The 576,716-nt window shown below is 38.7% G+C and overlaps 19 protein-coding genes, 1 long non-coding RNA gene and 30 other non-coding genes across 59 annotated transcripts in view; 16 read left to right on the top strand and 34 right to left on the bottom strand.

Moving 5' to 3' along the window:
* Positions 1-1,010, bottom strand: part of LOC117295960 (tyrosine-protein kinase CSK-like) — a 22,386-nt gene extending 21,376 nt beyond the window's left edge. Inside the window, exon 1 of the mRNA XM_033778772.1 lies at positions 844-1,010. The gene's annotated coding sequence lies outside the window, so the exon portion shown is untranslated. The remainder of the gene's footprint in view (positions 1-843) is intronic.
* Positions 1,011-5,302: 4,292 nt separating this feature from the next.
* LOC117295935 (myosin-IIIb-like) lies at positions 5,303-46,752 on the bottom strand. Of its 2 annotated transcripts, XM_033778737.1 has the most exons (30): positions 46,363-46,752; positions 44,845-44,910; positions 43,450-43,583; positions 40,216-40,318; positions 39,240-39,342; positions 37,211-37,367; positions 36,079-36,178; positions 34,451-34,582; positions 32,674-32,782; positions 28,385-28,504; positions 27,023-27,123; positions 25,906-25,992; positions 22,501-22,683; positions 22,025-22,136; positions 21,379-21,449; positions 21,178-21,228; positions 20,493-20,612; positions 20,015-20,100; positions 19,000-19,095; positions 17,869-17,960; positions 17,329-17,493; positions 16,039-16,127; positions 14,757-14,959; positions 14,113-14,202; positions 13,290-13,407; positions 12,099-12,146; positions 11,028-11,144; positions 10,365-10,487; positions 6,994-7,187; positions 5,525-5,606 (listed from the first exon to the last, which is right to left on the bottom strand). In XM_033778737.1, the coding sequence occupies exons 1-29, from the start codon at positions 46,477-46,479 to the stop codon at positions 7,020-7,022; spliced, it is 3,261 nt and encodes a 1,086-aa protein (XP_033634628.1). In that variant the 5' UTR covers positions 46,480-46,752; the 3' UTR covers positions 5,525-5,606; positions 6,994-7,019. The 2 variants fall into 2 exon arrangements, with proteins under 2 accessions (XP_033634629.1, XP_033634628.1); XM_033778738.1 differs by lacking the exon at positions 6,994-7,187 and having other exon boundaries at positions 5,303-5,606.
* A 7,059-nt stretch (positions 46,753-53,811) lies between these two features.
* LOC117295675 (chondroitin sulfate proteoglycan 4-like) lies at positions 53,812-121,878 on the bottom strand. The gene is made up of 3 exons (XM_033778386.1): positions 121,728-121,878; positions 58,694-63,358; positions 53,812-57,699 (listed from the first exon to the last, which is right to left on the bottom strand). Exons 1-3 carry the CDS (start codon positions 121,876-121,878, stop codon positions 55,130-55,132), a joined length of 7,386 nt encoding a protein of 2,461 aa, XP_033634277.1. The 3' UTR covers positions 53,812-55,129.
* Positions 121,879-128,720: 6,842 nt separating this feature from the next.
* On the bottom strand, positions 128,721-157,252 carry LOC117295927 (nuclear cap-binding protein subunit 1-like). 2 transcript variants are annotated; one of them, XR_004519698.1, is made up of 21 exons: positions 157,098-157,252; positions 155,128-155,219; positions 153,768-153,868; positions 153,201-153,285; positions 152,414-152,641; positions 151,278-151,351; positions 150,664-150,733; positions 140,524-140,739; positions 139,552-139,649; positions 138,220-138,394; positions 137,628-137,755; positions 136,781-136,855; positions 136,312-136,427; positions 134,842-134,970; positions 134,098-134,197; positions 133,217-133,310; positions 132,730-132,948; positions 132,132-132,272; positions 131,404-131,517; positions 130,284-130,636; positions 128,721-130,039 (listed from the first exon to the last, which is right to left on the bottom strand). XR_004519698.1 is itself a non-coding variant. In XM_033778724.1 (20 exons), the coding sequence occupies exons 1-20, from the start codon at positions 157,132-157,134 to the stop codon at positions 130,523-130,525; spliced, it is 2,406 nt and encodes an 801-aa protein (XP_033634615.1). In that variant the 5' UTR covers positions 157,135-157,252; the 3' UTR covers positions 130,204-130,522. The 2 variants fall into 2 exon arrangements, 1 of the variants encoding a protein (XP_033634615.1); XM_033778724.1 differs by lacking the exon at positions 128,721-130,039 and having other exon boundaries at positions 130,204-130,636.
* A 2,594-nt stretch (positions 157,253-159,846) lies between these two features.
* On the bottom strand, positions 159,847-163,703 carry LOC117295902. Its single transcript, XR_004519697.1, has 3 exons — positions 163,525-163,703; positions 161,882-161,976; positions 159,847-160,923 (listed from the first exon to the last, which is right to left on the bottom strand). It is a non-coding gene; the product is annotated as an uncharacterized LOC117295902 (long non-coding RNA).
* Positions 163,704-217,654: 53,951 nt separating this feature from the next.
* LOC117295801 (ubiquitin-associated protein 1-like) lies at positions 217,655-227,781 on the bottom strand. 3 transcript variants are annotated; one of them, XM_033778561.1, is made up of 8 exons: positions 227,693-227,781; positions 226,412-226,623; positions 224,451-224,569; positions 222,622-223,518; positions 221,706-221,759; positions 219,725-219,931; positions 219,154-219,255; positions 217,655-218,513 (listed from the first exon to the last, which is right to left on the bottom strand). In XM_033778561.1, exons 2-8 carry the CDS (start codon positions 226,452-226,454, stop codon positions 218,382-218,384), a joined length of 1,554 nt encoding a protein of 517 aa, XP_033634452.1. In that variant the 5' UTR covers positions 226,455-226,623; positions 227,693-227,781; the 3' UTR covers positions 217,655-218,381. The 3 variants fall into 3 exon arrangements, with proteins under 3 accessions (XP_033634452.1, XP_033634453.1, XP_033634454.1); XM_033778562.1 differs by having other exon boundaries at positions 226,412-226,620; XM_033778563.1 differs by lacking the exon at positions 221,706-221,759.
* A 4,310-nt stretch (positions 227,782-232,091) lies between these two features.
* Positions 232,092-260,260, bottom strand: LOC117295395 (aryl hydrocarbon receptor nuclear translocator-like). 2 transcript variants are annotated; one of them, XM_033778030.1, is made up of 16 exons: positions 259,485-260,260; positions 254,354-254,405; positions 250,359-250,406; positions 247,917-247,955; positions 242,237-242,394; positions 240,832-240,911; positions 239,005-239,097; positions 238,585-238,702; positions 237,586-237,615; positions 236,883-237,080; positions 236,143-236,332; positions 235,430-235,536; positions 234,681-234,831; positions 233,689-234,160; positions 232,945-233,113; positions 232,092-232,527 (listed from the first exon to the last, which is right to left on the bottom strand). In XM_033778030.1, exons 1-16 carry the CDS (start codon positions 259,489-259,491, stop codon positions 232,262-232,264), a joined length of 2,178 nt encoding a protein of 725 aa, XP_033633921.1. In that variant the 5' UTR covers positions 259,492-260,260; the 3' UTR covers positions 232,092-232,261. The 2 variants fall into 2 exon arrangements, with proteins under 2 accessions (XP_033633921.1, XP_033633922.1); XM_033778031.1 differs by lacking the exon at positions 247,917-247,955 and having other exon boundaries at positions 259,485-260,258.
* Positions 232,757-232,829, top strand: Trnak-uuu. Its single transcript has one exon. It is a non-coding gene; the product is annotated as a tRNA-Lys (tRNA).
* Positions 260,261-261,583: 1,323 nt separating the features above from the next.
* On the top strand, positions 261,584-279,400 carry LOC117295323 (homer protein homolog 2-like). Of its 2 annotated transcripts, XM_033777899.1 has the most exons (10): positions 261,584-261,667; positions 263,518-263,758; positions 273,580-273,736; positions 274,172-274,303; positions 274,786-274,932; positions 275,492-275,598; positions 275,867-276,023; positions 277,119-277,247; positions 277,763-277,843; positions 278,788-279,400. In XM_033777899.1, the coding sequence occupies exons 2-10, from the start codon at positions 263,754-263,756 to the stop codon at positions 278,965-278,967; spliced, it is 1,095 nt and encodes a 364-aa protein (XP_033633790.1). In that variant the 5' UTR covers positions 261,584-261,667; positions 263,518-263,753; the 3' UTR covers positions 278,968-279,400. The 2 variants fall into 2 exon arrangements, with proteins under 2 accessions (XP_033633790.1, XP_033633789.1); XM_033777898.1 differs by lacking the exons at positions 261,584-261,667; positions 263,518-263,758 and adding an exon at positions 268,595-268,981.
* Positions 279,401-288,134: 8,734 nt separating this feature from the next.
* Positions 288,135-302,654, bottom strand: LOC117295322 (myelin expression factor 2-like). 2 transcript variants are annotated; one of them, XR_004519678.1, is made up of 16 exons: positions 302,317-302,654; positions 301,001-301,269; positions 300,094-300,146; positions 299,403-299,410; positions 299,068-299,161; positions 298,677-298,817; positions 297,783-297,936; positions 297,515-297,564; positions 296,651-296,702; positions 295,336-295,554; positions 294,489-294,689; positions 293,792-294,135; positions 292,432-292,483; positions 291,758-291,862; positions 289,587-291,133; positions 288,135-289,526 (listed from the first exon to the last, which is right to left on the bottom strand). XR_004519678.1 is itself a non-coding variant. In XM_033777897.1 (15 exons), exons 1-15 carry the CDS (start codon positions 302,529-302,531, stop codon positions 291,072-291,074), a joined length of 2,019 nt encoding a protein of 672 aa, XP_033633788.1. In that variant the 5' UTR covers positions 302,532-302,654; the 3' UTR covers positions 288,135-291,071. The 2 variants fall into 2 exon arrangements, 1 of the variants encoding a protein (XP_033633788.1); XM_033777897.1 differs by having other exon boundaries at positions 288,135-291,133.
* A 784-nt stretch (positions 302,655-303,438) lies between these two features.
* On the top strand, positions 303,439-317,610 carry LOC117295321 (heterogeneous nuclear ribonucleoprotein M-like). Its single transcript, XM_033777895.1, has 15 exons — positions 303,439-303,674; positions 304,797-304,901; positions 305,504-305,670; positions 306,392-306,444; positions 306,797-306,804; positions 307,014-307,107; positions 307,470-307,628; positions 308,565-308,718; positions 309,486-309,535; positions 310,228-310,282; positions 310,797-310,994; positions 311,832-311,998; positions 312,603-312,654; positions 313,248-313,349; positions 313,507-317,610. Exons 2-15 carry the CDS (start codon positions 304,801-304,803, stop codon positions 313,566-313,568), a joined length of 1,422 nt encoding a protein of 473 aa, XP_033633786.1. The 5' UTR covers positions 303,439-303,674; positions 304,797-304,800; the 3' UTR covers positions 313,569-317,610.
* A 5,559-nt stretch (positions 317,611-323,169) lies between these two features.
* Positions 323,170-335,086, bottom strand: LOC117296133 (ubiquitin carboxyl-terminal hydrolase 3-like). The gene is made up of 15 exons (XM_033779010.1): positions 334,476-335,086; positions 333,839-333,899; positions 332,905-332,988; positions 332,168-332,251; positions 331,869-331,965; positions 331,277-331,350; positions 330,354-330,467; positions 329,838-329,951; positions 329,098-329,309; positions 328,320-328,397; positions 327,490-327,608; positions 326,809-326,928; positions 325,978-326,042; positions 324,784-324,824; positions 323,170-324,111 (listed from the first exon to the last, which is right to left on the bottom strand). The coding sequence occupies exons 1-15, from the start codon at positions 334,579-334,581 to the stop codon at positions 323,915-323,917; spliced, it is 1,566 nt and encodes a 521-aa protein (XP_033634901.1). The 5' UTR covers positions 334,582-335,086; the 3' UTR covers positions 323,170-323,914.
* Positions 335,087-337,945: 2,859 nt separating this feature from the next.
* LOC117295643 (E3 ubiquitin-protein ligase NEDD4-like) lies at positions 337,946-366,392 on the top strand. Of its 2 annotated transcripts, none has more exons than XM_033778350.1 (27): positions 337,946-338,078; positions 339,505-339,590; positions 341,441-341,525; positions 347,473-347,511; positions 348,453-348,506; positions 349,642-349,692; positions 350,868-350,923; positions 351,965-352,058; positions 353,309-353,487; positions 353,950-354,076; positions 354,597-354,698; positions 355,521-355,658; positions 356,340-356,390; positions 357,124-357,178; positions 357,492-357,550; positions 358,543-358,608; positions 359,343-359,503; positions 360,335-360,403; positions 360,689-360,810; positions 361,177-361,247; positions 361,559-361,654; positions 362,393-362,466; positions 363,269-363,329; positions 363,681-363,740; positions 364,811-364,918; positions 365,318-365,487; positions 365,874-366,392. In XM_033778350.1, exons 1-27 carry the CDS (start codon positions 338,046-338,048, stop codon positions 365,974-365,976), a joined length of 2,370 nt encoding a protein of 789 aa, XP_033634241.1. In that variant the 5' UTR covers positions 337,946-338,045; the 3' UTR covers positions 365,977-366,392. The 2 variants fall into 2 exon arrangements, with proteins under 2 accessions (XP_033634241.1, XP_033634240.1); XM_033778349.1 differs by having other exon boundaries at positions 355,518-355,658.
* A 7,044-nt stretch (positions 366,393-373,436) lies between these two features.
* Positions 373,437-373,525, bottom strand: Trnay-gua. The gene is given in 2 exon segments: positions 373,437-373,472; positions 373,489-373,525. It is a non-coding gene; the product is annotated as a tRNA-Tyr (tRNA).
* An 81-nt stretch (positions 373,526-373,606) lies between these two features.
* Positions 373,607-373,695, bottom strand: Trnay-gua. Its single transcript is given in 2 exon segments — positions 373,607-373,642; positions 373,659-373,695. It is a non-coding gene; the product is annotated as a tRNA-Tyr (tRNA).
* A 94-nt stretch (positions 373,696-373,789) lies between these two features.
* Positions 373,790-373,878, bottom strand: Trnay-gua. The gene is given in 2 exon segments: positions 373,790-373,825; positions 373,842-373,878. It is a non-coding gene; the product is annotated as a tRNA-Tyr (tRNA).
* Positions 373,879-374,143: 265 nt separating this feature from the next.
* Trnay-gua lies at positions 374,144-374,232 on the bottom strand. The gene is given in 2 exon segments: positions 374,144-374,179; positions 374,196-374,232. It is a non-coding gene; the product is annotated as a tRNA-Tyr (tRNA).
* Positions 374,233-374,313: 81 nt separating this feature from the next.
* Positions 374,314-374,403, bottom strand: Trnay-gua. Its single transcript is given in 2 exon segments — positions 374,314-374,349; positions 374,367-374,403. It is a non-coding gene; the product is annotated as a tRNA-Tyr (tRNA).
* Positions 374,404-374,535: 132 nt separating this feature from the next.
* On the top strand, positions 374,536-374,647 carry Trnay-gua. The gene is made up of 2 exons: positions 374,536-374,572; positions 374,612-374,647. It is a non-coding gene; the product is annotated as a tRNA-Tyr (tRNA).
* A 386-nt stretch (positions 374,648-375,033) lies between these two features.
* Trnay-gua lies at positions 375,034-375,122 on the bottom strand. Its single transcript is given in 2 exon segments — positions 375,034-375,069; positions 375,086-375,122. It is a non-coding gene; the product is annotated as a tRNA-Tyr (tRNA).
* A 94-nt stretch (positions 375,123-375,216) lies between these two features.
* Trnay-gua lies at positions 375,217-375,305 on the bottom strand. Its single transcript is given in 2 exon segments — positions 375,217-375,252; positions 375,269-375,305. It is a non-coding gene; the product is annotated as a tRNA-Tyr (tRNA).
* Positions 375,306-375,398: 93 nt separating this feature from the next.
* On the bottom strand, positions 375,399-375,487 carry Trnay-gua. Its single transcript is given in 2 exon segments — positions 375,399-375,434; positions 375,451-375,487. It is a non-coding gene; the product is annotated as a tRNA-Tyr (tRNA).
* A 94-nt stretch (positions 375,488-375,581) lies between these two features.
* On the bottom strand, positions 375,582-375,670 carry Trnay-gua. Its single transcript is given in 2 exon segments — positions 375,582-375,617; positions 375,634-375,670. It is a non-coding gene; the product is annotated as a tRNA-Tyr (tRNA).
* A 267-nt stretch (positions 375,671-375,937) lies between these two features.
* Trnay-gua lies at positions 375,938-376,026 on the bottom strand. Its single transcript is given in 2 exon segments — positions 375,938-375,973; positions 375,990-376,026. It is a non-coding gene; the product is annotated as a tRNA-Tyr (tRNA).
* Positions 376,027-376,106: 80 nt separating this feature from the next.
* Positions 376,107-376,195, bottom strand: Trnay-gua. The gene is given in 2 exon segments: positions 376,107-376,142; positions 376,159-376,195. It is a non-coding gene; the product is annotated as a tRNA-Tyr (tRNA).
* A 94-nt stretch (positions 376,196-376,289) lies between these two features.
* On the bottom strand, positions 376,290-376,378 carry Trnay-gua. Its single transcript is given in 2 exon segments — positions 376,290-376,325; positions 376,342-376,378. It is a non-coding gene; the product is annotated as a tRNA-Tyr (tRNA).
* Positions 376,379-376,645: 267 nt separating this feature from the next.
* Positions 376,646-376,734, bottom strand: Trnay-gua. The gene is given in 2 exon segments: positions 376,646-376,681; positions 376,698-376,734. It is a non-coding gene; the product is annotated as a tRNA-Tyr (tRNA).
* An 80-nt stretch (positions 376,735-376,814) lies between these two features.
* On the bottom strand, positions 376,815-376,903 carry Trnay-gua. Its single transcript is given in 2 exon segments — positions 376,815-376,850; positions 376,867-376,903. It is a non-coding gene; the product is annotated as a tRNA-Tyr (tRNA).
* An 81-nt stretch (positions 376,904-376,984) lies between these two features.
* Positions 376,985-377,073, bottom strand: Trnay-gua. The gene is given in 2 exon segments: positions 376,985-377,020; positions 377,037-377,073. It is a non-coding gene; the product is annotated as a tRNA-Tyr (tRNA).
* An 81-nt stretch (positions 377,074-377,154) lies between these two features.
* Positions 377,155-377,244, bottom strand: Trnac-gca. Its single transcript is given in 2 exon segments — positions 377,155-377,190; positions 377,208-377,244. It is a non-coding gene; the product is annotated as a tRNA-Cys (tRNA).
* Positions 377,245-377,376: 132 nt separating this feature from the next.
* Trnay-gua lies at positions 377,377-377,488 on the top strand. The gene is made up of 2 exons: positions 377,377-377,413; positions 377,453-377,488. It is a non-coding gene; the product is annotated as a tRNA-Tyr (tRNA).
* Positions 377,489-377,903: 415 nt separating this feature from the next.
* Trnay-gua lies at positions 377,904-377,992 on the top strand. Its single transcript is given in 2 exon segments — positions 377,904-377,940; positions 377,957-377,992. It is a non-coding gene; the product is annotated as a tRNA-Tyr (tRNA).
* Positions 377,993-378,073: 81 nt separating this feature from the next.
* Trnay-gua lies at positions 378,074-378,162 on the top strand. Its single transcript is given in 2 exon segments — positions 378,074-378,110; positions 378,127-378,162. It is a non-coding gene; the product is annotated as a tRNA-Tyr (tRNA).
* An 81-nt stretch (positions 378,163-378,243) lies between these two features.
* On the top strand, positions 378,244-378,332 carry Trnay-gua. Its single transcript is given in 2 exon segments — positions 378,244-378,280; positions 378,297-378,332. It is a non-coding gene; the product is annotated as a tRNA-Tyr (tRNA).
* An 81-nt stretch (positions 378,333-378,413) lies between these two features.
* Trnay-gua lies at positions 378,414-378,502 on the top strand. Its single transcript is given in 2 exon segments — positions 378,414-378,450; positions 378,467-378,502. It is a non-coding gene; the product is annotated as a tRNA-Tyr (tRNA).
* Positions 378,503-378,654: 152 nt separating this feature from the next.
* Trnay-gua lies at positions 378,655-378,743 on the top strand. The gene is given in 2 exon segments: positions 378,655-378,691; positions 378,708-378,743. It is a non-coding gene; the product is annotated as a tRNA-Tyr (tRNA).
* Positions 378,744-383,422: 4,679 nt separating this feature from the next.
* Trnay-gua lies at positions 383,423-383,511 on the bottom strand. The gene is given in 2 exon segments: positions 383,423-383,458; positions 383,475-383,511. It is a non-coding gene; the product is annotated as a tRNA-Tyr (tRNA).
* An 86-nt stretch (positions 383,512-383,597) lies between these two features.
* Trnay-gua lies at positions 383,598-383,687 on the bottom strand. The gene is given in 2 exon segments: positions 383,598-383,633; positions 383,651-383,687. It is a non-coding gene; the product is annotated as a tRNA-Tyr (tRNA).
* A 308-nt stretch (positions 383,688-383,995) lies between these two features.
* Trnay-gua lies at positions 383,996-384,086 on the bottom strand. The gene is given in 2 exon segments: positions 383,996-384,031; positions 384,050-384,086. It is a non-coding gene; the product is annotated as a tRNA-Tyr (tRNA).
* An 81-nt stretch (positions 384,087-384,167) lies between these two features.
* Trnay-gua lies at positions 384,168-384,256 on the bottom strand. Its single transcript is given in 2 exon segments — positions 384,168-384,203; positions 384,220-384,256. It is a non-coding gene; the product is annotated as a tRNA-Tyr (tRNA).
* Positions 384,257-384,337: 81 nt separating this feature from the next.
* On the bottom strand, positions 384,338-384,426 carry Trnay-gua. Its single transcript is given in 2 exon segments — positions 384,338-384,373; positions 384,390-384,426. It is a non-coding gene; the product is annotated as a tRNA-Tyr (tRNA).
* Positions 384,427-384,506: 80 nt separating this feature from the next.
* Positions 384,507-384,595, bottom strand: Trnay-gua. Its single transcript is given in 2 exon segments — positions 384,507-384,542; positions 384,559-384,595. It is a non-coding gene; the product is annotated as a tRNA-Tyr (tRNA).
* A 1,326-nt stretch (positions 384,596-385,921) lies between these two features.
* On the top strand, positions 385,922-403,234 carry LOC117295465 (MAU2 chromatid cohesion factor homolog). Its single transcript, XM_033778133.1, has 16 exons — positions 385,922-386,219; positions 386,381-386,398; positions 389,897-389,962; positions 390,708-390,803; positions 391,533-391,655; positions 392,060-392,215; positions 393,049-393,124; positions 393,367-393,440; positions 394,171-394,365; positions 395,275-395,418; positions 395,848-395,931; positions 396,809-396,933; positions 397,436-397,547; positions 398,424-398,514; positions 400,189-400,316; positions 401,585-403,234. The coding sequence occupies exons 1-16, from the start codon at positions 385,983-385,985 to the stop codon at positions 401,648-401,650; spliced, it is 1,791 nt and encodes a 596-aa protein (XP_033634024.1). The 5' UTR covers positions 385,922-385,982; the 3' UTR covers positions 401,651-403,234.
* A 12,987-nt stretch (positions 403,235-416,221) lies between these two features.
* LOC117295702 (transcriptional repressor p66 alpha-like) lies at positions 416,222-438,179 on the top strand. Its single transcript, XM_033778417.1, has 7 exons — positions 416,222-416,354; positions 427,567-427,672; positions 429,407-429,496; positions 432,589-433,395; positions 434,120-435,344; positions 436,179-436,397; positions 436,990-438,179. Exons 2-7 carry the CDS (start codon positions 427,590-427,592, stop codon positions 437,113-437,115), a joined length of 2,550 nt encoding a protein of 849 aa, XP_033634308.1. The 5' UTR covers positions 416,222-416,354; positions 427,567-427,589; the 3' UTR covers positions 437,116-438,179.
* A 3,209-nt stretch (positions 438,180-441,388) lies between these two features.
* On the bottom strand, positions 441,389-447,764 carry LOC117296050 (glycosyltransferase-like domain-containing protein 1). 2 transcript variants are annotated; one of them, XM_033778912.1, is made up of 9 exons: positions 447,561-447,764; positions 445,959-446,179; positions 445,322-445,489; positions 444,024-444,611; positions 443,438-443,547; positions 443,040-443,184; positions 442,617-442,687; positions 441,959-442,050; positions 441,389-441,602 (listed from the first exon to the last, which is right to left on the bottom strand). In XM_033778912.1, exons 1-9 carry the CDS (start codon positions 447,564-447,566, stop codon positions 441,441-441,443), a joined length of 1,563 nt encoding a protein of 520 aa, XP_033634803.1. In that variant the 5' UTR covers positions 447,567-447,764; the 3' UTR covers positions 441,389-441,440. The 2 variants fall into 2 exon arrangements, with proteins under 2 accessions (XP_033634803.1, XP_033634804.1); XM_033778913.1 differs by having other exon boundaries at positions 447,579-447,764.
* A 283-nt stretch (positions 447,765-448,047) lies between these two features.
* On the top strand, positions 448,048-517,931 carry LOC117295673 (sorting nexin-27-like). Its single transcript, XM_033778385.1, has 13 exons — positions 448,048-448,304; positions 490,328-490,556; positions 491,976-492,168; positions 494,254-494,330; positions 495,153-495,182; positions 501,654-501,776; positions 503,948-504,023; positions 504,645-504,811; positions 507,110-507,199; positions 507,552-507,701; positions 510,225-510,353; positions 510,492-510,641; positions 512,829-517,931. The coding sequence occupies exons 1-13, from the start codon at positions 448,048-448,050 to the stop codon at positions 512,904-512,906; spliced, it is 1,749 nt and encodes a 582-aa protein (XP_033634276.1). The 3' UTR covers positions 512,907-517,931.
* A 2,865-nt stretch (positions 517,932-520,796) lies between these two features.
* Positions 520,797-525,107, bottom strand: LOC117295915 (solute carrier family 25 member 46-like). The gene is made up of 6 exons (XM_033778706.1): positions 524,939-525,107; positions 523,915-524,015; positions 523,375-523,452; positions 522,757-522,857; positions 522,134-522,248; positions 520,797-521,533 (listed from the first exon to the last, which is right to left on the bottom strand). Exons 1-6 carry the CDS (start codon positions 525,087-525,089, stop codon positions 520,922-520,924), a joined length of 1,158 nt encoding a protein of 385 aa, XP_033634597.1. The 5' UTR covers positions 525,090-525,107; the 3' UTR covers positions 520,797-520,921.
* A 146-nt stretch (positions 525,108-525,253) lies between these two features.
* LOC117295916 (proteasome subunit alpha type-4-like) lies at positions 525,254-531,151 on the top strand. The gene is made up of 8 exons (XM_033778707.1): positions 525,254-525,335; positions 526,640-526,682; positions 527,048-527,210; positions 527,759-527,836; positions 528,404-528,492; positions 529,034-529,164; positions 530,109-530,232; positions 530,682-531,151. Exons 1-8 carry the CDS (start codon positions 525,333-525,335, stop codon positions 530,828-530,830), a joined length of 780 nt encoding a protein of 259 aa, XP_033634598.1. The 5' UTR covers positions 525,254-525,332; the 3' UTR covers positions 530,831-531,151.
* A 2,153-nt stretch (positions 531,152-533,304) lies between these two features.
* Positions 533,305-542,322, top strand: LOC117295266 (glycosylated lysosomal membrane protein B-like). The gene is made up of 7 exons (XM_033777822.1): positions 533,305-533,458; positions 534,198-534,485; positions 534,975-535,157; positions 535,655-535,882; positions 536,779-536,880; positions 540,612-540,778; positions 541,774-542,322. The coding sequence occupies exons 1-7, from the start codon at positions 533,378-533,380 to the stop codon at positions 541,943-541,945; spliced, it is 1,221 nt and encodes a 406-aa protein (XP_033633713.1). The 5' UTR covers positions 533,305-533,377; the 3' UTR covers positions 541,946-542,322.
* A 6,736-nt stretch (positions 542,323-549,058) lies between these two features.
* Positions 549,059-574,644, bottom strand: LOC117295824. Its single transcript, XM_033778590.1, has 20 exons — positions 574,005-574,644; positions 570,600-570,837; positions 570,239-570,300; positions 569,491-569,616; positions 565,130-565,255; positions 564,558-564,677; positions 563,594-563,716; positions 562,783-562,914; positions 561,635-561,754; positions 559,797-559,913; positions 559,265-559,378; positions 557,712-557,831; positions 557,052-557,174; positions 555,720-555,833; positions 554,572-554,838; positions 553,093-553,353; positions 552,156-552,347; positions 550,606-551,046; positions 550,069-550,227; positions 549,059-549,895 (listed from the first exon to the last, which is right to left on the bottom strand). Exons 1-20 carry the CDS (start codon positions 574,228-574,230, stop codon positions 549,294-549,296), a joined length of 3,783 nt encoding a protein of 1,260 aa, XP_033634481.1. The 5' UTR covers positions 574,231-574,644; the 3' UTR covers positions 549,059-549,293.
* Between the last annotated feature and the right edge of the window lie 2,072 nt (positions 574,645-576,716).

Genomic DNA, 576,716 nt, shown 5'->3' with positions numbered 1-576,716 from the left:
TAACAGAACCCTCCTCCCGACGGCCACCAGGAGGGTTACGTTATCGCAACTCAGGCCTGTATGGTTCGTTTTTGAAAGGGCAAGGGCACCAAGACAATTTCTCCTTGGCAAAAGAGCACCCTATAAGGAAATTGTAAATTTCCACTGAAACATTTCAAGAGCACCATTGCCAAGGCAATGACCAGGGGGCAGAGAGGCAACCGCCTTCGTTGCCTCCGTGAAGTATCATTCCTGGCAACTACACTCTTCCTTGCTCTATAATAAATCAATCTCTCCCCATTACTGTAATCAAGAAAGGTTTTCTGAATTATGATAGCAATTATTTTGAGTAATTACCATTTAGTGTCCACTGTCCACTGCCTTTAAAACCTCCTCGAGGGTTTGGGTTACAATTATCACAACCATGACAACAGAGATGCCAAGTCCAGAGGCCAGCTATGCATGAGAAATTTTCAAAGCTCAATGCGTGAGAAAATGGTTGCTGTGCGTGTGAGCGTGAGACAGAGCCCAAATGCGTGAGTCTTGGTAGGTCTGTGACAACTGTCACACTGTTTTCCAACCACTAACCAGTTGTGACTTTTTAATTTATAAGGAAATTTGCTCTGCTTTTGCATTGCAAATGAAGTACAACCCAAAATGAATTAGTGTTTATCAGTCATATGATTCATGACCTCAGCTCATAGATCTAGGAGTACCAATCTCTGGCTACAGTACAAGTTAACCCTAAATTGTCAGTGATTCATTGAACAGGTGAAATAGCATTGTTAATGTTATCATAGATTATATTGCCATTGGATGGAGAGTCAATGCCAGAATGTTCAAATTGAAACGAGGCATACTTACCTTTTCCAGTGTTTCCTTGAAAATGAAGACGATAACTAACTTAACATCAAACTAGACCTTTTCGTTTTTCCTTTAATAATAACAATTTCGCATCTCGGTAAATAAACAGTTTGTCAAACACACAAGACATAGTTCGCCATTTACAGCCCATGCAGCATTTCCGCCATGTTGTCTGACACAAATCGACCCAGTTCCGCTTTTATTACTGGAGTAAAGAAGTTCGTGGTGGAAATAATCATACGACGACTGTTTCATTTCTTGGCTCATTTCTTGGGCCGTGGTAGTCTTGAAATCAAGTCGGTAATTGTTAAGCGCGGTTAACTAAATCATACCGTGGCGGGCGCGCTTTGGCTATTCAACCGCGCGTAGTTCACTATTCGAAATAAACGTTTCTTCCTCCATGGTACGTTGTAGTTTTAGAAAACATATCAAAACAAAATTCCTACACGGGGGCCGGGGGAAAGGTGTTTGCGAAAAACGCATTTTTGGTACTCTGAGAAACACTGGAAGCTTGGTAATTCTTGTAAAAATGTCCATGTTCTCCTTTTGGCAAAAAGGGATTTGCGAAAACACAGACTTTCATATCATAATACCAAAACCTGAGTGGAAATTCCGGTGCGCCGTTTCTAAAGTATTTTTTTTTTATAAAAGGTAACAATAATGGACACCAAATTAACTTTGGACAATTGTTCTTGTTGCGTTTGTTTTTTATTTCATTAGTTGAAAATGGTTTTCTTCCCATATTATTATTAGTGTGAATTTGACAAAAAGCTATATATCCCTCATCAATCACCACTCCCTCTTTCAATTATGATGTGGTTTTACCTCAGCCGAGGTCTCGAATTCAAGCATCTGAAAGCACACAACTAAGACAAGGGTGTTTTTTCTTACATTATTCTCTCTCGCAACTTCACGGCCAATTTATATCGAGTTCAAATTTTCACAGGTTTGTTATTTTATGGATGATGTTCGTTGAGATACACTAAGTGTGATATTTATTTGAGTTATTTGTAAAGCGCTTAGAGATAGCACTATATAAATCGCATATATGTTTTCTCTGTCAAGTTCGGCAGTGAGAGCAGCCAATTTAACCACCAAGTTATTATATTTCGCGCAAACTTCAATCGAATGCTACTAAAAAGGGTCATTTGATTTCGTTTTATGATTACTCAAATGTAATGTTGCGTCATTCGATTTAACAAAATAATCATTCAATTTAACAAATCAAAGCAGAATTCAAATTCGCAGACGCTTTTTGAGGCGTGAGTGTCACGAAAAAGAATGACGAAACGCTAAATTGAACACTGAGTGCTAAAGGATGATTCGACTCAAAATTGAATGGCCGAGTTTAAAAACGCAGTAACTGGAGGCAAAACAGCTTTAATTCGAAAGTGCCGAAATTGACCGAGCAAACCTATATTATTATTATTATTAGGCCTATTATTTTAATAATAGACCTAATAATAATTTTAAAAAACCAGCTTAAAAGCTTGTCTTTGACGAAGGAGTCCAAGGTGCCTTTAAAGACAGTGGATACTATTGTCAAAGACCAGTCTTCTCACTTGGTGTATCTCAAAATATGCATAAAATAACAAACCTTTGAAAATTTGAGCTCATTCGGTCATCGAACTTGCGAGATAATAATGAAAGAAAAAAAAAACCCTTGTCACACGAAGTTGTGTGCGTTTAGATGGTTGATTTCGATACCTCAAATTCTAAATCTGAGGTCTCGAAATCAAATTCTTGGAAAATTACTTCTTTCTCAAAAACTACGTTACTTCAGAGGGAGCCGTTTCTCTTTGAGTAATTACCAATAGTGTCCACTGCATTTAAAGGGAATAATAAGGAACAGCGCTTTTCTTTAACACGAAGTAGACTACGTAGTTTTACAACCATCACGTAAGAAATATTTGTTGAATTGAATATCAAATAAAATTTAGAGTTGTAAAGTAATGCGGTTGATTTGTATTATGAACCCTGTTAATTGGTAGACGATCATGACTATAATGCGAGCAAGAATATTACCAGTTGGTACACATTTTGAAAGGGAATTTATTTTAAAGACAGTGGACACTATTGGTAATTGTCAAAGACTAGCCTTCACAGTTGGTGTATTTTAACATATGCATTAAAAAAAACTGTGAAAATTTGAGCTCAATCGGTCCTTGAACTTGCGAGATAATAATGAAAGAAAAAAACACTCGTCTCACGAAGTTTGTGCGTTTAGATGGTTGATTTCGAGACCTCAAGTTCTAAATCCGAGATCTCGAAATCAAATTCGTAGAAAATTACTTCTTTCTCAAAAAACTATGGCAATTCAGAGGGAGACGTTTCTCACGATGTTTCATACCATCAACCCATTACTCGTCACCAACCTGGAAGATTTTATGCGAATAATTATTTTGAGTAATTACCAATAGTGTCCACTGCCTTTAAATAAAAAGAAAATGGATACATTATTTGAACAACAACCACACTTTGACTCAAAACATTTAAATTTAACCTTACAAAAACCACCAGTCTTTTATTTATCATTTTGGTATACAATCATTTTCATTATGTTTTATAATTTACTCAAATATTTGTGATAATCATTATGAAAATAAAGTCAATTCATTGGCATCATAGGGTATATACAAAAGTCAGTTAGTGAATATCTTCAATAATTATTGTTAGTTACACTGGCAGACATTGTCAAAATGCATTACGGAAAAGTAGTGAAAAGTAGCATGGCATGGTATTCGCTCAGTCAATGGAGTCATATAATTTAGTTCAGTAGGCCTAGGTTTTGGGATCATGCCATTGATGATTGTTACAAAAACAAGCACGGTTAAACAATAAGCAATGGAAGACATTTTATATATTTTTTTAAATGGCATGTTTTTCTGCCAATATTTTGTTCAAAGGCTAAACCTGCAATGTGCCTAGAGCCAAATATCTTACCCATGTCACACTCTGTGTGCCGAATTCCATGCTTGTATCATCAACAGCACAATCCCCCCCCCCCCCCCCCCCCCCCCCCCCCCCCGTCTGCCTCACTATTAGTCACTGAACAATGAGGAATTGCTAGCCGAATGCAAATTATTATATGCCAAGGATGTTGAGGTCAATTCTATCAAAATGGGTCATCGATTCCTGTCAATATAGGAAAGTTTTCATTGAATTAACAGCAAGTTGTCAAAAAAAAGTAAGATTTAAGTATTAAGCAGTCTTGCCCATGGATCTATTAAATCTTTAAAAAAAAAATACACTGTCATAAAAATATAGTCGCATATATTTACAAAAAATGCAAGTATTTATGTAGTTTAGCTATAGTTTCTCATAAATTCAAATGCAGAGGCACTTTTGCCACAAAGTATAACCCTTTGCCAAAGTATTATAAAATCTTATTCTCTGCCTATAACTGTAATAATGAACCGTTAACTATCAAAAATATCTGACTAGTCTGCTCTTCAAGTCTGATTTTGGTTATGTTGATGAGATTGTAGGAAAACCATGCTGACTGAACTCGAAAGAAGATCTTTTACAATAAAGACTATCAAAAGGCACTGGACACCTTTGGTATTGTCAAAGACTAGTCTTCTCACTTGGTGTATCCCAACATATGCATAAAATAACAAACCTGGGAAAATTTGAGCTCAATTGGTCGTCGAGGTTACAAGAGAACAACAAAAGAAAAAAAAACACCCTTGTTGACCAAATTTGTGTGCTTTCAGATGTACAAAAAGGACTTCAGGCCTGAAGTCTTTTAATAGTTGTGTGAAAAATTACCTTTCTCAAAAACTATGTTACTTCAGAGGGAGCCATTTCTCACAATGTTTTAAACTTATGAACAGCTCTCCATTACTCCTTACCCAAGTAAATTTTTATGCTAACAATTATTTGGAGTAATAACCAATAGTGTCCAGTCCCTTTAAAACATCACATCACGCTGATATCATTAAGACTAGACATTTCAGCTGTCCTTAATAAATGTTTTTAAAGGCAGTGGACACTATTGGTAATTACTCAAACTAATCAGCATAAAACCTCACTTGGTAACGAGTAATGGGGAGAGGTTGATAGTATAAAATACTGTGAGAAACATTGTGAGTGTTTTACTTAAACATCTGTAATATGATATGATACATTGTTTTTATAATTGCTGAGGTAACTTGTTAAAGACAGTGGACACTATTGGTAATTGTCAAAGACCAGTCTTCTCAGTTACTGTATCTCAACATATGCATAATATAACAAACCTGTGAAAATTTGCTCAATCGATAGTTGAAGTTGCGAGATATTAATGGAAAAAAAACCTTCCTTGTCACACGAAGTTGTGTGCTTTCAGATGCTTGATTTCGAGACCTCAAATTATAAATCTGAGGTCTCGAAATCAAATTCGTGGAAAATTACAATTTCTCACAATGTTTAATACTACCAACCTCTCCCCATTACTCGTTACCAAGTAAGGTTTTATGCTAATAAATATTTTGAGTAATTACCAATAGTGTCCACTGCCTTTAAGTTTCATTTTCTTTTTCTCAAAATAGCACAAGAAACTGAGATAGTTTAATCACACTGTGCTTGCCTACAAGAAGCTTCATCAAGACTAGCTGATGAGGATGATGTCAGTTGGTGTCAGTGCTCTAGAAAATTACAGTAGTGCCTTTTTCGGCTCAGAACTGATCTGTGCTTTTGCGACGAATACCGCCAGATTTTGATTCTCGGACAGCCGAGCGTCTTGCACTATGACGGGAAAGTTTACTACCACTAACTGTTTTCTGTCGAGAGAAAGCAAACATAAATAAATAAATATTAAATAGACAAATAAATAGATAAGTAAGTAAATACATATAACCACAAAACATAAAGGCTCTACAAATGGAACTTTATCACTCTGACACAGGTTCCCCATCTCCAATAAACAACAGTAAATACTCATTCTCATTCTACAATGAGGCACCAGACTTTTTTTCCTTTCAGCCTTGGTTTATTTACACTTATTTGGATGGCAAACTACAAACTTAAAGTTTCACAGAATTTGTTTTTGTTAAAAAAAAATGATAAAAATATAACAGGTGCTTTATTAGAAAAGTTTTGATTTATGGTAACAATGTTAATTTGCTGAAACAAAATGATGTTGTGGTCAGTGCTAACGGTTAGAACATTCTTAATTGAAATAATCTGTTTTTGAAAACAATAAATGTCATTAAAATATCAACCAGTGTTATTTCACATTATGTGGGTTTTACCCCTACACCACGGTTAAGCACTGTACGATCAAAACTTTCTATAACATAACAGTTCTGTAAAACAAATCCGCATGCATATTACTCTTGTGAGATTTGAACCCACAACCTTTGCCTTTAGAGCACTAAACCACAGAGCATGTCTGTAAAGGCAGTTTGATCCTTTTAGCTAGCAACATGTATGGCAACAATTTTAAAAGATGTTGAAATTACTTTAGGGATAAAAACAAATAGTTGTGTTTGTTCACTTCTCCTCTGGAGATAAACCTAAAATTGGTATCAAACACAAACACTCTCAAGCCATGTATTTAAAAAAGCTATGGCAGTTAAATTGTGCGGAAACCACTGCATTTCAATAGTTAAAAAGCTCAAAAGTGTTCAACACTAAGCACAAAATAGTACATTTTTATGGTCCAATTTCCCCTCTCGCATGGGAATAAGCCATACTCCCAATGGAAAATTCCTTGTTTTTTATTGGGAATTCTCTGAATAATGGATGCGTTTCCTGTTCCCAATGGGAGTTTTTATGTGTAACCATAAAGGAGTATTCCCCGTACTCACATGTTGAAATAATTATTCCCTGAACCCGAAAGGAATATCCCCTGAACCCAAAAGGAATATCCCCTGTACCCAAAAGGAATATTCCCTGAACCCAAAAGGAATATCCCCTGTACCCAAAAGAAATATACCCTGTACCCAAAAGGAATATCCCCTGTACGCAAAAAGGAATCTCCCCTGTACCCAAAAAGGAATATCCCCTGTACCCAAAAAGGTATATTTTCAATAGTTTCCAATCATGCCAATGCGAGTATTCCATTTGGGTCCAACTGGGAATATTTCTTTTGATAAAAATTGGGAAATGGGAAAGGTTAGTCGATGCTTTTTTACGAATATTAATATTCAGCCTTCTATTTCGTACCTTGTGCCAGAGGGAGCGAAGCATTCTCATCGCTTCTTTGGGGCATAGGCTTTAGCAGTTGGGGCGCGGGCTTGAGGGCCATCACCACCACCGCGGGGAGGGAGGGGAGCTTGGGGTCTGAGACGCGGAGCTCCTGAATACAGCCTCTCAGGTATGGGAGGAGGCACATCATCAGCGCTGTTAGTTCTACAAAGCTGCAGGAGGGTTGGACACAGGGAGGAAAAATGGGAAACACCAGGAAAAGTGGGAATGGTTGTCAGAGACAGACATTGAGTGCATACAAAACAGGGGTTGGGGAAGGAAAAGTAAGGAAAATGGGAAAGTGAAGGATTGACACAGGAGAAAAGGGAAACACAGGGGGAAAAGTGGGAATGATTGACAAACAAACATTGGGTGCAAACAAAAACAAGGGTTTGGGAAGGAAAAAGTAAGGAAAAGTAAGGAAAACGGGAAAGTAAGGGATTGACACAGGAGAAATGGGAAACACAGAGGGAAAAGTGGGAATGATTGTCAAATAGACATTTGGTGTATACAGAGCAGGGGTTGGGGAGGAAAGATGATGCAAATGAGAATGGGGAGGGATCGACACAGGAGAAAAGTGAAACACGGAAGAACAGGGAAACACAAGGGAGACAATGGAAACACAGATAGGGAAAAGTGGGAATGATTGTAACAGACAGACAGACATTGGGTGCGAACAAAAAAGGAGTTGGGAAAGATAAGGAAAATGGGAATGGGAGGGAATGACACAGGAGAAAAGGGAAACACACAAGGAAGAGTGGGAATGATTGTCACAGATAGACATTGGGTCGATACAAAGAAATAATAGAGGTCGGGGGGATCGAAGTGGGATGAAGAAAATGGGATTGGGAAGGATTGACGAATATAGAAATTGGAACAACATGAATTGAGGGAGAGTTTGGAAAGAGGAAAGGACAAATTTGATATAAAGCCAACTGCCAATGCAAAACTATTTCCCATATGCCAGGAAACGCAATAAAGTGTAAAACTTTTTTCTGCAGTCTTATGCCGATTCTCCAAATAGTTGCAACTTTTTAAAGTTTTTAAAAGTACAAAAAAGTCTTTCAACATTTGAATGAACAAGAAGGCTTATACTGACAATAATTTCCGTTGACTTACATTAATTAATATTTAAATACAAATACAAATTTCAATCAAAAAAGGATGGAAAAGGTAATAACTTATTTCGTCCATTCTTGATCAAAATTTTAGGTTGTTTTAAAACATGTATGAAATGTGTCAAATCAAATTATATTCAGTATAAGCCTGCTATTCCATTCAAATGTTAAAACACTTTCTGTAGCTTCAGGTACTTTAAAACAAACTTGCAACAATTTGGAAAAACTGCTAACATGATGTATGCAAAGTGGTGCTCTTTTTGCTTGATAATTTTCTTTCATATAATGTACACTGCACAAGGACTGATTTTTAACAGCTAACCTTCTGCTTTTCTACTTTAAGGGTATTATACAGGGCTGGTATGGATTTAAAAAAACATCAGGACAACTGTATTATAATTGTAGTTTTAAAACTCAAAAATTATGAAGTTCATACTAGAACCATTGTGTTCTTTGAAATGCTTCCCTCTGCAGTCATATTCAAGAAAAGTGTACCGGTACCCGAAAACCTTTCAAAAACACAACAGCTGATTGTGGTTGTTCACAACCAAAATAAGGACAATGTGTTCGAATGCTGGGAATTGTGCATGACTTTTCACTGTTTTCACCACGTTCACAACGGTTTTTGGGCCCTTTTTTATAAAGGTTTTTAATTTTCATGTATGGTTTTTCACAAAAACATGACTGTCTGTGACTAGTTTGTCATCTCCAACAAATCTTGTATAATACCTTTAAATATATTATTTATTTATCACAAACAAGTTAGCACGACACTTCAAACTGATTGTTAATAGATTAGCTAATGTAGATCAAGCAAACTGTTAGTGAGAAGAAACCGGGATGGAACGAGCAGTGAAATGGTGACTATAGCGTTAATGTGAAAGTTCAACAGAAAACCTCTACTACTATTAATCAAACATCAAAACATATTAAAAAAGATTTTGGGTTGAACAAAAATTTTTTTATTAGAGCAGGATTTGAACCAACGACCCCCGGATTAATGTGCCGGCACTCTACCAACTGAGCTATCGAGCACTATGCTGGCGGTCTCCCGTTTTTTTTCAATATCTTCGTTTGGGGTGCCAGAAGAAGCCATACAATTGTTAGTTGCCATGTAGCAAGGAATCACACCCATGTTTACGATACAACCTGGGAAGCAGATATCAAATAAAAACCACAACAGAAAACAAACTGACTGGATAAATTTAACCGGTCAGTTTCTTTACCTTGTGGTTTATTATTTGATATCTTTAAAAAAAAGAATGGATATTTGCAAATTCCCTTGGAAGCGTCACAGTTCAGAACTCATCCACTCGATCCATCTATTTCCTCTTTAGTTTTCAGCTTTAGTGGGCATTCAATTGAACAAAGAGTTAAGACTAGTCTTATCTCGAGTTAGGACGAGTTACTCATCCTAACTTAGGACTACCCTTATGTTTTTAATATCCCCTAGGACTAGTCCTAAGTTAGGACTAGTCTTAACTCTTTGTGAAATCGACCCCTGGGGTGGATTTCACATAGAGTTAATACTAGTATTATCTCTAGTTAGGACGAGTTACTCATCCTAACTTAGGACTACCCTTATGTTTTTAATATCCCCTAGGACTAGTCCTAAGTTAGGACTAGTCTTAACTCTTTGTGAAATCGACCCCAGGTCCCTAACCCACAACTAATAGCTCAGTTGGTGGAGCACCAGCACAGAGAACATCAGACAAAACCAATTTTCTTGACATTAAGTGTAACTTGGTTCTTTGTACTGTACATGCATTACAGAGCACACAGGGCCTAGGGCATTCATTCCCATCAGAAGAACTTAACAATATGATGGTTAAGGTGTCTTGCTTAACACACAAGTGTCAAGACCAGGGTTCTAACCCACACACTGCTGATCAGAGACACCAGAGCTCGAGTCTAGTGCACTTGACCGCTCGACAAAGACACGTCCATTGTTATGCATTTATAGGAGTATTTTTTATCAGTTAGTTTGAGAAAGTAAAAATTAAGTTGAATAGTTTGATCATACGACAAGAGTCAGGAGAATAACAATTTCGTAGAAATAAATAAAAGAGCAGTTAAAAAGAAGACAGGCTACTTCTGCTTACAAGAAACAAAACTGTGCAAAGACAGCTTCAATCACAACTACTCCACTAGTCGCCCAGGCTTAGTCTTAAAAGAGTACACTTAACTAATATTCTGACCTCTAATCTAATAAGTAAGATATTCTATATTTACCTCACTATCCACATACAAGTACGACGCCTCGCTGACAGGCCGGGAGCGAGCGTTGTTTTCTACCCCGAGGTTCTGAGGATCAGAGAGTGTTACGGTGTTCCCATTGGCTGTGCTATAAATGGCCTAAAACCAAGGGATGAGAACAAAGATGTATTGATTTAACTTGGGACCATAGAACGCTGAGCTCGACTGCTCCTCCGTGTCATCTGTGGACATAATCCATTATTTTCGGCAATATGGCAAAAAACCTACCACCTTTAGAAATGAAATAGGATTAAAAGATTCAAAGGTGTACTTTGCCTTCCATTTTAAGGCACTAGACAACTTCAGTAATTGTCAAAGACCAGTATTCTCACTTGGTGTATCCCAACATATGCATAAAATAACAATTGGTCATTGCACTAACAAGAGAGTAATTTAAGAAGACAAAAACAATTCTGTTGCACAGTCTGTGTACTTTCAGGTGCCTAAAATAGGCTTCAGGCCTGAAAGTCTTTTGATGAGAAATAACCTTTCTCAAAAACCATGTTACTTCAGAGGGAGCCGTTTCCTACAATGTATTATACTATCAACAACTCTCCATAGCTTGTTACCAAGTACATTTTTCTGCTAACAATTTGGTTGAGTAATAGTGTCCAGTACGTGCCTTGAAGTTGGTCTTACCTCATCAGCGTCTATTTTTTTCTCTTTGAGACTCTTGATGATTGAGGATGGCACACCAGAGCCACGTTTGTCTCTCCTGTCTGCAAGAAGCTCAGCGTAGTCCAACTCATTCTCATCCTGAAGATGGAAGGAGCAAAGTTACATTATTCAATTCAGAGAATATTCATTTTGGTTTTTACTCATACACCAATGTGTGTTAAAGCACCGTCTACTTAGCACCTTCGCGAGTCCTGTGACAAAACATCACAGGCATATTACTGTGATATTTTTTCACAGGACTCGGGAAAGTACTGATGAGTATACAGTGCTAACACACATCAGTGTATGAGTAAAAACCAAAATGAATATTCTATCCCCGATGCAAATTTAACATTTATTATATCAATTCAGAGGCATTTATTTTGTTATTTCCACTTCAATGGTTTAGAATAAACATAGGCATACAATTTTACATTTAAAAAAAAAATTAACAGAAAACAAATTAGAGAAATGCAGGCAAACTCCGATAAGCAGTTGCTTGTGTTGGGGAACCCTTATGTTTACATGAGACTGGAAAAAAAGAGACTGGATAACAAACCCAGACATAACCCAAAAAAGTGACAAGAAACAAAATCATGGATACAACAACCAGACTTTTCAAAATTAATAATGAATACGAGTGAACAATGATAACGTCATATAGGATTTGAGGCTTTGCATGGCGAGGTATCAATATGATAATGATAATGTTATAATGCAATATACTTAAAAATCTACATATATTACAACATGGACAATTAGACCAATTTAACAGGTACATTTTAAGTTTAGCATCATGTAGCAGATTCCAATTAAAGGCACTAGAAAGAATGTATGCTGTCCGAAAAGGCAAATAAAGTTGTCAAAATATTATAACTAGACAGAAACAAAAAAGTTAACCACAGGAGAAACTGACTGGGTAAATTTTAAATGATTGTGGTTGAACAAAGAAAAACTTTACAAATTGTTTGCTTTAAAGTAATTGTTCTCCAGGGATGCCCACTATTATCAAATTCTTCAGGGGAGCATAAACAAAGTGAAAAATGTTCTTACTTGGCCGCATGGTACTTTCAGAATATCTCCGAACGGTGAAACTGGGTTCTGAAATAAATTAAACATCCAAGAATATTCGATCACATTTCATATATTAAAATTGAGACTGCAGAAATGGGGTTAAAACTTGCACATTTTTGGAAACATTGAACATTTGCATATTGACCCCTTGCGCGCACGTCACACACGGCGACTGATGCCACGCTCACCATGTTGGTGGGCAAGTTAGGTTTATGTGTATTAACGCCGCCTCGCCTAAAATGCACACTTTCACTGCATAGCGCACAGCATCAAGTAATATAAAAACGCACAGTGAAATTGCCCACCAGTATGGTGCATTCAAGATTTTTCTGATGATGACGTCATGTGAAATGGGTCAATAAAGCTTTAAAAGTTGCTGAAACAAATGTAAAAACTTTGTGCAGTTGAAATAGCATGGCCAGATTCCCCCCCCACCCCCAATTTGTTTTTCTTCAAAATTTGTATCTGAATGAATTTGACAGATGATGCTGCTTCTAAACCAATACATTCAAAAACAATCACATAAGCCATGGACAAAACTCATTTAACATGCAAAATCTTTTGTACGTGGCTGATGGATGGGAGCTTGAACAATAATTCAGTTTTAGTTTTTAGACAACTATACCATTTATCGTTGGCAAATTTGTGTGTGCATTACCTAAAATGAAAGCTTTCAACTGTTTTTAACCTATACAGAAATAAGGGAATCAATGTGTGGTGAAGAGGTTTTCAACTGGTGGTTTAATCCCAACAAGGCCTGGTTCTTGATCATTTTACCGAGACGAAGTCGAGGTAAATTATCAAGAACCAGGCCTCGGCGGGTTTAAACCACTAGTTGAAAACCGATTCAACACACTTTGATTCCCATTCATAAATACCTTTTCGGTCAAAACATCATAACTTTTTGGTCAAAAAGTAAAATAAATGCAAAAATTATAATTGTTAAATGATTTCTTTCAACACAACACCCCTCCAGCTATGAAATGGTAAGGCCCTCCACCGCCCTCGGGTAAACAACTCCTTATAATGGAATGCTGTGCGCGTCGCGCGTATCGCGTGATATGGTACAACTGTTTCAGCCGTTGCTCTTGACCAATAGGAATGAAGAAACTGTCTTATACAGATATACAAATATACTACAATAATGCACAAAATTTTGTGTTTTCTTACCGCTTGGTAATATTTGACCAGTCCCTGGAGATCTGGGAACACTGGTCTTTCACCAACAATGATGTACTTGCCAGTCGGCGTTAGGTCTATCATGAAATGTTTGCATCGAGTCTCACCTCTAGAATGACATAATCAGAGACACAATGGGATGAACAACTCTAGAAGAAAAATAAACTAAAAAACTAGGATTGCACGCTTGTCGGATGTTAAATTTGCATAAGAATAAAGAATATTATTTTGATTTCACCCTTTCACCGATGTTGCACTGTATACTCGGTACTTTCCCGAGTTGGGTGAGAAACATCACAGGCATATTACTCTGGTGGGATTTTAACCCACGACCATTGCAATTCTAGACGGCAGTGTCTAATTACAAACTCAACACTGAGTTTGCCATGTAAGTTTTCAAATCATGATTGAACTTGTTTTATTTATTCATGCAGATCGACTCTATGACAGGGTTCTCCCAAAATTAGTTCCGCACAAGTCAACTGAAGTGAATTATTCGTTGCAAATTTAATAATATTAGGTCTTATATAATGCACGTATCTACCAACAAGGTACTCAAGGCACTGCCACTGAGTATTTACAAACTTTCAGAAAGTTAGGTTATTGAAGTGATGAATTCTGAGACCCAATAATATGTAGCAACTTATGGTGCTACTTTGTGACGTCAAAAGTTGACGTATTCGCAATTGCATGAAGTATGAACCAGGCTTAAGGCTTTGTAAAAAGCCATCTCTCTTCAATGTCTTATGATCAGAATCACATATATCCAATGAAATAATGACAGAAGGAAAACTAACAAACGAAAGTTACTTACAATACAGACAGCGAGTAGCCAAAGCGACTTTCACTCACACGGATAAGGAAGGAACCCATTTCCTTGCCTGTAAGCAAATCCTCTGCTCTCCTATGATAAAAATAAAACCAAACAGTTGACATTATAATATGTACAGTGCTTATTTTAACAGATGAGATTGAGATTGTAAGTTTGTCTTAAAAGTTGAGATGGATGGAGGTGATTTGACGGAGAATACGGTCTCATACTATGTTATCAACAAATACCACCTTAAAGGAACATTAGAGAATTGGCATGATTGGTAAGAAACAAACTTGTCTAAGATCACAGATTTACATAAAACCTACACGGTCTAATGACGATGATAGTAGAAAACATCCCCTTGAAATCTTTCTGTCTGAAACGTCATATTTGACGTGCAATAAATCAAACTTATTTCCCATTTGAAATTTATAGCTCAGTGAGCGTTTTGTTCCTTTTTAGTTAATCAAAGTCATGCAAAATGGTAAGTCGGTCTTTCACTAATTTCTCGTGACCTACATGGCTGATCGATCTCAAACTTCTACAGGTTGGTCAGTTTATATATATTTATATATATGGTGGATTACATAATTACACTTCCAGCAACTGTTTTGTTAGCAAAACCAATTCTGTATTGTTCCTACCTCCTTGTGATAATGCCATGGAACCATTTAGCAAATACTCCGGATGGGTCTCTCGCTGCCATGGACTGCGTTGCCTTGAACCAGTGGACAGATGCCTGCCTCGTTCCTTCTTTGCCAAAGAGATTCTTCTTGATGCGGACAAACTCATCCTCGATGATCTCATCATCATCATCATCATCGTCATCATCCTCTTCTGAAGACTCCTTGGGTTTCAAAACAAAAACAATAAAATATTTCGAAATATTGAGACCAATTTCAAGAACCGTCTATGTGGTAATGCAGTTAATTTTGATCATATAAAGCTTAAGTAGTAGTTCCAGCCTATTTTCTATACCTTCTGCCCAGGTAGTTAGTTAAAAAGCAGGACAGTTCCTTTCAGAACTGAGAAGTCTCCCAAACATCAGATAAATCTACTCCCTGGTAGTAGAATAAAGAAAGACAGTTCTGTAAGAACAAACTCTACCTGGCAAGTAGATACACACATGGTGTTACCGCAAACCAAATATATACTGTTACCCCACCATGCGCTACCTCAATTTTTTAGCAAATAGTTTTGGTATTCAATGCTCGTAACCCAGTAGCTAATAATAACAATGGTAATAAAGAAATTTGTTAAGCGTCTGTTGCAAAAGCCTCTCAAGGGCATAAAGCTAGAACAATAAAATATACAATGGGTGAAAGATACAATACAAGTAAGCAGATTACAAATAAGCAGCTTCAAACAAATGAGTTTTTCACAGAGACTTGAAACAGTTATGTTAACCTTTTCTTGTTGTTCTTGGGTTTTTTTGTGATAAAGTTTACTGTGGACATTTCACAGTCATCCATAAAACATTGTAATACCTAGATGACAAAAGTGAAAAACAAATCACAACAATTTCAAGGAATTAATACCAGGAGCATTTAGGATGTTTTCCCCATATACACAACGATGAGTTAGCACTGTATTATAAATCACAGGAATATTACTTGGGTGGGATTGGAACCCATGACCCTTGCAATTCTAGAGCAGTGTCTTACCATATAGCTCTATGGTCTTATCAAATAGACCCCCGAGATTGCCCGGCAGCTCGGAGGCAGTTTGATTCCTATGTTTTAGCAGTGGGTACTGCAAACAATTTATTGGGACTGCTCTTAGCAGCTCAATAGATGTTCTTATAAGATTTTAATAAGATTCTTATAAGTGTCTTATAAGTTTCTTATAAGTTTCTTATAAGAGTATTTCGTAAGGGAATAGGTGTTACATTTGCATCAGGGATAAAGAATAGGACGTTGATCTTACTTTATTGGCCGTCTCTGGTGCTTTGTTCTGGGAGGCTGGACTCTCTATATACACCACTTTGTCTCCTCTGCGTATGGACTCAAAAAAGGCTAAACAAAAAAATAGAAAATAGAAACGACAGTAATTATAGACTGTACAAGTTTCGCCCAAGTCTTGCGCGTATTTGAACTTCCGAGACCATTGTGGTCCCAACCTTATAAAGTTTAACGTTGGGGAGATTTTGTTTCACCCATAATTTTAGTTTAACGTACCTTATGACCATAGAAGTACAAATAAATTCAACGAAATAACAAAGAAAAACCGATATTAAAACTTGACCTCAGGTCAAGTTACTTGAAAAAAATTAAGAATTTGTGCCAACTCCGATCACGAAATTTACGCAGACGCTTGTTTTGTTCACGCGGGGTGAAAAGCCTTTTCATTGGTCATTTAAGCATCAGCTTCCTGTTTAAACTGCGTCACGTGATATCTAACGCCCTCGCGTCCGCGTAAAACCCAGCTTTTGATAATTTCACAATCGGGCGTAGATTTGGAACAGGGGTTTCAAAACATTTATACATAAACTATAACCGATTAATTGCATAAATGTTTAAAAAACTAAAACTAAACTCAACAAGCTCTAATGAGTATTTTTGTTGTTCAAATTCAGTATTTAGAATAATTTAAAGCAAAGATTTGATTTGATCAAAAACAAGTTTTTCGTTTGTCGTGTTTTCTCGCTCCAGTGCGCGCGAGACTTGCACAGTCTATTACAAGTGATATGGAAAAAAACCAACATGCAAAACACTCGGGAGAGATTCGGACCCACAACTTTTGCATTGCTAGAGAAGACGTCTTACCACTAGACCACCAAGCTAGCCTGATGGCTTAGAGAAAGTTTAAATCCTTAGCAGTGGTACCGCAACGATTTCCTGGAAGGAAATAACTTTTATATTTAAAACTGTACATCATAAAACTGTTTTCCTCAAAGCATAGATGGTATTTATAATCACCTCACTCATCTACAAGATCCGATTGTACTGGTTTGGCCACATACTGAGAATGGAAAACAACAGACTCTCAAAATGCATCCTACTTGTAACTGGGAAAAATAGTTGGGGTAGGCCTCGGCAAAAAATGGGAAAATAACATCATCACCTTCTACCTGGAACAGCGAATAGCTCAAAATAGGCAAGAATGGACAGTGACAATTCGTGGAGCCAACTTCCTGTGGGAGATGGTGCAAGATTGATTGATTGAGTGATAGACATTTAAAATAGAAATACAAAAATACTTCAACAACTGACTTACCTTTTGGTATTTTCTTATCTCCCTGTACGATCTTGGACATTTTTTGTTGAAAGTCCAGACTCATCTTAGCCATCTGAAGTAAGTAGGAGTTCATCTCCTCTTCCTGCCTCTTGGCCTTCTTGACGAGGGCCTTGAACCTGCATCGAGCCAAGAATCCACGGACGACTAACAAAAGAAAGGGAGAAACTCTGATTTTTAACAGACACTCAGACACAGAAGATCATTCACTTAAAACCGATGACATTCCACAAAGTAATTTGTGGTGTCAGGTACATCTCAAAGTCAATAGTATTTCTCATAGTTCCCTCTTATTATAACACATAATCAATAAAACTTTTTGAGTACATTAAACATAAAATCAGAGCATACTGATCTAAACGTCGAGCTGAAGTCAACGGTTCTTTTCAGAACCACCCCAACTCATTTAGAGATAGTCATTACAAGGTGTTACCGCAAACCTTTCCATATACATAAAGTAGATCGCACATGTACAATAATGATGCTGACTTAATCATATTGAATAATGAAAAAAGTACTTACTCTTCTGGATGTGAACCGCTGATTCACCGTATCTCTGCATCTGCTCCTCAAGTAGGTCTTGATGATAGTACTTCAGAAATAACTTGGTTTTCCTAAAAAAATAAATTAATAAAGACAAACGCTATTACTTTACTTAAAGACACTTAACACCTTTGGTTGTTGTCAAAGACCAGTCTTCTCACTTGGTGTATCCCAACATTTGCATAAAAAACAAACCTGTGAATTTGGACTCAATTGGTCATCGAAGAAAGTAATGAAACAAAAAGCACCCTTTGTTGTTAAAAAAAAGGAAGAGACTTGAGGCCAGAAGCCTTTTAATATTTGGGTGAGAAATTACTTTTTTTTTTTCTCAAAAACTAAGATACTTCAGAGGGAACTGTTTCTCACAATGTTTAAACTATCAACAGCTCCATTGCTTGTTACTAAGTAAGTTTTCATGCTGGAAAACAATTTGAGTAGATACAATAGTGTCCAGTGCCTTTGAAGGTCTAAGTTATACCTTTGGATTTTGAAACCATTCAATTGGTAAAACGTTGCGCTGTGCGCTGCTAAAGATCCTAACTGTCGCTATTAACCACCGGGAAATTCACATTAGCATGAAAATAAATTTACGTAACTCTCCTGTGAAAAATTGCTCTTTGATTTTCACTTTTTTTTCTCAAAAACTTGATAAGTTTAAAAGGAACCTGAAACTTCTACAGGTAAATTATATTACATACATCTTTATTCAAAGCGAGTAGGGACTTATGTCATACCCCAAAACTGTATCTACAAAAGCTCTCAAACTCTTTAAAGGCACATGGACACTATTGGTAATTACTCAAACTAATTGTTGGCATAAAAACTTACTTGGTAACAAGCAAATGGAGAGCTGTCAATAGTTTAAAACACTAGTTTTCCACTGAAATATTTTCAATTTCATTTCGAGACCTCAGAGTTTGATTTTGATGTCCTGAAATCAAGCATCTGAGAGCACACAAATTCAATATGTGACATGGGTGTTTTTTCTTCCATTATTGTCTTGCAACTTCGCAACCAATTGAGTTCAAATTTTCACAGGTTAGTTATTTTGTGCATATGTTGAGATACACAAAGTGGGGAAGTGTCTTTAAGTAAACAGTGTGAACTCACCCCGCATGCCAGTCTGTCAGACCCACGCTCTTCAGAATCTTCACACAGCCGTTCTTGTCGGCTGCCAACTTGGGGCTCCGGGCCAAGACGCGGTACCTGCAGTGACATTCAATCAAGTGTTTTTAAGCTGCTTATATAGAAAAGAAAAAAAGAAAAGACCACTTCAAGACAGCTGATCTTGAACCTGATGATGGAACAGACTGGGGGATATCAATTTGTCTGGTTGACTGAGAGTGTACTTAGACAAGGGCGTCTTGACAAGTACTGCTACTTATCCTGTCGCCCCAGGTGAATGTCACTTAAAAGATGGTTAGCTCACAATGGTGCAGGAGAACAGTTTTGCTTCGCATCAGGGCCCAATTTCATAGAGCTGCTAAGCACAAACTTTTGCTAAGCATGAAATTTCTTCCTCGATAAAAACAGGATTACCAACAAAATTTCCATTTGTTGCATATTGTGGATGTGAAATCATCTTCCTCAGAACATCAGGCAATCTTTTTCATGAGCAAATTTCAAAACTTTACTTAAATGTCATCTTTTTTCAAAAGCCTACTGTACGGCGCTATGAGCAACGACTGTTGGATTAGCGCCTTATAAATTTAACGATTGATTGATCGATTGATTGATATTGCTTGTTACTTGTGTTCAGCTGTTGTTTGCTAAATCCTGAAAATCACAAGAAAAATTGGTTGGTTAACCTGTGTTTATCAAGGAAGAAAATTCATGCTTAGCAAATTTATGTGCTTAGCAGCTCTATGAAATTGGGCCCAGGTTACCAGCTAAAACACCAATAGATGTTAAAATTGGTCTTGGATGGTTCCCTGTTAATTTCTGCTAAGTATTTTAATACTTAGCAGAAATTAACAAATCTTCTTTGTGGTTTTGCTACTGGTGTGATTTGGGTTAAGGTAGGGATATGGAACTGTATTTTGTCCTTAAAAGAAGACAATGCACTGCATAAATAAAAAAAATCAAATTTAAAGAAATAAATTACAACAAATTAAATGGAAATTACCTTTTGACAAAGTCTGCAAACTGTGGCCTTAAGGCATACCCAAGACGCCTGATTCTTGTAGTCTCCAACATACCAGTGTAGCGAAGCTGTAGAATTATCAAATACTTTGTAATGTTAAACAATTAAAAAAGGTTCTGAAGCAAGGAATTTTAAGCCTTAAAAATAATTTGTGTGCGATATTTTTAAAATTTGTAATTTGGGATTGAGCAAAGATAAAGAACCAAAAACCTCTGAAAACTTCAAAACACGAGGGAAAACTATTGTTTTAGAGCCGTGTTGTATATAGCCATTAGTTGATCAAACTATAATAAATAGCAAAATGATACATGAAAATGTTACATTTATCGCCAAATCATGAAAAAAAAATCATGAACATGCACAAACCTTGAAATGCCACATAATTCAGCTTTGTGCTGCCAGTTGGTTTGTTAATAAAAAATGAATGAATAATTTTAATTGATGTTAAGCGTTCTCTTACCTGTGCGGTAACAAACTTGTCTTGGAAGGTCTTTGGTGCCTTAGTGGTGTTGGGTTTCACACAGCGGACAAAGTGAGGATTGGCTAGATTCAGTAATTCCAGGAGAATCGACAAGGAATTCTGATCATAGAAAATGGTTAAGTGAAATTTTGAATTAAAAAAAATAATAACATTATATTTATAATGCCTAGGTATCCATCAAAAAGATGCTCAAAGCGCAATCAACTGGAAAAATTAATAGCAACTACCTGAGAGAAAACAAAACAATACTTTAGGGGCTATATAAGCTGCAATACTTTTGGATAAGAGCACCAAAATCAAGCTCTGGTGTTTCTGTTCAGCAGACCGTGGGTTCGAATCCTGGTCTTGACACTTGTTCCCTTGAGCAAAACACTTAACCATAAGCTCCTCTCCACCCAGGGGTAAATGGGTACCTACGAGGGCAGAGATGGTTCTTATGATTAATTAGCTTAGTGCACTAGATATTTGTTGCAGAGGCTGTATACTCCCCAGGGAGCTGAGATGGTTTTAGGAATGATTTAAGGCCCAGTGGTAATAATGTTGAAGGTCCATGAGCGTCACTATATACGTGACGGACCTGAGCGCTACATAAGAAGCCACCATTATTATTTTTATTATAAGCTGTGAGTGAGCAACAACGTTTTGGGAGTTTTTTTGTAATTACCTTAAATTGTGCACCAACTGTCAGATTCTTCATAGTTTTTCTGTTTCCAAGCTGAAATAGGAGAAAAAAGATTCTCAGATAACTTGGATGACGACAACTCTTTTCAAGAATGTACTCTCTGAAAATAAAACACAGCTTTGTTTGACACTCCGTCCCAAAACTAGACACTCCTACTAAAATTCAAATGAGTTTGTTTCTTACCCTCTGTTTGACTGACTTGCGTGACTTGCGTCTACTCTGAAGAGCTAGGGTGCCTGTTCTTGTCACAGTCCCTGTAACACGGTTATAAATGGAAATGAAATTAGCAATGTACTGGGAAAAATATTGGGCAATAACAACACATACAAACATTCATAGAGAATTGGAACTAAAAAAACAATGGAACAAAAAAGCCAGAGGCATATGCTCAAAAATTAAAAAAAGTTTACTTAAAATATGCAGCCTTCAATACCAATACCTCTGGCTTAAGCCCACTTCATACTTCCTGCTAATGTGAATGCGAAGCGAATGTTGACGCCACAAATTCACAACAAATAATTTGCAGCAGTTCAACTCTGCTCTACTCACTTGCGAATATCGCTGTGACAGGAGGTTGTGACGTCAAATTTACATCAAATTCGCTTCGCATTCACATTCGCATGAAGTATGAACCGGGCTTAAACACATACAAAAATTTACAAGATTTGAAAAGTCTCTGTGCTCTGTATACAAATTTATCTGTGTTCTGCACACGGAACTACCTGTGCTCTATACGCACATAACTTTCTGTGTACTATATAGCTACGTTCACATGGGCAGACTGGCATTACAAAACCATGTGGATGATATTGACATAGAAATGCTTTACCTCTAAATATTTGGCTGACTAGGTCATTAGTACTGCTCCTTAGCATCTGCATCACTTTGGATGGCAGCGTATCGCGATTCTTTTCCAGAAATAGATTGGCGTTGTATTCCACCTATATAAAAGACAATTCACACATTCATGATGGCCATTATCTTGATATACAAAAAGTATAACAGGCCTGTGAGTGGACCATTAAGAAAAAGAGAGCTGAAACACTACATGATGTAAGAATGACTGTGTAATGTCAAGTGAGAGCGTGTCACGCATTTACGCTGGTCAAATTGGGGCACCCCATTAATCAAGTAACTAGGCTTATCTCATATTATTGTAGTTGTACATTATTGTTGCCAAGCTTATATAAAGGAAATACATCAAATTTAAAAAATACAAAAAAAAAATAATGAAAAAAGAAAAGCAGAGATTTCAAAAACATTTTTAAAAATACACTGTTCCCCCTTTCTGTCCAACCATCTCACCCTGCCTGCATAGTGATCAATGCTGAAGTTGTTACTTGTGGACACTTTAGCTTTGATAAAGTGGTGATTACGACTGAAGTTCTGGGTAAGCTTCTCCACGAAGGTGTGATCCGTGGCCTGGGGGAAACGGCACTCCTCGTCCAGGAGGGCAACAATGCCGATGGGTTTGGCTAAGAATAAATCCTGGAGGGTTTAAGACAAAAATTTACGGAAGACATTAGATTTGAGTCTACTTGACACCATATTGTAATCTTCTTTAACAAACATGATGTTATCAGATCTAGAATGGGTATTTATACAGGTCCAATTATTGAAGATGGTGTGTACAAATGTGGTTCTTGAGTAGATCAATCTGAACATATTATCATCACAGTAGTGTATTGTAAATCCATCTTGCAATCAATGAACACATTAGATTTGAGTCTAGTGTTACCTGACACCATATATGTAATCTTCTTTAAAAAAAGATGATGTTATCAGATCTACATATAGACGATGTGACCTCTGACGTCACACGAAAACCATAACATGATTCGCGCGCATACCGCCGGGCAAAACCTTTGTGTTTTGGCAGCCAGCTAGAAAGTGTATGCAATCTTACCATGACTACGTGTCTTTTTGCCCAGCAAAACATGACGTATAGGCCTACAGTGTTTTTTCAACAGAGGGCGGTTTTAATGTAAACATGGGTCACATCGTCTATAGAGTGAGTCTTTACAGGTTTATATACATTATTGAAGATGGTTTGAGTAAGATATCATCACCACAGTGGTGTATTGTAAATCCAAGTTACAATCAATGAACACATCAGATTTGAGTCAACTTGACACCATATAGGTAATCTTCCTCTTAAAGGCAGTGGACACGATTGGTAATTGTCAAAGACTAGCCTCCACAGTTGGTGTATGTCAACATACGCATAAAATAACAAACCTGTGAAAATTTGAGCTCAATCGGTCATCAAACTTGCGAGATAATAATGAAAGAAAAAAACACCCTTGTCACAAGAAGTTGTGTACGTTTAGATGATTGATTTTGAGACCTCAAGTTCTAAATCTGAGGTCTCGCAATCAAATTCCTGGAAAATTACTTCTTTCTCGAAAATTATGGCAATTCAGAGGGAACCGTTTCGCACAATGTTTTATACCATCAACCTCTCCCCATTACTCGTCACCAAGAAAGGTTTTATGCTAATAATTATTTTGAGTAATTACCAATAGTGTCCGGCCACTGCCTTTAAAAATACCATGATGTTATCAGATCTAGAGTGAGTCTTTACAGTTCCCAATAATGAATATGGTTCGTTCAATCTGTTGTTCTTGAGTAAATCAATCTTAAGATAGTGATCATCACCTTGGTGAATTGCAAATCAATTACAATAAAAAACATTGGATTTCTTTCTACACCATATGGATAATCTTACAGTCAGATATCTTTAAAAGTAAGACGATGTCAGAGTTTTAATTTTGATTTTTACCCATACACCGATAAATGTTAGCACTGTGTACTCGGTACTTTCCCTGAGTCCTGTGAAAAAATATCACAGGCATGTTACTCGGGTGGGATTCGAACCCACGACCCTTGCAAATCTAGAGCAGTGTCTTACCAACTAGACTACCCAGATAACCCGCTAGCTAGAGGCAGTTTGAATCCTATGTTTCGGCAGCGGGTACCGCACGTCAGAGTTGGTTTTACTAGTTCTTTTAAAAGTAAATAAAAGTTAGATATTGATCATTGCAAATACTTTGTATTGCAAATCCCTGTAACAACTATTAGAACAACACCACATTTTAGCCTATCTTAGTTGCCACCGCTTTGTATTGCACTCCATGTTACAATCAACAGAATGCATACCGTGTGCATATAATCTTACTAAAGTATGATGTTATCGCAAGTGGTTCCTTTTGGATCATCACATTGTTGAATAAAGTTCTTACAATCTAGCTTTCGGTAAACCTCCTTAGTGTATTGCAAATCCAAACTAGTAACTACATTCCATAGAGTCAACTTATCACATTAAACGTACCCTCTTTGACTGGTTTCCTACTTAGATTTGCTAAGCAGAAAGATTTTAAGCCGATGATTTTCTAACTTTAAGCTCTAAAACACTGGGCCCTGTAATAAGATTTTGGTTTAACTCAGACCAACAACTTTAGAATCAATGTTAGAAACCTGCAAAAATCAGAGTCAGACTTTTTTTTAAAGGCAGTTGTTATTAATGAAGGCAGAAATGCTTTGTGCAACAAAACCACCCACCGTCTAAAAAAATCCTTTTCTTCCCCGGAGCAAACTAGTGTAGCAACGGTAAATTGATCCGATGCTATACGATTTCAATGGATCGATTGCAGAGGAGTCTCGGGGGAACGGTATCGGTGACAAATGGAGATACAACTGGGCACGGATTATAAGCCGAGATGTGTGGTCTATACGTTAAAAGGGTTCATCATTCACAGATGTGCCAGGTAAGCCACGGCTGAATACGGAATACGACAATTGAAACCATTTCAATCAATTTGCAGAATCGAAAATAAGCTTCTCGTTTCTCATTAAATGTTGTGTGCATGAATTCACATTTTTATAAAAATGCGAGGTGGGAAAAAAATGCAATAGTTGGGTTGTGCAAACATGTATCCGATCCAATCTTGCAGACTATTGTCTCATTATAAGCTCATCCAAGTATAGGTACCACAAACAAAGATGTATGTTTGCTGACATTTTGAATAAGCCTTAAATCATACAATGGATTATTTTTAGCACACTTACCGAGTATAACACTACAGTAATAATAATGACACAATTGAGCTAAATTTAGATCCGTAGCAGGGATTCCAAATGTCCTTGAAGATTTCTCTTGAGCAAACACACAAGAAAATTAATCAGAATCGCCATTAAAATTTGTTTGAAATATATTTGGTTGAAAATATGCAGGTGTAAAATTGTCTTTTAAAAATAGTATACAAAAGTTTAGCTGTAATACAACTCTAGAATCATGCTTTTGAACTTGAAGTAGACGTACCTTGAACATTATATTTTAAATCGTTGCGATGATCTGCTAAAATATACGATTCAAACTGCCTTCAGCAACCGGGCAATCTCGGTGGTCCAGTTGACAAGACATCTGTTGTAGATTGGCAATGGTCGTGGGTTTGAATGCCACCCAAGTAAAACGCCTTGATAACTGAGAGGCCTATACAGTACTTGTACATGTACACATATCGGTGTAAAGGCCCAGTCACACAGGCCCCGAATAACGAGAACGAAAACGATAACGCTCCACGCAGAATACGCCCACGCTCATTCAACCAATCGAGGGCGTGCATTTTTATCGTTATCGTTTTCGTTCTCGCTATCGGGGCCTGTGTGACCGGGCCTTAAGGGTAAAACCAAATAATAAAAGTATCTTACCAGTAGAGACTGGTTATTGACAAATGCGACATAGGACCAGTCAATGCCCTCTGATTTATACTCCTCTTGCTCCAGCAGGAAAATATGCTGAAAAGAAATAACCACCAATCAATCAATGCCCCTTATTTTTGACCGCGCGAGGGCGCTATAAATAGTATTTTGATCACTTCCGGGGGTACACGCGATTCGCCCTGCACAAATTAATAGGCGTTCTGTCACTTTTGTTGCGCCGTAGTTTCAATTTGCTTTAGAGGTGGATTATAACGGCTCCTTTTAAAGTCTTATTGTCTGTGATGGATTAGATGTCTGTGGTGGTTATGTGTTCCAATCTTTAATAACTGTTTTGGGTATGAATGAATATACCCCCGGAAGTGATTGAGAGCGCCCTCACGCGGTCAAAAATATGGCCCATTGACCTAAACTCCATCTAACAGACAAATCCATTTGGGACGTACCAGTGTTTTTCCGTCATTAATGGGCCGCTAATACACCCATCGATCATTTCCTTCTTTTAAATACGCACCAAGGGGCGTCTTAAACCGATAATGTCGACACAGCTATACAAATCACCAGAGTGATGCGAGTTAGAGCCTGGGGCCCGATTTCTAATGAGTAAGATACCAGTCACAAATTGTACATGTGACATGGTTAAGTTTTTGAGAAAGAAGTAATTTTCCACGAATTTGATTTTGAGACCTTAGATTTAGAATTTGAGGTCTCAAAATCAAGCATCTGAAAGCGCACAACTTTGTGAGACAAGGGTGTTTTTTTCTGTCATCATTATCTCGCAACTTTGACGACCGATTGAGCTCAAATTTTCACAGGTTTATTTTATGCATATGTTGAAATACATCAAGTGAGAAGACGGGTCTTTGACAATTACCAATAGTGTCCATTGTCTTTAAAAAATGACATGTTGTTTAAAACAAATGTTAGCCCTCGAGAAAGACTCTGCTAGGGTCAAAACGTCAGGCCATAAACAATTTTTTTCCCGTTTAAAACCCATTCATCACACTTTCATTCCCTTATTCAAGTTTTGATTAAATTTCTACGCGACAGCGTGAAAAGTATTTGCTTAAAAAACTACAGAGACATGCGTTTACGAACTTCTACTTACTTGGTTAAAGAAATACTGGAGCTGTTCATTGGCTAGATTGATACAGAGCTGCTCAAAGCTGTTGGTCTGAAACTGCTCAAAGCCAAATATATCCAAGATACCTGCACAAAACACAACAGTCATTGGTAGATTTCAAATCATTTGCCTTTCCCTTATTGCAATTCCTCTGCACCCCTTTTTACTGGATAATAAAAAAAAGTTGTCTTTGCTTGCAAGACTTTCTTTTTTAGTATTGGTCATCACAAACTGAACACAGTGTAATAGAAACAGGGATTCCAAATGTCTTTACAGATTTCTCTTGAGCAATCACACAAGAAAATTAATCAGAATTGCCATTAAAATTTGTTTTAAAACACTCCTGAGAAAATAAGCAGGTGTGAATTTTGGAAAAAATGTCTGAAACAAGTGCGTCTTTAAAAAAAAAAATTGTCTTTGCTTGCAAAACTTTCTTTTTTAGTATTGGTCATCACAAACTGAACACAGTGTCATAGACATTATGCATTGTCGTCATTCAGCCGCCATCTTAGAGGAAAAACGGTGACGAAACAATTGAGACGCATAGATTTGTACGTGCCCTACTTAAATGACGTCATGTGTATAAGGTCTATTACATTATTTTTATTCTTATTTTGGCAATTAAACAATCACAAACAGTAAGTAAAATGAAAAAAATAAATTGAAAAGTAAATAAAAAGTAAAAAAAAAAAACATAAAGGCACAAGAAATTAACATAACAACCGTAATGTGACGGCCAGGATCAACAAAAGTATAATTAACACTACAGCTCGAAAGCCTGATGATCCAGTCAGATATGGAGGCAAAAACACGTTAAAATACTTTCTAGAAAAATACAATCTAGAATAATTATAAAATCTGTATACACAAAGCACAAACTTAAAAATAACAAACTTTCTACAAAAAAAAGATTTTCCCCATTTGAGTTTGTCCCATATGAATTATCCCCATATGATATTGTATGGGTTGTTATAAGCCATTGGAAAATCACTTCATTCTATCATTTCTTTTTCTGGGAAAACTACCCTGCTGAAAAAATGTATCCCCAACCAAAGACTTGTTTTTTGTTTTTTTTTCTTCCAACCCACAGGCTCTTTATTCCTTCAAGAAATAGACAACTAAGGATCAATGCACTCATTTAAGTCTAAGGAATCAAGAGAAATTCAATGAAGGTAGATGACAACCCTGGAAAAAAAAAAAAAAAGCCCCAAAGCAAAGACATCTAGTAGGCCTATCACTAAACAAAGAGACCTGTTAACTACGTCACTTCTTAATCTAATAATTCCTTCATAGCCCGGTTCTCTATCTCCACCCCCCCCCCCCTATCTCCGTCTCTCCCGCTCTTACCGATTTCAGTTGTGTCGGATGGATTCAGCGATAACTCCGGTGCCAACAGTTGATTGACTTTATTGACGATCCAGCTAAAGAGACGGCCGTACAGCGTTTTGGCTACGGCATCACGTGCATCTGCAAAAGAGACGAGGAGGGAGGTTAAAAAAATTGATCTGAATGATGTTTTATTCTCTTCAATTTTTAACGATTTCCTTGGCATGACTTCACTGACGGGGATTGGACTTTCCATCTGAGTAGATCCCATCTGAAAATGTCTTAAGATCCGAGAAACTGATATCTGCTATCTTTACAGCATTATGAGTTCCCTCTATACGCACAGCTGGACGAGTTAGGCTCTTTCTCAAAAGGATGCTGAGTCCCCCCCAAAAAAATTGAAATCCGTTCATTTCCTTTGCAGAAGTCCCTGTGGATTTTCAGCGGAAATTATAATAAAAAGAGCAATGCGATATTCGATGTGTGGTTATGAAATTCAAATCTAATGTACCAGCACAATCCCAGCCAGAGCAGACCCTTTTAGAGAAAATTTTTTTATGTAAAAACATTATATAGGCTGCGTTTATCATGTTGATGCTGCTTGGTTAACATCAAAGGATAAAGTGCAAAGGCTTATTTGTGAACGTGTAAAGCTTTTTTTAAATGTTAAGTGCTTCTGAGCAATTATTATTCATTTGGAAAGAAACATCATCTAAGGACAAAATGTTGAAGATCGTCAGATTTTTTTTTTCTCAATTTATTTCAAGCTTAAAGCTCAGGTATTAAGTTGTCTACAAGGATACTACAGATGAAACACGTTCTCAGTTTTTGAGAAGAATAACCGTTTTGAGCTTACTCACCGTTGAATATAATATAAAATAAATGTGAGAAAAATCTGCATAAGCCATGTTGTGTTGTTAATTTGTATTATTATTATTTTTTGTTTTTTATTATGCTTTTGGTCTTGATCTATATAATAAGATTGCAATTAAATGGATTTCTTCATAATTTAATTTAAACTCTCTGTAATTTGGTCACAATTCAGCCATTGGCTTAAAAGGTAATTTCATTGTAAACAAAAAATCGAAATCAAATCAAAATGAAATTGCATGAATAACTTTATGGGATAAATATTTTACTTTTCTTGAATACATGGTACTTGGAAAGATCCTATGCGGTAAATAATAATAATAAGTGACAGAATATACATGAATGTGATGTTCCATACCCAAGGGTCTTTTTTCCAAAACTCAAAACTTGATTAGTTAGCTCATCGAATACATCAGAAGAGCTTTGAAATAACACCTAGTTTAGGTCTATATGGTTAGTCTTTCTCCAGGTAGAATGTCTAAGACATATTATCATGAAATTTAGATACATATTTTTTTTTTCCCCCGACATTAATTTATTTATTTTTCATATATTTTTCTAGTTGTATATAACTCTTTTTAAACTGATAGAGGTACCGTTTTTAAACCTTTGTGTCTCTTGCCAATTTTTCATTCTTATGTTTCTTTATTGCTGGTTAAGTTTATTTTTTGCCTGATGGGAGGGGGTGGGGCTTTTTTGCATTTTTACTTAATCTGCGTCCTGCTTTTAATTAGCTTTCTGTTTCTGTCTTATTGTTCTTAATGTTTTTGCAGATTTATTGTAAATAATTATAGATTTTTAATATATGGCAAGGGATATTGGAATTGAAGGCCTTCGGGCCTTTTCTAATTTTTAACTTTTTTAATTCCAGGCATATGTCCCTGGCTTTTGTTTTGTACTTTGTATGTTTGTACTTTGTATGTGTTTTTATGCCGAATAAATAATAATAATAATAATAATAATAATAATATCAAAGGTGATGCTGCAGTTGGCTTCACTTGTAATGCCATTTGAATATTTTTGAGAAGTGCCTGAATTTGACATCGGGTCTTGCAAATAATACTCGTGAGAATTGTACTTTTTTTAAATTATATTTCCGGTTGGACCATGACATTTTCTTTAAAACCCCAAATCATTAAAAAAATGTCCAGTCAGTTTCCCTTATGGTTTATTTAGGACAGCAAGCTAACAAATCTGACTAATAATGTCTGTTTTTCGCATTTTGCTTCTTAACTAATGAGTCAAAGTGTAAAAAAAAAAAAGGGAAATAAGTATGTGAGTTTCAACGCAAAATCTCTTGGATGTTCAGCTTTAAATCAGCACCATGCTTCATTAATATGATTAAGCTGTTCATTTATCATACACCGCTGCTGGCAAAATTAATCAAACAATCAACCAGTGCCTTGAAAAGAAAACACAAGTCCATCCCGGGGCAGTTTTTCTTCTCTCCCTTGTATTCAATTTATCTACACATCTGTAGCAGCCGGAGAAAAAAAGATGAGTTTGGTTTAGAAAGATGACTTCCTTGACATCCAACCCCGGCAGATGTGGAGCTCTTCTTCATGTATCCTAACCATCCGAGCTGATACATCAATAGTTCGTCTTGTGTTTCAGGGAAGAATTATTTTGTTTCATTGTTGAAGGGGGGGGGGGGTTGTATCATTCACTAAGATGAGAAGCCAGAGGGAACGGACAAACAGGGGAGCGTGTTACTCGTCGTATCTGTACGGAAATCTGCCATCGAACAGAGCTGATCTGGATGGTCCGCAAGTGTGTCCATATTCAGCGTCTTTCGTTTGTAAACCAGGGACAGACACACACAGAGTGGACTGACCGCTTGGTAAGGGAACAGTGTGCTTTGCCCGCAGGTAGTATTGGCAACAAATCTGGTACTCGTTACTGTGTTTGATTGTGTACAACTCAGATCTCAACGAACGCTTAAAGGGATTAATACGGACTGAACTGACTGGTGCTATTAGGTTGACGGACCCCTAGAGAAAAAGTGTGATATTGCTTTCCTCCTGTTTTCTTCTTCTTCTTCTTCTTCTTCTTCAAATCAATTTGTATTCTTGACTGAGGAAGAACATTTGCTATCGCCGTTGGATGCGTTCCCTTCACAGATGAAACAACAATTTATGAGGGAAACTGCTCCTTGTGGTGTGTAGCTCAAAATTATTACTTAACTTGTTTGTTTAAACCAGACCATAATCAATATGAGAAAAAATCTCTTCACACAGTTTAACATATAACATTCAAAGTCAAAGTTTGCACATAATTTTTTGTAATATATAGTTTGTACACATTGAGGTATAAATATTCAATATGAAGACACAATATCCAACTGGCCGACAGTGAAATCACCGACTTGCGTCTGCGATCCAGCTAAAATTTCAATCCTGCCAAGAATTAGTTCAGGACAGGAAGTTAACAGGGCCCAATTTCATCACGCCTGTAAGCGTAACAACTTGCTAAGCACAGACACAAATAAAAAATTGCTTAAAAGAGACTGGTTACCACCCAAAATTCCATTAAGCTCACATTGTCACAACTGGTGCTCCACTCATTTCCTGCTTAGCAAAGAATGTCAAGAAGCAATTGCCTGTCTAACAGCTTTATGAAATTGGGCCCAGATGAAAAAGTAATATTTCATAAAGCCAGTAAGCATAACAACATGCTAAGCACAGACGCAAATCAAAAAATTGCTCAAAGCCATTATACACTTTCGGAACAGAAAAAAAAAAAAAAGTTCACAGATTTACAAATAACTTACAGGGTTTACAGAAGGTAATGGTGATAGACTTCTCTTGAAATATTATTCCATGAAATGCTTTACTTTTTGAGAAAACATTAAAACAATTATCAATCCTCGTTAATGAGAATTATGGATTTATTTGAAACACATGTCATGACACGGCGAAACGTGCAGAAACAAGGGTGGGTTTTCCCGTTATTTTCTCCCGACTCCGATGACCGATTGAGCCTAAATTTCACAGGTTTGTTGTTTTATATATAAGTTGTGATACACAAAGGTTACTACCCAAAATTCCATAAAGTTTACATAGTTACAACTGTTGCCCCACCCATTTCCTGCTTGGCAATAAAGCAGTCTTCTCTGCCTAAACAGCTTCATGGAATTGGGCCAAGATAAAAAAGTCAGATTTCATAAAGCCTGTAAGCATAAATAATTGCTAAGCTAGCTTAGAAAACATATTGCTTAACATAAACTGATTACCAGCCAAAATTCCATAAAGTTAACATTGTTGCAACTGTTGCCCCCCCCCCCCCACATTTCCTGCATAGCAAGGAAATTTGCTAAGCAGAATTTTCTACTTAACCCAAGCTTTATGAAATTGGACACAGATAGACAGTCTGATTGGTTAGAAAGTTAACAAATAGAAAGTCTAATTTGGTCAGACTTTAATAATATGCAATAGACATACCTTGAGCTTGATGCTTAGTGTAGTTACGCTGGAACACATCTCCCCTTGCTGAGCTCAGGTTAAAGGTCAACACTTGCTTCAACTCATCTTCATTGATACCAAGGAGTTCCTGAAGATTTAAAGAAGAGAAAAACATGTACAAATGGCTCAAGCAACAATGAGGAGAAAACATGGACATGACAGACAGGGCCCAATTTCATAGAGCTGCTTATTTTCGAGAAATAAACACCAGAAGGTTAGCATGCCTTTTCGTGTGCTTACGGTTAGCAGTGCTATGAAATAGAAACCACACAGTAAAGCGCAAAAGATAGCAGTGCTATGAAATAGAAACCACACAGTAAAGCGCAAAAGATCAAATCAAGGACACAACTGATCCAGTGTGTAACTGTTTTGTTGTGGTCTGATTTGTCATTTGTCTAGATTTATACTCGGATTCAAGCACAAAAATTCATGTGATAGAACGCCAGACTTGAAATATTGTTGCAACTTTTTATTGTCGCAACGACATTTAAAAAAAAAAATCATTTTTTATTTTTTGTGAATGTGCAATTGTTAGTTACTCTTTCTTATCTTTTGTTACTGTCCATTTTTGTAGTTTTGATATGAGCTGGGATCCACTGGAGATCAATGACTTTTGTCTCACGTATAAACAATGTACATAAATATATAAAAAACATTAACAATGAGGCACTGGAATTGGAAAAATTTCCTTCAAAATGATAAAGCATTCCTTCTCCATGGAAAGATGACCCAGTTTTCTGCTAATTTGTTGCACGCACGAACGCCAGTGCCTATCATTGAATGCACATTTTTTAGATAAGAGAACTATACCCATCCACAATTTACGTGCGTGCCAGCATGACAGAGAATGATGAAGTGTGGTTGAAACTATCGAATATGAATTATTAATTATAAAAGTGCACTGTCACATGAATGTGACACCAGGATATTAGTTATGGTAATTAATAAATGGGTTGAGGGACACAGCTTTCCATCATTTACAATCAATTTGTTTGTTTGAAACATTTCAGTGCAGCCACTTTTTTCCCTTTCAAATGCCCACTCTTTTTTTTCTTCTTTTAATAGTGTTTCGTATTGTAGCTTGTGGAATTTTGCTTGTTTTGTGGCATTTTTCAAACAACTTCATAGTAATTTAGAGTTTTGTTTTATTCTTTTCATCCTTCAGGTTAAATTTGTTAACTGATTTGTTATTTTATGTTAGGATATCTAAGTGAGAATACTGGTATTTGACAATAACCAAATCTGTAGTGCCTTTAAAGCACCAAAAATAACCTGATCTACGGCTTATGCATGAGAAAAGAAGGGATTTAAGGCAAGAACTTTACTTGGTGCATTCAAGATTTACACTCTTCTGAAATTCCATAGGCCTGTAACACAAGGAACACACACCATCAACACAGTCACTTAATGCAATATCCAGCAAAGTTAAAATACAAATAACATTCCTTTTGATTAAAGCTGGATGTTAAATGTAGCTACTGATCAGTCACATTGGTGAGGATTTCAATAGTTTTCAATAGGATTTCCACTATGTATGGTTTAAGAGTTTGACATTTTGTCATAAGATTCTTTGGAAGAATGAAAACTAAAAAAAGGAACACACAAATAATGATCAATTGGCAAAGACATTTCAACAAATTTCATTGGGTTTCCACTAAAATGAATTTTTGATATTGCTGCTGAGGATTTGTTCTTGAAAATTTCATTTGGCAATAAGACTCTTGTAAAACAGAAGAAAGGGAGGAATGAGACTTACAGAGACGCTAGAGACTGCACATGAGGATACGGCTGATCCTTTGACATAGGCTGCGTCATCATCATTGGCATCTAACTCAATCTCTCCAATCATCAATGTAGATGCTAAGATGGAAAACATCTCATCTTGCTCCTGTGTGGAAAAACAAGGCGTCAACTAATGTAGTTAGCTGAGTTTATAGTTTGGGTTTGAACAATGACAAATTTACTAAAAGCAGACATTTGGTAAATGGTATTTTGCTCCTGTGTGGAAAACAAGGCGTCAAATAATGTAGTTAGCCGAGTTTCTAGTTGAACAATGAAAAATCGTAAATTACAAAGTTTGGGTGTTTGGAGGTGTCGTATTATCATGTTTACTTGTCGTTATTAAAGCTACACACATTTACATAAGTTTGCTTATAGATGGCTTTAACAAATGTAATTTAGTACATGAGTGATTTTAAATTGTAAATCCACACAAAAATGTATTTAAGATTAATTTATGCCACACTGTCCTTTTCAAAACACAAAGACTACCGCAAAATTAAAAGCAAATTTTCCCCCTAGGGTGTTCTCAATAACTTTAACACAAAATCAATCCATTTCTTTTGAAAACTCGAGTCTATTTCTTAAACTTGATTAGAATTTAACCTCATCGCCCATAAAAACTCTTGTACCATCCCTTTAAGTATAGATCCTTAATTGCAGACAATTCATTTAGCAACCCTGTCCGACATTTTCAGAGTCGTATTTCAGCGTACGAATGCAGGCGCCTGTCCATGAAGTACTTGGATATAAAAACTGTATTCCAAGTAGTTGTAATACAATGCAAGCAGATTGGTGTAATATGACTCTCAAGAAACAGCATCAAATGGTAATGTAATTTGCTGGGGATCCATACTAGCAGACATTATTTGATGAATACCTCCAGATATTTTCACATTCGGCGTAAATTTGCTTAGCACCTTCTCTAAACTTTTGATATTGCAAAATTTCAAGTAAAACGACCCGGCAGCAATTTCTTCCTCTTTACATCAAAACTGCCACTGTCGTGTTTTTCAATGGGGTATTTTTTCTACATCATTCCAAATAAGGAATCCTTAAAAAAGAAATCAGGAACATTCTGAAGGATGGCAACTTTGATGTTCAGAAGAAAAACATTTTGTCCCGGCAGAAGTTGTATTATCAAAATACTGTTATTTTAAACATGGAACATTATTTAAAAATTTTAAGAAAAACATTTTTTTTCCCAATAGAAGCTTTGCCTATACAAATAACGAATATTTGATGTTCAGAAGAAAAACATTTTGTCCCGGCAGAAGTTGTATTATTTATTTTCTCAACAGAAGCTTTGCCTTTATGAGTGAAATTATGAGAATATTTCCATGAGTTGAAATTTGAAATGTTCCCAAGCACCACACTGAGGCGTCAGTTTCACCTTGCCCTGATATCTTTCTACCCTTTTTAAACCTAATTTTAATGTCACAAATAGCCTCAATTGATTCCTTTAGCCGAAACAAGATATTTCACAGATTGTTTAGCAAAAGTCAACAGAAAAGTCGGCAAAGACAAATTAGTGTGATGATGATGTCAAAAACTAATTTGGAAGGTAGTTAATGAAAGCAACTATTCAGAAAACAAGTTATTTACCGTATCAAGAAAGCCGACTAGGTCCATTGCATTGGTCAGTTCAGCCAGCATGTCCTTCAATCTCTTGACACCCGAGAGGCTGGGTCCATTGGTCAGGTACCTTGAGTGGAAAAAAGTCATAATAATTCCCCAAATAAAGTTTTTTTATGATATCTATCTTCAAAACTTAAGGGTTCAAAAATTACAGCATATTTCTTTTCCCATTTGTCTGTTGGAAAAGAAGAAGTCTATATAGTACAGGGCCAAATTTAATAAAACTGTTAAGCAGAAAAAAACTGCTTGAAATATTTCTAAGCAAAATTTGAGTGGGGCACCTGCCACAACAACGCAAACTTCGTGTAGTTTTCGCTGGTAACCTGTTTGTGCTAAGCAAAACTATTCTATGCTTAGCAATTTTGTGTGATTACAGGCTTTATGATATTGGGCCCCAGTGATATCAAGAGTAGTAGTCACAACAAACAAACACCCCAAACTGCCTTTAGCTAATGTGTACCAAGGAAAATCGATCGTCTAGAGGCAGAGTTGTACTTCGAATCGAGTCCAAGTATATATTTTCAGTAGTATCAATAAAATGACTTCGAATACAGGTCATTTTTCAGTTGAGTATTGAGTTTGAACTTTGAGTGTGAGTACTTCACAAGCTAAGTATGTGTACAAGTATGAGTACCATCAAAACAGTACTCAAGTAGTATCGAGTATACTGAATAAGCAGGATACTCGTACATGAAATTGCATTTTTTTGTAAAGGAAGGCAACTCTCACTGAGAATAGAGCACTTCTATTAAAAATAAAACAAAACGAGGGAACACCAGTGTCAAATGGGGCACTGATGGAAATTTTTTTTCCATTTGGAATCTATAGCATACTATCATCATGGGAAACGTAAGGGTCAACCAGCTAGATTCTAACTAGTACAGAGATACTCCCAAAAAGCCAATTATGCTGCGTCATTCCTTTAACCACACTCCAGTGACACAAATCTACACTTTCACTCGTTGAAATTCGATTAACACCAACGATCAATCCTCATACAATTATATCCGAACTCAACACACACCTAAAAGAAAACCTGAATCCAAGCAGCTTCGGTCTGATCTGTAAACCCAACACCCATGAAATCTAGCCCACTCACTTGTACTTATCGGCACCTGACATCTTGTATTTCTTCTGCTGTTCTGGAGAAAGCCCGGCGAACATGTAGTAGAAGATGTGGAAGTTCTCCTCTCCTTTGTTCTGGAAGACGACCCTGGATTTCTCCAGTAGATATTCGGAAATCTTTGCCCCCATCACTACAAAGATAGAATTCAAATACCACTCAGAAGCATCGAATTACAAATGTGTATTTTTCAAAGCATTCCCATTGTTCATTTGCTAGCAAGATAACGAGAGGGAAATAAAGATTTAAGAAATCATGTTCTTTGATGAACTTCACCAGCACTGAAAAATTTCCTTGAAAACTCCTTGAAATCTCTAGAAGGTGAAAATTACAAAAAATTGATAACAAAAGTCATAAAATTCAGTGCCTAGTGGTTCCAGAGTTTTTAGTCAGTGATGCCTCTCACCCCTGCTTTAGGTTTCTAAAGAAAGCATATGGAGTTGAACGTCTCATTTCCTTAACGAGACTGAGCAACAGAGGGCACCATCACTTCTGCGCAATTTGACTATTGCGCAAAAGTGTGCGTGCCGAGGATTGCCAGAATGCGGGCCGCGGTGCAGTTATTCTGTTGAGAACAGCGTGTGCATGACAAACTTCAAAGATAAAAGTACCTCCACAAAACTTGAATAGTTGACTAATTCGATAAACTAACTTGAATGAGTAATGCCTCAACATGTATAAATCAAGTGAACAACTTGCCCACAGGCAATCACTTGGCCAAACAGGGCGATTCAAAAATTAAAAATGAGTTGTTTACAAGCTCTTTCAAGGCCATTGGTAAATCGTGGGGATCGCAAAAATGTGGATCATGAACTTTATCGCTAAAAGTACGTACATGAATTTGTCACCAAAATGCGTAATATTTTGAAGAGATAATCTTAAATATATGTAGAGTAGAATCATATTCTAAGTGAACAACTTGTGTAGACTATTCCCTCTCATCACAGTTTAACTAACAATGTTGTGATGATGATTGCGCACATGTTATTGGACATGCATGTCCTACTCCTGCCGAAAGGGGACGCTATCTAATGAGACAGTTCAACTCAATATGGTTTGCAATAAAACGGATTCCAAAGTCAAGCGAGCCCAGTGGATGTCCTATAGAACATTTTGGAGACGTACACTTTGTATTTCGAGTTCTCGACTACTTGTGTTCTTCATCCTTAAGATTTGTTATCTGTTTATACACACAGTTTTCTGTTTGGATTCATGGATTTTCTTATTGCTTTGTATTTTTCTATTTTCTGATAAGTTATGCTTTTACTGTCTGTACACAAGGCCCTTAGGGAAAGCAGTTGTAATACTGATCAGGCTAACCTACCTAACGAATCAGTTGGAAAAAAAATGGGAAAAAATATTTTCATTATTTATTCAACTAAATCAACACGAAATGTACATATAAGATGCACCAGAGACTTGCAAACCTTACGAGGTAAAATACTACATTCAATGGGAGAAATCAATAAACTACTTTTGTCTCCCTCTGCACACCCTTGATTTTGTCTTTTGTATTTCAATCCTACTGCAGTTAGACCATACACCCCTACCTTTAAAACCCAATCCCTTTCTGTCTCCATTGTAATTGTTCATCAGCAGAATATCCATTTTCCACTAGTGGGCATGAGCTAGAGCATTGCTTTATGGGAGGGGGTCAGGGGCCACGTTTTTCCTTTTTTGTCCGAGGGCAATAAATGTACAAGAATAAACAATAAATACAACAGTAAACTTTAGGGTACAACAACCATGTATTAAATATCTTTTGTAGGTGTATTGGCTCCGAGAAGAGCCGGTGTGTTCAAATTCTCACTACATCATTCATACCATGCAAAACTTCAGGTACTAGATGTATGAGTAATTTTTGTGTGGAACTGAACAGGACAAGTCAGTTTGTTCTTGCTAAAGGGGGCCTTTATAAGGAATATATTATAGAGAAACATTTTCAAGAGAACCAAAGCTATGAGGCAGTTTCCTCCATTATGTTTCACTAATTTCATTTATTTACCTTTTCCTTCCTGGAATTTGAGTTGGATGTACTTGCCGAACCTACTGGAGTTGTCATTCATGGTGGTCTGTGCATTGCCAAATGCCTCTAGGAGAGGATTCACCTGTAATTCAAATCACAATTATCTCAATAAATTGTCCATCAAAGGAAAACAATTACCTACTTTTTCCCCTCTCTTCCCGCCCTTGATTTTGTCTTTTGTATTCCTGTGGTTTAACCAGCCCCTCCCCTTAACCCCTCCCCCCTTCTGTCTGCTTTGTCATTTTTAAATAGTTGCAGTCCTACATGTTACTTTTGCTACATGTAGAGCACACAGACACTATTGTGGCATTGCTGCTTAACAGCTTATTACTCATTAATTAAACTGACTATAATTAATATAACAGATTTGAACAATTGAAGACCGTCACTTTGACCATGCTTTGACCCTTTGTAAAATATCAAAGTTTACAATTTTCTCCAAACATAACAATTTGGCAGCATTGTCTCTTTATGAAAACGGTGATGATATTGAAAATTATAGATAATTTCTGTACTTTGGAGTTAAAGGAACACGTTGCCTTGGATCGGACGAGTTGGTCTATAAAAAGCATTTGTAAACCGTTTGTTATAAAATGCACATGGTTGGAAAGATGTTTTAAAAGTAGAATACAATGATCCACACATATTTGCCTTGTAATTGCGTGGTTTTCCTTTTACTTTGCGAACTAACAACAATTTGACTCCCATAAATGGCCGACCGTGTTTGTCGAAGAGGTAAAAGGAAAACCGTGCAATTTCGAGGCATGTTTGTGTGGATCATTGTATTCTACTTTTACAACATCTTTTTACCCATGTGCATTTCATAACAAACGGTTACACACGCTTTTCAAAGACCAACTCGACCGATCCAAGGCAACGTGTTCCTTTAATACAGTAATCTTCATGCATATTATTCAGTTTTCCTCATGAATTATTCAACACTCATCATACCGACCTGAAGGATCTGTTGCTCCAGTTGTGACTTCCCTTTGCACAGCTCAATCAGTTGCTTGATGATGAATTTTGTACTCTCTGTCTTCCCGGCACCACTCTCACCACTAGATGGAAGCATTCAATGCAAAATACATGATGAATATTCATCAAATTATGAATATTAATGAATGATATCATAATAAATTAAAAAATTATGAGTGGTTTAAGAAATACAAAACGTTTAAAAAGTGTTGAAAACATGGAACTGGGACAGATCATTAAAAGCTTGCAATACAAACAATTTCTGAAACTTTTTCACTTAATGATAAAATTTTAGTTCAAGCACACTCTTGAGCCATTTTCCTTTTTCATATTCACACAGAATTTGCTTAAAAGCTGATAAATCAGTTTTGTGTTTGCCAATTGCCTCCCCCCCCCACAAGAAAAAAAAAATAAATAAACAAATAAAAATCATAGATAACCTAATGCTTGGATAGCTGATACCCTATATCATATGTGGTGAAAACCTATGACTCACAGGATAAATGCATTCATTCACATTTTGTACTGAAGAACTGCATTTTGCTAAAACTCAGAGAGGCAGTCGCCTAGATGCATAGAAGTATCAGACCTGTTTCAATTCAAACCATACAAAACCCAAACATGAATAGCCGTTTTAAATTCTGAAAAATGCAGGTTTTAAGTACAGAAAGAGAAGGAATGCATTTTTCCAGAGAGCCATTGTGAAGGGGTTTTCACTAGTGCACACAAGATAGGGTATCGGCTATCCAACATGAAGCTATCAGTAAGGAAAAATTTAGTGTGTTTTTTTTTTTTTTTTTTTTTTTTGGGGGGGGGGGCAATATGCAAACTGCTTTGGAGGGTTGGGGATACACAAATTGCCTTTGTGCCCCTTGAAATCTTCCCTGTCCCTCATTGAGATTCCCTTTACCAAGCAAAGAACGGTTCGTCTAGCCATTACAAGAGCAAAGCATCAGGCTTGATGATATACAAACTTGTTGCAAATTTTACACCAATGTCCTTGTTCATTTGCCTCTGGGCCCTTGAAATCTTTCAGTACAAATTTAAAATTATTGACATTGGGATGCCCTTTATCAAGGAAAAATATAATGCCTTTATAGGAGTGAAGCATCAATCAGGCCTGTTGAAATAATTTTAACTTGTTGCAATTTTAAACCTTAGTCAACATATTCTTACACAGAAAGGTAAGTGGAAACAATATTCAGCAGGTGCTAGAACAACTTGACTGTTTGCCTTTTCTGAAGTTGTAAGCTTTTCGTTATTCGTTTCATTTTGAAATTACATGTGTAACTTAAGGGGTTATAAATATTGCAACACCACTCAACAACCACTAACAGGTCACACAAATTGTTGAATCATTTTTTACAATATAAAGGACCACGATAAGTTGACAGAGTCATTTTGAAGTGCCACTGTCAGAAACGTGTCATGCCTTGTGTATATTTGTGTATGGTGTATTAGTCCAAAGGTTAAAACATAATAAATTAATCCCACATGCGATAGTTGATACCGAGAGAGGTACATGTACCTTTATTAATTATAATTACTAACTTAACACAAACAATTATCTCCTAGAAGTCAATTATGCATGGAATAAACCATATCCACATTCAATAATACAGTTGAATGAATATCATTAGAGACACTGGACACGTTTGGTTATTACCAAAGACCAGTCTTCTCACTTGGTGTATCTAAACATATTATCCACAAAATAACAAACCAAACACAGAAAAAATTAAACACTCTTGTCACACGAAGTTGTGTGCTTTCAGATACTTGATTTTGAGATCTCCAAATCTAATTCTGAGGTCTCGAAATCAAATTCGTGGAAAGTTACTTTTTTCTCAAAAAGATATGTAACTTCAGAGGGAGCCGTTTCTCACAATGTTTTAATCATACTATCAACCTCTCCCCATTACTTGTTTACCAAGTAAGGTTTTAAGCTAATAATTATTTTGAGTAATAACCAATAGTGTCCACTGCCTTTAAAGGGAAGGTATGTGTTTGGTAATCAAATAAAAATGGTTTTGAAATGGAAAAAAAAACCTTCTTGTTTAGAAGCCTACAGCAGCTTTCAATATTACAAAAAGCATTTTGAGAAACATTTCACTTCAAAGTAGCGTGGTTATGTAAAGTTTTAATGTCCCATTCAGATACACTTCTCAGATTGTGTGTTACCTTGTAAAACTATTATTTCACAGGTTAGTTTTATGGTATAGATCTACATTAAAATAGGATTAAACAGTCCAATGGTAAAACAAACAAAAACATATTTATACTTCGCCTTTAAATGTTTCATTAAACTGTTCAATCTGAACTTAACATCCAGACCCATCTTCTCCATCACAGTTTTCAACTGTCTGGCAACATTAATCAGGGACAAGAGTCATCGCTGACAAAATAACCTGAAACTAGGATCAAAATCTTACGAGGTATGTTGAAATCATGATGGCATTTCCATCTTTTGAAAAAAACACGGGTTTAAATTTTACAGAGCTTTTGGGAACACTACATTGGTAAAGAAGTGGAACAAATTGTGACAAATTTACAATTGATTTTGTTCACTAAGTCGACTTAAAAATGTCTTAGTTGTTTATTGCAGGGGACTAAAAAACAGCTTGGGAGAGAGTGCCTGTTTTGGTTCCTTCAGTTGCGAAGGCGCATCCAAGCACAAGGCCCGATACGTCACAGATGCAACAAAGGCTAGGCATTTGCCTCCATGCTCCCTGGTCATTGCCCTTGCCCTTTCAAGAAATGAAGCACACAGGGCCAAATTTCATAGCGCTGCCTAACCGTAAGCAAATTTTCGTGCTTACTGTAGCAGAAAAATTTGCTAAGGTGCAAGCATATAGCGGAAAAATTAGGCGGCCATATTGCGCGTCGTCCATGGATTTGAATTGTGACATCATTTATTGTTGTGCAGTAAGCACCAGAAGGTGAGCATGCCTTTTCGTGTGTTTACAGTAAGCAGCGCTATGAAATGGAAATTACATAGTAAGCCAAAATTGGCCGCTAAGCAGCACTATGAAACCCAGGCCTGAAGCACAGTCCCAGTTTCTCTAGCTCTTTTGTCTGCACTTTGTCTATTTTCTTTCTTCGCTTGCACCTTACGGCTGTGACGCCATGCTGCACCCATCCCAGTTTAGCCAGATTTGTGCTGCAAAGGCATCACACTACTCAAGACTCAAGACTCTGCCCTTGGAGATCTTACCTGATAACGATGCATTGGTTTCTCTTGCCTCCCACTGCGCTACCTGTAATCATGGCCTGGTAGGATGAATCTGACACGGCGAAGATGTGCGGTGGATTGTCCGTCCTCCTCTTATTCTTGTACAGCTCACTTTGCTGAAATAAAATACCCCCAAAGAAACTCAATAATATTGAACCATAGTGCTGGTACTCATCGAGTTTAAGTTAAGGAACACTAACATTGTTGTAACAGGTATTTTTTTACTAAAATAGATTTATCCCAGCTCCGCGGGGCCACTTGACTCAGTTTTGATTTAAAAATTAGGTTTAAACAGGTTAACATGTATACTGGGCTTATGTCACCGGTATTAAAATTTGAGAGATATAAGCACTTCACGATAACTTGTTTGAGCTACATATTTATTTACAAAAACAGGTTAAAAAGTGATTAAAGGAACACGTTGCCTTGGATCGGTCGAGTTGGTCTTTGAAAAGCGTTTGTTATAAAATGCATATGTGTAGAAAGATGCTGTAAAAGTAGAATACAATGATCCACACAAACATGCCTCGAAATTGCACGGTTTTCCTTTTACCTCGTCGACTAACACAGTCGGCCGTTTATGGAAGTCAAATTTTTGACTCCCATAAATGGCCGACTGTGTTAGTTCGCAGAGTAAAAGGAAAACCACGCAATTTCGAGGCAAATTTGTGATGATCATTGTATTATACTTTTTTTTACACATCTTTCCAACCATATACATTTAATAACAAACGGTTACAAACGCTTTTTTATAGACCAACTCGTCCGATCCAAGGCAACGAGTTCCTTTAAGTTTTGAAATCAATTTAAACAAAAATACTGCTTCACATTATTTATAGTGCAGAGTGTAAAAATGATCAGGATATTGTACAATGTAAGTAAACTGCCTCTAGCTACCGGGCAACCTCGGTAGTCTAGTTGGTAAGACACTGCTCTAGAATTGCAAGGGTCGTGGGTTCGAATCCCACCCGAGTAACATGCCAGTGATAATTTTTCACAGGACTCAGGAAAGTACTGAGTATACAGTGCTAACACACATCGGTGTATGGGTAAAAAAAACAAAATTAATATTCTTTATCCCCGATGCAAATTTAACATCTCTTATAAGTAAAAGTTGGTATACATGTGGTATGGTATTTCAGCATAACTTTGTTGTACTTTTCAGTGGCAGCTCTATTAAACCATGGAGGAAGATGAAACTATAGGCCCCAGGAGGTTAAGAAATCTCTTGCTGAACCATTCACCGATACCCAGGTGGATATCTTTCTTAGGTACCTGTAACTCAATGTAGAAATTACGCATCCCAACTTGAATTCTACCCAGTGATTGAGCAATTACATTTGGAAAGGGGTTTGTGATACTCTAATACACACTCACCTGTTGACCGTAAATACCAATGTCCCTAAAGGGATTAACTGCAACGAGGATGTCACCAACATATGTCTATAGAAGAAAAGCATTAAGAGGGGTCATGTTAAATGGAGCTGAAATCACTACAGGCAGGATGAAGGATGAGGCAAAGGGAATTGGGGTGAAAAGCTTCTTGTCCGATATTTGATGAGAAGAGAAAATGAGAAGACACTTTCACAAAAAAGAGCTATTTAAAGGAACATTACAGAATTGGTTTTTGCTAACAAAACAGTTGCTGGCAGTGTAAGCACTTTATGTAATTCATCATATATACATAAACTGAAAAACTTGTAGAAGTTTGAGATCGATTGGCCATCAAGGTCACGAGAGAATAGCGAGAAAAAAACGATTACAAATTTTGCATTACATCGATGCCAAAATGAAAATGAATAAAACGCTCGCTGAGCGATAAACTCCAAACGCAAAGTTAGATTATTTATTTCTCATTAAATATGACATTTCAGACAGAAATATTTAAAGGGATGTTTTCAATTATCATCATCATTAGACCGTGTTGTGTAAATCTGTGATCTTCACGATTTTTGTTTCTTACCAATTCTGTAATGTTCCTTTAAGGGACTCTTTGTTGATGATAATCTGAACATCCATGTCTAAGAAATCATGAATGTGAAATAACGAGGGTCTAGTCCTACCTGCCCCCAAAAGACAGGCACAAACGTTTAAAATGCTAAATCCAAGTAGAGATGCTATGAATATCGTCCATTTTAGATAAGTATTTTTTTAATATTAGTCCAGGCAACAGCGGCTATCAACTTTTTAGAGTGCGAGATTACAAAGTTGACAGCTAGTCTAACAATAACAGTCAATTTTATATTAAACAAAAATCACCTCCAACAGTTTTTAACTAAAGGCAACTCTTTAAAGGCAGTGGACACTATATTGGTAATTACTCAAAATAATTATCATCATAAAACCTTTCTTGGTGACGAGTAATGGGGAGAGGTTGATAGTATAAAACATTGCGAGAACAGCTCCCTCTGAAGTGACGTAGTTTCCGAGAAAGAAGTAATTTTCCACGAATTTGATTTCGAGACCTCAACTTTAGAACTTGAGGTCTCAAAATCAAGCATCAGAAAGCACACATCTTCGTGTGACAAGGGTGTTTTTTCTTTCATTATTATCTCGCAACTTCTATGGCCGATTGAGCTCAAATTTTCACAGGTTTGTTATTTTATGCAAATGTTGAGAAACACCAAGTGAGAAGACTGGTCTTTGATATTTACCAATAGTGTCCACTGTCTTTATGTACTCACATTTTTTTGATGAATTAAAAGTATAAATAAAAATCAACACAAGAAAAGCAGGTAGGCACATGTCACAGCTTTTTTTTCAATAAGCCTTCGTCTTTTGACCTTCGAGACAGACTAGCCATTAACTTTTTCTGTGAAAGCTTGTTTTCTCAATTCCAATACATGATTTAGCATACGAATTAGCACAATTACTGCGGCACTAAATGAAACTCACGTAGATCCTGTCGTTGTTATATCTGTGTTTGAGTTCATTCAGCAAAATACTTTCATCCAATCTCCCGAGAGAGGCCAAGTCGTCCGTTGTCCCGACGGGTACGTCCGGATCGGCCATCGCACCAATTAAAGCCCCCGCTAGGCTGCTAATGACGGATAATTTCCGCTGATAAATTACTCGTTGATTAAAAAAAAGAGAGATGGACACACGGTAGGTTGTTATTGATCCACGTTATGGTGTTGTACTGTAGGTCGAGTCGGTCACTGTCCGCTACACCGCTCTTTGCTCTGCCAAACCATGGAGGTATATCTCACATCAATGAATTTAGTTAAAAGTTCGTGTACTACCACTGCCGAGGTATACGTTTATTCAAAAGATTGTAGATGTATACACAAATAGCACGGTGACGTGTTCTGGGTACACGAAAATACAGGTGGGCGCGGGCAGACGACCGGTGAGTTGACATTTAGGAGAATTTACATAACAATACAACAGGTATATGCAATGCAGAGTGAAGTGCGGTCATCCGTTACTCGTCTGCACTCATGCACTTATTTTTAGTTGAGAAGTTCACTCTTTTTCTCGGGGTATTTGATTGGCTGAATGGCCGGATTGATAATGGAACGAAAGCAGTGATTGGTCCACTGTTTCATTGGGGTTCCTTTTATTGAGGTATGTGTGACGTTGGCAGCCAACCAGAGGTGGCTGGAAAACCATATGGGGGAAAAATTATCCAGTTATTTATAGGAATTGGGGCAGGCCTATTTCTGAGAAATACAAAGTGAATAACATAATAGAATAACATAATAAAATTATTTTATTTAATTCGGGGGGGGGGGGGGGGTCACTTCTTGGTCAAGTTTTTCTAATGGGATAAAAAAAAAAACCAATTCAGTCCATATGGGATTCAAGGCATTGCATGAGATATTCAGCTTCTATTTGTTGATGATAAGAATATTATCAAATCTTATTTAGTGCATTTCCAAAGAATGCTCATTGCATCAATGTTTCAGTACCCCTGTATCAACAAGAAATTTATGTCTCTCCATTTCAGCTTCCTCAGGAGTACATACCTATCCTGCATCCTGCTATCCTGTGCAGCCAAGTATGTAGCGCACTAAGCTAAATCAATCACTAGAACCATCTCTGCCCTTTACAGATATCCTCTTACCGGTTACCCCTGGGTGAAGAGAAGTGTCTTGACAAGACCTGGATTCGAACCCACATCCTGATGACTCAGCAACCAGAGCTTGAGTCCGATGCGCACTAAACCACTCAGCAGCGATGACACACTACCGCAGTGTGCTACAGCTACCCTTCCAATACACACTTCAAAAATAAAGACCCATTTTGATGACAAACCTTTAATAAATATTTGTTTTATTACAATACATTACATATGAGTAACACGAGTGCCACTAGACTTTTTATAGCTCCATAATCCCATACACATTCTCAACTTCATCTCGATGTAGTGCTTCAGTGATGAACAGTATTTGTTCTCACTCTGTAATGAACCATTGTGCACGTTGCAGTCGCATACAACAGGCATCACACAAACAATGTTTTTTTTTTTTATCAATAAAACAACTTTAACTCCATGTAAACTGAATACAACACTTTAATTCACAAACTGTAATCTCAAAACGATTGACTACGTTACAGCTAGCACATGGCCCAATTTAAATAAGCTGCTTACGCAGATATTATTGCTTAAAGGTTTTTCTGCAAAAATGTGCAGGATACCAGTCAATAATGTTACATGTCACTATAGGTATTTTGGCTGATAACCTTAATTTGGTAAGCATTATGTTGTTGTGGTTAGCTACTTTTTGTGCTTAAGCAGCTCTATGAAATTGGACCTTTAATCACAAAAAGTAGCCAGGGACAGCAAAATTATGCTTACCAGATTAAGGTTACCAGCCAAACTACCATGTTACGTGTACAATTTGTGACTGGCATCCTGCTCCTTTCTGCTTAAGCAGCTCTATGAAATTCGGCCATGTCATCATACCAAACCAGCTATTGCAGTTAATGTTGCCAATCAACATTAACTGCCACGGCTGGTTTGAATGATTTTGGCGTTTTTAATTTCCAACAAATTTTAATGTCTGGCAAATATTTTCTAAAATGAAATATAATAGCCATTGAAATAACAAATCTGACTGCAGTTTGAAAGTTTATTTTTGAGGGGTGCAATTTCATACAGCTAATCAGTGCATAAATGTGCTAAGCACATGAAAGTCCCGCTTTGCAGAGTTTGGCTACAAGCCACATTAAAAAGCACTCTTTGCTTACACAGCTAAAGCAAAGCTATTTGGTGCTGACCCTGTAAGCAGGAAACTGTTACAGGCTATAGCACTGCTCTATGTTTTGGTAAGCAGAGCCACGGTAAGCAGACTGTTTACAATTGGTTTTCTGCTAAGCAGACACATTTGTTCAGCAAAATTTTCTCCTGAACATTTTTATGACATTGAACCCTGCTCTTAGATAACAATAAACGCCAGAAATGCAAGATCAACAACACATCCCTTCATATGATGTCAACAATATGAAGGTCAACAAGCACCCTTACTGAGGTCAAAGGAAGACACTCACATTGGCTGAGGGATGTGCAGGGCAGAGTGCATACTGTGCAAGGATGTTATTGCATTATCGCGTTAGGCGTGAAATGAGGTGCATGCTGGTCTAGCTACGATCTTGTTTGACCGCAAGCTAGACCAGCATGCACCTCATTCAACAGCTAGCACTTGCGCAAGGGGTATTTGCGAAAAGGTCTATGCATGTTTCCATTGTTTCACCTTGCCAGTGTAATGATGGCACACTGTGCATGGGGTTTATAGACCCCCTTGCATGATGTCACCCTCAAACAGCGCCCTCACCAGAGCAAAAGGAGGTAGCTCACATCCTGTCCGCCATTTAGGGAGTACACAAAATGTACACAAAGGAATTGACTCTCCACAGTGGGTGCGTTCATTAAGCTTCCCTGGGTCGACCCGGTCTGCCCCGGTACGTTCAAATAGCTTAGACAGGGCTCACCCGGGTCAGTCCCCAGTGCCCTGCTTGTGGAGTGGGTCACTTGGGGGTGACCTGAGGTGCATGCCGTCACAACGAGGGGGCGAGTGTGATCGTTCGTTGAGCTCTTGTCAGGGGCTCACCCGAGTGAGCACCGCGGGCCAGACCCAGGGAAGCTAATCGAACGCACCCATTGTGTAGAGGTGTGTTCTGCGTTAATGTAAGAGGTCAATATATATCAAAAGTTAAAACTACTCAAAATCGTTGCCCATTACAGAGTCGTTGAGCCATTATTACATAATGTCTTATAGATTGACCTCATTAGAAATTGTTGGAATAACCTGCAATAATAAGGCGAGGATTTCGGTAACACCCTATTATAAAAATCTCTTTGAGTAGTGTTGGTTCAGTTGTCTACCAGAGAAAGCTAAAGGTTCAAATCCTACTCAGCCTTAAATAATGTTTCAACTCAATTTCAAATTCCTTTGAACATTAATACAGTGTGAAACTGCAATTATAAAATCAATATTGGGTGATTCTAAAATCCCATTCTTCAATGTTTCCTGGTCAAATGAAAAGTCAAAACAGTACAAATGAAATACTTGTCAAAAAATGACCGATACAAAACTGGTTAATACTAAAAGAAAGCAATACAAAATTTCATATAAAAGCTTATGCTTGCAGATCATGTGGCAACACACATTTTGAAGAAAAAAAAAGTGTCATTAAAAGCACAATACATGAAGCTACATTGATTTACAAAAAAAGGACAAAACGAACCCAAAATATACATCTTTAAAAATTATTTCACATATTATTTGTAAACTAAGGCAAAAACTAATCACAGTTTACTTCAAAACGATTGTCATAACCAGAGTTTGGTCACGGTTTGGATATCACTTTTCCACATTTAAAAGTGTTCAATACTCAAAACTTGTTTAAATGAAATTTAAAAAATCACAAAATAAGCACCAAATTCAAATAGTCCAAGGCACGGTTTAAATTCCTGTCTAAATTTCCCAGGTGTCATAAACCAGCACCAGTATCAAACTGTCTTTGCAATTTCTAAATTGAACGTGGGGGGACTACAGCAAAATAGGAGGGGAAAAAACACTAGCGGCAAATAAAGTAAGAATTGAAAAATACAGCTTAAATAACTACACTTTGGTATTTACAATATTAGTTCTATTTTTGTTTTTTGAGTTTTTTTTAGTTTGTAGAGAAATAACATTTCAGATTTAATAAATATAGCATTCTAAAACACTGATTTGAATACACTGGCATTTTGTACATTGATTTTTTTTTATCTACAGCTAATTTACTGCCTTCTTTCCTTCAAGTTCCCTGCAACATTTGGTGAGTCAAAAACATAAAAAGGAGTCACAATTTGTTACGGGGAACGTGATTGCAAATTGAACTCTTTAACGACATGCTAAGCAGAAATTAGCAGGATACCAGTCACAAATAAGCCATTTGCGCGTTATATTTGAATATTGTCTGGTACATTGACCTGCTTGATCACAAGTTACCACTTAAAGTTGAATTCACCAGACTATAGACATGATAGAGGCAGTTGCTATGTCACATCGGGGCAGGCTTTTGTATAGCAACCTCCAGATGAACAGACCCTGGTACTATTGTGTCATACACCTTTATTCAAAAAATTATATGGGTGCTCACCGTCTCATACGTTTAAACTACGCAAAAGCTTGCCCCTAATCATGTGAAATAGCAACTGTCTCTATATAGTCTGGTGAATTCAAATTTAAGTGGCAAGGTGTGGTCAAGCACGTCATTGTACCAGACAATTTTCAAATGTAACACGCAAATGGCTTATTGTACACGTGTCGTGATTATTTGGCTGTTAACCTTGTTCTGGTAAGCGTAATTTTGTTGTGCTTAGCTACTTTTTAGGCTTTAGCACTATTACCTAAGCCAGAGTCAAATCCTTAACCATGGGTTTGAGATGGCTTCAGAGTTGCTTAAAGACACTGGACACTATTGGTAATTGTCAAAGACCAGTCTCCTCACTACGTGTATCTCAACATCTGTGAACATTTGAGTTCAATCGGTCGTCGAAGTTGTGAGATAATAATGAAAGAAAAAACAACCTTGTGCCACGAAGTTGTGTGCTTTCAGATGCTTGATTTCGAGACCTGAAGTTCTAAATCTGAGGTCTCAAAATCAAGTTCCTGGAAAACTACTTCTTTCTCAAAAACTACATTACTTCAGAGGGAGCAGTTTCTCTCAATGTTGTTTACCATCAACAGCTCCCCATTGCTCGTTACCAAGTAAGGTTTTATAACCAATAGTCATTTTAAGTAGTTACCAATAGTGTCCACTGGCTTTAAGACCTGATGCTGTGTTTGTTTTTGTTAATTTGGGGGCCATACGGTTATTGTCCCAAATTTGAAAGCACTTACAGCAAGAGCATCTCTCATGTGATTGGTGTTTCAACCATATTCCATTGAGAAGGAAAAAAATGAAATTGGTGACTTTAACACCCCTTTAACCAACTTGTTACTAAAGCTACACTGGAATAATGAAGTGAACAATAAAAATGAAATTGTTTTTACATGAGTACAAATAAGAGTTTGGCGATGATTAGAGATGAATAATGAATACAAAAAAAATGCCCTACTAAGATTTTAAAAAGCTAACTGTAAACGCTGATTCTGAAAATATGAAATTTAAACATTGTTAATGTTTGACCCAATAGTGCAGTTTAACTGTTCCCAAATAAAACAAAAGCCTGGTTCATACTTAGGTATGCAAATTGCAAAAGCGGTTTTCTTGCGTCACAATTGATAAACATCATGTACAATTGTTTGCCTCACCAAAATTGCTTCGCATTAACTTATGCGTTAAGTTTAAACCGGGCTTTAAAAACATTGTATTCCCACAACTTTTCCGCTCCTAACTTCTGGCGGTTTCCAAATCACACATTTTGACAATCATGATTTAAACTGAAATCTCAATTAGTAAAGCAAAACCACCTCAATTACTTAAATAAATAAGGTTCAATATAACTGAGGTAATTCAAGGCATCGCCATTTTAAAAAGTATAGTAATGAGTTGAAAAAAATAAAAAAAAATATACTACCTACGTTAAATATTTATCAACCTTTGGTACTCGATAATATCTTACATCTTCAATTCAGGCGGCCACAGACGATGTAAATTACACACTCTTGTCAATAATGAAAGTTTATTTTGATAAAAACAAAATCTGAAGAAAAAGTGGTCGGCTTTGAATAAGTTCTTCATATTATTAGCACTCCTTGCTTATCTGCCAATTAACAAGCTTACAGTTAAGCTTGAATTTTAAGCTACTGTAAGCACCAGTTAAAAGTAAGCAGAGCCATGAAATTGGGTCTCAGTTTAGTGCTTTTATTTAATTTATATTTTGCATTTTAAATTGGGCCAAGAAAATGAAGAAACTAAATTTGGTCTTACACACTCAATTTTAACTCCTTTTTAACGAACTTTGGTATAATACAAACTAGCACTTTTATTAATACATTATAGCTACACACTTGCCCCTAGGTCTAGGTGAAATTTATAACAAATTTTTAGCGGTTTTTTTTCCTAACAATAAAACAGCTGCCAGACTTGGAATAAACACACTTTTTTTCTTGAAGCTTTAACTTTTAGAAGAGGGCCGTGAAATAATAATAATAATCGCACTGTATTTTCAAAGAGTAGAAAGAAAATCGAAAATAGACAGATACAATGCCTGTTATTGGTATCGGGGTGTACAAACTACATAAATTGTTGAAATAAATAAATGAAATGCCAGAGAAACACCAGTTGATGTTGCTGATACAAAACAACATGCATTATGCACTGTGTAATTGTCCCTCTTTCTTTGCACGTTACAGTGGTACAATCATTTCAATTTGAAAGCTCCTTCCGCACTAATAATCAAACAGGGATGAAATATGCATCAAAGTACATCGCCGCCTCTTAATTACAATGCTCTAATACAATGAACATGGCATCGTGCTTATTTATTAAACACACTTTGTCACCGTGAAGGAAAGAAGAAAAAGAAGGAAAATAAAAAAGGGTGATGGATATAATTCCTCTGATGGTGAATAAATAATGATGAAATGAAGCCAGGCTCAACTCCATACAGCGTCACGGCCTGTGGCAATCTATGCCTTAAAGGCACTGGACACGATCGGTAAACTCAAAAATAATTGTTAGCATTAAAACTTACTTGGTAACAAGCCATGGAGAGCTGTTGATAGTATAAAGCATTGTGACAAACTGTTCGCCCTGAAGTAACATAGTTTTTGAGAAAGAGGTAATTTCTCACTCAAATAATAAAAGACCTCAGCTGAAGCCTTTTATTATGCATCTGAAAGTACACAAAGTTGTGCAACAAGGGTGTTTTTCTTTCATCATTTTCGTGCAACTTTGATGACCAGTTGAGCCCAAATTTTCACAGGTTTGTTATTTTATGTACATATTTGGATACACTAAGTGAGAAAACTTGTCTTTGACTGTTACCAATCAAGTTCACTCCAGTGCCTTTAAAGGGATTAAATAGATGTTTACAGGGATTGTTAACATTTGGAACACACTGTTTGTTTCAATATTGGATTCACCAGAAAATAGTACATAAACATTGTATAATTTCCACTGTAATTTTGGGGTTGAACAAAGAAAAACACATTAAAGCACTTTAAGATTTAACCATTTCATAGCATTTCAGGCAAAAGTATGACGAGGGGAGTTTATCACCATGACCGTATTTATACTGAGCATTGAGCCATAAGCAAATCTGTAAACAATCTTACCAATGCTGTGCACACCCTTTAAGCTATACAATCATGTACATGGATTTTTTCAAAATCCCAATATTAACAGTTACAAACGTTACTTTCCACGGGAAAAAATAACATTTTCCACTTGTACTTTTAAAGCTAAACATAACAATTAACACTGTTGTAATGTTTCTGCAGGATCAAAATATTTCTAGGTCAAGGATACCCGCCCTGTGGGTTTCTAGGTGGCCAACCCCCTCCCCCACCACTCCCCCATTGTTTAAAATATTGTTTGAAAACATTGTTTTTGTGTATGCTATTTACATGAGTGGAAAATAAACCAACTTTAATTGTGGCTCTATTTTTTGTTTTGGAAATGGATGGGTTTGAAATTGGACATAGTTCTTTTGCATCGACATCATTCCGCCATTATCTTAGAGGTACATTGTTTATGAACCAATGGAAAATGCACAGGGGTACACATGGTTGGCCAAATTAAAGATGCAACCTTCTTTAAACCTCTGTGTGTGGGCTAAATTATATAATCTAGCGAGGCACTTTCTCTTCAATAGTGTTAGTAAAAATGCAAAGGTGTGTTCCACTTTTGGGGGAAATATTCAACCAATGTGTTTTTCACTTTGATAAATTGTTGAGACATTAATTGTGTAACTTGAACAGCACGGTTTAAAGTACTGTAGCACTTTAACATCTTAAATGATTTCTTATGGACATGTTGATACAGGTTCTTTGGCTACATCTACCAGACCCTTTGGTTCTTTGTATCCAGGCACACTTGAATACGGTGTGAGCTCTGACTAAACATACAAACAGTCAAAAACCTTAACTAAGAAACAAGGTAATTTGGCAGGTTCATAACAAACGTACACAGCCCATAATGTGGATGGCTATCAGACATACCTAGCCATCCCCCAAAAAGAAAACCAAAATAAATAAATACAGAGTAATAACCAGTCTGGATACTATACCCAGTACTGACTCTTTTTAAGAGTAGGTTTCTTGGTCCCACAATGGTCCATAATTTCTTGATCACAGCTGTCCCACCTGTTGCCCACTCCGTGGCCTGAACCCCCTGAGTGTACTGTTCCATTGGAATTCAGAGTCACAAATGACGAGTTTGGATCACCGTAGCGAGGCGAGGGCGGCCTGCCAAGTGCCGTAACGGTAACTTGCGGAACGAAAGCCCCTGGAATGGGTAACGGGCGATTAAGTGTCATTGGGGGCGTCCCGTTTACGGAGCCCGTACTATGATGGTCTGGGAGGTTACTCATGACCTGTATAGTAGGCATGAGCCCAGTTTGCCCAGGACCCGCCTGGGCACCGGGATAAGGGCCAACATCTGGCTCTGGGTATGGGCTCTCCCGGCCAGATACATGCTGTTTCTCCTTCCGGTGCGATCTCCAAATCAGAACAAACATGATGAGAATGACGATTATGATGATAACGATGACTGGAATGATTACGAAGATCGGGTTGAATCCTGACGGATCGAATGATTTCGCCGCGGGGGTGTTTCCGCTTGGTGTGATCGGGGTCGTGACCTCGCCCCGTGTATCCTCAACTGGCTTTATGCCAAAACGTATTGTATTAAGTTTTCTTGTGGTGGTCTGTATGGCCATTGTTGTCGGAATTGCAGGTGTTGTCAGTGGCACCATCTGAGGCTCAATTCGTACAGAAAATGTAACAGTCGCTGGTTGAACCTCTTTTCCGCTCAGGACAAAAACAAAACTGTCGTTTAAGTTCTCCTCAGCGTCCAGATGCAAGTAGTCTGCCACAAACAACACACGAGAGTTGGATATGTCCGAATACAAGAACTTGGTTATGGCAAGATTGGTTGTCGAGTTCAGGACGAGTCCTCGCTGCGGTGATGTGATTATTTCAACGTCAAGATCATTGCCGACTTTTTGTGCCAGTTCCGCAGCGTTCAAATACTCTGGCGTCAATGGTAAGGTATCACCAGTTGTTATGTTCATCACTCGAACGACTACGGCCGGTTCCACATAGACTGTAACATTGAGACTCCCAACCGCATTGTATTCGTCATAAGCAAGGAACGTTATTCGATCCGAGTCAGAGGAGAAATCAGTTTGGGAATATTGCACACGTGCCTCATTGAGCTCTACCTGGGAGAAGGACTCCCGGGCAAGCCCATCGACAAGGATGACGCCAAACTCTGGCGGAATGGTAACATTGAACTTGACCTTATCTAGATTATTATTACTGGTCACATTGAAGGTATTCGCTGCGATTACTCCCAGAGAGTCTCCTTGAATGACAGAAATGTTTCCAGCGACCATCACGTATAGTACCGCTGGTTGCACTATGATGCTGAATTGTTTAAACTTTTTACTGGCTCCGTCAGTCACCATAAAGGCAAAACCTCCAGATAAGCTTCCCCCGTCGTGCAGAAAAGTCACCTCTCCATCATTGATCTGTTCCTGGGTGAAGAAGTCCACCTCGATGCTTGGATCCTCTGTCAGAACGAGTTTCCCGTTGGCTGGACTACTAATGAGCTCGTAGCTGAGTTCCTCTGGAGGATTGTCGGCATCAACGGTATTCAAATCACTCATCGAGAGAGTCTTTCGAGCACCCTGAGTGATGGTCATACTCAGCCCACGAGTGACAACTCGGAACGGCTGATCGTTTATGGGATCAATGGTGATGACGAACTGACCGCTGTACGTTACGACCTGTTCAGCGAAACCAGGAGCAGCGGCCATGATGGTAAAGTTGAAGGAGTCCTCCCTTTCATCAGAGTGATCATGTATGTACTGTATCCCATCCCCGCTGAGGTCAGCTTGCAGGAATGTAGAAAACACAGTTAGGTCTTGATTGGATTTTTTCAGTACCCCGTGGCTCGGCAGACTGAGGATGTTGTACTCAAAGATGGACTCCGCAGCTCCTAAATCTTCGGCTAATAGAGCAATGTTCAGCTGATCACCAGTGATGGAAACAGTGCCACCTTCTATGACCTCAATACCGAGATTTAAAACCGATGATCGCTCAGTTGTGTGTACCATTGAAGTCGGATTTTCCGTGGTCACCATTTGAGTGGTTGAAATAACTTCTTTCTTACCAATAGTTATTTCAAAGGTCTCATCGGTAAGGTTCTGAGAGCGAGACAAGTGAACGTTGAATGAAAATCGGTCCGCAGTGACAGGGATATCCAAGATCTGCTTGTAGGCGACTACATTCCGATCAATCTGATCCTGGGTGAATGTGGAGATCTGTGCAAAACTGAAAAAGTCTTCGTCGATTTCGTCTCTGTCAATGATCTCAACAATTATACCATGTTCTGGACTCTCAGTGAGCCAGTAGGTGATTGGACGGCTCATGTTTGTTACCGGATCCTCATTGGTCACGACCTTCAAGTGGTCGGCTGTGATTGGCTCAATAGAATTAGGCTCCACATATAACATCTCGTTAGTTTCCAGGGTGATTACGAGAGGCTTGGCAGTGATGCTGAAAATCTGTTGGATGGTTGAGTGCACGCCATCATTGACAGTAAAGCGGAAGCCGCCGGTATTGGAACCTGGAAGATTCAAAACAAGTTAACACATTTTAAGTAAGAATGACGACAATTACATGTAGATAGTAGACAAATAGTATGGTTTGAGTGCTCCCAGAGGTAGTGGAAGTTGACAAACTAGTCTCCAAGATGAAGAGTTCCCGAAGAGCTCCCGAGGCAAAGATGAGGGAACTAATTTGTCCCTTTCCAATACCGAGGTTTAACAGTTGATATAAAGCTTTGCCTCTGGAACTAGTTTGTCAACTTCCACTACTGAGGGAGCTTATATCGACTTTTCACCCGAAATAAACCATGATAAATTTGTTTAACTATACCCCATAGATATTTAGTTACCGCTACAATATTAGGAACAAAGGAAAATGACGTCTGTGAAATGCAATGATTCCAGGGTATTTTTTTCTTTTTCATGAACGCACATGCGTACAGTTTCCAGTCGTAAAGCGTATGACAAGTAGAGGGATGCTCGGGCAGCCTACTTGTCATCGTATTTATCATGTGCGTGGAATACTAGCGTGTGCGCTTAGTAAACAGCAAAGATAGCATCTGGCAAGTGACGTTGAATGGACCAGTGAAAATTTGACTCTCTGTCAAGAATATGTATGAGGTGCAGCAATATAAATTAATTGGAAGAAATGAAGAAAACAGTCTTCAAGTATTGCAGAATACCTTCAGAACAAACTGTCTGCTCAGAACTATAAGGTCATAAGTGCAATCTGTATGGATCTCGCAAAACTGCTTTAGCATACTTTGGAGCTCCTGGTAAATTAGGGTTTATTGATCAAGAGTGAGTGGTTTTCAAAGTATTGTTTAGCAAAAAGAAACGATCGTTTTCCCAGTAAAACATGCAAATCAAATAAATCAAATTATACAAATTTTTCATGTAAGGACCTTTTGATCATGACGTATGTAAAAACGCCAGCTAGGACCTTATAGTTCTGAGCAAACGGAACAATTATTCTACACAAATTATTTACAACCCAAAAAATTGAACACCAACCTGAATGCACAAAGATGACTTTGCCTTCACTCAAATCAGCTTGAGAGAAACTGAGTATGGGTCGACCACGATCAGGCAGTTTAGCCACGTATCCATTGGTCGGGGTCGTCAGCACAAACATCAGATTCTGGTCATCAGTGTCCAAGTCCATGGCGCTGAGGATTGAAGTGGTCACTGTAGAATCCGTACCGATGAATGTGGTAAGGCCATCGTTGGCGGTCACTTCTGGTATTTGGTCGTTGACCGGTGTGACTGTTACATTGATTGTGTAAAGTAGACTAGTCTTCCCAGTCTCTGAAGAGTTAGCGATGATTGTGAACGAGTCGGATAACGTGTCGCTTCCATCGTGCACAAAGTAGATGAACTCATTCGTGAGATCTTGTGTGTTGAAGCTAGTGAGACGCTCTCCTGTGTTCCGCATGGTTTCCAGAAAACTGTGAGTGGGCTGCTGCTTAATGAAAAAATCGAAGGACTGATCTTGGTAGTAGGAGTGAGCAATCTGGATCATTTCATCGGTGATAAGTTTGGAGCCGCCTTCAGGAAGTAAAATATCTTCAACTCTGAGGGGGACGATAGTCGGTGCGATCTCAACGCTGAAGGTGAGATTGGTGACTTTGACAAAACCATTGTCGACCTCGAAGGAGAACCTGTCACTCCCGCTTCCTGATTTAGTCTGGATGTACTGCAGTCTGTTGCGATTTACGTCAAGTTGGGTGAAACTCTCAATCCCCTCAGCAGCTTGTCTACGTCTCCGTTTGCCAAGCAAAGACTCCTCTGCCAGTTGAAGAATGCCGTATTTCGGGGGAACGGTCACAGTGAAAACAATCTCAACAGGTAAGTGGTTAGGGTGAGTGACTCGAAGGTGGTAGCGATCTATGGTGACAGCCTTCCCTTGCTCTACCACCAGGGGTTTAAACTGGTTCAATACGGGCGGCTTCTGATGGTTCTCCAAATAGATCCGAATATTGAAAAAGCCTTTCTTTGTCATTTCCTTGGCACGGATGGTGAAATTGAAGCCGTCTAACATAGCAGTGCTGTTGTCGTGTTCGTAGATAATTCTACCAGCTTCCAGGCTCTCCTGGTTGAACATCATCACCGGGTTGCCTCTGAGAAGCAGCCTCCCGTGTGCCGGCAGGGAACTTATCACAAACTCAATTCTTTTATCTTTAATCCCAAGGTTTGTTTCTGCACTCAGATTGTATGAGGTCAGGACGACCGAAGCACCCCGGGAGAGCGTCAATCCTGTGTTGTTCTGAAGTCCAACAAAAGGATCCGATGCCTCAATATCCATGAAGACGGAAATGTAACGACTGAGGTCATTGTCGAAAACAAAGAATAGCATCCGTCCGATTGTCTCCGCTCCGTTTTGCTTAAACACAATCATGCCATCTTTGAGTTGCCTCTGGGTGAATCGATAAACACTGGATTCATTCTGAGCATAAACCAGATCTCCGACACGGGAGTTTTGCCTCCTATACTCAATATTGTCGTCATCAAAGTCAGTGTCTCCATCCGAAGAGAGCAAGTTCTGATCGGTCAGTGGAGTTTTCCCGTTTTTAACAACTTTGAAGAGACGGTTCACGATGACCTCAGGTTCATGATCATTCACTAACAAGATCTCGATGGAGACATCACCTTCATGGTAAAGGGTCCTTCTTGTTCCTGACAGGTCAATGTAGGTTGCCGTTGTTGTAAACGTAAAGCTGTCTCTCTCCGTTTCTGAGCCATCATGTCGGTAGAACAGCAAGCCATTCATCAGGTCGTAGTTCAGGAAGTTCATCACCTCATTCGAGTTGACCTCCAAGGTGCTTGGTTCTACTAGCAGCAGCTCTCCGTGAGATGGAGCCTGGGTGATGGTGTACATAAAGTCAGTGACGTTGCCGGCCGTAACTGAGAACTCGTCTAATGCAATGGTATGTCTTGCCCCTTCCTGAACTACAAATCCAGTATTTGTAATAATCATGCTTCGGATGTCTGGTATGTAAGCAATAGTGAATGACATTACAGAACTCTGCACATTCTCCACCGATGCTCTAAACAGGAACGTATCGTTTAGGGCATCAGTTTCCTCAGGGTTCAGTGTGTAACCTATGACCCCAGCGATGATGTCATCCTGTGTGAAGAAGCCTCCATCTTGTATCGGGCCTTCTGGCTGCTTGATGAGTTGACCTTTGCTCGGGGGTCGAACCAGGGTAAAAGTCACCGGGGATGAGGTTAGAGGAAGCAGAACACTAGCTGAAAGGTTGTGCGGTGTGATAACACCCTGCCTTACGATATCAAGAATCAATCCAGTGTTGTTGACCACATTGACTGAAGTGACTATAATCCTCACTGGTACTGTGACGTCAAGGCTGGTGTCCTCACTGGAGGCTATCAGACTTATCCTGTCATTCCACATGGACCTCTGCACATTGGACACAGTGGCTGTGTAGCGAATGATACCTTCCTCAATCTCGCCCTGGGTGAATCGGAAAACATCCGACCACCAGTTCTGCAACTCGTACCGTTGTAGTTTACCGTACCGCAAGGCATCCGTCACGCGGTAGGTGACTACATACTGGTCTTCGGGATCGTTCGTGGCTACGTGGAGTACCTCAGGCCTGATCACAGCGGAGGATCCAGGGTTCAGTTTTAGCTCAGTGTTATTCCTGATGGAGAGTTCGAGGGGTACGGCATCGATTCTAAAGGAGTACAACGGGCTCTTCTCTTGGCCGTCAGATATACGGATAACAATGCGGGATTTGGTGTTCACGCCTGTGTGCACATAGGATACAAACTCCTGGTTGATGTCCTCCTGGGTGAACGATACAATGCTTTTCCCTGGATTGTTGGTGTCTTCAAAGAAACCAACATTTTCCTGTTGGTTGATGATGGTGAAGACGAGATCGCTAGGACTGTTATCAGGGTCAATGGCCTCAAGAAATGAACTGTGTATAGGTTGGATTGCGCCTTGAATCATGCGAAGTGTGGCATCATCAGCAAGGGCAATATGTGGGACGTCATTGACCGGTGTTATGTCGATCCCCAAGGTGAAATTGACCCCACCCTGCAACACCTCAGGGATTGCAATGTTCTTTCTGAGGACTTCAACTTTCATGGTCACTGTGTCGTGGAAGTTCTCCGAGCCATCGTGTATATAGAAGATCTTACCTCCGCTTAAATCGAGCAGCGTGAAAACACTCGAATCGTCATCCCGTCTGAGGACGCTGTTTTCAATTTGTCCATGTTGAGGGCGCTTTGAGATGTGAAAGAGCAGCTGTGACTCGCGTATCCCTCGAGAGCGTAGCTTCAGGTTCAGGTGAATATTGGTTGTCGTCACAACGCTACGACCTCCTTCCTCCAAAGTGACAGGCACCAGGGAAAAAATATCATCAGGCGATTTACTACTGGTAATGATGGGCTCAGTCTGGATTGGCAAAATGGTTTCTATCATGGGGATATCAGTGGTGTATTTCTCTGCTTCCGTGATGCGAATAATATCTAAGCATTCCTCGGTGACACACTCACAAGTGAAGCTGTCCAGTCCGGTGTTTGAGCAAGACTCCTTCCATGAACATGGACTACCAGTGCATGGAAATTGGTACAGGCAGCCGATCTCGATGCCATGAGTGACGCGAGAATCACCGAGTGTATACTGCTCACCGTTGACTTCCACATCTCTCAGACAACCCTGGAATGAGCCGCCGCTGCTGGCATGAGTGACTGACTTAAGGTCACTCCGGAAGGCCTGAGATCGTGCTTTATGGACAACACCGCCGACATGGAGCATGCCAGTAAGGTCTAGAGTCTCAGTAGTATCCTGCAGTCTTTTATTCTCAGGCTCGTAGTCGATGCTGATTCTTAGCTTGTTAGGAGAAATTTCTATCTTCACCCAATGCCAGTTGCCATCGTTAACAACAACATCGGATGTGAAGTCCACCGTACGGCGCCCCCGCTTCATCAACACGCGTATTTTGCCGTCAGTGACTTCTGACGCTATGAATTCATCTTTGCTGCCACTGCTGAACATCAGGAGCCCTAAAGGCGAGGTGGTCTTCATCCAACAAGCAAAGGATCCATGTGTGCTCATCTGCCACCTGGGGTACATCACAAACGCTGTCTCTTTGATGAAACTGATCGGAGAATCGGGCGCCGCTTCAAACTCCTCGCTGCAATCCCACGTGATGTCATTCACTGTGCTTCTTCCATCGGCCGCAGTGGCATTAAAGACCAAGATGTTGTTGTATGTGACGTTCTCAATGCAACCTCGGAAGAAGCGATCCACGGAGGATAAATGGGGTATCTTCTTGCCGCCTGTTCCACCGATATAAATACCTTCCTGTATATTCAGTGTATTTGCTCCCCCAATAGTTCTCTCCTCTTGGTGGAGCAATCCATCGACATAAAGCTCCGCCCAACCTTCAGCTATCTCAAGCCTGACGCTGTGCCACTTCAGGTCATTCAACTTCTCTTTGGAGAGTGACTGCATCTGTAGCTCACCGCCGCCTAGCTCTAGCCTGGCTTCGATGAACCCTGACTTGAGCTGGATAATGCAGTAGTCCGTGTCCCCAAAGGCCAAGAAGAGGAGCCCCTTGGATCGGCTCGTTCTGAGGATGAGTTGGATGCTGGTTTCTGAGGAGGCCTGGGAGAGTGGTAAGTAGACATGACTTGTACCGTAGAAGGAGACTGTAAACAAACAAACCAAAAGATACAAGAATAAATTCATGCTTGCAATGACAAGCTCACAATACACCCACACAGATCGTGTTTTGTGAACTCATTTTGCCTTTTACTTGGCAGAAATTGATTTTCACCTCAAGCAACATGCCATTACACATTTTAAGACTAATGTGCATTATATACGTAAAAGTACATGAACTTCAAATACCTTTTTAATTCCTTTTCAACAAAAAGGACATAGACAGATTAAAAGTGCAAGAAGTACATGAAGTGTACAAATCTTCAGGGTGATCAGCATTATACACTGTTTTGCATTGTGTACTTGCTGATTCCTAAAGGCCTTGTCACGCAAGACAACTGTTACAGGCAACATTGAGGCATTCAACTATACAGTACACTCAGGCAAATGGAACACTTCTCCATCACGCTATCACTTAGAGTTTCATGTGAGAATTAAACAGCAAATTGTCTCTCTTCTTTGCAACTGCATGGAACAGGTTGACTATAAATTGCTGCATGTGATACAGACTTCAGTGTTGTATAAACACAACTGTATACTTATGAGCAGTAAGATCAAATTTAAGGCTATGCATGGCGGAAAATACTACATTACAAGTCAGGTTTGCGATGACACCATGTAGAATCTCTTTTGTGAGTAGGCTTGGCTCTGAGAAGAGCCGCTTTGTTTTGCTCTTTGAGCAGTAAGTTGACAAACCAACAATTATTACAGCTGGTCGGTGATGACAGAATAGTGAAAGTTGTTTGCATACATCTAACATCTAAGTGCGCTGAATTATGCAAACTGTATCCTTATGTCAGATTGCTACTTCATAAATTTGTTTGACACGTAGAATTTTGTAAAATAAATTGGCAAGTGTCAGGTGGTGTTTGTATGGACTTAAGACATACACAGAGTGCATTCCTCATTCTGATTTATTCCCAGCATAAGGGACTTGATAGATATTTCCTGATATTCGCCATATTTATGGGCAACTTGAGCTTTGGCTTTGAGCTGCGTAAAGCATTTCAATTTTGTCCACACAGGCATGTGGTTCACTGACCAATCATGCAAGGAATTTAATAAAACTCCTAAATTCTGCACGCCGTATTTATGCGAACGCATAGGTGTGTGCAACAAAATGAAATCAAGGCCAATGTGACGTAAAGTGTGAGTTATCGTGAGAGTAATTCTACCAATTTATATACAAACAAGTATAAAAACAAGTCCTGCCTTGTTTTTGTTTTATTTTTATTCAAAAGAGCCATTTTATTGTTGGTGAATTTCTGCTGAGGCAAAAATACATACAGCCCTCTATAGTCCCCCCCCCCCAGCCCAAAGCACTTCTTCAAATTCAATTTTCTTGTAATGGCCTCCTACTTGTATGTAAAAAATTTCTAAACACAACAGTGTTAAATTTATTCCAAATTTGATAAAAAGTCTTTCTCTCAAAGCAAACAGTTTAACATCCCTTTAAACGCCTTTTGTTCCCTCAATTCAAAGGATCTTTTCAAGGCTCGGCCCACACTCTGATCATTTTCTCACATCGTAATGAATGCATTTATATCGCCATGGTAATAGCAAGGACTTTAAATGGCACTAGAAAAAAACCATAATACCTCTCACATAAAGAACAAGTACACTATGTAACCTGGATTATCATTGGCCATAAAATTTGTCATAGAGGAAGCTTATTTTTGTACAGTATAAAGTTTAAAGCAGAGTTGAAGCTTCATGTAACATAGGACTTTTGAGGGCAATTTTCTTTTCAGTGTGATCTAACAATTAAACTGTGAAAATTCCACTTCTCCCCTTGGAGGCGTGGTTAACATGAGGTTTAAAGGGAAGTTATACGTTTGGTAATCAATCTTAAAATTGATGGCAATAAAATAAATTGGTTAGAAGCATTGGTAAGAAAATTAGTTACAGCAGGTTTAGATAGTATGAAAGCATTCTGAAAACATTTCACTTCAAAGTTGTGTGGTTATGTTTTTTGTATTTTTGTGGCTTCTTTGTTTTATGGTGTTCATGCACCTTTTTTGCCTGTAATTTGTTTGGTTAATGCTAGTTTGCTTATATTATTTTCCTGCAAGGCGATATCTCATAAAACCCGACCACCTTTTGAAATGAAATTTCACATTTAAGTTTTATTGCATACATCTACATTAACATTTGCCTTTAATGACACAGACACTTTACTAGCGGGACTTAATTTATACACTGCTGACACCTGTAAAATCTTGTGTAAATACAATCAGTATCGCCTTTGACACAACTGCAATTTCTTGTAGACTTTTGTTGTAAGTGTTTACTTTAATATGATTTATTCAACTCATGGGCAGCTGCAAGATGTTCAGCTTACATTGATTAATATTTGCTCTAAAGGAATAGAATTGGCAAATGTTATGAGGCAGATGGCGTGATGGATAAAAGATATCATTTGCGAATTATCGCATTCATTTAATCCAACTTTAATAAAGAGAAGAGGGGGCTAGGGTTGGATGTTTTCATTTAATATTGTACAGCAAATTCTTGGTTTTTTGTTTTGGATGATAAGGTCAAAGTGGGCCACTTTTGTTTAATAGAAGGTTACATGTGCTGTATAAGCTAAACAGCGGATTAAGAATTATAACTCTATGACGTGCGGTTTGGAAGATATGATTTGTTTAACAAAAATGTTTGAATAAATGTAATTCGACACCTGATGATATCACGATCACAAAAACATGTGGAATAAGGGCACTCAATGAGGAAATGTAAAGTTCTAATTGGAACATTTCAAGGGGGCACCAAGTCAATGACATGGGGCAATGCAGGCAATTAGTTCCATTAAGCATTTACCGGAGAACGAATTTCCATTCATAAATACCCGGGACAGTTTATTCATTCTGATTGGTTCAGAGGGTATCACGTGGGGTTGTTTAAACGGATGACATAACCACAGTAACAAGTGTTTAAATATAGGTGGTTTTAAACAGATATTTAAGACCGAGTCACTACTCTTTTATTCCCTCTTTTATTGAAACACCAATTACCCTTATAAAAAACAATAAACAGATGTAAGAAGGCACTGGGAAATGTCTTGGAGATCAAGATGACTGATAAACTTTGTGTCCTGCCTCCTTCCACTCATCCTTAAGTGCTCTATTATTCGGCAAACCCTGGAAACAACAACCTGCTTTAAAAATTACTAAGAGTCAATCCCATAAGGAGTGTAACGACACTCAAGTATGTCAAGTTGGCTTTAGTTTGCATAAATAAATGACACAAATTACCAGTTCCTCTGAAGTGTGTCATATTGCCTCAAAAGGTACACAGTGGGGTTTTTAGATTTTCGTTTTTATTTTTTGGGTGAATGCTTTTCAGAAATGTTTGAATTGTGATGCTATCTGAATGAGTTGGAATATGATTTCAGATGATTTCTACATAATAAACGGGATGCACTTGAAAGAAATGAAGGCTAATCTATGAAAATAACAGTTTGCTGGTAAGACAAATCCAGAAGAGATAATCAACACATCCACAAAAAAGTTGATTTATTCTTAGCTTCTTTTTTTTTCTGTCAGTATTATACAAATGTTGAACAATTTATTTATTTATTTTATGTTTAAAAAAGCTCTATAATATATATACACAGCTGACCATAATATAAAAAAAAAAACGATTTGGGGTTGATCCAAGAAAAGAAAAAGTCCAAACAACGACAAGACTTCAATGGCAGAAAGGGCACAACTAGTGAAGATAAAAACACACATGTACAACCCCCACTTGTCAAGTGTCCATTTCAGAAATATGGCAGATTCCCCCTCCTCTCTCTCAGAAAAAAACAGAAAAATATCCTGTGGTGGGCCCCTCTTCATTAAACAAGCTGAGCGTGAAAGTATCCTTTCAGCAGAGGTCACAGTTACTTGAAGGGGAAAATTGCACCAGCCCAACCGATAAAGATCCATGGAAACGACGTGACATCCCACGTACGCCGGGGCGCTTTACTGCATCAGTCCAACGAGAGAAGTAAAGGCCTTCTTCTTTCTTCTCTTTCGCTTCTTTTTTTTAAAACATCAATATGTGAGAGGTATAAAGCCCCAAGAGGCTTGTCTGATCAATATATCTCAAAGCAATAATACATACGACTGGCACTATCGCAGTCTCTTAAAGGTTGCCACGAAAAAAAAAACTAAAAAAAAAAAAATTCCAGTGTGCACATGCATGAAATCAGCATTATTTTTTGCTTTACGCCAATCAATATTATCGATGTCAATGTGAAAAATGTGTGTTCTCATTGTCCTGGCAATATTATATTACCCCCCTATCCCCCACCTCCAACCCCAAGCCTCATGAGTTATTGATCTCAAGTTCTTGGTGACAGTGCATTGTCTATGAGAGGTGTAACCGCATATGAAACTACAATATCAGCTTTATCAGTAGTGTCATCTGATTCATGTATATCGGAGTGGAACACTGGTTCTTCAGAGAGGCTTTTGTGATGAGCAACAGCCTGTAAGTTGTATTGATACGATGACAAGCCGGCATTGGCAAATTGAAATGCGTTAAGTGGTTCACTTTAAATGCTCAACTTTTATTGATAAGGGGGTCAGAGGTTGCTGGGATGTGCATTTGCAACCAAGCTTGCAAGTTTAAGGGACTCTTAAAAACCCATTTTTATTTCAGTTGGATTGCTTACAATACTTTGAATCCAAAGGAGCTCTTATAAGTTCCTGTTATTATTACTGTTAAGGGCAAGACACAGCTCTTCGTCTTTTACGATCATGTAAAAGCCATGACCAACTGTTTAACTTTTTTTGCATAAATCTTTTTTCTTTTTTTTTCTTTTTTCTTTTTTCTTGCTCAATGCAACCCCTATGGGCTTCTGGTAATCAGTGTATTAAGTTTGTGAAGTGGGTGTGGCTCAAAGTGGAATTACGCCAAACTTCTGAACAGGTTTACACTTTTCTCAAACAAGAGCAGCCTGAAAACGACAGGATTTCAGGTCCAACTTTCCATAGCACTGCTTACCGCGGAATTCTGTGCTTATGGCGCACAGAATAACCTGAGCCAATTTCATAAAGCTGTTAAGCAGAACACACTGCTACCAAATTTCTCTGCTAAGCAAAACATAAGTGGGGAACCATTTGCAACAATGAAAACCCTTTAGAATTTTGGGTGGTAACAAGTTATTGTTAAGCAATATTTTTCTGTGCTTAGCAAATTTGTATGCTTACAGGCTTCGTGAAATTTGGCCCTGAAGCTAAGAATTTTGCGGTAAGCAGTAACACAGTTTAGGCCCTGTCAGGCCTGTAATTACTCATAGCCCACGAAGGCCATGGTATCTGTTGCCCTTGTCTTGGCCTTGGTGCCCCTGCAAACGTTTTCCATAGACTTTCAGATTTTCCAAAGGAAATGACCTTTGCAAAATAAAAAAGGCCTTGCCCTCTCAAAGATGAAGTTCCAGGCCTGCCCTGTACTCAAGAGAATCTTAAACCAAGGAAGATTCAATCCACAGTACAAGGAGCACACTACCTCTTTAATGCACTTGGGATAGCTAGAGAGTGAGACCCTAAGGGAAGGAAGTCCATCAGGAAATACTTTTTTATTGGGGGCATCTACTTTTGAGGTCCTAAAGCAGTTTCAAAATCAAACTTCTTTGTTTTTCTTCTTGAATAGAGGAACAAGGCGTTGGGAAAAACAAATGCCAGCGATCAATAATGATGTCACAAACACTGCGTCTGACACATCAACTCAAACAATCTTTAACCGAAGGCATTTTATTTTTAGATTTTACAGATGACATTGAGGGCATGGCGCAAGAAAAAAAATTGTTCTTCGAGTATAAACAAAATTAGGAAGTTACACAAGAAACTCAAAAGATCCCAATGTGCTGATTTTTTTTTTTTTTTTTTTTTAGAAAAAGCGAGAAAACTACTTTTACATGGAGCATCTGCTTGTGTCTGCTTGTTTGTGCTCGAACGAGGAATGAAATGATTACGACAGCAAATATGCTCTCAGGACACTTTTAGGTCGCAATAAAACATGGGAGTGCTCACAAGTTGCACGTTCGGGGAAAAATCTATATATGTATACCTCATTTGGTTCGCTCAGCACTGATGGGGGCACTGTGCAATAAAGCATGTATCGCTTTCTCGAATCAGATGCACAAGGGGACAGAAAGAGACTAGGTACTATGTCGCCAGCGTTTCCCAACGTTGATAATAAATAACAAGAATGTGACAGATTCTAAAATATTGCAAGGAAAGGGAACCCTTTGGTATGCTTATGGCAATAATTCATATTGTGCATGCTTAGACTACCACCATGCAGTCAGGCTAATAGAATCTAGAAAAACAACAAATCTAGTACTTAAGCGTAAATCCTTCAGAACAGAAACACAGTAACTGAATTCAGCCACTAAAACTGCCCAAAATACAGGGTTGTTGTTTTTTTTTTTTTTTCTTTTTTTTTTTTTTTTTTTGGGGGGGGGGTGTTTTTTAACCTTATTATTTTGTCCTAGTTTAGCTGTTGGTAAACATCCCTAAACATGTACATTGCATTACAATTACAAATTAGCGGTAATTATTGTTCAACAAACTTAGGTTTAAAAAAGAAAAATTTACAAGATTGAGTTTTGAACCACTGAGCTGCTTAACCCTATGTTGCAGCCTCCCTATTGAATCAACTTTCTGTTCTTTTTTATCAGAACCCATACTGGCCATATTCTTTTGAAATAAATCCCTTTAACTTCCCCCTGCAGCCCTAACCGAGATTTTGAAGGGCTTGACATTCAAGGTTTGGACATGTCTCCCCATACTAAGCAGCCATGATGGTGACGGACTGTTTCCTCACTTGCCCTTGACCATCTGGACAAATATGCTGCCTTCAATTTATCATTCAGTCTCTAGCAACTTATTTTTAAACCTCTATCTCCCGACAAACACACTCAGGCCAAGGATATAGGGAAAATGGTTAGAGTGTTGATACTGTCAGAGAAGTGATCATCAGTGTGAGGCTGGGGGAGAGGGGTTGGGGAAGAATGGGGCACAAAATCTTGCTAAGCACAAACAAAAATAGGTTACCAGCCAGAATATAAGACAGTGACCATTGCTTCGACTGGTACCCGATCATTTCTTGCTTAGCCAAGAAATTTACAAAGCAGAAGTTTCTGCTTAACAGCTTCATGAAATTGGGCCCTGGCTAGGAGATCGATACACAATGCAGTAGATGTTGTCTGGTGATGCTCTATGCAAAAAAACCTGGCACTTCCCGCCAAAATATCATCAAACAGATGAAAAGATGTGCACAATAACAAAGGAATGTCCACAAAACCCAAGTATAACATAGAGCTGTGTAAGAGCTTGCCAACTTTACATGCTTGTCATTTTTGTGTGTACTTGCCAATTTTGCAAGCTTTGTAACTTTACGTGTGCTTGGCAACTTGTAAGCTTGGTAGCTGTGAGTGTGCTATAAAACTCTTAAGCTTCATAATCAACTTTGTATAAGCTTAGCATATTTGTGTGCTTGGCAAGTGTCTGTGCTTGGAAACTAAGTGTACTGCTTGGCAACTTAAGCCCGGTTCATACTTCCTGCGAATGCGAATGCGAAGTGAATCTTGACGTCACAAATTCGCAACGAACAATTCGCAGCAGTTGAACTCTGCTCTACTCCCTTGCGATATTCGCTGCGAAAGGAGGGTGTGACGTCAAATTCGCTTCGCATTCGCATTCGCAGGAAGTATGAACCAGGCTTTAGTGTTCTTAGCAACTCTGTGTTCTTGACAACCATATCCCGAACATGCAGCTTTGCACGCTTGGCAACTTTATAAGCTTGGCAATTATGTACTATGTGCTTGGCAATTGTGTGTGCTGAGCAAATTTGTGTGCTTGGTTGGAAAGTATGTGTGTACTTGGCAACTTTTTGTACTTGGCAACTGTGTGAACATGGCAACTTTGTGTGCTTGGCCACTGTTTGCTTTTTGGCACCTTTGTGATTGGCAACTCTGTGTGCTGAGAAACTGTCCTTGGCAACTCTGTATGCTGAGAAACAGTCCATAGCAACTTTGTGTGCTTAGGAACTTTGTGTGCTTGGAAACTGTGCAATTGGCAACTCTGTTTGCTTGGCAACAGTGAGCTTGGCAACTCTGTGTTCTTGGCAACGGTGAGCTTGGCAACTTGTTGTCCTTGGAAACTGTGCGTTTAGCAACTCTGTGTTCTTGGCAACGGTGAGCTTGGCAACTTGTTGTCCTTGGAAACTGTGCGTTTAGCAACTCTGTGTTCTTGGCAACGGTGAGCTTGGCAACTTGTTGTCCTTGGAAACTGTGCGTTTAGCAACTCTGTGTTCTTGGCAACGGTGAGCTTGGCAACTTGTTGTCCTTGGAAACTGTGCGTTTAGCAACTCTGTGTTCTTGGCAACGGTGAGCTTGGCAACTTGTTGTCCTTGGAAACTGTGCGTTTAGCAACTCTGTGTTCTTGGCAACGGTGAGCTTGGCAACTTGTTGTCCTTGGAAACTGTGCGTTTAGCAACTCTGTGTGCTTGGCAACAGTGAGCTTGGCAACTTGTTGTCCTTGGAAACTGTGCGTTTAGCAACTCTGTGTGCTTGGCAACAGTGAGCTTGGCAACTTGTTGTCCTTGGAAACTGTGCGTTTAGCAACTCTGTGTGCTTGGCAACAGTGAGCTTGGCAACTTTGTATGCTTGGAAACTGTCCTTGGCAACTCAGTGTGCTTGGAAACTGTGCGATTGGTAATTTCATGTGTGCTTGGCAATAATGTGTGCTGAGCAGCTCTATGAAAAACAAAGCTACTATTTATGGCTAACAGGTGTTTTTCCAGAACTAAATGACATCAAGCTCAGGTAGACAAGATGACTCTGATTCGTATCCCCCTTTTACATTCTCATTAAAACAGGGGATTTATATTTAAATCTCTACAGTATTCACAGGTAAATCTCCAAGACTCTGCTAATAAATCCAGCAGAGTGCATTGTTAAGGTGAACAGTCTCAGCCGATGTAATTATCATGAGGGAAAGACGACTGATATTTCTTTATTGACGAGAGAACTTGATCCCAGCCGACGAGGGAACATGATACTCTGAATAGCAGTCACAATACTAGAGGTGACCATCTGGGAAAGCTATTCAGCAGACTCAGCAAGCCAAAATCCCCGGATTGGTGCTGTGTAGGATTGCGCTGTAATGCCCTAAAATATTTATGTATTTTATTTTTAAATTTGAGAAAAACAGAGTAAGCTGTTGCAAACTGCTTACTAACCGAAAGGACCTATAATGCACAAAAAAGGGTTAATGGCCTGAAGCTCCAACCCTAGCAGTGTCTTTCTCAAAGGCTTACAAAATTATAATAGCAGAAAAAAGTAAATATTTCATGAAGCTACAATCCCTGTCAATATGCTTGGGCTTGGGCCATGTAAAACTACACCTACCCTTCTTGGTTTGCCCCGCCAACTACACGTACCCTTCTTGGTTTGCCACGCTTTTCTGTTCAATGTTGTTAACCCCAGCTGCAGCAGAGAACGGGTAATGAGAATCGACATTGCACAGGGGCCTAATGAGATAAGTGAAACAAATAATACAACAAAAAGAATGTGCACATGCAGTGAACATTCATTGCTTGCAGAATAGGGAGTATAAAAAAAGAGAGGAACAAAATTAATTTTTGTTGCGGGGCAAAACGAGATACATGTATGACCAGGATCGTAGATGAGTTAAAAAATCAACTTAAACTCTTCTGAAAACCAACGGTGTATAAAGAATTATGTTTCCGTAGTTTGTTGAAACAACGACAGCTGTATCAAATGGCACTTAAGGATGGTACAAGTCCACCGCCTGTACACTTACAAGTCATACAAGTATGGTAACTAGCCTAGCGTGCTTGGTACCTTACTGTAATTGAATACAGACACATGTTGTATTCATTACAAAGACACATTAAGTCTCCACAGCATCTAAGATGCTCACTATGACCCCTCTCTCTCTCTCTCCCATTCAATGAGGCACAACATTGGAGGGTCCCACACTTCACCCCGGACCTGACCGTGGATCACACCAGGGCCCAATTTCATATAGCTGCTTATGCATAAAATATTGCCTGACACATCGCTGCTAAGCAGAGATGAGCAGGATACCAGTCACAAATTATACACGTGACAAAGCAGTTCTGCCGGTTACCTTACTCCGGTAAGCACACCTTGCTTGAGCTTAGCTGCTATAATGTGCTTTAAAAGCAGCTCTATGAAATTAGGCCCTGGCCCTAACCTTACACGACTCTGGTTTTTCAATCAATTTGAACTGAGAGTCCCAGGTCTCCATGGAAATCAAGCGAGGCAGAACACAACAAAGCCCTGTACATGTTTGAGATTCACCAATTTAGCTGCCCCGGGGCTGATAAATTCCATGGCTATATTTCCAGCGCAATCAGTGCATTATATCAGCGTGATTGGTGTAAATTTCCCCGTTCGTTACTGTTGACAAACGTTGACGTTGCAATACATCTTGGCCACTTCATATATATGTAGCCGAACTGTGTCGAAATAAGGATTTACTTTATATACTTTCTCACAGAACTCAAGAAAGTACTTACTTACACATTATTGGTGTGAGGGTAGAACCAAATAATATTCTTGCAAATTTTACATCTATCAAATCATTGTAGTACCTAATGTTAAAAAAAAATGTAAGATTCCAACTGCCTCTAGCTACCAGGCAATCTCGGTAGTCTAGTTGGTAAGACATCTGCTCTAAAATGGCTGGTTGTGGGTTCAAATCCCACCATAGTAAAAAGCTTGTTTTTTTGTGTTTTTTTCACAGAACTCTGGAAAAACAATACATTTTTCACCTGATAAATTAGGATGAGATATAAATTTAAATGCACTACACAGAAGGAATAAATCCATGTATTTAAGTCCAACAGTCCACTAACCAGAGCTTGCAATAAAATAACAGAGTTGCTCAAGCAGAAATTTGTACTTGAAAGTTTCTTGTTAACCACAAATAAGCAGGATACCAGTCACGGAAGATGCATGTGAAATTGTACTTTGGCTGGTAACCTTATTCTGGTAAGCATAATTTTGTTGTGCTCAGAGTCTTTTTTGCTATGAAATTAGGCCAAATAGTCTAGACAAGTGACAAGTCTACAACTTACATGCCCCCCCCCCCCAAAAAAAAAGCCCCCCAAAAAACAATAAGACAAAACACAGACAGAACAAGCCCCTGACAAACACAAACAAAAAAACAGTAACAATCTTGTTTTTGTTCTGCTGCCCACACATTCTCCGAGGGATTCAAATTAAAACAGAATCTATTTGTACACTTCCGCCTTTATCACTTTACTGCAACAGACAATTAGATTCTGCTTCTCCAGCTGGCGGTAATGTAATTTCGGGTTTAAGCTATACACAGGGCTGTTCTTTTCTGTTTCCCATGATGGGTTGGTTTCTATTTTGGGTGTTTTCCAACTGAGTTCACTCTGAGTTCACTGCCTCTGTTCATGTGTTTGTGTTTTTCAAGGAAGAAGAACAGAGGAATAATGCTGCAATAGTTTCTTTGAAGAGAACAGGGCCCAGGGGTAAATTTCACTAAGTGTTAAAGTCACCTGGAAGTGGTATTTTTTCAAAACAAAGCTTTTGTCACTAATATATGTGTTTTGATGAGTGGAATGTGAATAAACAGTTAACTAAGGTTTTAAACAATCAGTTCTTATGTTATTTACAAATTTAAGAGTAGACCCCGACCCGAGAGGGCGCTGTTCGTGACGTCAATCGAGGCAGACTTTGCCTGTAATGCGTAGAGTAAACACAATTGCAAAGTATATGTACGGACCAAGTCATGAGTTTGTACGTTTCAAAAAAAAAAAAAAAAAAAAATTCCCGGCAATGCCGACCAGGTGTATTGCTGCTGAATGCAGAAAAACACTTTTTGAAATGTACCAACTCACGATTTGGACGTACATGTACTTTGCACGTGTGCTTACTATATGCATTGCAGGCAAAGTCTGCCTCGATTGACGTCACAAAAGGGGTAGGCGGAGTCAGCCCCCCAAACAACTTTGTAAATTTTTTAAACATATAAATCGTGACAAACAATTACTAAAAAAATGTTTTATTGTTCGTAAGCATATACTCTTATGTTTGAAAGAAAAAAAATTCTATTTCCAGGTGACTTTAAGACAAGTCCTTTCTCGAGTTAGGACGAGTTACTCGTCATAACTTAGGACTAGCCGTGCGTTTTGTATATCTTCTAAGACTAGTCATCGACTCTTTGTGAAATCGACCCCTGGGCTCTGCTAACTGCCGAATTCTGTGCTTACGATTACCATTCGCTGCTAACTGTGCAAGCGCCACATGACTGCGCTTGCTGTGTAAGCGAAGAATGCCTAGTAATGTGGAGTATGCATGGGCACAAGCAAAAACACTTGACGTTAGCGCAAAATTCCCTGCCTCCGTAAACGCCGACTCTTTGCTTACGAGTAAGCAGAGCAAGGTTTGGGCCAGGTTTGTCTTTTATTCAACCTTTCTGCCTCAAGAAAGACTCTGCTAGGTTAGAAACGTCAGGCCACTAATTAATTTTGATTCTAGTTTTTACTCTATTTAGCACAATTGTCTTGTGTTGAGCTACGTTTTGATTGTGCATTCCAATTGCAGATTATTCTTCCTACAGGGATATAACCACTCCTGATTTTGGCAGTATCTAAAAAACGTTACTAAAATGTCGACAGGTCAGTTTTATGATTTGGGGTTGAACGAACAAAAGTTGAACTAAGGACCTCCGGATTAACGCACAGGTGCTCTACCAACTGAGATATCAAGCCCTATGCTATTTGTCAGTCTTACTTGGTTTTATACAATATATATCTACAACTATATAGGATTGAAACAAACAGTGGGTTCCAAATACCAATGTATACAATCCCTTTCAGACATTTGTTTGACCATTATTTGGATGTATGCGCTTTGCATAAAACTCCTCAAAGCAGATACAACATTCACACTTCTACATCCACACCATTCTCAGGTTCCATTTCCATGGGAGAATTACCCATTTTCACTTATCTCCAAATGTCATCTTGATTATTCATTTGTAAGTGAGTTAAGTTTCCCAACAAGACCTCTGTATGTAGGATGCATAGTGTTCAAGTACATGACGAGACCGGACGGGAAACGAGGCGACAGAGTTAACTGTAAACCACAAACATGAAACACAACATCGGCTCGGACAATCCAGTCCGCCCTAAAAAATATCTCCTATTACAACCACTCTGTTTGGGGAAGAGCTACTTCAGTGCCTCGGTACACTCGGCCGATGTCTGTACTTTAATCAACTTGTCAGTGAATGCTGATTTCCGAGCAGATGTACAAATTTGCAACTTGCATGTGAAAGGTTGGGGTACTCATACTTCTCAAACCCCCCCCCCCCCTATTGATTGTAATTTATGTATACATACTATGGTCAGGTTTGCAGACACCCGAAAGGTGGCCATGTACCTCTTTCAATTGGGAGGGAATCAAAGAAAAGGGATGGTGAACTCCCGAACAGATTCTCCTTTCAGACCCCCCCCCCCCAACGATAAAAAGCATACAAACTTAATTACTTGTACTTCTTTCCATATATCCTAACATACTCGACATGCTGCCTGCAGCCTGTTTCTTTGTCTCTCTTATCAATTTGAATGGCAGAAGAATCAGCCCAAAAATCGATTCTAGGCCATGGAGTGTTTGACCCATATAATAGTGCATATATGTTTCTTTCCCAAAACTGTTCCTTTTGAGTCAGGTAGGACCCTCGGGCACATAAGGATGCACTGCGTTCATTTCCATACATGATATGCCCGGATGGGGACGGATCAACAAGAAATACACCTCCTAGTACCTTTACCTCAATGCACTCTTCCGCAGAAATGCCACAGAGCTGCCGACCACGGTTACAAAAAACGATATTTATAGACATAAAAATCAGAACATTTTCATGTATGTTGATGGTTTGTTCTCTCTACGGTCATTTCTACAGTCTCTTAGGTGCATTTCTTACCTTTTAAAGTTCTCAGCGGAACGTTTTTTCAAATGTTACGGACAAAAAAGCAGTGAATGTCAACACCTAAACACTTAATGCACCATGTGCCATGGGGCCAAATTATGTATGTACACGTAGATAACGCGGCAACATCGATCAGCCATTAGTACAATTTCTTGCAATTTGGACCGTTCTAGATGGATAAAAAGGCAATGCCCAAGGTGTTTTTAAAAGAAAAAAAGGTAAATCCTCTTTTAACCTGTTGTTAACTTTTCCGGGTGAAACTTTCACACAACAACAAACCTGAAAGTTTTGAACAAGCAAACTATTCCCTCCTTTTTCGTTGGGTCCGTCTTGTTTTGTTTTCATTTTTTTACTGACCAGGGGTTTGGGGTGTGACAACTCCAAAGTCAATTTTTTGTTTCTCAGTCAGAACTTCGAGGCTAGCGTGTCAAATGAAGCACTAAATTAAGTTGGACAAGGGCACACACTCTAGAATAAAATGCAGTCAATATACTCACTAAATCACTCTACCAAAAAGTATGTTGCTTTGATTTGATTGAATATAGTATGGCTCGAACTTCGGGGGAAAATCCACAAGAGTGCTTGTTTTTTATAGCAACAATTTGTTTTTTCACAAGACTAGAATTAATAGAGAGAACACAGTTTAAAGATAACATTTAAAAAATAAGTCTTTATTTGAACCAGCACTGAGCGAAGAATGATGTCATATGGGTAGGTATACTTCGCTGCTTAACATAATTCACAGATTCATCGAAAAATTGTTTTAACAAAGAAAAATTTACTACAGCAGTAATTGAACCTGCGACCTCCAGATTATTATGCCTGCGCTCTACCAACTGAGCTATCTATCCCTATGTGTGCAGTCTCCCTATTTTGACAATTTCTTTGTTCATAAAAAGTCAACATTTCAACCAATTTTTGTCAATGCACCACAATCAGGTATCCTTAGTCAAATGAAAAATACAATTCTGCCGGACTTGTCCAGTTATGAGTTTACTTGCCCTATGCTAAAATCACTAGCCTCGGGCCGGTTGTTGAGTGTAAATTCCCAACCCTGTACAGTTCATTCATAATTAGTCTGTTTGTTTAGATGATCTTCCCATCAAGGGAAATCAACAAACACCCACAAGGGGATACAAATGCCAAGCTGGCAACAGCCAATCTCTCTCATTCAAACTTTGGTTTAACGTCTAATGAATGGCACAAATCAAGAAATTGTGATTCAATAACTAGCAGACAATACTTATTCTAGCCCTTGTGAAAATCAGCGCTTGGGGAATTCGAACCCTAGTTAAGATTGGTAGTCATTGGTCCTGTACATTCCCCCTCAAAAGAAAAGTAACCAGACAGTAAAACCCCTGCCTAAACACTGAGGCTCAAAAGTGTGCAACCGTTTATAGCAAGTATACATTTATACACCTGGCTACTAAATATACAATAAATTTCAAACACTTGACTTCATCCTGGACTTAAAAAAAACAGATTTCTAAAACTGACTTCCAGTTTATCGCTCTTCAACTAGGAAGTAATTGTGTGGAAACGAAGCAGCTGTACATAGTAGAAACAACCAGCATGTCTATTGATTACTGTGATGTGATGTGGAGACAATAAATACACAAAGAAACCACTGGATGATGAGACAGGTCGATATGAGTCATTATTGTTCTAGCAGTTCATGACTCCTACAACCAATGTAATGTCAGCTGTTGTTAGGATAGCACCCCCCCCCCCCCTCCAACCCGAAAAAAACTATTGATGTTCTCATTTGGATTTTATTGAGTGGCAGGTACATTCAGTTACTAACGCTTGACTGACGAGGGTGGACTTGGTTGAGCTAAAGTACCACTGGGATTTCCAGTAGGTTTGGTGGAGCTTAGATACTAGTAGAAGTAGAACCATAGATGCGCGCATGCCGGACAGCATATATAGGCCAGTGCGCCGACTAGTCCTTATATATAACTCTTTGCTTAGAACCCACTTGGGTTTAAAGTACTGTAGGTTTAGTGGAACTAAGGTACCATAGGGTTTCCAATTGGTTTAGTCTGAGGTAAGGTACCACTGGGGTTCCAGTAGGTTTAGTGGAGCTCGTAAAAGGTATCAATGGGGTTTCCAGAAAGTTAAATGGAGCTGCATGTATAAGGCACCTCTAAGGTTCCAATCGGTTTTGTGGAGCTATACATGGACAACGTAAGGTACCACTGGGGTTTCCAGTAGGTTAGTGGAGCTACATGTAAGGTACCACTGGAATTTCCAGTAGGTTTAGTGGAGCTACATTTAAGGTACCACTAGGGTTCCAATGGGTTTAGTGGAGCTACATGTACATGTACATGTAAGGTAACCAATTGGGTTTCCAATAGGTTTAGTGGAGTTACATTAAAGGTACCACTGGCGTTTCCAGTAAGTTTAGTGGAGCTACATTTAAGGTACCACTAGGGTTCCAATGGGTTTAGTGGAGCTACATGTACATGTACATGTACATGTAAGGTAACCGGGTTTCCAGTAAGTTTAGTGGAGCTACATTAAAGGAACCACTGGGTTCAGGTAGGTTTAGTATCGCGGTCACAACAATAGCAGGAGTAAACACTGACCAGCAATCCCACTGATCCGACTTAACACCTTCAGAAGTCCAAGACAGACATCCCACTGCATTCTGGGAACTAATGCGCGTGCCTACACCACTGCATAGAGTCAAGATGAGTTACATTAAATGTTTAGGGCTCCGACTTCAGCGACCAAGAACTGATTTCAAATGGAGAAATAAGTTCTGATACGTCCAGGACATTTTAAACCATACCTACTGTACAACTTCAACTATTTTATGAATTTGGGGGTAAATTACAGCTGCAGGGCTTCACATAGGGCAAGGTTGCCAAAACTATGCTAATATTGCGCATAATGAATAGGCATTTAGTAACCCACTGTAAAGTCTGGTACAAACAGATGGTAGACAATGCTACTGGAACTATACGCTGGAATAACACAGAAGGAACCGCACAAGGTAACACACACGTGTTAGCATGCGCATTTCAGTGTCAAACCAACGCCGTTAAAAGAATCCCAAGTTAAATTAGGCGCCACAAATATACCAAATTGATTAATGCGGTTTGGATTAATAATCTAGACTGAATAGAGTCAGTGTGCCTGCATGTCTGTGGTGGGCACCCTCACGCACACAGCTGTGTAAATGTCTACAGTCGCTGTTCAACACAAAAGGATGTCCACATTCTATTGTGTCGAGAACATTCAAAAGGAGATTCGCTTGTTTTTTGCCAAGAAGGAAAAAAAAGTATGACCAGAAATCAATCAAAAATTCTTTTGTCACGCGTTGAAATTCTATATGCTCATGAAATGGATTGGTTGGAAACGGAATTGCATCGAAACAGGAAGAGCGTGCACACCGGACAAAGCGCCCCAAAAACATTCTTGTTTGACGACTAATTGCCTCACGGTCTGGTTCGGAATCAAGATCAACATCGCTCGTCTGATCAGGTTTCAAGTCTGTAGTTTAGATCATAAGCCCTATCCCTGATGACCCCCCCCTCTCCTTCCCCCTCCCCCAAGTAAAGGAAACATCAACAGCATCAGCTTGAGGGGTGGGGAGAGGTTGAATGTTGGACACAGGTGTTTGTACTTCATGATCATTTAAATCTGAAATAGAGCATGGAGGGTTTCTATACATACTAACTCCAGGGAATAAATGAATATGCGCATATAAATTGCGATAACTATGTAGAACGTTTTTCTTTTTCTTTGAATAATTTAAAGGATGTGAGCGTGCATTTGGGGGTAGTACAAAATGATTACATGATGTACAAAAAAATAATGGGTCTTTTTACTCCAACATTTCCGCACTTTGGACACAAAGCAACAAACTGCTGAAATCAATGGCGGATGGTATTTCACTGGGATGGAGCTTGACCCTAAAATTAGCAGCAAGCTTGGCATACCAATTTAAGTATTCATTTAAGTAAGTATACCTTTGGTTTTTTTAACTATTCGATTGTTTTAATCATATATAAGTATAGACGTACAATAAAACTAATCTGTGAACATCATATTTCAAAGGTGGTAGAATTTTTGCCAAAAATCTGGAGTGGGTTGTTCAAACCCTCCAAAATAAAATTCTTTTCTCTAAACTAAACCAAAAGGGGGCCGTCATTAATAACCAAGAGGGGCCATCTGCCATATTCTGCAACCCACCAGAAGCATGGAGTGCTCACCAACACCCAACACACACAAAATCAAGTTCTTTCACGCCTGAGAAACTCCCAATGGACTCCACTGACGAACCATCGCCAGGAAACTCTAGAAAGAGAAACGGCGGCCACAAGTGGACACCTAAGCCCCGTCTCATCCTGCGGGCCCAAGAATTGTTTTGCATCCGAGATGACTTCTCTTGCCCGCTATCCATTAAGAGAAGACAGCGAGAGATCCTTAGCGATAGCTTGAGTTGTAACAATAACACATAACCCCGGGGTCTTTGGATAACAATACTGTGTACATGTGCCTCCCTTAGATTTCATACGTCATATTTTGTGCGCTAATACAAAGTGTATTTAATATTATGTAAAGTTGGCGATGTACTGAAATACTGTGTGTATGTGCCTCCCTTAGATTTCATAGGTCATATTTCATATGCGAATAGAAAGTGCATTTAATATTTACGATAAGTTGACGATGCACTGAAATACTGTGTGTATGTGCCTCCCTTAGATTTCATAGGTCATATTTCATATGCGAATAGAAAGTGCATTTAATATTTACGATAAGTTGACGATGCACTGAAGTACTGTGTACATGTGCCTCCATTTAAATAAAATATATTGTCAAAAATAAATCAGTTAAAAGCGCTATGAAATTGGTCACTGGGCTACTGGGTCTATGTAATACATGCCTCGGGCCTACAGAACACTGGGGCCTGCAAACCAATGCAAACCACTGGTGACTTGTTAGAGCCAAAAGAACACTGCTGCTACATAAATGAAACAGTGGCCAATCAGATCTATGAAACACTGGCGCTTAGGTCCTACAGAATACTTATGCCTAAGTCCTACTTGCATTGGTCCTACAAAACAGTGGGTCCTAGGGAACCTAGCGTAGGGCCTGCAGAACACTGGTGCTCCAGCTCAGAGACTCCAAACCCCCTCAAACATCCTGAGTGTGACATTTTAGAGCAGATTCAACATGACACAAATTTGACAGCCAAGAGGTTTAACACATTGGGACTGCATGTTTTTCGCCCCTTGATGCATTGTCAGTGCCTTTTTGCAGAAAATGTTTCTCAAAATCTGGAATAATCCTGACGAATCACACGCCTGAGGGAATGACTTGTAAGAAACATTAGGGATTTGAAAAAAAGATTGATGTGTCAAACACTCCTTCTTGAAAAACAGAGATTTACTCTGGGGCACTGTTGCTGCAACGTTAACAACAAAATCAGTCTTGTGACAAATAGAGACAAGATTTGTTGCCATTTGAGGGCACACAGCATAAAGACGGCACAATGACAGTAATTTTTTGGAACAAACAACAAAACATTATGCATAAATAGCGCATGCAGCACACGAGGAGTTCTATTAATTTTTTGCCATGACTGCGCAACGAACCACGTGTAGAGCAATTAGCACGCTTGATTTGACCTCTGGCAAAACCCAAGTTGCCCGTAAACCCATGTTATAGTGTCTATCCGAAAGAACATATTTTATAATTAAAAACTCATTATTGCTAATGACCTGGTTAGAAGCCTACAACAGCTCTCAATGGGATAAAGCATTTTGAGAAACATTTCACTCGCTTCGAAGTAATGTTGTTATAAATGTAAAACGATGCCAGTTTTCATGCCTCAAAAATTTCAATCTGAGAAAAGTTATTGCAGTAATGCTTCCAGACTGTGTATTCCAATCACAGATTATTCTTCATGTGTGGATCTAATCGCTCCAGATTTTTGGGAAATATCTCAAAAACGGTACACCTTTTGAAATTAAATTTTCCCATGTTAGTTTTATTGTATACACTTTATAGGCCTAAAGGATTCCAACAATTGAAGTATTCGAAACACCAAAGGTATACTTTTGAACAAAAATTTGAACAAGTTTCAGAATTACACAACCTGTCACAGATCTGAGACACAGTTTCACAAAGTACTATCCAAAGCAGATTCTGACTTGAATTACTTTTGCATGTCATGTTTTCTATTGGATGGTTACACGCATGGTAATTTTTAATTTAGCGCTCTGTTGGACAACGTGGAGAATACAAATGCATTTTTTTCTTTTTTCTTTCTGGCAATTTTGTACATCCTAATCCTCTAGTTTTTAATCAAACCGACCCGTGACATTTCCAAATTAATTTCTCTTTCACAAGAAACTGCCAAATGACAGTTAATATTGCAAAGGATTTTGGGCACATCCGCTATTTGTTTTCTTTGCGCTAATGTAACAGTATGTGGGAAAATTACTTCTTTAAATGGCTGATAGTTAATGTGCATTGTTATAGGCATAACATAGGAGGGGCAATAATTGTTTGGTTCCCTATGGTTGGAATGTCCCGTCATGCATTTGGGATGCTTTGTAATGGGTTTCGTAGAGTGCACTATAAAACCAAAGGAATTTTATATTGTGGTTGAGATTTGCGTTGCGGGTGCTGAGAAGGGTACTGTTTGGGTGTGAACCAGCGGACAGCTAGGCCAGCGTTGAGGCTGTGTCGTGTCGACCCGTCTAGCACGGGTAGGGGTCCGGCGGGTGTTTTATAAGCCCCATCAGCAACGCAAATCCTCCCGGGAATCTCGGAGCCAAGGATAAGCGGTGTCGAAGCCAAAGGCATTGTGAGTAACTTTAAACTAATTTTACTGGGATTTAATCAAGCCATGGGTTATTCACTAAATGTGCCTTGTTCTTAAATGCATGCAGCCATTGACTATTGTTTGCCTAAAGAGTTGATTATTGTTTGCCTAAAAGATTCTATTGTTGTTGTTTACTTGATCTTTTGGGTATGGCCATTGTGAAATTTGTGAAGGCGTAGCTTTACCGGGTTTAAATAGAATTGTTTGTAGTAAAGGGCTTCCTAATGTAACATTTGCAGGAGTTCCCGTGACACTAAACCAAACTTGGTCTGAACGGTCCTCTGGGGCGTGGTCAACCTTCAGCGGGAAACTAACGTGGGGCTACCGATGGTGACAAGGGGACGGGGGTCCACTCTTCTGAGAAAACTTATTCTCGAGACTCAATCAGCCGTACTACAAACTCTATGTCGCCTTTCTGCTGTTTGTTTATTTATTTAGGGGAACTTTCATTGTATTAAAGTCTGAATGTAAACTTATTTACTTATGCATGAAATTCATATTGTACGGATTGCCCTAAGCTGTGGAGAATGTAAAGGTGCAAAACTGGAAGATTGTTAAAGCTAAATTATTGTGGGGTACTTCTATTAAATTGTAGTTTCTTTATTATTTCTAATCTGGTGTCACTGTGTTCCATTCTTGTGTCTGTGTTTTATGTATGATATTGGTCTGAGTTGACTGGCGCAAGGGTCCACTCTGCGACAGCATACAAATCAAAATAAACAAGTGTTGCTGGAAACGGTTCTTGCATTCGACAGGTACAGTATAATAACAGATGTTGTCCCTTTGTTAAATATACAGGATCAATAACTAACAAATTTCAAATTTTCAAAATGGCTGCAATTGCTTGTTATTCAACCAATACTATTTTTTTTACAAAGGACACATCTTTGATGGAATAGCTAAAATGTCTTTCTCCTAACATACAAGTGTTGCTGAAAATATTGTTTAATGTTTGCATTTAACAGAAGTTTTAACATATATTTTTGTCCTTTATAAATGTTTAGGATCACTAACTAGCAAATTTCAAATTTTCATAATGTCTAAAATTGCTGGTTATAAGGACACATCTTTGATGGAATAGCTAAATCATCCCAGTACTTGCCAATCTATGACCCTACCTTTGAGAGTTGACAAGCTTTTGACATGTGTAGTGAGAAATTATTGCTGAAAATGTCAGTTTTTCTATGAAAAAAACCCCACAAACATGGAGCAAAGGATACTGTACTTGATCTATGCATGGTGGAAGGGATGTCATAAGTAGTGTACATTTCCAATGCACTTGCTGTGTACATACATGCCAATAACCCATACACGTACTGCATTTAACTCTTAATTATGCGACCCCCAGGGGCTTGGGCAAATGTGTTTCCTAAATGTTTAAACATGCTAGAACGTCCCGGAGAAATTAACCTTCTTCAGACACAAACAACCAATTCTCCTCAGCGTATGGTGGATGTACAATTTGTGCTGCCTGTTCATTGAATAGTTACCCAGTGGTTTTGTTTTGGTTTGTTCTTACATTTTCCACTTGACATGTTTAAAGCAATAACACACATCGCTGGTTTGTGAAAGAGTGCCTTTTGTGGACTGTTTTTATACAAGTTTGCTCCAAACATGGCTAAGAGAAACTCCTTTCAAGGGGCTACAAAGGAGAACAAATGGTGGCTGAAGGTTGATCATAAAATCAGTAGGATTAACAGAAATATGAACATGGCAACAAATTGCGAAGAGATCAATTTATCCCAACAGTTTAACAAATCTCACAATGAACTGTTCTTTTCTTGGTAACAATTTCAAGGGAGTCGAACAGCCATATTCAACTTCATGAGTACTGTATGGCAGTGCAACTTACACACACAGAACTGCACACACATTGAGTAGATATGCACTGAACAAACTGCAGGCTGGCACAGTTTATCTTTCTTTCAAAAAACCATAGTGGTTGACATTAAATGGTCAGACAGTAGGAGGGTTGACTATGATGCATTAATCACAAGTTACTATCATACTGCAGGCTGGCAGAGTTTATGTATCATTCAAAACCATAGTAAATGACATTGAATGGCCACACAGTAGGTTTAAAAGAGAGGACACAGAAATAATTTTACATGACAACTTGCAGTGGACTACATTTTATAAGCTAACAGATAAATAACAAAAATCTCATAGAAGTTTTTCCAGTCATTACCAATCTGTGTCGTACCTTTGAGACGGCACTCTTTGTCGTCTCTTGCAAATGAATGTGTGCATAACCCCAAGCTAAACGAGAACTTAGACGCAGAGCATACAGATGTCACCGCAGGAGCAGGTGCAAATAGCCATTTCCGCATATTAAAGTCGATAGCATGTCAGGTCTTCTCACAGGTTATATCTCCATGGATTTCAAACTTGTTTGTCCGCTGCATATCTTGTCCAGGGTTCTCCGTAGGATTTTTAAAAACTGGGGGGCATTCCGAAGCTTAATTTGTGGATGTTTAGCTGAAGCACGCTGTATTGGGTCTTCGGAATGTTTTCTACTTGGCGTTTATCTTGCTTAGAAAGATATACTGTGCAATCTGGGGCATTCTATCTGGTTTTCTCTGGATGATTTTCAGGAAATTAAAAATTAACATAAATATATATTTAAAACAAACAGTCAAATGTTTTTCATTGGCCAAAAGTTGTGCTTAAAACGGCATGCAAGGGCATATCAGCCCAATATGCAAGCTTGGGCATGGAGAGAACCCTGTTGTCAATTCAAATTCAAGAATAAATTCACATTTTGCAGTTCCACTGCATCGCTTGAGTTTGGGGTTTTCAAGATATCAGAAGTTAACTCTCCAACGATACATCGTTTTCAGAGTTGCATAAATCCAATGTACATGCTAAAATAGTTATCGTCTCAGAGAGACAAAGGTAATTTTTTGTGAAATTGTTTTACTCATTTCACAAAAACTACAGCACCTCATCAGCAAATTTCTTCTCATTTGGCCGATTCTGAGCCGATTAAAAAAAAAACAAGAGGTGGTAATTTTCCACCGTTTCATTATCATCTTGATTCTGAATACTGCAGAATTCCAATGTGTAAGATCCATTCAGAAGAAGTCAAGGAAATGTTGTCTTAAGGACGACGTTAAAACCAAATTTATTCTTTAAAGGGCCCTCTTCAACTGGTATGTCTGTAGCTACTTTGTGTACTGGACGGCATGTTAAGCTCCACAATAAACAATCTGCAGCTTCAAGTGCAACTACAAACAGAGCCTTTCTGTTGAATTTGCAGAGGTTTCAAGAATCTTTCAAGTACACATTACACAGACACGTATGTACACAATATGTTTAGTGTTTTAAATGTATGTACATATTACTGGGGAATGTTTTTACAGAAATGTTAGCAAGAATTGTTAGCAAGAATGGTTTAAGGCCAGAAGGAAATATCTCAAGATGTCCCACTGACACACTGCTTTGAATTTGTTTCAGACTTTCAGAACCCGATCTTTCAGTGTGTAAAAAAAGCATAAGGGAAAAGCAGTGAGAACATCTTGTTTTAAAATGAGCAGTATTTTTTTCACATTTTTTAACACTCCTGATCTTTCATTGTGTAAAAATGCAATCAGGCAAAGCGGTAAGGAAACCCCATTTTAAAATGGAGCAGTTTTGAGACTTGATTTTTTAATTTTTTTCCCCCAATAATGACTCTTTCTTTTTGGAAACTGAGTGCATCACAAAACTGAATTTGACCTCAGTGCCCGTCTACAACAATTTAAAGTAAACTTGGAGGCTGCATTTATATTTTCACAAAGACATCGCCACTGCCCACAAATATTTACATAATATACCTACAGAAGTACTTTCTCACTATCACTGAATGGGGATTTGTGAATGTGTACAGGGGTCATTGTGATTGGTTGTGGCGTAATTTAGGCGTGTGTCATTGTCAAGGTTGTCACTGTAGCGCTGTCAATGAAGTGTGGAAATTATGGAAAATGCCCATTTCACGTTTCAGCTCGGCCGACTGCCATTGGTTGCAGCTATTGATTTATTTACATGTTCTTTTAAAAATTATATTCGAGGAGGAGAGTTAACCTAAAAACGATTTCAACAAAGGCTGAGCAAGAGGAGATGGTCGTAATGTATGAAATCAAGCTCAACAACCTTGGGAGTCTCTTCCTCCCCTAAAGGAAAGATTCGTACAGTGAGTACTGTCTGACAGGAAACTGAACATTGCTCTATTGTCTCCTATTGTCAACTCCGTCCTTTCAGTCCGCCACGTTCAGGGCCACCCTTGGCCATTCATCATATGATGGGTCTCTGACTCCAAGCTCCAGTCGAGACTATTTTAGTTAATTGGAGCGCTCGCTTTTGTTCGCTGGTGTACACAGCTTCGTATTGAGTAATTACATTCATCATTATGCATCTACTGGGGGGAATAAAGAATTCCTTTTTGACAATTTAATATGCAATTTTGAAAAAAATAATGGGGAATGAGTACAGTCGTAATGGAAAAGTATGACAATAAAATATATAAAAAGCTACATGTTACGCTGAATTAAATCAGTATGAATATTTTTCATCACTCTGGACAAGACGTCAATTTTGTCAATGACTTTTTTTTCTTCTCTGTTACTCTCAAGGTAGCGTCTCAGTGCAGCAACTACTTTGCAATTCATGAATTTCAAATTCCTGTTCTCCCTGGGTTTATTTAAGAACTGTGGGAATTTGAGACTTTCATTTACCTAGTGCATCCAAAGCAAATGCCTCAAAATGACATCCATCACGTTCTTATCGTTACACTTGTGGTGTGCAGCGGACGAGGGGTCAAGCACACTGGACTCAGGCTCTGGTTTTTCTGATCAGTAGAGTGTGGGTTCCAGTCGGTGCTCCTAAGCAAGCAAGATTTTTAAACATGTACTTCGTCCTATCTAATATATGTTGATATTTACTTTGGGAATGTAATTTCAAAATTTTGACAAATTTGAGCCCTTTGACCAAGGTAATGACCAGGGGCACGAAGACCAAAGCACCCACAAATTTTCAAATTATTATAGATCACAGTATACTCTTCCAAAAAAAAGTCTTCATGTGCTTGGTCCCCCTCAAAAAGAATTACAGCTCAAAACTTTCCTATAAGTACCTCCTTGGAGAGCAAAGTGTCATAATGTATCTCCTTAAAATGTTAATTGGCCAATTTATATCAGCATTACATGATGGGCAAACTGAAACCTAAGGCTCGTAATGAGTGCACCCCTTTAAATTAACTTCCATAGCATACAGCATAAATTGCTAAATAAATATTCAAAAATACTTCAAACAAATACTTAGAAGTCTCGCATCTTGTAAGTACAGGGGAAATTATTCATTGACTGTTTTATCCCCCGCTCACTTTGATATGGGGTGTCCCAAAGACTGTCAAGTTATCCCTCCAGATAAAGACACCAGTGTCATTTTCCAAATATCTGAGCATCACTCTTGAAATATTTCCCTTCACCTCTTGGCAATAAGGACAATTTTTTTCAGGGTCTTGGTCATTCAAAATACCTCAAGTTGGAAGTCAACAACCCCCATGTCACAATTATGTAAAATTTGTACACTGTATCCCCCTCTATTTGGCTCTTAAATTTTTCTAATATAGACTATTTTGAGGGCCCTACAAACTATTAATGAGGCCGACACTCTGTTTTCTCCCTATACTTTGTGAGGTTGAACCCTTACAGCAGTTTAACAGCCTGATAAGCATGTCATGAATTGCTAATCGTAATCCGTTTAAAGGGTGTGCACAGACAACATTGAGATGACTCAAATTAGATTTCATGAAATGTAAGTTTTCCTTGTGGTTTATATTGATAACATGTAAGAAATAAGAATTCTTTTATTTCTCTTCCAACAAAAAGTAAATAAAAAAAACAATTGCATGTAAATTTCTTCACCTTGTGATCAATAGGCTTCATTCTGTGACAGTGTGTGCACATAATGTAAAAAAAGCCTTAATTTAATTATCATTTTCCCCCTACCTACCAACCCTCTTTTTCCAGCATATTACATGAATTTTGTTTCGTTTTAGGGGGGGTGGGGGAGGGAAAAATGTACTTATATACCTTGGAAACATTAAACCGTGGATGATCAATTTAAGTTTGGGTAGAAAAAGAGAATAATTATCATATAGATTTTTCTCAAGGATCACATCAACTCAAATAAAAGATATTTCTCCAGACTCTCAATAACAGTACCAACTCAATTACCTGATTAGCTCATAAACAATTACAGAGAAAAAAAATACCCCATTTGCTTTCCCCCGATATTAACAATGTCCTCAAGCCATGAATATTACTTGAATTAGACTGCTCCTTTAGTTCAGAGGAGAGACATTTCATTTCTCTTTTGCCAGCCTCAGCCTTAACCTTGGGATGTAATTAACTACAGCAGACTGCACTTAATTATATACCTGAGGTAAAGCTGTTTCACAGCTGTGTATGGTGTGCGCTAAATGTAATGCCTCTGCGTACATGTAACAGTTTTCATGTACATTCTACGAACCCCCCGCTGCTGATGGCAAACACAACGACAAACATAACCGTAATCATCAGTATTTTGTCAAGCTGCGAATAAACAAATGCTTTTTTCGTTTATAAATGAAGTGATGAGATTTCTTGATCAAGAGCAATCCACCAGATATAAACAATATTGATTGTAATAGAGAGTAAACAATTTTTTATTTCAGATATTAAAACAGCAAGTATAATCAAAGTCAGTTTATGTCAATTAAAAGTTTTACGAGGGAGTATCCTCATACTACGTGTTAAACACATTTTGGGCATTTGCAAGGTGACCCAAATTTATCTTTAAAAGCTAGTGGTAAGATAACTGCTCTACAAAGGTTGTGGGTTCGAATACCACCTAAGTGATTTGCCCGTGTATTCGCCAAACTAGAGAGTACTGAGTACACAGTGTTTAATACAGAATATACACATTGGTATAATACAAAAATTAATTCGATTCGTATTTGGTTCACACGCGCTCTCGCGTAGGTACTGTACAGCACATTGCCTCCATACACCTGGGCCCAATTTCATAGAGCTGCTAAGCACAAAAATTTGCTTAGCATGACATTTTTTGCCTTGATAAAAACAGGATTACCAACCAAATTTCCAAGTGATTTTCAGGTAAAGTATTAACAACAGCTGAGTACCAGTAACACAAAATATGCAACAAACGGTAATTTGTTTGGTAATCCTGTTTTTACCAAGGAAGAGATTTTCTTGCTAAGCAAATTTTTGTGCTCGGCAGCTCTATGAAATTGGGCCCTGGTCATTGCCCTGGTCCCCCTCATAGAGGTGTCCCTTACAGCCATTGGACACTTTCTGTAAACAGTATTGGCCAAAGGCCCACACTTCGTGTATCAAAACTTATATATAAAATAACAAACCTGTGAAAATTTAGGCTCAATCGGTCATCGGAGTCGGGAAAAAATAACGGTAAAACCCACCCTTGTTTACGCACGTTTCACCGTGTCATGACATGTGTTTAAAATAAATCTGTAATTCTCGATATCGAGAATTGATAATTGTTTTAATGTTTTCTCAAAAAGTAAAGCATTTCATGGAATAATATTTCAAGAGAAGTCTTTCACCATTACCTTCTGTAAACCCTGTAAGTTATTTGTAAATCTGTGAACTTTTATTTTTGTTTTCTGTTCCGAAAGTGTGTAATGGCTTTAACCATAAAAAGTGTGCATTGCCTTTACAAGTATTAGGCTTATCTCTTATACATGTTTCTATACCATTTGAATTTCAAATGTTTCAAATTTTGAGGTACTAGCTTGGGAAATTTTGTTAAAAGGAAAAATATTGATTGATCAGTGTCACTGCCAACATGAACGATAATAACCATCCATCCTTCCATGACTTATTGATTTTAATATCCAAGATGCAAATAATATATGACTTGTCACAATGTGAATAACTGTTGGTTTGTGTTTAAAACCATAGCGAGATGTAACTTGAAACTAAGTAACCTTTTTCTCTCATTTTCAATATGAGAATCTTCTGCTTGGGTTGGAATGAGAAGCCATGTTAAAAACAATAGGGTCCCTTGGCATAGTGGTATCTTTCTTCGCCTTCCACCTCTAGCCCCTAGTTCGAATCACACCTGGGGCACTACGTAGATTGGGTTTTCAGCCCCCTCCCTACATGACTGCGTGGGTTTTCCCTCACTGGAAAAACGTTCTAGGGTTTTCTTTCCACATATAAAACTGAAACTTTATTCCTTGTCTTCTCTCCATTTGGGCTTTTGGCTAATACAGAGATTAAGTTTGCTTTTCTGAGAGCCCTTGGCCTCACAACCAGAATGAATAAAAAGAAATGAAATAAAATCTTGATATTCATACCATAGGTCCCTTTGGTTAGTAAGCAGTCTACAACAGAAAAGTCTTCTTTTTCCCCAATAGATTTATGAAGGTAAACAAGTGTCAAGTGATGGAGAAAGTAACTCAAATGGCATACAGTACACATTCGCTTGATTAGTATAAGATTGTTGTGCTAAGATCGTTCATAGCAATTTTCTAAGAAAATGAATGTTACAATTTACCAAATACTTTGGAGACCAAAATATTCAAAAGCAATTCTATCAAATCCATACAAACTCCAGTAAAGAACTTTTTATAAGCGGACGCATTGTAAGTTTAATGCAGAACTAAAATATTCCTCACTAACTCCATTCTTCTGCTGAGAAATAATCATGAAGGAAACCACTGTCCGGCTTTAAAATTGTCTTTCTCCACCGAGAATACCAATTTTGATTTTTCTTCTCATCATTTTTATCGACGCTAAATCTCTGATCCTACGAAGGGATTCTCATTAAAACAAAATCCGAGCGACGTTTTTTGTTTCTTTCCGTGACTCATCCCGTAAGTTAACCAAACTCCTCCATATCTCATCTCAACTGCCAAGTTTCATTAACAAAATATACATCACCTGTGGAAACCCAAACTATAAGAGAAGAAGGGTGAGGGGGAAAAAACGGAGTACAACCCACACTTTATCAAAACTGGCCTAGAAGCATTCCATTGAAGTTAACCGCACTGACGGTGACTCAGTATGCATGCAGAACAATTCGATAAGCTCTCCCGGACAACAAGTGAATGGGTAGTATGCAGGCACTAATGTGGTTTTAACAAGCACTTAGCGTCCACGATGAACGACAAGAGAGGAAACAATTCTGTGAACCCCGTTTTATTTTAGTGACTCTCTTTATCTCCATCTCTGGGCATATTTAGCTGCCTGGCCATTTTTTAAGTGTGCAAGTGCAATGGTATTAGGCTCCACTTTGGGCCATTTCCACACTCAGGAAATTCTCAAAAAAACTTGCGCAAGTTCGGGGAGGAGCAGGCGTGATGGTCCAAAAAATTTGTTTATTAAAAAATACAATTTATTTTAAAGGAGAACTGTGGATTATTTCACGCTACAGCATTATAAGACGGTATTACTTTTCCTAATTTACATAAGACTAGTAAGTGTACTATGAGTAGGAGATCGAGATGCGAGCAGAAACCAACGATTCTTTTCAGAGCCACCTCGCCTCATTTAGAGATTATCATCTGTACATGGAGTTACCGCAGACCTTATTATAAATTGTACTATGCCGAACATAATAACAAGCATGACAATTCTATGTATTTTTTTAACCCTGCAGGAAAACAAGTTTGCAAATGGCACCTCTGGTGGAAGTTTAACCCAAAACCTTCCTGTAGACTGAACTAGAAATGTTGACCCTCCACAAAGTACCAAGCTTCCCAGTAAACAGCTTAAAATTACCTCTCTAAACATTTACCCCTACTTGTCAGTCAATTTAGCATGCCTTTAATCTACATGTTCATGTAAATTGTGGCAAATGTTCAACGGACCAAGGGCCAATTTCACTCTGCCATTTAAACAGGACATTCTTAGCTTCGGGCGTTGTTTTCCACGTTCCTTAACGGAAGGAGCGCAAAATATTTTTGCATTAGCTGAGCAAGTATGCAGTGGCTCCCTAGGTATACAAGAAAAATTCACGAGGAAAAGTGAAATACAATCAACGTAAGTTACCTCATATTATTCTTCTGTAAGTACAGGGGCCCAATTTTTATTTTAAATCAACACTTAACGTAGTAGGTACATGGTTCATGTAAATACACTGTGGCAGAAAATTCTGTGCCTGCGTGGGCTTGCTGGAATAATGGGTTTTCAACAGAAATTTGAACTCACACACAGAACAAGGTAGAGTAACAGACCTGGACCCAATTTAATAAAGCTGCTTTTTGCCGATTTTGTGCTTAGTACCAGTTACCATTTCTTACCAATAGACCACCGAGCAAGCCCAATGGCTAAAGGCAGGAACTGCAACGATTCACATTGTCTTGCGCCAAGACTACATGTACTTTTTGTACTGCTTTTCTTGAATATTTATGCAGAGATGATGCATCTCTGTACGAGAACATGTGGCATTCTGAACTTTAAAAAAAACACAAAAAAAACTACAATTTTGCATGCTCAACCCTGTAAGCTTAGAATGATAAACAGAAAGTACAGAGTACCAATTTGAAATTGAGTACAGAACCTCAGATCGTTAAATTCCCAGCTCCGTAAAACTCTGTAACTGCAAATCTAATGCATCGCTTGATCACTCACGCCCCATACTAGAAAGTAGGACCCAGCGCATTCATTTACACATGAAACAACCCCCAGCTCCCTTGCTCTATTTCAGCGTGTGTCCGAATTTAAATAACACATTCCCAGCACATGAAAGCGTTCAGCTTCCGTTTCAATCCCATGGCAATTAAATCAGCCTAAAAGGCAATTAGCGGTCCAATCAATGTAACAGTGAACTCGTTAGATGATGCGGTAACAATGGTTGACTTTAAGTGGCAGTTGAAATCCAATTGTCATCTGACAACGTCTGACAGTACATGTTTACATAGGTGTCATGTTTTATAATTGCTCTCCCTAGTCTTTCTCTGTGGGTATATGGCTCACTGTTAAATTCCCAAAGTACATTCATCCCAACTTTGAAAAACAAATCATCTCAGCAGTGAAAATTTCATCAAAATAGAGACGCACTTGTTTTTTTATTATCCTAGTGACACGGTCATTTGCTTAAATCCCTACAATAAGCTCTTAGTACAGTATACCACAAATGCTTAGAGGGTCAAGCAAAGTACCATACAATAGTCCCTTACATTAGGCCTAACTTCATAGAGCTGCTTAAGCGGACAATAGTGCCTAAGATTTTGTTGGCTTGAGACCAGTTAAATTGTCTGAAATTCTTGCTGTTTTTAATTGCTTTTAAAACTGCTAAGCAAAAAATAAGCAGGATACCAGGTTTTTCTGCTGGTAACCTTGGTCTGCTTGGCATTATTTTAGGGCCTGATTTTCAGTTGTTGCACAAAATTGTTTGCTTTCAGGCCTGAAGTCTTTCTCAATTTCAATTATTTTAGTGAGAAATTACCTCTTTATACTACATTACTTCAGCATGTTCAGAGGGAGCCATTTCTCACAATGTTTTACCAAGTTTTTATGCTAATATATATTTTGAGTAATTACCACACGTTCCCAGTGCCTTTAATAAAACAAATTGCACATTCAAATTGTTAAAAAAAGGTCTGCCTTCCTGCAGTGCCTTTGAATTATTCACAACAATGCACTTTCTTTTCGTACGGGAACCAAATCGGTCACAGATGGCGATAAAACCATTAACCTTATTTCAGGAAAGTACAGTAGGTTCACAATAACATTATTGCAAAAGCTAAAAATTCAAAGATCACTCGATTGTGTTAGCGATGATGTATGGGGACAGAGCCTTGGGGTGACAGGGGGAGACAGTGATGGTATCAATAAGGTTTCATCGTAGGTGTTGTGTTTTCTGTTGGATTTTGCGAGAGAGAGAGAAACTGTTTGAATTTGCATGTTGGCAAATGAGAACTCTAGCTGGAGTCTCACGTGAGGAATGGTATCAACAAATTGGGATGATCTTTTAAGAATAATTATAATGAGTATTCAGATTAAAGTACTTTTACTATTCTTTCTTTCCATTTTATTGGTTTATTATTAAGCACTTAGCACAAAGATTTGTCTTTTAAAGATGAGTTGCCAGTTTCACCATAGTGATCTGTATTGTGACATCACACTTTGCTTAAAAAATCAATATTTTCTTAGCTCTTTTGTCAATACTACCATAGCGACTTGTATTGTGATTGAGACAGCACGCTTTGCTTAGCAATCAAAATTGATACACAGTTTAAAGACTAATCTAAACTTTTGTGAAATCAAAGGCTTATTCCCATTGAATATGTCAACATTGGAATACAGTTACTCCTCCAGAAACCAACATGACCAATGATGTATGATGTGCTATTGTACCCTGCCTGAGGATAAATCTTCAGCTACAAAGAGGCTGCCCTGCGGCCGCCCTTTAAAGGGTTTTGATACCTTTGGACATGACATAAATCCCTACTCACTGTGAAAGAGATGGGTGTTATATAATTTACCTAAAGAAGTTTCAGCATCATTAGTATTCAAGTTTTCAAGAAAAAGGTGAAAATCACAGAGCAATGTTTTCAAGCGAGTTGCATAAATCCATTGTACGTGCTAAAATAGATTGTGGAAAATTGTTTTACTAGTTTCTCAAAAATGAGACAGCACCTCGGCAAATAAAATTTTAAGGGAAGCTTTCAACTATCATTATCTTTAAACTGTGTAAGTTTAATGGAAATCTGTTGGCGTTTGTGTTTTGTCTCCTACAAGAAGTACCCAAACCCTTTAAGGTCCCTTGGGATGTCCTTGACACTCTAGGGTGGCGAAAGGAGGGGAGATCCTGCAGTTCCAGAGGAAGAAGAAAGTCACAGCTTGTAGATTGTGATTTCATTATATAGGCCATCCTACTCTGATTATGTTTGCACAGAGACTTGTTTGCACCCCCAACGAGGAGGATGCCTACTTAATCCTTGGGAGGGTCCCCGGTTTAATCAAAACGGCAAATCAAAGTTGACAAGTATGTGCGGACGGGAATTGATGGGCAGCAGGCATGGCAGTAATTTCCAAAGGTATAAAAACTCATCAACGTGAGATTGTTAAAAGACAGCACCCTAAAAAGAAAGTTTGAACTTGGTAAGTTTGAATTTGGTAAACTAACCATTGCAATGTATTGAGGAGACAAATTTAAGTTTTCCTGGCCAATTTCAAGAAAAAAAGATCTATTCATATTTAACACATGGCTCATTCGATTTCGTTTGAAAATAAATACTCTGTCATGTCAACATTCATCAGTCAAAAGGAATCATTCAATTTCAATAGTTTAGCATTCACTGGTCAAATAGGATCATTCATATTCATTAGGTTACAAAGATCATTCAATTTCACAAAAGCCAGTATAAAGATGGTTAGGGGAGAGGAAAAACCCTTTCAACTAGTTTTTTATTTTAGCGCAATAGTTTTAGAGACATAAAAAAAAGCAATTAACCCAGTAAAGCAGTCAACACTTTGTGCCGAGACTTCTAGGTACCAAGAAGCTGCTGTTGCTATGGGTATAGCACACTGTTTGCAATGGGTATAGTATACCGGTTGCTATGGGTATAGTGCATGGGTTGCTATGGTTATAGTAATGAACACTGGTTACTAAGTGTGTGATACAATGTAGATTACTTCCAGCACATCACATTCACATGGCTTTCCAGTAAAAAATAAGACATACCATACACACTCTAAATCTAATCAAAAGGCAGTAAGTCTTGTGATGAGTGTTACAGCGTACATGAACTCTCAACTTTAGATGTTCTAGTTTTCACACCCTCTTCGCACATTACCGCAATTCACTTAAGGGGATAAGGGAAAGCAGATATGCCCTGGATAATTTGCTTGCTCGGACAATAAATCAACAACTGCAGCGATTTCCCAGTGCACTTCGAAAGGTGACAAATTGTCTGGAAATGGATGCCAAGAGGGGGAGGCTGGATGGGATTGGGGATGGAATCCACGGACTACGGGATCCGCTAATTTGAAAGTGAGTTTGACAAGCACTGATTGGAGTGTCGTGACCTTTTTCTCTGCCCTGAGTACTTCCATACCTTTCATCTCCTCGGAGTGTTACATACTATGATGTAAGACCATTCAAGTGTTCAGACTTTAAAGTTCTCAGTCATAGGTCTGGAAATTTATTTATGAGAGGGCAAGGCCATTTTCATTTTGCAAAGCGCACTTTGGGAAACTTTTTAAGGGGCACCAAGGCCAAGACCAGAGCCAAATTTAATCAATGTAACAGTGAACTCGTTAGATGATGCGGTAACAATGGTTGACTTTAAATGGCAGTTGAAATCCAATTGTCATCTGACAACGTCTGACAGTACATGTTTACATAGGTGTCATGTTTTATAATTGCTCTCCCTAGTCTTTCTCTGTGGGTATATGGCTCACTGTTAAATTCCCAAAGTACATTCATCCAAACTTTGAAAAACAAATCATCTCAGCAGTGAAAATTTCATCAAAATAGAGACGCACTTGTTTTATTATCCTAGTGACACTGTCATTTGCTTAAATCACTACAATAAGCTCTTAGTACAGTATACCACAAATGCTTAGAGGGTCAAGCAAAGTACCATACAATAGTCCCTTACACTAGGCCTAACTTCATAGAGCTGCTTAAGCGGACAATAGTGCCTAAAATTTTGTTGGCTTGAGACCAGTTAAATTGTCTGAAATTCTTGCTGTTTTTAATTGCTTAAAACTGCTAAGCAAAAAATAAGCAGGATACCAGGTTTTTCTGCTTGGGTCTGCTTGGCATAATTTTAGGGCCTGATTTTCAGTTGTTGCACAAAATTGTTTGCTTTCAGGCCTGAAGTCTTTCTCAATTTCAATTATTTTAGTGAGAAATTACCTCTTTATACTACATTACTTCAGCATGTTCAGAGGGAGCCATTTCTCACAATGTTTTACCAAGTAAGTTTTTAATAAATTTAATAGAGTTGCTTAACGGCCCATTTTGTATTAATGGGCATCTTTCCATTTCATAGTGCTGCTAAACATAGGCACACAAAGGCAATGTAACCTTTCGGTGCTTACTGAATGAAAATGAGTGGAGTAGCAATGCAAATCATGGTGAACACGCAAAATGGCCGCCTAATTTCTTGCCAACCAGTGAAATGTGCTTAAATTTTGCTGATGTGGGAAAATATGCTAACCATTAAGCATTGCTATACAATTGGCCTAAGTACAATGGCCTCCGTAACCTTCGTTCAATTCCAGGCCTGCTGTAAAGGTAAATACAAGGAGAGGGGTTGTCCAGACTCTGATCATGCTGAGACATGCTGATATAAGTTTATCAAATTTTAATATTTTGAGAAAAATGGAATTAGCTGTTGCAAACTGCTTACCTACCAAAAGGAAATGTGGCAAAATGCAAAAAATAGTCAATGGCCTCACGTTTCGATTCCTAGCTCAGAATCTGTCTCAAACGTCAGGCCATTAACTAACTATTGTTTTGCATTTCAGGTTGGCTCAGTATACAATTTTATGGGGTAAACTTTTGAAGGATGATTGGTGACAGCAATATCTATCTAACCAAATACTGCTGTCAGATGAAATTCACAGTCTTTTCCAGAAAATCACGATCCTTTATCTTTAAAAGGAATCATTCATTGTCAGGTCCTCGCTCTGTACATATACTTGCACAAACAATTACTCAGGCCTAATGGTCTTTAGGTTATTCACAAAATGGCTTTTTTAATGATGGGCGCCCCCACCCCCCCCCCCCTTCCCGTAGGGATAAGTTCTATGGGTGAAGGGAAGCTGTCCTGTTCAGTTTAAAGAGACATGGATGTCTAATTGGCAATTGGCATCTTACAAATGTACATCTTGTCAGAGCGCCTTGATCATCACTGAGCAGCGGATATGCGCACTATAACAGAAGCCACTAATATCTGTATCATCTCTAGAGGTAATACACATTTTACAAAATAAAATCAGTAACACATAAATGTTTTATTGGTTTATGTGAGTAATTATTTCGTATTTGTTTTATTCATTTATTAATTATTTTTGGGGGATTTATTTAAATAAGAAATAAAAAGCAAATATATATCACATATCCTCCACTACAACATTCCACTGTATGATTACTCCAAGCTAAGCCCTTGTCACACCACACAGAGTCAGACCACTTCCTGTCATGATTGTTGTGAATTTGGCTTTGTACAATAACAATAACACAAACCATGGAGGAGTTTCTTCCTCCATGCATAAACACAGCACTTTTTATTAGCATATCAAAAGACTCAAGTTATTCTTCAACAGGTAAGAGCAACAATATAGGCCTACTTTGTACTTTTTTCTTCAAAGAACTCGGGAGAGTACCGAATATACAGTGCTTAATACACATCGGTTCAAGGATAAAACCAAAATATGTTCTTTATCCCTGATGCAAAACTACCATCTATTATCAATGCACTATACTCTGGACATCAATCCATGATGAATGTGCATGAAGGTAGTCTCACAAGCTGAAAAAGTACAGCGTACTTGTATAATTGCATCATCAGACAACATCTTTCCTAATTAGCAATTACCGAGTATCTCAACTGAGAATGGAGTGCAGTTCAACAACCTGAGGTTGCATCATTCTAGCTAGCTGAGCTTCGCCTCGCCTCTGAATTTCAATACATACGTGTAGTATCTAGCAAAAAGGTATACCTCAAGGGGCTTGAACAAACAAGAAACCTTTTAAGACAGTTTTTGTTTTGTTTTAATTACAAGACTAATTTATTAAGAATCTCATATGGGTTTACAAGGTGCTGCAGCACAAACATCAGCCACTGCCAGAAACACCAGGGCAAACCCCTTCTCTTAGCGTTAAGTGTAACTGGGTTGTTATGTTACATTAATGTTCACCTTAATGTTCCATCCGAAGGGTGAAGGAATAATGGTTAAGTGTCTTGCCTTAAGCACAAAAGTGCCACTACCGGGACTCGAACCCACCACTCTGCTGATCAGAAACACCACAGCTTGAGTCAGGGGCTCCTAACCGCTCGGCCACCCAACAGTTATAATAGGAACCATACAATGATCATAACATTGTGAGAACGGTCTATTTTTATCCATTCAAAGCACAGAGTTTACGATCCCGAAATCATCAATCAAGTACTCTACTCTAAAGGCACTTTCAGTACAAATTACTATGACCCATTCTTCATGGCACTTAGCCCCATACTGTTGCTTGTGTCACTTGCTGAGATGTGCTATACTACATTGTATAACAGACTCCCTTTCATGCTGAGATTGGGAGTTGTTCCTCTATTTACACTCTCGGGTCATTTAGGTCACATATGGGACACTGTGCCTCATCAGCAGGAGTGTTGAGGTGCAGTCGGGTCAAGGAGTTTACCTGCCTTTGGGTAGGGGTTCGAAGAGTGTGTCTCCTGAGACTACCTGGACTTGGGGGAATGGGTTAATGTGATGATGGGAGGGTTGGTCCATGGTTGCACAAACAAATCGATGTTGATTATTGGCTCGTTAAAGGGGGCAGTGGGGTCTCCCGAGCGGGGTAAAACAAGGAGATTGAATGACATTAAGTACATTTAGTAGACTGATCCGAGATCTCTATTAAGTTGTAGAAAAACAATACCAAGAATGCTCATTGAACATGCACAGACGTACAGACTTGAGTGATTATTGCTTTAAAGTCTACCAGGCATATTGTAGGTGCATGGAGTCTTCAGTGCTCTCTTGAATGTGTTTTCATGTCTACACAGTGCAGCAATGTTTACAGAAACTCCCAAAGGAACATCGATTATTCATCAAGACTTAGACTCGGGTCCCTTAAGAATCTAAATTAAGTCTGCCAATGAACTGTAGAGTCTCAATTGAAATCCAGTTTGAGTCTGTTTTAATCATAGGTCCATTCTTTGGGTATTGTAATAAAGAATACTGTCTGGCCTTGGTTTCATCATGCATTCTTCCATACAGGTAATTCACCAAACATGGGATATCACATGTTTGTAAAAGGAAAAGAGCCACAGAACCTGGTCGACACAAGTATTATTACGTTTTATGAAAATTGCACACTACAATATTAATAACTTTTTATGTGATAAGCGGGCAGTATCCCAAGTCTTAATCAGCTGTCATTTTTTTCTAAATCTTGATTTTATTTGGTAGTTATGATAACAAAATAATGTAAAATTTACCATATGACCAGTGTAGTATCTCGCCTACAAAATGCAGTAAAAAGTAGTCACTTAGAGCGAGGTCACATGGTATAGCTCACTTCATTGTAACATGGCTTAAGAAGGACTTTCAGATGAGCAGAGCAAAATAACCAACTTTAATTAGAAACAAAACGATATGTCACAAGATAAATCAACACAGTGGTAATGAAACCCCAAAAAGCTGACTTGATAAAGTTTGGGAAATTCCAGCACAGGATATGATGTCACAAAAACTCTCGTTTGGACAGGATTTCAATAAAAAATTGCTGACATGTATAGTAGATTCACCAAGACCAGAGTAAAAACTCGTGAATAACAGCGAGAAGAATGGATGCAAGAAAACGGCAGCAGTGAATCTTAAAACAGTTCTCATCATTCCCTGTGAATTTGATAAAATCAAGCCCGGGATTCGGTTTCATGAAACCCCTCATTTCAGCCCCTTTTCATAAGAGTCGAGTTTCGTCCGAGCATGAGTTAGCTAATGAACCGATCGCTATGGAGATTGTGACATTTCAAGACAAATCGTCATGGCGATGAGGGAAAAATCCAAAGCAGATTCGGATAAGGTGAGTTTGGGGGGAAATGCAGCTTAGAATCTGATTTCACGGAACTCTTCTCTCAAACTCCTCTCCCCAATTTCATTAAGAGCGTTGAGAATTCATCTCGATGCAGAAATATCACCATGGTAACAGTTTGTCGTAGAACATTTGAGCCGGGATAGATCTCGGGGAATTGTTCCGTGAATCGCTGGTAATTTTCACAACAGCCAAGGTAATTTGCCTCTCTACAAAGCAATTAAGATCGATTCATTAAGCGAAATCATCCGAGAATGAATTTACAGAGCTGTGGGACGTGGAGTCCCAGCTTTAAGAGACATCTACTTGGTTCTCAATTTCCCAACGGGCAGAACAAATCAATACCTTTTCCACTGATACACAAGATGACTCTGGTAAGCAAAATCCCACTGCTTAACGGCTTTCTGGAATTAGATCATGGGTAGAAACTAAAGCAGAAGTGTTGCTAGATAAATTTTTGCTAGGGGTGGGGGATACAATACCATAGTTTCCCTATTTTGTCATGTGTTTGATTGTTCTGGATGTCATTGAGAAGCCATACAACTGTTACATGTAGCTGCCGTGTATAGCCAGGGAACAACCTAGGAAGCAGCAGCATACAGTAGGCATCACCTAAACGGGATACAACTTTTATTTCAAATATCAAGTTATAAACCACAACGGTGACTGACCTGGTAAACTGTTCATTATTTGTGTTGAACAAAAAAAAATTACTAGAGTTGTAATTAAACCAACGACCTCCAGATTAACGTGTCAGTGCTACCATTTCAGCTATCTAGCCCTATGTCGGCCGTCTCTGCGTTTTGACAATATCTTTATTCGAGGGTGCCAGTCAGTAGCCAAACCAAAAATCTATTTACTCTGGCGCTAGAACTGTCAGTCGCTCAGCCAGAAAAAGCTACAAATTGACAATCCCACTCGGACGCACCTATAAAATCAATATCACGATAAATGGCCACTTAAACATTTTAATTTTATGCTCACCCACTTCAAATTATTAACAGGTGAGAGAAGATCCCCCAGAAAGCCATCCTCATGATTAAATTGACAAATTGTGGACACTGACATTCATAACTTTTTGGGGTTTTTCAAATGGATACTTGTGTCTAGTCCTCGGTCCAGAACTATCACCAGCGCAAGAGGAGCAAGCTAAAATGCTGACGACGTGTGATCAAGGGCCCTCCGGTAGCGCCTTGCTCTGATCCAAATATTATCACAAGTCCTCTGATTTGTTATTCCATCTTGAGCAAGAGACTCTTGTTTTTTAATAACAGTTAGGCTGGTGGTGCATTGCATGTGGCCGATTCATTAATTGTATTCTACATGGACATGTGATATGTGTGGGTTAAGTTTTGAAAAGTTTAGTTTGCAAATGGAAATCTAAGTTTCAAAGTGAACTTTTACAATTTGAGGGGTTTGATCAATTCAAGCTGTAAACCCTGAACAAAGATATTGACAACATAGGCAGATCGTCAACATTAGCGCTAGATGGATTAGTTGGTAATGGTAGAGCACTGACACATTTACGGAGGTTGCAGGTTCAAATTCTGCTACCATCAATTCTTTGATTTAACCAAGAAGCTTTAAATGAGGTCAGTTTGCATTGTACATTGTGGTTGATTACTATATTAGTGGGTATTTTTATAGCGCTATAATGACAAGATCAAAGCGCTTCACGGCAAACTTTGAAACCATGCAGGTAGCTGAACAGTCTCTGAGTAAAAAACGACAGACCAATTTCTTTTTTATCTGAATTGGCGAAGAGTCTCCGATTTGAGTAAGAAGTTGGCATTGGCTTTGGAAAAAGGACTTGTCTCTATACCTGTGTCATTTTATAATAACTGGGAAAACGGGACACCACAGGCCTAGAGAGGTTCATCTCTGAGAGGGCACTGCCATTTTCATTTTTAACATGTTGAAAAGGGCACTTCCATTGGAAAATTTTCCATGTGAAACTTTTGAAGGGGCACCAAGGCCAAGACCAGGGCAACAGAGGCCGTGGCCTCCATGAAATTCCATGCCTGATTCCACAATTGAAGATTTAAGCCTGTGTCATAAAATGACAGTCAATAGGGACTTTTCGTTTTCGACGACGGATGGTTCTGCGACGGTAAAGATGACATTTGGCGTCATCTGCGCATGCGTCGGTTTGAGGACGGTCGTCCCTCAATTTCTACGACAGTACTTGGGATGTAACATTCGTTGTGCTGAAAACGACAACGTTTAGCTGAACAACCGTCGCAGAACCATCCGTCGTCGAAAACGAAAAGTCCCTAATCATAGCTACGCCAGGTTGGGAGTTGAACAGATTAAGCAGTAATTTGAAAAAATGCAATGGAAATACTAAATTATGACATAAAAAAAGGCTGTGTCTTTCAAGCCTGTGACAGGTCTGGAAATTCCCACTGGACCACTTAGCCCGAGTCAGGTAAACATTGGGACCAGTGACCCCAAAATTAAACAAGTCCTGCAGTCTACTAGTGTTTTCTCCAAACACATTCCAATGATCGACTATAAAAACAAAAGATTCTTGGTTCCAAACCAAAATACTACGAAATAAAGAACATAATTGTAAGTTCTCAAAAGCAATCATTCTTGTCCTATGACAGTTCAAGGCCTTGGGTCAAATGAAGGTTCTCTTGAAATTCGAGCCCTGCTTAGCAAAATTAAGTCAGGATTCCAGCCATGGTATTTTGGCTGGTACCTTTCTCTAATAAGCATAAAAATTATGCTAAGCTGCTTAATTTGTGCAAGCACAAATTAAGCTAAGCTTAGCTTTATTTTGTGCTTACGCAGCTCTATGAAAATGGGCCCTGCTGCATTGCAATTTAAAACAGTGCAAAGAGTTTGAATGAAAAAGTAGATACACAGGTACCCGAGAGCTGTGATTCGAACCCACAACCTTTGCAATTATAGAGCAGTGTCCTATCAACTAGACCACTGAGATTGCCTGGTAGCTAGAGGACGTTCGAATCCTATATTTTAGCAGCGGGTACTGCACTGAATAGATGCAAATTTCCATCTATTCCACAAATACAGGTATCTATGAAAAAGCCAGAATACAGGAGAAAGTGCGTAAAAATTAGTGCCTGTTATCAACTAGTATTTCTTTCATCTTTTCCCGCTTTTCCCATCTGATTTTGATAGATTCAGTAAAGAATCCAAGATGACCATGCTAGGGGCCCATATCAAGCCAATCTTGTGCAACGGCTTACAACACAGAGCTGATGAAATGATCATGGAATGAGTCAACACTGATCGGATAACAATGCAACCCCAACATCTACACATGTAACCACTTACTCGCTAGAACCAGAACCAATTACAGCTCATTGTCAAAGTCGGACCCGATTACCAAAACTATCCTTGAAGGGAATTACGGTTTAATGTGGCATCAGAAATAAATTTCATCAAAAGGAACTCTCAAATCGCCCGCTGACGACGCATCACAAAAAAAAGAGGGGAAAAAAGGAACTTAATGTAAATTAGGGCTGAGCACTATACGCACACTTTTAATATGACAGGTGCATTTTCTCTCATCTGGCCTAGTCTTACACCAAGGCATTGCTAGCGGGCGATATTATCGTTTCTCCTTGAAAAAGTTAAAGTCATTTGGGATGACAGTGGAAGACTGAGAGGCAAACGCTAAGCCCGTCGGCAACGTCATATCCTCAATTATCAAACCTAATAGATATCTGGTCTGTTCTTCCGAAGGTTTCCAGGGAACCCGATCAGGGCTGAGGAACAACGGAAGATCCTAGCCCCAGACGAACTTGGGACCTCCAACACTTGAGGGGGGGGGGAGATAATCTGAGTCAGTGACCTACGAGGGGTTTTCCTTTGTTTGGTCATGGCGCAGGGGTTTCTTTGTTCCCGTGGAACGCTGCAAAACTGGATTTCAGTCGGGGTTAGTTTTGTCCGTAAAGTCGAAGAAAAAGCTGGATTTGACACTGTATCCGTCTCTAATTTGCACTGCAGCTGATGCTATCACGTACACGTTTACTGAAAGAATATTACAATAATCATCCCTAGGGTTCACTTTGAGGTAATTTACTAAAAAGCAAACCCTCAAAAAAATGCAAGAGCAAACCAACGTCCGTCAGAGAGACAATTCTGGGAGAAGCGTCAGAAGACAATGATATATACCCTTGTCTTAAAAAAGATCACCTGCCCTAATGCATAAGAATTGAATGCGCAAACACATACACACTCAGTGCAAACGTGATATTCATCAAAACAAATCCAACATTTTCATATGACATCTCGGGGGAGTGTGAATATTCAATGCTGCCGAATTGAGCAAGTAATTTTCACTATTTCTGGCAGTTGATAAGTGAATTACATGCAGCCAGGCATAGAAAAAATCTTACCATTCTGCGAGACTGCATGGTGTATTCATTTTCGAAATGTACTTAATCTGAGACAAGTTTAAAAATGAAGAGCTAACATTGTGTAAAAATGGGTATTAAGTTAAGATTAATGAAGAAAAAAATACAGGACAATCACAGAGAATTATTCCATTGAAAACACACCTAATCAGGTGGGAACTGAAAACCAACTTCACATACATGTACATGTAGTGCCCCCGATGGGACTCAAACCAGGTTCCTAGAGGTGGAAGGAAGGAAAGAAACCACTATGCCAACCAAACCACCCTAGTATTGAAGTATTTCATGAGGCATCAAGGCAATGATCAGAGCATGGAGGTGATTGCCTCTGTTGCATCAATGAAGTATCAAGCCTGGTGCATTACACTAGAGGAAAGCTGAAGACTTAGAATAATTTATTTGCAATGCAATGCAAGAGCATGAAAATCCCTTTCCTGCATGCTGTACATGCAAAAGTGACAAAAACAATAACATTAAAACATTCATAAACTAAAAGACTAGATGCACCTGAGAGATTGCATATATATACATGTATTATACACAGTAATAAAACAATAACGGGCATATAAAAACGTTGCCAATCTAAGGAGCCACGTATGACAATATTTAAGGTTACAAGGTCATACTCAACCTTTTTTTTTTGCAAACATAATGCTGGTATAGAAAAGATAAAAGAGGAAGATACAATCAAAGTAACCAGTGAAATTTTCAGCTGCAAAAAAACTTTCAAAAACTTTCAAGGTATCTTGAGCAAAAATGTTAAATCCATCCACATATTTTAGGTGACAGCAGGTACCAACCACATCTCTGCCCGTGGTGATTCAAAAAGAAGATTCCATTCCATGGAAGATTCCATGCACATTTGAATATTCAGTCAACTAAAGGATTCATGCATATAAATTGTTTCTCAAATTGAAATGTTTTAGGGTGAAAAATTATTTGAACCGTGTTACTTTGAAGGGAATCCCTTCTCAAAGTAGTTTACAATATCAACAGCTGCAGCCGCAAGTAAGTTTTTATGGCCATTTAATTTTTTAGCGTTTACCAATCTATGACCCACCTTTAATTCTCATTTCTGCAGTTTTTTGTTTGCAAAAATGATTGCTAGGGCACACTGGCTCCTGGTTTGATTAGTTAGAAAAGCGTAACTTTTCCAAATTATCATTTTACCAATTTCAGACATTCAATCTCATCATGCATGAAAAACACTCCTCGAGGGGAACAGCCGTCATTGGTTTGGGTTTCGTTTGCTTGTCTGTTTGTTTGTTGGGGAGTTTGTTTGTTTGTTTTGTTTGTTTGTAAGTTTTGTTTGTTTGTTCTTGTTTGTTCAAAACAACTGGGTTTCTGTTGGAAGGAGTTGATTGGGTTTTGTTTTGTTTTTCTCTTAGGTAAACCTCTTTCCATCCATTGCCGTTTTCATAAAGAGGCCATAGACAAAACTGAAAATCACATCAAAGAATCTCATGTGTTGTCAGAGATTTTACACAGTTTTGTCCCATCTAGACCATAGAGCAAGGTCTAAACCAAGATGCCATTAAGGTCATCAAACTGGGGGGCTATGGCCACAGCTGGATCGTATCATAATCAAGTTAAGTACATCCTTAGCCTTAGCAATAAGCCATTTGTGAGTTAGATTTGAATAATGTCTGGCACAATGACTCGCTAAGTTACGATGCACCTCTTACATTTGAATTCCTCAGACTATCGAGACAGTTGCTACGCCACGTGATTAGGGGCAAGCTTTTGCGTAGTTACGTAAGAGACGGTGAATACCCATACATGTACACAATTCTGAATTCGCTCATCCTGGAGGTTGCTATACAAAACCTTGCCCCTAATCACATGGCGTAGCAACTGTATCGATAGTCTGAGAAATTTAAATGTAAAGGGTGCATTGTAGCTAAGCAAGTCATTGTACCAGACATTATTCGAATATAACTAGCAATGGCTTATAAGTCAAAGCCCTAGCAGTGGCGCTTTAGCCATAGCCATAGCCATCAATTCAGCTCCAGCCTTATCCCTTGCTCTATGCCTTATCTAAACTGTTTCAGAAGGCTTTTCAATCTTGCAACAGTAATTCAGCAATTGTAAGACACAACCAATAACTCCTAGTGTAACCAAGCCCTGCTCTGCAATTTGTTTTTCTTCCTCCTTAAGACGGCACTGGCCATGTCTTAGATCAATGTCGTGTACAGAGAATGCAAGCTACACCGTAAGATGATACTTTTCTAAGCATGCCAGGGAAAGACAATGTTTACATTTGGCTTCTATTTTTAAAGATGCGTAAACCCAAAGAGACCCGATTGTGATTCCAACTGAAGATGTACAACGATCAACGTTTTACCGATTATAAAAATAAAGCTATGCAAGTTTGTTTTTGTACTGTTATTGCTTTGCGGCTGATGAAAGGAAATACATTTCAGGATGGGATTTAACCAGTTCACTTCGAGGGAAATCTATTATACATACATATACAATATTAAACAGTTCACTTTGGTGGAAGACACAAAAACATCTTTCTTGCTCAGTGACATATCAGCCAGGATTTTATAAAGATAGACTATTGTGTTATCATTCGGCTTTTCATCTCTCTTGTGGGATGCTGTCAATTCGACTAGGCGTTGGTCGATGATCAGTCGTTACAGAATGGCCAATGGTCTGACTGAGCTTCAGAAATATGACCATAAACAAAATATGAGCAGTCAAAATCTGCAAATGTTTAATAGATGAAAAATAAAAGTTGCTCGTTGACTGTTAAATCAATTCTGTGAACTGGCTGAATCAACGAAACACAATCATGCTTTGCACTGGAGTCATTTTGTAAAAAATCCGCTCAATAAAAACCTGACTAATGGCTTATAATAGGATAGTAATCATTCATATTTCTAAATTGCATAATCTGCCTATAATAAAGATGCCCAGGGCACTCTATAGAATAAAGATGTAAACATGCGGCAAATAAAGACATTCTAAAAATTTGAAACAACAGTAAGACCCAATAAATATTTTAACAAAATGTTTAGAACAAATTAGCTATCCATAAACAGACAGAGCCTAAAAAGCCAAACAGTTCACCATTCCCCTTAAAACACACAAAACACTGAAGAAGTCCTAAAAGGAAACGTACAAAAGGAAAGGTACCTGTGTCCATCCAAACAGAATACACTTTATGAATACTGAAAACCTTAATAATAGATACCTATTCCCTTTTAATATTCATTTTGTTTCTTACCCATACACACCGATGTGTGTTAGCACTGCATACTCGGTAGTTACCCAAGTCCTGTAAACAAAATCACAGGCATATTACCTTGGTTGGGATTCGAAACCCACCAGCTTTGCAACTCTAGAGCAGTGTCATACCAACTAGACCACCAAGGTTATGCCTGTAATTTTTTCACAGAACTCGGGTTAAAGTACTAAGTATAAAGTGCTCACACACATCGGTGTACTTGGGTAAACAAAACAAATGAATATTCTTTGTCCCGATGCAAATTTAACATCTTTATTCCCTTTTAGCAGAAAGCCTCAACGCCATCTGTAATATGTAAAAAGGATTTTTTTTTACAAAGTTATTGTTCAGGTATGACTCTACTGAGACACAGAGTAATTGCTCACTTCAATGTGATGGCACATTCATACAATGTACATAAAACATTCATTGTAATCCTCGATTATCATAAAGTGAGAGAATGTATGCATTTCAATCATTCATAGTTGGGGGTTTTCAGCACATTAGACATAGACATAGCAGTTTGTGCACAGAGCTGAGACCGACCACAACCATGATGTCGTTATATGTCACTAAGAGCTTCTGTGTGCCACTTCATCCATTATGAATAGAATTGCAAAGTGCAGCTTTTTGTGTTCTGGAATTTGGAGATTCACAAATTATGATCAGTGAGTCGTACCATTTGACCAAATTGTGCAGTGGGTAGGGTTGGCATTACAATCAAGTAGATTAAATTAACATGTACATTACAAGTACCTCATACTATGCATGTGTACATGAAGGAGTTTGTTTTTGTTTGGTTTTGAGGGGGTGGGGAGGGGATATACCTTTATGTTAATAATCAGAGGCTTGTAACTCAAAAGTTTTACTGAACCAGAATTTTCTTTGCAAGACCAAGATAAAAATGAGAAAAATCTGAAAAGGCTCTGAAAAGGCTAGCAGGGTGACACAACACAACATCAAAATGTCCGTTAGCAGAAGACGTCACAATCAGTCAGTGCAGATTGGCATGGGCGTTAAAATGTATCAAAGGAACAAAAACTGTCCTTGATAATATAGGGCTTCTATACATGTACCTTAATCAAAATATTGACTTTTAATTACTTTGTTATGACTTAGGATTGCGTTGAGATTTTGTTTGGGTTAAGTGGTGAACCTCATGGTTCTGGGCTGGATGACTTTTCACACATGTGTTTTATTTATATTGTGTACATTTTAAATGCGTATTTTACCCTTGTTTATGAAATCATTTCAGCCGGGTAAGTTACAGGCCTAGTTAGTTTGCAAGTATTTTGTACTAAAAATCTCAGTTGAAGAAGAGCCAAAATGCATCCCCCTTTTCTAAACAACAGTGATAACAACAAGTAAACTGCTTTTTAGTTGAATTTCTGTGTTTTCTTCGTCTGCACTGTTTCTATCTGTGCCTTTAGGAACTCCAGCTTTTAAACTTTTTTCAGTAAACACAGGACACATTTGTTATACCTTCTTTAAAAAAATTGTCATAACTTGGTAGCGACTTCTGTCCAAAACCTTAGCACTGCCATCCCTGCAGACCTTTCGATTAAGTCCCCCTCGTATAATTCTGTGGGATGTGTTCGCCTTTTGTTGTGAAATGGCTTTGGGGGGAATTACAAATGGCAACAGAAATTACAACCCAGGGGCTGCCCAAAAAGAGCTTGTAAAAACTGTTGGCCCTTCAAGGAGAAAGCCAACAATGGCTGACACAGTTTCAAAATTTCCAACAAACATGTACCAAAACACAAGAAAAAACGACATTGCATGTACAGTTGTAAATGCATACGCAGCGCTTAAAAACAAAAAAAATAAAACTTTCACATTAAATACCAAAGTTCAAAAGCTGTTTTCATTTGATGACCATTTGAATCAGGACCTGCGCAAGTACCTGACGTTTCAAAGCTTGCTGTTCATTTCAGGAACAGGCCTGGATTAATTTTGACATCTTGCCAGCCTTTCACACGCCCCGCCCCCTCAAATCCGGTCTCAGCCCATAAAACTCAGGACAGAATACGGTAGGGGGACCTATACGGTGGATTTGGGTTTTCAGTCCCTAAATGATTAAAATACCTGGGTGTTCATACTGTTCCCACATATAAAACTGAAATTATTTCATCATCTTCTCGACATCTTTAGACAGGCTACATCTTCAGGCCTACTGGTTAAAGTGCCAGTCACTTATTGAGGATCCCTTAGTTCCATTACTTGAGAGAAGATTTAATTTGTTAAAAAGGGGTGTCTCAATCGCTCCCACGAAATACTGTCACATGAAAAAAAAAAAAGTCAAAACAAGATTTTTTCAAATTAAAACTGAAAGGCAGTACATCAAAAAAGATACCTGCACAGAATCCCCCCAGCTAAAATCATACTTTAATAAATAAACAGTACACGTATATTGCTAATGTGCCTATCAGCATTTGAAGATGATAGATCTGTCCATGCATGCACATGTACTGTACCTGCAGCAACAGTATGAAGTTTCTTCTTAAGAGCAGCTTGACTTAGTGGCAAGTACGTATACAATGGTACACAACAAGTACATTTGTGTAAACTGTGCAAGTCTTGCACGTATTCAACGTTCTTGCATTTTGTTTCAATTTTTGAATACAAACAAATTTAACACCAATCGAAATAGACGAAGAAGAAGAAGAATTATTTGTTGTTGTTTTAATAAATTGCTGTGGATATTTTCAATTTGTTAATTTTATATTTACTTTTTTTTTTTAAGAAGACTTGATTTCACAGAAAAAAAATTAGTCTTTGTTCGAGATTGTTTTCTCGAGTTTGATATGCGCTACAGTCTGTAGTGTGTTCAAGCTCTATGCCTCTAGACACTGTACATATAGGCCTACAAATGTACCTGTGGTGTATTTCTGTACACTTGTTCCTTCTGCTTGGATAAACGCAACATTTTGATATAAAATTATAACCGCCTCGTCAGTCACACCACCACAGACAGTGTGTGTATGTAGTACCTGATGAATAACGGCCCTGGCCTTATCCAATCTAAATATCAGCCCTTTCATCGCCTCGCCCCAGGGCAGTTATCATTCAACACTTGACTGATTAGAATCTAACACACTGTATACTGGCCTCTATGCATAGATGTCACACATCATAGACGGCCATGAGGGCCAAACTCTCTATTCTTTCATCCATCCATCCAGAGAGCGAGCCAGTCAGCAAGCCAACTTCTCCCTTCACATCAAAGAATCCTTGATAAGATACTGGATTAGATAGGGGTGATTTTTACACAAACAACTTTGTTATGATTAAAAGCCCCGTCTGGTATCCGATAAGGTAATAGGTAATTAGAAAGCTACAACACATGTACAGTCAGTAGTGCCGTTTTAATTTGAAATTTTGATTGGATTATTATTCAGAATAATTAAGTATTATTGGATTAGTTTTATGCACCTAATCCAATAACACTTAATTATTCTGAATAATAATCCAAGCAATCAAACAAAATGAAGAAAAAATAGTTGTTAAATGGTTATTTAATTTTATTATTTTATTGATTCGCATTAGATTTTCAGTTAGTGCTATTACAATCATCAGCGATTAATTTCAGTTTATTTGAGAATTTTAACTTGCAGCCATGGCAATTTTGTTTTGATTTTTTTTACATCCCTTACCGTGTTGTGTGTAAATTTATTCTTATTCTTTATTTGGCCATTATCAATCAGTACACATAAAGTGATAAGGCGGAGTGAACAAATAAATAATACTTCAATAATTGCACACATAATGTACAATTTGGTTTGTTTTTGGTGACATGTGCAACTCTTTGATATCTTTGTCCTACCCTAGCTCAGTATTCATTGTCTAGATGAACAAACCCTTACTCCCCCAAATGGCCCACTTCTCCTTGACAACCTAAATCTTTCTTTCTATTGTCATCAATACCAAAATGTCAAGACTACACTGTACTATTTATAGCAAGCCTGGCTGAAAATCATTGTTTGTTTGCTTTTGCCTGCAGTCCTCGAGATCCTCCACAATCAAAGACAACTTCCTGAAGAGGATTTGAGAGAGTAACGGGAAAAACATAGTTCCAGGTCCTTGCCCTGGTCTTTGCCCTGTTCTAATTTCCCAACGGGAGTCTACTTTATGATGAAAACAAAACAGTAATGGCCTCGCTCCTTCGAGAGCAAAATTTCAGCCCAAAACAGTACAATAGACATGCTGTGTATTAATATCATAAGTAACTGCAAGCAGCCTGCCAGCAATTTGATTTGTGTGGCACCAAAACCAACCTCAAATCGTGGAGATCTTGCATAATTTTTGGTTTGTAAAAAACACGTCAGTATAAATGGGTAAGAACCTTCCAGAGATCTTATAAATCTTAGCAGAAATGGGACGTTATCTGTATTTATTCCCAGCAGAGAGACCACTGCCATATATTTTAAAATAATCTGTGTCATATCAAATGCAAGACAACAGTCGAATGTAAACCATTCACAATTCATAATTCACATTCACCTCAAAATGGAAGGAAAATGAAAAGAGAAATTTGTAAAGGGACACGTTATTGGGTTTTAAGAAGGCAACTTGTAAAGTAAGTCTCATCCTGAGGGCTCAGTTATAATTAAGGAAAAATCCACAAGACTGTTGGGCTGGACCAGAAAGTGTTTTAGAAGACCAGGGCTCGATTTTCTGAGATTTTATCACACTTTGCTTAGCCAATTAAGATTGATACACAGTTAGATCAATCTTAGCTCGTTGTGACACCACAGGCTACAGTGCTACAAAGCACTTAGATTTATCTGAAGTTGAGTTTCCAATTTCACCATAGTGATTTGTATTTTGACGTAAAACTTTGCTTAGCAATTAAGATTGATTTGCTATATTAGCTCCTTGGTCAATATTACCTGTTATTTGTATCCTGACATCACACTTTCCTCAGCAATTAAGATTGATACACAGTTAAGATCAATCTTAGCTCTTTGGACATCAAGCCCAGAATCAATAATGAAAAAAATAAATTCTGCAAAATTCAACAACAAAACTGTTATTTGAACAAACAGTAAGTGAGGATTTATCTCATTTTGTTTTATGGGCATACTTTGATACTCAACAAACCACCTGCGAATATTTAACAGACTCAAAATTAATAGTCCCTTTTCGATTTTGAACAGTTTGTTTTTTCGTTCAAGATATTACGCAGTGGGGTATTATTAACAATTGGAAAACACACAAGACAGCTGGACTTGTCCAATCCTAAGTTAACTGGCCCAGTGCTAAAATCGATCCCATGGATAACTATTTCGCAGGAAGTTTCTACTTCCCAAGATTTTCTCAGGCTAAGCAAAGGCTCAAATGTGGCAATATCAACCAAATTTTCCTGGAGATTTCCTGGGATATTTGTCTCATGTGAAAGGGGCTACAGTTGTTAGCTTCCTATTTAAAACTGATCACTGTCTTCACGATAACTAGACCTAGATCACCTTTAAGTTTTCAGCATAGCAGGCCATACAAAAATCACATAATACAAAAACAGTCCTTCACCTATTTTGAGTTCTATGAAGCCCTTCTTAAAGGAACAAGTTGTCTTGGATCGATCGAGTTGGTCTTTGAAAAGCACCTTAAGCCGCTTGTTATAAAATACAAATGGTTAAAAAGATAATTTAAAAGTAGATGGAATGATCCACACAAACATGCCTTGAAATTGCACGGTATTTCCTCTTACATCACAAAGAAACCCGGTAGGCCATTTTGTGGAGTCAAAATTTTGACTCCATAAAATGACCGACGTATTAGCTTGGATCATTATATTCTACTTTTAAAATATCTTTCTAACCAATGCATTTCATAACAAACGGTTTTAAAAGCTTTTCAAAGACCAACTCGTCCGAGCCACGGCAACGTGTTCCTTTAAAGTAGTCTATAATATCCCTTGAGGAAGATCAATGTATTTCATTCTCTGATTGTCCAAGACTCCTACTGTATGTAGCTGCAGGTCCTTTAGTCTAAGAAATCCTCAACAATCAATGAAGACCGTTGAACTTCAGCAACCCGGGCCCTTCCGACAGCTACCCGCCACCCCCTTCTCAATTCTCGTCTTTAATTGGCTAATGTAATAAACTCAAATCATGTTCAGCAGAGCACCATCGTACAAGGGAGCCCTTGATTATCGTCGTGTCTGAAATGCCCAACGCCTCCTGATCTTGGAAATCAATGGGGTAGCACACACACTAGCTTGCAACGGGAGAGCCAAGTGATAGCTTAATCATAAACAAGAATCAGACTCCTTACAAGAAAAATCCTGCGGCAGCTGGCGAGACTTGGAGGGGTAATTTCAAACGACGACGGCGACAGGAATCAGTGCCCGGGAAGGCTCACTCATTAGGATTCTGCTCATGGGCCGTGCTGTCGGAGCACTCCAGATTTGGCACGTTCTAGCAGGTCTGATCTTTGTTTGTTTGTCGGGGACAGCGTTTCCACAGATGCTTCTTCACAAACACGAAATAAGAAATGTCTGCATTCCTTTTCTGACACGGATCCCGAAGGAATCGTAGCTTTATTCATATTAGTGTTGGAAGGGACACCGTTTCCCGCACAAGTGTCATGGTTCAATCTGGTACGTGCTAGCGATATTGTTTGTCAACCAGTGCACTTTTGTTTAACATTTTTGCAGTCACACTAGGAAGTAAAATTGAGCACCTCAAGTAACGAAGCAAGCAATTCTTCAAATCAATTTAAAGTGATCAGCAAGACCAACTGTCTTCACATGGAAAACTCCCTTGCCTCTTAAACCAAGATGATGAATTACTTTCAATGCAAAATTCATTGCAAATCTTAGTAGATTCACGTGCAGTATATACATGTGTATTTTGTTCTCTTAATTTCTCACACAACCATTCCCTCCTCTATCCCATTTATTTTCTGCCTGCTAATCTTCAGAGCTCCTAAAGCTCCCACAGCAAGATCAATGTGACAAGGGTGGGCACAATCACAAATTATGTCAACAAATTACCACAGCTACGAGTTTTCTACCGCTCCATCCAGACTCTTCCTTCATCAAGAAAATGATCCCCTCTAAATCCAAATCACAATAAATATTTTCCCCCTTGGTCAGCTAGTAGGTGGCCATTGAGCTTTACTGTCAGTAGTGTGCACCATGCTACACAAGACGCCCCGGGCAATTTGGTCACTTGCTCTGTTGTTACGACCACTGACTGATCTTTTCACCCAGTGGATGAAGGTGTCCTTCCTTCATAGGTGAACCTCAAAGGATCCACCCACAAAATGTCAGCAAAAATTTAATCTGCTAAAGAGAAAACGAAATACCAAACTCACACATTATCACCATTTACTGGTTTCCTGTTTTTTATTGCTTAGCGAAAAATGTGTCACAGCAACTGCTTATAGAGCAGCTCTATGAAATTGGATCTGCAAACCTTGACCCCTGACCTGACACTCATGAAGGAAGAGTGTGGACCTCTGCTCTGCAACCAAACATCAAATTGTAACATTACCATAAAGTTACCTCCTCTTTGCACATCAAAAAATAACATTTTCAGCACACAAGTTATTTTCATGACACAAAATTGTTGAAATGTTGTTCCCATAATACACATTTGAATTTGTTAATCATTAATTTAAAATACAATGGGTACAAAAGGTAGACCCACATTTTGAAGCTTAATGAATAATAATCAATGCACAAACTTGCACACATGTACATGTTCAAGAAAGAATTTTTAAATCATTTTGCTAGTAAACTTTCAAATTTTCATTCTGACAATCTGCTACATCCCCGATAAGGAGCGCTACGATCTGGCTGAACATTTACTGTCATCTAAGATTAAGTCAATCCAAAGACTGAGTAATATTTCCCCCACGAATGTGAACTCTAATCACCTGTGAGTGAAGCACAACACGCCTTGTGACAAGCCATCAATTTCCGATTGAGAAAGTCTCTGTAATATTTTTTCATTATTTTTGTTATGGGTTCCTTTATCAATATCTGACTACTTGATTGAGACTTCAGCGAAGACTTTAATCACATATTCACCTAAAATGTCAGGAAGTTTCATAACTTCTGATTCTAAGATGACAGATAATTAGCGAGAGAATCACCACCAGGCTTTTAGATAAATGTTCCTCATTTCGCAAATTGCTGCCCACTATTTCCGCTCACATTACCGCTCACAACAAAACAATATGCACACGTGAGCATGCACTTCAAGTAAGACATAATTAGATTGGCTGTTTTCTTTTCAAATGTCAAGGAATGTCACTGACTACTAATTCATTCTTGGGGTGAAAACAACATGAAGATTTTCAGCAAATTGACAAGATTCACGATGTGGTGAATGGACTTTGAATTTGAACTCTGAATTTTACACCCTCTCTCTGCCGAATCACAATATGGAGCGAAGAACCTACTATAGACCCTACATGTGTATAGGCCTACACAAGTATTTCACAATTTAAGAACTCAAAAAGACGATTGGCAACTTTCAGAGGTTCTTTAAACTTTTTTTTCTTTCAAAATGACATTTTACGCAATTTGACATTTATACATTATGGTACAATGATGAGTGGGTTTTTTTTCTTTTTTTCCTCAAGATTTTTGCCCGCTCTTTCTTCGTTTTTTAATTTCAGAGTTTCGACTTCTCCTTGCAGGAGTTATCAGAAAACAGACAAGTCTTGTCCTTGTCTGTCACTAAAGTCTCAACCCATCCACTTATAGCTTATGGCTTACAGGAATGTCAAAGTGCTGTTAACTTGGAACACACCGCAAATTTGAGAAGCTCAGTAAAATTACATCAGTATCATTTTGGAATAACAAATTGATCAAATCTGCTCTGACCGTCGCTTTAAATGTCAGAAAGTTTCCTGAATGATGGGTGAGTGGAGAGTCACTACAGGTTGATGACGTTTGCAATCAAAATGCCGTAACTCTCTCTTGACCCCCCCCCCCCCCCCTCTTAGAGCTGGACAAAGCTTTGGTTATTATGAGGCCCTGCCTCGCTGTGCAAGGGTAGCTGAACAATTACAGAAAATTTGAGAGCAATAATACCTTAGAGCAATAGGAAGGTGCTACATCATTGGATCAGTATGTACTTGAGAAACCATTCATAAACACCTGTACACGCTGACATAGAGTGGTGGAGCAGGATAACGAGCACTACAAGAACCAACAGTTATCGATCTTGAACATGAATCATTTAAAGGGATGGTCTGTCATTTTCTTTGGAAGAGTTATTTTCATAAACATTAATATCATCAGTATCCATCGATGTTGACTTTCATGGCACATTAAAAATACATGGGTGTGTTACCACCGCAGTCACAGGGCCGTTAATTTGATTCCTTAACCATCTAAGCTCCCTGGAGAATATGCAGCCTGTATAATGCCAAGTAGGTCAAAGCACATCAAACTAAATCAAGTGCAAGAACCATCCCCAACCATAACAGGCACCCTCATTCACCCCTAGGTGAACAGTAACAAGTACATGTAAGCATAGACGTATTGCTTAAGGACACAAGTGTCATGACTGGGTTTTGAACCAACACATTGACGACTGAACCACAAGAGTTTGTTAAATCTTTAGCCTGTACAAGTACAGGTTTACAGATAAAATAATACTAAAACAAACCTTTGACAATTTCTTAAATAAAAGGGTGCCAACTGCCAACAAATAAACCTTGGAGTAATACAGAAATGTTTGTAATGGCTTAATATTGGGTGTTTACAAAGAAACAATGCTTGCTTGTTATTATGGTTTATTTTATGATGATTTTCATATATTATGAAGTGCGTTGTCTGACAGTTTAAAAAATAGGCAAAAAGAGACATTTCAAAGAATTTGTTTTTATGAAAATTTTCAGTATTCCAGACATTTTAAGCATTTCCCATGAGGCGTCTGATTATTATAAATTATTATAAATGACTAATTTATTTTTGGAAGAACGAAATGCCAATCGTACATTACACAGTACTGACATTACAAGACATTCTACACATAGTGATTGTCTCTAATTATGTTATAACCCGCACGTGAGACTGACTTTATCTCTTTTTAATGAGTACTCAGTAAACAATCTAGAGAGGTGCCCACAATATGAAGACAGAACAGATTCTGATAAATAGCAGACCTCAGTAGTTATTTTAATAATCATCAATAATAAAACATCCCTTTAGTTTAACTTCTCCGCTAGAAATAGTCAGTCGGCAACAACAGATCAGGACAAAATGTTTATTCACACACCCACACATCAGAATGGGTGCACTCGTTATGAAATCACATTTTCATTATTGTAGAAAATGTTGTTTACTTCCTTCAGCTTGGTCAATCATTGATTTAATATTATAGATCAAGTACGAAACATTATCAAGAAAACAGGGCTGTCATTACCGGGGGCAAAAAAAACATCTTTTAGGAATAGAAACTTTCTGTTTCTTGAGAAAGGACTAAAATTTAGATGGTATCTTGTCAAAAATTAAGGCAAATTGTAAATGACACCGGATAACTTTCCGTATGGCGCCACCACTTTTTCACTCATTTTTACAAAAAGGGATATATCAATGAGGTAAATTAGATACTATATTATTTCATATCGAATGAAAAAGTGGTGGCGCCATGCGGAAACTTTTCCATGACACCAAGTACAACTACAACAAGTCCACACTGGATAAGGATACTCTCTTTTTTAATATTCATGCTTCTTCCATGATATTAATTCCCACAACAACGTAGGACCCCTTTATTTTGGGTCCTTTCTCTAGGAAACCAAATCATGAAATGCCGAAACTTAATGTCCCGTATCACTTTCTCACTCATCGAGTCATGATGGTCCAAAGTTTTAAAAATCTTTAGTACAAAATATACCACTGAAACTGGAGTAACCGAACACAATAACAATCTAATTTATGATTATGTTTTGTTTTGTTTTGTTTTGTTTGGTCATAAAAAGAGTGAAAAAAGTTCAGCTATAGTTTCTTACCAAATAAACACCAAACATCACAAAACAATAAACTGACATTGCATTTATAATACGATAGCATAGCAGCGAGAGTAAACGCATCGCTCACCCAGCAACAAGTACGAACAGAGACACCGAGTTTCGTGTGAAAACACCTACCTGCCAAAACACCGGAAGTACCCAGCATCAACTGCAACACGGCCGCTACCACCACTACGGACGAGTACACGCTGCTCCCGTCGTAGCGTCTCTCACCACGTCGAGAACCCATTTTTATCTCAGTAAGGGCCTTGGGTGAAGAAGAAGCCATAGCCGAAAGAATCTACCCATGACAGTAAATTCACTGAAGTTTGGCTGACTGAGTGAGAGGATGAATGTCAAAATGTGCAGTATCCACACGGAGCTATCGAGTAGTAGAAGTTTACAAAATTCATTATGCCATGCGATGCATGCATATGCCACACACATGCGTTGAGCGCAGTGCGTGTTGTCAGTGGTGCAAAGCAGTGATGGGTAACTTGTAGGTGATGTCAGAACAATGCCTGTTGTTTGTTTTGGTTTTGTGCGATCCAAATGTGAAAATCATGAGTGAACTCACTTCGATTTCCCCAGGTGCATAGATAACGGTAAAGGAAGTGGGACATAAATCAGTAAGCTTGCATGTTGTCTATTGAGGAGCTTCCGATAATCAAAATATGTTTGGGTTTTTTCAACTAGAGCGTAGATTTCACTGTGAAACTCATAATCTGATGTTCAAAATGTTGTAAACACCTATTAGAAGATTGTATGGGTAATCACTGAGATTGATTAGATATTAATTTTAATAGTTCTTGAATGATACAATTCTTATAATATTTTTACAAGACGCCTTTAAACAAAATCATCAACTACCTGTGCAACAAAATCATCAACTACCTGTGTATTAATGCACTCCAAGGTTTGAGAGAGAGAAAAGCTGGCAAAGAGAAAAACGCCCTCTGTTGTTAAAAAACAGGATGTGTGATAGACTGTGTAGTCTTTTTCTTTTTTTCACTTCCCGGCGAATGATTATTTTGTTTTTATGACAAACAAAAGTCTTAATTCCAAAGCGACGGCATGAAATTTATAAAAATTTGGCAACAAGGTAAAACATTATTTTTTATATAATTAATTTCAATATGTTCAAGCAAAAAGTAAGAGTCATTAAACTTTTGCTGCTACGATAGAATCAAGCGGCCGGCCCCTAGCTTTTGGAAAAAAAGAGTAGACTCTACATAGTTATCCAACATAGATATACCTATCTGCATTTAATGACAATATTCTAATAGGTTTTAAGATATCAAAATTATTATTATTTCCCTATTGTCATCATGGTATCGATCTCAATCGCCAACTACACCAATATTCGCATGAAGCGTCTCAATCTTGTGATGAGCTTGTGGCGTCAGAGGGTCGTGATGTTGATCTCGATCTAAACCATGACATGATTTCGTCTTCGTCAGTCCATGGAGGTATCTACCTCCATGGTCAGTCATTCCCTACGTCATTATTGCAAACTAAATTATGTCCTCTTGTCGTAAGATGCGTGGCGAACCACCCATTCATGATCTGTTCCCAGTTTAGATTTCTCGGTCGCTTCTGGATACTCTTATCTCTCGACCTTTATCCGAACCGCGGACACAGATGCATGCAACAGTCGTCGTCTCGTCAGTATGTCCTCTGCAGTTCTAACAAGAGGTACTCTTGGAAGAGGTCTACTCTCGGAAACCAGTGCTTCTTTCTTTCACCGAAGAGTTCATCTTTTATAAATATGCCCCCACCCCCTCCCTCTCTTCTTTCTTTCCACTTGGCAAGGCCTAATAGGCCTACTTCTGAGGGTATAATTATGTTGTGTTTTCACTTTCAGCCCCCGAGAAAGACTCTGTGATCTAAACAGGTCTAAAGCCAGTATAAAAGACACTGGACACTGTTGGTAATTGTCAACACTTGGTGTATCTCAACATTAATATGCAAAATAAACCTGTACAAATTTGAGCTCAATATTGGTCGTCAAAGTTGCGGGATATAATGAAAGAAAAAAATACACAAAGTTGTGTGCTTTCAGGTGCTTGATTTCGAAACCTTTTTTTTATGTTTTATTTTTTTAGTATTATATATATTTATATATAAGGAGCAAAATGTGAACAATGAACAGAATGAAATTTGAATCAGACTGAGTGATCTTAAAAGAAGAACTCTGATGGGCTAATCAAATGGTTCACTGCAGCTCAGATTTACCAGAAAAGAATAACAGAAAACGAAGAAATATGGTTCCAAGGAAACACTGAATTATGTATAAAAAGGAGACCTCAAAATCTAATTTGGGGGTCTCGGAATCAAATTCGTGGATGAATATTACTTCTTTCTTGAAAACTACGTTAATTCAGAGGGAGCCGTTTCTCACAATGTTTTATAGTACCATCAACCTCTCCCCATTACTCGTTACCAAGTAAGGTTTTATGCTAATAATTATTTTGAGTAATTACCAATAGTGTCCACAGCATGCCTTTAACTACTTTTGGCATTTATACCATACTTCCCTTTGGTTTGTCAGCAGTTTACAAAAGGTATTGACATTTTTGTTGAGATTCTCTAATCTGTCTACTATTTATGTTAAAGTTAGGCCTGTCAAATTTCAAAATGTTTAATAGTAGTTATAGTTTGTCGATATTTTTTTTAACTAGACTAGGACTAGCGAGATTATACATTAAAATAATAATTATGATGTTATAAAAGATGTAAAGTTATGCCAGAGTATCATTGTTTTAGGAATGATAAATAATTATATACACGACTTTTGATCCCTCTTTGAGAACTTACAAAATTAAATTCATAACCATAAAATAATCTTCTTCCAGAAGGTTGGTTAATGTTTAAGTTAATGAGCCGTCTATTAATATGGTGATAAGAAATCTTGGCTCGTTTTCAAGTTTGTTTCACATGTTGCACCTGTCCACATACCATGGACCATTGTTCATTTCCACCGACGCGTGCGGACGCGTGTGCGCTCCTGACATAATTAACCACAACAGAGTACCACAACAACGAAACGTGTAGACACTTAAACAACAACTAGCAGAAGAGGGTATTTTAGCCTAGGCTATAATTAATTAGTGATCCTGACTGCCATATTATAATGGGATGATCTTCAAAGATGTAAATACTTCAACTTGAACCCTTGGAAATTATCTACTTTAAATCATTACTGATATCATTCCGTCAGTGAGGTGAGTTAATTTGTTGTACGGCTGTGAGACGATTTAAAGGCATGACACGTCGACATGGCACCGGGAGGGAATGTCTGAACATTCGGGTGAAACCCGGGTGAAACCATCTGAGCTGTCGCTACAAATGCTCATGCACATGCATTTTTAACCGCTTCGTGCTACCAGTACCACCATCTTGTTTGCTAAAACTTATAAAAGACATTGTGCTGAACAACTTTGCATTTAGCGTACACGTAATGTCCAAATTAACGGTGCTTTATTACTTGGCGACTTAATTATTGTTGTTGACAAAGTGGGAAGCATTATGTTTTTTAAAGAACACATGGAAATGCTTTATGCCCTGTTCTAACCATGAACAACGTTCGAATCTTGTTACTAACAAGTTCAACGACACGACACAAAACCTATCATTTCCTGTTCGTAACCTCTTGAAAAAGTCACAAGTTAAATTGATAACAAATTCCAGTTCTTACCTTTATTTGGGTGAACATTGGTCAAACTGTTTAGACAAACTGGACGAAAAGAACAATGTCTAAACTGGACGAAAAGAACAATGTGTAGGCCTTTTATAAGCGGTAACAAAAGTTTCAAGAGAAGTTTTGTTCTTCTCAAATTGAAGACAATGGCGTCGGCAACACGAACTATTACAAAAGTGCAGGCCTTGGTGGTGAAGCTGAAGCTGTTTACAAAACTTGTTTACGTATTGCTCCGCTCTTCAAGTCGGCTCGTTTTATAAGTTAGAACGACGAAATTTAACCTAAATGCCGGAAAAAAAGTTGTTATTTTAAGTTATTAAAAAAAATCAAACGCTCTACTTAATTATTTACCTACTGAACATGTTTTAAGTGATAAATGAAAAGATACTTTGAGGACTATTTTGTTTTACTACGCAGTGTCCGTTTTTTAATGACAGTAATTAAGGAGGCAGTGCAAAGAAAACAACATGTTGGTCACGCCACCGGTCAAGGGCTTGCAATTCGTTTTGATTGGATAATCATTTGGCTCATCTGCATACTGACACAAGAAATGCCCTTACATGGTCATGGTAATTCGCGGGAAGAGCTTCCCAAAATAGAAAGTATCACGCCATGTCACGTTGACAAACGAAATTCCCGCTCTTTCCCCGCATATTGTTTTTCAAGATGTACATGTATCACGAAACACCGGTAGGGTAATTGCCCAAGCTGTGCACATTTTTCCACAGGTGTACCACTCGATGTTAGTCGTCGAATCAGCCACCACGTTTTCATTAGTTATGCCTATTAATTGTATCTGCCGAGGGGTTAAAAAAATATATATTTCCCACCCACTTAAGAAAAACATATGTAGCCGATTCTGAGAAATTGGAAATGGTATTGAAAATGGTATACTCATTTATAACCAAGCTCGTTTTCATTGTAGTTTTTTTCGGCGAGGCTGAGCTAATATAGTTTTTTTCTGTAAATTTCGGTAAAAGTAGGCATACAGCCACTTTAATTTTCCGAGCATGCAAACAAACACTAGTGACGCCACAACAAACAAAGAGACAGACATAGTTTGCCGGACAAACAAACAAATGACCGATCTTTCCATGTGCACATGCACACAAGTAAATAGATAATCAAACACCCCTTTTTTCATAGCACAAAAGAGACGAGAAATTTTAATCTTAAGAACATAAAGAGGCCTGTTATCCCCTCATTTTAATATAGTCATGTACAACTCTACACAAAATCCTACATTCTATGTTCCCTTGTTCAGAGCTAGTTTAGGGATGATGTCAGGGGCAAGGCAGTTTTTTCTTGAGAAATAAACTCCACACATGTCACATTTTTTTTAAATAAAATAAAAACATAAAAAATTGAGGCAAAATTAAGACTGAGCCCCGCTGTGACATCCATGTAACTTAAAAAGCGACCTCTGTCGTCATACCTCTTCATTTTTGCGGCCTTAGCATTAACCCTTTGCTTAATCTCCGCTATTACAACACTCATCCTTATCATTATTAAGGCACCCTAGGCTTTCAAGGTCTACGTTTGCACTGGAACCATTCAAAGGGCACCAAGGCAAAGACCATGGCAAGTCTTGTACATATCCAAACATTGGGATCTGTTAAAGTGCGCAACTGAGTTGCTTCCAGGCGTTAACAAAATGTATTGGGGACCAAAGTGCTCCTAAAAAGTTTGAATACACCAAGACTTGCATGGTCTGTAGACCGTATTGAATAACCCTTTTTTTCTATGAAAGTCACCATCTTGTAGGGCAAACCGTATGTGCGTCCGGCCAAACGCGTACATCAATGAAGCACGCAGCATTCCTGGTTTGATTTCTACAGCACATGCACGCACACTCGCAAGCACATGCACACAGACGCCATTTTGTAGGGCAGATATTTGAACGGTGATGTCATATTCAATACGGTCTATTGGTGCCTACAGCTACATCTATGGCTCTTGCTAGAGGTATTGCAATGATGACACTGCAATCCCGATAGCCATAGCCGTAGCCATCAACAGCCTTAGATTTTGACTTGTGTCTGGTCCATTGACTTGATTGGTTGCCCTGTCACATTATGTACGCTTTTGTAAAGCAACCTGCAGATGGGAGAAATGTGGATTCAAAATTTTGTATGGGTGTTCACTGTCTCTTATTGTTATTATATAAGTGAACTGTAAAATCACTGTAGCTCGCAAGCTTGAGGAAACCTGTTAACAAGGGTGCTTGCTATAAGAGCCAGAAACACAGTGGGTAACCCCTGCTCTTCCATGAGAAGTGCTCTGGGTTCTTTAACAATCACAACCCTGATTCATGTGACACAGTAACTGTCTCTTGTTTGGAGACTACAAACCTAGCGATCATCAAACAAGTCATTGAGCGAGACACGCTCAAATCTAACTCACAAATGGTTCAGTAGCCCTAATACGTTTCAGAACAACTACCTTTGTTTCCAAACCAATTTTGGAAATTCTAACAAAATAATCCAACATAACATTGACTTATAAAGTAATAAAGTATAACAGATAAAAACAAATTCTAAATACAGGCATTTCACTGTTGGTTCGAATACATGATTCACGTACGTGCACAATACAAAAAAGATAAAATAAAAAAAACCATTAATTTTGTCAAATTTATTTTGTAAGGACTGGCCTTTACCTCATCAGAAGCAGATACAAAAATTTGACTACTCTGTTACAAGTAGACCACATTTTATAAAAATTTTGCAATGATTTTAACAGATTTAATAATCGCACGAGGGATATAGAATAATATGATAGATTCTGCCTTTTGCAAAACAACCCGTAATCAGGAACTGTACGGCTCAGAATAAATGTAAAATGAAAATGAATGACAAATCTTTGTAAACACAAACTTACTAGTAGCTGGAGATGAACTATACATGTCTTAAAGTTTCCTGTAAACTGATCTGACTTACAATCTGACCGAGCATCAAAAAAGTGTACAAAAGTATGTTTTTCAGTAATATACAAAATGGGTAGAAGGTAGAAAATGTGTTTCAACAAACAAGTTCTATATGTCATATGATATGGCCATAATAATATTGGCCATGTATGATGCGACTTTAAACATTGTATCAAAACGCCTTACACTTTTACTAACCCTGTTCAATTGGCCTTAAAGGGAAGGTACACGTTTGGTAATTAATCAAAACAAATTAACTAAAATACTGACTTGGTAACGAGCATTGGAGAGCTGTTGATAGTATAAAACATTGTGAGAAATGGCTCCCTCTGAAGTAACATAGTTTTTTTGAAAGAGGTAATTTCTCAATAAAATAACAAAAGACTTCTGAAAGCACACAAATTCGTCCAACAAGGGTGTTTTTTCTTTCATCATTTTCTCGCAACTTCAATGACCAATTGAGCCCAAATTTTCACAGGCTTGTTATTTTATGGTTATTACACCAAGTGAGAACACTGGTCGTTGACAATTACCAAACGTGTACAGTGCCTTTAAGTACTCCTGAAACCATCTCAGCACAGGCAGATAAACTGTCACACGTGTTGCTAATAATTCACATCAACAATCTCTACCCTCGTAGATTAAATGTGGTCAAGTGTCTTGTTCCTAAACAAAAGTGCCAAGACCGGGATTCAAACCCACACTCTGATGACACAGCCATCGTTATGTTCCATGCTTGATACCACTCAGCCACGACACTAAAGCCGGCCACTGTTTCAGATTGTCTTAAAATCATTGAAGTTACGCTCAGGTCATTAATAATCGTTGACTGAAAAGTTCCCGATGGTCTTAGCTCAGGCGCAGTGTGATCCTGAAAAGTCAGTCGCCGACTGTTTTTCGTTGACACAAGGTCAACCTGAGGCCAGCTTAAGAGTAGCTTAAAACATTGTCGGCTTGCTTTGTCAGCTCAACAAATGCAAGCTTGGTTTGTACAGATTGTTTTCATTGTAAGTTGCCATTTAAGTGGGTAGAAGTTGAATTACTCTAGCTTCTTCTGGCGCTCCACTGACATACAGGAATGTAATTTTAAGTTTTGAATGAGCTTTGGAGTCTCTGCTAACACTATTGAAAATTCCAGAGCTTTAAAGTTTATGTTCAGCGGGCATGGCTTACAGTGAAATTACATCACCTCATGAACAGGGCTGGAAAGGCAAGTCCAGAAGTATATATCAGTCTCAATTGGCATCTGAAAACTTTGAATCCCGCTTGAATAAAAAGGCATTTGGCAGGATAGAACATCGTCACACTTACCCCTGACAGAATTCCAATTTCCATCTCGCCCACTCAATATCACTTTATGCTTGTTCAATGTGAAAACGAGAGGCCTTGGGTATAAGAAGTTCTAAGGCTGTGTCCGAAACGACGACTTCGGCTACAGCTACGTCTAGATCAGCGCGTCTGCCAGTGTTGAAGAAAAGGCAGACGCGCGCGATCTAGCCGTAGCTGTAGCCGAAGTCGTTGTTTCGGACACGGCCTGACGGAGCCTTTTTCACACCACCGTATCCAATTCCTGGGACACAAAACCCTAGGAAATTTGTGGGAAATTTAAGCCGCCCCATTGTCAGCTGAGGCAATTTTTTTCCTGGGTTAAATTAACCCAACCCAAGAGATCTTTTGCTTAACCCTACTCCCAAGCCAATGGTGAACTTTCCCAGGAGTTAGCCAGGGTTAGAAAATGTCAACCTGGGAATTTCCTGGGTTAATCCGTCTAGTGTGAAAGCGGTTTAAGATACCTGATGGAGATTTAGGAAAAATGTCCGTATCCTGCCACCACTTTTTCGCTCATTTGTACAAAAAGGAATATCTCATTTGAGTAGATTAGATACTATTTTATTCCAAAAAATAGTGAATGGCCTGACGTTTTGACTCTAGTAGAGCCTTTCTCGAAGGCTAAATGACAACACAACAAACATGAACAGGTAACTAAGTATAACATAAGCAGTGAAGTGAAGTGGACACACATGAATAGAGAGAGAGAGAGAGAAAAGTGGTGGCAGGATACACGAACCTTTCTGAGATTTAAGGCCCCATCACACAAGCCTCGATAACGAGAACACACGAGAATGTTAACAATGAGCGCCCTCGGTTGGTTAATTGAGCGTGGTTCTGCGTGGAGCAATTGAACCAATAGAATGCGTTCTCTTTGGGTCGTTATTGTTATCGTTTTCGTTATTGCTGCACTGTGACTCGACCTTTACTCGATTGACGGGGACCTTACACAGGGGTGTTTAGTGTCTGGACAGTACATCATGAACTGAGAGAGCAGAATTGTTGAAACACGTTTAAGATGTTTGGGTCTGTGTCTCCAGTGAAGAGTAGACCCTCCAGGGTGCTCCTGTAAGACCTCACTTGGTTGTAATGCTGTAATAAATACAAACACATAAGTTATGGAATAACTAACGCTCTTCCACTGTCTCAACACATTTGGATCTTGCATGATTTCTGTCGGTCTTATTTGAAGCTTTACCCTCTTGTCTTGTGCGTGTTTTTATGTTTGTTTATCTCCTATAATTAATTATTACATTTTACCGTTTCATAATGTTGAATATTTTTATCCATCCTGTTATTGGCACTAGCGCTGTAGGTACATTGAATAAAATAAAATGAAATAAAATAAAGAAAAAAACCCCACACGTATCCTGACTATATTTAAAAATAGTTTGTGTAACATAACACAGGGATGTGAACAACACTGAAAAGTGGCTTGTAGGGCGTGTCTTACCCACCTGATAGTCAGTCAGTAGGAGGTTTAAAGGCAGTGGGCACTATTGGTGATTACTCAAGATAATTATTCGCATAAAACCTTACTTGGTAACGACTAATGGCGAGAGGTTGGTAGTATAAAACATTGTGAGAAACGGCTCCCGCTGAAGTGATGTAGTTTTCGAGAAAGAAGGAATTTTCCACGAAGGTCTTGAAATCAAGCATCTGAAAGCACACAACTTTGTGTGACAAGGGTGATTTTTCTTTCATATTAATTCGCAACTCTGACGACCAATCCAGCCGAAATTTTCACAGGTTTGTAATTTTATGCATATGTTGAGATACACAAAGTGTGAAAACTGGTCTTTGACAATTACCAATAGTGTCCAGTGTCTTAAATGATCGACAATTGAGGGGGAACTTACCATGAGGAATATTTGCTGCAGTCTCTGGATACAGTAGTTATACCAAGGGGTACGGAATGCCACGCCACGATTCTCACTCGTCGCTATGTGCTCCGTCAAGATCATGATGAACCTCTGCAGGATGGAAGATTACATCATAGTGTTCAAGAAAAGTTTTAGATGTGGAAGAAAAACCCCCAGTGATCCAGGGAAAACCTACGCAGTCAGGTGAGGGCTGAAACCCAAGCCACATAGACTTTTTACCACAAGGTCATAGCCTTAGTTTTTGCCAAACAAGGTTGGAAAACTATGGAAAGCCATAAATGCAGAACAAAAACTGATGGCCACAGTTTGTAATAATGTCACACAACTATTCAAAAATAGTGTTGACTTTCTTGGACACAAAGCAACCTATCACGTGAGATATTTTATGTAATTAAAGCTTGCAAACAAGTGAACATTCAGCCATCCATGCTAATCAGCGCGGTTTGTTTTTGCATAAGTGGAAAGGTCTATACTTTTCCCAGTGTGATCCGAACCGAGGTCCCTGAGGTGGAAGGTGTGAAAAGATACTGCTACACCAATGTCAACTGTGATATATTATACTCAATAAATGTTCATACCTTACTCAAAAATAAAATCTTACTGGGGTGGAGCACATAAAATTTGTTTACAAACAGACTGCTCACAACAGCACCATGGCACCATCGAGTGTAATAGCTCTTTGTAAAATCAAATTCTTACTGTACCTGGAATATGATGAGGAACAGGTTCTTCTGCTCACTCTGGGCAGTCTCCAATGACTCCTGTAATCTCTCAATCTCAGCGTCGATGTCACCAGGGTCCTCGTCACTGTCCTCCTCCTCTTCTTCCTCTTCACTCTCCATGTCCTGGTCATACAAATCATGATGAGATTTAGGGCATTGCATGGTGAGGTACCAATGTATATTTGGTTTGTGTTAAAGGCACTGTACACTATTGGTAATTACTCAAAATAATTGTCAGCATAAAACTTACTTGGAAACGAGCAATGGAGAGCTGTTGAAAGCATTATGAGAAACGACTCCCTCTAGAGTAACACAGTTTTTGAAAAAGAGGTAATTTCTCAATCAATTAATAAAAGATTTCAGCTGGAGCCTTTTATTATGCATCTAAAATCACACAAATTTGTGCAACAAGGGTGTTTTTTTTTCATTATTCTCTTTGAAATTCAGTGAACGATTGAGCCAAATTTGTTCACAGATTTGTTATTTTATGCATATGTTGTGATACACCAGGTGAGAATACTGGCCTTTGACAACTACTAAAGGTATCAAGTGCCTTTAAAGGCTTATCCTGACCACTCACCACACGCTTCTTCTTGTTAGATTTGTCCCTTGCCTCCTGCAGTTCGGTCTCAATCTTCCCAACGTGCTTGCTCATCTTCCTCAAGGTGGCGTGGATTATCTCCCAGACGTAATACTTGGTGAACTCCTTGCTCATGGAGCCAGAGAAAAGCCAGTTAATGACTGCAGGGCAGCTGACAATCTGGGTCCGCAGCATCTTATCGATCAGGACACCAATCATCTGAGAAAGGAGAAGGTAAAGCAAGGTCAAGTACATGAAGCCCTTCACTAGCGGTGTAATTGTACAAAAATGGAAACAAAATCCTGAAAATTAGGTAGCGGTATCCTCTTGGACTGGAGATAAATTTTCAGGGCTTGAATTGTACACTTGACCACAGGCCTGTGCTTTATTGTTGGGCTGGTAAGCTCAAGACGGAACATGAACAAATCATAATAAATCCTTGATAAATCATTGTTGAATTGTACACCGATCATCACTTGCTCTATACCTGTTGGTGGTTGACCCACAGCTCTCGTACCATCTCAAGAACGTAGATCTGGCTCTCTTCCGAGTCCGCAAGGGTTTTGAACACAGGATGAAACCTATCAAAGAAAAACAGCAACAAAATTACTCGGTTATGACCCATTACAAAATCAAGGCTGTTAAACTAGGTAATATAAAATTTAAAAAATCAAGTTTTCTGTGGCACAAATTTAAAGAGAGAAAAATGACAATAAGGAACCCATTGACACTCTTGAGTAGTTGTATGACTGATGCGCCGATAATCAGAGCAATATTGTATTGACTTCTTGCACAAATGTCACATGTGGTTATTGCTGCTAGGCTCAGCATTTTGGGAGTCAGCTTAGGTGCTAATCACACAACAGCATTTTAACTGGTGTCCCTTGCTTAATAGACCGATCCATTAAGCTCCGCCCCATTGCGTATTGACCAATCACTGCGCAACGAAGGTCCGACACTAAGGTACGACATGCGTGCGCGTAGCTGGGCGGGCGCGACAGAGTTGTGCAGAAAGGCATTGGAGAGCCCCACGTGTTCTTGGTCACACGTGCGTCGTTGGCGGAGCCTACTGGATCGGTCTATTTCAGCATGGTTGTAAAAAGTAGCAATGTTTGACAAGATTTTGCAAGAGAACTTGGACAGTAGAAAAAATGGTTTTACTTTCACACACAAAATTGTCATCCATCCTACAATTTAGCAAGGGACCTTTGCCAAATTGCTCTTGAGTGAAAGGGGCTTTATAATGTTGCTCAAAGTACACACTACATGGTTTGTACGTTTGCTTGTTTGTTAAGATGATCTTACCGACCAGGGAACTTGGCAAGCTCCAACAAAGGGATATAAACCCCAATAGGCATGATGACTTACTTTGCGAGTGCACTGAAGGAATGGCTGAAGGATTTCTGGCCCAGAAAGAGAAGTGTCTGAACAAAGATATCAATCTTGAGGGGATTGAACGTTGACTCATCTGCGGAAAAACAAATATTCAAAAATGAAATAAACTAAATACTCACAGGAAAAGATTGTACTTGTACAAAGCTAGTAAATTATCAGTCATGGAAAACTGCAGTAATAATTAGAGAGAGAGTAGGGGTTAACTTGACTCTAGTCTATTTTTCCTTATTCAACCCAAATTAGTTAAAATTTACCCAGTCAGTTTTTCTTGTGGTTTATAACTTGAAATTCAAATTTTCTCTTCTAAAACAATTGGGAAACTGATGAATGCAATAGAACTTTCCCATGAAAGGTAAATGCACTAACATGTTGGCTGGCAAAATGAGGGAACATCGCGCTGTTTTGTATGTGGCTCATGGCAGCTTGACGCAGCAGCCATTGTGCGTCTGCTGAGTTTACACTTTCATAGCGTTTGCCAACCAATAGGGTCTGTATAGACCTTATCGCAAATACCAATGCGCAAGCGCAGACTGTTGAATGAGGTGCAATGTGGGACAGATTTGGATCAAATTTGGATACTAGCTAGACCACAATGCACCTAATTCCAAGCTTTACGCGCGCGCCCCAGTATTTGCAAAAAGGTCTATGCATGTGTGAATGTAATTAGCATATTTCATGGGAAGGGTCTTTTATGTAATATTTGTTTCCTGGCTGTACCTTCCATACTATCAGCTGCCTGGGTTGGGTTTGGCACATCATCCAGCACAGCGAGTACTTCAGTGGTTGTTGCTCTCGCCTTGATGGTGTCCATCAGTTTGTGTGCAATCATGGTGCCTGGTAAAGATCCTACAGGGAAAACAATCGAATATGGGTCAAACTTTGTTAAAAAAATTTGATGGGGGATCTAAAAAACTTCTTGCCTTGAAGGTCAAAAAATTGTACATGACCAGATATTTGTTGTGGCTGCTAGGGGTATGTTGGTACAAGCCGCTAAAGGCTTTCAATTGTTTAAAGGTGTGTTCTGTACAACATTGGTATGTTGGTACAAGCCGCTAAAGGCTTTCAAGTGTTTAAAGGTGTGTTCTGTACAACATTGGTATGTTGGTACAAGCCGCTAAAGGCTTTCAATTGTTTAAAGGTGTGTTCTGTACAACATTGGTATGTTGGTACAAGCCGCTAAAGGTTTTCAAGTGTTTAAAGGTGTGTTCTGTACAACATTGGTATGTTGGTACAAGCCGCTAAAGGCTTTCAATTGTTTAAAGGTGTGTTCTGTACAACATTGGTATGTTGGTACAAGCCACTAAAGGCTTTCAATTGTTTAAAGGTGTGTTCTGTACAACATTGGTATGTTGGTACAAGCCGCTAAAGGCTTTCAAGTGTTTAAAGGTGTGTTCTGTACAACATTGGTATGTTGGTACAAGCCGCTAAAGGCTTTCAAGTGTTTAAAGGTGTGTTCTGTACAACATTGGTATGTTGGTACAAGCCGCTAAAGGCTTTCAATTGTTTAAAGGTGTGTTCTGTACAACATTGGTATGTTGGTACAAGCCACTAAAGGCTTTCAATTGTTTAAAGGTGTGTTCTGTACAACATTGGTATGTTGGTACAAGCCGCTAAAGGCTTTCAAGTGTTTAAAGGTGTGTTCTGTACAACATTGGTAAGAGTGGCAATAATGTTCACAGATTTACACACATTTTCCCTTGAAATATTGTTACTTGAAATTGTATAGTTTTTACGAAATGAGTAAACAATTAGTAAGATCTTGCAAGATCTCGACACTTAAAAAAAGACAGTGGAAAAATACAAGGGTTTTTTCATTTTTGTGACTCCGATGACCGATTGAACTTTCACAGGTTTATTTATTCTTGTATACGCTGGGTCACATTATAATTTTTTGACAAATCCAATGGCACAATAAGCACAAATAACAAAATTGAAAGATGTGGGAGGAAAACCCCAAATGGGGACAAATGCACACAGGCAGTAGGGAGTGAACATCCAATCCACATGCAAGTCTTGATAGTGGGATTTGAACTAAGATCCATACAGGAGAAAGGCAGGGAAAGAAACCACTGAGCCAACCTAATCCCCAAACCAAGTGTGGATCCTGGTCTTTGATAAGTACTAATGTTCAAGACATGCTCTAAGCAATCATTCCTATTCCAAAAGCTGAGTGAGATTCTGACCTACCTGCTCCTTCCTCATTGTATTTATAGATGGGTACAGGCGGCTTAGGGAGAAGGGATTCAAACGCCTCCGTGCATGCATTTGGAATGCTCTCCACAATACGCTGATGGTAGGACAGTCTGAACAGGGAGGAGAAGAACGAAAACATTTATTTTATTTTAGTTGTTTTGGAAAGGGCACTTCCATTGGAAAATCTTAAAGTCCATGGGAAACTTTTGAAGGGGCACCAAGGCCAAGACCAGGGGCAACAAAGGCCATGACCTCTCTTTGGCCTCTGTAAATTCCAGGCCTGTTATACATACGAATACAAAATTAACAGGGGTTGTCAAGGAAATACGTAAATGAAAAACCGTCACCAAAAAATATGTAACAACTTGACCCTCGTCAAAAAAAAAAAAAAATCTTATAAAATATGTCATTGAAATGGATTTTCACATAAAAGATGTCCACCCCCTACTCCACATGTATGTACCTCATGCATTTCACCAAGACTTCACGGACAAACTTTGGTCTGGGCATCTCTGGATCCACGCTCACACAGTCGGCCCTGAAAACAAAGCAAACAAACAAAATAAGTTTCAAACTCAGTGCCTTGTAAAAATTAGCTACACAAAATATGGACCCTTATAAAATGATGGCACTATTTATCGCTTGACATGCTGGAGTATTTACAAATGCACATCACACACTCACAGTGCTGTAAATGCGAGAGTATGCGCTATGAAAGACAACAATGCTAGATGGCACTATGTGTACATTCTAAATGTGTATAGCACTCCAGCATGGCGGAAATACACAACTACAGAATTGGACACAATGTCGACTATAACTTTCTCACAAACATTGTGCCTTCGAATCCTACCTGAGTGATTTGGCTGTGGATTCTTTTCAAAGCGCCCTTGGAAATCAGCTGAGCATAGAGTGCTTAAAGGAACACGTTGCCTTGGATCGGTCGAGTTGGTCCATAAAAAGCGTTTGTAACCGTTTTTATAAAATGCATATGGTTGGGAAGATGTTTTAAAAGTAGAATACAATGATCCACACAAATTTACCTTGAAATTTCGTGGTTTTCCTTTTACTGTGTGAACTAAAAAGGTTGGCCATTTATGTGAGTCAAAAATTTGACTCACATAAATTGCCGACCGTGTTAGTCGACGAGGTAAAAGGAAAACAGTGCAATTTCGAGGCACGTTTGTGTGGATCATTGTATTCTACTTTTACAAGGTTACAAACGCTTTTCAAAGACTAACTCGACCGATCCTAGGCAACGTGTTCCTTTAATACACATCGGTGGAAGGATAAAAACAAATTATACTCACCATTCATCCCAGCTCCAGCGGAATTGAAAATTGCTGAGATGATGTGAGAACCAATTGACGAAGCGATCGATGCAGTTGAGATTCATATTGTCCAGTCTCTCGTACAGGAGCTCTGTGGCTTGTGCTAGCTGTGGTAGTATTGCGTTAAGATTAAGATTCATAACATGATCTCGATATCATAACCAAAACTTTTTATTCGCATTAATTTTTAAGGATGACCAAATAATATACCCTCCCTTTAAGTTGTGTTATCATTTTAAAACCATCTACTTTGGGTACAGCACCAGGCCTGGAATAACACTAAGGCCATGGAGGCTCTGAACAGCAGAGTGTGGGTTTGAGTCCCGATCATGACACGCATGTCCATTACAAAGGCAACTTAACCATGATGCTGGTATCCTCTGATGGGACGTTAAGCCATGGGTCCCTCGTGTTATGTAACGCACGAACAAGAAAAAAAACCCAGTGCACTTGTCGAAAAGAGAAAGGGGGTGGCCCCAGTGTTCCTGGTTTTGACCTCAGTTGCCCTTGTCCTGGCCATGGTCCCCCTTCTCTAGAAAACATGACCACAAGTAAGACTGTTAAAGGATACAACTTGTGGGAGTGAGCTTGGTTGGAGTTTACACAGCTCCAGCAGGAGACTGGCGTAGGCTGCTTCTTGCTTGACAGGATGGGGCAGGTTGAAGAGCTGACCAAACATCACCTCTACGATCATGTAGTTTAGAGGAACTCTTGCCTTGCCGTGATAACTCACTAACTGGGCAGCGCTGGAATGGAAGAAATGAGGTGAGGATTTTAAAGTCTTGTAAACTTGTTTGACTTATTCTCGGTCCAATTTCATGGAGTCGCATATCGGAAATTATTTGTCTGCTTAACAGTCACAAATTGTACATGTAAACTGATAGTTTGCCTGGTAATCTTATTTCAGTAAGCATAATTGTAATGCGCTAAGCTACTTTTTGTTTACTTCCATGAAATTGGGCCCAGATTCAAACATTACTTTACTTAGACAATGTAACCTGTGTTTCGAAATAGATTGACAATGTACATTTTCTGGTAGCTTTTCTGGTAGGAAATTACTGCACTGGGGTGCGTTCCACTCGCGCAAACGTTGCCAACAGTTGCGCACGTTCGCCAACAATTTCAAGTGGAACGAGTTGTTCGCCGCCACCGTTGGCGAACGTTGGCAACTTTACGCGAACATACTTTTGAGGTGTTGGCAAGTGGTTTTTAAAATGGTGGACAAGCATACGGTATTATTTCTTTGTCACAAACATAATTACATTGTATTTTCGGTGGATGATAATGCAGATTTGGAATAACAGAGTTAATTAGCTGATGTAATGATGTCAAAAAAAAAGACTATTACAGCAAAAACGAAGTTTAAAAAAAACCTACGTATGGTGCGCGCCATCTTCATTTCAGGGCGCCGCCATATTGACATCGCGTATACGCACCAATCGTTCAAACGATAAAAAAACGTTTGCGCGAACAGTTGCGAGTCGTTTGCGCGAGTGGAACGCACCCCTGGTATACAGGAAATGATTTTGCGTCATTGATTCTACATAAATTTAAGAGTATTAAACGGCTGTACAATGTACCTGTAAAAGTTTTGTGATGTGCACCCTTTCTTCATACCAAAACTTCGATATAAATTAGACAGTGCAATCTTCATGAAATATCAGATTTAATGTTTTCTTCCATTGAGCGTATACAAAATGGTCCTGCAGGCGTCCATGCTCTGTGGCTCTTTTGAAAACATGTGATGTCACAGGTCAAATGATCTACACATATCAACAAACATACTGGAAATTTTAAATCATCAACTGAAAGGATTGCCACTAAAAACCAAAGTTCCTTTTGTAAAGGAGATGTTTCATCTTCAGACTTCAAGACAGGGAAAGAATATTATGTGGAAGCTCACCACTCCTTGCGATCCTTTACGTAGGCAGAAATGATGCAGCTCAGTTGCTCTTCGACTAAGTATCTCTCAATGGAATGATGTCCTGGCATGGTGGGGCCCTGCAAAGATGAATGGCCAACATTTCTCCTCAACATAATCCGTTTTCATATTGATGGAATAATGTGTTTATTAAAAACTAGACCAATTGGAGCAAATTTTCTCATCAGAAACTAACATTGTAAATGACATCTCATAAGCATACTTGATACCAAGGGTATTATTATCATCAATAAAACAACTTGATTTATACTTATACCGATTGCAAAAGCGAACTTTCTTGCGTGACAACCGGAAAACAGCACATTATGACTGTTTGTATCCCCAACATTTGCTCCTGTTTGCTTTTGGTTAAAGTGTAAACCAGACTTCGGTAAGATTTGAAGCTTTACAATGCTTCCCCTTGAAGACAGGCAGAGAACACTATCTCGAAAGTTGAGATTCTACTTTTATCTCAGCCTCAGTTCTTCTCAGATACAACACTGTCCCCAAAGAGGTTTCAAACTCATCTTAGTGTCAGTGCACAAACACTGTGTCCTGATGTTGCAAAAAAAGTTGTATCTCGCACGAAAAAAGCTCCAGCAACAAACGTTGTATCTCTATGCATACTCGTTTTGTGCATACATCTCAGCTATTTTATGCCAGAAAATTATTTTGATAATTTCAAACTCGCCTCATGACCATTGTTTTTTCCTTGGTCCCGATAGCCTGTTCCATGCTAGCATGTGCAAAACGCATAGGGGAACCAGTGACACTATAGCGAAAAGGCGGAAGGCAATGAAGTGTTGAATACCGTGGTACCGATGGGCAAGTTGTTTGAGTGAGTGCGTCACTGTGCATGTACATTGCTGTTCAGTAGTTGCCCAAATGTGCGCACTCAACTTGCTCAAGGTTGTTTACCCATGTACTCTACAGAATTCTTACTACCACTCTTACCTCGGGTGCATCTGTGTAATCAAACATCCTGAAGATCACCTTGGGTAAAGGGTAGACACACTCCTCATTGTGGGGTGGGACTGTGAACTGCGGCAAGGTGTGCTGTAGAGCCTCGCATAGGATGCTATCGAAGGACAGGTAGGGACGTAGGATGCTCTTGTGGTTCCAGTCATCACGACGGAGTTTGCACGTCTGGGCCCACAGGCAGTCAATACTCTGATAGTGCCATGAAAAATAATACTAATATTAATTTATTTGATTTATATATAATAATATTAATATTCAATTTGTATTTAGCGCTTTTTCACACCCGAAGGGCGCCCAAAGCGCTTTATATTATTACCCCCTGGTCACTGGGCCTTAAATCATTCCGTAAACCATCTCAGCTCCCATGGGAGTACACAAGCCTTGCGCAACAAATATGCGCTACTCAGCTAAATCAATCACAAGAACCATCTCTGCCCTCACGGTCACAGGTACCCATAAACCATGGGTGAAGAGAAGCAATTATAGTTAAATGTCTTGCTCAGGGACACAAGTGTCACGACCGAGATTCAAACCCACACTCTGCTGAACACAATCACCTAAGCTTGAATTCAATGCTTTTATCCGCTCGGCCACAGCACCCTAGCGCCTAATATAAAGTTATCTCTAGGCACGTTACAAAGTATCAAATAAGTAACATGTCAAATTATTTTATACAATTGACTGAACGATCTAATCCTAAGATTAACACACAAGCAAGGTAATCAATGCTGTAAACACATTGAAGAGGTGAGTTGTCAGGGCCCTTTTCTATGATTCAAAGGGGGTGATAGAATGAATATCATGGGGAGATTGTTCCAGAGATTAAGTGCAGTAATGCTGATTAATCGTTTTCTGTAGTGCTATGTGTTGAATCTTGGAATCTGAAGAAGTGTACATGTAGATGTAAAAAGGACAACTTGTTATGTTTAGAACGTTTTATTTTTCAAAGTAAAAGAACGGCAGAATGTTGTTGAGGGAGTGAACAAAACAACTATTTAAACTTGCTTTGCCGCTATTGTAACATTTTCGGGGAACCCGGGAAACTGAGATAAACAAGAACTCAGAATGAGCTTTTGATGCTAGGCAAAGGTTGTATTATGACGTTATAAACTAAATGACATAATCATTAAAAAAAATTACGAGAGACAGTTATTGTTCGCAAAATGAGCTACATTATCACTTCATTCCTTGACTCTAAAATTAATTCATCAATTTTCCAGGATTGAGTTGTGTTCATTTATTGAATATGATATACCACCAAAGTAGATTCTTGTCATTTGACTGGAGAATTGTTGGCGAGCTGCATTAATTAGTAACACCATTACAAGCTCCAATGATCGCTGTCAAAAAGAATACACAGTTTCAAGTAACAATAGATTGCAACCGGTTGAAGGTTAATGGGGTAACTTTTGTTTGATGCATTCATTTAATATTCATTAAAAAAAAATGAAAGCTAAAAAGCTTTTGATGCCACATAAAGGTTAAATTAAACATTATAAAAAACTGAAATAGTAATTACAGCCACATGTATTGGCAAGAGACAGTTATTGTTCTCTTATAAATGAGATAATTACTTCATTCCTTAAAAGAAGCTTTAATCCGAAATTAATTCAGCAATTTCTCAGCATTGCGATGTGCTGTGTTTATTGAATATGATATACCACAAAAGTAGATTCTTCTTCAAAGTAGAATGATGATAGTTGGCAAGCGACATTCATTATAACACCTTTACAAGGTTTATGTCATGATGGTCCAATCCCAATGAACACTGGCATAAAGAGTAAAACAGTTTTAAAGAACAACAGCAGAGAGTAGTCTGAAAGATCTTTAGCCAAGCATCTTGGACATATTGGACTTATTTATGGCTGTTGTCAACATTGGATTTGTTTTCAGCTTATATGTAAAACAACTGATGTTCACTGCCATTTAGAAACTAAATCAAACAGTTGAAACATTTCAGCAGCAAAGAGGAGAACTGAAGATTCTTCTTCGCACTTGATGTTGAACATTCAAAGGCTGTTTGCATTCGCCTGTCAGACTGAAGAACAACTCTACTATATCTTTTGAAAATGTGATCAAAATGAAAGGAAAGATCATATTTCATGAACTAACTTATTTGACATTCTACGGTAAGATCTCAATGCTCGTCAGCTGTCCCTCAAAACCCACAGTGAAATCCTACGGCTTTGTAACTTCCCAGTGATCGTTTGTCCTGGAAAACTCAGTATTAGTAGAGACTGATATTTATTCAGCGTTCCCTCACTAACACTGTTCCTGTGTACAGTTTACAGTTCTTCATTGATACAAGTTGACAACTACGATCCAACACTTAAGACTGTAGCTCAGGCAAACCACAGAGTTCAAAATACTGAAAATGGAATTGGAAACTATCATTAAAATTGCACAAGGAGCAGTGGGAATGTTTCTCAACACTCTAGCCTGGCTGGTCATCCTTCGCACCAAAAACCTTCATAATATGACAAACTACTTGCTGGCATATCTTGCCGTTATTGACAGCATTTATTGCTGTAATTTAGTTTGGATCAATGCCACAGCTGAGAACTACCTACCAAAGAGTTTGATTGGTAGAGATATCTATTGTCGGACGGTCAGGAGCGGCTTTATATTTGTTTGTACACTCTACTCATCAAGTTATGGTCTGTGTCTGGTGACCTATGAACGATACATAGGAATAGTGCATCCACTGCACTATCCCAGAATGATGTCTCCTAAGAAAGTTAGGCCGTGTCCGAAACGGCGACTTCGGCTACAGCTATGGCTAGATCGCACGCGTCTGCTATTCTTCAACACTGGTAGACGCGCTGATCTAGACGTAGCTGTAGCCGAAGTCGTCGTTTCGGACACAGCCTTACCTTGATCATTTTCATAGAAATAGGGATGGCGATTCTCTTTTCAAGCCCACGTTTTTTCACATGGAACTTCAGCAACGAAACCAACACTGTTGGTTGCAAACGGATTTACTCATCTCAGACATTGGAGGATGTGCTCTACCTTCTATTTGCCTACCTGCTGCCAATCCTTTTTATGAGCTGGGCTTACTACAAGATACAAGCCACTCTCAAGAGAAGTGCTCAACAACTCCAACAACAGAATGTACAAGGAGCAGCCCTCGAGCTTTTACAGGCCAGACAGAATGTGATCAGTATGCTTAGGATTGTCATGGGTGTATTGGTTGCTCTGTGGACACCAGTGTCGTTATATGTGACAATCTGCCTACCAGATGCAATGGAAGAATGGTGCTACATCCATTCTTCAGTCACCCTAGCTTTTGTATTCAAAATCATGTACAACATGAACTCTGTGATCAATCCCATCGTTTACATCTTCAAATACAAGAAGTTTCTGAAAGGTCTTCAAGACATGCTGTGTTGTTGCATTGGTCAACCTCTAAGGCCAAATCGGATTGTTGTTCAGATTGCTATGAATGAACGAAACGTGTAGAAATAATACCAACACTTATTATAGCACCTTATAAACATGTCGAGACATGCTCGAGGGCGCTGAGCGTGGTACAAGTACAAAAAAACTAAGCAAGTATAATTGTGTTGGAAAAGATACAAAAATAAGAACCAGAATAAAAGCAACAGGATAAGATGGACAGCAGGGGCCCTCAATCTCAACAAATAATGCATCATAACCATTCTAAAACATATATAGGATTTGAGGCATTGCATGAGGTATCAATATATAACTGGTTTGCGGTAACACCATGTGTGTGTATCTACTTGCTAGGTAGAGTTTGTGCTTAGAGAACTGTCTTGCTTTATTCTGCTACCGCGGAGTAGATGTTTGGGGGTTCGGGAGACTTCTCAGTTCTGAAAAGAACTGTGTTGCTTTTTTAACTATTACCCGGGCGGATGGTATAAAAAATAGGCTGGGACTACTACTTTAGCTTATTGGATCGACCTTAACTGTATTACCGCGGAGTCAGTTCTAAACCATTTACTCACTTTTCTCCAAGTTGGTTGAGAATTGGTATGATACAGACCAATATCTCTTAGCTGGTTGTTTATTGGTCTTTACAGGTTACTCAAGTATTCTTACATGTGCGCATTACGGGTTTTCATTACTATTTTTTATTATTAGTATAATATTGACGGTGGTATAGATTTGCCATGCAGATGATGACTATGGACAATATTCACAATGTCCTCATGTAAACTCATTAGTGCTCAAATTGTTGAGTGCTAAAACCTATAAGTCTGATGGGGTTATTTTTGTTCCGTGCGCTCATCTAATATTCATCGAACAAATTTCATCTCTAGTCATTCATCAATTTATTATGAATGATACCGCATTAACAAAAAATACCTTAACAAGAACATAGATTGAGTTTTGATGCCAGGCAAAGGTTCCAGTCTAATGTTAATATACACAAATTTGAGTTTGGCAAACAAAACAAGTCCATGTTAATGGGCACAGCAGTTGAAATCTCCTGTCACACCTACACTCGTCTGGATGAGATTTCTACTTAAACTGTGGAGGAACACTCTCACAAATAAACAGAGTTTCAAGGAACAACAGCAGAGAGCAGACTGGGAGATATGTGGCTGACCATCCTGGACTTCATCACTTATTTATGATTGCTGTCAACATTGGACTTGTTCTCAGTTTATGTGTAAAACGACTGAACAACTGCGCATTACAAGTCTTTATAATAAACTCTGGAGGAACACTCTCAGAAATAAAACAGAGTTTCAAGGAACAACAGCAGAGAGCAGATTGGGAGATCTGGGGCTGATTATCTTGAACTTAATCACTTATTTATGATTGCTGTCAACATTGGACTTGTTCTCAGTTTATGTGTAAAACGACTGAACAACTGTGCATTACAAGTCTTTATAATAAAACTGTGGAGGAACACTCTCAGAAATAAAACAGAGTTTCAAGGAACAACAGCAGAGAGCAGATTGGGAGATCTGTGGCTGATTATCTTGAACTTAATCACTTATTTATGATTGCTGTCAACATTGGACTTGTTCTCAGTTAATGTGTAAAACGACTGAATGACTGCGCATTACAAGTCTTTATAATAAAACTGTGGAGGAACACTCTCAGAAATAAAACAGTTTCAAGAAACACCGGCAGAGAGCAGACTGGGAGATCTGTGGCTGACCATCTTGGACTTCATCACTTATTTATGATTGCTGTCAACATTGGACTTGTTCTCAGTTTAGTGTATAACGACTGAACGACTGCGCATTACAAGTCTTTATAATAAAACTGTGGAGAAACACTCTCAAAAATAAAACAGAGTTTCAAGAAACACCAGCAGAGCGCAGATTGGGAGATCTGTGGCTGACCATCTTGGACTCCATCAATTATTTATGATTGCTGTCTACATTGGACTTGTTCTAAGAGTGTATTAAGCTATAGAAGTTATCTGGCATTTAGAAACTACATCAAACTTTTCAGCAGCAAATCCGAGGAGAATTGAAGATTCTTATCCCAACCAATGTCACTTGATGTAGAAAATTCAAAGACCGTGTTCATTCGCCCATCAGACTGAAGAATCACTCAAACATGTCTTCATCAACAAATGAAGTGAGAAAAGATCTTGTTACATCCACATGTACACTTCTTCATTGATGAAAGTTGACAACTATAATCGATCACTACCAGCATCAGTTTAAGACTACAGCACCGGACAAATGATGGTGTTAAATGATTGAAAATGTATGATTGGTAGTATTTGAAACTTTGCATGGTGGAAATACGATATGGAAAGGTTTTGTGGTAAACACCATGTAATAACTATCTCTAAATGAGTTGGGGTGGTTCTGAAAAGAACAGGTGGTTTCAACTCAGCTTTTGATCAGTATGCTCTGATCGTCTTCTGGAGAAGAAAAAAATAAAATAAAATAAAAAAATGTATGATTGGGTTTCTATTGTACAAGGAACTATTGGATTGGTTCTCAACACTCTAGCTTGGCTGGTCATCCTTCGCACCAAAAGCCTTCATAATATGACAAACTACTTGCTGGCATATCTTGCTGTTGTTGACAGCATTGGTTGCTGTTACTTTATTGTGTACTCTATTTCAGACACAGTTGAGAACTACCTACTAGAGAGTTTCATTGGAAGAGAGATATGTTGCCGGACTGTCTGGAGTGGCTTCATAGGGATATTAACAGCCTACTCATCAAGTTATGGTCTGTGTCTGGTGACCTACGAACGATACATAGGAATAGTGCATCCACTGCACTATCCAAGAAAGATGTCTCCTAAGAAAGTTGTCTCGATCATTTTGTTATCAACAGGGATGTCATTTCTCTGTTCAAGCCCTAGTTTGTTCACATTGAGTGCTAGCAATAATACAAGCTGGCTTGGTTGTAAACCATCCGACTCATCTGACACCATAGAGAATGTAAAAGTTGTGCTCTTCTTTCTATTTGCCTATCTGCTGCCCATTCTTTTTATGGCTTGGGCTTACTACAAGATCCAAGCCACTCTCAAGAGAAGTGCTCAACAACTCCAACAACAGAATGTACAAGAAGCAGCCCTCGAGCTTCTACAGGCAAGAAAGAATGTGATCAGCATCCTTAGGATCGTCATGGGTGCACTGTTTGTTCTGTGGACACCCTTTACTTTTGCATCAATTATCTGCTCGGCAGGATGGGGCTTCAACAATTGTTCATTCACACTTGAAAGCGTATTTGAAGTCATGTACAACATGAACTCTGTGATTAATCCCTTCATTTACATCTTCAAATACAAGAAGTTTCGGAAAGGTCTTCAAGACATGCTGTGTTGTTGCATTGGTCGACCTCTAAGGCCAAATCGGATTGTTGTTCAGATTGCTATGAATGAACGAAACGTGTAAGATAAACAGGTTGTTGTACCTCATACAACGAGGCTAATCCTGCCTTGTTGTAACCAAGTTGATACCCTGAAAAGCCATGCTTCGACCCCACGGTATCAAATACTGTTATGTACCATGCGGTATAGTATCTATGCAGTTCGTCACTTCAGAGAGCGGGCCAGTGCTTGTTCAAAGAGCCTTGGACAAGGCTAACTTTTACAGCAAGAAAGTGGAGCAAATACTGTGTCAACACTAGCTACAAATCCAAGCTGATGATGAGCAGCCATCGATAAATACAAAACAGACTGACTGATAAAAGACAAGATCCAATGTTCTGGCACTGCTCACCATGAATTCTAAACAGAATATAAATGAGCTCTACTTGGCACCATCAGCGCTATCCAACATGGCCCGGATGTTTTGTTATGAATAGACGATGTGACCTGTGCCTAGAGCCACAGTGCCTAGACTTCATGCAGGCATGATTTGTACACAGCTCAATGGAAGTAAATATACAATCCTTTATTTCATGGAGATTGCACTGTCTAGTTCTTATTAACTTTTGATATGATGAAAGGGTGCACATCTCAAAACTTGTCCAGCATTTACTTTCATAACTCTTGGATTTATGTGGAAATTAAGACACAAAATGTCAACTTTCCCATATGATCAGTGCAGTATCTTGCCTGCCAGAAAATCGAAAGAATGTGCAAGGTCAAACTTATTGTAAACAAAGGTCACATGGTCTGTAGATTGTTGTCTCTTGCCATCCAGCACACACTGAAGCCAAGAGCCCCCCCCCCCAATAATTTGGCTTATTTTGCTCCAGCTCAACGCAGAGTGAGCTGAGGCTAAGCTGTCAGATTTGTTCACAACTTTTAGAGGGTTTTTGGATAACTTTAATGGAACTGTAATCATGAATAGGAATTTAACAAAAATGGTGTTGACTTTAAACGCATCATTTAAAACCTTGTGCGGGTTGTGGTTTTGCGAAAGTGAATCTCGCATCTATCGTATGACCCTGAGCAATTTTCAATGTGTGTTCAAGACTACTCTTTTATTTCTTTATTCAAAAGAAATTTTCTAAATTAATTTTAATTGATCTTCATATATTTCTTAAAACTCAGATTTGAATATTTCTATAATTATTGAGTATTTCTATAATGTACATCTTGTGTACATTATTCTTTCCAAATAGCCCCTTCTGAAGGATGTTTATTATGCTTGTAAATACGCCCGCCTGTTTTTGTCATAGTTGAAAATGCATAAAAGCACAAATTATTTATTAGTTTGTTTACAAACAAAAATATTCAATCTGGAAACTGCTGGCAATATGAAGGCTTTGATTTAGTATTTTTAGGATAACAATGTACATATTGTACATGTATGATTCAATATGGAAGTGTCATGGCCGAGCGGTTAAGAGCACCAGAATTCAATTATTTGCGAGATTGAAAAAAATCATATTGATAATTCCATATCTCAGCCAGAAAGAGCAGTTAAAAAATAGTTGAATTTCATCCATAGCCATTTTCTCAACACTCATAATACTGACTGTAGTTTAGAATGGCCACTATGTGCAAACAGTGAAAATCATAGTGACTTCTGTAAAGTCTTCTTGTGACAGTTAAAGGCAGTGGACACTATTGGTAATTACTCAAAATAATGATTAGCATGAAACCTTTCTTGGTGACAAGAAATGGGGAGAGGTTGGTGGTATAAAACATTGTGAGAAACAGCTCCCTCTGAAGTGCCATAGTTTTGGAGAAAGAAGTAATTTTCCACGAATTTGATTTCGAGACCTTAAGTTTAGAACTTGAGGTCTCAAAATCAACCATCTAAACGCACACAAATTTGTGTGACAAGGGTGTTTTCTTCTTTCATTATTATCTCGCAACTTTGATGACCGATTGAGCTCAATGTTATTTTATGCATATGTTGAGATACACCAACTGTGAAGGCTAGTCTTTGACAATTACCAATAGTGTCCACTGCCTTTAACTCACTAGTGCTGAACATATTGATGAGATATTACTTCCCACCAACAACAACCTGTTGAAGGTTAATGGGGTAACTTTTGTTCCATGCGGCCATTTAATATTCATTAAACAAATTTAATCTCTTTCATCATGATGATATCTACATCAATAAAAGAGCTTTTGATGTCGTGTTAAGTTTCAATTAAACGTTATAAAAAGCTGACATAGTAATTACAGCAACTATTTTAGCAAGAGACAGTTATTGTTCTCTTTTAAGTGAGTTATTACTTCATTAGGCCTGCATGAACAGTTTCTTTTTAGGGCAAGGCCACTTTAGCCTTGGAGCAGGCAAAATTTTGGATGGCACCAAGGCTAGTAGAAAGGGCACAAGACCAAAATACTTCAAAATAGAGAAGGCGGGAGGGATGTTATCGAACGGGTCATTAGATTTGTTAAAAAAGTCAATTAAAATTTTAACAAATTGGCCAGAGTTTTCCCTCAACAATGCACAACAATGGTAACAGTGAAAATATAAATGTTCACAGATTTGCATTTGGTTCATTTTATAATTAATTTCTCAAGTTGTCTCTTTGGCGAAAAATGGAAACACTGTTGGGCCATCACACATCATCACTCACACATCTCTCAAATCCTCAAGGCCAGGCACTGGCTCCCGGTTCAAAAGCGCAATCGACTTCAAAAATCTCCCTCTTGTGTATCGGTCTCTCCAGGGCCCAATTTCATAGAGCTGCTAAGCACCAAAATTTGCTTAGCATGAAATTTCTTCCTTCATAAAAACAGGATTATCGACTAAATTTCCATTTGTTGCATATTGCTTGTTACTGGTATTCAGCTGTTGTTTGCTTATCCTGTAAATCTAGAGGAAATTTGGCTGGTTATCCTGTTTTTATCAAGAAAGAAATTTCATGCTTAACAATTTTTTGTGCTTAGCAGCTTTATGAAATTGGGCCCAAGGCACAGCACCAACATACATCCAGAGTCTGCTACATCTTTATGCACCACCCAGGCAGCTCAGATCATCTGGCACCAAACTTCTACACGTTCCACGTACATGTTCTCATGGGGAGCCTGATCATTCTCACACTCTGGCCCATCACTATGGAACAAACTCCCCCCAAATCTCCGACAAGTCACTTCTTATTCCTGCTTCAAAAAACTACTTTTGTGCTTAACTATGTAACTCATTGAAGTCCTGTGCCAGGAGCGTCTTGTAGAAAGACATGGCGCATTATAATATGCCACTATTATTATTATTATTATTGTTATTATTATTTTTGATGAACAACTTACATCTTCCTGGACATGGGGAGTATCACTGTGCCAAACCCTCAGCATCGGAATATGGTCCTTCTTTCTCTTCCTGACAAAGAAAAATATACAATTTTTGGTATCTCAGCAAAGGGGGTGTTGTGAGGGGTGTGGGACGGGGTGATGAAGGTGGTTTTAAAGGGGGTAAAAGGGGATGTGAAGGAGATGTTGAAGGGGTTCATAGCTGGTGAAGGGGCATTGAAAGGGGTTGTTGAAAGGGGTGTTGAAGGGAGGTTTTGTAGAGGGTGGCAAAGGTTGAGGTGGTGCTTTAAGGGGGTGTTGCGGGGGGTGGGGGTGTGTAGGGGTGAAGGGGGTAATGAAGGTGATGTTGTAGGGGGTGTTTGTAGGGGTGACGGTGATTAGGTATATACACATTCAAACAGGGGAGCTATAACAAAAGAGGACAATAGAGTCCACAGTTCGGGACAGGTCCACAGTTGAAAAATGTGTACAAAACCAATGGGAGCTGTTGCAAAAAAAGTACAAGTTGATACAACCTTGGGTGTGATGAGGTGGTGCTGTAAGGGGTGTGGAGGGGGTGTGGAGGGGGTGTGGAGCTTGTGACGACCTATAAAAAAAGGAGGTTCAACACTCACGTCATGTAGGTCTCAACAACGCTCAGCATCTTATCCAGTTCTTCTTCCTTCTTCTCTGCAATCTCTTGCCCTACCTATCAACACAAGATATAACAATCAAAGCTGATCGGTATGGATACTTTTCCTAGAATATGTTATTGTTTAGGCTGTGCCTTTTTGCCTACAGTTGACCTCAATCCCAACTCCCATGTCACTTCACACGAAGCTGTTTACACTTGGATCAAATTGGAATGCCTGACCCAGTGCTAAGCAAGTGTTATACTGGCAAAAGGCACCCAAGTCCTTCTGAATTATTCACTTTGGCACAGAGGATTCTGGACCATTGTTGGAACAAACAAATACAATGACAGGAAAGTGTGGCACTGGTTACTTCACCGCATAGCATCTGGAAGATTCTGATGCATCTTAAATATAGCACGTCTGCTCTGAACTATAAGGTCATTATTGGAAATTTGATAATATATGTGACCCGCTCTTTGAAAATGAGTCAGATGTAGGCAATTTCAGGAATTGAGTTATATACATGGCTGGAAAGAACACATCAGCAGCAGTAATTTGGTATGTGTCTAAGCTTTGGGGTGTACCGCGTTGCTGAGTTACTCCCGTTTGAAATTAGCCACTACCCCATTTTTTGTGAAAAACGAATTACAAGTAAAATGATATTTTAAACTACCATTGTGTGCAAAAGGATACAAATTAGACATAAGTATGATCACAAAATTGTTGTATTCATAGCTTTATTGCCTAAAAGTAAGTGTTCTAAAGGTAAACCATGCAACTAAAGATCTTAAAAAGAAAATAAAAAGATGTTTTTTTTACTTTTTACATTTTCCACATTAAACTGTCCATAACTTAATATTGCATTGGGCGACATGTGACTCATTTTCACAGAGTGGGTCACATATGTTATAGTCAAAAGATCATTAAATGAAAAATGCATACTAGTTTGAAGAAAAAAAAGAGCAGTGCAAAATGCATGTTTTCCTTAGAAAACAGTTACTTTGAACACCATGCTTGATCAATAAGCTTAAAATATGCCAAAGCAGTTTTACTAAATCCATACAAATTGCACTAAGGACCTTTTAGTTCTGAGCAGATAAAACAGGGGTTATTTGATCCAGAAAATCTAGACTCACCCACGGCAGACTGGAGAGGAAAGTGTACACAAACCAGTCCGACCTGACCTGAGGGATGCCTTCTTCTAGCGTCACAGCGACGAATGCTTCGTAGAGCTGCACCATGGAGGAGACGTCCACAACGCGGCAGTTGACGAGGTCAGCGATGAAGCGTACTAAGAGGCGACATCTGTCCCACTCGTTCTGCTTCATCAGCTCCTTTAACCGCCTCCACATCTCCTCCGAAAACTATGGGTAAAGAACAAGACACAGACATAAATAATAATAATAATAATAATAAATAATTACCTCTAATCTGACTGGTCAAAAGTGGAGTAATTTAATTAGCTGGGCCCCCTTTTTCTATCAAGATGATGTCGTAATTAACTGTGCTCGGGGCCCAGCAATCGACTGAGCCCGCCCTAAAAAAAAAGGAACAGTCGCAACACACTGTATTCATAGGTGGTTCTCGTAATGTTCGCGATCATTGTACGACTAGCGTTCCGTGTCACAGCGCGAACTGTGACCTTTCTTTTCAAACAACCTTTCACCGCAGTCAGGGTTTATTGTGTATATGTTTTAATCAGTATATAAATGAAATATTAACTGCTTATTATTTGGGGGAACAGTTGACAATTATAGGCCCTCAATGATGTCAAAGCCATGACTATGCGCATTTTAGGCGACGCTGCATTAATGCACGTAAACCTAACTGCCCACCAACATGGTGAGCGTGGCATCAGCTGCCACGTGTGACGCGCGTGCAAGGGGTCAATACTTCAATGATACAATTCATGTAAGAACTCACATCGCCTCCACATTCATAGTTCTTAGCATTGATGAGACCAACCAAGGTTGTGTAGACACTCAACTTTTCTGGCAGCTCAGTTGAACTGTGTAGCAACAATAAAAAAATAATTAAAGATGCTCTGTCAGATTTTTGGCCACAAACATTAACATTTTTTTTCTTCTTTTTTAGTGAATGGTATTTCAAAGAGTATCACCCGCTCTAACGAAAAAAAGTTTAACTTTTACTTTGAATGGTCAGGAACCATGACAACAATTTAAAACGTTTCTTATAAAACACATAAGAATTGGTCACGTAATATATTGTCGGGATCCCGACAAAAACTAATTTTGAGCACTTTATTTCACTGCTACTAATAATTGGCGGACTTTATCGTGCAATGGCTCAAATGAAAGCTTGTAACTTTCTCGACCCCCATCAAAATTTTGGGGTCAAATCGGCCAAAAATCTGACATAGCATCTTTAATTGCGATCAAAGAAAACTGCAAATATTAAATGACATTCCAATCTTGTTGTAGCATTAATTTGTTTATTTTAAATCTTTATGTTTTGGGGGGCAATACTCACCACACACACAGAATACCGATGATCTTATTCTTGTAATTTGGCAGGTCAGCTTGCAGGACACCGGCTAAACCTTCCAAATTGCTCTCTAGGGATGATGTACTCTTGATAAAATGAAATTATATAAAGCAACGATTATTATGGCGCAAACAAACACAAAAACAGACAAAAAATTTCAATATCACACAACCCTGCATCTCATAAACTTGCTTTAGCACAAGAAGTGACTAAGCACAACAAAATATACTTACCAGCAGAATAAGGTAACCAACCAAAATACCATATCACATGTACAATTTCTGAATGGTATCCTGCAATGTTTTGTTAAGCACACAATTTATCAGTAAAATTGTCTGCTTAAAGGCACTGAACACGTTTGATCATTGTCAAAGACCAGTTTCTCACTTGGTGTATCCCACCATAAGCATAAAATAACACCCTTGATGGACGAATTTGTGTGCTTTCAGATGGGAATAAAAGACTTCTAGCTAGAAGTCTCTTTTATTATTTTAGTGAGAAATAACCTGATTCTCAAAAACTACATTACTTCGGAGGAGTAGTTTCCCACAATGTTTTATACTACCAACAGCTATGCCATGCTTGTTACCAGGTCAGTTTTTATGTTAATACTTGTTTGAGTAATACCCAAACGCGTACCTTCCCTTTAGGAAGTTTATAAAATGGGCCAATGTTTTGGGTCAAACAGTTATGTCCCATCCTGTGCACTTTGTCATCTGCACATGTATTTCTGTAAACTATCGTCTTAAATCTGTCCTTCACTTTGCTAACTAGTTAGGATGATTGGGCTCTACAATTGATCAAGGGAATCAATGTGTGGTGAAGAGGCTTTCAACTAGTGGTTTAATCACCTGAGGCTTGGTTCTTGATAATTTTACCGATAATTTTATGATTCCCATTCATAAATACCTTTTCGGTCAAAAACATCATTACTTTTTTGTCAAAAAGTTAAATAAATGCAAAAATTATAATTGTTCAATGATTTCTTTCAACACAACACCCCTCCAGCTATGAAATGGAATAGCCCTCCGCCGCCTTTGGGTAAACAACTCCTTATAAGGGAATGCTGTGCACGTCGCGCGTATCGCGTGATGTGGCACAACTGTCATGGCCGTTGCTCTCGACCAATAGGAATGAAGAAACTGTCTTATAAGCTCGCGTGTCACGCCCATGTTGTTAACACTTTTTACTGTGCATTAACAAAAGGTTTATGCACACCCACGTGACGCACTCTCCACCTATAGGAATAGCGAAACTGTCTGAGGTATTGAACATTCAAACATGAATGAACATTCAAACATGTCCAAAAAAAGTAACCATAAACAGCATCAGGCAAATTCTATACCTTTTCTCCGACTCTTGTAATGAGGGATTCAAGCCTTTCCTCGATCTCGTTCTGATCAGTAGTGGTCCTCCGACGCTTCTGACTCCTGCTATCTGTTGGGATTTTAAAAAGTGTCATAATACACCATGAATTCGGTCGCACTAAATACCGACAACTCACGACCCCTCACGAAAACTCACGGCAACAATTTTTAAATGCACTTTAACAGATCATTTGTACACAAGTCAACCATTAAATATATGCACAAGAGTCATATGCACCTAAATCACTTTCAAACTCCTGAAAAAATTGTATTTTTATTTGTAAAAAAGTGTTTTTTTACCCCGAGTTTAGTAAAGTACGGAAATGTCCGCCATGTTGTCTTTCGACGTACTTGGACGATTCCACTACACCACAGGGGTAATTTCTGAGGGTTCAGTTGTATTATTTTTTTTTTTGGTTTTAGCTGCTGTTTTTTCTTTCTTGTAAGTAACTAAGTCGCCACTCTGGAAATGTAAGTTACTACCCAAGGGGAGATTTAAGTATAATATTGTTTTCAACTCCATGAAAGGCACATCAAATAGTAATAATCATCTTGCATATTGTACCAGTACCACCCTGCGGTGTAATGGAATCGCCCAAGTACGTTGAGAGCCAACAAGGCGGATTTTCCGTACTTTACTAAACTTGGGCTGAAAAAACACATTTCTTACAATTAAAAATACAATTTTTTCAACAGTCTGAAAGTGATTTAGGTGCATATGATTCTTGTGCATATATTTAACGGTTGACTTATGTTCAAAGGTTCTGTTAAAGTGCATTTAAAAATTGTTATCGTGAGGGGTCGTGAGTTGTCGGTATTTAGTGCGACCCCATGAATTCTCAAAGAGACAAAGAGGCAATAAAACTTCATAAACAATATTTGTATTATAAATTGTTTATAAAATTTACATATATTATAGTTTTTAAATTAAATTTGTCAACTTTGTTTTACTATAGTATTACTATGCTAGGGATACAGTTCTTTGGATGTTTTTCTAAAGTTGTTTTTGCTGTTTCCTCTGTTTTTTGTTTTTTATTACAATGTGTGATCAAGGGTTCCCATTTATTGCACCTGCGTGCCTGTTGAAGGTTTCTCTTTGTCTTTGCATCACCACCATGTAATTTATATTAACGTTTGTGCAATATAAAGGTTATAAACTTGACTAAACTGAAATTAATCTCGGATAACTTTCCGTATGGCGCCACCACTTTTTCACTCATTTTTACAAAAAGGGATATATCAATCTGGTAAATTAGATATTATATTATTTTGGATAACTTTCCGTATGGCGCCACCACTTTTTCACTCATATTTGCAAAAAGGGATATCTCATTGAGGTAAATGAGATACTATTTTATTTCATATCGAATGAAAAAGTGGTGGCGCCATGCAGAAACTTTTCCATTATTTTATTTCGAACGAAAAAGTGGTGGCGCAATACGGACACTTTTCCTTAATCTCCTCAGCAGAGTGTCCATGCATTTTACAAGCATTCATTTTAATTTTTAATGCAATATGTATAAAAAATGTGAGTTATTCGTGTTGGCTCTACAATACAAATCTAAGGTAGAGCTCTGCTGAGCTGACTGCCTGATCTATCTATCTATTTCTACATTCTACCTATCTAGTTCTCTAGGCTAGCTAGTCTACTCTAGACTAAATAAAATAAAAATGATAATTTATTGCATATTTATGATATATTTCATTTTCAACCACACCCGACCCCAACCATGTACGTTGATAATAATGGTTGTTTGTACATGTCACACAACTTTTAATTTATATGCTAAATTAAAATCTAAATTAAAAAAATGTAAGTAAAAAAAAAAAGATTCCCGAAAAGGGTGCTGTGCAAAGCAACGGCAAACACACAACAAAAAGCAGACGCTTTTCACGAGAGCAAACGAAGACAGCTAGGAAATTAAGCATAAATAAATATAAATATTACCATCACTGTCATCTTCTAGGCGTCTTCTTCTAGACATACTGAAAATATAAAGAAAATTGTCTGCTGCTTCTATTTTAGGCCTAAAATGTTACTTCAGCGAGCGGTTTTTTGCACACAAAACAATCGGAAAAAGCGCCGTGTGCGATTTGAGCTCAAATTGGGCCCGACCCCAACTCTGGTGCTGTGGTGTGGAATCTCAAAATCTTGTCAACGACCGTCAAGCACGCGCGTAAAGAATGCTGAATGCTGGGCCAAATTTCATAGAGCTGCTAAGCACACAAATTTGCTCAGCGTGAACTTTCTTCCTATGATAAAAACAGGATTACCAACCAAATTTCATGTGACACTCAGGATAAGCAAACAACAGCTGAATACGAGTAACAAGCAATATGCAACGAATATAAATTTGGTTGGTAATCCTGTTTTTATCAAAGAAGATGCTAAGCAAATTTTTGTGCTTGGCAGCTCTATGAAATTGGTCCCTGGTCATCTCGCCACCTAGCAAGCTCTCCACCAACAAAGTCGCGCCCCCTGCCAAGTCGCCCCCTAACCGGCTCGCCCTGGGTCGTTTAAAAGTACCTCCTGACAAATGTCGCCCCCAAACAATGTCGCCCCCCTGACAATGCCGCCCCCCTAGCAAAGTCGCCCCCAGAAAATAAGTAAGGATTCTTACGGTAGTATAATGGTTTTTACGAATTCAATTATTGTACTTGAAAGAATTTAAAGTAGAGCCTACTGACAATGTCGCCCCCAGCCAATGTCGCCCCCTAGCGAAGTCGCCCCCAGAAAATAATCAAGGATTCTTTCGGTAATGGCTTAATTTATTGGATATAAAGTAAAGTCTGCTTGAGGAAAATAGTCATCAATAATAATAAACTCCGCGCACAAAGGTTAAATTTGGGGTCAATGATTTTATTAATGTCGCTCAATTTAAATTATAACACCAAACAAATAGTTAGTCTGTTTTTTTTTTTTTACAAATAATATTAATAGGCTAAATAGCAATTACTGAATTACAATGTAACATTTTTTTTATTTAAATCGTAAACAAACTGTTTCCATAGTGGATACTTAGTGAAAAGCTTAATAATGAGTTTCTAAGTGCAAAACTAAAATAACAATGAGAATGATTTTTGGACATTATCTCAGAAATTAATACTAATCACCATTTAAAAAAGACATCTTTCTAAAGCATAATTTAGGTGAACTAAAGTGAAACAAAATGTTAGAAAATGAACCTTACTTTGCAGTTTGTGTAAGAAAATTTCTACTATTTTACAGGGGAATTTTACTTGTATCTTTTCATAACCTCTTTTTTCAATATAATGATAGGCCAAACGTATTTTTATGGTTCTTAATTTTTATGAAATATTTCTCATTATAAGTATTGATTAACTTAGCTTCGCCTCGGGTTCCATTTCCCCCCTCGGGTGTACAAAACGCCATGGACCCTGTCACAGAGTGCAACAATTGTATATGTACCCAATTCAATTAGAAGGTCAGGCTCGCTAGTACACAAAATCAAAATTTGTATTTGTAAAAATTCATCAAATCTCAATTTTCAACAATAGTAATATTTCTTAAAACCTTTAAGAAACACATTGCTTTTATATTTGGCTCTTTAGACTGTGAAGTGTTTGTGGACATGAATCTGGTTGGGAAACATGGTTTAAAATTATCATTCACACTATTTGCCTCAAAACTGCAACGTTTTCCATTTACTTTGTGAACTAAAATGTCTGCTAATTTGAGGAGTCCAGAATTTGCTTCAACAAAATGGCAGACTGTGTTAGTTCAAGAGGGTATAACAAGAAAACCAAACAATTTTCAGGTATATTTAGGGCTGGGAAATTTTTTTTTTCAAAAATTGAAAAATCTTTCCAACCATATAGGCCTATTCTTTTCATAGCAAGAACTTCCTAAAGCACAAAACACCAAACCCAAATGCAACATGTCCCTTTAAGCATGTGAGGTAATTCAACATTAAAAAGTCAGGCTCATCTGTACTTATTATCAAACCTTGTTGAAAATTTGTCACATCTCAAATTTCAACAATTTCGATCACATTGTCATCAAAACCTTCTCCAAGATAAACATTAGTGTGGTTGAATTGCCCACCTGTATGATATGAATCTGGGCCCAATTTAATCAATCATAAAAGCAAAACAACTTGCTCAGCACAGAAAAGTATTGCTTGACAGAAACAGGTTTCCACCCAAAATAACATAGCAAATAAATTTGACAAGAAGTGTTTTCTGTTTAACAGCTTTATGAATAGGGCCCTGGTTGGAAACATGTTTTGGAAGTAGTGTATAATTATCAACACTAAAAGGTGCCTCAAAACTGTGTGGTTTTCCTTATACTTTGTGTTTTGTGGAGTCTAAAATTCCATTTACTTTGTGAACTAAAATGGTCCGCCATTTTAAGGAGCCCATAATTTGCTTCAACAAAATGACAGACTGTGTTACTTCAAGAAAGCACTTTCTAAAGCCCAAAACAGTAACACCAAACTCGAAAGCGACGAGGCGACGTGTCCCCTTTAGTCATGTAGGATAATTCAACAATAAAAAGTCACACTCGGTACTTTTTATCAAACCTTGTTGAAAATTCATCACATCTCAAATTTCAACAATTTCAATCACATGGTCATCAAAACTTTATTCAAAGACAAACTTTGCTTTTAGTTTTGTGTGTAATTATCAACACTAAGGTGCCTCAAAACTGTGTGGTTTTCATTTTACTTTGTGTTTTGTGGAGTCAAAAATTCCACTGTGAACTAAAATAGTCTGCCATTTTGAGGAGTCATGAATTTGCTTCAACAAAAATGGCAGGTTGTGTTACAGTTCAGGAGGGTAACAAGAAAAAACAAACAATTTCCAGGTATATTTTTGTGGATAATTATTTTCTAATTTTAAAACATATTTCCAACGTCATCCATTTCATAGCAAGCACTTTCTAAAGCTCAAAACACCCAACCCAAAAGCGATGTGTCCCTTTAGACATTAGGCAACATTAAATTGTCAGGCTCACAGTACTTGTACTTGTCAAAACCCTGTTGTTGTTTTCGAGTCTCAAGCTTCAATAATTGCAATCCGAATCAATGGTTTCATTTATTTCATCAACATTTTTTAGAGACTGCACATATTGGTTTTGGGCGTTTTGGGCTATGAAAGAGTTTTTATGACATGAACCAGGTTGGACAGAATAGCATTTAAAAGTAGTGGATAATTAAACTAATGTACTTTAAAACTGTGAGGTTTTCCAAATACTTTGTGAAATATGATGGTCTGCGATTTTGGGGAGTCAAACTACTGCTTCAACAAAATGGCAGACCATGTTAGTTCAAGACGGCCAAGGAAAACCAAACAATTTCCAGGTGTATTTGTGCGGATCATTATTTTCTAAATTTAAAACATCTTTGGATGACAGTCATTGAAGAGCGGCATATAGGGTGGTGACATGGGCCTTTAGTGATACATGTAGATGTTCATCCATGACTGCACAGAGATTTCTGGCTTTCGTTGAGTGGTTTCACATCACCAACCATGATGGAAATGACTGGAAGTGGCTGTTGTGAAAATCTTGATGTAAAATGAAGAACCAATGCTTTGCAGCATTTAGCATCATCTTGTTTGCAGTGGCTCTTTGGTGAATGTCCTTAATGCATGCATTGAGTTTCATTAGTACAGTGTTGCAGTCTGGCATAAACATGTGTCCGTGGTCGCCTCATGCTCACATTGTAATGGGGCCGCATTCCTGGAGTCACCCTCCTCATCACCTGTTCTCTTTCAATCTCTCCCAATGTGGAGAAGATGTTATCAAAGTACTGCAAGATAAAATAAAAATCCAAGAAAAACAAATAACTAGTAGAAATAATTATTGGATAACTCCGAGTAGGTAATTGAGACTTTCCACCCCCTCAGCTTTATAATGGAAACATAATGAACTTACTTCTGTTTTGTGTTAAAAATAGGTATGAGTTCACTCTTTATCTAAATCTTGGCTAAGGCTATGAATGATAATCTAATATTAATAATCTACCATTCGGACAGCCTCTCATTGAGCCAAATACAGTGATGGCAACCTGCACGATCATTTGTAAATTAAGGACAAAAGGTCTGGAATCTGGAATTACACAATATCCCCCAGAAAAGGGGAGATTTTTAAATCTCCCCTTTTCTGGTGAAAAGCATGAATTCCAGTACCCTCCATATATTTTGATGAGGGATTCAAAGCATAACACGGTACAGGTGCCTGCCTAGCCTGTGTGCATGCAGCGAATAAAAATTTCCCGATTCAAAGAATATGGTCAACTGAGTTCCGGGCGTTTGTAAAGTGGCCACCATAGGCTAGTTTGAATTAGATTTTACTTTGTATACATCATCAGACATGGTTAAAATAATGAGAATGTATGGACAAAATTGCACAGTTTTCGCATGGGGCACTTTTGTAATATTTGCAGGATCTACATGCAGATTTGACATTGTTGTTCTGATGCAACGAACTCTGATCAAAGGTTTTATATAAACACCATCAAAATAGCTTCCCTATAGCAACTGCACTCAGGCCTGGAATAACATGCCGGCTACGGAGACCATCGGTCTCCATTGCCCCATGTCTTGGCCTTGGTGCCCTTCAAAAGTTTCCCATCGAAGTGCCCTTTGCAAAATGCAAATGGCCTTGCCCTTCCAACATGAAATTCCAGGCCTGCTCATGAGTCTGTCTACACTGCTGCCCCTTTCAATGTTCGATTTATCTTTTATAATAATTCTGAGCAGTATTACCTGAGGCAACATCTGAGCAGAACACAAACAACTGAAGAGGTTTTCGATCATCTCATTTTCTTAAATGTGCTTGTCTTGCCATGTCTCTTTTAGACCTGTAAAGAAAACAATTTTGGGTTGAAAAACAAAATTGACTAGAGTGGGACTCAAACCAACCACCTCCAGATTAACGTGTAGACATTTCTACCAACTGTGTCATATGACAATGTATGATCCCTGGCTACACGACAGTTTATAACGATGTATGTACAAAATAGGGACACCGACATAGGTCTAGATAGCTCAGTTGGTATAGAGTGCTGTCACGTTAAAGGAACACGTTGCCTTGGATCAGACAAGTTGGTCTATAAAAAGCATTTGTAACCATTTGTTATCATTGCATATTGTTGGAAAGATGTTTTAAAAGTAGAATACAATGATCCACACATACATGTATTTGCGTCGAAATTGCATATTTTTTCTTTTACTTTGCGAACTAACACAGTCGGCCATTTATGGGAGTCCAAAATTTGACTCCAATAAATGGCCGAACGTGTTTGTCGACGAGGTATGAGCAAAACTATGCAATTTTGAGGCAAATATGTGTGGATCATTGTATTCTACTTTTAAAATATCTTTCTGATCAATGCGTTTTATAACAAACGATTACAACACTTTTAAAAAACCAGCTCGACTGATCCAAGGCAACGTGCTCCTTTAATCCATTTATTAAAAAATTTATGTTTAAAGTACATGGGTGTCAAATTGCCTGTATTTCGGTGCAAAGCATTTCAAATGAATCATGCTTTTATATGATGACCTAAAAACTGTATGCAATAGCATTCCACAAGATCGAAAAACATTGAGAGGGGACAGTAGCTCTATCTTGATGCATCTTTTTACAGTACGCTCTGTATAGTCTTCACCATAAGATGGATCAATCACAGGATTAACTTAAATATGCAATGTAGGATATTTTAAAGTTACACTTCAAGGGGTGCGTTTTGGCGACAGTCCAATAAAAGTTTTGATTATTGGTCTGTGATTAACCATTGGCTGATTCAACCAAAAAAGTTATAAGTTTACAACCGCCAAAACGCACCGCTGGGTTATGATCGCACAAGGTATTCTGGTAAAGAAAAAAGTGCACAGTGAAATCATTCAATTTGTGACAATGAAATACCCTGAATATATTCATGCATACCTACAGACATTATTGGTTGGCACACACCATAAAGTTGGGCACTAGGCAATCGCAAAAACTTGGCCATATAACATGCCACAACAAAATCATTAAAATGAAAACTGTTTTAATTCTGGATGCAAATCTCAAATACAGGAGTTTTTGTTAGCAATACTGTGCCCAATTTCATGGCTCTGCTTACTGCAGAATTCTGTGCTTACGATCACGATTCCCTGTTTACGAGCAAGCGCTGAGTTTCAGCCCTAGCCATGTAAGTGTAGAATGCCTAGTAACAGGGAGTACGCACGCGCAAAAACCAAAATTCACCGCTAACCCGTGAAATACGCCTGTCATAAGCACAGAATTCCCAGCTTCCGTAACCTCGATTCTGTGCTTACCGTAAGCAGAGCCATAAAATTTGGCCCTGTCGTTAGCTAATTTATTTAAAGATAGAATAACAACAAACTTGACTGCAACTTACCATGTGTGTATTGCAGGATGATGGCAAATAGTTCACTGCAGTAAAGCTTCTATAGCACTTTATGTACTCGTGTCTCTTCAGCAGCCATTTCAGGGGAGGCCTTGCAGGTGGGAGGCCTTGCAGGTGGGCTGCCTCCCCACACATCTTCCTGCACATCTCATAGTGTCATCTTCTCAAGGATTCCTACAAGTAAAAAAATAAATATTGGGATTGAGCAAAGAAAAAAATGCCCAGTCTGTTTACCTTGAGGTTTATTATTTGATAAGTAAAATAAATAAAGAGTACAACACATGATAAAACAACTGTCATAATAATATTTGTAGTTATAACTAGTTCTTATATAGAGCACATTTCACAATAACCGTCTCAATGCGCTTTACATTATTACATTGGTCATTTGGCCATAACATTCTTTTAATCTGTCTCAGCTCCCTTGGGGGTATACAACCTGGGCAACCCTATGCTCTAAGGGCTTCTCATACACAGTATCAACCTTTGCCCTAGCTGGTACCCACTTATAGTGTCTTGACCGGAATTTGAATACACATTCCGATGACCTAACCACCAGAACTTAAATTTGATGATCAGGAAAATCTTTGTTGCGCCATTTTGGGAGTGTTACACAATGAATTTCTCCATGATTGTGCAGTTAGTGCACATATTAGGTGACACTCAATCCATTAAACAGATTTTTAAATGCCTACCATAAAATTCATATGCAATTTTACTCCCATAATGGCAAATGCTGCAATCAGCAGCCTTAAATGACAATGATGCAGTGGGTCAAATACTTATTTTATTGCAGGGACTCGGAAGTTAAGCTATATACTGTGTGTACCATTAGTTGCTGGAGTTTATTCACAAATCCGACTGACGGAACTTACAAGGTAAAGCAGAATAAAAACATCTTTAGACCAATATGAATAGTTACCTAAACCCTACAATGAATCTTTTCAAAACCTTAAATACCACAAAGAAAAACACAGTAAAAGCCTAAACAAAGTAAACAAAACAACTTTTTAATCGCACTGGATTCTATTGGCGACTACTCAATATAATTGTGAACATAAAAACTTGGTAATTAGCAATGGAGAGTTGTTGATGGTATAAAACAATGTGAAGTAACGTAGTTTTCAAGAAAGAAGTAATTTTCCACTAAAATATTTGAATTTGATTTCGAGACCTCAGAATAAAAGGTCCCATAATCAAGCATCTGAAAGCACACAACTTCGTGTGACAAGGGTATTTTTCTTCCATTATTATCTGGCAACTTCGACCACCAATTGAGTTAAAATTTTCACAGGTTTGTTATTTTGTGCATATGTTGAGATACAACAAGTGAGAAGACTGGTCTTTGATAATTGCCAAAGGTGTCCAGTGTCTTTAAACTAGAAGAAGAAAACAAATACAGTGACAAAGAAAATTATAGCTTGAAATCAAAATGGCTCTAACTACATAAACCCACTACTCAAAGCCTTTGTTGTAACCAACAATGTTAGAATAACATCAACATACACTAAAATTAAATTACAGCAAAAAATTAAACGAAAACAACATCACAAAAATCAAGCCCAAAAAGAACTAAGTCCTGCCATACAGATAATATTCGGAACCCCTGAATGTTGCATGAGGTATGCAAAATGTCTCAAACTTGTCACATCATCGACTTGACCAAAACCACCAGAGTAAAAGAGAAAGAAAATTGCTGTGGTTGATGGCACAACCAAAGAGATATACATTTCTGTGGTTGCCAGCGCAAACAAAGAGAATGAAATGTCTCTGTTTGACAGAGCAACAACAGAATGAGACGCTTCTGTGGTTGACGGGGCAACCAAAGGGATAGAAATTTCTGTGGTTGACAGGGCAACCAAAGAGTGAGATATATCTGTGGTTGACGGCACAACCAAAGAGATAGAAATTTCTGAGGTTGGCGGTGCAACCAAAGAGAAAGATGTTTCTGTGGTTGACATGGCAACCAAAGAGCGATACATTTCTGTGATTGACAGCACAACCAAAAAGCGATACAGTTCTGTGGTTGACACATGGTAACCAAAGAGCGAGATTTTTTGCATGGTTGATAGGGCAACCAGGGAGCGATACATTTCTGTGGTTGATGACGCAACCAAAGAGTGAGACATTCTTATGGTTGACGGGGCAACCAAAGAGCGAGACATTTCTGTGGTTGTCAGCGCAGCCAAAGAGATAGAAATTTCTGTGGTTACAGGGCGCAACCAAAGAGCGATACATTTCTATGGTTGACCGTGTAGCCAAAGAGTGAGACATTCCTGTGGTTGACGGCACAACCAAAGAGATAGAAATTTCTGTGCTGACGGCGCAACCAAAGAGATAGAAGTTTCTGTGGTTGACATGGCAACCAAAGCGCAACACATTTCTGTGGTTGACAGGGCAACCAAAGAGCAATACATTTATGTGGTTGATGGCACAAGACAGGGCAACCAAAGAGCAATACATTTATGTGGTTGACGGCACAACCAAAGAGTGAGACATTTCTATGGTTGATAGAGCAACCAAAGAGCGATACATTTCTGTGGTTGATGCCGCAACCAAAGAGCGATACATTTACGTGGTTGATGCCGCAACCAAAGAGTGAGACATTTCTTTGGTTGACGGCACAACCAAAGAGCAATACATTTATGTGGTTGACAGGGCAACCAAAGAGCAATACATTCATGTGGTTGACGGCGCAACCAAAGAGCAATACATTTATGTGGTTGACGGCGCAACCAAAGAGCAATACATTTATGTGGTTGACGGCGCAACCAAAGAGCGAGACATTTATGTGGTTTATAGGGCAACCAAAGAGCAATACATTTCTGTGGTTGATGGCACAAACAAAGAAATAGAAATTTCTGTGGTTGACATTTCTGTGGTTGACAAGGCAATCAAAGAGCAAAACATTTACGTGGATGACGGCGCAACCAGAGAGCGAGACATTTCTGTGGTTGATAGGGCAACCAAAGAGCGATACATTCCTGTGGTTGATGCCGCAACCAAAGAGAGACATTTCTGTGGTTGACCGGGCAACCAAAGAGCGAGACATTTCTGTGGTTGACAGGGCAACCAAAGAGCGAGACATTTCTGTGGTTGACAGGGCAACCAAAGAGTGAGACATTTCTGTGGTTGACAGGGCAACCAAAGAGTGAGACATTTCTGTGGTTGACAGGGCAACCAAAGAGCGAGACATTTCTGTGGTTGATGCCGCAACCAAAGAGTGAGACATTTCTGTGGTTGATGCCGCAACCAAAGAGCAAGACATTTCTGTGGTTGATGCCGCAACCAACGAGCGATACATTTCTGTGGTTGACAGGGCAACCAAAGAGCGAGACATTTCTGTGGTTTACGGCGCAACCAAAGAGCGATACATTTCTGTGGTTGATGCCGCAACCAACGAGCGATACATTTCTGTGGTTGACAGGGCAACCAAAGAGCGATACATTCCTGTGGTTGATGCCGCAACCAAAGAGCGAGACATTTCTGTGGTTGACAGGGCAACCAAAGAGCGAGACATTTCTGTGGTTGACAGGGCAACCAAAGAGTGAGACATTTCTGTGGTTTACAGGGCAACCGAAGAGCGAGACATTTCTGTGGTTGATGCCGCAACCAAAGAGTGAGACATTTCTGTGGTTGATGCCGCAACCAAAGAGCAAGACATTTCTGTGGTTGATGCCGCAACCAACGAGCGATACATTTCTGTGGTTGACAGGGCAACCAAAGAGCGATACATTTCTGTGGTTGATGCCGCAACCAACGAGCGATACATTTCTGTGGTTGACAGGGCAACCAAAGAGCGATACATTCCTGTGGTTGATGCCGCAACCAAAGAGCGATACATTCCTGTGGTTGATGCCGCAACCAACGAGCGATACATTTCTGTGGTTGACAGGGCAACCAAAGAGCGATACATTCCTGTGGTTGATGCCGCAACCAAAGAGCGATACATTCCTGTGGTTGATGCCGCAACCAAAGAGCGATACATTCCTGTGGTTGATGCCGCAACCAACGAGCGAGACATTTCTGTGGTTTACGGCGCAACCAAAGAGCGATACATTTCTTTGGTTGATGCCGCAACCAACGAGCGATACATTTCTGTGGTTGACAGGGCAACCAAAGAGCGATACATTCCTGTGGTTGATGCCGCAACCAAAGAGCGAGACATTTCTCTGGTTGACAGGGCAACCAAAGAGACAGAAATTTCTGTGGTTGAGGGCGCAACCAAAGAGCGATACATTTCTATGGTTGACAGCTCTACCAAAGAGAGAAGTTTCTGTGGTTGACATGGCAACCAAAGAGTGACACATTGCTGTGGCTGACGGCACAACTTAAGAGATACAAATTTCTGTGGTTGACTGCGCAACCAAAGAGTAAGACATTTCTGTGGTTGACAGGGCAACCAAAGAATAAGACATTTCTGCGGTTGATTGGCACAACCATTTTAGTGGTTGACAAGGCAACCAAATAGTGAGGCATTTCTGTGGTTGACAAGGCCACCAAAGAACGATACATTTCTGTGGTTTACAGGCCAACCAAAGAATAAGACATATCTGTGGTTGACGGTGACAACCAAAGAGTGAGACATTTGTATGGTTGATAGGGCAACCAAAGAGTGATACATTTCTCTGGTTGATGACGTAACCAAAGAGCGAGACATTTCTGTGGTTGTCAGCGCAACCGACGAGATAGAAATTTCTGTGGTGATCGAGTAAGCTGTTCCAGTCAGGACGTGTTTAGTAGAGTTCGAAGACGTGGGGGTAAAGATATAGGTAGGATGGATGTTATGAAACACCACATAACCACTGGAGATGCAAGGCCAGTAAAACAGAGACCAAGATGGGACTCTGACTGCCTTAGGAGAGATACAAAGACAGGTTGTTGGCATAAAGAAAAGAGGTGCGATAGAACCCTCATATCCTGTGGGCTGCCAATGTTGTACAAAGGCGTTTCTGTATAGACTACAGAAGGTAAACCTGTCCCCAAGAGTTTGAAGGATTCTTGGTCCTATGACAGAAAGTTCATACAGGGTTTTGCAGAGATAGATAGTCTTTTGCATGCCCTGACAGAGAAGTCAAGACTGTTGTTGTAGTGGAGTGAGTTATACCATGGTTATACCAGGGTGCATTTGACAACCCTGCAAGCAGTGTAGCCAGGAACAACTGGTAGAGTAGACAGGGCAGTAAAACATAATGTCCGCAGAGCATTTTAGAAAAGAGACACAAGAGGAAAAGTTGCTTGAAGAAAAATGATGAGACTGGCAAGAATTGCCGGAGTATAAATTTTCTTTCAGGGTTGGCCTTCAATGTGCGAGATTCAATGTGCCACTACAGTACCCAGCTAACGTGCAAACGTTGGATGCATAAACATGTTATCTTTCGATTTACATAAACACTTTCCAGTTCAAATAGTTCAATTGTAAGCTGAGCAAACTGCCAATTTACCAGATAGATTACGTTTGACAAAGTACACAAAATTAAATAAAATTAAGCAGTGTTGCAGTCGAGTCACCTATGTCAAATCAGAGTCCGAGTCATGAGTCACAAGTCACTTGGGTCGAGTCCAAGTCCCGAGTCACTTGTTTGAGTCTGAGTCCGAGTAACGAATCATTTGGGTCAAGTCCGAGTCCGAGTCACGGGTCACTTGATTAAATAGTTAAATAGTTCAACTTCAACCGGTTCACCTATACTATGGAGCACTTGATTGCAAACCAAATGTCCAAAAACAAGAATAGGAAATTACAAAATAAAACACATACATGTATAATTTAAATAAAGTTCTGTACTGCAATTTAAATTTCATTTTAGGTTTTACAAATACACAACATGTAGGCCCACTCCTTGTCCCAGAATATCTTTTATTGATTTCAAACTATTACTTTTCTTTAAAAAAACTTATAAAAAAAACAATTACATACCAGTACTGAGTTATTCATTTCAGAAAGATAGGTATCCAACAAACTTTCATGGTTTAAAGAAAATAGACCTCTTGAAATAAATGTTCCTTAAATAATAACTAGTTCTTAGTGTTTAGCGCAATTTACAACAACCATATCAATGTGATTCACATAAGTGGCCTCGTCATTGGGCCAATAATATTCCTTTAAGCTTTCTCAGCTCTCTATAGAGTATACAGCCCTGAGCTGCAGTACGGTGCAAGTGGCTTGTCAACCCCTACCCTCACACAAGACCATTTATACCTCTGTGTGAACACAAGTGCCATGATAAGGTTCAAACCCACATTCCGATGATTAACCACCAGAACTTGAATTTGATGCTTTTACCACGACAAGCTTCTTTAATTTTAAACGAAATAAACTATATTGATGAAAGTTTAGATTATTTTAGTGAATCTACACTCAACTGTCAATTCGTTACAGACTTAAGTGAATAGTTCAACTTGAAAATAGCCGTCTTCCCAAATTAAAAGATTAAAAAAATACGATCATTGTCCAACAAGACACAGCTTAAAATAGTTATCTTTCAATGTACCAAAACGTTTTGATTTAAAATAGTTTAATTGTGAGCTGAGCAAACTGGCATTGTACTAGATAGATACTGCTTGACAAAGTTCACAAAATTAGACACAATTAAGGAAACATACACTGTACACTGTTATCTTGGAAAGATTTCCATATCCTGCCACCACTTTAGCACTTAAATGTGTACCTCAATGAGTATCTCATTTGAGTAAAATCAATACAAAATTAATCTCTGATTATGAATGAAAAAGTGGTGGTAGGATATGGACGTTATCCTCTATATTGTAAACCTCCCTTGATTAAACAAAATTACAGAGTGACAAATTTAAACAAAACAGAGTTTAAACTGTAGCAAAAAACCGAACTACAAACAAGAACCTTAAAGGCACTGGACACTATTGGTAATTACTCAAAACAATTGTTAGCATAAAAACTGACTTGTTAATGAGCAATGGATAGCTGTTGATAGTAAAAAACATTGTGGGGAATGGCTCCATTATTTTCTTATGTATCTTTGATGACCAATTGAGCCCAAAGTTTCACTGATTGTTATTTTAAGCATACATGTATTTTGGGATACACCAAGTGAGAATACTGGTCTTTGACAATTACCAAGTGTGTCCAGTGCCTTTAACAATTAGGCCGGAAACATTGAAAAAGTCGTCACACTATACTATAAAGACATAATCTGTAAAAGCTATGATAGACAATCTAATCAATAGCAAGATGAATTTACTTTAGAATCACAATGGTAACGATAATGTGAGATCGATGGCTGTCTTTTGATGAAGATGCCAGTTCTCCCGAGTTGATTTGTATTTGAAGACTCTGTAGTATCGAGCTTTGCTGATGGACTCTCTTGGTCTGCATGTTGTTCTCTTAGAAGATCGTACACCAAATGAATGCTGACCAGTAGATTAGCATATGAATTTGTTTGCATATCAGTAATCTTATGAATGTACACGTATTATTGAGAAAACCATTTAGCTGAAACATAATCAATGACAAAAGTTTAAGTCAGAGAATAGACTCTTCCTAATGTAAATTCGTTACCGCATTTTACTCGCCTTCAGCTCATAGACTATCTACACTTTCTCGTCAATTCTCTTTAAGCTCAGGGAAACGGTACTAAATTTTTGGGAATCTATATTGAATTTAGTGTGGAAGAAACATATTGACAATACACATGTAATAGCTATTTGTATAATGAACCTTCAAAAGTATTTTCTTCCAAGAAGCATATTACTAACCAGTACAACTCTTTTATTTTACCATAGTTACTCAGTTTGACTTGGGGTAATCCATATACCCCTGAATGTAACAATCTGCTAACTTTTCATGAAACATGCAGTTCCAGTAATCTCTAAAACTGGCTATTTTAAAGCAATTGGACACTTTCAGTAAACAGTATTGTCCAAGGTCCACACTTCGTTGGGATACGCCTTTCCCGCCAGCAGGAGATCTGTGTGTATATACTCCAACTGACATCAATGAAGTGTCGACCATTCCAGGGTCCAGGCGCCTCCTAATATATACACTAAACAAAAGCTAAATCTCAACTGGCAAGGTGTTCCTTGAAAAGAGAGAAGGGGAAGTAGAAGAGGAAATAGAAAAGGAGCGCAGTGAACCTATTCAATACAACATATGGTGCTTCCATTTGGGACTTTTATGGCTCTCCAGATTTGTGTAACATTAAATAAATAAAATTAATAATAAATCTTTTATAGCGCGCATTTCACAATACCTATCTCAATGTGCTTGCATTGATTTAACGTCCCCCAAAGATGAATTTAGTTTGGTTCATGAGACATGAACTTTTGAATTCTGAAATTTGAACTCCCGGTTTTGGCCAGAAGTAAAGGTCACATGGAATCATACTTCAGACAAAATTTATAACATACATGTATTTATATGCATCAAGTGTTTTGATATGCAATTACCTTGTAAGCTTACTATAAGTAATTGATAAGGTTCTCATCAAGACATCTTTTATGTCAATATTAAGAAAATTAACTAATTAGTTTAAGCTAACTATTACATGTAACTATTATTTCGTGACATTAGCTTTACAGTTGGTACAGATATTCCTCATCTTCATCAGGTCGGGCGTGCTCGGCTTTCTTTGACATGTTTCTTCCATCTTTCTCTGTTTATTTTCGAACCTGCATCCAGTATTCTCCATCAATTGGTCAAAAAAGGTCTTCTTTGGGCATCAATGTCTACCGGGGATGAGTTTTCAAAGTAGAATATCTCCAGCTTTCAAAGTAGAATATCTCCAGCGAGTTATTCAACAGTTAGTCAATAGACCATCTTTGTGGTTTACAATTTCCTTGGATTTGGCACTGGAGAATTTGTCTGAGTAGTCTGCACAGTGTCCTTGGGATTGGCACTAGAGAATTTGCGTAAGCACAATGTCCTTAGGATTGGCACTGCAGACATTGTCAAATTAGTGTGCACAAAGTCCCTGGGATTGGCACCAGAGTTTGTCAGAGCAGTGTGCACACAGTGTCCTTGGGATTGGCACTGGAGAGTTTGCGTAAGCACAATGTCCTTGGGATTGGCATTGGAGAATTTGTCAGAGACGTATGCACAAAGTCCTTTGTGATTGGCACTGGAGAATTTGCGTAAGCACAGTGTCCTTGGGATGCAGGAGTAGTATACAGTATGTCCTTGGGATTGGCACTGGGGGATCTGTCAGAGTAGTATGTACAATGTCCTTGGGATTGGCACTGCAGAATTTGTCAGAATAGTATGCACAATGTCCTTGGAATTGGCAATGCAGAATTTGTCAGAGTAGTATGCACAATGTCCTTGGGATTGGCGCTGCAGAATTTGTCAGAGGATGCACAATGTCCTTGGGATTGGCACTGCAGAATTTGTCAGAGTAGTACAATGTATGCTCTCCTGATCTTGGCATCAGCAATTAGCATCTGTACCCAGTTCTTTTGTTGAAGAAACGGTGATCGCTTATAACCTTGCAACATCAATGACCCGCCTGTCCACTCAAGGGATGGCACAACTCTCCAAGCGAATCAAACTTCAAACACCTTGAAAAAGACATGCACATATGCAGACAACCAAAACAGAGAAGACAGAGACATTTGCAGGAGAGCAATAGCAAAAGCTGCCACATCGCGCTGCACCGAACACTAGGCTTGAGACCGGAACTGGTATGTGATCTTTCATTTAATATCTGGAATGGGGTTTCTTTGGTGGGTATCTGTAAGTGTCAGTTGGTGTCTAAGTGAAGGTTGGTGTTTGTGAGTGAAGGTTGGTGTCTGTAAGGGTCGGTTGTAGGCCTAGTCGTTTGTGTCGGTAAGTTTGGTCATGTGTGAGGGGTTAGGGTTACATGGGTAAGGGTGATAGAACTCCCGGGTAGAACTAGGGTTAGGGTTAGGATGAGGGTTGGGATGAGGGTTAGAGTTGTGTTAGGGACAGACACCTACAAGAAACCCCATTCCGGATATTGAATGCAAGATCACATAGCAGCTCCATTTGTTTCAAGCCATTATAGCACACCAATTTAGGGTCATTTTTATTTGCATTCTAGAGCTCTCTGAATCCCCTGCCCTCGTTTCCTCAGACAACCCAAGATACACAATCTTGATGCTCCCCTCCACGACATAGTGGTGTCCAGGGGTTCACCAACCTACAACATGGCCAGACATCTCACCAAGATCCTCCACCCAATTGGCCTCACACAGCACCATATCACCAACACAAGTTCAACATTTATGTCAGTGTTGTCAAGACAACACTTGATCATCAGTTCCTCCAACACCTGAACAACCAGCATGCACTCATCAAATTGACCATGGAACTGAAGGAGAACAATACCATCATCTTCCATGATGTTTAAGTCACCAGAAATGCAGATAGCACCATCACCCACACAGTACACTGGAAGCGCGCACGCAATTAGCATTATCCACATAGGTCTTCATTCCATTATCCACTCTTGGAGTCCACCATCCAGAACAATTTGGTCCACTGTAAGCCCGTAGCAGTTAACTAGGTAAATGGGTACCCGAAAACAGTCGTTCAGTTCCAGTTCCATTTTATCAATTCCATACCGGAAACATCCAGCAAGCAGCAGCTCCCACAGAAACTTCACATTTAGTTAGCTATTCAGAGATGAAAATTATTCAGTTACGTTGTTAGTGACGTCACAAATGTACTTTTAAAGATCATCACTTAGGCTGTGTACGCATCCAGTGTAGGATATGTCCCTCCTCATGTAAATGCCATTCATTTCTATTACTTGCAGTTCTGGTTCATGTTGCTCCTGCATGATGTCATTTCTCAGTGATGATCTTCTTCTCTGTCTACTTGTACCTCTTTTCCCTTTCCCTGTCCTTGGTTGCCAATCCATGATTCTTGTTGTCCATATATTGTCATTTCTTAGGGTAAAGTGTCCATCCTATCTCCATATAGGCTTTTTCATATTTTCCTCTGTTCTCTCTTGTTTCTGTGCATTTAATCCTGTGTCTATATTAAGAAATGTAGCACTCGTCTCTCCCTTGCTTTTGTTGGTGTGCAAAGTTCATGTTCTATCAGTTTTGTTGTTGTCTGTCCATGTTTCTGCTCCATAAAATATTGTTGTTAGCCAACACTGATCCTATTATTTTTCTCCTCATTACCATGTAGGTATGTTCCTATCACAAACTATTCCTCTGTGTCGTCCAAAGGAGCTCCATCCTGTCTTAATCCTGGTTGATGCTTCATCTTTTGTGATGTCGTTCAGTTTTACTGTTTGGTACATTATTTATATTCATTGACCCATGGCGATCTCTTGGTCCTCCACCATTATTGAGTCATCTGTATTGAAGTTGGTCATGAACTTTTCCTTGTGCATCTTCAAATCATTGTCTTTATTTTTGCTGTTTACTTCATTTATTTGCACTTCTAAGTCATTAGCAGAAGAGGTGATAGAGCCACATCATCTGCAAAGCATAGATCTAATAACATTTCTCCATCGATTATGTACCCCTCTCATCCAGTAAAGTGTTCTTGAAAACCTCTTTCAACACCATGTTGAATATTTTGGGTGATTTTTCGTCCCCATGTCTTGGTCTATTTAAATCCTACATTATGTACTGCAATACATTAAATAAAAGTTTAATATAATACATAACACATAAACCACACAATGGATTTGTACAATCTATAAATCATCGCATGGGCTTTGCATACTTTTAAACAAAAGCTACACAGAGTGTGACCCCATCTGACCTTTACTTCCAGTTAAGCGCGGGTGTTAGAGCCAATGTCAGTTTTAAACTATTATCTATATCGAGAAAAGCGCTGTGGGTGGCTGTTCGGCTCCATTGATCAACAGGTTCAAAGAAAGAAAGAAAGATAGATCAATAGATTAAAGGTTAAGTTTTCACAACATTACAGCTGAATTGTAACTACATTGAATGACACATTCATTTAAAGTTACTAGATACATAAATCACAAGCAAAAATGGGAATAATGTATACTTTTAATTATACTTCTTCTTTGGAAGCAGATTGATATCTAACATACATGTAGAAGAATCAGACATACACTTTATTGTTCTATGCACTTAGAGAGGCTTTTTGCATTATTATGCACTTTACAAATGTCTATGTGGCTACGTCAAATTAGGGACGTAGTGCTTTCTGCCCTACCGGCCAGGTTTCAGACTGATGATACCCAAGCCTACATTCCTATGGAGTTTAAAAGGGGTTAACCCTGTTTCAGCCCTAGGAGCAAGTGGCAATGGCCTCTGGCAACTTGCATATTTTTTTTTTAATTTATTACCAACCATAACCATGACAACAAATTAAATTACTATGATTTGAGTGACGGCTCAAGTACCAATGAAAAACAAATTTTCAAACAGACATTTTTTGTGTCGTGTGATATCGGTTCCAATTCTCATATGAAATACAATTTGTAGAAGGCATTTCATGTGATTGGTGGTTTAAGGGCCACTGAGAGAAATGACATGTTGTTTTAGGTTTCTCTATTTCTTCCCTATTTTACAAAGGCACTGAACACATTTGGTATTTGTCAAAGACCAGTATCTCACTTGGTGTATCCCAACATGCACAAAGTAACAATTTTGTGGAATCATTGGCTCATTTGATCAATTGGGCTTCAACTGAAAAAGGCTTCAGGCCTAAAGTATTTCTCTGTCTCCCACGGCCACTCAGCCAGTATCTCCATTGGGTACAAATATTGTGTTTATGCTGATAGTTAAGACGATGATTTTTCCTGCACAAAGACTACCTATCTCTGAAAGAGAGGGAGAGCACAAAAGTGGTAACATAATATGAATTTCAGGAAAAGTCATTTATACTTTTCCTGAAAAGTCAAAAACAATTCATTGAGAATAATAGAACTTTGAGTAATTACCAGTAGTGTCCAGTGCCTTTTTAAAAGATTTTAAATGGTAATATAAATGTAGAAATTAAACATTAAAAAAGGCAACATATTAACATAGGTATTAACAACAGGGGTAAGCCTGGGCAACTAGTGACATTTACTACTTGACTAGTCGCACCACAAACAGTTGCGAATTTGAACTACATGTAGTTGCGAGTAATTTTTAATTCCCAAGATGCAATGCAGCATTTGGTTGCCGCAGGCCCAATATACTAAAATTCCTGCTAAAAGGATTGATAGATTGTGTCACTGATGTCAGTGATGTTCAAGGCAGCATGATTAACCAATGTCGACCCTAGTCGCCCAGGCTTAAACAGGAGTAGGCACACTTCATAAAACGTATGTGATTTTCTTTCTGCAATCACACTATATGATAGATAAAATTTAATAAATTTACAACTTAATAGCGTTATAAACAATTCATCACACTACACAAACACATTATGTAAAAGTTATGTTTAAAGCAACAATTACATTATTGGCTTTTGCTAACAAAACAGTTGCTGGCACTCCTGGCAGTGTAACCACTTTATGTAATCCACCATTTACAATGTATATTAAACAAACCTGTATAGGCCAATGACCGAACAGCCACCTGGGTCGAGAAAAAATAGTGAAAATTTATAACACATTTTCGCTCAATGTGCAACAAACTCAAAATGGGAAATTAGTTTTATAAACTTCTCATAAAATATGACATTTCAGACAGAAACATTTAAAGGGATGTTTTCTACTGTCAGTGTCAATCATCAATAGACCTTAGTAACTTTGATGTAAATCTGTGATCTTAGACAAGTTTTGTTCATACCAATTATGTAATGTTTCTCAACAAATCAACAACAAGATGATAAAAGTTACTTTTGAATACTAACGTTTACGGTAACAGGACCAAATAGCTGCCAGTGTAAAGTTTCAAAAAATTAAACCGTGAATAGTCTCCATGTACCAGCCAGTAATTTCAAAATTAACTTCTAAACTTTAAAAATTGTTTCTCCAAACATACATTTTTTGGCTGCCAGGGATTTGTGGCCGTTCGTAAAAATTACTAAAAATATGCATGCATTGGTAATCTACGAAATCTACACTTATTATTGAGAAATCAAATTTATTTAATTCATTTCAATATACAATTACCAGGGGCTAAACAATATGCAAAGCATTTTTTATGAGACTAATACAAATTGCAATAAAAACTGTATTATAGTTCTGAGCACTGCAGTGACAGCTGTTGCTTTGGTAAAATTTAGTAATGATCGATGTAAAACTACTATTCCTATTTTAAAAGATGTTAAATTTGCATCCAGGATAAAGATTGATAATTTTGGTTTAACCCTTACACCAATGTGTGTTAACACTGTTTACTCAGTATCTTCCTGAGTCATGTGAAAAGTCCATTCAAGATGAATGCCCTATTTGTATATGTTACAAATAACTCATATCATGTTTTTAGAATAAACAATGCAGTACTACCGATAAAATAGTATCAGAAATCATTGAGGTATTTAAGTGTGTGCAAGGAAGACCATAATGAAGCCTACTAGAAACTTGTATAACATAGAACTAGTCCCTATGGACGTTATCCTCTATATTGTAAACCTCCCTTGATTAAACAAAATTACAGAGTGACAAATTTAAACAAAACAGAGTTTAAACTGTAGCAATAAACAGAACTACAAACAAGAACCTTAAAGGCACTGGACACTATTGGTAATTACTCAAACAATTGTTAGCATAAAAACTTACTTGTTAATGAGCAATGGATAGCTGTTGATAGTAAAAAACATTGTGGGGAATGGCTCCATTATTTTCTTATGTATCTTTGATGACCAATTGAGCCCAAAGTTTCACTGATTGTTATTTTAAGCATACATGTATTTTGGGATACACCAAGTGAGAATACTGGTCTTTGACAATTACCAAGTGTGTCCAGTGCCTTTAACAATTAGGCCGGAAACATTGAAAAAGTCGTCACACTATACTATAAAGACATAATCTGTAAAAGCTATGATAGACAATCTAATCAATAGCAAGATGAATTTACTTTAGAATCACAATGGTAACGATAATGTGAGATCGATGGCTGTCTTTTGATGAAGATGCCAGTTCTCCCGAGTTGAAAGAGACGGAACATGTATTTGAAGACTCTGTAGTATCGAGCTTTGCTGATGGACTCTCTTGGTCTGCATGTTGTTCTCTTAGAAGATCGTACACCAAATGAATGCTGACCAGTAGATTAGCATATGAATATGTTTGCATATCAGTAACCTTATGAATGTACACGTATTATTGAGAAAACCATTTAGCTGAAACATAATCAATGACAAAAGTTTAAGTCAGAGAATAGACTCTTCCTAATGTAAATTCGTTACCGCATTTTACTCGCCTTCAGCTCATAGACTATCCGCGAAACTACACTTTCTCGTCAATTCTCTTTAAGCTCAGGGAAACGGTACTAAGTTTTTGGGAATCTATATTGAATTTAGTGTGGAAGAAACATATTGACAATACACATGTAATAGCTATTTGTATAATGAACCTTCAAAAGTATTTTCTTCCAAGAAGCATATTACTAACCAGTACAACTCTTTTATTTTACCATAGTTACTCAGTTTGACTTGGGGTAATCCATATACCCCTGAATGTAACAATCTGCTAACTTTTCATGAAACATGCAGTACCAGTAATCTCTAAAACTGGCTATTTTAAAGCAATTGGACACTTTCAGTAAACAGTATTGTCCAAGGTCCACACTTCGTTGGGATACGCCTTTCCCGCCAGCAGGAGATCTGTGTGTATATACTCCAACTGACATCAATGAAGTGTCGACCATTCCAGGGTCCAGGCGCCTCCTAATATATACACTAAACAAAAGCTAAATCTCAACTGGCAAGGTGTTCCTTGAAAAGAGAGAAGGGGAAGTAGAAGAGGAAATAGAAAAGGAGCGCAGTGAACCTATTCAATACAACATATGGTGCTTACATTTGGGACTTTTATGGCTCTCCAGATTTGTGTAACATTAAATAAATAAAATTAATAATAAATCTTTTATAGCGCGCATTTCACAATACCTATCTCAATGTGCTTGCATTGATTTAACGTCCCCCAAAGATGAATTTAGTTTGGTTCATGAGACATGAACTTTTGAATTCTGAAATTTGAACTCCCGGTTTTGGCCAGAAGTAAAGGTCACATGGAATCATACTTCAGACAAACATACATGTATTTATATGCATCAAGTGTTTTGATATGCAATTACCTTGTAAGCTTATTATAAGTAATTGATAAGGTTCTCATCAAGACATCTTTTATGTCAATATTAAGAAAATTAACTAATTAGTTTAAGCTAACTATTACATGTAACTATTATTTCGTGACATTAGCTTTACAGTTGGTACAGATATTCCTCATCTTCATCAGGTCGGGCGTGCTCGGCTTTCTTTGACATGTTTCTTCCATCTTTCTCTGTTTATTTTCTGCATCCAGTATTCTCCATCAATTGGTCAAAAAAGGTCTTCTTTGGGCATCAATGTCTACCGGGGATGAGTTTTCAAAGTAGAATATCTCCAGCTTTCAAAGTAGAATATCTCCAGCGAGTTATTCAACAGTTAGTCAATAGACCATCTTTGTGGTTTACAATTTCCTTGGATTTGGCACTGGAGAATTTGTCTGAGTAGTCTGCACAGTGTCCTTGGGATTGGCACTAGAGAATTTGCGTAAGCACAATGTCCTTAGGATTGGCACTGCAGACATTGTCAAATTAGTGTGCACAAAGTCCCTGGGATTGGCACCAGAGTTTGTCAGATCAGTGTGCACACAGTGTCCTTGGGATTGGCACTGGAGAGTTTGCGTAAGCACAATGTCCTTGGGATTGGCATTGGAGAATTTGTCAGAGACGTATGCACAAAGTCCTTTGTGATTGGCACTGGAGAATTTGCGTAAGCACAGTGTCCTTGGGATGCAGGAGTAGTATACAGTATGTCCTTGGGATTGGCACTGGGGGATCTGTCAGAGTAGTATGTACAATGTCCTTGGGATTGGCACTGCAGAATTTGTCAGAATAGTATGCACAATGTCCTTGGAATTGGCAATGCAGAATTTGTCAGAGTAGTATGCACAATGTCCTTGGGATTGGCGCTGCAGAATTTGTCAGAGGATGCACAATGTCCTTGGGATTGGCACTGCAGAATTTGTCAGAGTAGTACAATGTATGCTCTCCTGATCTTGGCATCAGCAATTAGCATCTGTACCCAGTTCTTTTGTTGAAGAAACGGTGATCGCTTATAACCTTGCAACATCAATGACCCGCCTGTCCACTCAAGGGATGGCACAACTCTCCAAGCGAATCAAACTTCAAACACCTTGAAAAAGACATGCACATATGCAGACAACCAAAACAGAGAAGACAGAGACATTTGCAGGAGAGCAATAGCAAAAGCTGCCACATCGCGCTGCACCGAACACTATGGCTTGAGACCGGAACTGGTATGTGATCTTTCATTTAATATCTGGAATGGGGTTTCTTTGGTAGGTATCTGTAAGTGTCAGTTGGTGTCTAAGTGAAGGTTGGTGTTTGTGAGTGAAGGTTGGTGTCTGTAAGGGTCGGTTGTAGGCCTAGTCGTTTGTGTCGGTAAGTTTGGTCATGTGTGAGGGGTTAGGGTTACATGGGTAAGGGTGATAGAACTCCCGGGTAGAACTAGGGTTAGGGTTAGGATGAGGGTTGGGATGAGGGTTAGAGTTGTGTTAGGGACAGACACCTACAAGAAACCCCATTCCGGATATTGAATGCAAGATCACATAGCAGCTTCATTTGTTTCAAGCCATTATAGCACACCAATTTAGCGTCATTTTAATTTGCATTCTAGAGCTCTCTGAATCCCCTGCCCTCGTTTCCTCAGACAACCCAAGATACACAATCTTGATGCTCCCCTCCACGACATAGTGGTGTCCAGGGGTTCACCAACCTACAACATGGCCAGACATCTCACCAAGATCCTCCACCCAATTGGCCTCACACAGCACCATATCACCAACACAAGTTCAACATTTATGTCAGTGTTGTCAAGACAACACTTGATCATCAGTTCCTCCAACACCTGAACAACCAGCATGCACTCATCAAATTGACCATGGAACTGAAGGAGAACATATACTATCATCTTCCATGATGTTTAAGTCACCAGAAATGCAGATAGCACCATCACCCACACAGTACACTGGAAGCGCGCACGCAATTAGCATTATCCACATAGGTCTTCATTCCATTATCCACTCTTGGAGTCCACCATCCAAAACAATTTGGTCCACTGTAAGCTCGTAGCAGTTAACTAGGTAATGGGTACCCGAAAACAGTCGTTCAGTTCCAGTTCCATTTTATCGATTCCATACCGGAAACATCCAGCAAGCAGCAGCTCCCACAGAAACTTCACATTTAGTTAGCTATTCAGAGATGAAAATTATTCAGTTACGTTGTTAGTGACGTCACAAATGTACTTTTAAAGATCATCACTTAGGCTGTGTACGCATCCAGTGTAGGATATGTCCCTCCTCATGTAAATGCCATTCATTTCTATTACTTGCAGTTCTGGTTCATGTTGCTCCTGCATGATGTCATTTCTCAGTGATGATCTTCTTCTCTGTCTACTTGTACCTCTTTTCCCTTTCCCTGTCCTTGGTTGCCAATCCATGATTCTTGTTGTCCATATATTGTCATTTCTTAGGGTAAAGTGTCCATCCTATCTCCATATAGGCTTTTTCATATTTTCCTCTGTTCTCTCTTGTTTCTGTGCATTTAATCCTGTTTAAGAAATGTAGCACTCGTCTCTCCCTTGCTTTTGTTGGTGTGCAAAGTTCATGTTCTATCAGTTTTGTTGTTGTCTGTCCATGTTTCTGCTCCATAAGTTATTGTTGTTAGCCCACACTGATCCTATTATTTTTCTCCTCAATACCATGTAGGTATGTTCCTATCACAAAATATTCCTCTGTGTCGTCCAAAGGAGCTCCATCCTGTCTTAATCCTGGTTGATGCTTCATCTTTTGTGATGTCGTTCAGTTTTACTGTTTGGTACAGTATTTATATTCATTGACCCATGGCGATCTCTTGGTCCTCCACCATTATTGAGTCATCTGTATTGAAGTTGGTCATGAACTTTTCCTTGTGCATCTTCAAATCATTGGTCTTTATTTTTGCTGTTTACTTCATTTATTTGCACTTCTAAGTCATTAGCAGAAGAGGTGATAGAGCCACATCATCTGCAAAGCATAGATCTAATAACATTTCTCCATCGATAATGTACCCCTCTCATCCAGTAAAGTGTTCTTGAAAACCTCTTTCAACACCATGTTGAATAGTTTGGGTGATTTTTCGTCCCCATGTCTTGGTCTATTAAATCCTACATTATGTACTGCAATTACATTAAATAAAAGTTTAATATAATACATAACACATAAACCACACAATGGATTTGTACAATCTATAAATCATCGCATGGGCTTTGCATACTTTTAAACAAAAGCTACACAGAGTGTGACCCCATCTGACCTTTACTTCCAGTTAAGCGCGGGTGTTAGAGCCAATGTCAGTTTAAAACTATTATCTATATCGAGAAAAGCGCTGTGGGTGGCTGGTTCGGCTCCATTGATCAACAGGTTCAAAGAAAAGAAAGAAGATAGATAGATAGATCAATAGATTAAAGGTTAAGTTTTCACAACATTACAGCTGAATTGTAACTACATTGAATGACACATTCATTTAAAGTTACTAGATACATAAATCACAAGCAAAAATGGGAATAATGATACTTTTAATTATACTTCTTCTTTGGAAGCAGATTGATATCTAACATACATGTAGAAGAATCAGACATACACTTTATTGTTCTATGCACTTAGAGAGGCTTTTTGCATTATTATGCACTTTACAAATGTCTATGTGGCTACGTCAAATTAGGGACGTAGTGCTTTCTGCCCTACCGGCCAGGTTTCAGACTGATGATACCCAAGCCTACATTCCTATGGAGTTTTAAAAGGGGTTAACCCTGTTTCAGCCCTAGGAGCAAGTGGCAATGGCCTCTGGCAACTTGCATATTTTTTTTTTAATTTATTACCAACCATAACCATGACAACAAATTAAATTACTATGATTTGAGTGACGGCTCAAGTACCAATGAAAAACAAATTTTCAAACAGACATTTTTTGTGTCGTGTGATATCGGTTCCAATTCTCATATGAAATACAATTTGTAGAAGGCATTTCATGTGATTGGTGGTTTAAGGGCCACTGAGAGAAATGACATGTTGTTTTAGGTTTCTCTATTCTTCCCTATTTTACAAAGGCACTGAACACATTTGGTATTTGTCAAAGACCAGTATCTCACTTGGTGTATCCCAACATGCACAAAGTAACAATTTTGTGGAATCATTGGCTCATTTGATCAATTGGGCTTCAACTGAAAAAGGCTTCAGGCCTAAAGTATTTCTCTGTCTCCCACGGCCACTCAGCCAGTATCTCCATTGGGTACAAATATTGTGTTTATGCTGATAGTTAAGACGATGATTTTTCCTGCACAAAGACTACCTATCTCTGAAAGAGAGGGAGAGCACAAAAGTGGTAACATAATATGAATTTCAGGAAAAGTCATTTATACTTTTCCTGAAAAGTCAAAAACAATTCATTGAGAATAATAGAACTTTGAGTAATTACCAGTAGTGTCCAGTGCCTTTTAAAAGATTTTAAATGGTAATATAAATGTAGAAATTAAACATTAAAAAAGGCAACATATTAACATAGGTATTAACAACAGGGGTTAAGCCTGGGCAACTAGTGACATTTACTACTTGACTAGTCGCACCACAAACAGTTGCGAATTTGAACTACATGTAGTTGCGAGTAATTTTTAATTCCCAAGATGCAATGCAGCATTTGGTTGCCGCAGGCCCAATATACTAAATTCCTGCTAAAAGGATTGATAGATTGTGTCACTGATGTCAGTGATGTTCAAGGCAGCATGATTAACCAATGTCGACCCTAGTCGCCCAGGCTTAAACAGGAGTAGGCACACTTCATAAAACGTATGTGATTTTCTTTCTGCAATCACACTATATGATAGATAAAATTTAATAAATTTACAACTTAATAGCGTTATAAACAATTCATCACACTACACAAACACATTATGTAAAAGTTATGTTTAAAGCAACAATACATTATTGGCTTTTGCTAACAAAACAGTTGCTGGCACTCCTGGCAGTGTAACCACTTTATGTAATCCACCATTTACAATGTATATTAACAAACCTGTATAGGCCAATGACCGAACAGCCACCTGGGTCGAGAAAAAATAGTGAAAATTTATAACACATTTTCGCTCAATGTGCAACAAACTCAAAATGGGAAATTAGTTTTATAAACTTCTCATAAAATATGACATTTCAGACAGAAACATTTAAAGGGATGTTTTCTACTGTCAGTGTCAATCATCAATAGACCTTAGTAACTTTGATGTAAATCTGTGATCTTAGACAAGTTTTGTTCATACCAATTATGTAATGTTTCTCAACAAATCAACAACAAGATGATAAAAGTTACTTTTGAATACTAACGTTTACGGTAACAGGACCAAATAGCTGCCAGTGTAAAGTTTCAAAAAATTAAACCGTGAATAGTCTCCATGTACCAGCCAGTAATTTCAAAATTAACTTCTAAACTTTAAAAATTGTTTCTCCAAACATACATTTTTTGGCTGCCAGGGATTTGTGGCCGTTCGTAAAAATTACTAAAAATATGCATGCATTGGTAATCTACGAAATCTACACTTATTATTGAGAAATCAAATTTATTTAATTCATTTCAATATACAATTACCAGGGGCTAAACAATATGCAAAGCATTTTTTATGAGACTAATACAAATTGCAATAAAAACTGTATTATAGTTCTGAGCACTGCAGTGACAGCTGTTGCTTTGGTAAAATTTAGTAATGATCGATGTAAAAACTACTATTCCTATTTTAAAAGATGTTAAATTTGCATCCAGGATAAAGATTGATAATTTTGGTTTAACCCTTACACCAATGTGTGTTAACACTGTTTACTCAGTATCTTCCTGAGTCATGTGAAAAGTCCATTCAAGATGAATGCCCTATTTGTATATGTTACAAATAACTCATATCATGTTTTTAGAATAAACAATGCAGTACTACCGATAAAATAGTATCAGAAATCATTGAGGTATTTAAGTGTGTGCAAGGAAGACCATAATGAAGCCTACTAGAAACTTGTATAACATAGAACTAGTCCCTATGGACGTTATCCTCTATATTGTAAACCTCCCTTGATTAAACAAAATTACAGAGTGACAAATTTAAACAAAACAGAGTTTAAACTGTAGCAATAAACAGAACTACAAACAAGAACCTTAAAGGCACTGGACACTATTGGTAATTACTCAAAACAATTGTTAGCATAAAAACTTACTTGTTAATGAGCAATGGATAGCTGTTGATAGTAAAAAACATTGTGGGGAATGGCTCCATTATTTTCTTATGTATCTTTGATGACCAATTGAGCCCAAAGTTTCACTGATTGTTATTTTAAGCATACATGTATTTTGGGATACACCAAGTGAGAATACTGGTCTTTGACAATTACCAAGTGTGTCCAGTGCCTTTAACAATTAGGCCGGAAACATTGAAAAAGTCGTCACACTATACTATAAAGACATAATCTGTAAAAGCTATGATAGACAATCTAATCAATAGCAAGATGAATTTACTTTAGAATCACAATGGTAACGATAATGTGAGATCGATGGCTGTCTTTTGATGAAGATGCCAGTTTCTCCCGAGTTGAAAGAGACGGAACATGTATTTGAAGACTCTGTAGTATCGAGCTTTGCTGATGGACTCTCTTGGTCTGCATGTTGTTCTCTTAGAAGATCGTACACCAAATGAATGCTGACCAGTAGATTAGCATATGAATATGTTTGCATATCAGTAACCTTATGAATGTACACGTATTATTGAGAAAACCATTTAGCTGAAACATAATCAATGACAAAAGTTTAAGTCAGAGAATAGACTCTTCCTAATGTAAATTCGTTACCGCATTTTACTCGCCTTCAGCTCATAGACTATCCGCGAAACTACACTTTCTCGTCAATTCTCTTTAAGCTCAGGGAAACGGTACTAAGTTTTTGGGAATCTATATTGAATTTAGTGTGGAAGAAACATATTGACAATACACATGTAATAGCTATTTGTATAATGAACCTTCAAAAGTATTTTCTTCCAAGAAGCATATTACTAACCAGTACAACTCTTTTATTTTACCATAGTTACTCAGTTTGACTTGGGGTAATCCATATACCCCTGAATGTAACAATCTGCTAACTTTTCATGAAACATGCAGTACCAGTAATCTCTAAAACTGGCTATTTTAAAGCAATTGGACACTTTCAGTAAACAGTATTGTCCAAGGTCCACACTTCGTTGGGATACGCCTTTCCCGCCAGCAGGAGATCTGTGTGTATATACTCCAACTGACATCAATGAAGTGTCGACCATTCCAGGGTCCAGGCGCCTCCTAATATATACACTAAACAAAAGCTAAATCTCAACTGGCAAGGTGTTCCTTGAAAAGAGAGAAGGGGAAGTAGAAGAGGAAATAGAAAAGGAGCGCAGTGAACCTATTCAATACAACATATGGTGCTTACATTTGGGACTTTTATGGCTCTCCAGATTTGTGTAACATTAAATAAATAAAATTAATAATAAATCTTTTATAGCGCGCATTTCACAATACCTATCTCAATGTGCTTGCATTGATTTAACGTCCCCCAAAGATGAATTTAGTTTGGTTCATGAGACATGAACTTTTGAATTCTGAAATTTGAACTCCCGGTTTTGGCCAGAAGTAAAGGTCACATGGAATCATACTTCAGACAAACATACATGTATTTATATGCATCAAGTGTTTTGATATGCAATTACCTTGTAAGCTTATTATAAGTAATTGATAAGGTTCTCATCAAGACATCTTTTATGTCAATATTAAGAAAATTAACTAATTAGTTTAAGCTAACTATTACATGTAACTATTATTTCGTGACATTAGCTTTACAGTTGGTACAGATATTCCTCATCTTCATCAGGTCGGGCGTGCTCGGCTTTCTTTGACATGTTTCTTCCATCTTTCTCTGTTTATTTTCTGCATCCAGTATTCTCCATCAATTGGTCAAAAAAGGTCTTCTTTGGGCATCAATGTCTACCGGGGATGAGTTTTCAAAGTAGAATATCTCCAGCTTTCAAAGTAGAATATCTCCAGCGAGTTATTCAAACAGTTAGTCAATAGACCATCTTTGTGGTTTACAATTTCCTTGGATTTGGCACTGGAGAATTTGTCTGAGTAGTCTGCACAGTGTCCTTGGGATTGGCACTAGAGAATTTGCGTAAGCACAATGTCCTTAGGATTGGCACTGCAGACATTGTCAAATTAGTGTGCACAAAGTCCCTGGGATTGGCACCAGAGTTTGTCAGATCAGTGTGCACACAGTGTCCTTGGATTGGCACTGGAGAGTTTGCGTAAGCACAATGTCCTTGGGATTGGCATTGGAGAATTTGTCAGAGACGTATGCACAAAGTCCTTTGTGATTGGCACTGGAGAATTTGCGTAAGCACAGTGTCCTTGGGATGCAGGAGTAGTATACAGTATGTCCTTGGGATTGGCACTGGGGGATCTGTCAGAGTAGTATGTACAATGTCCTTGGGATTGGCACTGCAGAATTTGTCAGAATAGTATGCACAATGTCCTTGGAATTGGCAATGCAGAATTTGTCAGAGTAGTATGCACAATGTCCTTGGGATTGGCGCTGCAGAATTTGTCAGAGGATGCACAATGTCCTTGGGATTGGCACTGCAGAATTTGTCAGAGTAGTACAATGTATGCTCTCCTGATCTTGGCATCAGCAATTAGCATCTGTACCCAGTTCTTTTGTTGAAGAAAACGGTGATCGCTTATAACCTTGCAACATCAATGACCCGCCTGTCCACTCAGGGATGGCACAACTCTCCAAGCGAATCAAACTTCAAACACCTTGAAAAAGACATGCACATATGCAGACAACCAAAACAGAGAAGACAGAGACATTTGCAGGAGAGCAATAGCAAAAGCTGCCACATCGCGCTGCACCGAACACTATGGCTGAGACCGGAACTGGTATGTGATCTTTCATTTAATATCTGGAATGGGGTTTCTTTGGTAGGTATCTGTAAGTGTCAGTTGGTGTCTAAGTGAAGGTTGGTGTTTGTGAGTGAAGGTTGGTGTCTGTAAGGGTCGGTTGTAGGCCTAGTCGTTTGTGTCGGTAAGTTTGGTCATGTGTGAGGGGTTAGGGTTACATGGGTAAGGGTGATAGAACTCCCGGGTAGAACTAGGGTTAGGGTTAGGATGAGGGTTGGGATGAGGGTTAGAGTTGTGTTAGGGACAGACACCTACAAGAAACCCCATTCCGGATATTGAATGCAAGATCACATAGCAGCTTCATTTGTTTCAAGCCATTATAGCACACCAATTTAGCGTCATTTTAATTTGCATTCTAGAGCTCTCTGAATCCCCTGCCCTCGTTTCCTCAGACAACCCAAGATACACAATCTTGATGCTCCCCTCCACGACATAGTGGTGTCCAGGGGTTCACCAACCTACAACATGGCCAGACATCTCACCAAGATCCTCCACCCAATTGGCCTCACACAGCACCATATCACCAACACAAGTTCAACATTTATGTCAGTGTTGTCAAGACAACACTTGATCATCAGTTCCTCCAACACCTGAACAACCAGCATGCACTCATCAAATTGACCATGGAACTGAAGGAGAACATATACCATCATCTTCCATGATGTTTAAGTCACCAGAAATGCAGATAGCACCATCACCCACACAGTACACTGGAAGCGCGCACGCAATTAGCATTATCCACATAGGTCTTCATTCCATTATCCACTCTTGGAGTCCACCATCCAAAACAATTTGGTCCACTGTAAGCCCGTAGCAGTTAACTAGGTAAATGGGTACCCGAAAACAGTCGTTCAGTTCCAGTTCCATTTTATCGATTCCATACCGGAAACATCCAGCAAGCAGCAGCTCCCCCAGAACTTCACATTTAGTTAGCTATTCAGAGATGAAAATTATTCAGTTACGTTGTTAGTGACGTCACAAATGTACTTTTAAAGATCATCACTTAGGCTGTGTACGCATCCAGTGTAGGATATGTCCCTCCTCATGTAAATGCCATTCATTTCTATTACTTGCAGTTCTGGTTCATGTTGCTCCTGCATGATGTCATTTCTCTGTGATGATCTTCTTCTCTGTCTACTTGTACCTCTTTTCCCTTTCCCTGTCCTTGGTTGCCAATCCATGATTCTTGTTGTCCATATATTGTCATTTCTTAGGGTAAAGTGTCCATCCTATCTCCATATAGGCTTTTTCATATTTTCCTCTGTTCTCTCTTGTTTCTGTGCATTTAATCCTGTTTAAGAAATGTAGCACGTCTCTCCTTGCTTTTGTTGGTGTGCAAAGTTCATGTTCTATCAGTTTTGTTGTTGTCTGTCCATGTTTCTGCTCCATAAGTTATTGTTGTTAGCCCACACTGATCCTATTATTTTCTCCTCAATACCATGTAGGTATGTTCCTATCACAAAATATTCCTCTGTGTCGTCCAAAGGAGCTCCATCCTGTCTTAATCCTGGTTGATGCTTCATCTTTTGTGATGTCGTTCAGTTTTACTGTTTGGTACAGTATATTCATTGACCCATGGCGATCTTGGTCCTCCACCATTATTGAGTCATCTGTATTGAAGTTGGTCATGAACTTTTCCTTGTGCATCTTCAAATCATTGTCTTTATTTTTGCTGTTTACTTCATTTATTTGCACTTCTAAGTCATTAGCAGAAGAGGTGATAGAGCCACATCATCTGCAAAGCATAGATCTAATAACATTTCTCCATCGATAATGTACCCCTCTCATCCAGTAAAGTGTTCTTGAAACCTCTTTCAACACCATGTTGAATATTTTGGGTGATTTTCGTCCCCATGTTGGTCTATTTAAATCCTACATTATGTACTGCAATACATTAAATAAAAGTTTAATATAATAATACTAACACATAAACCACACAATGGATTTGTACAATCTATAAATCATCGCATGGGCTTTGCATACTTTTAAACAAAAGCTACACAGAGTGTGACCCCATCTGACCTTTACTTCCAGTTAAGCGCGGGTGTTAGAGCCAATGTCAGTTTTAAACTATTATCTATTTCGAAAAAAGCGCTGTGGCTGGCTGTTCGGCTCCATTGATCAACAGGTTCAAAGAAAGAAAGAAAGATAGATAGATAGATCAATAGATTAAAGGTTAAGTTTTCACAACGTTACAGCTGAATTGTAACTACATTGTATGACACATTCATTTAAAGTTACTAGATACATAAGTCACAAGCAAAAATGGGAATAATGTATACTTTTAATTATACTTCTTCTTTGGAAGCAGATTGATATCTAACATACATGTAGAAGAATCAGACATACACTTTATTGTTCTATGCACTTAGAGAGGCTTTTTGCATTATTATGCACTTTCAAATGTCTATGTGGCTACGTCAAATTAGGGACGTAGTGCTTTCTGCCCTACCGGCAGGTTTCAGACTGATGATACCCAAGCCTACATTCCTATGGAGTTTAAAAGGGGTTAACCTGTTTCAGCCTAGGAGCAAGTGGCAATGGCCTCTGGCAACTTGCATATTTTTTAAAATTTATTACCAATCATGACAACAAATTAAATTACTATGATTTTAGTGACGGCTCAAGTACCAATGAAAAACAAATTTTCAAACAGACATTTTTTGTGTTGTGTGATATCAGTACCAACTCATAAGAAATACAATTTGTAGAAGGCATTTCGTGTGATTGGTGGTTTAAGGGCCACTGAGAGAAATGACATGTTGTTTTAGGTTTCTCTATTTCTTCCCTATTTTACTTAAAGGCACCGAACACTTTTGGTATTTGTCAAAGACCAGTATCTCACTTGGTGTATCCCAACATGCACAAAGTAACAATTCTGTGAAAATATTGGCTCATTTAATCAATTGGGCTTCAACTGAAAAAGGCGCCAGGCCTAAAGTCTTTCTCTGTCTCCCACGGCCACTCGGCCAGTATCTCCATTGGGTACAAATATTGTGTTTATGCTGATAGTTAAGATGATGATTTTTCCTGCACAAAGACTACCTATCTCTGAAAGAGAGGGAGAGCACAAAAGTGGTAACATAATATGAATTTCAGGAAAAGTCATTTATACTTTTCCTGAAAAGTCAAAAACAATTCATTGAGAATAGAACTTTGAGTAATTACCAGTAGTGTCCAGTGCCTTTTTAAAAGATTTTAAATGGTAATATAATGTAGAAATTAAACATTAAAAAAGGCAACATATTAACATAGGTATTAACAACAGGGGTAAGCCTGGGCAACTAGTGACATTTACTACTTGACTAGTCGCACCACAAACAGTTGCGAATTTGAACTACATGTAGTTGCGAGTAATTTTTAATTCCCAAGATGCAATGCAGCATTTGGTTGCCGCAGGCCCAATATACTAAAATTCCTGCTAAAAGGATTGATAGATTGTGTCACTGATGTCAGTGATGTTCAAGGCAGCATGATTAACCAATGTCGACCCTAGTCGCCCAGGCTTAAACAGGAGTAGGCACACTTCATAAAACGTATGTGATTTTCTTTCTGCAATCACACTATGATAGATAAAATTTAATAAATTTACAACTTAATAGCGTTATAAACAATTCATCACACTACACAAACACATTATGTAAAAGTTATGTTTAAAGCAACAATTACATTATTGGCTTTTGCTAACAAAACAGTTGCTGGCACTCCTGGCAGTGTAACCACTTTATGTAATCCACCATTTACAATGTATATTAAACAAACCTGTATAGGCCAATGACCGAACAGCCACCTGGGTCGAGAAAAATAGTGAAAATTTATAACACATTTTCGCTCAATGTGCAACAAACTCAAAATGGGAAATTAGTTTTATAAACTTCTCATAAAATATGACATTTCAGACAGAAACATTTAAAGGGATGTTTTCTACTGTCAGTGTCAATCATCAATAGACCTTAGTAACTTTGATGTAAATCTGTGATCTTAGACAAGTTTTGTTCATACCAATTATGTAATGTTTCTCAACAAATCAACAACAAGATGATAAAAGTTACTTTTGAATACTAACGTTTACGGTAACAGGACCAAATAGCTGCCAGTGTAAAGTTTCAAAAAATTAAACCGTGAATAGTCTCCATGTACCAGCCAGTAATTTCAAAATTAACTTCTAAACTTTAAAAATTGTTTCTCCAAACATACATTTTTTGGCTGCCAGGGATTTGTGTGGTTCGTAAAAATTACTAAAAATATGCATGCATTGGTAATCTACGAAATCTACACTTATTATTGAGAAATCAAATTTATTTAATTCATTTCAATATACAATTACCAGGGGCTAAACAATATGCAAAGCATTTTTTTGAGACTAATACAAATTGCAATAAAAACTGTATATAGTTCTGAGCACTGCAGTGACAGCTGTTGCTTTGGTAAATTTAGTAATGATCGATGTAAAACTACTATTCCTATTTTAAAAGATGTTAAATTTGCATCCAGGATAAAGATTGATAATTTTGGTTTAACCCTTACACCAATGTGTGTTAACACTGTTTACTCAGTATCTTCCTGAGTCATGTGAAAAGTCCATTCAAGATGAATGCCCTATTGTATATGTTACAAATAACTCATATCATGTTTTTAGAATAAACAATGCAGTACTACCGATAAAATAGTATCAGAAATCATTGAGGTATTTAAGTGTGTGCAAGGAAGACCATAATGAAGCCTACTAGAAACTTGTATAACATAGAACTAGTCCCTATGGACGTTATCCTCTATATTGTAAACCTCCCTTGATTAAACAAAATTACAGAGTGACAAATTTAAACAAAACAGAGTTTAAACTGTAGCAATAAACAGAACTACAAACAAGAACCTTAAAGGCACTGGACACTATTGGTAATTACTCAAAACAATTGTTAGCATAAAAACTTACTTGTTAATGAGCAATGGATAGCTGTTGATAGTAAAAAATTGTGGGGAATGGCTCCATTATTTTCTTATGTCTTTGATGACCAATTGAGCCCAAAGTTTCACTGATTGTTATTTTAAGCATACATGTATTTTGGGATACACCAAGTGAGAATACTGGTCTTTGACAATTACCAAGTGTGTCCAGTGCCTTTAACAATTAGGCCGGAAACATTGAAAAAGTCGTCACACTATACTATAAAGACATAATCTGTAAAAGCTATGATAGACAATCTAATCAATAGCAAGATGAATTTACTTTAGAATCACAATGGTAACGATAATGTGAGATCGATGGCTGTCTTTTGATGAGATGCCAGTTCTCCCGAGTTGAAAGAGACGGAACATGTATTTGAAGACCTCTGTAGTATCGAGCTTTGCTGATGGCCTCTCTTGGTCTGCATGTTGTTCTCTTAGAAGATCGTACACCAATATGAATGCTGGACCAGTAGATTGGCATATGAATACTGTTTGCATATCAGTAACTTATGAATGTACACGTACTTATTGAGAAAACCATTGTAGCTGAAACATAATCAATGACAAAAGTTTAAGTCAGAGAATAGACTCTTCCTAATGTAAATTCGTTACCGCATTTTACTCGCCTTCAGCTCCTAGACTATCCGCGAAACTACACTTTCTCGTCAATTCTCTTTAAGCTCAGGGAAACGGTACTAAGTTTTTGGGAATCTATATTGATATTTAGTGTGGAAGAAACATATTGACAATACACATGTAATAGCTATTTGTATAATGAACCTTCAAAAGTATTTTCTTCCAAGAAGCATATTACTAACCAGTACAACTCTTTTATGTTACCATAGTTATACTCAGTTTGACTTGGGGTAATCCATATACCCCTGAATGTAACAATCTGCTAACTTTTCATGAAACATGCAGTACCAGTAATCTCTAAAAACTGGCTATTTTAAAGCAATTGGACACTTTCAGTAAACAGTATTGTCCAAGGTCCACACTTCGTTGGATACGCCTTTCCCGCCAGCAGGAGATCTGTGTGTATATACTCCAACCTGACATCAATGAAGTGTCGACCATTCCAGGGTCCAGGCGCCTCCTAATATATACACTAAACAAAAGCTAAATCTCAACTGGCAAGGTGTTCCTTGAAAAGAGAGAGGGGAAGTAGAAGAGGAAATAGAAAAGGAGCGCAGTGAACCTATTCAATACAACATATGGTGCTTACATTTGGGACTTTTATGGCTCTCCAGATTTGTGTAACATTACATAAATAAAATTAATAATAAATCTTTATATCGCGCATTTCACAATACCTATCTCAATGTGCTTGCATTGATTTAACGTCCCCCAAAGATGAATTTAGTTTGGTTCATGAGACATGAACTTTTGAATTCTGAAATTTGAACTCCCGGTTTTTGGCCAGAAGTAAAGGTCACATGGAATCATACTTCAGACAACATACATGTATTTATATGCATCAAGTGTTTTGATATGCAATTACCTTGTAAGCTTATTATAAGTAATTGATAAGGTTCTCATCAAGACATCTTTTATGTCAATATTAAGAAAATTAACTAATTAGTTTAAGCTAACTATTACATGTAACTATTATTTCGTGACATTAGCTTTACAGTTGGTACAGATATTCCTCATCTTCATCAGGTCGGGCGTGCTCGGCTTTCTTTGACATGTTTTCTTCCATCTTTCTCTGTTTATTTTCTGCATCCAGTATTCTCCATCAATTGGTCAAAAAAGGTCTTCTTTGGGCATCAATGTCTACCGGGGATGAGTTTTCAAAGTAGAATATCTCCAGCTTTCAAAGTAGAATATCTCCAGCGAGTTATTCAACAGTTAGTCAATAGACCATCTTTGTGGTTTACAATTTCCTTGGATTTGGCACTGGAGAATTTGTCTGAGTAGTCTGCACAGTGTCCTTGGGATTGGCACTAGAGAATTTGCGTAAGCACAATGTCCTTAGGATTGGCACTGCAGACATTGTCAAATTAGTGTGCACAAAGTCCCTGGGATTGGCACCAGAGTTTGTCAGATCAGTGTGCACACAGTGTCCTTGGGATTGGCACTGGAGAGTTTGCGTAAGCACAATGTCCTTGGGATTGGCATTGGAGAATTTGTCAGAGACGTATGCACAAAGTCCTTTGTGATTGGCACTGGAGAATTTGCGTAAGCACAGTGTCCTTGGGATGCAGGAGTAGTATACAGTATGTCCTTGGGATTGGCACTGGGGGATCTGTCAGAGTAGTATGTACAATGTCCTTGGGATTGGCACTGCAGAATTTGTCAGAATAGTATGCACAATGTCCTTGGAATTGGCAATGCAGAATTTGTCAGAGTAGTATGCACAATGTCCTTGGGATTGGCGCTGCAGAATTTGTCAGAGGATGCACAATGTCCTTGGGATTGGCACTGCAGAATTTGTCAGAGTAGTACAATGTATGCTCTCCTGATCTTGGCATCAGCAATTAGCATCTGTACCCAGTTCTTTTGTTGAAGAAACGGTGATCGCTTATAACCTTGCAACATCAATGACCCGCCTGTCCACTCAAGGGATGGCACAACTCTCCAAGCGAATCAAACTTCAAACACCTTGAAAAAGACATGCACATATGCAGACAACCAAAACAGAGAAGACAGAGACATTTGCAGGAGAGCAATAGCAAAAGCTGCCACATCGCGCTGCACCGAACACTATGGCTTGAGACCGGAACTGGTATGTGATCTTTCATTTAATATCTGGAATGGGGTTTCTTTGGTAGGTATCTGTAAGTGTCAGTTGGTGTCTAAGTGAAGGTTGGTGTTTGTGAGTGAAGGTTGGTGTCTGTAAGGGTCGGTTGTAGGCCTAGTCGTTTGTGTCGGTAAGTTTGGTCATGTGTGAGGGGTTAGGGTTACATGGGTAAGGGTGATAGAACTCCCGGGTAGAACTAGGGTTAGGGTTAGGATGAGGGTTGGGATGAGGGTTAGAGTTGTGTTAGGGACAGACACCTACAAGAAACCCCATTCCGGATATTGAATGCAAGATCACATAGCAGCTTCATTTGTTTCAAGCCATTATAGCACACCAATTTAGCGTCATTTTAATTTGCATTCTAGAGCTCTCTGAATCCCCTGCCCTCGTTTCCTCAGACAACCCAAGATACACAATCTTGATGCTCCCCTCCACGACATAGTGGTGTCCAGGGGTTCACCAACCTACAACATGGCCAGACATCTCACCAAGATCCTCCACCCAATTGGCCTCACACAGCACCATATCACCAACACAAGTTCAACATTTATGTCAGTGTTGTCAAGACAACACTTGATCATCAGTTCCTCCAACACCTGAACAACCAGCATGCACTCATCAAATTGACCATGGAACTGAAGGAGAACATATACTATCATCTTCCATGATGTTTAAGTCACCAGAAATGCAGATAGCACCATCACCCACACAGTACACTGGAAGCGCGCACGCAATTAGCATTATCCACATAGGTCTTCATTCCATTATCCACTCTTGGAGTCCACCATCCAAAACAATTTGGTCCACTGTAAGCTCGTAGCAGTTAACTAGGTAAATGGGTACCCGAAAACAGTCGTTCAGTTCCAGTTCCATTTTATCGATTCCATACCGGAAACATCCAGCAAGCAGCAGCTCCCACAGAAACTTCACATTTAGTTAGCTATTCAGAGATGAAAATTATTCAGTTACGTTGTTAGTGACGTCACAAATGTACTTTTAAAGATCATCACTTAGGCTGTGTACGCATCCAGTGTAGGATATGTCCCTCCTCATGTAAATGCCATTCATTTCTATTACTTGCAGTTCTGGTTCATGTTGCTCCTGCATGATGTCATTTCTCAGTGATGATCTTCTTCTCTGTCTACTTGTACCTCTTTTCCCTTTCCCTGTCCTTGGTTGCCAATCCATGATTCTTGTTGTCCATATATTGTCATTTCTTAGGGTAAAGTGTCCATCCTATCTCCATATAGGCTTTTTCATATTTTCCTCTGTTCTCTCTTGTTTCTGTGCATTTAATCCTGTTTAAGAAATGTAGCACTCGTCTCTCCCTTGCTTTTGTTGGTGTGCAAAGTTCATGTTCTATCAGTTTTGTTGTTGTCTGTCCATGTTTCTGCTCCATAAGTTATTGTTGTTAGCCCACACTGATCCTATTATTTTTCTCCTCAATACCATGTAGGTATGTTCCTATCACAAAATATTCCTCTGTGTCGTCCAAAGGAGCTCCATCCTGTCTTAATCCTGGTTGATGCTTCATCTTTTGTGATGTCGTTCAGTTTTACTGTTTGGTACAGTATTTATATTCATTGACCCATGGCGATCTCTTGGTCCTCCACCATTATTGAGTCATCTGTATTGAAGTTGGTCATGAACTTTTCCTTGTGCATCTTCAAATCATTGTCTTTATTTTTGCTGTTTACTTCATTTATTTGCACTTCTAAGTCATTAGCAGAAGAGGTGATAGAGCCACATCATCTGCAAAGCATAGATCTAATAACATTTCTCCATCGATAATGTACCCCTCTCATCCAGTAAAGTGTTCTTGAAAACCTCTTTCAACACCATGTTGAATATTTTGGGTGATTTTTCGTCCCCATGTCTTGGTCTATTTAAATCCTACATTATGTACTGCAATACATTAAATAAAAGTTTAATATAATACATAACACATAAACCACACAATGGATTTGTACAATCTATAAATCATCGCATGGGCTTTGCATACTTTTAAACAAAAGCTACACAGAGTGTGACCCCATCTGACCTTTACTTCCAGTTAAGCGCGGGTGTTAGAGCCAATGTCAGTTTTAAACTATTATCTATATCGAGAAAAGCGCTGTGGGTGGCTGTTCGGCTCCATTGATCAACAGGTTCAAAGAAAGAAAGAAAGATAGATAGATAGATCAATAGATTAAAGGTTAAGTTTTCACAACATTACAGCTGAATTGTAACTACATTGAATGACACATTCATTTAAAGTTACTAGATACATAAATCACAAGCAAAAATGGGAATAATGTATACTTTTAATTATACTTCTTCTTTGGAAGCAGATTGATATCTAACATACATGTAGAAGAATCAGACATACACTTTATTGTTCTATGCACTTAGAGAGGCTTTTTGCATTATTATGCACTTTACAAATGTCTATGTGGCTACGTCAAATTAGGGACGTAGTGCTTTCTGCCCTACCGGCCAGGTTTCAGACTGATGATACCCAAGCCTACATTCCTATGGAGTTTAAAAGGGGTTAACCCTGTTTCAGCCCTAGGAGCAAGTGGCAATGGCCTCTGGCAACTTGCATATTTTTTTAAAAATTTATTACCAACCATAACCATGACAACAAATTAAATTACTATGATTTGAGTGACGGCTCAAGTACCAATGAAAAACAAATTTTCAAACAGACATTTTTTGTGTCGTGTGATATCGGTTCCAATTCTCATATGAAATACAATTTGTAGAAGGCATTTCATGTGATTGGTGGTTTAAGGGCCACTGAGAGAAATGACATGTTGTTTTAGGTTTCTCTATTTCTTCCCTATTTTACAAAGGCACTGAACACATTTGGTATTTGTCAAAGACCAGTATCTCACTTGGTGTATCCCAACATGCACAAAGTAACAATTTTGTGGAATCATTGGCTCATTTGATCAATTGGGCTTCAACTGAAAAAGGCTTCAGGCCTAAAGTCTTTCTCTGTCTCCCACGGCCACTCAGCCAGTATCTCCATTGGGTACAAATATTGTGTTTATGCTGATAGTTAAGACGATGATTTTTCCTGCACAAAGACTACCTATCTCTGAAAGAGAGGGAGAGCACAAAAGTGGTAACATAATATGAATTTCAGGAAAAGTCATTTATACTTTTCCTGAAAAGTCAAAAACAATTCATTGAGAATAATAGAACTTTGAGTAATTACCAGTAGTGTCCAGTGCCTTTTTAAAAGATTTTAAATGGTAATATAAATGTAGAAATTAAACATTAAAAAAGGCAACATATTAACATAGGTATTAACAACAGGGGTAAGCCTGGGCAACTAGTGACATTTACTACTTGACTAGTCGCACCACAAACAGTTGCGAATTTGAACTACATGTAGTTGCGAGTAATTTTTAATTCCCAAGATGCAATGCAGCATTTGGTTGCCGCAGGCCCAATATACTAAAATTCCTGCTGAAAGGATTGATAGATTGTGTCACTGATGTCAGTGATGTTCAAGGCAGCATGATTAACCAATGTCGACCCTAGTCGCCCAGGCTTAAACAGGAGTAGGCACACTTCATAAAACGTATGTGATTTTTTTTCTGCAATCACACTATATGATAGATAAAATTTAATAAATTTACAACTTAATAGCGTTATAAACAATTCATCACACTACACAAACACATTATGTAAAAGTTATGTTTAAAGCAACAATTACATTATTGGCTTTTGCTAACAAAACAGTTGCTGGCACTCCTGGCAGTGTAACCACTTTATGTAATCCACCATTTACAATGTATATTAAACAAACCTGTATATAGGCCAATGACCGAACAGCCACCTGGGTCACGAAAAAATAGTGCCAGGGATTTGTGGCCGTTCGTAAAAATTACTAAAAATATGCATGCATTGGTAATCTACAAAATCTACACTTATTAGTGAGAAATCAAATTTATTTAATTCATTTCAATATACAATTACCAGGGGCTAAACAATATGCCAAGCATTTTTTATGAGACCAATACAAATTGCAATAAAAACTGTATTATAGTTCTGAGCACTGCAGTGACAGCTGTTGCTTTGGTAAAATTTAGTAATGATCGATGTAAAACTACTATTCCTATTTTAAAAGATGTTAAATTTGCATCCAGGATAAAGATTGATAATTTTGGTTTAACCCTTTCACCAATGTGTGTTAACACTGTTTACTCAGTATCTTCCTGAGTCATGTGAAAAGTCCATTCAAGATGAATGCCCTATTTGTATATGTTACAAATAACTCATATCATGTTTTTAGAATAAACAATGCAGTACTACCAATAAAATAGTATCAGAAATCATTGAGGTATTTAAGTGTGTGCAAGGAAGACCATAATGAAGCCTACTAGAAACTTGTATAACATAGAACTAGTCCCTATGGACGTTATCCTCTACATTGTAAACCTCCCTTGATTAAACAAAATTACAGAGTGACAAATTTAAACAAAACAGAGTTTAAACTGTAGCAATAAACAGAACTACAAACAAGAACCTTAAAGGCACTGGACACTATTGGTAATTACTCAAAACAATTGTTAGCATAAAAACTGACTTGTTAATGAGCAATGGATAGCTGTTGATAGTAAAAAACATTGTGGGGAATGGCTCCATTATTTTCTTATGTATCTTTGATGACCAATTGAGCCCAAAGTTTCACTGATTGTTATTTTAAGCATACATGTATTTTGGGATACACCAAGTGAGAATACTGGTCTTTGACAATTACCAAGTGTGTCCAGTGCCTTTAACAATTAGGCCGGAAACATTGAAAAAGTCGTCACACTATAATATAAAGACATAATCTGTAAAAGCTATGATAGACAATCTAATCAATAGCAAGATGAATTTACTTTAGAATCACAATGGTAACGATAATGTGAGATCGATGGCTGTCTTTTGATGAAGATGCCAGTTCTCCCGAGTTGAAAGAGACGGAACATGTATTTGAAGACTCTGTGGTATCGAGCTTTGCTGATGGACTCTCTTGGTCTGCATGTTGTTCTCTTAGAAGATCGTACACCAAATGAATGCTGACCAGTAGATTAGCATATGAATATGTTTGCATATCAGTAATCTTATGAATGTACACGTATTATTGAGAAAACCATTTAGCTGAAACATAATCAATGACAAAAGTTTAAGTCAGAGAATAGACTCTTCCTAATGTAAATTCGTTACCGCATTTTACTCGCCTTCAGCTCATAGACTATCCGCGAAACTACACTTTCTCGTCAATTCTCTTTAAGCTCAGGGAAACGGTACTAAATTTTTGGGAATCTATATTGAATTTAGCGTGGAAGAAACATATTGACAATACACATGTAACAGCTATTTGTATAATGAACCTTCAAAAGTATTTTCTTCCAAGAAGCATATTACTAACCAGTACAACTCTTTTATTTTACCATAGTTACTCAGTTTGACTTGGGGTAGTCCATATACCCCTGAATGTAACAATCTGCTAACTTTTCATGAAACATGCAGTTCCAGTAATCTCTAAAACTGGCTATTTTAAACCAATTGGACACTTTCAGTAAACAGTATTGTCCAAGGTCCACACTTCGTTGGGATACGCCTTTCCCGCCAGCAGGAGATCTGTGTGTATATACTCCAACTGACATCAATGAAGTGTCGACCATTCCAGGGTCCAGGCGCCTCCTAATATATACACTAAACAAAAGCTAAATCTCAACTGGCAAGGTGTTCCTTGAAAAGAGAGAAGGGAAAGTAGAAGAGGAAATAGAAAAGGAGCGCAGTGAACCTATTCAATACAACATATGGTGCTTCCATTTGGGACTTTTATGGCTCTCCAGATTTGTGTAACATTAAATAAATAAAATTAATAATAAATCTTTTATAGCGCGCATTTCACAATACCTATCTCAATGTGCTTGCATTGATTTAACGTCCCCCAAAGATGAATTTAGTTTGGTTCATGAGACATGAACTTTTGAATTCTGAAATTTGAACTCCCGGTTTTGGCCAGAAGTAAAGGTCACATGGAATCATACTTCAGACAAAATTTATAACATACATGTATTTATATGCATCAAGTGTTTTGATATGCAATTACCTTGTAAGCTTATTATAAGTAATTGATAAGGTTCTCATCAAGACATCTTTTATGTCAATATTAAGAAAATTAACTAATTAGTTTAAGCTAACTATTACATGTAACTATTATTTCGTGACATTAGCTTTACAGTTGGTACAGATATTCCTCATCTTCATCAGGTCGGACGTGCTCGGCTTTCTTTGACATGATTCTTCCATCTTTCTCTGTTTATTTTCAAACCTGCATCCAGTATTCTCCATCAATTGGTCAAAAAAGGTCTTCTTTGGGCATCAATGTCTACCGGGGATGAGTTTTCAAAGTAGAATATCTCCAGCTTTCAAAGTAGAATATCTCCAGCGAGTTATTCAACAGTTAGTCAATAGACCATCTTTGTGGTTTACAATTTCCTTGGATTTGGCATTGGAGAATTTGTCTGAGTAGTCTGCACAGTGTCCTTGGGATTGGCACTAGAGAATTTGCGTAAGCACAATGTCCTTAGGATTGGCACTGCAGACATTGTCAAATTAGTGTGCACAAAGTCCCTGGGATTGGCACCAGAGTTTGTCAGAGCAGTGTGCACACAGTGTCCTTGGGATTGGCACTGGAGAGTTTGCGTAAGCACAATGTCCTTGGGATTGGCATTGGAGAATTTGTCAGAGACGTATGCACAAAGTCCTTTGTGATTGGCACTGGAGAATTTGCGTAAGCACAGTGTCCTTGGGATGCAGGAGTAGTATACAGTATGTCCTTGGGATTGGCACTGGGGGATCTGTCAGAGTAGTATGTACAATGTCCTTGGGATTGGCACTGCAGAATTTGTCAGAATAGTATGCACAATGTCCTTGGAATTGGCAATGCAGAATTTGTCAGAGTAGTACAATGTATGCTCTCCTGATCTTGGCATCAGCAATTAGCATCTGTACCCAGTTCTTTTGTTGAAGAAACGGTGATCGCTTATAACCTTGCAACATCAATGACCCTCCTGTCCACTCAAGGGATGGCACAACTCTCCAAGCGAATCAAACTTCAAACACCTTGAAAAAGACATGCACATATGCAGACAACCAAAACAGAGAAGACAGAGACATTTGCAGGAGAGCAATAGCAAAAGCTGCCACATCGCGCTGCACCGAACACTAGGCTTGAGACCGGAACTGGTATGTGATCTTTCATTTAATATCTGGAATGGGGTTTCTTTGGTAGGTATCTGTAAGTGTCAGTTGGTGTCTAAGTGAAGGTTGGTGTCTGTAAGGGTCGGTTGTAGGCTTATAGTCGTTTGTGTAGGCAAGTGTGGTCATGAGTGAGGTCATGAGTGAGGGGTTAGGGTTACATTACGGGTTAGGGTGATAGAACTCCCGGGTAGAACTAGGGTTAGGGTTTGGATGAGGGTTGGGATGAGGGTTAGAGTTGTGTTAGGGACAGACACCTACAAGAAACCCCATTCCGGATATTGAATGCAAGATCACATAGCAGCTCCATTTGTTTCAAGCCATTATAGCACACCAATTTAGCGTCATTTTAATTTGCATTCTAGAGCTCTCTGAATCCCCTGCCCTCGTTTCCTCAGACAACCCAAGATACACAATCTTGATGCTCCCCTCCACGACATAGTGGTGTCCAGGGGTTCACCAACCTACAACATGGCCAGACATCTCACCAAGATCCTCCACCCAATTGGCCTCACACAGCACCATATCACCAACACAAGTTCAACATTTATGTCAGTGTTGTCAAGACAACACTTGATCATCAGTTCCTCCAACACCTGAACAACCAGCATGCACTCATCAAATTGACCATGGAACTGAAGGAGAACAATACCATCATCTTCCATGATGTTTAAGTCACCAGAAATGCAGATAGCACCATCACCCACACAGTACACTGGAAGCGCGCACGCAATTAGCATTATCCACATAGGTCTTCATTCCATTATCCACTCTTGGAGTCCACCATCCAGAACAATTTGGTCCACTGTAAGCTCGTAGCAGTTAACTAGGTAAATGGGTACCCGAAAACAGTCGTTCAGTTCCAGTTCCATTTTATCGATTCCATACCGGAAACATCCAGCAAGCAGCAGCTCCCACAGAAACTTCACATTTAGTTAGCTATTCAGAGATGAAAATTATTCAGTTACGTTGTTAGTGACGTCACAAATGTACTTTTAAAGATCATCACTTAGGCTGTGTACGCATCCAGTGTAGGATATGTCCCTCCTCATGTAAATGCCATTCATTTCTATTACTTGCAGTTCTGGTTCATGTTGCTCCTGCATGATGTCATTTCTCAGTGATGATCTTCTTCTCTGTCTACTTGTACCTATTTTCCCTTTCCCTGTCCTTGGTTGCCAATCCATGATTCTTGTTGTCCATATATTGTCATTTCTTAGGGTAAAGTGTCCATCCTATCTCCATATAGGCTTTTTCATATTTTCCTCTGTTCTCTCTTGTTTCTGTGCATTTAATCCTGTGTCTATATTAAGAAATGTAGCACTCGTCTCTCCCTTGCTTTTGTTGGTGTGCAAAGTTCATGTTCTATCAGTTTTGTTGTTGTCTGTCCATGTTTCTGCTCCATAAGTTATTGTTGTTAGCCCACACTGATCCTATTATTTTTCTCCTCAATACCATGTAGGTATGTTCCTATCACAAAATATTCCTCTGTGTCGTCCAAAGGAGCTCCGTCCTGTCTTAATCCTGGTTGATGCTCCATCTTTTGTGATGTCGTTCAGTTTTACTGTTTGGTACAGTATTTATATTCATTGACCCATGGCGATCTCTTGGTCCTCCACCATTATTGAGTCATCTGTATTGAAGTTGGTCATGGACTTTTCCTTGTGCATCTTCAAATCATTGTCTTTATTTTTGCTGTTTACTTCATTTATTTGCACTTCTAAGTCATTAGCAGAAGAGGTGATAGAGCCACATCATCTGCAAAGCATGGATCTAATAACATTTCTCCATCGATAATGTACCCCTCTCATCCAGTAAAGTGTTCTTGAAAACCTCTTTCAACACCATGTTGAATATTTTGGGTGATTTTTCGTCCCCATGTCTTGGTCTATTTAAATCCTACATTATGTACTGCAATACATTAAATAAAAGTTTAATATAATACATAACACATAAACCACACAATGGATTTGTACAATCTATAAATCATCGCATGGGCTTTGCATACTTTTAAACAAAAGCTACACAGAGTGTGACCCCATCTGACCTTTACTTCCAGTTAAGCGCGGGTGTTAGAGCCAATGTCAGTTTTAAACTATTATCTATATCGAGAAAAGCGCTGTGGGTGGCTGTTCGGCTCCATTGATCAACAGGTTCAAAGAAAGAAAGAAAGATAGATAGATAGATCAATAGATTAAAGGTTAAGTTTTCACAACATTACAGCTGAATTGTAACTACATTGAATGACACATTCATTTAAAGTTACTAGATACATAAATCACAAGCAAAAATGGGAATAATGTATACTTTTAATTATACTTCTTCTTTGGAAGCAGATTGATATCTAACATACATGTAGAAGAATCAGACATACACTTTATTGTTCTATGCACTTAGAGAGGCTTTTTGCATTATTATGCACTTTACAAATGTCTATGTGGCTACGTCAAATTAGGGACGTAGTGCTTTCTGCCCTACCGGCCAGGTTTCAGACTGATGATACCCAAGCCTACATTCCTATGGAGTTTAAAAGGGGTTAACCCTGTTTCAGCCCTAGGAGCAAGTGGCAATGGCCTCTGGCAACTTGCATATTTTGTTAAAAATTTATTACCAACCATAACCATGACAACAAATTAAATTACTATGATTTGAGTGACGGCTCAAGTACCAATGAAAAACAAATTTTCAAACAGACATTTTTTGTGTCGTGTGATATCGGTTCCAATTCTCATTTGAAATACAATTTGTAGAAGGCATTTCATGTGATTGGTGGTTAAAGGGCCACTGAGAGAAATGACATGTTGTTTTAGGTTTCTCTATTTCTTCCCTATTTTACAAAGGCACTGAACACATTTGGTATTTGTCAAAGACCAGTATCTCACTTGGTGTATCCCAACATGCACAAAGTAACAATTTTGTGGAATCATTGGCTCATTTGATCAATTGGGCTTCAACTGAGAAAGGCTTCAGGCCTAAAGTCTTTCTCTGTCTCCCACGGCCACTCAGCCGAGTATCTCCATTGGGTACAAATATTGTGTTTATGCTGATAGTTAAGACGATGATTTTTCCTGCACAAAGACTACCTATCTCTGAAAGAGAGGGAGAGCACAAAAGTGGTAACATAATATGAATTTCAGGAAAAGTCATTTATACTTTTCCTGAAAAGTCAAAAACAATTCATTGAGAATAATAGAACTTTGAGTAATTACCAGTAGTGTCCAGTGCCTTTTTAAAAGATTTTAAATGGTAATATAAATGTAGAAATTAAACATTAAAAAAGGCAACATATTAACACAGGTATTAACAACAGGGGTAAGCCTGTGACATTTACTACTTGACTAGTCGCACCACAAACAGTTGCGAATTTGAACTACATGTAGTTGCGAGTAATTTTTAATTCCCAAGATGCAATGCAGCATTTGGTTGCCGCAGGCCCAATATACTAAAATTCCTGCTGAAAGGATTGATAGATTGTGTCACTGATGTCAGTGATGTTCAAGGCAGCATGATTAACCAATGTCGACCCTAGTCGCCAAGGCTTAAACAGGAGTAGGCACACTTCATAAAACGTATGTGATTTTTTTTCTGCAATCACACTATATGATAGATAAAATTTAATAAATTTACAACTTAATAGCGTTATAAACAATTCATCACACTACACAAACACATTATGTAAAAGTTATGTTTAAAGCAACAATTACATTATTGGCTTTTGCTAACAAAACAGTTGCTGGCACTCCTGGCAGTGTAACCACTTTATGTAATCCACCATTTACAATGTATATAAACAAACCTGTATAGGCTAATGACCGAACAGCCACCTGGGTCACGAACAAATAGTGAAAATTTATAACACATTTTCGCTCAATGTGCAACAAACTCAAAATGGCAAATTAGTTTTATAAACTTCTCATAAAATATGACATTTCAGACAGAAACATTTAAAGGGATGTTTTCTACTGTCAGTGTCAATCATCAATAGACCTAGTAACTTTGATGTAAATCTGTGATCTTAGACAAGTTTTGTTCATACCAATTATGTAATGTTTCTCAACAAATCAACAACAAGATGATAAAAGTTACTTTTGAATATTAACGTTTACGGTAACAGGACCAAATAGCTGCCAGTGTAAAGTTTCAAAAAATTAAACCGTGAATAGTCTCCATGTACCAGCCAGTAATTTCAAAATTAACTTCTAAACTTTAAAAATTGTTTCTCCAAACATACATTTTTTGGCTGCAAGGGATTTGTGGCCGTTCGTAAAAATTACTAAAAATATGCATGCATTGGTAATCTACGAAATCTACACTTATTATTGAGAAATCAAATTTATTTAATTCATTTCAATATACAATTACCAGGGGCTAAACAATATGCAAAGCATTTTTTATGAGACCAATACAAATTGCAATAAAAACTGTATTATAGTTCTGATCACTGCAGTGACAGCTGTTGCTTTGGTAAAATTTAGTAATGATCGATGTAAAACTACTATTCCTATTTTAAAAGATGTTAAATTTGCATCCAGGATAAAGATTGATAATTTTGGTTTAACCCTTTCACCAATGTGTGTTAACACTGTTTACTCAGTATCTTCCTGAGTCATGTGAAAAGTCCATTCAAGATGAATGCCCTATTTGTATATGTTACAAATATCTCATATCATGTTTTTAGAATAAACAATGCAGTACTACCGATAAAATAGTATCAGAAATCATTGAGGTATTTAAGTGTGTGCAAGGAAGACCATAATGAAGCCTACTAGAAACTTGTATAACATAGAACTAGTCCCTCAATCAGAAGCTTGATGAAAATATGCAGGTAATGAGAAAATAGATGACTTGTTGAATAGTGAGGCTTGTGGGGTCTGTCATGGAGGGATTAACTTGTAGGCATTATTTGACGATGAGACATTTTTCTTTCTTAGATATGTTGGTGAAGAGAGAGACTTTGTCAAAACTCTCAAGAATGTTGGTTTGACCAAGGTGAATGTCATTTATGATGTTGACGAACTGGCTTAAATTGGTGATGTGGTACTGTTTGAGGCCAAGTAGTGGGTGGAGAATCTTTGTGAGATGTCTGGCCTTGTTGTAGATTGTTGAAACCTTGGGCGCCACGATGGGACGGAGGGGAATATCGGGATTGTGAATCTTGGTTTGACCGAAGAAACGAGGGCAGGGGGATGCAGAAGTCTTTCGATGGCAGTACCTGGGTGAGCTGATGGCCTTAGACTGATGGAGAGGTCGGAGCTTGTTGCTGATCTTGTGTTCGATGGCCAGAATGGAGTTTCTTGGTAAATGTATGTAAGTGTTGGTCGACAGAACCGCAGTCTCCTTGAGGGTATAAGTCAGATGTGGACTCGACCACAAACCCTAACCATAACTCTACCCTAAACCTAACTCAAGTCCATATCTAGATCCTGCTAATCCTCAAGAACACTAACCTACCAAGACCACTCAAAAGCTGCCATCTAAGCCCTACCTAAAGACCAATCCATCCACTTCATGCCAGCCGACACAACACTGTGGACATATCTACCACTAAAGTATGACCACAAGGTGACTACAATTCTGTCGACTGACACTTACAGACGCCTACCAAAAAAACACATCTTGGCCATTGAATGCAAGATCAGCAACAAGCTCCGATCTCTCCATCAGTCTAAGGCCATCAGCTCACCCAGGTACTGCCATCAAAAGACCTCTGCATCCACCTGCCCTTGTTTCTTCGGTCAACGCAAGTTCACAATCCCGATATTCCCTTCTGTCCCATCGTGGCGCCCAGGGTTTCAACAACCTACAACAAGGCCAACATCTCACCAAGATTCTCCACCCACAACTTGGCCTTAAACAGAACCACATCACCAATTTAAGCCAGTAATGTTGAGCTTCTAGTACATGGTGTTTATTGATCAATAGTGTTCTTCAAAATTGTTTGGCAAATAGAAACTATCATTTTAAAGTAAAATTTTAATTTGTTGATTTTTATCTACTTTTTTCAAATTTGTATGCATTTTTCACCTAATGATTTGGAGGTCATTAGAAATATAAAAAAGCCTTTAGCGATCTTATAGTTCTGAGCAGCACATAAGAAAGTGTATAAATGGGATGTACAAGCTGAAGGCAAGTACTTTTGTAGTTAAATGATTCTACAATTTTTTCTACAATTTATTCTCTGACTAAATCAATTTACACAAAAGCCATTGTATGAAGTAAATTAAATGATTTGGAAATATCAATAATAAGTGTAGATTTCTAAAGACCTCAATGATTTGTTGATACTATTTTATATGTAGTATTGCATGGTCCATTCGAAAAACATAATGTGGATATACATAAACAATAAAAATAGGCCATTCATCTTGAGTGGACTTACAAGTTGATGCTGCATGAGTTCTGCAGAACCATTTACAAAATTTTAACCAAGATTGTCATAACATAGGAATTTGTAATTTTACATAAATCCTTACTGGAATTTACTGAAGCAACAGTTAGCACTGTGATTGTTTACTAAAGAGTATAGATCGATTTACAGAATTAATGTTTTATTGTTACAATTGGATCCATTTCTGGATGTGATCTGTACTGACCTGATTCCAATCTTCTTCTTGCAAGCTTGATGTGCAGATCCGACCTTGAGTCTTAAAACATCTTGAATGCATCTTCAACCACATCTGCGAATAAAGTATAAGAACTTCCATTAAAAGGGCTAGATGTGATTCACATCATTTTCTATAATGAACAAGAGAGCCAGTAGGCCCAATATATCAACCACAATAACAGATGTTATAATGAAGTTTAACGATGCACATGGTCACGAGTAAGAATGGGAGTTCAAACAATTCGTACTTAACGATTCCACGCGTCATATCAACTTGACCCGTCAGACACTTTGACGGCTGTATGGTACGCACGATCTCTAACTGTAAGACAAGTAAATTTTTTTAAACAGACTAGGCATGTTGAGCGATACCGATAATGTGCGTAATCTAGTATTGGTGCAATACTCAACTATCACGAAACCCCCTATTATTGGCTCCACGCCACAGAGACGGATCACCACTCAGAACGCCCTCTATGAGTGGAATAATCCCAATCCGAATAATTGATGACCCGCTGAGCAGCGACAGAGTTGGACTTAACCATTCTGTGCGTGAACGACATGCACGTAAAAAAAAAATGGAAAAACCCAATTCGTGTAGGCAAAACCTAATGCGAGATTTATAGACGAGACTTAATAAACGCCAGATGTGAGATGGCAGATTAAAACCATAGGGCAGATGATGTTTTTGCTAGAGATACACCAAGACTAACGGCACATTCGAGTGAATGTGCTCTTCGGGCCAATGTGCCCGCTACGGTAGGTGACACAAATGGGGGAAAGGATGGATATCCACATAAAAACGATGTTTCAATTCGAAAAACGATTTCACCTCCTGGCATGGAGTAGATAGACATAGGGCCAAAGAAGAAGCGGTACTAATTATTTATTCAGATCATCATCAAGCAGAAACCTCCTCTGGAGTATACTCGCACATTGGTTGAGGTGCAAACTAGCAGGTGCAGACATAAACTCAAAAAGATACGCATGCTGTGCATGTTTAAGCATTTTGTGTGGGGGATGGATATTTCACTGCTGAAGTGACACCGTTCAGTTTGGTCTTGAAGACAAGCACTAGCAGGAACATGGGATAACTTTCCGTATGGCGCCACCACTTTTTCACTCATTTTTACAAAAAGGGATATATCATTGAGGTAAATTAGATACTATATTATTTCGTATCGAATGAAAAAGTGGTGGCGCCATACGGAAACTTTTCCTCGTATTACTTAGCTCCCACTTACTCTTTGTCTTGGCTCTTTACTGAATACCATGCGGTCAGGTAGGTCCTGTAAACTACGGGGGCACCACCACAGTGAGTGGCACACAGTGAACAGAACACGCATTCATGACAGTGTGTTTTGGGCACGGTCAGAAGGAAATTGACCGGATTTTGTACATGTATTTTAAGTGCTAAAAACCAAAGATTACCATGCACGAATTACCAGCGGTTTTACGGAAATGCATTTCGACTGGAAGAAATTAAAACAAAAAAGATTTACCTGTTCTTGGTGAAATTAAGAACTACGCCACCGAGTCATATCCTATCCTCTTAGTTGTAATGGCGCTGCTCAACTCGCGCATGCGCACTGCTAAATCCTAGCTCGCGGCGCGGTGTGGTGGCGGGATGTCACCACTTTTGTGACGTCAAAATGTTTAGGTTTTTTATCCAATGGCATCGCCGTATTTCGGAAAAATAAATATTGATCACATAGTAGTCTTTTTATTTAGATTTGTTCACTTTCCTTGGATAATATATTATAGCTAAATGTTTTATTAGGGTTTCAAAAGTTCCAAACTAGACATTTCGATGCCGTGTTGTAAACAAACTGTTGTCTGGTTGTCTGGTTGTCTGCACATTACTTCATACGGAATTTTTCTGAAAATCTTTTAATTATATTTGTTTACCATAAAGTATTGTAGCCTAAATTATTTTCTGGGGGCGACATTGTCAGGGGGCGACATTGTCAGGGGGCGACTTTGTAACGACCCGGGGCGAGCCGGTTAGGGGCGACTTTGCAGGGGGCGACTTTGATGGCGAGCTTACTAGGTGGCGAGATGACCAGCCTCCGCGTGTAAAACAATAAAATAAGTCAATGAAACAAGTGTGGGCGGATTAAGGGTGGGGGGGCAGAGTACATGTGTCCCAGGGTAAAATTGGTGATACATGAACACATTGTACTCACCCATCACCCGTTTTCATCCTTGGAAAATTATTTATGAGATGAATAATGCACTGGCGCCTTCTATTTACTTAAACAATTCTTTAATTGTTTCTATTGTTTGTTTAAAAGGTCCCAAACTCCACTTCGGGGGTTTGTCAGAAAGTTGTGAATTATTGGAGGACAATAGTATGGCTCTTGCTCTATTATTTCAGACCACTGCCCAATGGACATAGAAGCTGTAAATTACCTTTCATGATTACTCAAATAAGTTTTTTTAGCATGAAAACTTACTTGGTAATGAGTATTCGAGAGCTATATTGATAGTATAAAACATTGTGAGAAATGGCTCCCTCTGAAGTAACGTAATTATTGAGAAAGAAGTAATTCCTCAGATTTAGAATTTGGAATTTGAAGTCTCAAAATCAACCATCTTATAAAGCACACAAAGGTGTGTGACAATGTTTTTTTTTTATTACATTCATATCTCGCAACTTCGACGACCAATTGAGTTCAAATTTTCACGGGTTTGTTATTTTATGCATATGTTTAGATACACCAAGTGGGAAGATTGGTCTTTGACAATTACTAACAGCATCCTGGGGTGGATTTCACAAAGGTAGTCCTAACTTAGGACTAGTCCTAGGCAATGCTAAGAGATAGGACTGGTCCTAAGTTAGGACCATTAGGACCAGTAACTCATCCTAACTTAGGACTGGTCCTATCTCTTAGCATTGCCTAGGACTAGTCCTAAGTTAGGACTACCTTTGTGAAATCCACCCCAGTGTCTTTAAACTTGCTTGGAGAACATTTTAGAGAAGGAACTTATGCTAACACAAACATTTGAAGTTTGAGTTCATAGGCAAGAAGCCTTCCTTAGGCATCTCAAAGCATACAATTCTATGCAACAAGGCGATTTCTTCTTTTATTTTTTTCTTGGATCTTCTATTGCCTTTTTTTAGCCCAACTTTTTCAGTTTTTTTAATTTGATGCATAGCCTATAAAAATATGTTGGGATACACCAAGTGAGGATACAAGTCTTTGACAATTACCAAAAGTACACCCTGCCTTTTAGCAGAAAATACCACTAATTTCTTCGCTAAGCAAAACTTGAGTAATTCTGGCTAGTAAAACTGTTTCTGCTAAGCGATACTTTTCTGTGCTTAGCAAATTTTTGTGCTTACAGCATTTATGAAATTGGGCCCTTAAAAAAACCCAGCTAGGTCATATTTATATGTCTTTAAATGTGTTTATTTTTTGCCCTTTTTGTTTTTTTTTGGGGGGTCACAACAAAATAACAAAATTAATAATAATGATGATCTGGCACACTTCAGACTTTATACTTCTTTGCACTAAGCAGCTGAAATTTAAACATTTTATTTACAATAAATTATATTATATCAATATCTCCAACCAGCTGAGCCATATTTATACATCATAAAGTCAAAGTAAATGAAAGTTGCCGTTAAAATCATATTATGTTTATACAATGCAAATACAAGAACAAAATTTTTAATCATGGTGGTGCAACCAACTTAAGCGAATGCTTTGAGTCAAGCGAATTTGACATCACAGCTGTGTTTTCGCAGCAAATGTTTCGCAAGAGTTCAGAACAACTCAACCTGTTTCGAATTGTTTGTTGCAAATTTGTGAAGACAAAAATTCACATGACATTTCCATTCGCAACAAAGTAATGACCAGGCTTTAGTGCTTATAATTTAGGAGTTGCAACCGAAAATAGAAAGGGGAAATGTGATGTTCCATGCAAAAAAGGGACATTTGATTCTTGGTATATGCAGCACTTCGGTTGTTTATAGTCTCTGCAAATTAATTTCTTTGCGCTATCCATATTGCTCATAAGACCAAAATGAAACTTCACACCGGTTACTTTCTTTCCGAAGTACTTAATTGATTTGCATGCAAAAACCGAAATGTTACACCAAAAAGCGCTTAGTAAACAAGGGATGATTTTGGACACCAAATTCCCTCAAACTATGACAATTATAGACCTTTTCTTTGTTTACCAACCTTGACCATAGGCAGCCTAGAGTTGCACAAAATTGATAACTGGATTGGCACAAAGGTTTCCTTAAAGAAAAAAAACCCACTCACCACCTGCCCCTTGCTACGAATACGCACATACTGTTGCCCACCATGGTTGGCAAAATTTGCAGGTTTGATGTTGCAAAAGAAAGGTCTATAGACAATAATGCACAAGTCCTATTTTTAAAAATATGTCGCAGTGCAACTTTGGAAACTGAGTGTAGATAAAACAAATCAGGCTACAACGATTGACTACATGCAGTAATTTACATTGTAGTATGCCAGGTTTTATAATTTTCCGCACAGGTTGGCATGAATAGACGAATGTCAAAAAAAAACCGACAGTTGTATTAACACAACTGAACAAATGAAACATTTTCTGCCAACTGTCAATTAAATAAAAATAAATATTTGGTGTAGCATTGTTACAAACTGTAGCTAGCGGTCGTAGTTTTGCATTTATGGCTTTCCACAGTTTCCCCAACCTCGTTTGGCAAAAACTTGGGCTGTGACATTGTAATAGAAAAGGTCTCTAAGAACATATTGTTTATGAAGTTAAATGGACTACTTGCGTTAAATGGACTACTTTTAATGATATTCTTGATAAAAATAAGCATTCATTAGGGACCAAAATCAACAAAATCAGGAACATGAGAAAACTTTACAACTTGTGAACACAAACGACCACACCACAAACATTAAACAGCTAAGGCGTTGTTTTTTCCCTCCTGAGGGTGTGTAATACATGTTTGTAGCCTTCACCCATGACCACATCACTGCAAACAACAACTGTTTGCAATTTTTGTTTAAACCAAGGTATGCAAACTTTCAGGTGTGTTTGTTTGTTTGTTTGTAATTGAGCTGGGAGACCCAGCCATACTACTGCTTAAAGTTCAAACTTAACTAGTTAATGGCCTGACGTTTCGACTCTACCACAGTCTTTCTCGAAGGCTAAATAGTTGTACATGTGGCGGATTTAAATTCTGTTGCAAAAACGTTAAAAGTCCCAATTATTGGTTATCGGGAAAAATCGCCAATCATGAATGACTAACCCCCCACCCCCCCCCCCCCCCCCCCGCCCCACCGTAAAACTTTCGAAAAGAGGATTATCATAAATGACAATATTTTTAACTTGAATATAAATACAATTATTATGCAATGTGTCGTGATATACAGAAATTAATATACAAAAGCTATCATACAGATGATAAAAATCATACAGTGACCTCTATATTAAAACTTATTGAAGACGAGAAATACCTAAACCTAACCCATATCTGCCTACTGTGGCAAAACAGCCTAAAGGCCGGTTTATAGTCGGTCGCGAAAAGGTCGCGCGATGGAAATTTTGACGCGCGACACAGTTTACATGTATAGTCATTGCTGAGGCCTCATTGCTGAGCTGAGGCCTGTGCCTTTTTTTGATTGCGCGTCAAGATTTCCATCGCCATCGTGCGACCCTCGTGTGACCATCGCGCGACTATCGCGCGACCGACTATAAACAGGCGTTAAGCCGAACTCCCTAACTCAAAAAGTTACCCTTTGAGAAACCATGTACAGAGATTAAGCTTTCTTGTTACCAAACAAAATAAAAGTGTAAAAAGAGGGAGAGACAGGACATGTTTTATAGTAGGCCTATGCCTTTGAAACTTTAAAAGGAAAATAACGCCCGGACATTATATTATATAAGAAACCAACATTTTTGAGTTGGGCTGTTTTACCATAGAGTGACCAGTCAGGCATTTATGGGTTAAAGTTTCCTGGATAGTTCCTTCACTGAGAGAAAACATAAGACGTTACCCTTGACCAATGTAGAAAAGGATTCCAGTAATCGACCACTTAGGGTGGTGTCCCTCCTTGGTCTAGTCGTCAAGGCAACGCAGAAGGTCCAGGGTTCCGTTTCCACCCAAAATGATCGGATTGGTTCCAACAAGCCTTGCAAAGCATCGACTATAACTGTGTTGTGTTATCGAAATATATGATACTGTGTAGGGTTCAAAACTAACTTCAAATGTGAGTTACTATATTTGTGAAAAGCTTGTTGTGAGTAATTGATCGGTTGAAAATGCTGCTAAACCCTTTAAGAAGGGAACACATTTGTGGGAGATAGGACAAATGACAGAAATAACAACTGTAGGATTGGTAAGAAATCGCAATTCAAAATTGTGAGAAGAAAAAGAGATTAGTACAAAATATTTTGAAGGCAACACTGTCTTGGGAATTGATGGCAGTTTTTCTAATATCCTTCCATGTTGTCACTGTTAACCATTGGTGGCAGCCTACAGATCTCTCATAATCTTTTTTTTGTATCTTGAAAGGTCTAGGATATGGAATTACACGATAACCACTGGAAAAAGAAAGATTTCGTGCATGAACTCCAGTTCCCTTTGCCTCTCTTTGTATGAGGAAACAAGCGCACAGCACAGATAGTGCATGACTGTGCAAGCTACACAACGAACTGTCCAGGCATTTAAACCCTTTAGAGACTAATCATTTCTGTATAATCATCACAAATGCCCTGACACTGCTAATCTGTTTAATTTTTAGGCTTGGTTATTTCAAGCAAATACCAGAAAATTGTTTAGAAACAGAAATACAAGGTGTTTTTTTTGGTGTACATTCTGTGTTATAATGGGAAACATTTGAAAAGATCAATTTTTCTCCTTTACCTTTGCTTTGACACTATTGCTTCAGCGGAAGTAGGTCAAATGTTGAGGCCGCTATGGGCATTTCAGTACAAGCTGTTTGCTGCCGCTGTGGTCTCTAAAAAGCTTTCATCTCATACCAGGTGTGTATGAAAGCAGGTTTGCAAGACTTCTGTTTGCAAGTTAAACAAAAGTTGTGCACGTATGGACACATCTTCTACATGGACTGATTAAGAGAGTGCTCCAGAATGAACTGAATGACAGTTAATCACTTGACTTTGCACACATCTTCCTTTCTTGAAAGAGATCCTCAATTCTGAAAGAGTCATGTGTTTCTTCCAACATGATCAGAGTAAAAAACAGTACGCCAAGTGCATGATTGTACACGTACATACACAGTATGCGTCCAATACAAATATTCATAATAATTAGAGCAGTATTGTTACCAGATAAAAAATGGCCCTATAAAATGTTTTGAACAAAAACTTCAGCCATTTTCACACTGTATCTCTTATCCTTGTGGGCTACAGCCCTTACAAGGCCCCAGGAGTGTCTGTCACCCTGCAATAACCCTGCTCACTTCCCCACTGTCCTTCCCCCCCCCCTTCCCCCCTAGGCCCTTATTGCACCGAGTTTTGGTTGCACCAGACATGCCAACCTCTGGGTTCTAAAAACTGTATTCCCAAACCCCAAAACCTGTATTTTGCATCAAAAACCTGTATTTTTGATGAAACATGCGTAACGTAGTTTCAACCCCCTATGAAATTGGAGCGTCAGATAAACTGGTGTGTAGATCCTATTATGCAATGCAGGTTTGCGCTACTAGCGTGCGTGCAATGATGGATGCGAGGGAATATCCGTTGCACTCAATGTGTGGTGAAAGTTGCATAAGGAATACAACAGGAATAGAGTTCACTGGATAATCATTGTCGGCCGTAAGTACTCGGCCGAAAACTTATTTGCGTCAATAAAAAATATTGAACTTGGGTTAAAAAAGGGCCTGGCGGCCAACGGGGAGAAAACTGTATTTTTGCGGTGGCGATGCTCAAAACCCTATTTTTTTTGCATAACCTGCACACCTGTATTTTTTTACAAAAACCCGTACGAAATACGGGGAAAACGTACTAGTTGGCATGTCTGTTGCACGGTTCAAGAATACCCCAGGGTTTGCCGCTTACCCCTACTCAGGGGTGGCTATTCCCCAGGGTATGGAAACTTGCCGGGGTAGATCAGGGGTAAATCGATGCCAGTGTGAAAGGGCCGGCCATTATTCCCAAAGGCTGTCCCCGGGGAATAGAGTAGTGTGAAAAGGGCTTGAGTGTGGCCTCAGCTCTTTGCCATCAATACATTGAGAACCTCATTTTCGTTGTTGCCGTGCACAATGAGCTCTCGTCTGATGTCCTCCGACTTGAAACCAAGCTCCTCAAACCGTTGCCAAAGGTGAAGGAATTCTAGCGCCTGTGTAGAAAAGACAAGAAGAGTTTTCTTAAGGATAAAGACCAGTGGCAGATTGAAGGAGGAGGGGGAGGGGATGGGAAGAGCATACATTTCTAACATTGTATTAAGATTTTACGTGCAGCACTAACCCTAGTTTTGTATAAACATAACTGTGGTGTCAATTTCTGGGACGAGACAAAATTTCAGCTTGTTATGAGAATTTTTGTTGTCCTTTTTTTGTCAAGTCAGGATGTTATTGTGACAATGATACTCTAAAAGAAATTACTCCAGAAGCTCCAATATGTTCTAAAAAATAACACCACACAGAGGCATGGGAAATATTTGTGAATACCATGGAAAGGGGCTAATGAGATAATTGAGATTTCATGAACAATGAATGTTTGGAGTAAACAGCATCATTACTGACTACACAGATAACTCAAAAGAATACACCACACCCAAAACAAAGATAATTTTCTTGGTTAAGGTTACCAAACTGTCCATGCGGTTGACATAGTCAAACTGTGGATGCATTTGACATTTAAAATAAATTAGTTAAAAAGAAGTTGAAACCAAGGATGACTGACGATTTGGACAACTTATGTTTGCCAATGCAGAAAGACACTCTAACAGAAATGACTACACAGCAGCTACACTGTACCTTGTCTCGGTTGTTGTTCTGTAAGCTGAGAGCAATTTCCACTTTGTCTTCAGGGAATCTTTGACTGCATAGATGATCCACTGAACACAGCCATTCTACAACCTGAAAAAAAAAAAAATTACACGCATTTCTAAGATTAAAGCCCTTTTCGAAACCCTGCCTTAGGCTTTTATTTCTGGCTTAGGGACTGTTCGCCTGTTTTAAGTCTCATATCGAAAGTACAAGTTTAATAAGTCGTTTGATAAAGAAGAAAAAAGTGAAAATCACAGAAAATGTTGTCAAGAGAGTGGCTAACTGAGGCGATAATTATTTTATGAATTTGTTTAGTTAAGCTTTCACCATCAATATCTTTTAAGCGTGTAAGTTTAATGTAAATCTGTGGAAGTTTGTGTTTTGTGCGTACAAAAAGTATCCAAACATTTTCAGCGAGATATTCCCGGGCTTAGCATACTGAATGTGCATTTTCCACAGGAACATTGGATATCAAGAGTGAGAAAGAGTCAATCCAACAGAGTCAAACAAAACATTTGGCGATGGCTAGAGGTTTATCAAAAAGTTCCCCTCCACTTACAATTCTGTCGTCGTGTCCAAGCTGCTGAACCGCCCTCGCTGTCCGAGATCGTGGGAATCCCATCGCTGCAATATTGGCTACGAACGCCCGATCCTCTGCACTGAGGTTGTCGAAGATAGGATCTGGTACAGGTGATTGGCCAAAGTCCAAAGCGGTAACATGCGACTGATGCGGGGGCGGTGGGAGTGGGGTGTACCTGTTAAGATTCTGTGAAGGAGAAGGACAAAAAAATGACAAAGCCAAATTTACCCTTTGCGGTGAGTGTTGTCTAATCAAATATTCATTCATAAATACCTCAGACAGTTTATCCATTCTGATTGGTTTATCTATTCTGACAGTTAGCAGTGATTAAAAATGACCTGACCTTCTTAGGTCAAAGAGGATGCTATCAGACAATTGCAAAGTGCACGCAAGTTTCATTACCCAATAGGTTGCATATTTGGTAATCTTGCGTATGATAGCTTGAAACGATTAAAGCGTGCAAAGTTGAAACTTGGTACTAAGCGAACAAACATGCACAGATTTCAACGCAGAGTCCAGGTGAGGCTAAACTGTCGAATTTGTTCTCAACATTAAAAGAGATTTTTGATGCTTCTAAATGGAGAGGTGTTTATGAATGGAAATCAAAGTGTGTTGACTCGGTTTTAAACTAGCTGTTTAAACATGTTGAGGCCTGATTCTTTATAAGTTTACCGAGATGACTTTGTCTCGGTCAATTTATCAAAACCCAGGCCTCAGCGAGTTTAAATAAAATACTTTTAAGCCCTTTTACTTGAAGACATGAAATTTTATCCAAGCATTACCAGTTGTGTACACGGCTAAACATATTAAAACAATGAACCGCTAACATGACTAATGCAAAGTGAATCCCTTTAATGTGTTTTGAGCTGATTGTTGCGTGTATACATATGTACACTGATTGGGAAAACAGCTACAGTACATGCTAGAAGTGAAAGGAGGAAGCATGTACAAGGAAATGTTATTATTGGTATCTCTAAAATAATTCGATCAGAAAATGTCTTACTCCTGACATTGTGTTCCATAGGCCATAGACACAAGTGTTCCATAGGGCCTCAGGCACTTCTGCCACATAGCATCCTACTAATATTCCAGATAATGCCCTAGCCACCACTTTTCCATTAGGCCCAAAGCACCAGTGCTACATATGGCTCTAGGCACCAGTATTCCCTACGGCCCAAAGCACCAGTGTTCCATAGGGCCCAAAGCAACAATGCTCCACTGGGCCCTAGGCACCAGTGCTCCATTGGGCCTGAAGCACCAGTGTTCCATAGGGCCCAAAGCAACAATGCTCCACTGGGCCCTAGGCACCAGTGCTCCATTGGGCCTGAAGCACCAGTGCTGCAAAGGGCCCAAAGCACCAGTGTTCCATATAGCCATAGGCGCCAGAGTTTGATAGGGCCCTAGGCACCAGTGCTGCACAGGGCCCTAGGCACCAGTGCTGCACAGGGCCCTACTATGCACCAGTGCTCTACAGGGCCCTAGGCACCAGTGCTGCATAGGACCCAAAGCACCAGTGCTCCATATATGGCCAAAGGCGCCAGTGCTCCATATATGGCCAAAGGCGCCAGTGATACATTTATGGCCAAAGGCGCCAGTGATACATAGGGCCCTAGGCACTAGTATTCCATAGTGCCCAAGCCACAAACAATGATACAACATTCAAAATATAAATGTGTTAGAGTTGGTACTTATGGTGAGTGCAAATTATCACCAAAACAAATGAGATTCATTAACATGTGTAATGTATTACAAGGAACATAAAAACATGTTCATGTGCACACTACAGGTGACACAGATAATACAAAGAAGTGGGAGCTTTCATGATTATTCTAAGAGACTAACAACAAATAATACAACAGAACAACATGTAGCAGTAGCATGCAAGTTAATATCTGCCTTGATGCCATGCAAGAAGGGGATTGGGGTGGAAGTGAGGGTGATATTATGTAACGCAGCTAACCTCTAAGTCAAGATCTGGGTAAGACGAACAGCTGACTTCCTCTAAAGACACACACTAAGAAGGGAAAGCAATATCAAAGCATTAAATGTGACAACACTGCAACAACGTGTATGACAGCACTGCAAGTAACAACAAAAAAGTAACTCAATAATGTAAATTAGGCCGTGTCTAAATTAATGGCTACAGCTACGGCTAGACTTCTGCCTCATCATGCGTTGAAGTATAGGCTGCCTTCGCAGTACCTTTAGCAACAGTGGTAGCCGTAGCTGTAGCCGCCAGTTCGGATTTGGCCTTACACACAAGTGCGCATTATTGAAAGCTGGCATTTTATGAGAGGAGAGGGTATCTGGCGCATTTTGTTTAAAGAGAAATCTGTGTACTTTTAACACTAACAGTGCCAGTGAAAATGTTTGCTCAAAAGTTTGAAGGCTTGGACATGACTATTATGCCAGAGGATTCTGAACAATGAGGAGGAAAGGTTTTTAGTCAAAACAGTTTGGGGGGATTAAGCTCAAGCATGGAATTTCACGTAGGCCATGGAGGCCTCCTTTGTGCCCTGGTCTTGGCCTTGGTGCAACTTCAAAAGTTTCCCATAGACCTTATTGCAAATACTCGGTACGCGCACAATAGACGTGGAATGAGGTGCATGCTGGTCTAGCTAGCTATTAAATTTGATCACTAGCTAGACCAGCATGCACCCCATTCAACAATTTGCGCTTGCGCAATGGTATTTGTGAAAAGGTCTATGGACTTTAAGATTTTCGAATGGAAGTGCCCTTTCCGCAACGAAAATGGCCTTCCCCTCTCAAAGATGAAAATTCCAGGCCTGTGTACATGTGTAAGTTCACTCTCTTTGCTGTGAAGTTTGTGTTGAATCGTCAGAGCATACGTGTTACAGTGCATGACTCTCTCTTACCTGTGGATAGCCAGGTGGAGGCTCAACAGGACTAACTACTGGTGACGTTCTGCTAGAAGTAAAATCCGGAGCATAATAATTGGGCGGCGGCGATCTCCCTCGTTGAGGCTGGGAAGAGTTAGTTGCAGCCAGACCTCTTGATATCAACCTGTCATTGCTCTCCTGAGGTGACACCTGGCTGTCACTCCGAGATGAGTGGATCGGGGGTAAGGGACTCCGTCCAAAGGGATCTGGGTTTATATTTGGTGTACTTGAGGTGCTAGGGATTTTACTTCCATTAGGCACTTGAGTATTGGGTCCTGTTGAAAGGCCTGTAGGTTTTGAGACTGGCTTTGGCTTATCTGGTTTGTATGAAACTTGTTTATTTGACGTTTGAACAATAACCGATGCAAGTTCTGTCACTTCTGATGACGCAGGCTCGGTTTCCTCTGACAGATCAGGCGAATGAAGTGGCTGTTCTGTCCTTACTCCCCCAGTTCGAACCGGGACGTTGGTATTGGCTAGCACGCTTTTCAATTCCTCCATATCGTTCAGCGTTTCAAGTTCTGTTGACTCAAACGGGTCGGACGCATTGTTTTCAAAATCTGCCAGGTCGTACATACGCTTGCGGTTCACCGGTGCGACGGGGAGCCGACTGCTGCTAGTTGCCAAGGTCTCGGGCGTTAGTATACCACCGCTCCCGAGGCTGGGTATCGGTGGGATGGAGTTGGTTGGGGGTTCAGACGAAGACCCTTTGGCATCAGTCGGTTGCAGGATGCCATTCGGGAGCTGCGCTGGACTCGTTGCCGCTGCCTTCTGCTCTTCAAGGGCCTGTCTTCGGCTGGCCTCCTTGGCTGCATCGGAGACTTTCTTTGCATTTAACCATTGGAGGAAGGTGCTCTCTGTCTCAAGCGAGTACTGATAATTCAAAATTAAAAAAACAGAGGAGATCATTTTTAAACTCTTGAGATTGTTGAGATACTAAAGACAATTTGCATAACGCTCAACGCTGCTGGTACGCTGAGGTCACACACAAGTTTTTATGCACCAAGAACAGCTATCGTCCAACGAGCTGCTTCCTTTTGCCTCAGTAAGGACATTGTTTGAAATTTTGACAACATGAATATGCAAAGGGTATGCAAACAGTGGGGTTCCCGGCTGGGCTGCACAAATCTTTCTGCAATGTCTGTTGCCGGCAAACTTGCTACCATAAAGTTCCCAACAAGAAATGTCTATCAACAAATTGGCTTCTATATACACTGCCCCAAAACTGCCTTTGGTATGCCCACCATGCCTGCTGGGCGCACAAGACTTTCTGCAATGTTTGTTGCCGCAAAACATGCACCTATAAAACGCTCAACAAGAAGAGCAAATCAACAAACTTGCTCCCATACACACTGCCCCAAAACTGCCTTTGGTATGCCCAGCATAAATAAATAATAATAATAATTTGGATATTAAAGGGTTTTGAAACCTTTTGTAGATCAAGATTTTAGCCATGACATGAATCACTACTCACTGTGAATGAAGATGTATGTAATTTAATTTACCTGTAGAGGCTTCCCCTTCTTTAGTCGTCAAGTTTTTAAGAAAAAAAGTGAAAATTACAGAGCTGTTTTCAGGAGAATCCATTGGACGTGCTAAAAAAAAATTCGTCTCCTGAGATAAATTGTTTTATTTATTTCTCAAAAACTACAGCACACCTGTAAATAATATTTTAAGGGAAGCTTTCAACCATCGTTATCTTCAAACCGTTTAAGTTTAATGTCAATCTATAGAATTTTGTGTTTTGTCTCATGCAAAAAGTACCCTTGAAACCCTTTAAACTTGAGGTGTTTAGATATGTTTACCTGTGTTGCATTAAGAGCTGCAGATGGATTGGGCTCCTTATAACCAAGGGGCAATGAAACTTTCTCTGGTGGTTTGAAGCGCTCACCAAGACGGACTTGAATTCCTTGTAGACTTGTCACTGAAAGCATAATATAAAATTTAGTTTCACATTCAGCATATCAATCACAATGTAGCCCAGACCAGGCCTGATACTTCAAGGAGGCAATGAAGGCGATTCATGCCCACTGGTCATAGCCTTGGTGCCCTTGAAATGCTCCAGTAGAAATTTACAATTTCCTCATAGGGTGCTCTTTACAAAGGAGAAAATGCCTTAGTACCGTTGCCCTTCCAAAAATGAAGCATACAGGCCTGGTCTGTCAGACCCTTGCTCAGTTGATTGCAGAACATCAACCTTTAATTGACCCACCGCCTGTACAGCAATTGCTGTGATGCCTAAGCTTGGGCGATATCGATTTATTTTATTCACGATATATCGCCGACAATATATCGCGATATTCGATTAATCGCGATTACTTAAATTTGACATCACCAGTCTTCAAACTCCAAGTGAAAGTTGTACAAGAGACAGTCATAGCATAAGAGAGGTGTTCTAATGACCTATTCTTCTGGTTTTACTCCAAACCTATGGGGTGCAAGATGTCTCAGCTAGGAAATACATCGTGATATTGCGATATTTAATCGATATCGCGATATCGCACGGTATATCACTATTTCGATTAAAACCAAATCGATCCGATATCGAAATCGTTTCCAAATTAATATCGCGATATTCGATAATATCGTGATATCGCCCAAGCTTAGTGATGCCCTATGCTTTTGCTGTGGTGCCCTGTGCAAAGTTCCAGTACAAGTAGACATTTTCTTCATAGGGTTGCCCCTTACTGGAAGAATTGCTGTGCGCCGAGTTTGAATCCCAGAAGATAAGAATCCAAGAATGGCCAAACACTTGTGCCCTTCAGTGAGAAACTTCAGTCATAATTTGCTTCTCTTCACCCAGGAGTATAAAAGGTGACCTGCAAGGGCTGAGATGTTATTGTGTTTGATCACCACCAAGGTGCCTTACAGGCAGCCGAGGTTTTCAAAACCAAAGGCAGGTAAGAATAACATTTAACAATTTAACCGTACACAAATGGCAAAATGTTAGCTCTGGAGACTATCCAGGGAGAAGGTTTTGACATCCCTTTTGTTGACCTTGGATTTTGGTATCTTAATCTCCTCTACAAATGTAATACATTATTTTTAATTGAAGGAGTGATTTTGTCTGGCAATTTTGCATCGCAAAATATTTTGACTGAAAAAGTCAAAAGTCACACTGGATGCTAATTATTGAGTTAGCAAATGATGGTCTTTGAGTACCTTATTATTGAGTTAGCAAATGATGGTCTTTGAGTACCTAATGATAGCATTAACTATGATTGAATCATCTACTGCAACCCCTCCAAATTGTTATACATTTTGCTTTGTGTACTAGCCCCACTGTTGTTGGTGGTCTGGTGACTGTAAACAAATTGAGGAAAATCTTTTAAGATAACTTGTTCCAGGCGTTAAGAAACATTGGCTGTAAGTCAGTCCCAAAATAATTAGCAGATAAAGCTGTATCCAACACGAAGTGTTTCAGCAGTATGAAATTGGGCTTCTGTTTCAATCTTTATGCAATAGACCCCTTGAAAGTACTCACATGTGCCTATCCTGGGTGTCATTTTAGGTGTCAAAATCGTTTACATGCACTAAAGAGAGTTGACACCCAAAATTACATGCGTTGTTCGAAGGCGCGTTCTGTATTGTGTAAGAAATCAACAGCTCCCCCTTGCATAATGCGAAACGCTACAGGTATGCTGAGGTCACGCGCAGGTTTTAGGCACAGAGAACAGCTACTGATCTGCCTCCTTTTTGATAGTGTGACACCATATGCAATGGGTCTATACGGATGGTATGTGTCAAACGTAAGCTGGTAACCTACCTGAGAGGGACCTTCCCAGGGAGGTCTGGTAGTGATATGCCATGGCTCCCTGCAGCAGCTGCTCCTTTCAAACAGTCTAGCAAGCAACCCCTCGTGGCCAATATAGATGCACTACTTTCGCTGAATTCATTCAATTGCTAATGAAGCCCTTCAGCTAATTGTACGTTGAGAAAAGGCATTATGTTCCACCAGCTGAAGTAATCTTTGTTCTGCTGAAAAATAATTTTAAAATAGACAAAGTAAAGAAAAGTAACCAAACACTGCACTTTAATCTGACACTTAATAAGCATAGTATATTGACAAGAAAGCTACGTAACTAGCCCTTTGAAGCCCTTCTGTTAAATGTAAAAACCTATGTAAAAGCCTTAGGCCTACATTTTTTCAACTAAAATATCCCCAAACTGATTGCACAAGCGTAAGAGATTGCAGTCGTAATCCTTGGTGTGTGTCAGGACAGGGCGTCCATGGTCCAGGGTGCTGATTTTAACACACTTTTGCTTTGTCACGCGAAGTTGTGTGCGCTTTCACTTCATTCAGATATGCTTGAATTCGAGACCTCAAAATCAAATTCAAATTTTTTAGTGAGATAAACTTTTTTTCTCAAAAACGGCGTTACTTCAGAGGGAGCCGATTCTCAGTGTTTTATACTGTATCAATCCTTTTACAAATACAAATCAACATCTCTCCATTAATCGCTAACCATAAGATTTTTATGCTAACAATTACCAGAGGCAAAATCCATTGCCTTTAAAAAGTGATGATGATGATGATGATGATGATGAAGAATGTATCAACGAAATTTCAGCTTCTTAAATAATTAGTCTTAAATCAGGTAAAAATAATATAAACATTTTAATTCAATAATTTTATTTATAATTAAATAATATTTTCTAATTTAATTTTAATTATAAACTAAATGAAATGAAAAGAAACATGAAATAATATTTACTCATGAATGAAACACTGCTTTTGTTTTAGTAACAATGGGAGAACAAATGACACAAAATACAGACTAACTAAACAGTTATTCACATCACAATCATGGGATTCTTATACAACAGAGCCATTTCAAAGAGTCAGTGACGTGAGTGAGTGAGTAAGTTTCCTGGTGATGGAGAATAACCCGGCCGGGGGAGTTGACAAGAAAACACACGGCTAGTTCGATACGACTGGCAAATACTATTTGTATTAGTTTTATTTAAACAACCATGGAAATCATGTTCATACATTTGTCATAATTACAAAATCATTATGAAATTGTGAAACCTCTGCTCAGCTTACCTCATAACCTCACATGACACTTCAACACTTTTTAACAAACAACAGAAACGTCATGTCACTCTATCACAGTTCTGTTGCACCGACAGCCATTTTCGTTCAGCAACTGCATCTATTTTTAGACAGTGATGGCATTACTGCCCGACTGGTACCCCGGTAACCTTATTTGATACAGGGGACACCAACGGATAAGCCATTGATCACGATTTACGTATGGTTCCCAGTATCATGCAAACGCTTTATACGGTGCTTTGACGAAGGTAGCCCTGTCCGACTTAACGGCTGCGGCTTGAGAATGCTATTAGCAACGCCCATAGCAATAATTGCAGCCGTAGCCACGACTGAAATGACCTTGTTCCATAAAATAATATATAAAGGCCATTTTCAACAGCTGTGGCTTATTTATTTATTATTTATTGAGCCTCAATTTTGTTACTTTGGTTACGGCATGGAGGAATACGGTGTTCCAAACTCGTCCAAGAATCTTGTCAGAATCTTTTTTGGGTTTTGTTCACAACTGGCTCTCAGCCAGTAAGCAAATGTCTGGGCCAAAAAGCCAGTAGGGATCTGTGGCTGCCAGAGTTTGTAAAATATCAAGACCAATTTAGAGGCTTACTTTTTTTTCACAAATTCAGTTTCAGAGTCAGATTTCATTTTCTGAGTGAGAATACAATATGTCACATGGTTTTTATGATTAACAAATGGAGATCCAGGCTAAATGGACTCCACAGATTTTTCCTAAATCTTGATTCTGAGCATCCGTGTCTAATTTGTAGGCCTAGGGGGGCTACACAAAACACAGTGGTTTTGTTCCGATACAGATTAAAAATGTCATATTGGTAAACATTTGTCTTTGAAAGAACAAAATGAAAACCGAGTCTAAATAAATGTTTTTGATTATCGTCTGTGAAGGGGCATATTTGATACTTCAAAATTAAACACAAAACTATTGCCTAGTAAACACCAAATAAATGAGCCTGCACAATGAACTATTTACAACATAATTTTATTGTATTTCTCTTTGTCCGTTATAAACGTCGTCTTACTTATAACAAACTATTCAAATACTCTAAACAGACGGGTTAAAATAATACTAGAAAGTCGATGTATACCTATTGAACAGAGACTACGTCATAATATACACAAATGAGAAAGAAAAACAAACATTTAACATACAAAGATCAAAATGGAATTTGAAACAAGCTAACGAGCAATATGTTTGATTTTTAATTGCCCTCCTCAATAATCCATACTCAAGTTTGCGCCGACCATTCGATGGGGAGTACAGAGCAAGACGTTGAGTGGCTCATGATAACAAACCCCTTTAAATCGTTGGCCCAACATTTCTGATAAACGCATTTTCCCTATTTTTTACAAGGTCCTGTGCATAATTGTATTGAATGGCAATGAAACTCCCAGAGGGAGTCAAGAGACTCAAAGGCTTTCATTATTACACAAATGGGTCTTTCAATTATGGCTTCCTCTTACAGAAAGATTGGAAGCCAATTTGAGTAACAAACAACCAGGGCTCGATTTCACAAAGAGTTAAGATTGATCGCAACTGTAAACCCATCGCAGTTGCTTATAGCAAAGAGTGATGTCTCAATACAAATCACTAAGGTAATACTGATAATATCTTTAAGATGAATCTTAGTGCTTTCACAAAGCAATAAAATCCATAGTAAGACAAATTGTCAGTATCACCATAGTGATTTACATTGTGACATCACACTTTACTAAGAAACTACGATTGATTTGCAGTTACAATCAATCTTAGCTCTTTGTAAAATCTGCCAAAGTGCCCTTGAGAAAATCTGCACATAATAATATCATGCATAAGAAAGAGGCAGGAACGAGTCTTGCTCTTTACAACATGGATCCAAATTGAGTCACCCACTTTGCATGTCACCTGACCCCAATATGACAAATCTAAACACTTATCACACACACCAAACATTCAACAAATATTTAACTCACACAAACATTCAACAAATATACATCCAATCTTAATGGTTGTCACATTCTCTAGACACGAGAAGTCTGAGCCAGAACAACCATCCACCCAACAAGTACAAAATGTTTCCTCCCAAAGTGTTAGCCAAAACAGCCTAGGCTTTTTTTGTTTTATCCACAAACAATGTTCTAATCTATAAACAGTATATTTTGTTTGTGTGTAATGATTTTGTATATTGCAAGTATAAGGAAATATTCCAACGTGATAGGACCAAATAAGCTGAATTTAATTGAACAAATAATAAATCTATCAAAATCCACCACCAGAATTGGCTCTGGTTTTAGATACTCGGTACAAAAAAGTTGACAATGTTGAGCCCGAGTCACTATGCTGTTGGATTTCGACATTTACAAGGGCAAACAAATTCAAACTTCGTGAGAGCAGCCCTGAAACTCCACAGGCAATTGTTCCAATAGAAAATTACAATCTCCTCACAGAGGTGACCCTTACCGAGGAGAAAACCTTGTGAGAGGAATGGCACCTTGTGCCCCCTCCCATCTCCCCCTTTTTTTAACTACCTTAAAAGGAGAGAAATATGCTTGATTCTGAAGTAGTTTAAGTTGAATTTACGCATGAGGAAAATTATCCTATACGTGTACACAGTCCATTCAATTGGGGCTCCACGACCAAGTGGAGATGAAAGTGGTCGATTCAAATCGAACAGTAAATCATCCATTCTTAAATATCCTGGCCAGCATCCCTTTCTCTTCAAGTCCTACTTATTCCAATGTATGTAAAATTAAGTAAAATGTTTTTGTGCGAGAAGGCAAAAGCGCTTCTTTCAAATACTTCAAACAGCTTAAAAACATTTCTACAATACATTTTCAAGGCCTTAAAAAAACCCAATAACAAAATGGTTTGTTAATTTAGACAGACTGTTCCCAGGACAGGAATCAATTTGAGATTATGGTGCTTTGCATCCAAATACAATACCTTGCCAACAGTCTGTGTTTTTTTTTACAATTAAAACAATTATAATTTAATTAAGTGTAGTTCTATGTATAAAGATACATATAGGGATAGATGCTCTTCATTAAAACCCAGCATTGTATACATACATGTAAATAAAAGCCAGGAGGGATAAAGGTGACATCATCAAAAATAATGTTTTCTCAGTCAGCATTCTTAACCCCATTTAGCGAATGAAGCAACAAATCAAAGTAACATTTTCAGAAAAATGAGGAGAGCTGTGATGTGCTCTTTGCAATCCTCAGAACCAATATTTACACATTAGTCTTAAAAGTGATTTTTCAGGCTGGACCAACTCGTTCCCAAGGTGAAGCCAAGGGAACTAGTTTGTCGACTTCCATCACTGAGGGGAGTTACTAGTTACTGACTGTTATTAGTTACTCTCCTATCAAGACTTTATTAGAGACAATTTAGGGATATAAGACTACCGGTACTACAACAGTATCCTTATAATCTTAGTCACACATAGTTCTGAAAAATGTTAACACCTAATCTATTACAAAAGTCTATATAATATAATAAGGGTACTTTTAGGGTTTGTTGTAAAAAAAAATATGAACAACCAAACCCTAGCATTATATTATGTTTCTGGAAATAGATAGTTTTTTTCTATACACATACCTTTCATCAGAATAAAATGGCCCCTTCCATTTTTATGTATGATAAAAACAGAAACACTTTTATCCTGGCCGCAAAGGACTAGGTTTGCAAAATGCACTTTCATTCAGTGCTTGGCTTCGTGTGGAAAAAAAACCAAAGCATCACACATCCTAATATTACAATTAAAGGTAAAGTTATTCATATCTAGTAGATTTGAACAAGTACGCCCTCTGACTAACCTTAAAAGTCTCTACCAAGAAGGGAGGTCACAGGTTTATAAACAGAGAATCAAGAATTTATTGCATGCCCTTTGCATACTTTGTGGATTTGGACAACAGAAATAAGAAGGAAGTGTTCAGAGACACTTACAAATGGCAGTATTTCAGACGTGAACTATTTCGCAGGACAAGTCTTCAAAAGATTGAAAATAGTTTTGCTACACTAGCAACCATGTAGCATACTTTTAGTGATACACATTACAGGGAAAGCTCAATTAAAGGAAGAGGCTCAAATGAAACATCCTTTCAGTGTGGCAACTCACACCTGTTATCTCTATGTAATCCCCTTTCAAACAATGGACATCGTTGGATCATGCTCAAACCAATATGGCTGCTGACTGCCCCTCATCTATTAACTACTCGTCCATTAAGTTTAATTACCCAAGTATTTCAATGTAACCACACATAAGTGGGGAAAAGGATCTGGGCACATTTTAACACAGTCTGTAAGCGCAAAAACTTGCTAAGCACAGAATAGTACCGCTTAGCAGAAACAGGTTATCAGCTAACATTACATTAAGTTTGCATTGTTGTAGCTGGTGCCCCACTCAATTTTTGCTAAGCAAAGAAAGTTGTCAAGCAGTATTTTCTGCTCAACAGCTTTATGAATTTGGGCACTGGTGAAAAGGATTATCACTCCCCATGTTTTTTTTGTGGCTAAAACTTAGGAATTTTATAATGGAGCATTCCCGTAATGCAGAATTGTTAGAACTATTCCGAGAACGGAGGAAACATTGGGATATCGTTGAACTCCTCCACCTGGGTGCCGTACGCCTGCGCTGTCTGCTGCCCTTCCAGCATACGGTAGATGTCATGGAACTCCTCCTGAGGTGGTGGTTGCTGGGTCTCTGGTTGGCTGCTGCCGGCCACTGTGGACTGCTGCCACTGCTGCCACATGGCGGGGTCTCTACGCCCAACGGCTTGCTGGTGCTGGGGATCTGGCCGGCCACTGAATGACATCTGAGAGGTGGGGGCACCTTGGGGGTAACACAACATGAGCAGATTTAAACCCATGGTCGATACTAACAATTTTCACGGAGGCAACAAAGGCGCTTGCCTCCATGTCCTTGAAATTATCCAATAGAAATTTCCTCATAGGGGTGCCCTTTACCTTGGAGAAAATGCCTTAGTGCTCTTGCCTTTTCCAAAATGAAGCATACAGGCCTGCAGCAATGTAGCGTAGCTTTTGTTCTGTAGGATTTCTTGGGCTAGATAGCTCAGTTGGTATAGCGCTGGCATTTTAATCCGGAGGTTGCAGGTTCAAATCCCGCTCTGGTCAATTTGTCTTTGTTTTGTTCAACCAGAAAATCATTTAAAATTTACCAGTTAGTTTCAAAAATTATCAAAAAAATAATAGCGATTTTCACTGATACATATTCTTATATCACTCGTACCTTGAACAGTTTTTTCCTGTTGGTAGGGGTAACCCGTGTTACGCCCACTCGACGTCTGCAACTGGGTGTACGTGGGTGCCGGGGATGAAGTCACATTACTTGGTGCCTGACCAAAGGATGCAGATTGGCTGGTAGTCGGGGCATTCAATCTGTCGGAGCGCTGTGCAGTCTGCAGGAATTAGAACAAAAAAGGGTTACCATAATTTGTGCTTTACAAAGTTTGTTTCACAATAAAAATTCTTAATGAATTTTGTTTTCAATTTTTCTGTAGTCATCTGGCCAAGAGTTGTAGCTGAAGGTTTCAAACCAGGGTCACATTTAAGGAGACATGTAGTGATTGTATTGGGGCCTGCCTAGAGCACCGAATTTCAAGCTTTGGTGTTTCTGATCAGCAGAGTGTGGGTGCGAGTCCTATTCGTGACACTTGTGTCCTTAAGCAAGACACTTAACCATGATGCTTTGCCCTTCGGATGGGACGTAAAGCCATTAGTCCTGTGAGTAAAAGAACCCAGTGGACTTATCAAAAAAGAGAAGTGTTCCTGGCTGGATTGGCTGCATATTACGCCACAGCCCCTTGTTAACCATTACATGGTGCTATGTAAAAGGAGTAGGTCTCAGAATTCAAACATAGTCCCACATACCTTGCAAGACAATACAGAATGTCTTATCATGAAATGTATATCAAACCTTGAAAAAATGATTTTTCATCTCAATACAAAAAAATGAAATTATCCCGAAGCTCACCTCCACCTGTGAGGAGTACTGCGAAGCTGTCCAAGACGCTGGTGTCTGACTGTAACTCTTATTGGGGTCCTCCATCACCCCAAGCCCCTTAGCTGCACTCGCCGTCTCCTCCTGCCTAGAGTATGACTGGGGCGCCCTCACCTGCGGATACGACCCACTGTTGAAACCAGGAGCATGAGATCGTGTCTGCTTGTCACTTCCACCAGCCATGACGCCCCCTTGAGGGGGCGACATCACTCCGGCGTACACCCCACTCTCGGTCTGAAAACGACCGACGGGTTCCGACTTGCACTCCTGCGCGTTGTTCTTCTCGGACCCCTGGTGCCTGGTGTCAGCCAGGGTCTCTGTGGTGTTGCCCCTGGGGTAGGCACCGTAGGGGGTGAGGGAAGGGACTGGTTCTCCAGGGCCCTTTACTTTGGCTCCGAGGCTGGTGGACTCAAGTTCCTGACTAGCATGGGGCTGCTGGATATTTCTGAAGAAAAAAAAAATAATAACATCAAGGTTTGACAACTATACAACCAGAGCTTACAACATTGATTAACATGAAGTGTCACATCAATTTTTAAATCATATATTCTTGCATCAGAGATAAAGAACAAAATCAAGTTAACAATTTTAATAATTTGGTCGGTGCATCTTTGGCTGACCAAAGATGTGCGGGTGGAGAACATCAAGGAATGGTTGGGTTGTAAAATCACCAAACTTAAGGCAGTAGCACTGGAGAGATGGGCTGTGGTGGGAGCGGTATCAGTGATTTAGGAGACCACGGGCAAATACCTAAGTCTACTAGAATTAGAAGCACTTCTTTACCCCTTAACAAACAAGGGGCTAATTTGCACAGATGAGATTCAACGAAAGTGAAAATTCCTTAAAATGGCTTGCTTATTGTACATAATGAACCTTCACGATGTTTACAATGCACTGGGTTTACAAGTGACTCCGTGCATCACAAGAAATACAAAGCTACAGGTTTGGACACATTGTGGACTTACTTTACGGCTGAGTTTGTGCAAATGATGTACTCCACTTCATCTGTGTATGGATTCTGGAAGCTGAAGCAGCTCGTTCGTAGCCACACCCATTCTCTATTCTTAGCTTGGAAGCGATACATCAACGATAGCACCTGACCTTTCAACTTAACGGCTAGTACAAGAAAAACAAACACATATTAGACTCAAATAGAGAACAGTATCTTAGGATTACTATGACAGGCCTGAGGGTTCGATTTCACAAAGCTATTAGACTCATCTTTGTGAAGTTTTTCAAAATTGTTGCACTCGTTTGTGGAATTTGTGACCACTGCATAGGCAAACATCCTCTTTGGAATGAACTTCCGATCAGTCTTTGTGAAGCGCCGTCTTTGTCTGTAGTCAAGCGGAAATTGAAAACTCATTTGTTTCCGTGATTCACTGTTCTTTTGTTCCTCTTCTTTGTTAAGCGCTCCGTTCTTCGTGGGGCGCTATAGAAATGCTTGTGTATTATTATTATTATTATTATTATTATTATTATTAATTTTGATGGGATATCATGTGTGGGTAAGTGCGCCCTCTCGAGAATACCTTTGTCCAATCAATGATCAAAATGCGAGCATTGGAACTTATTATCAGGCCTTTTCTTGCTCTCTGTACTTTTGATCATCATTTCCGATGTATAAATTTGTAACTTTATCGTAAGTACCTTGGTGGATATTTTGTGCTTTATAATTTGTCTATTATTATTAATATAAACATGAAGGGTGTACCTTGTTCAAAACTGTCTTTGAGATGCCCCTGATCTTCAGGATGGTAGTAGTCGTAGCTGGACTTCCCCAGTAGCTCCTGGGGCTGGTAACCCAAAACACCAGTCACTCTAGAAACAAATCCAAATCAAACTTAGGCTTAATTATATCACATAACAATGTAACTGAAAATCAACGTCGATTGGCTCCCAAAAGTAACAGCTTTGCAAGCATGCTTGATAAAAACTTTCAAAGCACTTGATGAAGGGCGCTAATTCTGCCTGTGTCAAAATGTAAATGATTGATGCGCGTCTCCTGTGCTATTTTGGGGGTCAAAACACACACATTGGTGCGTAAACACGTGTACCATCCTTTTGTGCACATTTTAACCCCCAAAATGGCGAACAGAAGACCCGCATGTATGCGCGCTGCGTATTGTGCAATGGTTCTATAGTTAAACATGTCACAAGATCCAAAAATGGGAGGGGACCAATGGCAGACTTTGGAACGCTAGGTGCCAGCAGACTTACCAGGTAAAATTCCATTGTTTACGTGGTTCTGAGCATGCGCACATTACCGAGAACAATGATTTCACCTGGTAAGTCTGCTGCCACCTAGTGTCCTCAAAAGTCTCCCATTGCTCTATCACTTGATGCCTCTATTGATAAATAGATAAATCTCTAACACAGAATTTATCAACCACATGCACAGGACCTTTTTTTATTTCAGCAACTGACCTTTGATCGACGAAGGAGAATTTCCCATCGGGGTTGTGTCTGGAGATGAACTCATTAGGTGTTCCTGCTCCACCGATATCGGAGCAGTTTGGCGTGCTGGTGGACTGCAGGCGGCCGATGGCAACAAGGCAGTAGTGGTTGGTGCCGTGGCTCTCCGAATCAGCTTCAGGCTGGTCCATGACGGTAGCAGCTGTGCAAGGAAGAGGAGAGGGGGGACGGTGAAGGAATGGTACATCTTGGGTTTTGTGTAAAGGGGATCACAACAGGGCCCAATTTCATTGAGCTGCTTAAAGGCACTGGACTTTATTAGTAAATACTCAAAATAAATGTTAGCATCTAAATTTACTTGGTAATGAGCAATGGAGAGCTGTTGATAGTACAAAACATTGTGAGAAACGGCTCCCTCTGAAGTAATGTAGTTTTTGAGGTAATTTCTCACTCAAATAATAAAAAGCTTATTATTCATCTGAAATCACACAAAAATTGTGAAACAAGGGTGTTTTTTCCTTTCATTTCTCTCTTGCAACTTCGATGACCAATTGAGCAAAAAATTTCACCGCTCTGTTATATTATGCAAATGTTGGGATACACCAAGTGAGAATACTGGACAATGACCAAACGTGTCCAAGGACTTCAAATATTTTCTTCTTGTAGCCATATTTACCAAGAATGTTTTTTTAGCCTTGTTTTGGGAGGAACTTAAAAAAGAATTAGGGACAACAAAAATAACAAACGAGTACCTGCTGGTGGGGGCCAGTTCTTAATGTACCCCGTGCAGTGCACCACAGCGTACTGTTCTCCGTCCTTGGTCGACCCAATACTGTTACGGTTGCGGGCGTGGCAGTACCGCCCCATAGTCATGGGATCAATCTGGGCGTTGCCGTACTTCATGCGGCAGATGAAGCCGCGCCTAGAGCCCATGCAGAACCTCATAGAGGCTGAAACAAAAGAAAAAATCAATCATTAATTTTTAAAAAATTGACAATTACTTCTCAGCGAAGCATCAGAGTTTGTATGTTACACACCCGAGTAAAGAGTAGTTTATTTTGGCAACTTGCACCAGAAATGTCTGCTTGTTCAAATGATAGCATTGATTTGATTTTGCCTAGTTTAAGAAGGTGCTTAAACAAAGTAATGAGTATAAATGAAAAGTGTCTACTAAGTTCTGTAAAGAATACGATACAAACTTGGGAATCGGGAAAGGCTCTGCTAAAAGGTTGAAACGTTTTTTTACCATTTATTATCTTTTTTTTAGCATTGTAATGCACATCAGAACATGACAGTAATTTTTTTTATATGAAAATGGTTTTTGTTTTGCCAGAGCATTTGAAGAAAAAAAACAACACAAAATGACCATGGTGCGATCATGCATGTTATCAATTAAACAGATGACACTTTACTGGCCCTTCCACTCAAAACAAAATAAACGCTTTCTGGACTTACACTGATGGCCTTCTTTCTTGACTGTTCCAGCTGTTGACAGAGAATACATATTTATAAAATGCTATCACAGATATAAAACTGGTAAAATTTATAATTGTATTGGGTTCTTTTGTGTGCTTTGCGTTCCATCTGACGAATGAAGCAACAACGGTTAAGTGTTTTGCTTGAGGACACAAGTGTCAGGACTGGGATGCAACCCAACTTTCTGCTGATCAGAAACACCAGGGGCAAATTTCGTATTGCTGCTTAACAGTAAGCAAATTTTCGTGCTAATTTGGTGGAAAGACTGGCTAAAGTGTAAGCGTATTGGATTCACATTATGTCATTCATTTCTATACAGTAAGCACCGGTATGTTAGCACACCTTTTTAAAATTAGCATTTAGCAGCACTATGAAATAGAAATCGAACATTCAGCATAAAATCAACCGCAGAGCAGCTCTATAAAATTGGGCCCACAGCTTGAGTCTGGTGCTCGGCCATGACATGCCACGAACACGTTAGGTCATGATTTCTACATGGACAATTGTCAATCTTTCAATCTTCAAAAGGCAGCTCAAAACTCACCTCTTTAAACGGGCATTTTAAATCCTGGACTTTTGACTTTGACTTTGCGAACCGGTGGGGCAAGAGATTCTGTCCCCCCGGAGATTCAGGTCCCCCATATTGAGATCTGTAGACAAACTTCTTCTGATAGTGCCCTCTTTTGAATCATCCTCCTATAGGCCCAAGTTAATTTAAATGATTCCGGTACTTTTTCAAAATGTCCACAGATTTACATTAAACTGACCGCGTTTCAAGATAATGATAGGAAAAAGCTTCCCTGAAAATATTACTTAGTGCTGTAGTTTTCAGAAATGAGTTATAAAAAAAAATAAGTAATTTTTATTTTAATTTTAGCATGTATTCCCTGGGACACTGGGACCCTTGAATGGAACTTTTTGTCAGATACTGTGTGCTTCATAAGTGCTGTTTATTATTACAATTTATTAATGACTCACTTTTCAAATCCAGGATTCTGCCGCTGGTCGGTGACTCTGACGTTGATAGCTGCTCCCGTACCTTATCAGCATCATCAGGGTGGATGAGATCAAAGACCGAGGCACCAACCCAGTCAGTCTAGAACACAAACGTTTTTAAGAATCTTTTACAGAGGCTGTGAACATGGTGAAGCAGAAATACTGTTTATATCACATGTATCCTGCTCTAACAAGAGTCTCCAAAGGCACTATATAAATTTCTAATGTTCAATAGAAATTAAGTCCATTCTTGCTGATTCCGACCATCCACTACATGCCAAATTCCAAACCAAGTTGATTTAATTAAGCACGCAAAACTTAACAACATTAGGGTTCAAAATGTTCCAAAGTTGTGAAAAATCCTGGAAAAAACCCTGAAGCAAAACCCACAGTATTGCTTACCTGTGTCTGGTTCAACACAGGAAGAATAGAATCTGATGTGTAGATAACTCGACCACTGTCACATGATACAACGTAGAGAAAACCATCGGCTGCCTGTAAGTAATGATGACAAAACAATATGTTTACCTCGGTATAAACTGTGAAGTTTGATTGGTCGAGAACCAATCACGTGCCGTGCAACAAATACGCATGTTACATGGCTCGACGGGCCGGGTAACATGAAAAGTGATGTACACCGGTGTACATCACCTTGATCGTTCCCGGCGTTGGTCGATTTCCAGCGCTGTGTACGTAACAACCGCGGGTTAGAGGGAATTGTTTCTCGTTTGTCTGCTTATTAAACAATGAATAGTCCGGCGTAATAATGTTTGAAGATGACAACAGAACTTCGAGAAGAGGAATAACAATTATACAAAGGTATAACAAAACAATTGTTGCACGCTGTGACTGGGGTCCATGGGTTTTTGTACACCCTCGAGGGGAAATGGCACCCTCGGATTCGCCTCGGGTGCCATTTTCCCCCTCGGGTGTACAAAACGCCATGGACCCCGTCATAGCATGCAACAATTGTATAGTGTTAAAGGGTAGCTATACCTTTGGTAGTCACTCTTAACAATTAATGTCACTGTTTTGTAAACAAGGTTACGTGGCATTTTGATGTCCAGGGCCCAATTTCATATAGCTGCTAAGCACAAAAAAAATTTGCTTAGCATGAAATTTCTTCCTTGATAAAAACAGTATTACCAACCAAATTTCCACAACAGCTGAATACCAGTAACAAGCAATACGCAACAAATGGAAATCTGGTAGGTAATGTAATTCTGTTTTTATCAAGGAAGAAATTTCATGGTAAGCAAATTTTTGTGCTTAGCAGCTCTATGAAATTGGGCCCAGGTGTTTTGGTCTCTAGCCAGCCAGACCACCTACATGTAGGCTTGTCCAGATGTAAGGCCTTGCGCCCCTCAGCTGGCCACATAAAGTACATTTTGTCCTCCAGCATGTGATCATAAGCAATGACACGTCTTCTTTAAAGGCAGTGGATACTATTGGTAATTACTCAAAATAATTATTAGCATAAAACCTTACTTGGTAACGAGTAATGGAGAGCTGTTGATAGTATAAAACATTGTGAGAAACAGCTCCCTCTGAAGTGACGTAGTTTTCGAGAAAGAAGTTATTTTCCGCGAATTTGATTTCGAGACCTCAGAAAAAGATTTTGAGGTCTTGAAATCAAGCATCTGAAAGCACACAATTTCGTGTGACAAGTGTGTTTTTTCTTTCATAGTCTCACATTTTCGCGACCAATTGAGCTCAAATTTGCACAGGTTTGTTATTTGATGCATATGTTGAGATACACCAAGTGAGAAGACTGGTCTTTAACAACTACCAATAGTTTCCAGTGTCTTTAACAACCAACTACGTTGTACATGTACATGTACATGTAGGTCATAACATAACTGGTACATGTTTGTAGCTAGAAGACAAAGACATTAAGTATTTTAATTGCCCTGCAGAATTTCAATTTCATATAATGACTTGTGAATGTATGATTTGAGGCATCGCATGGTGAGGTATCAACAAACTTGTGAATGGCCCCAAAACGCACACAAACTTTCACAGTAATTCCCCGTGTAAAATTTCCCCCTTATAATGACTTGTGAATGTATGATTTGAGGCATTGCATGGTGAGGTATCAAAAAACTTGTGAACAGCCCAAAAATACACTAAAACTTTCACAGTCGATTTTTATGTAACATCTGTGTGTGGTTCACACTTAAAGATTTATTCAGCATTGACCAACTGGGTTGCAACCACTGACAGCCTTACCTCCAATATGAGATGCTTCAACTCCTGATCTGTTAGGAAGGATGGTTTGTAGGTACCGGCTGTACTTGTGTTTCCAGTACCTGAAAGAACAATGAACAAGAAATGCCATCAGAAAAGAAGGTAGCATTATTAGATGTTAAATTCGCATCGCGGATAAAGAATATTAATTTTAGTTTTAACCCATACACCGATGTGTGTTAGCAGAGTATATTCAGTACTTCCCCGAATCCTGTGAACAAATATCACTGGCATATTACTCGGGTGGGATTCGAACCCAGGACCCTTGCAATTCTAGAGCAGTGTCTTACTAACTAGACGACCGAGATTGCGTTTGCAGAGCTGCCAACTCTCCTTGATGCTGCAGAAAGTTAGAGTCCAGTAGCTAGAGGCAGTAGCTAGAGGCAGTTCGAATCCTATGTTTTGGCAGCGGGTACTTAAAGGCAGTGGACACTATTGGCAATTGTCAAAGACTAGCCTTCACACTTGGTGTATCTCAACATATGCATAAAATAACAAACCTGTAAAAATTTGAGCTCAATCGGTCATCAAAGTTGCGAGATAATAATGAAAGAAAAATAACCTTTGTCACACGAAGTTGTGTGCGTTTAGATGGTTGATTTCGAGACATCAAGTTCTAAATCTGAGTCTTGAAATCAAATTCGTGAAAAATTACTTCTTTCTTGAAAACTATGGCACTTCAGAGGGAGCCGTTTCTCACAATGTTTTATACCATCAACCTCTCCCCATTACTCGTTACCAAGATAAGGTTTTATGCCAATAATTATTTTGACTAATTACCTATAGTGTCCACTGCCTTTAACAATATAATAAATGTTAAATTTGCATCGGGGATAAAAAATATTAATTTTGTTTTTTTAGGTAGCATTACTTCATTGTTAAAGGCACTGGACACTATTGGTATTTTAATACTCAAAATAATTGTTAGCATATAAACCTACTTGGTAACAAGCAATGGAGAGTTGTTGACAGTATACACTTAAAACATTGTGAGAAACGGCTCCCTGTGAAGTAATGTAGTTTTTGAGAAAGAAGTAATTTCTCACTAAAGCATGCCAATTTGTGCAACAAGGTGTTTTTTTTTCTTCATTATTATCTTGCAAATTCTATGACCAGTTGAGCCCAGTTTTCACAGATTTTCATTTCATGCATACATGTTTGTTGAGGTACACAAAGTATATTCCAAGTTTAAAAAGACATCAGCGATAGGAACGCACCGCGCATGTAAGTTTAAATCTTTCTCCACATGTGCCATGCTCCCCTAAAAAGATTTGTGGCCGATTTACCCCTAAAATTAAAATTTACACTGAATGGCATTTTTTACAGCTTCAAGAAAGTTCAACTGAAAAGGAGGGTTGAGGTGTTCACTAGACAGTCCTCGTCTTACCCCGTAGCGACTTCATGTGGGAAACAGCCATCCGAAGGATCGTCAATTTATCCGGCTTTCTTGCGAGGGCGCTGCACGTTGGCACCATGTCCGACAGCTCGGTGATGTAGGCAGTCATCTTGTTACGTCGGCGTCGTTCAATCTCGCTATGGTTCTCCCTGCACATGGATTAAATTGATCTTCATTATTTTTTATATTTTATTCAAAAAGTACTTGGCAGACATACCTGGGGTGTGTTTTTTGCGATCGTAACAAATTTAACCTGTTTCGTTTGAACTTTTGGTTGATCACTGGCCAATGCGAAAACGCCCCGCAAAATCAAGAAGGCGACTTGGGCCTCTGTCTCTCTGGATTATTTACCTTTTGATTTGGATGCCTTTAGGGACGCCAACAAATGAAAACGTGCATGTGTGTTAGGGCCCCGCCAAACTCTCAGCCAGTTATAGGTTTTCATTTCTCTCAGTGGGGGCACTGTTTTGGGCTTGTGACGCCATATGCAAGGCTATTGCTAGACTTTTGAATCAAACAGCCAGTTTTAGAGTTGCCACATATATATGCCTAAATGGCATCAGACTTACCATGACAAATCCATTGTAAATACCTGCATGCTTTGCAATAATTGAAAACCGCACACCAGTAAATCTATTACCGTCCTCAAATGTCAAAGTCTCAGAAAGAGCAGTCTTGCCTTGCTTCAAGGCTGTACAAATGCTGGCTGTTGAGAATCTGACATTTACATCAGATGCATACACATCATGCTTGCATCAGGCATGATACAATGTACCTCATTCTTTTCAAGCACCTCAATGCACACAATTAAATGTATTACAAGCACATACATGTATCAAGGGGCTTCGAGGCAATGACCACGGCCCACTTCCGTGGCTCTACTTACCGTAAGCAAAGAATCCGCGCTTACAGAAGCAGGGAATTCCGCGCTTGCATGTACTTCAAGTGTATTCCATGGGTTTGCAGGAAGTTTTAGCTTGTGAGTCTGCGTACTTCACGTTACTATAGGCATTCTTCGCCAACTCAGCTAGTGCAGAATTTTTGCACAGTAAGCAGAGAATGATAGTCATAACCGTAGAATTCGGGAGTAAGAGAGCCATAAATTTTGACAAGTGGCATGGGCCCAATTTCATAAAGCCTGTAGGCACAAAAATTTGCTTAGCATGAAATTTCTTCCTTGATAAAAACAGGCTTACAATGTACCAACCAAATTGCCACGTGATTTTCAGGATAAGCAAACAACAGTTGAATACCAGTACCAAGCAATATGCAACAAATGGAAATTTGGTTGCCTGTTTTTATCAAGGAAGAAATTTCATGCTAAGCATTTTTTTGTGCTTACAGGCTTTATGAAATTGGGCCTTTGAAACAATTGCCTCTGTGAAGTATATGTATCAGACCTACGAGTGCGCTAAGTTTGCCTCTCTACATTTCCTCATCATGAACAATGAATTCATGAATTGCATTTATACTGGGCCCATGAAGTACTGTGCATACATGTACGTATATGAAGATAAGTGTTTAAAAGGCACCCCCAGGCAAGCAATGGAACTGTACCCTGACTAGTCCTTCAACCCTTTAGAAACCACGCTTTCAATATGCCCAGCCAATGGTTTATTTTGTAGCTTCAGTGACCAATCTTTTTAGTGAATATCAATGGAATTTACTTTTTGGCAACACTCATTTTTATTATCTAAAAATGGCGGTTTGCTAAAAATTTCAGGATGTGATATTTTTTCAATAGTTGGTGCTTTTCTCAGGCGATACACATTTCTAATAACACAGTATTGTCCAATTTCACGGCTATTCGTACCATAAAATTATGTGCTTAAAGCCATAATAATTGTTAGGATACAAACTTTACTTGGTAACGAGCAATGGAGAGCTGTTGATAGTTTCAACATTGTGAGAAACGAAGTAACGTAGTTTTTGAGAAAGAAGTAATTTCTCACTAAAATATTTGAATAGAATAAGAGACCTCAGCTGAGGTCTCGAATTCAAGGCATCTGAAAACACACAACTTGTGCGACAAGGGTGTCATTTCTTCCATTATTCTCTCACAACTTTGATGACCATTGAGTCCAAATTTTCACAGGTTTGTTATTTTATGCTTTATATTGAGATACACCAAGTGAGAACACTAGTCTTTTTGACAGTTACCAAAGATGTCCAGTGCCTGAACTTACAGCCCAGAAAACTATGACCCTTTCAAAATCATGGCTTGGTCTCTGAATTGTGCTCTTGCTAAGGCTCTGGCTTGGGATCTGGTTTAGGCTCTGGACTCTGGCTTGAGTTATGGCTTGGGCTCTTGCTTAGGCTCTGGCTTGGGCTATGGCTTGGGCTCTGGTTAAGGTTCTGGCTTGGGATCTGGTTTAGGCTCCGAACTCTGGCTTGGGTTATGGCTCTGGACTCTGGCTTGGGCTCTGGCTTGGGTTATGACTTGGGCTCTGGTTAAGGTTCCAACTTGGGTTATGACTTGGGCTCTGGCTTGGGTTATGGCCTAGGAGCTGGCTTGGGATCTTGCTTGGGCTCTGGCTAAGGTTATGGCTTATGCTCTGGTCTAGGCTCTGGCTTATACTCTGTCCCCTTGTTTGAAGCCCCATTCCAAAATTGTACATTTTCAAAATACCTGACAGGCCCTGTCAAAAGCATCAGCCTTGTTTTCGAAAGGGGCCTACATAAAACTACATCATAAGGGCAGAATTATGCGCAGTAGGCAGCACCATGAAATTGGTCCATGGCTGTTCGGGGCTACTTATATATATATGAGCTACATGGCTCATGTGTGCTTTAAGCGATTTTTGTAAGTTGAAATGAACTAAAAAAAGGCTGTCAAGGTTTCCCGTAATACAGTAATTGCAGGAAGTAGAACCATTTGACAGGGCCCAGAACCCACAAACTAGGAAGTCCATCCCTGTAGTTTTTTCCAACCTGGCGCAATTTTATCAAAATAACTGAGCTGTAAAAAAGTGTAAGATTGCAATGGAACGAAACTTCCTGAGAAAAACAAAAATTTGTGTGTATGTAACGCCACCTGATAATTGTATTCAGGAAACAGGCCTGGTTTTCAAAGTGGATTACTGTATCAGTTATTCGCACATACATGTATTATAAATGACATCATGTACTGTGTACATTATCAAGACAAAATGTCAAAGACATTTATGAGAAATTTGCTGAAAAATAGCTGAAAATTTCAGACAAGGAGGTATTGGTTATTGTGTCTGTATTGGTACAATGTATCATTCACTGTACATTGTTCACAAAATAAATGTTTGAAAATAAACTATCCAATTCTTAAAAATTTATGACGTGAAGAACTTTTTATTACACAGTACTGTGTACAATGTATGGAAGTCTTGGAAACATTTTATGCACTTTAATTGGTCTAAACTTGACTCATTTGAGCGCACCCTGGTTTCCATGTTGGTGGATACAATAGATGCAAGATGCATGCATAAAGCAAGGATGCAAGTACTATGTTGTATGTGTACATGTCTGTAGGATCGACATGTGCGATGTGCATGTATGTGTACACTGTATGCACATGCCATACAGTTAAAGGCAGTGGACACTATTGGTAATTACTCAAAGGAATTATTAGCATAAAACCTTACTTGGTAACATGTAATGGGGAGTTGTTGATGGTATAAAATATTGTGAGAAACGGCTCCCTCTGAAGTAACATAGTTTTCGAGAAAGAAGTAATTTTCCACAATTTTGATTTGAAGACCTCAGAATTAGATTTTGAGGTCTCGAAATCAAGCATCTGAAAGCACACAACTTTGTGTGACAAGGTTGTTTTTTCTTTCATTGTTATCTAGCAGCTTCGACGACCAATTGAGCTCAAATGTTCACAGGTTTTTTATTTTATGCATATGTTGAGATACACCAAAATCATGACTGGTCTTTGACAAGTACAATTAGTGTCCAGTGTCTTTAAAGCACAAACCAATCTCCGTACAAACGTTTGTGAACATTAGCCGATGCGCTAGCTTGTGCATGGGAGAACCCTGATGTCCAGTATATAGGGGATTGTAAAAGCAAGGATTAAAAAGTCACATTTTAATGAACAAGTAAATTGTTAATTGACAGGACTGGAAATATCCATTGATTTGACCACACTTCCCTCAGTCCTATTATTTTAGCACACAGTCATGTTTAAACCTGCGATAAAAACACGGTGAGGAGAGTTTAAACATGGCCTGTTTAAACATGACCAGAGGAACTTCAGTAAAAAAAAAGGGAAATCAGACGATTACACGGAAAGCACAAATATCATTTAGAGCTCAACATGGATAGAAATTCAACGCAGAGTAGAGGTGAGCAGAAGCTAAACTGTCAGATTTGTTCTAAACTTGTAAAAGTTTATTAATGTTTTCAATGGGAAGGTATTTATGAATGGGAATAGAAGAGTAGTGACTCAGTGTTCAACAGCCTTTAAAACCTTGCAGGGTTGTGGCCACGCCGTTAAGGACCCAGCTTTCCACTTTGGCAAAACCACAAACGACCTTGTTAGATTTAAACCACTGCTTATGACCTCCCAACCACTGTTTTATTAATGGTTTATATTAACCTTCCAAAATGTTGGTATTTTCTCCCATGACGCAGGCATGTTCATGTATTATACATCTGTTTTTCAATGTATTGATGATGCTTAAAAAATGCAAGATGCATTATGGCAATGTGGTTCAAGAGAAACCGGACTACATGTACATGTAAATGATGTGTAGGTTGGCTAAGCAAATAATGCTTTCGCCCCGGAGCTTTGCGTTCAACACTTTGAAAACCGTTCAAGTTCAGGGTACATACATTGTACACAGAAGCAACAGCACTGAACTGTCCATTCACGATGACCATCGTCACCAAGAACCAAGAACCATCAACTTCAGTTGTACCTCTCCACCTCCAGTCTATGCACGGGCATGTACTGCTGTGGTGGGTGTGACACTACATAAACAGGCGTGGCACTGGGTGTGACAGACCTGGAATTAACACGCAGGCCACGGCGGCCATGGGCTCCGTTGCTCCTGGTCTTGCCCTTGGTACCCTTCAAAAATGTCCCATTGACTTACCAAATTGAAGAGGCCTTTGCCAAATGAAAATGGCCTTGCCCTTTCACAGATGAAATTGTAGGCCTGAGTGTGGCTGAGAGATGTTGACAAATTGGGGGGACGGGTTAAACCACAAAAAGCCACCTACCTGTAGCACATTTCATGAACATCATAAGCCAAAAAATCCAAAACTGAATTATGGCATGACATTTTAAAAGAAAAAAACAGCAAACAAAAGGAAGAGTAAAGGGAAGATAAAAGAATTCCTTTTTTTTTTTTTTTTTAACCAGTCTTGCAATCGTATACACTTAATATGATAACACAAAACAAGGAGCAACTTCCAGAAAAAGTTTTGAATACCAATCAACATCTGCATGCAGGAAAACAAATCAAAACTAAAAAAACATCCTTTTTTTAAAGAGATAAGATCTTTGCTGCGGGCACACATAGGTCAGATAGTTCAGGCTCAAGTTGCTCGAAAGTTCATGAAGCAAAACAAGAAGCAAGGAGTTAAGAGATAATCCTGATGGACGTTTTATTAATTTTTTAAAATGTACTTCTTGACTTATTTTTTTGAGTGCCAAAGCAAGCTGCAAGTTTGTCAGTCAGATATTTACCTTGCAAACCTTTCTTTGTCTGGTTTGTCATCATCGGCTCTGTAGTAGGGGAGAAAGATGGGAGATTTTGTGTGTGTCCCTCCTGTTTCTTTTTAGGTGGACATGCAGCCTTATGTCTAAAGTGGATGGGTGGGTTGGTTGGGCGGGGAAAGAGGGAGGCATGCCTTTTCATGCAATTACAGTGACTACTGGTACAGGGTGTTACAAAGTCTTAGTGCAAGACGTTCTTGTTGAGCTGGTAAAACCTCTATGGTAATACCGTAGGCCCCATACACTCAACGCTACACATGTCATGACTATTCCACCGATAGAGGGCGTTTCTGTAAGCCGCGTTCCCGCCAGCGTGTGGTGTGGTGGGGTAGATCTGGATGTTTTCCAACAGGCCCGCTATCAGTCTATAGTAATGTGCGCGGCGAGGAGAAGTGGAGCGGGAGATTGCAATAGTCGAGTGATAGTGATCAACAACGTCTTGCACCAAGACTAGGTGTTACAGCATGACTATGAACAAAGCTTCTACAGCGATGCACCGCCTGATGCTCAGGTTTCGAAAAGGGCACCAAGGCATTTTCTCTTTGATATTTCTCCTAACGGGCACCAGTGACCTATTGACCCCCTTGCACAACGCGGAACGCAACTCTTCACAAAGCACACCTACCATTTCTACCATTGTTTTAGTCATTTCCTTTGTGTACATTTTGACTTCCCACATGGTGGACAGGATAGGCGCGTGTCAGTGCGTTGCACGCTGTGCAAGGGGTCAATATAAGGAAATTGTAAATCTCTACAGGTTTAAACTTTTATTCAGCAAACTTTCTTGACTTATTTTTTAACACTTATTAATCCTGTACTGTGTCTTTAAATTTTATCAAAACATTACAGACTTTATAACTTCTTTCTTGTATTGTGAATTTTTAAAAAGAAACTTAAGATTGATAACCAATACACATGTATAAGGGCCAGTCACACTGCAGCGATAACATAAAACGATGCGCGTATTCTGTGCGGAGCAATTCAACCAATAGAATGCGTTCTCTTTGAGCCAAGATCATTATCGTTTTCGTTATCGCTGCAGTGTGAATGGTCCTTTAATGTCTCATTAACTGAATGCATCTTAAGCACCTCATCACGGATGTGTTCACATTGCTTATTATTAGTACAAAGATTTGTTTGCGTATAATGCTATACAGTTGTCTTTGAAGATTTAATTATGTGCACAGGTTACGTCTTTAATTTATACATGCATTATGTTTGGTGGCGTGCAAGTGTACAAATGTTGGGCCTTATAGATGTGCAACTACGTGCGAAACCCCAAACAATTTCAAACACTTGTCAACAAGTTGCGTTTGTGATAGAACGTTGGGCCTTATTACTACTGGTGTGTGCGACTACATGCCTGCATGTGTGAAACTCCAAACAACTTAAAGGAACACGTTGCCTTGGATCGGTCGAGTTGGTCTTTGAAAAGCGTTTTTAACCTTTTGTTATAAAATGCATGGGTAGAAAGATGTTGTAAAAGTAGAATACAAATATGATCCACACAAACATGCCTCGAAAATGGTTGGTTTTCCTTTTACCTCGTCGACACACACGGTCGGCCATTTATGGGGGTCAAATTTTTGACTCCCATAAATGGCCGACCGTGTTAGTGCGCCAAGGCAAATTAGTGTAGATCATTGTATTCTACTTTTACAACATCTTTCTACCCACATGTGTTTTATTACAAACGGTTAAAGGCTTTTTGTAGACCAACTCATCCGATCCAAGGCAACGTGTTCCTTTAAAACGCTTGTGTTTGAGGGAGCAAGTATGGGCCTTGTTACGTAGATGAGTGACTATACGAAACTCCAAAGCCGCTTGGGGTTTAGTTTTACACTGATGCTTTGGAATATTGCTTTTTATTAGTAACAAAATGTTGCCTTGTAAAATATATCAATTTGTCCAAAACAAATCAGGTAATAAAATAATAATTTCTGATGCACATTTTAGCAATCATGACTAAAAATGTTGAGCATCTTTAATTTTAAGCGTTTTTTGCAAATTTTCTAGTCGAGCTGCGATGACAAACATATTATTGCTCCAACCAAACTGCAACAGAGTTGTTGGCTGGGTTAGGGTTGGTTTTGAGATGGCGAACCAAGATGCCGAACGATTTTGCGTACCAAGAAAAATAGGAAATATTCAAAAGATGGACACGGTTATACTACTTTAATATTTGTATCCGTGTCAGTGTACTACAAAGTCTTTCACAAAAGCAGACAAAACCGCACAGAACTGCATTACAGTTGTACACAAACACTGAGGAGAAGTATCACTTACTGGGTTAACTGGCAACATTTACGTGTAATTAGCACTCTAACAAGACTACAGATGGAGGTGGAGGGGAGGGGTGGCTACCAGACTACAAAGCGCATGCCTTATTTGGCTAGATTGGGCGGGGCTTACCTTGAGAACTTGCTTGGGCTTGTGTCCTCATCCTCGCCATCTTCAGAGCTAAAATGAAAAAGGACACGACAAAAGCTCAATCTAGAGGTAAGTTATTAAAATGCTGAATTCAGAATTGTTTCTGTTGATGAAATTTAAAGGCAGTGGACACTATTGGTAATTACTCAAAATAATGATTAGCATAAAACCTTAATTGGTAACAATTAATGGGGAGCTTTGGATACTATCTACTAGTATGTATTGAAGAACTCTATAACTTCAGGCGTGATATATTTGCTCCTTTGAAGTAAGTAGAAACATTTTTATCAAGTACATAAGGTGTAGGCTTTAGTAAGACCCTTCAGGCCTTCATAACATTTTCTAAAATGTGTCTGATGGCAAACAAATCAGGATACAGACTTATACAAGTAAAGGCAGTGGACACTATACCTTACTTGGTAACGAGTAATGGAAACATTGTGAGAAACGGCTCCCTCTGAATCAATGTAGTTTTCGAGAAAGAAGTAAATTTCCACAAATTTGATTTAGAGACCTCAGAATAAGATTTTGAGGTCTCGAAACCAAGCATCTGAAAGAACACAACTTCGTGTGACAAGGATGTTTTCTCTTTCATTATTATCTCGCAACTTCAACGACCAATTGAGCTCAAATTTGTACAGGTCTGTTATTTTATGCATGTTGAGATACACCAGGTGAGAAGACTGTTTTTCGACGATTACCAATAGTGTCCAGTAAGAACTCTATAACCTCAGGCATGATATATTTGCTCCTTGGAAATAAGTAGAAACATGTTTATCAAGTACAAGGGCTGACCTTCATTACATAAGGTGCAGGCTCTAGTTGACTCTTCGGGCCTTATAATATTTTTTTTTAAAATCTGATGGCAAACATACCTATATTATACACAAGTTAACGGTGCATTATTATGCGCCCCATAAATAGGGTCAAGTTCCATTGTGAACAATTCACAATAAAGGTTCGTGACTTTGCAGTGCGCACCATTTAATTTCAATACATTCAAGTTTATAATGATCTACATGTAGCAAACATATTACATGCATACTTGCATATATCATGATCAACACAAGTACTGCAACGTTCTCCCCAGGATTTTTCAAAACTGTGGGGCATTCTGTTTGGCCAAAGAAAGCTGAAGGACTTTGGAATGTTTTCTTTTTGGTGTTTATCTTTTTTTTTTTTTTTTCAATCGTTAAAAAAAAAGAAATTATTAATAAGAGTTTGTTTGTAGCGGCAAAAAATTGTGCGTATCGGCACAAAATTCATGAATACCGACCCAATCACTAGCTTGTGCATGGGGAAAACCCTGTACAGTGCATGTAGGTGTACGCATAGTGTACATACTCGCACCTTCATTGCAACTTATGTATGCGAAGGAGAGACTCCAATAGTGTTCAGTGCATGTTGAACTGGGTCATGTTAAACACTATACAAGCACTTGAGGCACACGATGAAATCAACAGTATCACTGACAGAGAGCGCAGCCACGTACTAACTGCAACACTTTAAAGACCAGCCAGAGTGCAACAGTAGTTCCATTAAATCTCTTCATTAACTCAAGTGCTCTATTGGGAGGCGTTTCAACAACCCCCCCCCCCCCCCCCCCCCCCCACCTTCTCACTTCCAATCATAGAATATGCAGTACACTTTATAGTGCAGGAACGCAACCGTTCACAACGAATTGTTTTGATAGATTTGCTCTGCTCGTTTTCTGCATTAATTTCCTTGCCATCCGACACGTGTATGTGGACAGCTAAGTGGGCAATCCAAACTGAATTTTCACTTTCTCACTCGAAAATTTGTTTTTCTGCAAACTGAGAAATTCAACAACCCTTGCACATAATATTCATCTATTCCGAGCTTACACCCCAAAAAAAACAAATATATTACTAACTAAATAAATGAGGGTTTGTGAAACAAAAAAATACAGCATTTAATTTGGGTTTGTTTAAATTGCAATCAGAACAAATCAAAATGAAATAAATATTTGGAATATTTCTTTGTTGTGGGGCAGATTTTTTCCCCCAACAAAAATGAACAACAATCAAAAGTTTTGTTTTAAACACTGAATACATGTGCCTACAATTATCTTTTAAAATGATCACATAAATACAGACAGCGTACATGTATATAATATCAATACAAATTATGCTTAAAATAACAAATCTGTGAAAATTTGAACTAAATTGGTCATTGAAGTTGCAAGAGATAAAATACAAACTGTGTGCTTTCAGATTCCTAATAAAAGGCTTCAGGAGATCTAAAGTCTTTTAATATTTGAGTGAGAAATTACCTAACTTAAAAGCTGTATAATGTCAACAGCTCTCCATTGCTCGTTACTAAGTAAGTTTTTATGCAAAAAATTATTTTGAGTAATTACCAATAGTGTCCAGTGCCTTAAAAAAATGTAGTCATTGTATTAAACCTTTAGTTCATTTATAATTTATTTTTCCCAAGCCGTTTGTCAAACCCCATCTCAGTCCATATCAATGTAGTATAGTGGGCAACAGCATGACAGGCTGCCTCTTCTATATTTAATAAACTCACTCCCTAAATTCATTATCTACGTGAGCAGTATTGTGATCCCGGACACCGCTGGCCCAAACTCATTGAATAGCTGGTCACGATCGCCAAATCCCACTGGGGATGCTTCATTATAAAACCCCTTTGTATACATGTACTCTCCCATTCTGTGCATTTCATTAAAAGGGCAAAAAACACACACCAGAAACTCTTGCCTGAGGACTGAACACATGTTCTTGTAGTATTGCCATAGATGATGTTTTTTTTTGCATGTTAATTGCAAAGAACAGGGACAAAGCGTTCAGATCTATACGCATTGTTCGAATGGATCAAAAGCCAATCTTAACTCACATACACTGTGTATATGTCCACCATGTAATGTACACTGTTTATATGTACAGTAGTTATCAATTTCAAAACTTAGAGAGGTTGTAAAGGTTGGTTTTTCCTGTTTTATAGGAAAAATATTAAGAAAGATGTCGTACAATAACAGTCACATGAGAAAGTTAGTGCTGATTACCTGCTGAGATAACAGCGAAAAACTGTCAAGGTAGTTCAAGCCATTGGACACTTTCAGTACACAGTATTGTTCAAAGGCCCACACTTCGTGTATCACAACTTATATAAAATAACAAACCTGTGAAAATTTAGGCTCAATAGGTCATCGGTGTCATGACATGCGTTTACTATAAATCCGTAATTCTCGATGTCGAGAATTGATAATTGTTTCAATGTTTTCTCAAAAAGTAAAGCATTTCATGGAATAGGCCTAATATTTCAAGATTGGCCTTTTACCATTACCTTCTATAAACCCTGTACATTATTTGTAAATCTGTGAACTTTGTTTCTCTTTCTGTTCCGAAAGTGTACGATAATGGCTTTAAAGTTTCACATCAATGTGAAATCCGTCCATGTTTAGTGAGGTCACAGCAGTGTAATGTATGCATCTCTGGCTGCAGCATACAGACATGTCAACCCTCAGTCAAAGGTTTTTTATTGACTTCTAATCAATGGCGGAGCACTTCAGACAAAAAAATAAATAAATGGACAAAATGCTGACTTCCTTTCTAATCTCACATTAAAGGTACACAGAGTGAAAATTGTTTATGCGTATTTTATTTTATTCTTTTCTAAATAAAAAATATCAGATTGTGGAAATAAAAAATTGGCGCAGTCAATAAAAAAAGGCATGTATAATAAATCAGCACATATGAAAAAACGGATGTCTGCTTAAAACCAGAGATTTCACAGGCCTGCCCGAGTCCTGGAAAAAAATCCACAGTCAAACTACTTGGATGGGATTCCAACCCAAGATCTTTACCATTCTTGAGCAGATGTCTTACCACTAGACCACTGAGACTGCCCGGTAGCTAGAGGCAGTTTGAATCTTATAAACATATAAATTGAATGGCAATCATTTCTGTTTTACACAATGTGTTTAAGGGCATACTCACACTGCCTTCCTCTTGCGCTGTGCCATCTGCTGGGGCGGGATTTCTTCGTTTCCTGAAAGATGAGAGAAGACGAGCCAATACATTTTTTAGATGAATAGACTGGACTACACAAGAGGCAGTAAATAGGCTAGATAAATGGAATTTAACCAGCCAAATAAAAACAAAATTCTCAGTTTTAGCATGTAAAACGTATATTACCAGTTGCAAGACTTTATCACGTTTTTACATGTTAAAATAATTTAAGCCTCTATGAGACAAAATTTGTTTTTGTGACTTGTTTTAACACTAGTTTCTCAAAACCTAAGCACCTATTAAAGGCAGTGGACACTGTTGGTAATTACTCAAAATAATTATTCGCATAAAACCTTTCTTGGTGACAAGTAATGGGGAGAGGTTGGTGGTATAAAACATTGTTAGAAACCGCTCCCTCTGAAGTGCCATAGTTTTGGAGAAAGAAGTAATTTTCCACAAATTTGATTTCGAGACCTCAAGTTTAGAACTTGAGGTCTCGAAATCAACCATCTTAACGCACACAACTTCGTGTGACAAGGGTGTTTTCTTCTTTCATTATTATCTCGCAACTTTGATGACCGATTGAGCTCAAATTTTCACAGGTTTGTTATTTTATGCATATGTTGAGATACACCAACTGTGAAGGCTAGTCTTTGACAATTACCAATAGTGTCCACTGCCTTTAAAAGTAATATTTTTAAGGGAAGCTTTCTACCATCATTATCTTCAAACCGTGTAAGTTTACCGGGTAAGAAACAAAAATCGTGAAGATCACAGATTTACATAAAACTTACACGGTCCAATGATGATGATAGTAGAAAACATCCCTTGAAATATTTCTGTATGAAATATCATATTTGATGAGAAATAAATAATCTTATTTCGCGTTTGGAGTTTATCCCTCAGGGAGCGTTTTATTAATTTTTCATTTTTCATGTACATGGTGGATTACATAAAGTGCTTACACTGCCAGCAACTTTTCTGTTAGCAAAGACTAATTCTGTAACGTTCCTTTAAAAGTAACCGGCTTCGGGCTTGTGGTGCAGTGTAAATTTTCAAGCCCTGTTTAACTGCTTTCTGCATAATTTTCTTTATTTATAAAATACCATAAAAGTACATGTAGGTCCTTTTGGTTGGCAATCTTTGCAGTCGGCTAAATCTGACTTACATGTAAGCCTATTTCATACTTCATGCAATTATGCAAAACAAATTTTGACCTCACATGGCTGTTTTCACAGCAAATGTTTTGCAGGAGTTGAGCACTTTACAACTGATTCAAATTATTTGTTGTGAATATGTAGCATCAAAATTCTTATCCCGTTTGCATTCGCAGGAAGTATGAAACCGGCTTATAAATGTACCTTGTACATGTACATTAAACTCTTGTACAGTGTACCTTGTACGCGTACATTGAGAAAACTGTATAATGCACGGAAGGCACTAAAAACTAACCTCTACAGCGGTTCGGAACTTTTCGTGTGCTCTCGGAACATTCCGGCACGGTTCGCGACGATCCCCCACGCAGCAGGTTTGGGGAGTTGTTACATAAGAGTGGACTAACCACTAGGACCTGGTTGTTAATGATTTCATGTCTAAAAGATGCAAGTACTGCTTCAGACCTCTTTATTCAAGTACATTTTTAGCAGCAGGTTTGGGGAGTTGTTACATTAGAGCGGAGTAACCACTGGGACCTGGTTGTTTATATTTTCATGTCTAAAAGATGCAAGCATTAATGCAAAATGACGTCATAAGGTCATTCTCGCTCGGGTATTCTCCGATGGGCCGAACCGCTGTGGAGTTTAGTATTTAGTGCCTTCCAAGTACCATGCAATGACACAACACAATACCTTGTGTCATTAACATGTTCTGTGACTGTCAGTTGAAAAACTCTTCGTAATGGGAGTATGCAATGCTGGAGGTACCTGTAAACCCTTACGACTTGTGTATTGTAATGCATACACCATGCATAATATACATGTAACCTCCATGATGTAACTGCACCAAGCACTGGTACATGTAGTTCTATGATATTGAGTGATAATGAAAACACCAGGTCTGCATGGCAGCAGGATTCAGGGTAGGCCCACATGTAATGTATTACAGGAAATCAAATCTACATTCTGCACTGTTCAATACAATTCAAACTAAAATTGCAAATCTACGACTAACACACAAACATTTAAATACCTTTGTGTTGAACAAAGAAAAAGAAAAAGTGACCACAGCGACCTCAAGATTAATGAGCCGGCACCCTTCTAACTGAGCTACGTACTAACCCTACATGTAAACATCAGTTGGTGGTTTCCCTTTTTGTTAACATTTTCCGAGGTGCCAGTCAAAAGCCATTCAATCTGTACTTGCCATGGAGTTAGGCACTATTCATAGAAAATAAATAAATAATCCCTGAAAGAATGTATGTATTTGCATGGTATTTGATTTGCAGCTGCCGTTTCCATCAACTGTATTCAGCAACGTGTACATTATACATCTTACTGTACACATTCCTAAAAATGTACACATTTCTAAAAATGTACACAGTGTTTACATTCACTTTCCAGGTAGATACAACTGTCATGACAATGTGCCAGACATTGCTTTGTGTCCCCCCAGGGCAGGCACAACTACCAACTGTTTGTAGTTGACCCCAGACGAGGTCACACCCATCAAGGGGGTTGGCTCCAATGAGCCTTTTAGTGAAGCCCCAATGGTGACTTTAGTACTCAGGGATTAAATTTGGGGGTAAAATGCCACAACACTGTAGGGCATGTGTGTATAATCGTGGAGGTAGAAAATGTAGCCAAACGTTTGTGCTGGAATAGTATTGACAATACCAGAATCTAAAGTCTAAACAGGAAAGGACTTTCTACAAAGCTCATAATATACTTGTGGGCCTAAACTAAGGTTTTAGTCTTGTACATAGGTGTGTTTACTTTGATACTCAACAGAATTGAAAGATAAATCCATTGGCATTCACTAGGTCCTTTAGGAAATAAATTAGTTTCATACAAAGTCAAACAATAATAATAATAATAATAACGAATGATTTTACTAGTGCAGGCAGTTTGTTCCATAGACGAGGGGCAGCATGTGAAAAAGATCGGTCTCCCCATGAATGTTTGAAACCATGGTCAAACAAGATCCTTTTGGTCAAAATTAATGGAAAAGTTGTGGCAGGATCTGGAGGTCTTTCTGTGAAAGATTCCAAAGTGCCAAACACCCACAAGGCACCATTCATGTAGTATGCATACTGTGCAAAGATTTTACAGCACCGAGGGTGAATGGTGAAATCCGGTATTGGTGGTCTAAATTGGGCTGAGTAAAAAAAGAAACATATTTAGCGTCCGGGTTTCTCAAAAAAAAGGAAGGAGGAGGGGCTTCTAATTTCTAACTTCAAGATGGCCGCCATTCTTTTTAAAATGTCAAATATCCATTGTTTTTTCTACTGCTCAAACACACAATACATAAATGAAACATTTTGGTCAAGACATTCAGACAAGACATTCAGACAAGACATTTAGACTGTTTTAGCTGAGATCGTTTAAAATAACCCTTTTTTCATTAAATTCAAATCTTAATTTTTTTTTTTAATGTGCATAAAAAATGTAAAAAAATTTAAAAAGGAGGCGGCGGCCTCTTAAAAGGAACGGGCGGGGACGTAAAACATGTTTCTTTTTTTACTCAGCCTTAGCTTAACATCCAGTAACTGGGGCGCTGTATTCCTTTAAATCCAAATGACATCTTAAAAATAGCTTTTTCAAGTGCAGCACTACAGTTAGTGGGTACAAGGAAACAAAGTTTGAACCGACAAAAATGGCACACAATGCACATTTTTAAAGTCTATTTTCTAACATTTTGCCTAAATTTTTACAGCTCTGACAGAAATCTTTCTTGATAATTTTGCCCACTGTAGATGTTGACAAATGCCATTTTCCAAGGGATTTGTTTAATATATTCTTCAATTTCTCTTTTTTAATAATCCTTGTGAGGAATTGGTAGCTAAATTTGGCCCTTAAAACTGAAAATTCAAGCACGCATCAAGACCCCAAAAATGGCCTATTTAACATGATTTTGACACTTCTTTGAAAGCTGTTCAAGATGCCGGTGTCTCTCTGGCAAACATCTTGTCAACCCTTCCTGGACAGGTAAGAATATAAGTAAAAATGAAAATAGCATAGTGGTATGCTGCGGAAAACTAGCCATCTAATCTATATGACCCAAGGTACATAGTGAGTGCCTACCACCAGCAAATCTTTTTAGTGTAATAATCCGACCCTGTTCAAGGCAGTGGACACTATTGGTTATTACTCAAAATAGTTATTATCATAAAACAATACTTGGAAATGGGCAATGGGGATAGGTTGGTCTAATAAAACAATGTGGGAACGGCTCCCTCTGAAGTGACGTAGTTTTTGAGAAAGAAGTAATTTTCCACGAATTTGATTTCGAGACCTCAAGTTTAGAATTTGAGGTCTCTAAATCAAGCATCTGAAAGCACACAACTTCGTGTGACAAGGGTGTTTTTTCATTCATTATTATCCCGCAACGTCGATGACCGATTGAGCTCAAATTTTCACAGGTTTGTTATTTTATGCATATGTTGAGATACAGCAAGTGAGAAGACTGGTCTTTGACAGTTACAAATAGTGAAAATTTACAATTTCCTCATTCATCATAGGATGCCCTTTACCAAAGAGAAAATGCGTTGGGTGCCCTTCCCTTTCAAAAACAAAGCACACACTACAGTAGTACAGGTAGGCCTATAGGTCTAGTTCAGTTGCGATGTAACCTAGTTGCGATAACGTAACCCTCCTCCCTACTGCGAGAGGAGCAGGAAGGTTTACGTTAGCTAGATAGATGTAACCCTCCGCCCTCCCGATGATCGCACTGTTGCGCTGGGAGGATAGAGGGTTTCGATCATCGCAACTACACTGGGTCCACAAGAAACCGGGAGTGCACTTTGTTTGTGGAGGTGCAACACAGTCGTGACGTGGAGCCAAGTCCTAGACCATCATAACTTGCTTGGAAAAGACACATACTCAAATCAGGTTAACTACGAACTACGTACGTAGACAACTTTACCACACTGTAAATGTTGGTCACACAAATTCACACAACTTACCTGCCATAGCGTGACACACTGCAGTGGCAAAGCCAAAAATAACCAAATCTAAGGCTTTCCGAATGGACGCTCACGCCAAAGTGTTTGTGATGATGAACAATTCACTGATTCATTGATTGTAAAATCACTGATTCTGTTGTTACTCACTGCTCAGTCGTGTCAGTGTTGATGAAAAAGCTCATTGAAATTCAAAAATTTGTTTAAAAGTAGTATCATCTACAAGAATTACATGTCCGAAATAGGAAAACTTCGTTGTAGACGGTGTTGATGACGATTTCCTTATTCCTCTCTATGCACTGATGGGATTGAAGGTCATTTATCACCCACTGTGTCCACTAGAGCATGGATGAATAAATTAGACGTCAAAATCAATGACTGGTCACATACAAAACCAACACGGTCAGTCTTGCACAATTCAGATAAGGAGGTCTGCCTGTTCTGTTGTGTGCTGGTGGTTCCAATCAAAACGAAGTCCACATCACCCTGTTTGCAGACTACTGAAGAAAGATCCAAACTGGATACACTTACAGACTACAAATTGAATATTTTCCACATTGACTTCCACTTTCAATCGTTATTTGTTTTAAAAAGAAATTAGACTTTCTATTCAGACATCTCAGCCGCCGCAAGGCGATAACCATCGTTCTCGTTCTGCTGAAAATCCACTTATTTACTCTTTCCATCGATGGTTGGTTCCCATTGGTTCTCATTGAATGGATCGTATGTCAGCTGGGTACCAGGTGGATGTTTACCTCTCACAATATCTGACACACACGTGACAAAAGCTGCCAAAAGAGGGCGACATTCCAATTTAACGGTGCAAATAAAAAACAAAAACATTGAGGGGCCGGCCGGCCGGTATCGCATGCAATTATGTCCTCTATGCAATACTATCCGGGTACATTATTGCATATGCAATAATGTCCACCGGACGATTTTGCATATGCAATCGTGTCGCCGGACGCTGCTGCATAATGCAATAGTGTCCGCCCGGACACATTTGCATATGCAGTTGTGTCCGCCCCCGTGCAAAACCGTCCTTGCAGTAAATTAAACGCCCTTAGTCGACGGAACACGTTCGCCATTTTTTACAAGCTAAAGTGCATGTCATGAATGACATGGGAAATGTTCGGCCGTTGGATATTCGCTGCAATCATACGTGAATATGCATGCTGCATATTATGTAGGTTCTACAGTGTGCATATGCACGCTCGCTTACATGTCCGCCGGACGGTTTTTGCACAAGTGTCCGAAGCGACGGAGCGTCGAGCTCAATAAAATTGTAATATAGTTATTTTTCTTAGAGGTGTTGTATGGGACAGTTTTCATGATTGATGCTTGGACATTATTTGGAAAAATACATATGGTTTAGTTGTATTTTTATTTGGAGGTTGAATAACTTGACAGGCACTGAGACCGCCCGGTCCCCCCGATGTTAGGAGAGAGGATTCAACTTTTTCAAGTGTGATTTCCCCTCATAGAATCATATTGTAACAAGCTGGGTTTTTCCATGTTAAATGGCATTTTTTATTTTTTCAAGTCCTTTTAAAAATAATTATTAATTTATTTAGTCAAGGTCCGGTCAATGCCGGCGGGTGCAACATACTACAGTTGAATTGACATTTTGGCCCTGCCGCCCCCCGGACGCACTTTTGTTTTGTTTGCTATCCTCAAAAGTTTTTCTGATTTTCTTTTTATTCCCTTTTTTTTAAATCGAGTTAGACAAAACAAAATCCCAATTATAGGATTTGAGGCATTGCAAGGTGAGGTATCAATGTATATTATTGAAAAGCATCACGACGACAGTGGAAAATTTTGCACTGGTGCCTCCCATCCGGCCCATCCCACACCCTCAACCAATTAATGAGGCCGCACTGAAAATGAGGGCGCCCTACTTTGTGCTCGGTTGGTTGTAAAAGCGTCAGTTGTACACTGGTAGTCTGGTTACCTGGTACCGGTGCTCAACCTCAACTCAGCGTAATTCCATAGGTATACCGTTACAATCGACGAACGAAAAGCACATGTAGGGTTTGGGAGATATACCATGTGTATGATTGATTAGTCAACAACAACATCAGCAACTTTCCGATCGCTGAAAACGTAACAAAACTTTACTTTGAAAAGATCTGTGATTGTTTAATCAGCAATAAGTGTCACAAAGTACAGGTTAGCAGATCAAAGTGGTAAGATAACCTCTCATTTACTGGAATTATTATATAAAGTAGGATCATTTGATTTATTTATCTGTAATCCTGTATATCAACCAATGAATCATTTGAGTGACGTTTAGTTTTGATTATTGAATGAAACCGAAATTGCGGAAATGAGCTGAGCTGAGTGATATGCTCTAAAAATAACTAAAGCATTGAGTGTTTTTCCGATACTAGAAAGGAGCTGTTCAATTAACCCATCAAGATCAAGCAACGGATAACTTTCCGTATGGCGCCACCACTTTTTCACTCATTTTTACAAAAAGTGATATCTCATTGAGGTAAATTAGATACTATATTATTTCATATCGAATGAAAAAGTGGTGGCGCCATACGGAAACTTTTCCCAAGCAACCCATAGACTTTAATTTATAAGTATAAGACTTTTCATTGAAAAAAGGTGCTCTTTGTAAAATGAAAGTGGCCTTGCTTACTTTCTCTCAATTCAAATGTGAAACTCCAATTTATTTCAATCCATGTAGTTGTACTGTTAAAAAGAGAAAGAAAAAAAGAAGGCCAGAAATGGGAGGTCGTTAATGTTTTCCCACAGATTAATTAAACAAAAACAAAAAATAAAACAAAACAAAACAAAACAAACTTATCTGAAGTTTAAACTTGCAAAGAACAAGGTAACAGTACATTTTAAACAAGCACTGTAGTTTAATGTTTACTTTATTTACAATGAAACTTTTTATATTCATACATTTTTTGTTTTTAAACTTTTCATTTCCACAAGCACAACAAGAAAAGATAGGTGCGACAATCTTTACATACGATTGTAACATTATAACCCTCTGGTCTACAAGTGTCTGGAAGGATCAAGCTTCACAATTATCCCAACTTAAAGACAGCGGACACTATTGGTAATTGTCAAAGACTAGCATTCACAGTTGGTGTATCTCAACAGATGCATAAAATAACAAACCTGTGAAAATTTGAGCTCAATCGGTCATCGAAGTTGCGAGATAATAATGAAAGAAAAATAACCCTTCTCTACAGTCTTCCTAACAACCAGATTTCCCGACTTCAACGGCTCCAAAATACTGCTGCCCGCATTGTGACACTGTCTAGAAAATCCTGTTCTATCACCCCCATTCTGAAACAACTACACTGGCTCCCTATCTCTCAACGAATCATCTTCAAGCTGATGTTCATTGTCCACAAAGCTCTAAATGGCAAGGCTCCCCACTATATTTCTGAACTGCTTCAAGTTTACACTCCATCAAGGAATCTTCGATCAAGTTCCATGCTTCTCCTCATTGAACCCAAGTCTCGACACTCATGGGGTGACAGGTCTTTTTCTTCAGCCGCGCCACGCATCTGGAACTCTCTACCACTTAATCTTCGATCTTGTGTTTGTACCGCAAAATTCAAGTCTCTTCTCAAAACTTATCTTATGTCACAGGTTTTCAATGTCTAATTTTGTTGTGTCTGTTTTTCTTTGTGTTGTGTTTTGTTTTTGTTTTGTTTTTGGTTTTACTGCGCCTTGAACACCCAGCAGGGTGGATATGTGCGCATTACAAGTCTTATTATTATTATTATTAACCCTTGTCACACGAAGTTGTGTGCGTTTAGATGGTTGATTTCGAGACCTCAAGTTCTAAATCTGAGGTCTTGAAATAAAATTCGTGGAAAATTACTTCTTTCGCGAAAACTATGGCACTTTAGAGGGAGCCGTTTCTCACAATGTTTTATACCATCAACCTCTCCACATTACTCGTCACCAAGAAAGGTTTTATGCCAATAATTATTTTGAGTAATTACCAATAGTGTCCACTGCCTTTAAATATAAAGGCCGCTTTCCTTTGATTTTTCTTTTGCAGGTTTATGTAAACCAGGAAGTTCATTTGTTATGCTCGGTGGCAAGTGCATACACTTGAGTACCGAAAGTGATATATGAATCAACAGTACTCCACTCTGGGCAAACGAAAAAATCACTACTGCATTTCTACTGGAGCATTTCTCTGAAGTGATTGAGTTTGTATACTGACTGTATGACCACTTTCCATTGTGGGGACACGAAGTAGAAGAACTTGACGTGAAAATCAAAAGCTTGAAAATGGGGTGAGTTTTCAGTGTTCTGTAGACATGCTTGGTGTGATTTTGAAACCATTTATTTGCAGGTTATTTTGGGTGAAAGCGACAACCACCTTGTGCTTATAATATTGTTATTTGAATTTACTGGTTTCTTAGAGGGGACGAGGTTCTTTACGCTATTGTCTCCATGAACCTCATTATTATTATTATTATTATTATTATTTATTCGGCCAAGATTTCAACAAACAGTACAAAAACAAGATACAATATTACCGTACTAAAGAAATATAACAGTATAAGAAACAACAAATGTAAACTTTTGACACCTAGAAGAAATGTAAACCAATGATTGAATGAGACAGAGCACTGGCAATCAAGCAAGACAATTATAAAAGCAGACAGGACAAAGCCCATTCTAAGATGGCCAGGATTAATAAAAATGAACCTAACCACTGTGACTCGAAAGTCTATCAATCCAAAAAATACATACGTATGTAGACTGTGATTTGTAGGTTATTTACAGCTGGTTTACATTGATAGTCCACAGACTTTTGGGGAAAAACCCACAAGACCGTGGGAGCTTGTAGCTCAAAATATTTACTGGACCATAATTTTGTGTTCAAGACCAGAATTGAAGTGGTTAAAGGCAGTAGACACTATTGGTAATTACTCAAAATAATTATTGGCATAAAACCTTTCTTGGTGACGAGTAATTGGGAGAGGTTTTGGTAGTATAAAACATTGTGAGAAACGACTCCCTCTGAAGTGCCATAGTTTTTGAGAAAGAAGTAATTTTCAACAAATTTGATTTCAAGACCTTAGGTTTAGAACTTGAGGTCTCGAAATCAACCATCTAAATGCACACAACTTTGTGTTTTTTTCTTTCATTATTATCTCGCAACTTCGATGACCGATTGAGCTCAAATTTTCACAGGATTGTTATTTAATGCATATGTTAAGATACACCAACTGTGAAGGCTAGTCTTTGACATTAACCAATAGTGTCCACTGCCTTAAATAGTTGAATTGTTTGAATTTGGAGAAGAAAAAAAACACTAGAGAAGAGTTATCTCATCGTTTGTTGTAAAGTAATAACCATCAGAATTACATTTATCAAACTGAAAGTCAACATTTGAATACAACTACGAAAAGCACCAGATTTTCCAGTCATGAGTTTACTGGCCCAATGCTAAAATCACTGGCCTCGGGCCATACTAAAATTGACAGTCCCCAAAGGGACTATTTACAGTGACAATCCCCAATGGGGGTATTGACACTGACAGTCCCCATACTGAAATTGACAGTCCCCAATGGGACTATTTACATTGACAGTCCCCAACGGGGGATATTGACACTGACGGTCCCCCATACTGACATTGACAGTCCCTAATGTGACTACATTTGACAGTCCCCAATTGGGGTTATTGACACTGACAGTCACTAATGGGAAAACCCTTTGGGTTGCAGTATTGTTGACACATGAAGGATACTAACTTACCTGCATTAACATTGTGCATATATCCGGGATTAACATTACACGTTGTAGCAGTGTAGGGTGCAGGTTGCAGATTTCTGTACACATAGCCTGGCAGCGGTTGGTTCAGCATTCTTCCACAAAACTACAGGTTATGTTTGTCCTCAACTGTTGAAAAAGTTGAATCAATAATTTATTTATGATAGGGGAAACTTAGTTTCTTGAATATAATATATCATTTATTTCTCTGAGAATTTAAAAAAAGTCGTTGATTCGAATCCCACTCTAGTCAATTCTTTGTTCAACCTCAAAAATCATTTCAAAAAATTTTCCAGATTGTTTCTTTTGAAAGAGAGAATAATGTTAAAATCTATTTTTACTGGAGCTTCGGGCTGGAAGATGCTTGGTATTAAAAGAGAGATTTTCAGAAACAAATTTTTGTCAAAATAGCAGCCTCGTCATTTGTAAAATCACTTTTCCTGATATCAGCATTTTCCTTCACACAGATTTATTTGAGAGAAAAAGGGTGAAACTATTGCATTACATGCAGCAACTTAACATAACCCTTAAAGCCATTGGACACTTTCTGAACAGAAAAAAAAAAAAAAAGTTCACAGATTTACAAATAACTTACAGGCTTAACAGAAGGTAATGGTGAAAGACTTCTCTTGAAATATTATTCCGTGAAATGCTTTACTTTTTGAGAATACATTAAAACAATATCAATTCTCGTTAACGAGAATTACGAATTTATTTTAAACACATGTCATGACACGGCACAACGTGCAGAAACAAGGGTGGGTTTTCCCCGTTATTTTCTCCAGACTCCGATGACCGATTGAGCCTAAATTTTCACAGGTTTGTTATTTGATATAGAAGTTGTGATACACGAAGTGTGGGCCTTGGACAATACTGTTTACCGAAACTGTCCAATGGCTTTTCAAACCTGTAGAAAGCTATTTTGTGATGTCAATTTCATCTACTTCAGTACATCTGAATTGTAAGTTCTTGATCTTTTTCGAAGTCAAATTTTTGTTGTTGTGACATTGGCATAGAAAAATAAACAATGTAATCACTTACACACTATGTACAAAGGAAAAAGAATGTGTTTCAAAAGTATGGGAACATTGGGGGGATGAAACTCTGCCATGTACCAGTCATGGTCTGACAGAGTCCATTGATTTGTCTTGGCATCAAGCCAGCCAAATTAATGAAGAAAAAACATACACCTAGTAGGCTACACCGAACATCTACATTTATTTGGATTCGGTTGAACAAACCTCATAGGCCTACATGTCATAGTCCATAACCTACACAATCAGAGTTTGTGGTTTTAGTTGGTGTTACTTTCTCATACTTATACAAAATCTAAACAACGCAACTCTTGGTCTGCTCCCAAAACATAGATCTTGGATATACTGAAACAAAACAAAAACAAAGTCAAGTCAACCTCAGCAAAACTGTCTTGTTGCTTGTTTGATTTCTTGCTCATTACCTGATTTCCACTTTCATGTACATGTACTTTTCTTTCTGTTCTTTAAAAGAACAGCCATCTCGGCTGAAGTGTGTCTAGTTTTTTAAAAACCTTGAGGTTAAGCCCTAGTTTGTTTGATCAATAATTACAAAAAAATTCAGAAGTTTTACAATATCAAAATTGTATATTAAATGATAAACAAACACATTAAAAGTAAGTTTAAATAGCGTTTCCATTGAATTTTTCCGCTCAAGATGCTACATATTCTATCCCTAACCCGTACCAAGGTAACGCTGTCTGCCCGCTTTCCGTGTCTGCCGCGAATCAAATAACATTAAAAAAAGTGTGTAAGCATCTTGCCTAAAATGCGCTCTACACTGTATAACACACATGGACACTGACTCCAAAATGGTGCAATCAAGATTAGTGTGAAGATGGATGTCAGTTGATTTGGTAGACCTGTCTGGAATTACAGGCCACGGAGGCCATGACCTCTGCCCCTGGTCTTGGCCTTGAAGCCCTTCAAAAGGTTCCTGTTGACTTTAAGATTCTCCAATGGAAGTGCCCATTGCAAAATGAATGAATGGCCTTGCCCTTTCAATGTGTAAAAAAAATGAAATTCCAGGCCTGATTTGGAATAGTTTTGAAAGCTAAACAGGTAAACAGATTTAATTAACCTTTAAATACTGTCTCTAGAAATCTAGATAATTTTATTTCTCTTTATATTGTTCTATGAAAGGTCCAAACATACATGAGGCCATTAAGAAAGTTAAACATTTTTAATCTAAATATTTGTGTTTTATAAACTTATTAGCAGCATTGAAAGTGTCCTAGAAATGATTCTGAAAGTGAAATACTTAATCGTTAGCAACAAAATTAAGCTGATAAGCTTTTATGTCATGATGAACCTGTGTCAAATCCAAATGAAATTTTACTATGTTTTTTTTTTGATAGACTGTTGAATTTTTGAACACCTTCGTTTGTACTTTTACAAACTTGTTATCAATAGGTTAGTTACAATGGCCATGTTTTTGTACACCTAGAGGTTTTAAATGATTGTTGTACATTTTATGTCACTCTCTAAAAATAATTTTGTTATATCTTACATATCTTCAAAGGGAAAGTATGCTCTGTTTTAAGTTGTTTATATCCACACAGAAAGAATAATCAGTAACCAGAGTACACAATCAGAGAACATATATATACTTTCAGTAACGCTTCTCCAATTCAAATTCTGCGGGATTGAAACTGATATATTTTACATATTTAACCACAAATTAGTTCAAAGTGAAAATTATGCTTTTCAAAATGTTTTAGATCGGAAGCTGTTGTACTTCTAACCATGTAAGTTTTTATTTTTATTGATTCTAAGAGTTTTTAAAAGTTGTTACAAAAAAGTCAAATTGTCAAGAAGAAATATGTCTCACCCAAAGGTTGTTCAGCAGTCCTGAGTCAACATCAACCCACGCAACAGATTTTAGCCGTTAAAATCCTGTTGTAGAATGTTACAAGATAAATATTAGAGGCAGAAAGAGGTGTATTTCGAACCACAGAACATAATTCATCACTTTTCGCAGTCTGCGTCTAACTGACACTCGAGCCACAAAAAAGCAACACTGACCCTCAGAAACTCCACGGTTTATTTAAAGATAAATCAATTAGGGCACTGTGTAATCAACGCTCCATCCAAGAAAAGAAGAAGAAGAAAAAACATGGTGGAATTGTAAGATTTAGCGTCTTTTAGACCCTTCACATGTAATCCTGCCGTTCAAGGAAAGTAGTCCCGGGTCCCCAAGTGAACCTAAGCACTGTGGAGGAAATACGTTGATTGGCAAACAGGAAAGACCCACAGGCTGTAAGGAAGTTCAACTTGATCTTTAACGTTGACGCCATTTTATTTTCAAACACACTTTTTTTTTATTGATAAAAAAAACCCAGCGGAAAATATGTGTAAAGGCCTACTCAACGTTGTCAACCCGTGCTTAGCGTTTGGTGACTGTTAGTATGTGATGTTGACCTGTGTGTGGTTTGGACAGGAAATCCAAGTTATTTCGTCGACAGAAGAGACCACGGTTGTTGCTCAGGCTTTGAGCCCAGGCTACATTTCACTCGGCACTGCCTGCCTGGAGCTAGTTTGGATCTGACGAAGGTGCTGGCGATCTCTGGTCATGGTGTGGAGGGATTTGCTCTAAAGTTACAGATCGATGCCGATGTGAGATTTTTTTGTGAAAGGACTGAAAGCTGATGAAAGTTATTTTTTTTTTACGGAATCTCATTAGCTAGCTGCAATGGGGACGTACATGTATGTATTCTTATTGTTCTAAGATTAAAAATGTTTACTGTGATACTGTTTGTATAAAATATATCTGTGGTTGCTCCTTTAAAATAAGTGATAATAGTACACAGTTCTTATAACGGGCTTTTTAATAGCGTACACGCAAAGCACTGACTCATTACTTTTGTCTACAAGGTATGTGGCGCTATGTTCAAAATATAAGACCCATTTATTTACATAGCACCATGTAATGGTTTACAAGGTGTTGTGATACAATATTCAGCCATCTTACCAGAAAACACCACTCAAACTCCTTCTCATATTACCATAAATGTATATGTACTAGTTTTTGTTATGTGCAACACACAAATACGGGACCTAAGACTTTTATGTCCCACCTTTTTGTCCAATCCGGAGGATGAAGAAAAAAACATTCAAAAGTCTTGCTTTTAAAAAGTCACAATTGTCAAGATTGTATGGGACTTAGGCCCACACCTTTTCAAATTATTTAAAGTCCTTTAACTTAGCAGATAAGCAAATATTCATGGTAAAGGCAATACACAATTGACCCTTTTCTTGAGACCCTTTTCCTGAGAAATAATGTTTGAAACTAGCAGAATTTAAACAAGGTGAGACCAGTCAAAAGCTTAACTGTTTGTGATTGTCTGTTAAATTAAAAAAAAAAAACCTGACCAGCTCTATCCAAATATCTGACATATGGAACCGTACTATGACCAACCTAAACGCCTCCCTTAATATTTATGCATGACGTCATATTTCTTAACCCCAAATGAGGCTATGGGCGCAAGTCCGCCACCACTTGCAGCGGCTGCGCCCATCGCCTCGTTTTGCCTCATGCATAAAAATTAAGAGAGGCGTATAACCTTAAACATGTTGTATTTTCTTGGTTTTGTTTGGCAAAAAACAAACAAATCTAAAGCCTGATTTATAGTTAATTGTTTTTAAAAAAAACTTTGTGGCCTTATGTTTTGACCCTAGCACAAGCAGAATCTTTCCCAAAGGCTCAACAGAGTTTTTTTATTTATTTAAGAAAACAAGAAAGACTTAAACTTCGCTCTCGCAAAATTCTGAAGTTAAAAGCGTTTAGTGTAGTACACTGCTGTGATCAACAATGACACTGTAGATGTAGATGTAGGGATGTAAAAGTCACATGGTTATTCATTTCACATGAGGCACTTCCTGTCCGAAAATATAAAATTACTGTCACTTCCCTTTCTTAAAACCATAATTTGTATTATGCATACTAAATCAAGCTCTATTTTTGTCTTCATGTGATACACATATACATGGCATAATAATACTATAGCATGATCGAAGGTTAAGGAGTCTGTACATGTATGTATACCTTCGCTTGGCAATGACTTTGAAAGTTAATGACAATGAAAATTTACTTGGTAAGAAGTGCAGCAGCTTTCAATTAAGGCCATTGGACACTTTCGGTAAACAGTGTTGTCCAAGGCTCACACTTTGTGTACCACAACGTATATATAAAATAACAAACCTGTGAAAATTTGGGCTCAATCGTTCATCGGAGTCGGGAGAAAATAACGGGAAAACCCACCCTTGTTTCTGCACGTTTCGCCATGTCATGACATGTGTTTAAAATAAATCCGTAATTCTCCCTATCGAGAATTGATATTGTTTTAATGTTTTCTCAAAAAGTAAAGCATTTCATGGAACAATATTTCAAGTGAAGTCTTTCACCATTACCTTCTGTAAACCCTGTAAGTTATTTGTAAATCTGTGCACTTTTAATTTTTGTTTCTGTACCAAAAGGGTCCAATGGCTTTAATGCATTTTGAGAGACTTTTCCCTTGGGAGTAATGTGGTTATGGAAAAAAAACATAATTTTGTTTCCCCCAAAAAAATAATTCTAGTGTTACTGGTAGTAACATTTCTCAGATTGTGTATCGTAATTGCGGATTATTCTTTCTTCGTGGACATAACCGCTCCAGATTTTCATCAATATATCTAAAAATCGCTACCACCTTTTGAATTGAGACTTTCCAGGTTTAGTTAATCCCACGGTATTTTCACTTACCAAATATGAGTATTATTAGTATTCAGTTGAAGAACACAAGACCATCAGACTTTTTTTCAAATTAAGTCATAAATTTACCGACCTGGGCCAAATTTCATAGAGTTGCTTTTTAAGCAGAAAATATTGCTTAGAAATTTTCTGCTTAGCAGAATTTAGCAGGATACCAGTTACAAACTGTACATGAGACAGCAGTTTGATAAGCAAAATTTTGTTGTGCTTACCTACTGTACTTTTTGTGCTTAAAGGCAGTAGACACTGTTGATAATTACTTAAAATAGTTATTAGCATAAAGCCTTACTTGATAATGATTAATGGGAGAGGTTTTCTCACATTGTGAGAAACGGCTCCCTCTGAAGAGAAGTACTTTTCGAAAAAGAAGTAATTTTCCATGAATTTGATTTCGAGACCTCAGATTAAGTACTTGAGGTCTCGAAATCAAGCATCTGAAAGCACACAACTTCGTGTGACAAGGGTGTTTTTTCTTTCATTATTTTCTCGCAACTTCGATGACCGATTGAGCTCAAATTTTCACAGGTTTGTTATTTTATGCATTTTATGTTGAGATACAGCAAGTGAGAAGACTGGTCTATGGCAATTACCAATAGTGTCCAGTGTCTTTAAGCAGCTCTATTAAATTGGGCCCTTAGGCTGAAATCACTGGCCACAGGGTCTGCAGACAAGTGTAAATTTTGAGCTGATATAAAAAAATGCAGTTATGACTTGTTGACTTGGTGTGAGCAGTTTTTTTAATGGGTTGAGGAAATGATGGGAAATAGGTTAATTTTTTCCAAGGTCAAATTTATAAATATTCCATGCTGGCATTAGAAAGTGGGTGGAGTGGCAATATAAAGTTGGTTAACAGTTAAAAGGCACTGGACACATTTGGTAATTGTCAAAGACCAGTATTCTCACTTGGTGTATCCCAACACACATAAAATAACAAACTTGTGACTTAATTGGTCATTGTAGTTGCAACAAAATAATGAAAGAAAGAAAAAACACACTTGTTGCACAGCTCTCCATTGCTCATTAACCAAGTAATTTTTGATGCTAATATTTGTTATTGTGTCGTTAGCGAAAAAGTATGTAGTGCCTTTAAACTGTGAAGACAGTTTGTTCTCACTTTGATTCTGGTGACTTGGAAACTGCGAGCAACAAGCCCTGCTGGGTTTTGTGGATTTTTCCATCAGAAATTCAAGCCATGGAAGGCATTTTTCAACTAAATTTCACAGTGCTGTAACCGCAGTGGACACTATTGGTAGTTACTCAAAATAACTATATTAGCATAAAACCTTACTTGGTAACGAGGAATGGGGAGCTGTTGATAGTATAAGACATGTGAGAACAGGCTCCCTCTGAAGTAACATAGTTTTTGAGAAGGAAGTAATTTTCCACGGTTTTGATTTCAAGACTTCGGAATTAGATTTTGAGGTCTTAAAATCAAGCATCTGAAAGCACACAACTTTGTGTGACAAGGGTGTTTTTTCTTTCATTATTATCTCGCAACTTCGATGATCGATTGAGCTCAAATTTTCACAGGTTTGTTATTTTATGCATTGAGAGACACAAATTGAGAAGACTGGTCTTTGACAATTACCAACCGTGTCCAGTGTCTTTAACTACTATATTTTTGTTAAGAAGTGGTCACACAGTGAAGTATGTACCATTGATATTCAATTAAAATACACAGAAGACAGCCGGACTTGTCCGGTTGTATGTCTACTGGCTGACACCAAAACCTCTGGCCTCGGGTCCAGTGTAAAATTGGAGCCCTTTTTAGTTTTGCCAAGAGATTGGTAAATCGTTCCAAAGATCATTTGCTGCGGCATAGAAACCTTAATCTTTATAAAATCTTGAAAGACTTTAATCTAATTTGTTTGCTTCTGCTGTCCTTGTTCGAGTAGCATGTGTTTTTTTTTATGTTTATATGTACGTGTACAGGTTTATTTGTTAATTCAGGTTTCGCAATGGATCTCAGTTTGGATATTGCTACAGTGTGGACATTGGTCCAAAACAGTTATTTGTAATTTTGCTTTCGTCTGACACATTGATTAATTTCAGCATTTTTACCAGAGGGAGTCAAAATGTATGCAAAGAAATTAACCTTAAAAATGGCAAAAATGGTTACGCACATTTTTGCGGGGGTTCCGCATTGTGCTGTCAAACTATTTTTTAAAACAAAGAGCCCTGATGAGATTATTTTTAACATTGTAGGGTGTCATATGGCTAAGCGGTTAAGAGTATCAAATTCAAGTTCTGGTGGTTAAGTCATCAGGGTGTTGGTTTGAAATCCCCTGTCATGACACTTGTGACCTTGAGCAAGATAATTCACTATAATTGCTCCTTCTCACCCAGTGGTATAAATGGGTACCTGCGAGGGTAGATGTTGATATTGTGTTCGAAAAAGCCTTTGGTGCGCCACGGCAGCCCAGGGCTGTGGGAGCTGAGAAATATTAAAGGAATGTTATTGGACCACAGGACCGATGACCAGGGCGCTAAAATGCGCTATACATGTAAGAACTATTATTATTATTTCTAACAATGATTTACTTTTCCTCTGCAGGGAGCAACCGATCTTTACCACCAGGGCCCATGTCTTCCAGATAGACCCAGTAACCAAGAAGAATTGGCTTCCCTCCAGCAAACAGGCAGTCACCATCTCATTCTTCTATGACAGCACAAGAAGCTCTTACAGGATCATTAGTGTGGATGGATCAAAGGTATGAAATTACCACCAGGGCCTAATGTAGTTTCATGGCTCTGCTTATCGTAAGCAAAGAATCGGCGCTTACAGAAGCAGGGAAATTTGTGCTTTGGTTAGAAGTCTACAGCTCAGCTTTCAAAATCATAAAACACTTTTAAGAGATTCGCTTCACTTTGAAGTAACGTGGTAATGAAAAGAAGAAGAAAATGATTGAAGCCCCGAAATTTGAATCTCAGAAGCGCTACTGTCGGTTATGCTTCCCAGATTATGCAACCCTATAGGTATTATTCTTCCAGCGTATTCGCTCCTGATTTTCGGCGACCACCTGAGATAAAATTTATGCCGTAGTTTTGTATTCCTCTACACTTATATCGTTCTATTAACGTTCAAAAACCAAAAGTTATATTGTGCCTTGAAGCCTAACTTGAGTTTTTTTCCCCGATCTCAACAGGCTATCATCAACAGTACAATCACACTACAGATGCAGTTCACAAAGACGTCGCAGAAGTTTGGCCAGTGGGCTGACAATAGAGCCAATACGGTGTATGGACTTGGGTTTGCTGCTGAGGCTGAACTTAATAAGGTTGGTATGGTTCTACATCCTCTCAACTTCAACTGACACCTGGTCCCAATTTCATAAAGCTGTTTTAAAGCAGAAAATACGCCTTGACAAATTTCTTTGTTAAGTGAGTGGGGCACCAGTCACAACAATGTTAACTTAATGTAATAATGGCTGGTAACCTGTTTATGTTAAGCAATACTTTTCTGTGCTTAGCAAATTTGTGCTGACAGGCTTAATGTAATTGGGCCCTGGTCCATGTATGAAAACATGCTACGGTGACGGAGCTTTTTCTGCTGCCACTCCCAAAATAAAGAACATGTTCGAAAACTCTTTCTCAGATTAAATTTTGTTGGCTGAAAAATTATCTCTTTCTTTAAAACTATTTTATACTGTCAACAGCTCTCCAGTGCTCTTTACATTTTTGGAGTAATAACCAAAGTTGTACCCTCCCTTTAAAACAGTAAAAAATAATCCATTTTGTTTGTCTTTTGTTTTACCGCCAGTTCATCGAGCAATTTGAAAGTATTAAAGAGAACATGAAAGCAACTGCTTCGGATAAGAAGGAAGGTGACCCGGTTACAACCAACGGCACCGCACCGAAAACCATCATCAGCTCTCCAGAGCCAATACCCGTCATCAAACATGCGAGGGTAAATATCAACAAAAAGAAAAACAAATGTTAAAGAAACATTACAGAATTGTTTTTTGCTAACAAAACAATGGCTGGCGGTGTAAGCACTTTATGTAATCCACCATAAACATAAACTGACAAACCTGTAGAAGTTTGGGATCGATCGGCCATCCGGGTCACAAGAAAATAGCCACAAACCGATTACACATTTTGCATGACATTGATTTTAAAAAAAAATGAATAAAATGCTTAGGGTTAGGGTTATGTAGGGTTAGGGTCACTGAGCAATAAACTCCAATCGGGAAATGAGTTTAATTTATGTCTCTTGAAATATGACATTTCCGACAGAAATATTTCAAGGGATGTTTTCTACTATCATCATTAGACTGTGTAATATTATGTAAATCTGTGATCTTAGACAATTTTTTTTCTTACCAATTCTGTAATGTTCCTTCAAATAATTTTATGTTAAGTCCAGCTTTTGGACCATTTTAGTATTACCCTGATGAGTGGGCTAGCTGTGTTTGGGTTTGATATACAAGGTTTTTCTTGATTCAAAATGGACTTGGTTTTTACAGGAATCGTCAGGTGACAAGACTACAGTTGGTGCTGTGCCACTAAGCACTTCTAATGATGCCCACGTTCGATATGAAAATGACAGACTAAAGATTGCCCTCGCACAAAGGTAATGCACTGTCACAGTTTGTAACACCCCTTAATTTTTTTTATGCGCCGACCGGTCGCTAGCCATCGGTTTAAATCCTTTCAGAAAAATAGTTGTAAAGATCGCATGACAACAGTTTTCAGAATGGGAAAGAGGACTCTTGAAAGTGCTATTGTGACCTGTTTTGAAACCTTTATAAAAGGTGCTATCGGAATATGATCATGGTTTTGTATTATTGTTTATCTCTTTTTATGATAACACCGAAAGTAATTTTTCTTTGATCCTGCAGTTCAAACAATGCCAAGAAGTGGGAGCTAGAACTACAGACATTAAAGAACAACAATGCCAGGCTCACGACGGCTTTACAGGAGAGCACGTCCAATGTGGAAGAATGGAAGAAACAACTATCGGCGTACAAGGAAGAGAACAGTAAAATAAAAGCAAAGGTAGGATTTTGAAAGGCTGTATGTTGAATGGTGTGTTGTCAAACCACACAGTGGTTTATGTTTTCGAGCAAGCTTCCTAAATGCTTCACAGAGGATATCAAATAATGTAATGTGCACATATCCATCTTGCTGGGTTGGGTGTTCAAGGCGCAGTCAAACAAAAAACAACAAACGAAAACAGACACAACTAAATAAGTCCTCGAAAACCTGTGACATGAGATCAGTTTTGAGAATAGCTTTGAATTTTTGGTATAAAGACAAGATCTAAGATTAAGTGGTAGAGCGTTCCAGATGCATGGCGCAGCTGAAGAAAAAAGACCTGTCACCCCAGGAGTGTCAAAACTTGGGTTCATTGAGGAGAAGCATGGTACTGGATTGAAGATTCCTTGATGAAGTGTCAACTTGACTTACTTATTTTTCTTTTTTACTGGTGTGGAGGTTAGTGGAGTATTGAGGTATCATGTAAAGCTAAGAGACTAAAGGAGTCAGGATTTTATAATGCGTGATAAATTTATACACGCATAGAGTCCAGCATTCTCCAGAAGACGGTAAGAGCACACTTGACCGAAATGTCGAGCAGTACAAACCGGCTCGTCTCAGAGCCACCTCTACTCACAACAAAGATTATTACATGGTGTCGGAGTGGGAGTGTCGTGGCCGAGCGGTTAAGAGCACCGAATTCAAACTCTGGTGTTTCTGATCAGCAAAGTGTGGGTTCGAATCCCCAGCCGTGACACTTGTGTCCTTAAGCAAGACACATAACCGTTGCTTCGTCCTTCGGATGGAACGTAAAGTCGTTGGTCCCATGTGTTGTGTAAATGCATGGAAAAGAGCCCAGTGCACTTATCGAAAAGAGAAGGGGTTCGCCCCGGTGTTCCTGGCTGGATTGGTAGCATATTGCACCATAGCACCTTGTAAACCATTACATGGTGCTAAAGGATTAGGTCTTATATCTCAAAATTTGGCCACTCCTTGCAGTAATAATACCTGGCGCTTTGTATCCTTTGGCAAAAGGCGCGTTATAAATACGGTTATTATTATTATTATCAACGCAAACCTTACTTACTTAAAATTTCTACATGGTTGTCTCTTTAGTTACAAGATGCTACCTTCGAGGCTCAAGGTGCAGCGCCCTCTAGCGTCCCTGGAGGACAGGATGGTAGAGTGAAGGAACTCGAAGAGAAGATTCAGTCACTAACTCTAGCCAACAAGGACCGTACAAAGGCAAGTCACAAGTACAATTGACCAAATTCACATGGGCAGAATTTCATGGCTCTGCTAACCGCTGAATTCTGCGGTTACAATCACCATTCTTGGCTTACTGTGCAATCGCCACATTATTGTTCACGGTGTGCAGTATATGCAACATGTGATGCAATAACCTCCCAACATGATTATAACTTTGCCAACTTTTTAAGCTGTTCTTGGTGTAAGTGTTTTCAATCTGCGCCCTATCCCATTATGTCTGATTAAAATTCTTTAAATGAATTTTCAGTAGTTTGTATTTCCTTTCCTCATGTCGTCCTGGTGTGTGCAGTCATAACCAACAACCGTTTCGGTCAGTGGTCTGTGATCAACCAATGGCAAATTCAACGGAAGCAGTTATTGGTAACGACCACAAAAACGCACCCCTATAAGTTGAAATCATTTTCAACATTGGTATCAGCGCAGCAAGGTAGCATGAAAAGATGTTCTGTATGTTAGTGTTTAAAGCCAGAAACTTGATTCTTTTATTGTAGGAGGTCGATGAATTGACAAAGAGACTCAACCAGGTTACAGAAACGGAGGAAGAAGGCAAGAAACTAAGGCAGGATTTACAGGTAAAGAAATCAGATTAATGGACTATTTACTGATTAGAACCACAGAGGAACATTATAGACTAATCAGTAAGCACAAGTGCTGCACGCTGCTCCGCCATAACTTAAAGGCAGTAGACACTATTTGTAATTACTCAAAACAATTGTTAGCGTAAAAACTTACTTGGTAACAAGCAATGGAGAGCTGTTGATAGTATAAGATGTTGTGAGAAACGGCTCACTCTGAAGTAACGTAGTTTTCGAGAAAGAAGTAATTTTCCTGTAAAATATTTGAATTTGACTTTAAGACCTCAGAATAAGTTTTTGAGGTCCCGAAATCAAGCATCTGATAGCACACAACTATGGTGGCAAGGTCTTTTTTTCTTCCATTATTATCTCGCAACGTCGACGACCATTTGAGTTCAAATTTTCACAGGTTGTAATTTTATGCATATGTTGAGATACACCAAGTGAGAAGACTGGTCTTTGACAATTACCAATAGTGTCCAGTGTCTTTAAGACTGGTCTTTGACAATTACCAATAGTGTCCAGTGTCTTTAAGACTGGTCTTTGACAATTACCAATAGTGTCCAGTGTCTTTAAGACTGGTCTTTGACAATTACCAATAGTGTCCAGTGTCTTTAAGACTAGTCTTTGACAATTACCAATAGTGTCCAGTGTCTTTAAGACTAGTCTTTGACAATTACCAATAGTGTCCAGTGTCTTTAAGACTAGTCTTTGACAATTACCAATAGTGTCCAGTGTCTTTAAGACTAGTCTTTGACAATTACCAATAGTGTCCAGTGTCTTTAAGCAGTGTCTGGATCCCAGTTTCAGACTTTTTTGGTCATCAATGACTCTCACTTCTGGTTCCAATACAACAATTTCACTATGGAATGATTCTGACAACATTCAAAGATGGTCTTGGAAAGTTTTTGACAATATTTCGATGTTTTTGTCTCTTTAAGGAATCGCAAGAGAAGCAAGCCGCTCTTCAGAAACGGGTGGAAGAGCTGGAAGAAGGTTTATCCAAGGAGCAGAAAGGGAGGAAGAAAGACTCGCACCAAGCCCAAGAACTTCACCTACAACTTGGGAACCTGGTCCAACAGCTGGCCGGCCTTCACCAAGACATGGCGCAGATCTTGTAGGACCCCTTAGATCTACCTCGGAGAATTCACTAGTGGTTAGACTGCAGGGCTTGCAGTCATAAGGTTATAGGTTTGAATCTTACCCAGCTAACCGCTGATGTTACAATGACTAGAAGAAGTATTGTTGTCTTGTTACTGAATTTCTTGATTTGTGCGATTCATAATCGCAGATCTTGTAGGACCCCTTAGCTCTACCCCTGAGAAGTCATTGTGTGGTAAAGTGGTTAGACTGCAGGACTTGCAATCATAAGGTTGTAGGTTCGAATCCCAACCAAGCTAACCACTGATTTCACATTGACTAGAATAAGTATTGCCGTCTAGTTACTGTATTACAATATCTAGATTTGTCTAACTCATCGTGGTCTAGTGGTTAGATTGCAAGACTTGCAATCAAAAGGTTGCGGGTTCTAATCCTACCAAAGCTAACTGCTGATTTCACAATGACTAGATGAAGTTTTGTCGTCTAGTTACTGAATCACAATTTCTTGATTTTGTGCAATTCATAATCATACATGTAGTAGACATTAAACCAATTTTGTATGAGAGAGATTGGCTGTTGCCAGCTTGGTGTTTATATCCCCAGTTGGGAGTTTGCCGAGTTCCATTAGTGGGAAGATCATTCAAACAAATGCTGATGGATTGTGAAGCTTGGGGTAGCTACAAGAAGAGGAGGTCAAACTGCTGACAAGAGGTCACCATAGCCCTCTTGAGCCCCTCCCAAAAGAAATAAATCCTGTTCGAACATGTGATACTTTTTTTTTCTGTTTTAACTGACAACATAAAGTAAGAGGCCTTGAACATTTATCTTAAAGGAGCACAGCAAATTTTCCTCTGGTAAGGGGCAGTTGTAGGAGGATAATATCAGTTTGTATTGGAACTTTGCAAAGGGCATTACAGCAAAAGCACAGGGTACCAATGCAATTGCTGTGGGCGCCATGGTATATTTCAAAACCTGAAGTACTCTGTGTGTTTTTTAAAGCTTAAGTATGACCACTCATATTTCTTTATTCTAACACGGATGTGTTTTCCACGAGTAGCCTATGCACACTGACTTATCTCTTATACTTTTATAGGATATGGGACTGTATGAGATTGTATGGAATTACATTGTATTTTCACCCTCTGACCAAGTACATGTATTTATTTTCCTGTTTATTTTAGTTTCGGTTGTATTGAAAAACTTATTTAGAAAGCAGTATAGTTCAGGGATGGGCTGACCTTGGGTATTACATAGTATATTTAACACAATTAGGAAAGACAGAGCAGAGACCAGAGGCAAGGGTTACCTAAAAACGTTCCCACCCTGTCCTGATTTGTCTTCAGAGATTTACAGTGTTTTCTTTATTTATTGTTAGTACGCAGAAGGTCAAGTCTACATCTATATTTTTTTTTCAAGAGTAACAGAGTATGAACAAAGCTACACAGAACTATTAAAAATGGACTTAGCAGGGAATTTGAACAAAACAAAACACTTTTATGTGTTTAGTAGAAGAATATTATTTTTAATAAGTATACTCTGCTCATCTTCAAACTGTTCAAAACATCGAGACCACATTAATTTTTCCAAGAAGAACCAACAGTTCTCCCCAAATCGATACAGATGTTAAAGAGTTTTGTTGGATGCGTGTTGTGGTCACGGTTGTGATTGGCCGATGTGTCATGGGGCGGGGCTTCGTGGAATTTGTGATGCACTAAAAGATGCAACTTGTAAGCACCTTGATGTTACTAAATTTGTTTGTTTGTTTTTTGTTTGTTTGTTTTCTTCGGGAATGATTTGAAGAAATTCCATTGTCTTACTTGCAACATCTGTCATGTAAGTTCAGTCAGTATTTTAAGATGCAATGTTGTATACAAGTTGTGAACATGCAAAACGACCAAATAGGTTTGCCATGTTACAGTGCAAGGTTGGGACTTGTCCCAAGTCCCAAGGTTAATCCCAAGTTAGGAAGCGTTTGGTGAAATCAACGTCAAATGTTACTCATAACCACTGGTCCGAACAGGGGTTTGAAATGCAAAGGAAACTTTAATACAAAAACGGAATTGTAGATGATTTTAAAAATGTAGTAGTGTGGCTTGATGGGATGGAGCATTCTCGTTGAGCGGCAAGTTCATAGAATGAACATTTGGGTATCAGCGCTGTCGGGATATATCGTATAAATGACTTAATCTTCAAGACCATTCATTTCTGTATTGACCCCTTATGTGATGTGCAGCGCACGTACACATGCCTATCCTGTTAAATGTACACAAAGGAACAATAGAATTGACTCCTAAAATGGTGGAAAAAGCAGAAGTGCATCTTTCCGCATCTACAATTGGTCGGTATTCTTCAGACTTAAGTGTTTATGAACAATTTCTGGACAAAAACCCCCATACAAAACATAATTTTCTTTTGGGAATGTCGAGATGTTAACATGAGACACATTGGGAAATGTAAATTATGAACATACATGTAACCTTTACTTTGACCTTTTTTAGTTCAGTGGAAATAGCTCAAATTTTGCATCTTTTTGAAATCAACATTTTTGTTAAGTATCTCTAAAAAAGACTTGATAGGCAGGAAACTTTGTGTCAAACACGTCAACCGAAAAAGAAAAAAATATGCAAAATTCAAACATAAAGTTCTGAAAACTGACAGCAGTTTCTAATGTAAATATTTCTCACGGTGATTTAAGCCGGACCTATGAAGCTTTTTATGACCATAAAAAAAATTATTTCTAGGGACAAAACTGGTTCTGCATAGTGGTATATGTCAAAACCCATAGAATGGTAACAAAAATTGCACTGACTATAGCTGGTCCCCACTCTACGGCCAGAAGTAATTAATGTATTGTTTGTAGCGCAAACCAAAAAATATTGTAAATATCAAGCTATATATATTTTTACAAATAATCCCATTTATTGTGAGTTGATAGTTTTGTCTTTAAAAATAGTCACTTGTATCCATGACTATTAACGGCAACTGCTCTATGTTGGGCACCTAATACCTCTCGTTGTCTACATATCAATACAATTCGGGTTAGGGTTTATTTTTATTCTTTAAACTGCACTGTACTGTTCTGGACGTTGAACCAGTTTTAAACATGTAAATTTTGCATTTTTATCTTTGAAATGAAGTTGTCAGAGGATTTGGGTATTAAAACGTATGTAGGAAATCGACTAACACATGTATTTTATCTGTACATTTTGTGTCACAACCTTTTCCTAGTTTTCCATAAAACTCATCGTACAACAAACCAGTGATGATTTTAATCAAGTACATGTAACAGACACAGGAAAAGGTTTAACCAGCAAAACTACCATGTCAAATGTACTGGTTTTCTGCTTATTTTTGCTTAGCAGCAACAGAATACTAGATGTACTAAGCACAAATGTCGTGCAGCTCTTAAAATGGTGATTAAACTTGACCACTGTGTCCTTGAGCAAGACACTTGACCACAACGGCTTCACTTTGGATGCGGCATAACGCCAGCCTGTTGTGTAAAGCATGTATAACAACCTAGTACACTTTTTGTTTAGAGAAAGGGTTAATGATAATATTTATATGGCATTAAAATCTGCTCGATGCTCAAGGTGCTTTACAAAATTAAAGATGCAGTTCTTGTTAACTACCTGAGTATTTCTTGTATGGTTGCAGACTGCGCCACATCACTTTGTAAACTCTTTGCAAGGTTCTATAAATGGGTCTCCTAATTCTATACAATAGCACTGCATAATTGTAAAAAAAAAAAAAATAAATAATAAAAAAAAATAATAATAATAATAAGTGCTTTAGTAAGCGCATCAGATACAGTAAGGGGCTCTATAAGAACTGCATATTGTTAATATTATTATTACTATTGAAGTTTTTTTCAAGACAGTGTAGGTCATAGTAAAAAACTCCAACGAAATTAATGACAAAGACAGTATACTTTTTTGTTGCACTTTTTAATAAGTCTTTACTTTAGCTCTTCTTTAAAAATGTTTTTAAAAATCACTGTTGCAAAACCACGGAGTGGAATTATGATGCATCAACATTCACCGAACCTCTCTTTTATGAAAAGAAATTTTCCATTCTGTACTTATGATTTTTTGTTTTTAGATATTATTTTGTAATATATTTTTGGGGTTAACTTAACATGTGCAATTTATGTGTGTCTTTCTCCATGTGTAACATTTAGTTTGTTCAGTTTTTAATGGAGACCAATTTTTTTTGTAGCCAGCTCTGCTTAAAACAAAAATTATGTGATATGCGTAGGGTCAAGTTTTTTTCATCTGTAATAGATTGCCGTTTTTTTTCTTATGCTTTGCTGATAATGTACATGTATAAAGATGATCATCATCCACCAAGGTTTTAACATTTGTGACTAAAACGTGTATCAGAATAAAAATGCTTTAAAGACACTGGACACTAGTGGTAATTGTCAAAGACCAGTCTTCTCTCTTCGTGTATTTCAACATAAATGTATGCATAAAAAAACAAACCTGTGCAAATTTGAACTCAATTGATCGTCGAAGTTGCATGATAATAATGGACGATAAAAACACTCCCTTGTCACACGAAAATGTGTACTTTCAGATGCTTGATTTCGGGACCTCAAATCTAATCCTAAAGTCTCATTCAAGTCAATTCATGGAAAACTATGTTACTTCAGAGGGAGCTGTTTCTCACAATGTTTTATACTATCCACAACTCCCCATTACTCGTTACCAAGTTAGGTTTTATGCTTATAATTATTTTGAGTATTTACCAATAATGTCCACTGTCTTTAAAGGTGTATTCTGATTTGTATTGAGTTGTTACCTAGTTGAACATCACACGACACAGACAGGTTCAAGATTATGTTTCAGTTTGAAAAATTGAAATCTTGGATTAACAGAAGGTGGAATTTTTAAAAGTATTAATGAAATAAGCCATTTTGATTTGAATGTCTGGTGCAATGACTTGCTTGTAGTAAAGCATGTAAAGTGACTGCTTACATTTGATTTCGTTTGGGTTGACCAAAGGAAAACTGACTAGAGCGGACTTGAACCTGTGATCTCTGGACTAATGTGCCGCTGCTTTACCAACTGAGATAACGAGCCCTTCTGTTAGCGGTGTCCCTATTTTGTCAATATCTTTGTTAAAGGCAGTGGACACTATTGGTAATTACTCAAAATAATTATTAGCATAAAACCTACTTGGTAACAAGTAATGGGGAGCTGTTGATAGTATAAAACACTGTGAAAAACCGCTTCGTCTGAAGTAACGTAGTTTTCGAGAAAGAAGTAATTTTCCACAAATTTGATTTCGACACCTCGTAATTAGATTTTGAGGTCTTGAAATAAAGCATCTGAAAGCACACAACTTCGTGTGACATGGGTGTTTTTTTTCTTTCATTATTATCTCGCATTTTTGACAACCAATTGAGCTCAAATTTTCACGGGTTTGTTATTTTATGCATATGTTGAGATACATCAAGTGAGGAGACTGGTCTTTGACAATTACCAATAGTGTCCATTGTCTTTAACTAACCAAGTCATTGTACCAGACAGTGTTCAAAATCAATGTTGGTTTCTGTGTTCCTTTGGGAGGTGGGCTGAATGTAATGTCTAACAATTTTGTAAACATGCTGCATTTACTCGGACCTATTATCAGATTGTGCTCGAAAAATTTCCCGACATGTCGATATCTACACGGTATAAATTGTATAAAAAGATTAACTTAATATTAAATTTAACATTTTCAATAAAATAAACCATTATTGTACTGAGAAAAGTGTTTCAGGTTTGGATTGTTTTCTTGGTTTTGTCTTCGGTAAATAAATGTATGAGTTCACTGTCTATATGATACAGGGGCACAGAGCACTTCCATACCAGTAATGGTCTCAACAAATGGGTTTGACCAAAGTTTCAGCATTTTTAAAGGTTTTACGGAGTATTATTTATATGGCACTTTCCCACCTTTCCCCTTTTTTTTTAGCAATCCAAACTGACATCCAGTACATGGTTTGTGTGATTTGGTTTTACTCAAAGACAAATATATTTTATGCCTGATAAACACTCTTAATCTAATATTTACAAAAGACTTGTATCTTTACATGACATTTCGTTTAATTTTAAAATAAAATCGGATAAAGGGTCACAGTACACAGTCAATAAGGACGTCAAAAGTCATGTACATTTTGTTAAAAAACAATCTGTTTATTTATGTACATGTTTTATACTGTACAACTAATACTAGACATGCCAGAGATAAAATACGCAATTCAAAATATAAATCATATACTACAAATTGGTTCCATTTTGACACGACCACAAGTAATTTTGATGCAATGATATAACACCCCTTACAAATATTCTGCCTTTTAATTGGTTTAGAGCGTGTCACATGATGTGGGTTTTTCCTATTAAGTATAAACCACGCAAACGCAACGTACTATACATGCAGCAAACAAGATACCCATGGCAATCGATATACTATCACAATGTACTATACCCATAGTAACAGCAGCTTTGTGGTACCTTGACATCTGGCTATTAAGTACAATGTTTTTTATGTTTGGGGTGTTGTAAAACAAATATTAACGGCCGTTACTAATGTCATGGTTAAAACTACGACTCCCTCAGTGATCCCCGGTGCATTCTCTTTTCCCTCGACTACGCCTGGGGGAAATAGAATGTGCCAGGGATCACCTCGAGCGTCATTGTTTTAACCATAGCACTTGAAGCAGCCAACATGTGTATACTAGCTCCTTACCCATCCTGATGGCAATTCAATCCAATACCTGTTTTATTTGTAAGCATACTGGATATTTGATACCCTCCCCCAGAAATTGTTTCTAAAAAAGGCACTTGACACAATTGGTAATTACTCGAACATAATTGTTGGTACAAAAACTTACTTGGTAACGGGCAATGGAGAGCTGTTAAAGTATAAAACATTGTGAGAAACAACTCCCTCCGAAGTAACATAGTTTTTGAGAGAGAGGTCATTTCTTTCCCAAAACAATAAAAAACTTCAGCTGAAGTTTTTATTATGCATCTGGAAGCACACAAATTTATGCTACAATGGTGTTTTTTCTTTCATTAATATTCTCTTGCAAAATTCGAAGACCAATTGAGCCCAAATTCGTATAGGTTTGTTATTTTATGCATATGTTGGGATACACGAAGTGAGAATACTGGTCTTTGACAATTACCCAATGTGTCCAGTGTCTTTTTAACAGGGTTTAAGAGATTCAACACCAAATACTCACAGAACTTTCTTTTGCACCTACCTTTTACCACAAGCAAAGGATACTTACCAACTCATCTGTACACAAGATCCAGGTCCATCTATCACTGCATATCTAACAGACTTACAGAACCACTTATTCACCAGAACATGTACATTGCTGCGACACAAGAACTACAATGTACCCTGGCCGACTATTCCACTTTCGTTTGAAGTCCTTGCTTTAATTAGGTACAGATACCCACAACCCCAGTGGTAAAAGACGCAGCACAACTATAGCCACGTCAACAGTTTATGACTCTGGCAGAGCTGGATTCCTACCACCAACCTAAAACCTTTTTGTTGGTCAAGAATGTGCAACACACAGAAAAGCCGACGACAATGGAACAAATTATTGAAAGCATTTCTCAGATTTCCCACTTTATCGCTACTCCTGATGTAAGAGTGCCTTGACACCAAATCTTCAATAATTTAGCCACTCAATACACTTGATAAATGATACAAACGGAGTCGAGTTTCCACTCACGAATCACCCGGGAGAGTTAGTGAGTATCAATGCCTTTTGTAGATTGATTCTTATGGATGGTACATGTGCTTTCTATTTTCTATCCCGACATGTTATTCACTCAACACTAAGTCATAATGGAAATAACTGTTCATTTCTTCAGACAGCTAATGTTTCCTGGAGGGATATTTGTAGGACTCTTTACTTCTTGTTTGCGCTGTTTATCATATACCGACAGAGTTCACGGGGAAAACTTCAACCCCATGTGGACCATACACATGTAATTCAAGGCTATCGAGACCCCGACTGTTCATCCAACACTGCCTCTTCACAGGTACCCATTTGTATCGTACATACGGGTGCTGAGGAGCATATTATGGTTAAATATTCCACTCAAATATTAAAATACTAGGATAGCAGGCCGGTGCACCAAGAGGAAACTTGAAAAAATGTTACTTTGAATTCTGAATCAAACATGATTTAAAACCTTCCACAAATTCCAGTCATCTCTAGACAAATCAGGCAAAGACAAATATTTTTACATCAATTCCTTTGTGCAGACGTGTTTCAAAGTAGAACTCGACAGCCTGCATTGATCCTGATGTATTTGTACACATGCAGCACGTGTCATCAGTTTCTGACTTGATTTTTGAGCAAATGTAGATGAAACGTATTCTTGGTGTCAAACATACCCGAATATACGAACAAAAAAGCATAAACCACACGAAACGCAGGACAAGAGCACAAATTGTAAAAACTGAAACACAATAATTATATAAGAAAGAAGATTTCATCCAGGCAAAATGAGTTTGGGAACATTTCTCCTAGGGAGAGATCCAAAGCTCCCAACCCATCTCTTTTGTAGCTGCCGACTTTTCAATCAGTATTTCTTCTATGAATAAGATGGTTTCCCTAACAGTTTGTTTCGCAGGAACGCCCATAACCATCTGAACTCATTTAATTTTGGATCACACTGAAAACATTTCGTTGACTGTCGCCAAATTTATAAATTCCACCTTTTTTGTTTCGCAGGAATACCCACAAACGCCATCTTTAAACCATAAAGCATCGTAACTCAATAAGCTTGGTCCTTGTGGTTGCATTTAATTTTGGATCACACTGAAAACATTTCGTTGATTGTCACCAAACTTCTGAATTCCACCTTTATTTATTTTGCCGTCATGAAAAAATATTTTTGAGGTGTTCTGGAAACACCAACTATATTTCCATATCCCAACTTGACAATTTCCGCTGTAACAAATTTTGGGTGTAGATTTGTGCAGCTGAAAGAAAAAGACTGACAAAAAGTGCAAACGAGTGACACAAACCTCTCAAAACTTCAAAAACACCTCTCCGTGTTTGACTATTCAATAATCGTCACAATCACATTCCCAAAGAGAAATCTGTGCAGCGACAAAATTGGCGACGAAATACCAAAAGAGAGACCACAGCAGAACGATTTCCAACTACAAGTGGATGTCTTTGAACCCTTTATTTCTGCAAATCAAACTCTACAAACATTGCATTACTCTACCTACAAAGGTGACCAACTACATGTACCAACCACTAATGACAGAATTTATCACGTCGTCGGTTTCAAATGCCAGTAATCCGAGTATAGCAATATACAGTTTTAAACACGTTAATACTTTTAAACAATTGGTAGCACTTTCACAGAGACCTGACACTAATTTAATTTACACTTCAGGGATGAGTTTCAAATGAAGTCGAACATATTCAAATACACAAGGCAGTCTGGTAATCTTTCTTTCTCACACAGAACAAGTTTGTTTCTTGTTTTTTCATAAACATTGGAAAGAGAAAAGCAAAGTTGATGTGTATGTACCAACAGCCTAATGACAGCTTTTTTCATATTCATTGACCAAATTTCAAAACAACTTTTCAGTCAGTGAGCTTCGTTCGACAAAGTCTCAAAAGAAAAGTGTACATAAAGGAGCCATTCCCTCAGAACTCATCTCAAGACACTTGACCAGAGTTGTACACCAAGTCAAAAAATAATACATTTCAAAACATGTTTGAATTTCTGCTTTATCGGAGACTTTGAAATGCTAGGTGGCAGCATACTCACCAGGTAAATGTCCAATGTTTACCAAGTTCCGAGCATGCGCACATCTTCGAGAATGATGGATTTACCTAGTAAGTCTGCTGCAACCGTGTGTCCCCAAAGACCCTCATAGACTACCAGCACATTCTCAAGACAAGTCTGGTTCTACATCTTATGTTTCCACCCGAAAGACAAACAAACTAGGAATTTGTCGGCCATTTCTTACTAGTGTACAATCCCATAGTCATCAACTTTGCTTTTTGGACCAATTCCCAAAAGACTGCAACCCAAGACACATTCACATTCTTAATCTGACGAGAAAACCCCCTGGAGTCTATGAGATGTTACACTCGTGAAGTAAATCTTTCAAAAGATTTTTCAAGATTGAAGTTGCTCAAACCACCAGGAAACGGATGATGCTCTCAAGGAAATGTTTAGCTCCTCCAGAATCCATCCCAGGACGGGTACTCTGCTTAAAGAAATCTTCCAATGTTGCAAAGATCCTCGGATGGAATTGGCATCGGGCAACTGCTCCTGAAAGATATATTTGCTGGGAAGCAAAGTTTCATATCCTTCTTGTGAAGAGAAACTTTCATGTCCTTTCTCTACCCAGCACGACTCATTTGTACATGTTTACTTTGACATAAGCAGACTCAGAAATACCACTGGAAAATTTCTCTTAAAAATACTTGTTACACACTCGAGAAGCTGTAATAATTCAACTTGGTGCAACACTGATCATAAGTTAATACGTATGTAGCTCATAAAACCACAGCTGGCAATATTCTCCACACCTTCTTGCTAAAATCAAAATTGTAAACATCGGACAAGGCATGCCTTTCGACTCTTGCCACCTGGTATTAGAATCGGAATAACACACAGAATGGTAGCTTTTTATATACACAAGCAGGCTTTAGATGCTGAACAATACAATTATGGATACATTCCAATCGTACAAAATTAAAGCAACTTTTCCGGAGATAGTATAATTTTGAAGCTAAACACAAATCATGCAGATACACCATTATTATTAATTCCTAGACCATGGGTTGACATTGCTGTAAAATGCAAGACAGTGTCACAGCTTTTTAATTTCAAGGCACCAGCCTTCGGATCAAAAGAGGCAGCAGAAGTGATCACGCAAACTTGTTCGAACAAGATACACCATTATTATTAATTCCTAGACCACGGGTGGACATTGCTGTAAAATGCAAGACAGTGTCACAATTTTGTTAAATTCAAGGCACCAGCCTTCGGATCAGAAGAGGCAGAGGTGATCACGCAAACTTGTTCGAATCAAGAACGAAATGGCAGCCAACCTCCCGAACATCAGCACGTGATTATGGCAACTCAAAAAACCATGTAAATCTTGTCTCGTTTTGCCATGATGCCGTTATGCTTTCAAAACCATTAAACAAAAAGGTATTCAACAGCGTTGTTTCGATTGTCTTTCAAATCACAGCAAATAAATGTGGATGCACCAGCATCTTACAAGAAAACTTGTCAACAAATATAATTTGGTCAAGTCACAATCTTACATCTACATCAAACCCCAAGTAGAGATAAGACATAATGAAAAACCTGGCACACAGGAAAAAGTCTAAAATAAAACAAACCAATCAACAGCTACAACAACAGTTCATCAAATCGACGTTTGCTTACAATTAAAAACAAAAACCTCTTTTAATACGCTAAAAAAATAACAATAAAATCACGGAATATACAAAATCCTTTGTTGTTCTTCAAAAACTAAAACAAGCACTGAATAACTTCTAGGTCCGAGCAATAACTCCCTCACAAAGGTGGGTAAACCGTTCCCGATTCACATATCAAACTCGACATTTGGATAAACCGGAATTGAATGGACCGATCAGAATAAAATTATCAAACATAACAAATCAGTTTGGAACAATTCTGAAGAACAAATCAAATACAAATTGCTCTCTCTCTATGAATACAGATGATTCACAAATACCCCCCTCCCCTTGACAAGGACTCCAAAACCACACAGATGAATTTGGAACGTGATTAGAACTGATACATCACCAGAAATGAAGCCAGAACAGCATCCTAACAATCACAGTTAAAAACTAAGAAGTGTTGATGGATCCTGATCAAAAAATCAATTCCCGATCATAAAATAAATTCCTGATCAATGGAATCAACCTTTGCAACACAATCGATAGAGTCAAAGTCCAAACATCATCCTTGGCTTAAAAGTCTCGACCCCCGAATAAAAAACCTAATAACCAAGTGTTGATGAGACAGCATATACACTGTAGACAACCGCAACCTCTGCAGGACACCGTTTATAAAACAAGGGAACCAGTGAACAGACTTTAGGCATAGTCCAGAGTCACTTCAATATCACGACCTTCCATTCGACAACCACTCATCTCTCCTGTTCAGTGGAAAAAATCAGGTTAAGGAAAATAACTGCTTCAGTAAAAGTGCAAAGATTTTAGACAACTTTGAGTGTCCCACAAAAATTGAAGGGGGAACGGCGGAACATACCTGCCAACTGAGAAAGTGTTATTCCCTCTTTGCTAATTTATTTTCCATCTTCAGGTTTGAATTAGGAAATGATTTGTAAAATGAAAGCAATAAATCAGAGGTTTTTTTTGCATTACTGTTGAGTTACCGATCTATACTTTGGTCAAACGTTCCTTTCTTTGGAGCGCTACATGGCAGCAGACTTAACTTAACAGGTAAACTTTTGTTCAACTGGTTGTAAAATCAATCAGGTTGTAAAATCAATCAAGGCCCTCGTGGCTTTGCAACTGGACTTGGGTGCGTGTTCTCCCATTTCAGTCGCTTGGGATCACGGCTCTATGAAGGTAAAATGAATCAAGGCCCTCGTGGCTTTGCAACTGGACTTCGGCACGTGTTCTCCCATTTCAGTCGCTAAGGATCGCGGCTCTACGATCAAAGCCCTTGACAAAAGGCTAGCATCATTCAAGATCATGTCCGAGCATGACGTAAACACGGAAGGCATGGATTCACAGTACGATTATAAAAAGGATACGGATTGCCTTCTGTGCATCATCAGGGTTCTGGAACCTGACGGTCCCATAACCCTTGGACCTTCCACTCTCAGCGTGGGTCTTAATCTCTGCAAACTGCACTGGACCTGTGGAGCCAAGAGTTAAGTCATGTCACTCCACACAATCACGTTTAGACTTAGATTAAGAATGGAATGCCTGACCAGGTGATAAGCAATTATTTCTTTAGGACAGACATCCCTCAGTCCTTCTGAATCATTCATTTTGGCAAAGAGAATACAGAAGGATTTAGGAGGGCAATGATGACTTCCAGGCCTGTGAGTGAACCTTTAAAAACAAAGCTGAAACACTACATGATGTAAGAATGATTGTGGAATGTCAAGTGAGCGTGTGTCATGCACTTACGTTGGTTGATTTAGGAAACCCCATTAATCCAGTATATAGGCTTATCACACATAAACATAGTTTAACATTATTGTTGCCATCTTATATAAGGCATGCTTATAAGGGAATTTTAAAAAACGAAGAAAACAAAGAGGAAAAAAAAGAAGAAAAAAAAAAAAACAGGAAAAAAAAAAACAGAAATAAAAAATTGTCCTAGTCAATAACAAAGCTGATATCTCACAGGCCTATCCTTTGGATTTGATTAGGTGTCTGTTTGGACTCCCGAGATGTAAATTTATAAATTTCAACTTACCAATCAACTTGAAACGATCCTTCAGATCCTGCCAGGAGTACTTGAACGGCAACTGTAGTTATAGACGACAAACATAAAGGCATTGTGAATAAATTGTGCCTAAATACAAGTCAATAACCCTTGGGAAAGCTGAACAACAGGAAAAACAAATATATAAAAGCGCAGAAAGTCCATGAAAGTGCTCATGGCGTTAATTATTACTAATGACATACACATGTATAATAATCAAAATGGAAACGTAAACGATGTTGTGGACAAGTTGGAATTTTGGTGAAGAAATTACTTAAAGCTTTGAATATAATGCCCACCAATCTTTCTGGCGCTAAGATTGGATACATGTACCTGATTCAACAATAGACCGATCCAGTAGGCTCCACCCACGACGCACGTGTGAGCAAGAACACGTGGGGCTCTCCAATGCCTTTCTGCACAACTCTGCCGCGAGCGCCAAGCATACGCGCACGTATGTCGGACCTTAGTGTCGGACCTTCGTTGCGTTGTGATTGGTCAATACGCAATGGGACGGAGCTTAATGGATCAGTCTATTGTTTTTGGGGCCTACAGCCCTCAGTCATTCACTTTAAAAAAGAGGATACAGGTTTTTTGGAGGGCATGGAATAAGCTATAGAATGCCTAGCTCAGTTGTCTTAATTGTTTAGGCCTAAGAATAAAGACTATCAATTAAACACCATGTCATAGGCCTGTATGGTAAAACATATGCAGACAGACGAATGGGAAAACTGCATAACAGCTAAATTGGCCATGTGCATAAACTGTCTCAAAGCCAGACATATCTACACACACGGCTTTGGTATGTATAATACCATCAACATATGCTTGATATGTACATTGTAGAACAGATTGCTAGCAATAAGGAAGCATGGACTTTAAGTAAGTTATAAAAGGCAGTGGACGTCACACCTTAACGGGCATCGTAATTCTGTTCTTGTGTGATAGTGGGTGCATGTAAAAACTTGGTTTGAGTTCATAATTCCATGTACAATCACAGGTATGCAATGATCATTACAGCTGTGCTCCTTACACGTGCCACCTAAAATTCACTTTTGCCTTTAACAACAAATATTTCCAAACATGAATTGGTTAAATCAACAAACAAAATATAACACAATTTCATAACACAGTTAAAGCACCGAACAAAATAAACTTTACACATAAATTAAATGTAATAATAATAAAGAGTAGGAAAAATGGATTAAGCGCAAAACATATATGTTAAATAAAATGGGATAAAAATAGAAATTTACTTCATTAGAATTTGAACAAAAGAAGGAAAAATCTTCTTAAAAGAAACTGTGTAAAACAACAGATATGAATAAATTCCTCCAGACAAAAGACTTACATTTCTGACGAAGACTTGACATCCCTGTTCAACACCACTACGTCCACGGTTGTCCCTATCCCTGTCTCTACCCCCTCCCCCTCCTCCTCTGCGGTCCCGATCCCCACGGTCTCTGCCACCCCTGTCCCCCCTGTCTCGATCATCCCTCATGTTACCCAGGCTATCCCCGTAGTTGTCTTTTCCACCGGCGAGCATGCCCATGTTGGAGCCCATCAGCCCTTGTCCGGAGCCTCCGTATCCCCCGGAGTTGCCCATGTTGCCCATGGAGGACAGGTCTGATCCCATACCCAGAGAGGATAGACCACCCATGTTGAGGGAGTTCTGAGAGAGGTCACCGCCAAATCCTAAAAATGAATTCATAAAAAAAAAAACTTGAATGATAAAAAGAAGAGCCTTCCAATGAAACATGGTTTATAAAAAACATTATTAACATAAAATTTGTTTTTTTCAAAATGGAGGACCATGTAAAAAAAAAAAGAAGAAAAAAAAGTAAAACCAACAACACAATATCACAATGTATTTTGCTCAGAGTGCTGGGCATTACATAGTGAGTCCTGGGGTGGATTTCACAAAGAGTTTATTAAGACAAGTCTTATCTTGAGTTTCTTGTTTCTTGTCCTAACTTAGGACTAGCCTTAAGTTTTTAATATCAGCCAAGCATTGCCCACCATGGCTACAACACTGAAATGATTCTTACCTCCCATACTGCTTAGCCCACCTCCTAGTCCGCCACCGAGCCCACTACCCAGATTCCCACCGAGTCCAGATCCGAGGCTGTTACCGAATCCACTTCCACTGCCTCCAAGCCCACTCATCCTGTTGCTGTCCAACCCTCCAAGACCTCCACCACCGAGGTTGGATCCGAGGTTACCGAGTCCTCCCAAGCTGCTCCCAAGACCTTCAAAGTTGGCGAAAAGAGATTATTGATACAATGTAAGTTGAATCTGTTGATGCTGCTTCAAAACAAACAAGAACTTTCACATATAATAATACAGCATTTGTAAGGCTCACTTTCCTGTACACCACTTGAAGGCGCAGGTGTATTAGAACTGAAGTTAGAGTATTGTCAAATTGGTTGGAACGTAAGCATGAGCAAGTGTGTTTTAAGTTTCTGATGATAGAGAGTGATGTTGTGTATTCGTGTGAGGTCTTCAGGAAGTGAAATTTAGAGTCTTGGTGCTATGTTGAAAGGCCCTGTCCCCATAACTGGCTAACAAAGTTTGAGGAACATAAAGCGCATTGCCGATATATTTCAGGGCTGGTCCTGTTGCATGGAGTGTCAAGGGATTTTGTATGTGACACTCTAGGGCAGATGTCTAACCACTAGACCAATGAGCTTAGAGGCAGTTTAAATACCATATTTTAGCAGTGGTACAATGAACTGTTTCCCCCCCCCCCCCAAAAAAAAAGAGTTCAACCGAAACAATTTTATTTATCTAAAAAATAAATTGTTAGAAGTCTGATATTTACATGAGTAGCCCTCACGTGTTTGATGTTTCAAGCCGTTGAGGGAAAAATCCTACAAGCTATAAAGTACCACTTACCACCAAGGTTTCCCATGTTTCCTAGATTTCCCAGGCCCATGTTGCCCATTCCGATATTGCCCAGTCCACCTAGTCCACCACTCAGCCCTCCTCCCATTCCTCCTCCTCCTCCTCCGCCTCCTCCTCCTCCTCTACCACCAGACCCGCCTCCCATACCACCACTGCCTCCGAATCCACTGGTCAAATTCTCAAGACTGGGGCCAAGCTGGCTTAGACCACCTAAACAGGGGAAAAAACAGTTGAGATAAAAGACCGTATTGAATACGACGTCACGCGGCTCAAATATCTGACCTAGAAGATGGCGTCTGTGCGTGTGCGTGCATCTGCCGTAGAAATCAAACCGGGAATGTTGCGTGCTGTGTGCTTCGATGATGTACCATTCGCATTTGGACGCGCATACGGTTTGCCCTACAAGATGGCGACTTTTCATAGCAAACGGGGGCTATTCAATACGGTCTATAGCAGAGGTGTGATTTGAGAGAAAAAAAGCTGAGAGGTGTGGTTGGAGGAAAAAAGGTTGAGATAACAGAAGGTGTGAAACTGGGAACGGACCCTTCCCATGAAGTATGTAAATTGCACATAGAGTGCGCACTTACATTTTGGTTGGCAAAATGAGGAAACATCGCGCCGTTTTGTACACAGCTAATGACTGCATGACGCAGACGTGATTGCGCGTCTGCTTAGTGCACAACTCTATGGAGTTTGCCAACCAATGGGTCTGTTCGCATGCGTGAATGTAATGAGCATATTTCATGAAAAGGGTCCATTTTCTCATCTTTCTTGAAGTCTAACTGAAGATCACTGAATACCCAAAAGGACTCTTTAGACTGGTATGATAAGTTGCTCTTGGAAAAAAGTAGGAACATTTTGATGAGTCGAGACGGAATGTGGCTGGCCCACATGTAAAAATGGTATAGGCTTTTAAAGGACATTTTCAGGATATTTAAAAACACTTTTTGCAGATTTTTATGGGGGGAAAAAATGGAAATCTGACTAAAGTTGAGAGAATATCATACATGTCTAGACAACCACAAATAGAGAACTAAGAATGGGGACAATTGATACATTTTGAAGGCAGTTTGAAGGCATACGACACAAAAAATTGTAAAATTAGTAGGAAATCTTGACAACTTGAACGCCTGCAATTTTAAACATCGATGAATAATTACCACATACAAACCCACAGTCCCATGACTTAACCAAAAGAACTTGAATATGATGCTCTAAACCACTCTGCCATGACAACCCACAGAATGGGCATACAATTATAAAATCACTTCCAATGAAACCCTTGTGGTAGAGAGCGACAACTTACTTGGAAGAGGTTGCTGCTTCTGGGGTCGGTCTCTATCTCTCTTGGCTTGATCCTACATAAAAAAATAAAGAAACAATTGTTTACAGTGGTCTCGATATAATCCAAGCTTGGGCTGTTTCATAATTTGGCGGCTATGGCTTGAACGCCGCGTCATCATGTGTTGAAGTAATGACTGTCCTTAGCAACAACCTTAGAAACAGTTGTAGCCATAGCCACCAAATTGGATACAGCCAAAGTCAAGCAACTGTGCTAGACCCCCGCAATCCACATTCTCTGATGATTGGTGAAAGAACTTCAATTTTGTTGAAAATTTCTTTAATTTTTGCGGATCATGAGCATTGGGTCGCAAGTTTACTGCAAACCAGCAATTAAAATAACTTTGGGTGGCGACTGGTTTCTGCTTTAAAGCCATTGGACACTTTCGGTAAACAGTATTGTCCAAGGCCCACACTTCGTGTATCACAACTTAAAATAACAAACCTGTAAAAATTTAGGCTCAATTGGTCATCGGAGTCAGGAGAAAATAACGGGAAAACCCACACTTGTTTCCGCACGTTTCTGTCATGTCATGACATGTGTTTAAAATAAATCCGTAATTCTCGATATCGAGAATTGATATTGTTTTCATGTTTTCTCAAAAAGTAAAGCATTTCATGGAACAATATTTCAAGAGAAGTCTTTCACCATTACCTTCTGTAAACCCTGTAAGTTATTTGTAAATCTGTGAACTTTTTATTTTTTATCTGTTCCGAAAGTGTCCAATGGCAAGGTGTTTTTGTGTTGTAAGCAGATTTGTGTAGCCAGTAGGGAGAGAAGGCGGACAGGGGAATGAGCATGTGTCTTCCAAATGAGTCTCAAACTTACCATTCTGACGGCAAGTTTCCTGGTGTAGAGCATCTGCCCATCAAACATGGCTTTTTCAAAAGGGTTAAGGAAATCTAATAAAAGTCCACACCTACGGGATAAACAAATGCAAAATTCCACAAAACTGCATTCCTTTGGTAAGGATTGTAACTTTGTGAAGGGCAGCCCAGCAATTGCTGGGGGTTAATTCGAGGTCTGATATTTCTTACAAGATCAATTCATGCTTTAATGTAAATAACGGTTAAACTATCAGTAAAATAAAGGATACAGATGGCATTGACAGCTTCAACGATGGATTCGAATGTAACAGTGGCACTGCCTTTACTCTTTCCTTTGTTGTCCATCAAGACGTCAGCGTGTGTGACCTCGCCGGCAAGATGGAAGATGTCCTTCAGTTTCCTCCAGTCTACATCGTATGGAATCTAAAACAATAGGGTACAAACAGTCATTTCATACATGTATATCCATTCTCTAAGGGGGGACAGGTTGGCGTAGTGGTATCTTTCCTGACCTTACACCTCTAGGCCCCCAGTGTTCAAATCACACCAGGGGCACTATGTGGATTGGGTTTATCAGTCCCCACCTGAATCTCTTCCCAGGAATAATTCTCTGGGAATTGCCCCCCACATCTAAAACTGAAAGATCCTTCCCACCTCGCAGCAAACAATCCTACACAAAAGAGGTGTTATTTTCTTGCAACTTTGACGACCAATTGAATTCAAACTTTCACAGGTTTGTTATTTTGTGCATATGTTGAGATACAACAAATGAGAAGACTGGTTTTTGACAATTCTCAAAGATGTCCAGTGTCTTTAATGTAACTGAACCAAATCTGAAAAAAAAAGCAGTCTAACTCCCCTTTGGGATAAGATCAACATTCTGAAATTTTGATTGCTCTCTCTTGCAGAGAACAATAGATAGAAAGAAAAGGTTATAGAGCCTAAAGCCTAGTTCATACTTCCTCCAAATGCAGTATAAATGTTGAAGTCACAATTTCAAAATGAATAATTTGCATCAAATAATTTGGATCAGTTGACTTCTGCTGAACTCCTGCGAAACATTCGCTGTGAAAAACAGCCATGTGATGTCAAAATTTGTATGGCATTCGCAGTTAGTAAGAACCAGGCTTAAGCTTGAGCCAAGATGCTTTTGAGGAACTTACATTAGACACAAAGATGGTGTCACTGACTGTGTTGGGGTCCAGGTTAAGCTGGGTAAGCACCTGGGGTGTCAGTAGCATACGCGCTTTCTGCTCCTTGTCAGCCTGCCGCCTGTACTTGTCACTGTAGCGCCGGTCCTGGTCCTAAGTATGCAAAGGGGAAGATGTACAAATGAGTAATTAATACTTAGTTGAAGGTAACACAACTGTTGGTCTATCAGATGTACTGTTTGTTTGTTTGTTTGTTTGTTTAGATATCCTCCCGTTAATGGAACTCTTCAAACTCACACAAGAGGATATAAACACCAAGCTGGCGACAGCCAATCTCTCTCATACAAACATTGTTTAACGTCTATTGAACTGCACAAATCAAGAAGTTGTAATTGAAACTTACGATTTTCACAACCAGCCCACGTCCTCGGATCTGGAATTTGTTCATCTTGTCCATGCACCTGTCCACGTTTTCCTTTGAGGCAAATTCAACAACACTGTGGAGATAACGAGAAATGAACAATATGTAGTATAACATATTGGATCTTTTAAAAGCCTGACATCCACGAAAGTTGGTATAGTATGAAGTCATAGCTGTTAAAACATGCAGATTCTAACTACACGTACAAAAGTTTGAGATTCTGATACACGAAGGACAAAAAATACTTATGATAGGCCCTACTTAGTAAAATTATCTTAACAATTTTCATATTTGCAAGAGTTACAAATGAGACTTACCCAACTCCCTGCAGACATTCCGTAGACCAATATGAAAGGAAAAAGGGAAAACAAAAAGAGCAAATGTTTAGCCAAATTTATCGCCACTTCAGGTCAACAAAGTTTGAGTAAATGTTTTAATTTAGTACTTTTAGGAATCAGGCATGACATTTGGGCCCTAGAATTTGTTTTCACAGAAATACAAGGGCTGACAAACATGTGGTATAGGATTTCATAGACTGCCAGTCAAATATTCAAGTACAACGTGAGTGAATGGGCCCCATCAACTAACCTTGCCCCTGGGCACCATGAGCCTTAGCTACACCCTAGGGCGCCACGCCATTGGGTTCCCTGGAACAAGGCCAACTTAAAAACACTGGCTTTGTGGATACAATCCGAGACCATTCAAACCACACCATGAGTTCCAAGAAGTTTCAACAACAAAAGTTACAACAGGTGGTTTCTCAAGATGTGTGACCTTCTAATGGAGAAGTTTGACTTGGAAAGGTAAGTAACTTGATTGTGGATTAGGCTGGATGAAGTAGTTTTACTTCGAAAGGAAAGTGACTTGATTGTGAATTGGCTGAATCAAGAAGTTTTACTTCAAAAGGAAAGTAACCTGATTGTGAGTTGGCTGAATGGAGAAATTTGACTTAGGAAGGAAAGTAACTTGATTGTGAGATGGAATACAAAGCAAGAAGGCTACAGTTACCTTTGATCTGTTCTCTGTATCAAAAAACAGCTCTGTGTATGTGACCTCACCCACTGAAACGAGAGAGAGAGAAACAAAATGATTAAAAATGCAACTTGAGAACTTTAAAGGCAGTGGACACTATTGGTAATTACTCAAAATAATTATTATCATAAAACCTTACTTGGTAACAAGTAATGGGGAGAGGTTGATAGTATAAAACATTATAAGAAACTGCTCCCTCTGAAGTGACATAGTTTTCGAGAAAGAAGTAATTTTCATCGAATTTGATTTCGAGACCTCAGATTTAGAATTTGAGGTCTCGAAAACAAGCATCTGAATTTTCACAGGTTTGTTATTTTATGCATATGTTGAGATACACCAAGTGAGAAGACTGGTCTTTGACAATTACCAAGTGTCCAGTGTCTTTAAGAAGAGAAGGGCTACAAAAAACTTAGTTTTGTGATGCAGTTATTTTACATGTATCGAATATTATTAAACAAGGAAACCATGTAAACCATGTGAGAAAGAGCAAAGTTCAAGGTCTGTAAGTGCAGTCCTCATGTGCAGTCAACAGAATTAAACAATTCTGACAGGTGGATTTGAAAAACAGGTTTTGCTAAGTTTTGAGAAAGGCCCCAGGGCCCAACTTTCATAGCACTGCTTAGCAGCTAATTTTGTGCTTACTGTGCGATTTCCATTTCACCACAGCTCTGCTAACCGTAAGCACACAAAAAAGCGTGCCAACATTCCGGTGCTTACTGCACAAAAATAAATGACGTCACAATGCAAATCCATGGTAAACGCGCAATATGGCCTAGATTTCCTGCTAACCTGTGAAATACGCTTGCACCTTAGCAAATTTTTCTGCCAAAATTTGCTTAGAGTTAAACATCGGGTTGAATTTGGGCCCAGGGCTTCAACTCACCTTCTTTCCTCATGATATCTTTAAGTTCTTGCCATTTAATCTCAAACGGAATGTTACTGACAAAGACGGACCGGCAGACTGTCTTGTCTCGTCCACCACCCCCGTCGCGATCCCGGCCCCCGTATGGGTGGAACCTTCCCCCTCGTTGATCGCGCCTTCCCCCATCTCGACGCCCTGAATCCCGGCGGTCACGACGATTGTCACGATCCCTGTTGCGCTCTCGATTCCTGTCATTTCCTCGGTCGCGATCTCTTGGTTTATCCTGTGATCTGCAAATACAACAAATATTGTTCAGAAGAATGACTAAAAAAGTTGCAGAATCCAACCGCAACATTTCGACCTTTATTTTATACGACTTTAGTTAAGTTTCATCATCTCTATGGTTACATTACAATGACAAAGATAGTAAATTTTGAAATAATATCTACATTTCTACAGGAATTGAGACAATCAAATGGTGTATAAAAACCAAAGACATACTTTGCATTTAATTTAAAAGTTGCTGGCGCGTTTGTCATCTAATTACTTGATTATATTTGAAGTTTGAAAAAGAAAAAACGTGAACAGCATCTGAACAATACAATACAATAGACATATATCAGTACTTTTGCAGTAAGTTTTGTGTGAATATGGATGGGCGTTTTATAAGGCTTCATTTAGCCTTCATTATGCAGAGCCCAAATCTACAGGTATACATGTATACAGGTATTTAGTACAAATCAATTTTCAGAAATCTTCCGTATCCTGCCCCACCACTTTTTCAATAATTAAAAAATAGAAAAAAAAGGAGAGTCTTATTGAGTAAATAAGATAATTTTTTATAAAATAAAAAAATGAAAAAGTGATGGCAGGATACAGAAACTTTTGGTGATTTTCTTTTTATGTAAAAAAGAATTAATAAAGCAAAATTTTTCAAAAAAAAACAGTAATTTAAATTTAATAATAAACAAAGTTTACAAATAAATGTTATTAAATTTAAATAAATGTTATTAAATTTAATGCCAACAAACACTTAAAAACATTTATCAAAACCTGAATCACAGAAATACAAACAAAATAGAACGAAGCAAGCATCTCAACCTCCCTCAGCGAGGCTCACGTAAGCCACAAAAAACACCACATAAAAAAACTTTGCTAATTCTAGGGGGGGGGGGAAGTTTACGTATGGCGCCACCACTTTTTTATTCGATATAAAATAATATAGGAACTTATTTACCTGATTGATATATCCTTTTTTGTAAAAATGAGTGAAAAAGTGGTGGCGCCATACGGAAAGTTATCCCTAGGGGGTAGACGAGATGAACCAGTTTCCGTACCTTTTATCGGGTTTATCGCCGTCTTTTTCATCGGCGTCCGTGCCGTTGTCACCAGGACCGGTCGTGGCATCGTCAGTCCCCTGATCGTCAAATTGACTCGTTTGGCCCAACTCAATGGCAATAATGTCATTGTCTATGCCCTCGGAAGTATCTTCGTTTCCCGACCGTTCTTCACCCATGTCGCACACGTCCGCCTCCCCGTCGAAATCTGCCATGTCTCACAGAATAGTGGTGTCTTCAGAAGCTTCAAAATTGAGATAAAAGGAGTGAAAAACAGAGGAGACTTTTCTGTAAATTTTGTGCGGCGCGTGGTTAAAAATACACATGCGGCCGACTTGCTGGCTAGTTTTTAAATAAAATGGCGTGCGTGTTTTATAGTCGTGGGCTAAATTCACAACCATCCATGTGATATGAATTTTTTATGAATAAACAATAGTTGTAATGTGACGTATTCCACTAAGCCGCGCCCACCCCCTCCATCACGACGCGTATGGTTCGGTTTTTACCAAGAGTGGTTTTACTCGTGTCCTCATTATTTCTTACTTTTCTTACCCTTGTTCCATTTGTGTGCCTACTTGATGATGCACAATAAATGATATGTCTGTAAATTTGGTTAGACTCTTCAAATTAAAGAAGTAGAGCAGCTTTGGAAGTTTGGATAGTATATATAGAAGTTCACACGTTTCATGATCAGTTTTGACTGAGGACATTAGCCACTGCGCTGCCGGGCCACTTATGGAAAAATAAAACACTTTCTATCCTGTAAAATTTTAATATAAGAAGCGTACCATGGGCCTGTGTGGACTTCGCCAAGACTTTCGGATATATCTATAAAAATACTGCGACCTTTTGAAACCAAATAATATGAGTTAGTTTCTTCATTAATAAATTATTGAAATATTTTAAGGGTTCCCAAAACAATCCCCGTTTTTTAATAGGCTTTTCAATACTTCAAGGGGGCGGTATAACCATGGAGGTAGAGTAAAACAGACTTGGTGATTCTTTTGGGCTGTTGCAGAGAGTACCACAAAGATAAAAGATAAGGCAGCAGGAGAAAATGGGATGAAAATAAGCAGTCCATAGAGACTCAAACCCCACCCACTCACGAGTCATCACCTGATAAATATTCATACCACATCAATAGCTGTGAATTTCAGTTTATCGGGGGACGATCAATATCATCCTTCTTCCCGAGCTAAGTCCACACGAAGGTCAGTGGGTGCTGGGGGCCGGGTGGAACGAGGTTGAAACTTAATGCTTCGCTGTGTTTTGGTGGTTGGGACAATTACAAAAACACGGAGTGGATATCGATGTTCAGCAGTTATTTGGCCCATTGAAGAATAACATTACGGGGAAGGGTGAGATTTAATTATGCTTAGATTTCTCGTTTTGTTAGCAGAAAGGACTTCTTGTGGTGGGTTGGTTAAGATCAAGTGTGGAGGGAAGAAAATTTCTCCGATTGGTTGGTGGAGAGGGGGTCAGAGGCGGGGGCGGGGTTGGGCTGGGGGGGGGGGTGGTTACTCCTACCTAGAACCATAGAGCAAGGATTATCTCTTCCTTGTTATATGCTAGAACTATGAGGTTCGTTCCGCTATCTCGAAAGGCGGGGTTGGGCTAGAATTATTAGGACTTAGGTTTGTTCCGTTTTTAACGATAGTAGCAGAATGAACATGATGAACCATAGTTCTAGTTTGTTCTTGTAGGAGGGGGGGGGGGTTACTCCTAGATGAGATAAGGTTTGTTCCGCTATCGTAAACAGACGACCCTCGTTTTTTTTTTATAGTTATAGGAGTAGATGGGGGGGAGGAGGGGTTACTGCTGTAGCGAGGCTGGGAGAAATTTGTGGGGGCACTTAAAAAGTTAAACCCAGGGCTCCCCCCCTTGCTTTAAGATTGACTTGTCTTGGTCATTTTACTTGACTGCTGCAAGACCTGATGAAGCTTATCTTTCTTGATTGAGCATAGTTGCTCCCTCCTTGTTTACCTACCATAATTGTTTTGTCCATAAGCTTGATCGTTTATAAAATGTTACTTTTACATCTGCTCTAGCAATGCATAGGTCTCGGGTTAAGTGATTTGTCTGTGGACTTTTATTCACAGAACTAATGAAATTGAGGAAAAGTTTCCGTATGGCGCCACCACTTTTTCATTCGAAATAAAATAATATAGTATCTAATTTACCTGATTGATATATCCCTTTTTGTAAAAATGAGTGAAAAAGTGGTGGCTCCATACGGAAAGTTATCCGAAATTGAGTATGGTTGCAATGATCGTAACCCTTGTTCCTCCCGATGGCAGGAGGATCAAGGGTTCTGATCACCGAGTTGCAATAACGTAACCCTCGTCCCGACTGGGAGGAGGGTTTGTTTAATTGCAACTATGATCATCGCAACAATGAGTGTGTTTAATACACATCAGTGTATTGTATCAATTGTATCAATATCATCTTTAATTCAGGGTTCTTCATTTTGTTTTAAATAGTAAAATGGAGGGATATGATAGCACTGAGTATGAGGACAATCAGCCATCCGCAATGGAGGAGACATGTGAAGACACAGGCAGAAATAATACCAATGGAAAGAAGGGGTAATATTTAGCAGATTTTGTTTGCAAGTTTGTACAGTCTACACATTCTGTACTTATTCTGAAAACATATTCTGAAGATCATGGCAAAGCAGTCTATAGTGCGCTGACTGGACTCAAGTTCCTGGTGGCCAAGGTCATTGTGGTCTGGGTTCGAATCCCGGTCTTGACACTAAGTGTACATGTAATTGCACTCAACGAGTAACTTGGTTTGTTTGTTTGTTTGTTTGTTTGTTTGAATGATCTTCCCATCAAGGAAACTCGGCAAACTCCCACAAGGGATATAGGCCTAAACACCAAGCTGGCCGCAACAGCCAATCTCTCTCACAAACGTTTATGAATATAGCACAAATCAAGAAATTGTGATTCATTAACTAGACAACAATATTTATTTGTGTCATTGTGAAATCAGCGGTTAGCTGGGGGATTCGAACCCACATTAATGTGATTGCAAGTCCTGTAGTCTAACCACTTGACCACAACGACTTTAGATTCGTGTGAGTGTGAGGACAGAGATGGTTCTTGCAATAGTAGGCATTGAACCCACAGTATCCCACAGCAATTATAATTCTAACTCTAAAATATTTCTTATTATTTTGTTACAGCTCTTATGAAAACGTGCCCAGAATGGGTCTGCAAGGCAAGAGGTCTCGTATTAGATTTCAACCCTACAAAGGGCTCGGCACAAGAACATACAAGAACTCTGTCTTTGTAAGCAACATTGCATATGAGTTGACTGAGAAGCAATTCAAAGAGCTCTTTGAAGATAAAGGTATGCTCTTTGTAAAAGGGACATTATAAGCATGATTTCCAGTACCTTCTGTTCCATAATTGTATATCAGTGTGGAACAATATGTGCATGCAATAGGCACGCCACCCGATGGAATGTCCGGGTGGATTACACGTCAGTCAGCCAACTGACTGGAATATTGCTTAGCCCAGAACAAGTTTGCGAGTTAAAGCCATTGGACCCTTTCGGTTCATAAAACAAACAAAAAGTTCACAGATTTACAAATAACTTACAGGGTTTACAGAAGGCAATGGTGAAAGACTTCTCTTGAAATATTATTCCATGAAATGCTTTACTTTTTGAGAAAACAGCAAAACAATATAAATTCTCGTTAACGAGAATTACGGATTTATTTGAAACACATGTCATGACACGGCGAAACGCGCGGAAACAAGGGTGGGTTTTTCCGTTGTTTTCTCCCGACTCCGATGACCGATTGAGCCTAAATTTTCACAGGTTTGTAATTTGATATAGAAGTTGTGGTACACAAAGTGTGGGCCTTGGACAACACTGTTTACCGAAAGGGTCCAATGGCTTTAACATACAACATCTGACAAGGAGTTGATAATTGTAGACCGTATGATGAGATGTTCCAAAGATCCTGCTTATGTGCTTGGGCATATACAGATAGAATAACCAAATTTATTGATGTTTAACCATAACTGATCACTGTTTTTTTTCTTATATCAATATTTCCTTGCAGTTGGAAAAGTGAGCTTTTGTGAAATATTTCCTGAGCCAGATGGACTTTCAACGGTAACTATATATTATTTTGATTTCAAAACTCACTTGTTTGAATCTACATTTTTATAACAAATTGCTGGAAAATAGTTCTTTGTGTTATGTCTTAATTGTGTTTAACATGCTTTAATGTACCTAGAGGCTATTGTTTTGTTAAATGCACTCAACAATTCATTGTTACATTTTGAGGTCGTTTAAAGTTGTACATTCAAACGATCATTCGATCCCCAAAATGCTAGCATGTATCAATGTTACTGTTTATGAATTATAAGCAATCATTGTAATCGTTTCTGATTTTTTATTTTCTCTTTATAATGACTGGCTGGCCAATTAACTCATGGATTTGGGAAATTGATGCATTTCACAGGGGTGTGGGTGAGTAAAAATAGTTCTTTGTTTAGCCACTTAATAATGAAAATAATTTATTGATTTAAATTGTGCCCATGTGACCAAGCACATAGCAAAATTATCAAGAAAATATTTGGCTCCACTCGAGAGCGCCTGTCTGAACCAGGTGTAAGATTAAGTGTTGTTGTGAACGCACTAGATTTGACTTTGCCTTTTTTGCGGTTGTTTTGTAACAGGTGTGTCGAGTTTGAAAATGAAGAAGACGTTGAGAAATCAACAATTGTACTAAAGAAATTCCAGGTGCAAGGCAGGGGTCTCATCGTCAGGGATGTGAGTGGCATTTCTAAGGATTTGTTCCTAATTTAATCTTTAAAGTCTTCCTTTAAAATTGTAAAGCAGATGCCATGGCCTCGATCAGTTACCCTTTGTCTTGGTCTTGGTGCCTCTTCAAAAGTGTCCCATAGGCTTAAACATTTCCCAATAGAAGTGCCCTTTGCAAAATGAAAATGGCCTTGCCCTCTTTCCAGATCTTTTACCGAAAGGTTAGAATTTTTGTTTCAGACCACATAGTGTCAGTGATGAATCTCACCTCTATTAAGAAATAATTTTATTTACCTTTAGAAGGAAGGTAGAGGGTTGAGTTAAAAATCCCATATTGTTAATTGGATGCATGTTTTTATTCCCCATTTTAGGATCGAGATTTGACGTTCAGTTCACGGTACAGACCACAAGCCGCCTACAACCAACAACAACAATATCAACAACCGCCCTCCTCGATCGTCAACCCCCAAGTCCTGCATGGACTCGGTATTCAAAATGATGAAGTATCCGAAACCATCTTCATAGCTAAGGTAAGGCTGTGTTTTGATTGGCGGCTACAACTATGACTTGATCAACACGCCAACAAGCATTGGCTGCCCATAGCAACACCCTTACCAACAGCCATAGCCATGAAAACTTGTACAGTCACATTGTACAGGCCATAGCCCAATTTCACAAAGTCTGCAAGCACAAAAACTGGCTTAGCACGGAAAATTCCTGCTTAGTAGAACCAGGTTTCCAGCCCAAATTATATCAAGTTCACATTGTTGCAAATGGTGCCCTCTTCATATTAGCTCAACAGAATAATTTTTATATAGACAAGGGAGACCGCCAACATAGGGCAAGATAGCTCGGTTAGTACAGCGCTGGCATATCAATCCAGAGGTCAGTGATTCAAATCTCGCTCTTGTAAAATTGTCTTTGTTCACTCCCAAATCATGTTATATTGTTAATGTATAAAAGAGTCATCCTCTCTCACTATGTAACATAGCATTTTCTCTCCTTTACTACTTATCTATTTACTTTTGTCGTCTTTAGTTAGCCTGGTGCTTTAATTCTTTGTATTTTGTTAGCAGCATTTTGTAATGTCATTGTTTTCTTGTCTGTCTTGTCCTTGTTTCGAGATTCACTGTTTGTTTGTTTGTGTATGATAGCTGTTTTCTACAAGCCTCGGCTTACCCAGCCTCATGCATGTACTTTGATTTTATTACCTTTCTTTGTACTGATAAATTCTCATATTGAATTAATTTCCTTAAAGAGTATGGAATAAACGTAATATTGAATTGAATATTGTTGCAGACAGTTTTTACTACAGTAGAAAAAAAATGCTGCAAATTCAGACAGTATGAAACAGTGGTTTACACATTGACAAAACACAAACTTGACGTAAAAGGTTGACAGGTCCACTTGCCACTCCGTTTATCATTTCTTCAAAATTTCTCTGACTACACATTTCTATTTTGCAGCTTGCCGATGAGGTGGATCTACGGAAGTTGAAGGACGTGTTCTCATTGGCTGGTTTGGTCATGAACTGCGACATCTTAAGAGATAATGAAGGGTTGAGTATCGGCCTGGCAACCGTCACTTTTTCCTCTTGTGAGGAGGCAGTCAATGCTGTCTGTATCCTTTTGTTGCGTCTGAACCATTTATTAGCACAGTGGCTCCAAACTCATAGATTTGCCTAAACATAAACAGTACTTTATCCATTCCGGTCGTGTAGAAATAACAATGCGATTTTCTTCCTGTGGTTTAGAAGAGTTTTGAAAAGCGTGCAAAATCAAAGTCTCATCCAGATTCGGCAGCAAGCAAGTGTATGGTTAATTTAAACTATTATTCTTTATCCCAGAGGAAAGTTATTACATACATCTATTAAAGACACTGGACACTACTGGTAATTGGCAAAGTCTTCTCACTTGTTGTATCTCAACATATGAATAAAATAAAAAACTGTGAAAATTTGAGCTCAATTGGTCGTCGAAGTTGCGAGATAATAATGAAAGAAAAAAACACCCTTTTCAAGACCTCAAATTCTAAATCCGAGGTCTCGAAATCAAATTCGTGGTGGAAAATTACTTCTTTCTTTAAAACTACGCTACTTCAGAAGGAGCCGTTTCTCACAATGTTTTATACCATAAACAGCTCCCCATTACTCGTTACTTGCTTGGAGCAAAATTTTCCATTGTTTCCAATGTTAACATTTCATCCTGATTTATAAAACCAATTTTTGTGTTTCATGTTATTATCTTTTACACTTTTACTAAAAAAAAAGTTGATAAATGAACAATGTTAGCGATGTCTGGACGCTTTGTGATGATTATACAGAAAAAGATGTTGTCTAAAGGGTTCTTGTATCTTAGCCATCTTTTCCTTAAATGTTTGCTTTGCAGCTATGTTTGACAACCAACCTCTCTTCGATCAGAAAATGGCTGTCCGAATGGTATGTTAGTGGGGTATAGACTGTGCAAGTCTCGCAAGTACCTACACTTTTGTGTTATACTACAGTGACGTCCTGGATATCAGGGGCATTTTGGGGGCGAAATATCTTTAGAGCCTCTTAACTCAAATCTTACCTGCGTGCAAGAAGCCACTAATTTCAACAGATTCACATTTCATAGCAGCATACATTTTTCTGGGGTGGGTTTTGTTCGTCAAATGTCCCTCACGAATTTGTCATTTTCGTGAAATAATGCAGCTCCCAACATCAGGAAATTCCTGTTTTGATCGTGTTTCACAGTCTGCCGTGAGAACGCAAGATGTACGACGCGCATATCTTGTATTGCGTTTGCGTGTTAACACTGAGTTAGTAGTCAAGATACGGTGGCCAAGAATTACATTTTGTTTGTTTGTTTGTTTTGTTACAAGCGAATGTACACGTACACAGTGAGACTTCGATCAAAACAGGAATTTCTTTGTCTCATTGTTGTTCTAGGTTTTGTCTTAATAGCCAATGTTGAGACACTGCAGTTCCTCCTTGTTGCCTGAAGGAAATCAGGCTTTCACACTCTTTTGTGGATGTAATATTATGAGTTACATTAAACTTATAGAAGTAATTGCACCAAAATATACAATTTGACCAATACTATTGTTAAATTTGATTGTTTTCTATATTAATTTGTTTGTTTTGTGAAGAATAAGATCAAGAAGCCACAGGATTCTGCCAGTCGACTGCCCACTGAACTACCACGTATGTATCCATTTATCTTTTATTCACGCTCAAGAAATTTTATAAAATGGGGATGGGGGCTAGACATTCTTTTCAGTCGAGTAATTATTCAAATTATTTTGTTAAGAAAAGGAAATTCATGTGAAAGTTATATGTTGTTGTGCCATTACATATTTATTTGGTTTGCGGTAACACCATGTTTGTACTATCTACTTGCCAGGTAGATTCTGTTTTTTGAGAACTTGACTACCGCATAGTCGATTTTTCGGGATTTGGAAGCCCCTGAAAAGAACTTTCCTGCTTTTTAACTACTACCTGGGCGGAAGGTAGAATATCGTCCATGACAACTACTAATTTAGCTTTAGTGAAATGACGGGACTTCTCATAATAAACTTCACTGCAGAGTGAGTTCTTAATTGGTCTCAATGTCTCAACAAGTTTGCTCTAGTCATCGTCAGGATCTACCTTATTGATAAAAAAGATTTCAAAGCCCAATGAATTATCTTTAACATTGTTCTTGGTGTCTTTTCTCCAGAGGGACTTGGGTCCATCGGAGCGAACCTTCTGGCTAGAGAGGGTACGGCTGCAGGAGGGGATCGGCCATTGAACAGTCTAATGGGAGATGGGGCAATGGGTGGGACTCTGGGCGTTGCCAGCATGTATGGCAACAGAGTGCCTGACTATAACAGGGGAGGAGGGCACGGTTTTGACAGACCATACATGCCATACGGAGGTGAGGAACACTTTATTTATTATTAAAATGCACTGGACACTTTTGGCAATTAACTCAAAACAATTAATAGCATGAAACCTTGCTTTGTAATGAGTAATGGAAAGCTGTTGATAGTATAAAACATTGTGAGAAATGGCTCCCTCTGAAGTAACGTAGTTTTTGAGAACGAGGCAATTTCTCACTAAAATATTTTAATTTGATTTTGAGACCTCAAAATAAGATTTTACGGTCTCGAAATCAATCATTTGAAAGCACACAACTTGTGCAACAAGGGTCATTTTCTTCCATTATTCTCTCGCAACTTCGATGACTAATTGAGCTCAACATTTCACAGGTTTGATATTTTATGCACAGTTGAGATACAGCAAGTGAGAAGACTGATCTTTGACAATTACCAATAGTGTCCAGTGTCTTTAATTGATAAGCAAAGTGTGATGTCACAAAGCTAAGGTTTCTTTGCGATGTAAAATGTTGTCGACTACAGGGAAATTGTTGCTGGACTACAAGCCCGAGACCAGTGATATTGGACTCGGGGCCTATAAACTCATGACCAGACAAACCTGGTGGTGTTGTGTTTTTCAATTGAGTAATAATTCTTCTATTTCACGTGGTGTTCTCGGTCAATGATGTTACAGCTGAGTTGCCCCCAGATCTCCCTGTCCCTCACGCATGTAGATATTTCCCCAGCTGGCAATAAGGGCCCCATAATTAAACATGAGTAATTTTGGTTGATTTTCTTGCCCGTGATGACTTTGAAAAAAAAAGGGATCTGTTGCCCAAACTCGAGATAAAGACTAGTCTTAACTCTTTGTGAAATCCATCCATGAAATTTATCAGTGAGCCGGATTGCCACGAACAACAGAGGATATGACATGACCCCTGACACGGGTTACCCGGCGGACACTAGAGGGGGTTTCGGCGGTGGTCCCATGAGGGGATATGATGCTCACAGAGAATCTCAACAACCCTCAGCAGATGGACGGACACAGGTGTTTGTCAGAAATGTAAGTTGATTCCCCCTAGAGGTTAAGACTCCAGCAGCCAATTTCACGCAACTGCATAAGTCCACTTGCGCAACGTTTATGCAGTTGTGTAAAGTTTCTCGAAATCGGTGCCTGGCATCTTATTTCACTGCGATCATTGTGAAAACAAGATTCAATCGCTAAACTTATAATAATAATGACTAGTTCTTATATAGCGCATTCCACGATAACGTCTCGACCCACTTTACATTAGTGCCCTGGTCATTTGGCCAATACCATTCTTTTATTTTGTTTAGCTCCCTGGGGAGTATACTGCCCTGAGCTTACGTGACGCTCCAGTGGCTTTTTCATATACAATATCAACCTCCACCCTCGCAGGTACCCATTTATACCCCTGGAGAAGCAATTATAGTAAAGTATCTTGCTCAAGGACACAAGTGTCATGACAAGGATTCAAACCCACACTCCGATGAATATAGCCACCAATCTTACATGACAACCTATTTGAAATTCATCACAGAGTGTTTTTATAAACTATTGCAGTACCCATTTGCTGGTCATGCCATTAGGGAGGGAAGCTATAGGTTGATAATTCACCAACTTTCATCCCATTTTTTTTCTTCAGCTTTCTTCAGATCTCACTTGGGAGGAACTGAAGGATTCATTTAAGAAAGTCGGTGAGTGAAGTCAAAATATAAGTGTTGTGGGTTAATAAAGTATTATTTGTTTAGGATTATTTCCTTGTTTCAAGATTCAGTTTGTTTTCTTAAACCCTTTTCTTAAATTTTTTTTCTGAAAGATTGGAAGTAGAAATAGGGGAAGACAAAAGCTCAGGTATACAGATGCTGTTGCTATGGACATCGAGGTGCTTCCAACTGATATTCTTAACGAAACACTTTGGAGACCATTAATTTCTGCAGTAATTTTTTAAGCAATATTATGTGCTTACAGGGACACGTTGCCTTGGATCGGGCGAGTTGGTCTATGAAAAGTGTTTGAAAACGTTTGTTATCAAAAAGAAATATGGTTGGAAAAATGTTTTAAAAGTAGAATATAATGATCCACACAAATATGCCTCGAAATTGCACGTTTTTTTGCCAACTAACACGGTCGGCCATTTTGTGGACTCAAAAATATGACTCCATAAAATGGCGTGCCGTGTTGGTTAACGCTGTAGAAGGCATTGTGTCCCTTTAAGCAGCTCTATGAAATTGGGACTTGGTAACCGCAGATAATGAAACTAGATGGTATTCTTTCCTCTGCTTTGTAGGACCGGTTTACTTTGCTGAAATTAAGAAAGATAGCGATGGCACCTCAAGATGCATCGGCACAGTCAAGTTCTTCAACCCTCTCCATGCCCAGCAAGCCATTTGTATCCTTTAAAAGATTTGGCACTAATTTCTTTAAGAAATATTAATTTTGCGGGGGGTATAAAGAATATTATTTCAAGCCCGGTGGCTAGAGGAAGGGTTTGAGTTTGAATTTCATGCTTGTTCTCCTTGACCAGATTTTGTTCTTCTGTCTTCCAGTGTTACTGAATGGAAGTGTCCTGAAGGGGCGACGTATTGGAGTCACTATGGGTCGGTTCTAAGTCAAAGTTCCAACGGGTTTAGTATTAGGTCGATTGATCTCCAGGTGTTGGTTTCGTAACCATTTCCTCCTGTCTGACCATTCAACATCATTCACTGTTGGTTTTTAACTGATAAACACACTATTAAAGCCATCCTGCAATCCGTTAGTTCTGTGTATGGTCGTCTCAAATGGTTGGTCTACTCGCTGAATAATGGGACCAATAGTAGGAGGGTTAATAGTAATGAACTGTTGAATCGTAGTCAGCATACAGGTCCTGTGACTCTGCTAGGGTCAAAATGTTAGGCCATTTTTGGCAGGTCATGAGAGTTGTCTCTTTTTTCATCAAAAGAAATTGCTGTGTCTGTTTAAACAATAAGTTTACTGTTTTCTATTTTAAGTTACTTTGTTCTTTGATGTCGAAGGATTTTAACCTCTTTCTGTCGATACTAATAACAATAAAGCGGAATTAATAAATGGTTAGAGTTAGGGTTACCAAACGTATCTATTAAGAGCCTCGAAGGGCTTTGCTAGTACAATTTAGAAAAAAGCCAAAGAACAGTAGGATAAAAGCAACACAGCAAAAATAACAACACTCACAATTTAACAGTAGTCGGTCTTAAAAGTACTTGGGGTTTCTTTTAGTACACATATATTTTTTTATTATAAATTTGTAGTCAAGGGAAGAAAGTTTTTTATGAAGGGTTTCTAATGCTCGGCATTTCTGTATGTTTATTGAAAATTTAAAAGGTAACAACCCTGTAATGTTTACAAAAGCTGTGTTCAAAAACAATCAGTGAGCTTGTAGTGTTGAGGCAAAGGCCCACAAGTTGTGTCTGTACTTTCCAAAGGTAGTCAAAAAACTGCTTTTTGGTTTTTAGCTCACTTTGTTTATGATGAAAGTCACATTTTAGCATTGGAATTTTACCGGTGAAATTCACCAATCTTTAAATTTCAAGCAGGTCCACAGGTTGTGTCTGTATTTGTAAAATATTTTAATTCACAATAGAAGTCGAAAAGTGTTTTCTGGTGAGCTCACTTTGTCAATGATAAAAGTCACTATTTTTGGCGTAGAACTTTTTATATTTTTTGCAAGAGGAAATCTTGCAATCTTTAAGTTTCAACCAGAAAATGTTTGCATTGATCATGAGGTCTCATCAATATTTTCCTAACGTAAAAGCCCTGTCAAGTTTGTAACTGTCGATACGTTAGAATCGTTATTTGTAAGGTTATTTCGTTTTCCAAGAAAGTCACTCCAAACACTTCTTGCATCATCAAAAACTTAAAAATTACAAATTTGTGGAAGTCAATTAAAAGTTTGTTTGGTCTGAACCAAAATGTGAAAGACGGTTTTTCCTCCCCATGAATGTCAAGGTCATTGTATATTTGTGAGATCCTTGTGTAGTATATAAAAACCCATGTAGAAAGTCCCCATATTTCCAGGTTTTGGTAAAGGAAACCTTTTAAAAGCGGTCCTGGTTGGTTTCAATGCTTTTTCTTGCTATGCATCATGTATTGTCATCAATTGCCCCAATAAACCTGGGCAAAGTTCATAGCACTCCTTATTCCAAATTTCCCTGCTAATTATAACTCCATAGCTGATAAGCAAGGAAATTGGATGGTCAGCTTGCACGCTCCCCGAAGATTTGTATTGTTACATCATTCATTTTCATACAGTAAGCGAAGGTGTGCTTACGGTTAGCAGGGCTATGAACTAAAAACTTGCACAGTAGGCCTAAGCACAAATTCTGCCATTGAGTAGCTCAATGAAATTTGGCCAAGACATTATCTTGGTTGTGTCATTTTGGGAGTCATCATCATTATGTGTGAGGCATTGCAAATTTTAGACAGCGACTCCCAACATTGTGAGAGTGGCATGGTCACAGCAAGGGTTACAGGTTTGTCCACCATACCATGTTTTGCAACTAATAGTTGAGCTTTCTTTTTTGTACACAAGTTACAGGTTTTTTTGTTGTTACACCTTGTACTTGTCTCATACCAACAAAATAGTTGTTATGGTTTGTCAGGCTACATTCTGTCTTGTCAGGCTACATTCTGTCTTGTCAGCATTGCAAGGGTTTTTTGTTTGGTTACAAAGGTTCATTGTTGTCCTAGTACTTCTGGATTGACAGAGAGGTTTTCTGCTCGGTTGTATGTTTTTGTTACTGGTTTGTCACGTTACATCATGTCACGATTTAACTACGGTATTGAAACTTTTACCTGCATGGTTCTACGGTTATGGGCTTCTCACACTAAACCATATGTTGTCGGAGAGTTTCCTGTTATGGTACATGTCTTCTTGTTACCAATACATGGGTTACCCACATTGTGACTATGGTCACATCATGTCTTGTAACCAAGGAAAGTGTGTCCTCTGGTACAAGTTTGTAACCATCCATTCATGCCTCCGTTAGTCTTGTGCAGGGTTTCCTACACAATGTCACAGTCTTTTGGTTACAAACACATGGTTTAATTATTCTATCATGGAACAGTGAATGGTGTGTCAACTTTCGTTAAGGAAGAATGGGTCTTTGTTAGAACATTTTGTCTTCTAGTGGGAGTTCAAGGGTCAAGGGAATTGTGTCGTTCAGGTGTTGAAAATCCAGAGGAGAAGAAGTTGGCGTGGATGTGCAGCAACGAATGGTTCTTTTTGAACGAATATTCATCGAGTGGGACAGGTAAGTAGGATATCAGCAATTTGTCTGTAAGGGTAGGTATATTCACATATGCATATTTCTCAAACTTTCTTTGCAGTTGTGGAGTAGTGCTATATATTGTTTCTTAAAAGGCGAGTAAAAGTGTTGCCTAGGAATTTTGGGTGGTTATTATTTGATACAAAAAGTCTACCGATTGTATTGTGGGAGATCCGATAGTCGCTAGCTAGAACCATGACCTTTGTATTCTAGAGCAGATGTCTGACCACTAGACCATGAAATTGCCCCGGATCTAGAGGCAGCTCTAATCCTAGCAGCGGGTACGGCAACATTATAACCGACTTTAAACATGCTAAGTACATGTAAGTAAGGTTTGCAGTGACACTGTGTAAGAAATCTCTTTTTGAGTAGTGGTGGCTCTAAAAGAACCATTTTGATCAGTAAAAGCTCACAGCAGAGTCTAGCATTCTCCAGCAGACGGTCAAAGTACACCAATTGAAACATCGAGTAGAAACCAGCTTCGGTCAGAGCCGCACACTCAAAGAGATTCCCTTTATGGTGTCACCACAAAACTTACTTGGCACTTCCATTAAGGAATAGACCTCATGCTGCCTCCATCTTGCATGTACCTTGTGGTGAATAACAAATAATGCATGCTAATAATCATTTTGCAAATAGGAACCAGACTATTTTGTTCTTCCAGCCTCGGTTTGGTAATATTGAGAAACTCAAGATGGCTGCACCATGATAAAGGTCTATAGCTCCAAGTCTTGCATTATCCCTCCCAAGCAGCCCTGGGGAAAAAACTTGCATGCTGGACCCACTTGGCGGGACCAGAAGGCAGATTGCTTTACAGGTAAATGAATGTGTTTGGGGCACAATTCTAATGGTATGAACAGATGTTCCCTGGACCCACACACGAAAGATTGAAACATTCTGAAAATGAACACATGCGAAGATCATACGTATTCAAACGGTATGAAGCTTGGAATCGGTTTTACCCGTATGCTGATGTGTATAAAGCACTGTACTTGGTACGCCCCCTCCCTCAATCATGTGAAAAGAAGTTATTTGCGGTGAGTACACATTTTAATTAGGCCAATTTGTAGTGTACATAATCTATCTGATGTTAAATGACAGCTTTGTACAATTTTCTTTTACGCATTCTTAAAATTTCCCTTATCCAAGGTTTGACTATGATGAAATGGGACATTCAATAAATGTAATGAGCATTTACAACAAAAGAAGTTTGTGTATTTGTAGTTTTATTTGTTTGGAGTTGAACTTAATCATCTTTCTCATTACTTGGGACTTTTCCTCTACTTTTTAAAGCCTGGTCATTATGTGCGAATGCAATATGAATTGGGGCTAAATCAATCACACAAACCATCTCTGCCCTCACAGGTACCCCTTTATACCCCTGGGTGATGAGAAGCAATTACAGTTAAAGGGTATGTACTTTTTCCTAACAAAAAACACAATGTCCACAGATTTAGATTAAACTTACGCAGTTTGAAGATTATGATAGTAGAAAGCTTCCCTTCACATTTTACTTACTGAGGTGCTGTAGTTTTTTGAGAAATGAGTAAAAGTAATAATTTTCGTCTCAGTTTTAGCATGTAAAAACGTATTAACAAGTTATGCTATGGTTTTGGTATAATATCCTAACTGGTTAAGGGGATTTTACATGCTAAAATAATTTTGGTCTCATGAGACCAAAATAATTTTGTGACTTGTGTTACTCATTTCTCAAAAACTACACAACCACAGTTAGTAATATTTTCAGGGAAGCTTTCCACTGTCATTATCTTCCAACCCTGTAAGTTTAATGTAAATCTGTGGACATTTTGAAAAAGTACTTGAATCCTTGCTCAAGGACACAAGTGTCATGACCAGGATTCGAACCTACACCCTGATGACTCGGCCATCAAAACTGCGGCCACAACACCCTACATGTTGAGTGCATGCAGCGGATTATTAGGCAAACAAGGATTCAACGAAATTCTGAATTGGGTCAAGTCCTACTTATCCATATAGATAAATACCAATACAGAACACAACAGCTTACATTGTACAGCTTATATGGCTGGCTAGTGTTTAACCACTTTTGTTTTAATATGCACAGATCACGCCACTGTCCCAGTTGTCAACCCCCTCCCACACCCCAACAGATAATGACAGTAAAATGGTTTACCCTAAATACAAAGTAATAATACATTTAGTCTCATCACACACATGTCATTTAGCATAGGGACATAACAGTACCGTACATTATAGTGTTAATATTAGTCAACAGGTTATACATGAAAGGGAGTGTGTATTTAATAAACTTTTCTGCGTATATTTTCGGGGTTAAATTATTTAGATTCGTGCATCTGGAAATTTGAATGTTAGTTTGATTTGATAGTGTTCTACCCCGGCCCCTCCGATCCCCTATGACAAATCCAAAGGCACCTCAGTTTGCATGCAGATATTTGGCTGGTGTGACAGGATACCAGCACAAACATTGGTTTGTCTATACATTCTTATAATATATTTTATGAGTTTTTAAAATGTGAGAAAATAATATAAGCTGTTTTGAAAACTGCTTTTACTTTCCAAAGGGACCTCTGGAATAAACGAAAAAGAAAAGAAAGTTAATGGCCGGATTATTTCACAGGCCAGGAATTTAATCTTTGAGGGAGCATGGGCCATTTTCATTTTGAAAGTTATAGGCACTGGACAGTTTGGTAACTGTCAAAGACAAGTCTTCTTACTTGGCGTATCGCAACATGTGCATCAAATAACAAACCTGTGAAATAGTTGCACAAATGTGTTTGCTTTCAGATGCATAATAATGTTCAATGCTGAAGTCGTTTATTATTCGAGTGAGAAATTGCCTCTTTCTCAAAAACTGTTACTTCAGAGGGAGCCGTTTTTCACAACGTTTTACACTATCAGCAGCTTCATTGCTCGTTCCAAAGTGTGTTTTTATGCTAATAACTATTTTGAGTAATTACCATTAGTGTCCAGCCTTTAATACCACAAAGGAATACCCAAGACTTCAGTGTACCATAAGAGTATGGCACCTGTTTTTGTTGTTGTTTTTTTTACATATTTTTTTATTTTTTAGATGAAAAGCATGGTCCCACATCTTGTTAAGAAAAAGGTAAATTGCATATATAACATTTTAGTACCAGGAAATATATGCACAACAAGCTTTGGCATAAAATAAGGGGTGTTTTATACGCTAGTCAATAAGATAGAAGGTTCCAGCTTGTTAAAGTTGTAACAGTTTCTAGAACAACAAAAAACAAACAGTAGTTGTAGCTGGTAAAACAGAGCAGTTGAATTAGAACATATGGAAAACGTAATTTATAGTCTTCTTGGATTAACCATATTCTCAAGACTTGCCTAATGCTGTTTGTGATAAAAATAAATCTCCTGCTACAAAGAAAATAATGATCAGGACCTTGTCAAGTCTTTCCTTTTTTATTATTTTTTTTTTATTAACTTATTTTGTCATTGTTACAACTCACTTGTAAAATAACAAAACTTCATTGGCGATAATTTTTGAGCCAATTTAGTCTCTTGTCTTCCTCCAGTAGTGACATGGTTTGTACACTTTTTCACTAATTGCCATTTTGTGCCGACGGCAAAACTAACGAACTACTTCTAATACCCACACCACAATGGGTGCATTTCTAAGACGACTTCAGAAGAAGCTAGGTACTAACGCTACGTACATTTACATCAATGTAAAAAATATATACAGGCAAAAAATGTGATAATTTTTTCTTTAAAGTCCAAGACACATTTTCTCCAGTACAAATACTTTTTTTTCAAGTTTTTTTTTTCTAATCAAAAAGAAAAGAAAAGCCAATTAGAAAATAAATGTTAGTTATTTATCGTGGATTTAATTTCCTCAATCAAGGAACCTGTTTAGGACCATTGTAATGCAAAGCATACACGAACTGACAAGTATTTTCCATTAAGAGTTTGTTTTGAAATTTTAAAATGATTTATTTGATTGGAAACGACCAGTATTGCCTGGGATTACAACAAATCTTAGGTGATTTGGTATTTGTTTGCTTAATTAATAAATTAATGTATAATTTGGTTGATCTACTAATGACAATTTGACCGAGTCGATTTGACCACGATTTTACACCCAAAGGATGCTAGCAGAAGTTTGTCCCGTCCTCTTCTAACCAAATCATTGTCCCGTGATTGACACCCCCTCCAGAATGAGTGGCATAGTCCAGCTCAGGATATCATGGTAAAAGAGCTGCAGTGTGTAAAATGTGATTAAGACAATGGAAATATTAAAATATGTCTTTTAATAATAATAATAGTAATAATAATAGTTTGGGAGGCTAATCATCCTTACTCGCAGCTATGAGCTGAATTGCGAAGGATGTTGCTACAACGTGTTTGAGAAGCAGGCATGCAAGGCCAGCCACATCAACCCAATATGACCACAGAGCACAGCCAGATATCGAAGTGTTTAATTTTTCACCCGAGGGAGGAAAAACGGATGGTCTGGAAAACCCTTGTGGCACAGCAGAGAACCAACGCACAACTGGCCCTGGCCAGGTATCAACCAGGGTCGCCTTGGTGAGAGGCGAGCACTTTACGCACAAGCCAACCTTACCCCCTTGCCTCTTTCGAGGGTGTTAATGAACACAAACTGTACAAAACAAAAAGTGATTTTGGTATAATTTTGTCCTACATGTACTCATTTTAGTTAAATTTGAAATAAATATAGGTTACATTAATAACTGTGATATGTTACCATTGCATGTGCAACTATTAATTTCAATTCAGGGGTGTTCAGACTATAAATCTCGTATTATGAATTTTGAAAAATTGTTCTCAACGATGATGTTGAGCCTGATGAAGCTTGTACAAGCTCTGCTCACTGTTTAGTCAGAGTCAGGAAAAATCCATGCTTAACAGGTTAGCATATTTCACAGGTTAGCAAAGAATTTTTGCTTACAAGTGAATTTACATACTTCCTGTTAGTAAGCATGTCTTCACTTACAAAAACTAGCACAGACAATTTACGATACCTTGTTAGCGGAGAATGGTGACTGGAACGGAAAACGGTAGCGTCAAGCAGAAGCCATGAATTTATTATAAGTCCTTATGTTTTTGCTTAATGCACACTCCCTTAACATAATTTCTTTTAATGCTAATCGCTTATGGTACACAAGGCAAAAATGCATGCAAGCTTGACAGTAAACTTGCTTGCAAAGGAGTAAAGTAACCGTTTCAGCTTCTGCATGATAATGCAATACAATCCATTGATTATGAAACTGACACAAATGGTTATGTCCATGGATAAGTCAAAACCGAAGCATAAGCTTACCAATGAAAGGTTCATGAAATTGAGACACAAACACTCTGAGTCAATCATTTAGGAATACGAGTTGTGGGTGCCAGAACTGTATTTTGTGGGGTTGCGCATTTATTATATTGTTTATTTTTCTGAAGAATTTCCTTATGGGGTCCAATGTGTAAAAGACCCAACAAGGGAACACAGCTCTGTGTTCCGTGGTGGACATTCCTTTGTTCTGTACAACTTTCTTCAACACTGTTCTTCAACATTGTAAATAACACTGTGTGGACGTATGTAAGTCCACACAGTGTTTCAAGTCCCTACATTATTTTTACCTTGGCATGTAGGGCTTTCCCTCTCCAAAAAGCTCACACACCTTCAAAATGTCTGTTTAAGTGAAAGCTCTACACAAATATTTGATTCTGTAAGATACGAGTGTTCTCTTTGATTTATACACAAAATTTTCCCAAACCTTATAGTGTTGTAGCACTGTGTTCAGTTCGCCATATCTCAAAAAGGCTTATGGGAACACAGGTCTCCAAAAAGTGATAAATGGGGATCGTAGTCCTGAAAATATCATTGGTTCATTACGTGCAAAAATGTTTCACCAGTTGCCCATAAATTATATTTGTTTGCAATGTTTAAGACAGCCAAGATTTACACAATAAAGTTTTTAAACCAATCCATTCATAAAAGGCATAATACATGTCATAAGGGCCAAATTAACAAATAAGGGCATTTTCTAAATGCTTTAAAAAACAAAAATCATAAAAAGAAAAGTAAAAAGCACCAGCTAGAAATATTTTGTCAATATTAAATTAAATTCTGGGTGATTTGCTTAAAACAAAAAAAATTGTACACCCAACCAGCTGCTCTTTATCCAAAACCGAAGTCGACCACGGAGGTTTATTTTTTTACAAAATTAAGGCTTCAGCTGAGAGCTTCAGCTTATGTAGCCATAGCAGATGTAGCAAGGGGTAGCTGTAGCCATAGCTTATGCAGCCATAGCTGGATGTAGCCAGGCTTAGCTATAACCAAAGCAAAATACACTTATTCTTAATACCGGGCATGTTGCCAACCCCAGTCTAACGAGTCCTTACTGCGTTCCTAAATTATACAATAATGCTGACGTACATCTTACAAGTTTGATTTAAATTACCTTTTTTTTTTAAACCAATAAAACAGTTAATGTTTTGACGGACTGACCCTAGCAGAGTCTTTTAATTTATAACATAGGATGAAGGGACAGTTATTTCAATTTCCCTGATCAAAATTCAAACCATGTTTTAGGGATCATGTCATGAGATTACAGGCTTCAGAATGCACTCATTAGAAGCAGAACCTCGTAAAGACACTGGACACTATTGGTAATTGTCAAAGACCAGTCTTCTCACTTGGTGTATCTCAACATACACGTATGCACAACATAACAAACCTGCGAAAAATTTGAGCTCAATTGCTCATCAAAGTCGCGAGATAATCATGGAAGAAAAAACACCCTTGTCACACAAAATTGTGTGCTTTCAGATGCTTGATTTCGGGACCTCAAAAAATCAAATTGGTGGAAAATTACTTCTTTCTCGAAAATTATGTTACTTCAGAGGGAGCCTTTTTCACAATGTTTTAAACTATCAGCAGCTCTCCATTGCTTGTTACCAAGTAAGTGTTGATGCTAACAATTATTTTGAGTAATTACCAATAGTGTCCAGTGCATTTAAAACAGTGCTGTTCATAACCAGGGTTGACTGTACACAGCACAATGAGCTATGTGTTGAGAGGGGGCATTTCAGGAACCTCAAGAAGGGAGGGTGATACCGTTGGGGTCAAAGGGATGAGAAGAGAAAAACAAGATGCTCTGTAATTTTATAAGGTTTGTGTGTGAACCATATAAATTAATGTCAACAGTGATTATCATCGGTGAATATATTGAACTGTTACGAGGGGTCAAACGGCCAGCTAAACCACACCATGCAAGTCCTTAACCCACTGAGCTGTTCGTCCATAGCTACAAATGTGAAGCAAAAATGGTGATTCTGTGATTAAAAAAAAAACCCAGTGTCGATCGTATTATGGCTTAAAATGGAGCACGGCAACTACACACCAGCCGGATCAAGAATCAAGAATCCATGAATTCGGGAAATTTACTCTGACTTGGGAAAAAGGGTACGAGTGAGGAAGTCCCCAGCAAAACACTTTGCACAGCTCGCAGTCAAAACTTTTGTCAAGCCCTTAATTTGTCAAATTTACTCCCATCCCACTTGGGAAAAACAGTATGAATGAGCAAGTCCCCAGCAACGCTTTGCACAGCTCGAGCGGCCAAAACTTTTGTCAGTGATTTTCTGTCAATTACCGGTGATTTTACATAATGCTCTTTGAGGTTTAAAAAAAATCTATCTAGCTAGCAGTACTACTGGGGCTGGGGCTTGCGCTTGGCTCCGTTAACAATTCCTCCTGTAGAGAGGTGACCAGTTGGAAACAGTCGTCTTGCGTTGCCTTGCGGCGGATGTAGTAGAGGATGTACGCCTTGCAACGCGTCACCGCCGCCTCCTGAACTGGAGATACGCTCGTGTCGTTGAAGCAAAACCACTGACCTGTTAAAAGCAGAGTGAGAAATTGTAATAATTAATGAATAATCTAACAAAACTTTAAGGGTTTGGGTACTTTTTGACCGGCACAAAACACAAACTTCCACAGGTTTACATTAAACTTACACTATACACAGTTTAGAGATAATGATGGCAGAAAGCTTCCCCCAAAAAATTGACTTGCTGAGCTGATGTAGTTTTGGGGAAGCAAGTAAAAAAAACTAAAAAAAATAAAAATTATTATTATTCAACGGATTTACGCGACTCTCCTAAAAACATCGCTCTGTGATTTTCACTTCACTAATGAAGCTGAAACTTCTATAGGTAAATTATATTACACACCCACAGCTTCATTCACAGCGAGTAGGGATTCATGTCTTGGCAAAAAATTCGATCTTCAAAAGGTCTCAATACCCTTTTAAAAATTGGTGGAATTGTAAGCTTTGCACGGTGTGGAAAATAAGATAAGAATTAACTATAAATAGTAAACTTGCAGGTATATTACAGCCATGTACAGTAGACTCTTAATAAGAGGTTCACAGGACTAGCCCATTTTCCTTGTAATATATTCAAAGCTCTAGATATCCGATTGCGGTAATATCAATGCACATGTAATAGCATCAATTCAACCAAAGATTTTCCAATTCTACAGATTGAAAGAAAAAGCTTTGTTCTTACCGTCATTCTTAGCGAAGGCAACATAGTGACCACACCCAGCACTGAAAATAACAAATAGAGAAGACGGTCAAGCAGAACAACTACTCACAAAAGACCTTACTTATTACAAGCCTCGTGAACAGAATGTTTGAATTGTAAACTAAGTCATATTTGATTGTGGTATTTCAGAGAAATGTGCTATTAAAATCACATACATGACCAATCAAGCACAAAGAAATAACTTGAAATTAGAATACCTCAACTATTCTTACAACCTTTTGTTCTAATCAACCTAATTAATTTCTTATTATACATTTTCTGTTGTGAAACCAAAAGAGTGCCTTTTACTAATAAATAATTCAGAGCATTTATATGGCACTCCACAAGAGAATGAGTACCTCACTATCAATAACAGAATTTAAAGATATTTAGTTATTGAGATTTTGTATTATTACCTATCAAAATCACAGCACCAGCTGAATATTAACAGGATAAAATTACGATAAAATATACAAACCACAACCATTGCTTACAAAAGATAAAAAAGGCATACAAAATTACTCTGAATTTATTGAGTTGTTAACCACTGGTTCTTTTCAGAAGCACCACTACTTAAAACAGATGTTCACATGGTGTTACCGCAAACCACTATTAGTTATGCTTCCATCATGCAAAGTTTAAAATCCTACTTAAAATGACTCCACAAAATACATATATAGAAAAGAGATACACAGATGAAAATGGGGGGAAAATATTTAGCAAAATTATTCATTACGAAGCCTTGAGAGATACATGTATGGAGAGATATGGAATGGAAAAACGGCAAACAAAGAATAAAACATATTATGACAAACAGATTATAGGCTGGGAAATAGATAAGTTTTGAGTTGGTGCTGCAAGGTTGCAGTAAACACTGTCTCTCTGAAAGCACACGGTCGCCTTGTTCCACAATTTAGGGGCAAAAGAAGAAACAAATATATATATCTCAAAACAATTTCAAATAGTGAAGCCCGGTTCATGCTTCCTGCAAAAGGGAAGCAAATTTTTGTTACACAATAATCGGTACGTGCTCCCTTGCCAGTTGTGACGCAAAGAAATTTGCTTTGCACAAAGCCTTCGCAAGAAGTATGAACCAGGCTCAAGTCAACTGTCGCTGTATAACATCACCAAGCCTAAAAAGGTTTAAAAGTGTTAAAACAAATCTTAGAGTCTTACCCAGATCCTTGATGAATTACCACAGCTTTGAGATCATAAATTGTGCTCTCGCTGTCTGGCGATTCCTATTTACACAAAGAAAAAGCACCCAACAATAAACCTCTTGATATTCATTCCATTCAAGTCAGTTTCAATTAAATTCAATTAAACTCTTATTAATTAAACTTTTATTTCATAATATTCTTTCTCAAGATACAACATATATTATAAAAGTACTGAATGTTTATGAGTGCAATGGTGCAAATATTTTCATGAGTTGATTGATAGAATATTCTTTTCAATGAGGCGGAAATTTTTTTCTTCACTTCCATGGTGATTAGGCACCATACCAAATACTGTTCATCCCATAGATGCACAGGCCTATTTATGTGGCCCGACGTGTGTCCATTTTGTTATTTTTTTTAGACCGTACAGCGTGTATTTGCTATACACATACTGACATGTACTTCATATTCAACGTACAAACGTTCCCTTACAAAATGGCGGGCACCTCCTTGCGGTGCTGTTGCATTTTTGCATGCGGATTCACCAGTGCGCCCTCAGTTCTTATATCAGGCATGCAACTCTTCAGCGAGAAAAAAACGCATTTCTGGTTCCAACCGCATCCCCATAAACAAAAAGCAATAACAACCCTACGGTGCCAGACTGTGCAAAAAGTAGTGTAGAAGTTGTTCTAAACGAGGAGAAATTGAGTCTCCGTGGTGTTTTTTTTTTTCACTGATTTTTTTTTCGTAGCGCCGAATTCTGTTTCATGAAACACGGAAAACCGTGGATGAGTTACATACCTGTTATATATAACTCTATGGTTAATTCCTACTGGCGTGAACTCACCTCTGGTTTGAGTATGTATGGCCTTAGATCAAGACCCCTGAGTGGAAACTGAACAAAGACATCAATCTTACTCCGTAGGAAACCGGTCCATTGAAATCGCTTGATGTGCATGCACAGTACCTACAATGAAAACATTTCATGATGCACATCAGGCAAATAAACAGGGTGCGTTCCATTAGCTTCCCCGCGTCAACCCCGGTCTGCCCCCGGTACGTTCGAATAGCTTTGATGTCATTACAGGGGCTCACCAGGGTCAGCCCAAAGTGCCCTGCTTGTGGAACTGGTCACTTGGGGCTGGCCTGAGGTACATGACAACACCACGAGAGGAAGAGTGGTCGTTCGTTTAACTATTGTCAGGGGCTCACCCGTGTGAGCACCGTGGGGTAGACCCAGGGAAGCTATTCGAACGCACCCACAATATTTCAAACAGGGTCATTCACAAATAACTTTCTTACAGGATTCTAGAATAGTGTGTTTACAATTGCCTTCCATTGTTTTGCAAAGGCATCCCAGCCTACAAGCTTTTGCTTTAATGGGCCATGCCGCCATACAGTTTTCAGTCTTGTAAAATCCTATTGTTTGTATTTGTATATTGTGTTTGTATGGAAATAAATGTTGATTGATTTGATTTGGTTTGATTTGACAATGAAAGTGGTGTTGGGAATAAGCTTGAACACTTACATTAGGCAACTTGCGAAACCAGAACTTCTTTGTGGAGGGTTGTCTCTTCTGGCAGTTTGTACACATGTAATGCTCAGACTCGGCAAGCTCCTCAACCTCTGTGAAGCTCTGTAGACAATCTGAAGAGAATCGGACAAGGACAAGGCAACTTGATAGTTAGCTAAAACTTACCATCATCTAAAGAACACCAGATCATAATGACCAAAACGTAGAGTTGCAAGCCACTGGCTCTTTAAAGGCAGTGGACACTATTGGTAATTACTCAAAACAATTATCAGCATAAAACCTCACTTGGTAACGAGTAATGGGGAGAGGTTGATAGTAGAAAGCATTGTGAGAAACGGCTCCCTCTCAAGAGGCGTAGTTTTCGAGAAAGAAGTAATTTTCCACGAATTTGATTTCGAGACCTCAAGTTTAGAATTTGAGGTCTCGAAATCAAGCATCTGAAAGCACAAAACTTTGTGTGACAAGGGTGTTATTTCCTTCATAGTTATCTCGCAACTCTGATGACCAATCGAGCTCAAATTTTCACAGGTTTGTTATTTTATGCATATGTTGAGATACACCGACTGGGCTAGACTGGCCTTTGACAATTACCAATAGTGTCCAGTGTCTTTACTCAGAACCTAGGAGATCTCATTCAAATAGTCACTGAGATGCCAGTCTAGACCAGGCTAGACTCTACTGTGGTTAGACGTGCCGATGCCATGACCGCGTGAGTTCTAGGTGTGGAATGTTTGTCTGACATACAGGTATTTTTAGCAAAAGTGACATCGTTACTGTGGAATACTACTTAAAAGATGATGACAGTGTGCGTCGGGGGCTCTTACCTTGTATCCGGCATAGCCGCGATCCATCTTTTGACTTGCTTCTAGACCTGAAACGCTGGGGTATATCTAGCGATACATCTGTAAATAAGCGAAAGAACATTTTTAACATCGACTACTCATAATGGCCCCTTAAACATTTATGGTATCAGTAACAGATACTACCCTGGCTTGAATGTCTCTCCTTAAAGGCACTGGACACTATTGGTAATTACTCAAAAATAATTGTTAGCACACGAACTTCCTACGTAATGAGCAAGAGAGAGTGTACAAAATGTGAGAAACAACTCCCTCTGAAAGTTTCTGAATAAGAGGTAATTTCTCAATCCAAAAATAAAAGGCCTGAAGCCTTTTATTATCCATCTGAAAGCACACAAATTTGTGCAAAAATCAAAGCTGTTTTTTCTTTCATTATTCTATTGCATCTGTGGTGACCAATTTAGTCCAAATTTTCACAGATTTGTTATTTTATGCATATGTAGGGATACACTAAGTGAGAATACTTGTCTTTGACAACTACCAAACGTGTCCAGTACTTTTAACCTAAAACTATAGGCTGTGCACATCATTTGCAAGAAGAAGAATGCTGGAAATGAACAACAGGAAAAGAGCTTTCTCTAGAAGACAATCAGAGCACACTGATCGAAACGTCTAATTGAAACAAATGGTTCTTTTCAAAACCACCCCAACTCATTTAGAGATAATCATTACATGGTGTAACCGCAAACCTTTCCATAACACGAAAAGAAACAAAACAGTTTGAAATAATTCATAGACTCACCTAGGAATGGATCAATCTTCTTGTAGAAGCTTTCACACACAACACAATGGACCTGACTGAGTAGCAGGCCGCCGAACATGAAAGTCACTATAGTACTGGTTCCGTTCGTCTGTCGTCTTGGGTTACCAGGCCACAGGGTACCTTGCAGCTCAGTGTGTAGTCTGTCTAGAAGATAACGCATGAACTCGTGGGCGTCCTGCTGCTGGTAACCTCTGCAAGTGTGTAGATAATAATGATACATGTAGTTACAACGTTTATAAAACGCTTAATATTTTTGTATCTAAGCAAAAATAAGTGGGGCACCAGCCACAACAATGCAAACTTTAAGTAATTTTGGCCGGTAACCTGTTTCTGCTAAGCAATACTCTTCTGTGCTTAGCAAGTATTTGTGCTTGAAACTGGGCCCTGCTGTTTTTGAGTGCCAGATGTGAGTGAGGACATGGTACCCTCCAGAGTAAGATGACAGATGTTAACTGGCACTTCTCCTTAAAGCAGAGTCCAGCAACACTTGCACGACTCCCGGCAACAATCGTCAATGCATAGATTTCAGTTTTTGTTGGTTTCTTCAGGAATTGCTTTTTTTTAATAAGATACGAGGATATTTAGGGTCAACAGGAATAAAGGGATTGGGTTCACAACAGGGTCCTGTGAGATTAATGGTATAAATATTGAATATTATTTAAGTTTTGAATTGATAATTAGATCATGAGTTAGTTGTTTGCCTCTTCCCATTTTCCTACCTGAATCTTGGAAAGATTTTCCACATGACGGAGAAGAGCGAGTCTGGAGAGATTGCGGACTGTCCACCCTGCCACAGAGCACACAGCGTCTTCCTCACCTCTTCCACAAGAGATCTATCGAACAAAAAGGTGCCAACATGTCATTGTTGCAAAACATTTGTGACATGACCTGAAATAAATGGCTGTGAAATTGCCAAATTTCCTCAATTTTTGTCCACCCAGTTTTTAGAACTTGGGTTTGATAACTTAAAAATGGGTTGCATATATCTTTTAGGACTTAAACAATCGAACGGTTCCAAAAACCAAAGGTATACTTTGCAAAGGTATACAGGCCTGTATGTGCATTGATGCAGTTATTGTGAAATGCGCTATATAAGAACTTGTTATTAAGAATTTGTTACTTTGCTAGGTTTTTGAAGGGGCAAGGGCACCTCTGGGCACCATGGCAATGACCAATGGGCACAGAGGCACTCACTTGAAGAATCCTCAATCTGTTTTCAATCTACCAATACTTACACATCGTCATGCTTGAGGTTTCTTGTGTTGTAGATTCGCTTGCCAGCCGACTTGCCATTCCTCAACTCGACAGCCGGCAGATCTTTGAAGTAGCAGCAAAACTGGTGTATGTTACTGTAGACAGAAAGAGGAAAAAATCAAAAGAGGTGGTTGGAATCAAATTTTCATCAGGCTGTCAAAATAGCGTAAAAAAAAAAACTACACTAAGAAGTGTTATCCCAGTAAGAACCTTCCAACTTCTTATCAAATAAGGTTGTCGCACTATCGGGTCCTCATGCAAACATCAGTTTGACATCTATTATTATGAATGCAAAAGTCAAAAAGTTGTGTTTCAGTAATAAGTCGACAGTTTATAGGATTTGAGGCATTGCATGGTGAGGTATCAATATATATATTTGGTTTGCGGTAACACCATGTGTGTATCTACTTGCTAGGTAGAGTTTGTTCTTAATTCGACAGTACTTATTCTAGTCAATGAGAAATTAGTGGTTAGCTTGGAGATTTGAACCGACAACCTTGTGATTGCAAGTCCTGCTGGACCACTGGTCCACTTTGCATGAACATGAACATGCAACAACATCGTATCTTGGTGTCCATTGACTTAGTGTGTACATCCAGTTAATTTTTAAGGGAGATACGACCTTGTAACATTCTAAAACTCGCATTTCACGTAAAGGGAAATAGGGGACACGACCTTGTTGCACCGACACAAAGATTCAGTCTACACTAAGGCCCTTTTCGAAACTATGGCTTCGGCTCAAGAATCCGCTCAGGGGCCTCGCGTCCGTACTCAGGACTTCAGACGAGAGAACAGAAGCCTGAAGCCAAATACAAAGCTAAAGCCGTGGATTCAAAAAGGGCTAACGACTGAACCTAAACACTTTTTTGTTTACTTCATCTCAAAGTTTTCCCTTTGCACTCACCTGAGGGACTGAAGTACTGCATTCATGAAACACGTGTTGCCCAGGTTTCTTAGACCAGGAATGGAAGGTTTCGTCTGAATGGAGGAAAAGGAAACACTCAAAAACTAACTTCAGTTACAAAACTTCACAAACCAAACACCACAAGGGCCTGATTAAAGGCACTGGACACTAATGGTAATTACTCAAAATAATTGTTAGCATAAAAATTTACTTAGTAATAAGTGCTGAAGAGCTTTTGATATTATAAACGTTGTTGGAAATTACACCCTTTGAAGTAATGTAGCAGGGATTCAACCTTTGCTTTTGCGCGTCGGACTCCACCTTATCAGGCATTCTTTACTTACACAGCTAGCGCAGAAATTTTGCGCTTGCACAGTAAGTGGAGAGTGGTAATGAAAAGCGCAGAATTCGGCGATAAGCCGAGCTACATGTAGGAAATTGGGCCCTGGTTCATTTTGGAACCACCATTACTCAAAAGAGAGATAAAACTACATGGGGGTTTACCAAAAAAATTCTTAAGTTGTTGTCTTTTTATCATGCAAACCTTGATGTATTATTCATTCTTTACATTATGTGTGGCTAGTTTTCTTACATTATTAGTGGCTAGTTTTTTCTTTGGTGGTCCTTCCTCGTCTCCATCGCTGACATGATCTTTGGAATTTTTTAGTCGTTTGTTGTCAAGTTGAGCGCTACAAAAACAAAACAGTGAAAACAAGTTAGTTTGCTCTCAGCTTATTATGCCTCATCTAAATACTGTCCCTAGAATGAAGAATTAAGCGACTCAAAACAAAAATACACCCAAACAGCTTTGGACAGCTGCATCTTGGCCCAAACTAGGCCCGTATCTCAAGTGTATATTATGTTACCAACCGAATAGATGGAATCACTTACCTAGCTATGTCTTGCAAGATCTGCCTGATTTGTTGGACTGCCCCGGCTTTTGTGTCGTTCACGACAAACTCATCACATTCGTAGCTGAGAAAGTCAAACATAAACAGAAACACAATTGGTAATTGCTGTATACATAATTTCACAGTCTGCCTATTGCCTTGGGCACAATCTCATAGTTGGTAAGCAGAGAATGATGCTTAGCAATTGTTTTCTGCTCAGCCAGTTTTTACTGGGAACCAGTCATAAACTGTATACATTACAGGGCATTTCGGCAGGTAACCTTTCTCTGCTAAGCAAAGTTTTTCTGTGCTAAGCATTTGTTAAATTTAAGTCTTAACTGTCTGCCCTCATTGGTAACCTATAACTCCTGGCATATGAAAAGGGGTTATAGTCGATTCCCTTGGCAAAAAAAGTGTCACAACCAGGATTCGATTCAACACTCGGGCCTATAGAACCCGAGTTTGATGCTCTGAATCACTCCGCCAAAAAAGCACCTCCACTGAGGTCAAAAGAGGCAAATCATTCACGACCTCAGCGTCCTTGTAGCATTTTGCGTTAAAATGTAAGGGGTCTGTAACCTTTTTTTAGTTATGGCAGACACTATAGGAGTGCACTGTTTGGTTTGGGGTATACAAACATATTTACCCAAACCCAATAATGTCAAATGAATGTGTACACCACATCTCAAAATTGCTTATAAGAAAAGCTTCACGAAAGATTTCAAAAAAGATCATTACCAAAAAACACTTAGGTTTTCACAATTGATGCATACACTGTGTTGACACTCTTCGTAATGTTTCTTGGCGTGACCGTTGACATACCTGGAACAGAAAAAAACAAACCATTACCCCAAAATTAAGTTTACTTTTAAGTTGACAGATTTGAAGCTTTGTACTGTTTTGAAAATAATGTGAATCAAATGTGGAGAAGAAGTGCTGGTCTCCGGAATTTGTTTATGTAGTAGGGGTTTATAAGCCCCAACTGTGCAATCTGGAGCCTTCTATCTGTTTTCTCCATTTTGTTTATGTGAAATTGAAAGTAAAATTTGAAATACGCATTCGTGCGCATCAGGCTAATGCACTAGCTTGTGCATGGGGAGAACCTTGCCACGGTAGAAATCCTGCGTATACTGAGACCAGCTATTGCTCCATTATTGGTTTATGTTTTACCCCACACCAACGTAAGATAAAATACTCACAGGCTTTCTTTATGCAGGGATAATACAGGCTGTATTATAGTTAGGCCATGGGGAAAAAGTATGAACATGTGGTTTGGGGTTGTACAAAGACAAATTTACTAGTCAACTTGTCCTTGTACAATCGTAAATCACAGTTTTGTTATTACACTTTATTGAGGACATACAAGGGCTGACCGACATGGTGTAGGCTGTCCATTTAATCACAATTTTATTGACTTTTCCTAGCAGGCATGAAATCACACGAGGGCCATGGAGCCCATTGCCTCCATTGTCCCTGGTGTTAGTGCCCCTTCAAAGGTGTTCCATAGACTTTTACAGCACAAAGTGCCCTCCACAAAATGAAAATGGCCCAAGCCCTCTCAACGATGAAATGTCAGGCCTGTTCAAGGTCAACAAGGTCACAATCAGAAAGATGGAAGAATATCATGCCAGATAATGTAAACATAAAACATTTTTTTAAATATTTTGTTTACCGTCCACAAGCGATGATGCCACATGATAAACACATCCAGGGACTTTTGCTGGACCTGCAACCTGTTGGGAAGAAGACACCAAAATAAAGACAATAAATGTTGTGTTCAGCATTAACATATCAGCGTCTGGATCTGGTCTCAACGCTCTAATTTTTAGAGCATAATGAGAAGAGAGAAGACAATGAAGAAATTTCAGTTTTAGATGTGGGAGGATAAAATTGTTTTATCTTTGAACACTGCTCTTTTGAGTGTGGGTGTTGGTTTGGATTCGGTCGGCCCAAGTTAAGTTTTTATGTCTCTCTGGCAAAATTCTTTTGAATACTTATTGATTTACGTATCCTGCCATCGCTTTTTCACTCATTTCGACCAAAAGGAATCTCTCTTTGGAGTAAATACACTAATTTATTTCATAGGGGACGTAAAACAATAATGAATGAAAAAGTGGATATGGAAATGTTTCCCTTTCAATCATAGTTTTAATTTAAAAAATAATTGAAATTAATTGGTAAGACTCAAGAGGTTTAATTTTGTACATCAACATGTTATTTATTTGATGAGCCACAAACTATCTTAATGGTGCAATAATTAAGATGCAAACTAAGATCTGAGAAAGAAGCACAACAAAATGTTTACTTACCTGCACAAACCCAAGTTGTCAAAATCTCTCCATTATTGGTTTTTCTAGTGACCGGCAAAGCAGCAACTCCCTGTTTCACACTGTTCACCAGATGTGGGCACTCCATAGCAAGCGAAACTCATCCAAAAGACGAGAACTACAAGATCTAGCTAGCCGGTCAATGTATGCAAATGCCCGGCGTTACACACAAACACCGGCGGACAATGCCACACAGAACGAGAAGCTTGCCCGGCCGCACGGCCTCGTGAGCTAGCTAGCTAGGCCGGGGAACACACGGTACACAGTGGGTGCTTTTCTTCCGGCTACTTTCAATGGTCGAGTGTAGTGTGCACCGCACGTAGATGGCTATGACCTCACCGCAATACGCAGTACAATGTACGTAACGTGTGTTGTTGCAATGAATGAGGGTTTATAACTCGGATGTCGATTTCAGAATCAGTTTTGCTACCATTTAGCGCACCACTTGAGGACATTGGATGTCAAATTTCTGATTTATACTATTCAAATAACATACCATTTAATTTTCAGCTGTATTGGCTGCGCAAAAAGGTGTCCAGCAGGAAGAAATAAAATAAAGTTTCTGCGATTTAGGTAACTTCCATACTTTGACAACGCACATGAATCTCTGAAAATCTGCTGAACTTATGAGGGCGCTATATAAGAAACACAGTCCATCATCAATTTTATCCGATCCCATTATTATTATTGTGCATCATTGAAGTTTTCAAAAGTTAGCACATGCACAAAGCTATTGTTCTTTCATAAACATTGCTTTAAAAAAATTGCTTTACAAATATAAACCCGAGACGTGGACTACCCAGATTGGAACCCAAGGGCCTACTATAGATTTTGAAGATATGAAAAAAATTCATCTCATTAAGATTTTTTAATTCAATTATTTAGCTAATAGGCCTAAGCCTACTTTTAGTCGTTCGAGTTCGCGTCACCGTCATGAACAACGGTCGGAAAAATAATGGGTCGTATTCATAAAACATGAACGATTTATGAAACTTACGTAAAAATATGTATAAGGGACATAAACACGAAAATAAAGAAACAGGATAACCCCCTTATGGGGAAAGCCAATGTGAGGATTGGCACATAATATTGTGAACCGATTATAAGGAAAACGATTTCAGCAAAAGTCAATACAATATTATTTTTTTCATTGAGGAAACTCGAATTTTTTTGTTATCCTTTTTTTTATAAATTGATTGTAGTACCCTTTTTTCAATACGGCAGAACTCCCGACTGCTCTATTTTATTATTGTGTTTTACCCTTTTACACCATCAGGCCTAAATCCGGGCCCAATTTCATAGAGCTGCTAAGCACAACACTTTGCTTAGCATGCAATTGTTGCCTTGATAAAAACAGGCCCAACCAAATTTACATTTTCCGCAGGATAAGAAAACAACACCTGAATCAGTAACAATCAATATGCAACAAATGGGAATTTTGGTTCCCGCGAGGCTGTTTTTACTTAATAAGAAGAATTGCATGCTTAGCAAATTGTTGTGCGTAGTAGCTCTATGAAATAGGGCCCAGTACTTTCCAGTGAGTTCGTGTTGGGAAAAAAAGCCACACAGTCAACACAGTCAATAGGCTAGGTAGGTTCGAACTTGTTTGCATCGGGTATAATAATAAGTAAGTTTGTTTTTAACCATACAATAATTTACTCAAATATCATAAACCACTGAGATTTTTTTGACGATACAAAAGTAGGCCTAACTATAACTGGATATTCTTTTTATAAGTTTACAATTGGCTGAACTATGGAAAAGACGGCGCTGTTCTAATCAAGAGAAAACAAATAAATCGACGTTCTTTTTTAGTGTCAGCGGCCCAAAAGGGGGAACAATAATTGTCTTGCCGTAAGTAGTATGAAAAGGACTGCTCGTGGCCTACACCTTTCTATATTATTCACCATTATAAATTAAAGGCACTGGACACTCGTCTGGTAATGTCACACCAGTATTCTCACTTATGCCATAAAAATAACAAATCTGTGAAACTCAATTGGTCTTTTATCGAAGTTGCAAGTGAATAATGAAAACATTGTTGCACACAATTTATTGCGTTCCTAGCATAAAATAGGTAAAGTTCAGGCCCCAAGATGAGAGAGATTAAATTGGAGACTTTAGGGACGCTTGGTGGCAGCATACTTACCAGGTAAAATCCATTGTTCTCGGTAATGTGCGCATGCTCAGAACTACGTAAACAATGCACATTTACCTGGTAAGTCTGCTGCCACCTAGCGTTCCAAAGTCTCCCATTATCATTTTCTCAAGAAACTACTTCCAGCTCTCCATTTCTCGTATAAGTACCATTAAGTGCCCATGTGTGCCTTGCCCTATATAAATTGTAGTAGGCCTAGGGCCTAGACATGTGACCACGTGCTCATGGATAGGTAGGTTTTGAAATTGCATGGATGATGAGAGTAGGCTTATTTGGATTGTTTATTTGCGGTTGCACCATCTTTTGAGTAGTGTTGGTTCTGAAAATAACCGGTGGTTGACGCGGCTCATATTTGCCAATTCCAAGAGAACTCATGTTTTATTTACGGCGAAATTATCGCTGTAAATTGCGTTCATCCATTGTTGCGTCGCCATTTTATTTGTTGCAAATGGCCGCGATGTGTTAATTAATAGGCTATGGCGTTATATTTCAATACTTTACTGCCAGAAAACCGTCAAAATTCAATAAACCCATATAATTGAGCCAATGCATAATGTACCCTTTCCGAAAATATACAACCTAAACAAAATTTTGAACTCTTTAAATAATTCTATGGTAATCGGTTTGTCAACTTTTCCAGGGGAAAATATTTATTTTTATAGAACTCTCTGACGTATGAGTCGGGTTCCCTGACGCCATCTCGCACTAATTAGATAGGAGGCTTTCTGCTGCGCGTACCCCAGGGTCAACTCCCAAGTATTCGCTGGTAACTCAGTTTTCAATTAGGCTTATCATGTTTTATTTACGCCGAAATTATCGCTGTAAATTGTGTTCATCCATTGTTGCGTCGCCATTTTATTTGTTGCAAATGGCCGCGATGTGTTAATTAATATAGGCTATGGCGTTATATTTCAATACTTTACTGCCAGAAAACCGTCAAAATTCAATAAACCCATATAATTGAGCCAATGCATGATGTACCCTTTCCGAAAATATACAACCTAAACAAAACTTTGAACTCTTTAAATAATTCTATGGTAATCGGTTTGTCAACTTTTCCAGGGGAAAATATTTATTTTTAGAACTCTCTGACGTATGAGTCGGGTTCCCTGACGCCATCTCGCACTAATTAGATAGGAGGCTTTCTGCTGCGCGTACCCCAGGGTCAACTCCCAAGTATTCGCTGGTAACTCAGTTTTCAATTAGGCTTATCGTATCAAAACGAGGACCAGCGACTTATGTATGCCTCCAAAAAGTTCGCGAACTTGCACACACACGCACAAACCAACGATAGCTTATCGCCAACCTAGGAAGTCATGCGCTGGCTGTTGTAAACAAACAATTATTTCCTTCCTACTTTTCAACTGAAACTGTGTAACACTCAATAGCAGTTTATGGCAACAATTCTAGGACTTCCCGAGGATTCGGTAAGTGCCATGATATATATAGATTACAATTTCGTATGTAAAAAAAAAGACTGCTGAGTGAAGTTGATAATTAATTTGCCATTTTCACTACTCACTCACTATTCAATGCATTTGGGGATAGGCAATCACATCCTTTCCTCCCGACCCTACCTACCAACCATGCCCACCTACCCAACCGCTCGCCACATCCAGTTTATCGTGACCGCACACCACATTATTGCTGTCACCAAAATCAAATATTATTATTTATTTATTTTTTGCGGGGGGGGGGCGGGGGCGGTGGGGGTTCAATTTGATAAAGTTTCCCTATCCACGGCGCCACCACTTTTTCATTCGATATGAAATGATCTCTTTTCATGCTTCTGGTAAAAAATAAGTGAAAAAGTGGTTGCGCCATTTTATAAATGTTATATTAATTTTTATTATGTCTGATTATGATTATCTCTGTCTATGCTGTGATCTGGCATGTTATGTTTGGATTGGATTCAGATACAAAATTGGGTTGATCCAGATACAAAACAAACAAATTGATTATATATATGTTGTTTCTTATTCTTTAAATTCTATTCGATGGCATGCTGCTTTGCCCAATTTCACAGAGCTGCTAAGCACAAAAATTTGCTTAGTGTGAAATTTCATCCTTGAATTTATCCATGGACAAGCAAACAACAGCTGAATACCAGTAACAAGCAATATGCAACAAATGGAAACTTGGTTGGTAATCCTGTTTTTATCAAGGAAGAATTTAATGCTAAGCAAATTTTTGTGCTGAGCAGCTCTATGAAATTGGGCCCTGGTGGTACATGAGAATTGCCGTACATGACACACTCTCTGTTGCACTGCACTAACGTCCTAAACTACAATAAAGCATCTCCACAATCAATGCGATACAAATTTAATTTTTTTTCACATTTTTACCTGATTTAAGAAGCTGAAATTTTGTTCATATTACGTTCTTCTGCCTCAAAATGTAACAATTTTGATGGGTCAAAAATTAACAAATTTATTCATGAGTGATATTCAATCAAGAAAATAAAAGGCGGCTAGGCAGATCCACGCTTTCGTCACAAACATCTTGTTTTCATTGACGTATGAAAACGTGCAATATGTGAAACAACTCCGATTTACTTTCATGTCAACTAAAGCAAATATTTGATATTGTCTTATTGATACACTATTTGTATTAGTTTTAAAGCGAAGGTGTTGATGTACTTGCAACATTGTAAATAATCAAATTCTTGTTTTAAAATAATTGATCCATCTGAGACTGACAAACTTGCGATTACATTCATTTAATCAAGTTAAGTCTGACCACTTTTAAATGTCTTCTAACCACTTTTAAATGTCTGTATGTTGTTTGGGGTTAAACAAAAAGATAGGCCGAATAGTTTTAATGTACTTACAGCATCTGTCTTTGTTGTTTTAGGGTCGATCCCCTGGAGAGTTAAGAATTCTAAAAGTGAAAATACTGCAAGGCGTGTCTCTAGCCAAAAAAGATATATTCGGAGCAAGGTACGTAATTATTTAAAACCCTATCATAACTCCCTTGAGTGATTTACCAGGATCCTTCCTCACCCTTAAAGGCAGTGGACACTATTGGTAATTACTCAAAATAATTATTAGCATAAAACCTTTCTTGGTGACGAGTAATGGGGAGAGGTTGATGGTATAAAACATTGTGAGAAACAGCTCCCTCTGAAGTACCATAGTTTTCGAGAAAGAAGTAAATTTCCACGAATTTGATTTCAAACTTGAGGTCTCGAAATCAACCATCTAAACGCACAGAACTTCGTGTGACAAGGGTGTTTTTTCTTTCATTATTATCTCGCAAGTTCGATGACCGATTGAGCTCAAATTTTCACAGGTTTGTTATTTTATGCATATGATGAGATACACCAACTGTGAAGGCTAGTCTTTGACAATTACCAATAGTGTCCACTGGCTTTAATATCGCTTCCAAACCCAGCAGCATTATGGTATTAACTCTCAAACTCTGAGAAAACATGCCAAAGACCTTGTTTCAATTCAGGGTCCCTTGGCCAAACTTAGTAGGAGGTTAAAAAAAAAAAAAAATGTGTAATGTACATTGTATTTAAAATGTGAAAGAAACAAAATCAGAAAACTTGCTTTCAATATACCATGGTGGTGGCATGAGTCAAGCATGGACTTGATCCTTTGGACTTGCCCTTGCTGCACATGTACAATGTTAACAAAAGCTTGGAAACATAATGGTTACAGCCCAGGAAGATAAGTTATAATTGGCGAGTCATGGTGTTTTTTAAAAGACCATCACCGATGCATTGAACATCAGAAGCCAATGTTTTGGCAATCTCAAGGAAGTTTGTTTTGTTTTACGCTGGACTTTTGCCCCAGACTCGACCTTTGTGACTCGGGTTTATTTTCAATGACTGGGTCTGGGACTTAAACTTGACTTCAAAATTTAACGGGTGCATGTCAAGAGATACTTTTAAGTACTGTATGCCTGTATGCTTTGTTTTGAGAAGGTGAGAGCACAAAGTAATTGTCTCCTTTGTGAAGGTCACCCTATGAGGAAAGTTTTAATTTCTACTGGAGCATTTCAAGGGCATCAAGGCAATAACAAGGGGGAATGGAGGCAATCGCCTTTGTTGTCTCCAAGAAGTATCAGGCCTGGTTCTATGTTATTATGTAACTGTAACTACATGTACATCAAGCCTGGAATAGACCGATCCATTAAGCTCTGCCCCTTTGACCAAACACAACCCATGCACAACCAAAAGTCCGACACTATAAGGTACGACATGCGTGCGCAGATGCTTGGTGCGCGTGGCAGAGTTGTGCAGAATGGCATTGGAGGGGCTCACGTGTTCTTGCTCGAACACGTGCGTCGTGGGCGGAGCCTAATTGATTGGTGTATTATATAGAGTCCTCGGCCTCTGTTGCCCCTAGTCTTGACCTTGATGCCCCTTCAAATATTCCCATTGCATCTTCAGATTTCTTTAAAAGAGGCCAGGCCTGATACTTCACAGAGGCAACAAAGGCAATTGCCTCCATGCCCCCTAGTCATTGCCTTGGTGCCCTTGAAATGCTCCAGTGGAAATTTACAATTTCCTCATCCGGGTGCCCTTTACCAAGGGGAAATTGACTTGATGCCCTTGCCCTTTTAAAAACGAAGCAAACCCAGGCCTGATGAGAGGCAAACTTGCCATCACAGAGATGAAAAGACTCCCTAGGGGAGCTGAGAAGGTTTAAGGAATGTTATTGGCCCATTGACAATTGAGCAATAATGTAAAGTGCATTGATACGGTTATTGTAAAATGCACTAAATAAGAACTTGCTAATTTTATTATTATTCTAATGGTGGCCGTCTTGTTCTGTTTCAGTGATCCCTATGTGCGGATCAGGCAGTTCCGTGGAGATGTGGAAAGTGGAGAGATTTCCACGGTGCAGACCAAGACCATTAAAAAGGTAAACAAAATTGTTTTTATTGCACAAAGAAAAACTCACGAAAAATGGGATTTGAACCTGTGACCTCTGGATTAATATGCTGGAGATCGCAGTTTCAAATCCTGATTTGGTAAATCAAATAGAGTAAATAAAATTTACACTCTGTTTCCTGTGTGGTTTATTACGTAAACGTCAGATTGAATAGACAGTTTCTGAAAGTTTTTGGATTCGAGCACCTTCAAGCATTCTAACTTATTAATTTTCTGCGCTAGCATGTCGTTCAAAACAGATGAATCATACAAGGAATCTAACTTGTAGTTGTGCGTTTAAATATGATATAATTGTCTGTAAAAGACGATCAACTTAATATCGTTTGATGTCAAGTGTGAACTAGATCTAAACTTGCAGGAGGAAAAAGTTAATGAAAAACTGAATACACGAAGAGTAAAAAATGCATAGTAAAAAATCAGATGGGAGCCTGTGTTTGTGTGTGGTTTCTTGCTCTCAACGCTACAACCAAGACGTCCTATTGTCTAGTGTTTTTTCGTGTTTACTTTGGAGGATTTGTCCCACTAAACATTTTAACAAATGAAACAAAATGAGAAGGAAATGTACTCAGCTTTGTAAATTAGTCTGGTTTAGTGGAAGTTCTGTGCGAGAAAACCTGTGGTCTCATGCAGAGTCTTTCTTCAGTTATTGCCCCGGGCCCAATATCATGGAGCTGCTAAGCACAAAAACTTGCTTAGCATGAAATTTCTTCCTTGATAAAAACAGGGTTACCAATCAAATTTCCATGTAATTATCAGGATAACCAAACAACAGCTGAATACTAGTAACAAGCAATATGCAACAAATGGAAATTTGGTTGGTAATCCTGTTTTTATTACGGAAGAAATTCATGCTAAGCAAATTTTCGTGCTTAGCAGCTCTATGAAATTGGGCCCTGCTGTGCATTTGGTACTTGGCTGATTGACAATAGTATTCGTACTTTTCCCACAACCCCATAGTCATCATAGTCAAAGGCCTCCCACTGTGTTTTCCTATTATGTTCATGATTCATATTATGCCTGAAAAACCCTTTTGAAATGATCAGGGTCCATTTTCATAGAGCTGCTTAAGGGTTTGGGTACTTTTTGTATGACACAAAACACAATGTCCACAGATTTTACGTTTAACTTACATGGTAAACGGTTTGAAGATAATGATGGTAGAAAACCTCCCTTAAATTTAAATACATGTATGTCTTGCTGAGGCGCTAGAAATGAGTAAAACAATGTCACAAAAAAAATTTTTGTCTTGAGAGGAGAAAATTCGTTTAGCATTATGTACAACGTATTTACGCGACACTCCTGAAAACATTGCTCTTTGATTTTTCTCAAAAAAAACTTGACGACTAACGAAGCTGAAAATTCTACTGGTAAAATATATAACAAACATCTTCATTCACAGTGAGTATAGGAATTTATGTCATGGCCAAAAACTTGATACATTTTATACAAAAAGGTATCATAACCCTTTAAGCACAAATTAATGTTGCTTTAGCAGAAAGAGGTACCTGTGACTGATTCCCTGCTTATTTGCGCTTAGCAGATATTTGAAGCAGTATTTTGTGCTTTTAACATGTTTAAGCAGCACTATGGAAATGCAATTAGATTCCACTGAATGGGTCTTCCATGGTTACTCATGTTTGTAGTGATCAGGTATCGGGAAGTATGGTTTCTGAGTGGCTTTTGTGGATCGGGTCTCCATCCATGGTACACATATTATTCACAGTTAAGACAACTTATTTGGCAAGTTTCAACATACATTATGTATGCACCAATGTCAAGTCACAAAAGCATTCAAAGAGGTGTATCCTTACGGACTGTGAAGGGGAATACCCTGTTTTAGCTCCAGGAGTAGGTTGCAAAGTGCCCCTGGTGAAAGTTGATTTGGTCAACAGCCCAAACCAGTTAAGTGTAGCCCTCAGTGGCCCTCACCTTGAGGTGGCCTTGTGATGTTAGGAGATCTCTAATGAAAAAAAAAAAAAAAAAAAAAAAAAGGATGAACAACTTTGAGTCAATAGATGACCAGATTTTTAAGCTACAGATGTATTTCATACACCTGTACATGTCTTTTTTGCATAAGAATTAGATCCAAGATCAGGTATAATGTGCAAAACCAGCTAAAACAAATTCTCATTTTGATTCTGGTCTTGTTCAAAAATATCCGGTCCAGTAAATTTTGAGCTATTCATATCCCAAACTGTCTTGTGGATTTCCCCCCATATTGGAGCTCCCAATTTCCCTTTTAAATTACAATACATTATAAAAGTTTTTTTGTTGTTAACTTGGGTTTTTATTTGTGTGTGTGTACAAACAAACACACGTCCACCTTGGGGTGTACAGAAATCCATCATGGATTTTATTCTGTAAAATTCTTTGTCGATATCATCAGTATAAAGGCCTAAAGACCGACCTCTCTATTTTGTTGATTTACTATTATGAAGCATTACAAAAGATTTGCACACTACCAAAAGACTGCAGAATTTACTGAGAACTGCTGTGTCACACATCCAATGCAATTGAGTTTGTTCAACAATAAGTCAATTTTATTTTTGCAGTTATTTATAACAACAGAAACTTCTTATTGCTTTAATTGACTCTAAGTACTGTAGTACATGTAGTGTAGGATAGGAATAGGACAATGTTACATGTCACTGCTATCTGATCTCTCTGGATTTGTTTTCATGTTCCAGCACACATGTACAATTAAGGGATGGGTCGTTAAAGTGTAACGATTAACACCCCCTCCCCAAAAAAACCAAACCAAAAAAAAAAAAAACTTGTAGATCCCCCACCTCAAATTCAAGCAATGAACAGTACATGTATGTTCCCACGTGCCAAATTTTCATCCACACTTTTTTCTAAACCATCCTACTTGCGGTTAGGCATCGGACAACTCGAATGTGTGTGTACTGTGAATTTTTCCAGATGGTGCCAGAGAACAAGGGCAGTCGAGCAGAGCAGATCGACCCAGAAGTAGTCTAGCAATCTTGATTACAAGGGAATTCCCCTTTTGTGGAGTGTCTCTGTGTACTTGTCTCTGATGATTCAGGCTGTGTTTCTGAATACTTCAATTATGTGTGTGTTTAGCAGGAATGTCTGGTGTAACATTTCAATGCTGATTTGACTGGCGCTCGACTCCTTGGAAACATTTGCTGTGAAAAACAGCCATGTGACGTCAAAATTTCGCATTCGCAAGAAGTATGAACCGGGCTTAAAGGTCCGATGACCTCTTTAAACAGGTTTCCAATATTGGGGGGGGGGGTAGTCCCTACAGTGCACTGCAGTGTATTACATGTACATGACAACAGTACAACAGTGCATGCCACAGTACTTCGTTCATGGTGTGTTATATCTACATGTATAGCCTTTTTGAATGGTGTTCACATAATGAGGTCACATAATGAGGTCACATAATGAGGTCACATAATGAGGTCACATAAACGAGGTCACTTTGGGTTGGGTGAATCTGTCTATACATTTACACGAATTCCAGATTCACAACATTCATGTCGCCATTTTGAAAGGTGCCCTCTGTATTCGGTGTTGTCTGGCGAGACGGTGATATGAGAAAAGAGTTCCCAACACTCAACAAATAAACACGCTAGAGTCAGTTTTTACTTTCTGGTGATTCAAGACCCTTATTATTTTCAGAAATTATGCCTTGCCTACTATATTCACCTTTTATAACTTTAAAACAATAAACTATGCTTTACCTTAGCGAAACTGAGTATAGAAGTGTCAATCGTTACGGAGAGAGGTTGAAAAACTGTATTTCACTACGGTCTCGACATCCTGGATACTGTCCTTGTCAAGAGGGGGCGCTATACACAAATAGGGGGTGATTTTGGCACTAACACTTACTTTTAGGCAATAAAGCTCTGAATACAACAATTTTGTGATCATACTTATGTCTAATTTGTATCCTTTTGCACACAATGGTAGTTCAAAACATCATTTTACTTGTAATTCGTTTTTCAAAAAAAATGGTGTAGTGACTAATTTCAAACGGGAGTAACCCAGCAACGCGATACACCCCAAAGCTTAGACACATACCAAATTACTGCTGCTGATGTGTTCTTTCCAGCCATGCATATAACTCAATTCCTGAAATTGCCTACATGTGACTCATTTTCACAGAGCGGGTCACATTTGTACATTTTCAGCTGACCTACATGTAATCTTGCTGGCCAGTTTTTACTTGCACCATGTATATTTTTGCACCTGGTTGGCTTGCGGTCCCATGGTTTCACGCGTGCGCCCAGCCACAGTGGGGTAATCTTCAAATTTTCTGAAGCAGCACTTTAAAGGAAGAAGAAGAAGAAGGACAAACTACAGGTCCCACAGGGTTCTGCCAACAGTGGTCGGTGCCGGGAAAACCCGCCCGGCACTCAGGATTCCCCAGCCACCAAGGTTTCAACCAAATTTAAAATTGGGCATTTATCAGAAAATTCGGTATCTGAAGCCATTAATTTTGAGCACTTCTTTGATTTGAGTTTCTAGATACTATTTATCTCATGTAACTGATCCATCTCACAATGTTTTCCAGGGATACATTATTCCACTACTAGAAAAATCCTGGGCAGAACCCTGGTCCCATTAAACGCAAAAACTGCACCAAGGATAAAAAGAGAGGGGACCAGTCTACTGTGTGTGTACAAATGTATTTCTCACATCAGGTCAGGGAGTGCCTGTGGTGTACTATACTTGCATAGCAATAAGGAGTATGGTATACTGTAGAATGGTCTACATTATGTGTCCAACGTAATCAGCTCAAGCTGTGTGGAGGCTATTTCGGTTCATGCTGTGTTGGTGTCTGGCTTCTTGAATCCACACAGTGCATTTAGGGCATAATGTACTATAGGCAATTACACATTGCATGTACTACATGTACTGCCATTTGAAAGGTTTTAGTAGGCCTACTGTTTCATAAGACAACCATACAATATTTGTAGTGTGCAGAGCACTGCAACATGCTTTTCCTTAACCAGTAATGAATCATGATATTTCTAGTTTGCAATATTGTGTACATTAATGTAAGATCACATAGGCTGCACAGTACAGTACAGTGTATGCACATAAAACCTACATGCACCAATATTGTGTCATACAGTACCTGCTGTGTTTTGCAAATTTCACTATCGTACACATGAGCATACTTCAAATTACGCACTAGTACTCGTGCACAACCCTACTGGTTGGCACAATCACGCATTTTTGTATGGGGCTGATGTACATGTGTGCTCATTTAGTATTTATTTAACAGGTATTTACATAAGTATGTGATTGGAGACATTGCGAGATGGGTTATATATAGCCAGCGAGGGTCCCTGGAGACTGGGGTCGGTGGGGGGAGGGGGGGGGCAGGGCGGGTGCCCTGGCCTAGGTGGAGCAAGCGAAAGATCGAAAAAGCGCCAAGTACGGAGGTTTTTCTGTTTCCAGGCGATGGGGTTTGCAAATCGTGGCACATTCGTTTCTCCACAAAAAGGGGCGCAACTCAATTTAAATTGTATCGTATCCTCAATTACTTCCTGATGTTTGTTTTATACATGTTTTGTTATTTGTGATTTTGTATTTGACAAAGGTTTCAGGTGTTTGTTGATAAAATGTCCACCATGCATGCAAGTACATGTAGTATTACAGGATCAAGTCAACAGAAAAAAAGGATAAAATTATGTATCCTCTACAGGTTCATTAAAACCCAGTACAAAGCCATTATTTGATTCTACTGTGTACATGTACAGGATAACAGATTGTGAGTTTATTAGTTGATTACCAATTATGTGAAATTCAAATTTTAATTTCAATTTCCCCAGTGAGGGATAGTAGAGTTTTTATCTATCTTTCTACTTCTGGAAAAATCGTACAGAAACATTTGATATTTGATAAATATATATCCTTTTTTTGTCCACTCTCCTATCCAGACACTAAATCCCAAATGGTATGAGGAATTCCTTTTCCGGGTAAGTAGTACTCAATATTCTTTTGATATAAAAAAAGTAATTTGAAATAACTCTGTGCGAATTATTTGTTGGAAGGAAATGTTTGGTAATGCCAAGAATTTTTTTTTAGTTACAAGCCTAAAAGCAGCTTAGTAGCAATAGTAAAAAGCATTTTGAGAAAAATTTTACTCCGAAAGCAATGTGGTTGTTTTTATATATAAGTTTTTAGACCCCAAAATTTGAATATGAGAAGTGTTACTGTCAGTAACATTTCTGAGAATGTGTAGGCCTATTCCTATTAGGGATAATTCTTCCTGCGTGGACATAATCACTCCGGATTTTCAGCGATTATCTCAAAAGCACGACCACCTTTTGAATTGAAATTTTTACATAGTTTTATTGTATACGTAACATTTAAATCTAATTAGAATTAAAACAATCAAAGCGTTCCAAAAGTGGACGATAAACTTTGCCTTTAAAAGTGATGGAATGTTGGTCTTTTTATACTAAAATGCAGTTTAACATTCAATACCTTGTTAAGGAAAAAGACTAACTGACCTTGTGCATTCCAAAATTCCGGGCAGTTGAGATACCACACTGGGTGTGTGAGAAGATTGACATTTTGTATCGTAATTACTTTAGCGAAATCAAGATGTGTTAAAAAGTGAAAGGTTTTGAGAAGTATACCGTTCGATTTTTTTAATCCTATGTAAATGATGTATGCAGTAAAAAAAACCATGAACAAATTTTTTTTATTTTTTTACTCACACCAATCAACTTGTATGATAGCACAATCACAGCACACATAATGCACCACACACAATTTTTCTAAATGTTGTATTCATCTTTGCAATGTTCTCTTCACAAAGTTGTTGCCCTTGCTCCACTTGTATCTTTGTAATTTTAGTGTAATTTCATGCTTTGGTTTATTTATTTATTATTTATTTATTTTTTTCCCCCAGGTTGATCCCAGAGACAATCGGCTGCTGATTGAAGTCTTTGACGAGAATAGATTGGTAAGTTTTCGTTTACTGCTGAATACTTCCTTTCATGTCTTCTCTCAATTGGGTTCTTGGCTAGAACAGTGATTTAGTTCTTCTCTCAATTGGGTTCTTGGCTAGAACAGTGATTTAGTTCTTCTCTCAATTGGGTTCTTGGCTAGAACAGTGATTTAGTTCTTCTCTCAATTGGGTTCTTGGCTAGAACAGTGATTTAGTTCTTCTCTCAATTGGGTTCTTGGCTAGAACAGTGATTTAGTTCTTCTCTCAATTGGGTTCTTGGCTAGAACAGTGATTTAGTTCTTCTCTCAATTGGGTTCTTGGCTAGAACAGTGATTTAGTTCTTCTCTCAATTGGGTTCTTGGCTAGAACAGTGATTTAGTTCTTCTCTCAATTGGGTTCTTGGCTAGAACAGTGATTTAGTTCTTCTCTCAATTGGGTTCTTGGCTAGAACAGTGATTTAGTTCTTCTCGCAATTGGTGTTCTTGGCTAGAACAGTGATTTAGTTCTTCTCTCAATTGGGTTCTTGGCTAGAACAGTGATTTAGTTCTTCTCTCAATTGGGTTCTTGGCTAGAACAGTGATTTAGTTCTTCTCTCAATTGGGTTCTTGGCTAGAACAGTGATTTAGTTCTTCTCTCAATTGGGTTCTTGGCTAGAACAGTGATTTAGTTCTTCTCTCAATTGGGTTCTTGGCTAGAACAGTGATTTAGTTCTTCTCTCAATTGGGTTCTTGGCTAGAACAGTGGTTTAGTTCTCTCAATTGGGTTCTTGGCTAGAACAGTGGTTTAGTTCTTCTCTCAATTGGGTTCTTGGCTAGAACAGTCGTTTAGTTTTTCTCTCAATTGGGTTCTTGGCTAGAACAGTGATTTAGTTCGCAACCCTGGAATTTCACAGAGGCCATGGCCTCTTTCGTCCTGGTCTTATTGGTTCCCATAGACTTAATAGGTTTCCAAGGGAAGTGCCCTTTTCAAAATGAAAAGGGTCTTGTCCTTTCAAAGATGAAATTCCAGGCCTGAGTTTGCTTTTTCTGAGAATGGCTTCACAACCAGAGTCAATCAATAAAAGAAATAAAGAATTAAATAAACAAAAGGAATGATGTCAATGCATAAGGTCCATTAATGTTTTGTATTTTTGTTTGCTTTGATTGCACAGACACGAGATGACTTCCTTGGCATGGTGGAGTTCCCGCTCACAAATATTCCAGTAAGTCAAATTTACTGCTTTCAGATATCCATGCTACCTATCCTTCCATCATAAATTGAATGTACCACTTTACACTGGCGTCACGCATGGCTACTGTCTGCCCACGGTCTACTAATTTGGGGATTCAAATTGCAAAGATACATGATGGGCCGATTTCACAGAGCTGCCTTAGTAGAAAATATTGCCAGGCAAGAATTAGCAGGAAACCAGTGACAAGTGGTACATGTTACATGGAATTTTGGCTGATAACCTTATTCCTGAACTCATCAGTACCAACCTCGTCGAACATGTACCCTCCGTACCAGCTCTACTTCTCAACTTGTCCCTTACATTACACATATTTAATCATATGGCCATCGCTCGTTCTCATATTCTTCACCAACATTGTGCTTTAACTTCATCGAAACTGCTCCAAAAGAAAACAAGTTCAAATCTATGCAACATATGTACCTTGTTAATTAATTTATTACTAATTTCTTTTGTTAAGCGATTTTAGGACATTTGTGTGAGGTGCTATATAAGTATGGTTTATTATTGTAGTTATCTTAACTCCTTTTCGGCGTATGCAGCACTGGCTGCCAATTTGGCGCATTCACATCGACAATCTCCATCCTCGCGGGTACCCATTTACTCCAGGGGGATGAGAAGCAATTATAGTTTAAGTGTTTTGCTTAAGGGCACAAGTGTTGAGACCGGGATTTGAACCTACATCCTGATGATTCAGCCATTAGAACTTGTGTTTGATGCCCTGGACCGCTAGGCCACAACTAGGCCTCGAAATAACCCAGCAATAGGAGACTTTCCAACACTAGGTGGCAGCAGACATACCGGGTAAATTTCCATTGTTTACGTAGTTCTGAACATGCGCATAATTCTGAGAACAATGGATTTACCCGGTAAGTCTGCTGCCCTCTATCGTCCCAGAAAGTCTCCCATTGCCGAAGTGCCGATTGCTTTTTCTATTGTGCCCTTTGCAAGGTTCCAATACAAACTGTATATTTTCCCTGTAGAAGTGCCCATTACCAGAGTTTTTGTGCTTACAGGCGCTATGACATGGGCCCTGCACTACACACTGTGGATTCAGGGTTTTAACAGATATGTGACAAGATACTGTGTGTTGAAAACAAAATCCACATGATAATTGAGTTGTTAAATTGTTTGTTGTTTCTCTACAGACGGAGCGAGAAAACACATGGAATCACCACAAGGACTATCTCCTCAGACAAAGAAGGTAACATCACACTGATACATGGCATAGAAACTGTATAAAGAGATAATAGGAATAGAAATAATCATGTCCGCACTCGGTGTCGCCCAAGGCGCTCCAACATTCAGTATTTTCCTGCAAGGCATGTGGGACAACATTTTGAATTATGTGACCTACTCCTTTTACAATATCACCATGTAATGGTCTACAAGGTGCTGGGGCACAATATGCAGCCAATCAAACCAGGAACACCGGGGCGAACTCTTCTCTTTTCAATAAGTGCAATGGGTTGTTTTATGTGCATTACACAACACAATACACAGGACCTACTGCTTTACGTCCCATCCCAAGAACGAAGCATCATGGTTAAGTGTCTTGCTTAAGGACAGAGGTGTCATGACTGGGACTCGAACCCACAATTTGCTGATCGGTTACACCAGAGCTGTAAGGGCCAGTCACTCTGCAGCAATAACGAAAACGATATCGATCACGACGCATAGAGAATGCATTCTAGTGGTTGAATTGCTCCGTGCAGAATATGCGCACTCTTATTCAACCAATCGAGGGCGTGCAGTGTTAACATTCTTATTTCCGTTGTCACTATCAAGGCCAGTGTGACAGGGCCTTAAGTCTGGTGCTTTTAACCCCCTCGGCCATGACCCACCACTTATACATGCAGCACGGGTGGTCGGGCAGGCATAGTGGTATCTTTGCTTGTCTTTATAACTTCTAGGATCCTGGTTCGAATCACGCTGGGTACACTGCGTGGATTGGGTTTTCAGTCCCTAATTGACTGTGTAGGTTTCCTTCGAATGGTTCTGTGGGGTTTTCCTCCCACATCTAAAAGTGAAACTTTCTTGCTTTAAAACGACCCACAGATGACTAAGCTCGTTGTAAATGACCGTTTTTTTTTTATAGGCCTGTCATGGTAAATGAAGTTATAATTTGTTGCTTTCAAGTGCATGTAATTGGTTGGAAAAGAGAAACATGAGGCTGCAAATATTTACTTGTGGATACTCAATTTGTTCAAATTGACATACATTCTTTTTGTCTACCTCTTGACAGTCCCAGGTCAAAGGTCAGAGGCTTTCTCCAGATGACGATTGCGTTTCTGCGCGATGATACGGTTCCTGATGTAGAACAACGCAGGGAGGAGGAGGTATGTCTGAACATGTAGAGTTTCTTCTTCTCTGTCTAATTCTTTGATTTGTGCATTGAGTGGCGGTTCTTTGGGTAATCTAATCTAACCTAATCATTTATTGTGTTAAGTACACCTCATACAATTATCTCAGCATAATGCTCTAGGTGGATCTCTGTACTCTTTGGTCTCTGTGAAATACGGAGCCCAACCAGGGCCCAATTTCATAGAGCTGCTCAGCACAAAAAATTCCTTAGCATGAAATTTCTTCCTTGATAAAAACAGGATTACCAACCAAATTTCCAATTGTTGCATATTGCTAGTTGCTGGTATTCAGCTATTGTTTGCTAATCCTGAAAATCACGTGAAAATTTGGTTGGTAATCCTGTTTTTGGATTCCTAAAAATTTGTTTTTGTAATCCTGAAAAAATATTTCATGCTAAGCAAATTTTTGTGCTAAGCAGCTCTATGAAATTGGGGCCAGGTCAGTAAGGTAGATATGCGCAGTGACATAGAGGGATTGATTTCACTAACAGGAAGATTCATTTTGTGATGTTTTGTCATTATTGCCGCAGTGATTTGTATTAAGGAAATAAAAGAGTATGCAAAAAGGTCTTTAAATGGCTGTTTGAAACTGACATGGTCATAGCCATGCGATAAAGGACTGAGCCAAAGATGAGGTGCTTTATCACATGGCCATGACCCTGCTGGTTCAAGAATGAGTCACCTCTCCTTGGATCCCATTCATAAACATCTTTCCGTTAAAAATTATCTGTTAAAAGTATCCCAAAATCTTTAAAAGTTGAGAGCAACTCTAGTTTAGCCTCTGCTGGTCCAGACTTGTGTCCATGCCTTTAAGCATCTCTATGAAGTAGGACCCTGAGCAATAACATTTTGCAATTGTGTTTCTTCCCATTAGAGTGTCATGGCCTGGTGGTTAAGAGCATCTAATTCAAGTTCTGGTGGTTAAGTCACTAGAGTGTGGGTTCGAATCCCGGTCTTGACACTTGTGGTCTCGAGCAAGATACTTTACTGTAATTGCTTCTCTTCACCCAGGGGTATAAAAGGGTGCCTGCGATGGTAGAGGTTGATATTGTGAACGAAAAAGCCTTCAGAATGCCACGGCAGCTTGGGGCTGTATACTCCACGGGGAGCTGAGAAAGATAACAGGATTGTTATTGGCCTGATGACCATGGCACTAATGTAAAGCGCATTGATACGGTTTATTGTGAAATGCGCTATATAAGAATCTGTTGTTGTTGTTTTTGCAGACGGATTGGGAGCTGGTAGATGTTGACGAAGAGAACACTTCCAATAGTCAGGCTAGTGAGAGTGCTCCCCCAAGATCTGCTGCCTTGCCCACCGGATGGGAAGAACGAGAGGATGCTAATGGACGACGCTACTATGTAGATCATGCTAACAGGAGAACACAATGGGAAATCCCTACAGTGTAAGAAGTTTGAATCCTGCTCTAATCAACTCTTTTCGTTTTAACCCAAAATTATTTTACACCCCCGAACAAAGATATTGAGGAAATAGGGACACCGCCAAAATAGGGCTAGATAGCTCAGTAGGTAGAGCACCGGCACGTTAATCTGGAGATCGTTGGTTAAAATTTACAGTCAGTTTCCCCTTTGATTCTTTACTTGTGTATTGTTTAATGTGGTTATGGCCTTTTTTTAAAGATTTTTTAAAAGATTTTTTAACAGTAAACAACACAATGTTTAAACCTTGATTGGTAGTGGGTGCGCACGCAAAATCAGAGGTCATTGGTTCAAATTCTGCTCTAGTAGACTTTTCTTCTTCAACCCCAAATTATGGTCAGAAATTAGCAAGGCAACAGTTGCAGTGCCTTCTGAATAGCACCTTCCAATTTGCTAAAATGTTTGTTTTTCTTTTATACATGTTCCAGGCCCTCACAAGGACCTCCTACTGGGTTACCGGCCAGTGTGCAGGAAGAGATGCGTGCCCAGTACCGGGCAAGAAGACACATCAGTGTGGAGGATTCCATAGAGAGCATGGATACAGAAGATGGGACGGTAAGAGAAGAAAACCCCTTTAAAAAAAGTTAATTCAAATATCTTTTAAGGGTTTTGATACCTTTTGTGTCAATGACATGAATCCCTACCTCTGTGAATGAAGATGCATGTATATAATTCATCTGTAGAAATTTCAGCTTCATTAGTCATCAAGTTTTAGAGAAAAAGTGAAAATCACAGAGCAATGTTTTCAGGAGAGTAATGTAAATTCGCTGTACACCCCTAAAAAATTAGCTTTTGACTCACTGAGACAAAAATTATTTAAAAAACTACAGCACCTCAGCAAATAATATTTTAAGGGAAGCTACCATCATTATCTTTGAGCCGTGTAAGTTTTTTATGTAAATCTGTGAGGATTTGTGTTTTGTGTCGTACAGAAAGTACTTTAAAGGATGTGTGCCATGCAGCCTTGTTGTTTGAGGACTAAGGAGTTAACAGTATTATCAATTGTACATTACTGTACGGTGCTTTGTGAGTACACTTTAGCCATTTCTTCTTGTGTTCCTCTTTGATTCCTCAGCAACGACCAACTCGTCAATATCGATCACCTTCACAAAGGAGTCAAGGACCACCAGCAGTTCCCTCTCCAGCTCAGCCAGGTTCCCAAGCACAAACAACACCGGTGAGTTTAATCATTACTAGAATTAAGAGAGAAAAATTGGTACCTGTGGGGCCAGACATTGGGGCCAGCACAGGTGTATATTTCCAAGGGAGCTAAAATGGTTAAAGAGTGGAATAAATGGTTCAGTGACCAGGTGGCCAATTTCATAGAGCTGCTTAAGCAAAAAATTTGCTTAAGCACGAAAATAGCTTGCTTATTTTATACATGTTACTGGCAAAAATGTCATGCCACATACATTGCTTGTGACTGGTATTTAGCTATTGTTTACTTAGCATAACAATTGAGTGGAGTCTTAGCTGGTAATCTGATTTTACGAAGCAAGGAGTTTTTTGCTTAAGCAAAATTTTGTGCTTAAGCAGCTCTATGAAATTGGGCCCTGGGCCGATTTCATATAGCTGCTTGAGCAGAAAATGATGATAAACACTACTCTCCCAAGAAAAAAACAAGCAGGGTACTAGTGACTATTGTGAATGTGACATGTGATTTCAGCTGGTAACCCTATTCTGGTAAGAATAATTATGTTGTGCTTAGGTACTTTTTGTGCTTAAGCAGCTCTATGATTTAGACCATTCTCATGAAATATGTAAATTGCACATAGCCTGTGCGCACCAACATATTTGTTGGCAAAATGAGGAAAAATTGCGCTGTTTTGGATGTGGCTAATGGCTGTGCGAATGTGCGTCTGCTAAGTGCCATCTCTATGGTGTTTGCCATCCAATAGGGTCTGTATGCATACGTGAATGTAATAACCATTTTTCAAGGGAGTCACTGAGTTAATGCGGTACTCATTTTTAAATTTGTTTTTTAATTTCTTATCAGCAGAATCAAACTCAAAGCAATCAGCCCTTTGGAGCAGACTCTGCTGATCCACTTGGTACACTGCCCATCGGCTGGCAGATGCAGAAATCAGAAAGTGGACGCGTGTTCTTCATCAACCATAATACACGGACGACAACATGGGTAAGTGGAACCACGTTATCCCACTAGCTTTCAAGCCTAATCATAGAAATAGAACCCAGAGAATGCTGAGCTCGACCGCCCCGTGTGCCTGTCTGTGAACGCTGCTTATCGCACCACATGACATGCGTGTATGGCAAAATGATCATCCCGTGAGCGCACATAGACCGTTTCTCTGTGTTTTCATTGGTCAATGTTCATGACGTCTACTGTATGGCAAACACAATGGCATACGCGCATTAATAAAAGTGGTCTCACCAACGAAATAGCATGCACAATGTCGCGCATTTTCCGGTTCTATTTCTATGAGCCTAACGCAAAAAAAAAAGTTCACAGATTTACAAATAATTTACAGGGTTTACAGAAGGTAATGGTGAAAGACTTCTCTTGAAATATTAGTCCATGAAATGTTTTACTTTTTGAGAAAACAGTAAAACAATATAAATTATGGATTTATTTTAAACACATGTCATGAAACGGCGAAACGCGCGGAAACAAGAGTGGGTTTTCCCGTTATTTTCTCCCGACTCCGATGACCGATTGAGCCTAAATTTTCACAGGTTTGTTGTTTTATGTATCATAAGTTGTGATACACGAAGTGTGGGACTTGGACAATACTGTTTACCGAAAGTGTATAATGGCTTTAAAAACTTATCAACTGGTTTTTGTTTTTGTTTTCTGCAGGAAGATCCAAGGAAGCAGAGGCAACAGCAAGATGACCTTGGTCCTCTACCAGTAAGTAATTCCTCCCCCTCCCCCTAATAGTCATTACAGCATTAAAATTAATTTGCAACTTGGTTATATCATTAAAAGTTAAAAACAACCTATTTTTTCCCCCAATTTCTATTCCAAATGGAATAGTCCAGATTTCACCTTGTGATTGTATTTTGTGAAAATGCACTCATAAGCCAATCAATGTTTAATTTAAATCTGGCCTTGCCCTTTAACTTTTTCAAGTTAATTAAACTGTGTTTTTTTTTCGCTCCTGGGAACATTTATTAGCCAAGAGTTATCTGTGTAATGCCATAACTGTAACCATTAAGTATTGGTCATTCACACACTCATTTTAACAGATCTGTATGTTGCACACATTTTACAAGCCCAAAGGGCAAATTTAGCAGTAGCGATTACCAACCCACAGCCTTTTTTCGGAGACAACGCACACTGAGCTTGTGTTAAGTGCAAGCCAAGAAGAACTGGGCCGAATTTCGTAGAGCTGCTAAGCACAAACATTTGCTTAGCTTGAAATTTCTTCCTTGACAAAAACAGGATTACCAACCAAATTTCCATTTGTTGCGTATGCTTGGTATTCAGCTGTTGTTTGCTTATCCTGAAAATCACATGGAAATTTGGTTGGTAATCCTGTTTTTATCAATGAAGAAAAAAACCTGCTTAGCAAATTTTTGCGCACAGCAGCTCTATGAAATTGGGCCCTGGTTATCATACTTTGCTTCTTTTTGTCTTGTAGGCTGCCTGGGAGCAGAGGATCCACGCTGATGGTAGAATATTCTTCATTGATCACAGTAAGTTCATTATAGTTTTACCTTGACTGAAATGCATCTATGTACAACCAGTTATCAATTTGCTTTATTACGTGCCTTTAATTTTTAATGATTCTTCTTTCATTTGAATGTTGTTACTTTTTAGTTGTTTAAATTATTATTGTAATTTTCGGTTGAATTTTTTTTCAATTTTATTAGAGCGGGAATGGAACCTGCGACCTTTGGACTAACATGCCAGCAAATATTTTGTAATCTTACGTAGTCAGTTTCCCTTGTGGTTTATTACTTGACTTACAAAATGTATGCCGATTGCATATTTGCTATTGTTCCACAGACACGCATAGTACACAGTGGGAAGACCCAAGACTGCAGAACCCTGCCATTGCTGGACCGGTAAGTAGACTCCATCTTTACATAAAGGGTTGCAGTTAAATCATAAAAAATTATTGAACAGGCTCAAATGTGAAGTATGCAATAGACGCCATTTCAGTAAGCAACTGTTTTGATGCAACAAAAGATCGGTGCAGACATTTACCATTGCTATCAATGCTTTAAAGGCAGTGGACACTATTGGTAGTTACTCAAAATAATTATTAGCATAAAACCTTTCTTGGTGACGAGTAATGGGGAGAGGTTGATGGTATAAAACATTGTGAGAAACGGCTCCCTCTGAAGTGCCATAGTTTTCGAGAAAGAAGTAATTTTCGACAAGTTTGATTTCGAGACCTCAGATTTAGAACTTGAGGTCTCGAAATCAACCATCTAAACGCACACAACTTCGTGTGACAAGGGTGTTTTCTTCTTTCATTATTATCTCGCAACTTTGATGACCGATTGAGCTCAAATTTTCACAGGTTAGTTATTTTATGCATATGTTGAGATACAGCAACTGTGAAAGCTAGTCTTTGACATTTACCAATAGTGTCCACTGCCTTTAACAATTTGTTTTTATTTAATATTTTGCTTAAGAGACTACTTGATTCATTCGTTCATTCAATGGTTTGTTAAAAAATCTATTCAATTCGCTGCCAGCAGCAGAATTACATGAACAGTTACATAATTACAAATCTGGAGTAAAACATTACAGTGGTATTATAGGTTTACAAGGTGCAAATCCTATTTGCAAAAAACAGACCATAAAATATTCGCATTAGCAATTCCAATAATGCTGATGACACTCACTACATTGGTTCTTTCCTACTGAGTGCTTTAATCAAATAGGAGACTTTCCAACGCTAGGTGGCAGCAGACATACCGGGTAAATTTCCATTGTTTACGTAGTTCTGAACATGCGCATAATTCTGAGAACAATGGATTTACCCAGTAAGTCTGCTGCCCTCTATCGTCCCAGAAAGTCTCCCATTGACTGTTGTTGTTTATTTAAGGCGGTTCCATACTCTAGAGACTACAAGAGGAAGTATGACTACTTCAAATCGAGACTCAAGAAGCCGGTAAGTTCAGAAGGAAACCGTAACAGCCTAAAATATTTTCAAGAATTTAAAGGTTGACCTCAAGAAATTTGAATTAAATTTTTAATCAAACCGTTGCTATCCAAGAACTTGAATTTGATTGTTGTTCTTAGAAAGTGAAACGAAATCCCATATTCGTCTGCCCAGAACTATTTCATCCTAAATGGCAATTTCATACACAGAATAATCAAAAGGTCCTTAAAGGGAAGGTACACGTTTAGTAATTGTCAAAGGCCAGTCTTCTCACTTGGTGTATCTCAACTTAGGCATAAAATAACAAACCTGTGAAAATTCGAGCTCCATTGGTCATCGGAGTTGCGAGAAAATGATGAAATAAAAAACACCCTTGTTGGACGAATTTTGTGTGCTTTCAGATAGGAATAAAAGACTTCTGGCTTATTTTAGTGGGAAATTGCCTCTTTCCCAAAATCTATGCTACTTCAGAGGGAGCTGTTTCCCACAATGTTTTATACTATCAACAGCTCTCCAATGCTCTTTATCAAGTCAGTTTTTAAGTTAATGTTTGTTTTGAGTAATTACCAAACGTGTACCTTCCCTTTAAGAGAAAAATGCTTATGAATTTGAAGAAAAAAATTGATCAAAATAAAAAAGCTCAAAAATTTACCAAAGTAGTTTTACGAGGACCTTATAATTCTGAGCAGACATTGATATCCCATTATCTTCTCTTCTCACTGAATGTTCTCTTTTGCACACAGTCCAACATTCCAAACCGCTACGAGCTGAAGTGCAGTCGATCTAGCATCATGGAGGATTCCTATCGTAACATCATCAGCGTTAAGAACACAGATCTACTCAAGGCAAGACTCTGGATTGAGTTTGTCGGCGAGACGGGTCTGGACTATGGTGGTGTTGCAAGGTGAGTCCTAGGGTTAGCCTGGAAATTTGTTAGGTGATTGGTCGGGAGGACCACTGACTGGCCAGTAGAACCACTGACTGGCCTGTAGGACCACTGACTGGCCAGTAGGACCACTGACTGGCCTGTAGGACCACTGACTGGCCCGTAGGACCACTGCCTGGCCAGGGGGACCACGGACTGGCCAGTAGGACCACTGACTGGCCTGTAGGACCACTGACTGGCCAGTAGGACCACTGACTGGCCTGTAGGACCACTGACTGGCCAGTAGGACCACTGACTGGCCAGTAGGACCACTGACTGGCCTGTAGGACCACTGACTGGCCCGTAGGACCACTGACTGGCCTGTAGGACCACGGACTGGCCAGTAGGACCACTGACTGGTCAGTAGAACCAGTGACTGGTCAGGAGAACCATTGACTGGCCAGTAAGAACAGTAATTGGCCAGTTGGACTATTGACTGACCAATAGGACCAGTAACTGGCCAGCATGACCAGTGACTGGCCAGCATGACCAGTGACTGGCCAGCATGACTAGTGACTGGCCAGCTGGACTAGTGGCTGGCCAGAAAAACTATTGGCTGACCAACAGGACCAGTGACTGGCCAGCAGCACCATTTATTGGCCAGCAGGTCTATTGATTGGTCAGCAGGACTAGTGACTAAATAGCAGAACCAGCAGGACTATTGACTGACCAAAAGGACCACTGACTGGCCAGCAGGACCATCAATCTTTGCTGACTTTGAATGCAATTTTTTTCATGATACTTTTTTTACGAGTTTCTATTTGAATGTTTTCTACTCATTTTGTTTAAATGGTTCTTTTTATCTTGTAGGGAATGGTTCTTCTTACTATCAAGAGAGATGTTCAACCCTTACTATGGACTCTTTGAGTATTCAGCCATGTAAGTTCTACCATTTTTATTTTATTCAATGTTTACGAATGTTTTTAATTATTATGTGCCCTGATTCTGCTTGATTTGAGTGCGGCCTTTACACCGTGGTTCAAACCATTATGCTCAAGAGACTACGTGATATTATTGGTTTATATGGTAATGCCCTTAAATTGTGCCAATCCTCTTTGCAAAACAGACCACAACATGTTCCATTTGCCATTTCACATTGTTCATGATTTTTCGGTCCCCCAAGAAGCCACTATTATTATTTGTTATTTATAATGTATCTTATAGGGACAACTACACTCTTCAGCTCAATCCTGCTTCAGGGGTGTGCAACGAGGAGCACATCTCGTACTTCAAGTTCATTGGACGGGTCGCTGGCATGGCTGTGTACCATGGGAAACTACTGGATGGTAAGTATCCGTAACAACGCTTGCAAAAAGAGAAATGCTTATTGGACCAGAAGTTCAATTTTCAAATAAAACACGGCCCAGTTTCATAGCACTGCTTAAAAGCTGATTTTGTGCTTACTGTTCGATTTCCATTTCATAGCGCTACTAACCGTAAGCACACGAAAAGGTATGCAAACCTACCGGTGCTTACTGAATGAAAATGAATGTCGTTCAAAACAAATCAATGGTGAATGCGCAATATGGCGACCTATATGCTAACCTGTAAAATCCGCTTAAGGCTTAAGCAACTTGATGTGCTGCTTCATTTTTGTAAAGGTCAAGTTATGAAGTATAATATTTGTCTTTCTGTTTTTTTTCCTCTGATAGCATTTTTCATCCGCCCATTCTACAAGATGATGGTTAACCGGCAGATCACTCTGCATGATATGGAATCAGTGGTAAGCAGTGCAGTGTTGTAGCTAGACAGATTTTAGTGGTGAGCTCTAAAGACAATTTTGTTCACCAAGGGCGAAGGGGTCATCAAAATAGCTTGTGTTTATACATTGGGCCATCATTACTGACGTTCAATCTTTGGGGAATCTGTGCTGTGTATTTTGCTCAGAGTGCTGGGTGAATTTTTGTATCTGGGCAGGCCCGCCCAGCACTGCCCACTGTGGCTACAACATCACAAGACTGTCCCTCATTGCACAAACCTCATCACTCATGACCTTGCTCCACACTGAATAATGTGACCTTTCTCTAATTCTAGGATACCGAGTACTATAACTCACTGTTATGGATTAAACAGAATGACCCCGGTGACCTTGAGCTGACCTTTTCTGTAGATGAAGACAACTTTGGAGCTGTAAGTATCTGGAGGCCTTCTCCAACTTGGGAGGGAGGGTGTTAATTCCTGTAATCATTTGTCTTTGTACACTTTTAGGGGATAGGGAGGGGATAATGAAGAAGTGTACAGTTTGTGAAAATGTTGATAATGTTGATAATTGTGAACGGCCCATTACAGGGATCTTCCATAGCCACAGTCAAAGCCATTAAAAAGGACATTGTTTAACATTGATGTAACAAAGAAACCTAAAAACTAAATGATTATGTATTGTTCTTGTTTTCATCATAATATACCTTGGTTACACCAGGGCCAAATTTCATAGAGCTGCTCTTCAGCCAATTTTGTGCTTATAGACCGTATTGAATATGACGTCACGCGGCTCAAATATCTGACCTACAAGATGGCGTCTGTGCGTGCGTGCGTGTGCTGTAGAAATCAAACTGGGAATAAGGCGTGCTGCGTGCTTCAATGATGTACGCATTTGGACGTGCATACGGTTTGCCCCACAAGATGGCGACTTTTCGTAGCAAAACAGGGGTATTTCAGTACGATCTATACTAAGCGATTTCCATTTCATAGCGCTGCTAACCTAAAGCACACAAGAAGGCATGCTAACCTTTCAGTGCTTACTGTATGAAAATTAATAATATTCTTTCTTGGGAGGAAACTATAGAAGGCACTCTGTCATGCTAGTTGCCTGTATTGAGTTTGTTGAAAGAACTGAATAAATCTCACTTTTTATTTTTCACTGAACAGACAAAGACGACGGAACTGAAACCCAACGGCTCAGAGATTCCTGTGACTAACTTCAACAAGAGAGAGTACATACAGTCAGTTTAAATTTCAATTCATCTTTTGATATATTTACGTTTTGTGTGTTATTTTGTCACCTTTAAAAACATTTTTTTAATATAGATACATTTCCATGTTTTCTACAGTTGTTTTTAAGCATTTTGCTGTGTCTGTTTGTTTTAATTTGGGTTTTTTCGGTTACTCACTCTGGTTTTTGTTTGGTTTTTAAGCGCCTCGAAATAAGTTTACTCTTAGATAGATGTAATGGCGCTTAATAAGTTTTAATTATTACTATTATAATTATTATTATTTATCGGATGTGTGATGAAGGGTCCCCATTTAGTGGGCCTGCGTGCTTGCTCGACGATTCCCTTTGACACCACAATATACTTTGATGTTTGTGCAATAAAGGTGCTAAACTAAACTAAACATGGATCCCTCCACGCTCAGTCTAAAATAAAGTTTAACACTGCAGCATATACCCCGGTTCACACTTTAAACTACTTTTGGTAAAAAATTGTGTAAAAAAAATCACAGGCATATTACTTGGTGCAAGGGTAAATCCAAAATTATATTCTGTATTTCCCGATGCAAATTTAACAACTATTAAATTGTTGTACCCGTGCTAAAACATAGTATTCAAATTGCCTCTAGCTACCCCAGGATTCTCAGTGGTCTAGTTGGTAAGACACTGCTCTATATTTGCAAAGGTCGTGGGTTCAAACCCCACCCGAGTAATATGCCTGTGATTTGTTCACAGAACTTGGGAGAGTACAGAGTATACAGTGCATATTGGTGCAAGGGTAAAACCAAAATTAATGTATATTTTCATCCTAACAGGCTTGTAATACAGTGGAGATTTGTAAACAGAGTCCGGGCTCAGATGACGGCATTCACGGAGGTAAGAGGAGCATTTGGAAGTAATTGTGGTGTTGTTTCGTGGCAATTTTGAAGTATTTGTTGTGTTTCGTGGCAATTTGGAAGTATTTGTGGCGTGGCCTGGCCAAACCTAGCAGCAGAATGTGGGTCGATGCTTGGTCATTACACTTGCGCCCTTGAGCAACAGGCCACTAAACCATGTTTGGAAGGTAGTGCAAACTGCTTTACCAGTCAGGTTCATACCCACACCTACATGTACAGAACAATTCATAGTTTTGAGGGTTTATTTCTTATGTCTGTATGAAAAGGTATAACTTATTTTTTAAAGAATACTTTAAAAAATATGCTCATTTGTTTCAACATTTTTCTACAGGGATTTCAAGATCTTATTCCGCTGGACTTGTTGAAGATCTTTGATGAGAATGAAGTTGAGGTAAGAGGCACATTCAGCTTTAGCGAGAATTCACTTAAAATTCCATCTGCTTAGCGTGTGACTGTCGAACAGCTTTCTCAAAATCTTGTGAATTTTGTCGTGCCTTGTGTTGTATATAAAGCCGGAGAATTAATGCAAAATAACGACCACCCTTTGTACCAACACTGTTGTTTCATGAGGTCAGGAAAGAGACTTTGTAGTCTTCATTGTAGGACAACTCACTGTTTGAATTTCTTTGTCACAGTCTCTGTTACAGTTTTTATGAATACGTTTGATTGTTTTTCTCCTAATCTAGCTGGTTTCAGGGCTGGAAATTGGATAGCGCGAGTGTGTTGTTTTTTATCTTGGTGTTACTTCTAAATATATGTAAATCAGTTTTTAAATAGCTTTGAATGTTTAAAGTTTGTCGTATTTTAACCACGATGTTTGTTGGGAGAGGGCGTCATTGAATGTGGGGTGTTTACTCTGGGCAACTTATTTGTTTTACGGCATTGTCTAAAATATTGTTTTTGTCTGAACTCCTTTTATATATTTCTTTGTTTAAGATGTTTACTATCTAATTTTTTTGTCAATTTTAAACATGTAAATTGTCACTTTCCAATTTTTGTAAAGATTTGAATGAATGATATAGTGTGTAGTTAAAGTTTGTTTGATGTCGTTCTGTCTTTTCATAGTTATTGCTTAGCGGTCTAGGAAGCTTTTGTCAATTTTAAACATGTGTTCCATTTCTATATTTGTAAAGATTTGAATGAATGATATAATATGTAGTTTAAGTTTGTTTAATGTCGTTCTGTCTTTTCATAGTTATTGCTTTGCCGTCTAGGAAGCTTTTGTCAATTTTAAACATGTACATTTTCCATTTCTACATTTGTAAAGATTTGAGTGAATGATATTATGTGTAGTTTAAGTTTGTTTAATTTTGTTTTTATAAGGTGCTATTGGGTCTCAGAATTCCTCACTGCAATAACCTATCTTTCTGAAAGTTTGTATATACTCAGCGCCTTGAGTACCTTGTTTGGTAGATACGTGCGCTATATAAGACTTTGATATTATTCTTATTATTTTCACAGTTATTGCTTAGCGGTCTAGGAGACATCAACGTCAATGATTGGAAGACCAACTCAGCTTACCGAGGTGGTTACCATGCCAACCACATTGTTATACAATGGCTATGGAAGGTAACGAGTTTCATCTTGGATTTGAAATGTTTTTATCATTTATTGTGTAATTGTAATTTTCAAATTATACGTATATTCATATATAGTTTTATCTATGTTTTACTTTTGAGAGATGATCATCTTTTGAGAGCAATGTCTTGTAATTTCCAGCGTTGAATTTAATAAAGTTTTATCTATCTATATATCTGTCTGTTATTTGTTTAATATTGATACCTGTTAATGACGGTTATCCGCTACCACCCTTTGAAAGCTAGTTTGTCTGTATATATCTTCATTTATATAGGATTAAAATAATTTTGCTTCTGTGACTATCCTGGTTATTATGCCTAGCTGAAATGTTTTACGCTAAGTGAAAATTCAAACACTGGTACTAACATCTCTGCTTTTGAATCTCCACAGGCCATTCTTTCCTTTGACACTGAAATGCGTGCCCGCCTCCTCCAGTTTGTGACGGGTACGTCTCGCGTTCCGATGAACGGGTTCGCCCATCTGTACGGCAGCAACGGTCCGCAGCTCTTCACAATAGAGAAATGGGGCACTCCAGAATCGCTACCCCGAGCTCATACGTGGTATGTTAGAACAAGATTTTAAGCTTTTACTTGGTATTTCAGCATGAGTGCCTTGAAGATATGTAGGGCAGATGAGACGTCTGCTCTAGAATGGCAAGGGTTGTTTGTTCGAATCCCAACCGAGTATGAAACCTTTGGACACAGTGCTTTTTGTAATTCAAAATAATTGTCCTTATCCTTGATGCAAATTTAATGTCTTTGAAGCGGGGCATTATTTAGAAGCTTTGCCCCTCACGGCATTACCAAAGCATCTTGACAGATTACTTTTTTGCAAAACGTTTTTTTTTTTTTTTTTTTTCCAGACTTAAATTTACCTCTTACGCTTGCCTTTGAAAATTTCAGGTATACAAATTGTCATCACTTAAATCCTGTACATTTGTTTGCAGTTTCAATCGATTGGATCTCCCTCCTTACGAGTCCTACTTCAAACTGAAGGAGAAATTACGCACTGCAGTCGAGAACGCTGAAGGCTTCGAAGGGGTCGACTAAAAAGTCACAGGCATAATGACCCCCCCCCTTCAGCAATGTCCCGCCTCCAGAAGTGAACTCCTACTTAGCCTGAACATCTAACGCCACATTTCGAGTCTCAAGACAACATACTGACCGTCATGTGGTACGGATGTACCTTTTATTTAGCATTGGTTTTGCAGTAAAAGTTTACAGACAGGTTTACATATCAAACATCATTATAAGGATGTACATGTACTGTAATACATGTACATCCAATGATATCGCTGGTTCTGCCAATACCTTGTGGATAAGGACAGGGGACCACTCTAAACCATACCATACTTAGCTACCCACTGCAAGACCCTACTTATGTAGGGGGATCCTTTGCTTAAACCAGGGCCCAATTTCACGAGCAAGCACCGAATTACTGCGCTAGCCTTGTAATCGTAGAATGCCTAGTAGCGTGGAGTCACACGCGCAGAAGCCCAAATTCGCTGCTTACCCGCGAAATACGCTTGCTGTAAGCACATAGTTCCCTGCTTTTGTATGCGCTGATTCTGTGCTTACGGTAAGCAGATCACCATGAAATTGGGCCCTGATGACATGGGCCTATACAATTTGTACCGGGATGTTGCTATCCTGGGTTTCTTGCTTTAGGCTCATAGAAATATAGAACCCGGTCTGGCATACAGAAAGACACGGTCATAGGCACCAGAATGTTTTTCACTCCAGCCTCGGTTTGGTTTACATTGTTCTCAATGGAGGAACAACCCAAGATGGCTGCACCCCAAATAAAGGTCTTCATTAGATTAGTTTATGAAGGGTACCAATACTTCATTGGATTCATTGAAACAGTTTCTTGGAACAACCTTTTTGTTTTAGCTCAACAAGTATTAGGTTTTTGTATATATATATATCTTTTGATTTATATGATGTTTAAAATTAAATAACTGCCTTTAGGAAGCTGTTCACATGTTACACAGGCCCCCCCCCCCCAAAGATTTGTTTTATAAATTAATTAAAAATTGCAAAATGGCTGCTCCTATGTGGAGGTTTGTGTACTTGATCTCAAAATAAAAATACAGCATTTAAGATTTTAGATGAAATTGAAATGCAAGTACACCTCACATTTTAATAGGTACATGTGCAAGAGCAGCATCCTTTTTTCAATCCCATCTGAAAGCTTGATTTTTGTTTTGGCGGGAAAATTTCATTAAATTAACACCTCTCCTGTGACGCTGCTGTGAATGTTGTAATTTTCATATTCAGAATAACCCTGGGTCAAATTTCAAAGGTCACGAACTGATCAACAGTTTTTATGTTGCAGCCCCTCTATGTTGGGTTCCCTGATCATAATGCTGACAGTCACTGCATGAACAAAGGGGGAGACCAATCTATCAGATGTCTCATTGCAACAATGTATAAACTCATTATTTAGTCGGAAGATTTTATATTTTGTGTCAATAAAATGTACGCCCATTCGATATTTAAAAACATGGGAACACTTAACATATTATTCCTGTAAATAATTTAATACACAGAGATGTGTTATATACATCTGGTAATATTAATACAAAATCTGACTAAAATTCTTAATAATTCAAATAGTAGTGAAGTATGTAGTAAATAGTAATATTTTTTAAATAATATGGATAAAAAGAAAAGGCTAATGGTGGTTTTTCCTTTTAGATTAAGGAGGTAATCTTAGGAGAATGTGAAAGTATTGTTTGGAAAAGCCTCCATAGAGTTTGAGGGTCATCATGGGGGTTTGAAGGTCATCCAATACCAATTTTCCTCATAGAAGCGCCCCTAACTGCAGGCTTGAACCTAGCCTTGATTCAAGGCTGTCGGCACAGTGTGCCCCGGCCCAGTGCGGCATGATTTGGCAACAACTGCAGTACATAGACAGTGTACACGAACAACATATACATGTACACTATACACATTATGTACATTGTAAATGTACATACATTGTACAGCGAGATCAGTATAGCAAAGTCATGAGTATGATCGTTCGTTCAACCTCGTACGCATTGTGAACCAAAGTGCTCACACAGCACAATGTACCTTTCCAGGTACATTGTACATGTAATGTACATACACTGTACACATGTACAATGCACACACTGATCTCCACACTGTGTATGTTGGAGGTGTGCTTGGCCCAATTTCATGGCTCTGCTTACCACCAAATTCTGTGCTTACAATCGTGATTCCCCGCTTACGTGCAAGCGCTGATTTTCTGCGCTAGCCTTGTAAGCGTAGAATGCCTAGTAACGTGGAGTGCGCACGCGCAGAAGCCCAAATTTGCTGCTGACCCGTGAAATACGCTTGCCGTTAGCACAGAATTCCCTGCTTCTGTAAGCGCCGATTCTGTGCTTATGGTAAGCAGAGCCATGAGAATTGGGCCCTGGTGGAATTCGGCGGGGAAGCGAATTACGCCGATCGCAGCCGGCTGGAGCGCCTTGATCAAGGCTAGCTTGAACCCTTCCAATGTGAACCCTTTAAGTTCAAGGCCTGAAATTTATATTGTGCGTGTTATCAAGGCATTCTTGGAATGGAATCAAAGATTTATTGCTTGTTGATGGAGGGTCCCCAAAAAAAAAAATCTTTCAATTTCTACTCTTTAAAAAAATTAATTGTAATTGTAATGAGCATACTCTAGATGGCTAGGAAAAGACTTATTTATGTCTAATTTTTTTATTGGCTATGCAAAGTGCAAATACATGTAATATGGTTGTTAGAATTCTGTATAAATGAAGACAAGGTCAAATAATCCTAAAATTTAATTTGAGCACTTAGTTTGCCTGGTTTTGGTTATTTTTGTTTAACCTCTAATGAAATTACGCGCAACGCTTGACGTACACCAGGATTTCGGTCTAACCCTCCCAAATCCTCCAAAATCCTTTTCAAGAAGTTGTCTGATGGTGGAGGATTGTGGACTGTAGGCCCAAATATCAATAATCACTTGCATGTTAAGTTTGAATATTGTCTGGTACAATGACGTGCTTGATGACAAGTCACATTTAAGTTTGAATTCCTCAGACTATAGAGACAGTCGCTATGTCACATGATTCTGAATGGATGTGTATGTCACAATGGTACCAGGGTCTGCTCATCTGGAGGTTGCAATCATAGAGTTATATATAAGAAATAGAGGGCGCACTGGCCTATGTATGCGCTCCGGCATGCGCGCAGGCGGCCATTTTCGAAGTTGACAAACTGGCATCTCACAGCGTGTGTTTGTGCGGCCATTTTGTAAGTTGAACAAACAGCATCTCGTGAGCGTTCAATAAAAAAAACCTCAAACGTGTATTTCATATTCAACGCGCGTGCAGAATGACGCGCTTGTCATCTTGCGGTCCCGTGGCGTTTGTGCACGAAGCATCACTCGTGCGCCCTCTAGTTCTTATATATAACTCTATGGTTGCAATTCAAAAGCTCGACCCGAATCATGTGACATAGCAACTGTCTCTCTAGTCTGAGGAATTCAAATGTAAAAGGTACCTTGTGACTAAGCAAGTTATTGTACCACATTATTTAAATCTTAATCTATTCAAATCTAAATCACAGGCCAGGCACAGAGTCTCATCCAAGTCCAAACATTTTGGTATTTATGGCCATTTGAAACCAGGGCCCAATGTCATGAAGCTATTAAGCACAAAAGTGGGTAAGCATAATAGCATGCCTATCAGGGCCCAATTTCATAAAGCCCTTAAGCATAAAAACTTGCTAAATACAGACTTATAATATAGAAACTGGTTTCCAGGCAAACTTCCATAAAGATGACATTGTTGCAACTGGTGCCCCACTCATTTTTTGCTTAGCAATAAAATTTGCTTAGCAGAATTTTCTGCTTAACAGCTTTATGAAACTAGCCTATGAAACTGTTCAATACCAATCCAGTATATCTACTGATATCATGCATTTATTAAAGATGCTATGTCAGATTTTTTGCCAATTTAACCCAAAAATTTTGATTGGTATAGGTATTTTGATGGGGGTTGAGAAAGTTACAAGCTTTCATTTGAGCAATGCATTGCTCAAAAAAGTCCACCAATTATTAGTAGCAGTGAAATAAAGTGCTCAATATTAGGTGACCAATTCTTATGTGTTTTATAAGAAAAGTTTTAAATTTGTGTCATGGTTCCTGACCATTAAAAATAAAGGTTTTATTGTTTGGGGCCAAAAATCTGACATACATGTAGCATCTTTAAGATATGTACAGTATCTCTTCTATAATAATCCTAACATGTAAATGAATGAAAGATGCACAATCATATGTATAGTTATATATAACCTTGTAAAAAGGTTATACTTTATCAAATAGTTAATAAGACGAAAGTGTAAGGCCGCCAGGGCTAGGAGACTGCCAACATTACGGCTGATGGCTCAGTTGGTAGAGTGCCGGCACGTTAATCTGGAGGTTGCAGGTACGAGTTCCTCTCTTATTAGTTGACTTTTCTTTATCTAACCCTAAATGAGGATATATTTGAAGTATACAGAGATCATCAATTGCTGCTGTAGATAATTGGTTTGCTGGTTTACTTATTTTATAAATATATTATTATTGGTAGTGGACACTATTGGTAATTACTCAGCATAAAACCTTACTTGGTAATGAGTAATTGGGAGAGGTTGATAGTAAATGAATTTGATTTCGAGACCTCATATTTAGAGTTTGAGGTCTTGAAATCAAGCATCAGAAAGCACACAACATCGTGTGACCAGGGTGTTTTTCATTTTTTCATCTCGCAACTCGACCAATTGAGCTAAACTTTTCACAGGTTTGTTATTTTATGCATATGTTGAGATACACGGAGTGAGAGCACTGGTCTTTGACAATGACCAATAGTGTCCAGTGTCTTTAAGTAGAGTTAGAACTTTTTTGTAACACCTACTGCGTGATTATTTTTCAATTAAGGTGCAATTTGCAATATTTCTTGGGTTCTGGGCTGTAGTGTAGAATAAGGGGTTCACTAGTGTTTAAAGGGTTTGGGTAACTTGTACAGCGCAAAACACAAAAGTACACAAATTAACACTAAACTTACACAATGTAAAGGTAATGATGGTAGAAAGCTTCCCTTCGAATATTACTTGCTGAGGTGCTGTAGCTTTTGGGAACAGAGTAAAACAATTTCAAAAAAATAGTTTTTGTCTGAGTGCGATGAACATTATTTTAGCATGTACAAAGGAATTGCATGACTCTCCTGAAAACAGTGCTGAGTGATTTTCACAGGGTTAAGATAATTTGAAAATACACATGGGGCGACGGAACATAAAAATGTAACCCTTTCCACATTCAAAGATACAGAGTCGCAATAAATGTGAATATAATCATCAAAATGTGACAATATTCCAGTGATCATTGTGAATTTTAATCTAAAAACTGTTCCAATATCAACCTCCCTTGGGCTTCAGGGTTCTCTACTCAACAATTCCATAACTTGGACCTGTGTTTTTTTTAAAGATGCTCCAATGTTAAACACTAGGTGGCAGCAGACTTTACAAGATATATTATTGTCTCGGAAGTGTGGGCATGCGCAGAAATATGTAAAAAATTGACAAAAACGCACCTGAGGTGGATTTCACAAAGAGTTAGGACTAGTCCTAACTAAGGACTAGTCCTAGGAGATATTAAAAACTTAAAGCTAGTCCTAAGTTAGGATAAGTAACTTGGCCTAACTCGAGATAAGACTAGTCTTAAGTCTTTGTGAAATCCACCCTGGGCCCAGTTTCATAAACTACTTAGCAAATTTCTTTGCTAAGCAAACAAAGTGGGACACCAGTTGCAACAATGTAAACCATATGGAATTTTGGCTGGTTCCAGTTTCTGTTAAGCAAGATTGTTCTGTGCTTAGCAAGTTTGTGTGTTTATAGGCTTTACGAAATTTGACACTGGTAAGTCTGCTGACATAGTTTGTCAAAGACCCATATGGAATTATTCTGTGTGACCTTTTCATTATGCCGAAATTTACTGAACATTTTGTGTATGATAAATTCAGTATTACTTACTGTAGACCTACATGTAGTTTTGATTTGAAACATCACTGTTTTCAAAGCTTTGAACAATAAACTTTTATTCATAAATGGCTACCATTGTCTGATGCAAAGTTATCTAAATTTTATTTGTAGCTGTGTTTCAGGTTTAAACGCAGGATACACTTAGCGTTGTCACCAAAGACCAGTATCCTCACTTGGTGTATCTCAGCATACAATTAAACAAATGAAAAGTTGGGCTTAATTGGTCATTGAAGTTGCAAGAAAATAATGAAAGATATTAATAGAGAAAAACAAACTTGTTGCATGGAATTGATGAAAAAGGCTTCATGCCTTAAGCTTTTCTCAGATTCAAACTTGTTGGTAAGAATTACCCTAAGCTAAATTTCTTTAAAGGGTTTAACAATGTTTTATACTATCAACAGCTCTCCATAGTGCTCTTTACCAAGTAAGCTGTTGTATTAGTAAATACTATACGAATTAATGTTTGGAACCATGTGCATTTGACCTCATTTTGGGTCGAGCAGGAGGGCAATGGTTCTGCCAAGCCCCACCCCTCCTACCTGATTGTAAACCCAAAACCGAACCCCGGTCACATCCTGCCAACTCTTGAGCATCTACCACAAAGGAAGCCACGCGTTGTGAAAACGCGTTGTGAAAATCTAATGGCTGTCGGGTATCCCCCCCCCCCCCCCCGCCACCACCACCCCCACCCCGCCACCACCACCCCCACCCCGCCACCACCGCAATATTAACTGTTTCTCATAATAAACAACATAACTCCCCTTCCCCTTCCCCTTCCCAGCACTGCCCCTCCACCTCCCCAAATTACTCCATTACAGAATTCCTTATTCCAATCTAACAACGTAGACACAAGTCGAGCACAAAATGCTGTCTACGAAGTTTTCAACAGGCATGATAAAAAATTGTCAAAGTGAAACGATCACGGTTATGCTCATTGAAACTATAGCCCTCATCATAAGTCTAACGTTTGACTACTTCAGGTTACGAACGATACCCATCATTTTTGTGGGGAAAATATCTCTTCAACTGCCCGAAATGCTGTCATTTACTAAAAGAAAATACTTTATACTCACAACAATCGGTTTTAAGTACCCTTTTTTGTCAGACTCTGAGAACAATAATCTAACGAGCCCTTAATAAGAAAAGAAAAAAAGTGTAAACGACTATTGTGTTTTCTTCCAATGTGAAGGGAAACAAAAATGTGTTTCGTGTATAATTATAAGAGTGAGTTTCAATCTTACCTTGAAGTCTCCACAGAGCAAATCTTAGCTCTTTGTGAAATCGGCCCAAGGACATCTTGACATCACCCATGGCTTTGTTTATAAAACTAAATATTATTGTAACTACGAGCCTACGAGCCGGAGTTAGACCAGAAACGATGAATCCATTGTGGACCAAAATGTCACTAGACTATAATAAATAATATTTATATATATATAATAAAAAAATAAAAAAATATACATATAAAAACCTCATCCTTCGAGCCGGATTCGAACCAGCGACCTATGGATGACAAGCTTCAAGTGACTACAGTCCACCGCTCTACCAACTGAGCTATCGAAGGGCCATGAATTTGAATATACATTTTGAACCCATGACCTTGACAATTATTACAAGGACAATATAATAAAATTTAAATATCACCTCCTTCGAGCCGGATTTGAACCAGCGACCTATGGATGACAAGCTTCAAGTGACTACAGTCCACCGCTCTACCAACTGAGCTATCGAAGGGCCATGCATTTGGATATACATTTGGTACCATTACCTTATTTAGTAACTAATTAAAGTGTTCCATAAATTACAATAGACTTGCAAAAATAGCGACTCTTTCGACCCGGATTTGAACCAGCGACCTATGGATGACTAGCTTCAAGTGACTACAGTCCACAGCTCTACCAACTGAGCTATCGAAGGGTCATGCATTTGGACATAAATTTGGAACCAATAACTTATTTAGTAACTAATTAAAATGTTCACTAAATTACAATAGACATCCAAAAATAGCACATCCTTCGAGCAGGATTTGAACCAGCGACCTATGGATGACAAGCTTCTAGTAACTAAAGTCCGCCGCTCTACCAACTGAGCTATCGAAGGGTTCATGCACTTGGAGATAAATTTGGAACCCATTACCCCGACATTAATGGCAAGGACAATAAAAAAATATATAAATAGCACCTCCTTCGAGCCGGATTTGAACCAGCGACCTATGGATGACAAGATTCGAGTGACTACAGTCCACCGCTCTACCAACTGAGCTATCGAAGGGCCATGAATTTGAATATACATTTTGAACCCATGACCTCGACAATTATTACAAGGACAATATAATAAAATTTAAATATCACCTCCTTCGAGCCGGATTTGAACCAGCGACCTATGGATGACAGGTTTTCTAGTGACTACAGTCCACCGCTCTACCAACTGAGCTATCGAAGGGCTCTTGTATTTGGAAACAAATTTGGAACCGTAACCTTCTTTACATAACGGCATAGCTCAACTTCAAGCCCTCATTTAGAGCTCTTGTGGTTTTATTATGAATGGGTATAATTTAATAAGTTGTTCACTGATTCTTCGATAGCTCAGTTGGTAGAGCGGTGGACTGTAGAAATGTAGGACAGTTAGTTACAGGGTCTAGTGTAGCGAAATCCACAGGTCACTGGTTCGAATCCGGTTCGAAGGAATCCGGTTCGAAGAAGTCCGGGGTTGTGTTTTTCAATTTTTATTTATTTATAAACAGTTTGAATGTTTTTGTTGCTGCTGCTGCTGCTGCTGCTGCTGCTGCTGCTGCTGCTGCTGCTGCTGCTGCTGCTGTGTTTTGGTTATTTTTAATACAATAATGGTTTTGCCTTTAGTTGGTTTATTTCTACTTTTTGTTGTTGACAAAATAATCAAACAAATTATTATGACAAATGGATTTATTTTACAAGCTATACAAAAGTCTATGGTCTGTTCTACCAAGATGGCCTCGCATATTTGGACATTAATTTGGAAACCATTATTACCTTTTTGGGTAACTAAATAAAATGTTACCAAAATTACAATAAACTTTAAAAAAAAAATAACGCCTCCTTCGAGCCGGATTTGAACCAGCGACCTATGGATGACAAGCTTCTAGTAACTACAGTCCACCGCTCTACCAACTGAGCTATCGAAGGGCCATGCATTTGGACGTAAATTTGGAACCAATAACTCATTTAGTGACTAATTAAAATGTTACCAAAAATACAATAGACTTTAAAAAATAGCACCTCCTTCGAGCCGGATTTGAACCAGCGACCTATGGATGACAAGCTTCTAGTAACTACAATCCACCGCTCTACCAACTGAGCTATCGAAGGGCCGTGCATTTGGATGTAAATTTGGAACCCACCTTATTAAGCATCAAACTAAAATGTTAACCAAAATTACAATAGACTTGAAAAAAAAGCACCTCCTTCGAGCCGGATTTGAACCAGCGACCTATGGATGACAAGATTCTAGTAACTACAGTCCACCGCTCTACCAACTGAGCTATCGAAGGGCCATGAATTTGGACGTAAATTTGGAACCAATAACTCATTTAGTGACTAATTAAAATGTTACCAAAAATACAATAGACTTTAAAAAATAGCACCTCCTTCGAGCCGGATTTGAACCAGCGACCTATGGATGACAAGCTGCTGGTGACTACAGTCCACCGCTCTACCAACTGAGCTATCGGAGGGCCATGAATTTGGACGTAAATTTGGAACCAATAACTCATTTAGTGACTAATTAAAATGTTACCAAAAATACAATAGACTTAAAACAGTAGCACCTCCTTCGAGCCGGATTTGAACCAGCGACCTAGCTTCTAGTGACTACAGTCCACCGCTCTACCAACTGAGCTATCGAAGGGTCATGCATTTAGACATAAATTTGGAACCAATAACTCATTTAGTGACTTATTAAAATGTTACCAAAAATACAATAGACTTTAAAAAATAGCACCTCCTTCGAGCCGGATTTGAACCAGCGACCTATGGATGACAAGCTGCTAGTGACTACAGTCCACCGCTCTACCAACTGAGCTATCAAAGGGCCATGCATTTGGAGATAAATTTGGAACCCATACCTTCACAATAATGGCAAGGACAATACAAAAAAATATAAATAGCACCTCCTTCGAGCCGGATTTGAACCAGCGACCTATGGATGACAAGCTTCTAGTAACTACAGTCCACCGCTCTACCAACTGAGCTATCGAAGGGCCATGCATTTGGACGTAAATTTGGAACCAATAACTCATTTAGTGACTAATTAAAATGTTACCAAAAATACAATAGACTTTAAAAAATAGCACCTCCTTCGAGCCGGATTTGAACCAGCGACCTATGGATGACAAGCTTCTAGTAACTACAGTCCACCGCTCTACCAACTGAGCTATCGAAGGGCCATGCATTTGGACGTAAATTTGGAACCATTAACTCATTTAGTGACTAATTAAAATGTTACCAAAAATACAATAGACTTAAAACAATAGTACCTCCTTCGAGCCGGATTTGAACCAGCGACCTAGCTTCTAGTGACTACAGTCCACCGCTCTACCAACTGAGCTATCGAAGGGTCATGCATTTAGACATAAATTTGGAACCAATAACTCATTCAGTGACTTATTAAAATGTTACCAAAAAAACAATAGACTTTAAAAAATAGCACCTCCTTCGAGCCGGATTTGAACCAGCGACCTATGGATGACAAGCTGCTAGTGACTACAGTCCACCGCTCTACCAACTGAGCTATCGAAGGGCCATGCATTTGGAGATAAATTTGGAACCCATACCTTCACAATAATGGCAAGGACAATACAAAAAAATATAAATAGCACCTCCTTCGAGCCGGATTTGAACCAGCGACCTATGGATGACAAGCTTCTAGTGACTACAGTCCACCGCTCTACCAACTGAGCTATCGAAGGGCCATGCATTTGGATATCAATTTGGAACCCATTACCTTGACAATAATGACAAGGACAATAAAATAAAATTTGAATAGCACCTACTTCGAGCCGGATTTGAACCAGTGACCTATGGATGACAAGCTTCTAGTGACTACAGTCCACCGCTCTACCAACTGAGCTATCGAAGGGCCATGCATTTGGACGTAAATTTGGAAACCATTACCTTGACAATAATGACAAGGACAATAAAATAAAATATAAGTAGGACCCTTTTCGAGCCGGATTTGAACCAGCGACCTATGGATGACAGGTTTTCTAGTGACTGCAGTCCACCGCTCTACCAACTGAGCTATCGAAGGGCTCTTGTATTTGGAAACAAATTTGGAACCGTAACCTTCTTTACATAACGGCATAGCTCAACTTCAAGCCCTCATTTAGAGCTCTTGTGGCTTTATTATGAATGGGTATAATTTAATAAGTTGTTCACTGATTCTTCGATAGCTCAGTTGGTAGAGCGGTGGACTGTAGAAATGTAGGACAGTTAGTTACAGGGTCTAGTGTAGCGAAATCCACAGGTCACTGGTTCGAATCCGGTTCGAAGCAATTCAGGGGTATATTTTTTCGATTTTTATTGATTTATAAATAGTTTGATTGTTGTTGTTGTTGTTGTTGTTGTTGTTTCTTTGTTGTTTTTTCTTTTTACAATAATGGGTCCGCCTTTATTTCGTTTACTTCTACATTTTATTATCGACAAATTATCAAACAAATTATCATTAATAAATATATTTATTTAACAAGCTATAAACTTATTATGGTCGTAGGCTCCAAATCTCAGAAGTCAAGAACCCTTCGATAGCTGAGTTGGGAGAGCGGTGGACAGTATAGTCACCAGAAGCTTGTCATCCATAGGTCGCTGGTTCAAATCCGGCTCGAAGGAGGTGATATTTAAATTTTATTTTGTTGTCCTTGTCATTATTGTCGAGGTAATGGTTTCAAAATTGATATCCAAATTCATGGCCCTTCGATAGCTCAGTTGGTAGAGCGGTGGACTGTAGTCAGTAGAAGCTTGTTATCCATAGGTCGCTGGTTCGAATCCGGCTCGAAGGAGGTGATATTTAAATTTTATTTTATTGTCTTTGTCATTATTGTCGAGGTAATGGTTTCCAAATTGATATCCAAATTCATGGCCCTTCGATAGCTCAGTTGGTAGAGCGGTGGACTGTAGTCACTAGAAGCTTGTTATCCATAGGTCGCTGGTTCGAATCCGGCTCGAAGGAGGTGATATTTAAATTTTATTTTATTGTCTTTGTCATTATTGTCGAGGTAATGGTTTCCAAATTGATATCCAAATTCATGGCCCTTCGATAGCTCAGTTGGTAGAGCGGTGGACTGTAGTCACTAGAAGCTTGTCATCCATAGGTCGCTGGTTCGAATCCGGCTCGAAGGAGGTGATATTTAAATTTTATTTTATTGTCCTTGTCACTATTGTCGAGGTAATGGTTTCCAAATTGATAACCAAATGCATGGCTCTTCGATAGCTCAGTTGGTAGAGCGGTGGACTGTAGTCACTAGAAGCTTTTCATCCATAGGTCGCTGGTTCGAATCCGGCTCGAAGGATGTTCTGTTTTTGTCTTTGCTCAGTTTGGTACCATTGTGATTATGATTAATTGGTCAATGGGTAAAACCCTGTTCGAAGTCGCTATTATTTAGTTTTACGTTTTTAGATAATTAAGGATTTGGGTTCCAAATGTATATCAAAAGGTAGTCACCCTTCGATAGCTCAGTTGGTAGAGCGGTGGACTGTAGTCACTAGATGCTTGTCATCCATAGGTCGCTGGTTCGAATCCGGCTCGAAGGAAAAACAATTTTTTTTGCTATAGTCATTTAGCTTTTAATTGGTTAATAATTGTTCAAAATTTATATCATTTACATCATAGAGCCCTTCGATAGCTCAGTTGGTAGAGCGGTGAACTGTAATCCGGCTGGAAGGACTTACTATTACTGGACAGGGAACAAATGACCATGTAACCCGTGTTTAAATCTCTACAAAGTGACGGTGACATTCCAGTGCCTTTATGGCAGGCAAGATACTACACCCTGTGAAAAAAAAACCCATTATTTTCAAGTCGTTAAAACTATCAACAGCTCTCCGTTGCTCGTTTCCTGTCATAGGTGTTAGCTAACAACTATTTTGAGTTATTACCACTAGTGTCCAGTGCTTTTTTTTTTTAAAACAACATGTACGTGTTCCATGAGAAGGAGCCCGCTGAGTACAACATGAAGGGCAGGCAGGATAGTGTATATAGGGATCACACACGGGTACCCGTCGTATTTCCATGGAGCTGTTAGCACAACATGGCTTAGCACAGTTATATTATGCTAACCAGGATAATGTTACCAGTTAACACACCATTCCACCGCACCATAATTATAATATGACCGTATCCTGCACAGTTTTTTTGCTTAGCAGAAAATAATGCAAAATGAAGAGCAGCTCATTATGCAATTGGGACATATTCGGGACATCTAGCGTTCAGACTTTACGGCATGGTGAGATGGTACCTCCTCCATGTTCAGAGTCACATTTTCTTCCCTACAGCCCGCCCTTTAGTAAAATCACAGAGCAAGGTGAAATCACTGTCCAATCCCCACACCCTTTTAACACATAACATGTCACTGTTAAAATCAGTCATTGACCAAGATTACCGCAGAGCACAGAGTAATCCAATTGCATACATGTACACGCACAGACGTGTGAACATGCGTAAACTCGTTGAGGACATGACATGTGTAAACTCGACATAAAACTAGACGGTGACGGTGACTTGTGTTTGTCCACATGCGCGCGCTGTAGCCGATTCACACTGGAGTGAATCTGCGCATGTGGTTTCCCCTTTGTGTTATGCACGGTGCAGGTCACTTACTTACACCATGGAGGAAGCACACAACACTACACGAGAATAAACTCGCTGTGGTTTGAGCGACAATTCAATCTACGGTGTCCCTGAGAGACTATACATGTGGCGAACAGCATGGATCGAGCTGGGGGCATTTTCTTCGTTGGGGAAGAGTGGCGCGTTTATTAGGAACAAGTTTGAGAAGTCATGGTTGTTATTGTATTGGCTTAAAAGTAATGTAAACAAAATGACTACAAATTATTACATCGTATCATACACAGTGATTGAAATATGCCTACGTATACAGTGATTTGATGTTATTAATAACTATGTTATACTATTAAAAGTATTATATTATTCAATGCAGTAGAATATTTTGCTAATGAGATCTTTTATCAGAAGTGGGCCTACCCTATAAGTGGTATTCGGTTGTTGTAAACTGTTCGGAACTGGAGTCTCTTTATTTTGTGCGAAGGAAGTAGGTTTTTATTATTAGTGCCCATGCAATGCTACCTCTCAAGGATGCCCCCAAAAGGATAAAGTTTTGTAAAGTCTCAATTACTATCCAAATGACACGTTGTGTTCATTGCTTATAAACTAGAACCATGCGTGTTTGTTTTGGTATTAATTTGTTGTTGTTGGCACTAGTCTTTGAGAATTGTCAACGCCATTTCATTTATATTGATTTAATTTGTTATCGATGCAAATCACAACATTCTTGGATGCTAACTCAAATACTGCATGCTAAGCACGTTTAATAGAAAGCAACTCACTGCCAGTTTTCCAGCCTTCCTCTGACTTGTCGATTATGACTGAATGCTTCTTTAAAGGCAGTGGACACTATTGGTAATTACTCAAAATAATTATTAGCATAAAACCTTTCTTGGTAACGAGTATTGGGTAGCTGTTGATAGTATAAAACATTGTGAGAAACGGCTCCCTCTGAAGACAATGTAGTTTTCGAGAAAGAAGTAGTTTTCCATGAACTTGATTTCGAGACCTCAGATTTAGAATGTGAGGTCTCGAAATCAAGCATCTGAAAGCACACAACTTCGTGTGACAAGTGTGTTTTTCTTCTTTCATAGTTATCTCGCAACTCCGACGACCAATCGAGCTCAAATTTTCACAGGTATAGTATATCTTAAAATAAAATATAATAAAGAAAAATTCCCGAAGCGATCATATTCACACAGAATGAGTTTGTGCGTCCACACTGGCGAGATCTTCCTCCCTCCCAAAGAAAACCCTTGGAGGGGGACGAAGGCTGTCAATGTGTCATGATGAAACAAGTGTTTCTATAGTTCCGCGTTGGAAAATCCACAGGTGACTATATAATGCGTGCTGATGCATATAACTCAGTTTATGCAGGCGCAAAAGAGCCATCGCCTCCTTGGACAATTCATGTATACTCTATTAGTTACGGATGCAGCAATTTTAAAGGGAAGGTACACTATTGGTAATATATGTCAAAAACCAGTCTTCTCACTTGGTGTATATCAACATATGCATAAAATAACAAACCTGTGAAAATTTGAGCTCAATTGGTCATCGGAGTTAAAATGATGAAAGAAAAAAACACCCTTGTTGGACGAATTTGTGTGCTTTCAGATAGGAATAAAAGACTTCTAGTTTGAAGTCTGTTATTATTTTAGTGAGAAATTACCTCTATTTCAAAATGTATGCTACTTCAGAGGGAGCCGTTTCTCACAATGTTTTATACTGTCAACAGCTCTCCAATGCTCGTTACCAAGTCAGTTTTTAAGTTAATAATTGCTTTGAGTAACTACCAAACGTGTACCTTCCCTTTAAAGGAAAGCAATCTTTAAGTGGATCCGTTCGATTACTTTAATCCTGTACATGTATATATGCGAGGATTTCATTTCAAAATGGTGGTCGCGTTTGAGATATCGGACCTGGGGCGATTATGTCCCGCTGTAAGAATATTGGTAATTGCAATACACAATCTGGGAATCGTGTGTGGCATTGACGTGTTTTTACATTCAAATTTCTGGGATACAAACTAAAATCTTATTCTAGCCTCACTCGAAATGGCTCCAGAAATGCTTTGTACTATCGAAATCTGCTGGTAGGCCTACTTCTAACTAGGGCCCAATTTCATAGAGCTGCTAAGCAGGCAAATTAGCTAAGCATGAAATGTCTTCCTTGATAAAACAGGATTACCATCTGAATTTCCATTCGTTGCATATTGCTTGTTGGTACTGGTATTCAGATGGTGTTTGCTTATCCTGAAAATCACGCGGAAATTCGGTTAATCCTGTTTTTATAAAGGGAGAAATTGCATGCTAAGCAAATTTGTGTGCTTAGCAGCTCTATGAAATTGGGCCCAGATAAGTAAGTTTGTATTGCTATGTGAATTTTAAGAGTTATGCCAAATGTATACCTTCCCTTTACAATCAACACTGAATACTGTCACTCTACAATGAAGGTCATTACTGTTTGACGTCATAAAATAGCAATCACGTGCTAAAACCATTTGCATGTTGAATGTTTTTTTCATAGACGAGTTACCATTAAGGCTTCCTTCCATCTTCACTGGCCTCTCAATATAACCTAACTATGTCACTTGAAGAATCGAACTTTCAAAAAGGTGGTCATTAATTGACTATTGATGTGACAGGTAAAAACTGTATGGTTTTGTTTTCTCTGTTAAATTGTTTAATTCCCTTTTGGTTTTAACAAATTTGTAGATCTCCATGGTTTCACTTTAAAACACATTATCTTCATCGCAATGTTGTTTCCATACTTGGTTATTGAGCCTGTTACATTGACAACAGAGGTTCCTCACTGCATTTTCTTTAAATGCGAAAAAAAACACTACAATATTATAGTCTGATGCTTGATGGATAATATAAATTTAGAGATTGTAATGATTCATTTGGGGATTAATATAATCGATTTTCGGTTAGCCTACTTTGTTACACTATGGAGGTAAAAAATGTCATGGCGGAATTTTAACTCCATGGCCATGATGATTATAAACGTATATAGCAATGTGGGGTGTGAAGAAATTGTTTTGAACAGCCACGGGTTTGACGTTTCGAACAGTATGGTGTTCTACGCTGGTACTCAGCAAAGTCCTCTTCTGACTGTAAAAGCTGAGGTGAAGACTAGTTGTGCGTGAAACAGGTGGAAAGAATTGTGCTATCTGACCATGGACGTTGGTCTATGGTCTAGGGTCTAAAGGTGGCCGATCACTTTTGCCGGGTATTTGCTGGTGGCTTATATCTGACACCATACATGTTCAGAAAGACGGCATGACTAGCGTTCAGACTGAAAGTGGTCAATATTAATAGCGCCATACATCGTCATACACTTGTCATACAGCGACACTACGGTGGCCTGTTAAAGCCACTCCATTAATAATGCTTCTATGTTAGTCCATCTTTAAGAATTAAAAAAACGTACAAAGCGTACTTTTCGGCACAATATTTTACTTATTTCTTGTCAGCTTTCTATACTAACAGTGTAAGTTTAAAATGTTAATCTGTGGACATTGTGTTTGTGTTACTAGAATAAAATTCTTTTAAATTTGATGGCTGGCAACAACCCAGATTAATAATTTGGTAGGATTTGAAGTGACCCAGAAATCGTAGACACATAATCACGTAAAAAAATCACCTCCTTCGAGCCGGATTCGAACCAGCGACCTATGGATGACAAGCTTCTAGTGACTACAGTCCACCGCTCTACCAACTGAGCTATCGAAGGGCCATGCATTTGGACGTATATTTGGCTACCATTACCTTGACAATAATGACAAGGAAAATAAAATAAAATAAAATGTAAATAGCACTTCCTTCGAGCCGGATTTGAACCAGCGACCTATGGATGACAGGTTTTCTAGTGACTACAGTCCACCGCTTTACCAACTGAGCTATCGAAGGGTGAATACCTTTTGATATACATTTTGGAACCCAAATCCTTAATTATCTACTAAAATAATGTAAACCTAAGTAATAGCGACTTCGAACAGGGTTTTAACCAGTGACCCATTAACCGAGCAAAGACAAAAAGAGAACACTCTTCGAGCCGGATTTGAACCAGCGACCTATGTAAGACAAGCTTCTATAGTGACAACAGTCCACCGCTCTACCAACTGAGCTATCGAAGGGCTATGAATTTGGATATCAATTTGGAACCCATTACCACGACAATAATGACAAGGACAATAAAATAAAATGTGAATAGCACCTCCTTCGAGCCGGATTCGAACCAGCGACCTATGGATGACAAGCTTCTATAGTGACTACAGTCCACCGCTCTACCAACTGAGCTATCGAAGGGCTATGAATTTGGATATCAATTTGGAACCCATTACCTCGACAATAATGACAAGGACAATAAAATAAAATATAAATAGCACCTCCTTCGAGCCGGATTTGAACCAGCGACCTATGGATGAAAAGCTTCTAGTGACTACAGTCCACCGCTCTACCAACTGAGCTATCGAAGGGCCATGCAATTAGACATAAATTTGGAACCCATTACCTTGACAATAATGACAAGGACAATAAAATAAAATATAAATAGCACTTCCTTCGAGCCGGATTCGAACCAGCGACCTATGGATGACAAGATTCGAGTGACTACAGTCCACCGCTCTACCAACTGAGCTATCGAAGGGCCATGAATTTTGACATCAATTTTGAACCCATTACCTCGACAATAATGACAAGGAAAATAAAATAAAATGTAATAGCACCTCCTTCGAGCCGGATTCGAACCAGCGACCTATGGATGACAAGCTTCTAGTAACTACAGTCCACCGCTCTACCAACTGAGCTATCGAAGGGTTCTTGAATATTTTTCATTGTAGAATTCATAGAAGACATTCACTTCCGAATACCTCCTTATTGGAGTGCCGTTGGTACCAACACTATTGGCTGTGTCTGGATTAAGGCTACGGCTAAGGATGCACGACTGTTGCTAAGCGTTTTGTTGAGGACTCCATACATATCAACGCATGATGACGCGGAAATATAGCCATAGTAATATACTAACAGCCGCTTACTGCCCAACATAAAGCCTGTAAGCACAACAAGTGCTGAGCACAGAATAGAAACATGTTATCAGCAAAAAAATTCATCAAGCTTGCATTATTGTGGCTAGTGGTGCTTCACTCAATTTTTGCTTAGCAAAGAAAAAGTGTCGAATCGTCTGCTTATACGACAGCTTTCTGAAATTGGGCCTAGGACACGTGACCCACCGTCCCAGCGGTAATTACGCCCCGGGGCTTTTAAGGACGTTTCAAGGGCAAGGTAAAAGTGACCTGTGGGGTTTTCAAAGTCACAATCAGGTAAAAAAAATGGCTTTATTATATTTTTTGCAAGTTGAAACATTATTAAAAATACATGGCGGGGAATTGCAAATTAGTTAAATGTTTCAAGGCTTTATGAATTTGCCGGGTGAGGTTGGAGGAGGTGGGGGGGGGGGTACGGGTCACACCCCTGTCAGCCCTCTTTGTACTCGCAGCCAATGCGGATATACCCAATCAACCGGAAACATAAAAATTGACCATATTTCATTTTTAGCTCAGTTTAATTTCAAGCCAAATCTAAGATATCTTTGGGACGATTTTTATTTTTTTATATATTTTTTTAAATTCTTGTAGGGATTTGGCGTTATCATTTTACCACAAAGTGCAATGACCTTGATGATAGATCAACCCCAAAAGAAAAAAGGGGGAACAAATTAATTATTATTAACTGTCCATTATACTTATGCATGTGTTTGGTGGTGAAATAGTATTCAACAACTTGGTGGATATAGGCTTGACACTAAAATAACTAATGAACAACCTTGTTACTAAAACAAAGAAGCAAAAAAAATATATACAAATAAATAATGGTACATTATTTGGGATTGTATTCAATTATTGCCACACTGTGTCAAAACTATCCAGAGTTGAAAATAAATGAATGCATGAACCTAATTCATAAGTATTTCAAACGAGTTCAACAAATTGAAAAAGAAATTCTGTAGTGAAACTTAATGGCATTTTTAGCAATCTGTTCTATAATTAGCGTCACCCCAACTATTCGTGACCGCGTTCGTGACCGACAATTCCACAAGAGGGCGCTATGTCATTTTTAGCGTCCTTCATCAGAGACAGAAAAATCGTAAATCGTAAACCGGGTGAAAAATTTCACCAGCGGGAAGGCCCAAGTAAAGACCCTAAAATGGCGTCTGTGCCAGCAATACCGACAGATTCATGGTACCTGTCTTTACTAGGGATCGCCGAGAGCTTCAGGACAGCAAGCCCGCCCAAAATCAAGCACTGTATCCACTGTTTACAGTCCATTTTTCACTTCAAACCACCACCGAGGATCGAAGCAAGAACACACGTCCAGCTCGGCAGCTTATTGTTCACGCATACGAAAAACGTCGAGTTAGCGCGGACACATTTGGAAAAAGCCGTGAGTTTGATTATTATTAATTTATCCATAGGGCACTTTGTGCTCGAATTTAACCCTAGCCACTGACGGACGCAGTGAAGTAATTGTTTCTTATTTAAAATGTTCTGTCTAACCGTGAACTAATGATGTCTTTTTCCGTTTATTTTCTTTCAAATTTGTAGTGGGCCCTATCGCAGAGTGTATCCTTTTTGCTACATTACTAAACGTGTGCATATCTTTCTAGTGTACGGACGTCGCGTAGTGTATACTGTGTGTGTGTATTGGGTTTATTGCATGATGTCAGCTTGTAAGGTCAGCACGCATGCGTTGGTATGCACTGATTATTATGTTGTTGATAATGTGTGCAATGACTCGGTGAGTCTGCATTCAAATTCGGTTATTCATGGCGGAAATGCATGAATATTTCAAAAATGAATTGACAATCTCAAAAAATAACACATGGTTTTAGATGGTTAGCAGTTATTTAGAACTGTATAGACTCTCTGACTTGAACGATTCATTACTTTTGTTTGTTTCAATATGTAAAACAATTCATGATAATTTAAATATAAATTAAAATTATTAATATTAATATTATGATATTGTTTGTTTATTTTAAAACAACATTTCCAAGTCCTAGATGATTGTTAACAATTATTGGTTACAATTTATGAGAATAATGGTACCCCAAACAGTAAAACCAAAGAAGTAAACAAAATACACAAAGTAACCATGAATTTAAATGTGTAACTCAATTTGGAAGGAATCTGTTCAACAATTAAATTTCCAAAGAATTCAGACTGAATTTATCATTAGCTTTCAAATTCAATCATAATATCATTAGTAGTTATTTGAAGAAGGAAAAAAAAACCCACAAAAACACTTAAACAGGGATTACACAATTGGAGTAAGGAGATTCCACAAAAAAATGATTAAAAGTAATTTGTCCCCAGTGTACACAAGTTCTACTTATGTGGCACGTAGTTGCTCACTTTTGTCAGATTCTATCACATTATCACAGTCTCTATTGTCACCATAAAAAAATACCTTGTGACACTCAGAAAAGGCGGGCACATATCTTCCTATGGGGGGTGTTAATGTGATTTATACATGTACAAAGTTGCTGTGAATAGGCCATTTGCAAGTAAGATTTGAATGACGACTTACTGTCGGTACAATACTTTGTTCAGTCACAAGCAAATGTTTGGAATTAAGGCAGTGCTGCTGCTGTGTAAAAATTTATTTCTCCCTTGGAGATGTACCATTACTCCGTAATTGAAAAACGGCCTCAAGTGCCCAAAAAGCCATTTGCGTTTAGATTTGAATGATGTCTGGTAAGCGTCTGGTCCCAATGACTTGCTTTATCACAAGTTACACGTACCACTTTGAACGTCTCAAACTAAAGTCTATCAGTCTATAGTCTCACAGACAGTTGCTACGTCAAATGGTTCCGGGCAAGCTTTTGTATAGCAACCTCCAGAAGAGCAAACCCTGGTGCTATTGTACCATCTACATTAATTCAGAATTGTGTGTAGGATTTCGTTGTCTCTTACATGGTTACGCAAAAGCTTGTCATGAAGATTACAGAATCATGTGACATAGCAACTGTCTCTATAGCCTGGAGAAATTACAATTTACTAACTTTTGACTAACCATGTCAATGTACCAGACAGTATTCAAATCTCTATCGCGCAATGTATGGCTGATTATGGCCAAAGCATCAGACCTGTGGTAAATAATAATCATGCTTCTTTAATTAGCACTCAAATGCGTCACTCATTGATGCTCATGGTGCTTCAACTACTGCTGAATTTATCTTTTTGGTCGGCCCATCAACAAGTCACTGGTTTACAGTCACTGGATTAAGCGGTTAGGCGTTAGTTAGGTGTTAGAAAAACCACGATATTTTAACAGGAACTAAGAGAATATTTATCTCATACTGTCAAATATTTATCTCATACTGTCAAATTGAAAGATAGTTATCAGATTAAAAGTCAACATTTGATTTGAACGAGACTTGTTTCACTTAAATATTACACAGTTAGGTATTATTATTAAAACAAAAAAACACATAACCCCCAGATTGATGCTAAAACCACTGGCCTTGGTCCTAAAGTAACATGGGCCTGTGGACCAATGCTTTAAAGACACTGGACACATTTTGTAATTGTCAAAGACCAGTCTTCTCACTTAGTGTATCTCAACATGCATAAAATAACAAACTTGTGAAAATTTTAGCTCAATTGGTCGTCGAAGTTGCAAGATAGTAATGAAAGAAAAAACACCCTGTGTCACACGAAGTTGTGTGCTTTCAGATTCGAGACTTCAAAATCAAATTCTGAGGTCTCAAAATCGAAATTCATGGAAAATTACTTCTTTCATGAAAACTACTTCACTTCAGAGGGAGCTGTCTGTCACAATGTTTTATACTATCAACCTCTCCCCATTACTTGTTACCAAGTAAGGTTTTATGCTCTTAATTCTTTTAAATTACCAATTAGTGTCCACTGCCTTTAGGCCATAAGTTTATTAGAATTAATATTTTAGGTTGGTATGTAAAGTGGTTATTATCCCAAATGATTCCTTAAAAATAAATAACTGCAGGTATCGGGAGTTGCAAACTTAAAATCTATTAATTTCATTGGATGTGAGTTCCGTCTTGAAATGGATCAGAGGTAGTTTGATCTGGGTAGTTCTCTTGTCTTCAAAAGATCTCTTCAGATTGTATGTTTACATGTAGCTTAGCAGGCCAGGAATGTCATCTTTGAGAGGGCAAGGTCACTTTCTCTATAAATGCACTTCCATTGGAAAATCTGAAAGTCTTTGGGAAGCTTTTGTAGGAGCACCAAGGACAAGACTAGGGGAGACAGAGACCTTGGGCTTTGTGTAAGGCCTGGTCACACAGGACCTGATATTAAGAACGCAAATGAGAACAATAAAAATGCACGCTCTCGATTGGTGGAGCATTTCAACAAATCGAGGGCGTGCATTTTTATCGTTTTTAATCTCGTTATCGGGGCCTGTGTGACCGGGCCTTAAGTGTACGTGTAGGCCTGGCCTCTGTGCAGTTCCAGGCCTGAAGAAACACTTGAAAAATTGATTATGTGAATGGTTGCGGGTAAAAGTTAACATTTTTAATTTGGGTAGGATGGTGGTGGGGATTGGACGGGAAAAAAAGTTATCTCTTATTAAACCTGAAGTAGTTAAACCATCTCTTATCTTATAGTGTTAATACATTTTATCAGTCAGATTTAATTACTGTTTATAAAGTGCATTTAAGACTCAGAACACGTGTTTGGCAGTTATGTTAGATGGTGTAATTATAATCGCATGTTTGAATGCACACAATTCGATTGATCAACAGTTTATTTATTTAAAATTATAAAGATCTATTATCACAGAAAGATTTTAGGTGCAGGCATAGAATGTCAACTTTGAGGGGGCAAAGTAGTTTTCATCGTGCAAAAGGCTTTTCCACTGGGAAATGTTGATTTCTATGGGAAACTTGTATTGAGCACCATGGCCAATACCAGGTGCAATAGAGGTCATGGCGTACGAGGTCTTCAAGTAGTTCCAGGCTTGCACCAAAAGTTCATTTTGGCTCACTATTGGCCATGATTAAACCTCAAGAGGTATAATAATGGAATATTTATTTTCAATGAGTTAAAAGAGTTTCCTTGACATAGAATGCGTTTCAGATTCCATCATTTGAGGACGTCAAGTTTGAAGCAGCGAGCCAGTTAGCGAGGATTCATGAAAAACAAGTAAGCTTTGTTCACTGCTCTAGAATTGCAAGGGTCGTGGGTTCGAATCCCACCCGAGTAACATGCCTGTGATATTTTTTCACAGGACTCGGGAAAGTACTGAGTATACAGTGCTAACACACATCGGTGTATGGGTAAAAACCAAAATTAATATTCTTTATCCCCGATGCAAATTTAACATCTATTATATCGTTGCGGTACCCGCTGCCAAAACATAGGATTCGAACTGCCTCTAGCTGCCGGGCAACCTCGGTAGTCTAGTTGGTAAGACACTGCTCTAGAATTGCAAGGGTCGTGGGTTCGAATCCCACCCGAGTAACATGCCTGTGATATTTTTTCACAGGACTCGGGAAAGTACTGAGTATACAGTGCTAACACACATCGGTGTATGGGTAAAAACCAAAATTAATATTCTTTATCCCCGATGCAAATTTAACATCTATTATAAGCTTTGTTCGTTGTTCTCTTTACCCAAATCCTCCGAAGGCAATCCCTCTGCTTTGTCTGACAGTCCAGTCCCAAGGTGGGATTCACACCAGGGTCACCTTCTGGCATCCGAGCTGTGGAGCAATCATTAACCTTAACCCAACCTTCTTAGAAGACTTGTCTGTGTGTTTTCTAAAAAATCAAATTTTCCCAAAATGATCAAGATCGGGGCTTAATGTGTTCTGGTTGCTACAAGACTTGTATACTCCTATCACTTCTTATTTATTAACCTGCGTTTGTGAATTGTTGTTTCCTCCAGAGCCAGTTACATCTTGCAAAGCAAATCTTACGCAAAGCCATCGGTATATCTCAACAGTCATCATACTGGCACTGTCTTCTTCTTTTTCAGCTTGCAGTAAGTGTTTCCTCTGCCCCCCCCCCACCCCCACCCCCGAAATAAAAACAAATTATACAATTAAGTAAATAAAAGACTTGTGCGCAACTTTGAACTTTTCTAAAAACCTCTCCGTCACCATCACTTCATTTTCACAACACAGTTTTCACCACCCACACCAATATGAAACTGTACCACTTGATAATGTGTTGTGGCTGAGTGGATAAGAACACTGGACTCGCGCTCTGGTGTTTCTGATCAGCAGAGAATGGGTTTAAGTCCTGGACCCAGTTTCATAAAGCTGCTTAAGCAGAATAAAAGCTAAGCACAACAAAATTATGCTTACCAGAATAAGATTCCAGCCAAACTACCATGTCACATGTACAATGTGTGACTGATATTCTGCTCATTTCTGCTTAGCAGACAGTGCTAAGCACTATTTTCTGCTTACGCAGCTCTATGAAACTAAACCATTGTTTATGTGTTCTTTTCGGATGGGACATAAAACCAAAGGGCCTGTTTGTTGTGTAATGCTCGTTAATGAGCCCAGTGCACTTGTCTCAAAGAGAAAGGGTACGCACTATGTTCCTGGTTTGATTGGCTGAAGGTTGCACCACAGTACCTTGTAAATGTAAGCTTCAAAAATAGCTTTGCATGAACAAATACTGTATACTTACTATAGGCTAGTGATGTGATAAATTAAGTTTGTATTTAGCTGTTTAGCGTTGTGCTTTGTTTTCCTTTTTGCAGCAAATCCACACACATGAAAAAGACTTCATCTCAGCGTGTGAACTCTTAGGTGTTGGTGCGGACTATGCGGTGGTAGCTGGCTCAGAATACACAAGAGCCCTCTTCCTGCTTAGTAAAGGAATGGTAAGCAGATTAGGGCTTCAACAAAATGGACCTGCTATATAAGAATACTAGGACCTAATTTCATTGAGCCGTTTAAGCATAAAAAATGCATACAAATTATGCTTACAAAAATAAGTTTGTCAGCCAAAATAGTGTTAAATATTGATGATGTGTGGCTGGTATCCTGCTCATTTATGCTTAGCACAAATTTGTTAAGCTTTGTTTTCTACTTAAGTAGCTCTATGAATCCTTTAAATGTAGGCTCCAGCTGGTTCTATTTCCTTCCTCTGCATTTTAATTACTCCTGCTGCATCTTTTAATAATTTTACCAATGTGCATCATTGTACTTTTTATCTGCTTATGAAATGAAACGAACATAAATATGTATAAATAATAAACTACCTTTCTGTCTTTTGTTGTTGCAGTTGATGCTGATAGACAAGAAGTACGCCGAGGTCCATCCGGTATTGTCAACGTGTGGGTCCATCATCGATAACTACACAGGCAGCGACACTAACAAAGAGTCCCTTAAAGTCTACTTCTTAGTGCTGCAGGTTTGCCACTACCTCATGGCTGGCCAGGTAAGCCGTTATTCACATTAAGTACACCTCTCTGTCAATATATTCAACATACATTGGGGTTGAACAAGGGATCCCATGGCTGCCACTTCCCTGGTTGTATCAAAAACTCGGCTATGATCCCTGGTAAGCTTGCTAGGTTTTTCATTTTGAGATGACCTACGGTATACCTTCGCCAACATTTCGGGTATTCAGTATTACTGGGAACTTTACGGACAGGGCCATTCACATAAAGCCTGGTTCATACTTCCTGCAAATGCGAATGCCAAGCAAATTTCAACGTCATAGCCCTGTTTTCGCAGCGAATGTTTCGCAGGAGTTGAGCACATATCAACTGATGCAAATTATTCGCTGAGAATTAGTGACGTCAAAATTCGTATCGCATTCACAGGAAGTATGAACCGAGCTTTAGTCCATCTCTCTGTATAGATTTTCGAAATACTTTGCCTGAAACAAAGGTATCAAAGAAAAGGTCATCCCTCTGCTGCCGTTTCCTAGGCTGTGTCATAAACTTGGGTCAGGCATGATATTTGTCCTACTAAAGTCTGATTTCCGATTTTAAAAATCAGACAAATTGTGATTAAATGGCCTTGATACTTCACGGAGGCAACGAAGGCGATTGCCTGCATGTCCCCTGGTCATTGCCTTGGCACCCTTGAAATGCTCCAGTACAAATTTCATCATAGGGTGCCCTTTACCAAGAAGAAAATGCCTTGGTGCCCTTGTCCTTTCAAAATGGAAGCATACAGGCCTGAGTCCTTGTGTACATTTAGGTCAGCCCTTGTTCTCTATAAAGCACCACCTTTGTATTTGACAAATGAAATGCCCTGTTTCAGGTAAAGAGTGTGAAGACTGCACTGAAGAACCTTCAGCAATCAATACAGACAATAACAATGCTGCATTCAGACGAAGGTAAGTACACAACAATCTTGGCTTTGTTTTGAACTTTCAGCTGATCAACTGTTTTTTACACTTTTTATCAATTCAAAAGAATAACTTCCAGTGACTGTTCCGGAAGGGATTTTATTTTTTGAGACCGGGCATGTGCACGATCACTGATTGCACATGGTGTGGTATTTTTATTTTATTTTTGTATTTAATGGCAACAATACCGCAACATTTGACGTTGCAATTATCACTTCTTTCTGTTGCAGAACCTATTTCAAGTAACCCTGCAGATCTCTTTCACTGGTTACCGAAAGAACACATGTGTGTATTAGTATATCTGGTAAGTAGAATGGCCCCCTTGCTGCATCCTCAATTTTATGGTTTTATCTTGTTTACCCCCAAACTTCTCGGTGCAATTTTATACAGGTTCTTAAATTCTGAGTTTGTGCGTAATAATATAATAATAAATAATAATAATATTGACTCTTAAGGCCGAGTCACACTGCAGCGATTACTAAAACGATAACAATCACGACGCTAGGAGAACGCATTATATTGGTTGAATTGCTCTACGCAGAAAACGCACACGCTCATTCAACCAATAGATTGCGTTCTCTTTGCGTCGCAATCGTTATCGTTTTCGTATCGCTGCAGTGTGACTCAGCCTTTTTAGGCCTTCATAGTATAGCACACTTCCAAAGTGATAACTGTGATTTGACCATTATTACCTCCAATTTTTATTGCGAGACGCTGATTATCCTTTGGACGGGACGTAAAGCTGTTGGTCCCTAGTGTTTTGTGAAGCACATTAAAGAACCCAGTTACACTACACTTATCTCTATCAGAGAAAGGGTTTGCCTCGGTGTTCCTGGCAGTGGCTGACTGCCGCACCTTACAAAGTGTTACATAAACGGGTCTCATGATTAAAAAATCTTTCTGGAAGTTAATAACGATAAAGCGCTTTAGACACCCATCTAAAGACAAAGTGCTTTATAAAAACTAGTTGATACTATTATTATTTGATGCAAGAGGATGTCTTAAGCAGTCACTTTATTGTTTTTGGTTGCCAGGTAACGGTGATGCATTCAATGCAAGCTGGCTATATGGACAAAGCCCAGAAGTTCACCGACAAAGCCCTGCTTCAGATCGAGAAGTTGAAGATCTTGGACTCCCATCCCATCCTGTCTGCCTTCCAGCTAATGCTTCTTGAACATATCGTCATGTGCCGCCTCGTCATGGGTCAGAAGTCATTGGCCATTCAGGAGGTCAGTGAAAGCCTTTTCATTTCCCTCCAAAAGTAATTAGTTGACCTGGGCCCAATTTCTAAACACAAAAATTTAATAATCCTTAATAAAAACAGGATTACCTACCAAATGTCCACGTTATTTTTAGGATAAGCAAACAACAGCTGAATACCAGTAACAAGCGATAATGAAATTTGATTGGTAATCCTGCTTTTTTTCAAGGAAGAAATTTCATGCTTAGCAAATTTTTGTGCTAAGCAGCTCTATGAAATTGGGCCCTGGTGGTATCATGCCTTGCCTTCTCAGGGCTCAAACTTTACACTGGACCACAGGCCCGAGGCCAGCAGTCTTGGTGTCAGTCACTAATCTTTTGACTGGGCATGTCCGGCGGTCTTGTGTTTTTTAATAATAGAATAAAATGGTCGTGTGATCATTTAAAAAAGTGGTAGCGTTTTTGAGATATTGGCAAAAAATGTGAAGCGGTTATATCCATCCAAGTAGAATAATTTGAATGAGAATGCACATTGTGAGAAACTTTTCTGGCAGTGATGTTTCTCAGAGTCAAATTTGGGGGTTAAAACATATCTTTTTTCATAACATCATTACTTTGTAGTAAAATGATTCTCAAAATGCCTATAACTATCGAAAGCTGCTGTATGTCTTCTAACCAATAAATTTTTATTGCCATACATTCTAAGAGTAATTGCTTAACAGATACCTCCCTTCATATGTCATTGAAAACTTTGTAAATTTGGATGTTGTCGACCTTTTGGTTGTTTTTTATTCAGATTAAAATAAACCATTAATAAAAAAAAAAATTCTTGTCCCTTTTGATTCCTTCAGACTTCACAAGCGTGCAAGGTCTGTTCACAGAACCCTCTTCCCTTTATAAGTCATTAACTTTTCTCTTTTGCCTTTTTCTTCCCTCAGATTTCACAAGCGTGCCAGGTCTGTTCGCAGAATCCTCGGTTACTCACAACGCACGGGGCACAGCTACACACGTTACTCGGTCTCTACTCAATGTCAATGAACTGTATGGAGAGTGCAGAGGCACAGTTTAGCGCAGCTCTCGCAGTGAGTATTTAGCGTTCCTTCCAGTTTCATGAACAAGATAATGATTATTAATTTTATCCTCAAGCAAACTTGAATCCTCGATCACACCTTAGTTGACGATCTCTGGCTACGCGTCAGTTACAGGGATGTGATTACTCTGATTTTAACCTGAAATCTTATTGGTTTTTTTAATTATAATTAAAATCAAATTCATATAAACATTAAGATAAACCATATAGAACGGCCCAAATTGCAGAGTAGGACTTTTAAATTCACAGATAAATGTTTGTAACCAGGCTAATTTGGAGACTGCTGACATAGGGCTAGATAACTCATTTTGTAGAACGTTGGCTCCAGGTTCAACCCCAACTTAAAAATTTACCAGGTAATTTTCCCTTGTTGTGTAATATTTGAATTCTAATTTTTGAACACTTGTTTGTTTGTTTGCAGATTACAACACAAACAGAATTATGGCAGTTTGCATCACTGAATCTGGCAATAGTTTACCTCAGGTCGGGCAATAGGCAGCAGGAGGTAAGTGACGGAGTTCCCTCTCATTTTGGCGTGAGGGCTCTCTCAAAACTATTTGTATCCCTTTGGGGGTCTATTCATTCATACCCAAATTTGGGGGTCTATTCATTCATACCCAAAACTTTTATTAAACAATGGAACACATTTCCATCAGAGACATTATGTCCAACGAGGACAATAAGACTTTGAAAGGGGCCGTTATAACCCACCTCTACAGCAAACTTAAAACTACGGCGCAACAAAAGTTACAGACCGATGATTAAAACTGCAGGATTGGACAAATCGCGTATACCCCTGGAACTGATAAAAATAGTATAAAGAGCGCCCTCACGCGGTAAAAAAATACAGTGCATTCAGTAGTGTTATCCCTAAACACTGGTCCGCTGGCCACACGCCAAATAAAACACCTGAGGACCAGTCAGAATTCAGTTCAAGTGGTCCGACTGGCCAGTTCAGTGTTGAAAAGCATCCCTATTTCATTTGAAAGATTGACAAGGGAAAATCCATTGGCCGATTAAAACAACAAGCTTACTGGTAGGCCTACTGCTGGCCGGTCAAAAATAAAAGGGCAAATCGTGCACATTTATTTATTTTTAACCCATATCCGCCTGATTGGACATAGTAACTCGTATGTTTTGCTTGTTGTCATATTTTCTTCAGCTGTTTTCCTTTTGTGTGTAGGCGCCTTGATCGGGTTTTCCGGATAAATGCGCCTTGTAAATCATTATTATTATTATTACTATTATTATTATTATTATTATTATACATAAACACTGTACTGTAGCCGCCAATTAGGACACAACCTAATTGGGATTTGAACCGGGGGTAAACAAAAAGATCACTAGTATGATTGATGTAAAATATGTTTCTTCTTTCCCAGTTATTATCATTATTAGAGAGAATAAACCCAGAGGTATTACCAACGAACTCTCACAGTTTGCGAGCTGCAGCGTACTACGTCAAAGGGTTGCAGGCGTTCTTTCAAGCAAGATATAATGAAGCAAAGTAAGTTTGTTAAAGCCAGTGGACATGTTTGGTAATTGTCAAAGACCAGTCTTCTCACTTGGTGTATCTCAACATATGCATAAAATATCAAACATGTGAAAATTTGAGCTCAATCGGTTGTCGAAGTTGCGAGATAATAGTGAAAGAAAAAACACCCTTGTCGCACTTGTGTGCTTTCAGATGCTTGATTTCAGGACCTCAAATTATAAATCTGAGGTCTCGAAATCAAATGCATGAAAAATTACTTCTCGAGAACTACGTCACTTCAGAGGGAGCTGTTTTTCACAATGTTTTATACTATCAACCTCTCCCCATTACTCGTAATCAAGAAAGGTTTTATGATAATAATTCTTTTGAGTAATTACCAACAGTGTCCACTGCCTTAGATGGTTTTTTGTTTCCTTTCCGGGGATTAGTGACGAGAGGTATCAATAAGGTATGTTGGTAGCAAAGCTGAGGTTAATATCTTTCTTTCTTTTTTTGATTTTGTGTTTAATTTCAGGAGGTACCTGAGGGAAACATTAAAGATGTCCAATGAGGAGGATTTGAATAGATTAACGGCCTGTTCACTGGTGCTACTTGGACACATATTCCTCTCATTAGGGAGTACCAGGGTAAGTCATGTCACGTAAACTAAGCTTGGGCGATATCGATTTATTTTATTCACGATATATCGCCGACAATATATCGCGATATTCGATATAATTGCGATTAATGAAATTTGACATCATCAGTCTTCAAACTCCAAGTTCTAATGACCAATTCTTCTGCTTTTACTCCAAACCTATGGGGTGCAAGATTTCTCAGCTAGCAAATACATCGCGATATTTAATCGATATTGCGATATATCGCGATTATTGCGATATATCGCGATATATCGCGATATATCGATATTTCCATTAAAACCAAATCCATCCGATATCGAAATCATTTCCAAATTAATTTCGCGATATTCGATAATATCGTGATATTGCCCAAGCTTAACGTAAACACAACGTACAGTCATACTTCTTTGGTGACGACACACAATTGTACACCACATTTAGCCCCAACATTGTAGGTGATGACAACAACATGCTTGAGTCACTCACATCCTGCCTTCATGAGGTCCAGAGCAGGATGCTGAATTTGTTGAAACTCAACCCACACAAGACCAAGTTTATTGTAATATGTTCTCCACAGGTAAAAACAAAAAATCAAAACATACAAATTGGCAACGCACAAGTTATGCCCAGCACAGATGCGCGTAATCTTGGTGCATTTTACATTAGATCTTTTCCAACAGGCCTTTTCTCTTTCAGAACGGCGCCTTTGAATGTTTCACAGATAAAGCAAACCTTATAAGTGCTATGCTATTATTATTATTTTTTTTTGATTACTATGTACCCTGTACACAAAAGCAGTAAACCAACACTGATATTATGTTTATACCATTATGGGTATCAGACTGTTTTTCTCATTCAGCCTTATTTTATTTATTTTTTGAACAGGAAAGTATGAACATGGTATTACCAGCCATGCAACTTGCAGGGAAGATCCCTGATGTTCATGTCCAATTATGGGCGTCAGCCTTACTCAGAGGTGAGTTTTATCAACATGATTTCTGAATTTAGAAATTTGGGTTTTATTTATATTTTGTTATACAAGTTTTCCACAAAGCAACTCCTTATGAAGTCTACTACAGCAGCTTTGCAACAACAAAATCATTACAGAAACCCTGAAAAAAAATACTTTAAGAGCAAGGAGGAGTTCTTATTGAAAACATTGTCTTCTTCTTTTTAACTTGCTTTGTGTTAATACTTTGTTTATTGTGTATGCTTATAGTTTTAGTATACATAAGCCTATTTTCATTTGATGTTGTATATGTTGAGTATTGATGTACTAACAGTGTGTAGGTTTTGAGGCATTGCATGGTGAGGTATCGACGTGTTCCTACTTCACTGTGTAGATTTTTGTTATTTGAGAACTTGTCTTGCTACTTAAACTACTGTCACAAAGTAGATTTCCGAATTCAAAGACTACTAGTGATGTAGTCCCAGCTGATTTCCTACCTTCTGCCCCGGTAGTTACAAGCATGACAGTTTTTTTGGAACTAAGTATTGTCCTGAATTCCAAAATCTACTCCATGTCAGTTAAATAAGTAGCAAGACAACTTCTCAAAAAAACAAAATCTACGCGGCTAAGTAGAAAACACATTGTGTTATCGCAAACCGAGTATTATAAGTTATCACACAAGCGCGAGTGGAATACGGAAAAGTAAAGCGCTCCTGCGTCCCATATCCAACGCGTCCCATATCCAACGGGGCCGAATTTATCTTCCAGTCTCACTTGCAACCACAAAATTTAAAATTTCACGCGCCCAAAGTTTAGAATGTAATTTTTGCACTGACCGTATACGGAGAATGACAAAATGACATGTCACAATACGCACTGTGTAATAAAAACAGAGGAAGTAGGATATAAAACAGAGGTCGTAGCATATATGTTTTTATCCCCTAGTAGTTCGAGCTTCTGATTGGTGGATTAGCTCGTACTGGAAGATAATTGTTATTACAATGTAAATATGGCATGTTTTCGTCAGTGTTAAATAAGGGTTTCGGCTATTTTAATCTATCAAAAGATAATTATCTAGCTGTGGTTACACTTATTTTTACCGTAGATTGCACTTGTCAATTTAGGTTGTGTTAATAACTTAGCTTTGTCATGTTTGTAAGGCTTGATGGTTCGCAAGGTGGAAAGAAAATAAACATAAAAGTTGCAGTGACACCATGAAGGTAGATCCCTTTGAGTGCTGGTGGATCTGAGATGACCTGATGAACTCATGACAATTTTCGAACAGGATTCGAACAGCTGGGCCTGGGGGTTAAACATATAGCCAAATGGTTCTGCTGGGAACCACCATCACTCAAAAGAGATCTACATGTATTTACCTGGTGTCACCGCAAATTTTCTGATATTTACGTAGCTTCTCTGCACTTAGTGATTTCAAACTTGCTCTCAAAACCCATCTCTTTCAGAACAGTAGTTTGGCTTAGTTTCAGGTGGTCTAGTTGGTATGACACTGCTCTAGAGTTGCAAAGGCAAGGTTTTGAATCCCACTCGAGTAATATACCTGTGATCTTTTCACAGAATTTGGGAAAGTACTGAAAACTAATATTCTTTATCCCAATGCAAATTTAACATTTTAAACTTATTATTATCATCATTATTATTATTATTATTTATTTAACTCGACTATGTCTTAATTATGCTCAGATTTATATCACTTGGAAGGCGACCCAGTACGGGAGAGGGAAGGGTATCAAATGCACACATCATTCTCACAACAGCTTCTCAAAGACCACTTCCAGTCATCGCAACAGTCAGAGCACAACCTTATTCAGGTAGGATGTGGTTTAAACCCTTAAGGCCGGTTTATAGTCGGTCGCGCGATGGCCGCGCGATGGCCGCGCAATGGAAATCTTGCGCGCGATCCTAAGACTGAGGCCTAAAAATTGTGTCTTTTTATGATTGCGCGTCAAGATTTCCGACTCCCGACCATCGCGCGACGGACTATAAACCGGCCTATATACCAGGCCTGATACTTCACGGAGGCAACGAAGGCGATTGCCTCCGTGTCCCCTGGTCATTGCCTTGGTGCCCTTGAAATGCTCCAGTACAAATTTGCAACTTCATCATAGGATGCCCTTTACCAAGAAGAAAATGCCTTGGTGCCCTTGCCCTTTCAAAAACGAAGCATACAGCCCTGTATATACCCCGTTCACACATAGACGCCGCTTCTACTACAGAGCGTGGCCAATCCCGGGCCAGTCATGGGAGGATCTCCATGAGCATGGTTTGGTCTAGACTGGGCCCGTCAGATGTTCAGGCTAGGTTTGTTCGGGTTGGGATCTCCTAGGTCAGGGAAGCTGTGTTCTGTTCCCACACCTATTTTTAACGTTTGTTATACAAGCAGCCTGGTAGCTTTGTGATGAGATCTCTGTAGTCTTTATAAAAACGCAGCACCGTCGGCAACTATTTCAAAGTAGAAACAACTGCTTGGTTGACATTGGTCTAGGTGTCATCATTGTTTGGTTATATTATTGAAACAAGAAGAGTTTTCAATTCGTCTAACCCCGCCCCCCCCTCCCTTAAAAACAAAAGGTTGGGTTGTTTTCAACCTTTTTTCCCACTTTTTTTTTGGGGGGGGGGTTCCAATAATTGATTAAGATTAAACTTTATGGACAGGTTTGCAGATTAAACTTGGAACACTCCTCCAAAAGAGATTTTACACACGGTTGTACTCACAACTTTACTTTTTATAGTTAATTATCTTCTTTCACAGGTCTGTTATTTCATGAATTATTGGGTCACATCAAGTGTGGATACTGGTCTCTGACAATAGACCGATCCCTTAGGCTTCGCCGACGAGCGACGACGCACGTGTGAGCAAGAACCTGTGAGCCACTCCAATGCCTTTCTGCACAACTCTGTCGCGCGCATCAGCATATGCACACGCATGTCGGGCTTTATTTGCCGGACCTTTGTTGCGTTGTGATTGGCCAATACACAATGGGGCGGAGCTTAATGGATCGGTCTATTACAAATTTGACACCTTTGCTCTGAGGAACTACTTGGTAATTTGTTTTGATTTTGTATTTTCTTTCTGCAGTGGACGGAGGGCCCATGTCCGATTCATTTACTCCAGGGTGACGGAGCGAGCTCGAGTATCTTATAGCACACGTCCAACCCTCGTCAAACAAAATGCTCTTCTCTGTTTTAAACAAAATGTGCCAACTCGACTCTACTCAAGTTAAGAACTTTGCTTCTCTTTTTTAAAAAATAACCTTGGTTTTGTTATTCTTGTGTCTGTTCTTTGTGATGATTTTAATCTGAAATTGATGTGGATCTGTAAATCATGAAGTCGACTGCAAATCTGTTGAAAGAATCGGAGGATCATATTCATATAGCTGCTAAATGCTCAACTTTGTTGAGTCAAGTAATTGTGGTTTGTCCGAATGATTCCTCTTCCACAACTATTTGTGATGCATAATGTTTGTGCCATTTTGGGCCTATGTCAGTGACTTTTGCTTTGAAATTCATTTGCGTTAAGGTGAATTGCTATGCCGTCACATGTCCCATAATCCTCTCTAAATGGCTACCACTTGCCATTTTTGATGACGTTAACATTTAATTTTCCATTACAATGGTAACCATGGCAAACATGCCTGGGGTGACTAGTGTGACTAGTGTTGATGCTGCGACTTTTGATTGCGTTTTCCAGTCCTGAATTTCAACTAATACTCCCATGTGCCGCCATGACTAGAGGCATACATGAGGGTATGCACGTTTTATAGCCCAGTGGTTGGGTTTGTGCAGTTAAATCCAAGATAAGACAAGTGGTTGTGACTAGTGTTGAAGTTGCAACTAATTGAAGCCTATTTAGTCTGGTAGTGGATTTCACTAGTCGCCCAGGCCTGATAGAAAATTCAGACAAATTTAGAAAGGATTGTGGTAAATTTGTGATGTTATTGCAATGCACCTACTAGCAATGTTTTTCACTTGACCAGCTTCATATGTAGATGCAAATAGATCTTGTTTAGCCAGGTCTGTGGTTACCGGTTTCATCTTGCATTGCTGAGGTGCAAACACAAGCAATCTAGCTGTATCTGGGAATTCATACATGGGACAGTAATTGGGCCCTGCTATATAGTAGTGAACACACTGAAGCTTGGTATTCATACATGGGACAGTAATTGGGCCCCTCTATAAAATGAATTTAGTGAACATACTGAAGTTGAGAATGTATTATGATTTTGAAAACCCTCGATCTCCACAAGTGAACAACACCATTACTGGAGGCAAGAAATGCAGCAAACTATCTCTGTCCCTTTTTCTACAAAATACTTTTTCTACCAAATAATGAGACAAAAATGCTAACAACTGGATGTAGACAAGATGCATTATGTGATGTAAAAGTTGCATCAGTAAATCGTTTTTTCCAACTTTGCCGACCAACACTGTTTGATTACAAATAACTGTATTCTCTGTGCTCACCAAGTCCTGGGGAAGAAGAAATCCCAGGCATCTCTTACAGAGAATTGAACCCGTAACCGTCAGTATTCTTAAGTGGGGCTCAAATTCATGGCTTTGCCTACTGTGGAATTCTGTTCGTACAGAATTCTAGTTAAAGTAGAGCGCTGAAATTTTGGTAAGCTATAGTGTATCATATTTGTAAAAATTGATGGACGGCACAAGTTAAAGGGTCTAGGTACTTTTTGTAAGAGACAAAAAAGACAATGTTCACAGATTTACACTAAACTTACACAGTTTGAAGATAATGATAGTAGAAAGCTTCCCTGAAAATATCACTCGCTGAGGTGCTGTAGTTTTTGAAAAATGAGTAAAACAATGTCATGAAAATAATTTTTGTCTCAGTGATCATGAGATGAAAATTACTTTAGCATGTAAAAATGTATTTTCCTGACATTGTTTTACTCATTTCTCAAAAACTACTGCACCTCAGCAACTTATATTTAAGGTACACTTTCTACTATCATTATCTTCAAACGGTGCAAGTTTAATGTAAATCTGTGGACATTGTGTTTTGTGTTACAAAAAGTACCCAAATCTTTTAAGACAAAAGACATCTTGCAACAAGAAAGGAAATATATTTTAATTAACAGATTCTCTCCAGTCCACAGTATATATTTCATTTTTTTTGTTTTTCAAATGTGAGAAGTTTTTACATTTTTTATATCGGAGTGAATCTCAGATTGAGTGTATATATCATAGAAATGTCATTTAAAAGACAATTTCTCTTTGGCATTTGGGTCAATTCACACTTGCATGTGTATATAATGTTATAGTATTGCAGGCTTCGAAAATACCCACGGCACCAACAGCAATTGCCATGGTGCCCTGAGCTTTTGCTGTGGTGCCCTCTGCAATTTTGCTCTGGTAAGGAAAATGTCAACTTGTACTGGAACTTCGCAAAGGGCACCACAGCAAACTTCAAGGTCTACAAATTACCAACGGCACCCACAGCAATTTGCCAGGGTGCCGTGTGCTTTTGCTGTGGTGCCCTCTGCAATTTTGCTCCGGTAAGGAAAATGTCAACTTGTACTGGAACTTCGCAAAGGGCACCACAGCAAACTTCATGGTCTACAAATTACCAACGGCACCCACAGCAATTTGCCAGGGTGCCGTGTGCTTTTGCTGTGGTGCCCTCTGCAAGTTTGCTCTGGTAAGGGACACCTCTATGAGGAAAGTGTAAATTTGTATTGGAACTTTGCAAAGGGCACCACGGCAAAAAGCGCAGAGCACCACAGCAACTTCTGTGGGCTCGAATCCCATCGGTTAGTTTGAGGCCTGCTACCCTACTCTTTGATCCCTTGCATTGTCAGGGGTTACCCCTTGCCTATTCTTTCCTACAAAAAGAAAATCCCCTTAGATCCATCCCTAGTGTGTTCAATCTAAAATGTTAGCCATTGTTTTTGTTTTAAAAGACTTCAAGGAAAAATAATAGATTCCTTAGAGATTTGAAACTCACATTTCTGTTTCAACCCTAAGCCCCCCCCCCAACCCCACCCCAAGTGTCTTTAGCTAGAAATCTCCTCATATCCTACAAAGTACTGCACTCATTTTGGTACCATAACAACTATAATATCTAGTTCTATACAGTGCTTTTTACACCCAAAGGGTGTCCCAAGCTCTCTTAATTTTTTCTACAAAGTTTCACAGAACTTTTTAGAATTATCAGACCCATTTTAAATATTATTACATGTAGCACCACATAAAAGGCTACACGGTGCTGTGGTACACGTTTTTAAGGCGACCTGCCATGCGAGAAACCTTCTCAAAATTGGTCTGCCAAACCCAATAATAAGCAATTTTTATTTGGGCCTTCAGTCCCTAATCCTACATAGCCAGGCAGCTTTTTATGAATCGCTTGGTTTGGGAAATCTTGGCTTTGGCTGATTCGTCACCATTATTGTTGATTTTGTTTCTAAACCACTAGCCAGAACCAATACTAGTCAGAGAACTTCCTGATCATAGTTTTGTATAGCGCCCTCTCTTGACAGATTTTGTCCAGTCCAAATGCTGATTTTGGGGTATTTCACTGGAAATCAGAAAAAGCTACAACCGAAAAGCAATTGCAATGTCTTGGAAACATTCCTCTCCTGTTCACAGATTAGAGACATGGTATATTTGGTTAAATTCCATTAAAACGAATGAACATTTCTGACAGTAATACAGGTTCTTGCTGGTACCAATAAGCCAATTGCGAGTTGACCCTACTTTTAATTTGTTTTATACCAACATGTGTGCAGAAAAAATGCTACCAAGTTATTGTGAGAAACTAATTTTTGTTTAAGGAAACAACCAACAAATCTCCTTGCCCCTATACAAAAGTGCCTCTTTTGAAACTGCTTAGTGTGGGCCCAATTTCAGAGGTTTTCTGCAAAGAAAAAAATGAACAGGATACCAGGGCACAGATTTTACATGTGAGATGGCATTTTAGCTGGTATCGTAGTCTGATATGCGTAGTTGTGCTGACTCTATGGTTCTTCATTCTCTGGTCAGATACATTCTTAGGGGCCAATCAGAATTATCAAATTTTTTAAATTTCAAATCTCAAGTCATAAACCAGAAGGCAAACTGATTAGGGTAAATTTTACATGATTTGGGGCAAATTTATTAGAGCAAGGTAATAAAACTGCAACCTCTTGATTAATGTGCAGGCGCTCTAGCAACTGAGCTATAACCCTAATGTTGTCAGTCTCCCAACCCCTAGTGTTGGCGATTGGAGGGCGGAGGGCATACTGCGGTTTTGATTCATGGCTATATGGCATCCCACACAGAAATATTGACAAAATAGGGAGACCACCAACCGAAGGGCTTAGAGTGCTCAGTTGGTAGAGAGCCAGATGGAGGTTGCAGGTTCAAGTCCTGCTATACTCAATTTTTTCAACCCTAACATTTATTTTCATTTTACAATTTTTGTTATCAACCATTTTAAATCGTTTCAGTACCTGCTGCAAATCACATAAGATTTGGAACTGCCTCTAGCCACCGGGCTAGCCTGGCGGTCTAGTGGTATTTTATCTGCTCTAGCATGGCAAAGGTCAGGGGTTCGAATTCCATCTGGGTGATATGGGTATAATATTTCCCCCCATTCTTTATCCACTGTGCAGATGAAACATTGATTAATTCACAAAAGTGTTGGGTCATAAAAACAAATTGAAAATTCTTACAATCTGTGGGACCTGCCACCAACAATGTTAAATTGTTCAAATAATATTCAATTTTAAGTATAAGCCACTAGGACAGTTTATGGGGCAAATTATTTTGGGTTTACCCAACACAAATAATTACTGGAACAGGATTTGAACCTTCGATCTTTGGATTAATGTGACAGCACTCTACCATCTAGCCCCAATGTTGGTGTCTCCTTTTATATGTAGCTGAGGTTTTCCCCCCGGGGTTTTCTCTGTGGCCCACCATCCAACATAACTCAAAAAGAATTGAGAAAGAAAAACCACCATTATAAAAGATTGATAATTCTGAATGGTCTATTGTGTATGGTTTTGTTGCTTACTGTAATCATGTGTGTTTGTCAAATTTGGTCAAAGTAGTCTTCATGTATAGAGAAATAGTAAAATAAGAAATTTGAGAGACAAATTTTATTATTATTATTGTTTAGGGAGTTTGTTAAATTAAACTTCATAAACATGCCTTGTTATTTTCTGACAGGGCCGATATTGTACAAAACAGAATTAATAATTGATAATTTACAAAAAGACACTGAAAAAAAAAGACACAGAATGGGAAAAATAAGGTATATGAGAAGGTAGATAGCTAACTTGTACATGTGTGTATCTTTTATATTAAATACCTGTGTATCATTTGTTTCTTGTTGTTTTTAACTTATTGCTGTGCTAATATGAGACAGTATCACAAGATAGGTGAAATATCTTGTTGTATCTCTTTTATGTACATTTCTGTAAATATTGTACAAAAACTTTTTCCGTAAAGATACAATCTTTCAGAACATGGCATCTGCGAGCAGTATAAGTTTGTCTGCCTTTTTTTTTAGACGGCATTTCTAGAAAAGGGTATCAAAATGTCCTGGTATGGTTTATACAACTTTTTTATTGTCATATTATTTAGTAAGCATGATTTATGAAGGTTTATTTATACTTCCAATTTCCATCACACCTATCTCTGATTGGACAGTGTGAAACGATTGTATTCAGCATTTCGGAGCTATGATTTGTTACCCTTTCTTTTCTCTCAAGACGCCATTGGGGGAAAGGCAGTTGGTTTTCAAATGCTTCATTGTCTTTTTGAGGGTGTTTTTGTCCGGGGGGGGGGGGGGGGTGGGGGGGGGGGGGGGGCGTGCGCCTAACCAATTTCTGAATAAAGTACATGAAAAGTTTGACGCCTGAAACAGTTAGGAGCGCTAGATGTCAACAGATCGACTGGTGCAGTCGTTTGGAACGACTCTGGAGCGCTTTGGCTTCAGACGTCGATCTTGTCATGAGCCGAGCCAGTGTAAATGTTATGTAAAGTTCGCCTGCCTGAAACCAAAATCTATTTGGGTCAACCTAGAGTTGCTCCTTATCTATTTCTTGGTCCGGCAGGACTCTGGTGCGCCTGCCTGAAACGGGTGTAAGAAACTGACAGGGAGAATTAAATTAGTAGTTTGTTAATGAACTGAAAATGGACAATAAATGCTGATTTTTATTATGGTTTTTATTGATAACAATATTGTTAGTTATCTCATTTTACTTGCTCTGTCCCACATGTATGTTGTTTTTCTTAACCCTATCACCTTCTAGCATGCAAAACTAATTTGTTTCTCTTTTAATTAAAAAGAATGGCATTATCAAAACTATGTCCAAGAATTAGATACAGCATTTATATTGTGACGGGTGCAAAAATATCAGTTTTTGGTAGAGGTATGTTGGCCCTGAAGGAACATTATTATATCCTAAGTATGTGCACATACATTTGTGGTATAAGTTGCAAAATATTTGCGATCTACAATGTTCCTTCAGGGCTTCCATAACTTGCTCTTCATAAGTTAAGATACTGATAAGTTGAGAATAACTTTTGAGAATACGTCTTGCTATAGACACATTTCTTACTCTATGAGCAGAGTTGGGCAGGCCCAATTTCAAAGAGCTAATAGCTAAGCACAACAAAATTATGCTTACCAGAAAAAAGGTTATCTGCCAAATGTACACTTTGTGATTGGTGTCCTGCTCATTTCTGCTTAGCAGACAATTTTTTAGCAATATTTTCTGCTTTAGCGGTTTTACTTTGTTAAGATTTGGTAGACTGGTTTAAACTTCAATATAAACCACAAGGGTTTAAACTTCATCAGAAATATTGAAATACCTCTTTTGTTCAACTTATGTGTTTGAGAATATCATGTGTTTTAAATCCCTTCTTATGTCGAATTCCTTGTGACTTGTTCTTTAAAGGCACTGGACACCTTTGGTAATTGTCAAAGACCGGTATTCTCACTTATTGTATCCCAACACATGTGCATATTGCATATAATAAATCTGTGGACAGATGATTTCAGATCTGAATTTTTTCTCAGATACAAATATTTCAGTGAGAAATTTTCTTTTTTGCCCCAAAAAACTATGTTACTTCAGAGGGAGTAATGTCTCACAATGTGTTATACTATCAACAGCTCTCCATTGCTCATTACGAAGCAAGGTTTTATTCTAATAATTTGAGTAACTACCAAACGTGCCCAAAGAAGAAAAACATCACCTCTGTGAAGAAATGCTGTTCCATCTCTTTATGAGCTATTCTCTTTTTTTATGGATTATTGAAGTTTAAACCCCCTTTTCCGTTAATAAGAGAGGATGTTTTTGTATTTAACAATATCAGTTTTGTAAATAAATTAAAGAACTTGTTAATTTAATTGATTAGGGTTTGTACTAAAATAAGGAAAAAAGGAACGTTTCTCGCACGTTTGCCACATAGGAGCAGCCTGTATAGTTGTACATGTATATTGGGAGTTTTTAAACGGAGCCTGAATATTCGAATAAAACTCGACCTATTAATTATCAAAGCAATTTTTAAAAGTACTGTTCGTGTCGTGTCTTGATTATTTCGGTCGTATAGAGCGCTTTAAATTCTGGTTCAGTGAGGGGTGCACCCATGTGTCGGAGAAAATGAAGCGTTGGCCTCGTTAAATTAACTGTCCCCCAAAATGTTATATTATAGTCAGAAAGGGATATCCACGCAAAGGTGTTTGGGGGTTGTTAGTCCAATTTGAGGAATGGGTGACATGGGCCTATGCCCTGAAATAAATGGTCCTATTTATACCTTGGAACTGCAGTCACGAGAACGGACATTAATTTCAGAGCAGTCGGGTTTTTTTCTTTCCAAGTATTAAACTTACAATATTTAATTGTAGATATGTCCGTGAATTTTGTTCACGTCTGAATAATCTATAATGCTTTACATGTCAGAAAAAACCGTACAGGTTCAGGATGTTCAGTATACTCTTAAAGCCATTATACACTTTCGGAACAGAAAAAAATGTATAAGTTCACAGATTTACAAATAACTTACAGGGTTTACAGAAGGGAATGGTAAAAGACTTCTCTTGAAATATTATTCCATGAAATACTTTTTGAGAAAACAATAATTATCAATTCTCGACATCGAGAATTACGTATTTTAGTAAACACATGTCATGACACGGCGAAACGTGCGGAAACAAGAATGGGTTTTCCCGTTATTTTCTCCCGACTCCGATGACCGATTGAGCCTAAATTTTCACATGTTTGTTATTTTATATATAAGTTGTGATACACGAAGTGTGGGCCTTTGGACAATACTATTTACCGAAAGTGTCCCTGTACGGTCATTTCTATCATAAAACTTACTATTATGTAATCTCACCTGATAAACGTAGTAAGCATCCTGCGAATGCGTTATAAAATGTCCCCACTTTTGAACCTCTAATCGACACTCTCTCGTTTGGTGGTTCCCCATGGATCGCCTTCGTTTACAAAAGACGAACAAACAATCTTGCACAAATCGAGAAATCGAAAATGTAGCGCCGATTCCCATTGTCTCAAGCGCAAACCTTGGATCCTTTCAAGTTCTTACCAGCACATCGTCATTGATCGGCAGAGGGGGAGGCCGGAGCATTTCTCAAACACCCTCGGGCCTTGGCCCAATCTCATAGAGCTACATAAAGGCAGTGGACACTTTTGGTAATTACTCAAAATAGTTATTAGCATAAAACCTTAATTGGTAACAAGTAATTGGGGAGCTGTGAGTAACGGCTCCCTCTGAAGTGACCTAGTTTTCGAGAAAAAAAGTAATTTTCCACGAATTTGATTTCGAGACCTCAGATTTAGAATTTGAGGTCTCGAAATCAAGCATCCGAAAGCAACCCACGACTTCGTGTGACAAGGGTGTTTTTTCTTTCATTAATATCACGCAACTTCAACGAACGATTTAGCTTAAATGTTATGCATATGTTGAGATACACCAAGTGAGAAGACTGGTCTTAGACAATTAGACCAACAGTGTCCAATGTCTTTAACGGAACTGGACATACTCATTGTTAATGTTGTCAAAGTATTCTCACTTGGTATCCATGGAGGTAGTGTATCCGAACATAAAATAACAAATCTATATGAATTTGTTTACTCAATTGGTCATTGATTGCAAGAGAATATTTCATGACAGAAAATCACAAGGAAATGTGTGTGCTTTCAGATGCCGGTAAGAAAGACTACAGGCCTGAAGTCTTTCTCATCAGATTCAAATACTTTTTAGTGGGAAGTTGACTCTTAAACAAACAAAAAATACGTCGCTTCAGAGGGAGTTGTTTCTCACATTGATCAACAGGGCCTAATTTCATGGCTCTGCTAACCGCCGAATTCTGCGCTTACGATCGCGATTCCCCGCTTACGTGCAAAAGCGCCGAATTTCTGCGCTAGCCTTGTAAGCCTAGAATGCCTAGTAACGTGGAGTACGCACGCGCAGAAGCCCAAATTCGCCGCTAACCCGTGAAATACGCTTGCCGTAAGCAGAGAGTTCCCTGCTTCCGTAAGCGCCGATTCTGTGCTTACGGTAAGCAGAGCCATGAAATTGGGCCCGGCTCTCCGTTTCTCGTAGTTTTTGAGTTTGGCGATAAATATTCAAACGTGTGCATTTAAAGCACAACCAAGTATAGCTAAGTCAAACACAACTAATTTGCTGACCAGTAAAAAGGTTATCGGCCAAACCCCCATGCAACATGTACAATTGCGTGCGTTATCCTGCTCATTTCTGCTAGGCAGAACATTTTAAAACGATTTTTTTGCTAAAGCAGCTCTTTAGAAATGGGCCTTGGCCGATTGTTTGAAATAGCTGGGCCCAATTTCATAGAGCTGCTTAAGCAAAAAAAATTGCTTAAGCAAACAAAATTTGCTTTGTAAAATCAGATTACCAGCTGAGACTCCACTCAGTTGTTATGCTAAGTAAACAACAGCTAAATATTAGTCACAAGCAATGTACATGGCATGACATTTTTAAAATAAGCAAGCTATTTTCGTGCTTAAGCAAATTTAAATTGTTTGCTTAAGCAGCTCTAAGAAATTGGGCCCTGTTCGGTCATTCCGCCTTCATGGAGCTCCACATTGGTGAAGGTCTATGTTTTCTTATTTTAGTGGTCTCACCTGTTTTTCTTTCTGTCCTTAAAGTGTCCACAAAACGAATATTATGGACAGTGGCTTTTTGCTATAAAATTCTCCTGCCACATGGTAGCTTTGCAGAGGCGGCGCGGCAGCTACGCTGAGCAGCAGTATAATCAAAGACGCGAAATCCAAGACGCTCGATCATGCGGATGAGACTCAGGCGCGTCTCGTGTTTATGTCTTACGTTTTTTGTAGCAATCTAAACGACGGTTTGCCGAGGAAGGAATGTGTTCATTATTTCGAAAACAAGACCTCAAAACCACAATGAAGTACCGTTATCTGGATGAGGTATTGATGCATGTCGCTAAATATTCTGAAAAGGTACATAGTTGACAGTTTCAACTTCTTGCAAACTTATGACATAAACCCATCATTAGACACTTTCTTTGGTCGCGGACTCGCGTATGTATATCGGAAAAAGTGTTCAGCCTAGCCAAATGACACGCATCATGTGAACCAAGACTGTGGAAAGAAGATAGACCCTATGATTGGTATGAGCATGGAGGAAGCAGGAAATTCCGTGCTTACGTCGAGAATACTTCACTGCTTAGCACATAATTTTCTATTTGTTGAATTCCTTTCAAAACAATTTTACATTCCTAATTTTGTGAGAACTTTAAACAGTATTCAAAGCGATTGACATTCAAAACAATTGGCTGAGAAACTCACAGAAACACAGTAACCATACAACTTTTACAGCTGTTGTGTAACAGATAGTGATCGGGACATCCCCTTAAAAAATGCAATCCCCATGGTATGAGCTGACGAAATATTATTCGCCAACGGGAAGTGTTCTCGTGTGATAAACCATACACGCCTATCAATGACTAAAATCATGTGAACATTTTTGCCTTATTCGTGTGAGCATCAGGACGAACTAGTGAAAACCATGTAAATTTTGTCAGCATGTGATGGAACATCAAAAGTTGTAGGCCTATAGTGACTTTTAAGTTTCTTTTTTCTTTTTGTTTAAGTTTCGCTGTAAACGAGTTTTTCATTTTTTTTTTGCACTGGTTCAGTCCATTTTGTAGAATGTTGCCGTTCAGTCATTCGCCCTCATGACTGTGGTTGGCGGACCAATCCACAACATCTTCGGACTAAACAAACTGAAAGAATTTCAGGCCAAAACTTTAAATTACATTTTGATTAGTTGATTGGCCTGAAAATGTTGTCATGTGAAAAACTGCCCAATGTTCAAGAAATGTCACCTTTACTCAATTTTGTATTGGTACTATAGATCGAATCACACTAATGCGTATAGCCTTTGGTCGTTAGCCGAAAACAAAACACGTAACAGAACAAAACAAATAAACAAACAAACAACGACCTTATTCGCCTTAAGTGCACTGAATATACTATAGTCAGTGGTATTGCTCAAAATAATAGTGTTATGCATGACATTGCTAACGATCAATTTAAAGATGTTGATAGTATAGAGAGAAACGGCTCCCTCTGAACTTGACGTCGTTTTCGAGAAACTTTGGTTATTTTATCACTAAAATATTTGAATTTGATTTCGAGACCTCAGAGTTTGATTTCGAGTTCTCGAGTTCACAAGCATCTGACAACTTCGTGTGACAAGAGTGTTTTTTTCTTACATTATTATCTCGCAACTTCGACAACCAAATGGAGTTCAAATTAACTTTCACAGGTCTGTTTTTGTGCATAATGTTGAGATACACCAAGTGATGGGAAGATTGGACTTTGACAATATTACCAAAGGTTTCCAGTGTCTTTAAATCAACCCAACAACCGGGCGAACAACAACAGTCACGAGAACAAAATGAATGGAGCTTGTCACCCTGCACTGCTGCACTTTTCTGCGGAAGGGACAAGAGTGCTTTGTAATCACATACACATTTGTATTGGTTCTTTTTGCTGAAAATGTTTGTATCTGTTCTTAAAAAGACCACAATGGGGCAGCGTTATTGGCTTGTGTATATAGTGTCACTGGAAGTTCCAATGTTTTTAAAGTTCAAATACAGTCCCCTTCAGAGAAATATGTCCCTTTCAAGTACTTTAAAAAATGTTTTAGTAGCATTTTGAAGATCTCACAAAATCACCGTTGCTTATTTCGATTGCCGAGATCGAAATAAGCCCATACCCCCCCCCCCCCCCAAAAAAAGAAAAGAATCTATCGTTATTTTCACTCAAAAGTGACAACCATTTCCTGGCTATAGGGTTTCGATGCCCTTGTCGGGACAGTGTCACATAGTTTTTATATATTGTGACTCAGAAGATGACGTGAATGAATGACTCTTTCAAAGAAGAGTGGTCCCCCCCCCCTCGCCAAAAAAAGAATTGCAGCAAAAGGTGTAGGGCCTAGGCCAACCACATGTTTTCACTTTATCTCAAACCAGAAGAGGTTTCTTTTGAAAGTTTTGAAGTCTCCCTTGGATAAGTGCGTGAGTGAATTACTATGGATGCCTGGATGTGAATATACAATGATTCCGTCACGTCATGGTCCGTTTGTTGATCACGTGATACGAATGTAGACCGTCTGTCCCTTAGGCAATGGAAGGTCTATATCTGTCCACGTGATAAAAAAATGTTAATCAATGTACATGTACATGCTCATCCATCATGACATGTCTGAATACTGAAATGCTGCCATGAACAAGAAAAGTGTACTAAATCGGCATAAGAATGGGCGACATTCACATCCCGTCACTAACTAATGATTTTAAGACTACTATTTTATGTAGTTCTACAGACTGACGTTTTATGTGACTGAAGCCGTATGACGCCATTTTTACACCGCCTATAAAAAAGTATATCCATACACTGGATTTTTTTTATAGCAATACTACACCGAGTCCTACGTCACGTCACGTGTCTTTGTATCGACTTCATGCACAAAAGGCCAGAGGGTTCAGACACACAGAGAGAAAAGCAGACGAACGCCCATGTACGAAGTCACGTGACTCATTTGCATGTGATGATGTGGAAAGGCGGGGTGTGACCGGACGTTGAGCGGGCAAAATACATCAACAGCGATCACGTGACCCACTATCTATGACGTCTTAAAAAAATAGTAGCAGCGCCATAATATGTAAACGGTTCACCCCCTTCGAGAGTTGTTGTAATTTTTACCCCAAAACTGAAAACTTCACTATTATTGCAATGCAAATTTTCTGCATCGTCCCATGTAATGGAAAAGTAATATTTTATGAAATTAAGTTTCTTTCATTTTGACCCCAATTAAAATACAATTTTTGAATTTTGAATAATCTTTCGTTTTGTTGGTTTGTCATTGATATTTATCAAGTGAAAATAATCTCTACAAAAAAAAGTTTGGCACCCTTATGTAAAAATATAGAGAAACCGTGTGTGATAATGAAAAAACACCGAATTGATGGTGACCCAATTTTTTCTCAAAGAAGTTCAACATAATTAAGTAGGTAATAAGTAAAGAAACCATATACAAACTTATTAAAGTTCAGGCGGAGCTACTCTGGATCCGAGCGCCTGCACAAACTAACAATGCAATGGCTCAAACACCAGTAGAGTCCTGGTGTGTGTCCTAAACACCCTATATGTGAATGGACATTCTACATGTACATGTACAGTACTTGTACGTATATAGCCCATGAAGTAAGTGCTAACATTCAAGAAACATCTATACTTTATGTATTTCTAAGTTAAAATAAATCTCACTGTGTTTTGGAATGAAAATGGAAATCATAGATCTTATGTTGTTAGTCACTGTTATCCCACATCCAATAGCGGCATATAACTTCTACTTGACAAAAATGCATTACATTGCCGCATTATTATGTCACGCGCAAAAAGACAGAATTCAAATTAATTTAAAATCTAAAAAAAATACATTTTTTGAAACTTTGGGCAAAAGGAACTTGATTTACTTCCTGATATTTCTTTGTAAGTTATGAAATGTGTGACGTCAGTAGAGAAAACACCCCGAAGGAAAAAATGGCCTCTGCACTAAAATAGTCGGGCCTACAAATCAATCGAACATCGATTAGAAATGGGTGATGATCTATTTAATCGTTTTCCAATTGTCATCACAAAAGACAATGATGACAAACTGACATGAAAAATCATCTTGACTATAATAGTCTCATGGGACAAGGTGTCACGTGATCTTGAGATTGATGGATAAACAACATTTGTTTACAATTGTTGCACTTGGGGTGGGCTCACAAACTGCTACATTCCCCTCACATTAAATCGAAATAGTTGTCATGTGAACAGGTATGATGTATATAAGCCGGCTATACTCTATTGGCCAGGTGGCCTGTCACGTGTCACACCGCCGGATATGTAGAAGGAGGTTGTTTACCAGTAAACAAATTGTTGTGTTTAGCCCTCAACACAGCCAGGGCTACCCCTACGGTAAACAGCCATTTGAACCTTCGCCATTTTTTACGGAAATTGGGGCCTTTCGGACAATACCGGGCCCGTACGCACAAACTGTAGAATCCTTTAGGGCCTGATGAGTCTGTTATCAATTTTAGGTGCACTTATTGAGTCATTTTAACCTGAAAATTGTAAAACTTCGTGATTCGTGTTCATCGAAACTACCGAAGCTTAGGAGATTTGTCAGCGTGTGTGCCGTGTGCCGTGTGCAGGCGTGTACGCACGGGCAACTCGCCATTGGCCGGAGCGTTTTGAATAGCCTGTTTCTCACACGGGCTTTTCATCAGCTGCACGAGAGGTCAACTTAATCCCTGTGCAGAATTTGCTATCGAGCTGGTAAGTAAATATCCACCGACTAAAAAAGTACCGATATTGACTTCCCTTCCGTCCTTTTAATTTCCAGTAGAAATTTCGAGCTGAAGTTTTGTGAAATATTTACTTGAATTTTACGCCGAAATCGCGCCATCTCGTGGGAAGTACCACTCATGGACTAGAGGCCATCCTTGCATTTGTGAGACTACACCGTGACCCCAAAAACATACCAATATAAAACATGTTCCACAATCGCCTTTTGTAGTGATTTTCTGCTATTTATACTACATCATACTTGTACATTTGTAAGATTTAAATATTCCCTTAATTTCTAGAACGGCGGAGAGGATAAACGCCATATTTATGTTACCGATGTATCAAATTCTCCCAAGGTTCAAACTCTAAAAAAACTACACTGACATTCAAATGACTTGATTCAGAGGGGTTCCCCCGACACTCGTTGGTCGTTCAAGTTTACTACGATGATCCGTCGAATAAATAAGTGAAATATCGCTTGGTAAAAAAGAAAAAGAAGGTTTTACAGCCCACCGAGGTTTGTCACTCCTTGAAACATCTAATTTCGAAGATGAACTCTGTGACTTTTTTCCACTTTGGCTAAAAATGTTGGGTAAAAACACGTGCGTAGTTCAAAGAAAGTGCTGGGAAAAGAATCAGTGTGAGTTTTCCCAGTAAACTTTGTGTTACGTCAGTCGGTGCCTGTGCGTTGTGCTCTGGGGTGTTTCCCAGGGTTTGTATGGGGGTTGTGGCTCGGTGTGTGTCACCCTGTGTGGGAAAACATATGTTGTGTTTTAATTCAGTTGTCAGTTGTTGTGTTTGTGTGAAAAAAGGATGAAGTTTTTGATTTTAATGTTAGTGGAAACTGTTTTGGGAATGAACAGTCATCAGGTCATTGTAAATTGTTGGCCTACTTTTTTTTTTATAAATACAGAATCCTTTTTGCATTCATCTTGTACACCTGTACTGTTTTGTTTTGTTTTTTAAACTTAAAAGCAGAAATTGTTAATGCCATTTGTTATTTTAAAAACCTAATTTTGCCTAAACGTTTTGGTTGACTGAACTTTTCATAGTTTAGGAGTTTTCTTTTGACTTCAACTAGTCTATGTTGATTATACATCATTCCCTTATGTAGGTGCATTATTTATGTAGTGTTTTTAACATTTTGAATTCCACAAATCATGTAAATGTTTTGGAACCGTAAGCGTGTTTCCATTCCCTTAAAAGTATCATCAAGTTCATGTCAAATTAGGTGCGTCCGCGCATAAAAAACAAAAGATGTTGCCAACAATTTTTTTGAACTGCATCATCATGCCTACAGGTTCTTGAGGTACGAGCACAGTGAATGCATGCAATACACAGTTCAACTGTGGCCAAAATTACTCAAGTTTTTTTCAAACGTAATTTTCTAGGGCATTGCAAATAAATGCAAAGCATTCTGTATGAATTTTACTTTTTCAAGACCAGAATTTTTGTTCTTCACAGTAGTTGTAAATTGTACGCATTGAAATAAGCCAGATGTGTAGAATACAACATTTCCACAGAAATTGTGATTTTTCACAGAAATGGTGAATGTAAAAGTTTTAACGAATCATTGAAGTTTCACCAATCATGATTCAACATTCCTTTCATTATACTTGAACCAACGTAGGGGTGGGGGTGGGCTGGGGGATGGATGTATCCAAATTGAGGGCTTCAGCTACAGCTATGGTAGTCTTGGTGCAAGACGTTATTCGTTTCCTTTTCACGCACACCGCGGCCAATTCACCGACAGCGCGCGCACCGACTCGCCTGACTTATAGTCCACTCACCGCCCCGGAGAAACGTGTGGGTCAACAAAATACTATGCACGCGCACAACTGGAAACAGACAAGCGGGCCAGCCTGGTAACTTGCATGCACCCGAGTTAAAGGTGATGTCTGGGAGGGTACACACATAAGTGTAGTGTCGTTCAGTGTGCATGAACAGTGCACTTTAATTCTTGCATTTTAGGAAAAGAGCCCTCGAAATTTCATAAATGTACAAGAAATTTGTCCGTAAGCTTGAGTCGCAAGTGTAGCTCTACATGTAGCGTTTAGGCCCGTTTGAAAAACAAGCTGAGTTGATACAGCAGGATCCTGATTTGAAATGGTTTTTACAGGTTGTGCTAGTGCTACGCTGCAGGATGATTTGGCACTATATTACTGTTGTGTTGATTTGGTTGAATAAATTCAAACCGGTCCCTTAAAAAATTACAACTTTATGCGCATGATGCCTTGAAATAAATCAAAAGGTTAAATTCCGTTCATTTTCGGCCATGTTGGAACCAATTTTGAGTTTGAATTTTAATTAAACTTAAAAATTCTCCTTTAGTAATGTGTGTCGATGATGCTAGTTTCAAATTGAATTCTTTGTAAAGTTGACTCGGGAGACATGCATTGTTTGAAACAGGCCATACAAACATGTAAGAGCAGAGTTCATTGCAAAAAAGAAGTTAAACTAGTATGAATGGCAGCCATTTTGCTTACTGAAATGCTCAGAAGAGACGCCCAGGGGTGCGTTTTAGCGGCGGTAACCAAAAACTGTTTCGGTTGTTGGTCGTTGGTTCTGCTGTTCAGACTGAACGATAACCGAGTTGTGAGCTCGGTTACCGTTTTGGTTGTGACGTCAGAAACAATTATTGGTTACAGCCGCCAAAACGCACCCCCGGAGACATTGCTTGCATTTAGTGTACAGCGCATAATTTCATGGTAAATTTTCAGGGAATTCCGCGATGTCAAGCATAATTTCTGGGTAAAGCAGAGATTTTTTTGCTAAGTACACGTACTGCACCTTACTAGGCATTCTTCTTTCTTCACTATACACAGCTGGAATTTAGCACTTACACAGTAAGTAGAGAATGGCGATCGTTAGCGCAGAATTTTGCGATAAGCAATGCCATGAAAATGGGCTGTCCAAGCCATTGTAAGAATTTTATGTTTATTTTGCGTGAACTACAGTACTGAGATTTGGCGCGCTGATCGCAAGAGTGGTGGGCCGTTTGTATTTTTTAGAAAAAGTGGCCTTGTTAGTGCTGAGAGTAATTTTAATATAAATTGCGCTACTATGGTGTTTGTGTGCCTTCGGATCGTTCATTATACATGTAGACCATGATGGTAGGCTAATCCATTTAGGGATACATAGTAGGGATGTATCATGTGTAAATAGCAATTTAAGAGACTACTTTAAATACTAAACATTTTAAGCAACCTGGCATTTCACATTTTATTGGCACCCATGGTCAGGTCCTTCATTAAAATGCTAAGCATCGCTCATTTAAATGAAGAACCATGTGACCCGGTGTGGTGTGCAATGTTTTTGATCGTTGCAAACCATTTACTTAACTGTCGTACGGTAAACACATGTACAGACGCTAGACAGTAGGCCTACGCGACTGGAGATGATTCTTGTTTAATATCTCGTCTTATTTAACATTCATGTAGTTATGAAATAGGATGGCACCACAGTGCATGCCATGTTCTACTGTACATGTACAACATTTACTACTAGCACTGCAGTGTGCGGGGTGCTCTAATCTGTATCGGATCTGCAGGGACTGTTTTACTGCTGCCCAGTGGAATTTACTGGGTGAAGAATGTGGATTCTAGATCTATGGTCTACCATGCTGCAAGAATGATAAATGGAAATTGCTTTCTAAATCAGCATAATTGGGTCACCCATCGGTTTTTAGTAATTCTTACTATCGCCCAAACGAGGCCTAAACCAAAGAAACTCACAATCACATTATAGAAACAAATAAAAACCATGGTGTGAGGGCCCAGTGTATGTTAAAATGCTAATTTGGCTGCACGTGTTTACTGCTCTGTGTTAATGGTAGGGGGAGGGGGTGGAGCTAAGATGAGCAAATCTAATCAACATTATTTTTCAGTGGGTATCGGTTAAGTTGCCCAAATGCCTCGGCACATTCTGATTGGCGACAATCATTGATTGCGTATGTGTGATTGAAATTAACTCTAAATTGATGGGGAATCTTTGGAATGACCTATCCATGACTTAATTTTAAAAGTTGCTTTCAAGCAAGACACTTCATTGGGATGTCACTGCCGGGCCTTTACTGTCCCTTGCTTGCTCATGGTTGGTTCGTGAAAACACCTTGTGTGTGGTGTTGTTGTTGTTGTTGTTGTTGTTGTTGTTGTTGTTGTTGTTGTTGTTGTTGTTGTTGTTGTTGTTGTTGCCTCTCCAGGCGAATTTATTGGCTGGGTGTAGTATGCAGACATTCTAAATCATGATTATCCTGAAACCTTACATTTTTTAATGAGGAATACATGTGAAGGCGGAGTTTCCATTTGTGTAGAGAAGGCCAGTTGCTCACGCTCGTCTAAAAGATGGTCAACGTAAGACATGACGTCATCTTGGCAGTGCTAGTGAATGCATTATAAGACGCATCAATAGTGATTGCTAAGTTGTACATTTCCAAGGATTTCGTTAAATGTAATAACAAAGGCGAACATTTAATGACTGAATACATTCACAAACAACACGTTCTAAGTGTACAATACAACATTTAACTGTATCATGCTCGTTCAGGGTCAAGTTGCATGTCAAATATTAGATTCATTATGAAGTGCACATTTTTTTTATGATTTTGCACATTTTTTACTCAAGTTGCTTTTGCTACATGTTTATCATTCAAACTTGACAAAATTAGTTACATAGCTGCTTTTATTTAAAGCACATAAGTCTGGATTTGAAAAGTTTCTGCCTAGGAAAATATGAAGGAGGCCAGTCTAAAACAGTACACATAACTTAGTATTTTTGATGGTAAGCTTTTAACTGGAAACTAAAGAACTCGTTTTGACGCAAAGCTATTTCTGTGGTATTTAGTGTGTGCGACATTGGGCTTCGCAATTGAGCAAAAGTTGCCAAACAAGATGTGCAATGGGTTGAAAAATTATCAACTTTATTTCTTCTGAAAAAAAAGCTGTTTGATGAACTGGGGTCTGCGATTCTTTGCAGTGCATTATTCTGTGCAACGTTTCTGAGTCCAATGTCATGTAGGGCAACCTTAAAGGCAGTGGACACTATTGGTAATTACTCAAAATAATTATTAGCTTAAAACCTTACTTGGTAACAAGTAATGGGGAGAGATTGATAGTATAAAACATTGTGAAAAACGGCTCCCTCTCAAGTGACGTAATTTTGGAGACAGCTTAAAACCTTTCCAGGTGACGAGTAATGGGGAGAGGTTGATGTTATAAAACATTGTGAGAAACGGCTCCCTCTGAAGAAGTAATTTTCCCCGAATTTGATTTGGAGACAATATTTATAATTTGTGGTCTCGAAATCAAGCATCTGAAAGCACACAACTTCTTGTGACAAGCATGTTTTTCCTTTCATAGTTATCTCGCAACTTCATTGACCAATTGAGCTCAAATTTTCAAAGGTTTGTTATTTTATGCATTCATGTTGAGATACACCAAGTGAGAAGACTGGTCTTTGACAATTACCAATAGTGTCCACTGTTCTTAAAGCACACAGACAGTAAAAAGGACTGCAACAAGCATACAACTTAAAATCATTGCGCTTAAGATTTTTTGTACTTGTAGTGCTGTGGTAATTAAGTAAAATGCATTGAAAATGATAAGGACCTGTCATATGGTTTGTAATAACTAACGACCTTCCTACATGCAGGTATTTAGATAAAGACTACTTTAGTAGTTGGAAATGCATCCAATATCAGATTATTAAATCTAACAAAGTTTCAGCTGGACTCCAGTTTGAAGTGAGAGAGAATAGCAATGGTCATTTCTTCATTCTATTGAGATTCTTCATACCATGGCCTCAAAGTGATGTTGGAATTTGACTGTAGAATTAGAAAATGTGAAATGGCTTGTCATGCATTAATTATGGCTTAAGTAAATAATAAGTTAAATGTATGAACACTTTGCTCTTCCCAATTCATAAAAATGTGACTTTAAGCGGCAAAAGTAATGAAAAAAAAAGATTATCAAATTATTATATTTTCATATGAATTGGATTGAAAACTTTTCGGTTATTAACAGCCCCCCCCCTTCCCTGCAGGTTGGCTGGGGTGTAAAAATTAGCCCAGACCCCCTGTGCTTCCTGTATAGACACATGCATTTCTTTGTTTGAGAGGTCTTTGTCCTGGGCGTGTCCATCCCACGCCAGCACTGAACCTCTGGGCGCCAAATCATCAGCCATTTCCCAACATCCCACAATTCCCCCCTCTGGCAATCCCCCTGTCAATCATGATGACATCATTGCCAGGTCGTGGTTGCTATGGTGATCCCTTCCCTCATGATTAATTCATGTCCTACCTTAGCATTCTCTTTGTTCCCTAGTGTTGGCCGGCCAGCCAATCAGAGCCCAAGGTCACGCAGGGTTGGCTGATCATGCTCCCAGTGTGTGATAGGTTTGACCTTTGACATTTCAGCGTAAGGCTTGAGTGAATTCTAAATATAGACTTAGTCATGTGATCACTTCTGAAAGGGGGGGGGGGGGTAGCAGCAAGAGCCGATTGTGTCCGTCTGACAATACATAAAAAGACATTTGCGGGGATCTTATAACTGAACATAAGTTTTAAGCATTGTGAGCAATAAAAAAAGTAGGCCTACTTGTAAAAATAATTCCAAAATGCAACTTGCAGCCCAAGTGAAATAGTGTATTTTTAGTGACTCGTCAGTTGTTGCAGTGAAGAAACTTTTTTACGAAGGTTTTAAAAGCTAGATTGTCTTCACACCAACATTTAATACCTGTGAACTTATCAAAAGGAAGAATTCTCAGATTCTCAAACAATGCATAAGTATATTTCCTGACCCACTCGTTGATTTTGAGCAAATCTCTGATTCTTTTTGCTTAGGAATGTTGAGGGGTTGTCAGGTCGGGTCTTCAAGAATTTTTCAAGTTATAAAGTTCCCAACTTAAGGGAAGTAACGAACGAAAGCTGATTATTCTGTAACTAAACACCACCTTTTCTCATTGTGCCTCTTTTTTTTTTTAGAGGGGCGAGTTTGCTGGATATAAAAAAATGTGTGCTTGCACAATTTCAACCTCATTAAACCTTAATACATTATGTACTACACTGTCAGTCACTCTGCCTAGGTGGGTGTCACAGTTTGATAGATAAGGCAATTCTTTTTGCCTTTTACTTCAACCTTTTTGTTTGGGAATTGGAAATGACTTCATGAGTGATAAGATTTGCAACATCTGTTTGTTTGAGAAAAATACTTCTATCGTCACGATTCCATTACAAGATCAATTGCGAAAGAGCTGTCTGTTTTATTTCACTACAGATGGGTTAGTTATTGAAAAAAAAATGGAAGTAAGTGTGTGACTCACAGAAAGGGGCATTTTCAACTCTAAATGCTGTGTCTTGAGTTGTGTACTGATATAAACCCAATTATAAACACAAAAACATACTGTATGTGCCTGTAATTTCATTCTTGAGGCCATTTTTCAGTTTTTTAAGAGGGCACTTCCATTGGAAAAATTCTAGGGAAAAATTATGAAGGGGCACCAAGGTCAGTCAAGATAAGGGACAACAGAGGCAACGGGTCTGATGTTCAAAATGACACAGTGGAAGCAAACGGCTTACAACCAATGCCCGTAGCGGCCTTATACGGCTTCAAGATTTGACCTACTTCCATTTATGGTCAGAGTTCTTAAGTTACTCACCTGATTTGACATTTTCGTGTTTCTCATGTCAAAATGTTATATATTTCTATAGATAAATCAAAATTTGTGATTTATATTAATTCTTTCAAAAAGTGTCATGATAATCTTTTTTTTTAAACATCAACAATAAAACAATAATTGGGCGAAGGTGAGGATTATAGAAATGAATGGTCTATGGTTTAAATAAGATTACAATTGAACTACAAACACAAACATACGCAGGAGGTCACTGCATTGCAGGGCATTTAAAATCAAACAATTATCTATGATAAGCACACCATTGATGTTGTGCAGTGGGCACCACAGAACACACTATTGCAGAACAAATAAAAGGCTGAAGTCCCGTAAGGAAATTTCACTCTGCTGGCAAATGAACAGCCAAACAGCACCCTGCATCCAATGTATTGCTTTAGTGACTATTTGAAATGTGGACCAACTGGAAATTGAGTGTTTGATGATCACTGAGGTCTGAGCAGTTGAGTTAATTAACACCTGTTGGTTTATGATTGGTAGGTACATGCTAATGACATGATGAGGAACCTTGGGCAGTTTTGTATACGATTTGCTAAGCTGAACATTTTTGCTGAGCCAGCTCTCAATAGATCTTAATGCACACAGCATCGCTTGAGTAGGGCACCCTTACCAAAAGATCCATGAAGTGTGTTTCCATTGATTCGCCGTCGTTTTACATGTACCTCTAGTTTGGCAACTGGATGAGGTCAATGCATTAGGTCTGCACCACTAGGGAATCAGCTGAAATGCATGTGTGATTAAACCAGTGTCTGTGACTGGTGTCCTGCTACTCAAGATGTACAAAAATTGTGAATGATGTCCTACATGGTCCTACATAGTACGTGTTTGCTGTGATGGATTTAGAATGGGACTCTGAACCTGTGGCTTATTTTTTAGATCTGTTCGTTTGGGGATATCTTTTTGGCTGGATTACCCATTTGCCACAGAGATTGGGTTCTCTGATGCCTGTAGTGTGTAAACGGGCCCATTAACATGCATGCATGAAGATAGTGGGTCAAGGGGGAAGGGGGGGGGGTCTAAAGAGTAATGGAGAAGTCACAACTAAAAACAGTTCCCACTTTGACTTGCACAAAAATGAAATTAAATTGAATAAAATGTACAGAGTATTGAAAGGAGACTGCTGCCAATTAGAAACCACAAAATTACAATTTTGTGTGTTTGGACGTCTCGAGGGGTTTGGCTACAAACTGGGTGTTGACATTGTCATTTGGATCTTCTGTTGCAGGCTTAGCTATTTTCAACATTATTTGTTGTATTAATGTATGGTAACAGTAAAACAACTGTTGCAAATAAGTGTTTTCAGTCAGTGAAAGTTAACATGCCGTCAAATAGAGAACGAGTGCAGTGTTGCACACAACCAACCATAGAGTAAGGTCATGCATGAGTACAGGGTCTATGTGTGCATGTATAGGCCCTATGTATGTACAATGTACATCGTGTACATTGATTGAACATGCATGTAATGTGCAAAAATGGATAAATGGATGGATTAGAACATGCACACGTATATTGAAGTGTATCAGTAGGGCATATTTTAAATGGATGCATCAGAAACGGTGATTGAACAGCAGGTACTTGTGATGTATGGTGAAATTTTCACCATTTTACCTAACAGCAGTTGTGATGCTTTATAGTTGCATTATTTTACATGTATACAGTTAATAGCTCCATGGTCACAGTATGGACTAATGATAACTTTGGAAGTTTCTTTGTTAAACACTGTTAATGTTCACACGGTTGTGTGACTTCAGATGCAGACATTTATCATTTACTGAGCATGCCTCACTTCATGCTTCATCGCCCAAGCATGGAACTTTTGGTTAAGAACCTGTCTGACAAAAATAACACTAAACAAAAAAGTATTGTAATGGGAATTTGCAAACACCTATTAGATGTAGATGTGGACATTTTGAATTTGATAGAGAAGTAAGAGGCAGAGCTGTGAAGAAACTGGTCGTGAAAAAGGAGTGTTAGTCAAGGGCAACTGCAATCGTATTTACTCGATAGGTTTTTCCTCTTACCAAGTACAAAACTACCCCCCCCACCCCCAAGACAATGCTTCTAAAGAATTCCTAAGATTCTTAAAGAAGACACAATTGGATGGTGGGGTGTACCATATCGAAAGTGGAAAGTACCAAATGAAAAGATTATGTCTAGGTTAGCTAGAATACGTTATTAGTTTTCGGAATAAAAAAACCCCTTCCCACATACCAGGAAGATTGCGTAACAAAACCAAACAGAGAAGCCCTGTCCTTTAAAAAATGTATACTTGGATGAAATGGATGTGACATGATGGGTGCCAGGGGTTATTTTGAGGCCTGGTACTAATTTAAGTGTAACCTTTTTAAAAGGTTTGATATATATCCACATCTTTTGTATCCTCTAAATTTGGAAACATTCTCAGACTTAGATTATCATTAGAACATGTAGGTGTTTATTTCCGTTCATATTTAGTCAGACGCTTGGGGTCTACTAGGTGGTCATGAATGTTGCTACCTGACGTAATGGTAACATGTATGGTTGTTGGAGTACTTAGTTCATCAGGCAATTACGTTATTTAACGATGTGTTTCCTGGGGTGCCACGATGTCTCATCCAATGCCAAAGATTTTAAATGTTTATCAAGTAAATACGCTAATCCATTTCTTCATTTCTACTTGCTGTTTGGCAATGAGATTGGCTGTAGTCTTCTATGCAGTAAAGTAGACTTAACATAATGTACATTTAGTTTAGTTGTTTGCTTAGTGTTGCCAAACACATTCATGTAATTGTTAGGACAATTGTTTTCAGAACTTACTCTGAATCTACTGTGCAGCAGTAAAATTAATAATAGGACAAGTGGACACAACAAATGGACAATGCAAAGAACACACTGTGTTTTATCCAAATAAAATCTTAACATTAAATCGGAAATTTAAGCCGACAAAAGAGAACATTTTTGCAGATTTTCATACATTTTGTTGTTATTTTTAGTTTAAAAAAGGCCACTTTTGAATGGAAATAAGACTTTCTGACTCAATTTTAAACGGCCATTTAAGACCTTGTTTACCCTATTGAAATTTACACATTTTTCTTGTAGCTATTGCTTAGGATCCCCACCCATCCCCACCCCCTTGTTAATAAAAATATATCATAACGAATGGAAAACGACCTTGGGTAACATGCACATTGATTAAAAAATATGCGTGTTTAGTGAATTCTGACAAGAACTTGATCAAATAGAGTGGTCTGTCCTGTTTCCTCCCCCTCCCCTGATGATGTGTTACCACTGATCCTTTGAACTTGTCTTCTGTACATTTGTAAAAAGAATGTTTATCGGCAAATGGATCAGCTATTTCTTGGAACAGTCTAAAAATTAAAGTTGTTTGCATTCATGAACAAGTTGTCTCAAATAAAGGTAAATCCAGATATGTGTGTACGTGCTGTTAAATATTAAAAAACAAACAAGAATTTAAAGTATTTTTAGTTGTAACATTTGGGATAATTTGATTTTCTTGGTTTTTATTCCGACACAGTTTCACTCAGCTTGGTAACTGTAATGGACGCCCCTGGCCCGCCAGACCGTGCTGATGAAACAAGGTCTACCGAAGCATCATTGCCTCTCCCAATCCCCAACGAAAGGTAAGAGAGACAGATAATAAGAATAATAATAATATCAAAGTCTTATACAGCGCACGTATCTACCAAACAAGGTACTCAAGGCGCTGAGTATATTACAAACTTTCAGAAAGATAGGTTATTACAGTGATGAATTTTGAGACCCAATTATTTAGCACCTTATAAGGGTTTACAAGGTGCTACGGCGCATACAGCAGTATGCCAGGAACACCGGGGCAAACCCCTTCTCTTTTCGAAAAGTGCACTGGGTTCTTTTACATGCGCTACACAACACATGGGACCAACGGCTTTGCGTCCAATCCGAAGGACAGAGAGAAGGAGTGAGTGGTAGGGGGGCGGTGGGGTGGGGAGGGGATGTTTGATGTTGAATGTTGCCATCTTGATCCGTAGCACTATGTCTTTTCCCCCCATGACATTTAACCTACACAGTGGTGTATGTAACTTGACCTTGACTTGTAGGAAATGCAATCTAGGAGGGGTTGATCGTCTTTTCCCCTTTAAGGTTCCGTAACAAATTTTGGAGGGGGAAGGGGTTGTGATCATGTAGAGGTGCTACACAGTTATGGGTTCCCATGTACGCACACTTTAGGCTTAAAACAACTTTTTTGTTGGTGGATATACTAGGATGAGTGTTTACAGTATAGGAAAACTTATTGTGCAGTTTGCTACATTCAATTAGAGTGTTTCATCTTCCAAAGTGTGGGTTCGGGTGGGAGTGGCAGTATTTATTGTTTTGTGGCAATGTTTAACCTTTTACCTTGGGTCATGTCTGAATTGGTGGCTATGGTTAGTCACTACAGCTACAATTCAGTAGCATCATGCATCGAAGTATAAGACATCCTTAAAGGAACACGTTGTCTTGGATCGGACGAGTTGGTCTATGAAAAGCGTTTGTAACCCTTTTTTTATAAAATGCATATGGTTGGAAATATGTTTTAAAAGTAGAATACAATGATCCACACAAGTTTGCCTCGAAATTGCGTGGTTTTCCTTTTACTGTACGAACTAACACGGTCGGCCATTTATGGGAGTAAAAAATGTGACTCCCATAAATGGCCATTTATGGGAGTAAAAAATGTGACTCCCATAAATGGCCGACCGTGTTAGTCGACGAGGTAAAAGGAAAACCGTGCAATTTCGAGGCATGTTTGTGTGGATAACTGTTTTACAACATCTTTCTACCCATATGCATTTTATAAAAAACGAATACAAACGTTTTTCAAAGACCAACTCGACCGATCCAAGGCAGCGTGTTCCTTCAACAACACTCATTATTAATAGTGGGTAGCCATAACCATCAGTGCCAGTTCAGATATGGCCTTAGTCACACCATTTTGGGTTCAAAATGTTCTAGTCGGTTCATTGCCATATCTGTTGGTCAGTTCAACTTTATTGGAGTGCAAAGAGGAAAAGCAAGTTTTACAAAGACTGCAGTGTGGAAGTGAATGAATATTGCTGAATCTCTGTTAAAACTTGACAAGGTTCCACATAGATGACTGTGTGTGCGGAACTTACTCTGGATGACTACATCGTTCTTCAGAATACTTGTGTATGCTCGGAATGACGTTTACAATGAAATTATGCCAGTTGTGTCTGCTGCCATCGTGTGTTGATTTTTATAATCACATGAAAGTACAGTGATCCAGTCTTATTTAAGTATCTGGTTAGAGGACATTGATGCGATAAATGTACACTGTCTAATATGCAGTTTTGTCTCTTTTGTTTTTTCAATTCCAGGACTGCAAACATGCTGGAGGAAAAACTAACCCATCCAGTGAAGCGAATGTGGAACTCTGATGCAGATGAATCTGTGGAAACCTCTAAAAGGTTAGTTTGTTGTGTAAGGTTTTTGAAAAGGTTTTTGTTGCTGAATAAGAATGGGCAGGTGTTAGCTGGTGTTGGGCACTTTCAATTATTGTATCAAATCATCTTAAACTGTTAGTGTGACGACCCATGTTGATTGTGGCTGAACTATTGCTAAAAATCATCTCAACTCCTTTGGAGTATGCAGCACCGGCAGCCAACTTGGCACACAGGTTTGCTAATCATTCACATCAACAGTCTCTATCGTCGTGGCAGTGTCATGGCCGAGCGGTTAAGAGCACCGGATTCAAGCACTGGTGTTTGATCAGCAGGGTGTGGGTTCAGATCCCGGTCGTGACACTTACTACATAAAATTGGGGAGGTAGTGCTTTCTGCTCTACCGGCCAGGCTTCGAATTGATGATACCCATGCCTACATTCGTATGGATTGTAAAAGGGGTAACCCTGTTTCAGCCCTAGGAGTAGGTGGCAATGGCCTCTGGAAAAAATAATTGTAGCCCACACCTTGAAGTTGCCTTCAGGCCTTGTGTGTCAGGTGACTTGCATAAAAAAAAAAAAAAAAAAAACCCAACCATTTACTCCCGAGGAGAAGCAGTAACGGGATTTGAAAGAAACATTATTGTGCAAATCAGTTTTTGTACAAATTATTGACTCACTGGTTGCTGTTAAAATTGTCAGCAAAATTCAGGATCTAATATGGAACATTTGTGTAAATTTTTGTAGCATACCCTTCTTACAAGAAGGACAATGAAGACTCTTTTTACGTCTTCCCATCTTGGCACTGCTTTCTACTCTTGGCTGGAGGCTGATTTCAGATCGGCCAATTTTAGATTGCCCGAAATTGTGTCGATTGGTCTAGATATTTATGACGTAATGCTTCTCACAGTTTTGCCATCCCATAGTGTCCATCACCGCGGTCCCGCGGATGTACTATCCACCGCCACCGTTCCTAGCGTGCTGTACTTTATCATCGGGGGTGTGTTGCTGTAGGTGCAAGCTACGGGGGGAAATTCCCTTTGTGAGAAATTTGATGCATGGTCAGGAAACATAAGTGACTAAATACATGTAGAAATGTTATCAAATATGCATACAATTGATATCGAATATGAGTGAATCCTGCAAAACCAGGGCACAAGCTTTTACAGATTGCGACGTCCAATCGTGGAGATCAAAACAATTTATTTATTGAGTCGGAACCAGTGATAAAAAGCACACAAAAATGTTAGGCTGTTTCATGGAATATTGATGTTAATTCAGTGATGTTTTTAAAAACATTTACAGTCATTTGTTTTGTATGTTTATATCAATTGTTTATATATCCACACTCCGGTAAAACTATTTCTCCATGTTTTATTGACTGAGTCATTGTAATCCAACTATATCTTATAGGGTTCTTTAAATTCTCAAAAATCTTCACAATGAATCAGAATTTTTGCGATATTTACAAGATTTCAAAAGAATTTGCTGAATGGCATTTGTTACTGGACTCTGCAAAGTCTCTGCAGTGACAGAATCTGTTATTGTTTAGTTGTGTTTATTTTCAATGGGGGGGGGGGAGCATATAAAGAACTGTACATGTACATCTAGTTGTGTAGTACGTGTTACATATGTACTATACATGTCAATGCATGTGTTCAATGCACAAAGGTCATGGCCTCATCCATGGCTTTTTTCTGTACTGCCATTCATTGAACACTGCCACCAATTGTTCAATCTTGGTTAGTCAGTAGAACTGACTAGCGAGGGCGCTATTGTAATTACCTGATCTCTAACTGAGAGTACAGTACGGTGCTGTTACAATGTTGACCACTTGGTGACACTGATTACATGTATGTGAACCTGAGGTCATTGTGTGTACACGGCCAGATGTAAAACAAGGCACATGGTAATTGAGATTTAGAAAAATGGTTTTTAAAATTAATCAAATAAGTGTTTTATTGATAAATGATAATTAAGGAAAACTTACTATTGGAGGCAGCTTTTAAATCCTCCACCTCTTCAGTGTTGTTTCATTGTGAATGTACATGTATCGATAAAAGACAAAATAAAATTGTCTTTTTGTAAGCTTGAGCCACAGAAAAATTCTTTTCTCCACAGATATCCCCTTTTTATATTAAATCTCATTCATCAATTCTTTTGTACTTCCAATTTCTTGTGGTCCAATCCAACTCCTTCCCTCCGCCACTCCCCCATTGTCCATTCCTTGCTTTCTCCCTGTGCTTTCCGCCTCTCTTTCTTTTCTTTTCTTTCCACCTGACTGGTTCTGTTATATATATAAGTGTCTGTTGGGTTAGCCTCAGAGAAAGACTCTGCTAGGGTCGAAATATCAGGCCATAACTATTTTTGCCTTTATACCAATGGTCCTTCAAAGTGAACCAGTCAGGTTGGTTCAGTGGTTTCTGTCCCTGCCTTTCACCTCAATACCTGGACCGGAGCCTTGAGGTTTTTTCAGTCCCTACTTGACTGCGTGGATAATTCCCCTTACGGGGGTTTTCTGTTCGACATCTAAAACTTCAATTTCTTGATTGGCTGCTCCACAAAAAGTTGGTGTAATGTTTCCATGATGCTTTGCTTTGTTGGGTTTGAGGCATTGCATGGTGAGGTTAACATTAGATATTTGGTTTGTGGTACATCTTATTGCTGGGTACATCTTATTCTTTTGAGAACTGTCTTGCTTTATATTTTACTACTGCAAAGTAGATTGTTTAGGGATTCTAAAGCAGACTAAAATTCAGATTCAGACCCTACATGATTAATGGATCTGGGTACAAGTTTTTGTAACACAAAACACATTGTCCACAGAAAATATGTTTTACATGCTAAATATTGTTGTCTTTAGAGGCGAAAATCATTTTCAAGACTTGTTTTACTCATTTCTCAAAAACTACAGCACCTCAGCAAGGTATATTTTAAGGGAAGCTTTCTACCATCATTTGTTTTAAACTGTGTGAGTTTAATGTAAATCTATGGACATTGTGTTTTGTGTCCTACAAAAATTACCCAGACCCTCTAAGTGCATACATGGATGTAAAATAAATGAAAAACAAAATTGTTTTCTTCTGAAAATTTAACAAGTGTAAATTTTTCCTCTTGCAGAGCTCGTCTGTCGGACACGGCGGAGAACAGACTCAACGAAAACTCCTCCACTGAGAAGGAAACCCGCAGCAAGGTTAATCCACCCTCCGTGCTGAATCAAGACGTTGACACCAACGGAGACGAGAACGGGGACCATTTATCGTCTTGCGACGCCAGCAACGGCTCCTTAGAAAACGACTCCCCGCTATTAAACAACGCAGACAAGGACTCAAGTGTAAAGGACAGCGTTGAAGAAAAAATAAAGGATGTTTCTGCTCACGGGGAAACGAGTGTGTTAAACAATGACGAGGAATCGATGGATGTGGAGGTAGAGGCTGTCGAGAGCAAAACGCTGACGGAGAAACCCTCAGGCGAAGATAGCAAAGATAGAACAATCACAACAACAGAAGAGGCGAAGACCTCTGATAAGACAGTTCAAAATGAAATAGCTAATACGACAGAGCCAAAGGAAAAAACCACAACAGAAACAAAAACAGATAGTCACGGCACGGTCTGTGTCTCCGAAAAAGAGGACAAGTCCGCAGTTAGTGGGAAAGAAACGTCTTTAAGTGAACGGAACTCTGAGGCAAATCAATGTGAAGAAACTTCGTCAAGAACTGCTGAGGATAGTACATCGAGCTCGAAATCCAAAGGAGAGTTAGAAAATGGCACGGCTGATGTCAAGTCAATCTCGCCCAACTCAAATGTAGCTAATTTAAAGGACATTATTGAAAAGAGATTTAAAGAACAATTACACAACAGTGGTGAGCATAAGAAGACGAACAAGGAGGAAGACTGTAGCAGTGCAAAAGACGCGAAAAGTAAAACGTAAGTTTGGTGTCTTTTTGTTTGGGAAGAATATAAGCCAATTAATACAGTGTTAGGATTGCTTGCTTTTTTAAAATGATTTATTTAAAATGATTTATTTGTTTGTCTTCCAAATTTGTCAAGAAAAATACAATCAGGATCATATGCAGCCTAATACTTAAGGTTTTATACAAGGTTGGTACTTAGTCTGAAAGCTTACTGATTATGAAGTTCAGTCATTTTTCTGTGAAATATTTCCCTCTAACATGAAGTCATATTCGAGAAAACCAAATCTGAAAACCTAATTAAGAACTTGACTCTTGTTTAAAAAAAAAATTTAATGGAAACATGTTTGCATGTTGGAAATTGTGCATGCTTAAACACGAAACACTGTCTGCATTTATTCTGTCAGCTCGACCAGTCCTGTATAAAACCTTTAACTGAGGCAACAGAGTCACTGCCTTGGTACCCCATAACAGTCCTAGAAAAAAGAGATTCAGTCTAGTTTTCCTCATAGAAATTCCCCAATTGAAATAAAAAAAAAATGGCCTTTTCCAAAGAACAATGATGTTTCAGGCTTATGTCCATCACAGTGCTGCCACTCTCGATAGTTTGATGGATTCATTCACAAGATATTGTTATTTTATCAATGTGCTAAGTTTCCAAACCTAAATGTCTTCAAGGAAGGGTTGGGGTTGGGTCTTGACTGGTTTTACCTACTAAGGAATTGTTTTTGTAACTACAGGAATGAAGAAATGTCAAGATCCTCTTCACCCCAGGACGATATTATCATCCTCTCTGATGATGACATGGACGACAATGCCGATGCAGATGAAGTGAGTTCCATAGACACTGGACCCTTCTCGCCTCCTCCAGACGACGACCCTCTGAGCAAGCTCTCTGAGGAGGAGCTAGACCAGAGAGACAAGGTCATTAGGGAGTTACAAGAGGAGCTCCGCACCGAGGAGGGCAAACTCTTGCTGCTCAAGAAACTCCGCCAGAGTCAGCAACAACCTGTCCAGGTGGTGCCGAAGGATGCCAACGCCACTGCCAACGCCAACGCGGCCGCCGTGACTGTCACAGTTGCAGCAACAACCGCACAGAAACCCACAACCATACAGAGCGCTACCACAGCATTACCGCTTCTACTGCGCACCACTCAGGGCTCCAAGATTCAGCCTGCATCACAGCAGCAGCAACAGCAACTGCAACAGTTGAAGCAACTGCAGCAGTTTCAGCAACAGCAGCATCAATCCGGAGGCCGTATTGTACAGATGCCCCAACTTGTCCGAGGCTCTCAGATCCAGACGATGCAGGGCCGTAATGTGCTGACGTCTCAAAGTGGTCCTCCCCCACTCGTCATGGTTTCTAGAGGAGGAATTCAACAGATGCAAAACACTCGGCATATCATAAGAGTGAGCAACACAGGAACTGTGAGTACAACGTCGGGCCAGAGCGGCGCGACCCATATCTCAGTTAATCATCAAACCCGTCCTAGCACGACCTCCGCGAACGATAGCCAGTCGGCTGCGAGTCGCCAGGCCGCCGCCAAGCTGGCTCTTCGCAAGCAGCTTGAGAAGACCCTTCTGCAGATACCGCCCCCCAAACCGCCACCACCTGAACTTCACTTTCTGCCTAGCGCTGCCAACAATGAGTTCATCGTTCTGGTAGGTCTTGAGGAGGTCGTCAACACCATCCTAGAAGTGGAGAAGGATCCCAAGAGAAAGACCCCACAGAGGTTCACGGATCCATTTCGTTGTGCCCAATGCAAGACGGACTTCACCACCATCTGGAAGCAGGATGCTAAGCAAGGCATCATGTGCGAGACCTGTATTGTCTCCAATCAGAAAAAGTCCCTCAAGGCGGAACACACCAACCGGTTGAAGACGGCTTTTGTCAAGGCGCTTCAACAGGAACAGGAGATCGAACAGCGGATGCAACAGAGTAGTCAGAACCCTGTAATCCATAATGTGAGTACCTCGCCTTTATGCTTACCAGAAATGTTTCTTACCAGAGCCCAATTTCATGAAGGTGCTTAGCAGAAAACACAACTTGTTTTGCTTAAAGAATTGTGTGGGGCACCAGTCACAACAATGTAAACTGAAAGTAATTTTGGCCGGTAAACAGTTTCTGTTAAGCAATACAGTTCTGTGCTTAGCAAGTTTTTGTGCTTATAGGCCTTATGAAATTTGGCCCTGGCTTCGATTTGATAAAGCTTTTAAGCACAACAAATTGCTCAACACAAACAAATTTTATTGATTTTGGTTTTTACCCGATGTGCGTTAGCACTGTATACTCCCGAGTCCTGTGAAAAGAATCACAGGCATAAACAAATCTTGCTTAATAGTAGAAATAGGTAACCAGCAAAAATACCAATATTATAACAAGTATTACTTGTGACTGGTCCTAGTATTTTTTTGCTGCCAAACAGCTCTATGAAACGTGGCCCGGTGCCACGTTTCATAGAGCTGCTTAGACAGTTGTTAATCACAAAAAGTAGCCGAGCGCATCTTAAGTATGCGTACTGGAATAAGGTTATCAGTCCACTTTCAATGTCAGGTGCACAATCTTTGACTGGTAACCAGCCTATTATTTTGCTTAGTAAAATCTTTGACTGGCATCCTGCTTATTATTTGGTTTAGCACACAATTATCTGCTCAAGCAGCTCTATGAAAGTGTGCCCAGAACTTGCTTTGCGTAAAACGTTGCTGAAGGTGGAAATGCCATCATTTCAATATACCTAGTAATTTTAGTCTGTGACGAGTCTCACCCATTATCCTTCTCTCTTTTTCTCTACCCTACAGCAAACGGCACGACAGCTACAACAAATATCCCAGATCCAGTCATCCCATCAGAACAGGCACAGGGTAATGAACCCAGTACCTCACCAACAGCGCACGGTGCTCAACCCAGCGCCCAGTTCCCAACGGGTGGTGCAGCCGGTCACCTACACGTACATACCTTCAATGGCCGGGGTCAAGAACTCCAATCAGACGTTCACCTACAGAGTCCCCTCAACCCAGGTAGGCTGTAGTTGCTTTATGATCATTCCCAGGTCTCCAAATAACCCACGGCACCCACAGCATTTGCAGTGGTACCACATGCTTTTGCGATGGGGGCCCTTTGCAAAGATCCAAGACAACTATACATTTTCATTATAGAAGTGCCAGATGAAAATCGCTGTGAAGTTCAAGGCCTGCACTGAGACTGAGCTTTATTTCATGCACAAGGGTTTTTTCACCAAAACAAATAAACCTCACCCAAAAAATAAACGCCAAAAAAGCGTCAAACTTCACTCTTAATAATCCGGCTGTCTAATTAAGTGTTGAAAAGCATCCCTTTTTGTTTGAAATAAAGACTTAATAAAAAAAATAGTTAATGGCCTGACAATTGGACCCTAGCAGAGTCTTTCTCGACCGCCTTATGACATTGCAACATACAAGACTGAATTATAGACTTGACAAAAATATAGACTTGTGAAAAAGAATGACAAGTTCTGGTTCTGCTGGCCATTCACTAAAAATACAAAATTGAATGGCAAACCCTTTCCACAGGGATCCTGTGTAGCACCAGGAGAACACTTTTACTTTCATTGTGATTTTTCTCCTGATGCAGATGGTGACCAAACCTCAGATTGTGACGAGTCATCACTCGGCGGCAGCGAGACAGCGGGAATACCTCCTGGACATGATCCCATCCAAGGTGCTTAATCAAAACACACCGGTCACGTGGAAGAGATGAGCAAACAGTCTTCTCATCTGCCCCCCCCTTCTAAACCCCCCTCCCCGCCCCCTCTTGTGATTGTTTGAGTCCCTGAGGGGGTTAATTAACCATGTGTACAAAACTCCTTTTGTATTTGATACAGTGATACTAGATAAGGTTGTGGATTAACCAAACCAACCCCCATCCCCCTTCACAACTCACTCGACGAAGTCATCTGTAAGACTCTGAAGCCCATCATCTCAACATTCTAAAACTCTTGTACTGGAAGCTTCCTGCTTTGTTAGCGACAGATATGTTTTGGCAGTTTTTTGTTTTTTTTCACGCTTGTGGAATGTTAGTATGCAAAAGCGATTCGTCAAGTTTGAAACGAGTCAAATGGATATATACCAATCGCAACCACGGCGCTGTGATGTTCGGAACATGTTGGAACTATAGAGGGCGCTGTTGTGCTGCGACTGTGGAATATTCTAGTGTTGTGTTTCTGAGCTGTAGGACGATTTATGCATGGAGTGTAATGAAAGAGGGATTAACTGCTTATAAGAAAAGACACTTTTTATGAGAGCGACTACTTTCTAAGAAGGAGGTTTATCCTTTTGTTGTAATCTTCAAAACATGAGGAACTATTTGTTGTTGAAATATACCACAGTTTCAAAACTATTTATAGTTGAATAATGTGAACTGTAAACTGTTCTAAAGAGAGGACGGTGTTTAAAGAAAACAATTATGGTGGCTTTCTTAGATTGTAGAATATATTTATGACGATAATTGGGTTAAATTTTGTTTCAGTTCTTTTTGCTTTAACCTAATTCTTGAACAGTTTACTTAAAAAAGTTTTTTCCAAACTGATAACAGCGAAGATAAACTTTACTGGAGAAAATACAAACAAAAACAACGGACGTGAAGACTTTGAATGTCTTGACCAAAGCCTTAAAATTGCAAAAATTGGTTTTGGATAATATTCCAAAGATAAGTTTTTGGAGGCCACATTTGAGTCGAATATCATTCATAATTTGTATTTGTAAAGGAAAACAAAGTGGTTGTAAATAATGGTAGTTTATGGACATGGTCTTAAATTTAAAATCTAAAAAAAAAAAAAGAAAAAAAAAAAAAGGTAAATTATTTAATGGTGAATGTGGTATCTTCCTCGGCAATCTTTACAACAATTGAATTAGTTAAAGCAGCCGCCGAAAGTGCTTGAAGAATTCTATTATTGCTCATAACACTTCCACGAGAGGAAAGCTAATATATTTATGAGTGTAAATTGTTGTTGGGTTTTTTGTTTTTTCGTCTTGGTGCATTTCTTTTGTGTTAAGGAGATTTCTTGAGATTGTTGGGCCGGGTTAACCCACCAAAATAAGTGCGAGTGAAGGTCTATGGTTTCCCTGTAATCATTAAGTCCGTGGAAGTTGATTCTTGTAAACCGTGTTGGTTATATTTTTGTTATTTTACCCGTACGCCTATAAGCGCTGTACTCTTGTGCTTTCTGAGGACAGCAGGGAGGGAAAAACCAAACAGGCTTCTCGGATGATTCAAAACCTACCACCAATACATTCTGACAACTGAGATGAATTGGTACACTGTTACAATTGAAAGGAGCAGCAAATAATGAGAAATCACAGTTTGAAACATTTAGGTGTTCCCGTTTAAAAATGTACCTACTTGTGCGAAGCATCTGTTTAATTTTGCTTTAAATTAAATTGCTTTCGTATCTTTAAAATTTCCAGAATTGCGAGCAAATTTTTTAAGGCTGCTCATACACAAATCTTTGTCAAACGGAATGTGATTACCAGCCAAAATATCCTGTAGTTGTGACTGGCTCCCTCCAAATATGTATTATGAAAAAGAGTTGTTTAGTAAAGATCTTGTTCTCAACCAACAAAGAATTTGAGTATCACGATAATCTGATGATTCACCTTCAAGAGATTTCTTAACCAGTCTACCACTTTAAAGCACATTTTATCATTAAGACAGATCAACTTTTCTTTATGGCTTGAACTGCTTCCTCAGACATACCAAACTTTACTTTTGGGGGTGGGGGGGCTATTTTTTGTTGAAGCTCCAGTACATAATTTAGTTCAATACTGGGTCCAATTTCATAGAGTTGCTTAACTAGAAGATTTTGCTTAACAATTGTCTGCTAAGCAGATATAAGCATGATACCCAAGCTTCAGCTTTATCTTTTTGGGGCTTACTGATTTCTACGAGGAAATGCTTAGCAAAATTGATGTATGCACTTAACCAACTGGTTAGCATAAGTTATATGGTTCGTCCAGGACCCAATTGGAGAGACATACCCAACTGAGGTATTGCCTGATTCTTTGTGTTGGTTACAAATCAGTTTTGGGACAAGTCAAAATATTAAATGTCACATGGTATTTTGGCTGGTAAACTATTTTGCAGGGGTTATTTTTATCTTCACGGTCATTGATTGTTAAATACTCCCAAAATCAATGGTCATAGAAATAGATTTAGTGAAAAGCACTGCAGCTGTTGATAGTATAAACTATTTATAGAAAGGATTCCCTGCGAAGAGTTATGGTAATTTGTCGGCCCAAAACCATTTGAATGAAATCTGACAAATAATTCATGTATGAATCATTTCTCCGATTCAAATGTTTTGGGGTGAAATAATATCCAGACCATATCACTTCGAAGGGAATCCTTTCTCAAAATAGATTAAAGCCAGTGGACACTATTGGTAATTGTCAAAGACCAGTTTTCTCACTTGGTGTATCTCAACATATGCATAAAATAACAAACCTGTGAAAATTTGAGCTCGATTGGTCGTCGGAGTTGCGAGATAACTATGAAAGAAAAAAACACTCGTGTCACACAAAGTTGTGTGCTTTCAGATGTTTGATTTCGGGACCTCAAATTCTAAACTTGAGGTCTCGAAATCAAATTCGTGGAAAATTACTTCTTTTTTGAAAACTACTCCACTTCAGAGGGAGCCGTTTCTCACAATGTTTTATGCCATCAACCTCTCCCCATTACTTGTTACCAAGTAAGGTTTTATGCTAATAATTATTTTGAGTAATTACCATTATTGTCCACTGCCTTTAAACTATCATCAGCTGCAGTGCTTCTCATCACGTAAGTTGTTATGGTAATTAATTAATTTTGGAGTATTAACCTATCTCTGACGCTACCTTCAAAGCTTTCACAATTGGCCAATGGTTCATTTGAGAAGCCATCGTACAATTCTAACCGAAAGCAAATACGGTAGTTACCTGATATTGCTAAATTTGCAGATTATTAGTTTTTGTTTCTTAAAGGAGTGAGCTGAGTTTGTTAATCAAAAGTTCTCCGTTAAAGTTTTGTGTTATTTTTTTGGGAAGTCCTATGTACAAACCTTGGGTTATGACAAGAATGTGTAGAATATTAAACATATTGGTATTGTTAATAATAAAAGCATTGATGATTCAGGAGATGGTTCTGTGTCTTTTATTTTCCTTCTTTCAACCAGTCTAGAATGCGACTCCCTCTAGCAGGGCTCAAACTTAGGAGAAAAATTCAAAGCTTTTAGCTAAACATTTTTTTTGGGAATTCGAGACTTAAACAAGCTAGTGAAAACACCGAGATCATTTTAAGAACTCGCTCTGTGGCAGTGCAGTTAATAACGAGAAGTCCCCTCGATCCACTGAGCGAAAGTAGTCCTGGCAGATTTCCTAACCCCTGGCGAGATCTACTCCACGGCAATAAAATAAAGAAACAATTTTTGTTTCAACCTGATATTTAAAAAAAAAATTTTTTTTATAACCAATAAAAAAATGCATAAAATAAGTTTGACATTCTAAGTTTGGAGAGGGTACTTTTTTCATGGTACCTCATATTAGCTACATTGTAAATACCTAGTTCTTTTAGGAAGTTGTCCATGTATTTGAAACTTGTTGAGGAGTGGGGAGGCATTCCGCAAGTGAACTTTAAGTGGAGTGACAGGTGGATTCTTCATTACGTGGTATAGCTATAAATGCAGTGAAGAGTGTGTTAAGATTTGCAGTGTCAACTACTGTCTCCACCAGGTCCTATGGGGCAAGTGAGTGGCTGTCAACCAAGTCGCTTGTATTTTTAGCATGTGACCTCTGAATTATGAGTGTGGGGAATATTTTCTTCAGGCGTTTCTTCAGATTGTGGGACTGGTAACTCCTCGTACACACTTGATGAAGTTGCGCCGCAGTGGCGTAAAGAATTTCATTATCTTCCGGTAATCCTCTTCTGGATGACCTCTTCAACCCGGGTGCTTTATCCGATGGACCAGATTTGGTCACGAACTGAGATTTTGTTTTTGGAGGGGGGGGGGGGGGGGGGGTTGATGTGCCACCCTTTTTCTTTGAGTTTTATTGTCAGCTGAGTGATAGAGATGAAACTTGAGCTGCTTCGGAGGGGATAGCCGCTGTTGCCACTTCACTGTGGGGAGTTTCTTCTCGGTTGATCAATGACGTTGGGTCCAATAGTGACAGGTAATCGCATCTTAATTTCTCCCAGCTAAACTTTGAGATATCGCACTGTAGCAAAAAAACAATATGGATGATGATTGTGTCAAAATGGGTTTAAGTTTTGGGTATGTTTGCACACACAGCCATGTTTATGGTGCCAACCGAGGACTTCTCTTTGTTCTCCCATTGGTTTTGTACACGAAATCGAATCGAGGACGTCCTCGTTGTGACTTTTTCCTTCGTTTGAATGCGTAGGCGTGCCCACTCTGTGCAAGCTACATTCCTGTGTAGTGTGCACATTGCTTTATTGTGTAAACATAAAACTGGCCTTCTTGAAACCAGTTACCGGTATTTAGAAAAGATGTGCTTTCCTTACTAGGCTTCAAACTAGGCTTCAAAAAATCACAACTTATATGCACACAAACCTTGAGAATATGTTTTCTTATAAGATGAGGGTGTCTACAAAACTCCCTCAGTCTTTTGAACAGCTGTTGTGGTGTAGAGTACAGGTATTCCTCTGTGGAATAAGAACAGCCAAGTACAGCAAACAATACGATTTATTATGAGAAATGGACCATTAAAACTTAAAGGGGAGGAAGGTACAGGCTGGCTTAGAGGAGCAGCCGTCGATTTCACCAAACTCTTCCTAACTTAGGATCAATCTTAGGACTTAGGACGGGTTCAGTTCCGTATCCAAATTCGTAGGACGACTTGAACCCATCCTAAGTTAGGACGGGTTACCCGTCCTAACTCGAGTTAGGATTAATCCCAGCGCTTCGTGAAATCGGCCGCTGGACTGACTACATCCCGCTTAAAACTAGCAAGAGATAGGCAGTCGATTAGGCCTTCAGGGAGATTGTTCCAGATCATAATGCTGTCAGGAAAGAATGAGTGGTGTATCCTAAAACACTAGAGATGCAAATCAAAAGAGCAGGATTCTTTTAAGCCTAAAGAAAATAACTGACCTAGGCAACCAGGCAGCCAAAAAAATTATGATTTCAGATAAAAATCTTAAATTCCCCTGCATTTTGTTACTCGATTTGTTCTTGAAAATGAGAGCAAAGCCAACACAAATGAACTTACGTGGAAATATTTCTGGGTACACTAGTCGATTCGGGCAGAGTGGATAGCACCCACAATGCACTGCTTCCAACCTGTACATTTTAAAACACGAAATAACAACAAGTGGCCATGTGTGATTCTAGCGAAACAGGTTGTAGTGTAATAACAGTATGGAAAAACCCTGTGCACTATCAAAGTATGGACTTACTGTATGAAAATGCAAAGTCAGGATAAATGTGCAAGCTGGCTGCCAAACTTCCTTGCTAACCCGTGAAATATGCTCACACCAAATCAATTTTGTTCTGATACAGTTAGCACGTAAAGTTGCTTACCATTATTCATCGCTATGAAATTGGCCCCTGGTTGGATCCTGACATCTCTCACAAAATCTACAAAATGTTGACTACATTCATGCACCCCCCCCACCCCTCACTTCAAACTCACATTGCAACTCCAAAGAACTCGTGGTTTGCCGTCGACACAGCAACATCAGCAGCCAGTAGCACTTTGTAATACTCCACCTTGCTGGGGAGATAACCCCAGTTGATGATGTGGTCCATGAGCTTGGGCTGAGTTTCACTAAAGACGTCTACGGTAGGAACAAGAATTATATGGAAGTTATGACCCATACCCAACCTTTTGGTCAAGTGGTTAGACTGCAGGGCTTTCATTCACGGGGTTGTATGTTGAAATCCTACCAAGCTAACTATTGATTTCACAATGAATATGGTATAAAGTATTGACGACAGACTCTCATGCCGCAGCATCTCTATAATTGCAAATGATAAATTGAAGCATTCCTGGAGTTTAAAAAAAAGATTCAACAATGGTATTTGAGTTACCGGGTACTTCAGAGAATTTTTCTCCCAGCACGGAGAGTCTGAAATCCAGGCCCAAGTCGTGGAGTTTCATCACGGTGTGGAAAAATAGGTCAGGGTTTTTGTCGTGTTCCCTGCAAACAATTAATCAAGGTGAAGACATAGTTAGAATAATACATGGATTAGATTTGACAAGCTTTGCAAAAGCTTGCCCCAAATCATGTGACAAAGCAACTGTCTCTGGAGTCCGAGTAATTCAAATATATCTTGTGATCGAGCACATCATTGTACCAGACAATATTTAAATCAAATGGCTACCTATTAAGGAATTTGAGATTGAGGTTTTTTTTAATAGATGACAAATTTGCATCAGGAATAAAGAACATGATTCGGTTTTATACCCTTACACAGATGTATGTGTTAGCACTGTATCCTCGATACTTTTCTGAGTTCTGGGTAAAAATTCATAGACATTACTCGGAAAGGATTTGAATCCACGACCTTGGCAATTCTAGAGCAGTGTCTTTACCAACTAGACCACCGAGATTGCCCGGTAGCTAGAGGCAGTTGGAGTTCTGTATGGGTTTAAAAAAACAAATAAGCACTGTACCATCTGTGAGCCCATAGTATGTGAAGAGGATGCTGAGACGTCGACTTCAGATCAGGACATCCCTCTCCTGGTGATACATGACGATTGCAGTCACCAGTTTGCTCATTCGCCTCCTTAGAGTGACTGTCTCCATCTTTGCCCTCGGAGCCATCCATTCCAGCCTGACTACTCTTATCAAGCAACTTCAGTGAGACATTTTCTAAATCATCCCTTGAAGATTGTGTCTTAGACTCGTCGTCGCCAGACCCTGCATCATGGCTTACCATCTCGCCAGTTCTTAGACAATCTTCGGAGAGTCTTCCAGATGAGGAGGAATCGCTGGCCCTAGTTGGGTCCTCACCAATCTTTGAATCATTCGAGCCGAGGACTGAACTTTGTCTACATCCTCCAACGTGATTACAAGAAAGATTCTCCAAACTTGGTAGCTCAAGAGGAAAGTACAAGACTCTGCACTTGGGTCGGATCTGGGAAGCAGTGCCCTTTAACCTATAGTCTGGTACCGGGATCACACCAAGGAAGGATTCAATGGATGATAAGAAGGATTCCATGTTGTAGCGAGAATTGAAGAGAACCGTGTCTGCAACAAGACTGAAAATTTAAAACCCCAAAAAACATAAATGTAACCTATAAGATACCAACAGATACCTTTTGATGACTTTATTGGAAAGGTGCTTTAGGCAAGGAGAAACCTTGTTGACAGGAAGCCATGCTTGGCAATTGACAATCCAGTGGCTGTTTGAGTATTCACAACCACTGTGCTAAAACATGGGCTTGAAAATTATACTGAACAGCGTGTGTACATTTTTCCTCTGGTGATGTCATATGGGAGAAAAATTCTTTTAAAACTTTCAGTTACTGGGGCTCGGTAATAATTTTTATAAATTTTGACACTTGCATTTTCTGAAAATGTCAAAATTTAAAAAAATGAGTACAGAGCCCAAGCACGGTGCAGTGTCCTTCAAACAATTCCTTTCTAAACCTTACACAAACATGCACTATTTCATGCCAATAAGCCTTTTTGAGGTATGGCGGACGTGAAACGCGCGTCACACGCGGCGCGACTTATGCCACGCTCACCATGTTGGTGGTCATTAGGTTTACGTGTAAACTCCCGCGTCGCCTAAAATGCGCACTTCACTGAATAACACACGTTCTATTTCTATGGTCAATATGCACAAATTTACCCAAACCTTATAGTGTTGTAGCATTGTGTGTCCGCCATATCTCAAAAAGGCTTATGCATTAACATCAATCACAATGACCCCCTCCCACCATAGAGCCAAATGCCCTCAGCTCACCATGATATGATCTGATTGTAGCCAAACTGGAAGTCCCGATCCTGTTGTTTCCTGATGGGATAAATCAGCTGATTCTCATGGAAGTACAAGACTTTATGAACACCGGCAAGATCCGCCCTAAGGGCCACCAACTCGGCAAGATTCAAGACGCTACTTGCAAAAAGAACCCTGAAAAATATGTAAACAGAAATAATTATTATCAAGTAAGGGGGAAACTGGCTGGGTAAATCTTTGTTCAAAACCCAAATAATTATTAGAAACATTTTGTGAGAACATCTCAATGGTAAAGGGGGCCTAAGGTCTTGTTTGGGGAAAGTGTTTGGGCTGAAAAGGGTCACTCATGGTCACGCAAAGGTTTCTTTGAATAGGGACAATTGTTATCCTTATTGGGCAAGTTTCCAATCGGGCACTACACAAGTATTAGCCTACTCCCAGAACTGTGAGGTTTGATCTGATATCGTCTCTGCTACCGTGGAGGCGATAGCGGAAGTAATCTCATTGTTCTAGGACAAGAACCACTCAACTTGGAATAGTTTCTAAAAGTAGACAGATGACTGTTTCATTGTGGCGATAATCGTTACCCTTAGCTCAGGAGGATGGAGGGTTACAATTATTGCAACTAACTGTATTAACCTACTTATAAGATTGATTTCTCGGCACAATCTGCGCAAAATGGAGAGCAGACGTCCTCGCCTTCCAGTGCCATTTCTTGGCAGGCAGTGTATACTTCACGCAGGAGGGCACCCTCTCCATCAGTACATCGATCAACTGTTTGTGCGATCCTCCGTAGAATGGTTCGATAATTAACGCTCTGTGGCCATTCTCTTCTTCTTCAGGACAGTCCATCTCCTGCTTCATCTTTGATCAAACAAAACATTATATTGAATTTCAAATTAAACTTAGGCAGATATCCATGGAATTCCTACATCCCTTGCATTGTAGGCCTATAACTTTGACATTTTTAGAAGGATTATTTAAAACAAGTTATAACTTTAAAAGAAAAGAAACTGAAGTGCGACACAGTCCCCGCTTTTTACTCTTAGAATTATGAGGTTCGTTCCGATATCGTCTCCACATGAGATGATAGCGAAACGAACCTCTCATTAGTGAGTCTACTTCTACTACAACTAGGACAAGTCCCCGCCTACTCCTAGCTAGAACTATTTTGGTTTCGAGACAATAGCCGGACGAAACCGAAATAGTTCTAGGAGTAGTCCGCGCCCACCCCTACTCTGCTTCTCAGGAGTCCCAGGATACAAATACAGTAATTGGATTTGAACAGGCCCTGTACCCTTTTGTAAAATGTTAAAAAGTTAATAAAGTTTGGTTCAAACAATTTTGAGTGTCAGAATCAGAGTGTTACACAGCAGCAGCTGCAGTGTCAATTCGAATGCCAGTCATCTCGCCACCTGACAAGCTCGCCACCAACAAAGTCGCCCCCTGCAAAGTCGCCCCCTACCCGGCTCGCCCCGGGTTGAAACAAAGTCGGCCCCTGGCAATGTCACCCCCAAACAATGTCGCCCCCTAGCAATGTCGCCCCCTGACAATGTCGCCCCCAGCCAATGACGCCCCCCCTAGCAAAGTCGCCCCCAGATGTTATTCGGAAAATAATTAAGGCTACAATAATTTTGGTAAAAAAATATAGTTAAAACATTTTCAGAAAAAATTCCGTATGAAGTAATGTGCTTGTGGAAGGTCTAAACCTAACCCTTACCCTAACCCTAACCCTAACCCTAACCCTTAACTATTTTCTGGGGGCGACTTTGCTAGGGGGCGACATTGGCTGGGGGCGACATTGTCAGGGGGCGACTTTGCTAGGGGGGCGACATTGTCAGGGCGCGACTTTGTAACAACTCGGGGCGAGCCGGTTAGGGGGCGACTTTGCAGGTGGCGACTTTGTTGGTGGCGAGCTTGCTAGGTGGCGAGATGACCAGCCCCCTGTCAATTCATTCAATTGCTGACCTGATGAAATTGCGTTCCTTGATTGAGATATACCACAAAGTAATTTGCAGATACATTTCTGCAGGTTTAGTGTCTAAATTAATTCCATGGAGGTAGATCCATTCTGTGTCTATCTGTCGAATACTGCAACAAACCCTCACAGGATAAGTTGCAGGTGGACACAAATTAGTGGTGAGCTCCCCTTATGAAAGTGGTCATTTTGGATTTTATCTAGCCTAGTTTTGAATGAGTCTATTGAAGGAGCTTCTATAATATATACAGGTAGGCGGTTGCATACCTCCATGCTAAATCGTACCTGGATCCTAGTGCCGGGCTCTAAGTGAGATGAGCTCCCCCGCTTGTTGCACTAAAGCAGTCACGATCACTTTCACGATCGAACAGCAACAGCCAGATTTTGTGCACGTGCGCTTGTTTTTTTAGAAGGCCGCCCTCTAGAGATGAAGTCGTGCCAGCAGTGTTCAAGTCACATGACTTGAAAACGTCCGCCTCCCCCCCATTGTGCTGATATAATTTCCTGCATGCACTCAATCAATGGAGAACTCTGAACCTTAAACTCGAAATATTCCTGCAGTTTGCTGCTTCAATTCAGCACAGCCAATAATTGTCACCCGTATAGCGTGCTCGTAGAGGTCACATACGGTAAATGCACTTGATAATATCAGGTAGTTTGCACACAAAAATACGAGAGACGTTGCCACTACCTCCGGAGCTTACCCTTTAATTTAGTTTTGAGGAAATCGTCAACTTGACATGTGTACGTGAACATGGCGGACGACGAGGATGGATCGAGCGCTTCGGAGCGCTCACCCATGGCGCTGCAAGCCAACAAACCCCGGGTTGTCACCATCTCGAAGAGTGACACCGGCTTTGGGTTTAACGTGAGGGGTCAGGTCAGCGAAGGGGGACAACTGAAGAGTATCAACGGCGAGCTGTACGCCCCCCTGCAACATGTCAGCGCCGTGTTGGAGGGAGGGGCGGCCGAAAAAGCCGGTGTGTCGAAGGGAGACCGAATTCTGGAAGTGTGAGTATTCATTTTTCATGTAGGGAGATAGCCCCCATGGTGCAATGTATGTTTTATGCCATTCTGTTTATGTGATTGTGGTATTCTTTAGTGTTTAACTTTAATAAACATTAAAGTGTTTTTCTTTCAGAAGCAAATAAATATTTGTTTAAAAAATAAATGACATGCAATGCATGAAGAATGCGCTGCGCATGCTGATTACTTGACAATACAAACTTCAACACAACAACATCATGTGAACTATTTGTAGTGGGGGTAGTGTTCAGGCTGTTCCAATGAAAAATTAAAACAGTATTCTTTCAGTCTGTCTGATGACATAAATCGGCCGTTTAATGAATCGCTGGTTATCGTTGACCAGCATTGCATGCAGCATACCCGTATATGTTGGTATGCCTGGCGCAACGCTGCCAGTCCGTCCACGATAACCACCGGTTTTTGTGTTATTTAAGTGGAAGTTGCTCAGCCTTTTACTTGTTTTTGAACAACATATGAAGCAGATCTATTAATTATTTGCATTGTGAATGATATTGAGAGTTCATATTTTTTTGCAACTGGAACAATCTTGACTTTGAGCTCACTGTGAATACAAAGAACACATCAAGTGGCGAGATCTGGTTTCAAGCAAGATTTGTTGGTGTGTTTTCGTGACTGTCACACTCACAAAATTGAATAGGAATTATTACAACTGTATGTTATCACCTATGACTGACAGGGATACTTCACGAAGGTAGTGAAGGTGATTTCCTGACCATGCTCCCTGATCATTGCCTTGGTGCCCTTGAAATACTCCAGCAGAAATTTACAGCTCAAAGGGTGCCCTTCATCATGGAGAAAATGCCTTCTGGTGCCCTTGCCCTTTCAAAAAGGAAGTATATACAGGCCTGGTATGAGGTTGGTGCATTTATAATAATAATAATAATAAGACTTGTAATGCGCACATATCCACCCTGCTGGGTGTTCAAGGCGCAGTAAACCAAAACAAAACAAAAACACAACACAAAGAAAAACAGACACAACAAAATTAGTCATTGAAAACCTGTGACATAAGATAAGTTTTGAGAAGAGACTTGAATTTTGCGGTACAAAGACAAGATCGAAGACTAAGTGGTAGAGAGTTTCGGATGCGTGGCGCGGCTAGAGAAAAAGACCTGTCACCCCATGAGTGTCGAGACTTGGGTTCAATGAGGAGAAGTATGGAACTTGATCGAAGATTCCTTGATGGGGTGTAAACTTGAAGCAGTTCAGAAATATAGTGGGGAGCCTTGCCATTTAGAGCTTTGTGGACAATGAGCATCAGCTTGAAGATGATTCGTTGAGAGATAGGGAGCCAGTGTAGTTGTTTCAGAATGGGGGTGATAGAACAGGATTTTCTAGACAGTGTCACAATGCGGGCAGCAGTATTTTGGAGCCGTTGAAGTCGGGAAATCTGGTTGTTAGGAAGACTGTGTAGAGAAGAGCATTGCCGTTGTCAAGACGAGAAGTAACAAATGCGTGAATGACCTTTTCAGTGGCACTTTTGTCCAAGTACTTGCGAATCTTACCTATATTCCTGATGTGATATGATGATAAACGAACAATGTTGTTGATGTGTGGCTGAAGTGTCATCGATGAATCAAAAATAACCCCTAAGTTCCGAGCTTTCAGCGAGGGAGCTATCCGAGCATCACCGATGGAGATGTATGGCACTGAAACCTTAGTTAACTGTTGACGTGACCCAAATAAAAGGAACTTGGTCTTATCGTCATTTAACTTCAGGAAGTTTTGTTGTTTGAACACAATACAGCGGAACGAACCTCATAGTTCTACTTCTAGGAGTTGATATGAACTATACTCCCGCGATGAACTTCACAGTAGCTGCAATTAAACATTAGAGTACTCAAACCAAAAAACAATTTATGTTGACACGCTGATGAAGTTCCCCATTCATAACTACATGATGCTACAGATCAAAATGATGATACTGTGAGGGTAGCTCAAATACCAAGCTGCCTAACTTAAAGGAACACGTTGTCTTGGATCGAACGAGTTGGTCTATAAAAAGCATTTGTAACCGTTTGTTATAAAATGCATATGATTGGAAAGATGTTTTAAAAGTAGAATACAATGAACCACACAAGTTTGCCTCAAAATTGCGTGGCTTTCCTTTTACTTTGCGAAATAACACGGTCGCTCATTAAATGGAGTCAAAAACTTGACTCCCATAAATGGCCGTCGTGTTAGTCGACGAGGTAAAAGGAAAATCACGCAATTTCGAGGCATTTTTATGTAGATCATTGTTATTCTACTTTTACAACATCTTTCTACCTATACATTTCATAAAAAACAGTTACAAAGGCTTTTTATAGACCAACTCGTCCGATCCAAGGCAACGTGTTCCTTTAAAAAAAAAATACAATAATTTAGAGGATTGGTTTATCAATAAAAACTCTGGATTTGCCCTCAACTTTTTCAGTGGCCAGTCAGCAGGACCAGTTATCATATAGCTTGTCGTTTCACTTACCAGTCCATATTTCATACTCAATAGGGATGCTTTTCAACACTGCTGAGGTGCTGTAGTTTTTTTTGAGAAATGAGTCAAACAATTTTGCAAAAATAATGTTTGTCTCAGTGAGTCAACAATTATTTTAGCATGTGAAACAGATTTACGCGGCTCCTGATAACAATGCTTGTAAAATTAACATTGTTTTCTCCAAAAATTGATGACCAATGAAACTGAAACTACTGTAGGCAAATTATATTACTTGTATACATCTTCATTCACAATAAGAGGGGGTTCATGTCATGGCCAAAAGCCTTGATCTACAAGAAGTATCAAAACCCTAGGGAGACGGTGATTATGATTAATTGTCAAGTAGTACATTGCATTAATCTAAATCTCTCTCAGCAAACTTGACAACGGGACTGAATCAATCATAAATTGAAGTGAGAGTGTGCTTAGAGCTGTAAACCCTTGTGATATGTACTTACACTTACAATTTGATGGGAAATGGTAGGCTATGCCTTTAAATACTGGCTGACAACATGAACTTTCATCAGACCTGTGTTTTCTATGCACCCTGCTAGCACTTGAAGCTACAAATATCGCAGTATGCTATCTTAAAAATGCATCAAAACGCAATAGAGGATTCTGTTGCATTGGGCCCAATTTAATGGCTCTGGTTACAGCCAAGTTTTGTGCTTTAACTTACAGCCCATATCAATCAATCAATCAATCGAGAAATTTATAAGGCGCTAATCCAACAGTCCTTGCTTATAGCGCCGTACAGTAGGGCACTGCAATTACGGAATTTTGCGGTAAGCAGATCCATGAAATTGGACCCTGGTTTATGCCAGGTACGTGAACTCTGCTAAGAGGGGAACTAAATATTTGATCTGAGTTGACTGCAACCAAATACAACAACCTTCCTTAAGTTTCTTTACAAAATGTTGAATTTTATTGAATTTGTTATTAATATGGCAGGGTAAGAGATGACTAAAGCAGGTACAGTGCATACAATCACATGTCTGCTTCCAGTAACTATTACTGTCGGACTCTTCCTGCCCAACATAGGGTTCTTGCCACAAAATTCCTCAGGAGATAGATATTTAAACTCTTTTCTACCACATTCTATTCATATTTTTTACGGCAGCCAAATGTTCTTTCTTGGTGTCTTTTATGAAGTAAATTTTTGAATGTGTGTGTATTGTGGTGTATTTCAGTATAATTTGATAATCTGTCATTAATTTTTTTTAAATATGAGCATGTTCGACAAATCAAATTTCAATTTTATGGACAATAAAAAACATTGAATTGAGTTGAATTGAGACAGTGGAGACTAAGTCCACAAAACACAACACAAGCCATAGAGTTTCCTGATAATACCACCAGTCATACCCATGTAAAAACAGAAGAAAGATGTGCCTAATGCTAGCTAGGAAGGATGGTACTACATGTAACTAGTATGTTGAATTCTGTGGTGCCAGTGTAAAGGAGAGTGTATTAGTTAAGTCTGCAAATTCTGTGTTGTGTAGTTCTACAATTTAAAATTTAAAATGGAAAGAAAAGACAAGAATTTGACATTGTCAAACCACCCAGACTGAAAAAAGGGAAGTTTCTTAGCTTCTGATACTACTGTGATGAGGAAGTAGAGCTTCCTGGCTTCAGGCAATTGCCATTGATTGTATGTAAGATCCTACTCAGTACCACGTCAGACAAAATCTTTAATCTATGCAGGCCTGGAATTACACAGAGGGCAGGCCTGTATGCTTCGTTTTTGAAAGGGCAAGGGCACCAAGGCATTTTCTCCTTTGTAAAGGGTACCGTTTGAGATATATAAATTTCTACTGTCCAGAGCATTTTATGGGCACGAAGGCAATGACCAGGGGGCATTTTTATATATTTATTTCATAATATTTCATTATATATTTTATTCAAGTCGCCAGACACAGAATCTCAATTGATTCGTTGAAAGGAACATGATTTTTTACTGACTCAACAAATTCTCTGAATCAAAAAATTCAACTGGCAATATTTTATAAAAAAAAAATACACCTGATGCCAGACGTCATAATAAAATATTGATAGTCCCATTTTGCTGTCAGGTTTTCCCCTGTATTGTTATTGTGCAGTATGCACTTTAGGCAATGTGAGCATGGTTAGGCACACACTATCAGGCCTGAAACCTTTCTATTGCAACGTCACACTTACACATGCCAGTAATTATTTTGAGTAAAAAAAAAAAAAAAATGAAATTTTGACAATATCTGTTGACATGATTGAATTGAATGGTGTGCTAAAATTCGGCTGGCTATGCCAATGCGATTTGTCAGTTTAAAAAAAAAAGAGGAAATGTCTATAGAGATGCATGTAATTTCATGTACCGTGTGTGACCTCAGTTCTAGAGGTCATGTGTGTGTGACCTCAGCACTACAGTGTAGAGGTCAATAGAGTGAATATTAGGATCCCTGTACATGTACATTGCAACAGTAGTACACTTAAAGTGAAATCCAACACCTTGATGTTCAAACCAATACCTACACTTAGGTGTAACATTGTACATGCCTGACCCCATGCAAAGAAAAATGCAGTGCTCCCATCGTCCTTGGCCAAACAGAACCAAACAAAAGGTGCAGTTGTGTTCATGTTCTGGTTAGAAATAGGATTAACCTCAGATATTCACTGATTGGTCTACAAACCCATTTTGCAACTTCACAGGTTTATCCCTCAACTTTTCCAGTGATAGTAGCCAGCTTGTACATGTCCGTCAGATTTTACATTTGTGCTTATATACTAAAATAAGAAGAGTTGCTTTTCAACACTAAACTACCCAGCTTTCCCTCTTTGATTGTATTGTATTTCAACTGGTCCTCAAGATATTTTACATGATTGTAAACTGGCATTTGGCCAGCAGACCACTGTAGTAGAACACTGTTCAGCTTTTGTACATGATGTTGATCACAACTTTATCGTCATTTCAAATAGGTAAACATCTGTAGTTATTTTGTTGGGACAGTCCCAGCTACAGTTAGTTTGGACACACAACTATGTACTTGGATGCTTAAGTGCCGGGTTTGTACGCACATCGCACAATTGATCAAGTACACTGAACATTATGGTCAAATAATCTTTATTAACTCTAGTATTTATATGATTTAAATTCTGTCATTGGTGTGTACAATGTTTGTTGACATAAAGTTTTATTTAATTCACCAATAATCTTTTTTATTTAATCAAATGAAGCTAAAAGAAGATTACAAACTTCCCGGGTTTTTGTGTGAAATTTTTCAGAAAACTTTAAAAGCAGTTGTGTGCAGTGTTAAATAAATGTGTGGCCTTTCATTAAACATTGAGCAGCAGTGATCTACTGTAGTACTTGAATAGCAGGAAATATGATACCTTTTTTATTTTTTATCAGGCTTAAAATTAAACCAAGACCCCCAAAGCAATTGCCCTGTGCTTTTGCTGTGATGCCCTAAGTTGTAAAGTTCAAATACAATTTACCTTTCCTCATAAATAGTGCTGCACCCCTTCAAGAACAAAGTTCAAGGCCTTTAACACTAGTACATAGTACCAGTAGAAAATACTGCTGTAAACAAATACGAGCAGGATACCAGCCACACAATGTTATGTGATATAATGGCATAGAGGCTTTTGCATTTCAGGTACTAGGCGCTTTACAAATGTCTCTATTATTGTTATTATTATTATTATTATTATTATTATCATATTAGTTTGGTTGAAATCCTGATTCTGGTACAGTGAGCTCAATTTGGTTGTGCTCTGTAACTTTTGTTTGCGCCTTAAAGGCAGTGGACACTATTGGTAATTACTCAAAATAATGATTAGCATCAAACCTTACTTGGTTTGAGTAACTGGGAGAGGTTGATAGTTTAAAACATTGTGAGAACTGGCTCCCTCTGAAGTGACGTAGATTTGGAAAGAGACATAATTTTCTATGAATTTGATATCTAGACCTCAGAATTAGATTTTGAGGTCTCAAAATTAAGCATCTGAAAGCACACAACTTCGTGTGACAAGGGTGTTTTTCTTTCATTATTATCTCGCAACTTTGTCGACCGATTGAGCTAAAGTTTTTCACAGGTTTATTATTTTATGCATACATGTATTGTATGTGATCTATACACCAAGTGAGAAGATGCAGCTCTCTATGAAACCAATCCCTGAACCCGGATGGCAAACTCCCTGTTCAAATACACAATCAATTCAATCAGCTTTAACGATGCTCTATGATGGAGTGAGTAAAGAGGTGATATTAACAAACTGTAATAGTACATAGAAATATTCCTCCTGAACAGTCACCAACTCTGTCACCATGTGCTGCTTTAAGACGCTTACTTCGTTATTATCCCTGTCACCGCGGCTACTTTATGAACAGTCCAGAATCGGTGCCGACTCCCTCGGATTTCCAAGTACACACTGCAGCCTCGTCAACTCTCCATCGGCTAATCAAACACAATTAGTGTCGCAGCCCACACCGATTGATCCCCTTTCACACTCCGAAAGGTGTCTGGTCTCCTAGGAGGTCGAGTAATATCCATCTTGGTTGTTGTTGGCAAGATTTCCCCCTCATCTTTGGGAATGTTTGCCTTGTGAAATTACATTACAGTAATAGAACAATTTTGTGCGTACTGTAGGTTGAGTTGAAATGCACAGCGGAAAGAAGTTTTGCATTAAAAATGTGAAATTAGATATTCCGTAATGTGATTAGCAGGAGGCATGTTTACAGATCACCAAGTACTCAATATCAATGAAAGTAGTTAGGCTGAAGTGGCCAATAACTGTATTTGTAAATTAGGTCTATAAGGCTGTAGGCTAATACGTAAAACATATACACTGTAGATCTTCAACATGAGGTACAGTGCGAGTGATAGCACCGCTCATGTCAGGACTTCTACATTTAGGGCTGGTCTACGGTCTATTATAGTGATACTTTGTTCTGTAAGGGCAAGGCAGATTTTTCTTTTTGTATGGTGAGGGCACCTTTTTGGGGGATGAAATGGTTTCTACTGTGACATTCCTAGGGGTACAATGCCAGTGACTAGCCCAAAAGGGCAATTGCCTTTAAGTGATGTATAATGCGACAGGACTGCTACATACGACATGTACAATTGTATGGACTTTAATTAATCATCACACCATATGTACTGTAAGTCAGGCATGATAGTCTTCCTACTTAAACAGGATTTACACATCTTCTTGGCCAAGTTAAAGCCGTCGGACACTTTCGGTAAACAGTATTGTCCAAAGGCCCACACTTCGTGTATCACAACTTATATATAAACTAACAAACCTGTGAAAATTTAGGCTCAATCGGTCATCGGAGTCGGGAGAAAATAACGGACAAAACCCACCCTTGTTTCCGCACGTTTCGCTGTGTCATGACATGTGTTTAATATAAATCCGTAATTCTCGATGTCGAGAATTGATAATTGTTTTAATGTTTTCTCAAAAAGTAAAGCATTTCATGGAACAATATTTCAAGAGAAGTCTTTTACCATTACCTTCTGTAAACCATTTAAGTTATTTGTAAATCTTTGAACCCTTTTTTTTTTCTGTTCCGAAAGTGTATAATGGCTTTAATATTGTACTCAATGTTGTGCCTTGAAAATGAACCTCTGTTGTGTGAACAGTTAAAAAAACAAAACATTCTTTTGTAACCTCACAGTACATACTTTACAGTTAAAACAAAATGCACACCTTATGTGATTTATTTTTCACACTTTTGTTTTTCATTCATGGACGCTGAATGTGACCAAAAGCAAGGCTTGAAGGAGAATTTTCTGGCCTCAAATTGTGTTTTAATGAACAACAAAAGTCAGGATTACAGAAGTCAGGGAACATGACAACGTTAATGTCAGCCTGATTATGATCTCTCACTCTTGGTGCCCCGAGTAACACTGCGACTAATAGAAAATCCTTCTTAAAGAGTTAACGTTAGATTTGTAAAGAGCTATCGCCTCCAAGACATTGCCTTGGTGCCCCAAGTAACACTGCGACTAATAGAAAATTCTTAAAGAGTTAGCGTCAGCATGATAAAGAGCTCTCGCCTCTAAGACATCGCTTGGGTGCCCCAAGTAACACTGCGACTACTAGAAAATCCTTAAAAGTTAACATCAGCTTAGTAAAGAGCTATCGCCTCCAAGACCCACTTGTTGCCCTGATTAACACTGCGACAAAAGGAAATTCTTAAAAGAGTTGACGACAACCTGGTAAAGAGCTCTACTTGCCTTGAAGACAATGCCTTGGTGCCACAAGTAACACTGCGAATGTAGGAAATCCTTAAAGAGTTAAACATCAGCTTGATAAAGAGCTATTGCCGCTGAGACATTGCCTTGGTGCCCCAAGTAAAACTCTGACAAGTTTGACAATAGAAAATCATTTAAAGAGTTAAACGTCAGCTATGTAAAGAGCTATTGCTTCTTACACATTGCCTTGGTGCCCCGAGTAGACAAAGGCAATGGCAATGGCCTGTGGATTCCTCCTCAAATTGTACCCCATAGCCCGTCTTTCCAGTGCTGCTGCTATGAGTTCGGTGGTATCACAACCTTACCATTCTCAGATGTTGTCTACCCAGCGCATCTGCGACAATAGAAAATCCTTGTTTTCAGCTTGATAAAGACAGGCCTGTATGCTTCGTTTTTGAAAGGGCAAGGGCACCAAGGCATGTTCTCTTTGGTAAAGGGTACCTATGAGGAAATTGTGTAAATTTCTACTGGCAGAGCTTTTCAAGGGCACAAAGGAAATGACCATTGTGCATTGAGGCAATCACTTCAATGTCTCTGTGACACATGTCCTAAAAGGCCAAACATAAAAGTACTCTCAGTCCATTGGGGGCCATGGTAGAAGCATCCATGCCACACAGTCCTGGTTAACGCTAATTCTACTACCACCACCACACACAACAAGAACAGACTTAGAACATCAACTGGCCGGTGCAAGGTGTCTCTCAAGAAGTGGGGATATCTGGACCCTGAAGACATGACCTGCATATGTGGGACAGAGCCGCAAACTATGGATCACCTCCTGAGATGCCCCCTACTGGAGCAAGAATGCAGAATTGAGGACCTTGCAGAGTACAATGATATTGCAAGGAGCTGTGTTCAGTTCTGACTGAAACACTACATCTAAGGTGTGGACACGATAAGAAGAAGAAGTCACTTGTTAACACGAAGGCTCCAGAAAAAATATCATTCCCATCATGGAGATGGAGGAACCATGTTAAACATATAACACGTCAGGATAAATACGACGATGGGGGAAGGAGATGAAAATGTCTGGGCCATATGTCGTTTAATTGCATAAGGGGGTGAAATTGCAAGGCCTGCTGCCAGCTGTAGGGAACCATTTATTACCCAGGGGAGAGTGGTGCGAATCAAGCGGGGTAAACTTAATTTGCACAAGCGCCTGCAGCCATGAACACAAGGAGAGACAGAGAGAAAAAAAGCAAACTTAAAGAGAAAACTAGGAATCTTGTGCGTCGTTTCTGTTCGCAATGTTGTGGTTGCTTTTGCCCATCAAAGCCCTAATGACGATTGTCATCGGTGACCGGAGGGTAGATACCAGCCATGGCTGCGCTAAATGGTCATTGGTCATTACGTTTGTGTCCTGTCGTCTGGGGCAGAATGTGATTGGGTCGCTGCTGGCACGGGTGATTGACAGAGAAAAGATAATGACGTTGGGAAATATTGAGCCTAACTGGTGGGCTGTTACAGACTGTTTATCTTGTTCAAGGATCGAGTAGTGTGTTACCTGGGTTTAAAAACAGAATGATCACTACATTCTTGCTACCCTAGTCATAATGTTGGAAATTTTTTGTAATTCATGTAGTTTCTGCAGTAAATAGTTAAGAGTACAAAAAAGCTATTTAAGTTGTTTGAGAATGCCCCTTTCTTACAAAGTTATAAAAGCCTTGTAACATGACCTTAAAAATTCATGGTTTTGCGCATTTTTAACACAGGGGCACTGCAAGGGTTGTATGGACAATATTTCTTTAACAATTTTTCTGCTAGGAAAAAAAACAAACATCAGGTAACCAGTCCAAATAGAAATGTACCATTTCAACCGTTTTAGTCTTTTTTCAAAACTTGGACCAGCAATGGAGGAAAGGAGTTTACCTTCATCCACGGTTGAAATAAAAATCACCAGACAAAAAAATGTGTTCAGTCGTGTTTTTATCTTACGTGTAGAAAAAAATACCCAAACCTGTTCATATCAAATGGCTCTGTAATAATTACTGTGCGATAAAATGTATTTATTGGCAGAGGCCTTGTAATAACCTCTGTATTTTGCTCTTTACACAATATGTCAAGTGTGCAGCATAGTATTTACATGGATTAATTACGGTAACAGTATACAGCAGTCTACAGGCTGCTTAGTGTACACCATGCACAGTATACCTTCAGCAGCTACTACCTTACACTATGTGTACATTTATGGATACCTGAATGCACCACATGTGTTGCACCACTGTTGATATCAGTGATTGCCCATTGATAATTACTGATTATGTGTATTATAAGTCCACTATTCAATGGCATAATATAACCTGAGACTTCATCTGAGGTCATCCAGTATGCATGGGAAAACCTACATGGTTTGTGCACAGTTGTTGCTTTTTGTAGTCGCTCGTAAAATGAGACATTTAATATTTATGTTCTACTACGGGTACATGTATAACGAACAAACACGAAACACTAATACTGTGTTTTTATGAACAATCTGGTTGGAAATTACTGATTTACACAAGCAAGGCAAATATTGGAGGTTTACTGCAGTGGCAAACATTCTTGACATGGTTTGGTGTATAATGCAGTTGTGCAGTACAGTATGTTGTACGTAAACAATGCTTTACATGTACCTTGTAAAAAAATAGCTGGATTGCTGAACACAAACCGGCAAAGGATCTGACTGGCTTGCACATTACTACCATGGTAGCTACATACATGTAGTCTTCATTTAAAACACTTTCTCCATATTTTCAAAGAGCAAAGTGCATTGGATCAAGATCTTCAAGTCTGTGGGAAACTTTTGAAGGGACACACACCCACTTAGTTTCCCTTGTGGTTTATGCACTTATTGAAAAGAGAAGGGGTTCGCCCTGGTGTTCCTGGTTTGATTGGCTGCATGACATTATGCTATGTTAAAAGGATTGTAGGTCTCATAATTAAAACATATGTACCTTGCAGGAAAATACCGACTGTTGTAGTCCCTCGAGCATCACTGAGTGATGGATATGAGCGCTACACACGAAGTCACTGTTTATGATTATTATTTATTGGAATTTAGAGAACATCGTCTTTGAATTTTGTAGATTTTTGGAGCTTTAAAGTAAGACATGCAAGCATCATACGTAATGCAGACTCTGCAGTGCATTCTATTTGCAGTTCGAAATGTTTTATTCAGTCGTACTCTCTCTCCCGCTGTCTCTTTCCTTTGCCACGTTTGAAAGCTTTTGAAACGTGATGAAGTGGTCAGCTCTCCAGCCACTGGACAGCAACATCAATAACTCTTCAACATCTCCAACCGGTTTGATTTCATTGACCTTCAGAGTCCTGCAGCATTTTAGCTCTTTTTGATTATGCATGGGGGGGGGGAACCTGGATGTTCTACATGTAACCGTACTTAAAGGGTCCAGGTCTTAAATAAACTGACGGCGCCCACAGCAATAAGCCTTTTTGAGGTATGGCGGACGTGATACGTGCGCGTCACACGCCGCGACTGATGCCACGCTCACCATGTTGGTGGTCATTAGGTTTACGTGTAAATGCCGCGTCGCCTAAAATGCCCACTTCACTGAATAACACACATTTTATTTCTATGGTCAATACGCACAAATGTACCACAACTTTACAGTGATGTAGCATTGTGTCCGCCATACCTCAAAAAGGCTTATTGCTGTGGTGCCCTGTCCTTTTGCCGATGGTGCCCTTTGCAAAGTTCCAATACAAATTGAAATTTGTCCCATTAGACTGATAGGGGTGCACCTAACTAAAGCAAAATTGCTGCGCCCCTTTAAAAGTGAAGTTTAAGGCCTGAGGGTCTGTACAGAATTACTCTGAAAACTAGCGACCTTAACAAGTTTTGGTTGAAAACCTACCTCAGCTTTTGATAGTATCATTTTGAGAAACATTTCACTTTGAAGTAATGTAATTCCATGTACATTATATGCAGTTTTGATGCCGTCTTATCGTGTGGGATGGTTCTTTCCTGCGTGGACATAATTGCTGCGGATTTTCAGTGATCAATATCTATTTCGAAGATTTTAATTTTTATTCAGCTGTTGGAAAACATAAGATTTTTACAAAAAGAACATGTTTGCTTACACTTTACAGTACTTCATAAGTAGTTTGAACATTCTGGTTCAAAATTCACTCGGATCAAACTTATTAATCTGCCTGTTTGATTACAAGGAAAAAAAGATGCACCTTCGTTTAGTATGCATCATGTCATCATTGCCTTTACTGTGTGTCCCAAACCTTCTGTTATAATGTACATTTTTTTTACTGCAGGGATATCGAACATGGTGCACAGGAATTGCCTCGAACCCTTTTTCCCTAAAAAAAATATAAAAAAATGCCAATATCAAGTAGCTACAGAGGGAGAAAGCTGACCCCTTTGCAGCCTGGATCATGTTTCTTTCCGCCGCAACTGGGACGGATTCGTCACCATGGAAACCGGCCCAAAAGAAGAGACGGGAAGAGAACGTAAAAAAAAAAGAAAAAAAAAAGCAGAGTGAAGAAGAGCCGCTCTCTCCTTCAGAGAGTCTCGGTCAGATTAAGAAAGAGAAATGAAGTTCAGGATGGGGGATTTAAGTGAGTTTCTTTCAGAGGCTAACCTCTTGATCAATCTCGCACAGATCGGCGGGGCTTCTACAAATACACGGCAGTTTCTCTGATTGGAGTAAAATCAGTTCTGGCAAAGCGTTCAATTGTCCGACAGCGACATCGGAGAGTTGATGAAAATCTAAGTTGGATCAAATTCGTATTGATTCATTTTGAAAGAGTTCTGTGGACATGTGCTCTTTTGCATTTGTACTGAAGGAAAGCATTAATTTATTGTGTTTACCTAAGGCAGGGAGAAGGGGAGGGTAGGGGGGGGGGGTGGAGTGCGTCAGAGTAGAGTATAATATGGTTGGCTGCTATACATGTATGTGCAAATTGTAGTCAGCAATGTGTAGAATTGTGCAGTATCTAGGTCTATGCATCTTTATTTTGAAGAATAGATACAAAACGGGATTGTAAAAATAATAGACTTTGAAAATCTTTTGAGTATTCATCAAGTGTCCAGAAATGAAAAAAAAAATCCATTTTGTTCCGTTTTAAACGCGATACAGGTGTTTAAATAGCACTTTTTTTATTAGTTGCATGGCTTCGTAGGATAGTTAGGTGTACATGCACTTACATGGTACAACCAAATCATTCAACAATTTATTCATCAGGCTGGAATTGAGTATCACAGCAGTAACTTCACTAATTTTGATACCAACATTTTCTCAGAAAATAAGAGGTTTGCAATGAAAAACCTTTTTACAGATCACTATTACTTTTAAAATTAATAACATTTTTTGTACACATATTTATTACGTACAAACTGTAGGGAAGCCAGACAGTGAAACATCTACACAGAAGGCAGATCATAAATCTTTGTAATAATTTTAAAGCTGGTTCTAATTTGCATACATTTGATTGACTTGCAATTTATGGTTATGATTACTGCAGACCCCAACCCCTTCCCTCCAGAAGATACTCCCGTTATTAATTCTGGAAATTTGAGACTTTCTCCAGTTATTAAAAGCTGAAATGTCAAGTCAATTATAGTTATACTGTTCAATGGTTCAAGAATTAATAATATATTTTGTGCTTTAAAGGGATCACAGAGTATACGTACTAATGGGTAGGGTATGACCTGGGGTCAATTTCGTAGCGCTGCTAAGCACCAAAATTTGCTTAGCATGAATTTTTGGCCTCGAAAAAAACAAAATTATCAACCAAATTTCCACGTGGTTTTGAGGATAAACAAACAACAGTTGAATACAAGTAACAAGCAATATGCAAAACAATGGTAATTTGTGTGCTTAGCAGCTCTATGAAATTGGACCCTGGGCCCCATTTCATAAAGCATGTAAGCATAGAAACTTGCTAAGCACAGAAACATGTTCTTAGCAGAAATAGCTTACCAGCCATAACACAATACAGTTTACATTGCTGAAATTGATACCCCACTCAATTCTTGCTAAGCAAAAATTGTTGCTAAGCCTGCTTAATAGCTTTAATTTCATTGAGATGCTTGTGCAGAAAAATGTAGCAGAAAAGTGTGCATAAAGCGTGTTGCACAGGTTAGCAAAAAATTAGGCAGCCAGATTAAGCATTCACCATGGATTTGCATTGTTGCGTTATTAATTTTGGAAACTTACAGTAAGCACCAAATTGGGCTTTAAGTTGCTCTAAATTGGCACCATGCCAACCGTTGGCTTGTATCCTGCAAATTTATTGTATTGCTTAGCACAAAACTGGTCAGCAAAATTGGTGTGCAGAATCTGTGAAATTGGACCTTTTTAAAAGTTTTGATGTTTTTCTTCTCTTTTTGTTGATTCTTTCCTGGTTTTTGATGGTTGGTCGAATTCTTCATGTGTATGGGATTCGGAATATAAAGCAAATCAAGTTCTCAAAAGAACACATTCTACCCAGCAAGTAAATACATTGGGCATCGCAAACCAAATCTAAATTTATTATACGTCTAATACAGAGTCTCTAAGATGTTTTTTGAACTTGGTTGTTTTTGTTGTCCGGATCAGTGTAGTGTGTCAAAGAGCAATTTGGAGAGATACAACTCGAGATGGAGACGTGACCAGAGTCGAAGACGTCTGGAAATGAAGCATGTCGGGTCGTGTTGAATCACTGCCAGGGTGTTGCTAGTATTGTATGGTCAGAGAGTCGGTAAACAAGCATCTGGGGCTGGATATATCTTGGCCGATCTAGACGGCAACATGGGATTGAACTAAAATGAAAACCTTGTTTGTTGATTCGGCGAATTAGGTTTGCAGTATCACCCATGCTCCCAAAGTGCAAAAAATATGTTGAGTCTCGGTTATGCTGGTATTTTTGAGAATTGAGATCTTGAAGTGTTGATTTCATTGAGCTGCATAACAGGATGTGTGCTAAGCAAAAAGTGGCAGGGAACAGACACAATTTAGTGCGGTGAACGAACTGCCTGGAAAAACCAAAAATCTGTAATTCACAAAGAGTTAAGACTAGTCTTATCTCGAGTTAGGATGAGTTACCGGTCATAACTTGGGACTAATAACCATACATTTTTAATTTCTCCTAGGACTAGTCCTAAGTTAGGACTCCTAACTTTTTGTGAAATCGACCCCAGAACTCAGAAAAGTACTGAGTACACGTACACAGTGCTGAATACATTGGTTCAAGGGCCAAAAACAAATACAAATACATGTAATTTTGTAACCATAAGATATCAAAGTGTGCATGAATTCAAGCCAGGGAAGTCCAACAAATAAAAGCAAAAGAACTTAAGCGAAAGCGATCATCCTATATAACAACTCCCTTGCATAATTTAGTAGGATTCCCTCCTGATGCTAATCAAATTCCAATACCATTAATGGCAACTCAACACCCAACCTGTTAGACTGTGAGTATGGTGGTATGCCATATCCCATGTCAAGCACAACCAATTTACTAGAGCAACGGGCCAAATTTAATAGAGTTGCTTTAAAAGCAGCAAATATTGCGGCTAAAACGTTCTGCTAAGCAAAATAAGCACAGTCACAATCATAGAAACCTTTGAATTATTAGACTTATAAATATTTACACCAGCCAACGTTAGAAGCCTACAGCAGCATTTGATAGAACGAAGCATTTTGAGAAAAATTTCACTTCAATGTAATTGGGTGATGTAAGAAGATAACAGTTTAATCTGAGAAGCGTTGTCGTGTAATGGTCCTTAGATTGTGTATTACTAGGGATTATTCTGACTGGGTGGCGTACTCGTTTCCAGAGTATCGGCGATATCTCAAAAACACCACCACCTTTTGAAATGAAATTTTCAGATGTTAGTTTTATTGTGTACAGGATTAAAGCAATCAAACGGTAAAAAAAAAACAAAAGGAATACTTTACCTTTAAATATATATTTATTGTTTTTGTTATCAGGAGTACTTTCCCCTTTGCGGCAGCATTGTGAGGTCAACTACACAGGTGTTTTGGTTTGTGAGTCCCTCGTCAACACAAAGCATTATTGATGACTGCATTGCACTTAGTTTCTGAAAACGCTGTCATTAACTTACCACCAAAATACAATAATAGACACAAAAGATATACACCGAATAATATACAGTAAGTGCTTGGGATTTATTGACGTTAAAAGGTATCACTGCATCATTGGTTGTTCGGAGTGAGTAGTCTAAGTGACAGGTCAGAGACACTTTGTTCTTGTAAAAAGGGCAAGGCTGCTGTCATTGAGTGAAAGTCCTTGTTACACTACGGGGCCAATACCTGTGGAATAAAATTTTTATAATTTTTGTAACCCTACCGCTACCCCATGTTCATTTCACACTTGATGTGGTTTTCCTGGGGGAAAAATAAACACTCAGTATAATAATGAAGAAAGCTGAGGCTGTCTGGCCCTTCCCCTACTCCAAAGCAGCGGTAGGTTTGTCTGGTGAAATTGCATTTTCCCCCAGGAGAATGCAAGGGTGAGCAATTCTAGTGTGAATAGGGTCAAGTAAATTGTCCCAGGAATTCTCCAGTCCAAATTTGCATGATGGAAGAGAAAGTTTGTACATTTGGACATTTCAAAGGGCACCAAGGTATGGGCATGGAGGTAAAATAGCCTCTGTGAAGTTCACCACTGAAATTTATTGCCATACTGCTCCGTTGCAATAAACTCGCCATCATGATCATATTGACCTGTGAACAGTTTGAGTGGTCACAGTTCGTAGTTTTGTAAATTTGTTTTCTAAATTTGTCGTTTTGTTGTAGGGATTTTACGCACTATTCATATTCACATATATGCATGACATGAATGCTTAGATTGCAATTGGGAGACTTAAGAACACTAGGTGGCAGCAGACTTACCAGAATACCTGGTAAGTCTGCTGCCATCTAGTGTCCCAAAAGTCCCCCTTGAAATAGGCAACAGTAATTTTTAAGAGATTTTTATTTTTTGGTTGACATTGAGCTCTAAGATTGAAAGTGATATATTTTAACCAGCACTCATATCTGTCAAAAGATGGATTGCAATGGGCGTCATCAGCCGCTATTTTGATGAATTGTGCTCGCGTGAAGAGCTACCATTGCCTGAGAGTCATGCGCAGAGCGCACACACGCGTGCACTTTTCCCTTGTTAAAACATCAAAGATGGCCGTCGATGACGCGTATTGCAACCCATCTATCAGTGACGCTCAAGAGGCTTCAACATTCAGTATTTTCCTGTAAGGTATTGTGGAGCTTGAAGTATAAGACATATTTATTTATTGACCCCTTGCATGCGTGTCACCCGCGGCGACTGTGCCAGGCTCACCATTTTGGTGGGCAATAGGTTTATAAATGTGTAATGCTGCTAGCCTAAAATGCGCGCTTCACTTAATAACGCACAGTGACATTGCCCACCAGAACAGCCCATCTAAGATAATATTCTGATGATGACGTCAGGTGTGGGTCAATATAGCACCATGGAATGGTTTACAAGGTGCTGTGGGGCAATATGCAGCCAATCAAGTCCTGTACTTTACCTTTATGTAAACTCAGACTTGAATTCCCTACAGTGGGAAGTGTTGTTTGTCCTTTGAAGACTCAATCGTGCCACTGACCGACAACAACATGTAACTTATAAAAAAACCTCATTTGAAAATAGTATCAATAGATCCAGATTTATGCAGTCATCAAGAACACAACTCCGTAGGCGTGTCAGTACATGAATAGGGAAAAGGCTCGGCCGATTCTCAGGCGGCAAATTACTGTCACGTTTTCTGTATAAAAATCACTTCCGTACCCGAAATTGTCTCTCGCCACAAACCGGTTGGATCCCTCGGAGGGGATTGACAGGGGGGGGGGACACAACATTGCACCAACAAATATGGAGTTTGTACGTATACTGCCGTATATCGCTGCATAACTGTTTATTCAGTGGTGATTGCATTGTAGGCCGCGGGGAAGGCTGGGACGCTCGGACGCGTAACTTGGTTAGATAGTCCCAACCTGTGGGGGTTGGAAAGGGGGGGGGGGGGGCTGCATTGTAATCTGCACTGCTGATCAGTAGAAAACCAATGTCCATCCCCCCCCTTGTTTCTCGGTGTCCAGGGTCTTGTTGCACATTGTTGTCTTCTGCAGCTTGCCCCCCCCCCCCCCTCCAAGGTTTTTATTTCGTTACCTGTAGTAGCCCACTTTGACTGTATTTGAATCAGATTGATCGTAATCGCCAGTAGGCACGGAGTTGTCATGGGGATGGAGTGTTATTGATGGTAATGTAGCGGAGTTGGCGACTGCCGTCGTCGCAGCTTGTGGAAAGACTGCGTCTGTCCTAGACAATCTTGTGTCCTCGAGCTCTCTGCCCCCCTCTCTTTTTCTCATCGTTTCTTCTCTCGCAATCATCAGCACCATCTGGGTTCTGCTGAGGACATGACAACCACATGACTTACCAGCATCTAGGGTAGTGTCTTGCTAAGGTGATGAATGTGTGTGTGGACACGTACGCTGTGATCTACCTTGTTGATCTGACAATGGGCAGCTGGAACTCCTCGGGGTTGTTGAGCATGTACACCAACAATGAACCCTAATTAATGTGTATTATGTATACTGTACGGTATCATAATGTTGAAATGTTGACATAGCCTATTAAATTACACAGTACATTATATCTCTAGTCTTTTATTCAGTATTTTTGAAAACTTAGGACAGGGTGCTGGGTGTAGTAAGCATTACAAATGGAGGTCCACACAAGGCAGGATTTTGAAACGCTATGTGAACTACATGTTACTCACGTCCACACAGTTTTTCTACAGTGTTGAAGAATAGAATTTTCTTTCGGTGTACAAAACAAAGGAATGTCCAGAGAGGATGGAACACAGAGCTGTGTTTGATTGTTTGTTCAGATGATCTTCCTGTCGAGGGAACTTGGGGATATAAATAACAAAGCATTGTATAATCAGCGGTTAGCTTGGTAGGATTCGAACACAACCTTGCGACTTGCAAGTTCAGCAGGGGAGCATAATGGACCATGGTGACACGTTGTTGTTTTGCTGTGCTTATTAATAGGAGTTGACCTTTCAGTGGATGCTTTCAAGGTATCATGACAGAACAAGCTTCTGCATTGTAATTTGCCAAATCACTTAGAAGTAAATACTGATAAGTAGGATATCAGAAGGGCGCCCTTACCTATAGGTGAAAAGGTTGCTGTTCATTGACAAAACCTGTGCGCTGCGCAAACGAAGCATTTTGATTGTTTCATTATCATTTACCTCTAAGATGGCGGCTGGATGACGTCAATGCATAAAGGTCTATTGGAGGAGGCTTGGTCTCCTGCTTTTGTGTTTGTCTGATGCTGGAAGAGAATGTACAACAACATAATGTTTCCTCATAGCCACTGCCGCCATCAAAAACTTAACTAAGTCGAAACTGCCCCGCCTGCATTTCAGTTAATCGCTATTGATCTGCGAGTCCATGCCTCTATTGTTATACTCCTGAATACCCCGCTATTGTGCTTTTCTCCGACCACTTACTAATCCGTTCAAGTAAATGGTGTTTTTCCAGTAAAAGGTTATTTATAGAGATTTGAGCAAATTCTCATGCCTGATCTTAAACTTATCGACATTATTGTTAATGCTGGCCTTTACACGGCCCAGTATCTTGTGAAACTATTGGGTAATAGTAAAATGTCGGTTTTATTTACATCTCAATAAGAAGAGTCCCTCAAGCATTGATTTTACCTACTATTTCGACCAATTACTAGCAATATTAAGGCTTACTTTTATTTATAAGGATTTAAGTAAAAGACTAGTAAAAGCAATTGCTAGTTTTTATTTATCTGGCCCAATGTCTTGGCTTGGAGCATCTCCAGCCTCCATCTGACACCCTCTTTACTCATGGTTTACGAAGACGCCATCGCATCTGACGATGGAAATTACCATCTTATGGTTTCATCTTCATCATGTCCTATCCTCTCTCGCTCTCTCTCTGTTTCTCTTCTCGCATCCATCTCGACACCCTCGCTGGCACTCCAGGCTGACTGTCGAGCCACTTAATACAGAATAATGTTGATGTCGGACTGAGTGCGTGGAGAGGTGTATGTGTAGTGTGTCATGTCAGATGTATTTAATGGTTGACTAAGCTCATTGAGCATTTTTTTTTTCCCTGGTGAGGGAAATTGGCATGGACCTTTAGGGGCCTACTGTGCTGACAATGACATGACATTTTGCTGATTATTGTTGGCAATAATTCCAGCTATAAATTCTGTGTGATATTGAGTTTAAGAGATGTTAAATTTGCATTGGGATTTAAAGAATATTAATTTTGGTGTTTACCCATACAGTGATGTGTGTTAGCACTGTATACTCAGTACTTTCCCGAGTCCTGTGACAAAATATCACAGGCATATTACTCAGGTGGGATTGGAACCCACGACCCTTGCAATTCTAGAGCAGTGTCTTACCAACTAGACTACCGAGATTGCGTTTGCAGAGCTGCCAACTCTCCTTGATGCTGCAGAAAGTTCCTTTGAAAATAAATTACTCTTCCCATGTTCTGATGAACAAATTTAAAACTCTGATTGTGCAAGCCTTTTCCCATGTTGAATAAGGGAATCAATGTGTGGTGAAGAGGTTTTCATCTAGTGGTTTAAACCCGCCGAGGCCTTGTTTTTGACAATTTTACCGAGACGAAGTCGAGGTAAATTATCAAGAACCAGGTCTCGGCGGGTTTAAACCACTAGTTGAAAACTGTTTTAACACACTTTGATTCGGCATTCCCATTCATAAATACCTTTTCGGGCAAAAGAAATGGACACTTTTTGGTAATACAGTAAAATATACATGAACAAATTATAATTGTTCAATGATTTCTTTCAACACAACACCCCTCCAGCTATGAAATGGTAACGCCCTCGGTTAAACAACTCCTTAAAGGAAATTGCTGTGCGCGTCGCGGCTATCGTGTGATGGTGCACAACTGTCCAAGCCGTTGCTCTCGACCAATAGGAATGAAGAAACTGTCTTATAAGCACAGGTGCAAGCTCGTGTGTCACTCCCATGTTTCAACACTTTTTACTGGTATTATATCATCCGTTCAAACAACCCCTCGTGATGCCCTCTCGACCAATCAGAGGTATTTATGAATGTAATTTTAAATATTTCCCTGATTGCTTGTGCAAAAGTGTGACTTAAATTTGGTTCAGTTTAAATGTAGGCCTACTTTTTCAATATTTGAATTTTAAAGACATCATTGGAGGTTATTTAAAAATAAACCTTGTACAGTGTGCTAATTTAGTTGAAGCTCGGAAGATAAAGCAAGAAGAGATAGGCGCATGCAAGTGCGCAAAGCATCAGGGCCTAATTTCATGGCTGTGCTTACCACAGAGTTCTGCGCTTACGTAATAATAATAATAATGAACCATTTTTGTAGAGCGCATTTCACAATCACAGAGAAGTCCCTATGCACTTTGAGATGAAAACAAAAGAGAAGTAAAAGTTAATAGTGACTAGCGGATGAGGAGGATTCTAGTATACAAATGTTGTAAAAGGTAATGTGGGGGCAAGGGAGGTATTCTTACAGGTAATAATAATTTCGCAGGATTGGATTAGAAATTGTGTTTATAATCGGTATGGAAATTTTTGATTAATGTTGTATTTTGATAAAAATTAATTGTTGAGCGTGCACAACTTAGTTGTGAAACGTCGCGACGCGTCGCCTCCCCTCCTCACCTTCTCTCTTGCGTTCTCCAACTAAAGGAATTGGTGTTTGTTTCTGGAATTGAACTTTAATATTGGGGATGGGTATACTTGGCAATGATGGTACTTGGCATTATATGTAGGGTATTTCGTAATATTTTAGTGTTGATCGAGCGGGCCAACGCATTATCCGTAATGTGGATTATGTTTCGCCTCATTTACGCATAGTTTTAATTCAATCGGCTTTTGTCATTGTGTCAATTTTATCCACTGCACTGAGTATTTCCCAGCTAAGATGACTGTAAGGGTAATAATGCTTAGTCGACTAAAAATATAGCACGTACACTGCTCCAATGACACACTTATTTTATTGTGTTGAGCACATTTGGTATAATTCAGTTACACTTGGCAAAATGTACATCCTGAGTCCTGCCCAAACTGCTTTCATTGTAGTTACGAACTTTGTGAAACATTTGCCTTGTTATTTTGAGGGTCTGTACGTCCAGTTTGGTTAATTTATATGGAGATGGGCCAATCGGACAATGTATAACACGCTGAATTTGGAATTAGCAGTGGTATTTGGTTCCCTTAGCAACAAATCCATAGTCACCGATAGCCACGGATGTGAGTGTATAGATGTGAAGTAAATACAAAAGCAAAATTTAGTATCATAGAGTTGTGTGCTTTAAGGTTTCCGTAAGTGCCGTAGAGTTGTGTGCTACAAGGGTTCCGTAAGTGCCGTAGAGTTGTGAGCTACAAGGGTTCCGTAGGCGCCGTAGAGTTGTGTGCTACAAGGGTTCCGTAAGCGCCGTAGAGTTGTGAGCTACAAGGGTTCCGTAGGCGCCGTAGAGTTGTGTGCTACAAGGGTTCCGTAAGCGCCGTAGAGTTGTGTTTTACAAGGGTTCCGTAGGCGCAGCGTTCTGTGGTATTAAGCAGAGCCAAGAAATTGGGCCCAGAATGCACAATGTGCGTCCCTGTACACCATGCAGTCTGGCATTGCTAATGAATACGGCTATAAAAGCAAGTGATGTTGCTTTCATTTTCAACCACACAAATGATTTTCAACCATGACCTGGTTTACATTAACCTGTGATTTTATTCATTTGCTAAACCTGTGAAGACTGGCGTGTGGTAAGGTTTCTATAAGTGTACGGTACATGTGTGTAAAAAAATATTACGTGTATGAATTTGTTGTCTGGAAATACCTGATGATCTGCATATTGTATGCTGAGGTATAGTTTAAGGTTTGGATTTCACAAGGCACGAAGATTGATCTCAAAGACAGCATACAGAGTTTGTAATCATCAACAATTTTGTATGATTAATTTCAGTTTGAATGCTCACAGATTATAAAAGTTCATACATTTACCAGCACCATTCCTACGTCAAAATATTTGTATATTAAACAATATCAAAATCTGGGGAAAAGAAAAACAAAGTTAAGACCCCCCACCAGTGTTTTTCAGAGAGTTTCACAATAAAACAAGAATGTTTAGGTACGATTGCGCATAAAAGGCCCAACAAAACATTCACAACCTTTTGTTGTTTACACTAAAACGGGATCACCTAATTTGATGAAATTTTCGCAGGTTGGCTCTGTGTAGAGTGTTGATTGAATACTGGAGGAGGGAAAGGTAATCTCTTCGACATGTAAACACCAATGATTGACGTCGACTCCCATAGATTCCAAAATGGCCCAAAGTGATTTGTATTTTTTATGTTAATTTTGATGTATTATTTGGATGTTACATGTTTAAGGCTGTGTATAGCATTGGTGGTTAAGAACATGACATTTAAAGATGTTAAATTTGCATCGGGGATAAAGAATAGTCATTTGGTTTTAACCCATGTAATATGGCTGTAATTTTTTTCACAGAACTCGGGTAAGAACTGAGTATGCAGTGCTATTAACACTGGGTAAAAAACAAAATGAAGAACATAAATGTTCACAGATTTGCACATCAAAGAAGAAGGAAAAGCTGTTGATAATACCATTGTGAGAATCAGATTCCTCTGAAGTAATGTATTTTTTTAGAAAAGAGATAATATCTCACTCAACTATTAAAAGACTTCAGGCCTGCAAGGCCTTTTGGTACACATCTGAAAGCACACAAATTTGAGCAACAAGGGTGTTTTTTTCATTCACTATTCTCTTGCAACTTTGATGACCAATTGAGTCAAACATTTCACAGGTTTGTTACATGTATTTTATATGCATGTTGGTCTTTGACAATTACCAAAGGTGTCCAGTGCCTGCCTTCAACTTCAACCAAAGGGAGTTCAAACATCAGTGTATGATCCCACTACCTCAATCTTTCAAAAACAACAAAATCTCTTGGATGATTTTGAAAGACCCTGGAAAGGTAGTTCGGTTCTTCTGAAGAAAGGCTCCTGTAAAAGTAACACCCATGAGGTTCTGGAAGCCTCAAATAGCCAGCGTCCAATTTCACAAAACGCTAGGATTTATCCTAACTTAGGATTAATCTTAAGGTTTACGTGTTACAGTGCAAGGCTGGGACTCGTCCTAAGTCCTAAGATTAATCCTAAGTTAGGAAGAGTTTGGTGAAATCAACGGCTGAACCACAAGGAGGCCCCTCTCAACCAGACTACTTGCACCAGGGAGTTCGGTTGACTGTCCATGGCGTAATAAAAGACCGCATCAGAGAATGCAGGGACCAAGTGGGAAATCCAGGCCTCATCAGCCTTCTTTTTGTCATGAGAAAAAAAGAATTCCTTTCATCGATTCATCTAGTCAAGGGAGGAAAGCCAATCTCATCATGTACGTGATTAAAGATGAAATTCCCTTGACAATTCCTGAGAAGTCATCTACCTGCGTAAAGTTCGCTGGTGCAAGAAGTGATAAAAGATCACAACTCAGGACGTGCCAAACGTTTCAATGAGTGCAGGCTCTGTAATTGATTCAGGCTTTCCTGAGATGTGTAATCAGCATCTGAAGTTTTCATCTTCAACTTCCCCATTGTACTATGTTAATTAGGAGGATCCGGGCTGTCTCAATCCTCCATATTTGGATGCCCACTGCCTCAACATGTACGTTATTTCTCAATGAGAAAAAAGATCGGGCCTGGAATTACGCAGAGACCATGGGGGATGTTGCCCTGGTATTCCTTCGAAAGTTTCCCATAGACTTAAAGATTTTCCAATGGAAATGCCGTATGCAACATGAAAATGGCTTTGCCCTCTCAAAGATGAAATTCCAGTCCTGAATTATGAAGTTGTGCTAATAAAGAGTACATGAACATCCTGAATCTAATTTCCTGCTTGGTTTCTTTGTTTTGCTCTCCTTTTATTGAGCAACATTTCTGTTATAATGAGGTAATTTGGGATATTCCCAGTGGCCTTGGAATGTGTTCTTATTCCTCTATGGTTATGATGAGAGTCAACTGTACATGTAAAAATCTGCAGATGTTCAGCAAATATTTTGTACAGTACACTGTACATACTTCTAGAGCAGTTCACACATGCGGTCAGGGAGCTACAGTGTATGGACTACACATGTTGAGTAATGACTTCAAGCTCTGATTGTTTTATGTGATGAAAGTGCTTCATCATCTACCTATGGATGCACCACTCGGGCTGTTCGCACATCATGTTGTTTGGCGGTGATACATGTAGTTGGCAAGTAGCTCGGAAGCCTCCAAGGCTGTGTGTCACAACTCCTGATCATAATAAGCCATCTTTGCATCCCTGATGAGGAGGATTTACCGCGTCGGGGAGTGGATGCTCTTCCTATCAAGGGGGAAGGATGGAATTTTTCTTCTTCTTCCGATGGACACATACCTTGGAAAAACTTCTCTAAGTAATTCGTAGCCGGCGGTAGTCAACATGCCAGCATTCTTCACTCGTGAAAGAAATGCTAACACTGTACGCGTTGTGCTACAAGTACTTGTGTGGCAAACTGTCTGAGACTGTACACAAACCTTGTTGGTAGTAGATTTGTGTTGAGGCCTAACAGGTCTTGGTGCTTTAGAGATTAGAAGTCTCAGACTTTCATTTGAATTCTGACTTTTAAAGTTGGTTTGGTAAACAACAAAATGCTGTATTTTTCTATAAAAGAAAAAGAAAATTCTGCTGTTTGATCTACTTTTCTAGCACCTTGGGAATTTGTTTACAAAAGCTCCTTGGAATCTATAGTGTGTCAGTGGTTATCAAAAGGTTGAAATGGCGTCAGTTAAATAAGGGAATAAAAGGGTTGAGTCCAGCTGGTCACTATCAACCGATTAAACACCCCCACGTGACGCGCTCTCAACCAAAAGGAATTGTGAAACTGTCTGAGGTAGTCATGATGAGTGTACCATCCTAAGATCTGGATCCCAATTTCAGACTGTTTTCGTCAGCAATGACTCTCCCCCCCGGTGATTATACTGCGCTTCTGGAAGACACCCTCTCTGTAATGTTACTGTCCTTCAGGAGAGATAATAATGTCTAATGAATAAGCCATGGGTCCCTGGTACGATTTAGAGATGCACTTTAAAGATGTTTAGTTCCCAGGCGGAGCGGTCTAGCGCATTAAACTCATTTCTGTGGTGCATCGGACTCCGTTCTGGTGTCAGATTTTATCGGGGTTGGATTCTCAGGTCCTGATGCATGTGTCCTTGAGCAAGGCTCATCCTTAAATTGCTTCTCTTCGCCCAGGTGTACAGATAGGAATCTGCTAGGGTTGAGATGGTTTTAGCCAGATCATAGAGAAAGGACAACCCATTATAGTGCTCATGTGTAGCTTGTGGTTGTATGAGGAAGTGGACAAAGTTAATGAGGAGCCTGGATTAAAATTGTGCCTGATGAACAGGGATAATAATTCTTTACTGTAGTGCCTCAGCCTCGCAATCATGGGCAGTGCACCGTACTGATGCCTCTAGCCACCAGTCCCTGGTAGGGAAGCACTGAAACACAACAATGATTGGTTACTGAAAGTTACAGCTCTGCACGTAAGCTTGTTAAGAAACTTGTTAAATTTGTGCTTCGTACACATGTGTCAAAATGCAAGTTCTTTTTTACACATTCACTTTTTTTTTTTACACGGTCACCCTAAACTGTACACAATTAGATGTCACAAGATCTAAGTAGAATGAGAGGGGACAGATTCATCTATGACTTGATGCGTTCTTTCAACAGCGTGCTCTGGGGTCGATTTCACAAAGAGTCAGGACTAGTCCTAACTTAGGACTAGTCCTAGGAGATATTAAAAACGTACGGCTAGTCCTAAGTTAGGACAAGTAACTCGTCCTACATGTAAGTAGAGATAAGACTAGTCTTAACTCTTTGTGAAATCCACCCCTGCACTCACCATGTTTCTAACACAGAATGGATCAACCACATGACTGATTGAACTAAAGTATTTAGATGTTTCAAAGTCTTACTTCCAGGGATTATGATCGAACAAGTGGAATCGGATCATATATTTGAAGTGTCTTTTTAGCTGGGTCTTGCCCCAAATAATAATAATAATAAAGTGACTCCATACTACCCTCCCCCAAAGAGTCTGTGGAGAACACTGGAGCCATGCATTCTGGGGGGGGGGGGGGGGGGTGGCCTGACCGAGCTCATACACTACATGGATTGTGATTGGTTGTGCCTTGATCGAATCTCTAGGATTAATGTGTGCCACAAGAGCCTGTATGTACCGACGTCAAAGGCAGGGTTTGTTCCAATATGATGATCTGTAAATATGAGAGAACAGGTGCACAAATAGTCAGGGTTCATGCATACCAGTAAAATGTTCACAATTTTATGCATACATAACGATGTAGAATGCAATCCAATCAACTGGATCGTATGTATTGCACATATTTGATGTTTACATCTATGTACATGTGCATACGGTATGCATTACACCATTCACATGTTGTTATCTTTAAAATAATTTTGGAAATGCCATAAATTTCATGCTGGAGACTTGCACCTAAGAAATTCATGGCTCAGGAAAAACAAAATGATTCTTGGATTCCCTTGAAAGAAAGCATGCAACTCCCTCCCACAGGGGAAAAAACAGAAGAAGTAATTGGCGAGGCTTTTGGAATGGTTTGAATGCACCAAGGCCCTCCTGCCTTTCAGGTGTGTGTCGTGTGTCGTGTGTGCGCATTCCCTGTGCAATTCTCCTCTAAATGCTGCTCATTGATCAGCGATGATATCCGGTATGTCTAATCGAGTGCGGGTCTGCATCCTACGGCGTTCATTATGTCGCAGCGGCTATTACAGAGTTAATTTCATCACTGCGGTGGGCCGTGGAGAGAAGTTGTCTCTTTTCGGGCTGCGGTGGTGCACCTTTTGGTGAAAAAAATACAGGGTCTGTAGTTGGCATTCACAGGCAAATTGAAATGTTGTTGGAGTGTAAAATTATTATGCAGGCCACACAACTGACTTTTCATTAGAGGTTTCGTTTCTAAACATGATGTGACCAGGGCCAGAATATCATGAAGCTGTTTTTAAGCACAGAAAACACAGCTAAGCTTCACAACAAAACTATGCATGCAACTTTGCAGCTGATCAGCTGATTTCCTCATTTCTTTTCAAAACATTGCCAGATAAAACTGGAAAACACTGTACAAAAGTTAAGTGTGATCGGCCATTTCCTTTTTTTGTTGTTGCAAATTAGAAAGTTGCATGCTTAAAAACTATGCTGACCAGAATACAAAATATGGGGGGCCGCATAGAGAAGTAGTCTCTTTCTCAGGGGCTGCAGTGGTGCACCTTTTCGGTGAAAAACACAGGGTTCATATAGTTACATTCAAGGGCAAATTGAAATGTTATTGGAGTGTGAAGTTTTTATGCAGCCACACAAAGGACTTTACATTAGAAGTCTGCACAAAAAGCAGCACAATGTCACATTTACTGTCTATGACTTGTTTCCTGGGTATTTTTTACTTAGCAGAAGCTTTTTAGGATTTTTTTCCTGCTAAAGCAGCTCTGTGACATTGGGCCAAGACTCTGATGCATTCTCTTCCCTTTTTATGTTTGTTATAATTTTAAGAAAAATCACCTTACCAACAAAATCGTGACCACCGAAGCTGAAAACAACAAAACATCCTGTGCCATAAAGCTGCCATTTCATAGACAGGCTTAGCTACTTTGTGAACTTTATCAGCTTTATGAAATTAGTGCCCTGGTCCCATTTTGTAGACATCATTGAGCTGATAAGTTATTTAGACGAAAAAGAAAAAAAAAAGCGCCCTTGAAAAACAATTTGTTTGAACCATTCAGTATTCACAATTAGTATGTTATGTGCATTATCCACAAATGACATTTTTGATTGGTGCATTTGCATCAGCGTGTGTCTGCTAACGCTCAGGCCCAGTTATTGCCGCCCAGATTGCTTAATTAATTGCATGTGTTACCACCTGCTTACCCGCGAAAACAACCCATTTTAAAACAGTTTGGTAATTTAGACATTAAACAGAGAGAATGTGTAACAAGCTGTCGTCTTATTTGTTGTGTATGCACTCTATTCGCATGTGGGCAAGGAGTATTATACCAAAACCACGGTTAAAGCTGTTTAGCAGAAAATTCTGTTTGACAAATTTCTTTGCTAAACCAAAATTGAGTGGGGCACTACAGTTGCGACAATGTAAACTCTGTGCAATTTTGGCTGGTGACCAGTTTCTACGAAAGAACATTGTTTCCATGCTTAGCATATTTTTGTGCTTACACTTTACAGGCTTGTGTGACACAGGGTGTTCAGAATGGCGTAGTAGTTCCTCCCCTGCCTTGTGGACTCGACGCCGGTTCAAAACCCTCCTTGGCCAAGACACATGTGGATGGGTTTTAGTCCCTACCCGGTCAGGGTTGTTCTCCCACATCTTAAATTGTGATTTAAAGCAGCATAACAAGTCCATTGAAGCCTACACCATTTCGGTGCATGTCAGCCCTTATATGATATTTTTAAACTAAGGAACAAACTATCATGCCTGGTTGAGAAGCTCTTGGTTTCAATACCAGAAATAATACTATAAATTTGTAATAATAATAATAATAATAATAATAATAATAATAATAATAATAATAATAATAATAATAATAATAATAATAATAATAATAATAATAATAATACACTTTTAATGTCTGAATGGTAAAATTATCCACATCAATGATAGGGAATGCTGAAACGTGGCCTACCGCTAAAATAGCAACACGCATGAATTAGCTAAAAGCTAATGTAATGTAATGTAAGTCCTGCATACCCAGGACTTATGCGCTTACGACCTCAGAATCAAGCTCTTCATGGGTCGTCATCCGTAATTTTTGTGCAAAATTGTGTGGTAAGCAATGCTGTGAAAATTTGCCTAGTTCAGCACAAATGCATTGCCAAGTTATTTAGTTGCTTGAGATATAAATTGTATGTTGAACATGATGGATGTAAAATCAGACGGTCAGAGGTTCAAGTTCATAGTTGGCAGATTGCTTAAATGCGTACATGTATCGTACCATGTACATTCTGTGACATCAATTGTTGACAATTGCGCCATAAAGCATGGACTACCCACTTGCGCAGTTTGTACACTGACATTTTATGGAGATAGCTACATGTACATACCTTTTTAATCAAAGTTTGCCTCTGGAGAAGGTCCGGATTGGAACGAAAGCTAAGGCCATCTACCCTATTCTTTATTTTTATCAAAGTTTGATATCTAGGGGTAACATCTCAAATCTAACAGTTCTCGCTGTTACAATGTACATGTATGATTCATAAATAAAAAACTGCTCATGCAGTATCTTGCCTGCCAGAATATGTCTTGGACTGAACTTGGTCACTCCTTTTGTTTTTAAGTTAACCTCTCTAGCTTTAGTGCCTTTTTTATAAGTCATGGACTCTCTGAATGTGTCATGCAGTGATCATAAACCTCCATCATTAATCTTCCATGACTATCGATCATACTACATGTTTATTTGTGTGGCTGCTCTGAGGCATCACATAGCAACACGGGACCTGAAGATATGTGGCAATGCAGAAACGCAGTTTCTTGGAGCAGGCGTTAAAACAAGGTTCATGGTTCATCTCCGTTCACTCACAAGATGACTTCACTCGCGGCGCAGATTCTCTTTAGACTGTCCACACACGCCGTAGTAGTAGCAGCTCCGTAACACGAACATCATTGGTAACCAGAGACTTTCAAGTTATTATTGCGCTGAAGCCATCAATAGAAAAGTAGGTTCCCTGGATTCCGCGTCTCAAGGCGAAAAAAAGAAGAAGAAGCCCTATTTCACCTGGGGAACCCTTCGCCCGGCTGATCTGAGGCTAGTTTTTTCCCTCCCCACAGTAAATAGGCTGCCTTGGAGTTTAAGGACAGTTATTCCTCAGCCCCTGATGACTTCATTATCTGCTAGTGGCTTCAACCTTTCGTTGACTCCCGATGTTGACAGTGGCAGTCGAGGTCTTAACATGTACCTGAAGGAAATACCTCAAGTGATTTCCCACTACTCTGTTTAATTTTTTATTGAATTTTCTTCTTCTTTTTTTGGTTTATCAATGTATATCTTGAGTCTTAGAAGACTCAAGGTGCTGGAAACACACGGGATGTCTGGCTCAAGGAACTAAAATCCAGCGAGCGTTATGAACGTCTCCCCAACGGAGGGGGACCCTGGTTGGAATAACACTGTCAAAATCAACAATGTGCCGTTAAGTGGAGTATGAAGATACATGTAATCTTCAAAGCAGACAAAAGTCACAAGTTATTTTATTTCGGCCGCGGTGAAAACATTTTCTTGTGTGAGTTTATCTGAAAGGATTATGTGTACACATCAACAGCGGCCGGTTGTCGCTCTGTCTGTTTCTCGGTAATGAAGCAAGCAAAGGTACAGCAAGTAGCAGAATCAGTTGTTTTTGTTTCAACCAGCCAGGGCTTCTTTATATTTATGCTTTTTCCATGAGTGATTAAAGAGACCATAAAGCGTTGTTAACAATATTAACAATGGCAAATACTGTAGATTGTTTTGTAGGGTGTACTGTATACATACGGACAAATCAAATTTGCCAAAATTAACCCTGTCGGCTAATGAAACATGTTTAGGATCAAATAATCAAGGTTTTGTATTTTTAGGTCAAAGCAATTTTAAGTAAAAAAAAAAAAAAAAAAATCCATTGAGGTTTTTTCATTCAGCATCAAGAAAGTCATTACTGGAGGCTGAAAACCTGTTTGAGGGGGGGGGAACAAAAAATAAAAAAACTCAAATTTCCCAGGGGATTGTCGACAACCACGACTCTCTATTCATTGGCCACTTGGTTTTGCAGGAGCCATGCCAATTAAAGATATTGCAGTCGGGGCTTACTGTGCAGCGTGCTGGCTCTCTTTTCCACCATTCTCCATTAGTGGGAGTTCTAGATGGTTGTAAAGTTACAGAGGTGACTGTACTGTAAACGTGACATCGCAGACCTGGACCCAATTTCATGGCTCTGCTAACTGCCGAATTCTACGCTTACGATCACCATTCTATGCTTATATGTGCAAGCGCCAAATTTCTGTGCTACCTGCCAGCATGTAGCAGCATGTGTAAGCTAAGTAGCGTTGAGCCAAAATTTTCACAGATCTTGCAGCTTTGTTATTTTATGCATGTTGGGAGAATACTAGTCTTAGACAGTTACCAAACAGGTCCAGTGCCTTTAAGTGCATTCTGTGTGATATTGGTCCTCAGAGCTTTGTACACGTCCAAAAGTCCTCATTATTTTTTTTCTCTTCAGGTATGCATGCAAAGCTACATGTCTCAATTAAAACACACATTTTATAAATATACACTGTGATAGCATCTTGTAAAGGTTTAAGGTGTCTACATCGTTATGATGTATTTTTAACGGCAGCCAGTAACTTTTTCTCTTGTTCTTTCTTGTTAATAGGAGACTTTCCAACGCTAGGCGGCAGCAGACATACCGGGTAAATTTCCATTGTTTACGTAGTTCTGAACATGCGCGTAATTCTGAGAACAATGGATTTACCCGGTAAGTCTGCTGCCCTCTATCGTCCCAGAAAGTCTCCCATTGTCTTTTATGTAGTAACATTTTTGGTATGCCCCTGTGTAATACAGTTTTAAGTTTCATAGTGTATTGTTATTGTCTTACCTCAGCATAATTTGTTATTCTGTAGTTATAAAAATACTTTTACTTTTATATGAGCATGTTCGACAAAGCAAATTACCATTTTATGGACAATAAAACGTTGAATTGAATTAGTAAGTACATGTAGATCCTGAGTAGTTAATGCAGGATTGGAATTTACAGTTAGATATTACACTACATGTCATTTTGCATCAGTTCTTTAATTGAACTCGTCTGGCCTTTCCTAATTAGCATCATGGACCCCCTCCTCCACTGACCATTCTAATGCTATTATCCGTTAGTGAGCTTGAAGGGCAATTGTTGGTGATTACAGCTGAAAGAGTAACATCTTAAGATGCTGTGGCTTGTAGAGGATAAAGGGTGTATCATGGTGGGACACAGTTTGTGCTCTCTGTAGCAAGAGTTCTGGGCCCATTTTCATAAAGTACATATAGTCAAACAGAAAACACTGCTTGAGAAATTACTTTGCTACGTGTATGCATAATTGAGTTGTGCACCAGCCACAACAATGCAAACTTAACGCAATTTGGGCTGGTAATCTGATTCTGCTTAGCAATGACTATTCTGTTATTAGCAAGTTTTTGTGCTTACAGGCTTTATGAAATCGGGTCCTGGGCCATGTCAGAAATTATGACAGCATAATCATGTAGATGATTGATCTGAAGATTTTTACTTTACATTGTACATGTTAATGTAGTACAGTATAAAAATCATGACCTATAGCACATTTTATTTTTAATACATCAAAGACTTTCTCAAAATACATGTAAAGTACGCTACATGTATTTTACATTAAAGGGAAGGTGCACTATTGGTAATTGTCAAAGACCAGTGTTCTCACTTGGTGAATTTCAACATATGTATAAACCTGTGAAAATTTTTAGCTCAATTGGTCATCGGAGTTGGGAGAAAATGATGAAAGAAAAAACACCCTTGTTGGGCGAATTTGTGTGCTTTCAGATAGGAATAAAAGACTTCTAGCTAGAAGTCTTTTATTATTTTTGTGAGAAATTACCTCTTTCTCGAAATCTATGCTACTTTAGAGGGAGCTGTTTCTCACAATGTTTTATACTATCAACAGCTCTCCAATGATAGTTACCAAGTCAGTTTTTAAGTTAATATTTGTTTTGAGTAATTACCAAACGTGTACCTTCCCTTTAAAAGGTAACTTTGCAAAATCTAATAAGTTTATAAACATATGTACCAAATTGTAATTTTGCAAAATCTTACAAAGCTACACACTGTATTATATGTAAAATAATTTTGCACAAAAGCTTTTACCTTGTTTTTGTCACTGTAACTTTGCGAAATATCTAACAAGCCTACTTTACATTTGTAATTTTGAAAAAAATCTACCAAGGCTAAATTGTCATTATCATTGTAATTTTGTGAAAGGCTTTTTACATAGGTGTAATTTTGCAAAAGATAGCAAAGCTATTTACATGTCCTTGTATAAGGCGTGTGTTCACAAATGTCAACGGAAGGTCAGATGTGTATCACAATTTGGAGATTCCCGAAGCCCAGCATTAAACAGCATCTACTTTGAGTAACCTGCACTCTACATCAGTACAAATGGCACATTTTATTAAAATGACAGACGAGTGACTATCGTACCTTTGACAGTTTGATTATGTGGGGGGGGGGGGGGGGGTACAAATGCCACTTTGTGCATCAGTCAAGTGTAACAGTGTGTGCAATGAGTGTTGGGGATCGGGATACCTATCCGAACTTGACCTTGACAAAATCTCTACCTCGCCGTGCAGAGGGAGAAATTGGGTAAAAACCTGGTGCTGTAGTTGGTTGAATATCGCTCGGAGGGTGATGGAGAAATCAATTGTGTACGCTGCTGTGTAATCGCAGAACTCAAATTTGCAGAAAACCTTTTGAAGGTGATTGCTTTTTTTTTTTAAATGAATTAAGTTGGGTATCCTTTTTTGTGTGAACTTAAGAAAAGTGACAGGGTGTTGTAATAGTAACTACATGTACATACATGTACAGGGAGTTTACATCAGGTAAAGAAAGTGCTTTGAAGGCCGGTTTGGGGAGGGGCCGCGAGGGGACGAACTTACTGCGATTTTGCAGGCCTTAAACTTTAGCAATTTCCCTCTGGTAAGGGGCACTTCTACTTGATGAGGAAATTTTGTATTGGAACTTTGCAAAGGGCACCACAGCAACAGCACATATGGCAATCACTGTGGGAGCCGTGGGTTATTTTGAGGACTCTGATATTGACTATTAAAAGACAGTGGGCACTATTGGTAATTGTCAAAGACTCGCCTTCACAGTTGGTGTATCTCAACATATGCATAAAATAACAAACCTGTGAAAATTTGAGCTCAATCGGCCGTCGAACTTGCTAGATAATAATGAAAGAAAAAACACCCTTGTCACACGAAGTTGTGTGCGTTTAGATGGTTGATTTTGAGACCTCAAGTTCTAAATCTGAGGTCTCCAAATCAAATTAGCGGAAAATTACTTATGTCTCGAAAGCTATGGCACTTCAGAGGGAGCCGTTTCTCACAATGTTTTATACCATCAACCTCTCCCCATTACTTGTCACCAAGAAAGGTTTTATGCTAATAATTATTTTGAGTAATTACCAATAGTGTCCACTGCCTTTAAGCCATTTTGAGATACATGTATGGGGGAAATAATATTTGGTTTGGATCCACCCAAACCAATCAGTGCACTCCTTTTATAGTGTCAAATATTTATAAACCAAAAAGGCTGCTAGAGTTTTCATCACTGCAACCATTTTGGAGGTCTAATTGTTTCATAGCAATGGGACAAATTTCATAAAGCCTGTGTTACCAGGTTTATCAATGGGAGAAATTCAAGATATCTGCACCGTGATAACATCTGAGTGGTTCAGGATCTAGAATAGGGGGGACCCATCCAGGCCAGCAAATTATTTTTCTAGGAATTCTCAGATCCATCCACTCTCATCCCTGCACATTTCTTTGTTGTCGTCTACAAACAGTAGAATGTTAATAGCCAGTGTGCACGAGGGAACGTGATCTATCTAGGGCTATGAGCTGCTGGCTTTCTTGATTGGCAAGATCTGGGATCGAATTGGGGGAAAAATCTACAAAGACTTGTAGCTCAATTCTTCTGAGTATGGAAGTATACTTTTAATACTACTCATAAGACAATTGTGATCGTTCTTCTCTTAGTGATTTGAATATAAGCAAAAAGGCTACATGTAGTCAACTAAAATATTCTTTATAGCAAATTTTAACATAAAAATTATATTATATGGTTGCAGTACCCGCTGCCAAAACATAGGGTTCAAACTGCCTCCTGCTGCTTGGTGGTCTCGGTGGTCTAGTTGGTAAGGCACTGCTCTAGAATTGCAAAGGTTGTGAGTTCAAATCCCAACCGAGTAATATGCCTGTTATTTTGTTTACAGGACTTGGGAAAGTACTGAGCATATACAGTGCTGACTTACATCGGTGTATCGGTAAAAATGTGTCGTCATTTTTCGTTTTGATCCTGATCTTGTAAAAAATAATTTTGGTCCAGTGAAAGAGTTCAGCAACTTACACAAGCCCTGCGGTCTTGTTTTTGTTTCCTCTTAAACCCAAGCCTTGTGTTAAACACAAGAAATAAAGTTGAAAAAAAAATGACAACAACACTCCTCCTTCTCAATTGAAAGGCTAGCAATATTAAGTACCTGATAATATTAACAAAAATTAATAATAAAAAAGTAGGATTTGAAACTTTGCATGGTGGAAATACATGTACGTACGATATAGAAAGGTTGCGATAACTTCATGTACATGTACTTGGCAGCATGCAGCATCATGCCAGAGTCCAGCTTTCTCCAGAAGATGATCAGAGCATACTGATCGAAACGTCGAGCTGAAAACACTGATTCTTTTCAGAACCACCCAAATTCATTTAGTGATTATCATTACATTGTGTTATCGCAAACCTTTCTAAAACTAGTTCTTATATCTAGCATATGTTACGTTATATCTTTTCAATGCACTGTTTCCTCTGTTAAATTGTCTGAAATACCCGCCCCCCAAAAAATACACAGATTATTGGACCGGAGATTGTGCATTTCCCCACGCTGAAAAACGATAACCGCATGAATGGACTAACGATATAAAAAAAATAATCAGCAGCGATTGGTCCCCTGTTTCCATGTCGGTCCTTTCCAGTGCGGATTGATGCATCTCTACAGTTGGGGACCGGTTTAGATTACCGAGGCAGGTGGTGATCCAAGAGGGAGAGATGTTTGTTTTAAAGGAGAGACTACTAGGGACGACGTCTAAACTAGCATATGGAGTTTGAGATAGAGCATGGATTTATGGATCACAGGGTTTCAGAACAAATAAGGCGGATAAGCAAGAGGGCAAAAACAATTTTGTTATTTTCTTCTTTTTTATTTGTATTAACAATTTAAAATGACCAGCAGTACATGTAGCTGACAGGGGGGTCACTTACAATGTAAGAGTATAATCACGTTTAATCACGCAGGCCTGTATACTTCATGGGAGGCAACAAAGGCAATTGCCTCCATGCCCGCTTGCCTTGGTGCATTTGAAATGTTACAGTAGAAATTTAAGAAAAGGCTCTGCCCTTGTCAAGGCCAAAGCTTCAGCTATCTTAATTAAGCAAGGCCAAAGCTTCAGCTATCTTAATTAAGCAAGGCCAAAGCTTCAGCTATCTTAATTAAAATGACCCGAAGAGTCTACAACCCTCTAAAATGAAACATGATCTGGCTATTCCGTTGGGTTGGTACTGTATGTCCACATTAAGCATTGTCAAGAGGGAACTGTTATACAATTTTCTTCATTCTTGTACAACCCCCCCCCCTTCCTACCCACCCCTGTACAAATATCAAGCCACAAGGGAAACTGACCGGGTTTGCATTTATTAGATAGATGTTATGTACAATTATTTTGTACCATGTCTACTCTCATGAAAATTTTTCCAGATTCTATTTTTTATTTATTTATGAAAATCTTTACAAAAATAGAAAGCTACATATAGTTGCCACGGCAATGAATCTACTTCAAATGGCGACACCCTTCAATTTCAAACATTCTCTTATGATAGTTAATAATTTATTAATTTATATAGCGCAAATTCCAATTAAATTTTTTCAAATGCGCTGAACAATAAAAAATATGAAAAAAAACAAAAAACATGAAAATGCACTATAAAAATAAATCCATCCACGCTATTACACAAATTAAAACGAATGAAGGAAACGGCAATAAAATTATATTAAAAATGAGCATTCTCTTCCAGTAATGTCTATTTTGTTAAGCTTGAAAGCTCGTCACGCTACCCACACATATATTGGCACTTAAAGACACTGATAACCAAAATCTAATTCTGAGGTTTCAAAATCTAATTCAAAGTTACTTCAGAGGGAGCAGTTTCTCACAATGTTTTATACTATCAACTGCTCTCCATTGCTTACCAAGTAAGTTTTGCTAACAATTATTATGAGTAATTACCAATAGTGTCCAGTGCCTTTAAAGACAATGGACACTATTGTCAAAGACCAGTCTTCTTACTTGTGTATCTCAACATATGCATAAAATAAAAAATCTGTTGAGCTTGATTGGTCGTCGAAGTTGCGAGATAACTATGAAAGAAAAAGAAAAAACACCCTTGTCACACAAAGTTGTGTGCTTTCAAATGCATGATTTCGAGACCTCAAATTCTAAACTTGAGGTCTTAAAATCAAAATCGTGAAAAATTACTTCTTTCTCAAAAACTACGTCACTTCAGAGGGAGCCGTTTCTCACAATGTTTTATACTATCAACCCCTCACGGTATTCATTACCAAGTGAGGTTTTATGCTGATAACTATTTTGAGTAATTACCTATAGTGTCCAGTGCCTTTAAGCATTGATACACACATGTACGCTAGACAGTATGCAGCCTTACGTCTCAGAAAAGGATCAGGTGGTCTAAAGGCAATTGATATCGATCAGGCTTTGTGTTTGTAACTTTATTCAGAAGGTAATTAGACGAAGATAGTCATTATTGCGAATGATTGTTATCAGACTAATCCATTGTAATTTTTTTATCCGGAATTGTATCCATATTTCGTAGAGCCGCTTATATAGTTATCTTCTAATACCAAAATCAGGTTACCAGATAAAATACCATTCCACATGTCCAACTTTGAGCGGAGCTTGAAGGCAGTCCAAAAATATTATATTTCAATTTTTTTTATATTGTGGTAAATTTTCACCGAAGTTCATCGTCGGATTAGGTAATCCACAAGGTCAAATTCAAGGCAGATTTGGAAAGCTTACACTATTTCCTTTCAAAAGACACCAATTTAAACCAATTTGAGCTAAAGGTTACCGATTTATGGTCGTTTGAATAACAGAGGTCAGGCGGATTTTGCCTGAAATCAACGAGAAAGAGCATGCCAAAGTGCGAAAATCGTTTATCGGATGGAGCTGAACTTTGAAATTTGAGCTTGTTGAGCCAGGATTACCCCATAAACCAAATTTGAGCAAATTTGAAGAGGGTAGGGTTTAACCCATTGGGTGATTTGACACGGAATGACCCTACGTATACACTTACATGTCTGCACACATTTTCTTGACAATTCACACAAGCATGAGGGACACAAGAGTCCACATGCCGTTAGAGCTTCCTTTAATACACTTTTTATGCTAATATACCACTTGGATGATTTGTCACAATATTTCTGAGGTTAAAGGCACTGGACACCTTTGGTAATAGGAGACTTTCTGTGACAATAGGTGGCAGTAGACTTACCGGTCAAAGCCATTGTTCTCAGAATTATGCGCATGTTCAGGACTACGTAAACAATGGAAATTGACACGGTAAGTCTGCTGCCACCGAGCCCACTAGCCTTGGAAAGTCTCCCATTGGCAAAAACCAGCAATCTCACTTGGTGTATCCCAACAATGCAACAGATCTGTGAAAATGTTGACTCTTAAAAATGGTCATATCAAAGTTGCAAGACAATAATGAAGGAAAAACAAACCCACCCTTATTGCAAAAATGCTGTGTGCTTTCAGATTGAATGTTTTTAAATCAACTATAAACTATAAACTTATTGTAAATAAACTAAGTATTGAGTAGTGGACTGAAAACAGATCATGGCTTTTTGTCACACTACTTCACTTACTTATTACCATTCTTCTTATTTCAAGACATTGCTATTGGTTATTTTTCACTGCATCTGATAACGTAGTTGTTGTGATAAAAGCTCATGCCCATATTCATATATATCTTACTAGAACAGGACATTTATTTTAAGAAGGGTAGATGGCCTTGGCTTTCGATCCAAACCAGACCTTCTTCAGAGGCATAAAACAAGTACAAATAAATACATATCTATTAATAGAAACAAAAGAGGGGGAAGGGATTAATTACATTTCATATTCCTTTTTGTAAATAGATCACAAAAACGATCTGTTGAACTTTACGGTTGTTGTTCAACATCGATGAGACGTTAACATGTTCCCTCCTCCCCTACCTGATTGTAACATAGAACTGCTCGACAAAATCAAAAGAATCACACACTGTGTGAGAGCAGCGGAGGGAAGAAAAAGTGCATGAAATTAGTTATGTAAAATATTCCATTCGTGTCTGTGAGATTGAATGGGATCCTACTCCAATTACCGGGTGCGTATGCTGTATAACGATGCGTACATGTAGGTTAGAAAAGAGTGGTGAACTGCCTGGAGAACTCTCGGCCATTAATGTTATATTAGCACCTCGGACATGCACTGTAGGTTCAGTGAATGTCAATGGAATTGGATAGATGCAGGGAGAGATGAGAATGAGTTTGTGACGTCATATCTTGCTTGGAGAACTGTTAAAGTGGGGCTTGTTGGAAGACGGGCTTTTTTATATTAACATTTTATGATCATGATGTACATGTACACGGCAGCAATTTAGACGAAATGTTTATTGTAGAAAGTAGAAAAATGCACTGCTATAGCAGAGTCAACACTTCTCTCTGATTCTGCTGAAAGCCAAATTACTATGTTAAGTGTACTGTTGCAAATGGGTCACTGCTTATTTTGCTCCAGAGCAGAAAAAACAGCACTGTTTTGTGTTTAAAGCAGCTCCATAAAATTAGGGCAAGGATCGGAGTACTGTGACCTTTATTGGAGCTGTTTGCACGAAATTCCAGTTCAGTGTCAAGAACATCTGTTAAATAATTAATATAACCAGATGGAATTTCCTAAAACAGTGTAAAAGCAGTTTAAAGGTTGTAACAGCAGAGACAATTTGCATTATGAATATTGATACCCAGGCCTGGTATTTCATGAAGGCCACACAGGCATTTGCCTCTGTTGCCCTGGTCTTGGCCTTGGTGCCCCATGCACAAAAGTTTCCAATAGACTTAAAGATTTTCCAATGGAAGTGCCCTTTACAAAATGAAAATGGCCTTGCCCTCTCAAAGATGAAACTCCAGTACTGGAATACTCTCCGAATACTTCACTGAGGCAACTGAGAAAATTCCAGAGAATTTTTTTGTCACTAACACAATTGTGCTTTTATAATTCTAAATTTTCTTGATCTTCCTCTCATTTTGTGTTCATGCAGAAATGGTATTAACGTTGAGGGCGCTACACACAAGTATGTGGTGGACCTGATCAAGCAAGGCGGGGCCGAGCTGACGCTCACCGTCATCTCGGTGCCAAACTTTAAGGAGGATCAAGGGGAGCCCAGCGATGACTCGTCGGGCTACTCGTACTGTGATTTCAGCGACAGGAAACCGGTACCCATCACAGTGCCCGATTACCAGCACGTCTATACGGGAGACAAACATGTGGTATGTGAAAAAGCCTTGCCTCGCAGGGAACAATTTCATCCAGCACTTGTGCATAGCAAATTATTTTTACCTAACAGATTTTGTGAACACTGAATGCTATTGTAGCAAATGATGATTTTGGAGTAGCAACTGGGAAATTTTGCTCCACTATTCAAGGGAAATGGTTTACTGCCTTGAGTTGAGTGGCTTTGGTACATGTACATACATGATTCAATCAGTCCTCATCTAAATCAACCTACATTGGCTTCCTTTATCTCTCAAATAATCGTCTTCAAAGTTATGATTCTGATTCATAAAACAACCATAAACAAGCCCCTGGTTGAATGGACATGCTCAAACTGAGATCTCAATTTAAAGACATCTTTGTTCGTCTTCCTCTTGCTCCCCATTTTTCGTGCCAAGAACTCGCTATTCAACTTTTGCAGAGAGATCGTTCTCTGTATATGGAATTCAATTCAATTCAACATTTATTTCCGAATGCACAATAATAAAAAAACACCATATAAAATATAAAACAAAAATATAGCAGCACAATACAAGCAAAGAGTTTTAAACTCATGTTAAAACATGACCAATGATAATGATATTGAAAACAATATAACAATATAATGTGTAAGGAGGCTTTTCAATTACGCTGAGGCATGTGAGCAGCAGCCCTAGACAAAATAGGCCCACAAAACAATAAGCAAAGACAACATAACAAAATAAAATAAGAATGGGAGAGAAAATGTACCAGTAATGAGCTTATTAGTGTACAGATAGTGGCCACGAAATAATTACAAAATTAGGACTAGCTAAAAGCAAAACAAAAGGGGAGCGGAAAATGAGCAGTGGAGTGAGTCAACGAGGCTGATCTTTGATTTGGCCACCATGTTGGCCTAAGTAATGTTAATAGAAAGGTGTATTCTAAACTATGTGATGAGCAGATAAACTCGCTGAATCTTTGCAGGAATCACTTGGTTTTGGTATGGCGCGTCACACGAGTACTTTAGAAACTTTACAAAAGCAGAAAAACCAACAAAACAAGTCAAATTCTTGAAAGAGTAAAAACAAAAAGTGATTCCACGTTGTGAGAAAAGATTTTTGAGCTACTTCTTGTTCTTAAGCAGCTCTATGAAAATTTGGCCCAGACAGCATAAACACGCCTACAGTCATCATCATAAACAACCCACCCCACCTTCTTTTCATCTCTGTCTTAATACACTCTCTGCAGGTCTACACGATCTACCTAGCTGGCAAACTCAAGAAGGCCCAAAGGTACAGCCAGTTTGCTGATCTTCACAATCGGCTCAAGCGAGAGTTCCCCGATTTCCAATTCTATGAAAATTTGGCCCAGACAGCATAAACACACCTACAGTCATCATCATAAACAACCCACCCCACCTTCTTTTCATCTCTGTCTTAATACACTCTCTGCAGGTCTACAACATCTACCTAGCTGGCAAACTCAAGAAGGCCCAAAGGTACAGCCAGTTTGCCGATCTTCACAATCGGCTAAAGCGAGAGTTCCCCGATTTCCAATTCCCCAAGTTCCCTAGCAAGTGGCCGTTCTCGTTATCGGAGCAGCAGCTGGAAGCGAGGAGGAGAGGGCTTGAACAGTATCTGGAAAAAGGTGAGGAGACTTTATTTTATTAATTTTTGGTTTTACTCATACACTGATGTAGGTTTACACTTTCAAACTGGGGACCTATAACAAAAAGGACAATAGGGTCCACGGTTCGGGAAAGGTCCTCAGTTGGAAAACGTGTACAAAACCAATGGGAGCTTTTTTTTTTTTTATATAAACAAAAGAGGGACAATACGAGGTCCACAGTTGCAGGCGTAAACACACTTCCGTGTGTTTTGCACTGTATACTCAGTACTTTCCTGAGTTATTTGACAAAATCCACAGGCAAATCACTTGGGTGGGATTCGAACCCACGACCCTTGCAATTCTAGAGCAGTGTCTTACCAACTAGACCAGTCAGATTGCCTGGTAGCTAGAGGCAGTTGGAATTCTATGTTTTAGCAGCGGGTACTGCAGTGATTTAGTAAATTTAAAATTTGCATCAGGGATAAAGATTATTCAATTTGGTCCTACCCATATATACTCCTAGAACTATTTCGGTTTCGTCCGCTATCGTCTTACGGGAGACGATAGCGGACGAAATCGAAATAGTTCTAGGAGTAACCCATATACTCCAATGTGTGTTAGCACTGTGTACACGGTACTTACCCGAGTTCTGTGAAAACAAAATCACACACTTTATTTTGCTGTGTCAGCCAGTGGGGCTGGTTGAAGCATGGGCTGGTTTGGTGATTACAGCAGGCCAGGCTGACGGGCTGGTGAGACTGTAACTCATTTTGGTCCTGTTTAGATTAGGGTTGACCAGTTGGCCCCTAGCGGATCGAGACGAGTCGACTGGACTGGAGTTGCTGTGACAGCTATGTTCACGTCCCAATCTGAAATTTGCGATAGCCTTTATTGAAAAGAAAGAAAGAAGAAGAAAAAACACAAGTGCACCTTCTGTGTCTACTTGAGTTTGTGTGAGAAGGTTCACGCTTCAGTTTGGCTTAGGCTGTTAATATTAAAAAAAGGAAGTACATTGTACTTCAAATCAACGAGTTTGTCTCTTATCTGGGTTAAGAAAAGAGGGGGGCATAATCACAAAGTGTACTCTGTGTGTCTCTTGTACTTTTTACTCTTTTTTGTGGGGGGGGGGGTGTGTTGTGGCTGAGATCAGCAGTTTCGTATCACGCCGTAAATTTCAAATACAACTTGATGCGTTGTGAAGTGAGTGATGAGGGCTTGGGGCGGAATTTCCTGTAGTTGTAATGTCACAATCTTTAAAGCTTTTCAGAGTGGGAAAAAGAAAAATTGACTAGAATGGGTTTTAAACCTGCGACCTCTGAGTATGCTGGTGCCCTACCAACTGAGTTATCAAGCCATATATTTGGCAGTATGGTTTATATGACTTGTGACTGGTGGTTCCTGTAAAATAAGCATCCTCGTTCCAATTTTGTTTCAATGTTAATTTAAAGAAATTACATTGTATTTGCATTATATGAAAATCTAAATTGTATTAATAACAATTTTTGGGAGGTATTTTTATTTTCAAGAATTTGGGCTAAAAATAAATTGTTTTTTTATAAGATCTGCTCAGTCTCTTTTTTAGGTCGTCCCTCGTGAAATTTGGTTGAGTGGTTTTTTTTTAAGGTGCACAAATTTTATCTTTGAGAGGGCAAGGCCATGTTGATTTTGTGCAAAGTGCAAAACCATTTTCATTTTGTGCAAAGGGCACATTTTTTTATAGGCTACAATTGTTTTTGTCCAGAGGCCGTTGCCACCTACTCCTAGGGCTGAAACAGGGTTACCCCCTTTTACAGTCAATACGGATGTAGGCTTGGGTATCATTAGTTCGAAATTGTGGCCGGTAGAGCAGAAAGCACAACCTCCCCAATTTCATGTAGCAAGTGTCATGACCGGGCTTCGAACCCACACTCTGCTGATCAAACAGTAGAGTTTGAATCCGGTGCTCTTAACCACTCGGCCATGACACGCCATTGCAAAATCTTTTGAAGGGGCACTAAGGCCAAGACCAGGGCAACAGAGACCATGGCCTCTATGGTATTCACAAAACTCCAGGCCTGTCTTTATTTTCAAGGCTTTGCGTCCTCCTTTTTTTTACCTGTTGATATTTTTTTCTCCATCTCGCAGTTTGTTGTGTACGGGTTATTGGTGAATGTGATTCAGTACGAGAGTTCCTCAACTTGGAAGATGCAGAGACACATGAGGTGAGTTGGGTTCCAGGAGCCGGGGGAAAATGGCAGAAAAAATTGACCCCCTTGCAGATATGCATCTTGTTACAACAAGTTCAAACAGCGCCCTGACTGAAAGCCAAAGGATGATCTATCATTGTGCACGTTTCGTTTATTTGACCGCAGCGAGTCGGCCTGTACCCTTAACCTATACATGGATTGCACTTGATGTCATAGACCACCATCGTTGATGAAACGTGCACGGGTTAAAGGCTATCATTGGCTGAGAATTGTGCGCAGCGCATACACGCGTGCACTATTCCATTGTTTTATCATGACATATGGTGGTCGATGACGCAATCAATCTACTGTCTGACCATTCAGTATCATTCACATCAATTGTACATAGGTGCACTATGCCAGCCTGCAGTCTGCTAGGGTAAAAGCATCTATACATAGAATACAGATTATTTTCCAATCTTTGATGATATTATTATTCGCACCCACACACTTCCTGCCTTTACATTGCAGTGTAAATACAATACAGGCGTGTGGGTTTTTTCCCCCCAGAATTTTTCCTGAATTCAAGATTGTCCCAAAATCTCCTTTAGCCTCAAAATTTTACTTGAAAGAGGTAAAGCAGTCACCAAATGGAGAAGTATAGTCCACATTGTGTCAAATTTTATAGTTTTGTATTTCTGATGATTCACAGAGCTGTAAATCTTCTAAACAGTCACACAGGAAGTTGAGGGTCTAAAATAAAAGGGGCCCCAGGACTGCAAACTATTTTTAGGAGTTTTTCGGCAAACAAACTTTTCAAAGTTGTACTTCATTTGATTTGATTTTTTGTCCATACAGACTTTTGACGAGGTGACAAACACACCCCAAGTGAGTGCCCAGAACTTAACAAGTCTGCATGAAATTTCTACTAACTCTGACTTAATTTTCAGATTCTCCGCACCTGCACCTAACCAGTTAATTGTGACCGACTCTGGCAAAAATCTCGACACTTTGACCCCAAAGTGAACTTTTGATATTTATCGTGAAATTTAACGACATGAGAATGACATGTCATTTTTTTTTCCTCTTTCTTTTTCTCCTCATAAAAATTTTGAGAAAATGCTCTACTTAATTGGGACATAAAACATCCAAAATTGGTTCCTGGGGGTCAAACTTTGACCTTTTATGGGTATTACCTTTCAGAGTAAATTCAGAGGAGTTTTGAGTTTTGCCAGAGTGGGCCTCTGTTCACGTGTCACCATCCCGTGTCTATTAATATCACTGACATGACTGACCCTGCAGTAGCACATTCTGATATAACAGCTTTAAGCCTGGTTCGTGAATGCAAATTTTTACTGTCCGAAAATTCACAGCGAATTATTTGCATCAGTTGACTTGTGCTGAACTCCTGCGAAACATTCGCTGCGAAAACAGCCATGTGACGTCAAAATGCGCTTCGCATTTGGCATTCGCAGGAAGTATGAGCCGGCTTTATTGTTTGGATTCTGCTAAATACTGAACTAATGTATAACTTAGGTGGCTGTGTCACATCCAGGATTTATCTTTGGGCGGAGATGGTATGATTGGAGGCCTTAAATTTAACACTTGAAGGGACATGGCAAATTTTCCCCCAGAAAGGGGCACCCAACGAGAAAAGTTATTTTGTATCCAAGCTCTGCAAAGGGCACCACAGCAAAAGCACATGGCACAAGGGCGATGCGCCGTATTTTTGACTGCGTGAGGGCGCTCTCAAACATATTTGTATCACTTCCGGGGGTATGTTCATTCACACCCAAAAACAGTTATTATTTCTTAATTTCCAACGTACATTGCCTTTGATATGATATTGATTGTGATTTTGATACCGTGGAAATAAACTGATTGATTGATTGATTGATCAAAGACTGGAACATGTTACCGCCACAGACATCATATCCATCACGGGCAATCAGACCTTTAAAGGAGACGATATAATCCTTCTCTAAAGCAACTTAAAACTACGCCGCAACAAAAGTGACAGAACACCTATTAAAACTGTATAGGACGAATGCCGTATACCCTCGGAAGTGATAAAAATGCTATTGAGAGTGCCCTCATGCGTTCAGAAGTACGACGCATTGCTTTGGGTGCTGTGGGTTAGTTTAATGCCTTTACTTTGCTTATAGTGGGGGAAGAGCGAGCTGCTGACATTTGAAATATATTTTTACTCTGTTTCATGTCTCCGCTCATGGCAGAATTCTTCACTTATGAATGCTCTGTTTATTGTACTGATTGGTTTAGCACTAAATGTATGTGCTGTGCGAAGATTGCGCTGAGAGTATAAGCAAATGCAAACATGCTATATTAACTTTTGAAATGCACTTATTAAAGATCAGGGCCCAATTTCATTGAGCTGCTAAGCAAACAAATTTGCTTAGCATGACATTTTTTCAAAAAAACAGGATTAACCAATGTTTGGTTAACCAACCAAATCTTGTTTGTTGCATATTGCTTGTTACTGGTATTCAGCTGTTGTTTGCCTATCCTGAAAATGACGTGGAAATTTGGTTGGTAATCCTGTTATATCAAGGAATAATTTCATGCTAAGCAAATTTGTGTGCCTAGCAGCTCTATGAAATTAGGCCCTGATACTTTGCACGGTTGGAGTACAATCCAAGGAGGTTTGCGGTAATTAACAGCATGTTTATAAATTTCTTGCTTGGCCCAATTTCATAGAGTTGCTTTACCCTGGTTACTATTGGTAATTGTCAAAGACCAGTCTTCTCATTTGGTGTATGTATCTCAACATATGCATAAAATAACAAACCTGTGAAAATTTGAGCTCAATCGGTCATCGAAGTTGCATGATAATAATGAAAGAAAAAACACCCTTGTCACACGAAGTTGTGTGCCTTCAGATGCTTGATTTCAAGACCTCAAAATTCTAAATCTGAGGTCTCAAAATCAAATTCATGGAAAATTACTTGTTTTCTTAAAATCTACGTTACTTCAGAGGGAGCCGTTTCTCACAATGTTTTATGCTGTCAACCTCTCCCCATTACTCGTTACCAAGTGATGTTTTATGCTAATAATTATTTTGAGTAATTACCAATAGTGTCCACTCCCTAAAAGTAGCTAAGCACAGCATGAGTATTCTTCCCAAAACAATGTTACCAGCCGAAAAACCGTGCCAGATGCAACATCTGTTGCTGGTGTTGTGCTTAGCAAAAAAATTGCCAACGACATTTCTTGCTTAAGCAGCTCTATGAAACTAGGTCCAGGTGGTTTGAAAACTCCACTTCACAAATATATGTGCACTAACTTTATAAAAAAAGATCCATTTTTGGATTTGCAGTCCAGATAACCCGCACTGAAGAAAATAAGGGAACAAGTAGAGACTGAGTCAGTCCCTTGTTAACTAGTTTTCATGAGCAAGATTTTTTCTGTGGTTAGCAAATTGGTATGTTTATAGACGATGTGACCTCTGACGTCACACGAAAACCATAACATGATTCGCGTGCATACCGCCGGGCAAAACCTTTGTGTTTTGGCAGCCAGCTAGAAAGTGTACGCAATCTTACTATGACTACGCAACTCAGTGCCCGGCGAAACATGACGTATATAGTGTTTTGTCAACAGAGGGCGGTTTGAATGTAAACATAGGTCACATCGTCTATAGGATCCCTAAAATTGGATAATGGTGGTTTGCCATCTCCACTTCACAAATACAGGTACACTAACTTTAAGCGTTAATCTTTCTACTATCATACATGTAAGTGCCAATTTTGATCACTCTCTAAAAGAAAAGCCACCGTAGGGCCCTTGAATATTTGCATTCCAGATAACCCTCGCTGAAGAAAATGAGGGAACAGGTAGAGACTGGGTCCCCGCCAATTGTCGAGAGTGTGATATGTTGCACAGATGTATGGAAATCTTGTATGTCCCAAATAGTTTGCATGACCCACGGCACGATTTATAATGAAATCAAAACACATTTCTGTTGATGCACACATCAAGAATGTTGCACGCAATGTGAAATATGAGTCATCCAGTTCCAAGTATTACATGGACAACAACAATTTTTGCTATGTGTTAAAGAATTAAAATGTATGCCTACTCGCTGCTTTAAAAACAATTAATTTTTTCAAGTGGCCACCTGCTCGGTGGTCTAGCGGTTCAGACATCAGGGCATAATTTCATGGCTCTGCTTCCTCCCGAATTCTGCGCTTACAACCATCATTCTCCTTTAAATGTGCAAGAGCCAAAATTCTGCGCTAGCTGTGTCAGCGAAGAATGCCCAGTAACCATGGTAACGCGGACTACGCTCATGATGCACAAGCAAAAACTCCCTGCTAACCTGTGAAAAATGCTTGGCTCTGAATTCCCTGCTCCCTGCCGATTCTTTGATTATGGTAACAGAGCCATAAAATTGGGCCCTTCTATAGAGTGTGAGTGTTGCGGGTTCGAATCCCACCAGGAGTAACCTGTGGATTTTTTTCTGTGTGCCTCAGAAGGCACCGACCCATGTGTGTGATTCCTTGGGATTCAGGTTTTTCTCAAAATCTCTGAAGCATTTAAAATGATCTTGAAAGTAGAAGTTCATTAAAGCAGTCACAAAAGGCAGTGCCTGGAATTGCACTCTGGCCACTTAGGCCTTGGCCTCCATCGTCCCTGGTCTTGGCCTTGGTGCCCCTTCAAAAAGTTCCCGTTGACTTGCAAAATGAAAATGGCCTTGCCTTTTCAAAGATTGACTTCCAGGCCTGAAAAGGTAGAGAGAATTAGTCCAAAACATGTACAGGTCTGAGATCTGGGAACTGAGCTATTTATTTTTAGAATTAGTGCAGAGTACTGTTCTATACTTTGCAGGGTTGTCCACAGTTTTTGAAGTAGCAGGTGAAAAAGTATAGGCAGCCACTTTTGTTGAAGGAATGAGCGAGCGCAACGCATTGCCCTTCAGCGAGGGCTCTCTCCGGGCTAGCCCAAGGGGCCTACAATTTCCTCAGTTCTAGATGCTCTTTGGTGTTATCTGAGCAATTTCTGGCTTAATCCATTGCAACAATTTTGTCTTTAAATCATTACACTTTTTGTTACATTGACTCCTGAACCTGCTGTAGATTTTGATTACAAGTATTTTCAGGTTTTCCATGTCAGTTGGGAGGGGGGGGGGGCGGTTGACACATGAAAATAGTTGCCATTGGATGGATGGGGTAACTGGATGCCTCCTAATGCGATGCATGTACATGTACATGGAGTACCTGTAGCGTGGCGCAAGAATGAAAACTTAATTGTATGGTAGAAAGGTTTTTTATTTTATTTATTTTAAAAGAAGTTTTCCAGTCGTTGACAGTATTTTATCTCAGGGAAAATTGGAGGAGGCAAAAAAATAAAAAAAATGAAAAAAGAGCCGACAGCGAAGGATTGAGTAGCCGGCGAAATTGCCAGGAGCCTGCGCTTGTGGAAAACACTGCTTTGTCTGACAACAACGGCACGTAGAAGAGCTCCAACAAAGAGTGCTTTAGTGTTGACACTCTGCTCGATTTCACAAAGAGCTAAGATTGATCTTAAGATGTGTATCAATCTTAATTGCTAAGCAAAGTGTGATGTCACAATACAACTGTACCTTACTGTGGTGATACTGGCAACTCATCTTAAGATGAATCTTAGTGCTTTGTGAAATAGAACCCAGGGGTCGATTTCACAAAGAGTTGGGACGGAGATATACAAATTGCATGGATAGTCCTAAGTTAGGACGAGTAACTGGTCCTAACTCGAGATAAGACTAGTCCTAACTCTTTGTGAAATCCTCCCCTGGTCTTGGATAATTACTGATGTTGTCCATGTGCTGTTTTGAACCATAGACCGTATTGAATATGACGTCATCCTTCAATTATCTGCCGTACAAGATGGCATTTCTTCTTTTTGTAAAGAATTCCAACTGTCATAAAAAAAAAACTCCACACAGCAGAGTAAATTCTGACTCCAAGCTGCTCTAGGAATAAACGCAGTCGTCGTCTTCTATTGATCGCGAAAAAAAATAGTTTGGAAAGGGCTGTCACTCCAAATAACATTTGGCCGGTTTCCTCCTTATGATTAGTGTTGGTTTTGGGGCAACAGTTTATGAGTGTTTTCGTGGAGTTTTCTTCATTTTTGAGCTGGTCTCTTCAGCAATGACATTCAGCGGTGACATCCATCGATAAAGTTGATTAGATAGGGGGATTCTCGAGATCAGACATGAACTGAGGGCAGTCACACATTCTAAATAGCTTTTTGATGTGAAGGGATCGAATGCAGACAGCTAGGTTGGGTGAATCTGTTGTCAACCGCGACCCATTTGAAACCTTAAGTACACCCAGGGCTCGATTTCATGAAGAACCAGAATTGATCTTTAGTCAGAATCGATAGTAATGGCTAAGCAAAGTGTGATGTCACAACACAAGTCAGTATGGCAATATGTAGTGTATTGTGGCTGACTGGTCTACTGCATCTAATTTGCAGGTGGACACTATTGGTAATCACTCAAAATAATTATTAGCATAAAAAATGTAATTAGTAACCAGTAATGGGGAGCTGTTGATAGTATAAAACATTGTGAGAAACAGCTTCCTCTGAAGTATTATAGTTTTAGAGAAAGAAGTCATTTTCCACGAATTTGATTTCGAGACCTCTGATTTAGAATTTGAGGTCTCGGAAGTAATCATCTGAAAGCACACAACTTCGTGTGACAAGGTATTTTTTTTCTGTTCATTATAATCTCGCAACTTTGACGACCAATAGAGCTCAAATTTTCACAGGTTTGTTATTTTATGCATATGTTGAGATACACCAAGTGTAAATACTGGTCTTTGACAATTACCAATAGTGTCCAGGGTCTTTTAGTATTAACTTCTGATTTTGATTAAATAAGGAGGCAAAGTTATTTTGAAATACTGTGGCGTAACATAAACAATTCAAGAAACCATTAAAGACTCACTTATACCGAAACAACTGACTGTTTTATTTCACTTTTCATTGGAACATCTTGAGCTTAGAATTCTTTGTCGCATCTTCTGTAGGCGCTTTGTAACCTTGACATAAGGCAAGCCCAACAAATGTCTTCTTCCTGTCAAAACGAAAATCATTTTTGGATGTTTTTTTTGTATGTTTTCAGCCAATATGTGATCACTAAATTTGTACAGACTGAATATGCTTTGCAACTTGTTCACAACCATTTATGTATTAAGCTCGGTTCATACTTCCTGCGATGTTGACGTCACGGCTGTCTCCAAAGGAGACGAGCACATTTCAACTGCTGCGAATTATTCGTGACTTGGCTTTACTGTAGTTTGTTGTTCGTTTGCTCTCAACTGATGTTTGTTATTCTGATGAATTTTGTCTTTACAGGAAACCAGTAGTAAGAGAGAGGATCAGAGCACAGCCCAGGTGGAGTTAAGAGTACTTGTACCTGACAGATCTCAGATCACCGTTACCGTCCGAAGAAATAACACTACGCCTGATGTATATCATGTAAGTCGGTCAAAGTTAGTCGTACTCCAAGATGTGCAATGCACTGTACTGCCCCGAGTCTTACCTGTAGATCCTTGTCACACGAGGCAACTTGTACAGGCAACTTGGAGGCAACCAACTACAGTGCATGCTACAGGACCACTTTGATTGCACATGAGTAACTTTTCAAACAATGTCTTACAATCCCCAAGAGTGATATGTGAACATTCAGATGCGAATGCCTTTTTCTTTTTTGAGATTTGAGAGTTGTCTCGTGTGACATGGCCCGCATGATAAATTTCCCCAAGTGTTTTACTCGTCTGGGATTGGAACCCACAACCTTTGCTGTTCTAGAGCAGAAGTCTTACCACTAGACCACCCAGATGTCCCGGTAGCTACAGGCAGTTTAAATCCTATACTTTTAGAGGACTTTTTTGTAGGAACCGAGGGAAAGAACTGTGTTAATTTACAGTGCTTTACACACATTGGTGTATGAGTAAAACTAAATAATGTTCTTTATCCCTGATGCAAATTTAACATCTGTAGAATAATTGTGACATGTTATCCTCTTGTTTGCAAATGAGTCTTGGGTTTAGACCCTTTGCATATGAAATCACAAACCAAAACAGTGCCCATGCTGGGGGTCAAAGGAAGACTTCTCAATTTGGTGGAGAGTTGTGTTTGTGCATGGGTCATACAGGCATGTTTCTAGGCATGTTTCTAGTGCTTATACTAGGCAATGGTGGCGGTCTATGCAAGGGATCTGTAGACCTTTTCATTGTTGATAAACAAACTGCGCTGGTTCGAATGGATGGAAGAACATTAGTGAAACATTCAATCGTGTTAAAACATTCACTCGTCTTCAAATTCAACAATTCAACAAATTAAACACTTTTTCTGAATATGTGTTAACATTATTACAAACTGTGGCTATCTGTTTTTTTTTGTTTTGCATTTGTGGCTTTTCCATAGTTTTCCCAACCACGGTTGGCAAAAACTGGGGGTGTGATGCTGCAATGAAAGCTCTATTTGAAGGTATTTGAGGTGTTCAGAAAGAGAAGAGCAGATGTCAAGTGTTGAGATATTAATTCCGCATGAACCATTATCGTGCTGTCATGTGCCTGGATGAAGGTCAGAAGGCTGTGAGATTGGAGATCTGTCCGATTGCTAAAAAAACCTCCAAATCCTCCATTTGTTTGCAGCTTTGGTTACTTTATACACAGTTTGGTTTGCAGTCGGTGCCACTTTCTACTAATGTATGTTTTCAAAAGCTTTTTAGCTGAACGGCTTTACATACATATAACTGTCTGTGACTACGCATATGGACAACAGCTTGATAGCCCATAGCGGAATGGACTGCCTATCATTCACTGCTATTTTTTTCCCTTCTAGAGCTCAGTCTGTTGTACTTCCTCTTGAAGCCCCTGAGCAGTCAGAGAGCCAAATGATATTAAGAAGATGTCAAACCTAAGAGTCTTAAAATCTGTTACAGGCCATAGCAGCTACAAAGGGCAAGGACTTTTCAATATTTTATTTTTGCATCGTGATAAATAATGTAATTTGATTGGTAAATTATATTATTTGTCCCCAATACAAAAATAACATCTATTAAATTGTTGCGGTACGTGCTGCTAATAACACATAGGATTCAAACTGCCTCTCGCCACAGGCTAGCTCTTTGGTCTTCTGGTAAGACATCACCCCGGCAGTGATTTGCCTGTGTTTTTTTTCTTCACAGGACTAAAATGCAAAATCTCAGTAAATGAAGTGGCTGAGAGACACACTGTTTGACTGAGATGGCACAGATCAGAGCACGATTTTGTTGATCCGTTAAGCAGTGAATGGTGCTTACAAATTTCCGGCTTATTAAATTAAGCAAGATTACAGTCACAAAATGTGAATTGTGCCTCAATACTGAGTTATTAAATGTATTTCCTCCTCGCAGAACACCTTCCCATCTCTGTTTTTGTCTTCTTCTATTTTCCCGGAGCGCAAAAGACCAGTGTATGTAGGTACTGGGCACGCCATGTGATAGTCTTAACATGGCAAACAACTATCACACAGCCGCCGGGTTCCGTGTAGAACTAAGGAATATCATGTGATGCGCTCTAAACCAATGAAAAGGCAGAGTTTTTGTAAGGGGTGTTATCATCAAACAGTACGTTTTCATAAATTGTTTTTCTTCTCCGCAGGCCGTAGTGCATAAAATTGGACTCAGTAGAGAGGTGGCCGACTATTTTGCCCTGTTTGAAATCCAGGAAGATTTCAGTAAGTGTACACATAAGGTTTGGTTAGCAAAATGTTTTGTTTTGTTTTGTAGAGAAACTTTTATTTGTCTGGTTAAATTCAATTATTTTGAGAATTGAGTTCTGTCTGACTTTGAAGAAGTGGCTTTCTATCAGCAAAGATGTGTGTTTGGATTTTTCGTCTTGTTGGACATATAATGTGAATACTGCATGATGAAAATAACACTTGAAAAGCACTAGACATTATTGGTAATTACTCAAAATAAGCAATGGAGAGCTGATGATAGTATAAAACACTGTGAGAAACGGCTCCCTCTGAAGTAACGTGCTTCTTGAGAAAGAAGTATTTTCTCACTGAAATATTTAAATTGAATTCGAGACCTCAGCTGAGGTCTCGAAATCAAGCATCTGAAAGCTCACAACTTCTTGTGACAAGGGTGTTGTTTTCTTCCATACTATCTTGCAACTGCGACGACCAATTGAGTTAAAATTTTCACAATTTAATGCATTTGTTGAGATACACCAAGTGAGAAGACTGGTCTTTGACAGTTACCAAAGGTGTCCATTGTCTTAAATTTAACAATTTGCTGTCTTTTATAAAATCATCCTTTTGATGCTAATATCTTCTTCTTTTTGTTTGTAGCGAGGAAGCTTGCCGTCACGGAGTTCCCCCACAATCTCTACATTCAGAATTACACTAAATCCAGCACTAGTCAGAGCTGTATAGGGCTCGGCAGATGGATCTTCTCACCGCAGCAAGAGTTGTTCCTCAATCACGATGAGATTGCCATGAATTTTCTATACTGGCAGGTAATTACGTCTTTCTTATCTGCAAATCCTACTTCTTAAGGGCCAGTCACACTGCAGCGAAAACGATCTCAAAGAGAACGCCTTCTATTGGTTGAATGCTCCACGCAGAATACGCGCACAATCATTTAACCAATCGAGGACGTGCATTATTAACGTTCTCATTTTCATTCTTGTTATCGAGGTCAGTGTGACCGGGCCTCTATCCTCTTGTTTGTTTTTTATTCAGGGGGAATTTAGAATTTACTGTTTCAAACTGTTTACCAATCAAGAGGACTTATATGGTATAAATGCAATCAAGAATTAATGTCCCGACTTTTTGACCCTAGCAGAATCTTTCTCGATCGCTAAGTGACAACTTTTGGAATTGTCAAAGGCAAGTATTCTAACTGTGTGTATCAAAACATATGCATAAAATAACAAACCTGTGAAAATTTTGGCTCAATTGGTCATTGAAATTGCAAGAAAATAATGAAAGAAAAAACACCCTTGTTGCACAAAGTTGTGTTTTGTCAGATGCATAAGAAACGCTTCAGGGCCTGAAGTCTTTCTCAGATTCAAATATTTTAGGGAGCGAGAAATTCCAGAGGGAGTTGTGTCTCACAATGTTTTACCAACAGCTCTCTGTTGCTCTTTATCAAGTAAGTTTGTTATGCTGAAATATTTTTTTGAGTAATTACCAAACTTGTCCAGGGGCCTATTTCAAAAAGACCTCAGATTGATCTTAACTGCAAATCAATCGTAGTTGCTAAGTTAAGTGTGATGTCACACTACAAATCACTGTGGCGAAATTCTCTTGCGATGAATTTTATTGCTTTTTGAAATCAGCCCCAGTACCTTTAAAGGCATTGGACACCTTTGGTAATTGTCAAAGACCAGTCTTCTCACTTAGTGTATCTCAACATATGCATAAAATAACAAACCTGTGAAAATTTGAGCTCAATCGGTCGTCGAAGTTGTCAGAGAATAATGGAAGAAAAAATACCCTTACTGCAAAAGTTATGTGCTTTCATTGGAGACCTCAGCTGAGTTCTCAAATTCAATTCAAATATTTTAGTGAGAAATTACTTCCTTCTTAAAAACTGTGTTACTTCAGAGGGAGCCGTTTCTCACAATGATACTATCAACAGCTATCCATTGCTTTATACCAAGTAAGTTTTTATGCTTACAATTATTTTGAGTAATTACCAATAGTGTCCAGTGCCTTTGAGGTAAGATATTTTATATAAACAACTGATACGCTGCCGAAGCACGGCAGACAGTTCCCTGCTGATTCTGGTTTGAGTCAATTCCCTGTCGGCCACTTCCTTGTAGTCGTTCTGGTCATGCATGACCCTGACTACGCCCCCCCCCCCTCTTGACAAAATCCACCGTGGCATCGAGAAGGAGCGACTGCATGGGTGTTGATTTGGGGGCAACCGTGTACAAGTGCCTCCCAAGACGAGCACACATGAACATTGTCCCCAAACGTGTTGATACATGCCCGACCGGAAAACACTCTCTCCATAGCAACGCATCGTCTATGAATCGAACACAACAACCATTTCTTTTTCCCCTCGGAGTTTTCGAGGAGTGTGTCCATTGCCCCAGGCAGGCAATATGAATAGAGGAGCTAGGGACACAGAGGGCCATGTTGTGTTAGTCAGGCAGGCATGCAACGTTTCAGCTGATATTAATAGTAATAAAAGCGGCTTCTTGTTATAGAAAACATATCCGTCACTCAGTGGCGCTCAAGGTGCTTTAAGATACAGTTTTTTCCTGCAAGGATAGGATTACACATGCAGGTTTTGAATTATTACTCCTTTTACATAGCACCATGTAATGGTTTACAAGGTGCACCATTACATGGTGCTGTGGCGCATTATGCAGCCAATCAAACCAGGAACACCGGGGCGAACCCCTTCTCTTTTTCGATAAGTGCACTGGGTTCTTTTTACGTGCATTACACAACACACATCGGCTCTACCTCCCATCCGAAGGACGAAGCAATGATTAAGTGTTTTGCCTAAGGACACAAGTGTTACCACTGGGACTCGAACCCACACTCTGCCGATCAGAATCACCAGAGTTTCAATTCGGTGTTCTCAGCTAATTTCCTCTTTTTCTTTTCAAAACAGTGCCATTGACATGATAGAAAACTGAAAAAACACTGTACAAAAGTTTTAACTTCAAAGTGCCATTTCCCCCCCCCCCCCCCCCCCTTTTTGCAAATAGAAAGTTGCATGTCTAGTTTTTGCTGACGTACATTACACCCATGCATTTTTTTCAACCATCTCTTTGTTTCCTGTTGTGTTCTTGCAGGCAATAGATGATGTCAGTAAAGGGTTCATCCAGCCAGGCGACAGCTTATATGAACTGAAAACATACCAGGAGAAATCTAGCAAACTACAGGTGAGTCCCGAGTCAGATGCGAGTCAAATCAGGCATGATGTTCTTCCTATATGAGTCTGATTTTCAATTAATTTGTTTTGCCCAGGAAAATGTGATTAAATAGCCTGAATGGTCTATTAAAGCCTACAGCGAGTGCACTTGTATGTTGGTCAGCTCTTGTTAATTTTTTATCAACATATTTTAAAGTATTTGTATTGCCAAGGTTTTTGTAGTTTTTATTGTGATGTGCTTTGGAGTATTTTACATACATTGTAATGTGCCACCTAAATTCATCTTATTGTTAATATTTACTATTATTGACAGTGTGGTTGATTAACATTTATTATTTTAACCTCTTCGTTTCTTGACGCAGTACTTAAAGGTTGCTCGCAGCCTAGACGGTTACGGTGAGGTGCGCTTTCCGCATTGTCCGTGTGACGCAAGGAAGGCTGGCCGTGTTATACCAATCCTTGGATTCAGACTCTTCAAACTCCAAGCCTGTAAAGACGATGGTTCATTAGAGGTGAGAACAAAAGAAATCATCTCGTTCTTCCAGCCTTAAGTCGCATTCCCATTGGACTTTTTCTTCCACGGCCATGCACAAAATTTGGTGACTGGCTTTGATGTAATTCTATCGTGCATTCCCACCTGCACTTATATTCCACGACAGTTGCATAGCGTTTTACTGCGTGGTCGCGGTAGGTTTATTAAGTTACCGTGGCTTTGCAGAAAGCTTTCCTGACCCCTTTCGTCCTCTTAGTTTAATATCACGGTCAAGTTCAGTTTAGCATGCGTCCCCATTAAATTAGAAAAAAAAAAGTCCAGTGGAAACACGGCTTTAGCCCCATCCCTTTCCTCAACTTGATGTTGGGCGGTGAGATTGGCATAGTGGTGTCTTGCCTAGCCTGAACATCTGACGTCACACTTTGAGGCTTGTGAAATCTCCCAAGAAAAATCCATTTGTAATGCTAAAATAATGTGTTTACTCATGTCTGAAAAACTGTAGCACATCAGCAAACAACTTTTGAAGGGAAGCTTTAAAACCGTCAGAGTTAAATGTAAATCTGTGGACGTTTGTGTTTTGTGTCCTACAAAAAGTACCCAAACCCTTTAAAGTATTATAACCAAAAACGAAACAAATTCTTTCCATTGATGAGGATCTAGCCATCTAAGGGGGGGGGGGGGATGAGATGTCGTTCTTTAAACGTTCTTCAGTTCCTTAAGGACTGATGCAGCCTGTGGCTGTCGTCCTCAAAAGTCCTATTTAATTCTCTGAGGTAAGAGAAGCAATTATTGTAAAGTGTATTGCTTCCAGACATAAGTGCATTGTTGATACCTGAATGTTTCCTTGTTTGTACTGCGTGCCGCTCTCTCGTATAGTTAAGACGAGGGTCATTGCATTGGTAACGGAACAATTTGCTAGACGTTTTCGTGTACAGTGTATGTACACAATCGTGGGTAGGCATTTTATTTGTGAGCCATTGCTAGATGTATGTAAATTTCACCAAACGGATTTGAGACTTAAGTTTTTTATTTCAGATGCAAATCCCTGTTGCAAACCATTCATATTCAGCCATGCCTCGTTAAAAGATGCCTACACATGTACCCACGATTGAACACACACCAAAAACATCTTGCAAAGTGTTGTTACCAACATGACCAATGCAACAAACAGCTCGTAGGCAACATTTGGGCAGTACTACCAAGGCAACATTGGGGCAGTACTAACAAATCAACATTTGGGCAGTTCTAACAAGGCAACATTGGGGCAGTACTAACAAAGCAACATTTGGGCAGTTCTAACAAGGCAACATTTGGGCAGTACTACCAAGGCAACATTGGGGCAGTTCTAACAAGGCAACATTTGGGCAGTTCTAACAAGGCAACATTTGGGCAGTTCTAACAAGGCAACATTTGGGCAGTTCTAACAAGGCAACATTTGGGCAGTTCTAACAAGGCAACATTTGGGCAGTTCTAACAAGGCAACATTTGGGCAGTTCTAACAAGGCAACATTTGGGCAGTTCTAACAAGGCAACATTTGGGCAGTTCTAACAAGGCAACATTTGGGCAGTTCTAACAAGGCAACATTTGGGCAGTTCTAACAAGGCAACATTTGGGCAGTTCTAACAAGGCAACATTTGGGCAGTTCTAACAAGGCAACATTTGGGCAGTTCTAACAAGGCAACATTTGGGCAGTTCTAACAAGGCAACATTTGGGCAGTTCTAACAAGGCAACATTTGGGCAGTTCTAACAAGGCAACATTTGGGCAGTTCTAACAAGGCAACATTTGGGCAGTACTAACAAAGCAACATTTGGGCAGTTCTAACAAGGCAACATTTGGGCAGTTCTAACAAGGCAACATTTGGGTATCTGTCCGACTGTAACCCTTTCATGTACCAATTATTTTAGTGATAAACTAATTAGATGGTCCGTTAATAATTCTCATTTCCTCAGATAGCAAACCCCCCCCCCCCAAAAAAAAAAGAAAAGAAAAAAAAAAAAAAAAAAGAAAAAAAAAAACCAAACAAAAACAACCAAACACAATCAACCAAAACACAAAAACAAAAACGAACAAACAAAGAAAGGTTTGCGGTGACACCATGTAAAAGTTGATTTTATGGGTAATGGTAGCTCGGAGAAGAGCCGGCTTGTACTGCCAACTTTTCAGTCAGTTTGCTGTGACCGTTATTATTGTGTAATGATACTATTGTATGTGACATTATTGTATTGTAATGATTTTATTGTTATTTTATCTATATTATTGTGTTCTTGTTACATACATGTAAATCCACAACTTCACAACTATTTTTTTTAAAGTAGTACATCCTATAAAATGGGTGCCATATTTTTGTTTATTCTCTGCATGTATTTTTGTAACATGTTTAAATCCGCAAAGTAAAATTTTGACGACATTGTAATGTAATTTTTAAATTGTAAACTTTGTAGCAATTTAGCCCCAAGGCTACAAATACATTGTTTTAATATACCAGAAAAAATAACAATAATATTGATGCGCGGTTTTATGTTATTTTTTTTCCCTCCAGGAGCAAGTGCCCAGCTTCCAGTGGAATGAGATCAGAGAATACGAAGTGGATGATGAAGGCATGGCGTTCTGCTTTGAATACGCCAAGGAGGGAAAGAAACCAAGATGGGTCAAGATTTATACAAAATATGTAAGAGTTTTTTTCAAGATGCAGACTTGAGTTTCTAATGGTTCACTCTCTTGTTTTGTCTGAGTAGTTCGTTAAGTAGCGTTTTCTTTTTTTGGTTGGTCCTCAATTGTTGAATAAATTACCCATTCCTCGTTTCAGTTTAACTACATGAATGAATGCGTTGAGCGCATTTTGAAGGAGAAGAAGTGGACCAAAGACAACACCAATCATCAGCAGGAGGAGGAGGAGGGGGAGGAAGATGAGGAGGAGGAGGAGAGAGCTCAGGCTATTGCATCACAAAATAATAAGGTAATGAATCGTTCATCATCGCTAGAACCCCTGCATAACGCGTAGTGCTACATGGACACTGAGCTCACGCGCCATTTTTACGCACAAATAACAGCTATCAACCAATCATTGGCCTCCTTTGACCCGTTGAGGGCGCTATTGTTGTCATTCTGCTGATGAGTGCCTTATGGTACAAAACAGTCTGTCCAGAAGAGAGATAGCTCTTATTCTGAATTTATTGAATTTATTATGTATATCAATTTTTAATGTATTTTAATTGCAAACCAAATTCCTTCAGTCTTTGACTTTTTATTCGGTGATGCATTGTTTTTTTAAATGAACCAAAAGCATAGGTCAGGTGACCTTGACCTCTTTTGGCTTGACCTCACCTGGGCTTCCATAGGACAAGCTTGCTGGCTAAAGCTCAGGGTTGCAGTAGCAGTGCCCTGCTCTCCTTACACAGATTTTTGCACTAAGCTTGGAATCCATTCCCTTCTCCTTGCTATACTGTCCAAGCTGTCCTGTTTGTGAACATGTATATTTTTAAAACTTTTTGGAAAACTCATCTTTTTAAGATGCATTTTTTTTTTATTACCTAACTTTTTCACACACCGGTTTAAACCCCTTCAGAAAAATTGTTATTTAAAAAAAAAATGTTCACATTCCTGCCCCTGTGGTGCATGCATGGGGTCTCAGGCCATGCTGTAAAGCACTCTGTAATGCAGCCTATCAGGCTGGTAAACTGTGCAGTTTACTTGCCTTCAATTTTAGTAGCCCAGATTTGTTTTGTCATTAATGTTCAGGGGTGGATTTCGCAAAGAGTTAAGACTAGTCTTATCTCGAGTTAGGATAAGTTACTCGTCCTAAGTAAGGACTAGCCATGTGTTTTTTCTATGTCCTAGGACTAGTCCTAAGTTAGAACTAGTCTTTTACAGAGTATTGTCGTTAATGTTCACTGGGTGGATTTCACAAAAAGTTAAGACTAGTTTTATCTCGAGTTAGGATGAGTTACTCATTCTAACTAGGGACTAGCCATGCGTTTTTTATATCTCCTAGGATTAGTCCTAACTCTTTGTGAAATCGACCCCTGATGTATTAATTGTCGCTATCACAACCAGTTTAATGGTCAAATGAAGTTACATTCACACACTCAGAAATACATTAAGACATTTTATATAACACCCAAGCAGATCCTTGCCATTTGATTGGAGGATTGTCCGTCACGTGATAGCAAATAAAAGTACCATTGCACGCTGAGTCACTCACCGTGCTTTTTCGTTCCATCCGAAAAGTACCATTGCACGCTGGCAGCGTGCAATGGTACTTTTCGAATGGAACGAAAAAGCAGAGTAAAAACATCACTGCGTGCGCGTGTCTTTGGTAACGCAGCAGGTGTTACTGCAAGAAGGCATAGTAAATTACTAGCATTCGGCTTCTACAGTTGAAATTGTTTGTTTTGAAAGTTGTATCTTTCAATCAAAATTACAAAGTTCTACTTGGATGTTATATAAAACAAATAATGAATGTTTTTCATTCGTGCAATGGTGCGAATATGTTCATTCGTTGAAAGCTGGAATGTTCCATTCAACTCGGCTGCGCCTCGTTGAATAGAACATTCCATCTTTCAACTCATGAACATATTCGCACCATTGCACTCATAAACATTCATTATGTGTATACTAGAAATGTATTCAGGGTGGATACGTGCGCATTAAAAGTCTTATTATTATTATTATTATTTGAAAAGTAAGAAATTTACAAACAAGTAGGTTTTTATAGTTTCTAGAAGTCCACAGGGGAAGTTGGGAAGTGGTGTTTTTATTTGTCCAAAGCTGGTTTTACTAGTCTTGTATGCCTGGCTAACGTTAGGGGAGATCCCTAGGTCTATTATATTCACTGTTTGTTTGTTTGTCTGTAGCCTTGGCTTAATTTAACAGCCTCTTGCTCTCGTTCCTCTCGTGTATACATAGTTAATTCCTAGGGTTTTTAATATTATTTGCTTTAACAATTTAGTAATTTTTTATACTTTTTATTTGTGTACCATTCTTTCTATGTGTTGATAAGTTCTCATATTGAACTATTTTTCAAAAAGAGTATGGAATATACGTCATATTGAATTGAATTGAATTGAATATTATAAGTTGCACTCAAAATATTATTTGTGTGTTTTCATTCCACGCCCTTTGTTGTTGTTGTTGCTGTTGACAGGAATCATCAAAAAGTAGAGTTCGAACAAACCAAACAGCCGGTAAGATATTCGACACTCTCAACGAAGATGACCTCTGAGGGAATGACCTCTGCGGAAGCCTTGACCTTTGACCTAATGACTTTGCCTTGATATGTGGACTGAATGTGTTAATGAATATGAATGAGTGCATATTTGCATATTGAAAACGCATTAACATAATCATAGTATATATATATAGATATATAAATACATACATATTCATGCTGTGCAGAGCATTTTAATGATATGCAGCCAATTCCAGTATGAATAGTAATGTAATAAATTTACATGCTTCATCAATATTCATATTCTGGTGAATATGTAAAAAACCCTGGTTTACTATTATTTTTTTCAAATTAACTAACATAACAAGTACGTTAGTTTAGAAAGGAGCTGATTTATCGACAAAATTCCGCAGATTGGAATTCCAAGTTTGAACGATACAAGCATATGAATGTGCTGAGTTTCAATTCTGATATTCAACGAGTTCAAAAAACCCACCCCCACCCCAAAAGTGCTGCACTCTCAGACAGAGAGAACTGTTTGAAATGCGTTTAAAACGATTTCAGTATTTCAGTAGAGCTTTGGTATTGCAAAGTAACTTCCAAAATGCACCGTAGTTAATAGTCATGTAGTTATATGCGACACACCATGTTAAAACCAGGCGTTTCCCAGTGAGAGACAGTGTCTATTTGCTAAATCAAATTGGTGAAAAGAGCAGCTTTCAAATAATGCCTTAATTATGGCAGAGAGGGTAATGGACCCTTCCCATGAAATATGCTAATTACATTCACGCATGCGTACTGACCCTATTGGTTGGCAAACTCCATAGAGCTGTGCTCTAAGCAGACGCGCTAATGCGTCTGTGTCACGCAGTCGTTAGCCCTGTACAAAACAGCGCGATGTTCCCTCATTTTTGCCAACCAAAATGTAAGTGCGCACGCACTATGTGCAATTTACATAATTCATGGGAAGGGTCTATTATTCTCAACATATAGAATCAGAGCTACCGACTCTCCCTGATTCTGCAGAAGAAAAAAATTTGAACTTAGAAATAGAACTACAATGTAGCTGTCACACACTGCTTACCAACCAAAAGGACATATTATGGTATCAATGCTAATTCAATAATGGCCTGATGTTTTTAACCCTTGCAGATTGGTCTCAAACTGTTCTTTGAATAAGCATTTGAGAGAGAATTGATAGGGTTGAAACTTGAGGCTGATATATTATTTTGAGATGATAGTTCAGCAGATCTTTAGAAATTGGGTTTTACTTTGGGCAGTTATTATAAGACATGTGACTTGGGGAAATGATGCTGTACAAGTGTAAAAAAAAAATTTAAATGAAATTATAAGATATGAAAAAATTGTAATTAAACTTCATATTATGTAAGATATAATTACAGACATGTGTTTAGGTGTAGATGCACTAACATATTCAGTACTTGGAATCAACTTAAGAAAATTGAAAATGGATTCAAAAGAAGTTCCTATTTATAACGGTGAGAGTTTCTCCTGTATTTGAAAATGGTAGAAAAAAACAAACAAATATGGGTTTTTAACTTGAATTAAAGGATTTGCACATTGTGAAATCATTAATTAGCATCAATCTTAATGACCCACCATTGGAGAACGTGAGTGAGCCATCATACAGCTTGTGTTTGACTGGTGACCAAATTCTTAGTAATCTTAAACACAGTTGAAGGTAACCACTACGTGACACCAGCAGCCCTTTTCACGAAACACTAGGATCAATCCTATCTCGAGTTAGGGCGAGTTACTCATCCTAACTTAGGGTTACAGTGCAAGGCTGGGACTCATCTTAAGTCTGAAGGTTAATCCTAAGTTAGTAAGCGTTTGCTGAAATCAACGGCAGGCAACTGTCCCAAACTGCGCGCTTAGCAACTAAAACCAAGTATTGAACAAGCCTTGCATAAACACAACATTTTGGCATTGTTACCAGCCAAAATTACAAAAGGTTTACATTGTTGCAACTGGTGCCCCACTAATTTTTTGATACGCAAAGAAATTTGCTAAACAATTTTTTCTGCTTAACAGGTTTATGAAATCGGGCCTAGAGCTTGAGGCCAGTGGTCGTAACTGCTCGACCTCCACACGCCGCATGATAGTATCATGGTCATTTTAGAAAACGAGACAATAGTGTTTGACAGCCTTTATATATAAGTGACGATAACTGTTTGAATCAGGTCGCACACTGATAAGACTTCATCCCTTCCCATCATATTGATTGGAATAACTTGATGTTATTTTTGGTTTATTTGTTACTTAGAAGTGTGTATATAATTTGGAATACATAGATCTGGTATTTTGAAAATTTCATAACTGCTTTATACAACAGGTGAAAGGAAGATTTTTTTCTTCTTCAGCGGTTTGAAATAATTACTGTACTGCATAATGACTGAAATTTGAATTCATTTGCATTAAGCTAAAAGCCTATCCCTGTGATCTACGTGTAGTACATGTAGTGTATGGTCTAGGCTGGCATGATTGCACCAATGATCATCTACAAAAGAATGCAAACCTTGTCAGGGTCCATAAGCGGGCCCTGGACCCTCCATGCCGTAAAGGCTTCGCGCTCTGCGGTTGCATGCTCGTATCTTCGACAGATTTTCCCCCCACCCCCTAAAACTTAGGTCTTGATCTACCCCTGCATTCAGGGTGTTCATTGATGTACGTCATTGGGGTGAGAGTTTACCTTCCAATTAATAAACAATAATGTACCCAACCCTCAAGCAATTTTTTTTATTATAAATGATTTATTTTTTATTTTTTAGGAAGACACTGATAAAGTTGGAGAGGAATTCTGTTTGTTAAAAATCATATATTTTACAACTTATAGTGTTTGATATGTCCAGCTAAAATTGGTTTTTAGGTGTTGGATTATTGGGCTACACATCGTAGAATTGATGATTTTCTTTCTTGCAGTTAGGATAGTCGGGGTGCTTGGTGATCCTGTTTTGGTGAAAATGTCAGAAACAAAATTATATTGTTTCTTTGTGCTTATTTCAATTGTGGCAATAAAATAAGCAATTCTGATTTGGGGCAGGGTTTTTAAAATGCTATTTTGTTGTCCTTAAGAGTATTTCTGATACCAAACATATTTTATTCTTTTTTTCCCAGTGATAATCGCTTGGCCAATGAAATGCGGATCCTTAATGTTGCATATTCAGAAGCATGTAATTATATGCATATTTGTTAATACTTCTGGAGATTCAAATACAGATTCACTAATGTTAAATATTCATGAGCATATAATTATATGCAGATTAGTACAGCTTTTGCCTTAGCATTAGATGGATTGGATACTTTTATATCTAACTATTAAATTCACAGAAACTCGGACAGGCAGTTTCACTTTGTAGATGTACATGTAGGTTCTTTTTTCTTTTAAATTGAAAATTGTTTTTACAAATTCATGGGGTTTGTACATATATATGATATCATGATTAACTTTTATTAGACATGTTTTCACTGTACATCAATAAATTGGCCAGAGATTCTTGAGTATGCTGCAAATATGTTGACAAAATATTTGTACAAAAAAAATGAGGTAATCATGAAATATTATATTGCAGTTATGGTTTTGTTGCAAATTCTTTGTTATAGAGATTTTCAATGCATTGTTAAGTTCTTTCAAAGGTAAGCAGTGGCCACACATATTTTTCATTGATTTTAAATGTGAATTATTTTTGACCAACCCTCCCAAATTGTGTCCCCATATAAAAAAAAAAAATGTTTCATTTTCAATATCTTTTTTTTGGCCCACTCACATTTTCGTATGAAAATGTGAGTATATTTTTGTTTAAACATTGATTGGGCGTTTCTGACTTGGTGACCATCATACCCATCAACCACAAAAGTTACTCATTTAAATTACTGAGGTCATTGACCGAGAAGAATCGGTTGTATGGTTCAAAGGTCAAGTTGTGTTTGACTTGTTTTTCTCTTTAATGTAAAGCCCACTGGTGATCAATGTAATTCTCACTAGGTTACCAAGATCACATTGCCAATCGTTTATCTCTTCAATTGTAAAAGAAGATGAAAAACAAACAAATCTGAAGTTTTTGTACACAAAGAAACGAAAACAATGATGCTATTGGTCCCTTCCTTTAATTGATTCATAAAGCAAATTGAAGCTAAGCCCAAATTTTATAAAGAGCTGCTTTAAAGCAGCAAATGTTGCATAATAGTTTTCTGCTTAGCAAAAATAAGCAGGATACCAGTCACACATGTGGAATGGTATTTTGGCTGGTTATCATATTTTGATAGGCATAATTATGTTTAGGCAGCTCTATGAAATTGGGCCCTGGTCTTGCTGTTTAATTTTTATCCTTGGTGTTCAAGGTTTATCATGGATGTAAATAACACCTTTAAAACATTCTTAGGTTTGGTGTGGTTGCTGATGCTTCTTAGTAGTAAATCAAGACAGTTGGTAAGGAACCTAACTATAGTGAGAAAGAACTTCTAAAAAAGAAAATTGCACTGTATGTGTTTGTAACGGGGTTTATCTTACAAATTCAATTTCCATATTCATAAAATTTAAATAATTGGCTTGATTGGATATTCAGTGAGCGTATAGGACCAATCACCTGATAGGCCCTTCCCATGAAATATGCTAATTTTATGCTAATTATACAGGTGCATAACCATAACCGTTGTCATGCCTTTTTCTTGATGATCATGTTGGTGGTGTGACATTCCAGCTTTTCCATTCGATGTTGTTTCTGTGCATACTAATTACATTCTATTAGCATATTTTGTGGGAGGGGCTAAGTACTTCATAGATACATTTCCATAATGTTATATCCAGTAGTGGTGTAGAAATTAATAAATATTAAAATGTAGATGAAGAATATTTGAGCCCAGGTGGCTTAATTTAAGTTTGCCTTTGAAAACTAATGACGTCCAAAGGTTTGAAAGTACACTTTGAATGTACAGCGTTTAGCTTTCTGCCAAGTCTGTAGGTTAAAGGTGTAATTTGTTGTAAAAGAGTTGCAGCCTCTTATGTATAAACAATTACTCAAATCTGTAATAAAAGATGACTATTAACTTTTACAATGATCTATGATACATTTGGCTGGAATTATTTGTCTTGAGTTTGACGCAACACTGTTACAATCTGTCCCTCTTGTAAAATTTCCTTAGGAGGTAATTTTAATATGACTTATACATGTACACATTTCTGCATAACATTTGGTAAAAAAAGTAGGAATACAATTTTTGGGGGGACAACATGACAACATGCACAAGGGCTGACCTACGTAGGCTTTAAAGACGCTGGACACTATTGGTAATTGTGAAAGACCAGTCTTCTCACTTGGTGTATCTCAACATAATTATGCATGAAATAACAAACCTGTGAAAATTTGAGCTTAATTGGTCGTCGAAGTTGCGAGATAATAATGAAAGAAAAAAACACACCATTGTCACACGAAGTTGTGTGCTTTCAGACGCTTGATTTCGAGACCGCAAATTCTAAATCTGAGGTCTCGAAATCTGAGGTTGTGAACAACACCGACAGAATAGTTAATTCCTAGTTATTTATTTATTATCTGCTTTAACATTATATTGTTTTTGTACTATTTTATGCGCTTTTGATTTTGTTACATTGCTATGTACTGTTTAGTTTTCACAATTGTTCTTTTTCTCCATCAAGAGTATGGAATAAACAAATTATTTAATTGAAATGAACTATCATAGTACATGAAACACACTTAAAACTCGTCTGAGATAACAGTTGATATATTTTATTTTGTAAATAGGGTCACATTGTCAGAAAACTAGTATCATCAAACAGATTTGTGTATAATAATGCACTGTATTTGTTAGACAAATCGACAATAGGTGAATATTTCTAATAAAACTGAATTCATCAAATTAAATTCATTGAAAGGATTGACACCGGGTAAAGAGCTTAACGATAATGCATTGGGTTTCAGGACTTATTAAAAATCAAATTGGAAAATACAATTTAATGGTGATGGTGCTCTAAATAATATTTATACATACTTGAGAGAGATTATGCTCTCTGATTGGTCAAAGACTTGTCACATGGGGGTCAAACTTGATCACCTTCGCACCTGACTGCTGGTCTTAAATTTCATTTACGGTAGACTTTTGTTTCAATTAATATTTCATGCAATTTAATTGAAAATTTGACTCCCATAAATGGCCGACTTAGTCGACGAGGTAAAAGAAAAAGAAAAATTTCAAGGCATGTTTGTGTGGCTCATTGTATTCTACTTTTACAACATCTTTCCAACCATATGCATTTTGTAACAAACGGTTACAAACGCTTTCCAAAGACCAACTCAACCGATCCAAGGCAACGTGTTCTTTTAACATAAATAGAAGTCGACTACAGACACTTGTATCAATTAAACCATCATCATAATCTTCCAGACAAACTACATGTAGTACAGAAACAAAATTGTTACACTTGCTGCATTATTAAAATAGATTAATTGGTGCTTTCAGTATACAATTGTTGCACGCTGTGACGGGGTCCATGGCGTTTTGTACACCCAAGGGGGAAAATGGCACCCGAGGTGAAGCTGAGGGTGCCATTTTCCCTCGAGGGTGTACAAAACCCATGAACCCAAGTCACAGCGTGCAACAATTGTTTTGTTATACCTTGGTAACATTATTATTCCTCTTCTCAAAGTTCTGTTGTCATCCTCAAACATTATTACATAGTTTAACATTTTTTTTTCACTATCCCCTTGAAGCCGCGGTTGTTTCGTACTGAGCACTGGAATTGTATCAAGGTAATGTACACCGGTGAATATCACTCAGCCATGGTATATGTGTAATTGTTGCACAGCACGTGATTGGTTCTCGACCAATCAAACTTCACAGTTTGTTACCGAGGTATAACAGTTCAAATTGTCGTTATAGGTGCAAAGACAACCCTGATCATTCACTGAGATGCAATGGAAGCAAATGCCCTTGCTGTTGCCCTTGCTGTTGCCCCTGGCCATTGCCTCAGTGCCCCTAAAAATGTTCCAGTACAAATCTAAATTTCACTCAAAGAAGTTCCTCACTAAGTAAGAGCTGCCTTGCCCTTGCACAAGTTATAAGACTGATGTTTCAGTCCTGGACAAAAATGGTTTGACTGCATGCCTTGCGATCACAAGGTTATGGGTTGGAATCCTACCCAGCGAACCGTTGATTTCACAATGACTAGAATAAGTAACCTCGTCTAGTTACTGAATCACAACGTCTTGATTTGTGCAATTCATAATTATAGATGTGTTTCAAATGTTTGCGTGAGAGAGATTGGCTCTTGCCAGCTTGGTGGTATTATATCCCTTGTGGGAGTTTGCCAAGATCCCTTGGCGGGAAGTTCTCTTAAACAATCAAACAACAAAGATGATAGATCTACACAACGAAAATTTAACGAAGGCCGATTATGAATTGGATGACAGAATAAAAACACATCTCATGCCACACATGTATCAAACTTACATAATGTAACAGATGATAATTAATCCATGTCCGAATTGGTGGCTACAGCTAGATCGACACATTATAACAAGTGTTGAACCATAGCCTGCCCTTTGCAACCCCCTTACCCTTCATGAAAGATGACATCATCAGCTTGCTCATCAAAAGAGCGATTCTAGCACATTGTGATACCAGTGGAATAAGCCAATTGCGAGTTAGATTTGAATAATGTCTGGTACAATGACTCGCTTAGTTACAATGCACCCTTTACATTTGAATTCCTCAGACTATCGAGATAGTTGCTACGCCACGTGATTAGGGGCAACCTTTTGCGTAGTTACATAAGAGACGGTGAACACCCATACACAATTCTGAATGGATGTGTATGACACAATGGTACCAGGGTTTGCTCATCCTGGAGGTTGCTATACAAAAGCTTGCCCCTAATCACGTTGCGTATGCAACTAGCTCGATAGTCTGAGGAATTCAAATATAAGCGGTGCATTGTAACTACGCGAGTCATTGTACCAGACATTATTCAGGTCTAACCGGCAAATAGTTTATTGAGCCCGTGTTATGGGGTTGTACTATAATGCACTTCACTGTCATTGTGGAGATGGCCTTTTCAATCCAATGCTAAAATCCTCCGCCAATTTCGTGTATATAACCTGTATCATCTTCAAGATTGTCGCGTGGAGTGCATACTGTAGTAAGAGGGCGCCAAACCCTTTGTATAGTCCCGCCTTGCCTTCATCTGCGATGATGGCCGCAAAGCATTCAAACATTCCTTCGTATCGCGTGCTGATCGGTATCACACCGTAACCATTGTCCGTGTTATCGATGATCGTCCTGGTGCCTTGTAAATGCAACCTCAGGTTGACTGTCTCTAGTGGGTACAGTATCACATCCGTCATGAAATTCCCGGCAAATTTGGCAAGCAGCTCCGGGAAGTAAGCCTCCATGACGCTCCTCTGAACGGGCGGGGCTCCGGACGGGTCCTTCAGGCGGAGCTCTTGGGCGCGTTGCATGACTTGTAGTATGACAAATTGGATGATGGAGGAGATGATGTACTTGAGGAGCGAGTGGAGGACTGAGGGAAGGAGGAGGGTGTAGATGGGGAGGAGGTTGGTGGTTTGAGGGATACCCCAGCCGACGAGGCGACAGAAACCTTCCTTGATGCAATCGAAGACGCCTGGTCTCTCACTGGCTATATCGCTCTGGAAAATAAAACAAGGAAATGGAATTAGATGTTGCAAACTATCTACTCATCAACCAAAAGTCCTTGGGTGATATTGGACCAGGTCACTGTGGTGACCAAAGAGTGCGTGTGATATTGGACCAGGGTGCTACACAGGGTGCTACACTGTGGTGACCACAGGGTGTGGGTGATATTGGACCAGGGTGCTACACTGTGGTGATCACAGGGTGTGGGTGATATTAGACCAGTGTGCTACACTGTGGTGACCACAGGGTGTGGGTGATGTTGGACCAGGGTGCTACACTGTGGTGACCACAGGGTGTGGGTGATATTGGACCAGGGCGCTACACTGTGGTGACCACAGGGTGTGGGTGATATTGGACCAGGGTGCTACACTGTGGTGACCACAGGGTGTGGGTGATATTGGACCAGGGTGCTACACTGTGGTGACCACAGGGTGTGGGTGATATTGGACCAGGGTGCTACACTGTGGTGACCACAGGGTGTGGGTGATATTGGACCAGGGTGCTACACTATGGCGACCACGAGGTGTGTATGGTATTGGACCATAGTGCTATGCTGGGGTGAACACACAGGGTGTGTGGTTTGACAACCTTACCTGAACTTCCTCAACAAGACTAGCAGAGAAGAACGGCAGACTGATGGTTGCACTGATTGCCTTCAGAGCTAAATGGCCAAATAGCTGCTTTATGGTGCTGTAAACATGGATCTCTCTGCACGAGGAAAAAACAAATTTCAGATATTGTCTTGTGCTTAATAATATGTAAAGCAAATAAATCATCTTCAAATAATTTCGTCATGTACATGTATAACATATTCAAGGGAAGGCTCAGTTTGGTAATCGCTCTTAAAATTAATGGAAAAAATAGGTTTGTAGCAGTACAGCAGCTTTCGTTGGTAAAAAGCACCTTTAAAAAAGGTTCACCTCGAAGTAATGTGGTTGTGGAAAAAGCTATCAGTTTTTATCCCCAAAATTTGGGTTTGAGAAGCGTTTACTGACAGTAATGTTTCTCAGATTGTGTTATTGCAGATTATTCTTCCTGCATGGACATAACCCAGCACATATTTGCGGTATCTCAAAAATGCTACCACCTTTTGAACGGAATTTTTCACAATTTAACTGAAGTTTTGAAATTAATTACTGATGAAGTTCAAGTTGGAAAGTAAGCTATAGTTCTGAAAAGGGCTTCTGTTTCCTAACATTTAGGTAAGTTTTCATACTTTGCCAGAGGTGTAACTTCGCTGATGATGGTCTCGCTGCCTAGTCCGATGCCTTGAACCACAAATGCACTCCCTAAACCTTTCCACATTGTGGCCACACCCTGTAGGAGGGAAACAAAAGTGGCAGGTTAGTCAACAGACCCATTGCATATGAGGTCGAAGGAACAGCAATGACAAGCCGAGAGTTGTGCATGACCTCTTGCAAAGCACATAGGTATTAATATTGTCATTTCACCACAGACAGACAAACAAACATACAAATAAAGGGTTAACAAGACTTGAAAACACTGCAGAAAACCCCTTTTCCTGATGATAAGTCTGTAAGTGTGCTAGGTGATTTTGTGTGCATTACACAATACACAAGACAACTGGTATGTCATCCCGGCCGTGGGACGAAGCAATAATGGTTACAAATAGGACACAAGTGTCAAGACCAAGACTCGAACCCACACTCTGCTGATCAGAAATACCAGAGTGTCAAGTGTGCTTGACCACTCAGCCACGATATACAACATTTCCTACCAATTACCTAATTGAGGCTGAAGGATAAAATTAAGTAATCTCTGTAAAATTTTTATACCCCCCCCCCAAAAAAAAAACCCTTCAGTTCAGACATACCTGATTTCTCTGTAGATTAATGATAACTTGCACGACAGAAAAGGGCTGCACGTGATATCTATAGGCATGGTAGTTCACCTGGGAGAGACAAAAAACACCAAATATGCCAAATGTTAGGTACATTACTGGCTGTTCAATCATTCATTGTAAAAGTCGAGTTGAACTATTGTATTTAAGCTGTGTTCCCATTGGACTTTTTTTGTTTAAGTTCCCGACTTTTCTTTAGAATGACAAAATTAAATCCAATGGGGACGCAAGGTAAACTGCCCTCCATGTCAACTTATCGTAACCGTGATTTAAAACTGATAGGCCGAAAGGGATCACGGAAGAATTCTGTGCAGCCATGGTAACTTAACAGGGGTCGATTTCACAAAGAGTTAGGACTAGTCCACACTTAGGAATAGTCCTAAGAGATATCAAGAACATACAGCTAGTCCTAAGTTAGGACGTCCTAACTCGAGATAAGACTAGTCTTAACTCTTTGTGAAATCCAGGTAGGAATGCATGGTAGAAAAACACCAAAGTTATGGCAGTTTTTACCTGACACTGTCTTCTGAAGACGATGAAAGGATGAGATAGAACATTCTCTGTCAGGAGGGTAGCGATGCCGATGCCCAAACCCGCAACTCGCTGGAAAATCTCTGTAAATTATTCATAAACAGTCACAAATAATTGAAATTTTTGAAAAATTTAAACAGAATTTCTTTGAAACGGAAAGCTAAGCACTTCACCTCATTGGCCTTTGGAGGTACACTGAATACAGCACACAGTAATGGTGAAAGACTTCTCTTGAAATATTATTCCATGAAATGCTTTACTTTTAGAGAAAACATTCAAATAATATCAATTCTCAATATCAAGAAGAATTACGGATTTATTTTTAAACACATGTCATGAAACGGCGAAACGCGCGAAAACAAGGGCGGGTTTTCCCGTTATTTTCTCCCAACTCCGCTGACCGATTGAGCATAAAATTTTCACAGGTTTCTTGTTTTATATATAAGTTGTGATACACGAAGTGTGGGCCTTTGGACAATACTGTTTACCGAAAGTGTCCAATGGCTTTAAGCATGAGAGCCAAGGCAATTTCTATTTTGTACTTGTATTTTATTAAATACAAAAATAACCTAAATTTTATAATAATCTATTCAATCTAATAATCTTAATACAAATAAAGTCTTACTCTTATTAATTATAGTTGTGATAGCGTAACCCTCCTGCTACGCCGTCGGCAGGAGGGTTACGCTATCGCAACTATATTAAATTAATTATTAATTCATTTGTTGAAACAATGGTAATTTGTATAGTCAATCACTCAAGATTTTTAGGCCTAATTCATTATAAAAAGAAACCTTTTCTGTTAAAAAAACAAAACAAAAAACATTTTAAATTAATAAATTTTATTTATTGTTATTCTATCTATTCTGAGGAAATTTATGTTTATTTATAAATACTAATTTTTAGCTTAAGTTGGGGAGGGGCCTCGCTACGATTAATTACAACTAGAGGAGGGGGCGGGGCACCAAGTAAAATCCAAGATCGATTATGAAATCACACGACGAACCCGTTTGTTGCTGTTTGGGCGTCTGCAGTTCCGACGGTACAGTTCTCCCCTGCTGGACCCCGTCATCGGGACGTAATTCCCCTCGCCTCACATCTCCACTGCCCTCATTTATCTCTGCATCCGACCCACCAAGAACTTTTTTATGATGCATTTTCGTCTGCTTTTCTTCCAATCATTTTACACAGGAAAGACACAGATCTTCCAACTCAGGCATGAACTCGTTGATAGCCCAATAATTCGCCCAAATGAAACTTAAAATGTGAAGAACTAGATATCGAGGAGTTAGCCCAATTGGGCTATAAATTCACCGCTTTTTGACCATTGGAGAAACTATCTAAAAACAAACGAATGTCATCAGAGGTGCATTCTGGGTAACAAAGCAAAACTCGACAAAATGGTGAGTGGAACCCGTGCACAATATTTTGATTATTTTCCCTTTTGAAACTATATATTATTTTTAATAGTAACTTTTATCGATATATACTTTCTGATGTTTTGGTAAGACTTCTTAAAAATTGGGTTTATTGTATCACTTTTATAAAAGCAGCTCGTTACTGGAGCACGTGAGTTACAAAAAAAATGCTCCCTGCCTGAAAATTGCATTGTCACCCATACGAAACTGTGTACAGCACCAGCAGTGTGTTTTGTGTGGCTATTTTGAAGCTTTGACTTACTTTTTTAAACACGCGGCATCTATTAAATAAACTGCTTCAACTTTCACTGAATAATTTACCTTGTTAAATTGAGGGATTAATACAGGGAATAATTAGTTTTAATTTATAATGTAAGATGTTTAAAACTTTAGTTAATTAAAACAACAATTGTCAATTGTGAAGAGTTGCAAAATGATTTTTAATTTTATTTATCAAATAAAATTAAAAATAGGCCTATATTTTTTTACGGAGTGGGGGAGGTTGATGAAAAATTGTGAAAACTCTATATCCTGCCACCAATCCATTTCAAACTAATTTTTTTTTTTCAAAATAAAAAGGATTATCTAATTTTTTGAGTAAAAAGTTACTACTTTATTTCTTAAAAAAAAATGGATGGCAGGATTATGAGGTACAGACATTTTTCAATTTATTTTCTCTCTTAATAAAGCGACGGACACTTTCCTTTATTGGTATTATCGGTAATTACTCAAAATAATTGAATAGCATAAATACTTACTTGGTAACTATTAAAACTAGAAATGGAAAGCTGTTGATAGTAACAAACATTGTGAAGTGACGTTTTTTGAAAAAGAAGTGATTTCTCACTATATGACTGACCACCTCAGCTAAGGTTTCGAATTAAAGCGTCTGAAAGCACACAACTTGTTTGACAAGGGTGTTTTTTCTTCCATTATTCTCTCACAACTTTGACGACTGATTCATTGAGTCAAAATTTTCACAGGTTTGTTATTTTATGCCTATGTTGAGATACATGTACACCAACTGAGAATATTGGTCTTTGAAAATTACCAGAGGTGTCCAGTGCCTTCACCAAATACAATTATTTTCTTAATTAACAAACAATTAATCTGAAACATATATCCCAAATGTAGTGTTCATATATCCCAACAGAGTGCTTAGCTAAAGTGACGGTATTTGCTTAGTCAACTCGCCAATTTGCAGAGGAATGCATCAACTTCTATTATTTTTTACATATTAAAAATATTAAAACGTTTTTTTTATACTATTAATTTTTTTTCATCAACAGTCTCGAAGATATGATTCAAGAACCACAATATTTTCGCCAGAAGGTAAGAAAGAGTATTCATGTTGATGTTTTTTAGATCTTATTTTGGGGGAAAAAGGTAGCACAAATTTAAATGATTTTGACCAATGATTAGCAAATGTGTAAATAATCAAACTATTTCTCAGCAAAAACTTTCTTTACCAGCTGATGGCAAAATATTTTAGGGATACAGTTCTAGAAAGAACAAAATTGTGCCCTGAATTAGTCAATGATAAATATTTCATTTCTGAATGGTCATGGTTTTTATGTTGTTTTCAAACTTTATTCTTTTGGAAAATTAATAACTGTTTATTGGTTTTAAAAACAAAACAATATATTCAATTTGAAATATTCAGGATCTTCAATTATTCACATTTTGAAATTCTTTAGGGCGATTATACCAGGTGGAGTATGCAATGGAAGCGATTGGCCACGCCGGGACATCTCTAGGTATCTTGGCTTCAGACGGTGTCCTGCTAGCTGCTGAGAGACGCAACACACACAAACTCCTTGATGAGGTGGTCTTCTCTGACAAGATCTATAAACTTTACGAGTAAGTCCATGGTGACATTCATTTTTTTGTAAAAGTTTTTTTAATATTAACTTCTTGTGTCTGTGGTAAAAACAAACCTCACAAATAATTCTCACTATTTCAGTAACAAGCCAGCAGGACCAGTGAGCTTGTTATTTCTCTGGTGCTTAACTTTGTTTCATCTAGTGTACATAAAGAGGGACAAAAGTTACTGGAAATCATGCTTGTAATGTCCCTCTTCCTTGTGGTTATTGTGAAATCCCGGATCCCGGATCCCGACCTTTGTCCTCTTGTGATATGAATGTGGCAAACTAGAATGGACAGACTGCCACTATTGTGTCTCATTGTACTGGACTCGATAGGAGGCAAGTCCGAAGCATGATTATTCCAGAAGCTCCAAAATGTTTTGAAAAAATAATACTGTACATGGGCACCTAATTGTTTTTCTCAGGAATAATGATGAGAAGTGGTTAAATTGGACCACAGCTATAGTTGGTTGGTGACTCTGCTTGGGCAGATTTTTGGTTCCTTTTTAAATAGCTATGTTTTTACTTTTTTTATCACCACAGTAACATGGCATGCAGTGTGTCTGGCATAACATCAGATGCGAATGTTCTCACCAATGAACTCAGACTCATAGCACAGAGGTAAGTCTAACAGCATTCTCTCCACTATTCTCCCTATTTTTAGTTTGCAGTTTGGAATGGATTTTTACATTGTTTTTAGTTTAGTGGTTATACAGTTAAAGGCACTGGTCACTATTGATAATCACTCAAAATGATTGTTGCATAAAAACTTAATTGGTGACAAGCAATGGAGAGCTGCTGATAGTATAAAGCATTGTGAGAAACGGCTTCCTCTGAAGTAACTTAGTTTTTGAGAAAGAAGTAATTAACCACAAATTTGAATTCAAGACCTCGGAGTTAGATTTTGAGGTCCCGAAATCAAGCATCTGAAAGCACACAACTTCGTGTAAAAAGGTTTTTTTCTTTTTCTTCCATTATTATCTTGCAACTTCTACGACCAATTGAGTTAAAATTTTCACTGGTTTGTTATTTTGTGCATTTGTTGAGATACACAAAGTGAGAAGACTAGTCTTTGACAATTACCAATAGTGGCCAGTGTCTTTAACCAGTTAACAGCTCACGGGTTAAACAGTTAACAGGTACACCATCCCAACTCTAGTCACCCACTGAATCCACTTTGTGTTGCAGGTATTTACTGCAGTACCAAGAACCCATGCCCTGTGAGCAGCTTGTCAGCACACTATGTGACATCAAACAGTTCTACACACAATCAGGAGGTCAGTGCAGTACACAGTTTATTCGAATAATAATAACAAACCACGCCATTTATAAGTCGCACTCTACTGAAAACATTCAGCGGCGCAGGTCTAGAAGAAGTGAAAGATTAAGTTAAAGTATTGTCAAGACTGGAGATGTTGGAAAGCAAGCATGAACAAGTGTGTTTTAAGTTTCTGCTGGAAGAGAGTGATGTTGTGCATTTGTCTGAGGTATTCCGGAAGTGAATTTTAGAGTCGAGGTGCTATGTTGGCCAAGCGGGTTCAAGGAACATAGAGTGTATTGCTAATAGATCTCAGGCCTGGTCTAGTTGTATGGGGCGTCAAGAGATTTTGTAGGTAGGGTGGAGCTCAACTACACATATGTGACATCAGTTCATTAATCCTTACACCCTAGGCCTTTTTTTAATACCATTCTCTCTCATGTCACTCTATAACAGGGGAAAATCTTGTTCGGGCTAAAAAGGACATCCCTTAGTAGCAAAAAACGGATTGGGGAACAAAAATGAACAATTTCTACAATTTTGTTTGACTTGTGTTTCAGGCAAGAGGCCATTTGGTGTGTCCATCCTGTACATGGGATGGGATAAACATTATGGGTTCCAGCTTTACCAAAGTGATCCGAGTGGAAACTATGGTGGATGGAAGGCAACATGCATCGGGAACAACAGTGCGGTAAGTTAGAATATTAATGCAATGTGTAAATTATAATAATAATAATATCAAAGTCTAATATAGCGCACGTATCTACCAATTTATACAGAAAGACTATTGAATTCATGAATTCTGAAACCCAATTATGTAGCACCTTAAAAGAGTTTACAAGGTGCTACGGTGCATACGGCAGCCACAGCTAGGAACACCGGGGCGGACCCCTTCTCTTTTCGTTTAGTGCACTGGGTTCTTTTACATGCGTTACACAACACATGGGACCAACGGCTTTACGTCCCATACAAAGGACGAAGTAATGGTTAAGTGTCTTGCTGAAGGACACAAGTGTCACGGCTGGGGATTCGAACCCACACTCTGCTGATCAGAAACACCAGAGTTTGAATCCGGCGCTCTTAATCGCTCGGCCATGACACCTCCAATAGACTGACCCCCTGTCTTTATCGGCAAGGATAAAGACAGGCACTTGGTCACCATGAAAATCAGATTTCATTGGATAAACACGCAGTGATGTTAGTTTTCAAAATCTTTGTTATGATCGGTCCGAGGTGATGTAATTGTCGGCTTGCACTTTTGATCCTCTTCCTTCATGTAATTCAGTGTGTACATCTTGTAGTTTTTGTTTGGTATGAATTGACGATGAGTCGCTGTGTGAATGAATGCGAGGTCTAAGGTGCATTTGCCAACATCAGGTAAAGCTGGTATCTGGCTTGATGCAGGGGCCTTGATATGTGATGTGTGGGGTGCATTTCACTCTAGCAAGCATTGCCAATGTTTGCACACGTTTGCCAACAATTTAGAGTGGAACAAGTTAAGTGCCGCCAACATTGGCAAATGCTAGCAACCATAGGCACAGTTTTTTTTTTATAGCTTTCTCTGTTAAATTTTGTTTTTCTCTCGTAAATTCTAACTGACTATCGTCTTCAACTGTCTTGATCTTTTGATTTCAGTCGGCAGTATCAATGCTGAAACAGGAATACAAGCAGGACGAGACAACATTAAAAGAAGCTCTGCAGTTGGCCATTAAGACTCTGAGTAAGACACTGGATATGACCAAAGTCACACCCGAGAAAAGTAAGTTATTCTATTTAATGTTTTTAAATAAGGGAATAAAAGGGTAGCGACGAGTTCTTAAACGGCCGTTTAAAACCGGCAGGGTCGTTGACGTGAGGGCCTTTATCTCACGGCAACGACCCTGCGAGGTTTTAAACAGACATTTAAGAACAAGTCTTTTATAACAATTCATAAATGCCCTTTTGTTAAAAAAATAAAATAAAGAAATACAATTATAGACACTTTGACAATTGAAAATTCGAGGTTTTAAATATTTTTTTCAAACACTTTGTGAAGAATCTGTTGCGCGAATGCGCGTGGGTTGTGTGTACGCTTTATAAATGACTAAATTATTATTATTGTCATTATAATTTCTTGAAGAATGATATGAAGTTTTACCGTAAATTGTTGGATTATTTTGTTGTGCCCGCCTTGATTATATCTATACTGTTTGTCTCATCTTTTCTCAGTTGAAATAGCTACGCTAACAAGGGAAGGCAACAAGACTAGGATCCGCATTCTACCCGTGAATGAGCTTCAAGTCCTCATCAAGGAACACGAAGAAAGAGAGGCTAAAGTTGAAGCAGAAAAGAAGAAAGAAAAAGACAAATCTTCATAAAGATATTTTGTATTCCTCCTGTACTTGACCTGCTAAACAATAAAATAGAACACTGGACGCAATTTTCTTTACGGAAGCGGACAACAAATTTCAGTCGGGAGGTTTGAATAAAAACATCTGAAGAAGCTGTTAACTTTAAAGGTTCTCTCATTGCATTGAGTTGGAAAGAGAAGGAAAATAGTTTAAATTCAACTACACTTTTCTAAATTATCCACTCGTATTATATCTTTTTGTTACTGTTCTAAAAAACGCAGTTCAAATCTTGGCTTATAAATTGATTTTCCAATTGTAGTGAATGGCATTATTTCCTTTGTTCAAGTTACAGAATCACAGGGTCAATCTTAAAATATTGGTTCAAGAGTTTAGGAAGTTTGGCCCATCAATCAATTACAGGATGGTAAAAGCCTGCGTAGTCATAGGTAACACATTATAGAGAGGGATGAGAAGTTGCAGATTGTTATCTTAGTTTAAACTTCTTCCAAGTCTGCCTGCCGTCGATTTCACTAAACTCTTCCTAACTTAGGATTAATCTTAGGACTTACGACGGGTTCAAATCCGTATCCAAATACGTAGGACGCATTGAACCCTTCCTAAGTTAGGACGGGTCTGCAGTAAATCATTTGTGGATCCTGTACAATCAGTCTTACATTGGCTACGGCTATGGTCATTGGCTTACTGCCATAACCATTAATTCGTAAACACTCTGGGCTTGAGTTAAGAGTGCCTTGCCACACTTAAGCCAGGTTCTATGTAGCCTTGTATGCTACTTTACAATTGTCGTAAAGCACCAGTCTGTTTTACTTTCTTACCTTATCCAACTACACATTGTTCTGTATTGAACATAACAACCTAGATCCTACATAAACAACAGGGATGGCAGATTTAAGATTTTATCTAAATTTAGACTTTTTTGTATCTGTTTTCCTTCTTTTTTAAGGGCTAGATATGCCCGAGAGAAGCTACTAAAGTTAAGTGGCCAAGTCCGATGTACGATGTAATAGGGTACCATGCTTTTTCTTGCATTTTTTCTTTAAAAGGGTTTGCAAGCATCATATTAACGCGATTATTACTGTGTGTATTAAATGTGCCCCTCTCAGTGGCAGGGAGTATTATACATTATGGAATTTAACATAAATAAACTTGTTACATGTATTCTAGTTCACGTGTTTGATATTTATGGTGTTTTTGTTGTGCTAAGAATTGATATTCACCTTTTGCAGAGAGATCATTCTCAAAATGTGGAATAAGCTTCCTACACAGATCAGAAATGCCAGCTCACTCACCTTATTCAAGACACTCCTTAACGCTCACCTGTTCCGGCAGGCTTATTTGCCGAAAACAAACTGTTGATTTTGGCGCTCTACAAGTGAACTTTAAGACACTGGACACCTTGTCCAAGACCGGCCTTCTCACTTTGTAAATCAGAACATATGCACAAAATAACAAATCTGTGAAATCTTGAACTCAATTGGTCGTCCAAGTTGCGAGATAATAACAAAGAAAAACACCCTTGTCACACGAAATCAAAATCAAATATTTTAGTGGAAAATTACTTCTTTCTCGAAAACTATGTTACTTTAGAGAGAGAGCTGTTTCTCACAATGTACTGGACATTATTGGTAATAAAACTTTTAGTAAGTGAGTCTTTATAGGCACGGTGCACAATCAAGGAAATAATCCCGGAGACGTAAAAAAGCCTGGTTCATAATTCAAGTCACATAAAAATTGACATTTATTGATGGAATTTGTTAATGATTGGAATAATTGTAACTTATTCTGTTAATAACTCGCTGTTTATAATTTAACAGGTTTGTTAATAATTCCAGAGACATAAAAAAACCTGGGTCATAATTTAAGTCACATAAAAATTGCCATTTATTGATGTAATTTGTTAAGGATTGGAATAATTGTGACTTGTGTGAATTTAAACATAATGATGTTTGAAAATCAATAAAATACATGATTTTTACCTCCTAAAATTAAACAATTCCTTTGGTCATTTTGTATTAAATTATGGGGGGCGAAGGCCAGGCGATTCCCCCCCCCCCCCCCAAAAAAAAAAAAAAAACAAAAAAAAAACGACAATGCAATATTTTTTCCCCCCTGCCGCTGTGATTGGCTCTTTCCGTCTGATGTCATCATGAAATTGGCCTGCTCTTTCACAAAGTCACTGCAATGTCATTTGGGGAAAAATACAAATCGCGGCCCGATCTGAGCCTTTCACTTTTTGAGGGTAATAAGCCTAGCATAAGCAATTCAGACCCCACATAAATCTATTTAATTTACGGTCAGAAAAGTGTGGACTGCAATACTTTTCTGTAGCAAATTTGTGTCCACACAGACTTTATGACATTGTGCCCTGTTTTGGTTTTGGGTTTTATGAGAAGGTCTTCAACCAAGACTAGTGCCGCGGCTGCGTGCGCCTTGACTAAAGGCTAGCTTGGCGGCTGGCACGTGATCCAGATCACCTGACATCTCGCAACAGCTTCCACAATTTTCACAGAGAGTGTGCACCGTGTGTCCACTCAAAATCTATACTTAGGAACGATGGCAGGTGGAAGGCATTTTCCGCTTATTCTTTGTACCATTCTGATATTATTCGTAAATGATCTGGTTGCCGACAGAAAGGTAAGATTGATTTAATTCTACAGTTACAGTTTTGTGTAAATCAGACGTAAAGAAAACGGTAAAAAAGGCACCGTCCCCGTCCTTAGCCATTGGACCCTTTCGGTACAGAAAAAAAAAAAAAGTTCACAGATTTACAAATAACTTACAGGGTTTACAGAAGGTAGTTGTGAAAGACTTCTCTTGAAAGGATAACTTTCCGTATGGCGCCACCACTTTTTCACTCATTTTTACAAAAAGGGATATATCAATCAGGTAAATTAGATACTATATTATTTTATTTCGAATGAAAAAGTGGTGGCGCCATACGGAAATTTTTCCTCTTCAAATATTATTCCATGAAATGCTTTACTGTTTGAGAAAAACAGTAAAATAATATCAATTCTCGCTAACGAGAATTACAGATTTATTTTAAACACATGTCATGACACGGCGAAACGCGCGGATACAAGGGTGGGTTTTCTGGTTATTTTCTCCCAACTCCGATGACCGATTGAGCCTTAATTTTCACAGGTTTGTTATTTGATATAGAAATTGTGATACTCGAAGTGTGGGCCTTGGACAATACTGTTTACCAAAAGGGTCCAATGGCTTTAAAGCATTACTTTTCTTTGCTTGGCAATTTTTTTGTGCTTACACAGGCTTTATGAATTTAGGCCCAGGAATGAGTGTGCTTTGGAATTTTAACAGTTGTATATTTTAACAGTTGTATATTTTTTCTTTCTATGTTTACCACCACCAGTTAAGCATCACATACAACGAACAGTGCAACATTCCACAATGCCAAGCCAGACCCAACCAGACAAGCTATGTGAACCTCGTTCACGTCTCAGCGAGGGGTACGAACGATACCATTCACTTTCTGTGGAGTTCAATCGGCGCCCCTTCTGTACTCGTAGTGAGAACGACAAACTTGGCTGTGCTTCAAATTAACTGGGAGGATTTGATTCAGAAGAACATGAAGACGGGCTCGATCTCATTCAGGCCGAAAGAAGACGTCTTCTATGCCTCATCTCTCATGTTTTCTAAGGTAATAATAGTTGGTAGTAATAGGCAATACGTCAGTGTTGAGGAAGATGTTCTCCACAGATAAAAAAGTTTATTAGGGTTGAGGTAGTTAGTGCCCTGGTCATTGGGCCAATATCATTTTTTTAATCTTTCTCAGATCCCTTTTTAAACATCAACCTCTACCCTCGCCGGTACCCATTTATACCCCTGCGTGAAGAGAAGCCATCGTAGTAAAGAATCTTGCCCAAGGACAGAAGTGTCAGGACCGGGGTTTCAACCCAAACTCCGATGATTTAACCACAAAAACTTAAATTTGAATGATGTTCTAAACCTCTCAGCCATGAAACCCTACGTATAAACAATAAAGAATTTTTTCAATTTAGGAAAAAAGGTTTAAGAATTCATTGATTTATAACTTTAAAAAAGTGTGTGTAAACAGCCATTTAATTTTGACATTCTCTTTACACAAAATTAACTAAATGTTCTTGTATTTTATTTTTGATACTTGCAGTTGATAGAATTCAATGACACAACCGACGAGGGGATTTTAACCAAAGCAGATGCGGTAAGCATAACTGATCTGCAGGAGATGCAATGGCAGAACACCAACACAACGATGGACACCGAGCAACACAGCGCGGTACTCAACACGACGCTGGGACAGCAGTTCGGACACGGAACCTTGTCATGGCGTGTGAGTACCTCAATTATGACATGGTTTGGGTACTTTTTGTGCGCCACGCGAACGTCTACGTTTACGCAAACAGATTTACGTACACGGTTTATTGTTCGGCCATGGAACCTTGTCATGGCGTGTGAGTACATCAATTATGACATGGTTTGGGTACTTTTTGGTCGGTCGCGCGATTGTCGTGCGATAGAAATCTTGCACGTAATTCTAAGACTGAGGCCTAAGAAATGTGTCTTTTTATGATTGCGCGTCAAGATTTCCATCGCGCGACCGACTATAAACCGGCCTTCAGATGTGTTTTTTTTTAATATTGTGTTTTGAACTTTTGTTATTGACTTCAAATCTTTAGCCTTTGGTAAAAGCAGCTGGAACAATTTGGATTTTCCTCCCACATCTAAAACTTCTCCATCTCCTATATTCACCCTGTTATTTCAGCCTGTAAGATGTAATATGTGTAAGCTAAAAATAATGCATTTTTGTTATTGATTTCAAATCTTCAGCTGACTGCATTCAGTGAGAGCAGCCGATACGAGACCCTGCCGTACCTGCAGCACACCGAGAACAGCACACAGCTTGATCTGACCATGGAGAACCTGACGTCCAAGTACCCCAACTCTCGCTTCGCCGTTGAGGTCATGGTGATGGGTACCGGTGTGACAAAGACAGATGGGATTCAGCTGGAGGAGAAGATTACCATTGATGATGAATATACACCTGCCGTCTTTGCTGTGAGTGTGTTTCGAAATTTCAATTTGTTTTGTATCAAAATGTCTTGCTTATAAAGGCACTAGACACAGTTGGTAATTACTCTAAATAATTGTTAGCATAAAAAATTACTTGGTAACAAGCAATGGAAAGCTGTTGATATTAAAAAACATTGTGAGAAACGGCTCCCTCTGAAGTAACATAGTTTTCGAGAAGGAGGTAATTTTCCACTAAAATATTTAAATTTGATTTCGAGACCTCATAGTTAGAGTTTGAGGTCACAAAACCAAGCATCTGAAAGCACACATTGTCAGGTGACGAGGGTGTTTATCCATTCATTATTATCTCGCAACTTTGAAGACCAACTGAGTTCAAATTTTCGCAGATTTGTTATTTGGTGCATGTGTTGAGATACAGCAAATGAGAAGACTGGTCTTTGACAATTACCAATAGTTTCCACTGCCTTTAAGGACCCAAGTGTCACGACTGGGACTCAAACCCACACAATAACAAAGAGAATACACTACACAATATGCACTGCACTTATCGGTCACAATAAGAGGTGTAGTTTACTTGCCTCCATTTCCAGTACCGGTAATGCTGAATATCAAGTTGCATATAATGATGACACCAAAAACTCAGCGTGGATGACAATCCTCCAGCAAACATTAGAGTCCCCAAGCCAAAATGCTTCGTTTTAGAAAGGGCAATGGCACCAAGGCATGTTCTCCTTTGTTAAGGGCACCGCATGAGGAAATTGTAAATTTTCTACTCAAGCATTTCAAGAGCACCAAGGGGGACATGAAGGCAACTGCTTTCGTTTCCCTTGTGACAGATCAGGCCTGGAGTCCCTCTCCATTTTATGATAACATTTTTGTCAATTTGTTTCACTGGTATCCTTGAATATTTGTGTTTCTAGACCTATGATCTTAATCTACCTAGCATACCAACTGGCAGCTACTCACAGTGGAAACCGGTCTGCTATACAAAAACAAATCGAGCAATGGAAAATGCCAGACACGTAAGTTGTGTGCAAATACAATTTTGCATGTAAATGATGGAACCAAAGTGAAGGTTATCTATGTAGCATTAAGCCCGGTTCATAAATTTGACGTGAATTTGACGTCACAACCCTCCTTTCGCAGTGGAAACCGGTCTGCTATACAAAAACAAATCGAGCAATGGAAAATGCCAGACACGTAAGTTGTGTGCAAATACAATTTTGCATGTAAATGATGGAACCAAAGTGAAGGTTATCTATGTAGCATTAAGCCCGGTTCATAAATTTGACGTGAATTTGACGTCACAACCCTCCTTTCGCAGTGGAAACCGGTCTGCTATACAAAAACAAATCGAGCAATGGAAAATGCCAGACACGTAAGTTGTGTGCAAATACAATTTTGCATGTAAATGATGGAACCAAAGTGAAGGTTATCTATGTAGCATTAAGCCCGGTTCATAAATTTGACGTGAATTTGACGTCACAACCCTCCTTTCGCAGTGGAAACCGGTCTGCTATACAAAAACAAATCGAGCAATGGAAAATGCCAGACACGTAAGTTGTGTGCAAATACAATTTTGCATGTAAATGATGGAACCAAAGTGAAGGTTATCTATGTAGCATTAAGCCCGGTTCATAAATTTCACGTAAATTTGACGTCACAACCCTCCTTTCGCAGTGGAAACCGGTCTGCTATACAAAAACAAATCGAGCAATGGAAAATGCCAGACACGTAAGTTGTGTGCAAATACAATTTTGCATGTAAATGATGGAACCAAAGTGAAGGTTATCTATGTAGCATTAAGCCTGGTTCATAAATTTGACGTGAATTTGACGTCACAACCCTCCTTTCGCAGCGATATTCGCAAATGAGTTGAGCAGAGTTGAGCTGCTGCAATTTGTTTGTTGCGAATTTGTGACTTCAACATTTGTATCGCATTCGCATTCGCAGGAAGTATGAACCAGGCTTTATCCAGAAATATTTTAAGGGAAAGTATAGACCATGTGAACTTTGTTTCCAATAAGTGTGACCTTGTACATTCTTGAGTATTCTGGCAGGCACAATACTGCACAGGTCATATGGGAAAGTTGACATCGGGTAACATAATTTCCACATAAATCCAAGAATTATAAAAGTAAAAGCTGGACATGTTTTGAGATGTGCCCCCTTTTATCATATCAAACGTTGATAGGAATTAGACAGTGCAATGTCCATAAACTACAAGCTGTGTACAAATCGTGCCTGCAGGAAGTCCAGGCTTAGTGGCTTTTTTGTAAACACCAGTCACATCATCTATACCTTTGGTTTTTGAAACCTTTGGATTGTCTAAATTCTGTAAACAAATATATCAGGCATGAGAATCTTCCGGTTTAAACCGGAATTCCGGTTTTTTTCCTTTCAAAATTGTGGTCTCCGAGTTCGATGTGAATTTGCTATAAAATTCGGGGGGTAGGTTTTTGGGGGTATACATTTGGATTTCTCTAATCCCTCTTCTCTAGTCAGACAATGTAAGTTTACCTTTATATTGTTATTATCGCGGATCCCCACACGTCGTTCATGAAATACCGGCACCTAAACAATAAATTGCCGTCCAGCAGCTGGCCCAATTTACGGCTTGTTGTCTTCCTGGCATCGCGCATGCATGCAGCAGCAGCAGCGACAGATGTATAAACTTGCCTCATTCCTTGCTTCGTTTATAGTGGTACGGTTCAATAATTTTTGCGTGTAATGCGCTTGCTGGTGCAGCAAAGATAACACGTGTGGAGACTTTTGAAAGTCTACTGAAAAAACAATGCACGTGTTTGCACCATGTGTACTGTGTACTGTGTACTGTGTACGTGTACGTGCAGGTTTGCACACGAACCAATGAGCGGCGCGGCACGAATCTGAGATCGCCGGCAGGCCATGGTAAACTGGTACCTGTTATTGCCTCACAACCAGCGAAAGATATATTGGGAACCAGCGAACACACTGTACGTCCGGACGACGTGCTTTCTTCATTGGTTCTATTTCTATGTTGGGGTCTAATCTCAACCTCGTTCCAGTTATACCCTATGCTGAATAACAACCTCTTTCACAAAAACACATCGCTCTCGCCAAATATATAGGCCTATATATATTTTAAAATGTGCGTCGCCGACGGATCGTTAAAATCACAAACATTTAATTGCAAAAGAATTTCTTTTACACAACCGAATTTCAAATCAAGAACCTATAAAAATGGTTTTTGGTGAGAAAAAAAAGCATTTTCAAGGGCAGAAATAAGGGATAAGATCGTCAAAAAAATAAATAAAAATATTATTACTATTATTTTTTCCCCCTTTCTTTTTCCGTAACTGTAACAAAATCGCAGGCGAACCTAAAATTGTTTGAGCTTTACATTCCTTATTTTCCCTTAAACCTATTATAAAAAAAAAAGAAGGAAAAATCACACAAAAGTAGCTCACTTCTACCTGGAAACATAGGTGTCAGAAATGCATCAGAGACCACCACAGAGCTTCTAAAGTACCCAGAGCTCCCAGGGCCCTGAAGCGGGCCCTGGACCCCGGCCATAAGGGACTTCGCGCTGCGCGCTCGTAGTGTGTGCTTCGCACACAAAAATGATGGAATATTGACATTTCCAATCAACTGAATTTTTTCCTGTTTTTTTATCATCACCCATTCTCATGCCTGATATATAGATATACACATTAAAACTAACCTGTGGAAAATTTAATCTCAATGGTGGTCTCGCTTCTGAGAAATTACCAAAAATCCATAGCAATTATGTCAGTGCAGAAAGAATAATGCGCAATTGCAACAAACAATCTGAGAGACGTTGCTGTCGTTAAAGATTCTCAGATTCAAATTTTGTGGGACAAAAAATTATATTTAGATCCAACCACTTTTGCTTTTAAAAGTAAGATGAATCTCAAAATGCATTATACTGTTGAAAGCTGCTGTACTTCCAAGTTTTTTTTTCATTAATTTCAAGAGTGAAAGGAAATGTACACCTTACCTTTTATTCACAAATACCCCAGACAGTTTCTCTACTCCTATTGGTGGAGAGTGCGTCACGTGGGGGTGTTTAAACGGTTAATAATGACCAGTGTTTATAACCGGCTGGCTTCCGCGTGTCGGCACGCAAGATTATCACGCGGAATGCGCAATTCATAGCTATGTTAACTATTTCTAAGCGCGCGTGCGTAATTTATTTCTAAGGGTGTGCGCGCATACACACAACCCACGCGCAACATACTTTTCACAAAGTTTATTTCAAACCTCGAATTTCTATCTGTCGAAGTGTCTGTAATTGTAATTTTTTAACGTTTTTTAACAAAAGGGCATTTATGAATGGGAATAAAAGAGAAGTGACTCGTTATTACACGTCCCTTTAAAACCTTGCAGTGTCGTTGCTGTGCGATAAAGGCCCTCACATTGGGCTTTTATCACACGGCAATTTGACCCTGCCGGCTTTAATTGATATCGAGAATTACGGATGTATTTTAAACACATGTCATGACACGGCGAATTGTGCGGAAACCAAGGGTGGATTTTTCCGTTATTTTCTCCCGACTCCGATGACCGATTGAGCCTAAATTTTTACAGGTGTATTATTTTATAAATCAGTTGTGATACACGAAGTGTGGGTCTTTGGAAAATTTGTTCACCGAAAGTGTTCAATGGCTTTAAGTTTAGAAGAGTTTTGTGAAATTGACAGCAGGCCTGCTACTGAGAACTAACCTGCCTTTGTTTTTTGTTTATTCTTTAGGTTTCTTCATACAAACTTGAAAACGCGATGGATCTCCATAAGATGCCGAATAAGAGTATCGCTCATGCGTATTTCTCTGAGGCGATCTTCCAACAAGCTGGCGCTGTCAACGTGTCCTTTGGCATCGCCCAAGACGGATTCTACAAAAAATCTAATTATTCAAGCTGGTAATTTATAAGACTTGTTTGTCTTTTGTTTTGCATTAGCGTTCATTTGTATCAAGGCCGAGCGGATAACAGCATGACTCAAGCTCTAGTGTTTCTGATCACTTGTCAGGTTAAATATGAATGCTGCGTCATTGGGACGTAAAGCGGTAGATCTCGTGTGTTGTGTAACGCACGTAAAAGAAGCAAGTGCACTCATCTTAAAGAGAAGGGGTTGGTCCTGGTGTTCTTGGTTTGATGGGCAGCATATTGCACGACAGCACCTTGTAAACCATAACATGGTGCTATGTAAAAGGAGTAGTCGCCCTGGTGTTCATGGTTTGATGGGCAGCATATTGCACGACAGCACCTTGTAAACCATAACATGGTGTTTTAAAGGAATGAGTCTCATAGGCTCCACATATCTTGCAGAAAATAATACTGAGTGCTTTGATATGCCCCTAGGGGTGTTATAAAGCGCTTTATAAGAACCCAGTATTATTATTGTTATTATCTTCAAGTACGCGCTAACCCTCCAATCAGATTCGCAGAATGGAGTGGTGATAAAAACCTATATTGCACGGCTAATATCACTACCTGCGTCTTTTGTGTTCTATGTCACGCCCCAAGTTTGCTTGAAGACAAATACGTTATCACACGCGCGCTCGTGGAAATATGGAAAATATAGCGCGTCTGCGTCCCATATCCATATGGGACACAGAAGCGCTATATTTTTCTGTATTCCACTCGCGCTTGTGTGATAACTTGATACTATATCAACTTGTTACCAAACCTCCTACCACTCATCTGCGTTTCCCATGGGATGGTGACCAATTGTGGAGTTGCTTAGATATCTGAATTTTTCCAATTCGTTGGAGTTGACTAAACCACTGCATTTTTGTTTTTTTTCATTTTTTCTTTATGCAAGTCGCCCAAAATAAGACTAAAAGCCACTCTAGGTAAAGGGCTACAAGTCTGCATTTTCTTTAACAAATACTGTTTAATTTTTATTTCCACAGGTCTGTGACCGTTGGTTATGGAGACGCTCCTCAGGAAAGCATGTCGCTTACCGTATATATTGTCATATCGGTAGGCGTCGGACTTCCCGTTCTTGTTGTCATATTCGGGGGGGCAGGAGTTTGCGTCTTAAATCACCGTAAGAAGAAAAGGCAAACACTAGAAGTCAACTGAGAATCGAGGTATTGAGATTAATTTTCTTATTTTGTAGACATCTTGAGTTTGCATTGTTGAACTGGAATTTTATATCAAGTTTCACTCTTAATTTTGTGACAGTTTTTTCTTACTTAAAGTCAAGTGCAATGTGATATTGTGCAAGTCTTGCAAATTTAAAATGAGACTTTCCTAATGGGGGAAATCGAATACTAAACAGACAAGTTCTATTTGAACTTGCAACATAATGTACCAACAATTTGGGTCCTGGGCCCTGGCAACAGTTCTGGTTGCTACATTAAAGCAATCACACAACATCAGTAAATAGTATTGTCCAAAGGCCCACACTTTGTGTATCACAACTTATATACAAAATAACAAACCTGTGAAAATTTAGGCTCAAACGGTCATCGGAGTCGGGAGAAAATAACGGGAAAACCCACCCTTGTTTCCGCACTTTTCGCCGTGTCATGACATGTGTTTAAAATAAATCCCTTATTCGAGAATTGAGTAGAGCATTTCATGGAATAATATTTCAAGGGAAATCTTTCACCATTACCTTCTGCAAACCCTGTAAGTTATTTTTAAATCTGTGAACTTTTAATTTTTGTTCTGTTCAGAAAGTGTCCAATGGCTTCAAAGGAACAATACAGAATTGGTTTTGCCAACAAAACTGTTGCTGGCAGTGTATGCACTTTATGTTATCCACCAAATACATAAACTGACTAACCTGTAGAAGTTTGAGATCGATCGTGTATCTGGGTCACAAGAAAAAAGTGAAAAACCGATTACAAATTTTTGCATTGCATTGGTGCCAAGATTAATATGAATAAAACACTCACTAAGCGATAAACTCCAAACGCGAGGTTAGATTATCTATTTCTCATCAAATATGACACTTCAGACAGAAATATTTCAAGGGATGTTTTCAACTATCATCATCATTAGACCATGTAAGTTTGATGTAAATCTGCGATCTTCACGATTTATGTTTCTTACCAATTCTGTAACGTTCCTTTAAGTCATCAGGGTGTGGGTTCGAATCCTGGTCATGACACTTGTGTCTATCTACTTGAGAAAGACAATTGACTATTAAGTTGTTCTCGTAAACGGTCGGGTGCCTGTGAGAGCAGAAATTGTATGTGTGATTGATATAAGCAGGCAAGATTTGTTTTCGTTCTGTAGTCTTATTTCCAAATTGTTGGCCCTTGGAAAAAACAGAAAAGTTGTGATTAAATGTCTATGAAAGCCTACACCGTCTAAGAAACAAATATCCTGCCTGTTATAGAAAGGTGACATTCATTCATGAACTAGCTGCACATTCCCTAGAATGCCCAGGGAGCTGAGATGATATAAGGAAAGAAAATTAATAGTGATTAACGATGTTCTTGCCCTTGGAAAAACCAGCAAAACTGTGATAAAATAGCTTGAAAAGTCTATTGTCATACTGTACATAATATGAGCCAGTACAAGTACATGTAGGTCAGCCTGTATGAAGACAAAAAAAATTCCTACTCAATTTTCTATGAAAACATAGTATGAAAACAAAATGGTAGAAAAGAAATCCAAATTTTGCACTTGCCTTTCACATTCATTGTTAAAAAATACAGTATTTAAAGGAACACGTTGCCTTGGATCGGTCGAGTTGGTCTTTGAAAAGCGTTTGTAATCGTTTGTTATAAAATGCATATGGTTAGAAAGATATTTTTGAAGTAGAATGTAATGATCCACACAAGTATCACTCGAAATTGCATTTTTGTTCCTCTTACCTCGTCGGCTAACACGGTCGGTCATTTATGGGAGTCAAATTTTTGACTGCCATAAATGGCTGACCATGTTAGTTCGCAAAGTAAAAGGAAAACCATGCAATTTCGAGGCAAATTTGTGTGGATCATTGTATTCTACTTTTTCTATAACATCTTTCTAACCATATGCATTTTATAGCAAACGATTACAAACGCTTTTCAAAGACCAACTCGACCGATCAAAGTCAACGTGTTCCTTTAAACGTTTTAGTTAATAGTGATTGTTATTGTTGCATGGCAGTTTTGGGGCTGGAAGCAGCCTTAAAACCTAGAAAAAAAGTGCCCTAATGATGAAATGAGGTACGCTATACGAACAAGTCTCTCATTTGAAGGTTTAATTATCTGTTTAATAATTATTTTAAGGAATTATTTAGTTAAAAGTCAAAATAAATTTGATTATGTCGAGTAAGCTGACATCTTTGTTCACCCTGCTTCTTGTTGTAGTACTATTTGGGTTTGTTAAAAGGAAGTGTTTGATTTACTGTTCATGTGAACTAATGTATTTGGTGACACGATTGGCTTGTGCGTAAAGCGCTCGCCTCTCACCAAGGTGACTCGGTTTGTTTCCCAGCCAGGGCCATGTGTGAGTTGAGTTGTGCGTTGGTTCTCTGCTGTGCCACGAGGGTTTTCCAGACCACCTGGTTTTCCTCCCTCGGGGAAAATCAAATACTTTCGATCTTAGCTGTGCTTTGTGGTTATAATGGGTTGATGTAGCTGGCAGCCAGAGGCGCCCTTGCATGCCTGCTTCTCAAACACGTTGTAGCTGCGTCCTTCACAATTCAGCTCTTAGCTGCGAGTAAGGATGATAAGCTCCCCCAAGTTATATGCTGCTGACAAGTACGCTGTTAATGTTACCATCTGCTTTCCATAGTAAATCTGTCATTTTGAGGAAGACAATTCCAAAGGTGTGTACAAATTAAGTGAAACGTCTTCCTAGCTAAGAATAATGATGACCGAATTAGGTTGGAATTTGGTTAAAATCATGTTAAAGAACAAGGGGTAAGCCTTGTTTTTGGAGGGTCAAAAGTGGGCTAAAATCAGATAAAAATGCAAGGGGAAAGCCTCGTATTTTTTAATGAAATTTAGGCTAAAATCAGATAAATTTGCAAGGGGTAAGTCTTGCATTTTTTATGAATTTAGGCTAAAAGTCTGATAAAATTGCAAGGGGTAAGCCTTGCATTTTTTTATGAAATTTAGGCTTAAAATCAGATAAATTTGCAAGGGTTACGTAAGCCTTGCATTGTTGACGAATTTAGGCAAAAAATCTGATAAAATTGCAAGGGGTAAGCCTTGCATTTTTGATGAATTTAGGCAAAAATCAGATAAATTCGCAAGGGGAAAGCCTTGCATTTTTGATGAATTTAGGCAAAAAATCTGATAAAATTGGAAGGGGTAAGCCTTGCATTTTTTTGTATGAAATTAAGGCTTAAATCAGATAAAGTTGCAAGGGGTAAGCCTTGAATTTTTGACGAATTTAGGAAAAAAATCAGATAAAATTGCAAGGGTACGCCTTGCATTTTTGAAGAATTTAGGCTAAAAATCAGATAAAATTGCAAGGGGTAAGCCTTGCATTTTTGATGAATTTAGGCAAAAAATCTGATAAAATTGGAAGGGGAAGGGGTAAGCCTTGCATTTTTTTGTATGAAATTAAGGCTTAAATCAGATAAAGTTGCAAGGGGTAAGCCTTGAATTTTTGACGAATTTAGGAAAAAAATCAGATAAAATTGCAAGGGTACGCCTTGCATTTTTGATGAATTTAGGCTAAAAATCTGATAAAATTGCAAGGGGTAAGCATTGCATTTTTGATGAATTTAGGCAAAAAATCAGATAAATTCGCAAGGGGTAAGCCTTGCATTTTTTTTATGAAATTTAGGCTTAAAATCAGATAAATTTGCAAGGGTTACATAAGCCTTGCATTTTTGAAGAATTTAGGCAAAAAATCAGATAAATTCGCAAGGGGTAAGCCTTGCATTTTTTTTAATGAAATTTAGGCTTAAATAAAAAAGAATCGCAAGGGGTAAGCCTTGCATTTTTGACGAATTTAGGCAAAAAATGTGATAAAATTGCAAGGGGTAAGCCTTGCATTTGTATGTATGAAATTTAGGCTTAAATCAGATAAAATTGCAAGTGGTAAGCCTTGCATTTTTGATGAATTTAGGCAAAAAATCAGATAAATTCGCAAGGGGTGAGCCTTGCATTTTTTTATGAAATTTAGGCTTAAAATCAGATAAATTTGCAAGGGTTACGTAAGCCTTGCATTTTTGATGAATTTAGGCAAAAAATCAGATAAATTCGCAAGTGGTAAGCCTTGCACTTTTGATGAATTTAGGCAAAAAATCAGATAAAATAGCAAGGGGTAAGCCTTGCACTTTTGATGAATTTAGGCAAAAAATCTGATAAAATAGCAAGGGGTAACTTGCATTTTTGATGAATTTAGGCAAAAAATCAGATAAATTCGCAAGGGGAAAGCCTTGCATTTGTGAAGAATTTAGGCTAAAAATCAGATAAAATTGCAAGGGGTAAGCCTTGCATTTTTGATGAATTTAGGCAAAAAATCAGATAAATTCGCAAGGGGAAAGCCTTGCATTTTTTTGTATGAAATTTAGGCTTAAATCAGATAAAGTTGCAAGGGGTAAGCCTTGAATTTTTGACGAATTTAGGCTAAAAATCTGACAAAATTGCAAGGGGTAACCCTTGTATTTTTGATGAAATTTTGTCAAAATCAGGTAAATAAAGAGGGGGTAAACAAACCACCAACTGATGGGTAATAACTCACCGCTAGAAGCAACTTCTTCAATTCAATTAGTATGGTAGACATGACCACATATTAATACATGTTCTCAAATACAATACAAAATTTGATTTAATTTAATTGTTTCCACAATAATATCCGATTAAAAAAAGGAAACATTCATGTTTGTTCCTTATAATCAAGTAGGTGATTGTCAAAGTACATGTATTGTTCAAGGTTGTCTTCATATATTATCACACAAGAAATCATAGTTTTTTGTCTTTTCAAAAAAATCAATCAAGTAATCAGTTTCTTCCAGAGATGCCAACATAATTTTGCATCTTATATTCAGGGAGATGTTCACAACAATCAGGGAGATGTTTAGAATTACATGCAACAACAAAGTTTCCACAATCAAGGAGATTTTCAAAGTGTTATTCAGAACATGGTTATTTGCAGGGAGCTTTTTTTTTTTTTTTTAGAATCATGGATAGTAAGCAGCTCTTAGGGGTTCTAGATTAGGGGTCCCTGGAAGACTTTTTACTTTTTTTGGTATGAGCAAAGTCAGCGTACATTTCTCAATTAGTTGTTAAATCACTGAAATCATTAAGTTAAAATATCTTTAACAACTTCTACCCTCCATAGACCTTATCGCAAATACCAATGCGCAAGCGCAGACTGTTGAATGAGGTGCATTGTGGGATAGATATGGATCAAATTTGGATACCAGCAAGACCACAATGCACCTAATTCCAAGCTTTACGCGCGCGCCCCGGTATTTGCGATAAGGTCTATACTCTGGTAGTTATTGCAATATTAAAAAAAAGGTTACAAAATGCTGTATAAAAAATAACTAAATACATCATCATGATACACCATCATCCTCCACTGTACAGCAAGGTTTTGTATGTCAATGTAAGGCACGAACTTTGTAGGTCAAAGCTTTCGAAGGTAACAATTTACACTCACTTAAAAAATCTCATTTTGTAGTCTACACACCATGCTTTAGTAAACATGTTTGCATAAAATTAAAATAATTTTACTTCTGAAAGTAAACATTTTGAATCAAATATGGACTGAGCTGAGCTCTGTCAATCTGCGTTCTGAAAAGAACGCTAACGGGTTTTAGGCTTATCAAGTAAATTTTCTATTGTTTACGTAGTTCCGAGTATGCACACATAACCGAGTAAACTGAATATTATAGTCTGCGGCCACCTTGAGTCTTAAAAATACCCCATTCTTTCCAGATACATGTACTTCGTTCAATTTTGGTTCAAAATCAATTCATCAGATAATGTTCGTTGTAGCAACTTTTGTAGCATTTAGACCCAACTGTTTTCATCTCACGTTATTCGCGTCTCTTATTGGCCAGCCAATAGTTTTGAATTCAGAAACAAATAATATTAAAGAGAAATAAAACGAGTAAATATACAAATTTGTAAAAACAATTAAGGAAGTTTAACACAGAAGATAAAGCACCAAAAGGCTTATATAAATGATTATGCACCGTTGCCTATAAATACGTACACAATGCTCAAATTACTATAGAAATTACAAATAGCTATACCGTGCGTCTCAAAAAAATCTATACACTTTTGAAATGGCTGCCGAATGAAAAGTATATGATTCTGGAGGAAAAGGTTTAGGTGTATGGATAGCTTATTATCTCAACTTTCACATGACACCATAAAGTCTGAAAATAATTTATGATTGTGTGAGCAATGCTCACTTTTGTGAAGGGTTGAAAGTAAGGCTACGCAGGAATTAGCCTTCCCTTTGTGAGAGGTAAGTCCTTTGTAGCTTATACAATTCAATCCAAGATTTCGGCTACTTCAGGTCAATGGGTAACCTGAAGAATAAGTAGCCAACATCTTTGACATTCCTGTTTTCAAAAAAACGTATTATTGAACAATCTTTGTACATAATCCCCATCTGATTATTAAGAAAAACCAATGAAATGTTCAACTCATCTTACAATAACTGAAATGCGGGATGAAGGTTTTTATTCAAAGTCACAGATGTTAAAAAACAAACACAGTTTGTAACATGGAAATTGCTACATGTACCATCAGACCATCGCGACTCACATGAAGACACCACTGAGTCTACCAGGGAAAGTTACAATGCTACAAGAACAAAAATGCATTTCCTGTTCACTTATGAATATTTAAAAAATGGTTTAATAAACCATAAACTTCACTCAGCAAACCAAAACTGATCGAATTTGGGCATGAATTTATCACATCACCCTCAATTTTGTAAGCTCTCAAATTGGAAGGCTAATTCCTGCGCAGCCTTATTTTAAACACTTCACAAAAGTGAGCATTGCTCAAACAATCATGAATTATTTTAGGAATTTTTGGTGTCATTATGAAAGTTGCGACCATAAGCTATCCATAAACAAAAACTTTTTTTCCCAGAATTGTTTATTTTTTATTCGGCAGCCATTTCAAAAGTGTGTAGGTTTTTTTGAGACACCCGGTAGATATGATTGGTTTAGTACGGAGAAGATCATGTTAAGTTTCTGTGGATTTTTTTTCCAGAAAAATTTCATATTCACGTATTCAGGCATGACACTCTTCCTATAGTCTGTTTTCCTTTTTTTTTTCGCCTTGAAAAAATCTGAAAGAAAGCAGTTAAATAGGCTGAAATGTCTATTTGAGCCTACACTATAATGTACACATGTAGGTCAGACTTGTATTCAATTAATATTCCTACTATTTTCAAGGACCAAATATCATGCCTGAGGAAAAAGAGTCAAACTCCACATTTTTAAGAAATTCGCCAAGTGGAAGTATTTTTGTATCAACTACGTCGTCAAGCCAGCAGTTGATCAAACCTGAAATTTGGCTCTACTGCCTCCATTCATTACTGAGCCGTTGTGTTTGACGAGTGTGGATGTGTTAGAGTTGTTTGAGTTCAGCTCGGATGCGGGTGGGGGAGGGGGAGGTGGGGGTTTGGGCGCACCACCAGAAGGAGGTTGAGGGGGAGACACTGGTGGTGGTGGTGGCGGGGTGGTAGGCACTGGTTCGTCATCAAAGACCGGAGCCGAGCGTGCATTCAGCGTAGCGTAGTAGTCACTGTACTGTGATAAACTCGGTATCCGCACCAGGTGATCTGTGCTGGCAGTGTCCATTGCGTCGTCGCCGACATTCTGGTAGGTCGTGTCGCTGGTCGCAGAGATTCCACCGTGAAACTGCATCTCAGGCTCCCCGTTGTCCTCCTCGTAGGCGCGGTTGAGGTGACTGAAGTTCGAGAGCGGTCCATCTCCGTTCTGTTTGGCGGAACCATCGTGCTTGGATGGACTCCGCGAGGCCTTGACGATAAAGACGCAGCACAGGATGACGATGAGAAGAACTATCAATCCTCCTGCCGCGCCGACAACGGCAATTAAAGTCGGTGTCCATGGCCCAGTTACGGCTTGTTTTTCACCACCTATGGGGGGGGGGGGTCAGGATAAAGAAACATATTCAGTTTATCCTTTTTATCATTTATAAAATTAGTAGGGTACATGGCCTTAGATTTCAAACCAGAACTATGTTAGAGGCATAAATAAGTAAAAAAAAAATAAACTTATCATTTTAATTTGAAAGAAATTTCCCACTTACATTGGTCTTCTCGGTAAGCGCCGACTAGTTGGTTTCCAGGGGTCCCCTCAGGACACATGGTGCAGCTATCTTGCTCTGCTTTGTTCTGGTACGAGTTCAGCTGACAGTATTTACACTGGTTGCTCGCCGCATCATGGAAAGTTCCAGGAGGACAAGATACTGATTAAAAATTTAAAAAAAACCCAGAAAAAGTTAATAAATTTGATCATATATGGTTAGAAGCAGTGGAATCAACTCCAGTTTCAACTCACTTCAATTAGGGAAATTCATTTCGGCCTTGTGTACATCAAATTTTCAAAAACTCTGAAAAAAAAAATTTTTTACTGAAGGCCTTTTTTAGTCATCTGGAAGACCACAAATTTGTAAAACAAAGTTGTTTTCTGTCATTCTCTTTTTTTTTTTTTTTTTTTTTTTTTTTTTTTAATTTTAAGCATATAATTTTTATTGGGATAAACCAAGTGAGAAAACTGGTCTTTGACAATTACCAAAGGTGTCCACAGTGCCAGTAATAAAAAATATAACTGGTAAATAACTCACAGCATCCGTCGGGACTAGATATCTGTCCAGCATTGCACTCCCATGTGTAGTCCGACACCCCAATTGATGATTGGTCATTAGTTATCGTCGCTCCATCCACCATCACGGTCAGCAAGCCTGTGGCTGCGGCTGTCGTTGCAGCATCCACGGCGGTATCCAACTTCTCCATCACATCAACGGTGGTGTCCTCTTCGGATGCTGCGCCTGTGATTGTAATATCTGCCGTCAGGTCAGCCGGAGCGCGCTTTCTCCTCGCACCATCCCCGTCGTCCCCACATGACATTGCCAGCTGACATGGTGTGTCATTGGAGTTGCATACCCCCAGGGTGGTGAGGGAATCCATGAGACTTGAGGTGGCTGAGTTGGCACTGTCACACTGTGATGAGTCCACTGGAAATTTGATTGTGACGACCTTGTTGACGCCATTGCCAGGTTTCAGTGCTATACAAAGAAAAATCAATCAAGTGTCTTTAAAAATAAAAACGATTTTTGGGGTTGAACAAAGAATTGACTAGAACGGGATTCAAAACCAGCGACCTCCAGAATAATGTCTAAAACAAGTCTTAAAAAAAACGTCAAGTTTAAAAAACTAAAAACTTGGTGGTTTATTTTTTTAATTTTACATTTGAATTACAGCAGCCGAAAGATAGAAACAAACGGAAGATAAACGAGCGTGTTGCCTTGGATCAAGCAAGCAGGTCTAGGAAAAGTGTTTGAAACCATTTGTTACAAAATGCATATGGTTAGAAAGTTTTGTTTAAAGTAAACTATAATGATCAACACAAGTATGACTCGAAAATTGCATGGTTTTCTTGTTTTGCAACAAACAGTCTGAAAAGTTCATATATTTACTTTGTATGTCAGCTCTTGTACTCAATAAAATATTTCAATGTTTTTTTCCTCCAAGGGCCAAATATCACGCCTGGGGTGTTAACATTTTAAGTTATCTCACAAGCGTGATTGGCAATTAGGGCCGAAGGCAGAGTTGGATATGGGCTGCAGAAGTGCTATATTTTTTTGTATTTCCCGAGTGAGCCTGTGATAACGTTTTTATCTTCAAACAAACTTGGTGCATGGCATAGAACACACAAGACGCAGGTAGTGATATTAGCCGTGCAATATAGATTTAATATCACCATTCTATTCTGCAAATCTGATTGAAGGATTAGCGCGTACTTGAAGATATACAATGTTTACATGTTTATTTAGGGTTTTTAGTCTATTCTATGGTTTTTATTTTAAATTGTTGTCCCTTCCTCTTATCGCTGCGGTGTTTTGTTGTGGGTGTAGTTTTTTTTTTTCAATAGTCTGGTTTTGCTTGTGTTTTAATGTTTTCTTTTGTGTGATTTTTAAATGTTTCAGTGCAATCAGCTTTTTATATTGTATAATTATATTTTTATCGTTGGCAGGGGTCTGGTTTTACACATCTTTTGATGACAGTTTTTATACTTTTGTTTTAACCTTGACAGCCCCTGTACAACTTGTAACTATTGTGTATGTCTAAAGATTTAAAATAAAAATAATACATCAAACAAGTTAAAAATACTCACGGACACAGATGTTTGAGTTGGGTCTGGGATCCCAGGTTGCAGTATTTCCTCCGTATTGACATTCATAGACATTGCTATCGACAGCGTTCCCAAAGCCTGGGTTACACTCGACTTCGCACCGGCGATCAGCTCCGTCAACAAAGCAGTTTGCTTGGCCGTTATCCGGTGGGGAAAATACGGCACAATCTTTCTCTATGGGAGGGAGAACATCAATTTTACAAATTTAGTCTTTTAAGGGTCACAAAGTGTGGGACTCAAATCAGATTTCAGACACTAACATGCCCAACTCAAAAAGAAAAAGAAATCGCTGCAGAATTAGATCATCATTGTATTACCTAAAGCTTTTCAGCAGAGAATTTTTTGCTTGGCAATTTTTTTTTTTTCGTCGAATGTCTTTCCTTCAAAAAACAAAGTCTACAGATACATCAGTTGTATTAATTCATTCACTCACTCCAAGCATTAGTGGTTTATTAAAACTTTAACAAATCGCAGCATCAGCCAAATTTAAAGTAAATTTACGATAGACAATCGTAAACCGCTTTCTTCCATGTACTGCATCTCTCTTGAACTTCTTGCCTGGTGGATGTTTCCTCCCATCCTACAATCTGGACTGTTTGTAGAGGAATGTCAATTCCTGCCTCCACCTCTCCTGAGTTATTTTCATGTTTAATCATTTGTCTTCTTGTAGCCCCTTACCCAGAGTGGTTTTTAGCCTTGTTTGGGGCGAACTTCCCAAAAAACCAAAAAACAACAACAATAGGAGTATTTAAGTATATAAAAAAAGCAAAGTCAAGCAAAATGAAATAACTGCAAAAAGTTCAAAGTTAGTACCGGTAGTACAGATCATCAATGGAAAATCCAGGCAGTAGAAGAATGAAGAGTGTTTGAAGTACTTGAATAGTATAAGTAAAAGAAGACATCTTTGTGTCATGCCTACCTTTCTTGTAGACAGTTACGGTAAACTGGCACTCGCCTATGTTACCAAAGGTATCATGGGCCTCCACGAGGACCGTACTCGGAAAGCCATCTGCACTGGCCTGAAAGTTTGATCCGTTTTGCGGTGCGTACTTGATCGCGTTTTCTGATTTAAGAGCCAGGTTATCGGTTGCAGTTGCTGGCAGCCACTGGACGGCCTTAGAATCTCCGATGGTAATGTCGGAGACATCATCTGGACACATTACTACAGGAACCTCTTGGTCTATTAAGAAATTAAAAACCAAAAGATTACTACCTGATTTTAACATGGATATTGGAACACAAAAGTACCACAGGTAAAGGGAAGTTTAAAAGGATTTTTTTTTGTACAATTACTTAAAGCCAGTGGACACTTTCGGTAAACAGTGTTGTCCAAGGCCCACACTTCGTGTATCACAAGGCCCACACTTCGTGTAAATAACAAACCTGTGAAAATTTAGGCCATCGGAGTTGGGAGAAAATAACGGGAAAACCCACCCTTTGTTTCGCATGTTTCGCCGTGTCATGACATGTGTTTTCGTTGTCGAGAATTGATAATTCTTTTAATGTTTTCTCAAAAAGTAAAGCGTTTCATGGAATAATATTTCAAGAGAAGTCTTTACCATTACCTTCTGTAAAACAGTAAACCCTGTAAGTTATTTGTAAATCTGTGATTTTTTTTTTTTTTTTTCTGTTCCGAAAGTGTATAATGGCTTTAAAGGGTTTTGTACCTAGAAGATCATGTTTTTGGCCTCAACGTGAATGAAGATATACAATGTATCCTATCATTAGTCTTAAAGTTTTTTGATAAAAAAAGGAAAGTCACAGAGCAATGTTTTTAGGAGAGTTGCGTAAATCCGTTGTCCCATGCTAAAATAATGTTTGACTCACTGAGACGAAATATTGTGTTTGTGAAGTTTTTTTTCTAACTTCTAAAAAACTACAGCACCTCAGCAAGTAGTTTTTTTAGGGAAGCTTTCTACCATCATTATCTGTATGTTTAATGTAAATCTGTGGACGTTTGTTCTATTGTGTAAAACCAAAATGTACCCAAACCCTTTGTATGATTTTGTACAATTAAGTTTTTGTTTACCTAACAACCTCTTTGTTGTTAAGTTTTAACTTTTAAATACGCAATAGCCAAGATGGCATCCCTGTGATGGAAGTTGACGATATGTCTGTTATATTTATTTGTGCTTGTCCCCTGCACCCCGCACCTACACCTGGTATGGCCAACGAGCCTTCACAGTCAGTGCACCTACATAATGGAACCCTTGAGCTCTTCACATCCGTCAGGCTTCATCTCTTGAATCCTTCAAAGCCATGTTGAAGACTCGTCTACTTTTAAGCTAATAAAGCTAAGTTCTTATAATTTATGTTTAATCCTAGCGCTTTGTAACTTTTGTAAAAGGCGTTCTATGAATATTATTTATTATTATTATTAATATTATCCGTATCTTACCAGTTATCCGTATCGTGAAACTACACTCGCTAACGCGGCTGCCTGAATCCGTCGCTATGAGAGTGAACCTTTTACCCTCCCTGTACTCTTCAGTGAATGTGATGGTCGTAGGGAAGGTTAGGGTCGGGTTGCCAACAGTAACCACAGGGAGAGTGTTACTGTCTTTATCCGTTGCCGTGATAACCAGGTCAATGTAGGCTGTCTTTGTGCCGGGAGTCATGGGAACGGTGAGACTGCTCGGACAACCGGTCAGGACTGGAGGAACATCTGAAGGGAAAAATATGAAACCAAAGTTTAATTGTTATTTTCAGTGTGAAATGGGAGTGGTTATGAGAAGTACAGTTGATATAATATAAGTAAGTGAACCAGAAACTAGTTCATAAAATGGTATTTTTAACTGAGATTTTGTTTCTGCAGTTTTGCCTCCTTTGGGGTCTTTTTGACACATCAGGTTCCTGGACTGACTTATAAATGGGTCGGGTAGAATCCTGGTCAATATTCCCTTTCCATGAAATATGCTTACATTTATCATCCAGAACGCACAAATTAATCCACCAATCAGATGCTCAAACTGGAGGGTGGTATATAAAAAACTATAACCTACTTCCAGTATTTTTATTGCACAGTGCGTATTGTGAGTGTCAACGCGTCACTCTCAGTATACGTACACTGCAAAAATTACCTTCTAAACTTTGTGCGCGTGCATGCTTTTCGTTGCAATAACGTTCTGAAATGTTAAACTTTGCGCGTTGCACGTAAGACTGAAAGATAAATTTGTTTAACACGCGCGCTTGTGGAATACAGCCAAATATAGCCCCTGCGTCCCATATCCAACGAGGTCGAAGCACTATTTTTTTTTCCTTATTCACCTCGCGCTTGTGTGATAACTTATATTATGCAAGCATAAAGACACTATTGGTTGGCAAACACCATAGAGATGTGCACTAAGCAGACGCACGTGTGTCTCCGTCACTTCACCATCATCCCCATAAAAAAAAGGCGCAATGTTCCTTCATAATAAGCAACCAAAGCGTAAGTTGCGCACGCATAACATGCATCATTCATTGGGAGGGTCTACTCTGACCCTTGTGTTATTAGAGTGCGGTAAATCAACTTTCCAGAGAACAGACTAATGTTGGTGGACTTACTTAATGCAATCTCGCAGTTGACCCCGGAGTAGTCTTCTTGGCATACACATGTAGCTTGTTGATTGTTGTTAAGGCATGTACCTCCGTTGTAACATGAGAACACAGAGCATGGATCTGTTGCAAGAATCACAAATCACAAGTTATTAAACCTACCTGTGGAGCTTTCATTGAAAGCTTTCAATCAAAACAAATTTAGCAAAAAAATTACTTGGTAAATCGTAACAGAGAGCTGTTAAACGTATACAAAATTGTTAGAAACGCTACCTCTGAAGTAACAGTTTTTGGAGAGAGGTATTTTCTCACTAAAAGTTTTTAATTTTAAAAAGACTAAAGTCAAATTTGTGCAACAGTGGTATTTTTCCTTTCAATATTTTATTGCAACTCTGATGTCCAAATGAGTAAAAAAAAATCACAGATTTGTTATTTAATGCATATATATATTGGGTCACTGGTCCTTGACAATTTTATAATCAAACAGCTGTCGACACTTTAATTGTAAACCAATTGTGGAACTTTTCTTCACAATTTCCATTAAAGAAGTACAATTGTAACAAGATTTCAAATTTCCAAATAGTTGTATTAATAGAAAAGACTAAAATATATTATTAAATTTGGTTTTACACCTATGTGTGTTATTTCTTTTCCCGAGTTCTGTGGACAAACTTCACAAGCATACTACTCGGATGGGATTCGAACCCACAACCTTTGCAATTCTAGAGCAGTGTCATCAACTAGTCCAGTCTAGTCTAGTTGGTAAAACCAATATTATTACTCTTCATCCCTGATGCAAATTTAACAGTTATTAAACAAATGTATAACGACCAAAGGAAGAAGGAAAACCAAAAAAAATAAGAAACTAAAGGTAAAGTGTCATGCATGAATCGTTTCTCAGATTCAAAAAGTTGGTTTTGATTTCTAATCAATTGGGAGGACACTTGCTACCATTACCCTCTTTATAACAAGCTTCCCTTTGTCGTGTAAATTTTGATAGTGTGCGTTTTGCGGTCGCAGAGGTGATCTTACCTTGTTGTTCAATTTTGTCTCTTTTTTTCTTTCTTATCGGTATATAGTGGGGTTAATTTACTGAGGGTCCGCCTGACGCTTATTTTTTGTACTTTATTCTGTTTAATATAAATGTTTGTAATGCAATGTTTTACTAAATTTTTGCTACTTTTTTAACTGTTGTGTATTTTTAAAACCATTTTGCTATTTTTGCTAACATTTTTATCCCGTATTTTAATGTTTTTCTTGGCTGTACAGCGCTTTGAAACAGTGTTAAAGTGCTTTATAAATGCATTTAAGTTAAGTTAAGTTAAGTCATGCTCATCTTACCTCCGCTGTACATCGAGCAATTTTCACCCATGTAGTTCTCCTCGCAGTTACAGGTCCTACCAGAAGGGCTCTGAAAATCTACTCTGCATTCACCATTTACACATGGATCGGGAGTACACGGATCTGGGAATGAACAGTAAAATGCATTTCTTGTTATTTTTAAAAAGTTGTGTACATGTACACAACAAAAGTTTTGTAAAATGTGTAAATTTGCAATAGGGACACCGCCATAATAGGGCTAGATAGCTCAGTAATTGGTAGAGCGCCGGCACGTTAATCCGGAGGTCGTTGGTTGGAATCCCACTCAAGTCATCTCTTTGTTCAACACCCAAAATCATGTGTAAATTTGTTGTGTGAGTTGTTGTGTTGTATTGTTGTAGGCACAGTGGGCACACTCCCTTTGGATATGTGTGTGAAGTTTATCTAGGTAGACAAGCTCTCAGAAATATACAAATCCCGAACTACAAGGGTCCAGGCAATAGATGGATTGCACTAAGCGTCATCGACCGCCATCTTTGATGAAATGTGCACGCGTGCAAGACTCATCATTGGCATAGAGTTGTGCGCTGCACAGCTAATTATCAAATATGGCGCTCGGTGACGCTATGTGCAATCCATCTATAGCATAAAAAAAACAACCATAAAATAAAAGCTACAAACCTGTATAGATTTCACAATTTATCCCAGAGTACGTTGGCCCACAGTTACATGTGTAGGTTCCATCACCAACCTTATTGCAAGTTCCTCCATTAAGACAGGTTCTTAAATTGCAAGATATATCTAGAAAGAGAAAAACAATAACCATACATCAGTACTTAGTACTCGTTTGACAAACAATTCAATGTAATTTTTCTATACTCACAAGAACAACAGATAGAATGATCCAACAGTACATGTATAAAAGAAGCAAAAAAACATGATAAATGACAATGGTAATGAAAATAGTACAGTACCGGGTGTCTCAAAAAAAAATATACACTTTTGAAATGGCTGCCGAATAAAAAAGAAACGATTCTGGGGGAAAAAGGTTTTTGTTTATGGATAGCTTATGGTCGCAACTTTCATAATGACACCAAAAACTCCGAAAATAATTCATGGCTGGGTGAGCACTGCTCACTTTTGTGAAGTGTTTAAAATAAGGCTGCGCAGGAATTAGCCTTCCAATTTGAGAGCTTACAAAAGTGAGGGTGATGTAATAAATTCATGCTCAAATACGATCAGTTTTGGTTTGCTGAGTGAAGTTTATGGTTTATTAACCCATTTTTTTTTTATATATTCATAAGTAAACAGGAAATGCATTTTTGTTCTTGTAGCATTGTAACTTTCCCTGGTAGACTCAGTGGTGTCTTCATGTGAGTCGCGATGGCATGATGGTACATGTGGCAATTTCCATGTTACAAACTGTGTTTGTTTTTTAACATCTGTGACTTTGAATAAAAACCTTCATCCCGCATTTCAGTTATTGTAAGATGAGTTGAACATTTCATTGGTTTTTCTTAATAATCAGATGGGGATTATGTACAAAGATTGTTCAATAATACGGTTTTTTGAAAACAGGAATGTCAAAGATGTTGGCTACTTATTCTTCAGGTTACCCATTGACCTGAAGTAGCCGAAATCTTGGATTGAATTGTGTAAGCTACAAAGGACTTACCTCTCACAAAGGGAAGGCTAATTCCTGCGCAGCCTTATTTCCAACCCTTCACAAAAGTGAGCATTGCTCACACAATCATGAATTATTTTCGGACTTTATGGTGTCATGTGAAAGTTGAGACCATTAGCTATCCATACACCTAAACCTTTTCCTCCAGAATCATATACTTTTCATTCGGCAGCCATTTCAAAAGTGTATAGATTTTTTTGAGACACACGGTAGAGTCTAGGGAGAAAAGGAGGCTTGTTGAGAACAGCCCTTGGACATTAAAAAAAAAAAAATGGGCTGTCGTGGATAAGAGCAACGAACTAAAGCTATGGCGTTTCTGTTCAGCAGAGTGTGGGTTCGAGTCTCGGTCAAGACACCTGTGATTGATTGATTTAGCTTAACGCATATTTTTTTGCGCAGACTGTATACTTCCCATGGAGCTGAGATGGATGAAGGACTGAATTAAATGACCCAATGACCAGGGGTACAAATGTTGGGGCCCTTTGAGAAGCCCTTCGGGTGTGAAAAGCTCAATATAAAACCGATTATTTTTATTCATCATAGTGCTTACCAAGTTCGCAAAATGTTCCGCCAAATCCAGGTCTGCATTGACAATCAAAATTATTTAGCTCGGTGTAGACACATGTTGATCCCTCAGCACACTGGTTGCTCAGTATACAGTGATCTATGAAAAAACAACAAAATGTTGGAGCTAAATTTCCCGATATTAAAGGCACTGGACATTATTGGTAACTACTCAAAAGATTTAAGGCCTGAAGCCGTTTGTTATGCATCTGAAAGCAGCCAAATTGGGATACACCAAGTCAGAGTACTGGTCTTTGACAATATTACCAAATGTGTCCAGCCGTCGATTTCACAAAGAGTTAGGACGAGTAAATCTTCCTAACTTAGGATTAATCTTAAGGTCTGCATGCTACAGTGCAAGGTTGGGACTCGTCCCAAGTCCTAAGATTAATCTTAAGTTAGGAAGAGTTTTGTGAAATCGACGGCAGTGCCTTTAATGTAAATCTGTGGAAGTTTGTGTTTTATGTAAAACAACAATTTACACAAAAAACCCTTTAAAAACAGTTTGCAGAACTTACTCGTATATTCGCAGTTATCTCCAAGATAAGCAGCTTGGCAGGAACATGTGTATGATATCCCATTATTTGCTGGGACACATGTACCCCGATTTGTACATGACACTCCAAAACAGGCACCTGTATTGTGCAGAAAGAAACATCAACTTTTAGAAATATCTTGTTTTGAGCTTGTGTGTTTTGATCGCTAAGTATGTGGGCTACAAAAAACTGTAGATTTAAGAGTAACAATATTGAAACATTTGATTATGTAGGGTTGTATTATTGTATAGTTGCCTGTCAGGGGCTCGTTGATTAGGTTGATTGGGTACTCTGAGGACGGCACAAAATGTGTGTACGATGGTATTACAAATATTGTAGCCTATAGGCTTAGCTTTTATGTTTCACACAGTTTGGAATAAGACTAGTAGACTCTTTCTTGGGTTTTCCTGGTGCTGTCAAGAGCTTTTATTTACACAATAAAACTCCAAAGTAAATAATCATCAAGCGTACTGCATGCATCCCTGGCATACTGAGGTAACCTGGTTGATCGGCTTTGCCATTATATAATTGACATATATAAAAGACAAAATTTGGTGGGGGGGGGGGGGGATATTTGATGTATCAAACAATTCATCTGTGCATTTTTTAATCTCATTTGTAAATTTATTTTTGTGGGATGAGGGGTGGGGGTGGGGATGACAACAATTCTTCACGAGGGCAGGCCAGTATTGCTTCATTTTTGAAAGTTAAAGTGCACCTAGGCATTTTCTCCTTGGTAAAGGGCACCCTATGAGGAAATTGAAAATTTCTACTGGAGCATTTGAAGATCACAAAATCACATATGGCCAGGGGGGGGGCATGGAGGCAATCACCTCCGTTTAGATACGGTTATTGTGAAATGCGCTATATAAGAATTTGTTATTATTATTATTACTAGCGGGCAACCCGCGCTCCGCGCGTTTTCAATTTCACAAAGCACTTAGATTGATCTTAACTTTGTATCAATCTTAATTGTTAAGCAAAGAGTGACGTCACAATACCAATTACCCTGTCCTTGGTTGTACTCTGTTTCGTTAATTTTTTCCCGTTCAGTTTATTTTTGTTCCTGTCCCGTATCATTTATTAGTCCCTTTTCTGTTTTCTTTTCCCGTATTATTTCCCCAGCCCCGTAATTTTGTTTTCGTCCTGCGTCCTGATCATATGTCTATCAGCCTGTTTTTCCCGTTTTATGTTACTTGTCAGTCGAATTCATTTTGCTAACTAAAGCTTTAAAATAATCTGTCATGTGCAATGAATGTCCAAAATGCGTACACTTTTAAGGCATGTTTTACTACCAAAAAAGTCGTGTGTTTGTGGAGGGGGGAGGAGGTAACAAAAGAGGTGTAGATGTCGCGAGTTATAAAATAAAAATGAATGTCCCCATGTGTAAACTTTTAATGTAAGGCGTGTTCTATTCAGTTTGCTTGAGGACGGATGCATGTGTCCTAAACAAATGGAGCTGCGTTATAGGTGCCGTTCCCCCGTCCCCCTGCCTCTCCCTGTCCCAAGTGCTCTAAAGCCCGCCTCCGATCTCCATGATCCCGTCCCGTATCAAAAGTTTAATAAAAGGTGCCGTTCCCCCGTCCCCCTCCCTCTCCCCGTCCCGCATGAGTGTCAAGACGAAGTCAGCTCCTTTCTTCAGTGTAAATATGGCGAGGTTTGATGCGGTATCCAGGGAGGAGATCCAATAACACACACACACACACACACACACACAAATCGGCTATTTATAAAGAGATTAAGTATATACATTTGTGAGCCTGCGAGGGGCGATCGAACTCTAGTTTCACCACTTTCAAATGTAATGGAAAAAAACCTACCTTGTAATTCACAGTTGTTTCCAGTAAACTGAGGCGGGCATGTGCAGGTGTAGGCCGTGTTGCTACTCTCTGCCGAGCATGCCCCTCCATTAACACAGGGGTTGCTATCACATGGGTTTCCTAAAAACAGGAAAGGAAACCAACATTATAGTCTTTAAGGATGTCAGATTTTTGGCCGATTTGACCCAAAAATTTTGATTTAAACGTCAAAAGGTATTTTGATGGGGGTCGAGAAAGTTACAAGCTTTCATTTGAGCCATTGCTCGAAAAAGTCCGCCAATTATTAGTAGTAGTGAAATAAAGTGCTCAAAATTATTTTTTGTCGGGATCCCGACAATATATCACGTGACCAATTCTTATGTGTTTTATAAGAAACATTTTAAATTTTTGTCATGGTTCCTGACCATTAAAAGTAAAAGTTAGACTTGTTTTCGTTGCAGCGGGTGATACTCTTTAAAATACCATTCACTCAAAAAAATATATTTTTTAATGCTTGGGGCCAAAAATCTGACATAGCATCTTTAACAACCTAATATGACAATTTTATTCAAGCTATGTATTCTTGTAACTATGCTATTTTCAGTTCTTCAAGATCTCCTTGAAAACATTATTTTATAATAATCACTTCTATTTCATGAACTAGCAGCATAAAGTCTAAGTAATGGTTGTGAAATATATCTTTTTCTCAAAAGAATGACTTGTACTGAGATGTTTAATTTGAAGATAAAGTAATAATTACTGCTCCACAGCACATACTAAACTCTTTTAGGCGGCGTAAATTCACTTCGCTTTCGCAATTTGCGTGTAGGAATGCTCTCTCTCTCTCTCAATAATCCTAATTTTAAGGCTTCCCAGCACTATTTATGTCATTTATAAACTTATCATTAAAAAAAAAAGGTAGGACAAGAATGTAGCCCGGTTTTATACCTGCGAATGCTTCATGCACAGTGGATAAGAGCAACGAAGTAAAAGCTCTGGCATTGCTGTTCAGCAGAGTGTGGGTTCACTTTCTGTCGTCCTGATTACCCAATAAGGGCGTATAGATTATTGCGTCACCAAAATCGCTTACATTCACACTCACAGGAAATATGAACCGGAATAAATAAAGCATATAAATAAGTTATGTTAAGCTGGATTTATGCACTGACCTGCTTGCACTTCACAGTGGATGCCTGAGAATCCAGGGGCACAACTGCAGATGTATCCGCCACTTACAGATCCACTGCGGAAGCACACCCCTTCATTTAGGCACGGTGACACCGGTAACAAACATGGATGTACTGTAGATCAACAAATTTGTTTTAAAGGAACAATTACAGAATTGGTCAGAAAATGATCACAGATTTACATCAAACTTACACGGTCTAATGATGAGGATAAAAGAAAACATAGAAATAAATAGTCTAATTTCATGTTTGGAGTTATCGCTCATTTTTTCCCCACTATTTTCTTCATCAAGTGCTCACACTGCCAGCAAATGTTTTGTTAGCAAAACCGATTCTGTAATGTTCCTTTAAATGATTAAAAGAGTAACAACAAGTTTGTTCAAAGAACAAACATCTTCTGTCTCGTTCCTTCCAGAGCGCTGCTGTGCATCTTTGGAACAGTTTACCTCAAAAAGTCAAACCTAGGCTGAAACTACTGGTCAATTTAAAACTTGGGTTAAAACACATTTATTCAATCAATTTTATCACAGTTAATTTAACTCCTTTCTGCCTTGTTCAACAAATTTTTGTCTTCTTAAAGCGCATAGGGACCTTACAGTGATATGTGCTATACAAGTTATTATAAATATTATTATAAACACAAGGGGAAACTGACTGTGGGCACATATGAAATATGTGCCACTGGGTACGAAATAGATTCCATATCTATTAGATTTGGGGTTTAAAACCATAAAGAAAATTAACTGGAGCGGGATTTGAACCAACGACCTCTGGTTAATTATTATTAACTTACTTATCATTGTTTCACAATAATCACCCTGGTAGGATTCAGGGCAAAGGCAGATTGTGGTCCCAAATTCATTTTGAAAACAAGTTCCACCGTTCTGACAGTTACTCGTTCCGCACGGATTATTAGCTGCAAGAGAGAAAACAAGAACATGAATATTTGAAATAGGAGACAATATTTAGAAAAAAATTATAAAACAATCAAGGTATTTTTCTTAAAAATACTAGACACTATAATGACGCAAAATAATTGTTACCTTACTTGGTAACAAGCAATGCAGAGCTGTTGATAGCATAATGTTGTGAGAAACAGCTCCCTCTGAAGTAACAACGTTTTTAGAAAGAGGTTACTTCTCACTCACATATTCAACGACTTAATGACGCAAAATACTTGATACCTTATCTTGGTAACAAGCAATGCAGAGCTGTTGATAGCATAATGTTGTGAGAAACAGCTCCCTCTGAAGTAACAACGTTTTTAGAAAGAGGTTACTTCTCACTCACATATTCCACGACTTAATGACGCAAAATACTTGATACCTTATCTTGGTAACAAGCAATGCAGAGCTGATGATAGTATAAACATTGTGAACAACGGCTCCCTCTGAAGTAACAACGTTTTTAGAAAGATGTAATTTCTCACTGAAATATTAAACGACTTAAGCCTTTTTAAGGCATTTAATATCACACAAATTTGTGCAACAATTCATTCACAATTTTTGAATCTGTTATATGTTTACCTTTAAATATGCACCCTGTCCAAAAAGGTTTTCTAAAGTAAAATTTTTGTAATGGTAAAAGATGGATGTTTATCATGCAAGTTTTTTTTAACATGGTTGGTACTTTCATCATTTTAACATCTTGACTTATTTGCTGTAGGCCTATATATCAAAACAGGCACTTGGGCCCATAAGCTTTCTTCAATCAACAAATTAAGAAACAATTTAAGAATTATTTCCCCCAATACTTACACACAGTGCTACAGTCTGGTCCAGTAAAGCCAATAGGACACTCACAAAGATGTCCTGTTGAATGGTCAGTGCATGTACCACCATTCAAACATGGATTTGTGCTGCATGCAATAATAAGATCTAAGGAAGAACACAACAATAAGTTTGCGTTAAAAAAAGAAGTAATAACAATGATAATAATAACTAGATTTATAGACCATGTGACCTTTGTTTACAATAAGTGTGACCTTGTATATTCTTTGGCTATTCTGGCAGGCAAGATAGTGCATTTGCCATACGGGAAAGTTTACAATTTGTGTCATAATTTCCACATAAATCCAAGGGTTTATGAAAGTAAAAGCTGGACAAGTTTTGAGACGTGTCCCCTCTTGTCATATCAAAACTTGATAAGAATTACACAGTGCAATGTCCATAGAATACAATGTTTTCTTCCATTGAGCGGTGTACAAATCGTGCCTGCAGGAAGTCCAGGCTTGGTGGCTCTTTTGTAAACATGCGATGTCACAAGTCACATCGTCTATATAGCGCCAGCCGCCATATTACAAACAAAACAGCTACTGTACATGACTTACGTTCACAGACGGTGCCGTGGTGGGTCCCGGGACAGTAGCACACAAAAGAGCCATCTCTTTCTTGGCAGTAACCATTGTTCAGACAAGGATTGGTCGAGCACATCGGAGTTCCCGGGGTTACTGTCACTACAAAAAAAACACAAAAACATGAACAAATGTTATTTAAAACAAAGATAATTTCTTGGTTGTTGTTTATTGAATTGTCCTGTTGTATTGTTCATAGGATTTACTGTTGCTAGAAAAACAACAACATTGAGAAAATTTTATTAAGACTATAGATAGGTTGTTTGTTGTTGTTCATTTAATAATTTGTCCTGTTGTCTTGTTAAAATACAGTCTCAACTGTTTTGCTTAATCCATTTTCATCTCTCTTGTTTATTTCTGTTTTTAATATAAATACATTTTTGTTTAAACAAATTTCATGCTTGCATGTATTGTGTATGACTCCTTAGTAGAGAAAAAAACCCAATGATAATATAAAAGACAAAAGAATGTACATTTTAAAGTTTTTTAAAAGGAACATTACAGATTTGGTTTTTGCTAACAAAATGTTGCTTTCACTGCCAGCACCTTTTTTGTTAGCAAAACCACCTCGGTATATTGCTTTAAATAACTGTCATTGTCTGTATGGCAGGCAGTCATGTGAAACCAAGAATAAAAATACATTATGTGTCACTGATGATTTTTTTTAGATAAAAACAGCATGCATGTGGCTTTGAAAAAAACAAAAATAAAACAAAGGCAAAACACCATAAAATCAACAGCTAAGGTAATTACATAAAAATTAATGTGCCTTTTCTAAAAAGTTGCATAATGTTATGTAAGTTACAATGAACTCCTTTACATTTGATGGATGCTGGTACAGCAGCTAAGTGCATATCTCTTATGTATGAAACCAGTTACACAAATTTATGACATCCTGATTAAATTGAAAAACCGCATTTCGTTTTGCGACAAATCATGACAAATAACGGATAAAAACATAAACCCAAGACATATAAAAGAAGGATGGAGTGTTGAATGTTTTTTCATCTGTTGATGAACAATATCTACACCTAGGATTAAGATGATGTTTTAGCACTTCAAACACATCAGAATTTCTTAAAGACTATAGTTTTTCTCAATGAGAGATTTATGTATCTTCTTTTGGTCAGTTGAAAATAAGCAGCAAAACGGAAAAACAAGGCTTCTTTCTGTGCATGGTGGCTTTATGTGCATGCTCTAAGCGTATGAAAACTGCATTTTTGCAACAAATAAAAAATCTTACTTCAAGAAAACAATTTTCTTAAGTATCCTTCCTTGGGATATAAGTATTTTTTTCTTATTTCGAGAAACATTATTTTTTAGCAGTGTACATCTTGTTTGGTAATTACATCTATCTTGTAATGTATGCTTTCCAGTAAAAAACATTTGTCCAACCCCTCAAAAATATATTTGGTCATACAGATAGATGGCCCTTTAATTTTTTTTTTAATGTTGTTATAATTGTTTAGTTTTTTTTTGGTTCATGCAGAAGAAATGCAAAAACATCCTCTATTAAAATGAGCATCATTTGGTGCTAAATGGTCCGTGCCAAGTTTTTTGTGTGCATGAACCCACAATCCATGACAAAGAAATTCTTTGCAAAAAATTATAATCAGGTAGGTAATTTGAAATTAGAAAATTGAGGAAGAAGGTTGATTAAATTTCCCTGAAAAGAGGGGAAAAGTGGCAAGTGTTTGCAATAACCCCCTGCAATGTGTTTGACTGATGGTTTTATAGAGCACCAAATTGCTCTAAAAAATGTTGGCTCTACTTGATAATAATATAACAGTATCGAAATCTTATATAGCGCACGTATCTACCAAACAAGGTATTCAAGGCGCTGAGTATATTACAAACTTTCAGAAAGATAGGTTATTACAGTGATGAATTCTGAGACCCAATTATTTAGCACCTTATAAGGGTTTACAAGGTGCTACGGCACATCACAGCAGCAATCAGAAACACCGCGGTGAACCCCTTCTCTTTTCAATAAGTGCACCTTTTTTTTAAAACATGCTTTACACAACTTTTGGACAATGGCTTTACGTCCCATCCGAAGGACCAAGCAATAATTAAGTGTCTTGCTTAAAGGACAAAAGTGTCACGACGGGGGATTCAAACCCACACTCTGCTTGTCCATCAGAAACGCCAGAGTTTGAATTCGGCGCTCTTAACAGCTCGGCCACAACACTTCCATATTTATGCATAAACAAATTGTGTTTGTAATACATGATCATAATCTTCCTGCGCAAGCCAAACACTAATCTACCCACAAAAATTAACGATACTTAAACAACATAGGAGGTACAGCCCCCAACACTGAATACACCCAATAATTACACAAATTAAAATAATTACAAAACAAACATGGTGTTCAAGGCACCTACTCAAAAAGAAAACATACCACAAATCATAGAATCATTACCACAAATCTAATGAACATGCACTACAAAACATGCATAATGTTTGTGTAGACAAATCCACATCTCCATGCAAACAATGTGGTATTCCAGTCTTACCGCTAGTTGAAGCATTTTCGCAGTGAGTGCCCACAAAGAAGTCGGGACATTGACAATAAAATCGCGTGGACGAAACGGCACTCCTAAAACAAATTCCATCGTTTAAGCAAGGATTGGGAGAGCACTGATGGTTTTCTGCTAAGTAGTGTAAAGTATGTGTTGAGGAACGAAACAAAAGACAAACAAACCGTTTTGTAAAATACATATAATATTTTTGGAACAAACTTTTGTGCCATTTTATTTTAGTTAAATTACTTTACAATAACATAACCACCAAAATTTTGTTTTCAATTAAGCTGGCAGGTTTTTTAAGCAATCTATAAATTTGCAGCCTTGCTTTTTTGAGCAGGTAGGCCCAATGCATTTGTATTTCGAAATACCCCCCCCCCCCCCCACAATGTTTTTTTTATTTTATTTTTGTTATCATGCAAATTATTTAAAATTTCTACCCTGTCTTCTCCGAGAATGATGTGCATGATGTACTGGGTCCAGAGAAAGGGAGTCTGTTTCGTTACATGTTGCAAAATTAAAAACAAAACAAAAACAACAAAAAATGTTTAAAATTTCCTCATATTTTGTTGATATAAAAATTCAAGTGTGAGGAAAAAAAAATCAATTAGTAGTAAACATGTGGGCATGTCTGCTATTGATAACCAAGGACTTTAACAAAAGGGATCCGGGAAAAAGTCACACCGGGGACAGTCCTCGGTAGATTTTGTGTACAAAGCCAATGTCCAAACAATGGGAGAACAAAGAGAAGTCCTCGGTCTGCACCATAAACATGGCTGTGTGTGTGTGTGTGTGTCTAACTGTTGAAGACAGAGCAAGAAGGTACTCATTTCGCCTTCTTTCAAAGAGAAGTCCTCGATTAACAGGATTCACAAACATGTGTGTACACAAATGTAAGTCACTAATTTATTTGCCCAAAAATTTCTACATTTTGTGTCAAAATAACTGCATACAAATTGATAATGTATGTAAAAAAAAAAAAACGGTTTTGAGATGTGCCCCTTTCTTTATATCACAAGTTGTCACAAGTTGATCAAACTTGTACAGTGCACTAAACATGCAACTTAAGACTTGATGTTTTCTTCCACTGAGCTGTGCATAAAACACTGTGATGTCACTCAGGATTCATGGCCAAAAGACTGACAACCCAAAAACACACAAACAAGGTTATTACACCCCTTGTCAGCACACCATGAAAAACTCTCATGAACGTCTTATACAAAAACAGCTTTTTCTAATGTTGTTTTCGGAGCTACGGAAGTGCTATACAACATCTTTAGATACTGAGATACACTACCATAGGATGATTCTGACATCATAAACGTATGACAATCCCATGGGATGACAATATTCTATAAAGTAAGATGTCAACTTTCTTGAGAATCCTACTTTCAAGAAGTTGTCATCCCCCCGAAATATATCTAAACTTCGACATTCTACTTGTAATTAAAGGCACCGGACACATTGGTAATTGTTAATGTTAGCATAAAACTTGTTAATGAGCAATGGAGAGCTGCTGATGGCATAAAACATTTTGAGAAACAGCTCCCCCTGAAGTAACGTAGTTTTTGAGAAAGAGGCATTGTACAAATCAAAACATAAATACACTTCATGCAGGCATGAAGCCTTTTATGTATGCTTTTGAAAGCACACAATTTTGTGCAACAAGGGTGGTTGCTTTTTGTTTCATTTAATTATTCTCTTGCTACTTCGATGACCAATTGAGTAATTGAATTGAGTTTTTACTTTACACAACTTGAGAAAGCTTCTAAGTTCATTTTTAGGTTAGTTTTTAGAAACACGTCTTACCTTCGCAATGCCTGTTCGTGTTCGTGGTGTCAACACATCCACAGTAATATGATCGCCCATCTGCATTTCTGAAGCAAGTTCCTCCATTCAAGCAGGGGGTCGGATCACAGGGATCGGAGGAACGGGCTGCACGAGACGAAAAGAAGAAAAAAACCAACAACCAACCAACAATTATTAATTGAGTCTGTGTTTTTTTTTCTGATATACATGTATAATTCAGCTCATTTATCGTTATGTATTATGGCATTTAGACGCTTAAAAAAAAAGAGAAAGGTGAGTTAAAAAAGGAATATATATATTTAAAAAAAGAAGTGTTAAAAAAACAAAAAACAAAAAACAAACTTAGAGCCGCATTACACACTTTCGGAACAGAAAAAGAAAGTTCACAGATTTACAAATAACTTACAGGGTTTACAGAAGGTAATGGTAAAAGACTTCTCTTGAAATATTATTCCATGAAATGCTTTACTTTTTGAGAAAACATTAAAACACTTATCAATTCTCGACCTCGAGAGTTACGGATTACGGTATAAACACATGTCAGGACACGGCGAAACGTGCGGAAACAAGGGTGGGTTTTCCCGTTATTTTCTCTCCCGACTCCGATGACCGATTGAGCCTAAATTTTCACAGGTTTGTTATTTTATATATAAGTTGTGATACACGAAGTGTGGGCCTTTGGACAATACCGTTTACCGAAAGTGTCAAATGGCTTTAAAGAAAACAAATTAAACAAACAAAAACTCACGAGTTAAAACCGCAGAGTTGATCCGAGTCCAGAATATATCCTCGGAGTAAACAATCGTCACTCTGTAAGAAAACAGAGGAAAATATATAAACATCTACAAAGATAATAGATAATGCTTAGTATGCATGACAGCACCTAGCCCCCCCCCCCCCCCACACACACTATAAGAAACATTTTGCCCAACTCCCCCACAATTAAGATTTAACAAAATGCACATGAATTTAAAAAGACCCCCCACCCCTTATCACAAGGTTCCCCCAGTACGACTTTGGCGAGTATTGGCTCATACCACAATTTCATAGAATCAGGGGAGGAGGGGGAGGGGGTGGGGGCTATAGGGGTTGGTGGGGGCTATACTCACAAAAATTCAATATCTCCAACGAGTGAAGATGGCGCCTTCCATTCAAGAAAGTAACTTGGAAACTTCACAGATTTATCAGTATGCGTGATGGAATCGTTGACATTTGAGCATGTTAGACCCTTGGCGCCACCATCAGCTGGCGGTATAAATGTTCCGACCGGAGTTCCAGTGTCGACTCTACGGGCCTGCATGAGGAACCCTAGAAACTGTACGTTGCCATTTTTGGCAGCAATTTCCACTGTGGTTGGAAAGGGATGAAGTATAATGGAAAGTTTCAATGGAAATTGAGATATTTTCTTTAGATGCATTTCATGATATTACGGAGCCTCTAAGGGACAGGTAAACAAAACTTTGAAAAAGTAATTACCAAAAAAGTTGATACTAATTCATCCCCTCGAATAAGCATTTCATTCCCTTAAAGGCAGTGGACACTATTGGTAATTACTCAAAATAATTATTAGCATAAAATCTTTCTTGGTGACGAGGTGGAGAGGCTGATGGTACATGTATAAAACATTGTGAGAAACAACTCCCTCTGAAGTGGAGTAGTTTTCAAGAAAGAAGTAATGTTCCACGAATTTGATTTTGAGACCTCAGATTGAGAACTTGAGGTCTCGAAATCAAGCATCAGAAAGCACACAACTTCGTGTGACAATGGTGTTTTGTTCTTTCATTATTATCTCGCAAGTTCGATGACCAATTGAGCTCAAATTTTCACTGGTTTGTTATTTTATGCATATGTTTTGAGACACACCAATTGTGAAGGCTAGTCTTTGACAATTACCAATAGTGTCCACTGCCTTTAAAATTAATTTTCGTTCTCTCGAAATGTTATTTTGAGGCAACAAAACAATTTATTATTTCTGAAAACAAACAAAAAATATTTTGAGGGAACAAATTATATTTTACGGTATTACAAAGGAACAAAACAATTTCATTGTTTTCCTCTTTTAATTTTTGTTTAAGGGGATCCGTATGATATGAAACACTGGGAAATACTTGTACACAACAAATTTTAACCTACTTCTAGTACATAAAATTCCTTGACGCTTTGTTGATGGTGAAACTACAGGTTAAGAGTTTGCGGTAACACCATGTAATAACAATCTCTAAATGAGTTGGGGTGGTTCTGAACAGAACTCGACGTTTCGATCAGTATGCTCTGATCGCCTTCCTTAAACGTTGCCGAGTATTTCCACAATGCAAAATTTCAAATCCTACTCATTTGATTTTACCCATGCACCAATTCTCAGTTAAGTTTTAGGATGAAAGTAAAACAAAAATTGTAGGTTTAACCCTTGCATAAATACCCTCAGTTATAGGATGAGTGCTTATCTCAACATCCTTTGTTTCAGATGTCCACAAGAAAAGGTTTTATTGATGTTTCGTATAAATTATGATTTGAATTTTTTTCCTGGCAAGCGCAACACCTTTGTCCACAATAGTCGAACATTTTATAGATCCAGTTCAATGAACATTTCACAAAATATTTCTACCATTGCAAAACTTGTGTGTGTTGGTCAACATTGCTTAAAAACCAAATGGCAAATTTGTTTTTTCAGCAACTCTGCCCATTGAAAATTGTTATTATTTTTTATTTCAAAACCTGAGTTCTGTGGAAAAAAATAATAACAGGCACATATCTCAGGTGGGACTCGAACCTAGGACCCTTGCAGTATTAGAGCAGTGTCCTACCAACTAGACCATCGAGTTTGAATCATGTAATTGCATTCACATCAGTGACATGGTTTAACAAAAATTAATATTCTTTATCCCCTAATGCACATTTTTAGGATCAGCAGTGACAAGTTGCTGTATTCTCCATGCGTCTCTTTAAAGCATTTACGAAAACAGAACGATGTAAAAAGTTTCAGTTTGTCAAGAAGCCAGAAAAACAGCAACAGCCACAGCAACACACGAAGACCGTCCGTCGACATTCCACGGGTTTGGTTGTTTTTGTTGTAGGCGCATACAACACTAAAATGCACAATGGGCGCAGGCACTAAGAAATCACTGAATGAAAAAACGTCATACTTTCTGTTTGAAATCTTGCCAGTTCACTAAGCACAACCCTCTATTTCCCATTCTGTGTCAGAGCTTCTTTTATAATGAGGTTGGACTTTTTTTAACTGCGTCACTCATTGTGTTTATTCGAGCCTTATTTGGGAAAAGAACTTTCTTCTCTTGCTTTTTATGAAAGAAATAATTGCCCCGTGAATCATATTACTGGAAATATGTTTTCATGCACTGACAAACTTTTTAAAATGCATGAATTTTCACAGGTGAGAGTGTGGGTGTCATCAGACAAAATGTCAGAATAGTTTGTCTTCGTGTCTTAATTGCTTAACATGGGCTAATATTGGATTTCACCAAAGAAAATTATATTTGGGGCCAATAATGGACTTTTGAAATTTTAATTCTCAAATTAAGGGTGATCTAAAGTTAGGACCAACTGAATAAATTTAAAGTACATATGCCTGCTAAAACTTGCAGGTATATAAAGGCTATAACTTTGATTCAAGCATCAACAAACGAAAACACTGCCAGTCACTTTTATTTAATGAAGTGCCAATTTAAAAAATGTCAGATTTGCAGGTCATAAATTGTTTGACACTGTGCGAAAGAAGTGTCACTGTATTTGTTTTGCATGATTTGATTTTATCTATAAATGTTTAAAAAAAAAGAAACCCTGCAATAAAAAACCCTCAAAAGACAGTGGCAGTTTACCACAAATTTGAAAAAGAAGTATAAAAAAATTGAAAACTTGTTAGTTAATTATTATAAACTTCTTATAAAGGGTGCTTTTTTGAGCAAGCAATTGATGACAAAAATATTCAGCCACTGGTCATCTATCTGGTGTAATAGACCCAGTAACTGGGGCGCTGTACTAATTTTGTCTTCTTCATTTTTACATTTTACGAAAGATAAATTTCAAAATGAGTACAGCGCCCCAGTTACTTGGTCTACTGGTGTATATTTATTGCAACCTATTGTGAATGTCAATTTGGATGGAATTAAACGTTTCTTTTGGGAACCCTTTTGTATGATTTTCCCTTTTTCTCTTGGCAGAGAAAAACAAAGATGAACCATGATTTTGGGTGGAACCTTTAGAGTAAAGTCACTACGAACTAAATTCTTGAAATAATATATGTTTCAAAAATATGTTAGAATACCCTTTGGCACTTATGTTTCTTGTTTTGAAAATGAGAAAGGGGATAAAACAACATGCCTTATAATTCGTCCATCTCAACGACTGACGAATTGTTCTAATTTTTTTTTTTTTTTTTTTCAACCACAATTTCTGGCCGGGGGATCCCAAACAAAGTCGACCATAATTTCTGAAATTACAATTCCAAAATTGTATAGTGATCTACTTTCGTTAAATTTGTTCCATTTTATAAGTACCTGTGATAGTTTGCTCCACCGTGTAGTCCAAACTGCTGGGTGTTAAAACCCAAAGACTCGACGAACTCGCTTGCGGTTGAATTTGTTGGTTAGTCGTTGAGCGATGTCCCGGTAGCAAATCCACGCAAGCGCTGGCCGGAGCGCCAGTTGGGTAGCACCAAACATCCCTCGAAAAACACGCACATAAAAACACCAAAATAACCAGTTTCTTCCACATCAAAGTCATGTTTTTAGAACTTATGTCTTACAAATACAACCGGGCAATACAGTTGCTCTTATGGATGGGTGGTATACGAACTCCTGTGTGGAGGATCAATGGTGGCTTTAGCTCAACGTTGTTGTTGTTGTTAACAATATTTATGTAAATTGCGTATGCTCTCCGGTTTCTGGCAACAGGTGATTTCGATTTTGTTGTATATTCTCTGTAATAAGGCGTGGTTTTTATCTCTGCTTTTAGAAGAGTTCTACAGCAAACACGGGGTAAATCCAGAAGCAATCTTTCCCTATCATCAGCTATATTTCCTTAGAGAAGAGAACCACCGCCTGCTGATTTCAGGACGAACTTTCTGAGGTTTGCGGTGAGACCAGATTTGAGCCCGATCAGGTGGCAATGAGTTCACTTGAATAGCAATTCCTATAATGGGAGTGTGCAGTACCATTTAAGTACGGCTGATTTCCATGTGTGCGAAATGCTTTTTAAATAACAAAAGAATAACACAAAAGGGTATTGTTATTCATTCAAGCGTGGTGGACACGTCATCGGTAAGTCCTTTTCTGTCGGAGTCGCCCATAATTCATGGATTGCTTTTAGTGTGATGACTAGTAAGTGACTAGTCGTAATGACATAACAACAAGGTTTGTTTGTTGAACGGGCTGTCCCTAAAAAAAAATCACCCACTCATAATAATGTGCACAAATAAAAAGAAAGTTGCTTTATAGATTTGATTTACTTGCATGGCTGTGGGTGGGGTTATGGTAACCAGTGTTTGGACGCACACCGGAAGTTGTTTTTAATGAAATAAATTTCTGCTATTGTTAAATTTTGTGAATAATTTATTGTCACATGTGAGGATGATACCGCGGCGTCAAAACGGGAACATAATTTTAATATTAGACACATTAATAATTAAACATCCCCGACATGTTTCTGTCATTAATTTGCGAATTCGTTATAAATTGCCTGACAACTTTTTATTATTATAATTGTGCGATTTAGGGAATATTATATCGGGATGATATATTATTTACTATTTTTGTTGTTTTTTGTTGTTGACATTTTACATTAAAACATTTGTTTCAAGCTACATAAAGATGATTCTTGTGAAGCTTCTTCGAGCCGACTAAAACTTGAGTAGTTACTGCAATCCTACGCCCAAAGCTCATTCCATGTTACAAAAGAGCAAAGGCAGACGTGTGGGGCTGAAAGATGGAACTGAAAGTCTAGGGGCAGCCTTAAGTGTCAGAAGAGTGGCCTTGTTCTCACTCTTTCCTGACAGACGATTGCTCAGATAGAATTTTTTTTACATTTTTGTGTAATAAACGCCAGTGCAATTACAAGAGTCACAAAAACAGCCCTGGCAAAGTTAGTGCTCTCTTTCTTCATATCAAAAGTTGACACAAAAATCCCAAACAGTGCAATCAGGAAATTGCTCGTATGGGAAATGTTTACACTTCTATGTAATATTGTCACACCAGTGCAATTGCAAGAGTTACGAAAGTGACAGCTGACAAAGTTAGTGCTCTCTTTTTTTTTATAGCAAAAGTTCACACAAAAATCCCAAACAGTCAACCAACATTAACAGATCAGCATTTAAAATGTGTTCTTCCATTGAGCTGTGTACAAATCGTGCCTGAAAGAAGGCCAGTGGCTCTAGTGTAAACATGGGTGATGTCACTGGTGGCTGAGGGACTGAGGAAGCTAATGTTCTTCCATCATGGCGGTGGCCCTACCTTACCAAAGAGTAAACAAGATGAATGGAAGACTACCAAGCCAACTGCTACTTCAAGATTCCGGATTATAGTTAAACATGAGTAGGGCCGAGTAAAAAAAGAAACACGTTTAGCGTCCGGGTTTCTCAAAAAAGAAAGGAGGAGGGACTTTTTTCCCCAATTTTTTTTCAAGATGGCCGCCATTCTTTGTAAAATGTCAAATATCCATTGTGTTTTCTATTGCTCAAACACACAATGCATAAATGAAACATTTTGGTCAAGACATTCAGACAAGTCATTCAGATTGTTTTAGCTGAGATCGTATAAAATAACCTTTTTCATACAAGAAAAAGAAAAAACTAGAGCTAAATTGCATTTGTGCACAAATGCAGAGCTGTTTCGCCATTAAAATTTTCAAATTTCTCAACTGAGTTTTTAGTTTGTTGGGTATTCAAAGCAATTTGCCCAATGTGGCATAAATAAAACAATAATTTGGGTTATACCATATTCAGATAGCAATTTATGTGTTAAAGGTGCAAAAATAAAAAAAATCATAAAATATCATGTGATGACGTCATCATGACGTCATTTCACATTTCAAAAGAACTTGTCAATATCCAACAACTTACCAAGTTTCAACATGATCGCATAATCACTTAGGGAGTTATAATAGTGAAATAAGTGCACCTTTAAGGCCGCGTAACGTGACCCCCGATGACGTCATTGATCTGAAACTTCACACATATGATGGCTGCCTGACAGGTAACGTGTGTGTAAAATTTG

The sequence above is a fragment of the Asterias rubens genome, chromosome 10 (assembly GCF_902459465.1).
Source record: "Asterias rubens chromosome 10, eAstRub1.3, whole genome shotgun sequence".
In the NCBI taxonomy this organism is placed as follows: Eukaryota; Metazoa; Echinodermata; class Asteroidea; order Forcipulatida; family Asteriidae; genus Asterias; species Asterias rubens.
Note: the sequence above shows the minus strand (reverse complement) of the source record. Positions and strands in the feature narration are given on the sequence as shown.

Coding starts and splice junctions, on each gene's coding strand:
- LOC117295935 (XM_033778737.1), bottom strand. CDS start 46,479: ATGGCCGATCCGGACGTACCCGTCGGGACAACGGACGACTTGGCCTCT. Junction 32,783..34,450: donor GTGCAGTCTCTAGCGTCTCT/GTAAGTCTCATT, acceptor TTAAATCTTCAG/GAACTCCTTGGTATCAATGA. Junction 22,137..22,500: donor TTGATCACTATGCAGGCAGG/GTGAGATGGTTG, acceptor TCTTTTATATAG/GTGGAATACAACGCCAATCT.
- LOC117295675 (XM_033778386.1), bottom strand. CDS start 121,878: ATGGCTTCTTCTTCACCCAAGGCCCTTACTGAGATAAAAATGGGTTCT. Junction 63,359..121,727: donor TACTTCCGGTGTTTTGGCAG/GTAGGTGTTTTC, acceptor GTTTGTTTACAG/TCTCCTTCTACGGTACAAGT. Junction 57,700..58,693: donor AGTCATCTTTGTGCATTCAG/GTTGGTGTTCAA, acceptor TGAATCTTCCAG/GTTCCAATACCGGCGGCTTC.
- LOC117295927 (XM_033778724.1), bottom strand. CDS start 157,134: ATGTCTAGAAGAAGACGCCTAGAAGATGACAGTGATG. Junction 151,352..152,413: donor TCCTCTCCAGTCTGCCGTGG/GTGAGTCTAGAT, acceptor TTGTGTTGATAG/GTAGGGCAAGAGATTGCAGA. Junction 132,273..132,729: donor CTAACAAGAAGAAGCGTGTG/GTGAGTGGTCAG, acceptor TTGTATGACCAG/GACATGGAGAGTGAAGAGGA.
- LOC117295801 (XM_033778561.1), bottom strand. CDS start 226,454: ATGGCATATCACTACCAGACCTCCCTGGGAAGGTCCCTCTCAG. Junction 219,256..219,724: donor TTGGACACGACGACAGAATT/GTAAGTGGAGGG, acceptor TTTTTTTTTCAG/GTTGTAGAATGGCTGTGTTC. Junction 218,514..219,153: donor AGAACAACAACCGAGACAAG/GTACAGTGTAGC, acceptor TTTTCTACACAG/GCGCTAGAATTCCTTCACCT.
- LOC117295395 (XM_033778030.1), bottom strand. Junction 239,098..240,831: donor TGAAGCATCTCATATTGGAG/GTAAGGCTGTCA, acceptor CATTACTTACAG/GCAGCCGATGGTTTTCTCTA. Junction 234,161..234,680: donor TGCACAAACTCAGCCGTAAA/GTAAGTCCACAA, acceptor TTTTTTCTTCAG/AAATATCCAGCAGCCCCATG.
- LOC117295323 (XM_033777898.1), top strand. Junction 273,737..274,171: donor TTAGTGTGGATGGATCAAAG/GTATGAAATTAC, acceptor CGATCTCAACAG/GCTATCATCAACAGTACAAT. Junction 275,599..275,866: donor AAGATTGCCCTCGCACAAAG/GTAATGCACTGT, acceptor TTGATCCTGCAG/TTCAAACAATGCCAAGAAGT.
- LOC117295322 (XM_033777897.1), bottom strand. CDS start 302,531: ATGGCAGATTTCGACGGGGAGGCGGACGTGTGCGACATGGGTGAAGAA. Junction 298,818..299,067: donor GTGGGCTGGTTGTGAAAATC/GTAAGTTTCAAT, acceptor TTGCATACTTAG/GACCAGGACCGGCGCTACAG. Junction 291,134..291,757: donor TGATGCACAGAAGGCAATCC/GTATCCTTTTTA, acceptor TCCACTGAACAG/GAGAGATGAGTGGTTGTCGA.
- LOC117295321 (XM_033777895.1), top strand. CDS start 304,801: ATGGAGGGATATGATAGCACTGAGTATGAGGACAATCAGCCATCCGCA. Junction 310,283..310,796: donor ACTGCCCACTGAACTACCAC/GTATGTATCCAT, acceptor TCTTTTCTCCAG/AGGGACTTGGGTCCATCGGA. Junction 311,999..312,602: donor CACAGGTGTTTGTCAGAAAT/GTAAGTTGATTC, acceptor TTTTTTCTTCAG/CTTTCTTCAGATCTCACTTG.
- LOC117296133 (XM_033779010.1), bottom strand. CDS start 334,581: ATGGAGTGCCCACATCTGGTGAACAGTGTGAAACAGGGAGTTGCTGCT. Junction 332,252..332,904: donor GAAAACCTAAGTGTTTTTTG/GTAATGATCTTT, acceptor TGACTTTCTCAG/CTACGAATGTGATGAGTTTG. Junction 326,929..327,489: donor GGTTTCGCAAGTTGCCTAAT/GTAAGTGTTCAA, acceptor TTTTCATTGTAG/GTACTGTGCATGCACATCAA.
- LOC117295643 (XM_033778349.1), top strand. CDS start 338,046: ATGGCAACAATTCTAGGACTTCCCGAGGATTCG. Junction 339,591..341,440: donor AAAGATATATTCGGAGCAAG/GTACGTAATTAT, acceptor GTTCTGTTTCAG/TGATCCCTATGTGCGGATCA. Junction 356,391..357,123: donor ATGACCTTGGTCCTCTACCA/GTAAGTAATTCC, acceptor TTTGTCTTGTAG/GCTGCCTGGGAGCAGAGGAT.
- LOC117295465 (XM_033778133.1), top strand. CDS start 385,983: ATGGCGTCTGTGCCAGCAATACCGACAGATTCATGGTACCTGTCTTTA. Junction 393,125..393,366: donor AATGCTGCATTCAGACGAAG/GTAAGTACACAA, acceptor TTTCTGTTGCAG/AACCTATTTCAAGTAACCCT. Junction 395,419..395,847: donor AGTTTAGCGCAGCTCTCGCA/GTGAGTATTTAG, acceptor GTTTGTTTGCAG/ATTACAACACAAACAGAATT.
- LOC117295702 (XM_033778417.1), top strand. CDS start 427,590: ATGGACGCCCCTGGCCCGCCAGACCGTGCTGATGAAACAAGGTCTACC. Junction 429,497..432,588: donor TCTGTGGAAACCTCTAAAAG/GTTAGTTTGTTG, acceptor TTCCTCTTGCAG/AGCTCGTCTGTCGGACACGG. Junction 436,398..436,989: donor ACAGAGTCCCCTCAACCCAG/GTAGGCTGTAGT, acceptor CTCCTGATGCAG/ATGGTGACCAAACCTCAGAT.
- LOC117296050 (XM_033778912.1), bottom strand. Junction 443,548..444,023: donor ATACTATGGGCTCACAGATG/GTACAGTGCTTA, acceptor AATTGTTTGCAG/GGAACACGACAAAAACCCTG. Junction 442,051..442,616: donor GTACCCAGAAATATTTCCAC/GTAAGTTCATTT, acceptor CTTATTCCACAG/AGGAATACCTGTACTCTACA.
- LOC117295673 (XM_033778385.1), top strand. CDS start 448,048: ATGGCGGACGACGAGGATGGATCGAGCGCTTCGGAGCGCTCACCCATG. Junction 448,305..490,327: donor GGAGACCGAATTCTGGAAGT/GTGAGTATTCAT, acceptor GTGTTCATGCAG/AAATGGTATTAACGTTGAGG. Junction 504,812..507,109: donor TGAATTTTCTATACTGGCAG/GTAATTACGTCT, acceptor GTGTTCTTGCAG/GCAATAGATGATGTCAGTAA.
- LOC117295915 (XM_033778706.1), bottom strand. CDS start 525,089: ATGCATCATAAAAAAGTTCTTGGTGGGTCGGATGCAGAGATAAATGAG. Junction 522,858..523,374: donor TTAATCTACAGAGAAATCAG/GTATGTCTGAAC, acceptor TCCCTCCTACAG/GGTGTGGCCACAATGTGGAA. Junction 522,249..522,756: donor GAAGTTACACCTCTGGCAAA/GTATGAAAACTT, acceptor TTCCTCGTGCAG/AGAGATCCATGTTTACAGCA.
- LOC117295916 (XM_033778707.1), top strand. Junction 527,211..527,758: donor AAGATCTATAAACTTTACGA/GTAAGTCCATGG, acceptor TTATCACCACAG/TAACATGGCATGCAGTGTGT. Junction 527,837..528,403: donor CTCAGACTCATAGCACAGAG/GTAAGTCTAACA, acceptor TTTGTGTTGCAG/GTATTTACTGCAGTACCAAG.
- LOC117295266 (XM_033777822.1), top strand. CDS start 533,378: ATGGCAGGTGGAAGGCATTTTCCGCTTATTCTTTGTACCATTCTGATA. Junction 533,459..534,197: donor ATCTGGTTGCCGACAGAAAG/GTAAGATTGATT, acceptor TACCACCACCAG/TTAAGCATCACATACAACGA. Junction 535,158..535,654: donor ACGGAACCTTGTCATGGCGT/GTGAGTACCTCA, acceptor TCAAATCTTCAG/CTGACTGCATTCAGTGAGAG.
- LOC117295824 (XM_033778590.1), bottom strand. CDS start 574,230: ATGACTTTGATGTGGAAGAAACTGGTTATTTTGGTGTTTTTATGTGCG. Junction 565,256..569,490: donor CACGAACAGGCATTGCGAAG/GTAAGACGTGTT, acceptor TTTTTTTTGTAG/TGACAGTAACCCCGGGAACT. Junction 550,228..550,605: donor ATCTAGTCCCGACGGATGCT/GTGAGTTATTTA, acceptor ATTTTTAATCAG/TATCTTGTCCTCCTGGAACT.